The sequence below is a fragment of the Ochotona princeps genome, chromosome 14 (assembly GCF_030435755.1).
Source record: "Ochotona princeps isolate mOchPri1 chromosome 14, mOchPri1.hap1, whole genome shotgun sequence".
NCBI lineage: Eukaryota > Metazoa > Chordata > Mammalia > Lagomorpha > Ochotonidae > Ochotona > Ochotona princeps.
Genome location: NC_080845.1, coordinates 35,970,965 through 36,547,680, shown reverse-complemented (window position 1 = coordinate 36,547,680; position 576,716 = coordinate 35,970,965). Strand labels below are relative to the sequence as shown.

The 576,716-nt window shown below is 36.9% G+C and overlaps 1 non-coding gene and 2 pseudogenes across 1 annotated transcript; 1 reads left to right on the top strand and 2 right to left on the bottom strand.

The window, feature by feature from the left end:
* Positions 1–205,174: 205,174 nt before the first annotated feature.
* Positions 205,175–492,064, bottom strand: LOC101525019 (uncharacterized). The gene is made up of 4 exons (XR_009246636.1): positions 491,983–492,064; positions 352,131–352,215; positions 269,351–269,383; positions 205,175–205,543 (listed from the first exon to the last, which is right to left on the bottom strand). It is a non-coding gene; the product is annotated as an uncharacterized LOC101525019 (transcript).
* Positions 233,413–233,507, bottom strand: LOC131481985 (U2 spliceosomal RNA; annotated as a pseudogene).
* A 20,738-nt stretch (positions 492,065–512,802) lies between the features above and the next one.
* On the top strand, positions 512,803–514,558 carry LOC101528693 (WW domain-binding protein 11-like; annotated as a pseudogene).
* The last annotated feature ends 62,158 nt before the right edge of the window (positions 514,559–576,716 follow it).

The following is a 576,716-nucleotide window of genomic DNA, read 5'->3' as shown; positions in this document are numbered from 1 at the left end:
ACCATTTTTTCTTCGTTATTTTGTTTGTATCCTTGCACCTTCCACCACATTTTGTTTACTGTATGCTTATTTTCTTCATAACATGTCAATTCTTTCATTTGCCTATTCAACTCTGTGGCATAATTGTTGGCATAATGCTAGAATTGTCAAGAAGGCATTAATCAGCATTGAATGAATGAATGGATGAAGTAGAACTCAGGAACTCAAATAGTAACCACCCAATATGACTGTCTTCAGCTCTATCAATTATTCATAAAATATTGTGAAGCCAATCATTTTAAACTCCATCTTTAGTTCAGTTACTATGTTAGGTTCTAGCTAGGTTTGAATTCTTTACCAAAACTGACTCATTTTTAGTGTCACCACAATCCTGTGAGAGTGCTTAACATCTTCCTTTCAGATGATGAAACTAAGGTGTAAAGGGGTTAAATAACTTTTGCCAGGGTCCACTGTGGTAACCTAGTGGCTGAAGTCCTCACACACACCAGGATCCCATATGGACACTGGTTCGTGTCCAGCGGCCCCGCTTCCCATCCAGCTCACTGCTTGTGGCCTGGGAAAGCAGTGGAGGGCAGGCCAAAGCCTTGGGACCCACACCAGTGTGAGAGACCCAGGGGAGGCTCCTGGCTTCAGCTGGCTCAGTTCAGCTCCGGCCGTTGAGGCCACTTGGGGAGTAAATCAGCAACCAGAAGATCTTCCTCTCTGTCTTTCCTACTTTTTATGTCTGACTTTCCAAAATAAAATAAATCTTTAAAAACAAACTTGCTTAAAAAAGGAGGAACTTTTGCCAAATAACATATGCTAGAAGAGTAGCTGCTCTAGAATTTGAACCTTGGGGAATTTTACAGCCTTGATCTTAACCTACCAGCAAAACTACAATTCCATATCAGGATTTATGAACACAGTTTCTTAGCTAATCCTGAAAGATGAGCCTGTAAATCTATCATTCCAGGATGCTGAGAGGCATTTTGGCCTAAGCAACCTAATACTTCTAATGGATTTAATTTTAGACCATGCTTATATGGATATTTATCATGCTTCATTTAAATAACTGTTCATTAAATGGGGAAATGAAAATCACTAGAAGACCAGAAGCAGCCTCTAAAGAGAGAAAGAAGAGGTGGCAAACCAAGAATTTGGGATATTGGGAACATATATTAAAGAAAATCGTAGAGATGTGCTCATGTTCATATGTATAAGTTTAAAAGGTACAGCTTGGAAGATTTAACATAGACATATAGCCTAGCAGTTTTGATGTAGAAGAAAAACTCCCCTAACAAGTAAGTTTTGGAAAACATACTTTCTTTAATGTATTGTTCAAGCATCATGAAAGATGTTAACAAAACACAGCAATATTACAAAAACGCTCTATTTTCTGTATTGATGTTCCTTAGACACCACAATTTCTAGCACCTCAGAATTTTTTCCCCTAGCTCTCTTCTGAATAAACCATCTCTGAATTTCCTCTTCTGAGGGAACTATTCTTCTTGGCTATGTATTATGAAATTTTGGAGAAAGAGGTAGGCCTGGAGACACCAACCTCAAAAGGTGGGGCATGGGAAGAAGGGTTCTACAAGCTCAACATTCATGAAGTGTGGTTTTCTAGAAACATTTCTCAAAGAAATATGTTTTTCTCTTAATTTGCACAAATTAAGCTAACAAGGCAAAAATTTCAACATTTTTATGCAATTTATCTTTAAGTTCTACGTATAAAGTCCCAAGATAACCAGATTTTTACTTGGTCAAAATATAAGAAAACACAGTATCCCACATGTATACTAACTTATAAAAGGAGTATGTTTAGAAGTAGTAAAATTTGCAAAAAAAAAAAAAAAAAAAAAAAAGCTTACTGGAAGAAATGCTACCTAGGTTGTTTTTGAAGAATGATTGTTTAAAGGCATATTTGTGTGAGTATAAACGGCTAAAAAAGGTGTTATATCTTATGATGGCACTAAGTATATCAGGGTGAATTTTCTGTTTTCCACAGGGAAGGAAAAGATAAGAATCTTTGCAGCTTTTGTAGTTAGCTCTTGTAGTGAAGGCTAAACAGCTATCTGACGCAAAACAACTTTAGTCCTTAATTAGTTACTGAGTTAAATTATTTTCTTTCATAGGCATAAATGTCACTGCATCATGGGGTAGCACTGATGAGAAGGTCCAGCTATGCTTTCTCTCCCTTGCAGAATAACTTTCTCACACCCTGCTCCTGGTGTATTTTACTGGAATACATCTCCAGGCTTACAAATGTGTTGAACATTCTCTCCTTTTTGCACTTGCCACATTGTATAAATAAGAATCTTTGGGAGACATATGCCAAGTCCAAGCTCACACACTAATTGGCATGAGATAAGGTAAGCAGTTTTGTTGTGGTTCTGGAAGATTTTTCAAAACTCAGAATCACTTAATTCATTGCATTTAGAATATAAATCACATACTGAATAATAATCACTCCTTAACTTTCCAACTACCATTTGGTTTCTTTCCTACTATCTTTTCCTGTGGATGTTAACAACACAGGTTTATTAAAAGTACACTGTGATTTTTTCGGGCCCAGCGTGATAGCGAAGGGGTTAAGGTCCTCGCCTTGCATGTGCGGGGATCTCATATGGTCATATGATTCTAATCCCGGTAGCCTGCTTACCATCCAGCTCCCTGCTTGTGGCCTGGGAAAGCATTTGAGGACAGCCCAAAGCCTTGGGTTCCTGCACCCACTTGGGAGATCTGGAGGATGTTCCTGGCTTCAGATTGGCTCAGCTCTGGCCATTAGGGCTGCTTGGGGAATGAACCATCAGACGAAAGATCTTCTCTGTCTCTCCTCCTCTCTGTATGTCTGACTTTCCAATAAAATTAAATAAATCTTTAAAAAAAATATATATGCTGTGATTTCTTCAACTCTGTGCCTATTCCCCCAATGGATGTAATCACAGTGAAAGCAAATTAGTATGAATTTGTTCTCAACAATGCATCTTAGGTTTTTGGAAGCTTTCACTTCTGAAAACAAATCTAGATTTCATATTGGAAGTTTGTAGCCACAATTCAGTGTAACTTTCTCCCTACTCGTTAATGGTTTTCAATGATTACTTATAGGTTTCCTATTTTTGAGGGGCCAGGGATCTTGCTATCATTCTTTGCTTAAAAGTCATTCTAAATTTTTACTTGCCTATCTTTGCTTCTCTATCACTCTGCCTTACAAATAAATAAATATTTTCACATTTTGGTTTTTTTTTAAATGTTAAATAACAAATACCTTTCTTTCTTAATGCACTTATGGTAGTTTCTCCATTGTGGCTTGGTTCTTAATTAAGCTATTTACTATAATTATTCCAACATTTACTGCATACTGCCCTTTTCAAATACTGCTTATGTTTAAGCACAATGAATCCTTACTGTTCAGTAGACTGTTTCCAAACCATAAACAACATTCCAAGGGAGTTTTTATCATTTCAGCTCTTCTGATATGGAAGCTGCCATTCAAATAATTCAATTAACGTTTCCTGAAACTGACAGTCTAATTGGAAAGCCAGCCTTTTGAACCTAGGAGTTAGTGGATCCAAAATTCATGTTTTGTTTTTCTGCTATGAAAATTCTATTTTATTCATGTTCCACTCAGTGCATATGAGGCATTAAACTATATGTAGTAAGAAAGGAATCAGTTACAGCCCATTTCCTGTCCTTGCAGGCATCAGCTTGTCAGCATCGTCACACTGAGAGGGTCTAAAACAAGAAAGACTTCCTCAAGCTGAGTCTCATTCTTTCACCAGACACAATCCTCCCACAACACAGACACTGCCATTTCCTTCATAGTACTGAAAGCTTAAACAGAATAGAATACCAACAAGTTATCACAATTTTTGTCTGAAAAATGCATTTTCAGATGACATTAAGACCAACTATGACGGAACATAGCTAGCTAGCATCTAGTCTCTTCTGAATTTTCTTACTTGTGCTTTGTGAGCTGGGAGGTGGAGAAAGCCAGTAAAGACTCAGATCCAGAATTCTGCACTTGTTGAAAATTAGCACTTCTCAATGAGTTCACAGGGAGTGGTAGAACACATTTGGAATGTTCAAATGTGGTGAAACCACATTTTAAAGGTTTATTTATTTCACTTGAGAAATCAGAATTACAGAGAATGAGCAAATGAAGAAGAAAGAGAGTAAGAAGAGAGAGAAATCTTCCATCCACTGGTTCACTCCCTAAATGGCTATAATGCTTAGAGCTCAGCCAGTTAAAAGCTGGGAGCCAGCAGCTTGTTCTGGGTCTCCCATATGGGTGCAAGGAACCCAAGAAAGTGTGCCATCCTCCACTGCTTTCCCAGGCCATAAACAGGGATCTGGATGAGGAAATAAAGCAGCCAGGACAGAAACCGTTTCCCATATGGGATGTCTGAGCTTGCAGGTAGAGGATCAGATTGCTATATCACTGTGTCAGCATCAATGGAACAATTCATTACCTGTGTTATCTATACATGCATCTTCATCTGAACTGCCCTTCCTTTAATAAAAACAACTGTAGTTATGCATGCTGTAGTGCAGTCTGCATGTGTGTATGTGACACACACACACGGACAGAGAGGGAGAGGAGGGGGGACAAGAGAGAGCCTCGCTAGCATACAAAGCCATTCAAATTTTAGACTCTCAACCCATCTGAACATTAAAATTTGCAAAACTATGAGTGCTGACTGGTCAAGATGTATAATTCGTTGACTGCAGAAAGAAAATCACTGAAAAAAACAAAAGAGGTGATTCAGATTAATTCTACCCAGATCACTTTATTTTGGTCATAGTTGATTTAGGCCTAGAGAATTAAGTCATTTGGGGTCATAGAAACAGTTTGTGACAAAAGATGGTTTAGCTTTTGCTTTTCCATGGCTATAAACTAGGAAGAATAAACTTAACCTATAAATATGCTTCCAAGGATTTAATTATATGGAGTGTATAAAGCATCCAATTTAGTACTAGTACAAATGATAGTTCCAAAGAATAGATGACACAAATGATTCACAGTCTACATCCTTCATACTTGCTTTTCTTTCAAGTGTTTTCAGTTTAAAGCTCTAAAATATTTCCTGGTAATAGTTGTTCTTAAATGAACCAGGGTAGAAAATTTATCCCTGAAACTCACTAATCTCTACCACCATCAGCACCTACAACTTACCCCCTTTGGCTCTACTCTCAAAAAATAATCAATCTACTTGACTTCTGAATGTCAACATGTGTAAAACTGACAAAGTCTATTTTAAGTTTTGCCAGAAACTATAAAAAAGCTACTGGTACATGTGGGCTGTGAATACGTGCCTTTTTGGCTGGCTGTTGTGTACATATTTTAAATGACATGTTCATTAATTTTTGAAGAGAATCAATGGAAAAGGAAGTGGTATTTGAGGGCCACTATCTTTCATGTTGAATCCTGGCATTCTCTTATACAGGGTATGATAGAAAGCTATAAAATTAAAGGGCAAAATTTCCCCCACATGTTAAATTTTATCATGTGCCTTGTGAAAAGAAATTCACATCTTTAATCTATTTTTCAGTGTTTTGTCTCTGTTTCAGAATCCCACTAGAATCACGAGATGATAACAGAATTGCTTCAAGCAGATTTTGCAATGAATGTCCAATATTCCTTACTCTGCCTTCCTCCTTCTGGTACATGTTCTCTTTGTCCCCTTTCTTCCTTCTTCCCCTTAATAAATGTTAACAATTCTGTGAGTGACAATTTCAAATAATAATGAGAGAAAAAGAGTTATTAACAAAACATTGCACTTCCGTTCTCGGTGGAACTGGGTGTAGCAGATATATGGTTCAGTGGCATAAAGAGAACAGAAAGGAGAGGAAATAGTAAACAAGTACACATTAGGGTTCTAACACAATGTGACTTTATATATTTTATGGATCAAACAAATACTATGTCCAGATAGCATGCACACACAAATTGGGGCACCCTGCCTGGACCAAGCCTCCCGTGTTAATGAGACACTCTGCAGGGCAGCACCACTTTGCCAAGCAGAGGTGGAGATGTTAGTATGTGCAGCCTGGGCATTTGAAGCTGGCACTCATTTTCAAATTTTCTTTCTGCCTGCCAGGGGAAACACTTCCTCAGAGGCATGATAAAATTGCAGAAAGAAGTGGGATAACAAGGCTCTAGCAAGATCTATTTCAGAGAACCATGGCACACACCAGCTCACAGACTATGCACTTTCAACACATACACACATCACTCAAGGGAAATGACCACTCCTTTTCACTTCACAGTGAGGAAGAATTTTCACCTGACAAGGCTTGCCCAGAAAGAATTTCTCTAGCGCTGTGTATTGTGCACAAGCAATGAAGCAGTTGCCGTAGTGGCTGACAGTGAGGGGACCGGGGATGAGAGACTGGAACTGAAATCATGCAAATGCATTTGCTTAATTATAATAGGAAAGAAATACCACTTCCTTGCTCAGAACTCAGAAAAACTAGGAAATGTCATTCTAGCTATTATCCAATTAAAAAAAAGAAACCTTATCTTTACTGATAACTTCAAACATATACAAACAATGGGATAATGAAATACCAGCTTCAACAGTGATTATATCATAGTCAATTTTATTCCATCTACTCCATATCAGATTGAAATAATCCTGGCAGGACTTAACCCAATCTGCAATAAATCAATTCATATCTCCAAGGACTCTTTAAATGTCAATGATACTTACACAATAAACTAATTCTTTTTATTTTTTATTATTATTCTGCATTATTTGATTTTATAGGTATAGGGACTCTTCCCTTCTACCTGCCCTTCACCCCTCCCTGCTCCTCCCCGATTGTTATCCCCCATTTAGTACAATAGTATAGTCCTTCAGTCACAAGTATCATTCTGCTATTTAAGTGTAACATGGCATTGTATGTACAGACAATGTAGAAAGTCTAGTACTCTATTTACAAGGTATATTTAACAGTTTGATTAATAGTTGTCATCAAGTGTCCTTCAGTTAGTATCAGACTTTCCTGATTGACTCTTTTTCACATTGTGTTTGAATCAAGGTCCATTGAAGGTCATTACATTACTATTAGTTGTTCGTGTATTTTTGAATTTTCCTCCACAAGGCTGAAACATCCTTTTACTGTTAAGTTTCAGGCCCTTGTATCAGCAGTTGTAAAACTGCCTTTAAAACAACTAGAGACAACATAAATGTTCAAATACAGAGGAATGGTTACATTAATCATAGTGCATGCCTTTGGTCAAAAATTGCACATGACATAGCTGGATGAACATCCTTTCACAAAAACTACTGAAAATTGTTCATGAGCTTCAATATATAATTTATAAAATAGGACTGATGATATCAATTCAAATATTAAATAAGTACACATCTTTCACAGTCTATGAGGGGATCTTCAAAACGTTCATGGAAAATGCAAATTAATGAAAAACTATCCATGGATTTCAAGATTATTTTGCACCAAAATTATTTTAAAAATTGCTTTCTCAAATTCTTTGTGAAGCACCCTTGCATGCAGAAAGAGGTGCTTGATACTCAAGTATGTTCCTCAGATCATTTCAGTATGTATAAAATTCTAAAGAGGTACACAAATTATTTAAAAATTATTTAATAGGTGGAGAAAAAGATAAAACCTGTGAGATAAACTGCAAGACTGAAAGAAAGTATGTCTTCAACCACCGGTTCATTCACCTAATGCCAGGATAGTCTGAGGCTGACGGCCAGAACCAGGAACTCAATCCAGGTCTCCTGGTGGCAGCAGGGATCAACCTACTTCAGCCATCTTCACTTCATGGATGGGTCTGCATTAGCAGCCACCTAGAGTTAAGCGCCTGAATCAAGAACTGGACCAAGGCACTCCAATGTCAAATGCAGCTATCCTAACCAGTCTACCCGACCCTAAACAGACATTTTGAAATTTCTACCTTAGACTATGCTAGATTCTAGTTATGTGTGTTTCTCCCAAGAAATAATAAGTACTGATCCCAGACTTCATGAATGAATCTGAAAAAAAATAATAAAAAAAAAAATCTGAAACCTAGGTTTGTAGTATAACAGCAAGGGTTGCTACTTTCAAAATACCCCCTCTTTAATATCAGGAATTTGACCTTATGAGTGTGTTATAGTCTGGTTTTCCTCAGATGGGGTATACAGAATGGAATATGGAAGTTGTGAGCAGTTAAGTAAAGGAATGTGTGTGGGGCGGACTGGGCTAGGCCACAGCATATGCCGACACATGCAAAAATGGCTTGATGAGTGTTACTGGGGGTTATCCCAACTAGGCTACAGCACTTGCTTGTGTGTGTGATCAGGACTATGGAGGGGTGGGCTGGGCTAGGCCACAGCACCTGTCAGTTCATGTGAGAGATGGGGCTGGGGGGCAGAATTGACCATCTAGCTGCATGCACTGGTGTTTATGTCATCTGGCGCAGGCGACAGACTGAACCTGACTGCAGTGGCTGGCACACATAGGAGACAAGTCTGGGGTCATCCAGGCAAGGTTTCTTGGGGGACTCCCCAGGGAAAATCACAATACATATGTGGTCTGATCTTGAAGTGCATGTATTGGGACTGGGCCTCCTTAGTTGCTGATGCCTGTGCAGTGGACATGGTGATCAGATGTACACAGAGACCATCATAGCCAGCTCATCTAGGTCAGCAGAGGATGCGGGGTTACTCAGCAGGGGATAGAAAGCGAAATAGGTTGGACCACTCCCCGGGACAAGGTTTGCAAACATGTTGCTGGGTCTGTAATGTACCAAGGTGGACCTGGTCATCTACTAGACCTTGCAAAACTTTTTTCAGCTTTGGTGCAATAAGGTTTACATCTCTATCAAAACCACTCAAGTAACAGTCTCAGAACACTCTCCCCCACTTCGGAGTCTCTAAGGCGTCATCAAATGAATCTCCTATCCCTGGGTACTGATTTAGTTTGACAGTAAGGAGCAGCCTACTACCCTTCCCCAACTGTGGACATAGGAGAAAAAATTTAAATAATTTGTCCCACCCACCAGAATTTAAATAATTTGTCCACATATCTCAATGTTACACATATTTATTGGAGGCCCACATGAGTGCGCATCCCTCTCAACTACATAAACAATATTAAAAATAAAGAAAAAATAGAGAAAAGAATAATGTTATCCACACATGGTGCCTGGGAGAGTCTGAAGATGCAGAAAGCTGCGGACAGGGAGTTCAAACAAGAATAGAAAAATCATGGGTGTTAGGTGGGAAGGAACTGATCTCCGTTAGATGCGTGTTTTAAGGGAGCAGGGAACTTTCCTACAAGTTGAGGAGAAAACCAAAGCAATATAGTGAAATTAAACATGAAAACCAAGATACACGTCCCATCTTATAATCCCTGCAAGCCATTTACCTGCTTTTTCTCATCCCAGCACCCTTAAAAGGCAAAAGCAGGGATCCACTCAGATTCCATTTGGTAAAGAAGTGGGAAGGAGAGAGGATATCTAAAAGAGTGAGCTGAACTTTACCGAACATTTTACAGATACAGACTGATCAAATAACTTGAGATTGAGATACCATTAATTATGAGATTTAAGTTTTTTTTTCTTACCTTGTAATCTAAGGAGAGAAAAAAAAACCATAGTAATTTCAAAAGCTATGTTCTGTATGCCTATTTGAATATATCAGTTCATTTATCCTCCTTGGAGTAGCATTTACATACCATTTATCTAAGACAACTTTCTTTATTATTTAGGATTACCGCTTTTTAAATTTTGTCTTATGCCTAAAACACCCCAAAGGACATGAAACTCACCAAACTGTGAGGAAGCCATTTCACTAGCTTGGACATGCTAATTTTTAAATATTTTTATCAGACCCAAAATCAGTCTCCTTAAAACTTCTGTTTACTATACATTTAGTTCCTCCTGCTCAACACAACTTTTCAGATACCTTCTTTGAACCATATTCAAAGATCTTACCACCCAACCACTTATTCTACATAATTTTTCTTTAACTCTACCATGTACTTATACATGGAAAAATATGCATAAACAAAAATAGAAAGTTGTACTTATAAACGGAAAGTATGTCATTTAGAAAATTAATAGAAAAACACAAAAGAAAACAAAATATCATTTTTCCCTGCAGCAGGAAAAAAATGCCTGGCCCCACGCTCATGGAGTCCTAGGGGTGAGGATTGTGTGGAATCCGGGGGATGCTGCCGGGTGTAGGGGTGTGTTTGTGGAGAGACCTAGGGGCAGGCCAGGCTGGGCCAGTTCACAACACCCATTGATAGATCAGAGAACCAGGAGAGGTTTCAAGATAGGCTGAGTTGGGCTGCAATACGGGCTGGTTCACACTTGAGCGAGAACTGGGGGCTGATTGGGCTGAGCTGGATGGTAGCACCCATCGGCATGAGCTAGAACTCGGGGCAAACCAGGCCAGGCTAGGATATAACACCCACTGGCAAATTCTGAGCTGAGGACACCATGCTAGACCAGGCCATAGAACCCACCAGTGCATGTGAAACCTTGCCAGTGGGTGTGAGCTAGGTGGGGAGGCTGTGGGGGGCTCTCACGCTGGGTCGCTGCCCTGCCTGGTGAGCTTTAAAGCTGGGCCTGGGGTGCAGACCACTCTGGGCAGGGAAACAACACCTCTTGGCCTGCATGTGAACAGGGTAAGGAGGAGAGCCAGATCTGGCTAACCAACTGTACCTACTGGTGCATGTATGAGCCAGAGTTAAGTACAGGTTGGCTGGGCCTTGCTACAGCATCAGCTGCCAAGTGCTGGGAGTGGGGGAAAATTCTGTCGAGATAAACTTCAGAACAAATTGATGAGTGCAAGAGTCAGTGCTTAGAGTGGGCCCAGTAGGGAAACTGGGCATCTTGCTAATGGGCTGCAATTCCCATTGATGAGCATGAGAACCAGGGCCAGAGACTGGGTTAGCCAGACAGGAAACAGCATCCACTGGCATGAGTGTGGGTTGAATAGTGGGGATGGTTGGTTGAACTAGGATTCAATGCCCATTGATTTATACAGGAGCTGAATAGAATGTGGGATGCACACACAAGAGTCAGGTCTGGGAACACTTCAGATGAAGTTTCTTTGGGGATTCCCCCCAACTGAACTGCTGAACTCAGAACTCCAAACATGGGGAGAATTGTAGGATCTGTGATCTGACCATGGAGTGCAAATGTCAGAACTGGATCTCCTCAGTGGTAAGATGGAGTAGTGGATGGCATGTCCGGGTGCATAGGGAGGATATGGCAGGCCCCATCCCACCTTCCCACAAATACAGGAGGAACAGGGGAAAGATTTGTAAACAAAGATCTGACTCACCCTCCCCTAGACCAGGGCCCTTTCCACCCTGGTTAACTATGTAAAATCATAAAAAATAAAATAAATAAATAAATAATGAAAAGAGTATAATATTAAAACAACAGAAAATGGAAACATTCTTATTATATCAGATATTGAATTTATGAATAAATACTAGAACTTTAAGTCCTGTGTTAGTGGTACAAATACTAAAGACACATCGACAGAGTAGAAAAGTTAGAAATAATCCCAAATCATAAGTGAAAAAGTCACCTTTCCCAAATAAAAGAGTAAAGAAGACTTGTTAGTGGACAAAATAAAACAGTCTAGAAACCAAAAGCTATATATTTTGATACAAGAAACTCTAAGAAAAACCTTGCTACATCTCTATTAATACACACACATATGTATACACACAAAATGCATATATAGACCAAAAGCTACTATTAAGTGAAAATGTTGCAAATATATCTTCCCATGATAAATAATTGAAAAATATTGTACTATAAGTGTCAAATTCATATTTATAATATACAAAGAATTCATTCAGATTCAGAAAGAAATGTAAAAGTCCTAAAACATAAAACAAAATGAAAAGTCTACAGAGGACTTTTTTAAAAATACACACACAATCACGAACACACAGCAAAAACTATTCTATGTGGAACCTAGCGATATCTTTATTCTTGTATTACAGTTATTAATACATTTAAAAAAACTTTTTGCTGATGAAAATTCAAAGAATCCATTATTTTTACTTAATTATAGTTATTACATAAATCACTAAGACTGTTTTGGAAAGTAATACGTCAAGAATGACAGGTATATATTCTTAGTTCCAGTACTTTTACCTTGTAGCATTTCTGCTAATAAAATGATTCAACCAAAAAAATTAATAAAGCAACTATCTATGACTCCACAAGACTGAAAATAGCATAAATGGGCAAGATTAGAGAAATAGATTTAATTAAATTAACATACAGAAATATTGTGGTCATTAAAATGATAATTATAGAACATATCATCAATAAATATGGCAACATATCTATATAAAACTGAACTTCACTTATGCATGGAATGAAATCCATCCTGAACATAACAAAATAAATACATGTGCATATAAAATGCAAATAGACTAAAAGTATTACTAGTACTGTTACAGGGAGATTCTGATTAAATTTTAAATATTATTTGCTATGCTTTAAAAGTTTTGTATTCTATTTCTAATATAAGGATAATTTGCATTCTCTCACACAATATAGTCACCTCTTTTAACTTCGTGTCTGCAAATCTGATAAGTTTATACAACATTGTCATCCAAGTCAAGTAATGCACAACTGAACAGCATCAATCTCTGTGGTCCCTGACAATTCATGCACTTACTCAATAAATGTCTTTGGAATTGATACCCAGGCTCTGTTCTACATACAAACATGTGAGGGAAACAAACTGATGTCTCAGTCTTGGTGGTCTGGTGTAAAGCAGAACACAGGCATAAAGGCATATGTAGTGATCATTCAATAATACATTAAGTACAACATTAACTCTGCTGGAATATTTTGGAAGCAGACAGGTTGTATTTACTCCAAAATAAAAGGAAACAAAAAATAGTAGATGTAAATTCTACAAAATCAGGAGAGTTAACTATGCAAGAAAGGTAAGTGGCTGGAAGAAAGGCATTAAATATAGATCAGTGGCAGGAAAGTAAGAAATAATGGTGCTGAGAATGGAAAACCTTGGTAGGGTGACAAAGGCAAACACCTTTGGTCCTTGTTTAAGTCCTGGCTCTTCTATTTATTAGCACAGTAATTCAAGCTATTTCATCATCTGTAAGATACAATTCATTCTGCTTACAAGTACATGTAAGGATTTAATTGTGATATAGTTTGAATGGTGATATAGAGACAAGAGAAAATATGGATCAGCGTGAAATGTTAAACATAACTATTTTCATACCATGTGTTCTGAGTAGATGAAAGTAACTCTTAAATGATAAAGGAAAAGGGACAATAGCTTAAAGGAAAACAATTGAGTGGTTTTGTCATGACTCAGTCTGAGTTCAGAACTATGCTGAGTTCCTAGTTTACAGAGATTAATAAGATGTGGCATTTATGTATAAGGGATTTGTATGCAGGAAGGAAGACATGAAAGAAAACAAACAGAATACAGTTTGGTCACATAAATTTACCTAATTGAATTTTTAGCAAAATATCATGTAATAAATAACAAGTGATAAGCAAATAATCAAACACCAAATAAGGAATATTCTGTAAGACAATATGGGATCTCTCCAGAAATAATGATGTAATGGAATTAAAAAACACCAGGAGACGTTAAACATTCTGACACACTAAAGAAACATAAAAACGGAAAGCAATGTGTGATCACTGATGAGATACTAATGCCAGGTTTCACCACACACTCCAACCAGTCCAGGATAAGAGAAAGACATTACTATGATACTTGGAAAATTGGAGCATAAATAACAATATCACACCACTCATAAAATCTCAAATATTAATGCTACTGTGGTTATGTAGGAGAGGCTTAATTATTCAGTTGCTGAAACATACAAATACTTGGGATAAAAAGCCATGATTCCCTATAAATGATTTACAAATGTTGAGAGAGAGATAGGGAGAAGTGATGGCTGAAGGTGGAAAAATGCTCAATTCACTACTGCAATGTTTCTTAAAAAATCACTTCGTTTCTATTTTTTTTAAAGGCACAGGGAGAGAAAGAGACAAAAAGAGGCGTTTTTTTCCCTTGGCTCATTCCCCAAATGCCTGCAACAGTCAGGACTGGCTCAGGCTAGAGTCAGTAGTATAAAACTAAATTTAGGGCCCGGCGGCATGGCTTAGCAGCTAAAGTCCTCGCCTTGAACGCGCAGGGATCCCATATGGGTGCCGTTTCTAGTCCCAGTAGTTCCACTTCCCATTCAGCTCCCTGCTTGTGGCCTGGGAAAGCAGTGGAGGACGGCCCAAAGCCTTGGGACTCTGCACCCGTGTGGGAGACCTGGAAGAAGTTCCTGGCTCCTGGCTTCGGATCGGCATAGCATTGGCCGTTGCGCTCACTTGGGGAGTGGATCATCGGACAGAAGATCTTCCTCTCTGTCTCTCCTCCTCTCTGTTTATCTGACTTTCCAATAAAAAATAAATAAATCTTTAAAAAAAAAAAACTCTCAATTTAGATTTGTCAGGTGTAGAGACCCAAGAACCTTAGCCACCATCTGCTGCCTTCCAGGGTATACGTTAGCAGAAATTTGGAGTTGGAAGTGGAGTTGGGACTTGAATCTGGGATGCAACTACCCCAAGTGGTAGCAGTTTGTGATTTTAAATGAAGAATACTTTTGTTATTTTCATTATGATTTCATATTATTTACAGTTTTAATTTCTCAAAATAGAAAGCTGGAAAAAGCATACTGAATCCATCTCTATTATAACATCAAGCTCATTGTAGTTTTCCAGCATAAATCTATCCTGACAGTGTTTCTTTGCAGCCCTATACATTCTTAAGTCTTGTCTTCTGGAACTTTTCTCTTGTTTGATTCTAGCAACCTCTGCTTGTTAAATATGCCTAAGTAGCAAATGTTATGGCTAATTTTTTTCACATATGATATTTATCAAAACATTTTATAATTTCTTTTTCTTTCCACAATTTATAAGCATAGGGGATCATCCTTCTCCAACTCCTGCCTCCTATATTACCCTCCTATCATTTGTCTTCAAGTTACTGTAATAGGACAGTCATTTATTTCACTGTTTCAAACTTAACTTTCTAAAATATACATTCATTATAATAATGGCAAGTTTAGGAAAAGGCAGAAAATAAATAAGTGAAAATAAAAATATAAATATTAATTGAATATTAAAGACACATGCTGCTCATATACGTTATTTCCCAGTATGCTAATTTCCATTGTAGGGTGCTGATACATATAGATAGTGTTTGGTGTATTAGTTGTCACATAACAGGGAACATATGAACTTTTTCATTTTGGGACTGGCTTATTTCACTAAGCATCATGATTTCCAGTTGGGAGCATTTTGCTGCAAATGATAAGCTTTCATTCATTTTTTATTGCTGAGTAGTATTCCATGCAATAAATGTAGCATAAGTTCTTTATCCATTTATCTGTTGATAAACTTGCGGTTTGATTCCATTTCTCAGCTACCATGAATTATGCTGCTATAAACAATGAGTTGCAAATGAACTCTCTCCAATGCTGAATATACTCCAAACAGCAGGATGACTGAGTTACAAGGTAGATCTATTTTGAGTTGTCTGATAAATCTCCATATTGACAAGATGATCAATAGAATAGAAATCCCAGAAGTGAACCCACTAATCTATAACCAACTAATTTTTGACAAGTGAACCAAAATCAGCCCAGAGAGGAAGAATCATCTCCTTAACAAATGGTGCTGGGCAAATTGGATAAATGCTTGCCAAAGTAAGAAACAAAACTGCTTTCACCTTATACAAAAATTAGCTTCAAACTGATTAAGGATCTAAACGTATAACCTGGTACCATCAAACTTCTGGAGCAAAGCATCATGAGCATTCTGAAAGACATAGATATAGGCAAAAATTTCTTAGCAAAAACCCCCCAAACACAGGCAATTAAAGCACAAATAAGCAAAAGGGACTGCCGCAAGAGAAGAACTTTCCATACTGCAAGTGAAAATGATAAATACAGTTAAGACAAAACCAAAAGAATGGGAGAAAATGTTTGCAAACTATGCGGCAGATAGAGAGGACTAACCTTCATGATTAACAGAAAACTCCAGAAAATCAACAATAGCATAATAAAAACAGTTAAGAAATGAACAAAAGACATGAAAAGTTATTTTTCAAAAGATGAAATTCAAGGGGCTGATACAAATAAAAGCCACAGTGAGATTCCACCTAACTCGATTAAGAATGGTCTACACACAGATCAACAATGACTCCGCAAGAATATGGGAGGAAAGTTACCTAATTCACTGTGGTGGAAGTACAACCACTAGAGTAACACATTTTTAAGTACCGTTTGCAACCTGGAGACATAATATAGAACAGAACATACAAATCCTTGCCTTTTGTAGGTTACTATATTAAAGCAATCTCTTTAAAACTTTGTTTATGATCCCATTTAATCTTCACAATAGTCTTGAAAGCAGATTTGATGCAATTTCAAACCTTGTATAGTATTATTGTTGGATTCCAATCATATTCTTTCCAGCTCCAAATAATATTTTTTCTATCCCTTGTTTTCTTCCCAATGATTTGATGAACTTAGAAAGTTAAGAGATTTAGATGGGATTTGACCAAGAATACAAAAATTATCTCTTATAAAATAAAAAAAATCAGAATATACAATCTGCTTGAGAATAAGCATGACTCTGAAACATGGAGTTCACATAGTAAAATTTTGGAGCTTCCTGTACCTAACAAAAAAGTGAGCACAGAATATTCATGATCACAATTACCCTGGGCACTCTAGGCACCCGTTCCAATTCCATGTGTCCTATCTCACATTTTACAGTTGGGGTTGTCTCATGCACTGTGCAATCTCTGCTTTCATCACTTTGATATGCCAAGGAGCTTCGAATCAGCAGTGGGTGAATTGAACCCAGCTAGCATTCCAGATTTAAATTTTAAATCATTAAAGAAGCACACAGCTCTTTGTAGCAAATTCAATAAAAATTATGAATTGTGAAAAAGACCATGCAAATATATTCCTACAACAACTTGATCTTTGACAAAGTAGGAGAACATTGCAATTTTGAGAAATGCTTAATGAAAACAACAATAATCCTGGATAATGGAAATTTAAAGTGCTAATATCAGCAATTAGAAGTAATGAGTGGTTTATTAGGCTATCATTTGAACAACATTATTTCCACTTCAACACTAAGCTCATTGTTCACTCATCATTCAAAGGAGGCAGCATCCACTGTGGGGAGTATGGGGGCTTCCAAGAAACTGAAAAACACAGCTCCGGGACTTGTGGTTCAGCACATCAAGTCTCATGGATATGCTAACACTGGCATCAGTGCCATCAATGAACAAAACACAATTCAGCTAGGCTGGCCTTTACTTAGAGCTTGTTGAAGTACCATATTTGGCAGCATGAATTTCTCATATGAACTTACAGCATGGATCTTGATGAGATTGAGAAATCATGGCCATTAAGGCTACACAGAACCAGTCATTTCTGGCATGCTGGATCTCACAATTAAAAGTTAAATCCCAAGGAACTCTAAAGACTTCTTCAGAAAACTGAATCTATTAAGTGGGGGCGTAAGAATACCTAATATTCATTCAAATGCGTGAAATTTGGCATGATCGGGTTTCTTCACAGGAAAAGGACCAATAGTTCAAATGTTATATATGAAAGTTATTAGGACTTACAACATGTGGATAATGGCTACTTATGGGTACACATAAACAGCTATGCCAAATTCAACTCAAGAGACATCTGTTGAACATTTGTCATGTGCCTAATTTTTAGCCAGCTATCATAATAGCTAGTAGAGGTTTGTTTCATGTCCTCCTGACATTTATAAAACAGAGAGGAATACACAACAATAAACTGGCCAAAGAGCGTGATGAGCCCCAAGCGAGGGAAAGCATGTGGCACAAGAGGAGCCACACACAAAGGACCTTGTTTAACCTTGAGTTTGGAAATATTTCATGGAGTAAATGATACCTATTATACAACATGTGACATCTGTACTGCACGTCAGAGAACAGAATCACTGGGAGAGAAGCAGAGAGAGTAGTTCTGTTAGCAGGGATGACACACGCAAAAGACCAGAGCGAATATGGCAAACTGGGGAACTGCTGCTCCACTTAGTCTGACTAGATCTTAGGCTACAAGGCAGACAGTGATAAGAGACAATACTGAAATGCTAAGAAGCAATAGATACTGTGAACATGTGGTTTCTAGAGACTTTCAATTGCAAACTATTTAATAAATGGCACTTTTTATCCATGTTTAAAATAATGATAAAGAAGTTTAATCTACTATATTTTAAAGAGGTATTAATGCTCTATTTAAAGATTTTAAATTTAATTGATGATGCTAAAACCTGAGTCCTGTCCCAGAACATCACAGTTTACTGCAGATCAGGTAGTATTTACAATCAACCCACTGTGCCCAGTCTCAGGGGTTGGAATTTTTTTCTTTTTTTAATATATTTTTATTTTGAACTTTGAATTATGTGGTAAAATTTTGTATAGGCTGGGATTCCTCCCAAACTCTCACCCCCTGACAGATTTTCCCCATTTTACTACAATGGTGTATTCCTTCATAAGGAATCACAATTCTATCAGTCTCTTATTTAAGTGTACCCCGACATTGTTGGTACAGACAGTGTCAGACAGTCCAGCATCCCATTGTCTACACATGTCCAACAGTTTCAGTGGGAGTCCATCTTTCGTCTGGAAGCAGGGATGCATGTTCCATTATACCCCCACATCTGTATATGATAGACCCCAGTACTTCATCACTATACATTTCCATAATTGAGAAGCCATGAAACAAGGTCAACAACTGGTATAAGTGAGAACAGCCACAACAACAACAACAACAACTACTACTACTGCTACAACAATATCAACAACAAATTACAGCACCATGAGAAAACGCGCCAGTGAGTAACCAACACATGAGTAACACAAAGGAAACACAAAAGTCACTTGGGAAAAATGATGCCACAATGTAATCCATGAGCCAGTGATGAATTTGACAAAAGAAAAGAAATTATTTGGAATAAACGAAACTGAAATAAAAAATATCAAAACACATGGGATAGGAATTTGTTTTCTAATTATTTGTTTTTATTTGAATGACAGAGTTACAGAGAAAGAAGCAGGGAGGGATGAAGAGAGGAAGAAAATAAAAAAGGGATGGAGGGAGAGACCTTCCATACACTGATTCATTCACTGTCTAGCTAGCTGGAGTTAGGCTGGACTGAAACCCAGAGCTTCTTCCAGATCTCCCACATGGGTACTAGAATTGTAAAAAGGTAGAGATGTAAATGTTAAATGCTCGAAAGAATCCAATTATCAGACCTAATTACATTTTCTCAGCTACACTAGAAACTGCTGCTAGTTGAAATGCAACATTTTTTATCATTATTTTCAATAGCTACCCACAGAACAGATAATAAAACAATAAACATCTGATTAACAATAATCATGGGGAGAAGCAGAAGGTCAGGTATTATTCAACCTGTGTTTAATATCAGTTGCGGAGAGTCTATACATTTCTGTACTATCAGGATTTAGCACCAAATGTCAGGCAGTCAATATATGTTGAATGAATGAGTTATTCTCCATTCTAAACATAAGGAAAATAGAACTGAAAGTGTCCTATCAGGGGTTACATAAGACTAAGTGGAACACACCCCAAAGGATAATTGCAGTACACCATGCTGTGAGTGCTCATAACATCTGCCCAACTACACTCTATGGTCAGACATCCCACTGAAGATGTGCAAAATGCTTGACCACATAATGGTTTGATGAAAAAAGTTTCTTTCCAGTTTAGGGAAGCAAACTCTGGGCATAGATTTGTCAACACAGCAGAGCTGTGCCTAAGATCTAGACGTGGAAGTGTGACTCTGTCATGAGAAATGGGCACAAACTTGTGGAAGTCAAGATTCCCAGGCTTAAAGGGTCACTGGGTTACTTGTCAGGCAGTAAAAGAAAAAGTGTCAAAAATAAAGAAGACAAATGTATAGACATCAGGGGAGCTTCTCATGATTACTATTCCTGTGTCTCATTTAGTTTAATCAGGAATTGTGGTTGCATCTTAGTTTTTCCTTATGACTTTGTATTTTGATTGTTTCTGCTATCTTTAACGCTTCTACTTAGCGGCTACGAGGTTGTAGAAAGATGAGCAATAGATTAAGTGGGACAGAGCATTTTATAAAACCTACCTTGATCTCAACACACCCTTGCTGAACTGACTTAAATACATACAATCTTCTTATTTTTCTTCAACTACCACAATATAAATTATATGGATCTTATGAAATTAATATATGCTACATTTACTGCATGAAGTTTGGAGTTCTACAACCTTTTAGAGAAAAAAAAGGTTTTAAAATCACCCCTCCTTTACCCTACCTCAAAAACAAAGTAAGGAACAATAATTTAAGTCTCTTTTCTTTGGTGAATGAGTGAATCCCCTAATCCATAAGAGGCATTGAATACATTTATAAATTAAAATAAAACTTTGCATTGATGCTACCCATGGATGTCAAGACATATGCAGAAATTATCATATTCTAAATAATTACCAAGAAGTGATTATATTTTTATTGATTTCTGAGGATTTCATATTTTCAATATTTGGGAGGATTTTTATACTAAATTTAAGATTTAGGTTTCCTATTATTTTAGAGACATGTTGTTATTTTATATCCAAACAGTACTTTGATGAATTTTTGGTTTTTGCATGCCTGATGCCAAAGGAAAGCATGTGAATCAATGCTGTAGATGAAAATGTTCTCTCTTCTCCTGGAACATGTCAGTACCCTTCACATGGGTCATACCAAAATTTAATTTCCTTTCTGATTAAAACAAATCAGAACACAGAGACTACAAGAAGATATATAGTTTTCCAGAGGAAGCTAGATTTTAGTAAAAAAATTTCTGGAAACCAAGCGTGCTTTACTCACAAAAAAATTCCAAGACAAAATGTTAATTTCCCCTTTCATTTCCTAGTGATTTATTCTCATGTTTAAGTTGGCACAAATTCTTACATTCCTGCAGTCTTAATTCTATATGAATGAAGAGGACATCTGAATGAGCAGGAAGTCCTGAACTCATTTTCCCTGTAGTTGCTTAAGAAGTTCTGCTCTTATAAATGGCTCAGGAGTATCTTGCTGGCACTGACACACGCGTCTGGATAAGAGCTGGTCAGAGGCACTGCCAACGTGGTCAGGACCTTTTTAGCTTGCTTCTATCAGACTCAACATTGTATCTCCTTTAGGTATAATGATTTTTGTATTAGGTCTATTTACATGAAGCCATAAAATTATGAAAGGAAGAGAATAAAGTTCAACTCCAGGAAATTGTGATGTATTTTTTGGTAGGATGGCCTTGCAGCTTTGACACTGATTAGGGTTCTTTGCAGCAGTGAAGTTTAGGAGTTCAGTGTATTATCTCAAAAATTTTCATCCCTATCATGGACTTACATAATAAAGCTTGCTTTAGAGTTTCTGCTAGGTTTTCATGGGAGAAAAAAATGAAGGACATTCTGTGTTAACCATCTGCAGTTTATCTTCTTAGGAACTATGTACTCAAAATTCCATTTCTCAAAAAAAAAGATTTACATAGCTTTCCTTAATTCTCTCTGAGGCCTATTCATATAATTTACAAGAAGTATTCTTGCTTAATCTTTGAGGTCACTATTTGTCTAGGTTTCAGAGGAGTTATACTGCCAGTGTTATAACTCTGTGTTTCTATTCTATCTCAGTATTGTTTTCTATGGAGAATCACCCTTCTCATACTTTATAACTAAGTGTTAAGAGTTTATACAGTTCACACAATCTTTAAGAACCTCCTTTACATGAAGATGTTCTGGTGATTTGCAAACAACCCAGGTCTAGTAGAACACTCTATTTCTAGTCACAGCAACTGGTTCAAGTCCATCATCCCTTGGCAAAAAACCACCCAGCAAGATATGATTTGAGATTTACAGCCTTAAGAAAGACTTTGGAGTTGCCAGCAGACTTTCCTCAGTGGTATGGAGTGGGAGAACCTGTGACGTGCTTTGAGTTTATTGGAGTTAAATTTTTGTCACCTGAAACTCCAAGGAATGCTGTCCTGCATAAAATAGAAGCTGAGTTGCTGGCCTTTCTTTGACAATAGAGTGTCATGGCATCCTTGATATGCATAAAGTCATTTGATCCAGAATTTTTTAAAATGAGTGACAGAAACTTGTATGATGGAAGTGCAGGTATGATTCAGAATATGGGCAGGACTATTATACTGGATTCTAAGGAAGTAGTTTGATTTAAGCTAATCTTTTAAACATTCTCAACAGATAATAATACAAAAATGAATAGAGCCTACAAAAGAGAAAAAAAATCTACATGTCAACTAAGTCTTTAATTTTGAAGTGCCAGTTGCTATACATAGGATAACTGATGATAAAATTAATTACCTGCAAATCCAAACTAGCATAAACCAAGATATCCCAATCTGTCTTGCTCAGGTAGTGGATGTCCTAACTTTTTCCCAGGCATTTGCATTGATTTGAGCTGAAATATATCCCATGTTTAATTCATTTACGAAGGAGTAACTTGAGAAAAAATTGTCACCACACATCCAAGTTTGAAAATGTTTCTAAAAGATGTGTTACAGATAAAAAAAAAAAATAGATGGAAAAGGGAGAGCAAGAAGAGAGAAAGAGAACAAGAGGGAGAGTTCCCTCAGCTACCTAAGATTCTATTCTGGACATTTCTACATACAACAGAATTGCTTCATAATGAATGATATTGTGATTATGAGACTAAGTATCCCAGAAAAAATTCTGATGTCCTTGGCTTGCTGCCTCCCCAATTTATCATTGTCCTCATTCATGCCTCACTACACAGTGCTTTGTCTTGGTTATTAAATCCCAGTGGGCTTTTTATAAAATAATAGTAATAAAGATAACATGCAATCACTTTACACATAGACTACTGACCTAGAAATTCAGTGATGGGGGCAAAAAAGAAAGCAAAGAAAAACAGCTGATGATTGCAAGGCCAAACCCCATCAGCAGCAGCAGTGGCATAACTCCAGCAGAGAAATATCCAAGAACCTTACCAATCATTGTGGTCTCTGTCTGTGTCTAGCACAGAGTGTTGCAGGTGGACTGTCGCTTGCCTAGCTCTAAGTGCCCTTGGGTTGAACACACCGACATTTCTGTGAGGTGCTCACATTTAACCAGGGGCAGGGATCATCTTCTGTAAACAGGGCTGCCTATACGCGTAGGTTGTTTCCAGAGTCCACTGGCAGAAGTCCTCTCTGAATGGAAACAGGGCCAAGCCGGATGGGAATGCATCGATGGATCAGCCAGGACTATTTTGGTATAGTAACCAAATAAACTCCAACTGCAAAAGGCACCACTGCTGCTGAGAAACCCGATTGTTCATAGTAACGGGACTTTCTCCAATACGACTGTTGAGAAATTCAAATCGTCCAGCCGGCTGGTAATATCCGGGGCACTACCTCATCCATTTAATTAACCCCCAGAGAGCTAGCCAAGGAACTGCTCTGATTACAAAATAATGGGTCCATCAGGCACAATTAGTACCCAAGTGAAACATGGCAGTTTACATGAAAACGATTGAAGTAAACAATTCCAGGCCTTGAAAGGGGCTCTGGCTTCCTAATTAACCCTTAGAGGGCTAATCTGTTTGCCTGAACAAAACCTAAGCTGGTGCCTTTGCCAACTGGCATGCTGGGGAAATGTTCTGTGCATCACATCTTGCTAGCCATGGCAAGGGCAAGTGGAAATGACTAATCTCTGAAGATTTACACCATAAAACACGTAGGGATCAGGGAATGTAATCAATACTGACTTGGTAAGGGATTAATAGACGATGGTGACTGAGTCCTACAAGTTCTTGGAAAAATCCATATTTTTGGAAATACACTTTCTTTCATTTAACTGCACCACAGAACTGCACACAGACCAGATGTGCATGTGGCTTGCTTTAGAGTGAGATAGGAAGAGATAAACCTCTTGTTATTTCTGTTTTCCAAATATAAAAAGAGAGTAGCCACTAACACAAAGTCAATTTTAATAATCACATTTTGTTCTATAGTTGGATAAGACTTATATTTGCTTTGTTATTGCTGTATTAATAGACCTAAAACTGGTGCAAAGTAGGTTTTTCTCAAAATACATATTGATTAAATGCATGAATGACCTAAATTACTGTGAAAGAGGGTAGGGAACGGGTGGCAAATATTTAAGAGCTACATAGTTAAAGGGGGGGAGTTTGATAAACTGTCATTAGATATTTCATTATCTTTTTTTCACTTAAAGCATATTTTCGAGATAATCCAAACTATTTTCTATTATCCTTAAAAATATATCTCCTATAAGTCTCAGATAGATTCATGATAATAGTTACTAAACATTATCTATTAATCTATAAGAGATCTCCTAATTTATAGGAGAGCTCCAGGGAGCATGAATGGACATGTGTGGCAGGCATTATGTGTGAAGGAATAAGTCAGTCTCCTCATGTTTTTATATTTAAAAATTATTTGGTTGGAAGAGTTATACAGGGAAAGCGAAAGAGAGGGAGAGAAACTCTTCTATCAGCTGGTTTACTCCCCATATGACTGCAATTTCCAGGGCTAAACTAAGCTGAAGCCAAGGGTCTGGAGTTTCCTCCTGAGATCCTTTTACTTTTCCAGGCACGTTAGCAAAGAAGTCAGATGGAAAGTAGCTTTACATACTATGTCACAATGCTATCCCCGTCCTCATCTTTAAAGTGGGGCTAACAGTACCAGCTTTTAACTTCAAATAAAGGGGGCAGAAATTGTTACTGATAATGATAATGACAGAGAAAATTATGGCAGCAACTCACTAAGCAGGAAACAACACTCGTTTGTATGCATGAACACACATACACATATGTGCACATAATTCTTTCAATATGTATCTTGACAACATACTAAAAATAAAATCTAGTTAAAGAAGCTCATTGGCGTGCCTGTTATACCAAAAAGCATTATATCAAAACGCATGTCCTGTACAAGCATGCAATAATCTGGTTTGCTCAGGGAAGTATTCAGTGTAGTAGAGCCAGAATCTTTACCTCAGTTTTCCAGATCTTTAGAATAATAAGGCTTACAGTTAACACAGTTGCAGCCAGAGATTTCTCCATGACTTTAATCTTCATATCAACTGGCACAAATCGCACTCACAACACGTAGGATGCACAATCAGCAGGATAGCATAACATTAGGGAATTATCTGTGGTTGGTTTCACTTGAGCAAATAGCTGAATTCCTAGATTTTGCTTGTCCTCTTAGAATGATTCTATGTTTCTTCAGGGGTGGCACCAAGGCAATCATGGTTCAAGGTACTGGTTTCACGTTTTCCGGAAAGGCTTCTCAGCTTGGCTCTTGTGGACCTGAAATTGTATCATGGCCTTAGCCTCCTTGGGGTTTCCCAAGTGGAAACCTTAGCTTGGCGAACAGGAATGTCCCAGGGTACTCAACTAGGCTCAACACTCCTAGTATGATTAATCTTATTGAGCTACAATTAATGATAAGCCTTAGACAATTTTATACCATTCTAGGAAGAAATAACTTTTGGTTTTCCTCTAAGAATGAGTTAACAAGGTCTTTAAAAGATAGAGGTGATTTTTAAGAAATCCTTCTGGCCTCTGAATGTCAAATTCACTTTGAATCCCTGCCTGCTGGGCTAGGCTACTGGTATAATTTGAGCAATAATGTGTTATTCATATTTCTCTGAGGTCATCAATGTCTTGGCTGGCAATCCCTACTTTTCTTATTCTTAGAATCACGGTGCTTAGTGAAGCAATTTCTTCTTAACTTCTACTGGATGCCTAGCTACAGTCTATATTCAAAAGCTTATTTTAAAATTCTACACCTCATCACAATCTTTCCTCCAGAGATTTAAGTACAATCTAGACCACTGTGCTTGTCATGTTATTTACTTAACAGTAATATCTAAAAATGTGAAATATGAACCTAAGTGCTTTATTTTACAAAACTTATGTTTCAAAATAGGCAGGATCACATGCTTCTTTTCACATACTTACAAGCAGAAAACAATTTTCCAGCAGCAATGTCTTATAAAAAATTTTCATAAAACATCAACTTATAATATTGTATGCATGCTGACAATATTAATTAATGATGGACCACTGACAATTATGTGTCCATTGCTAAAGTGTGACTTGAAAATAGTTAGTGACAAGAATATATATTTAGGGGTCAGTGTGGCAGTGTAGTGGGTAAAATCTTTAGATATAGTTCAAGTATTGGCCACTCCACTTCCAATCCTGTTCCCTGCCAATGGCCTAGGAAAACAAGGGAGGATGGTCCAGGTTTTGGAATCCTGCAACCACTGTGGGAGATCTGAATGAAACTTTGACTTTTGGTTGCAGCCCAGTGCAGCCCTGGCTATGGTGGCCATATGGGGAGTGAGCCGCTGAAAGAAGATATCACTGTGTACCTCTCCCTTTTCTTCTCTCTCTCCTAACTCAGACTTTCAAACACATTTAAAAAAATAATATCATGTGAGTCAAGATGATGGACTACGGTAAGGACATGTTTTAACAGAGAACCATTAACCAAGGTGAAGCAAAGAAGACACATTCCAGGAAATAAGAGAGAACAGGGAGATGGCAGAGGGGCACTTGAAGACTGACAGACATTGTAAAGCAGTGGAGACAACAGTGTGTTGTTTCAGTAACCAGGTACCCCATTGGCAGGCAGATCTGAGCTCCACTGGTGGCCAGAGCTCCACCAGCAGCCAGGTAGACAGGGGAGTTCACCAAGAGCTAGGAGGTGAACCCAGGAAATGAACTGCCTGTCCTGTTGATTTGCTTGATTTGACTAGAAGCAAAGAGAGAGAGAGAGAGAGAGAGAGAGAGAGAGAGAGAGAGAGAGAGATCCCAAACAGGCTGTGTAAAAACAGGGTGGATTTCATAGCCCAGGCCCCCATCAGGGTTACATCAGGTGCTATTTTGTGTGAGGAGGCAAAGACTATGGTATGGGATTGAACATGCATTAAGCTGAGGATGAACTCACTTCTGGATCAGTGCATTGCATCAACATGGCATGCTACAGGTTCCACCACAAATACATCCAGGCAGCCCCAGACCTAATGGCCACCAGATCCAAAACTCCAGCACTGACACATCAGGTGCCATTTTGTACAGTGTGGTAAAGAGACTGCAGGGACAACAGTGAACTGTACAAGTACTAAGAAGGGAGAAAACTCACTTCCAGCTTAGTGTATTGCACTGATCCCACATCAAAAATAATATACTGACTGGCATCCTACAGGTCAAAATAGATCCCAGTGACCCTCAGACTTAATGATCAGCAGGTTCCAGCAAGATCAGCACTGCTAGCTACTTAGTTATTTAGGACACATGGTATCTTCCTAATTCTGGGAATTGCTTGAACCGTAAGTGGGAGACAGGCTTTGCAGGCAAGGGTGTAGCCTCAGCACAGTAAAACAGGAGGTGGAGACTGGTGAGTCAGGAGCTGAGGCTACGGAGACCAGGGTGGAAGCCTAACATAAGAACTCAGACCTGGAACTCACTGGAGGGAGTGACACAAGTGACTGCAAGCAAAGAACCAGTACCAAATGCAATCAGTGAACCTGAATTATAGACTTGTGGATAATACAACTTAGAAACCTGTCCTAAGGAGAAGAATCTGCTAATCAGAATTGCAATGACCAAGAGCAAAAGAAGAGACACAGGAACAAAAATCTTTGCCAACCTCAGGGTTAACTGAGGAATAAATCGAGGAAATGGGGGATAAAGAATTGAAAAAACTTGTTATAAAAAGCTTCTTATCAACAACGAGAAGCACATACAGGAGTTCAAAGAATTAAAAGCATATAGCACACAGAAAATAGCAACACTAAAATAAAATCAAACAGAATTAGAAATGAAGGACAGAGTGCAGCAAATCAAAAATTCAGTGGAATGTCTCAATAACTGAATGAAAGAGGCAGAAGAAAAAATTTCAGAATTGGAAGATGTTGCTTGCCACAACGCTGAAACAATCAAAAGGCTGGAAAAGGAACTGAGTAAAACTAAGAAAATTATTCACGATTTAAGGGAAACTATTAAAAGGCCAAATATAAGAGTTCAAGGAGGCACACAGAGAGAAGCTGGGTTTAAAAATATATTTCGTAAAATAATAAAGGAGAACTTCCTTAATCTGGAAAAAGAATTGGGAAAAAGAATACAGGAAGAGCACAGAACTCCCAACTGGGTTGACTAAAAGCGATCTTCACCTGGACACATGATAACCAAGCTCTCTTCAGTCTAACATAGCAAAAGCTCCTTAAATGTGCATGTAAAAAAATCAATTGACATATAGAGGAATGGCAATCAGACTCACAGTTGACCTCTCACAAGAAACTCTACAGGCAAGAAGAGAACGGTGGAACATATTCCAGATTCTAAAAGCAGAACATTCTCAGCCCAGAATATTGTACACAGCAAAGCTTTCCTCTGTCTTTGAAAATGAGATAAAATTCTTCCACAGTAAAAAAAAGCTCAAAGAATATGCCTCTTTCAAACCTGCCCTACAAATGATACTTAAAAATGTCCTCTTGACAGAGAAGAGGAATAGCACCCACCAAAACCAAAGGAAAATGTGAAGAACATCCCAGTAAAATAACAACAGAAGACTAACTCAAACAACAAGCAACTCATCGCTAAAATGACAGGATCAAAACACCAACTATTCATGTTAACACTGAATGAAAATGGCTTAAAGTCATCAATCAAATGTTGCAGATTAGTAGACGGGATCAAAAAACAAAACCCATCTATCTGTTTCTTACAGGAGACACATCTTACCAAAAGAATATATAGGTCATGGGTTTTGATGTTTTTGTTTTTATTCTAACTTCTTCAAAACAGTTTTTTTTCTCATATGAAATTCTTCATTGACTCAGGTCATCAGTAGTATCATTTTCTTCAAAAAGGTTCTTGATTTTCTTTTCATTTCTTCAGTGACACATTAGTTATTCTGTAGAATGTTATTTAACTTCATAGAGTTGTAAATTTATATTTTTATTGCTGCTGTTAATTTTGTGTTATGGCTTTTCATTTAAGGGGATGTACAATAACTGTGAAATGGAGACTATCATATCCAGATGTGAGGATGCAATGTAGTATGCATCTCTACTTCCAGATCAAACATGAACTCTCAATGAAAGTGTTAAATATATTTTGACAATAGCCTGTTGTACTTTGTGCCATTTTTCATTCCCACAATAATGGACTTATGACTTTATGAAGAACTATACTATTGTAATAACATAGGGGAAATCATTGAAGGTGGGGGAGGGGACTTAGCCATGGGGATAGGGAAATCCCAGGGTCTATGGAACTGTATCATAAAATGATAATAAATGAAAATCAAAAAATAAATGAATTTTAAAAGATGATCCTTAAAGAAATACCAAATATCACATATTTGCCAAAACTTACACTAGAGGTAGTAGATAATTTCATAAAATCTGTTATTACCTTTAATGGATTGAATGTGATGATAAAGGAAACTAGATCTCACTGAAAATAAAAACTGCTGCACTTGAAAATCAGAAAGCTCAAGTCTTTGTGCTTAATGAAGAAAATTTTATGTCAGGATTTATTGAACATGTTGGAATCTAGTTTACCAATCTACCATTGGTAAGCTGTGCCATCCTGGATAATTCCACCTGTGCAATCATATCTTCCCTGCAATTATGGTTTGCAGGATTACTGTAGAGATTACAAAAGGAATACTTTCAAATAAATTTCAGGATGCTAGAAATTTCTAGCTCAAAAAGCAAGTCTTGGGCAAGGAAGTTAATACATATCCTGAGTCTTCAATGGTATGCTAACACTGATTATATTTCACATTTGAAGCACTTAATAATTTAAAATTATTTAGCAACATATAAATTTATTTGGTCATCATAGCAATGTGGGAAGTGGGCAAATAGGTTGGGCATTAGAATCTCTGCATAATGGATAAGAAAATAGAAGCTCAAAGAGCGAAAGTGTCTTGTCATGGACACCCACTGAGACTTTAGTCTTCCCACACACATGTTGGTTCTTTCCAGTAAGTTCTGATGTTAGGAGGCAAGCCCTTCTCTGAAACTGCATTCAGCAAAGATGCAGCATAGGGCTTTTAAGCTCAGTTAGTTCTCTGAAAAGATGAAGTCTCTTCCACTTTAGAGTGCCTTTGTTTAGCTCTTGCTTGAACCCCTATATTGCTCTAAATTTATGAAGTCATCATTTTTCTATTCATGCATACACACATGCTTTCAACTCTGGTCACAAATCTTCACCAAGAGCAGCTTGCTACCATTTTGGAGACTGGGAAGATTAAAAACAGGGATTACATGGTAAAGAAGTTCCACTCTGAGGCTTCTTCTATGATGTGGGCTTTGGGTCTCTACTTGATAGAAAAATTAGCACCTATGTAATATTGTATGTCTAGTCTGAAATCAATCAATGAGTGAATGAATGATAAAAACAGTTCATATACATCCAGGTCCTTCTCAGTCTAAAGCTGGAATGATTTTTGTGTTAAAATCTGTTCATCCAAGCCTATAAATACAAATTGCATTATTAACCATTTGTGTAAATAAAATTAAGCTGAAAAACAGTTTAGTGATAACATAAATAAATGAGCCTGGAATATTCAGTTATCAATGTATTTTACACTACCCTGTACTAAATAACTCTTTAGAAAATGCACATATGAAAGACTGGTTAAAACACAAATTTTCTTGGATCAAGTTGTGCCATTTCTGGAGCTGGTACTTGGCCTAGTTTAAACAGTTAAGAGACCCATATCCGCTACTGGAGTGCTTTGGTCTGAATCCTAGCTCTGCTCCTGATTCCAGCTTTCTGCTAACACAACCCTTGGAAGCATCCAATGAGGGGCTAAGTGGCTGGGTGTCTGTCACGCACTTGGGAGACCTGGACTGAGTTCTCAGTTCCTGGCAGTGGCCTGGCACAACTGTGTTACCTGAGCACCGTCCCTACAGATGGGAGCTCTCATCTCTCTACCTCTCAAATGAACAAATAAAAAAAAATAAAATGTATCCACCAACCCTATCTTTGTCCTTCTACTGCATTTAAGCATTTTCCTTAAAACACTGTCTCATCTAGATTCAGCTATTTTTCTGTTTGTGTGTTTCCTGGGAGGAAGATTTGAACAACATTCATAGAACTAATATGTCATACTCAACGTGGACAAAGCCTGGACATTCTAATCCTCTATTCTGCAATCTGAAAACTGCCTTCCCTACAAGAACAGCTGCAGGTATACATCTCAACCTTCCTCTTCAGGGGGATCCCAAGAGCACACAGGAGCATACTACAGAGATGTTGCACTGGTTTCTCTCATAACATTCCCATTTTCTGAGTTTCAGAAGAAAACAGTGCCTTCAAAATCCTGAACACATAGCTTAGTTGCTTTGTACAGAAATAAATCTTGGCATATAACTTCACTTGGATCATATTTGTCAGGTCAAAGGCTCGGTGCAATTTCTTTGGAGCGAAGAATCACATATGCTTTCCCAGTAAGATTTCAAAATATTCCAGTCCCTCACTTGAGATTTTAAGCAATAAGTACTTGGTAAATTAAGCAGAAACTCTCTCTCCAGAATTTCTATGATTATTATTAGTGTTAGCAAGTGAGGTTTTTAAATAATTAGTGTTAGTGTTAACAAGTGAAGTATTATAAATGATTTTTAACGTATTTCATCTTTATTTTCATGAGTATAAAATAACCTAGAATCTTGTTCAATGATTAATGCGGAAGGGGTAGAGTTCCATTTGTTAGTACATTTATGACTGTGCCTCTTAGATAGGGCAGGGGCCAGCTCACTGGCTCAACTAATTCTCCACCAGCATTCCACCAGCATTCCACATGGATGCTGCTAAACTACTTATCCAGTTCCCTACTTGTGGTCTGGGAATACAGCAGAAGATCGCCCAAAGCCTTGGGATGTTGCATCTGTATGGGAATATCTGGAGGAAGCTTCTGGCTCCTGGCTTTGGATTAGCTCAGCTCTAGCTATTGCTGCCATTTGGAAGTGAACCAGCAGATGGAAGATCTCTTTGTCTTTCTTCTGTAAACCTGACTTCCCAAGAAAAATAAATAAATCTTAATAAAAAATTAAAAACTATAAAGGACAAAGGTGATGAACCTCCCATAACTCATGGTGCTCTCAGGCAAAGTGATAGAACAATATGATGTTTAGGGTTTCCTCTCTGGCCCAATTCCCAGTTACATCCAGGCCTGTCTTGTGCTTGTAGCAATTATGGACTGGTTTGCTATCTACATAACTTTCTTGGTCTTTGGCTTGACTTGTGAATCCCAGTTTGTAATATCTTTTCCAAACACCTCAGTTTGGTCTTAGCTGATCTTGGAACTAAGCAGTCATGAACTGGATTTTATCTCAGGCTGACATCATTTGCTGCACTCTTCTTGATCACCCCGGGATTTTTCCAGGGTTCAATAGCATTGTATATAGAGAGTTTCATCAAAGTTAATCTCTCCTCAACTGGAATCAAAGGCCACCCTTTGCTAGCTTGGTCCCTTTACAATAGTCACTTCTGCAAATCTATTTCTTCCTCTGTTAAATGAGGATGGGAAAATGCTGATCTAACTGTGTTTTGTTATAGGGAGTCCATTGTTTTCACACTATGAAAGACCTCCCTACAATGTGAAGTGCCCTCAGACAGTTCAAACAAAAACAAAACTCTCCAAAATTGTTTTCAATGGACACATGTTGTTGTGTTAGCGTGTACTTGCAACAAAATTCCTTTAGGTTACTTTTCTGCTGTCCTCTCCTGCCACTACCAACCCTGCCCGCCACCCTCACCACCCTTTCCCGTTTCTATAACTACCATCTAACCACAGGAATGTGGACACTAACTCTTCAAGTCTGGTCACTTCAGAAAGTGGTTTCTCGTATTTCCAACATATTCTTGTTCATGCCTATAGATAATAGGAGCCACACAATTTGGTTACAGCTCTCCTAAAATGCAGAATCAGTTTTATACTGAGATTTATCTCTGAGTTCTCAAAGCAATCTTGTTCTTTGAGCCAGTCAAAAACATGTTTCTCAAAAAGGGTACTCTACTATTATTGCCAGGATATTTTTCTGAAATAGCAGTATCTGTATTTACAAGTTTTGATGCTGGGTTATTTAGAAGTTTTTCAGACAGGACAAGCAGGAGTTACATTATTTCCTTAAGGTATTTGTTGACTGCACATCAAGGGAAGACAGTTGTCTAGCTGTTTCACCTAGGAATAATAATTTTGTTCAAAATTGGGCAAGAGCAACTACATCGTAATTGCTGCCTAACTCATAACAGTTAAAAAATGGGCCATTTCTTGCGAGACTCGCCTTGATTTCACAGAATATAAAAGGTGAAAAATGTGCATTCTAGAGTTGATGACTATTTCACCTTTTTGTTACTTTATTGTATAATATACCTGAAATGGTGTTATAAAACCAAGCCATTTGTCTTATAAAGACTTCCAGAATACAGTGAGATTTTTATCTTGTCTAGCATTCACTAGCATAAGATGCCAGAATTCCTTATTCCACAAATTTTTTTTTTAGACTTTCAACCAGATACCTCATTAGGCACTGGAAGTACTGCTATGAAGTATAGGACATCATGACTCACAACCCACACTTCTGGAAAGTGAAAGTGTATTCATATTAGATACCAAAGCAGTATAATGACACTCATTGTGGGGGAATCTTAGATGACTTTTAATCCAAGCATCTGAACTGCCTAGAGAAGAAACTACTTCAAGAAAGAACAGTGTCAGACCCAATACCAGACACAAATGCTAAAAAATAGCAGCTGTTGGTAAATTCTTAAAAGACTATTTTAGGAAATAATTGTAGTAAAAATGTTAATGTGCTGACTTTAATAAACTGCAACTAAAACAAGAGGTATAACGCATGTATTTTTTTATGTTGATAGTCTTACTTTAGAATAAGTAATCAGGGGTAAGAAGCAATTTATCTTTTTCCCCCTTAACTATTTAAATAATGTAATTTAATTTTTATCTTAAGGAAAACTTAGGAGGTTATATTTGTAATACAATACATATTTTAAAATGCTAAAAGAATCCTCATATTAGAATCCTCCCTTATCGTTGAAATATCTTCTAAGGCCACTGGTATTCAGAACTCTTACTTGTCTTTGACCCTTCTCCATAGTTATATATTAATGTATGGTTTGCAACAATGTTTATATTGCATTTAAAAAATTTTTATGTAAATCATAACAAAGATACACCATCATAAAATTCATTTTTCTTGATGTATTTGCAAGATTCACATTGGTATAAATTGCGTTTTGATTCATTTCATTGCTGTTTAATAATCACAAATTTCATATTTCTGTTGATGGATATTTGTGTTATTTATAACTTTTACAATTATAATCAACATGTATGTTCAGGACTTTTTCTAGGTTACACAGCAGGAAAAACAACTATTAGGTAATAAATATTCACATAGCTAACTCTACTGGATAATTTATGTACAAACCAGAAATGTATGACAGCCTCCTTTCTGAAAAGCCTAACAAAGATTGACTAATATCCTATTCTTAAAAAGTTCTAATGTGATAGGTGTAAACAATATTTAATTGCAGTATTAATTTGCATTTTGTGTATTAAAACATGAATTTCTAAAAATTTATAGGAATGTTGGCTATTTTATCTGTGAAATGCTTATTGCTTTGCTCTCCTCACCTTTCAGATAGTTTATCTCTTCTTAATGATTTGAAGAAATTTTTTATATTATCACAAATTATTTGATCTATGTGTTGCAATTGTCTTCTATTGTCTTTGAATGTCTTTCTTTTATGTTTCGATAAATGGTTTATATTTAATGTAGTCAAAGATGCCCCCTTTACTTCTTGATTTCTATTTTTTTGTGTCACATATGTGTTAGTCTGCACAAAATATCTATCTTTTATCCATATAAATGACCAACTTTCCCAGCAGCATAATTGAAGTGCCCCACATTTTTACCAGTGTGTTGTATATTCTGTCTGCTCAATGATTCTAAGACCTTTTATTTGTTTCAGGTTCAGGGAAGGGAGGGGAGAGTCATAACTTGCCATTGTTTTTCATCAGTTTTAGTAATTTAGTGCTAAAATTAACTTCACATTTTCTTCTTCATGAATTAGCATTTCCTGATTCTTCACTTTTCTTAGACATTCCAGAATTATATTTGGATTTTAACTGAAAATGCATTTGGCTGACTCTATTTTTTTCTTCATTCCCTTTTTAATCTCCTTATTTGGTATTTATAGCTACTGGCTCCATTCTGTTAATTGTCATCATTAAAGTATGAATGTGCCTACTTAATAAAACCCAGAGTTAATTAGTATCTTTAGCCTCCCAAATAGTAAAAAAGACTTTATAATACTTTAATTCTGACCTCTTGGATTGCACTGTATGACCTTCTGATATTTTACCTTAGCCTTTGTTTTCATTTCATCACATAAAGTGACATTTTTATATTTATTGTAAAAAAAAAAACTGGTTTAAAACCTCCACTGTAGTTGTCATTTTGATTATTCACTTTTCTTTTTTTCTGTGAAATATTGCCTCTAGCATCAGTTATCTTTTTCTAAAATACAAGCTTTAGACATGAAATTCTTGCTGATAAAACACTGTGCTGGTTCTAAAATTTTCTGGAATTATATTTATTTCACTATCATTCTTTAAAAGATAGTTTTGTTTAAAATTTAAGATTGATAGCTATCTTTGAAGTATGTGGAATATCTCTTCCAATGTCGTCTGGGTTCCATGCTGCTGAGAAGTCACCCTACAGATCCACTGCTGAGGCCCTCTGGGTAAGCCACCCTATCCCCTCTGGCTGTTTTTAAGGGATGCACAAGGGATACATCCTTGAAATTCTAAGGCCTTTTCTTCCATTGTTTGTTTTGGACTTTAACAAGGAACACTGGACACTGTTTGGTGAGACTGTAAATGGAAGTGTGTAATGACAGCAGCTCTGACATTTCCATAGGCCTTAACAAGGTTTAATTGCAGCTAACACATCTCTACCCCATATAAAAATATGTGAAGTGACTCTATAATAAAAATCACTTTGGCAAAGTAGACATTTCAACAGAAAAACAGTATGAAATCACAAAAACACTGACAGTCGACAGAGCATCCACAGAATCTTCCACTAAATGGTATATACTTACTGTATGCATATTGCAGTCAGAATTAAGCCTACAACTGAAAAACCACAATGGTATAGAGTAGCCAGGAACTGAGTAATATGAAAGAAAGACATGATTTGTATGATTAACTCATTTCCACAAAACATCACAGATGAAAACTTACTATCACTGACTCAAGTGAATCATGCTGTCACCATATTTTGCATGCTATCTTTCACTAACATTGCAGAGGAGACTGTCTTTTGGCATAGTGTTTAAGACATTGAGTGGAATACCTGAATCTTACATCAGAGTGCTTGGATGGAATCCTGGTTCTACTCATGATTTTAGCTTCCTGCTAATGGGCACCGTATGAGGCAGCCAGTGATGGATCAAGTACTTGAGTCACTGTTACCTACGTGGGAGTCACAGACCAAGTTTTGTGATTCTTGACCAGCCCTAGCTTTTACATCTGGGATGTGAACCCGAATGTAGATGTAGGAACAAGACAGTAGATGGAAGATGTCTGTTCTGTTGTCTCTTTCTCTCTGCCTTTCCAAAAACAACAGTTTAGAATATTTTTTTTTATGAAAGGGGCTGGAAAACCTATAGATCTTTACATAAAGGGTCTTCAAAGGACTCATGCTAACATTCCTCAGTTATTTTCATACTTAATACATTGTAGTCACCATATATATATATTCATTCATGATTCATTCATTTGAAAATTTGTGTTAAGATGCATGTTATGGGGAGCCTTGTTCCTACATAAAGGGACCAAGCTATTTTCTTTTTTTTTTTTAAAGATTTTTATTATTATTGGAAAGCCGGATATACAGAGAGGAGAGACAGAGAGGACGATCTTCCATCCGATGTTTCACTCCCCAAGTGAGCCGCAACGGGCCGGTGCGCGCCGATCCGATGCCAGGAACCAGGAACCTCTTCCAGGTCTCCCACGCGGGTGCAGGGTCCCAAAGCTTTGGGCTGTCCTCGACTGCTTTCCCAGGCCACAAGCAGGGAGCTGGATGGGAAGTGGAGCTGCCAGGATTAGAACCGGCGCCCATATGGGATCCCGGGGCTTTCAAGGCGAGGACTTTAGCCGCTAGGCCACGCCGCCGGGCCCCAAGCTATTTTCTTAACTATTCACAGAAATTGCCTATGTACAGCAATCACAGTGCAAATATCCTTTAATTACCAGTATACGTGATCTGCTATAAATGTTCTGGTTATAAGGTGGCTATAAAAACTTTTACAAAAAATAAATAGTACTCTTTGCTTAGAATATGAATTGACACAGAAAGATAGAAAATCACCAAAACTCCTAGTATGTCCACTATGAGCCATCATCCCTGCTAATGAGAAGTTTGATTAGGATGCCAAGAAGGGACCCTGGCCAGGGAGATGGTAGTGAAATTTAACAGTGACGAGTCACTTTCAGGAAGTAGATATCCCAATCCCAGGTAGATCTATAGGCCCTTAGGGCAGCTGACAGGAACTGTCAATTAAACAGCTTGCCAGGAATATGGGAGGCATAATAGGTGCTAAGGGACTGACTGGGACAGTATATTGATTAGAAAACCCTAAGAGAACTAAAAAATTTCGTCTAAATCTGATTTTAAAATGGACTATTAAAAATGTGTATATTTAGAAAAAGAATGGTTATTCTGAAAGTTACCATGTGTCCCTTGGCATGGTCTGAGAATGATTTGTCTAGCAAAATTTATGTTGAAGTTGGGTTTCCAATATAATAGTGTTAAATAATGGTAAGGTGTTTTAATTATTGATTTATTTATTCATTGGAAAGGAAGGGGGCCGGGTGGAAGGGAGGGAGGGAGGGAGGGAAAGAAAGAGAGAGAGAGAGAGAGAGAAGAAAGGGAGAGAGAAAGGAAAGGGAGAGAGAGAGAGAGAGACAGGGAGGTACAACAGCCAGGGCTTGTCCAAGCTGGTCTCTAACATGGGTGGCAGAGACCCAAGATTTTAAAATGATTTAGGGTTTTATGGTTTATATGAATAGAAAGCTGGATCGGAAGTAGGGTGGATGAGACTCAAATCCATACTTGGGTATGCGATGCAGACCATCCTATAATAGGTTTAACATGTTGTACCACCAAGCTGGCCTCTAATGTAGCCTCTCAGGGATGTTTGGGGTCATGGGACACTCACCTTCACGAATGATTATCGTACTTTCATTAATGAATTAGCTCTCTCTCTCGTGTAGACTGTTAGAAAGTTAATCTGCTCATTCGTCCCCTCTCTTCTGCACTTGCCTGCTTCCCTTCTACTCTACCACAAAGCCCTCAACAGAAGCTAAGCTGAGGCTGCCTCCTTCTAAGTTGCCAGATTGGTGATCTGAAATTGAACTCCTTTTTTCATAAATAGCCCAGTGTCATGTAGTCTGTTTTAGAAACAGGAAAAGACTAAGACATTCTTTAATTACAATTTATGTCATATTGCTCTTGCTTTGTTTTAAGGTTAATCTCCAGACTTACTAGTGCAACACTCTAAATAGAGTGAGAATATATTGCAGCTAAATGCTATGTAAAATGGAGGTAAAGATGAAGGTATAGGTTCAATGCTTTTGCAACATGGTAGAGGCATAACTGATGGTACCCCAAAGAGAGGCAAGATATCTAAAAGGAAGATATCTGGTGAAATGCTGAAGGTTTTAAGATCCAGATCTCACTGTGATCAGTATGTTTAACTAAGACTCAGGTAAAGATAAATTCATTAAATTTGTATGTGACAAGAAACTGCAAAGAATTCTATGATGTTTTATAATGGACTATCTCTGCTACCTAGAAAGGCAAAATTTAGTACAGATCATTGGAAAGACAAGGCCTTAGATATGAACATGACTTATTGAGTGATACCTAAAAGCTTAGTAGTTAAAATTAGTAGAGCATATTTAGAGCATATTCAAGCTAAGAAGCTGATGGCAAAAGCAATGATTCCACTCAGTGTCCCTACCCCCAAAGACCTCAGCAACAAGTTCATCAACGCCAAGTCCACCTCTCCAAAGGCATTGTGCACCATTCTTTGGTTTCAAGTTTTCCATCCTTTCTTATCAGTTACTTACAAATACTAATAAGGTTATCCTAAAGTTTTAACATTAGTTTACAATCATAAGACTTCCAACATTTTTCATTTGCTTTTTGGCATATCAAGTTAATATAATAATTTTCCAGATTTCCTCAGTTGCATATAATGCTTCTTATTTACTTGCTGAATTCCGTAACTCTTTAGATAAAAGCCAAATGTCAATTCCTGGACATCAACTAGCCCCAAGTGCTTTTGCTAGTACCTCTAAATTCTCCCGAAGTGCATGTCTCACAGTGACCTCATTAAGTTCTAAGATTTAGATGCCACTGCATGATGGTACCGTCAACATTCACATATTCATTTCAGATAATTTTCCAAAACTTTTGGAATCACTTATATGTTTGACAAATTCATTTGATTCTCACATGAAACATAATATAGTTTGAAGTAGACCACGTATTTCCTTCCAACCTGTTTAACCTTAACTCTCAACATGTGCCTCAGTAAATAGCATCTGAAGAGAAAAATTTAGGCATTGCTTTGGTATCTATATTCCCCTTATGCTTTGACCATCATTAAACTTGTCAACTCTATCTCCAAAATAACTGATTCTGTCCATCTCCCTCGCTATATCATAGCCTGAGTTTCCAACACCTAAATTATTTCTAAAGCCTTCTGACTCCTTGATTTACTCATGTCTCCCCTGAGATAGTCTCCAAGCAGCAGATAGCCAAGGTTACATTTTGAGACACAGTTTTCTCATATTTCTGCTTTGAAACCTCTATTAGCTTTTCATTACAATCAAAATAGTATCTAAATTTCTTACCAAGGCAAATGAACCCCTGCCTGATTGGGCCTGTTATTTCTATTTTTTTCTGAACTCTTCTACTACTCTTTGTTCATTAGATTCAAACCACATTGGCTTTCCTTTTATTCTTTCACCATTGTGAACTAATTCTTACCTTAGAGACTGGAGTTTTCTGGTCCCCATTCAGGGATTTTCTGCCTTCAGAGTTTTAAATGGTTGTTTATTTCTTTTTATTCATAACTTTGTTCACTTGCAATTGCCCTTATAATGCCTCCTAACTCCTCCTTGCTATTATCAGGTTTTTTTAAAACAAAGATTACTATATGGAAATCTTGTTTGTTTCCTTATTGATTAACCCACTTTCAAAAGACCATTCAGTATGTTGTCCAATCTAATTGCTGGTACCACATCTCTGAAGCCTGGCACCTAGTAGACACATAATCAATATCTGTTGAATGATGGGTTCTATAATTAATGAAATGAGGTTTAAGGTGTAGGTATTTTCAATTCAATGGAGAATGTAGTGTTAATCAAGAAACATGATTGAGAGCAGATGCTTTCAGCTTTGAATAGGAGGAGACCATGAAGAGGACAGCAAAGCGTTGAGTTTGCAATTGAAAAGGCACCAGTGGCTGAACAGTAGACAATGGGAAAGAGCGTGTGTGACTGGGGAGGGCAGCCTTCAACAGATGTAGCACTTGCATGAATTTGAGTCCAGAACTTCGCTACTATAGGATTCTCCAAATGAGAACAACAGCATAAAACAGGATTTCTCAATCTCAGCACTATCACCACTCAGGGATGGATCTTTGTTTGCTGTGGGGCTATTTTAGGAGAATTTGCAGTTTCTCTGGCTTCCACTGCCAAGATGTGGTAGTATAGTCCTACTGTCACAAAAATACCTCCACACAGAGAGGGAGAGAGGCAAAATCACCTGTGGTTCAGATTTATTACTACACATATTTTCCCATGTACATTTTGTTTACACCAAGCTAGTACCAAAAAAATATTATAACATCCCTCATGATGAACTATTGCAAAATCCTTAAAAAAATAAATTAAGAGAAAAAAGTGTTTCTGAGTTTTGAGTTGACTCTGGCTGTCATGGAGATGTATACGGAAATGGGAAATTCAATCTTACCCTAATCACAAAATTTAAGCATTAAAATGATATTTTTGCAAATTCTAATTTATGATTTTGGAAGTCCTGTAGAATTCTGAATGGAAAACAAACTGCAATGAGTTCAAATTTCAAGTTCTACAGTTAACGAGCTGAGTGACATTGGTGGTGACTTAGAGCGGAACATCAACTTCCTCTTATGTACAGTGGTAAATTCAATCACATAATTTATCGGTATTGTAAATATTAAGTGAAATAATATAGGCAAATGTTGAATGGTAACATAGAACCTACTCTCTCTGAACGATGGTAAATTTTTCCTAACATAAGCGAGACTTTTCATGTCATGAAGAAATCACCAGTGCAAATACATGCAATAATAGAGAACCAATATACAGTGAAAATCACCAGGGAACACCTTTATTATTCCCATGCAAATAGAATTTGACAGAAGGCAAGTACCAACAGGGTACTTCCAACAGGGTACTTGATCAGACGTCTTTCCATAAGGAGTTTGATCTTTACAAAATACCACAATCCTACCTCTCATTCTGTTGACTTAATTTTGTTGCAGAAGACCTTCCTGCCAGAATCAGGTAAGGGGTACATCAATGCTATTTCGATTTTTGAAGCACATCAAAAGCAAGTGAAATACAAAACCACCCTCTAAAATCCTAGTAATACAGATGGATCCTGAAGGCCAATCATCAATTTCAGAGAAGCTCATCTCAAGTTGACTCTGAAGTCAAAGCAGTGCAGGTAAAAGTCTGTGCCAAATTCAGTACGTGTGAGACCTTCAACATAATTTTAAAATGCTATACTTTCTGATTAGCAGTCAACCCTCTAAAGCTATCTTAATATGAAAATGAATTATATCATAACAGAACATCCTGTTCTTGTGTAGTTGTGATTTGGGCTTCTAGCCACATATTATGGGCATAATACTTTGGTAAGGACATGTAATGGGAAATTTTGGAAATGGCATAATAGAAAGCTTTAACTAGGTTAAATCTCAGTTATCTCATTCTCTAATTTGAGCTTTATTATCTGATTTTTTACAAATTTAGTTTTGTTCATCACTTCACATTAAGGAGGAATACGACAGCTAAGAGAGAGAGAGAGAGAGAGAAAGCCTTCTGCTCATCCGTTCTTTTTTCTCCTTCCCTCTGTGGATCTCCTTATCTCATTCTGGATTTTTATAACAGCTTTTGTGTTACTTGCACTGTTACCTGCCAGCCTATAACCCTTTGGTCAGCAAAATCAGAGCCAGAATTTGAGATGCAGGTGTTCAGAATTATAGGTCTGTGTCTGTGGGTCCCAGTTTTCTCCCTGACATCAGCATCTTGACTTACTCTACTCACTTGTTCCCACTCCAGGCATGCTTTGCTACTTGTACAGTGCTGGTGCTTGCTGTTGTCTCAGTGTGGCATTGTAACGTGCCTTCCTTGCCTACCTGCCCACTAAACTGAAAACATATCTCATCTTTCTATGGCTACTTTCAAGAGTAGGATTATACTCTGAGACTCATACATTTGAACAGGAACTCTAGAAATAAGATTCCCATAGAAAAACAGATTTGTGATAAGCACAGGACATCCCTCCAGGTGGACAGCCTGAGCCACTGACTCAGGAAGCACTCTGCAATCCGTAATTTCTGAAACTGGCTTCAGCCACCTCTTGACCATATAGATAATATTTAATCATTCCAAGGAGTGAACAAGTTTTCACATGTTTATTCCCCACATGATCACAATAGCTAGGGCTGGACTAGACTGAATCCAGGAACCAGAAACTCTATCAGCGTATCCTACATGGATCGAGGGGATGCAGACATTTGGACCATTCCTGCTACTTTTCTAAACCACCAGGAAGGGGCTGAATTAGAAGTACAGCAGCTAGACATGAACCAGCATCCATATGGGATGTTGGCATCACAAAAGGTGGTTTTATCCATCACACCACAGTGCAGGTCCCAGGATTATACCTTTTAGAATATACTCTCTTTACATCATTCAATTATATTTGGTCATTGGGAAATTAAATACAATATCATATGTGAAATGGAATGGATAAAAAAGCCATTTATTAAATAAGTAGATAATCAGTTTGAAGTATCATTTTTTCTCTCTCTTAACAACAGTTACTAATATCATGGGAATGGCATACATACTAAATCTAAATCATCTATAACCTTGAAAAGATCATCAGATAATCATCAGATAATATTCACTCATCAATAGTGGTCACTCTTTCTTATGACTATTATGAGTATTCCTAGGGAACTGCAAAACTTGGAATTAACCTAGCCAAAGGGAGGAAGGTAAAGAACAGTAAGGATGACATATATGTTGGAAAATTAATATAATTATTATTTGTGTGTCACAGCAAGATGAAAATGCACTTTTTAATTAACTACTAATGATTATGCCGTCATTTTATTGTGTTGTACATATCTTCCCAGACTCTCCTGGACCTTTGAGTACAATCTGATGAAATATTAATGGAACTGGTGCATTCAGAAACCAAAAACAGGGAAGAAAGGGGCCATACACATGACACCCACAACATATTTACTGTCTTAAGGAATTTGTTAATTATCTAGGCTTGGAGATTTATTTATTTTTGTTGGAAAAGCAGATATATAGATATACAGAGAGAAGGCGAGACAGAGATAATAATCTTCCATCCACTGGTTCACTCCCCAAGTGTCCGCAATGGCCAGTACTAAGCTGATCCAAAGCCAGGAAGCCCCCTCTATGTCTCCCATGCAGGTGCCAGGTGTCAAGGTTCTGGGCTGTCCTTGACTGCTTTCCTAGGTCACAGGCAGGGAGCTGGAAGGGAAGTGGAGCAGCCAAGACATAAACGGTGCCCATATGGGATCCTGGCAGATGTAAGGGGAGGATTTGGCCACTATGCTACTGTACCAGGCTCCTGCAACACTATTTTTAAGAAAGAAACCCTTTGTTATTCTAAGAATCATCCTAACTTAACTATTTGCTTTGTTTGATTTTCAAAAAGGACTGAAAATATCACAAGCTAGCATTTATTTCATGCATCCAGGAACTTAGAAGACCTCATCTGATGACACAAGGCTGGGAGAAAATATGTGTAATAAAACCGATGGAATAAATCTTATTGCAAGGAAGTAACTAAATGCCGGCAGTAGGAGTAAAGCATTCCAAGGTCTCTAACAAGCTGGCATGCCAGACTGTGTTTCACTGTTACATCTATCATCAGATTCTGTGTAACATACAGTGAGCATTTAAAATTTAATACCTAAATTTTTTTAAAGATTTATTTATTTTTATTGCCAAGCCAGATATGCAGAGAGGAGGAGAGATAGCAGTATCTTCCGTCTGTTGATTCACCTCCCAAACAGCTGCAACAGCTCAAGCTGAACTAATCTGAAGCCAGGAGCCTGGAGCCTCTTCTGAATCTCCCACGTGGGCGCAGGGTCTCAAGGCTTTGGACCATCCTCTACTGCTTTTGCAGGCCACAAGCAGGGAGCTGATTGGGAAGTGGGGCCACTGGGGTCAGAATTGGTCCCCATTTGGGATCCTGGTGCGTGTGACCTGCTAGGCTACTGCACTGGGCCCGTAACAGGTAATTTAATTTTCAAAACATCCTTATATTTTGAAGTATTAATCCCATCTTACATATGAGGACTTGGAGACTTAGAATGATCAATAAATGATTCATGGTAAGGAGAGGTCCAGATAATCCTAAAGTTTGTTCTAATGAATATTTTATCATGTTTCACAATTGAAAATGAGGCCATATTCTACAATATACAATGCTCACTAATCATGTATCACTAACCTGTGATATACAGATACAGACAAGTATAGCTAAGGGTCTGGCATGCATCCTGGGCTGCCTTCTGAGGGTCTCTATGGTACTCAAGCTGTTGCAGTCTGGCCTAAAACTGAGCAAGCCAGCAAAAGTAGCTAGTTGCTCAAAACTGATTACATGCATCTTGGATATATCAAACACACACAGACACACACATTTAAGAACAAAAAAATAACATTGGGCCACAAAGTAAGAAGAACATTGAAACAAGAATGCTGAAACAAGTCAAATTATCTTTGTCATTTTCAGGTCTTTGTGGACCTGAAGTCTCATTAGGAAATATGGGGATATCTGTGGGCCATGGAAATCATTCCAGTTAACTAAAAAATGAAGGGGGGCACAGAAAGAAAAAAGAATGGTGTATTACTCCATAAGAGTGATTTTGATGACAGAACCTATTTGAGATAAAGTCCCCATCATGGAGGTGGAAATGCCCAAAAATAACTTTTGGTCAATACACAAAGTAAGACAAAGAAAGGGATGTTGATGAGGCATTCTACCAGCCAAGAAGATATTTTAAAAATTGTTAATGAAATAGCTCTATGTACTGTGAAGAGGAAATCACTTTACTTACAGGAACAACATGTATATATACTATATTCATATTATATTGTTCATCTTCTTTTATGTAAAGATACCAGTGGCTGTGTGAAACATTTCCATTGCTTACATGCGCATGGGAAGAGTCTTGTCAGCCATTTGCCTCTGCACAGAAGCTGAGTAACAGCAGTGCAGAAAATCTTTCCTTTTGAAACCCATTCATGTCACACAATAAACATACCCGAAAATAAATTTTTAAACAAGACATCTGCATGTGTAGGTGCACACATTACTGAACCGACTAAATGAAAACTCTGGAGAAATTAATGTTGCACCATTTTCTCCAGGTGGAAAGATTATGGTGATGCACATTCCAAAATCAGGATAAAATTCAGAAAACAGAAATAATTTCATCATTCTCCACCAAAGGCCAGGCGTGCAGAAACATTCTTTACATGGTAGGGAACCAATACGACTAATTCCAACTGCAGTTTTCCCTTTTAAGTTACTCCCATTACCTGTCTTCATTTGAAGCAAAGAGTACATATCTGGATACTACTATGTGTAAATGCTGAACTATGAGATTTCATTGTCACTGCTCATGACGAATAAAGGGGAAGAGATGTTAAGCTTGCATCAGGCATTCTTTATTTCTAAGCTAAGTCTGAAATTCTTCGTGCCAGAAACTGTGTTCATGGAAACCTTCTTAAAAACAAAACAAAGCTGAATATCCTAAATGGTACAATGGATGATGTCTCAAACCCTGAATGGGTAGGAAAGCAAAAATGAATGTTTTAACTAGTCACATACATATAAAACCTTATAGAGACATTGTATTCAGCTTTCAAATAATTTATCTCAAGGCCACAATTTTACTGAAGTTACTTTAGTATAGGGGACATTTAAATGGCAAAGGAGCTAGATTTAAAAAAAAAAATCGCACAAACGTTTTCTTTCCTATATCCACAGGACTTGCATTATGCCATTGGACTAACTTCCATGAGTCTATTTTCCCAATCTGTGTATTAGGATTGGTTTTCTGCCTTGCTTTGGCAAGAACAATGTGGTAAAATGATAATGTACCAGGTCAAATCTAGAACTTGCACAGTTTTGAGTGTCATTATTCATTTGCTCTTGAACCTTTGAGCGATTTCAGGCTAGCTTCTGAGGAGTAAGATAATACGAAAGAAAGAGCCACGTCATGTACTTCGAGGCCTCTCAGGACAGTCAGTTCCTGGCCTATCTGCCAGCTGAACATAAATGCATGAAAATATCTTGAGATGAGCAGAGATTCACTGAATCAAGACCAGATTTTTGGAACTTTCCAGCAGAACTGACTAAGGAACGGTAATAGCTGTTTTTAATGTTGGAGCGGCAGGAACACAGACATTCAGACACTGCTTGGGAGACTGGTAGTGTAAAGCAGTGGGATAAACCCTGGCTACTTTGCTTTCTATCGAGCTGCTTGATAGGGTGCCTGGGAAAGCAACACAAGATTGTCCATGTACTTGAGACCCTGCCACCCACACGGAGATCCATGCTCCTGCCTTTGTTCTGGACCAGTCCTGACCATTGCTACACTTCAGGAAGAGAATCAGTAGATGAATGATCTGTCCCTTTCCCTCTCCTTTCGCCACCCCCTGCTTTCACTATGCCTTTCAAGTAAATGATAAAATATTTTACAAAGGGGCACTGCTCTGAGTGCCTAATTCAAATACTGCCTTTGTTCCAAATTCCAGTTTCCTGTTAATGTACACTATGGCACTTGAGTATCTGTCATCAATGTGGGAGATCTGAGTAATTACTCCGATTCTAGCTTTAACCTGCTGCATGTCTGGCTGTGGTTGTACATGTATGGAGGGTGAATGCTATGAACCTGACTGTGGGCGATTTCTCTCTCTCTGATTCTCTTTCTCTTGCCCTCTCTTCTCTATCCCTTCTTCCCTCCTTCCCTCTCAGGGAATTTTGAGGTGGCTATGTAACACTATTATAAGAGGTAAATAGTGGGGGGGAATAAAGGCAGTTTTAAAGCACTATACATTTTACTAATACTGGTTCTATCATCACTGTCCATAAATACTCTCCTATTAAAGAAAAAAAGCTGCATAATTAAGCAGGAATATAAGTAGAACATATGTAAGAAAAAATCAATTTTGAGTTTTCCAAGTTTGAGAGATTATTCTTTCTTATTCAATATTATTATTATCTTGGGGATTCTAATTATGTTAAGTATCCTTAGTTCAATGCTTGTATTATGTTGAGGATCTTTTCTCTGAATGTCCGTAGAATAGGTCCCTATGTACAGTAGGGTTCAATGCTCAAACTCAGGAATATGACAACAGTTTTGGTTGACTATGTATCTTACTCCATTCTCCTTCCCCAAACCCGAACCTAGCTGTCTCTTTATTTGTGTGGGAAATAATAAGAATGTCACATCCTTCAATAGTAGTGAACATTTAATTACACGGGGTCATAGCGTAATAGTGCTTATTGGGTCTTCATCACATATAAGACAGTACACTAAGTGCTTTCTATACTTCGTTTCTATTAATTATTATCACAACACTGTAAGTGAAGTGCTATCACCGTCTCCATTTTATGTCAGGGATAAGCAATGCTGAGAGATTAAGTAACTTATTCAGAGTTATAGATTCTGCAAACAATAAAGGTAAGATTTAGATGCGGAGAGTTAGATCTCCAAGTATACCCTTCTTACCTGTGTGTCAGTGTGCAATGAACTGCCTTTATACAGATTCTTACACTAGTTCTAAGGCTCTGCTATCTAGAGATAGGTGTGAATGAAGCAATTTATACAGTACATTTTCCTCTAGAATGAAAAGCCTCGTTCCCTCGTCACAGAGCTGCAGACACCTCGGTAGAAAAACATTCCTGGCCATTACCAGGGGCATTGGTGGCAATCTCTGACAAGAAGCAAGGTTTCTTTGTTCTGATGATGATAAGGATGGGTGCTGGGGTGAGGCAGGTTCTGACACTACAGCATACCTGCTTTTAGCATACCATCAGCTCAGGAGCACAGCGAAACTCAAATCATTCAACGAGTATATTTAGGGCAGCAAATAAAACATAGCACTCTCTAGGTGCTGGTTTCCTTCAACTGTTTCCTGTGCCAAAGCTATTAATATATTTAATAAAATACTAATGTCAGACATGTAATGATGCTATTTTAACATGAAAGATATCCTTTGGTTCTCGAAAACTGATATTTGAAAAGCTCCCACCTCTGGTCTGAAAATGCAGTGTGCTCCTAGTGTAAATAATCCCTTGCCACGAGGGTGTCATTTTTACACTCTCAAGCAGGAGCACTAGTGTAGGCAGACACAGCCACAATGAAACAGAGCTGCTAGCCATATACTGGGGAGATCTTGAACTGTGTCTTTCCCAGAAGCTGAAATGATCATCAATCATGCATGGGTTTGGCAATCTAGTTAGCACCACACCATGCACTTGCTGCACTTGTTGTAAATTCTGAATTTTCAGATCTGTCTTGGATCTGACACCCAGCAGATGACACTGCACATGGTAAGTACTCAGTAAGTGTCATATAAACAAAGAGGCTTTTGTAAAGTTTCATGGAAAAAATGGCATTTATAATTTGTATAAAACACAGAAGAATTTTCACAAATTTGGTGTTTTGAGGAAAAAGATTCGGGCAAGAAAATGATTGTGAGATGGACGCATGTATTCCAAAGGAGCAAGATCAACTTCATACAAAGAACCTCAGGGCAGGACACTGGGGAGGATGCTGATGTCAGGCTAGGGAACACATCTCTGCTGTTGCTCATGTTGTCACAAACTATACGAACTAACAGTTAGTTGTTTTTCTATACTTGCAGAAGGTACTTTACGCAGCACCAAATCTCCCCAAGTGAATTCTGTTTCGTCATAGATTATATCAGAAGATATATCATCTTAAAACAAATCCCCTAAATCTGGTTTAAAAAAATGTCAGGCTGTACTCTGCACGATGAATCAATAAGGGAGACAGGGAAGGAGAGGATGAGGGATACAGAGGGAAAATGTTGTCTTGTGTATGTTTTGGACTTTAAAAACCTGTTCTTTTGATAGTATTACAAGGACAGAACACATTCTATTACCTATGGAAAAGGTCTTATGTGTGCTAAAGATAGATATTATTGTTCCATTTGCCTACTAATACACCTAATAAATACAAAGCTGAATAAACGTTTTATTTCTATGTCTCTGATTACCAACATTTTCACTGAAAATATACTAAAATGTAGAACACTTCTGTACCATATCTCTCTTAATAAACCAGGTCCTCAAAGTAAATGAGAGGTTGTTAGAAGATAGCAATAGTAGTTCTCTCACTAAAGTTAAGGCTGGAAGTACAATATGCCCTTATTAGAAGCATAATATACCCTTGAAGAAATAAGAGGTAAGACCTAGGTGGACACTGAGTAAAGTTTCCTCAGAAGTAAGTGGAAATTAATCAGATACATTTATACCAATATTATATCAAAAAGCTTAATAAACATCTAATTAGACTTAAAAGATAAACAATTACATGTTATGTGAACTCTCAAATTTTCCACTCTGATCTTTAAAGGAAACTCAATATCTTATGTTATAAAACTTGGAGTAACCTTTTCAGTGTGATTAACAAAAACCATGGAAGAGAAATACATTTAATCAGCACAAGTTTGTGACACCGAGGAGGCACCCTGAAAAGCTCTGCTAGAGTAATTTAGCTGACGTTAAGAGCAGGGACAGTCTGCATCTTCTAACTACTCACTGAGCCACCTCAACTGAGGCTGCTTTCCCAAAGCAAGCAGACGGTAAATGTATGAAGTGCAGACATAAAAATGGAGGGTAGCAGGGGCAGACTTGTGAGCCACTGCTTGGATTACTGGCATCCCATACTGAAGTGCTGAAGTCCTTGATCCTTTGGATGGTTCAAGTATTTGGATCCTTGCTACAATTATTGAGGCCCAGATGGAGTGGTATTCTGACTTCCTTTCTTTGGCCTGGCCATAACTGGGGAGTGAATCAGTGGATGAGAGATCTACTCTGACTTTGACTTCTGTGTTTCCTTTTCCCTTGCCCTCTCACTTTCTCTGGATTTATTGTAGAAATGTACTTTAAAATCTATATCATTCCCTATTTTTCCATTACTATTTATTCTTTAAACCAATTCTATGGCTTGGGCTTGTTATAAATTAATTTTGATACCCATCTTGCCTTTGCATCACATTGTGTAGTTCTTAGCACTTAGGTGTTCCTGAAATAATGTACCTATATATCCTTAGAATATAGATTATTTTCATTTCCTCCTAATGCTCTACATTCTGATTTTGGTATCTTATGTGTGGAACAGCCACTGACCAAGAAACAAAAAAAAAATGGAAAGTCAAAAATTTCAAACTTCATATGACCACATTTTAGAGTACTGATCATTAAGAATTGTTCATGAGTTCACAAGATGAGAGACTATAGCATGAGATACAGCAAGTGCAACAATCAAAGCCTGCACCCATCCTGATGAGGACCTGCATTAACAGAAGGGGAGTAGGTATCCTGTTTACAGGTTGAGTGTGATCTTAGCACTGAAAGGACAAAAATAGACGCAATGCACTTGGCTTTCAGACAACTGATTGCTACTTAACAGGGAGCAAGCACAGAGGACAGGAGGCAAATCAGAATACAATACGAGGAATTAAAAGCTCACTCTTGAGGTCAGTATGGTGTTGTAACTGGCTAATTTTCCATCTACAGTGCTGGCATCCATATGGGCACTGGTTCATGTCCCAGATGCTCTGCTTCCTGATGCAGCTCCCTGCTAATGGCCTAGGAAAGTCATGCAGGATGATCCAAGGCCTTGGCTCCTTCACTCACCTGGGGGACCCAGAAAGAACTGATGGCTCCCAGCTTTGGGACCGACCCAACTCTGACCTTAGTAGCCATGTGGTGAGTGAATTAGCAGATGGAAGATCTCTCTTTCTGTCCACCCCCTTTCTGTAACTCTGATCTTCAGGTAAAATAAGTAAATATTTTAGAAAAGTTTACTCTTTTGTAAGAAAAAGTCACATTTGGGTTTTAAAAAAAGGATGAATAGCATGTTCAGAATTAGACAAGTCTAGTTGGCCACTGCTGCTGTCTAGGCTGGTTTGTGGCTATCAGTTTCTCCTTACACATAATACAACTTCAGCAATGCTCCCTCTCTACGTCTGGGCTACTCTATCCCTCCATGGTTGTGCCTTGACTGTGCCATTGATGGGATGCACATTCTAGATGAAGCTCTTAAGCACAAAGTGATAGCTTCTACCCTTTGGTTAATAAGGTGAAATGGCCTGTGCTAGCAGGGAATGCAACACCCGACCAGCACTCCTCCCACTGGTTTAGGTGAGGGACAAGAGTGTGATGGGCAGAGCCGGGGAGAGATGCAATACTCATTGGTTCCAATAGAGGTCGGGGCTCAGAAGAGAACCAACCTAGGGGTTAAAACCATCAGCTGATCGGAGTGATGGACGGTGGCGGGCACTGTGCTTACTAGTAGTACATGTAGGAGCCTGGAATGGGAATGCCTCAAAGTTTTTTTTAGGGGGATTCCCCTGAACAAAATGGAGGAATCAAAGCATTAATCAAAAAAAGATGGAAAATGGAGTAGATGAATCAACCACCTCAGCTTTATGCTTGCAGCGGAAAACTGGACAAGGGGAAACCCTAAGACGGACTATGTCAATCAGTGGACTCTGCACCAGCCTCATCATACCTGGACTGTTGCTGATGATATGTTGGTGCTTCTAATTGATCGAGGTGACGCTCTGCTGGCTCTGCCTACAAACCTGAGAGGGCCTCCCTAAGAGGCGGTTGAACTTGAACTGGACAAGTGGGATGCTGGACTCTGTATAGTGTAAACTTTTAATTAGGGAATCTCAACGGAACTTGAGCTGTGGTTATGCATCAAGGTGAAGGAATTCATGATGGGGGAAGGGTTTGGGGTGAAGGGGGGGGAATCCCAGTACCTATGAAATTGTGTCATGTAATGCAATGTAATTAATGAATAAATGAATATTTAAAAAAAAAAAAAAAAGTCCAAAATTTGCTACAAGCTGTGTATTTCTACTAAAACAACAAGTTAATGTTTGTTTACAAAATTTTAGTAAGGAAGCTCTTCAAATTAAACTATAAACATGATTTCAACTAGGTCACTTCAAGGCTCTTGCTAAGGGAGAAACAGTCTTCTAATTGCTTCCTGTTGTACAGCCTAACACCTCTCAGTGTGCAGAGTAAATTAGAACAACTTTTCATTGACGAAGATTAAACTTTTTCATCACTCCTAAATTCCTGGGGATTTCCCCCACTGCTCCTATGTGTTTTAAGCCTTACAATTAAATCTCCTGGGTGGTAGTTGCAAGAATTCCCACTGACAAGGGAACATTTTTCTCTAGGAGAGTTAAGCTATTTCAACAGCAGTTTGTCTTGGTTACTCCTGTTGAGGCTGAATCTCTCAGCAATGGCACCTTATGGGCACACACTGCTAACAGCCAAGTGCAACTTATATGACCTCGCCGTGGTAACTGATCTAATGATAAATTTAGTTTTGGAAGAGAAAGAATTTGTGAAAAGTCAGGAAGTCAAGAAGCATCAGCCTTGATAATTCACTTGTTTTTTTCTGGGATAATTCATTTTGACATTTAGGAGTGTGCACTAGGAATATAAACCTGGTGAACATGCCACTGCAGACTGGTGTGACAAATATAAGATTCTGCCTTCCAATTTTCCAACAGCTTTGCCTCCAACTCACCTTGATCCCGCCCACTGAGTGTTTTGAATGCTTTAGTGGGCTGCCACGGAGACCATGCTGGAATCACAACTGTTTTGATCTGTCCCTGGGCTGGAGTAGTCAATTAAAATCAGCTTAGAAGCAGCCCTGGGAAAGGCTGCATTTTTTTTTTCTATAAAATCTTTCTGGTGGGACTAAGGGAAAAGACAGCTTTCAATTTTAAACAGTATATATGCTTGAATGATACATCAAAACAGCCATGTGGGAAACTGGTAGCTGGAAGGTTGTGGAAGAAATAACAATAATATTTTAAATTCATGTATTAAATCTCATTGAAAAACTCCAGCCAGAAAAAGGAATCCCTAGCTGCCAGGAATGAGGTAAAAGATGAATTCTTTTAAAAGATCTTTATTTTCTAAAACTCAAACTTGCCTTTAGCAAGAGAACATTTGCAAGATATTACAGATGGGAGAAGAGGGCAAACAGATTAGGAATTTTATTTTAAATATGCTGTATGCGTTTAATTAGTTTCAAAACAAGGATTAGTGTGAGAGGCTGCAGCTGGGATGGTAAAGGTGTTTTTTTTTTTTTTTCAATTGAGCAGCTTAAAAATAAGCTCAATTCAGATTTGACAGACACTGAAAATATATCATCAGTGATAAATTAGGCATTCCAACCCATAAGGAGACACACAACTTTAATCCCTTATTATCCCTCATAAGCATTAAAAAAATCATGAGGCTGTTTCGACTGAAGCCTGAGTATTTTAAGAACAGAAACCTGGAAGTTCGCATTTACCCAAGATTTAAGCTTTGGAACCTGAAGAGTTGTGGTGCCAGCACATTTCAGAATGATATGCTGAAGATCTCTGTTCAGGGAGCCACGTTTTCAAGCGTGCTCTGGGGAATCTACAGAGCTTTCAAGATTTCCTTTGGCTTGCTTCATTACATTTTCAACTTGGTTCAGTTTAAAATACACTCAGGTACAGGCCATTAGCATTAGCACATCTGTTTTAGCCCTATATTCAGAAAGACTTATTGGCAAAAATTTAAAATGTAATGTGTTTGAAGGTGTATGTATGTGATCCAGATAGGTATAATATAGTATTCTTTGGGTTTTAATGGAGAATGAATAGAAAAATTATGTGACAAAGTGAATATGTGTCTGCATTTTTAGTTACATATACCAAGGCAGATTATAAAAATGGTCATGATTCTTTTCAGCTCCTCTTGTGCAGAGATGGAGTTCACTTTATTCATCCCTTGAATTGCTATTTGCATTGACCATGGCATAGGGCAGATATGAGCCTTTGCAAGTTTGCAGCCTGGATCCCAAGGCATTATGAATGTTTTTATTCACTCTTTTGAAACTGTGAAACACCATGTGAATTGGCACATATTAGCATGCTGGATAACGACACAAGATCTATTTGTTCTCATCATCCCTACAAGCAAATGTCAGCAATTTAAAGAAGCAAATCCCAAACTTAACATCAGCTGACTTGAAACACATGACTGAGTCCAGCCAAGCTTAGAAGAACCATTTAATTGAGCCTAACCAAGACTGTTGACCGAAAAATTCATGAATGAAACCAGTAATTGTTTTTTTCAAACCAGTAATTATATTGCAGTTAGAAACACCATGAAAAAAATAACTGATACACATGCAAACAAAGAGCATACATACAACAAATTACCATCATATTCACTGGAAATTGCCATTTTAACTCTTTTTTGGTACTTATAGAGTTGATTCACAATGAAAATAATCTTTCTATGGCAAAAGTGAAGAAGTAGATTTGACTATTCTGGAAGTGTATTAACTTGCATCACTCATTTTGGTTAACTTGAATTACTTTGTCTTTGATTCCAAGACCATATCAATGAATACTTTCAGTAGCTATTAACTATAACCCTCCTTTTTACTCTTTACTATTACAAAGAAGATTAAAAATTCTTATAAAATAATTACCAAGCATAAAAAAGCATCCTGTACATAATGTTTGAAGTAAAAGGAAAGGAATTTCTGACTCTCTGTTCCACACTCCTGTCTTTTTCCATTGGACTACAATAAGGATGAGAAGAGTAATTAAGGAAACATGCCATCTGAACTGCTTATGTAAACCTTTGCTTTATACCAACACTGCATGTCTACAGCTTTGCTTTATTCCAGGCCAAGATTTTTCCTAAATATGTAATAAAACTATACCCATACTATCACAATGTCTTTCTCCAGCAGAGACCACTACGAGGGTAGCACTTATACTGATTATGTTCGATGTTCTATCCTCAGCATCTGCCACCATGCTTACTACATAAAAGGTTCAGAGTGGTTTCAAATCTTTATTTTTGAAATCTGCACTATTTTCAATACATTATGCTGGTATATGTTTTTGCTGTATAATTTTAAAAAGTAACATGCTCATAAAGGAACATCAAGGGACATGAGAACAGAAAGGTAAAATCTCATAGTGGTAGCTTTAAGGAATCACTACTATTAACCTTGTTATGTATATTATTTGCCCTTTTATGTTCAAATGTATGTATTTTCTTTTTAGACATTTTCTTAAAATATATCATATCTACCAATAAATGGACTTAGCTTTGCAGATTACTAAGGTTTTTCTTTGTCAAATGATGACACTCAAAAGCAATAACAAAATGAGAAATAAAACACTGCTACTACCCTGAGTCCTCACTAGTCTCCCCCATTTACTCAATAAGTTAAACAAGAAGTATGTTGCCATTTACATAGTACAATTTAGTGAAGAAATATTTATACTTTTTTACCAAATGATCCAATAACCAGTTTTTATGTTTATACATTCACTATGACAATAAGAAACACGTGTTTTTGGGAGGAGGGCAGCTATTGTTTATTTTGCTTAACATAATTTTCTCCACTCCATTCATTTTACAGCAATGTCTGGATTTCATTCTTTGTATTTGCTGTGTAATACTCCACCAGCAGTTGATGGACATTGAGGTTGGTTCCTATCTCAGCTACTGTGAATTGAATTGATATAAAAATGTGAGTGCAGGTAGCTTTTTCTCATGCTGCTTTCATTTCCTTTGGATATATTTTCAAGAATTATATAACTGGGTTCTCATATGGCATATCTATTTTTAGCTCTCTCAGGAATCTCTAGTCTTTCACAATTTTTCTTGAGTATTATCATTTCAAACTGTATCATTCTGCTTTTGAAATTATTATCTTTCCATCTCAGTTTTTATGTCTGTAAATCAATGATTCTTTTGTCTTTTAAAAATCTATAATTTGGGGGCTCCAGCACAGTAGCCTAGTCCTCACCTTGAATGTGCCAAGATCCCATATGGATGGCGGTTCTAATCTCAGTGGGCCCACTTCCCAGCCAGCTCTATGCTTGTGGCCTGGGAAAGCAGTTGAGATGGCCCAAAGCCTTGAGACCCTGCACCCACGTGGGAGACCCAGAAGAAACTCCTGGCACCTAGTTTCTGATTGGCTCAGTTCTGGCTATTGCAGTCATCTGGGGAGTGAATCATCAGATGGAAGATCTTCCTTCCTGTCTCTCCTCCTCTTTTCTGACTTTCCAATACAAATAAATTAATCTTTAAAAAGAAAAGCCTATGCTCTGGATCTGCACTGTGCATCGTAGGTGAAGCCGTTATCTTCAGTGCTGGCATCCCACAGGGGGACCAGGTCCAGGATGCTCAATTTTCAACTCGCCTCATTGCTAGTGTAACCAGGAAAGCAGTTTAAGATGTCACAAGTTCTGGGATCCTGTCCCCACGTGAAAGACCAGGAAGAATCTCCCATCTATCATTGTCATTTGTGGAGTAAGTGGATAGAAAATCTCTTTTGCTGAGAATACCTCTCTCACTCTCTAACTCTGGCTTTAAATAAATAAATAAATAAATAAATAAATAAATAAATAAATAAATAAATAAATTTGATGACTCGACTTTTCATATCTCAGAGTCAACTCAGCTATTTCTTTTAACACTTCCTGCTGCTTTACTTCCAAGAGCCTGATCTTTATCTTCAATAGTTAGGTATTGGACAGTGTTTCTTCACAGTCATTAGTAAGAGAAAGCAGAGTAAGTTAAACTCTTTTCCAAACCAGACTGAGGTCTTAAGAGAATAGACTTGTGATACATTTCAGTAAGTTGATTATTTAACCGTATCCACACCTCATTTCTAAGGATAGTAAGTGCATTTTTTTAGCTATAAAATACCCCATATGCTTGGACACTTTTGCAAATAGATGAATCATCAAAGTCCCTTCTAAGAAAAAAAGCAGGCATTTCGGAGATGCACTTCAGGTTTCAGGACACAGAATTACTGGGGCTAAAGTACAGTCTGTAAGAATTGTCCTAAAGAGAACATAGATATGGGAATAATAGCGGTGCAAGTTCATTGATGTTCAGACACTAATGGGAGCAAAAAGCCAGTGTACTGAGAGAACCCTGTTCAAATGGGTTGTAGATCCGGGCCTGAGAGCTTTTCCTGAAAGAGCTTTCCCTTTGCACTCAATTTGGAAAGCTCTCTCAAAGCTGCACTACCCAGTGGCTCCAATACCAAATGCCATCTTTGAGAGAGAACACAGACTCTGAGGTCCTTTAAGGTTGTAATTAGGTTGTTTCCCTCATGAAAAGACTGGAGGAAAGAGATGTGAGCTAACCCTCGCTTCGCAGATAAAATTACCTTTGAAGAGTCTTCAGGCAGTCAAGTGAACTACAACTATTAAACATCACGTCACACCTGATGCAATGATTTAATGCTCTGGTACACTTCCATGTAAGGCGAATGCAGGGAGAGAAAGTCTTTTCTCCCTACACTGGCACTGATGTTTTATACTCTTTCCACATCATCTTTCTCTCACTCAGAAAGGTCTGACAGTGCCATCAAATCCAATAAGGAAACAGGGAAAATAGATAAGAATTAGACTCCTACTTGAAAGTGTAGCATTCTGAGCTACAGGTCTCTCAGCCCCATCTACTTTTGACATTACACTAGCAGGAGGTGAAAAAGCAATCCTATAGAACGCTTTAGTCCCTTGTAACAGAGATCCCAAAAACATGAAAACTAATAATCCTTAAAATATCTATGAATCATCAAGCAGCAATCTGGGCACTCAGGTTTTGGTTTCCATTTCGTCTGCTCACTCTTTCATATGCTGTGCCCAAGCTTTGTAGGGGAGGAATCTTGGTCTCAGAAAGGTGAAGCAAGATGCTTAAGTTCACATATGGCTATGAGTCTCAAAACCACCCCAGAACAATTTGAGATTTAGGTGTGTGCTTCATCTTCTACTCTATGCTATAAAAAAATAAAAGAAATAAGAGACTGACACCAGGCATTTTTCCTTATATAAGCTTACTTAGAATCACAGAAAAAAAACAAATGACTTTAGGATGCTTTACACTATGTATCATTAGTTTATCGTCACATTTTTGGAAGGAAATAATCAAGTGATGTTCTTCTAATTTTTAAATTAATTTCACTAATATTTTTTGCCCCCTTCCTTCAGGAGTTTAAAATCTACAAGGAAAGGCAGTTAGACAAAGGAAATTCCAGTGTAAAAGCTTCAATGTACAAAACAGGGTTCACTTCAATTAACTGTTCATGAATTACAGTTATAAATTTCCATTAAATTTAAGAAATGTTACTACAACAGAGATATACAGATACTCTTCAAATCACACAGGGGAAAAATCACATTATTTCTACAGATGTAATGGTATATCATTTAGGCCACATCCAAGACAAGCACTTGGTATACAGCAGCTAGGAAGTTCCTTGGAATGCCTACATCCCAGAGCGGAGTGCCCAGGTTCCATTTTTAGGCTCACTGCTGATTCTAGCTTCCTCTAATATACACTTTAGGAGCAGCAAATGAAGGCTCAGTTCATTCCTGTCACTCACATAGGACAATCAGATCAAGTTCTTGGCTCCTGGTTTCAACTTGACTCAATCTCACCTGTTGTGGATGCTTGGAGAGTGATTCAACTAATGAAAAGTCTCTGTCTGCCTTTCACATAAATAAAAATTAAAAGTCTCAATCTCATCTTTGTTAAGAGGATAGTGTTATTTACAAGAACAGGCCCAAGATTATAGCAAGAAATGTAAACTGTAAGAGAAGAAACAAAATATACGAAAGTTTAGAAATCACAGTAGTGTTGAATGGATATGACAAGCTGACAGGAAAATATTGCATGCTTTACTTCTATGAATAAAGAGTAAGTTTTAGATATATGGATTTAAACCTATGTGGATGTCATATAATACCATTATCTAGTAGTCTGGATTTTCACAAATCTTAACAGACCTTTTTTTTTCTTGAAAATGAAGGTGAAAATAAACTGTTGGTTTAATAGTCAAAACAATGTTTCCTCTGCAGGGAATAATATATATTAAAAATCATTCAATTTCTAGATGGCAAGTAAAATAAAGAGGGATATAAAGCAGAGAAAGCTAGAAAGAGGATACTAAAAAGGCTAGTAGAGTGTGCATTATGGAAGGCTTAGCAACTAATACTTGAACTTCACAAAAACATAGGGATAAGTATAAACTTGAATCCCTATCCATGCATTTTAATATTACTATGAAAATGAACAATATATTCAATATGTACTAGTTAATTATGTCAATTGCTTTGAAGATCTAATAAAATGTGACATTCATGAATCAAACTAACGTGACATATGAATATAGTAGAGGGTTAAATACAAACTTAGAACACACAGAAAATTATTCTTGCCATAAACATACAACAAAGAAGTCCAAGGAGCCCTCTTATGTTAAGAGTCCAAAGCAAAAAAGTGTGAAGGATAGGATAAGATATCTTATATGGAAGTTGGTTTCTTATATAGAAGTTGATTTCTGATCATAGACGGGACATGCAATGAGTAAATTCCAGTAAAATCTGTCTTGAAAATGAGTCATAGGTGGAAGGAAGATTTCTGTGCATAGAACAGAGATCACCAAATTGTGCAGGCTCCTGGACTAGAAGACTCCACATTGTGCAGAATGAGAGAAGCTTTTGGAGATAAATGAGTCAGAAGACTTAAGCTTATTGAAAAGTAACCCGAGATTCGAGGTTTCAACATTGGTTTCAGCATCAGCCCTGTGGATGTATATTCTGCCTGTCTCTTTGACATATATTACAGGGGACCTGGTAATGCAAAGCCCTATATTCATCAATGTGTGTCTATCATCTTAGAAAGAGGAATAAATACAAAGTGAAAATCAGACAAACCAACAACACACAAACACCCCTCAAGATTTTTAGTCAAATTTGGAACAATCTAATATCAGTTAGGCAACAATACAGGTTAGATCACTTGTTAAAAATACTGCACTTTCTTTATTTCATCTACATATTGCAGAGAACACAGAGACTAGAAAAAAACTAACATGAGAAGCATGTTAATTTCGAAAGCTTTAAGCTATTCTCAAATTTTGGCAGGTAATGGCTCCTTAAAAGGTAATATGGTGACTTAACGAGTAAATTTCCTCTAAAACAAACTGGAAAGAAATAGGATTGATGCTAATGGAATTGAGGAGGAAACTAAATAGACTCTAAAAGCCTACGCTGCTATCTGAAGCACAAAAAGATGTGGAAAACCAATCTAAGGTAATTCAGTTCATCAAAAAACACTGTCCAATTGGAGGTTCTGTGAGTAATACCTTTACACCTGTCACAATAGATGGGGATGGTTTTTCTCTCATTCTTTTATTCTGAAGCAATCTCTTTGTGGAACTTTATTTGTATAGCTAACAATCCCAATATGAAGATTCTTGTGAGGACTTGTGCAGTTGTTGTTGCCAGGGAAACTGGGTCTTAATTCCTAGTGGCTGAATGCCAAAGAAAACAGACTACAGAGTGAAGGGCCTTGGTAACTGAATTTGCTGGAAATACTCGGTGTCAAAGGGTCTTTTAGAGCCCATAATATAACTACAACTGTAGGCTCCACCTCCTTTCTTCACCCCACAGGATGCTAACACATTGTCAAACAGCAGTTTGAGTTTTAGTTGATACAGTAACATAGGTGGTTTCTATTAGACATTTTTATCTATAAAACAGAAAAATCAAAAGCAAATATATAGCCTTAGTTAATTCTAATGTAACACATAATTATCCTTCCAACAGATCAAATCAGTTTATGGGGAGAAATCTAGTGTTCACATTTAAAAAGGCTCTCTTTGCCCGAACCAGGGCACTCCACCCCACTTGTGTAGTTTTGCTTAACGGCTCACAGCAGTGATGTTTTAAGAGAAACAGAAGAAAATCTAAAATACAAATCTGCCTTGATTTAAAAACAACAAATGGCACCACCATACTCAAAATGATATGTTCAATATACATGTATTTAGCATCTATCTTTTAGTTGGGGGAGGGTATGACTTAAATTTTCCTCAAAATTATATTTAAGATACATAAAGAGATAATTTTTGAAAGACTCCCAAAATAAATTCTAGATGATAAATTTGTGCTGAAAAAATCTATTAAAAACTAGGAAGAAACAGAAATAAAGAGATTGGAATAAGATGCTGGGAGTTTAAGTACCTGCTACCTGATAGTACAGGAAGCTTGATAAGTTTACCTGTCTGTCTCTCAACTGAGTGATTCTTAAATATTGACAAGTAGATAAATGCCCTTGTTTTTTTTTTTAAGATTTATTCATTTTATTACAGCCAGATATACACAGAGGAGGAGAGACAGAGAGGAAGATCTTCCGTCCGATGATCCACTCCCCAAGTGAGCCGCAACGGGCCGGTGCGCGCCAATCCGATGTCGGGAACCAGGAACCTCTTCCAGGTCTCCCACACGGGTGCAGGGTCCCAATGCATTGGGCCGTCCTCAACTGCTTTCCCAGGCCACAAGCAGGGAGCTGGATGGGAAGTGGAGATGCCGGGATTAGAACCGGCGCCCATATGGGATCCCGGGGCTTTCAAGGCGAGGACTTTAGCCGCTAGGCCACGCCGCCGGGCCCGAATGCCCTTGGTTTTACTTCTCTCACATGGTGCAGGAATAAATCAAACATATTGTTTTAAGATTTATGTTTCCTCTGATCTTACAAAGAAATCTTACTTTGAAATTAAAAACCGTTGTGTTGGGTCATCCTTACTTCTTTCTGCATTCTGCTTTTCTGTTGGACTTGGTATCACTCCCATGAAACCTTCATGAAAACAAAAGAATGAGGTCCTTTCTGTATATGGATCTCTGCAGCCTGTAGATAGGCAATCTAAGTGAAATCAGCAGACGCTCCTGGCAAAGAGCCACAAAAGACAACAGGACAATGGAGCCTCAAATATGTCCCTTACAAAAATGTTCCTCAGAGAAATACCTGAAGATTTATGAAATACTTCTTTGGGAAAACTGTTTTATTTGAAAGGGAAAAAAGCTTTTGTAAAGATCAGTGAATAAAGGAAAACTGAACACTTAAAAATCCAATTTCTTGTCATTACTTCACTAGAATATGAATCAGTGAAAATAAGCATGAAAATTTAAGAACTGTTGAATTAGATATTCAACTTGTGAGCCATTATAGTTCACAAAAAATGCAGTATGTAATGCTCCTTTAGATTCCCAAGAAATGAAAAATTTACAGCATTGTGAAAGATGAGTAGCATCATCTTCATTTTATCTATTAGGGAATATGATACAAGATATATTGACTTATTGGGATTAGCCAGAAGTAGGAGACAACTTCCTCCTATTTTCCGTGAAACTACTAACTATACTTCCCTTTACATAATTTCCCAACTTTAACATCTTTAACCATAGTGAGACAATTAACAACATCTGTCTGCTATAGGTCCATCCTTCCCAAAGCTGTGTTTTTAGGAAGGGGGAATTCTTTTCACAAGGAGGAATGGTGTCAGGCAAGAGTACCTTGACCCATCTAGTCATCACAGCATGGAATATACTACATGGCACATATCTGACATTCCAAAGTGCAGTTTTAATTGACCTTCTGATTTGTAAGCCTATTTACAAAAGAATAGCTACTTTTGATTTTCAAAAAAATGATATGAAAGTATTACACAATAGTTTCATGCAATGTCCCGGGCCCTTTCTCAGTCTATTTTGGAAACAGGAATATAATTCCCACCATGTAAAAGATGGCATTCAGATCAGTATATTACTATAAATTCTCACAAGGCAGGGATTTATGAAAGGTGTCCTACATCTCAATGTATTTGTTGTGTATTATTTTTAAGAATGCCTTGGGGTAGATGACATGGCATAGCAGGCTAAGCTCCCATCTGTAGTTTCCGTGTCCCACATGAGTGATGTTTGGTATCCTGGCTGCTCCACTTTTGATCTAGCTCCTTCCTTATGTACTGGGAAAACCAGCGGAGGATGGCTGAAGTCATTGAGTCCCTGCATTCATGTCGGACACCTGGAAGATGCTACTGACTCCTGACTTTGAACAGGCTCAGCTCTGGCCACTGCAGACATTTGGGGAAAGAACCAGCAAAGAAAGATTTATTTTATTTTTATTTGAACGGTAGAGTTATATTGAACCTTTCAGAGGACATCTAGCACCATGGCAGAAAATAGATGAAAGAACAAAATAGATACCTGGGCAAGAAGAGTCTCTAAGGTCGACTGTGTAAGCTAATAGATCTTGGAAGCACTTCCTCAACCTTGGAGAAACAAAATGAACGTCATCTCAGAACTATGAAAACTACTTAAGCAATACCTTCAGGGCATGCTTCACACTGGAGCCCTTAGGATGATACTGAGTGGCCATTCCCCAACCCTGTGTACTGATGTGGTTGGGATGCTGGAAAAAATGCAGAGAATTAGCTTGTTAAGCCACCATATTGGCTCCAAAGTAAAATAAATCTTAAAAAGCAAAGAACGTATTATTACTAGGCAGCTGCTAAACCTGGTCCAAACTTACTTTTCTGACACCATCTGGATCCAAGAAACCCAATTCCACTTTTAAGGACAATTTTTAAACTTACTCTGTCAAAACTTTGCAATTTATTTTAGGAATAAGTTCTAAGATAAGACTTCAGAATAATGAATCTATTGTCATGTCATAAAAACTGAAGATTACAATTCACTTTCAATATTATTAATGTTATTATTAATGTCAGTATCAAACAGATGTAAATATAAATATCATAGGTATATTACATTCATAATATGAATCTTACATTATATGCACCTCTTTCCAAGAGCCAAAAAGAAAGATCTTCAGGGACAAAGGATATTTATCTTTTTCTTTTTTTTTTTTTAAGTTTCATACAGACAATCCAGACAAAATTTATTTACCTCTGGATTATCACAGGTCACATTTATCTTCTCTTGCAAGTCAAAATATTTTCTATCTGGGAAATGAAATTACTACCAAGTCAAGTCAACTGGTAGCGTTTGCTAGCAATATCCTGGAACACAGCCCAGCCACATTTAGAGGAGTGGATCAGATACAGGAAAAGAAAATAATTACAAAAGCCTTCTTCAAGGATGGTGGCCCTACACCTTTATTCAATTTGAGCAGTTTATGCTGAATAAATATAGACATTACCGACAAAATTAGAAGGAAAGGCTGCTTAAAATATAAAGACATGTGTCATACAGCAGAGACCTGCACACTGTCCACATGGAATGCATGAGGATAGAGATCCAAGTTAAAAGTTGGGAGCAGTGGAATAAAAAATGAGACAAAAGAAATTGTGCTTTTCTTTCTGATAGGATATTCAGAACTTCAGAGCTAGAGAATGCAAAGTCAAGCTGTGAGTATTTTCTATGAACATTTATTAAAATTGTTGGAGAGCTAGAAAAAATGTGTGCACATGTATGCATGTGCATAGGCTTTTTTTCTATTTATCTTTCTCGGTTCTGAACAAATTTATGCAATAAATGTCTTAAGACATTTCAAAAAACTCAGAAAGCATGAAAATCATTAGTTTAAAGAAATATAAAAACATGTGGCTTCTTAATAATTAAAGATCACCATTGGTCTGAGATATCTATTTACCTCAGCAGTGTGTATCCATAAATGTACTTGTTTCATAAGGTGTTATATACTGAACTGCTCATATGTGACATGTAAACAGTTATTTTTGCACATTAATGTGTGAAATAATTAGGTGGGACCCTAGAGACAATGTGGTAGAAGTATATGTGCAAACGCTGGAGCTGGATTGTTGCAGTTTCCTTCGAAATTCTCTGGTGACAAATTATACTAAACCTTAAGAATGGATGCTGTTGATTGCTCACATTTCTTAAAGACTCATTGCTGGGGCAGAAGACATTTCAGTTCAGCTCATTACAGGGTACTTGGATTTCTAAGACCAGATTTCTGGAGAAATAGAGAAAAAAGTGCATGGGAAAAGCAGCTGGATTCTCTCTGTGTGTGTGTGTCTGTGTGTGTGTGTAAATCAAAAAAACACGGCCAAATTTTTGAAACATTCTGTTCGTGAAAGGCTATAATAATGTCTCAAGCTGATCATTCTTTGAGAACAGAACAATTACTTCCAAATCCAATTCCAGAGATTCATGACTTACATTTCCCAAATGTCTTTAATTGCCAACATATTTATCCGATCATTTGCGATAAATACACTCTAGTGAAAACTGAGTACTAATCAAATTGCACCTGTACTTCACAATGATATAAAATTTAAATCATTCAAATAAATCTTAACATGACTGATTTAAATGAAGAGGCTTATATATTAAGCAGCTCTATAATGCCCAAAAGAAAAACTTTATGGAAGTCTGGACAATTTTGTTTCTCACCAATTTAATAATTTCTGTGCTTCACTTTTGCAGCCTAAGTATGTGACATGAACCGTATGGGATGCCATATGGGATGCCAATGCCACAGGCAAAGGCCTGTTATACCACCATGCTGGCCCCTACATGTATCTTTTCTGTTAGTACTCTAAAGCATAAAATCAGGCACCTTAGTGATGGAGATGCAGAAGTCCACAGCAGTCCCTTAGGTTATAAGTGGAATAAACTAAATTGAAATTCAGTTCTTTCTGATTCTGCCAAAGTTCTGGCCATTCCTTTCATCAAAAGTTGGAACTTTGGTTTCTGCCCTTGAATCTGAGAAGATTCTGATTAGTTTGGCAACATATTAGGGCATAGAGGATTTTCTTGGACTATGAAGCTCAAGTCTTTGAGGCTACTGTATTTATTTTTACTCCTGGAAGATGCCACTACATTCACAGCAATAAAACTGATGGAGAGAATTAAGTCTTGGAAGGTGAGAAACTACCAGTGACAATCAAGGGGATCTGGCCAGTACTACATACTTCCTTCCCAAGAAACCCCATTCAGATTGGCAAAATAGACCTCATTCAGATTAGCAAATTATGGGTAACACATTGCTATCCTAAGAGAGAGATTAACTCTATATCAATAGATAACAGAAAAAGACCCCTCCAATCTAGGCTATTTCTTCATATTAATGTGTACCTCAATAAAATTAATCTTCATTTAAAATGTTAACAATATTTATAATATATTGATATGTTAAGCATGATAAGCATGTTGACATGCTGTTGGCTTCTCTGGTTGATCAAACTGCACTAATATTAATTCATCAAGAAAAAAATTTAGTTGAGTCAACACTATGCTCATCATGTGGCCAGGGAAAAGAACAATTCTAAGAGTTTGTTTAAAATATATTTTTTAAAGATTTATTTATTTTTATTGCAAAGTCAGATACATACAGAGGAGGAGAGACAGAGAGGAAGATCTTCCATCCAATGATTCTCTCCCCAAGTGACTGCAATGGCCAATCCGAAGCCTGGAGCCAGGTGCTCTTCCAGGTCTCCCATGCAGGTGCAGGGTCCCAAGGGTTTGGGTCATCCTCCATTGCTTTCCCAGGCCACAAGCAGGGAGCTGGATGGGAAGCGGGGCTGCCGGGACACGAACCAGTGCCCATATGGGATCCCAGCGCGTTCAAGGCAAGAACTTTAGGCACTAGACCATTGCGCCAGGCCCTGTTTTAAATATTTTTAACAAAAGTTCATCTACTATTTAAAATTGTGAGGTAGTTTTACTTTTCAATCTCTTCTTTATAGTTGGAGAAAGTAGAGAATATGAATTTAGCAGACACAAAGTTCTAAATCTAGAATTCAAGCCACATGAGCAGGTCCCAGAGCAGAGTTCTTGATTCCTGTGTCATACTGGTTGGAATTTTTACGCACATTGGGATTTTGTCAGCTGACACAAAGTAGGTTTGACAATTAACTGTTGATTTTAACACTTAATTTGCAAAAACCAGATTACATTCTGTACCAGTTTCATTGAAGAGTAAATGTAGGCAAGCATGAAAGTCATAATTGGCATGCCATGAATATGGGATCGAGGAATAGAATATTCCCCTTGTAATATCAGAAACCATACATACATGATAGTAACTCACAAATGGCAATTGGTAAAGTGCCCTTTCCCTACAGTGGGCTCCTCTCATGTTCTTCTCCATATCAAGAAAAATTCTTTGGCAGGGAAAGGAACTAACATTCCTATACTTGCTGTCACCTCTGGTCAATTTTGTTTGAGTCTGCAGAATTTGATGCCAAAAGGATGTGGGTCTGAATGGTGGTTTACGACTTACAAACTCAATGACTCTAGACTTACATTACAACAAAAACAATACTGCCTCCCTCACAGCATTTTTACAAACATTAAATAAGATTACATATCAATGTGTGCACATGTGTGCTTGTGCTGCAACAGTCTATGTAAATATTTTATTGTATATTTTTCATGTTCCTCTTGCCATTAACCAGAATTATAGATAACAGAAGAAGGCTAATAAAAAGAATACTGTAAAATAAGAGTGGCAATAGGTGTAAAAAAAAAAAAAGCAGGTCTCTTCACAATTTGAGAGACAATTCAGTCTTGCAGACTTGTCATGAAGAGTCTCTGTTTAAAACATCATGTAAAGCTTCTATCACCCACAATCCCCAGGTGGATAACTTATTAAGTAGTATATAGGCAAATTCTCTGGTTAGACATCAGCTTTGCTTTAGAGAATCACAAAACAACAGATTTAAAAAATACCCAGAAAGATCAACTATCTCAACTTCATTATTTCACAGATTAAGAAAGGTGCAGAGAAGGAAAGTGACTCATACATAGACATCCACCTTGTAGATGATGGAACAAACACCTGTATCATGATTTACTGACCTCTAAAGCAGGGCTATTCATGCAAACATCTAAAGCTGTTCTTGGGTAAGAAAAACATAGAAACAACCATATTTGGTACAGATGACAATCATCATAACCAGATTAATAATTGAGACAACAGGGCCCGGCGCAATAGCGTAGTGGTTAAGGTCCTCGCCTTGCATGCACCGGGATCCCATATGGGTGCCGGTTCTAACCCCGGCTGCCCCGCTTCCTATCCAGCTCCCTGCTTGTGGCCTGGGAAAGCAGTCGAGGACGGCCCAAAGCTTTGGGATCCTGCATCTGTGAGGAAGCTCCTGGCTTCAGATTGGCTCAGCTGTTGCGGCCACTTGGGGAGTGAATCATCGGACAGAAGATCTTCCTCTCTGTCTCTCCTTTCTGTATATCTGCCTCTCCAATAAAAATTTAAAAAATAAATAAATCTTTTAAAAAATTGGTACAACAAATCCCAGTTATGAATAGATTACATGTATCAGCATTGCCTATGTACAGGAGAGAAATGCCAGTCCCATCTGATTTTCACTTCTTCTGCTTCCTATTCATAATAGTATATAGCTGTAGGTTTTGAGGGAAAAAAATTGCTAAGTCTCATCTAAGTTTTGATGAGGACAATTTAGTAACAATTTAGGCATCCTGGATGCAGTGATCTAAAGTTGACTACTGGACTAATGGGTCTGCTGTCCCTACTCTTCCTAATTGGGGCAGGGCAAGTACTGATGATGGATTATCTTACCATCTGCAGGAAAAATCAGACAACAGAACTCCCTCTGCACTCAGGTGTGGCCCCTCCCGTATTACAGTTTAGTACTCCAGTTGAGTACTTTGATAGTTTCCAAGTTGAGGTCCTTTGTCTTTTTTCCAATACAATATCTGTACATGCTACCCATGTGTAGACTAGAACTACATGGCTGTGTCGTTATAGGAACTGCCAATCAAATCAGAGATCTCCAACCAATTCTCAGAATAGGTCAATTTTGGCCTGGGTGGATTTATCCAGAATTACTTTTTTGACTCTTGAAGTTCACTTGACCTATCTTCTTGAAATAGACAGTTATGATTCTTCAATTGCCTTTGCCAGTGCAAAAAGCAGAAAAAAGAAAATCTAAAAAAAAAGATGCTTAGTTTTTATTGGTGGTCCAATCATAAATTGAGATGCCTTCATTGACCAAATGCACAGATATTTGGTATACAGATATTAATGGTGGTAGAAAATATAATCTAGGTGTAAGCTTTTTTATATATTTCTGGTGTGTAAAATTGAATATATTCTTAATAGAATAGCTAGAATATATAAAGAAAAGCACATAGGAAAGATGTTTTTCTTTTTATAGACTGAGAAATAACTAAAAATATTTGAGATTGGCCCCAGAACACATGGATTTTTGTGGAATAATTATACCTTTGTTCCACTTGGCTTCTATTTTACTTGGCTATTTATTTTTCCTAACAAGCAAAAAGACATAGAATAACCTCTTCAGAATACTTTACAAGTTTCGGGGCCTCTTGAATATATTCAATGATTTTGAGGTAAACTTTTAGGGATTTTTTGTCAATTCTGACACTGATTCCCAGGTGCAAAGGAGAACTTCCCTGGATTTAGAGTTGTGCCTCAATTTTAACCACTGGCTTGAACTTGAGACCTTCTAAAATAGATCTTAAGACTCCACATCAAATTTTTGAAACTGACTGCTTATTTTCCGATTCAACTGTATTTGTTCTGCTGTGACTGTATTGCTTTTGGCTTCAAGAAGGTCAGTCACCACTAAGCCTGATGTTCAACTATCCCTCTGCTATGAGACCTTGGAAAACATCTAAGTATTCACATGGAGAAGAGTATGTTGAGAGGCAATGTCACACTTGCTAAATTTTTATTTTTCTTTCTTATCTAAATCCAGTCAAACTTTTGTAAATTTCTTACTATGTGACTACCAATAATCACATAATCCTTGACAGAACGATTCATAAAAATAGGATATCATTCCTTCCCAAGAAGCGTTTCATGTTATTGGAGAAAAGAGGCTAAATATGCATGCAGATATAAGCACAGATATAATCAGTGACATAGAGGACCTCAAAGAAAAAGATTAAATATAGTAATGGTTGTTGTGATGGTAAAGGAATTAGAAAATTGGAGAGTTATTTTTAAGCTAAGATTACCAGAATTTGGGTTAATAGATTTGGGTATTGCTAACATTCACAGATAATTTGCACCATGTGTACAGAGAAGGAAAAAGTTTAGATTCTGAGCGGTAGTTCAGATGCAGAAAGAAGTTTCAGTATGTATATTTCCATGCAGGTATTTAAGATACCCAGAATAGTCTTAATTTTGTTTTAGTCTCCGCTTTCCATATATACTCTGTACTACAATTAAAATAAGTTACTTGACATTTATTTTATGTCTCCATGTTTTCCCATATTCGCATTTACATTCGTTCCTTAACTTCTTCCATGTTTCTCTCCTTGCCTAGATTTCTTACAATGAAGATTTTAAATATATAGATTGCTCTGTTGTTAACTCTGATGCATATTGATTATATCTCTTGGTGTTATATTTGGGAAATGATTCTTTTTTTGTTAATTTGAAAACTTTAAAGTGAAGGAAAAGAGACAGAGAATCTTCCATCTGCTGGTTTATTCCCCAAATGGTTGCAATGGAAAGAACTGTGCTGAGTGACTAGGGGCCAACAGCTTCTCCTAGATCTCACACATGCATAAGGGACCCACACCCTTGAGTCATTCTCCACTGCCTTCCAGATCATAAGCAGGGAGCTGAATGGGAAGTGGAGCAGCCAGGACACAATTTAGCACCCATATCGGATGCCAATGATACAAGCAGAAGCTTAGCTCACTACTTTATGGCACCAGACCCAGGAAAAAATTCTAATGCCATTTTTAATCAAATTTGTCATAAATTATTAGTAATTTAAATAAGGTACAATTTTGAAAATTGACATGCAGATGCCATTTTTTAAATATTTCTTAAAGATTTATTTTTTTTAAAAGGCACAACAACTGTGAGATTGAGAGAGATAGAGGGATAGAGATATATTGAGAGATCACTCATCTTTTGGTTCACTTCCAAAAAGCCCACAGCCACCACTGCTTTGTCAAGCAGAAGACAGTAGTGAGGAACTCCTTCTGGGTTTCCTATATGGTGGGCCATCATTTGCTGCCCCCCAGGCACATTAGCAGAAACTAAATCACAAGTGGAGGGGTCAGCACAAGAATCAGCACTGTTACAATAAGAGTAGGAAGCTCAAGAAGTTTCTTAATCCATTGTGACACAATGCCCACCCTAAACGCCATATATTTTGCCAACACCATTTAAGACCTAGAGAGAGTACCCAGCTGGATATTAAAGCTCCTTGAGTATTCTTATTCAAATATGTTTCCTTGAAATGCTAAATGCAGTTTCTACTTCTTTTATGTCCTTTCACTCCAATAAAAATGTACTTATACTGGCTTATTACTGAGAATATACACTTACATTTCTTAACAGAAAAGAATGCATCTCACTCTCTTTTAATCTCTCCAGTATGTGTAGGATAATAAATATATGCTTAATTAACATTTGATGAAGTGGTTACAATGTAGAGAAAAAGGCTTTAAGGCTGACAAAACTATATTGCAAATAGATCATATAATGATGGAGTTTATCTGCTGTTCATAGAATAGTACCTTGTTATATATTTTATTAATCATATGCTACAGGGCAGAGACCTTGCACACATTCACACTCACAGATGCTAACAACAGTGGTGTGCTGATCCATCAGCAAGCAGTTGAATCCTCCAGCAGGAAAAAACTAAAGTTGAGATTTGTCAATGCATCACTCCTCTGAGTGACTTGCATGGAAACTCATATTTTGGAAGAAAGAGAATTAACTAAGAAGAATGTCTATACTTACAGTGAAAACTTGAATTAAAAAGGGAGGTGGGCAAAAAATCTTGGTACATTGTAGTAGAACAAACACGGACTTAGGGAATCAAGGCTTAAAATTTAAGGTCAGATTTCATTTCTACCACTCAGCTCCCATACATACATAACCACTATGTCCTTGGACAAACTGTGTATCTTATCTGAATTTTAAATTCTTCTTTATAGCAGAAATTTAATTATAGACAATATTTAAAAGTTTAAACATGAGCCCAACCTTTAGTCACGTCAAAGACAAGTTTGTTAATGCACATGTACTCTTCCCTGAAGATTTCATTATTCATAATACGTAATACATGTTTCCACCATTTTAATCTTTCTAATCATTACATTGATGAGACAATTGAAATGCAACATATATATATGTATATATATATATAAATTTCTAGTTATATCTATTAGAAATACTGGGGAATAAAAATTAGACAATATCTTAAAAACTTATTTTCACATGATTTAATATGTGTAGTTTTCTCAACCTTACTATATTTTCCCATGAAAGCATATATTACAGACACATTTCAAGGCTATAAGAGAGATGTCGAGTGTTATCAATTCAAAATTTCTGAAATTTCATGTACTTCAGCTAGATATTTTTCATCTTTATGTCCAGTTCTGTTTATTTCCTGAGGTTACTTACTTCAACAGGTAAAAATTTTCAGGCAGAACTTGAAATAAATGATCAAGTAAGTTTTCACTCCTTTATGTCACAGCCCATTATTTTACTAAATCATGCACATATTTAATAAATTTACAGATATTTTGCTTTTCGTACTTCAAGTTGATTAAAGATCTGAGGTTTTAGAATTCTACTACATGAATAGGAATGTACTCGTGTCATTAAGGTCCCAGACAATTTTATGCTCTCCTTTAGATGGTTTATTTTCCTAGAGGAAAACAAAGCTGACCTTGCCCTGTTTGCTTTCAATGGGCACTTATGCAAACAGCAACAACAGTCATTGTGTCCCAAACTGAAACACCACTAGAAAAAGAACAAGCATTCTTGTCCATGAAAAGATAATTTCCACATTCATGAAGAAACTCGGTGAGCTGTGGGTAAGAGTTTCAGTCCATACATTTTTTTTTAAACATAAATGCCTTAAGAATAAGCACCTTAAATGTCACAAAAATACAGAAGGATGCAGAAATAGTCTTCTGCATCATTATATCAAATCAAAAAGCAGCTGACATTTCTTAGGAAGAGGATCACTTGAAAAAAATTGTTCAAGGAAGCTAAGATTGTCCATACACACGTAACGTATGAGGAGATTAAGAAGAGAGAAAAACAAAAATGGATACAAAAGATCAAAATTGTTATTTGTTATATGTATATATTAGTGGAGTATTAAATTACACATTTATGACTAATCACTTGCTTTTGCTTTGTGGGATTGCGTTCATCAAATTCAAGTTTGTATGGGCCCGGCGGCATGGCCTAGCGGCTAAAGTCCTCGCCTTGAAAGCCCCGGGATCCCATATGGGCGCCGGTTCTAATCCCGGCAGCTCCACTTCCCATCCAGCTCCCTGCTTGTGGCCTGGGAAAGCAGTCGAGGACGACCCAAGGCTTTGGGACCCTGCACCCGCGTGGGAGACCTGGAAGAGGTTCCAGGTTCCCAGCTTCGGATCGGTACAGCACCGGCCCGTTGCGGCTCACTTGGGGAGTGAATCATCGGACGGAAGATCTTCCTCTCTGTCTCTCCTCCTCTGTGTATATCTGGCTGTAATAAAATGAATAAATCTTTAAAAAAAATTCAAGTTTGTCACATGAGGAAATGACTGTGTGTCTATTAAATAGGCTTAGGAAGTACCCATGGGCAGGTTGTGGCTTGGGTCAAAGAATGCACAATTGTTTTAAGGGAAATGAAGCTCTTTGTCTCATTCAATCTCCTTTGCTTGCTCTTCCACTTGCTCTTGTTTTAAATATTGGTGCCCATTTGAAGTTTGGTTGAGGGATCTTCATTTTCATTAAATTAGCTGTAAGTATGATTTCATCAAATTCCATTGTTTACGTTAACACTCAAATTTTCATATGCAGTCCAGACACTAGATCTGAATTTCACATTTTTGCTACATGGTTACAAAACTAGCCAACATCAAATATGATATGCACAAACTCTTTAAATGACACCAATATCTACCATATTCCTGAAAATATAAAAAGATAGCATTCTTCCTAGGTCATATTTTCTCTCTAACACACTCCAAATTCATAAGCCCTTTCCACTGTCTTTGAAATGTATCTCAATTCCATTGACTTACCTGGTATACTATCATCACTGCCACAATAATTACAGGCTGGACTATTGAAATCATCCGAAAATCTCCTTATTTGCATATTGATCCCTCAAATTTGGCTTTCATCTAGCATCCAGTGTAAGTGAATGTGACAGAGGAGGGTGAGAAACAGAGAGTTAAAGAGAGAGGGGGAGAAAAAGAGAGAGCTATGACTGTGTATGTGGTTACAGTTATTTTTATTAACCCACTATTATTCTTAGAAACCATGAAACATAAGAGATCAAGCAATAATAGATAAAATGGCTAAAAATTGCTTAATTCCAACTTTCATAAATGCTAAGAAACAAAGAATCTACAACTCCAAATGAATCATTACTGATAGCAAGTAGTTAAGATCTGGCAGAGATGGGAAGTACCTGGAGAGTCTGAAACAGTGGATTCCAGAAAGCACAAAATAGATTCATTTCCAGTAGGAAGAATCTCAGGAAACATGAAAATTAGCTTTGATGCTGTACCTGTAGTAAAGCGGGCTGTGTTTTCGTTGTCAAGGCTCTCTGATACAACAGTATCAGAGATTCAACAGTAGCGGTGGAGCAAAGAAAAATCCACGCGTAATACATGCTATGGCTATTTAAAATATGTAAACATTAGAACTGTTTCTCCTCATAACAGTACTGGTGACTGAGTACAGAATGTGGCATGCAAGAAAGACAGAAAAGTTACTAGATAATTAAGATTTAAGGAACCAAAAGAAAGCAGATGAGCCAGATAAACAAAACAAAGCAGTCTAAGTTTTGAAGAATAGGAAACTGTTGAGCTGCAATGCCTGGAAGGTTACCTTCATCTCCCACCAGGAACTTGTTGCAAATGCCTATTCCTGTAAAATCCTACTCATTCAACTACAAACGGTACTGGGCACATGGGAAAACACTGTGTAGTAAACAAGGCACTGGTTGGAAAGCTTGCATCCCATATTGGAGTACCCGTGTTTGATTTCCAGCTCTGGATTCCAATTCCAGCTTTCTGTCAATGCAGACCCTGTGGAAAGGCAGGTAATGGTTCAAGTGACTGAATTCTCATCATCCACAGGTAAGATCTGATTTGAATTGCTGGCTCCCAGACTCAGTGTAACCTGATCTTGGACATTGCTGGCATTTGTGAGGCAAAACAAATTATGGGGGAATCTGTCTGTCGTCTCTCTTTCTTTTTATGTTTCTTGGTCCAAAAAGGCACTATATAAAGAAGCTGGAAAGGAACATCAAAACATCAAAAGACATAAACACTCTTAAAAGATAAAAACCCTGATAGGGCATTTAAAAATTGTAACCAAACATTTCAAATTAGTCTTGAAATATGAAGTGACTACACTCTAAAGAAGGGGCAAAAGAGCCCAAGGAAAAGATGTTTGGATGTGAAATAGTGAAACTGAGGCTGGTGTAACTCAAAAAAGAAGTAGGAAGAAAAATGATCAATTGAAGGGAATACACTGGAGGGAAAACAAGTCAGGAAATGTGGGAATGGACTCGCAATAGAGATGAGAAACATTAACCTTCTACTCTTTGATTTATGAATCTGTAGTTCTAGTATCCACTCAATAACAAAAGACAAAACACTAAAATATTTTTTCCCTTGCCACTTGTATTCTCAAACTCTTCAATGGTTTCTGACCAAATTTAGGAACAAAGAGTAATCATGTGTGATGGTCTGGCTCCTACTTGTCTACCAATTTCATCATACTGCACCAATCTTCTTTTATTTATACTTGCTGCTCCCTCAAATTCAAACACAAGTTCTAAAAACTCCCATAGCTAAGTCTCAATGTACTGTCATATAAAGGACTTTCCTCCATGACATATTTGATATCTAAGGTGTTTATCAATTTTTTTCAATTATCCTTTTATTTTCCTTGTAGCCCTAACTATAATCACAGTTACATCATTACTTGCAATGCGTACTTATGTGTTGTTTTTCTTTCTTTATTGGAATATCAACTAAGAACAGAGACTTGTATAGTCTAACATCTAGCACAGTCAGTATATGCTGAAGTCTGATGACTTGGGAAAGCCTAAATAAACTATTTGTAGAGTTTCCTCCAATTGTAATTTGTAGAGTCTAAAGACTCAACCAGAAATATTCTACTGGATTGAAATGGACATAGTTCATGAAATTCAGTGGTAACATGAACCATACCTTGATTTCTACATACTCAAAAAAACCTTTTACCATGAAAAACCCAACATGTATTCATAGAAATCTTTCATACTTTCAGAACGATTTGCTGTGATAATGAAGAAAATATAGAGATTTTATGATAGATGACATGATCATTTGATATTTTTGCCTTTTAAACAGAGGTAAAATAAATATAATAAAATATTTTCTTAAAATAAAATTGAGTTTTTCTCATTACCTTAAAAATAGTCTAGCGTATCCTGGGTTTCATGATGTAAGACAAAGAGTTTAATGAGAATTTCTGGAACCAAAATCATTCATGTGAGTAATTAGTCAAGTTTCATACATAAAACTAATTGAGAGAATAATTTTCCATTTGTTTTGTGAGATGCATACTTTCCAAAAAGAATTAAATTCATGTAAGATTTAAAGCCCATGTTAGAATTGACTGCCAAACTCTTTGCACTGAAAGATTTATTTTCATAATCAAGTTCATCCTTACAAATTCTTAGAAGGAAGATATTATGTCTCTTTTTAGATGAAGTAAAGCTACTTCATAACAATGTAAAAATCTCAAGATTATCTGGACAGTTCAAGTAACCAAAGGTCAAAGTCCAATCTTCGCCTTACTTTACTGCATTCTTTGAACTGTACTAACTCCCCCACATACCAAATGAAAACAATCTTGAAATCATCTAGAAAACTGCTAGAATCTCTACCTAAACTCTAATAAATTTTTTCTTTGGCTTTTACTTCAGTACCATTGGTAACAATCTAGACATTTCTACTTTTATTAAGAGATATAACAAGCAATCAGAGAATGTGTTTTGTTCTACATGTTTGCTAAGTGGGAGATGAGGAAAGACATCTTTCCAAGGGAATCAGTTAGGTGACAAAGTTGGGAATTAAAAGTTCTAATTCTGTCTCGTCAAATGCAGAATTGACGAGTCTTTCTTTTTATGAGACCATTTTTCAAATTTGAACCCAAGCTAAGTGATGAAGTGAGATAATATGATTTTCTTTCATTGACCTTTATCTTTGATTAAAGAATTATAACCGTTCTTTGAAAAGCAGACTTTTTTCAGTGACACACATTAAAATAATCATGAACTTTATTCCACTTCTTTTTGTAGTAGTATGCGAATGTTGGAGCTTTTATGATCATATAACATTTTGATGATACTAGTATTAACAAGCATATAAATGTTAAAATAATTCACCCCGAAGAATATATATAGACTAAAACATTCACAGTGATATAGTGATTTTCAGTGGATATCCCTTAACGAATCTGCACAAAACTGGAATTCCAAAAAGCAATAGTTTCCCCTACATTTCAAAACAAATGAAAAATCAAAGGAAGAAAATGAATGATTCCTGTTCCAGGATGTCAAAGATTGCTATTTGTCTAAGAAAAAGTTGAGCTCTTTCATTCTGATGGTCAATCTCACTGAAAGTCAGTCCTGTTGCTCTCAGTGAACCTGAAGAAAATCCAGCTTTTAGGAGAAGTGGTCAGTTCAACCATACAAGACCTATTTTTCAGGTTAGCTAAACATCAAAAAGTGCATCATTGCTGTCACTATGAGGACCACCATTGCACCCTTCAGGCAAAACAGGCTCTAGATTTTAGCAACAACTCTACAGGAATCTCCGTTATCGGTATAAAAATTATTAGCGACATAACTTTGGCCTTGGTATTATGCTTTTGGTAACAGAAACTTTACTTTCTAAAACATGTCTAGAACTGCTTAAAATCCAGTTTACATTCAACCTACATAGTGTGTACACATGGAAGACATAGATATATATTGAACAAAGTATCACTAAGTCAAATTATTAGAATGGAGGGGCTGGTACCATGGCTCAACAGGCTAATTTTCTATCTACAGGTACCAGCATCCATAAAGGCACTGGTTCAAGCTCCAGATGCTTCGCTTTCCATGCAGTACTCTGTTTCTGACCTGGGAAAGCAGTGGAGGATGGCCCAAAGCCTTGGGCCCTGCACTCATATGGGAGATCTTGATAAAGCTCCTGGTTCCTGGCTTTGGATCGGCTCAGCTCTAGGCATTGTGGTCATTTGGGATGTGAACTAGCTAACGAATATTTCTCTCTCTCCCCTTCTCTCTGTGAATCTGTCTTTCAAACACAATTTTTTTTAAGATCTCAACTAAATTATGTCAATGGAATATATTCCTTTTAATTCATTCTTTTTCTTACTTATCCTATTATGAAACTACCCTGATATTATAGCCATACTTCACGATATCCACTGGGGCACAAACATAGAAAGTAAAATTGATAAGAGAATTGCAGGTTTTAATTAAAAAGCAGGAAGTAAAGTGGGTATAAGTAACTACAGGAATGCTTAGATTCTTTGTTTTGCCCTTTGTGTTAAATTTATCTATTCCCATCATGAGATGTACTATAAAGTGCACAGAAATTCCATTGCAAGAAAGGTTTAAAGAAATTGCCTTAAAATACAATGAGTTATACATGTTGAAAATGAAGAAAGATATTAGAAAAATGAAGATAAATATAATGGATGCTGCAAGTACCGGAATACAAAAACCAGTGCTTTGGTTTGGAAGACAAAGGGGACAAAATTAATCATTCTGATTCAACCAGAAGGACTCTTGAGCTAATTTATTAATCCTCTTATATAACACTTAGTTCTATGATTACTAATTGAAAATATTTACATTCTATCATTCAATTTATCTTACAGATACTCTTTTTAGGTTTCCTAAAATATTCTTTAAGCAGAAACATATTTTATATGAGAATAGTATGCAGGCAGAGACAAATGATAAGTAACCTTAATCAGAACAAAACCTTACTGTCTCATCTAAGATAATCTTAAAGACTTAAATATTAAGAGACATCACAAGAATAAAGGAATTAAAACTTCTGGTTTACTGTGAAAAGTTACTTACATTCTCTCTATATAATCAGGTGCTCAGAACAATCTGAACTGGCACAAACAGCTTCTTTCTACATATTTCCACAAAATGAAAAGTCTAGTCTGTAACCCAAACTCAGAGGTATTCACTAAATGGGCCAGATGATTAATGCGTATGAAAGAAATATCTTAGTTTCCAAAGTAATTAATTAAAACACTTTTTAACACTATGTAAACATTCCCAAAAGACTTCCTGTTTCTCATAAGTGAGAAATATTTGTTATATTTTATTTTCCTGCGCGCACACATGCACACATCGCTTTGGTATAATTCCTACTAATTCCCTCTACCCCAGCTCATTGAATTATCATTTAATCTCTCTGTGTTCTTGCTCATAACATTGTCTCTCATTGAAAACCATTTATCACTGGCAAATTCCTAGTCAAACCTCAAAACCTAACTTATAAAATATCTTCTATGAAGTTTTTTTTCTTAAGCCTATAGAGTTATCACTACTTCATAAATTTTTCTTAGCAATCTAAGAACATAATATTCAGTTCTCCCTGCTAAGACCAGGCTCCACAGGACAGAGTCATATTCATATGTCTTTTCAATTACTGTTAGGGAGCTTGGAATATGGTAATAATCCAAACTATTTTCTTATGCAAAGAAAAAGTGTTCAATTTACTATTTCATAATTTACTTAATATGACATTAATATAAGGTTATTTCAAAATGTGAAAAATGGAATTAATACATAAATTCAGGGCCTGGCATGGTAGTCTAGTGGCTAAAGTCCTCTCCTTGCATGTGCTGGGCACTGGTTCTAATCCCAGCAGCCCTGCTTCCCATCTGCCTCCCTGCTTGTGGCCTAGGAAAGCAGTTGAGGATAACCTAAAGCCTTGGGATCCTGCACCCATGTGGGAGACCCAGAAGAGACTTCTGGCACTTGGCTTCAGATCGGCTCAGCTCTGGTCATTGCAACTACTTGGGCAGTGAATCAACAAATGGAAGATCTTCCTCTCTGTATCACCTCCTCTCTGTATATCCTGCTTTGCAATGGAAATATGATAAATCTTTAAAAAAAGATAAGTTTATTTTCACGTAAACATTTTTGAATTCGTGAATTTTTTCATGGTATGCATTCTTCATGAACTTCTGAAGTATTTTCATATAGTATATACAAGTTACATAATGACTAATCATCCACAAAATAAAATTAAAGTTCATATTAGAACCATTTAAAATTATTTTGAGTTCAAATGATGTTCAAAACCTAACTCAGTAAAATGCCTCAGGTATCTAGCATGTATACATGAAACAATTTTTTGCCAACTTACTAAAGCTAACTCATTTTTGCCATGATAATAGCCGAAGTTGAAGAAAATAATAGGTCTTTATTTAATAATCTTTCTTTTTCAGTCTAAATTACTTTTTCCAAATTTTTATAAAGTTTGTATGTATTTGAGAAAGAGAATATCTTGATTCTGTAACAGTCCCAGCTAGGACAGGATGAAGCCAGGAACCAGGGATTCCATCCAGGTATCTTACATGGCGACAGGGACTCAACTGTCTCAGCCATCATCTGCTACCTCCAGGGTGTACATTAGCACCAGGGTAGACTGGAAGCAGGTGGAGTCAAGTCACTCCATTATGAGATGCTGTGTCCCAAGGAGTGGCTTAACCAGCCATGCCACAATGTCTAGAGTTACAGATGTTTTATTTGATATACATATTTTTGTCTTTTCTATTCACTCATATTTCTTCAAATGTGGCACTATTCTTAGCATTAACATTTTTACAAAGGAACCCTTAACAAACTATTAATGCTTCTCGTCAATATTTTCAACGGAAGGTAGGAGATATCTTTGCAAATATGCTTGCAACATTGTTTCCTATAAGATTAGAGAACATTGGTGGCATTTAGAGAAGGAGCCAGGGACATTCAGTATCCTATAATATTTGAGAAATATGACGTAAAAAATATTGCTACCCCAATTAATTGTACCTCAATGTCTAATACCTCTAGAGATTCAACAATAACTTAGTGTTGATTTTTAAAACATTCATACATATATATATATATTTTTTTAAAGATTTTTATTTGTATTACAAAGTCAGATATACAGAGAGGAGGAGAGACAGAGAGGAAGATCTTCCGTCCGATGATTCACTCCCCAAGTGAGCGACAACGGGCCGGTGCGCGCCGATCCGATGCCGGGAACCAGGAACCTCTTCCAGGTCTCCCACGTGGGTGCAGTGTCCCAAAGCTTTGGGCTTACATCGACTGCTTTCCCAGGCCACAAGCAGGGAGCTGAATGGGAAGTGGAGCTGCCGGGATTAGAACTGGCGCTCATATGGGATCCTGGGGCGCGTTCAAGGCGAGGACTTTAGCCGCTAGGCCACGCCGCAGGGCCCATACAATATTTATGTATTTTTTAAAAGGCAGAATCACACACACGGTGTGCGTGCACGTGCGCATGTGCGAGAGAGAGAGAGAGAGAGAGAGAGAGAGAGAGAAAATGAATGAATGAAGATCTTGCACTTCCTGGCTCACTCCCCAAATGGGAGTCATGTCCAGGGCTCTGTCAGATTGGAACTGGAAGCTCAAAGCTTCTTCCAGATTTTCCACATGGGTTCAGAGGCCCCAAAACATGGCCCATCTTCCACTGCCTTTCAGATACATTAGCAGGATACCTGTTCAGAAGTATAGCTGGGTCTCCAATTGGTGTCCTTATGGGATACAAGTGAAGCAAGTGGTGAGTTAGCCTATTATTGTGCAACATCGGTCCCTATTGTGCTGGTATTTTATTACCAATTCCTCACAATGAAGGAATCATGACTGAATATGAACTGTAATACTGCAACAATGTAGAGGAATCCAACATGGGGGGAGGACATGGAGAGGGGTTGGGGAATCCCAGAGCCTATGAAACTGCATCATAAAATGAAATTAAAAAAAAAAAAGTATATTGCTGAACTTCCAAAAAAAACACCAATTCCTGCAAAGTTATAGTGTATATTATTTCATCACATTTCTAGGTTGCATGAAACCAGGAATTTCATGGATGACTTACTCATAAAAAATGAATTTGGTGCCCAACTTCTTTCTGATCTTATTATAAAATCACTCTGATTTTCTATAATCAAGACAATCAATGAATTTGGATGAATTCCAAAGCTTGTTGTCTACATTAGCTCCTTTAGTTTTGCCCCTTAATATAATTTTTAAGTAATCCAAATTTACTGCATGCATTAAATAATCCTAGAAAATCAAAGCAAAGGAACACTAGTAAGTCAAACGCAGACTTTAATCACTGGAAAATGAAGAGCCAGTCAAATCTGGAAAGAGGAAAACACTATTTTAGATTTTTACATCTTGAAAATAATCTGCTTTATGTGAGAATCTGATACGATTGCATCTCTTTAGTTTCAAGTAGCAGAGAACAGACGCAGTAAAATAAATTGGAAGGAACAGACAAATGAGCAAATAGGCTTAACTGAGTTAAAGAAATTGATGAACTACTGAATTAAACTGCTTAACATTTTCAGTATAGATTGAATAACGATTAGGAAGAAAAAGGTTTTTCAGTTGAATTTTATGTATGAAAGTCAAACACTAATGAAAAATGGGTTATTTACCATAAGTAACCACACCCAGATAGAAGACATAATGATGAAAGTGAAAAAATTAAACATTTGTGCCAATACCAAGCTATTATTATATTTACAAGAACTACCTATCACATTACCTAAATGGTTCACAAGAGAAGAAAACAAACAATTGAGATCTCAGTAAATATTTCAACCCAAAGAAAAAACAAAACACAGTGAAAAAAGAGGCTGATTCCCAAATCTCCGGGTTCATACTAAACTACATAAAAATTTTGCTTGTGGCTTCTTGTTAGAAGCAAATAACTGACTTGGTATCAGCTTCTTGTGTGAGAATGCCTTAAATCTATTTTTCAATAGTTAATACACAGACCAAAAAAGACATGGATAGACAGGCAAGCAGACAAGTACACAGAGAAGAATGCTTAAATTTAAAGATAGGTAAATACAATTATATACAGGCTTGTCTTGCACAGCAGACTGCAAGACAAAAAAAAAAAAAACCTGGGCTGTACATTACAATGTTGAGATGCTACAACCAAATACATACTATACATACTTCCAGAAACAACAGAAATACACTAACTCAAAATTTTCAGGAGAAAATCTGCGAACACACGCTTTCAAAGCACAACTGAGATTCATGATTCTGGTATTTACCTTAACAGTGTCTATAATGCAAGTAGTAGGAGTTACTTATACAACTTTTTTTTTCTCAGTGAAATCTAGACTTTTACAAAACTGGGCTGCTAAGTGATATATTTTATCTCCTGACATATGGTTTTATATGTTTGCTACAAGAATGATCTGAGCAAATTACTCCTTGAAAAAGCTTTTGCTAAGTGCTGGAGGGTGGCAGCACAGTAAAGAGGTTAGTGATGTTAGAAACCCAGGACAATGAGAAATACTTTCACCCACAGAGGGTTTACAATCTTGTGTGACAAACATGATCAATAAAGAGAAATACGAGGTTACACAAAATGGTATATGATCTAGCACTTGGGCATTGCAGAAGTACAGAGGAGGGTAAAAGGGTGAGACCAGTGTGGGCTTGAATTGCATCACAGTTGAAAAATGACGTGGATGTCTTTATCTCTTTCCGTCCAGGACTGGGGATTTTTTTGCAAAAGAAACCTTTGAAAGGTGCTATTTAATAATGTAGGTATTTATTGCTCTGAGAGAAATGAGCACAGTGAATGAAGCACATGGGGAAGGATGAGCATACGGCATTTTCAGGTCATTGAGGAGACTCCTTCCACACTTCATTGTCTTGGCACAGTGTTCTCCCAACCAGTATCATACAGAAAAACATGGTCTGCACTTACACGGCTTCAAATGTGGAACAAGTGAATGACCCAATGACTACTAAAAGCTGGTAATATTCGGAGTGTGGGGAAGGAAGGCAAGATTGGAGGAAGACAGCAGGCGCAGTGATAACTGCAGGGACTTTCTGATACATGGAAACTCTGCAGTCTACACTAGGAGGTACTGTGAATTTATTTGCATACTTTGGGTATTTTAAGAAACTCTCTAATGCTACAGAGTGTGATGTAGTGTATAAAAATGATATGTTTATATGGTATTTTCTAAGAGCATCAAATTGCTTTTTCAAGACCACCACATTATCATCTGTTTAAAAGATGAATGCTGATTTATAATTAGAACTGGGTGTCTGTAGTGTAATTCAGTTCTGAGATATGCTTATGACCTATTTTTGTGAACACAAGTAAAACATCTGCTGCATATTTGAGCAAACCATGTGCTGATTTTCTTATCCTCTCTCTGTCTCTTCATTCTTTCTCTGTCACTCTCACCTTACTGAATGTGAAATTTAAACTGAAAAATCATTACGTTCAACATCATATCTACTCATTAAAAAGTCTATGCAATTTATTTATTTTTTCTCTTCAGTTTCTTTTCACAAACAGCTTCAGCAAAAGTACAGAAACTAGGTTCTTAAATCCCAGACTCACCAGACCTGGATTTGTTGATCTGAGTTCCCCCAATACAATTCTTTCTCATTTCCAGGCTATCTGGCTCTGAGGTTTTTTTTTTTTTTGGCTGATTTGCTCTGTGTTAAGGTGAAACTTGATTTCCAGATATCCATATCTTTGTTAAGCAGTTAGAAAAGAGAACATGTTGGATGGCATATCAAAACAATTTAATAAAGCTCTGATTTTGGGCCTGGCACGGTGGCCTAGTGGCTAAAGTCCTTGCCTTAAACATGCTAGGATCCCATATGCGTACTGGTTCTAATCCTCGCAGCCCTGCTTCCCATCCAGCTCCCTGCTTGTGGCCTGGGAAGGCAGTGGAGGACAGCCCAAAGCCTTGGGACCCTGTACCAATGTGGAAGACCCAGAAGAGGCTCCGGTCTCCTGGCTTTGGATCAGCTCAGCTCTGGCCATTGCGGCTGCTTGGGGAGTAAACAATGGACAGAAGATCTTCCTCTCTGTCTCTCCTCTCTGTATATCTGGTTTTCCAATAAAAAAAATCTTATAAAAAGTTCTGAGTTGTTAAAATCATTATTGTGCAAAGTCTCAAGGACAACTCTTTCTATTCAGGTCTGTGTAGTTCCACTCGTAATAGAAGCATAGGGACCCCCTGGATTATGAATTTTCAGCTTTGCCACTGCCCCGTCTGCAGATTCAGGCAGAATGACGCAAAGGACCAGGGCGCTTTCCTTCCTTCATTTTTCCTTCCTTTCTTCCTTCCTTCCCTTCTTAGTTCCTCACTCCATCCCTCCTTTTTCTTTCTCTTTCTTTTTTTTTCAGAACTTCATTTTCTTCTTTTATTTTAAAACATTGTTATTAATACAAAGAGAACAAATTTCATGTATTTCGCTACTACAAATCTAAGATAATAACTACATTTCCTTCCGTCTTTCATATTATGCTTAATGTTGTTTTAAGCCTGTGATTATAGAGTGATTGATTTAGGTTTTTGCTAAAATTAAAGCAGTCAGTCTTAAATTTTACTCAATTGTTCAAGGGATTGCTGCTATCTCCACATTTCTGTTCCCAACTGTTCCTGCATCCACGGTGTGTTAGAATTGGCAAGAGTCAGCAACCATTTGAACATGGTCATTATTGCATTCATAGTGAGTTCAATGTTTTCTTTCCATTTTTTTTTCTTAAGATTTCTTTCTTTTTTGTTTTTATTGGAGAGTCAGATATACAGAGAGGAGGAGAGACAGAGAGGAAGATCTTCTGTCTGATGGTTCACACCCCAAGTGGTCTCAACAGCGGGGGCTGAGCCAATCTGAAGCCAGGAGACCAAATTCCAGGTCTCCCACAAGGGTGCCAGGTCCCAAGGCTTCGGCCCGTCCTCCACTGCTTTCCCAGGCCACAAGCAGAGAGCTGGATGGGAAGTAGGGGTACTGGGATTAGAACCACTTTGCATATGGTATCCCAGCACGTGCAAGCAGAGGACTTTAGCCACTAGGCTACTGTACCAGGTTCTCAATGTTTTCTGAATAGTGCCCACTATATGCCATGACATGCTAAGCACTGTTATAAATGTTGCACAAACCCTACTCAATTTATTTGATTTTCATGATAAGCTACTAATATCTAGACCTTTCAAATGAGGAAATTGAGGTATTAAGAAGTCAAATGAGTTTCATAAGGGCACACAGGTGATAAGAATTTCAAAAAAGAGAAATTAGTTCTTCCCTGACAAAATGAAATGGATATTTTATCTTCAGAAAAGCAATAAGAAAAAAAAATCAAGTTAATGGATTTCTGAGGAGTTTCTGGTTTGTTTCATTTGCCTGTATCTTATTTAGTCTTAAAAATGTCACAGTAGTGCCATAGCGAAGACGTTAGCCATCAAGAGAACAGCAGACTGGAGGAGTCGCATGCTGAACACAGGAAAAGTACACTGATGACATATTTTTGCTGAGTCTGTTGTTCCCATTAGAATTACGCATTCCTTTGGAAAGTTTTCCCTACTCTTGACCCCTTTAGTATGGATAGAATCTCAACTACAACAAAGCAAGAGTAATCCACAGGATTTAACCTGCTAGCCATCTACTGTTGTCTCACCCACAATCATTAAGAAATGGATAACTGTCTATGAAAGGCTGCATTGAATGAAAGAAAACCAAAGCAAAAATTAATCAATTATAAACACATAGGGTTTATACTTAAAAAGAACACATAAATATAACTCTAGATAGTCTAATTTAGCAAAACATAGAAAGTACAATATTGTACAATATTTTCAATGTGGACTTCACTGCAGATGTTCTGTTCATGATCTGTTAACCTATTTTGAGTTTTATCTAATGTATTTGAGATGGGGAGGGAATGGAGAAGTAGTGGAAAGAATGGAGTGAGAGGGAGAGATAGGAGGAGAGGGAAAGTGAATACTTGCATATGCTGATTCACTCTCCAAACGCCCAGAAGCTGGGAATTCGATTGAGGTCCCCATGTGGGCAGAGGGGCCTCAAATTCTTGATTCATCACCCGCTGCTGTATATGTGGTGCATTAGCAGGAAGTGAGAGTAGGAACAGTGCTCGGACTTCAAGCCAGACCCATCAGTATGCTAACTTCTGTCGATTTCTATAAGATTTAGCTTTAAATTGTTATAATAAACACATCGTTTTACATAATCAAAATATGAAAGCATGAAGAGAGCAATACTACTATATGCTTTATCTAAGGGCCCTGCTATGGATATTACCTAACTCAATAGCTTTCTTGTGAGTAATTAGGCAGTGGGATAGTATAGCACTTACAACATCATGTTACATCACGGGAAAGTAAAAAAGATGAGCACTATCAAGGAACTTTCATTAGGGACAGCAAATACAACTGAGGCTAGACTTACCTTAACTTCATGAATTGAGGTCTACTTTCACATCTGTTTAATTCTCTGATTATTATTATTATTCTCAGCACAGAGATGAGCTGAATTAAATGATTTAGAAGGAATAAAAGAACTATAATTATTAGCAGAGAATCAAGACATGAACTTACTTTAATTACTCCATTCATTTACTATGACAATAGTTTTTATGAGTGTGCAACGGACTGAGGAGTGGGTATCTTCTCAGGTGATGGGAAAGACGGAGGGGATTAAGTGAGGCTGGCTGGGGAAATGCCGATTTTGTTGTAACATCACTGCACAGTGTGCTCTTTATTATCATGCTATTGCTTTTACCTGTAATTGTTTTTTCTTTTACTCATAAAGAAAAGTTAAGATTGGATCCTCCAATTAAGGCAGTGCTTGTCTACTCAAAAGAATGTTCACTCCCTTCTCTGTAGGGCCGAATTTCAATTAAAATGGCTATAAATTTAAAAAATGAACATATACTGATTAAATTGCAATGGATTTCCAGGAAATAAATCTGAATGTTTCCATTTCAGTTCTGCTTGGTCACCTGGACACACACCTATGAGCCTGTTAGTGTGTGTAAAGGCACACGACCTACTGACTACTGCTGTGGGGAAGCTGAGCCTGCAGCCACAGAGAGTTCTATTTTCTGGCATCAAAATCACTGACAGTAAAAAATTCCTGTGCTTGTATGATGAAAGGAAAGTTTTGTGCTCCTATGAATGATGGTGGGCGGTTTTTAAGAGAGGATTACGAACTTCTACTTTACAGCATCCATTTTTCAAACAATATTTGTTTCTGAGTAACAAACTCACCCAAATAATGCCAAAATATTGGATTACAAGAAAAACCAAAAGTCAGGCTAAAAGGAAAGGCAGTTCTTCTTCTCCAATAAGAAAAGGAAAACCGAACTTATCCTTTTATTATTCTTAGGAGAAGTTGCAGAAGTAATTCACCTTGCTTTTCAATCAGCAGATCCCAGCTGTAAGAATGCGAAAGTGAAAAATACCAGTACATTGCAAGTACTGGATTTTAATTCTCTTCTGTGAATTCCACTCAGAAATTCCTGTTATTGGTACTTTATTTGTAGTGTATTTATTCATAGGCAAACCTCTTTGAAAGAATTAAGAGTCATTAAAGAAAACATGTAATAGCAATGGACATATAATGATTCCAGCTTTGGGGAAACAATTTTATCTTCATGGTATATTCAATTTAATGTAGGAATCCAATTCTTCCATGCTTAGATTTCCAGGAAATTCAACAACCCTGGAACAAAGCTAGGAATACCGAAGTGATGGGAAACAGGTGTCTCTGAGAAGCCACATGCTTCATTAAAGAATCAGTCATGAAACTAATGCCTGTAAGAGGGTTCCATATGTTCTCACTGACAGTCTCTTAGGTTTTTCATTTGCATAAAATCTTAACTTGTTTCTTCATATCTAAACTTGCTTTCCTCTGCGTTCTCTACATAACAATGAGGATGATCATTTTAAAGCACAAAAGTGACCATGATATTCCGAGACATGTGCACAATAAGATTTGCCTGCCTAGTATATGTTTGTGGAAATGATTATTCTTCTGTTAAATATATTTTCAATTAAAATGGATAAATCAAAGGATCACATACACATACATATATATGCAGGGGCACCTCTAAATATTTGTATATTTGTTTACAATTAGAAGACACAATTTGTCACGACTTTGGAGAAACAAATAGGATGAAACTAATGACATGGACTGAATGTTTCTGTCTTCCCAAATTTCATTTGTTAAAATGTCACTTCCAAAGACGATGTACTAGGACGTGAAAGCGGCCTGACTGATTAAGTCATGAAGGTGGAACCCTAATGAATGGGATTAGTGCTCTTATGAAACAGGCCCAAAGTACTTCACATAGTACCTCTTTTATCATGTAAGGACCCAGTGAGAAGGCACTATCCATGAGCCTGGACTTGGGCTCTCACCAGGAACTGTATCAGCTGTCTGAATTGAATGTAACAATCATTATGGTGCTAAAATTATTTCAGCTTATATTTTTACTATTCAAATATTGGGCTAAACAAATACACTTACATAATGTATGCATTCTGTTTACATTTTTTGTATGTGAAAACCGGAGCTCAAATAGCTAATAGAGTATCTTTGAGGAACACAAAATCTAAATCAAGGTTCTTGTGTTGTCTACCTGTGTTGTTTACCTCTAGAAGATAGTTTCAATATAGTTTCAATAACTGTCTAATTGCCCTATTTCCCTGTGTTTGCCAAACCTCTATGCTCCCTCAATTATCCTATCATATTTTGGGTTCCCAAAAACATGGGCAAGATAATTAATATACAAGTGCTTTAAAGGTGGCTAGTCACCTGGTACAAAACACATTGGTTAGCCCCAGCATGCTAACCCAGTGCCTAAATACTCATTCTGCACCCACTGGGATCCCAGTGAAAGCCAATTCATACCCCAGCTACTCCACTTCCCATCCAGCTCCCTGACCATAGCCTGGGAATGCTGGAGAGGATGGCCAAAAGCCTTGGAACTCTGTACCCACGTAGGAGATCTGGAAGAAGCTCCCAGCTCCTGGCTTCAGATCAGCCTCGCTCTGGCCATTGTAGCCACTTGGGGAGTGAATCAACACTCAATGTTTCTCTCTGTATCTCCTCTCTGTATATTTGCCCTTCCAATAAAAAATAAAAATAAAGTTTAAAATGAGAACAAACACATTGGCCTTTTTATGTTACTGAACTCCACAAAGATGTTTTGTCATTGCAACTGAGTCCTTTAGAGTCTGATTTTCTTGGGAATCAATGAAAGAAAGAAAGCTGCTGGGATTGTAAAGTTGAATATCAAAGATACAACATTCTGTTCATGCAAACACCAGCAACTGATGCAGTGGTATATTTTTGAAAACTGTAGCAGCTTATACAATGGCATAGGGTTCCTCACATTCTTTTTTTTATTTATCCAAAAATTCTTTTAATTTCTTTTTATAATCTTACATAGTTGATTAGGGTACAAAGGGTCAAGGGCTACAGGAAAGTGGGTAATACCATTGTTTCCACACTAATATCATCATTTCCCCTCTGTATCTGGGGTCAGGAGAGAAACAAAGGGAGAATCCCCACCCAGCCACCTATCCATTCCAGGTCCCCCATGTGAGGCATGCTCTGAGGGTCCTGTTCAAGCAGTTTTGATAGTTCAACAGTTCTGAGTTGCTGCCAATCTCACCGTTCCAAGCATGATGAATGAAATCTATTCAGAATCCACTGGCTGACATAGTCTCTTCATGGTTGGGGTTCTGAGATCCGCAGTTCAGTTGGAGGGATCCCTAAAGAAACTTCATCTGAGGTGATCCCAGTACAAGGTTTGGAACAGTCTATCACCCCAATCAGCTTATGCACATGCTGGTGGTTGCAACTGCTGGGTCAGTTCTGTTTCCAGCCCTGACTTAAACACGAACTGATGGGCGTTGTAGTCCAGCCCGATCCTGCCCACTTCATACTCGGCCCTCATGAAAACCAGTGGGAGCTGCAGCCTAGTTTGGGTTACTTCCCATAACCCCCACCAGGCCTGCTCCCTACCCTGCTTCCCATGCATGCCAGTATGTACCGCAGACTTGTTCAGTCTGTCCCACATCCCATTTAGCTCGCATACATGTCAATGGGCATTGAAGTCTAGTTCAATCCAACCAGCCCTACTATCCAGCCCACACACATACTGGTGGGTTCCTTTCTGTGTAGCCATCCCTGGCCCTGTCCTGCTTTTCACGTTCTCCAGTGGGAGTGGTAACCCGAGAGGCCACTAGGCCTTCCCTACTAGGCCACTCCCACTCCCTGTTTATGTACTCTCTAGGTGGTTCTGGAGTTTAACTTGACAGATTTAGCCCCCAGTGTCAGCCTCTGCCAGCTGATGCTGCAGCAAAGCCCAACCAACCCTCACCCACTCTAGTTTTTGCTTGCATCATTTGGAACCGTCAGCCCAACCTGGCTTTTCCCTGATCTAGCTCTCATGAGGCCCACAGGTGTTGCAGTCCTGCCTGATCTGGTCTGCCCCCATCCCAACTCATGCTCTCCAGTGGGAGTGGTTGTCCAGCAGGAGAGCCCATATTCCCCTTGCCAGCTTTGGGTTGCTCACATTCTAAAGATGCTAATGAAAAGGCTTCTAATGATGTACTGCATATTACTGCCAAGGTCATGAAAACAAAGTTCCTCAGAGAAGATCTACTCAGAAACAAACTACTGAAGTGCCAATAAGAAGCCCCTAGGTGATAGAAAAGGTATATATGGAAGGTCAGAGAAACGAGGAATCCTCTGGAATCCTGAAGACAGGAATATCATTCTCCACTTCTCCCCTGTTGGATCCTTCCTCAGCAACTTCATACATCTTCCCTTCAGCTTGGTCTTTCCTCTCTATGACAATTTTGTCAAGGCTCGATGGAGCAAGTATAATATTCAAGGCTGTGTGTGGGAAGGAGGCCCAGATTATGATATCCCTGGGGGTAATTGCCACCCTGGCAGGGAGAAAAGGAGGTTGCCCTTCCAATTGAGATTACTACTCAGAACTTCTCAGCATGAGTGCCATGCAGTTTCCAAGGATACATAAAGGATGCCTTCACAGGGCAGAATCTGTGTTTTTACAATACAGCCCAGGAACAATGCTTTACAAAGCATATTCAAGGAGAAGTTGGTTAGCTCAAATTTTTACTTCTCTGTAAATATTTATAATGGACTATCTTGAGAAACATGCTTTTATTTATTTTGGCTATTGTTTATTTTTCTCCACAGCAAAGAGAAAGAACAAGAATAGAACAATAAAACAAAGCAAAATGGAAGGGAACTGCAAACAGACATACACAAGGATAGATCTAATTGCTGAATTCCTAGATAATTCTTATTTTCATGCCTGACTTAATAGGATACTAAATGAGTTTCTAAAACAGTAACTGTAAACATTTCCCTCTTCTATTATGAACTGCTAGTTGGTGTATCTTTCAGTTTGGTTTTACGGAATAATTTGGAATGATCTCAGTATTTTACCATAATTATTATGATTGAGATGAATTAAAAGAAAAGAACTATAAATGCTGTAACAATGTTATCTGAAACTTAGTGAAATCCCATAGAAAATGTAAACCATGTAGCTAGGGGTCAGTGTTCTTTTGACACACAACACTAAGCCATCCCTGTTACTCCAACATCCCATACAAGTACAAGTTCCAGTGCCAGTTGCTCTGCCATCCATCTGGCCGGCTGCTGGCGTGCCGGGAAAGACTGTGGAGAACCAAGATGAAGTTCTGGGATCTTGGCTTTGGCCTGGCAAAGCCTTGGTCATTGAGGCCTCTAGAAACAAACTAGCAATGAATCGCAGTCATGTGGGGAGTGCAGCAGTGACGGAAGATCTTTGTCTTTCCTTCTCTCTGTCACTCTGATTTCAAATAAATAAATGTCAAAAAAAGTAACTATTTCCTTCTCACTAATAAGTTTCAATGAGCTTAAGTGCAGACTTCCTATTTCCTTATTAAAGAAACAGAAACTTCTTAAAGATTTATCTTTTAGTGAAAAAAATGTTTATACTTGTGTGGCATAATGTGACTTATTGATACGTACTGATATTACAAAATGGTTCATTTCAAGGTTATCTTCTTTCTTGGACAATTGCTTTATAAACTAGTGTTTTGTCATTAGCTTTTGTGGATTCTTATACTTGATCATTATGAAAAAAGTAGTAGTGCGAAAATCCACATGAACTTTTAAGTTACCTTATAGCCGTCATGGGATTATTTGAAACTCTAATAAACAATATTCAAAAGGCATGTTTATTGTTTTATTGGATTGCTAAAGACAATAAAAATAATTTTAATTTATTTTCAGGTAACTAGGAACATTTTGTATAACTGAATGAGCATCCCGTTTCCTCCTCTAAAGGTATATTACCTAAAGGTATAGAATAACTGAGCTTTCTTTTTTTTTTTTCTTTCATTAAAACCCAATAAGTAGCAGGTATTTATTTAACAGTGATATCTGACTTAGAACTTGTAACACAGATCCACCAAATACAAAACTCTGACTCCTGTGTTTCCTGAGATGGTATTTTAATTACCAGAATGGCAGTAAATACTATCCTATGGCAACGCATTATCTTATCAAATGTAATCTCCAACATCTATGAATGGAAAGCAGCGATTCTAGAACACAGAAGTTTATGTCGTCATTGTCCAGTGTTTGAAGAGGCAAGGGAAAGCTGAGCTGAGCATGTCAGTACATCTCTGGAACTGACTAGAATCTCCTGGACACTAATAAAAGTAACATTCATCCTACCTGGCATCTTGGGACTAACTTGTAGTGATTTTCTGTAAGGAGGCCCACTCACCCAAAGGAATAATGGCTTTTATATCTACACATTAAAAAATAAAAGGAAAGGGCCTAGCACGGTAACCTAGTGGCTAAAGTCCTCCCCTAGGACACGCCAGGATCCCATATAGGCTCTGGTTCTAATTCCTGTGTCCCGCTTCCCATCCAGCTCCCTGCTTGTGGCCTGGGAGAGCAGTTGAGGATGACCCAAAGCCCTGGGACCCTGCACCTGTGTGGGACACCCGTAAGAGGCTCTGGGCTCCTGGCTTTGGCTCAGCTCAGCTCCAGCTGTTGCGGCCACTTGAGGAATGAATCATCGGACGAAAGAGCTTCCTCTCTGCCTCTCCTTCTCTCTGTATATCTGACTTTACACTAAAAATAAAATAAATCATAAAAAAATAAAAGGAAGGAGAGAAACTGAAAAAAATTTTCTAGCTTAGAAATAATTTACTTCCTCCCTTTTGTCCAGTAATACAGATAAGGACACAATTTCATCTTAATTGTTTGCTACCGTCTAATCTTTTCACGAATTTCACTGCATTACTCACATATCTGGCCTTTCCCATAGAGGAAAAAAACTCAGAATGCCTGACTTTTGCACTCCCTTTTTGCCTTTCTTCTGTGCTTGGTCTTCATTTCTGTGATGTGATGTGATGTGATGTGAGGTGAGGTGAGGTGATGTGATGTGATGATGTGATGTTCTCCGAAAGTGTCTTCTTTATTCATCATCCTAAAGCCAGTCCTTTAGTCAGTGAATATCTAATGACAGCTTCCAAGGAGGAATGTTTTTTCTGATTTGTTCGTTATATCCTGCATGCCTCAAAGAGCACCTAGCAATATCAGATAGCAGATACTGAACAAATGAATAAACTCAGTGTCACATGACTTCACATTCCAACATTAAGTACTTGAGTTCATCAGGATTTCACAATTCTGATTCCTCTACTGGCATATGTAGAGCTGTTTGGTATTACCCAGTATTCCAATTTTGATCTCCCTAGTAGTTTCAGCTAAAGACTTCCCAAATCAGGAATTTCTGGCTCACAGAATTTCATCCTTTGCAAGAATAAATAGGACTATTCTCTGGCCAAGTATTGAACAGCATGGAAAGCAAGACTCGGGGAATGATTTGTACAATTAACTGCTATAAAGTAAAATTATTCCTAAAAGGATTTAAGCTGCATAAATTCATTTGGTTTTTAATTCACTGGAAGCAATAGTAACTATGCTTTTCAAAGAAACACAATTTTGCCCTAGGTACACTAGGAAAAATAAAAGTATGACCTGGGCGCAAAAAGGGAGGCTTCTTAAATATCTGATAATGACATTTGGATGCATAATTCTAAGAATACAATTAAGAAAGTGTGGAAGCAAAATTTTAGTAATGTTTACCAGGTACTTTTCCAAGTAAAGTACAAAATATAACTAATGATTTTTATCTCATTAGATGAGAGAAAGGAGCATGTATTTTTTTAAATCATTAAATATTAACATCAGTGTAAGCTAAAATATATTACAGGCTTAACTTTTGTAGATGAGGAAAAGTAAACAGTATGAGTGAGTCTTGCAAGGCTTGGCACACATTTATGAAAACTATCCAGTTATATTATATACAGGACAAAAAGGATTCATGTACAGTAGGAGCCAGGTAGCAAATGGGACATTAGATCATGCCATCAAATACTGAGCTCAGCCTCCTAGGGTCGAGTATCTTAAGCAGATGTCATACTTCTAAACATACCACTATTTCACTCCAATCTTCTCAATAACTCATATGTTTCTAATTTATTTAAACAGTAGCAGTTGATATTTATTTTTTCCAATTAATCACTAACCAACAAGAAGTCTTTTTAAAGTTAAGCATATTTAGATTTTATTTAAGACCTCTAGGATATATAAATAATACATGAAGAATAATGGTTGGAGATTTAGTGATTAAGCCTATATGAGAATACTGTCTCATGGTACTTGTGGAAATGCAGGATTTTGAGGTTTAAAAACCAAACCAGATTCTACAGTTGTAAGTATGTAAGGTAGCTTGGTGACTCTCAGGATATCCTCATTTTCTTGGCCAGAGGTCATGATACTGTTTTTATATAGTTTGAAAGTCTTGTGCAGTGCTCACCTGAATTTTTTTTGTTTTCTTTTGTATTCACACTTACTTATTTATTAAATTTTTATTTTCCATGATGCCGTTCTATAGTTTGGGTTTTCCCCTTTCACCCTATCCATTCCCTCTCATTCCCCCTTCTATTATTACAATAGTACAATCCTTCAATAGTCACAAGTCAGTCAATCCTTCTGCTATTTAAGTGTATCATAACTCCCAACAGTTATTTTTAAAATTTACATAAAATGAGTGAATTTCACATTTTTCATGATACAGATTTAGAGGACCAGGGGTTCTCTTTGCTCTCCCTCTACCTCCCCTTACATTTCCCACCTCCAAATTAAAACTTTTCAAAAGTGTCATAAATCTATGGCTCTTAAAACCTTTTACTATATTCAAATAGCAAGGTAGAAGTCATATTCTCAGAAATACAGAAAGTATTAAATGACTTTCAATGAATTCATAATTTCTTTAAAGTTTTATCATATGCCTTAAGAATTCAAGCACAGTTTTCATTCTATAATATATTCATACATTCTATAATATATTCATCAAATTCTATAATATATTCATACATTGCCTGTGTTAGCTACGTTACAAATGATAGAGACCATGACGTAAAATGGAAACCCTCTGAAAATCATGCAGTGACAATAGAGGAATAAACATTCCTACACGAAAGGGAGAAATTTTGGGAAGATCAAATAACAGCAATATTCTACTGCACTGTTTATCACTAAGTGTAATAATTTGTATGCTTGAATTTAAATGTGTTTAGGAATGATGCTCTATTTTTCTGACCCCACACGGGGCTGTAGAAGTTACTATATGATATTCAACTTACATAAAATTTTTCATGCATAGTTATCACAGCAAAAACATGGTACAGCATAGTGAAGATTGACATGGAGATTAAAAGTGCAAGAAATTACCAGAAAAGAGGAAATGTTTGAGGAAAGAAACTAATGTGGCAGATTACATTTTTGACAACTATTTTAACATGGTGAGAATGGATTTGGTGGTTAGTTGCAGGAAGTCAACTTCTCGAACAATGGAAGTAACAGTCTGAGAAGTTTAGATTTTACTTATTAGCAACAGAGATAAGCTAGAAATTTCAAGGCTGTATAGGATTATATTAATGTGTTTTAAAAAACAATGCTAAACTTTTAATTAGGGAATCTCAACGGAACTTGAGCTGTGGTTACGCATCAAGGTGAAGGAATTCATGATGGGGGAAGGGTTTGGGGTGAAGGGGGGGGAATCCCAGTACCTATGAAATTGTGTCATGTAATGCAATGTAATTAATGAATAACTGAATATTAAAGAAAAAAAAATAAAAAACAATGCTGACAAGAGTATGTAAGGTCAATTAGCAATGCAAAAAGCTACAGGTAGAAATATAATGTCTATTATAAATATTCCAGAGAAAAGGAAACTGAAAAGAAGACATCAAAAGATACTGGAGTTAAGTGGGAATAGAGTCAGAGGACTAGCCAAAGATAAAGGAAACTGATAGTGGGATCTGCTGGTATCAGTCAAAAGCAGTTAAGAGGTTGATGATCAGAAACTAGTTGTAACCTGAAAGCTAAAACAGTAGAAACACCTATCTCTAAGGGTTACATTCCCATAGCCCAGGGATGCCTGAGGTCACAGAAAACTCCACATGCTGCTGCTGATTCTGATTCTTCTTCTCTCTCTCTCTCTCTCTTTTTTTTTTTTTACAATTAGCATTAGGTGAATACATTCTTTCTCAAAACGCCTTACTGCAAATCTTAGCAACATCACACACGCACAATTGTTTCCCTTTGCTTGTTCAATCTAGAGCCTTCACCTTTTCATAATGGAATGTTTTAGAGCTTCTCTTCGGAACATCTGAATTTTCAGAATCGCCACTCCTGCATATAGAGCCGTTATTAAGGTCAGTGTTACGTGAGCGCAAGCAGAGCATTATTGTAACAGCGGCTCTGACAACTGAGAGGGTTAACACGAGACTAACATGTCAGTTAATCCAGTGTGGACTAATTTATGTCCTGTGCGGGATCAACCACGACAGTATGAGATCACATCACAATACTCACAGTGTCAACTTTAAAAATATATTAATTGCTTATCTTTCAAATTTTCAATTTCTATTTTCAGGCAACAGATGTGCATGAGTAATTAGACCACTAAAGGCAAATATATAGGAGAGGTGAGGGCTATACATGTGGTATACAAGTAGTTTTCCTCTTCTTACTAAGTGTATAAAGATATTTGAAAGAATTGCATGTTTTAAAAGTTTCCAAAGGATGGGGACCAGTGCTGTGGTGTGCTGGGCTGTCTTGCCTCGTGTGACCTGCATCCTAGATGAGCACTGGTTGAGATCCCAGCGGCTCCACTTCCAAAGGAGCTCCCTGCTAACATTCCTAGTAAGGCAGAGAAGCTTTTCCAAGTACTTGGGATCCCTCCCCTTTACCATATAGGAGACCCATCCAACCAGCTTCCTGGCTTTGGCTTGGCTCAGATCTAGCTGGATCTGTTGTACCATTTTAGGAGAGAGCCAGTTGATGGAAAATCTCCGTTTTTCACTCTTTTGATGTCAATCCGCCTTACAAATACATAAATCTTTAGAAAAAAAAGTTTCCAAAAGATGGAAAAACTTACAATACACTGACACATTATTTTAGAAACTCAAACCGTAACTACAGAGAATTGAGTAACATTCAATTTAAGAGAAATGCATAGTGGTACTTTTGTTGGTTGTTCCTAAACAAAGACAAAATGAATAAATAAAAGAATATGTATTTACAGATCTGCCAACAAAATTCAAGAGTACACATGATACTGCCAAATTATTTTCCATTTTGGAATATTCAGTCTGTCTAATTCAAAAATCATCCTCATATACACAGAAACACCAACATTTAATGTGCAAGTTTCTGCGTAATGAAATAAAACTTGCCTGTTTGCAATTCAGTGGACTTAGTTAAAACTAATAACAACTGTTCGACTGATTTGACTTCCTGATGTACCCGGGATCTCTACTGCAAAAACCTGGAACTAAGATGTTTTCGGGCCTGCCTTGTAACAGTGATCAGGAGGCAAGTAGGTCAGGTTACATTCGTTCAGGAAATGATTCTGTCTGTATTCTGCAGCAACAAAAATATCAAGCTAGGCAAGAAAGAAATCTCTTCTAAATGCTGGCCATTATTTCCTTAAATGTGATTTAAAAATAGCTTCATAGCCCATTAGACTGACGGTAAAGCAGAATCACCACGTTTGACAATTTTTGAGAAAACTGTGATTGTTATCTATAGTGTTCAATTTCGTCTTAAGTAGGGCTTACTATTGCAAATTTGCAAGTACTTTAGAGACTTCTGATGAATGTATTTTAATCACTAATTTGGATATTTATACAAAATAATGAGTCTGGAGACACTAAGGAAAGCTATAGAGAGAAAACATTGACCATATTAGTATTTATGACATACATATATGTTATAATTTTCCATAAACTACTCCAAAATTAATTTATTTACTCATTTACTTTATTAAAAATATTGGGCCTGGTGCAGTAGCCTACCAGCTAAAGTCCTCACCTTGCAAGAAAATGAGATTCCGTATGGGTACTGGTTCATATCACAGCTGCCTCACCTAACATCCAACTCCCTGCCCGTGGCCAGGGAAATCAGTCAAGGACTGTCCAAAGCCTTGGGATCCTGCACCCACATGGGTATTTGGAGGAGGCTCCTGGCTTTTGGCTTTGAATTGGCTCAGCTCTGGCTGTTGGGGCACTTGGGGAGTGAATCATTGGTTGGAAGATCTTCCTCCCTGCCTCTCTTCCTCTCTGTATATCTGACTTTGCAATAAAAACAAATAAATCTTTAAAAAATTGTGATGTCTGTAAACTTATCTCCATTTTAGAGACTAAAATAACAAATACACGGACAGATTCTGTAGTTTTCCCAAGAACAAACATCTAAAAACCAAAAAAACAGATTTGGATCCAGGAAGTTTGTCTCTATAGCCTACCTATGGCAAAGGATGAAATTCAATGGATTGTATCAAAGCAGTACGTAACAATGTCGTGATAGTACAATGAAGCAGAGATCACCTGGACATCAGATTATCCTGAAATACATTGTAGCTATTGCCGGGCATCACTCCTTTGCCACTGACTTGCGCTTTCACCTTGACGAGGGCTGCTTGCTTTTCCTTGATCCACCTGCCCTCTGGGGCAGTGAAGCACAAACTTCACCGCTGTGTACAATCTAGACTGGGCTGTTCCATCAGTTAATTTCCAAGTCAGAAAAAACAAATGTTAACACTATCAAACCATTAATTTTTCATTAGTAGGTCTTTTAGGTTTAACAAAGACACTTCATACTGCCAGATATCTAAAACAAGGACAACTGCACAGCCATAAAATTTACACTTCCTTCAAAGAACAATGTTTTTTTACGCATCATTTGTCTAAACCTAACAGTGAATCAATAGTGTTTTATTGGTCTCTTTCATGCTAAACCTTTGTTAATGGTACACTTTGTTCCTTTGCTTCATGTCACCTCAGAGGCTCTGTGGCATGCTGAGGACCAGTGGTGTCTCAAGTTCTGAGTTACCAGCCTAATTCTTGGGAAGAAGAGGTACAAGGGAGGCTGAGGTAATTCGCTACTGCCCTTCCATTAATCACTCCTAGATTTAACACCAGAGATGCTTCCTTGTCCTCTGTTCAAACCACAGAGCAGCTTAACTGAAAAAATTGCCCAAAGAACCCTGCAATCTCAAATTCATTATTACCATGCCATTTCCCATTCAATTTTAGCTTTAAAGGAAGAAAAAAGCGAGAAAATGAATTCTGAAATAAAAACCATTGATCCTGTAAACCTTACAGTTTTACCCGTAATTGTTTTCTTTTTTTTTTTTTTACCTTATTCCTTTGGAACCAATATTTTTCTTTCTAGAAAAGCAGAAGAAGGCTTCCTTTAATTAACTTCAGTTATTTTCACTTTTCAATTTGCCAGATCATACTTAATAAATAGGATATCAAAATGAGAATACAAAGCAAAGAGAATAAACTAAAAGAAAAATGTCAAAAGAAACTCAACAAAACTCTTATTTGCCAAAGCCAAAACCGTAAATATATCAATAATACACCTCCCATTCTGCAGACACCATTTGTGCCTTGCTATGACTCATAACAGAATATCTTTCAAAAATGACTTACAATTTTCAGGCATGAATGTATTTACTTCATTCAATAAATACCTACCAATGACCAACTGTAGGGATAATAATAATGTTAGGCATAGAACATACAAAGATGAAAAGACATTACCTTTGTCTTCAAAAAACCTCTAATCAAGAATAGTGGCTGGCATTATGGCATAATGATTTAAGTCGCTACACGCCAGACTGGAATCCCACACGGTTGGAGGGTTTGATCCTGGCTGTTTCACATTAGATCCAGCTGCTTGCGAATGTGTCTAGAAAAGCAAAGGAATACGATTCAAATATTTGTGCCCCTCCACCCTAACTGGAGACCCAGATGGAGGTCTAAGTTTCCACCTGGTCCAGCCACAGTCACCAGACACTGTGGACATTTGTGGAGTGCAGCAGAGGATATCAGAACTCCCTCTGTCTGTCTGTCATTCTCTCTCTCTCTCTCTCTCTCTCTCTCTCTCTCTCTCTCTCTCTCCCTCTCTCTGTCTTTGTAAATCTGTTTTGCAAAGAAGTAACTTTTTCTGATAACTATATTTATGAACTATTAAATAATTATGTTATTGTACTGATTGAAGGAAAATGGGAATGAAGAGGGGGAGCTGGAGGGGGAGCTGGAGGGAGAAAAGGAGGCAAGTGTGATCTAAGAATTAAACCTATCGCATATCCAAAATCTGTCAGGTTTATATTAACAAACCTTTTTAACATGTCATAAACAGTAATAGGTTCTAGCACTGAAGAATTTGATTTCTGGAGCTAGACTGTCTTCTAGGCCCTATTAAGTACCAGCTGTCTAAGGCCCAATTCTGTTCAGTGGCAAAAATGATGGTTAAATATAGTAATAAGCACAGGTACATCGCCTTACAGAGACCAAGAAATACAATCACTGTAAATTACTACCACTTTATGATACTGGAGCATCCTCATATATACTCATAAAGCTTTGAAAGTCATGAGACATTCAAATAATATGGTCAGCAAAAAGATGACGTCTTTTGCTTAGGTGTGGGAGGAGACTAAAGAAACATGATACTTACGAATGACAGTGAATACAAATATGACTAACTTGTTCAGATGAGACAGGAAAGTAAATACACATGCAGATTTGTAAAAACTTGAGGAATGAAAAACAATCTTTTTTTTTTAAGGATTGTAGAAGTTGGCACTATTTATATCTAGATATAGATATAGATATAGATATAGATATGCTTTCTCTGAATTAATTTTATCTCTCAAATTCCAAAGTTGAATTCTGTATCAAAAAATGATTTTTCTAATTTTATTCCAGTCTGAATTGAAAACAATTGCTTCCTGACCTGCACTGTGCTGACTGACAAACAAAGGTGTGATTTTGAATGCACAGGTGGTCACTGACTATACCGTATGCACTCAGAACCCAAGCCATCCCCACAGATGTGGTCAGTGACTATACCATGTGCACTCAGAACTCAGGCCATCCCCGCACAGGTGGTCACTGACTATACTATGTGCACTCAGAACCCAAGCCATCCCCACAGATGTGGTCAGTGACTATACCGTGTGCACTCAGAACCCAAGCCATAGCAGTACAGGCTGACTCTGGGGACTGGTACACATAGAGTCCTAGTTGTCATTTTTCCAGGCTATAGAATCTCAACCTGTGTGTATGTTGTTATTATTTAAGAAAGGACTTAAAGGAGTGCATATGCAGATTTCTGGAAACTTTTCTCATTGCAGCTTCTTCCCAGTTCTCCTTACTGAAAATTCCTGATAATGTAAACTCTGCCTCTGTCTGCTCTGCTCTGTTAAGGCCTGTACTCTGCCAAGAATTCCCATTTCTGCATTTTGATCTATAGTGCCTGCAACTACACATTTGTTATGATAGAGGGTTGACACTTGCTTCTTTGTCTTTTGGTTGAGATCAAATGTGATAGAGGATGTACTTGGCTTATTTCCCCATCTTGAAAGGAGCAGTGTTTCATTGACAGCTTTCTAATTTTTTGGAAACAGTTTTTTTTTATTCTCCAGTGTTCTATTTCAATTTGGTGGAAGAATAAGCCTGACCCCAGCGTACTTCATTATGCTGAAAACAGAAGTTGCTCAAATTGACATGTTTCAGATGAAAAGGCTCCTAAATGATTCTCAAAAAAGCATGCCTTGCAAACTATGAAACTTGCACCAATAGTCCTTTTCTTTCTAAGAGCATTCCTAAAGACGATTGATAAGGCATAGTTTATCAGCATCTTTTAGCTTCTTTTGGGAAACTTTGATTATATATTCCCATTGTGGTCCACAGGCCTGAACTTGTGGGTAAGCCCTCTTCTTATACTTCAAAGGGGAACCAAGAGTGTGAACTAGTATTGAGTGAGCGGTGTCCTGATGACACTTGTGCACTAATTCAAACTGAGTCCAAGCCATATTTACTCCTGGTAAATATTTTAGCCCATTAATCAATTAAGATTCATTATTTAATGAAACTACTATTTATATTTATTTTAGTTTTCTTAAATGATGCTTTGCTGGAGGCCATGAGTTTGAACTGGGTAGTTACACAGAGTTCAACACATGAACACATAATTTAATTATACTAACCAAGCTTTGGTTGGTTGCAGAGGCCAGGTAACTAGTTAGCTGATCAGGCTATAAACAATTAAGCTAACTGGTTAAGCTCTAATCAGCCAACTTGTTGACTAATGAGGCTGTAGACAAATAAATTGTTTTCTACACCTCACTCAGTTTTCATATAAATGCTATCAGATCATTTTGTAGGCTTGAGTTGTCAGGATCTGGTCTGCATCTGAGAGTCACCTGGTTTGATTCCTTTCTGTTGTGCTTTGCTCAAATTCTACTAACTTTAAACAGTCTAGCAAATTTTCCTTTGAATACTTGTAAAGGTTGGAGTAGGAATTATTCTTTGTCAAGAATCATGAAGTTCTGATATTTACATGAGGGTTAAAATCCTTCTGTATACATATATTGTTGTGGAAAACAGCAACATGAAAGCCTCTTTAGAAAAATAATCCAGAAACAAGGAAGCATTCCTCCATCGAGTCTTCAGAGCCAAATTCTCTAAATTATTTGCGTATTTTGTTAAGTAGCTTATAACATCTGTCACTGCTTCACATATTATTAATCTGAATTTTTACTAACCTGCTTTTCAAAGATATTTACTTGGTTTTGAATGGCTCAAAATTAGTCTCCAAAATATGCAAGTTCATATTAAATGCACATTATTCTGTAAGAATGCACAAATGATTGGAGGAAAAACTGATGTCATTGCCTAAAGATCTGTGAAATGTCAATTGCATTTAGAAAGTCATAACAACACATATCTGCTTGTAAAAATTCAAATATTCTAAACTTTTATTAGGAAAAAATCAGTTCTTTAATTAATGCATACATGAGACACTTGGTAACATTTTTAAGGGCTGTGAAGTACTTTATTCTTATCCTTATTTTTTCATTTGCATATATTTGATGAAGCAGTTCTCTCTTCTACATGTATGAGGCAGAGGCACACAAACCCAAAGGCAGCACCTGACCAAACTTGAGTTGTTCTCCATACACTATTTGTTAAAATACAATAGCCTTCATATGAGTAGAGTTATGTGACAAGGGAAAGGATAAAGATATTTCAACAGGAAAACACTTAGGTTTGCTGTATTTAAAATGTAGTAATAAAGAAGTTCCAGTCAGCATAAGAACAAAGATTGCTAGTGTCAATTTTTCATGCAAACCAGAGGAAATTTCAATGATAGCACATTCGTTAACAATAAGTGCACAACAATTCTACATCAGTTGTTCTTTCAACACAGACTATTCACTACTTTTTTCATTTGTCAAATATGTATCTATGGCTTATTATGTGTTTGAATTCTTCTCTATGTTTTGGTAATACAAAGAATAAAAAGTACACAGCCTCTATCCTTATGGAGTTTACAAGTTATTAGGAGAATAAAGGAACAACTGAACAAATGATAGAAGACATGATCAAGGATGTAGATTACATGGAGCATGGGAGCCAGATCTGAGAAATGGAAGGGTAGCTGAAGGAGAGTATCAGGCAAATAATGTGCTTTTTATTCATTTACCTGTTGAAAAATCATGAACTCTGCAGCTGGAATCCTGTCTGCATTGTCCCCAAATATTGTCAAGTGTCCTGTTTGAATGCCTTCCTTTTGTCCAGTAGACCTGTCTTGATTACCCCACCCCCTTTTGACTAATCTCTACCCAGTCACCAACACTCTCTCTTACTGCATATTTTTATTTTAAACAGTATTATTTTGCTTGCTCTCTGTCTCAGACTCACAATAATAGATTTTCAAGGGTGAAAATCAGTTTTTAGTTGTGTTCACTGCTAACTTCCTAGAATTTGGAACAGGAAAAAACACATACCTGCTACTTAACACATATTTCTGAACGAAAATGTGAATGAATGAGTAAGCAAATTAACTAGAAAAGGGGTTTGGTATATTTTAATGCACAGAATGGAGGCTGCTTAGGGTGAACATAATGCAAAAACATGGCAAGACACTGTTCCAACTAATTTTCTATACATATGTTTTTTAAATTAATGCAAAAATCTTCATGCAGTTGTTATTATTGCCTATAGCAAACAGAGACAGCCTCTACTGGCATGCAAGTGAATCTAGTGGCTATTCACTCCGGCTACTCAATGGCGGGAAAAAGACTGGAATGTGAAAAGCAAGGAGCCCTTAAACTTTGACAAGGTTGTTTTGATTTCTTGCGGTTTTGAGATTATAATGAGACAAACAGGCAGTAAAGTCCTCTGAAAAATATTCCTCTTCCAGAATGAATGATGTGTTGACTCCCTATGGCTGCTGCAATAAATGACCACAAATTCAGTACCTTAAAACAATACCAGTGCCTATAAAACTGTATCACATAATGCAATGTAATCATTAAAAACAAAACAAAACAAAACAAAAAAACCAATACAGGGGTGAATGTATTTAGTACGACAGTAGAGAGCCTGCTGGGGACATCCGTATCCATAGTGGAGCTCCTGGCCTCCGGTTGTAGCTCTGCTCTGATAGGGTTCTGGCCATTGAGCAAGAAGGGACAACAGCTAGCTGCTCGAATTCGTCGTCTCCTGCCGCCCATGTGCCGCCCATGTGGCGACCTGGATTGAGTTCCTGCGTTCAGTCTGATCCAGTGCAGCTATCGCAGGTATTGGGACAGTGAACCAGAAAATGGGAAATGCCTTTTTTTAATGTCTTTTGTGTTTCAAATGGAATAAATGAATTTAAAAAAAAATATCGACTTAGTGTCAAATAATCAAAAGTCTAAAATGGGCCTCAAGTCTGCACTCCTTGAAGGTTCTACCTTCAAGAGGCTTTCAGTATTTTATGAATCATGGCTCTACTTCATTGCAAACTGTGTTCCTAACCACTTCCCTGACTTGATTCTCCTGCCTCTCTCTCTCTCTCTCTCTCTCGTTTATTAGCATCCCGAGGAACACCAACCTAATGCAGAGGCATTTTTCAATCTCAATGTCCTTACCATGATTATGTCTAAACGTGGCTTTTGCCACATAAGGTAGCAAATGTTTAAGTGGATGTCTCTGTGAGGCCATTATTTGCCTTTCACTGATTAATAAGGTCACCATTACCACCATTTCACAACCACCTTCTAGATCACTTGCTGGACACTCAGTACTAGGTGGAAATTTTCTTTGTGTCCTAAAAATCCATCACTGGTTACTGAGGTACCAGTGATAGCAATGAGACAACACATTCAGAGTTTTTATAAACACATGGTTATACTCTCTAATGTCAAATTAAAAAAACAGGTGATCCTAAAACTGGAGGGAGATGTGAGGAAACAGAGTATACAGAAACTATCCAGTCTGCAGAGATGAGTATGGAAGACACTTGCAGAGGCAAACTGAAATTTAGCATGCCCTTCATTTATAATCCGTTCATTTAGTATTAAGTCTAGCTTTAAAAGCTCTTAATGCAACTAGGATGGTTTTAATTAGAGTTATACTTTATCAGAGTGAGGGCTGTACCTGAAAAAGCCTCTTCCGTCATGTTCTCTACCAATATTAAAACCATATCAGATTGTGGAGAGAAGTTACTTCAGCTGACACAGAGATCTGGAGGAGCAAGAGGAGGAGCAAGAACACTGGAAAGATAAAAACATCTTAAAAAAAAAAAAAACAGACGGGAAACTCCAAAATTCAGGGCCATCAGTTTTAGTGTGTATACTAATATGTGCTGGGCATTTGTTGTTCAATAATTCCCACATCTAGAGCTTGAATTGTAGCTAAAGAAATGGAGCCATGGCTGAAACACAATAGTAACAGCAGCCACCATCACTTCAGTTGCTACTCTACCTGTCACAGCTGAGGATTCACATGTTAGAGACGCATAGCACTTTCCATGCCTTATCTCACTAAATCCATCTAATAATCAGAGAAAAGCACTGTTCACTTTATCTTACACATGTCAAAACTTTAAGTATTGTATGGTTCTGTGATTAAAAACACAAGTGACCCTGAGTAGTAAATCCACAATCAAAACCTATCAGCTTACACTGAAAAAGCAGTTTTGACGGAGCACTTCCATTGAGGGATGGAGAAAAGCATGTCAGTGGTTCCTGGTGCTGAGGCTGTAGTCAGGCTGCAGCTGATCCTTCAGGCATGATTTCTCAATGATTTTACCCTGAAACGCTTATTTCTAGCTCCAACTTACACGCTTTATTCTTTTTATCTTTTAAAGAATTCAGGCTTATCCCTCTTCTACAAATGAATGTGAAGGAAAAGAATACTGGAATTTTGCCTGTGGTCGAATGCTTACCTGCATGCACAGTTCTTATCGTCCAGCATCCAGACTGAAGTGATGGGATGCCAACCTCCTGCAGTTGAGCCTACATAATTACAAGCTCACTGAAATGGTTCTCTTTGACTGTGACTCCCAGGTGCTCAATTGTTTTAAAACTGCAGTGTGAAGGCTTCAACTCAGCAGATTCAGGTTCCCCTTCAAAATACCTATCTTTGATTGTTATTTAAAAAAAAAACTTGAAAATTCCAGGATCTGTTTTTATTTTTTTTCAAGTGTGTGTTTATAATTGAGAGGCTTTAGGATCGTTAGAGCTTATCAGTGGACCAGAGTCAAGAAACAATTAGGTACCAATAATATTCTGCCTATAGCTCTACTTCATTTTCTCATACTCTTCATCTCTCAAGAAAGATCTGAGACTCACTCTCCTTAAAATATATTTATATCTGCTATTTCCCCCCTTATTTTTCAAGACTTGATACTGTGAGGCAGATAGCTGAACTCTAGGGGAGTGGAAAATTGGAAAGTGAGATATAAAAGGAGGAAAAAATCAACAAAAAAATCCTTTTTATTGAAGCTTAAAGGGATAGGAACAATTTTTGTGCTGTACATGGAGACTAGAAGACCATAAAATGGACATGTCATCTATTACCAGGTGAAGGAGAACGTGTATCTCCTGTGGTTGTGAAGGCAGGACTACTTTCATTGGAACTTGTGAGAGACAGACATAGCCATCAATCCGGATTCAGAAATGCCACACATTACAAATGCTTTTTCTCATGGGCTGCTTGATCACAGATGGTTATTGGAATGCTTGTTTCCTTATGCATGTAATTATTGAGGATATAGATATTCAGGAATTTACTTAGTAGGGATCAGTATGTATTGTGTTTATTATGTTTTAGTTTATTTAGCTACTGATCATTTTCTGAAAATCTTGAGGGCATACATTATTTAATGTCAGGAAACTATTAATACTAAAAGTAGATGGGCGAGCAACATGGTATAGTAGGTTCAGCCTCCATTTGTAGTGCTGGAATCCTATATGGGCACTAGTTTGAGTTCTAGCTAGTCCATTTCCAATCGATGTTCTTATTATCGTGCCTGGGAAAGCAGTTGAAAATGACCCAGGTCCTCAGGCTCCTGTACCTATGTATTTCATTTTCTTGGAATTCTCTCACTCCTAGGAATACCACATGGATCCTGAACTAAAAACTGCACCAACTGACTTAAGATTTGGCTCTGGCTCAGGCTGCTGGCTTCACACTGGCCCAACTCTAGCTATTGTGGTTATTTGTGCAGTGAATAAATGGGTAGATAATCTGTGGGGTGTGTGTGTGTGTGTGTCTGTAAATCTGCCTTAAAAAACACACCTTTAAAGGAAAAAAAAGCAGAAAAGCCTTGAAAATTCTGCTTACATATTTTACTAATTTTTTTCTGAAGGATTATTTATTCATTAATTTATTTGAAAGGTAAACTTATTGACAGGGAAACACAGAGAGAGAGAAAGAACATAGCATTGTTCTGTTGTTGTGATTCCCCACTCCTTTTTCAGTCTTCAAGAGGGGAATGCTTCTTTTATGACACCTTTCAATTTGTGCAGGAATAAAGGCATACATTTGAGTGGATTCTCATTTTCCTGGCTCTTTGCCAAACGGCCACAATGGGCTGATGTCAGGAGCCTGAAACTCCATCGTGTGTTACTGTATACCCCAAGTGCCTGGGCTGTTTTTCTTTCAGTTATATTAACAGACGGCGAGTTGAGCAACTAGGATTCAAATCAGCACTCCAAAAGGAGATGGTGGCATTGGAAGCGGTAGCTTAGCCTACCATGCCAAAATACTAACCTCTTTATTACTCTTTTAATGTACACTTAGGAAAAGTATATTCAAATTGAATTAATTCTTCCTTAAGTTGAAGCCTTTTCACTTAAAGGACTAGACAAAAAATCTCTTTCAAGGAATCGATTTGGCTGCACCTTCTTTTCTGTGTAGAGGCAACAGTGAAAGCATGCATGCACCCAGTTTGGTAAGCTATTCCAAAAACTGCTCAGAGGAGGCTTTTACTTAGTGTGGGTATCAACTTCTCGGTGCGAGCTACAACATTTCTAAAGGGAGAATCCACTCAGAAATGCATGCCTTTATTCCTGCACAAATTGGAAAGGTGTCATAAAAGAAGCATTTCCCTCTTGAAGACTGAAAAAGGAGTAGGGAATCAACACATAATGGATCACAACAGCAAAACAATACTATGTACAATTACTTGGCTGCAGCTTACAAAGTGTCACTTATTCACAAGTATTTTTTTACATGTTCATGCTTTTCCCTCTCTTCTCACTGTGCTCCTCCCAAATCTTTCTTTTTCTCTCTCCCTTTGTCCAAGAGACAGATTGGACACATAGTATTCACAAGCACATGGACTTCTTACACCTAATAATTCTTGCCTAGTCTTCACATTCACATATCACTTTAGATATGACTTCAAAAAAGCACAATTTATTCATCAATATACCTGATGAGATATATCTATATCTATCTATCTATCTATCTATCTATCTATCTATCTATCTATCTATATGTATATATATAGAGAGAGAGAGAAAGAGAGAGAGAGAGAAAGAGACAGAGAGAGACAGAGAGACAGAGAGACAGAGAGAAGCAGGGAGAGAGGGAGGGAGAGGTCTTCCATCCTTGGTTCATTCTGCAAATGGCTGCAAATGACAGGGCTGGACCAGGACAAACCCAGGAGTCAGGACCTCAATTTGGGTCTCCCATATGAGTTGCACGGGTCCAAATACTTGGACCATTTTCTGTCAGCTTCCCAATCATGTTAGCAAAGAAGTGCATCAGAAGTAGAGTATCAGCCTGGAATGGACCTGGAGCTGCTATTATACAATGCTGGCATCATTAGTGGCAGTTTAACCTGCTGTATCACAATGCCAGCCTTATAGAGATAATTCTTTACAGGCAGTCATCCTGATTTTTGTCCATTTAATATACTTAGTGTCTCTCTTTGTACTAATATTGCATCGTGATATACATCACTTTGTATGGCGAGTGCTTGAACATTTCTTTGTCTATCTCAGTGGAAAGTAAACTCTGTGAAGGTGGGAACTATATCTGCAATCTATCTGCGAAAGGGTGAAAAATTACAGAGTGAGTGCAGCCACTAACGGGGAGCCAGGTCCTGGGAACTGAGGCCCATAAAGGGGGGAACAAGGTCCTGGAAACTGAGCCTTGTGAAAAATGGAACCAATTTCCAAGATTTTGAACTGTAGCTATAGCTATGGGATTGCTTATCTTAATTCTAAGCTGCTTATTGTATCTTCTGTACCCTTATATGCTTGACAGCATAAAGGCCACCAGGATGTGGGTTGACTGCAATGACAGCTTTGCTCTGCTGACTAACACAGACTCCTCAAATCCTAAATTCTGTGTTGGCTTCTGTGGTCTTTTTTACGGTAATGCCCCATGACACAGCCAGCACAAAAAGAGAGAGCACGTGTTGACTAAGTTAACACTTCAATGAAAGAATGTGGTATTTGAAAAGCAGAGGAATAAAAGAACTTCAAAGAATGACTTATGGCCTATAATGAAGCTTAATCAGTGGATGAATATATGTAATGGAAAAGTATTAAGTGAGGTTAGGGGAGGTAGGTTGGCCAATGACAGAAACAAAAGCATCACAATGACAAAGGGTGACAGTATATTTTCACACTACCACTAGGAGAGAGTGACATCACCAAAACTTCTCTCTTAACAGTGAAATGGGTGTGGCAGCTCTCTGAGCCTAATGTCATTGGCCATTTGACTCATATAACTATATTCCTCTGCATTAGGGCACAGTTATTCAAAACAAGCTTCTAAATAGAAATCTGCTACAGATAATTCTAATAACAGTCTGCTCTACACATGAGAGAGAATATACCAAAACATCATAGGTATGAACCAACTTGATGTGCCTGCAAGGTCATTTTCATTCTTATTGGGAAATTCTAGAATATCTTCAGCCTCCTCTTCAGATGTTTGGTCTGTGAATCATCTGAGATAATTGCAGCAACTTTACACTACACGTGACTGAGTTCCTATTTTGGTCTTGGTCTGAAGGTGAGAGTCCAGGAGCCAGCATGAGGGCCACCTATATTGCAATGAGGTCTTCAGGGGATAACTACCTACAGACAGGGATGATTGGCTGCCTTCACTCTTCATCCCTCTAAAAACCAACATCTGCATTGTTCTCTTGCTGAAAATAATTCCACAGTTTGGAGAAAACACTAAATCATCAGTGTTGTGTTTAAAAATCTTCACATACAGCTTTCAATTCTACCTTTCAAATAAGATTCCTACTGGTTCTTCTAATGTACCTTCAGTTGTTCATTAGGGTTTTTTATTGATGGTCACACAAGCCTCTCCATCATGTGTATTTTTACCTAGAATATTTTCTCCCGAAAAGTTCTATTTCAGCTGCCAAGACAAGTTTATCACTTTCATCTGAAATTTCTTTGACAAAGTCCTTTTGCCCTGTATGGTGCCCCTTATTTCCGTACCACCAGGGCCATTTGTCTATACTTCTACAAAGTCATTATTTCCACATGGAGTTTTAATTGGTTAGAAAATGTAAGCATCTTTTATATTAGATAGTTATATCCTTCACAGCAAAATAACCTACATTTCACTATTGGGAGTTTTAAAACCAAGCAGATTATGCTCAATAAAAGTTTAAGGGTCTGAATTTGATAAATATCCAGCATTTATATAATACTTCATAAAAGACATTAACATATATTCTTTCATTTAATTCCACAACATGCCAATGAAGCAGATACTTTTATGACAAGTATGTCGACACTGCAGATGAGGGAATTAAAGCTCCAGAATATTCAGGATCTGCTCAGCACACCAGACTCTCATAAAGACTTCTTGATTGAAGGTTTAATGTAGACAATTGCCCTCAGATATGTGCATTTGCTGAAAACATAAACACATCCTGTCTTCATTACTGCACTTGGTTTTAGCAGCTTGTGCCTCATACTGCAATTCGATAATCTAAAACTCAAGATTTGCATTTTGAATGTTTCCTCAAAACTTCCTATAGAGACATGACTCAAGATATGGCTCTGACCTCATTTTGACTATGTTTCCCACACAATTAACATAATATTTATCTAAGCTTTCAAGTTTTCTGGAATCTGACTTGCTTGAGATAGCTTTTACCAAGTCTTAAAAATTCTCATAATTAAGGGGCAAATGCAAATGTTATTTTGGAAATAAGGAGATATATCCAAAGAACAAACATTTCTTATTTCAATATTAAGAATGTTAACTAACAGAAATCTTTCGATGTGTTATGTGAAGTGAGCAGGAGCACAGATTAAACCTCATGCCCTTGGGATTGTAAATAGAGAATCTTCCACCAGGGACCCTTATACTGCATTTCAAAAAGCCCATCTAACCTATCCCACACTCCATTCTGTGTTTCCTTCCATCTTTCTTACCCACAGGGGACAGGACCTACCAAGGCTGAAATGACCTCACTAATTCAGTTCTACACATTACTACATTTTCTTGGAATTCTTTCATTCCTAGGAATACGTCATAGACCCAAACTGTAAAAAGGTCCATCCACTGAAGGACAAGGCCTCTGCTGGGGGTCATTCCATCCTCTTTGAATGTACTAATCTCTGATTAATTCAACTTGGCTGTGAGTTTACTCCCTGTTTTCTCTGGTGCCTCTTTCTGTAGCACTGCCTATTTAGGTGAAATAAATAATGGACTCTACAAAGAATTTCTTTTAACTACATAAATTAATACAAAAACCCTACAAAATTTGGGGTATACCTACTTTATTGAAACGGTACTTACAGAAAAGGTTCTGAATGGGAAATGGCCAAAGGTCTAATTATTAGAGATACCAGAATTTATATTTCCATATTCCCCAAGGTCAGATAGTACTTCCACTTTAGACATCTCTGAATTCATAGATGCTTGTCATGTCTCCAAACATCAATACCTTCATGAACCTCTCGGTCTCATTATTTTACTCTGTTAAGAGATAGTAAAGGAAGTACCTACATAATCATGTGTCTTATAAGTGATGATGAATATAAAGATTGGCATAGGGTCAATACAATTTTGAAAGACTGATTCATTATATTGAAAAGGCAGATTTACAGAGGGAGTGGCAGAAAGAAAGCTCTTTCATCCATTACTTCACTCCCAAATGCCCACAACAGCTAGAGCTGAGCTGATCTGAAGCCAGGAGACCAGAGCCTCTTCTGGGTCTCCCACGTAGGTGCAGGGTCCCAAGGCTTTAGGCCATCATTCACTGCCTTCCCAGGCCACAAGCAGGAAGTTGGATGGAAAGTGGAGCATTCAGGATATGAACCAGTGCCCAAATGGGATCCCCGTGGATGCAAGGTGAGAATTGAACCATGAGGCTATTGTATAAGTCCCAAATACATTTTAGTTGTCAAATCAGTAAAAACAGGATTGCCATGATTGGAATAAAGAGCAAGAAAAAGAGAAAGGATTCACAACATTGAAACCAAGGTATTTTACTTATTTATTTATTTTAGTTAATTTGCTTGAAAGGAAGAATGACAGAGAGAGGGAAGGAGAGAGACAGGGAGAATGGAGCATGATCTTCCATCTGCTGATGGCTGAGCCAGGCTAACACCAAAGTCTGGAATGTCATTGAGAACACCCAAGTGGATGGCAAGGTCCCAATTCCTTGTACCATCCTCCCCAGCCTTCCTAGATTCATTCCCAGGGAACCAGATCATAAGCAGTACAGCTGCAACCCCAACCAGTTTTCTATGTGGGATGTGTATGACCCAAGTGATGACTTGCTATGCTTTACTGTGATGCCCATTCCTTCATCTGATTCTTAACAAAACCACCATGAAATACACTTCAGAAGAACTCTCACTTTATAGTGAAAGAAACTCTAACCCAAATAGGGAATGATTTGAGGGCTTCATTCATAACTAGTATTCTATCCTGGTTGACACTGCCAATAAGTTATTACTCTTTAGCTAACAGTTTATACAGTTTCATTCTTTCACTTTAATGGGAGTATGTCTGCTTTCAGACTCCCCATGTCCTCAAAACATTTGGAACATCACACAAGACACTATGCAAATAGAGCTATCTCTTTCATTTATTGTCCTCATGACAGAACCTGAAGTCCTAAATGCTCTGAAGACTACTTGTAAATCACTGCCAAATATCAGGTGTTTATCAACTTTATCTCCACCTTTCACCTGCATATTAATATGCTGAAACTGATTGGCACAGTGTTGTGTGTCTGTCTGACACTTTTGAGCATAAACCAGGGGGTAAAGTCAAGCAGCAGACACCAGCAGCTCCCATTGTGGTGGGATATAACACAAATTGTAACTCAGAGAAGACAGTGTATACATTATAATAAAATAACTGGGCTCCACAGGTATCCATAGTAAGAGAAGTCTTGAAACTGCAATCTCTAATGCCAGTGAACCTGGAGGATGAAATGCCTCATAAGAATGAAATGCACATTCAAAGGTAATGGATGCTTCTGTAAAAACTTTCTAAATATTACACATGGATCAAGAGTCTCAGTTAATTTAGACACCAAAGGTGTTTTGGTTTTAGAGCGCTACAAGCATTGATATTCATTACAGAAATAAAATTTGATAACTAGAGGAGAGACATGGACAAAGTGCTATTGATAAGAGGGAATTATCTTCTCAGCATTCAAGGAACATTTTGCTCTCCATCCTTACAAGGTAATGTTGACACTGAAAGTTATGTTCCTTTTAGTCTGTGCATTTTCCTCTATAAATGTGCTCTTTTCATACCTGGATGCTCATGTTTTCATTCTAGTGATTACAATATAATTGATTCTACTCAAATGCATATCATGGATATTATTATTGACAGCTGGAGGGTTTCCAATACAAGAAACTCTCCAATGGGAAAGATGAGTTAAGTGAATAGACTCGCACCACAAAATAATATCTATTAGCTTCTTTCTAAGTTGGAAGTGATACATAGTCTATTTTCAATTTTTCTGTATTCATGCTCCATTGAGTTATATCAGGTTTCACCTTTAACATCAGCCAAATAGATTCAAAGAGAGATAAATTGATATTCAAAGGATAATATAGTTTTTGAAGATAAAGAAAGCCCACTAAAATGAATTGAATTGGAGCTTGAAGCAAGTTTTTTTTTTTTTTTAATACATTGAATTGGGCAGCTAGAGCTACTTATTTAAAGCTCCTCCCATGTTTTATTGCAAACTGATGCAAAAAAACGACTTACAGCTTGGTCTATAGAATATCATAAAGTTATCCACTATGTATGGGAACATTGTTTTAAATCACTTTCTTTAATAGCATAACATGAATATACAACTATTTTCTCTTAAATAATCAGAGAAGCATGCAGAACTTTAAATTCGTAATGTCTTCCTCTTTCTGTTTTGTGTTACCTTTCCTTTACTAAAGGAAAAATGTGGTTTTTAACTGTGCCTATTAAACAGAATTTTAAGCAAAAGAAGATTAGGATTAAAGGAAGTTAAATAACTTTAAAAGAGAACTTCAATGTGAATGATCTATTCTGTTCTTTGAAAGAGTTACTATAAACCCAACGTAGAGAACAGCAGCCTTAAGAGTCCATGGTGACATTAACCTTCATATCTGTATTTTCTTTCCCTATCATTGATCTGCCACTCACAATGTGACCTTCGGCAAGGATCAGCCTATTGGTGCTTCAGGGTGGATTAGGAAATGAAAACCAAGATAGTTTTCTGTAAGCCACAGAAGGCACTTCAAGATAGATCAGGGAAAGCAAAGCAGAGTCTGTTTTATCAGCTGCCTCTGGGCTCCCTCCATGGCATGTGCTGATTCCCTCTGGTGAAGTTTCTTTCAGTGACTATGTGGCCAGGTGTATCATCAGAGATAAGGAAGGTGTTAAAGGGGAACTCAGTAGCAATTAGCTGGAGCATCTGTCCCGTTACTTAGTGTAAAGTTTTCTATTGTATCTGTTTTTAAAAGAAAATTCCAATATCTACTGTATGTGTGAAAGTTGCATGTGTATAGTATAATATTTAGAAATCTTACCTTCTATTTTCTATTAGATACTTTTTGCCATGGTTGTTGCCAAGGTATGGCGGAAGTCCCTTTCTACAGCTGTATTATGGAAATGGAGTTTTGGGCATTAACATGTGTGGACATCTACTGTTAGATTAGATTACTTGTTAGATTGAATGGGGACTCATTCCTTTGAGTTTCCACTATAGAAGCGTAAGTAAGTTATTACCACTGGTGAAGAGAGATAATGAAAACTGAGAAAGACAGCAAGCACAGGAAACCTGCTGCTCTGGGGACTTGTTCACAAAATCAACCTCATGTTGTTTTCACTTGACCTGTGAGAGACACTTAAATTACCAAGCAGAGTACACATTTTTTGACCAAATAAAAACATTAAAACTGAACCCCCATAATGTAAAAACAGTACATAGCCTCTTGTCTGTCTCCTTTAACCCAAGGTGTCTTTGCCCGTCATTAAAAGGAATTCACCAACTAACAAAAGTCATCCAGTTGGATTTGCAAGGTTCCAACCATAGCATTCAAGGAGTCTTTTGGTTCCCCAATAGATAAGAACTTCTCACTTACACAAAAATCAGCTATAAATGAATCAAGTATTTAAATTTGTACTGAGAATTCATCAAAATTCATCAGAATTCATCATGAGAGTGAGACATAGGAAGCACTGTACAAGACACAGATATTGATAAAGACAACTTAGAAAGTCATGACAAGCACAGGCAGTCAAAGACAAAAAAAAAAAAAAGAAAAACCCAAATGGGACTACAATGAACTAAGCTTCTGTACAGCAAGGAAAACCATCAACAAAGTGAAGAAGCCACAAACAGAATGAGAGAGAATCTTTGCAGTCTACACAACTGATAGGAGGCTAATATCCAGGATTTACGAAGTTTCAAAAACTCGACAATAACAAAACAAACAATCCTATGAAATAATGCGTGAAGGAAATCAGTGGGTATTTTTCAAAAGAATAAATTCAAATGGCTAACAGGCATATGGAAAATTGCTCAGACTCCCTGGCTTTCAAAGAAATACAAATAAAAACCACATTGAGGTTCCAAATAATTCCAAAGAGATTGGACTACATTCAGAACTCTACTAACAGTGCCTGTTGATGTGGATGTGGGGATAAAAGTAACTTCCTTCACTGCTGGTGGGAGTGCAGGCTGCTACAACCACTATGGAAGTCAGTATGGAGAGTGCTAAGACAACTGAAAATTCCCACTTCCGGAAATACATCCAAAGGAAGTAAAATCTGCATATAAGAAAGTGACCTGCAATCCTACAACACAATCTACAATAGCAAAGACATGGAATCAACCCAGATGCCTGTAGAAAGAGGAGTGGGTAAAGAAACTGTGGTGTATCTACTCTTTAGAATTCTACTCAGCCATTAAAAAGAATGAAATCCTACCATTTGCAACAAAATTGTCCCACCCAGAGACCATTTTGCTCATAGAAATAAGCCTATCCCAAAAGGGATAAATATATGTTCTTTCTGATAATGACAACCTTCACGCAAAATACAAGATATATATGTATATATATACATACACACATACATACATGTATATTCATATATTCACCTATAGGAACTGTATAATGGAGACTAGCATACTAGAAAGTAGAGATACATTGTAGTTTTCATTTCTCTGCCTGAATAAAAGGAGGATTCTCAATAAAACTCTTAAATATATCTTGACAATAGGATTCTGGACTTTTTACCATTGTTTATACCTATAATATCATAATACTCTTAAATAGCAGAATATTGATTTGTGACTGTTGATTGAAAGATTATACTATTGTGAGAATATGCAGTAAAATAGTGAGGGGTGAGAATGGGGAGTGGAAAGGGAAATCCTTGTGCCTATGGAACCGTATCATGAAAACACCAAGAACCTCTGGCCTAAGCAGTTCTGCGGAATCTCATGGGAGGTTTTAGTGGTGAGTTTGGCTGGGTCTAATATTTCTTTTCTAGGTACTTACATAGAAAGCATTTTTAATATAGGCACTAATAAGGCTTACAAAGTGATAAAGTTTATTTAGATGTTGGGGAAACCCCAGACACATGTGGGCCATGACAGAGGGAGTCAGCAAAAGAAAGAATGAGAAACAGAGAAGTTCGTACTTCCCTTAAAGAGACTGCCCCTTGCCAGGCTTCCAGGGAGCTGAGAGAGACTGAGGGGATGTCTGAAGGATTGGTGACAAAATAGAATTAGAATATAAACTTCATATTGTCAGAAAAAAAGAAATCCATGTATAGTTCTTCCTAACACACATTTTTCCTGAAGTTTTCTCATATTAATGAACAGAGGAAGAGTAGGAAAGAATTGAAAGAAAACAACGTACATTTTCATATCGTTTCATCCTGTTTCTATTTCCCCTAGTTAGTTACCATTTTTGTTTATTCTTCACATTAGGAAATTAGACCCCTCAGTAACTTGCAGGAACTAATATCAGCTGTAAATGATAAAATGAGACACATTTGGTCTGACATGAAAGTCCATATTTTCCTGTTACCTAGAACACTGTTTTGCATCAGAATGCATGATTCCTAAATTCAATTTTCCAAAGTGAAATCTTAAAGTTTAACCTAAAAGCCCACTCGACAGCCTGGATTATCAAAACGAAGAGGAAAGAGAAAGATAGGAAGAGAAATGGAAAGGGGGAGCTAGGAGGGTGAAGAAAGAACAAATGAGACAGACACATCAATTCCAGCAGTCAGATACAGATGAAGAAATGTGGAGGGATGAAGACAGGTTAGGGATATAATGCACAAAGTATATGAGCATTTCTTTATGGAGAGAAAATAACCAAAAAATTCTTGGATAAAACTTTCAGTAAGGAAGAAACATGGAAAGTCCCTAAATTAGGTGTACCCCTAAATATGATACCAGGAAACATCTGCTTCTCTGACCAAGTAGGCAAATATTCATGTACAAATTTATCATTTTCTGGAAAGCATATTAATCCTGTGGTGGCTGATGGAAGAAAGGGGAGGGGAACAAAACAAAGATCATTCTTTTCAAACCTTTGACCAGAGGGAGACGGATGGGTAGATAAGCGTGCAATTGCTTTAAGAACTGCCAAAAAGGTCCATCCTAGGCGCTGGCTTTCTCCACAGAGCACTGTGAGAAAATGATTCTTCCAGTGCAATCATTGCTCTCTCCTGCACTTCTTTTCCAAGTTAAATAAATGTGATAGTGATAACAAATTTAATCAGAATGCACCAGCGTGGAAACATCAAAGGGTGAGCAATAATGTCTTGCCACATAAATTTTAATTTTCTCATCATATGCACAATGTGAGATGTTTCAAGCGTCCTCATAAGATTCACAATTATAATAAATTTTGTCACAGAAATACCATAACATTGCCAATGTTAATAGGAAAAAAAAGGTCCTTGCAACGTTCAAAATGAAAAAAATTAATTTGGAAAAAAGTGTCTTATTTCATCCCTTCCTCAGGAAGCTTTATATTAATGGCATTGAACCAAATATTTTTAAAATGTGTTTGTCTAAGAGTTTCCACCCACACTCCCTAATACTGGCATGCTTTAGAAGACTAGGAAATGAAGTTTGAAATAGCACTTCAGTAACATAATTCTCCGCAGCACCTCTAACCCTCACTGCTGACTGTTCCTGACCACTCTATTAGTATATTGTCTATGCCTAAAACAAAATAGCTGAGATTGGATATTTTATATTAAAATAAAAAGGTTTGTTGAGCTCATGGGTTTGGGAGCTGAAAGTCCAAGATTGGGTGGTCCCAGCTAGTGAAGGCTCTCTTGACTTGGTAACAGCATGGATGAGAGGCAAGAAAGACCAGGAATGCAGGGTGACCTTCCTAGTATCAGCTCAATCTTGTGAAAATTAACTTGCTCCTGGAAACTGGCATGAATCTTATTCATGACTGATACCCCCAATTACTTAATCACCTTTTGCTTGGCCATACCTGTTAGTTATTGCACTACTGTCACCTTTGGGGAGCAAAGCTGTAACCCATGTGCCATAGAGCACTAAGCCATATCCTAAGCATAATAGTCATATTTAGAGCTTTAATGACTGAAGACACTCCCAGGACTTTATACTCCATAAGAATTAGTGTTTAAGTCAGCGCTGGAAACAGAAGTGACCCAGCAATTGCAACCACCAGCATGTGCATAAGCTGATTGGGGCGACAGACTGTGCCAAACCTTGTACTGGTAAGCACACACAAGAATCAGGTCTGGGATCACCTCAGATGAAGTTTCTTTAGGGATCCCTCCAACTGAACTGCGGATCTCAGAACCCCAACCATGAAGAGACTATGTCAGCCAGTGGATTCTGAATAGATTTCATTCATCATGCTTGGAACGGTGAGATTGGCAGCAACTCAGAACTGTTGAATTATCAAAACTGCTTGAACAGGACCCTCAGAGCATGCCTCACATGGGGGACCTGGAATGGATGGGTGGCTGGGTGGGGATTCTCCCCTTGTTTCTCCCCTGATCCCAAACACAGGGGGAAAAAGTGATGATATTAGTGTGGAAACAATGGTATTACCCACTTTCCTGTAGCCCTTGACCCTTTGTACCCTAATCAACTAAATAAGATTGTTAAAGAAAAAGAAAGAAATATGTGAGCAGACAGCAAGGTGATGCATAGTTGATAGTCACCGATGGTGCTTCAATTTAGAAAGAAGAGAAGAGATACAGTTTAAAGTCCACATTTGTTAATTAAATTTGAGTGGAAGAACGAAATCTAGAAATGTAAGTTGGAAGAACATGGTGGTATTTTTGACAGAGTTACTCATCATATAGTTCTTTCTTAAAGGTTTTTTTTTTTTTTGGCATACTAGTGAGATACGCTGCAACTTCCATCTCTACTTCTGAATAAAAGGAGGATTCCCAGTGAAACAGTTAAATATACCTTGACAACATGATTTTAAATTTTCTACCTTTTGGCCCAGCGCAGTGGCCTAGCGGCTTTGTCTATACCTGCAATGCCATGGTACATTCATTTTTTAAATTTATTTTTACTTATTTATTTATTTATTTTTATTGTAAAGCCAGATATACAGAGAGGAGGAGAGACAGAGAGGAAAATCTTCTGTCTGATGGTTCACTCCCCAAGCAGCCGCAATGGTTGGAGCTGAGCCAATCCAAAGCCAGGATCCAGGAGCTTCTTCCGGGTCTCTCATGCTGGTGCAGGGTCCCAAGGCTTTGGGCCATCCTCCACTACTGTCCCAGGCCACAAGCAGGGAGCTGGATGGGAAGTGGGTCTACCAGGATTAGAACTGACGCCCATATGGGATCCTGGGCATACAAGGCAAGGACTTTAGCCGCTAGGCCACTGTGCCAGGCCCCCATGATACATTTAAATAGCAGAATGCTAATCTTGCAGCTGCTATTAAAAAACTATACTGTAATAATATGGGAGGAAATGGTGGGAGGAGAAAATGGAGGAAGACAGAACATCTTCCTCTCTGTATATCTATCTTTCTGTGAATAAATAAATAAATAAATCTTAAAGCATTAAAATCCCTAAGTACTAGGTAATTGCCTTTTAATTCCAAAGTATGATTTGCTTCTTTATCTTTTTCTCTTGTAATAATCACTCCAGACACTTTTCATAGCTTCTGGTCTCAACTATCCAAGCTTGTAATTAATTGCTCTTTACAATAGATCCATTAATCCTTTGTGATATTTTTCTGCTATTTGCTTTAGAATCCGAATGTTTCTACTTGGTTAGTCCTTAAGTCAAATAATTTCTTCTGCATCAAACTCAGAAATCCCAGGTGGACTAAATGGCAGATAGGCTTGTCCAAGCAGTCCCCCCTCCCCTCATAGGTAATGCTTGCTTCTTAGGGCTGTTTCTCTGTAATTCACATTACTTTGCACTAGTTATTTGTTTAATAGTCTCTGCAATTCTTTCTCTTCTTACAAGAAAAATAAACAGCTTGTTTTCTGAAAATTGAAATTGTTTTTTTTTCTGTCAGATGCAGCAGTTTCTGACCTGTCAACATTAAAAGTAAATAGCTCTGGGCCCGGTGGCGTGGCCTAGCAGCTAAAGTCCTCGCCTTGAACGCCCGGGATCCCATATGGGCGCCGGTTCTAATCCCGGCAGCTCCACTTCCCATTCAGCTCCCTGCTTGTGGCCTGGGAAAGCAGAAGAGGATGGTCCAATGCATTGGGACACTGCACCTGCGTGGGAGACCCAGAAGAGTTTCCTGGTTCCCGGCATCGGATTGGCGCGCACTGGCCCGTTGCAGCTCACTTGGGGAGTGAATCATCGAATGGAAGATCTTCCTCTCTGTCTCTCCTCCTCTCTGTATATCCGGCTTTCCAATAATAATAAAATCTTTAAAAAAAAAAAGTAAATAGCTCTGGCTTGTTATTGGACACCTCTTTTTCTGCCACCTACTGAAGCACAGGTCTAGCAATGGCAAGGGTGATTAGGCCTGAAAATCTAAAAGACCTGGCATTACCATTTTTCCCTTAATTTTTCCTGGGAAATGTTCTGCTTCAGGAAAGCAAAATATGTTGTTATTGTCTTTATGACCCAAATTTGGGACAAGAATATTTTTTCTACCTTTTTAGATACAAGAGAGATTAAGAAAGATGCCAGAAGTTCCCCTTTAATGATTTCCAAAGTCAATGTTTGGAACATCAGCACAAGAAAAATACAGAGATGGTCACTTAAGCCACAGGACCTGCTTTGGGTTGCCAGAATAAAGAAATGAAGCTGATACAACTGTGATGGATCAGAGAACCCATTTAGGTTGGAGTGGTAGCAAATAACTTACACATGATACAGTAACCAGATATGTTTCAAGTTTAAAACATAAGGCTTTCTGTACTTAGAAAACCAATCTATCTTTAACTGGTGAAAAGAACATTTTTCAAACAACTACTTGAGACTGGGGAGGGAGGAGACAAGGAAGAAGAATAAAACAGAAGACAGGTGTAAAAGTTTGCATTAATAAAAAAAAGGATATGGGAGAATAGTACAGACTTTGGGCTGAAAGCTTTATATTTTGAGGCCATCTTTTATATTAGATACAGTTTGTTTGAAAGTTCAGAACAAAATTTCTGAGGCTGCACTCAAAGAAATTTCAAAAGCATTCAGAAGTAAAATTAAATATGGCCAAAGCGCTGATCATTTCTCCCAGACTAACTGGTAAATAAGCAAAGAAGATTCCAGAGATGATTATAATAATAGAGTCATTTAACAACAGTTACAGGTCTAACATAAAATAATTTTTAAAAATTGCGTAAACCAGAAAAATATGATTCAGTTTTCAGCGTTTCAGCAGTACCTGGTACTTCCTGGAGAAACTACCGTGAACAAGCGAACAAGGCAGCTACTCTGGTCATCCTGGCTGTTTATGCAGGTGCACGTGAGTGGTGACAACAGAGGACGTAAGAATGGCAGACTGAGGGGAGGGGAAGCTGCAATCAATAAGGAAAAGAAATTCACTGGGACAGCGTTTTATGTTTGTATAGAGCATGCAATGATCTTGGGTGTTTTTTGAGTCAAGAGTCCATGGACCCATGCTGGGTTATTCAGACTGCCATGTTAGAAGTTTATCAAACTTTAACATGGGAATTCTAAAGCAGTATGGCCAAGGCAGAAATGTGGTCAAAAGCCTCTTTCTTCTAATATACTTTCCATCTCTCCCTTATTTTCTAGTCCTTTTTCTTTTTTTCTTCCTTCCTTTCCAAAAGTATTTCATGAGCTCCTATCAATATTTGTGCTTACCAGGAACATGGTAAGAGCTCAGGAAAATTAAATGAAATGACTAAATATCATCAAAGTCTCAATGATAAATCCAAGGTGAACAGATGGTCTTTGACCTCTCAGCAGAACCTAAAGTGTTCATTTCAGTGTCTCTTTCCGATTTTCATAGAATTATAATCACTTGGTTCTCTTTGGACACACTGGCTATTTTCCTGACACTGAAACAGTGTCACATAATGCAATGCAATTAATTAAAAAAAAAAAAGAAAAATGTAAAAAAATGGACACAGTGGCTATTTTCCAATCTACTTTGTTCAAGCTTCTTCTCCTAGCTGACCACTAAATGTTGCGTAGTGCATGCTTTTTTCTGGTTAGTTATCAGCTCTGATCCTAGGAATTTCAATTCTAGCGATGTACGAACAATTCATGAATTTTTATGTCCTTTTTGAGTTTGCCTTGAGGACCAGATTTGTATATACAACTGCCTATTCCATATTTAAAGATCTTTAAAATGAATTTCAGAATGTATATGATGAAATCTATACACTTTTTTGTCTCTACTTTTCTCTGTATCTGTAAATAATAATACAATTTTATCAGTTATGTATATAATAGTTGAATCATATCTTAAATGTGTATGTATGTTCATGTGTATATTATTATATACCTATGCACACATATTTAATATACATAAATACAGAACTAACATTCTCTTCTCAGGGTTTTTGTATCTGTGATGTAGACAGGACAGGAAGCCAACAGGTGTTCCATGAATTAAGCAATTTAGTGAATTTATTAATGGCTATGTAACTAGCATTAGCAGCTTTATTCAGGACACTTCCCAAATTAATGATACCTCGATATTTGCCATGTGACACCTGGTTTACGTGATCATCGGTCCTTGATGACTCTCCTGTTACCTCTGGACTTTCTTTTTTGTGTTTCTGATTATCATATACCACAATTCTCTGGTCTGGTTCTAATGGTGATATGACCAATTCATGTAGACAAAGTAATATAAACACAACATGTTTGTACATACTTTTAAGTAGTATGTAAGAATCTGGATTCAATGTCAAAAGAACTTAACGTTTGGATGCCTTAGGAAAAGCTCTATTTTTATTTTTTTGATTAATCTGTTTATTGGAGTGTCCAATCTGGGATGTCTTTTGAAACTATGTGTACCCAGAGACACACTATTTAAAGATGCCTTTGCACTGTTGAACAGTCCACACTTGATGCTTACTGAAGTAGTGCACATTTAATTTATTCCTAGAGGAATTAATATGAAAAGATAGATTACCCTGATATTTTCAAAAATGTATGCTGGGAGATCAAATAGTTTGTGAAATATTTTTCATGCTACAGCTAATGTTATAACTGTAAGTTCAACTTCAATGCTATTCCTGAGAGTGCTCTCAATTCATTCTTAGATCTAAGTACTATATTCAGATTACCACGGCTTCAGTCAAGTTACAATGTTATTTTATTGTAAAATAGGATTAATTAGAAATTTTTTATTAACACTTATTTATACCTTGCCATTCAGTTTCCTTAACTGAAAAATGAAATAATGCACTAAATGATGTCTTAATTATCAAATATATATATATACATATTAAATATGTATATATAGAGAGATACAAGATAATTTCACTGGAATTATAGATAGTCAAAATGCATTTTATTTGTTTGTTTTGGGGGGTGTAATTAATAAAAAATGCATTTTAAATAGACATGACTGCATCATTAATACTGGCCACTGTCAGCAGAAATGTTCTACCAAAAGCCTCTTCTGAGATCATTACATTTCAATTGATTTAATCAGCAACGCACTATATTGGTTATATATAACCACGAGCCTTGTTAAACAACCACATTGTAACAGGTAAAAGTAGCTTCAAACCCTTGTAACTTAAGTAAAATTAAGAAATGTTAAAGGAAATATAAAGTTAGTAAAAGCAAGAATTTTGAAATGTCTAACAGAAATAAATTTTATAAATACTATAATTGAATAGCAAAAAATGAAGAAAATAGATATTTAGAATTATGGGAACTTGAAGACTCATAAAGGGCATATAAATGCTTTCTCAGGAAACAGTATTTGGCATACTATATGAAATTATTAACACAAATGTAACCATTTAATCAGTAATACAAACACTTAGTTCTGGTTACTTAATGCTGTATAACAAGTCACCAAAAATCCAATGGGTTATAATAGCTAAAACCATTTTATTATCTCTCATCTGCTCTCGGAATCAAATATTCAGAAAGAATTTTTAGCATTTCAGGCTCAAAGTTCCTTGTGCTAGTCTAGTAAAGTAGTGGTTGAAGCTGAAATAATCATAGGCTAGAGCTCCTAGGAGCTGCCCCGGCTTCTCTATGCAGTCTTAGAGTCCTTCTACACAGTCTCTATAGGCTAGTTTGGTGTTTTTACAGCAAGGCAGGCTTGGGGTAGTCGGCTTATGCAGAGACTGGCTTGTTGCAGAGTGAGCAGCCTAAAGGAGGAAGTGTGTGGCAGTTTTATGAGCTGCCTAGGAAAGATACAGCATCTCTTCTACCTTGATATATTGATCAATGCCATTACAAAGGTCAGTACCACTTCAATAGGAGAAAAGATAGACTCTACATTTCCAAAAAGGCACTGCCAAAGTAAAATTGTAAGAAAATCTCGACCCTCCATGCTTAGTGGTCCTCATGTAGCATAATCAAAACAAAAATAAATTTATTTTAAAACCATTTAAAAAAACTAAATTACAAGAAAAGCAAAGGGGATGAAGACTATTACGACTATGCCTGGAAAATGCAAGCCACCAAACCCGTCATTTGTCAAAGGAAATGCACAACAAAAGAAACTGAAAATAGACCACATAACGAAAGGCAAATTGAAATTTAAAAACATAAAATTAATTAGATATGATTAATTAACAAACACTATGTACTCATACCTTTTCCAAGTCCTTTATACAAATACATACCTAATTATCAGAACAACAATAGCACTGCCATTTCAGAGATGGAGCAGTTTTTCTACGGCTTCCAGTTATTCAACAGTGCCATCAGGACTTGAAAAGAAGAATCTAGCCTCACGTTCTCTGAATCATCACACTGCATTTCTCTCATACAGATAGAACTGAGACTTAACATATAACTATTATATGCCCTAATAGTTGAAAACAGCAGTTAAACCATTAAAGTTGTACAAGTCAGCTAAAACAGATTTGATACAAATATGTCAAATTTGACAGTGAACAATTAGGTGCATCTTAAACAATTATGAGTAAGGTAGTCTCTATTCTTATGCAAAAATTTTTATCTGAATATATAAAAAACAAGCAAATAAATTTAAGAAATGAGTCTCTGGACAACGATATTATGAACAACAAACAAGGGGCTGGTGCTGTGACACAGGAATTAAAGTTACATTTTACAACACCAGCATCTCAAACGGGCACCAGCATGTGCTTCACCGGCTCTGCGCTGATCCACCTCTCTGCTAATGGTCTGTCAAAGAAGCAGAAGATGGTACAAGCGTTTAGGGCTTGCCCTGCCACCTACATGGGAGAGCTGGATGAAGCTCTTGCCTCCTGGCTTCACTTTGGTTATTACAGCCATTCAGGAAGTGAAGCAGCAGATGGAAGATTTCTTTCTGGGTAACTGGCTTTAAAAAAATGCATTTTTTTAAAGAAGGAAATCAGTAGACGTTTTTCAAATGAACAACTCAAATGGCTAACAGACATATGGAAAAAGGCTCAGGCTCCCTAGCTATCAGTGAAATATAAATAAAAACCACATTGAGGTTCCAAATAATTCCAAAGAGATTGGACTACATTCAGAACTCTACTAACAGTGTCTGTTGGTGTGGATGTGGGGATAAAAGTAACTTCCTTCACTGCTGGTGGGAGTGCAGGCTGCTACAACCACTATGGAAGTCAGTATGGAGAGTGCTAAGACAACTGAAAATTGAGCTCCTGTGCCACCCATCTATCCCACTTCCGGAAATTCATCCAAAGGAAGTAAAATCTGCATATAAGAAAGTGACTTGCAATCCTGTATTTATAGCAGCACAATCTATGATAGCAAAGACATGGAATCAACCCAGATGCCTGTAGAAAGAGGACTGGATAAAGAAACTTTGGTGTATCTACTCTATGGAATACTACTCAGCCATTATAAATCCTACCACTTGCAATAAAATTGTCCCACCTAGAGATCATTTTGCTCATAGAAATAAGCCAATCCTAAAAGGACAAATATTATACATCCTGTCTGATAAAAGATAAACATCAAGCAAAATACAAGATCAATAGCTATATACATAAATATGCGTGTACAATCATCTGGAGGCACTGTGTAATGGAAAATATCATATGAGATGTGAAGATACAATGCAGTATGTGTCTCTACTTTCAAATCAAAGATGGACCTCCCAGTGAAACTATTAAATATATCTTGACAATAGCATGCTGGACTCTGCCACTCTCCATACCTACAGTTAAATAGCTTAATGCTGGACTTAAAACTGGTTTTGAAGGACAATCCTATTATAATTAGGTAAGGAAAATCAGCATGCCCTTGCTAGGGTTCGCCTTTCAGTTTCCCCTTTCAGTTTCCCCAACTGTAAGCAGTGGATTAGGTTGAATTTTACCTAGGCAAATGTTGTACTGCTGGAAGAAAAGCAGCCAATAGCTGGTGGGCATTTTAGACCTGGTTAATGCCAAATTTATGGTAAATATGCCAGTGTGTCAGCACAGGTGCCTACTATATTTTGTACTTTTTAAAAGATACGTCAGGGAAGAGTGGCTCCAGTGCATATTGATGTATATGAGAACTGAATGGCATGTGAGACAGACTGTGCCAGTCTGCTGTACATACTGGTATATACAGAAACCAGGACTAGGGGTTATTGGAGATTGCTCCAACAAGGCTGCAGTGTGTGGTGGGCAGGGTTAGGCTGGTCCACAGCATCTATTTGTTTGCATATGAGATGGGGCTGCGGACAGAACTTAATTGGTAACTGCTACCACCAGTGTATCAGTGTAGGCTGATGTGGGTGATAGACTGAGGCAGTTCCCACACTGGCTGGCACACACAGGATTGAGGATGGGGTCACTGCTGGTGAAGTTTCTTCGGGGACTCCTCTCCTCCAACTGGATCACTGGGCTCAGAACCTCAATCACAGTGAAAATCATAGGATATTTGGTCTGATCGTGGAGGGCATGTGCTGTGATGTCATGTTCAGGTGCTCATGGGGGACATGACAACCAGTTCATTGAGGCCTGCAAAGAATATGTAGTACCAGGGAAGGTGGAAGTAATTTGACAGCTTTCCTGGACAAGTATCTGAGTGAACCGAGACTCTAATGTAGACTATGGCAGCCAACGTACCTTGAAAGGATTTCTTCAACCTTGAAGCAATGAGAATAAATCATCTCAGAACTATTAAAATCACTTAAGCAGTATTCTCGAAACATGGTACATATTGGGGACATTGGGATGACATCAGGTGGCCTTCCCTCATTCCTGGGTACTGATGCGGTGGGTTGCTAGGAGCGACCCTCTCCTCTTCTCTCTCCACTTTACCCAGGTACCAGAAGAAACAAGGAGATTGGAGGCAATTGTCTCATCCACTTTCACCCATGCCTCGCCTCCCTAATTGATGGTCCCCATGGGCATGCATTCCTCTCAACTATGAAACATCATCAAAATAAGATGAATTTAATATTTAAAAAAATAAAAAATAAACAAAAAATAGGAGAAATCAGGGCTGAGTAGGGAAAGAGGACCTGGGGAGGCAGACAGGAGAAATTTTAGAGCCTTTAGAACTGCTTCATGAAATTAATCAATTGATTAATTTAAAGAAAGGAAGATATTGACTAGTCAGAGAAGAAGCAGAAATACATAAAACTCTGAAAGTAAGAAGTGATAAAAACCACTATGGAAACATAGAACATTAAGAGAAACTTAAAATTGTTTTCACAATTCTGTACAAGCAAATTTGAGAGCTCGGATAAAATAGATGACTTCCTAGTAAAATAATATTATCAAAGTATATGAATTATAGACAGAAATTATCTCATACTTTTAGTTAACATTTCCTCATAAATAAAAGCTATTTATTTAAAAATAAATAAAAAGTGGTACAGTCAAATGGTTTTATATGAATAACTATACTATTTTCAGGAATAGGAAAACTCCAGTTCTATATGCATTTCTTCACAGCACAGAAAAGAAAGACTCATCCTTATATTTTGGCAAATTTAGGATGAATTTGTCCCCATCCACCAAACTACCCACCATTAAACTTGAGGGTCAATACAAACTTCTTAATTGAACTATTAGTAAACCTAATCCATCATTGCGATGAAAGTGTCCATTTATAACAATAATCTCAGTAAAATGGAACTTCATATATATATATATATATATATATATATATATATATATATATGTATCTCAAGATTCTGAAATGCACATATATGAACAACTATAGCATTATAACTAAAAATGAAATACATAAAATAAGATTAAAGTAAGGATCTCTTTTATTGTCGCAACTATTTAATATTGCTCTACATTAGCACTAGCAAAAGCAACTGGACAACTGAAAAAAATGAAGAGCTACAATATTTTAAAAGAAGTAGCACAGTCATGAAATCTAGACCTTTACTTACAAACCTGCCCAGAAAATCCACTATTATCTGATGAATGGGTAAGTAATTCATGAAAGATGGTTGCTCAAACAGAGAATACTGGAGAAAAAGACTAACAATATCCATTAACAAGGTAAACTGCATAAAACTTTCTTATAAATTAACAAAACAGTTATTTATACAAACATAAAATCACTCTAGTTAAATGACTTCAATGCTACTAGGGTATCACTTTGCTTAAATTAACATAAAAATTGCATGTAATCTTAATTAAAGTATCCATATAGTATCATGTAACCTTAATATTTTAATTTTAACTTTAAAATATTAAAAGATTTAACATGAGTTGTAGATGGAATTCTAAGAACTCAGTGATATTTTCCTTTTCATACCTTCTCCCCTCACTCTAATACTCCCCTTTCTTCTCCCTTTTTTTAACATTTGATATAGCATATCATATACTACAGTAAATGAACCAGATGCAGGAAGAAAAACATGCATGAATTTATAAAAATCTGGACAAGTTTATTGAAAATTTACATAGGATAATATAACTGAGAATTTCTGAAAAATCCAGAGGAATAATAAAGAGAAGCTGATCTCCAGAATATTAAAATATTAAAGCCAGAATTAATAAACTAGTATAGTACAATTAAAATAACTGAATAGAATGAGACAAAATTTGCATATAATAAAGTCAATATAATAAAGCACGGATTGTTTAAGAAAGTATTAACAGTAGATAGTGATCTGGAAAACTAACTTATATTCTTTCGTGCAAATTTTATCTACACAAATTACAGATGAATCAAAGGCTTCAACATGAACAAAGCAGTAAAAGCTGGAAGGCAACCTGTTTGCAGTTTTTTTAAAAGAATTTAATTTATAATCATTCAAGGAGGGCCCAGCGTGGTAACCTAGCAGCTGAAGTCCTAGCCTGGCACTCACTAAGATCCCATATGGATACCCATTCTAAACCCTGAGGCCCTGCTTCCCACCCAGCTCTCTGCTTGTGGCCTGGGAAAGCAGTCAAAGATGGCCCAACGCCTTGGGACCCTGCACTTGTGTGGGAGACTGGGAGGAGGCTCCATGCTCATGGCTTTGGCTCCACACAGCTTTGGGCATTGAGGCCATTTGGGGAGTTAATCATTAGATGAAATATCTTGCTCTCTGTCTCTCTCCTCCTCTCTGTATATCTGACTTTCTAATAAAAATAAAATAAATCTTTAAAAAAATTCAAGCAAATAGGCATGGCATGAAAATGATCAAGTCAAAAAGTAAATGACAAATTAGGCAAGAAATAGCTGCAATTCACAGTACAATTAATTAATTGCCTTAAAGAGCTATCAGAAATCAATAAAAATAGCTAATTTGCACAAAAGCTAACACATGAGGCTATTAATCACCCCACTCATTATTCAAGAATTATTAAGTACAAACACCATATCATTTAGATTAGCAAATTGAGAAAAATTAATTATGTACCATGCAGATAAATGTAGTTAGGTATGAGGGGCACTTGGTTAAAAGTCTTTGGATGAAAACTTGGCATAACTATCCACATGCATATCTACCATGACTTGAACATACTTCATGTAGGAATTTATCCTATAGATTATTTCTGAAGAACACACAGAAATACTGGGAAAATGTCCATGCTCTTCACTAGGCAATTTCAAAATAAATCACATTTTTTACCAATGTGCCAGTTTCACATATTTAAACCTTCAAAGAACTCTGAAAACATTTGACAAATTTATATATGTAGTATTTTATCACTGTATTATTTGTGAATCTGCATGTACCCACATACGCCATAAGCTTGACTTTGCACAGATTATCTCTGGATAGATATTGCATGAAACTGGGTTTGCTTCAAGGGAAGAATAATAATGGACACAGAAGTTTGTTTTTTATTTCTGCGAACCATACTCCAGAATTTCAAAATTTTCCTGTGTACAGGAATATTTATACAAAAATTTAGGGAACAGTTTCAGTTTCAACTCATTTTGCTCTCTTCCTTTTCTTTTATAATACGTTGAGTGTGTTTGAAAAATGAAAACATCTTGAGGAACTTTCCATTGCTGGAGTGTCTCCACCAGCACTGACAAGAAGCATTAACACACTTTTTTTTTTTTTTAAGAAAGCTATTAAAAAGACACTTCACACTCTAGCTAGAGAGCACTTTAAAGAATGATGGCTGTCTTGTAGGCTATCGCCAGAATCCAGGTTTGGAATGTCCATGGCAACTTTGTCAGTGAGTCATGGAGACCTAGGGTCTCTGTCCCTTCATTGATGTTCAGTGCTTTCCTGCCAAGTGTTTTGGTTTGCTTTCTCTTGGAAACTGAATGTTGGGTATTATCTTCATGATCACTGATGTAAAAATGTTACCAATAGGCTTGCCCAGAAAGGTTTTGTAGGTAACTCAACCTGACATGTATAGCTTAAAAAAAGTTACCATTTGTAATCTCATTTTATTGTGAAGGCCAATTTTGGGAAAGCATTACCTTTGGGTATATCTAACTCATATTTTTTACTACACAGCAGTGCAAATACATGCTCATTTATCTGACTCACCCTGGACTGTCACTTATTTTATCCCCAGGGCTTACTTGGCATATTGTCTGCCATGCAGTATGCAATTAATAAATGCTTGTGATGAATGGATGTATTTTCAAGGTACAGTATGCTCAGTAATTTGGAGGATTATGGGTTACCTTATTCATCTTGAAATAATGGCCTGATTCTCACATTTTAACCAAAATTCCTGTATCAGTGTCCATTTCTGCACCTATGGGTTAATGTTTCTTAAAACATTAATTACCAATTTTGAAATTGATGATGGATCCATAAGAAAGACGAGTAGGATATGCAAACTTACCGAATAGAATCTAACACTTTGATCAACACATGAAAATTTCAGTTTCCCAAATAATCTTTCAAAGTATTATTACAGGTTGCCAGAAGTACAGTTCATGAAGGCAAAAATCAGTCACCTTTTATGCACTAAAATTCAATTTTAAATAACAGTTAAACCTCATTTGGGGAAGAAAAAGAAAGTTGCCTTCATGTAGCTTGAAAGCTAATTTAAAACAACAACAACAACAACAACAACAAAATACTTTCACTCACTCCACAGCAGGGCATTTTGAAAGAATAGGAGCTCTTGTTTGCAAGTAACTCAGAGCTATTACGGGATTTAAGATTCAATAAGCATTTAAGATAATGTAGTTCCTGCCAGTAAAGATTTTAAACTGCAAACTAGTGAGTGAGGTAGGTCACCTTCCCTCTAGAGTTATTTTAAGCAAAGATCTTGGTGTTTAGTTTTGAGTTAGACTTAATGACTTTTCAAATTTTCCCAATCTATTCATTTTAGAGAGAAAAAAGGAACCTGCAAATCTGGAAGAAGAAATAACCTCACAGTTTAAGACAAATTACATAGGAATTATCTGGGTTCACATCCTCATTATATAAAAAGAGAGCTAGGTCAGGCAAGTTAGAACAATGGTTTCCCAAAGCAGTTAGTAAAGGAGAAAAACCCCACAATCATTTATGTATGCCTTTAAAAAATGCTTCAAAACTACCACTAAAAATTCAATTTTATTCATTGACTGCAAAGGTGTGATTCATATTATACAAGAACTTCTTCATAAAAATCTACATGTTAGTATAATTGTTTTGTGAAGCTGAATATTTAAAATATAATAGGAATATCTAATATATAAAGTGTAGAAGTGATCTATGAAAAATTGCCTTCAGGCATTTATCTACTTTTCACTACAAATATGTATTACGAATTTTTAAGTTTGATGGTAAAGTGTCAGAAAACAAAGCTAAACCGACTCCTTCAAAATGACTTTAGTTAAAAAGAATGAATCAATGTTCAAACTTAAAAACAACTAAGGTCATCCTGCAAAGAAATGATTATTCTAATGAAATAAATCAGAGTGCATGAACCATCATCTGGTTATTAGGTTTCACTACTAGGCTGGAACAATAAACCTACTGTGCTTGCTATATTGTCTCTTGGATTTGGAAGTGTACTTTTGTGTTTGAGACTTGACCCACCTTTTCGTGTCCCTTGAGCTTTGTTTCCTTCTGATGTGGAGCTCCTGCTCCCCCCACATGCTTCCTCTCCTCCAGTTGCTCTCCCCTCCTCCCTCTCCTCTACCTTCTTCCCTATTCTCTCATTTTTTTTCCTTATAGAAACTCTCACTGTTTGACAGCAGTGAGCATTGTCCTCGCCGTCCTCTCTGCCTCAGCGCATGATTCTAGTTCATTCTTACTCAAGTGTTAGTGTTCATCAGAACAACCTGGTGTTTTTTGCATCAGTTTTCCAGGGCTATGATAACAAAATATTATAAAGTGAGTGACGTAGACAAAAGAAATGTATGGTTTCACGATTCTAGAGGTAGGGTTAGCATTAAGGTGCTAGCAGAGTTGGTTCCTCCAGAGGGCAGGTTTGCCAACAATTGGTCTTCTTTGGTTTGTAGATATCTGCTTTCATTTTCTCACATTTTGGGGGTCTGCATATGGTTCTCCACTTTTATAAGCTCATCATTTATATTTGTAATAGAGATTTATTCCAATATGACTTTGTCTTAATTAAACTAATTACATTCAGAATGACTTTTGTATGAAAGGTTATATTTCTGAGTTATCATAGTTAGAACTTTAGTATACATATTTTAGTCATGACAAAATTCAACCCATGCTACCTTCACTGAAAGCTAGACTGTAAATTTGAGGTGGTGAGCTGTATAATATAATTTTGATGTAAAAGTATACCTATTAGTTTTTAGAGTGACATTTTTTTTTTCCTGGAGGTGGTTGTAATGCATCCCCTGACATTTTCAAACAGAGACTTTTGCACTAACAGCATAAGCCCACGGTGTTTGACAGAACACTGTTTCAAGGGGATTTTATAGTTGTAAAAACAAACAAAAAAAGCTAACAAGCACAAAGATCCCTTGGTCATTGCTAAGGAGAAACAATGGGCTAAAAGCATGCAAAACACACATGAAGAATTTCTCGTGATTATTCAGGGCATTTACTACACCAGTATGCGTATCCGAATATCCAAAAAGGGTGGCAGAGTATATATACAGCCTTTTCAAAATGTATTCACACTGAAAATTTTTACTCATGGGATATCATGCAGGGCTAGTATTGCATGGAATACCATTCAGTGTCAACTTCCAGGATACTCAATGCCAGGTTACGGTGTCAATGCAGCAACTATTTTTTCACTTAGCTGGATTTTTTCCAGTCATCCTTCGTATCCATATCTACATCTTTATATCAAACTCTTTGTGTACAGTCAGCCTCTGCAATGGCAGGCTATATAAGCTCAATCAACCATAGATTTAAAATATTAAAAATAAGGTGTACTGAACATCTAGGCTTTAAAAAATAAAAATGAGTTATGCAATTTATTCGAAAGGTAGAGTGACAAAGAGACAGATACCCCACTCAATACTCAGTCTTAAGCTAACTATGATTTGAGTGTGTTTGTCTTAATAAAGAGAACATGTTCTTTTTTCAAGGTTTCAAGTATATCTATACATACAGAATGGGCCCATTTTTCTTGTCCTTTTAAAAACATTGTGAGAGTATTGTTGAATTACAAGGAATGGTCATAATATGTAAATGTGCCTGTCAACTCCACAGTATGTGTTGAGTTCCATGTTCAAAATTTATGCTAGACCTTATTCTAGGGACTAAAGGCTATGGAAATGGCTATGATCTTGTGTGCACATTATAGGGATTTATACCACATTTAAGTAACTTAGTAATTGGCACTTGAAAATATTTATTTGCAAATAGCACATGACCCAAACTGATTATTTGGGGATTTAAGAATGTGCATTTCTTATCACAATGTTTTTTGATACATATCTGTGTTTTGCTGTTTCTTTTCCTTGGAATTGCTATTCCCAGGGATTCACATCTGAATCTTTGCCCCAGATTTTAAGATCAAGTATGGCACCTACAGAGATGCCTTCACAATCCTATCACCATCCTAACCTATCCCAGTCCACTACTCTTGGTCATATCATTATCACCATATTCCTTCATAGCACTCATTATTACAAGGTAACCTATTGCCTCTTTCGTTTCCTGTATCACCAAATAGAATGTTAACTATTCAAAGACAAACCTTCTCTACCTTAGACATCACATGCCCGGCAGCATTTGATAACTGAGATTGAAGTACAAAGTGTTTAACTAAAGGTGGTACGGAGACAAAATGGCACTAGTACCCAGCTTTCATCAGGCAGAGAATCAATAGGTTGGTAACAGAAATATTCCAATCACTGGAAAACTGGCATCTAATATTTAAAAATGCTTCATTAATTCTCACTATTACCTGGGTGAAATAAGCCTTATATCTGTTTCCCTGTGTTCTAAGCCCAATCTTAGTAAACAAGTCTAAAGTATTAACCTCCCAGATACTCTGATTTACAACAAACTTTCTATAATACACAGGGTTTGGGAAGCTATATTTTCATTTATAAATAAATCTACCAGAATTCAATTGAGCTATCTATTTCTTACAAAACTGAGTATGCCCAAAAAATTATGGAAAACACTTGACTATAAAGCAATTGGTTGTTTGATTTAAAACCTGTGAAAAAAAGAAGATACCCTAAAAAGTCATATCTGTGGATCAGCAAATTTCCTCTTTATATCGATGTGACCGTACATTCAGGACTCATCATGGAAGATGACTTCTAAGGCAATTTGTGGTAGATGAGAAAATTGAGAAAAGTATGCAGTATGGCCTGGTCTTTGGGTAACTAGTCTGATTCCAGAAGCTCAGGGTTACCCGATTCTGGAAAGCTGAAAATGTGGGGTGACCTGGGGGATTTGCTCACCTTGGCAGACAGGGGCTAGGGTTGTGACCAGGCCAGCCAGAATGCTAATATTGTCTCTGCTACTGACTGACCAAGAAATCTACCATGCCCAACTGGGGTATCACTCTGAACTCTGGCTCTACATCAAGTCTGTCCATAGCTCTCTGAACCCACCGAGCACACATCTCTGGGTCTCTGAGGAAGGTTCTTCCTGAAATTCAGGCAAAATGCAGTACATTTTCTAATTTCACCCTGTTAATACAGTGGATTGAATTAATTTCAGCCTGTTAAGAAGATTAAGACTGTTTAATATGATTTAGAACATCTATAATACCAATTTCACAATTTTTAGTTATTTTACAAAAGTTATAAAAATTTATAAGGCTTTTAGAGAGGTTAATTAATTTCTTTGGGAATCTTTTGTCAGATATTATTTCTTGTTTAAGAAGCCATCTGCTCTCTTATCAGGAGTATTAGTCATGAAAACAATCTATAACTGACCAAAAAATTCCTCATTATAAGCACAGTTCTCACTTCCAATATCTAATAATAAAATTGTTCCCTGCATTCTAAATAACCTTTCTTGTTCTCCAGCACCATGCTGATTCATCACAAGGTAGAAGAATTGACCACATCTGAAATTTACACAGAGCCTCAGCTCTGAAGAACGAACCACAGGAGCCCAAGAGAAAAGTCCAAAACCCAATTTTGGGAACTGCTGAATCTGGAAGCACATGTTTTTGGTGACTTGCCTAAAAATAATTAGTTGTGTTTAATTCCAAAAATAGGCTTTCAGTGTTTGCCAATATTTCAGAACTCAAAGGGAAATGTAAGATTTTTTTAAGGAAATTTGGCTGTTTCTTGCATCCCCACAGGGCCCAGGTAATATGATATTTCAAAAATATAACTGTAAAATGCAACTAAAAGATACATTTATTTGGGGATTATTTTTTAACCCATGCATAATCTTTTCATAGGATACAATTACACAATTTTTGAATAGTTCTTACGTTTCCATGTGTATTAGATTATTAGATGAGATTAGATTAGAAATTCATAATCTTTTTGTCTCACTTGGTTGTTACCAATTAAACCAAACTTCTGAGCCCAAGTCAGAACATGACTCCTTAAATACAAGTGTTGGACTAGTGTTCACAGTTTTCATTAAAATTACCATCAGAATGTTAATAGTTGTTCCTAAAAAATATCTGGATTTAACAAGCATAAATGTGCCAGTTTAAATGCCAAAATGAATTAGAAAGGATTTTTTTTTAAAGATCTATTTAATTATTTTTTCTTTGGAAATCAGATATACAGAGAGGAGGAGAGACAGAGAGGAAGATCTTCCATCCACTGGCTCACTTCCCAAATGGCCACATGGTAGGAGCTGAGTCAATCCGAAGCCAGGAGCCAGGAGCCTCCTCCAGGTCTGCCACACGGGTGCAGGGTCCCAAGGCTTTAGGCCGTCCTCAACTGCTTTCCCAGGCCACAAGCAGGGAGCTGGATGGGAAGTGGGGCTGCCAGGAATAGAACTGGCACCCAAACAGGATCCCAATGCCTTCAAAGTGAGGACTTCAGCTGCTAGGCCACCGTGCAGGGTCTGAAAGGGTTTTTATGTTTAGAGTTTTTGCTTCCAATTTTATTGGTCACCTCAAGTCCTAAGATTATTTCCCTGCACCATCCAAGTGCTTCACACATGGAATGTCATGTGCTACTATTATTTGAATTTAAGTTTTAATATGCTGTTGAATTGGAGGGTATTTTATGATACAGCTTGTGGTGGGTCTTCTTTATCTCTTGTGACCTATTTTATCAAAGAATAATTCTCCAACTTGCTAAGGAAATTTTAACCATAGAATTTTGGTAAGAATCTGATGGGAGCTAAGGAGGAGGAACTAAAGAAATAAGGGTGGATTCAAATTTACTCTCGCTCTTTGTTTCCCTTCCTGTATCTGTTCTGCTGGCATTCAGAGCCTTCCTCATGTAACATCTGAAGAAAGTAAACACTCTATCATTATTTTGGTTGGGTAAAGAAATCCATAACCCCTAAAGGCTTTTTATGGGACGAACAAGCAGTGTTCGGTCTCATCATTTACATTTCTTCGTAATGTCTCTAATTTCTGAGCACCCGGGAGATCTACAGCTGTAGTCAGCTCATGTCACACTCTTCAGGCCTTCCATAGGCATTAAAGCTCTCTCTTTCACTGTTCCCATAAGTCCTTATCATTTGGCTGTTTGCTTTCCATTTCTCCGCATTTTACTGACATTGCTTCTCTACTCTCATAATGTGTCTCCTTCCTTTGTCCTTTCTGCATTTGTTCCTGTGCGACAAAATTAATGAAGTTTCAAGAGGAAGTAGCGATAAATGTGTTCCATACGACACATTTCTTCCTATTCTATTCATCCAGAGAGCAGAAATTCCTTGTAATAAGCTTATGTAATCTTGAAAGCAGTTATGAAATTGCCCTGCCAGTCTCACATGCTATATTCTGATTTTTAAAAGGCATCCATTCATAATCTTCTTTATCCACTTCCTAAATAGATTTTAATAACATTGACTTCAGTTTAAACACATTAGAGATTTTTGGACTCCTCACATATGAATATCCGATATAGGCAATGCCTGCATTAGGTGAGAGAAACATGCTGGTAAACTTGTGTGTATCTTTCTGTGTATTTGTCATTGTTGCACAAACCTCTTTTAAAACTCTTCCCCACTAATTAGCTCCTACTCTTAGTTTCCCTTGGGAATTTCTGTTCACACTGCAAATGGTCTCAAGTTACGTGCATTTTTATATATACTCACTATATTTTATGAAACAATAATCAGGATCTATTATCAAATCATCTTAAAAATAATTATTTCCTGACCTATGAATTTATCTTACCGAAAGTTCACAAATAAAACCACCTTCAGCAATAGTTCAGTTTAAAGGAACTTCAAGTGTATCATTAATAAAAATATTTTCCTTTGTTGAAAGAATACTTCAAAGTGCATCAGAAAGAAGAAATCAAAAGTAGTATAGAAGATCCCAGTGGTATGGTGGAATGAGGTTATGATACAGCACAGCTAAGTAGTTCCTGGAAATAGCTTAGTAAATGAGCACTTTCGCAGTATATTTCATATTTTATTTCCATAGAAAAAAGAAACAGATATACCCTCTCAGGTTTACAATGACAGAGACAGGCTCTGAATGCACTCACTTAAAAAACAAAGTCTACCAACTATCTCCTTTGTTGTAGGATGACAAGCACAAATAATTCAAAAAACTTTCATTTACATAGTCTAAAGTCATTTTAATGCAAATAAAAAGAAATCCTAAATGAATCTCCTTCATTCTTTAAGTTTAATATATATTCTCTTTTTTTGCCATGAGTAATTCACCTTGTCTTGATTTTCTTGAACTCAAGCTTCAGCTATTTCAATCTTTCTGCAGTTTCTACTGTATTTGGACTCTTAGTAGAAGCTATTGCTCTAGAGACATATCTTAATCACTTAAGACATTGATTTAGTAGGTTTTCAATAAACATATAATGCTTAAGGCAAAAATACTGGACAAAAATTTTGAACAATTTCTGCATACCATAGTAGTCTCTGGACTGCAGCTTTGTAAAATAAAACCTAATAGAGTAATTAAAAATTACAATATTGTATCTTAAGAACTCATTCATTTATTTTTATTTGAAAGGCACAGTTGAAGAGACTTAGAGGAAGAGAAAAGTGTAAGAGAAGTCCTGTATCTGCTGATTGAATCCACAAATGGCCATAGCAGCCAGAGCTGGGCAGCACTGAAGTCAGGAGTGTGGAACTCCATCTAACTTTCTTGAGTGGCAGGGGCCCAGGTACTTAGTCATCATCTGCTTCTTTCTCTCAGGTGTACCAGCAGCGGAGCAAAGGAGACCCCAGCTGGAGTATGTAACGACTGACTGGTGCAGATGACAGCTTGATTTGCTGCTCCACAATACTGGCTCTGCCCCACAAGATGTACTATTGTTTATTCTTGAACTTCAGAAGTTTAGTGTGATAATGTAAATATGTAGACACTTTAGCTCTAAGGAAAAACAATTATTTGATCTTCTGTCATCAGAGATGTAATTCATATCAACAAATACACTGGGGAAAGCCTGGTAATAAATACTATTTTGGGGAAAATACTATTTTGTGTTATTATAATTAGTAGCAAGCTAGTCAAATCTTAAAGTGACCGTATTATTTTAAATGCAGAATTTGCATATGTGTACTTAATTTTACTGAATTATAAACTTCTGCATCTATGTAGAGAACTACAAAGCTATTCAACTGGTAGGGTTCTATCAATGGGACTTACATGTATGATCTTGACACTAATTATTTTCATGAGTATTTTACAGAATCTTGTGAGATATGTTTCTATTAATCTCTTTCTAAGACTTTTGCCAGTTAGGGAACCCAGATCTAATACGAAACATCACCTAACTGAGGAAAGAGCATGATTCCCAAAATATGTATCATAAAATCCATAATAAACCCCAGCCCTGGGAACCAGGCTAGAAGGAGTCTGCAATTTACATTTAAACTCTGAATAATGAAGTTTCCTCCATAATTAGTTTGCTTGTTGATTAAGAAAATGTGTAATTTCTTAACCACCATGAATTCCCTATTTTAAATCAATTTGTCTTCTTAATCCAAGCACATCTGTAAGCACTCTAAAATTTTTAGAAACGTACAATCTTAAATAATATTTATATATTCAGTCTACCAATCATTGATTTTTAAAATAAATATCCATTACAGACAGTAGTCCTTGCAATTAATTGCTATTGCAGCCAGTTATTTGCCAATAGTAATCATAGCCTAGACTCTTGGATTTATCAAAAGGAATGTAAATTCCATCTGAGTCTTAAAGGTGTTTTTACTTTTTCTTGAGTTATAAACATACATTACTCTTGTTTTGAGAAAATATCTCTCAGTTTTGCCATGGAGGAAGTGAAATAACCACAATGAGGACCTGGTGCTATGACCCAGTGGCTAAATCCTTAACTTGCATGTGCAGGAATCCCATATAATTATGGCCTGGGAAATCTGTACAGGATGGTCCAAAGCCTTGGGATCCTGCACCCACGTGGGAGACCTGGCCGTGGAGGACACATGGGGAGTGAAACAGTGGATAGACGATCTTTCTCTCTGTCTCTTCTCTCTGTAAATCTTCCTTTCTATTAAAAATAAATGAATCTTTAAAAATTTAGCACAATGAACTATTGAAGCTGTATTTTCAAGGTCTAAGCATGTAAAATCTCAGGCCAGGCCATTCACATAAGGGGAGCTTAAAAAGTTTATGGAAAACTAAAACTAAAATATCAGCTTATTGGGTGAAATCATTTTTCTTTAAGATTTATTGATTTTTATTGTAAAGGTGTATATACAGAGAGGAGGATGAGAGACAGAGGGGAAGATCTTCCATCCGATGGTTCACTTCCTAAGCGGCTGCAATGGCTAGAACTGAGCCAATCTGGAGCTAGGAGCCAGGAGCTTCTTCCGGGTTTCCCACAAGGGTGCAGGGTCCCAAGGCTTTGGGCCATCCTCGACTGCTTTCCCAGGCCACAAGCAGGGACCTGGATGGGAAGTGGGGCTATTGGGATTAGAACCGGTGCCCATATGGGATCCCAGCACGTGCAAGGCAAGGACTTTAACCACTATGCTATCGTGCCGGGCCCGGGTGAAATTATTTTTGAAACACATGCATACAACTATTCAGAATGTGAATTTTACACCATGTTTTTGAGGTCTTCTTACATTCATTGGAATATTTTTCTTTTTATAAGCACACCTTTCTTCTTTTAGATGCCAACAAAGGTGTATTCTTCAAATATACATTCAGGAAATGTTTTTCCAATTTTTTTACATTCTTATTAATTTTTAAAATAAGTTTTATTTTTTTAACAATGATTACATGGTTGATCAGGGTGTGAAGGATCGAGGTTTAGGGAAAGCTGGGTGAATTCATTGCTTCTAAATTTGCTATTTTTTCATGTTCTTCCTGGGGTAAGGGAAGAAACAAATTCCTCCATCTATCCTTTCCATCTTGTTTCCCTTGTTTTCTTTAAATGTGATCTGTTGCTTGAATATGACCTGTGTTACAGACTGCTAGTTTTGATTTGGTAGTTTGTTACTAACGGAGGCAATGTAACGTAGTTGGAACAGGTATGTAGAATGAGACTAGTAACTCAAATTTCATATGACTTCTATGTAACAGTGGTGGGAGGCATGATGGCAAAACAGCCTAATCTTCCTCAAAGTGCCATATTCCATATGGACGCCTGTTCCACTCTTGGCTGCTCTACTTTCAATCCATCTCCCTGCTTGTGGTCGTGAACCCACATGGGAAACCCACAAGAGACTCCTGGCTCCTGGCTTCGGATCACCTCAGCGTTAGCCATTGTGGCCATCTGGGGAGTGATCCAGCAGATGGAAAACCTCTTTCCCATTTTCCTTCTCTCTAAAATCTGTCGTTCAAATAAAAATAAAGAAATGTTTAAAAATAGCAATATATTAATATTTCCTGTTGCAACATGAAACCTCATTTAAATTAATTAAAACTCAGAGAGATGAGAGAGGAAGAGAGAAATACAGAGCATTCCTGCCTGTCAGTTCACTCCTTAAATATCCAAAACAGCCCCCAGCTGCGGACAAAGTAGGCAGCTGGGAAGGTAACCCACTGGGTCTCATAAATCCAAACACTTGAGCTGTCATTACACCTCTGCACTAGCTGTACTCAAAAGATCCCAAATCCAGGTGCTCTGACACAAACACTGATGTCTGAACCACCAGGCCAAATGCCTGACGCAGTGATCTTAATACAGCTACACAAGTATTAGATGAGTATCAGGATAGTATCATCATGATCAGAACCTTGATGTATATCATTAATTCTCTGTGCAGATTGATAAGTACATGGTTTTCATAATTTTATCATTACCAGCTTTATTTATAACTTAGAAAGTTGGATTTATAAAAATCAGTATTTTTTTCTGAAGCAGCATGGAAAATTAAAGCAAAACCAGGATTTGAACTCAAGTCTGTAGTATTCTAATGCTTATACTTTGAATTAACATCTAATATGGGTTTCTGTATGTTCCCTTATTGATATAATTGATTTGGCTCTTTCTGTTCACATACACGTATATATGAATTGGTTTTCAGGGAAATGCATCCGCTTTAAGCCCTGGTCTCATTATAGTTGAGATATATACTAAACATATACACAAGTGCACACTGAATATTAGTCATGTCCAGGTATAATTCTATAACAAATTTGATCTGTGCAGGGGGTCACAATGCCAATAATCATTTACATTTAGGTTAATAAAATGAAATATAATCAAAAATTCAAACCTTAATCAGTCGTATTTTAAGTACCCAAATGCCACATGTGTCTAGTGGCTTGTGTATCCAATTGTACACATATGAATAACACTTTAATTACAGATGTTCTATTGAACAACACTGACCTAGATTAATTCCAGTGAGACTGAGAAGAAGCTTGTTTCTCAAAGAATTTGTCCGTGACAAGGTTTTGAAAAAGTCAACAGTTTTGAAAACTCTCATACCGTACAGACACATATCTACACACTTGCTCAAAATTATTTCAATTAATTATGCAGAAAACTAGAATGTATTCTTTAGTATTTTTCCTTTAGAGACACCTGCATTTGAATCTGTATTCAAAACTTTGTTCTGTGAAACATCGTTCTTAAGCAAAGGGTAGCATACTTTATTATGTTATTATTTTCCCACTTTCACAGTCGTGGGCACTCCAAAATACATTCAGGTCTTTGAAGCTACAGGAACATAAATCTTTCTCATTATGTGAAAGTTTCTAGGGAGTTCAATGTGTTGGAAAAACTTCAGTAAAGATAGGAGTACAGTTACTTAGAGACCCTGTGTTTTTCTGGAGGAAATTTAGCAGGGTAGGAGAGATGGCATTCTGAAATACTGAGCCAATCTTCAGAAATAGTTCTTGCAGCCATGAAGATATAGAGAATGAAATGCCGAGACAATCAGTTTCAGGAAAATAAATAAGCACAAACAATGAAATGAATAAAGCTGCCTTTCTTCATAGTTTTCTGAGCATCTACCTGGCAACAAGTAAGAGTGTGGCTGCCTAGAAAACTAACATTCTTTCCACCAGGGCCCTAATTTTCTCTCTCCAAGCCTCGGGAAGCAGAGGCCACTATCTTTCATTTCTTTTCTATTAGTCAAAATGATAAAACTATAACCCAACTCAATTTATAAGATGTATTAATTTCATTAAGTATTTTATAATACTTAATGGTATTTTAAATAATCTGCAAGATATATTTATATATTACATAAGCATACAAATATATTCATATGCTTGTAAATTAATATGACATATAGTCTATTATTTATATTGTAAATATATACTTATATAAATACATATCATACTTACATGTAAGATATATATAAGACAATGTATAAGATATATTAAATTCATTAGGCATTGTGAAAAAACTTAATGAAATTAATATATCTTGCTATCATCAGAAGTTATAAATATTCCCTGTAGTTACCATTTATTATAAACACTTAATTGTAGCACTGAATTCTCTCACTTCTTGAAAACAGCTTGTAAAAACTCATTTTGAGGGCCCTGCGGCGTGGCCTAGCAGCTAAAGTCCTCCCTCGCCTTGAAAGCCCCGGGATCCCATATGGGCGCTGGTTCTAGTCCCGGCAGCTCCACTTCCCATCCAGCTCCCTGCTTGTGGCCTGGGAAAGCAGTCGAGGATGGCCCAAAGCCTTGGGACCCTGCACCCGCGTGGGAGATCCGGAAGAGGTTCCTGGTTCCCGGCATCGGATTGGCGTGTACCGGCCCGTTGCGGCTCACTTGGGGAGTGAAACATCGGATGGAAGATCTTCCTCTCTGTCTCTCCTCCTCTCTGTATATCTGGCTTTCCAATAACAATAAAATCTTTAAAAACAAAACTCATTTTGAATAGAGTAGAATGAAGTTTTTTAATGGAAAAACGCAGCCCACCCATTTAGCTTGCATTATTTGCAATGAGCATATATATTCTTAGTATATAATACTTCCTTAAAAAGACATCCATTTCCTAATAAAGCCATTCTAAATATTTCTAAATAAATGAAATATTTGTAGATAAAAAAATAAAATTTTACTTTCAGGTATTATTTTACATGTGCTTATGAGGCACACAAATATTATATTGACATCATATCTAATAAGATAAGAAGAAATTAAAGGGAAAATATTATTCTAACTTTAATAGAAATGTTGAGAAGCAAGTTGACTTAATTTTAACGATTTACATTTATTTTTATTGTAAAGTCAGATATACAGAGAGGAGGAGAGACAAAGAGAAAGATCTTCTGTCCGATGGTTCACTTCCCAAGTAGCTGCAATGGCTGGAGCTGTGCCGATCCAAAGCCAGGAGCTATGAGCCTCTTCTGGGTCTCCCACATGGTTGCAGGGTTCCAAGGCTTTCGGTCATTCTTGACTGCTTTCCCGGGCCACAAGCAGGGAAAGTGAGGCTGCTGGGATTAGAACTGACACATGCCAGGCGAGGACGCTAGCTGCTAGGCTACCATGCTAGGTCCGACTGACTGAATTTTAAATGTTAGATTACCAGCAGTACAAGCTAAAGCAGGATTCCTTTGAAGTATGTTGCCTTCCACAGTAATAAACAGAGGTCTCCTACAGGTTGGACCCTGGCATTCCCTTTGTCTAGACTCTATTCTCATGGCAGCTGACAATTGTTGAAGCTTTGAAAATAATCAAGCCAATTCTCTTTGTCCTCATCCATTCTCATAACAGTTGACAATTTTTAAAGCCTTGAAATTAATAATTTTTAATCAATATATATTTATCCATATCCAAAGCTGCTGAAAGAACCTGTAGGAAGTCTTAACATATGAAAACATTCTAAGTATGTCTCTTGCCTCCCAAATGAAATGTTTCATCCCAACTACTGGATTTAGAGTATGTGTCAGGGGGCTTTATCAACTCTGAGTCACATGGGGACCCCAAAGTGGAATAGGAGGACAGGAGGAGGCTTGTATCCTAACCCCGGAGACTCCTGGTACCTCACCAAGGACTATCAGTATGGACGCCAAGGACTATACCCCAACTGCCAAGGAGATCACAGGGAACTGGAGTGCCCTCGTAGGCCGAGAACTCTTAGGTCATCCATTCCCTATCGGATCTCCCGTACAGGATGGAAGAAGCCCAGATCCTTCCTCAGAGGATCTAATGTCATTGGAACAACAGCCAGGAGCCCTAAGCAGTCCTCAGAAACAGAAGAACAGTAAACTTCCTTTGAGACTCAGGAGAGGAACTTTCTGTGGTCCTTACTTAATTCCAACTTTGGCTCTCCACCCTCTCTTGCAATGACCATCAGGGTCACTCCGGAGCACCCAAATTTAGATCAGACAGACAGACAGAGAGCAATAAGGAAAGCTTGGAACAGACAGGAAAAATTCAGTTTGGACTACCATATACCTTACTAGGTAGGACACAAAGATCAGATACTCCTCACTAAGGTACTGAAGATTTCTCTGCACACCCCTCCTAAAATTGTTCTGCTCCTCAATCGTTAACATATGTCAGCTTGCTAGAGTTATAAGCCTGTTTGGACTATCCTAAAATTCACGAAGTTCAATAAAAATCATGCTTGAATACTAAGCTACTAAATACAAAAATCAAAATAGACATGAAACAGCTGAAAAGTAACCTATAAACATTTTAAGGTTTATAGAAGCCGGTTTTGTATATACTAAAATTGAAATGTCAATGAAGTAGTTACAGGATATGGTTAACAACTTGCATTTTCTAACATACTGACCACTCTATATCATGTCAATTAATTTCATGATGTTGCAAATTTACATGTTTCTTCCTGTTGTTGAAGTTGTGTAGTGGCTTTTCATTGGAGGGGATGATATTCTTGCCAGCTCTACTTCCAGAGCAGGGATGGTCTCCCAATGAAACTCTTGAATTTATCTGGACAATAAGATGCTGGACTCCCTGCATGGTCCATGCCCGCAATGAAGGAACCATGACTGGATATGAACTGTACTACTGCAACAATATGGCGGAATTCAATATGGGGGGGAGGGTTTGGGCAGGGGTTGGGGGAATCCCAGAGCCTATGAAACTGTGTCATAAAAACAAAAGTGCTGTAGGACTTGCTGGCTCATTTCTTTCATTTCTAACAACTCAAAAAAGTGTAGTTCTAAAACAGGATCAAAACATCAACAAAATTATGAGAGGTTTTAATGCACCTTTCCAGATGTAAGCAGAAAAACTGCAGATCCTAATCCTCCAAATTTAATTGCAAACTCATTCTCTGAGAGCAGGACTAATGTTGCACTCATGGTCCACTTCATTTTAGCAATCTGGTGCTATGGCAGAAAACACACTATTCTGAAAATGAAGAGAAGTCAGCTTGTTTCAATCATTTTGCATATGTAAGTTAATAATAAACACACAGCAAGGGTGTATTCCAATGTAAAAACCTGACTGTAATGTAAGTACCAGTGGGAAAGGATGGTATGTTCTGCACATCCTTACTGTGTGGTTAATGATGTGAGGAATTACACAAGCAAAGAAATCCTCTTGCTTTTATAGGAAAAGCCCAGATTCTTTTCATGGTTCCTTGACAGCAAGCAAAATAGAGTTACCCTAAAAGGCTGCTCACTCATGACCAGGGCCCGAATGCTAGCAGAGAAGATAACCCCAAAAGTGGGAGGGCAATTTGAGTTGGATTATATAGATCTGGTATCTAAAATTTAAGTTCTTCTTTACAGCCTATATTTCTTAAAAAAAAATATAGAGGTAATATCCCCTTATCATATTTATGCAAAACTTCAAAATTCATGCTTGAAGGATCAAAGCATGATATAAAGCAAAAGTTCATCTCATAATGGAAAAAAAACTATGGAAAGCTGAGGAAGCTGCAAAAAGTTTCAAGACTCAGGGCTACTAGGAGTCAAAAAGTAAAAACATTGTATGAAACAAATAAGCACAAATGTATGTTTGAAAACCTTGGTAAGAGCTTTCATAGAGAAAGCAAAATCATTCAAGTGCTGCTTGGATCATGTTTTTGAACATGGAAAAACAAGTGAATGCCTTAAAAAAATAAGTCCATGGTTACATTTAATTAAAGAACTGGTAGGTCAAGGGCTAGAAAATAAATACAATACAGAAGAAACATTAGTGGAGTGTTATGCATATATTTGTGTGTGCATCTGAATCAGCTGAACTTACAGAAGTGTGTAAACCATGGCAACAACACGGTTATAGCAGGAAAACACACAGGGTCAGATGTGATCATAGACACATTCTTTATAGTCATGATATTAATTTCAATATGATCTTTTTCTTGCTAATGTGTGCCTGTCCCTTGGTAGAGAAAGTACAATTAAGTCAAACTGAAAGTCCTACCTACAGCAAAAGGATTTGATACAGCCCAAGGAGGAAAGAAGCAAACTGTCAGCTCTGAGAACCATTCAGAGAAATGTGTTCAATGGTATGGAGTTTAAAATTGCCCATAAAAATGAATACATTATCCATCTTTTTTTTCTCTTTTGGCACTTCTGCCATTGACATTACCACTGTCTGCTGTGTTAAGATTGGGAGAACTAAGCTGGCAAATGTGATAGCAAAATCCTTAACTCAAGCAGCAGTATATGGGAAGGCTGTTAAATTGCCATGTTAGTGGAATACATAAATGTCAACATTATTTTAGAATGATTTATTACATCCATAACAGTCAAAATAAATAAGTGTGGCCCCATACTCCACAGCCCATGGATAGCTTTTCTAATTCAGGATTCTGCAAATGACATTTTCTATTAGAATGACATTTCAGGCCTTTAAAAACAACATTTAGATTTTTGCTGTGCATTAAATTCTCAGCATACTAGCTCAATGATTCCAGAAGGGGATATAGTTATTAAAAAGTGCTATTGAGTGCTTAAATGAAAGAAGAGTTGAAAAAATATCTGAGACAAAGCTTACCTAGATCTCTATAATTACAAAGAGAATAATCACAAAGATTATTACATTGCAAAATATCCTTCCTCAATTTGTTGCATTAACAGCATAAACATCACTATTGATAAAATACCAATCAGAAATTTTAGCTCACATTTTTGCTGATGGCATCCGCAGCTGGATGCCTTAGTGCCCCATCCTCTTTGAAGTTCTCCAAACTCCACTGGAATGATTAAAATAATCATGGATGTCTTTATGAACCAGAATCCTTATAGCATGTGGAGTGGAACTAGAAAGAATGTTCCTTGCTTTCAGGAACCTTGATACATAGGGGTCCCTGTTGTTCTTCTATACTTGATGTTTCTTTAGCTTGTATAAGAACAAAGTATTTAACTCCAGGCTCCTTGTTCCCATATACTACTTAATAATTTGTAATGAGAGATGTGCTTGGCTTAGTCCCTATTTTAGAGGTTCTTTTCTAGGGTTTCAAAAAATGGAAAGAATAATGTCAAGTAAAATTTCATATTATTGTTGTCAAATTGTAAATATATCTATTTCTTTTGTTGTAGGCAATATGAATACAGATTCCTTAAATTATAATTTTCCTCAAGAATGCCTGTCATACAGAGCTTTTATCAAGATTATATTAAGTTTCTGTTTTTGCAGATCAGTTTAACTTTATTCTTACAGCCACTGGGAAATACACTTTAGATATGTGGGCTTTCCTGTCATGAATTCTTGTATTTATATCCTTCATGTCACTTAAGCATTTTGTAGACCAACATTCTAAAACATGTCCTCCAGAACACAAGATTTTCATAAACTAATTATATTGTACGATGCTAAATACTATATGTCCTTCCTGGGGATTCACAATGAGGAGTAAAATACTGAAATTTCTTGAGAAAAGAATTGAACTTTGTTTAATACATTTCATAAATATATGTAATCACAGATCCTTTTAAATGCATAACATGAATTTTCCTAACAGACTCACAGTTTGAAACTGTTTATTGTCAGTCATCATATCCAAGTTAATTTGATGAGAAAAGGAACTTCAATAATAGAAGTGCATGGTAGGGGCCCGGTGGCATGGCCTAGCGGCTAAGGTCCTCGCCTTGAACGTGCCCCGGGATCCCATATGGGTGCCGGTTCTAATCTCGGCAGCTCCACTTCCCATCCAGCTCCCTGCTTGTGGCCTGGGAAAACAGTTGAGGACAGCCCAGGGCTTTGGGACCCTGCACCCGCCTGGGAGACCTGGAAGAGGTTCCTGGTCCTGGCATCGGATTGGCGCGCACCGGCCCGTTGCGGCTCACTTGGGGAGTGAAACATCAGATGGAAGATCTTCCTCTCTGTCTCTCCTCCTCTCTGTATATCTGACTTTGTAATAAAATAAAAAAATCTTTAACAAAAGAAAACGAAGTGCATGGTAAACAATTGTATAATTTCCACGTGCATGGATAGCATGCTGTAAGGGATATTTTAAAAATATTTTTAAAAACCATTATTATTTGAAATTTATTCAGAAATATCTTTGTATTTAAAACATTTATTTATTTGGAAGACAGAACAGATGGAAAAGGAGAGAGAGAGGGAACATGGGTGATATCTTTTATCCACTGGTTCAGTCTCCAAATAGCCACCACAGATAGTTGTAGGCTGGCCTGAGGTTACAGCCAGAAATTGCAATCAACATCCTACACATGAGTGGAGTGGCCATGCAAGCATTTGGGTCATTTCCCACCACATTGCCAGGCTCATCAGCAGAAGCTGCAAGAGGACCAGCTGAGACTCCAACCAGCACTTCAGTGTGGAATAATGGCATTGCAAGGGCCATAAAGAAGGCCTGCAGAAATACTTTTGATTAGAGACTCTGAATATAGCTGCAAAACTGTTGAACATGTCACATTTTGTCAGATCATCAATATGAAGGACGTCCTTAATGTTCATTCATTCCTATAGTTTGCTGCTAAGATAATTTGTGTCTTGTATGTGTTGGTGTACACTGTTTCATTTTATCATGTTCTTTTTTTTTTTTTTTAAAGATTTTATTATTATTGGAAAGCCGGATATACAGAGAGGAGGAGAGACAGAGAGGAAGATCTTCCATCCGATGTTTCACTCCCCAAGTGAGCCGCAACGGGCCAGTGCGCGCCAATCCGATGCCGGGACCAGGAACCTCTTCCGGGTCTCCCACGCGGGTGCAGGGTCCCAAAGCTTTGGGCTGTCCTCTCCTGCTTTCCCAGGCCACAAGCAGGGAGCTGGATGGGAAGTGGAGCTGCCGGGATTAGAACCGGCGCCCATATGGGATCCCAGGGCTTTCAAGGCGAGGACTTTAGCCACTAGGCCATGCCGCTGGGCCCATTTTATCATGTTCTTAAAACCCACTGCTCTGACACAGTAGATCCTTGGCCACATAAATGCCAGCAGTTTGTCTCCAAGGAAACTGTCACTGATCTCAGGCCAGACCTGTAGCTCTACCAGCAATAAGCAAGCAAGACCAAGATGCAATATCTGTGCCCCACGTGCTGAGGGAGATATAAGTAAAATAAGCAAAACAAAATAATATTTCTAAGCCAAAATTCACTTGCTATTCTTAACTGGGAGTGAAAGGGAGGGTGGGGGAAGGGTGGAGAGCATCCCAACTTCTCTCGAGAAAGAGAAACTGTCACTCTGTGGTGTAAACTCAAGTGAGAAATAATCATTCTGTTTTGAAAGTTGCCAATAATAAAACGAGACATTAAACATCCTCAATATTAACATGAATTTTAAAATAGCATCAATATGAATTGCAGCTATTTTTGTTCAAAGGATGAAACTGAGCTATTCAATGTTTCAATGGATTACTAAGTATCACACCTATAAACACAAAAAATGAGAAAATGTTACAAGTAAATTCCTATAGCTGTGGATTCCTCATCATTAACGGATTACCTCTGTTTTGTTTCATATTCATCAATATATCCAATTATCCGCTATTTAAGACACATGTTTTCTTCTTCTCTATGAAATATACTGATGTCTTATTTTGCTTTGTTTCAAAGTGAAAAATTTCTCAGCTAAAGTACTTCTATTTCTGACAATTCAATCTAAATCCATTTTGGAAAAAAGATCCCTCACAAAATTCATCAAAAAATTGTATCTCTATTACCTTTGAAAAATTGCTGCGGCTTTAGTTTTTGAGATGCTATGAATATCACTAAAAATCGAGAATCTAGGGTCATGAACATACTTCTATTAGAATAGAAATGAAATTCACAGGAAAAGGAAACCCTCAAAAATGAATATTTGATTTAATATTCAATAATAACATTTTTTGTGCTAGAAATGTTTTCCAGTTAGTATTCTAAATTCAATTCTAGTGTGATAAAAAATATGGCAAATGTGAGGAAGCGCTGAATATTACTTTTCAAATATTGCCGTAACGTGGTATAAGTGTAATTGAAGTAGTGCATGAAAATAAATGACATTTTCATGTATTATGTGACATTGTTCCTATAAAATTCTGGTCTAAGTCATAAATCACAGCTTTGGAATCAAATGTCTAGGTATGCTGATGCATTTCCAACAAATAAGTCATTTTAACTATAAGAAACCATTGGCATGCAGGATTTTATAATCAGAGGTTCTCAGCTGCTCACCTTAAATTAAAAATTGAGTTAGGTAAGGGAAAAATGAAGAAACCAGCATTACCTTGAGTTTATTTTAACAAAGTTACATTCTGAATCCAATAAAAATTATGCATTTATTCTTAGTCTAACAGGCAATTCCTATGATAATTGAGTCTATTTAATTTGGTTTAAAAAATATTTAGATGACTAAATGTGAGAAATCATTGAATAGAATGAGATGAGTAAGATCAACTTCTGTAGTGAAAAAGCTAAAACATTAAAGAAATAGAAATTATTAAAATGTACAAACACCTTTACATACCAGTCATAGTGTGATAAGTCTTGCAAAGAGGGGAGACAACACAACAGCCTGAAATAAGGTCATGACCCTGGGTCGATGTGATGGCAAAATAAGCTAATCTGCCTGCAGTGCTGGCATCCCGTATGGCCACCAGTTCAAGTATCAACTACTCCACTTTAAAAAATTTTTTTAACTTTTTGTTTTATGACAGTTTAATAGGCTTTGTGGTTTCCTGTCCCACTTCCCAAGTTCCTTCCCCTCCCCATTGATTTCCCCTCTAGTTTTACAATGGGTGTCCTTCATAAACAGTCTTAAGTCCATCATGCTGTTATTAAAGTGTTTCTTGACAATGCAGGCATTGTCAATGTCGAAGAGTCCAGTATCCAACTGTCAGGATATCTTTGACTGTTCCACTGGGAATCTATCTTTGGTCTATATGCATAGAGACATATTGCACTCTGTCTCCACATCTGAACATATCAATCTCTACTACACTTCCATTATACATCCCCTTAAATATAGAACTGCTCTACTTCTATAATCAGCTCTCTGGTAATGGCCTGGGAAAACAGCAGAGGATGGCTCAAGTCCTTGGGCCCCTGCACTCATGTGGGAGACCCAGAAGAAGCTCTAGGCTTATAGTCAGCTATGACTAATGTGCTAAACAAGTGGATGGAAGAGCCTCTCTGTCTTTTCCACTATCTCTCTGTAATGTTTCAAGTTAAAAATAAATTAAACCTTTTTTAAAAATGAAGTTTGAGTTCTACCATCATAAATGAGCAGGTGTAGTAGGACCAAGTTGGATATCAGTATGAGATTATTGGCTATTTCTAAACAAGAGGAATATTTCTATTGCAGGAGCATATAATGATTTATAAGATAGAATCATCTGAAATGGATAATGGAAAGGAGACTGGAGTGAGTCTTCCTTGCAAATTGAGGAGCTTTCATGCAGTGATGTCAACAATAGAGGATAGACAGAATATATTCATCTTTTATGCTGCTGTATCAAAAATATCTGAAACTGAGTGATTTATAAATGCCACAACCCACACACCTGGTCAAGCTCTCAAGGGCAGGATATACAACAGGGTATCCAATCGATGTCTCCAAGTCGCTGTCTGGCTATTGCACCTCTGCAGTAGAGGAAGGCTGTGGCCTCATATGACAGAGGGCAGAGGAAAGAGAGCTGAACGGTGCCTGGGGTATCTTTTATAAGTGCCTTCATCCTATTCACATGAATTATCATCTTCTAAAGAATCACTTTCTGGTACCATCACATCAGATAGTGTTTCAACATTTGAATTTAGAGATAATCCTTTCAACCCATAGGATCAAATCAGTGTTTTATTACAGAAATTGAACAGTCTTCTATCTGGTTAATCAAGGTGAATGAAAAGAAGAAGGAAACAAGATCAGTTTAAGGGCAGCTAATTTAGACACAAGATGAAAGGAACATGAGCATGATAGCAGTTATGGAAATGGAAGTAAAGTGATGAATGCTAGAAAATTCGTAACATTGCACTTAAAATTTAAGACCTGGTTGGAGTTTTTACACAGAATGAGCAGAGCGAAAAAAAAGCCACAAAATTTTGGGTTCATATCATAATATAATTTTCAAAAAGAGTAACCCTAAAGTATGAGCTGTTCATAGAAAGAAGATGATGAGTACAACCCTAAATATTCTGAATTTTAAGCATCAGTATTGGATAATACAGAAGACCTCAGCAATTACACAAGCTAGACCAATATGAAAACCTGCACGTCATCTCTATTTGGTTGATACGTATAATACCAGGGCTTTGTGGTAACACAATCAAACTGTATTAAAAGATAACCAATGATAGAAATGTTTGAGAGGCTGTACTTTATAGAGATTGAAAACCAGCAAAGAGTGGGCCAGTGAATGAGGATGGAAAAATGAAAAACCTATATATTAAACAATCTTACTATTGACTGATACAAGATATTATCATAGAATTTTAATGAACAGCTTAATTACCATGACATATTTTGATTAAGGCTAAATACTTACACATGTCAAATTTTGTTAATCTATATGATAAAATATAGTGTCAATCAAATACCAATAGAATTTCCTTTCCATAAATTGATGAACACAATGTAAATGTTCCTCATACATACAACACACATACAAATAAAAAAGGAAAATGTGCTTTCGGTGAAATATGAGCAGAATGCATGAAAAAAAGGTTAGAACCTCACATTAAATTATAAAGCTGATCATAAGCAAAAAACCCATGTAATTTCACAGTTAGTGCAAAAGCAAAAATAGAAATGTGAAGTCTTTTAATAAAACTGATGACAGAAAAATTAAAAATGAAAATGGTTCTAGAATACAGAAGTACATAGCGATCTGAGTTTCAAAAACTTAAAGTTTGGACAGTGGACAATCACCAAAATGTCATGTCCCCAGTGTGGCCATCTCTTTGTTATCGTGCAGAGCAACAACTGATAATAATCCATGCTGTACCTACATCAAGTTGTGAATTCCTCCAAAATCCAAAAACATAGTCATAATAAATTTATTGTTTTGAGGGATTTATTCTCACACAGACAAAAATCTTGTCTACTGGAATACATTCTGAATAAACCTAACTGTAAATTCAAAGAAATTAACCCAGAAGAATTTCATCAACCAGCAGGGTGAAATTCAGAAGGGAAGTTCTATGAGGATACCTGCTGTACACTCTACTTTCTGAATGGGAAGGCTCAGCTCCATCTCTTGCCTACCTAAAGGATAATTGGATGATATTTCTCTCTCCCCACTTCTGGCACACTGAAACATCTTCACGGTCTTTTAGTTTTTCCTTCCAGTGCGCTCTGTGATACACAATACAACCTGTGCTATAATAAGTAAAATTTGGAAGTTTGTTTCTTCTGCTAGGTACAGAAAGGAAATGAAATTGAAGCCATCGTGGTGGAAATATGGGACACATAGACAACTAAGTGTATGTGTCTGAGAGAGAGAGGGAGAAAGAGAGAGAGAAAGAGAAAGAAAAAAAAGAGAAAGAAATGAAAATTATATATTATGATCCAATCTATTACATATCGCTTAGAATTTTCTTCAAGTTTCTAATTGGTCTGTATATTTTGGACCATTCACTTTGAAACTGTGCTTCATCAGTCTAGGTATCTTTATTAATCAAATTATGTTGAAGATTATTACTGAGTATCTCCTGGATTTCACACAGCTTTTAACTGTGAAATGATAAAATTCAGGTTTTGCAATCTCTTGTTTGGCTGAATAAAACTCTTCAGAAAACTGACCAAAACGTGGATGAAAAAAAAATGTCTGCTTTTCAAAGTCAGGAATCATTACAGTTGTTTTCTCAAGATGCCTTTGAAAAGAATAGTGAAATAGTAAAACAAAAACTTAGGAAAGAGAATGAAGCTGCCCCAGGTGATTTGAACAGTGGGGAAAAGGCACTTATAGAGATGAAACTGTAGTGTAATTCAACACATAGTGACTGCTTCTATAAATTCAGAAACTCCACTAAACGAGGCTAAACGCAGAAGTACAATCATGATTTACATATTTCCCTCTCCCTCATGAAAAGCCTATTATAGTGGGGGAGGTAAGTAAGCAACCAGGCAATAGATGTTATGATGGAAGAAACCACAGGAGTTAAGAAATACGAAAGCACATTAGAGGACAATAAGCTTATCATGGGGACATCAGAAAAGATTTTCAAGAGAGGCAGTATTTAATCCTGCTACGTGAACAAGCCACCTATAGAAAAGTGGTGAAGGTTACCCCAAAAGCCCTTCCAGCATTGAAAATATATGTCACAGGAAGAGTGTGGCTGGCTTGTCAATAGTTTCCATCAGCGATGCACAGGATAAATTGCAACTGATTAGATCTAAGTCATTTATCACAATATTCTAGAGTTTTTAAGATTTATTTAGGTTTTAGGTTTATGGGTTTTTGAGGATAGGCGGATGATCTAATCTTGGTGTTACATATGGAAAGTATTTAATGCATTGAGTTGTTATGAAGGCCAAATGAAGAAATAATATAGTTTAACTCAGTGCTTGGCATTCAACAAAAGCACTCCATATAACAATAGTCATATTTATCATATTGTATACTTCTAACTTATAATGAGAAATCTGAAGCTCTGAAAAATACATGAATCCATCAGGCGTGAATAGAACATAAAACAAAATACAGATATCTCTGGAAGTTCTCAAGCTATCTGAGAACATTAGAATGGTTTGGATTTGCTTTTATTGATACTATGGGCAACGACACCCAGCTTTTGGGGGAGAGGAACAGGTGTTCAAGTAAACAAAAAGGAAGGTTCACTTTTTTTTTTGAGATATCTTCTTTGTTCTTCTTATTCCATGTGGCTCAGCTATAATTTATGTCACATTTAAAAGCAATAACAGTGCATTGCATGTTTAGTTTCAGTTCTTTAAAATGGAAATGCAGATCTATATTGTTGTTCTACTCTTGTGTTTGCTTAGCATGCATTTTCAAACAACAAGGTTTTTTTTTTCTATGTTAAACGTTACATATTTAAACTGAACATCCAAGTAACATTTGAGTGATCATTTCAACTGAGATCATAGACTATGCAATGGAGTTACAGACAGACTTTCCACCAGTGGGAACAATACGCAGGCTCAGTTTATCAGCTCTCTAGTGTTTAACGTGCGGGGGGGAAGGGGGTTACAGGCAATATGGCAGCAAAGGAGTCATAATATCTACAAAACACTTGGAATATAATCTTTCGCTTTTTAAAATTTTGCAAAAGCCTATAACTCCCTGGTAGACAGGAGGCTATTTTTTAATTATTCAAAGTACCCATGACTTTCTTATTATGTCTCATGAATAAAAAAAAATACCAGATCAAAGAGTGAAATTTTTTTTTAAGATTTATTTTATTTTTATTGGAAAGGCGGACATACAGAGAGAAGGAGACACAGAGAGGAAGATCTTCCGTCCGATGACAGAACCGGCGCCCATATGGGATCCTGGTGCATGCAAGGCGGGGACTTTAACCACTTTAACCACTATGCTATTGTGCTGGGACCAAGAGTGAAAATCCTAGATAGGGATCCGATATTGGGGGTTTATCCTTGATTCCACAGAAGGAAACACACCTTCTCTTTGATCGATTTTATGATAAAAACAGAAGGACATCCCCATTATTTCTGAAAAAAGCCAATAAAGATATGTAGAACTATCCCTGAAGTAGAATGTCCAGGAGAACTACAAGCTGTGAAAATCCAGCTGTATGCTAAACGTGTTAAACACATAGAAGACATTTCAGTATATAGAAGCCACTTACTGACAAGGCATTTTCAAGTAAATCTGAATCAACAACTGGTGTTGGAAAATTTGTTCTTTTTTTTTTTTTTTTGGTATTTAAAACTAAATACTGAAGGATTCTTACATGTCACAAAAACTCTTCAGTTTTTTTTTAATAAAAGGAAGTGTAGAAATCTAGAATTTAGTAGTTGCATGAACTTCTAATGTTTAAAGGTTAAAGAGAAAGGAAATGTAGTGTCTCCAACCATCCTCTACATGTGAAAAACAGTATGAGATATACTGAGTTCCAAGACATCTAACATTCTCTTCCGCTAATGGCTTCAGAGGACATACTTCCATATAATCATAGTAAAACTCTGGACTTCTATAATGTTTTTTGAGAGGTTCCTTGAGAACTTTCCTGAGCCCTCATAAAATCTCACTTAGGTAAGTGTGGTAAAGGGTCAATTATCTCCATGTTACAGAAAAGACAGTCAGGATACTCAGTTTCAAAGATGAGTGAAGGCACTAAGCATGTTCCTAATGGAAGGACCAAAACTATTCTGACTGATGGACATGCTACCAAAATTACAGCTCCCCAGCTTTATTTATATACCTGGTTCTATCCTTTACACGTACTTGCTTTTACTAATATTCAACGCTTACATTTAAAGAAAAGTAAAAAGCAGCTAAATATACACATTAGACTCACTATCTCAAACTCAAAACCCCAGGCTAACACGATTCTAACAAATTATCTTCCACATTAAAACATTTCCATGATGCTCCCTATTTTAAAAACTGAATGGCAACTTTGCATTTATTCCAGAGATTAAATAAATCCACCTCTAAGAATAAAAAAATGATCAAGATTTATGGCATATATTACGATACTTTTATAGGTGCAGAAATTATGAAATGATTAAATAAAACAAATTAACATATATATCCACATATTTTTATGGTAAGAATATTGAATAGTCACTTTAATGTATTATATTTTAAAATATATATTAATTTAAATGATATTCAATAATTTTTCTGAACTTAATTCACCGTATTTAACTGAAATTTGGTTCTTTTGACCAACGTTTTCCTATTTTCTCCTTCCTCTACTTCCATAATTTCAACTCTTTTAGACGTAAATAAATTTGTACATTTAGAGAGAAGTTTGCGTCAACTTTACTGCTGTGAATGTTAATAGCTAGTTACCCATTCCTATGAAAAACAGTCTAGGGTAATCTAATTTTAAAATGATGTCTAGTCTTCTAGGATTGCAATATCAATAAAAAAAATTCAAGGTTCATACTTCCTGTAGGAGTCACAGAACAACATTTAAAAGAGTGTGTATGTGTGTGTTTGTAAAAGAGATCTCTATTAATAGGATTTTGAAATCATAATTGTGTGCCCAAACTCCCCAATGATATTTAACTAATTAAAAAAACAATGACTTATGTAAAGTAAACAGATATTTCCTATTTGAAAAATTTTAAACATTAGAAAAGGCACTACAGTCTTAAATCAAAGTGTCAGATTCTTAGGTGTATCTAGTCTACTGACATTTCCATTAGGGACCAGAGCAATGACACATTGAAACATTTAATAAAGATATCACTCACCTGTATGTATAAGAAAGACATAGTCAAGGTAAAAAAAAATCACAGGATATTTATTTTATGATGGAGGCCATGCAGTAGGTGTGTATAACACGAAGGTGTGAAGAGAACAGCTCCCTGACTGGCAGGGCCCGGGGAGCTACCAGCTGCTTAGCAGGGCTAAGTGGATTCATCTCTGACCACCTTGACGCAGTTTTCACTCCCCTTCGCATGGGCACTCAACCACCCCACTAAGAATTTTGTAATCTATTGAGGCATTGTCTGCCCCTGTGAGATGGCTTTTACAACCAACGTGAGCTTAAGAGTTAATGTTACTGAGGATGTCCTGGTGAGTGGGCCTTTAACTACACACAGGAGTATAATTAAGTCTGTGCTGTTTACCCATTGCCATAAAATCTGGCCCAGATATTTAGCATGCTTTCTGGGGAATGGCTTGATAAGAGGAACCCTAGAAGTTATCCTGTTACTGTGACCCTAAAGGTCATTCTGCTATAACAAAGAATATAGCTACTGTAACCATGAAGCCTATCCTGCTAAGGCAAAAAATATAGTTACTGTGGTCTTAAAGGTTAGCCTGTCCTTGCAATTCTTTAGAATATAGAAAATGTAGCTGTTTTAGTTGTTTTAATAAATTTTTAGCTAGAGGAAATACAGGGTGATTTCACTAACATCATAAAGAGATATTTTTGATTATTGTTTGATCACTTATGAAGTTGTAGAGCCTGTAGTTGTAGAGGAATGTAATGTTTATAACTTTTTGTCTTAGATCTTCATGTTTTTTTCTCTCTTGATGTATTTCTCCCATTTAGTGATAGATAAGTTGTAGAACAAGAATTGTATTAGGAGTGTATTACTGTATAAGATGTGTTGTCTACTGAAAAACTCTTGGTTGCAACGTTGGAATGGATAATGCCTTGCCTAATACTGAAACAATTTGTAGAATTGTCTTTGGAAACACTCACTCATCCATTGTAGAGTTGAAACTTAAATAGAGTAACTTAGCTCATTGCTAACTGCAATTCTTTCCGCTGTTATTTCCCTTGCTTTAACAAACTGTGAGCTTACAGACCTATGGCCAACTAATGTCAATAATCCTGATCCCCACAGAACAAGGCCCCAGTCCTTTTAACTCATACAAGATAGGGGTCTGGTTGATACAGATGGCGCCTAGGTTATAGCCCAGACCTGAGAGCAGATGAAGACTGGCAAGCCAAGATAAGCAAGGAATGTGGAATCCTTCCTCAATCCTTCCTCAGGAAGTTGTAAATTGTGCCCCCCTGAAGCTGTGTCAATATGCCCCTAAGAAAAAACTTTGTACTGCTTCTGTATAAATAAAGCGGACAGCTTTCTCGTTTTGTCCACTACGATCAAGGAATCTGGTGGTCCGTCTCCTTCTTTCTCTCTTCACGCCTCATCCACGCACCCTTCCCGAGTTCCGAACCTCGGCTGGAGCTGGACTCCGGCAATTTTAGAGTAGTGGAATACGTTTATGAAGTTCCAGTTAATATTTATAAAAAGGTTCCTGTTCTGATTAAACAATTAGTCTCCTGAGATAAGCTTCTCACTTAACCAAGCTAGTGATGACAAACAGTAAAATCTAGAAACAAACTAGAATTATAATAACCCCTCAATCAGTTTTTGAAATTTTTACCTTGGAAAGAGTTACTTTCAATTCAAGTTTACTATGAAAGGAATACTCAGCTTTCTACAATAGAATAGAATATACATAAAATAAGTTCAGAACAACACCATGCATTTTCCCACATACATGTGCACAGAGCAAAATGTGGTTCATCTTATATTTATTGACAAAACTTATGCATAAGAAGAATCCAAGTATTACTTTACTTTGGCAATTTTTTTCAATATACAGTATTAATAATTATATTCTTAGTTTTAATTCATGTGGCTATTTTAATGAGAAAACTCTTAAGAATCTGATGTATTGGGCCCTGCGGCGTGGCCTAGCGGCTAAAGTCCTCGCCTTGAACTCCCGGGATCCCATATTGGCGCCGGTTCTAATCCCGGCAGCTCCACTTCCCATCCAGCTCCCTGCTTGTGGCCTGGGAAAACAGTTGAGGACGGCCCAATGCATTGGGACCCTGCACCCGTCTGGGAGACCTGGAAGAGGTTCCTGTTCCTGGCTTCGGATCGGCGCAGCACCGGCCCGTTGCGGCTCACTTGGGGAGTGAAACAACGGACGGAAGATCTTCCTCTCTGTCTCTCCTCCTCTCTGTATATCTGACTTTGTAATAAAATGAATAAATTTTTTTTAAAAATCATTTGTACTTAAATCAGAGTGAGATGGGCTTCTATCTTGGGCTTCTCACAGATAGGGTATATTGTGTTGTGGTAGTTTTTTTTTTTTTTTTTTTTTTATTCATTTTATTACAAAGCCAGATATACAGAGAGGAGGAGAGACAGCGAGGATGATCTTGCGTCCGATGATTCACTCCCCAAGTGAGCCGCAATGGGCCGATGGGCGCCGATTCGAAGCCGGGAACCTGGAACCTCTTCCAGGTCTCCCACGCGGGTGCAGGGTCCCAATGCATTGGGCCGTCCTCAACTGTTTTCCCAGGCCACAAGCAGGGAGCTGGATGGGAAGTGGAGCTGCCGGGATTAGAACCGGCGCCAATATGGGATCCCGGGAGTTCAAGGCGAGGACTTTAGCCGCTAGGCCACGCCGCCGGGCCCAAAATGAATAAATCTTAAAAAAAAAAAAAAGAATCTAATGTATTTAAGCCAGAAATGTTCATTTCTTCTGATAAAAGCATATGTTTTGCTCTGAAAGGTCAGTTTCGTATATTTGCTCTGCTCAGATCAGTGAAGTTTATATCAGTTTCTAGAATAACAGTTACCAGAAATGTGTTTAATGCGCAACTGAATTCCAACAAGCAATGTTTAAAACAAAGAAAGAAAATAAAAGAAAGCAGTAAGGACAGTCTTTAATTTTATTTTCCTTTTACAATCATGCACTTATAAAAAGTTTCCTTACATTAATGGGCCATAACATTTTTTTTCCTAGTCTGAAGTAGGCTGATTGAATAATCAAATTCCACAGCCTAATGGAAATAATAAACCTTCTAAAGCCCAATCTTTCAAAAAAACCCCACAATATCCACTTGAGTTTTATTGGAGAAAATTTTATATCAATGCTAAATGAGATGGCAAGCATGCATGAATAATTAATGAATAATTATTTTTACTTACTGTTCTCATTAAAGCAAAAAAGAAGTTATAGTCTGAAGTAAAATTTTTCTCCTATCATTACCATTAATTTGAATTATTTTATCATGTAGGAAACTGAAACTGAACCCCCTTAAGGGAAAGCAGTACCCGGGCTCCTCTCCGTCTCCAACTGCACAGTGTCCTTGTCTACCACCTATCTAAAGGAATTCATTGAAATGAGAGAGGAACACAACTGAATCTATAACGTTTTAATCTCTGCAGATAAGAATCTTGATGGCCACTACTGTCTGGAGGACTTTATCTGGGGCAATTGCTGGAAAAAAATGTAACCACCACAACCATGTGACACTCAGACCAGCTGAGCCCACCTGACCATCATAAATTTGCACAGCATCCCTAACCACTAAAGGAAGGTCCTCAACTCTACTGACCAACTATGAACTTAACACAAGTTAATCATGCACCTTTCAGCCCTAATTTCAATCGTTAAGAACCTTCACCCCTAACTTCCTGGAGATCCAGGAGAATTGGAGTGGGTATATTATCCCTATTGTCCCTACTCCAATGTAAAACTCTCCACATAGTTACCAAATAAACTTAAGGCCAAAAAAGGGAATGGGAAATCAGGTTAGTTGGTAAAATATTCAATACAATAGGATTGTACAATTGGATTGTATTGATTGTATTGTATTGTATTGGATTTGCTTTTGACATCACACATTTCAGATCAGCTCTAAAGAAGCTAGAGACCCAAGAACACCAACAGACACAGACAAATGGCGATCGCAGCAAAAATCTGCTCTATGGCACTGAAGCAGCCAAGGGACATCTTGACAAAAACTTTTTTGATAACAAGCTCTGCACTCCACTTAAATCCCATGGAAAAATCTATGGCTCCACACTGGCTCTGTTCTCAAGAAGCTTTCACAGGCACAATAGCACTTTCACAATTTGGGTTAAAAGGAAGACCAAATAGAGGTTTTCTACCTTGAGAAAGCCAGTCCTAGAATGTAAATGCAGGCCACAAGGGGAACCTCACCTATTCCCCTTCCCTGGCAGTAATGAGGTACTGCTCCCATTCTGCATTCAAGGGCTCAAAGGACTTAAGCATCAGAAAATCTGCTGGGAAATTGAAAATCTTTCCCTGATAGGTAACAGGAACTCCCACAATGTGGGCAATGACAGCCAAGTGGAAACTTGGACTTTACTTCCAATTGTAGTAATAAGGTGTCCCTCTCCTATTTCAATAGGTAAATTCAAATTCAAATGGAAAAAATGGAATTTCCCCTAATGTATAAATGATATAGGCTTTTCCTGCCTGTGCCCTAGAGAATCTACATTAGATAAAACCATAATTTGTGAACACTTTCTCTGTCCTTTGAGGTTTAGGCAAGCTTCTTTTGAAATCTAAATATGCATCTTTCCAGAATTCAGAAAATCTGTTTCTCAAGGACCTGGGACTCATTCTTTTGAAATGTAATGATCACAAAAAATAACAGCCAAATCTTCTTTTTTAGTGAAAAGGTGGCTGCCTAACTTACTGCAGGAGCTGAGAATGATTTTTAGGTTTAACTCTTTCTTTGTATGAAGACATAATTAGTAAATGCAGATGGTCACACAATTTAGGATCTTGGGCCCTTGTGAAATTTTTCTTATAAAGTCTTATCTTACCCCTTTGGGAAGGCACTTTCTTCCTGTCTCCTGGTTTTTCCTCAAGAATAGCAACTGGGCAGTTAGATGAAACCCTGCTGGAATGTGAGTTCTATCTTTCTGAGTTTATTATTATTATTATTATTCAGAATGTTCCACTAAAGGAATGCAAAGAGCTTCCTCCAAGGCTACCTTTCTTTGACCTTATCAAAGTGTCAATCCCATCTCTCAAATTTTATCCTGAGGAAGCAAGGTGATAATGTCTGAGATTTCTGATTACAGTGAAAATAGGAGGAGGTGGAGGGGGCCTATCACAGCCTTCTGAAGGCTTTTTGTTTTGAGCAAGCTAGACTAGACAGATTAAAATTCAGGCCTGTGAATGTTAACTGCTGTTCAGTTTTTATTTTTCTCCCTGAAAATTCTGTGTAAAAGCACTTCATGATTTTTTTGGGTTTTTCTCTCTTTAAAATGATATTGTGACAACATAACACAATATTCAAGTAGTCAAATATGAGCAATTGTGAAATACATAGTAAATTTTCTATAAATATTTGTAAGTTTATACATAACAGTATTAGAAAATATTAGCCTTGTGCATAGAAATTAAGAAATTATTTCATCTGATTCCTACTTTATAGCAGTGATGAAACTAGGACAGAAGTTTTGAACTGTACAGATAGTTGTATAAGCACAATGTGAGGAATCCAGGTATCCTGACATTTAATTGCACTTATATGGAGGCTATTGTAGATTGACAGTTTACAGGATAACTTAAATGGACAACCACAATTTCTACATATTCAAAATATGGAAATAAAGGAAGCTAGAATTCTAGACATTACAGTAAATGTTCTGTAAGTTGCCTAGTTGCTAAATGTGACCAACAAGTAAGTATTTTCAGAAAAATATAAAACCTAAACTTCTACATGTTTTAACTTGCTAAATAAAAATAGAGCTGTTATTTTCCTCAATAAACAGGCAGAAAAATTAGTGCATGTTTTCAAGGCATTATGATTCATATATTGATTTTTCTGTGGCATTACAACATTTCTTTTACAGGAATAGAGTTTCATTAAATCTTAAAAGGACGCTGTAGGATATTGACAGGTACTCATCGGGACAGTCCATCAACAAGCATTTATTGACCACTTAACTCCACAGGGCGGTGTGCTAAACACAATGAGATGTCATAAAAGAAATGGAAGGCATGACCTTTAACCTTATGGAAATTAAAAGCAAAGGCTGTCCACAACAACAATTTTTAGCATTTTGATAAACTGTCATTTCAGGTGAGTGAGGAAGCATTTACTCAGTCAAGAAGCACATGTGCTCCTGGGTAGTCTCAGCAGTAAGCTAAATGAGTCCTCTGTTTTACGCTTTTACAGGAATGTTCTAATTGCCTATTAGAAATTAAACGTATGCTAAATGAAGAAAGTTCTAAATTCAAATGACAATGTTGATTAAGATAAAGAGTTAAAACTTCAGGGTCTGGAAGCATTGTCAGATGAGCCAAATTCCTACCATTTCAACCATATGACCTGGGACCTGACAACTCCTGATGGTCTCTGGTTTCAACCGATGTTCTAAGTGGAATCATAATCTAAGCTCATAATATAATTTTGGGAATTATATTATGATACATGTACTTCTTAGTTCACACTATTTCTAAGTAACTTTCATTAGTTGTTAGCATGTTAGCATTGCTGTCAATAATGTTATTACATTTTTAAAAAAATTATTGGAATACGGACTGGCATTTGGCTCAACTACTAATCTACCTCCAAGTGGCAGCATCCCAAATGGGTCCTGGTTCATGTTTTTGCTGCTCCAGTTCCCATCCAGTTCCCTGTTATGCACTGGGAAAGCAGCAGAGGATATCCCAAAGCCTCGGATGATGCCTGGGAAGAAGTTTCTCAGTGGGCTTTGGGTTGACTCAGCTCTGGCTACTGGGGCCATTTGGGAAGTGAACTAGCAAAGTAAGATCTTTCTCTTTGCTTCTCTCTGTAAATCTACCTTTCCAATAAAAATAAATAAACCTTTTAAAAATGTATTGGAATACATGAAAGGGCATTTACATGTAGGTGCTAATTTCTACTGTGCTGTTGGAATATGACAATACAGTGGTATGAAAATAGCAAATACAATGTGCACAAAGGTTGTCCTTAGCCAAAATTTTCCAACCATTTGTTAATATGCTATATTCATTTTTTCCAAGAAAGAACCTATTTTAATCAATTTGATTTACCCACCTCAATAACAGATAGAAATACATATATTCACGAGTAGTGCAAAGAATAAATCATCACGATATGAATAAAGAAAAATCTTATGGGTCATAGCAATTTACAGCATTTAGAAACACTTTGAATGTGATGAAAGTTTCACTTTCATCCCCATTTTCATTTATGTATAAATGTGCTAGATATTGCTTTTGGTTAGAAGATAAGGTTTGCTGAGAGTTGTCACTTTGAAAGGCCATTTTCTGAACCAATATGGATACCAAATCTAAACATGCATGTTTATAAAGAGTAAAGAAGTCATAGTTCCTCAATGACTACTTTGTTGCTTTTTACTTAGGATACTTCTGATCAACTATATTTCAAAACAGGAAAATGTATATCCCAAGAAACTGGGTTAACTCTCTTATTGTTTTGGTCTTGAATTGTTTTTAACACTTAGCTATCCCATCTGGAATATCATGGTTAGGGGTGGCAGAGGAGTGGTACTTCCAGAGCACCTGGCAGATATGAAAATCCGAAAATGCTCCTATAAAATGGCATTCTATTTGTATATAACTCATCTTTATATATATACATATATATATATATATATATATATCTTAAATCACCTATGTAATAATTCTAATACCTAGGACTAGATTATGTGTAAGCAAAAGTAGCTATATTGCATTGTTTGGAGAATAATGTCAAGAGGAAAAAAGGCTGTGCATCTTCAGTACGGATGCAATTATTTTTTCAAAAGCAACTAATTTCAACCTGTGATTGATTCATATCAACAGATATGAAATGTGGTAGGTATGAAGAATAAACTAGATTTCCTTTTCTCTCATCATAGAATGACATGTGATTAGAAATTTACAAGGGCTTCCCACAGGGAATGATTTTCTACCTCTAACCTCTTCACTAATGATTTGAACCTTACTCCAGGAGAACAAAATTGTGCAATGACAAAGCAAGATTGAAGTTGACTTTCTTGAGTTGAAACCCTGCTCCACCTCTTATTAACTAAATACCTTAGTGCACATTACTAACCCTTTATCTGATTTGAAGAAGGATGTTAATCAATTCCAGCAGCTGAATACGACTTCTTGATGGGATTTATTCTTTTAAAGATTTATTTATTTTACTTGAAAGAGTTACAGAGACAAAGGGAAGGAAGAGGGAAAAGAAAAGGGACCAAGAGAAAGAGAATGAATGAATGAATGAATGAATGAATATCTCCCATTGCTGGTTCATTCCCCCAAATGGTTTGAATGGCCAGAGCTGGGCTAATTTAGAGCTGGGAGCCAGGAACTTCTTCCAGGACTCCCATTCGAAGCCTTGGATCATCCTCCATTGCTTCTCAGTCCCTAAGCAGAAAACTGCATCGCGAGTGGAACAGCAGCGACATGAACCAGCAGCATCCATCCTGGATGCCACCTGCCGCAGGCAGAGGACTAGCCTTAATGCCACTGTGCTGGACCCAATAATGGGATCACATTCACTAACTCTCCTTCCAGCTCACTCACTTCGTTTTTCTATTTTTAGTTCATGTTTTTATTCCCCTTCAAACAAAAAATATGTTTTACCTTACCAATGCCAAAATATAGTAACTTTATCTTTAATTGTAGCCCTTTCCTTCCTTCTCTATGTGTTTGACAGTTAAAAATAGACATAATGACAAAAACTGGGTTAATTTTTAACAGAACCTCTTATCTAACAAATCTCATTCTGGCTCCTCCTGAATGCTAGAGAAAAATTCTACATTCTTCAGACTTAGTAGTAAACAATATGGGTAAGTTTTCTACTAACCTCCTATATTCACTTTGGAGTGTAACAAAACAGCAAAAAAGCAAGATTGGTATATAGGAATGATGAGGACACATTTAATTGGATATTTTTGGAAAATTTCACTGAGAAAAACAAGTTTGAATCAAAACAGAAACTTATCTAAAACAGTCAGCCTTGAGAATAAGAAAAGAACATTTCAGGCAGAGGGAAGAAGCACCAGAGAACAAATGTAATACACTTGAGGAACTGAAGCAATTAATTCAAATAACAAAAAGGTAAACCATCGTAATACTTACTAAGTGCTAAGATTAAAATTAAACCTAAAGCAAGATTATACTGTAATTGTAGAAAATTTGAAACAACAGAGACAAAAATGATACAAATTTCACATGAAGCTTCTTTGAGGAATTTCAATATTTCTGTGTTTCCTCTATGAATGCTGATATCTACATATGCAATGGAAAAGTGTAAATGATACTGTTACATACAATATTTGTTTTATTTTTTTAACTTATTCATCTCTTATAAGGAGCGTCCTCCCGTGTCATTAAAATTATTCATAGCTGAGGTTGCTAATGGCTGTATTTTGTTCCACCATATAATAGTTGTATCTGTTTCTCAATCAGTTCACTCATTGGATTTCAAGAATATTCAAAAAATCCCTTCTGCTGTGAAATAAATGCTACAATAAACAACTATTTGTAAATATCTTTTATTAACTTTGACTATTTCCTGGAAGTGAATATCTAGAAACAGGATTTATTTTTATCTTAAATTTCAAGATCAACTTCCTAAAAAGTCAAGACTTCTTGACTGTGTGGCCCCTTGCGCATTTAAAATGAGACGGGAGACTACGTCATTCTACTTTCTTCATGTGCTCACACATTGATGTGTCCAAGGCCAAACTGATTCTTCAACATAGAAGACCAGATTATTATGTAAGAGAGTGGTCATTAAGGAAAAAGAAAAAAAAAAAACCCTTTTTGTGTTTAAGAGATGTCTTTGGTGAATTTGGCCTCCAAGAGAGTGACTAGAATTAGTGAAGCCTAAAAGTTACTGATTCAGATTGGGGGGGGGGGGGGATTTGGTTTGTTTACATTTGAGTCACAGAAAATAATTCTGAAAGTAGGAAAATATTTTTTGGCAATGATACCTCTCTTGACACTTGTTCCTATGGCTTTACTTTGAGCCTCCATATTCTCTATGTGTGTTTGAGCAACGTAGTCTAATCTACGTGCTTATTTATTATCTTTCTGTTTCAGCTTGGAGCTATTTCTACCCAGTGGGGAGCAACATCAAACAACAGTAAGATTTTCTTAGGTTTATCCAACAAATGTTGCTTTCTTCTGTTGAGTTTAAGCATTGGGTCTGTTATCATTGTTGTTCATATACATTATTTAATGATCTTTCACTCTGTGTTCTAAAGCCCATGCAACATTAATTCTTTAATATACTTGCATTTGGGAATTAACTATTGATGTGTAATTGTTATTCCTAATAATCAAGAAATTGTTAATGCATAAAACATGTCACACAGACAAGCAACCCAAGCAAGGCACTAGACAGTACAGAATGGCAAGTTTTATTATATTGTCTTTGACTAAGTTGGAAGATCAACACGAACAACCAAGTTATCTACTTTGTTAATGGATATGCCTTATGATGCTACATTTAAGTTGTCTCTCAAATGGGAACGATGTGCTATAGCAATTTGTTCTTAGGTGCTAGAATAAGTACCTACTCAAGCTCATTTTGAAGCACTTCACAAATACAAACCTACCATAACATGAAATAAGACATCTGTATTTCCCAAATTAACAGGGCTTCCTTTGCCAAAACTGTTTCTAACTAAAGGTCATGAGAAGGGAGAAAAATCTTGCTTGCATCCCTTAAGTGAGGAGATATCCCTATGATCCTTACTTTATTCTTCCAAGAATAAGGACTGGGAACTAAATGTGGAGCTACTGATACAAAATATATACAATATATTTAATAGCACAATTGTGTGTGATTTTCCTTTTTCGAAATAAACATTAAATGGCAGGGGTGCCTAAGACTGACGACTGTATCAGCTTCCTGTTTAGTCTCCTTCCAATGTGCCTCGGAGGAAAAAGGATGATAGGTCAAGTACTTGGGTTCCTGTACTCATGCGGAAACCCCAGATGAGATTTCCGGCTCTTGGCTTCAGCCTTGTCCAGTAACAGCTGTTATGGGCACTTAAATAAACAAGTAAAAATTTAGAAAAGGCACTAAAATCCCATTCAAGGACCAGATGTTTGGCTTAGTGCCACACCCTATCTCATACTGGGGTCCTGGGTTCAAGTCTTAACTCTGCTTCTAATTCCAGTTGGCTGCTACCATGCACACCAGGAGACAACAGGTGATGTCTCAAGTAGTTGACTCTCTGCTTCCCATGTGCAAGACCTGGATGAGATGCAGGATCCTCTCTTCGGTTCCCTGGCCCAATTTTTGCCATTACAGATACCTAGGAACTATGTTGGCAGATGCAAGCTTTGCTTGTCTATCACTCTGACTTTCATATTAAGAAGAAACAATTGCAGAAGACTTCATTGGTCTATAAAATTATTGAAGACACATACACACTCCAAGCTCATTAGTTACGCTCCTTTTGTTTAACATCCTGTCCACATTAGGCTTCTTATGTATGTCTCATTAAAAATATCTTGTAGGAATTCTTCCCAAGTCTGTTGAGATTAACAGCTTTCTCAATAGAGGATCTTTTAGAGAGGTTTTAGAAATAAATAATCCATAACTCAATGAAAACTGTGAACTACAACATGGAACAGCTTTTCTAGACGTTGGGGTATTAGTTTTCCTCTCCTTATCTGTATGTTCACTGACTTGCCAACCATAGTGCTGTTAATACAATGCGTATAAGTCATATCCAAGAGGAATTATCTTTTTCTCTGAAGCTTAGAAGCCTAAGCATGCATGGTTCTGACTTTTTAAATAAGGTGGTGAATGTTTCATAAGTTAAGAAATCTAACTTACAATGCAAGAAAAATCACAGGAGGATTATTCCCATATTACTTTTATTTGTCTTCTGGGTTGATGGGCATGAGTTTGTTTTCAGTTTATAATTTAAAATTTTGCCCTCTGCAGAATTAGTCAGTTCATACTGTGCAATTCAGAACACTCTCTGACATGAAAAGATTCTGATGAAGTATTATTTTGTAAGGGTGTTCTTCTCGTGACCAGCCCCCATCCCAAGTCCTGGCACCAGAATCCAGGTGAGTCTGTCAGTTAGGACAGTGACAATTCTCACAGAGGTTCATAAACTAGATCATCAAGATAAAAAAGAGTCACATGGCATTAACTAAGTAAAATATATGATTATAATAGGATAGATAAGATCCAGGAAGTTGTCATTTAAAATAAATTATATTATTATCATTTTCTGTGAATTATTTGGAAGAAGGTCACGGAAATAGTTTCTTCATCCCCTGAACAGGTTTGGAGACCAATTTCTTTTGATCCTACTATACAAGGAATGCTAATTTTACTTGCTAATACTCTGAGATCTAGATTGGTAAGCCATAAAAGGTATATAAGGGAAACAGAGGCTACTCGGGGAGGAGGTAGGGATAGAGGAAAAAAGAAAAAAAAAAAGGAGGAAGAGAAGGTAGTAGAACAGAAGAGGGAAAGAGTGAAAAAGAGAGTGAAAGAAGCAAGAGGATGAGTTTTCACTCAGATTTCAGATTTAAAGGTGATCACCACCGGCATAAGGGCAGGAGAGGACACTGATCCTGGCAATCCAAAGGGAATTGTTTACGAAAAGAAAGATCAGCAGAAATACTCAGCAAAGCATCCTGAAAGAAATTACCCGAAAGTCTGGAAACCAAGGGCTTTGGCAGTCATTAAGTACCAATTACCATCTTCCAATAGACACAGGCGCTCCCTTCCCTACTTTCAAACAAAAGCTTCACCAGTTGAAGTTCCCTGCTGCACCTGTGTTAACATCTCATCTATTGATCACCAAGCAAAAGTGATGACTGTCTTTCCTGCAGGATGTCAGCAACAGTGTTCCCTGTGCTAAATTCCAATTTTCAAGAGCTCTGGACACATGTAAAGGAATGACTGAACGACTGGTTTCTATACCTCTCTCAGAGATGGGACGAACCTGAACTTAAAACTTCACATGCCATAAACTCAGAGAATATACAACAATAATGTAAACAAATAATGCAACTGTGAATTGTTGTAAAGGCTGTACATGCAATATGTACACAAAGGCTCATATATGTGCACTATTCAGAGTGGAAAAAAAGGGTTGTTTTTCAATATTTTTTCTTCACTTGGAAACTTTTACACTGAACTGCCCAGTAAATTTGAGGCTCTATTTTTAAAAACTTTCCTGTACCATTTGCTAAAGCTTTTCTATGTCCCATATTATTCCAAATTCCATTCTTACCTGTGTGAGAGTGGTGACTTTGATTTTCATTTCATTTGACTTTCATTTCTAATCTCTAAGATTTCTTAACTCTAGCCTCTCCAGCTTAGATCAAATTTAAGAGGTATATTAGTCATAATGAATATGAACTTTAGTCTTCTGAGACTGACTCTTTGAATTGTGTTAGGCTATCAGTTTGTTTCCTCCTATGAGAATGAGGGGCTGCAGAAGGATAAGCCAGTTTACAGTTAGAGCACATTTATACTACAGCCCATCTATGCAGCCAGCTCTACAAGTATGAAGCTCTGGCGCTCTTAAAGGTACTCTTCTCTTGACCACTCCCATCCCAAGTCCCGTTTGTTTCTTAAGTTTCTCACCTCTAATCAATCTTCTGAAAATCACTAATTCCTTACCTAAGGGTAACTTCTCCCTTAGCCTCTAAGTCTCACTTTTCATTTTCATAACAGTGTTTTTGATAGGATTTTCTAAGATGACTGCAGTGGCATAAGCATTACTTCCCACAGAATTCTGAGAAGCGGTTAGTGATACCATCAGAAATCTTGTTACGGATGCTTAAGGATTTAATGAAAGAAACCTTAGAACAGATGATTCTCTATCACTGTACACTTTTTAATGCCTCATTAATTGAACAATTCTAAAATTATATCAAGTCTTTGATAAGCATATCAAGTTCATAAAACCAGATTCTTACATACTACAGTGATTTAAAAATGGAAATTGTACTTAATCACAAAGGCAATCGTCAGACTTCTTTAACAAAGTAAAAATAAAGATTTGCACAATTCCAAAAATCTGAGTTCTTCAACTGATTTTAAAAGTTTTAGGTATAGATAATTTTCTTTTGTTTTTTCCTACTCATGCTTAAGCCCTTGCAGAAATAGCAACAGCACATGTTTCTAGGAAAGTTCATGGCATTTCCTTGTGCTCACAGCAGTAACTGAACCAGTTACCATTCATTCCTGGATTGCGAACCAATTCTGCTTTTCCTTTGCTGTATTAGAGAATTATTTACACAAAAGCTCATTATAATCAAACTCTAAAAACAAAACAAAAATGGATACACAGTATTTCCCATATTCCAATAAGATGCTTTAGATTTTGAGTATCTAAAACTTCCATTCCTCACTAGGTGACAAACACACCTAGAGTTACGTGTACAATTCTACAATCTGAACAGAAAAAAATCTGCCTCATTGTCCCATGATGACAATTTTAGAGTGTAATAGAGAATATTAATATTTGCTAGAATATGGAGAATCTCATATCTAATGCTGTCATAAGACACTGTGGCATAATGGGCAATCCTTGGACTTGGTGTTAAGAGGTCATAAATTAATTTTCTCATTGGCAGCCATCTTCCTGGTAACTAAGGACAAAACAATTACTTCACTCTCATCTGCTAAAATATGAACACTCTCAGGTTTCCAAAGTAAAATTCAGTTATGTAACAAGCAAAGCAATTCGTGTTAATATAAAAAGAAATAGCTGGAACACAGAAATAGCACTTACACATAATCTAGATGGACTCTTCCTTTAGGGTTAAGTAATCTTCCCATGCCTACATTTTTTTTCTTTTTTTCTAAAACGAGGTGCAATAAAGAATAACTGAGAAAATGTACATGGCAAAAGTACTTGACACATAAAAGGGGTTGGTGAATATTAATTGTACGGTTATTATGTATTATTTAAAATCTCTGATGAGTGAATCATTTCTAAAATGTTACGGATAATTTTCAAGATATGCCATAGACTTTGATTACAATAATGCTGTGAGAAAAAAGAAAACTAAAAGATTTGAGCCATCCAATCATCCTTGGAATAAAATATAAGGATAGAAATAGCTCATTTGAGTATATAAAGTTTATACATTCATAAAAATCATGGGTAATTGATTTTTGAGAATAATATTTTATTGATATTAATCTTAAAATGTGTTACAAAAGAGAGGGGATTATTGATCCAGGTGGGCTACTAACAGGGACGGAGTGGGGCTGGTTGGGGTGGGGTGAAGAGAGTGAGATAAATGTTACTGCCTTCCCTCTTGCACCTGCTGGGGCATGGTGGAGAGAATATGCCACTCCTTGCTGTTAGACTAGAGAGTCATTGTGCCAGGGAACAGGAGCTACATCTAGGGCTCTGGTTCAGGGGAAGAATGTCCTGGTGGTATTACTTGAGTGGTACATAGGTGAGACTTACATAGAGGGGGTGGTGCAACTTGGTCCCTGGCTCTCGAACACACTGATGTGTATATTCAACTAGCCCGGTTTGCCCAAAGCTCCAGCTCTTGCTCATGACCTAGGTATAGCATCCTGGAATGGGAAGATCCTGCAGGATCTCCTACCTGGTACACCCCAGACGTGCCACTCATGTGTGCCATCAGGGGCAGCAACCTGCCCTGGGCTGCCCCCGATCCAGTTGTTGCACTCACTGGCAGACATTTATGAATGATTTGAACAGTATGACTTTTCTATAACAATAACCTATATATTTTATAAGCTGTCTTAATAAGAGATTTGCCAAATAACAATAATTATTTGGAGTGGGACAAATGATTTGCATTTTGTTTAAGCAGTTATCTAATTTAACATTACTACAAGAATTATTGTGAAGGACTTTTACACATGTGGCTAATGTCTACAATCAGTTGACTTCAAGATTGCCCTGGATAATGCAAATACACATCATTCAGTAGCTGCAGGGTCTAAATAGCACAAAGCGAGATTTCCTGAAGAGGAAATTCTGCTTCAAGTCTGCATCACGCACTCGTGCTGAGTCCCTAGTAAGTGGTCTTCTCCACAGATTTAGGGCTCAAGGTTACAGTATCCATTTCTGGCAAAGATTTCAACCTGCCAGTCTAGCACTACAGATTTTCTGTTGCCAGTCTCTATAATCATATAAGCTAATTTCTGAAAGCAAATCTCTTCACATACTTTGAGAAATTAATGAAATATGAATCACAAGATTTTTGAAAACTATGCTCATGGAGGATCCTCAGAGAAGGTCATAGAAATGCACATTTAGATAAACCTACACAGGATTCTAACTATATACCAAAATAAACTTATCTTTGATTCTATTTTTCCACAATATTTTGCATTACTATCTTAGATGATATGTATAATACATCCCATTGGTTTTGTCTCTTTGGAGAATTCTGATGACTACTCAATCTGTTTAAGATATCTTTTCTGAGGATATATTCAATAAATGACTGTTTGATGTTCTGTTTCCATATACTATGTGAAACTCGTTTCCTTCCAGCCTCTCCTGTTAGCCAAGGATCTGATAGAGTAAATGCATGAACCTTTTCTATACCTGGTACCTGTACATCAAATAAGATGGGGTAACAACAAACCAAGGCATTGCACTCAAACCAAGGCATCTCATCAAATGCAGGCATTTCAAGTGGTAGCTTAACCTGGTACGTCGCAGAGTGCCCTGTTCACCTTTTTATGTGAGCTTTGAGGTTTGATAGAATTAATTACAACTACTCTCCTAAGAATCGTAGTTCTGCCATTTCACACTGACTCCCGGCTCTACTTCTGACATGTGTTGTTCTTCGACAAACACCTTGCTGTTTTCCACCTCAATGCCTTTGTTGCAGGCAGTCTACCATGTCATTGTAATCTCCTCTTGCAAAAGCACATCCAGGCCTTGAGGGCAAGCTTTAGTTCATTATCTCTTTTCTCATTTCATGGTTACCTCAGATACACTTCTCCTTTCTGAATACCTAGAGTAGTTCCCACAATGTCCCATAACCCATCGACCCACAGTGGGATCCTGGAGATTATAGTTTCCTACCAAGGAAACTATACTGTCTAAAAATAACGACTCTAGAGCCAGATCATGGAAGTTCAACTCTCAGACCTGCCACTGCCTGTCTTGTGACTCAGTTATTTATTGATCACTGAACCTCTATACTTTACCTTTATGGGGACAAGTAAGAAGGTATTCATTTCATGCACAGGGATTAAGTGAATTGCTATTATATAAAACACTTAGATCAATGCCTGTAACATATTATGCATAATGTTTGTCTATATTAGTGCCATTTTTGCAGATACACAAACACACATGAGTAGACTTCTGATTACAAGTACTTTAAAATGAAAGGTTAAATAAGTGTCAGATAAACTCAGGAAGCTTTTAAAGGTGAAAAACAGTTAATCATTCCTTTAACTAAAGAGAAATGCAGCACTAAATTGGACCCTAAAAAGCTTACTATCCTTGATGTTATCTGGGGTAAGAAAGTGAAAATATTAGGACACATACTTAACTTCACTTAAGAGATCCTGATAACATACAACCTTAGAATGGTATAATGACTCTGAAAAGTAGATAAGAAATCACCTAACATGTTTACAATTTATTGCTTTTATGGAGTTGAATAGTCTCATTAAAAAGGCTATGAGTGGGACACCAGTTCTTATAATCAAGATTTATTTCTTCTAGAATTTGTTTTCTGATTTGTAAAATGATGTATACAAAATCAGTACAAGGGATATAAAATTAAGACATAGTGTAATGTTTTCATCAAATGCCTTTACCAAGTGAGCCAAAACTGATGTAGTCGTGACTGTGTAACTACTGAGCACACATTTTTACATCTTTTAAAGCAGTGCTGTAAAACACCTTAGACAATACAATTGCTTGGTAGACATTTGAGATATTTGGAAAGCAATTAACACAGAATACTTCATTCTTTGGTTATGCATAATTTATATCAAAGGGTACATTTTGAATCAATTATTTGGTCGAGGAGTCATGGGTAATTTTTCCTTGCTGCCTTAAGGATCTTATCTGACACCATTGGGAGTCACACCCTGGTCTCACATTTGCCAAAATGCGTATGCTCCTTCTCCCCTCTCTCTCTACACACCAGTACAACCTCTTTTTCCTTCCTGATGTGGAAAACTCTTACACATCCTTCACATTCCAGTTTAGAAGCCACTATTCCTGCTTTGCAGATAATTCAGGGCTATTTTCAGCCTGACCAGTTCTTGCATTTCCATAGCTCATTGATTATACATTTCACTTCTATTACAATTACTTATTTACATATTTGCTTCTTGGTTTAATTGTAAGCCCTAGAGGTCCAAGATGTGGTTCAATTCATTTTTAGGTCCATTCTATCCGTGTAAAGCAGATTTTTAGCAAACAAAATTTGAACAAAAACTTGGATGCATTTTCATTATTTTCCTCCATGTAACACTAGGATTTGTAAGCATATTAACTTCCTACAAATTCAGTACCTCATACCTTCATGCAAGCTAAATCTGCTTTAATATTCATTTAAATGCCATGTAATCATAGATGCCGACTTCATTTGGAATCACTTTCTTCTTTCATTGTAAACCTTGCTCAAAATTATTGGGAGATTTTACTGACAAAAAGCAGCAACTATCAAATTTAAATTTATAACCAGCTATTTGACAGAGAGGTAAGTTTCTGAAGCTTAATAACTAAAATTTGAATCAAGAATTCTTCCCACTAAATGCTTATCTGCTGAGCAAAAAGTATTCCCACATCTTCTATTATAATCCACTGTGCTATTTCATTTTCTTTCCCCCAGTTTCACCAAAGCAGCTATTTACTCACTCACCAATCCATGCATTCACATAGCTAACAGTTACTATTTAAACACTTATCTACCAGGCACCAGTCTCGGAAGATCTAGTAAGGCAGAAGATGACTTGTTTTTACAAAGCACTTGATCTGCAAATGACAGGCAGGCCTTTGACGGCAGCCACAATCAAAGATAATATAACGACTTCAGAGCTGCTAGACAAATGTGCAACGTCAATGGATGAAATCGAAGCAGGAAAAGAGGGACTGCCTCACAGTGTGTAGAGAAAGATTTCAAAACCCTTCAAATGCCATACCTCTGACGAACTGAAGACACCCTCCCCCCACCCCAGGATATCCTTTCCATACACACAGCAAAGGGACAGGAATAATGGCCTACCCCCTTCAGAGGATCACTCAGTTATGCTCAGTGATGGTCTGGAAGCACTTTATTTGAAAACCCAAAAGCCCTTTACCCTTCACTCAGCCTGTGGGTGATGAAAACATGGGAGCTGAGCCTATCAGTGCTTCTATCAAGCAGGAAAAAAAAGTTGCAGCCCATGAATCATGATCTTCTGAGCTTCCAGATCTGTGGGAGGAGAAGCGCTTGGCTGGCAGCATGGCCATCTAGTACCTTTGATGATCACTTGGGGAAAGAAGACAGCCAAGCTGCCAGCAGGGCCGCATACACCTCCCACCTCTCTGAAATGTGCATATCCCAGGCCATGCTTCACAGTACTATGAGAACCAAACCCCACGTTTTTTAGGAGGAAACAAAAATTACAAATAAATTAAGCTCCTGCCACCCACCAGCCTTATGTGCAGTTGGAGAAAATCAAATGAAATAAACAAGCAAACCAGCAGCTGGTACATGAGTTTCAGATCACAAGTATGTTTTCAAAACTTTGCCAGCAAGTTCTTCCTGAATTGAAATTGTTCTTACTGGGAAAACAATAATTAGTAGTCATACCACTAATATTTAAGTCTAATGTTTATTGAAAGCTAACTGTGTAGCAGATATCATGCTTACAATGGACACATCCTATTTAACTGTTACAGAGCTCACAAGGTGCTTTTATAATCCAAATTCTATGGATGAGTTTGGGATTCAGAAAATCAAAATAATTTTCCAGAGTGTCATAAATAGCTGGGTAGATCCCATGTTTATTAGTTCTTAAGTCTAATATTCTTAAATGATGTAATTTCAGAAAATAAAATTATGACTTTCAGATCAATTATTTATTTAACATTCTAGCAAACACTAACTTATAACAGGGCTAATTTTGTCTGTTGCAAATTATCAAGCTGTGATATTCTTCTTAGCATTCAAGAACATGGTCCTGGGCCCAGCACGGTAGCTTAGTGGCTAAAGTCCTTGATTTGTATGCACCAGGATCCCATACAGGCACCGGTTCTAGTCCCGGAGGCCCTGCTTCCCATCCAGCTCCCTGCGGTCTGGGAAAGCAGTGGAGGACGGCACAAGGCCTTAGGACCCTGCACCAGCGTGTGAGACCCAGAAAAGGCTCTGGTCTCCTGGCTTCGGATCGGCACAACTCTAGCCATTGTGGCCGTTTGGGGAGTGAATCATCGGACAGAGGATCTTCTTCCCTGTCTGCTCCACTCTCTGTACATTTGCCTTTCCAATATAAAAAAATCTTAAAACAAAATAAAAGAACATGGTCCTTTTGATCTATTTGCTTATTTCTTTGTGTAGAAAACATGATTAAAAATATGTAGGCTTTCTAAGCTAATAAAGTACAGAAGAAAACAAAATACTTTTTCCTATGGCTCCTATTATGCTTAAGCAATGTTTCAGATCAGTGCCTGTATCTATCTATCTATGTATCTGCATTTTTCTAACTGAAAATCTTGTTTTAAGATATTTAACATTGGGCCCAGCGGTGTGGCCTAGCGGCTAAAGTCCTCGCCTTAAACACCCCGGGATCCCATATGGGCACCAGTTCTAATTCCGGCAGCTCCACTTCCCATCCAGCTCCCTGCTTGTGGCCTGGGAAAGCAGAAGAGGACAGCCCAATGCATTGGGATACTGCACCCGTGTGGGAGACCCGGAAGAGGTTCCAGGTTCCCGGCATCGGATCGGCGCGCACTGGCCTGTTGCGGCTCACTTGGGGAGTGAATCATGGGACGGAACATCTTCCTCTCTGTCTCTCCTCCTCTGTGTATATCTGACTTTGTAATAAAAATGAATCTTATAAAAAGATATTTAACATAACTTGGTAAGACTTTCTTATATTTGTGGAGGGATATATTAGGCCAGCTCAGTAGGTGCTTAATAAAGTAAAAACAGCTCTGTATCTAAGTAAGAAGTAGGAAATCAGACATCTCATTGAACAATATTATCTCTTCTTAAGAAACAGCATACAATCTACAAAATTCACAGAGCCAAAAATCCTCAAAGATATTAAATAAGACACCTGGAATAAAAGTTATTTCAGTGAGTCCTACCATTTTAAAAACACAGATTCAGCAATTTAGTAAAAACTTGACTTCTAAGAAAATTATACTCTTGTGGTCTAATTAAGTTACCAAGGAATAGTATTGCTACAATATTCAAAACACAAAAGCAAAGTATAGCTAATAACCTAGTTGTCTGAGGGAATTGGTAAAGAAAAATTACTTTTCAGAAGATCCCCAAACCTTCCTACTGACAGGCAGCATCACCAGTATTAAAAGGAGTTTGAGAAAGTAGAGGGACCTTATCTCAAGTCACCTGACTTAGAACCTGAATTGTAAAAATAATGCCCAAATGATTTCTAAGCTCAATGATATTTGAGAACCACCATTCCACAAACCCTGGTCAGAATTTGCTAAAGACACCTGCTAAACTCAGAAGGGGCTGACGCCAACTCAAAAACAGTTACAGTCTAGTATGGACTTGCCTGCATCCATATTTCTTCTTCTCTCCTATGTCACTTTCTCATTATCACACTGCTTCAATTCTAGTAGAGACTGTGACGTCTTCTACCTGGACCATTTCAATCACCTAACCCTTCTCTATGTCTCCCTGGCTGACCTCAAGGTATCCATATGTCACACAGCAAGCAGAGGAATCCTGCCAATGGATAGAACACAGCACAGCCCTCCTGTGCCAAAACACATCAGGGGAATTCATTTGCTTTTAGAGTATAATCCAATACTAAGCCATGACGTATGGCCTCTCCAGCTGCACCTCTGTCTCATGTATCTTATTTTTCTTGTTCATCCACTCCCTCTCCACGCTGAACTTATACCCACAGTTGCTAAATCTCCCACTGCTTTTGCCTTTACAAGTTAGGTTTTTTTTTTTTTTAACTTAAATGCTATCTCCTTAGAAAAGCCTGATGTCTCCGGTCCAGCTCAATGGCCTAGTGGTTAAGGTCCTCGCCTTGCACGTGCTGGGATCCCATGTATGTGGCAGTTCATATCCTGACTGCTTCACTTCCCATCTAGCTCCCTGCCTGTGACCTGAGAAAAGTAGTAGAGGATGGCACAAAATCCCTGGGTCCCTGCATCTGCATGGGAGGCCTAGAAGAAGCTCCTGGCTTCGGATTAGCTCAGCTCTGGCCATCGCGGCCATTTGGGGAGTGAACTGGATTTTTCTGTCTCTTCTCTCTGTAAGTCTGACTTTCTAATTAAAAAATAAAGAAATCTTACAAAAAATCTAATGTCTCTTCTCCTTATTTTCTTGAATTTACTTTTTTTTATTAAATGTGGAAGTCACAAAAGTTATCTCTGTAGTTTCTGTAAAAGAACTAAAATTTCCTTTGATGAACTCCTTTGATTGCCTGCCTATTTTTCTCCAAATGCTCTGAGACCTCACTGACCAACATAGTGTGTGTGTGTGTATAAATAGCTATACATAACTGTAACTATATATAAAGCCATATATAACTATATATGTGTGTGTATATATAAATATATACATTTATATAAACTATAACAGCTGTCAAATGCTTTATCCTGGCATCTATTCAAGTAGTACTGCACCAACGATCCTGAGCAGGAAGCCCAACCAAAGGAAGCCCAGCTACTTCAAAGTCCAGTTTTCTAACATCTAGTAATGGGAACCACTACCTGGACCAGACCAAAGAACAGGGAGTCCTCTCTTCTTCCCAACCTGTATAATCCTATCCTTCAGCTTGGAGAGTTATCCCATCTTAAGGCACTCCCAATGCGCATTAGCTGAATACAATTTCAATCTCATATTTAATACTCACTAAATATTTATGAACTGATAAAAATACAGAAGCCTGCTTTTCCCATTCAGTAAAATCGTTTCCTTCCCATCTCAGAGGTGATCACTTATTCACTTTTTCCCTTGCTCCTCAGCTTTGCTCTTTGGAAAACACTTGAGGCTCCTAACTATTCTTTTCACCTTGGTTTTATAATCTTAAAAACCACTTAGTCCTTTTGATGGAAAAAAGCAGCATAGTTCTTTTGTATAGCAAATAGAATAGGGTAAAGTTTTTTTTTTTAAGATTCTATTATTATTAATGGGAAGCCAGATATAGAGAGAGGAGGAGAGACAGAGAGGAAGATCTTCCATCTGATGTTTCACTCCCCAAGTGAGCTGCAACGGGCCAGTGCGCGCCAATCTGATGCCGGGACCAGGAACCTCTTACGGGTCTCCCACACGGGTGCAGGGTCCCAAAGCTTTGGGCCGTCCTCTACTGCTTTCCCAGGCCACAAGCAGGGAGCTGGATGGGAAGTGGAGCTGCCGGGGTTAGAACCTGCACCCATATGGGATCCCGGGGCATTCAAGGCAAGGACTTTAGCCGCTAAGCCACGTCACCGGGCCCAGAATAGGGTAAAGTTTAACGACATTTGAAATACACACTCAAATGCAATTCAGATCTCACAGACGTGTTAGGAACGCAATTACATGAACAATCTCCACTACCTCAATGACTCCCACTACCTGCCTTGTGGAAAGCTGCAGTCAAGAACTAGAACTGGGGATTGAATCCCAGGCATTCAGGCATGGGATGCAGGAGGCTGGTGTTGCATAGCAGGCAAAAGTGCCATTTGAGATGTCACCATTATAAATGGCCATCAGTTGGGGTCCTGACTGCTCACACTTCCAATCCAGATTCCTGCTAATAGCTGCGGAAAAGCAGTGGAAGTGTTTGGGCCCCCACCACTCATACGAGATCCCTGATGAAGCTCCTGGCCCCTATTGGTCTAGCCTAGTCCTGGCTGCTGCAGCTGCCTATACAGTAAGCAAACAGACAGAAGATCTCCGTTCTTTCACTGCTCTCTCTCTCTGTGACTCTTTCACCTAAATAAGGGATTAGATCTTCTGTTTTTTAAAAAAAGATAATGGGATATAGACATCTTAATTGCTAGACTAAATGTGTTTTGATATTTTTAAATCTTTGTTCCTATATTTTTTCAATAAACAAATTACACGGACTTAGATACAATCATAGATAATGAAATACAATTTCTTGGGAAAAAATTTACATTCTCCTCTGTTTCAAAAATACATATTTTTTACAGTTTATAACCAGTCATAAGTCCTTCATTGTAGGCATGGACCATGCAGAGAGTCCAGCATCTTATTCTCCAGATATATTCAACAATTTCATTGGGAGACCATCCTTGGTCTGAAAGTACAGCTGGCAGAATAACATCCCCTCCAACGAAAAGCTACTACACAACTTCAACAATAGGAAGAAACACAGCTGAATTGTACCCTAGAATCACTTTAAGGTTTATTGCAGCCATATGTGTATAAACTAAAATTGAGAAGTCAATGAAGTAGTTACAGGATGTGGTTAAGAACTTGCACTTTCTAACATATTGGTCACTCAATACCATGTCAATTAACTTCATGATGTTGTAAAAATAAACATCTTTTTAAGATTTATTTATTTTTATTGGAAAGGCAGTTCAAATTTGCAGAGAGAAGGGGAGAAAGAGCTTCTATCTGCTGGCTCACTCCCCAAATGGCCACAATGGCTGAAGTTGAGCTAATCGGAAACCAGGAGCTCCTTTTGAGTTTTCCATGCAGGTACAGAACCCAATGGTTTTGGGCTATCCTCTAGTGCTTTCCTAGGCCATGGGCAGGGAGCTGGATAGGAAGTGGAGCTGCCAGGATATGAACCAGTGCCTATAAGGATCCTGAAGTTTGCAAGTTGAGGATTTAGCCATTGAGCTATTGAGCCATTGAGCCATTGAGTCTTTGCGCTATTGCGCAGGGGCCCTTACAATTATATCTTATACATGTTTCTCTTGTATTACTTTAAGGCACATTCCTAAGAATTTTAAAAATAATTAAGCTCCACTTTGAGTCTGTTTTTTTTCTGCAAATTTGCAAATGCAAGACTAACATCTGGGTTAAATTTCCATTAGGATATATTTGACAGCACACTCTTTTATCCTAAATAACTTGGCAATTTCCCTAATTTCAAATTAGGAGAAACCTTTTTCATGCATAATGTAATCTGAACTTTGAAAATTGACGAGCCTTGTTTTATCTCTTGAAATTAAACCTATTTACCAAGTATTTCAATATACTAAGGTAAATTCATTCACATTTTCAGTAGAATGAAGTTTCTTTGATAGCTGTTCCTACTATGACTGATTGGAATATATATGATTACATTAGGCCTGTGTAAGGCCGCAGGAACCAGCAGGCAGAGGTTTGCTTTCAGAGATTCCTCCCTGTATCAACTCCCATTAGGGTTTTCTTCTAGATAACTTCAGGATCTAGGATTCCAGTTACTAGTGGTGACTTTTCAGTAGATTCATCATGAAAGTAGCTTACACACTTGTCAATTCTCAAGTGCATTAAAAGCAACTTTAACACAGTCCCTAACACTGAATGTGTGAGGTGCTCACAAGTATTTAGAGTAGATAGAAGATTCTTATTCATTAAGCACTAGAGTCAGCCTTTATTGATTTTCTGTCAGTGGGAATATCTTCATATATAGGTTCTAAATCAAGTCTCTTTCCAGTCCTAAATGCTGGCCTCATCTACACGGAGATTAGCAAAGTCAAACCTAATCACTTGCATTTATGACAGCCTACTTTAAACACAGCCTCATTTGTCTGCAGGTTTCAAATGTTACTCTGATCGGCCTCATCCTATTTATAAAGTGTATTTCCTTACTCCTTTTTTTATTTTTAAGTGTTCTAATACTTGCCATGTAGGTTCCTGAATTCACAATAACAAATTACAACATGTACCATAAAGCAATGGCATAAAAGAAGTTGGAAATTCAAAACCAATGTCTTTAAGAAATATCTTGGGAAGAGTATATTAATAAAGAAACTAACTTAGAGATGATAGATCTGCTATTTACTTTTTAACATGTTTATGGATCATGAAAGCACCCTTATTTTACCCACGGTACTAACTCAGGATGAGGAAAATTCAAGCCTGATGTCATCTTACTGAGAATAAACAGCTGAGTAGAGCAAACTAAGGAAAGGGAGGCACCTTGCTGTAAGGATCTGTGAATCCGTACAAACCTATTCTGGAATCCCAGTTCAGCTCTTAGAGTGCCACTTCGTTTAGGCATGCTACTTAAGCTCTGAGCTTCAATTTCATTTATATCGATTAACATACTGATATTTAACTCCTAGAGCAGCTAACAATAAGAAAATAAAGTGTGTGAGGTATCTAATCCATGACGGTAGCTCAAGGTCACTATACTACATAAGGAGAGTTGGATTTTTTAAAAATTCTCTTTGAGGTGTTAAAGCATAGTGTATGCTTCTCTACTTTCTGACCCAGTTGCTCACCATCCTACCAAATAATGAGAGAGCCTGGCTCAGTCACAATGCAATAGTCTTGATCTCCCATTCACCCCATGAATATTTTTTATTTTTCTTTTCTTAGCTTTATATCTATGTACAAACTCTTGCCACTATCTGACATAGTGCCCTTGAGGGGATGTTAAGTAGGGTGATAAACAAGATTTCAGTTATTTGCAGATGTATCAGAAAGCAAAAAGGGGCATTTGAAGATAACATAAAAGTATTTTGCAAAACACTTCGATTGATTAATTAAGCTGACAATATATTTAGGGGATGGTATGGTGGCTCAGCTGGAGAATCATTTGCCTGCAAGCACCAGCAATCCAAATAGCATTTATTGGGTTATAGCATACATTTAGGTTGCTGGTACCTGTCCTGACTTCTCCACTGCTTATGGATTGGAAAAAGAAGTAAAATGGCCAAAGCCTTGGGACCCTGTTCCCATGTGGGAAATCCAGAAGCTTTTGACTCCTGGCTTCCGGCTCCAGATTAGCTCAGCTCTAGCTGTTAACAGCCATTCGGGGAGTGAACCTGCAGATGAAAGATTCTTCCCTCTCCTTTTCTCGCCTGTAAATCTGCCTTCCCAATAAAAATAAATAAATCTTTAGAAAAAAATTTATCAGGCATGAGACTACAGTGTAAATAAGACACACCAATGCTTGCAAGGATTTCAAGCAAAATGGTAAAATATCTTCAAAGGTATCACTCCCCAAGTGGCTGCAAAGACTGGAGCCAAGAGTCAGGGCTTCTTCTGAGTCTCCTACGCCAGTGCAGGGTCCCAAGCACTTGCAAGTTGAGGATTTAGTAACTGAGTCATTATGGTGGACCTAAGGTGTCATTTACATCTTTCTGGATTATGACAGAAATAAACTTAGGATAAGAGGGGGGTACACCTACATGCAAAGAGTTCCAAGAATGTTAATAAGTTGCAAACTTAAATGCCTACAAACACAGGGAACTAATTTGAGATCATTGGGTCACTCGCAGGTCATCTTTGTAATTTCTTTTATGTATGGCAGTTTTCAAACATGTTCCATGGGCCTGGTAGTGTGGCCTAGCGGCTAAAGTCCTCGCCTTGAATACCCCGGGATCCCATATGGGCGCCGGTTCTAATCCCAGCAGCTCCACTTCCCAGCCAGCTCCCTGCTTGTGCCTGGGAAAGCAGTCGAGGACGGCCCAGAGCACTGGGACCCTGCACCAGCGTGGGAAACCTGGAAGAGGTTCCTGGTTCCTGGCTTCGGATCGGCACAGCACCGGCCATTGCGGCTCACTTGGGGAGTGAATCATCGGACGGAAAATCTTCCTCTCTGTCTCTCCTCCTCTCTGTATATCTGCCTTTCAAATAAAATAAATAAATCTTTAAAAAAAAGTGTTCCAATTACACTGATGCCCCTCTGCTGTTATACAGCATAAGGCATTCAGTGTGGAGATGAAAATATCTGCAGGGTGACCTGAACAGTCGTTGATCTCTTTGGGACATGTCTTTTGTATCCAGTAGCGAACATACATGGCACTCCTACACATCTAATTGTGTGGTGGTGCTGGGGATTTGTACATATGACTTGGTATTCTGCATAAGACAAGCTGAGTAAATACAAAGTGTCATGCCAGTGCCCAGGTTTCCACAGTGAATTTTTTTTTGTTAAGATTCATTTATTTTTCTTGGAAAGGCAGATTTACAGAGAGTAGGAAATACAGAGAGAAAGATCTTCTGTCTGTTGGTTAACTCCCTAAGTGGTCACAACAGCCAGAGTTCAGGTGATCTGAAGCCAGGAGCCAGGAGCTTCTTCTGGGTCTTCCATGAGGGTGCAGGGTCCCAAGGCTTTGGGCTGTCCTCCATTGCTTTCCCAGGACATAATCACATAATTTAGTGAGCTGGATGGGAAATGGAACAGCCGAGATATGAACTGGTATCCATATGGTATCCTGGCATTTACAAGGTGAGGATATAGCCACTGAGACAAGTGTTGGGCCATGACTTTCTTTTTTTTAATCAGAATACTGATACTGCAAATTACACATTCTTCTAAAAACCTATTCAAGGGCCAGGTGCAATACCCTAGTGGATAAATCTTTCCCTGTATTCATTGGGATCTCATATGGGTGTCAGTTCATGTCCCAGCTGCTCTAATTTCCATCCAGCTCCCTGTTTGTGGCTGGGGAAAGCACCAGAGGATGGCCCAAAGCCTTGGGACCCTGCAACTATGTGTGAGACCCAGGAAAAGCTCCGGCTTTGGATCAGCTCAGCTATAACCACTGTGACCATTTGGGGAGTGAACCAGTGGACAGATCTTTCTCTCTGTTTTTCCTCTCTTTAGTTCTGCCTTTCCAATAACGAAAAAAATAAGGTTAAAAAAACAAAAAGGCCCAATCAACTCATGACTGGTTCTTTTTGTGTGATAAAAGCTTGAACTGATTCAAATTAGAATAGTAAAATCTAGTGATTATTTTTGCTATATGACAATGCAGGCATATATTTTTTTCATTTTTCCTTATCAATAGTAACAGAAATAATATTTATTATATAATTATTTACAACAGTTTTTGTTAAAGAATTTAATCCAAATACAAATATCTGATCTGAGCTGGAAAACCTGAAAAACAATCTGTTTTAAATTTCCAATTAAAGATAAGAGAATTAGGGCCCGGCGGCATGGCCTAGCGGCTAAAGTCCTCGCCTTGAAAGCCCCGGGATCCCATATGGGCACCGGTTCTAATCCCGGCAGCTCCACTTCCCATCCAGCTCCCTGCTTGTGGCCTGGGAAAGCAGTTGAGGACGGCCCAATGCATTGGGACACTGCACCTGCGTGGGAGACCCGGAAGAGGTTCCAGGTTCCCGGCTTCGGATCGGCGCGCATTGGCCCGTTGCGGCTCACTTGGGGAGTGAATCATCGGACGGAAGATCTTCCTCTCTGTCTCTCCTCCTCTGTGTATATCTGGCTGTAATAAAATGAATAAATCTTTAAAAAAAAAAAAAGATAAGAGAATTAGCAAGACAGCTACTGCTAATGTTGAAAGGGTTGTTGTTATGGCATAGAAGATTAGAAAGGAAAAGATGGCTGGCAACTGATTAGCCATCAACACAGTTCCCATTTCCTTATTTTTATGAGTGATAAGTACACAAGATTTTGTATTTCCAAATGAAGCTCAGTAAGAACAATGCAGAATTACAGTCTGTATTGTGAGAACTTTTCTAAAAAGATTTAATTATTTTTATTACAAAGTCAGATGTACAGAGAGGAGGAGAGATAGAGTGAAATATCTTCTGCCCAATAATTCACTCTCCAAGTGACTGCAACGGCCAGTGCTGCGCCGATCCGCAGTCAGGAGCCAGGAACCTCCTCCAGGTCTCCCACATGGATGCAGGTCCCAAAGCATTGGGCCATCCTCGACAGCTTTCCCAGACCACAAGCAGGGAGCTGGATGGGAAGTGGAGCTGCTGGGACTAGAACTGGCGCCCATATGGGATCCCGGCACGTTCAAGGCGAGGACTTAATCCACTAGGCCACACCACCAGGCCCCTGTGAGAACTTTCAAAAAGATTTTATCAGGGCCAATATTGTAGTATAGCAAAAAAAAAAGCAGCTGCCTGCCAAACCAACACCCTTTGTGGAGACCAATTTAAGACACAGTTATTCCACTTCTCAACCAGTTCTCTGCTAATGATCTTCGGAAAACAGCAGAAGATAGTGCAAATACTTCGGCTCAAGCATCCCTCTGGCTCCTGGCTCTGGTCTGGGATGTTCCCAGCACCACAGTCATCTGGGAAGTAAACCAGCAGATGGAAGATTCTTCTTCCACTTTCTAACTTTGCCTTTCAAATATATTTTTAAAAAATCTAAAAACTGTTTTTAATCAAATTTTAATTTACAGTATAATTACAAAAGAGCCTATATACATATACGTATACTTTTTAAGCATTAACCATTGAATTAACTATTCATCCAACACTTCCACCATAATATAAGTCATGAATATACATTATTCTATCAGTGTGGATTCACTTATTAATAAATCTATATTAAGGGACTCTTATGTACACAGTTTTTAAAATTCACTTAATTACCAATATCTATCATTTGTCAGGAATGATATTAGGAATAAGGAATGCCCCAGTTTGAGCCCAATGTGATATGGCTTGATGGATAAATACTCGGCACGCATGCACCAAGACTCCACGTGGATGCCAGTATGTGTCTCGGGTGCTCCACTTTCCATCCAGCTTCTGGCTTGCGGCCTGGAAATGCAGCAGAGGATGGCCCAAAGCCTTGGGATCCTGCACCCGCATGGGAGGTCTAGAAGAAGCTCCTGGCTTCAGGTTGGCTCAGCTCCAGCTATGGCAGCCACTAGGGGGAGTGAACCAGTGACAGAAGAACTTTCTGAGTCTCTTACTCTCTGTGGGTCTGCCTTTCCAGCAGGGATAAAAATAAACCTTATAATTTTATTAATTTTATTTTTTAAAGTAAAGAATGCTATAGTAGGGAGAAAAATTAAAATACAAACTTCAAGAAAAACAATATGCAGTCATGGGGTCACACTTAAATCACATCCTTGATTAAATCTCACCCACACAGAGATTCACCTGGGTGGAATTTCATTAGATTTCATAATCAGAAAGACATTTGATAGAATTACCTTTTGATTGATTAGAGACCACAGCTTGAAACAGGTATGATTTTTTCTAACATGCAAACCTTTCATCATCACATGCATCATACAGACCAAGATGAAATTGTGCAGCACATCTCAGATGTGCTACTGTAACTCCTGGGTAAAGGGTATATAAAATTTAAGACAAGTGAGATCAAACTGTAATTTTTTATCTCTTTGAGGCAGTTTTATTGGAAGGTTTCCAAATCATGTATTTCAAAAGGTTCTGGCTTGATTAAGAATTCTATCTGATAGAATATCAGGTGGAGAAAACATTACCCTTTCTGCTAGTGAAGCATGTTTCATTCTACTGCAAGCTTACATCAGGGGAAAAAAACACAATTTTTCAATAAAAGGTATTATACATTAGTGTCAACACTGTAAGATATTACCTGTGCTTCCCTGAATTACATTAGTCTAGATTTACTAATCAAATTTACATGAACTATGGTCTTGAACAACTACAGAAATATGGAAGGAGACTTCCCATTAGGTATGAATTTGAGAAGCAGACAGTCAGTGATTCAGAATTACTCATGATTTTACACTTTTATGACCATGTGAAAGTTATGTTCATTCAGTAGAAACTGTATTTTTAATTTTTATTTTTGATGCTTTCCTGGGCCAGTGATATGCAGGATGACATGCTTTCATAATGCTGGGCTGTCTCAGTAAGTCACAGCTCCAATTCAGACATGAAGTCATGGGAGTAAACCAAAAATACGCCACAGTCTACTGTGTTGCTATGCTGTGATGATAGACAAGTTAGGTGTATTAAATGTATTTTTGCTTTCTGAGATTTTCAACTTAGGAGAGCTATATTGAGCCATAACCTTATTATAAATCAAGTAGCATCTGTAACAGAAGTTTGGATTCTTGGCTAGCAAATATTTGGATACCTCATGTAATGCTTTAGACATACTAGTAATGAACTTCAAAATATGTGTAATGCTTTTACTTTAATTCTTGTACAAACATTAAATATATATATACACACACACACACATATACGCATACATTCATATAAATATATACTCCATGACAAAATATACTCACTTGCACCTTAGTTATCATATGCAAAGTTGTTAGTAATATTTTTCATCCTATACATTCACTGTCCTACTTGAACTTCAGAATAGGAAAACCACATGGCAGGGAAGAATGATACCATCTAAGACACTACATAGACTTGACTTTGCATGATAGCTATGGCTAATTCTGGAAGAAGGAGGTTTTACTTTTGTTTTGGACTGTCATATTAGAAGTCTAGATAGAAAAGGGAGTATATGTAATAGGGATTGTATTAATCCAGTTATATACCAGAATAAAATTAATAACTCCTACAGCCTGGTAAAGTTCCAGCAACACAGAATCATGAGAAGGCATTAAATCTCTTAATACTTTTTTATTAGAATTAGTTTTAAATGTACATTAAATTGCTCATATAAATACTACCATCTTTGTGAAATCACATTTGAATATCATTTGCAGGATTTTCAGAGCAAAAAGATGGAAGTTTTGTTTTCAACCCTGACAATTTTTACATCATACTTTACAGCACACCGCAATTTTTTTTACTAAACTTCCTGAACTGTTCTTTCTTCCTCCCATAACATAATGGCATTTTTAGTTAAGTAAAAACAAGAGGAGTGTAGCATTTAATTACCAATCATCAAAACTGACAAAAATTGTCTGAATCTTGATATAATTGAGGAAGAAGAGCAAATGTTCTTTTCTACCTGACAACTCTGTGGCATAAAGTGTACTGGGAAAACAAAGATTAAAACAAAATGCCCTTTTCTAAAAGGACTCACTTTCTAGTGACAGAAAGAGATATGATGTGAATATGTTCAAGAGAAAGGCATTGTACAAAAGAAATGAATCAAAAGATAAGGCGCACACAAAGATAGGAGTCTTGACAGACTAGAAATTTGGTCAAGAATTTCCTGTAACATATAAGAACTGTATTCTGTTCCCCTAAGAGCATGAGTGACATACTGAGCTTTGCTTTGTGTTTATGTGTGCTGTGCCCCTGTGTGAATGACATTATTTGTAAACAGCAGAATCACATTCAGCATAGTAGCATGTTTTCATACCATAAGAACTCAGTGCATATATTCATAATTGTATCAAATTATTAGAATAGAATTCTTCTAATTGGCCTTTTAGGTTTTTTATGTTTTTGCATATAATTATTTTATTACAGATATATGGAAGTATACACATTTATAGAGCACCATATGATAATTTGATACATGCTTACATTGTATAATGTTGAAGTTGCACTAAACTATTCTCTTTAAACATGTGTTACTCCTTTGTGATTAAAAAAATCAGTATCTTTTCTTTGAGCTTTTTGAAAAGAGAAATATATGGTATATTGTCATTATCCACGGTCATCACACTATGAAAAGCACAAGGTGACTTCCTTCTTTTATGTGCGCTACAATTACCTATGAAGTACTCCTTCTGCATTACCCTGAGATTTGTTTTTAATAAGATGGAGTTGGTAGAAGAAACAACTGAAATTAGGAAGATATGAAAATATATTGTGGGGAAGAGTTTTTATAAAGAGACTATTTCAGGAATGTAGGTGAGAATACTGGGGACCAAACTGCAGATATGTATTGGAGCTGGAGAGGAGCATATGGATTGAAAAATATGCATATAAAGTAGGAAGCAGGTGGTGATGGTGAAGAATGGCAAGTCAGATAAGAGGCAGAGCATTGTAGCAGGTGGAGGAATTCTGGATGGTCTTAAGTTAATGTTGGTGAGGGGAGATGCTATTTCACTTTCAAACAGATCAAGTTCGAGCTATTTATAAAACATCACTGCAACTAGCAACACTGAACCTATTCTCAGTTCCAAATGAATTGTGCCATAAGCAAATGCTATTCTTTTTATTCATTTCACATAACTCTCAAGTAGTAGCAGGGAAAATAATGGGTATGATAGGCTTATTTGAGGGCTTATTTTTATGAAATCTGTCTGAAGATACAATGTCCATGGTAAGAAACGTAATCTAGTCAACCTTCACAAGTTGCTGTGGTATCCCACAGTGTGAACACAGAGGAACCTTTTCCTGGGTGTATCAGGTAACTCAGGCAGAATCCAAAGGCCTGTACGTGTAGGAAAGTCCGTGTTTCATGTCATAAACAATCACCCCTATTGACAAACATAACTTAAAATCCATAGCTTCTCAAATAATTTTTGTGGTGCTTTCATCAGCTTAGCAAATGGAAATTCCTGTCCGGGTGTTTCTTCTTTCCATACAAATTTCATCACCTTCATTTAGATTATCATCTCAAGGCTGCTCATTCTGCTTCAGTGATGTAGATGTACACATGCTTTTACTACATACATGATACATAATATACAAAAGCTAAATTCCAGGCTTAGGTTTCCTCAAATGCACTGACCTATATTTTCTCCACTGTAAATAACTTCTCAGTCTTTCTCCTCTGAACATAAAGAATTTAGATTCAGATGCATAAAGAGCTCCTAAAATGTTATTTCCCCAAATGCGTTTTACTGTGTTTGTTGTTGCATATTATTCATACAGTGAAAGAAATCCATTTATTCTCTCCCAAACAAATCATATATATTTTTTCTGGAATCTCAGCTCTATTTAATATGGTTTGGGCAAAAAAATTCACCATACTTTTTCTAATTTTCTGGTTTCTTAATCTTTATTTGAGGCTCACCTGTGGATCTCCATCCTTTATGAAGTTTCTAGTCTTCCAGTCTACAATGACGACTTCTTTATCTGATTCTCTGTAGTTCCTGCCATCTGCTCAAACACCCAAATGACACAACCGCTGCTGCCTTTTTTTCACTTTTATAATGTTACATATGTATTTTGCTTGTTCTTGGCATCATAAACTCCTTCAAGGTATAATTGATATTTTTGTTTAGAAGCTATCTGTAACCAATGTGAAAGTGGGTACAGACAGAAGCTAAAACTCATTCTGTAGCCCAGTACAAACGCAAAAAGACTCTTAATAAAACAAAAACAAAAACAAAAACCTGATAATGGTGCAAAATTAGAAAGATGCTTTTCTTTAGAAGAAGTATCAGTTGTAAAATCTGGCTTAAAAAAACACCAACTCCCTGTCCTGAGGAAGGGGGCATAGTGTCCAGAATTTGCTTGAATGAAAAAAAAATAATAATCGTAACATTGGTGACTGTTTTCACATACCTAAGGAAGAGATACACTTCGAAAGACCTATCTGGCTTAAAAGAGCTTCATTGCTTAAAAGAAGTGTATTTGCATTCATATTCAAAGTGTTCATCACAGTTGTATTATCATTGCTTTGTTAGATTTGTGGGGATGTGATATATATTCATTATTCCTCCTTTTGCTCTTCTGCTGGAAGGATTTTATAAAGATGGCTAACTGCAGTGGTGTCTTAATTTCATAACAAACTTTATCTTCTCAGTCCTTCCTCATGAAATTTTCCATTTGCTCACACATAGAGTTCCATCCGCTCTAAGGCTTTCTACACACATGTTTTAAATACATACTGACTCTGTGAAATCATTGCCTATCACTTCACTGCGACACAGAGCATAGAGTAAATGCTAATACTCTCCTTTTTGCCTCACAAAGGGGGAAGCAATCAGCTGGTGAAAGAAAATCATATACTTTTTAGTCCTGACTCCTTGTAGAAGTTCGTTCTCCAAGCCTGGAATCCTCTCATTCAGCTCTAGGCAAATCACATTCCACCTCCCCCTGCATCTTTCTAGTTCACATTCTGTTTGCTCACATCCTAGTGGAAAATCTAGACTCTGCTTTCAGTGAGAGACTAAAGTGCCATTTATAAACTCTTGGCATCTCACTCTTCTCAAATGATATTAGATGGCATTTTGTAAGATCAATTCTAATGAGACTATTGTAAAACAGTAAAAAAAAAAAAAAAGAAAAAAGGAAACAGAAAACTGAAAGGAGGATGGAAGGAAAGATTGGGCAGGAAATATCACTACGCTCCTAAGTTTATGTTATGAAACACATGAAATTTATTCACATTGCATAAATTAAAAAGAAAAAACTAAATCATGTCAGTAACTTATCTCTATATGATTTGCTCATATGAATTGTAATTTTATTCTCACTTTTCAATTTAAGATTAATAACTTTCTTTTAAAATAGGCTACAATATTGTTAAAGGCATAATTATAGTCTTTTTTAAATTAATGTCAGAGACTTCCAAAGACGGTCTCTGTGCATACATTGGAGCAGTACTCCCCAGTTGCAGAATGATGCCAGTATATCTGGGTGGTTTATTTGCTACTGTAAATTTTATGTTAATATTTTATCAAGTGGATTTAAACGCATTTTATTGACTGTAAAACTATAATTTTGGAAGAAAAAACATTCTGGCAACTCTGGTTATAAAATAAATACTTTTACCTCAATATCAAGGCACTCAACAATGAATATAATTTGAACAAACATAATTGAATAGAGCATTATCTTAAATTCATAACACCATTTTGACTTACAGAACTGCTCCAAAGTAGAAAGTTGATGACAGAACTTGGGCAGAAATAGATTAGAACAAGATTTCCTTCAAGTTCCTGAAGAAGTGTTTGTAAACCTGAGTAATAATAACTACTAGCTACTACCACAAATACATTTATTGACAACTTATGAGATGCCAGGCATCTTGTTAAACATTTTCTTGGATTGGCTCATATACTTCTATTGACTGAAGTTAAAATTTTCTGACATTGGGCTTAAACAACAGAATTCCAGATAGATCTTCTAGACTTAAAATAGTAATAGTAACTTACATATAATGTATCAAAAATGCCAACGAATAAATAATACTGATGATCTCATTTAATGCTAACAAGTGCACCATGGGTCACTCCCTATTACCTGATCAGGGATTGAATTTTCTAGTGTGTGAGAGGATCCCTCAAAATGATATAATGAGTAAATATTAGCTCTAGTATGCAAACCTATACCTTATTTAAAGCTAATATCTAGAAACACAACATTTAGAGGTCAATCGCCACTTACTACAGAAGACCTGCTCAAGATAGAAAGGGTAACCTTCTGGGACTGAAAAAAAAACATTATATTAAATTTGGCCCTGAGCAGAACATACCCAATAGTGTAGAAAAGGCCAAAGAATGAAAGTCTGACTTGCTCCTCCTAAGAATGTGAGATCTACAGAAAAAAAAATTGAAGTAGATATTTATAAAGGTAACAAGATATTTAATAAGCATTTTTCTTTTTCCTCACATTCCTTTATTTTAGATTAAATCTCCACGATTCTTCATTTCTATTACATATTATTATATAATTTCAAAAATATCTGTTACAAAGCAATGATGATCCCAAGAGGATAAAACATGGAATAGAATGATCAATTTCTGACTGGTTCCATGAAAAAGGAAGAAATATATTTCTTAATGTCAAAAAATCCATAAGTTGTAATATTTTCCCTTTAAGCACAAGTTCGGAGAATCATTTAGTCCGTCACAGAGGAGTTAATGAGTATCTGCGGGGCTCTGGCACGAGGGCCAACAAGGAGTGACAAAAATCTTAGTCTCAAGAATATTATATTTTAGGGAAAAATATCCTCACATTCCTAAGTACGCATATGTAGAAGGAAGTATTCAGAATCTTCACCGACTGAACAAATTCTTCACTGTACATAGACGACTCAACCATACAAAATGTATCAACTGTGAAATGCTGCTAGGATACCTCATGGTGATTTTTAATAAAATAATTAGTGATAAGTGATTAACTGAAATAGGGATTTACTCCACTAGAAGTATTAAGAGTGACCTGGCTTCTAGCGGAGTGCATTTAAAGATTGGACTGTTAAAAAAAAAAGATTGGACTGTAGCTTTCATTTTGTGTTTAGGCTCCCTTCCCAAGGTGTGTGTGTGTATGTGTGTGTGTGTGGTCTTAAAGGATTTCCTACTATTGTGACCAAATTAATGTTGTCATAGAAAGGATATGATACTTTCAGCAAAATTATTTAATTAGTTTTGAGTAAGCAATGAATGCCAAGTAGGATGCGTTTGCTTTCTAGCCATAAAAATGTGCATACAATGCATGCCATGATCCCAAGAGCTGAAACATTGTGATTGATGAGATGATATAACGACAAAGGGAGGGAATAAGACGCAGAGATGAAAGAGCCCAAAGGGAAATAAAGTGAGGTAGCAGTTTTGCCCATCTTAATTGAAACATCAATTTCAAGAACATGATCTGAGTTTGCATTTCAAGCGCACAGAGGGTTTTTTTTTTTTTTTGTGGTATGTGTATATATGTGTGTATGAGAAACAGAGGCAGAAAGAGAGTTGTTAAATTATTCCTATCCCAATTTTGAAATGGTTCAAAAACCATTCATAAAAAAACTCAAAATTTTATACAGGTGAAAGTGTAGTGGAAAGCAGTAAAAGATACTCTGCTTGTCAGCATTTAACAGGGAAGAACAGACTCAGCGATGCTGAAGGCACTGACAATAGCAGAGTGCAAATCAGAACTTCTCTGTTCTCAGGGAAATAAATGTTGCTACTTTCAACTTCTTCCTCTAGAACGCCTTCATTGACTCTGCCACACCCTTTCCAGAGTCAGTTCTAGAAACTGAAGTCAGATTATGTCACTTTCATGTTTATGTGAAACAAACATGCAACAAAGCTGTGCATGCAAAACATTACAGCCCCGCTATGGCTCTACATCCTGGCAATTCTGGCATCTCTCCTTTTACCCAGGTTTCAATCTTTCCATCCTTCACACATGACATCCGTTTCAGCACTATGTTGATATTTACAGATTGTACTCTGTGCCTGAAATATCTTCATACTTATTCCTAATCAATTAAGATTCTCTCCACCTTTTAGTTTACAGTTGAAATGTTGCTTGAGCCTTTAAAAATTGGTCAGTGCTGATACATTTTAATAGTATTTCATTTTAATTTTCTGGAGAACTTCGCTTGAAACATTTCCCTGAAAATTCTAGTTCTGGGTTGGTGTTATGGTGCAATGGGTAAAAAGGCTGCCTGTGACACTGGCATCCCAGCTGGTTGACAGTTTGTGTCCTAGCTTCTCCACTTCTGAAAAACAGTGCAAGGGTACCAAGTATTTTGGCCTTTGATAACCATGTGACAGACTCAAAAGCAGCTCCTGGCTCCTGGATTGGGGCCTTCACAGCTCTATTCATGGGAGTCATCCAAGGAAAGTCAATCAGTGGATCAAAAGTGTGTGTGTCCCTCTATATAGCTTACTTTCAATTAAACAGATAAATTTAAACATAAGGTTTTACTTCGGTGTTCTTAGAAATAGCTTAGTTTTTCTGTGGGTATAAACTACTTAAGGACAGAGCAGAGGAGGGCTGGTAGTTTGTTTCTAGCCCTATACTGTTATACATGTGGTAGTATTCAAAAACACATTTGTAGGGTTACAATAAAACAAATACACAGCCAGAAAGCATTCATGATTCACAGTTGTCTATTTATGATAAATCAGCTATCCTATTAAATTCTCAAGATTTCACTTCAGAAGATCTGAGAACAGAAAGAGAAGCACAAGCGAGAGTTCATCGCTCTCTGCAAAGAGCACGGGAACGACTTCACAGAAAGGTGCTACTTAGATGTTTTCTACGAGCTACCTCAAAGACCACAGAGCCCATCCCGTGTAAGATCATGTAATCGTGGGGCCCAGTGGCGTGGCCTAGCAGCTAAAGTCCGGTTCTAATCCCGGCAGCTCCACTTCCCATCCAGCTCTCTGCTTGTGGCCTGGGAAAGCAGATGAGGACGGCCCAAGGCTTTGGGACACTGCACCCGCATCGGAGACCTAGAGGAGGTTCCAGGTTGCCGGCTTCGGATCAGCGTAGCACCGGCCGTTGCGGCTCACTTGGGGAGTGAATCATCGGACGGAAGATCTTCCTCTCTGTCTCTTCCCCTCTCTGTATATTTGGCTTTGTAATAAAAATAAATAAGTCTTTAAAAACAAAAGATCATGTAATCGTATGGAAATGAGTGAGGCAAAGTCTTTCCTTAGGAATATGTTTAGAATGACAAAATCTTGATTTTCTTTTTTAAAAGATTTGCTTTATTTACTTGAAAAATCAGTGTTACACAGAGACAAAAAAAAATCTTACAATCTGCCATTTCACTCCCCAGACGGCTGCGATGACTGTGGCTGGGCCAGGGTGCAGGCAGAAGCCAGCAGGCTCTTCTGCGTCTCCCATCTGGGTGCAGGGTCACAAGCACTTGGGCCATATTTGGCTGCTTTCTCAAGCTGGGAGCTGGATTGGGACTGGGGCATCTGGGAATAAAGCTGTACCCATATGGGACACCAATGTCATAGGCGGCTATTTTTACCTGTTACAATACAATGCCAATCCCAAGATAAAATACCTTTTAGACATAGGAAATGTTTGGCTCTGATGTAAGGTTTTTGAGAATCAGAATGGGGAGCCTTCACAATGTTTTTATAGAGATGCTAACACACGTCATAAAATCTGCAATTGCCATCATACAATATAGAGCAACAATGAATTTAAAACTAATACAAACTATTAAACTTGAATGTATAAATTTGGTGGTTATTTGAAATTAGGTAGTCTTAGGCTTTGAAAACATGTAAGTCATCAGATCTATAGAAACCACATATTTCTGTATCTAACTGGAATATATCACCCATATCTATTAACTAACAAGAATCATCTGGAAGAACTATGTAAACATAAATTTTTTATAATCCTTGTATCAAAATTACATATTGCATACTTTCCCATATTGATGGCTTACATTTTCAGAAAGATTAAGTATCCAAAGAATGAAAACACTTGTTTCACAAGAGGACAGATTTTTCTTTGTGACAAGAAAAATCATCACTAATTGTATTATCACTTATTTCTCATCATCCTTCTTTATAACTCTAACACATGCAACTGAAATGTTGAAAATACCAAAATTAAGATCAATGAATAAACTTTATTTGGACTCAGAGGTTGACACATGGGTGTAAGCCTATGTCTGCTATGAAACATTTTTGATGTAATTTTCTGTTAGATCTTAGTGCTATGAAACACAGAGCTAGAATGAGCATTCCACCAAATACATCCTGCCTTCTGATGTCTCTTTTATTTGCAAGCTGAAAGAATTCTTCTAAATGGGGGTAACTCACAGTTCCACTAAACAGGACAAGAAATTATTGAGCAGCTTAGTCTTTCAAGTAAAGATTTGTATCATCGGTTTGATGATCTATGCTATTTCTAACAAGTTTGAAATGTATGGCTTTCCTGGCTTTACACTGCATGCCATCACCTGACAGTCAAGTAGCTCACCAGGGAATTGGTAACGGAAGTTTGAGGGACTCTATCTGTTTTGGAACTCCTCATTTATATTAAAAAATCATGTTAGACTATCATTTAGTGATTATTTCATATACTTCATTTTCATGAAAAAGGAAAAAGGTCTAAAGAGCTCGAACCATAGTGAGGTAGAATAATCTTCTCCTGTTTTCTTTATTAATAGATTTTACTTCTATTTTATGTGTTCCATATTGAACTTAAAAATCTTACTTTGAGATGCATTAAATTTAGAGATGCTTTAAACATTTGATCATATTAAATTTGGAAGGTACAAATAACTGTAGTTTTCTCAAGTAATTCTTGATAAAGAATTTAAATAGTATTGTAGGGTAGAATAGAGTTAAAGCAAAAAACTCATGAATTTTTATAATTATATAATGATAAAATTATAATTAATAGTTGAGAGGTATTTCTAGAATGAAATTTAAAAAGCAGATAAAGATTATTTGAATAAAAGTATAATATTTTAAATTGCTGGAGCCACAAGGTTACAAGGTATGTTATTTTACCAATATATAGAAACATACAAAGCTTAAAATAAATACTGACAAATACATAAAAGTCAAAATAATTGCATAATCTTCCAAATTGGAGCAACATTAAAGTGTATGCTTCATATTATATTTCATTAACTATTATTCATATAAATATAAATGCTATGAGACTACCCCTTTCCCATTGCAGCTTCATAGCTACCACTGTTTATTTCATTAGCGTTCACAGTAGTTACTGAAGCAGGAAACCATCAACAGCTTTCACATTTTAGGCTATGACCCTGAAGTAGTATCTACAGTGTTCTTATGCCTGCTTAATGTGTCTCTTATGGTAGCCTCTCTTTCCTCTTGAGAAAAAGGATTAACTGTTACTGTACACACGATCTTGGTTCCTGGAGAACCCAATTCTTCAACAATCTGTTCAATGGATTTAGGAAATAAACAGATATGCTATATGTTGTCCAATACATGTTGACTGTACATTAAAACTCATAGAGTAAGTGATACATGATCAGATATATCTCCCAAATCTTACCTGGTTTACTCTTCTTAAAAATCCAACCCTTGCTGTCTGCTCTGCAACGATCTTGGCCACTGGGTGAAATCTAAACTGGACAGCTGATCATGATCCTTCCAACATATCATAGCTGGCAGCATCTCTCAGAGTTCCACAAGCCAATTGCTTGAAAGAAACCTGCAAAAAATGATATATTTCTACATTATAATTAAAACATACTGAGCCAAGTCTTAGGTGCAGGAGGTATTACTACTGAGTCAATAGAGGTTCATAAAGTTATGTTTCAGGACCAATAAATACCTCTAACAATGCTGGTAACATTAACCTGGAAGACTTCCCTACAGAAGATGCTTTGGCAGAATGAATTCTTTTCATCAAGTTATTATTGATTTACTTAAACTCATTAAAATAAACACTATTGATATTAAATGACATTTATTATAGCATATCCCTCTTCTCATGCATGTAGGTGACCTCTCACAGTACTCAAAGCCTTGTTTTAAAATTGGAGTTAGGTGGGAAGTGGGGATGCAATCGATAAAACTAATCAGTTGCTACCTCAGGTTTATCATGTTAGAGTGAACAAAGGACAACTTTCTTTCTGGACAGGCTGGTCAACACCATCATTTCTATATCAAAACTGAGTTATCTTTAGAAGATTTTGTATGATAAATACCTTTGGGAACCATATAAGAAAGACTGTAAAATCAGCAGCCACAATTACATCAAAATACAGATTTTAAGGTGGTAACAAGCATGAAACGTAAAGGCCAGAGCATGTACACAAATAAGTAGTAGTTAAATAATTAAGTAACTAATTTGGGAGCAATCTACCACATGTTTAATAGTTCACCTGTTTACTTACATCTGTACGAGTCAATATAATGTTTCGATTTCATTAGCATGTTTGACTTTCAGTTACAGTGAAAACTATGCAAAGGCAACAACTGTCACTGCACTGGTTCCAGTCACACAAACAACTCTGTTGAATAGAAATTTGGCTAGAAAGATAGTGATAAACAGAATTTCTTAGTAGTATTACCAGTGTAGTTTCTAATAAGCACTAGATTATTTTTCCTGCAATAACCATAATATTATTTTCTACGTAATACAGTGTAAGAAAGGGCTAAGAAATTATTGCCAGCCTTTAGGGAGACACATGAATGAATATGTTTTGCAGATTTATGGGCATAGATACAAAAAATTATTTTAACAAGTCACAAAATGGCAAACACACATGCAACTGGGATTAGAGACTGACATATCCCCAGAGGTTTTGGAGACTCCATTAAAAGGCACCATGATATCATTGCACCATTTCAGTAAGCAGGACAGTTAGCCAGAATCAAATGGTCAAGCACATTTTTTTTGTACTAGCATGCAACATTTCATAATAAATCCTAAAGAGAGATTCATGTCTCTATCCTAAATACATCCTAAATATGATGTTGATGCTGTTAGTGACACAAATATGCACCAGACTTGCACCAATAAGTACCAGGCTTACAGAAATTCTCACACACTTCCACAGCTTTTTTTTCTGTTACTTTTAAAATTTATAAGAGAGAGAAAGAATGAAAATCTACTGGTTCATTCTCCAAATGTTGAAAACAGCCATGAGTTAAGAAGATAATCAGAATCTCCTACAGGGATGGCAAGAACTCAACTGAGTCATCATTGCTGTTTTGTGGCAAGCTAGAGTCGTGAGTCAGCGACAAAACTGAACCATCTACTCTTCCACAAGAGTCATCTATCTTAATCGATAGGCCAGACAACTGCCCCCTACGCAAGGCTGACATCTTCAAATGTGTTGATCTAAGCTCTGTTTTTAATGACTCAATACTTCAGGTAACTTCTATATGCAAATTATTTTATTCATGCCAAAAATGTTTCTACTTCTTATTTTTTTTGAGTTTATTCTAAAAAATCATCAAATCAATTGTTTTGTAAAGCAAAACTGTTTCCATGAGTTTTAATGCTTTTCTATTTCCTTGAGGACAATGCTGTGTATTGGAAGAAGCCATATGTAGGGGGAATGGTTGACAGAGAAATGTTTATGAACATAACTCCAAAGCTACAAAATTGGCTTTGAATGGAGGAACTTTTGAAAGCTGATGGCTTTGGAAGTGCCCAACAGTGACCTAATGCCAATTCACACATGTTGTTTCTGTAATCTTCACAAAAAAGGGAAATAAGCCATAATACCTGTTTGCTTTATAAAATGACTTTCTTTCACAAGGAAATTGTGCAATTGGGCTCTTCTCAGAAGGGGGTTAATCTTTTTGTATTTATTTTTTCAGTAGTGATTTTCTATTGACTATTGATTATTGATTTATTTTTAACACACTTATTCATTCTACAAGTTGTATATGGTCACACATCTTGTTCTAGTATGGGCTTCAGTGCTACAGGTACAAAATAAAAAAAAATACTTTCCCCATGAAAAGATTATCATGCATTCTATTCAGGAACATTGGATCAAACCACAAAAATTATCCTTGTTTTATAACAGATAAAGCTATGTGATCAGACCAGGCAATTGTACAGAATTTGTCAAGTGAGTACAATACTTTAAACCAAGGGAAATCTATAATACTGGTTTCAATTTACATAGATGAAACATGTGAGGTTTCTACTGGGTTCATGGTTTTGAATGACCTTGTATGCCTTATATGAACTAATTAATCTGAGTTAAAATGGCCCTGGAAATCCAGTCAATTAAGTTTTAATGTTTTATTAACATTTCTAGCATTTAATATAACTGCTGTTCATAGAATAAACTAGATCCTTGTGAGGTGTATATCACAACCAAATTAGCTGTTCTTGTGTGTAGGAAGGACCAGGCAAATACAAACTGCATTACAATTTTCCTTTTGTGTTATTGTTACATTTGTTTCCTCAAAAATTATACACAAGAGTGCAGATCGATAGCCTAGTGACTAAAGTACTCACCTTGCATGCACCAGGATCCCACATGGACACCGGTTTGTGTCCTGCTTCTCCACTTCCCATCCAGCTCCCTGCTTGTGGCCTGGGAAAGCAGTCAAGTACGGCCAAAAGCCTTGGGCCCTGCACCTGACTGGAAGACCCAGAAGCAGCTCCTGGCTCTTGACTTTGAATCAGCTCAATTCTGGCCACTGTGGCCACTTGGGGAATGAACCAATAGATGGAACATCTTTCTCTCTGTCTCACCTTCTCTCTGTAAATCTGACTTTCCAGTAAAAATAAATAAATCTTTAGAAAATACTAAAAAAAAAGATGCAAACACATATGCACAGGTATACATATAAATAATTAAATGGATGTATTGTCATAAAAAGAAGTCCATGAAGTGTTTGTTTAATTCCACGAGGAAGATGTGAAAGGATATCCCAACAGATTTCATCATGAGAAAATGTGCTTAAAATGATTTTCCACTAGTCTCTCTCCAGATAATTACTGAGAAAATAATTTAAAAAGACAAAAGTTAAGGACGATTATTACAGTTCTCTTGGGAAGTGATTTTTTCTAAAATCTCCAGAAGATTTACTATTTCTCTGGTTTTTATCATATATATATATATATATATATATATATATATATATATATATATATGGCCTCTGCTTATTACTAGAATAAGCAGTCTGAAAATAAGCCTTTTTAAAATGTGAATCTTGGGCCCAGCATGATGGCTCAGTGCCTAAATCCTTGCCTTGCACACATGGGGATCCCATCATGTGGGCGCTGATTCCTATCCCAACCACTCCAGTTCTAGTCCAGTTCCCTGCTTGTGGCCTGGGAAGACAGCAGAGGATCACCCAAGGCCCAAGAAAGCATCAGAGGATTGCTCAAGTCCCTATACCCATGTGAGAAACTTGGAAAGAAGCTCCTTGCTTTATGTCGGTTCAGTTTCAATCTGTGTGGTTCTTTGGGGAGTATACCATCAGTTAGAAGATCTCTTTCTGTCTCTCCTTCTCTCTGTAACTCTACCTTTCAAATAAATATAAATAAAACCTTACACAGACATATTTTCTGGTAATTAAAGTAATACCAAAGTAAAATTTGAAAAACAGAGAATACATTTGAACATATGGGTGGTCTTCAAAAGCTCATGGGAAATGTGCATATGAAATACAGCTGAAGGATCTGAATTTTCCCTGGTGCCATAATGCACTTATTTAATTCAAATTTCTGTGAACTTTTTAAGTGCTTGCGCATACCCAGACACCCAGCCCTTTCTTTTGTTTCTGGTCTCACCTTAAGTGGTTTGAGATTGAGCTGTGTAGTCCATTCCTTTCCTTAGGCACACCACTACTACCCTTTCAGTCTAACTAATTTATTTGAAGAAAACTTTCCAAAGGATCCCCTCCCTCAGCACTTGGGGATTCATTTTATAGGGTATTGATTTCTACTTGTTGACTCTTTGTTCTTTCAATGCTATCTCCATGATGCGTTTCATCCTCACTGTGCAGGCAAGCATGGTGCACAGATGTGAATAGCCAATGGACCTAAAAATATGCTCACGATTCTGTGAGGTCAGTACATTTCCTAAATTTTACACTGTGTCCTTCATTTTCCAATCACCAAAATATAATCCTAAAGTGCAAAAATAGGTCGATTTACAATGGTCAAATTTATGAGACTTCCTTTTTTAGGAATTTTGGGTCTGTTCATTTCTAATCAGCAATTTTTGGAAAATAAAATGCTTTAACTGTTTTTAGTCATAAATTTTTTTTCCTCCAAATTATTTTCCTTTTTCTTTATTCACTCTGTAAAGGTTACTGATCCTTTGCCAGCAGGCAGACATCCTCAACAATCACAGACACTTTTAAGTGCAAGTCATTATCTATTTGATACAAAGTTTTTCACTGAATTTTATGAAAAATTTTGTGAAGCAAATGCTGTAACAATGTCACTTTATAATGATGAAAATAAGGATCAGAAGGTTAAGTTACATGTCCGTGGACAAGGAGATTTTTTAAATGGAGCTAGGATTCCAATGGACTTAGCAGCACTGTAATATCAAGTATTTCTAGAATATAATAGAGTAGATCTCAGAGGTTTGGTCAGTCTACAGATGAAGACCTCAGTGTCAGAGAGATAAGCTGATATGTTATAGGTCATGCTGACCACATTAGGATTTGAATGAGTACCAAAGCTCATGACACCCCTGTCTGTCAAATACAACAATTTTTATACAGCTTATTCAGCCAGGCATCCAAACAAATTTATAGATTTCCAATTCACTTGATTAGGAAAAAAAAAAACAGTATGCTTTGAGTAGGTTCTTGTTTCAGAAAGATGTTAGCTAAATCAACAACAGAATTTTTCAGTACATGATATTTTTAAAGATTTATTTATTTTTTTATTGCAAAGTCAGATACACAGAGAGGAGGAGAGACAGAGAGGAAGATTTTCCCTTTGATGATTCACTCCCCAAATAACTACAACGGCCAGTGCTGCGCCGATCTGAAGCAAGGATCCAGGAACCCCCCAGGTCTCCCACATGGATGCAGGATCCGTCCTCCACTGCTTTCCCAGGCCACAAGCAGGGAGCTGGATGGGAAGTGGAGCTGCCGGGACCAGAACTGGTGCCCATATGGGATCATGGCAGGTTCAAGGTGAGGACTTTATCCGCTAGGCCACCACGCTGGGCCCTCAGTACATGACCTTAAATAAGCTTAATTTTTGAAAACTAACAGATAATTTCTTTCCTTCCTCTTTCCTTCTTTCTGAGTCTCCTTTTTCTATCTTCATTTATTCCCTCCAAAATGTATAGCTAAGGAAACAAATACGTTGATATATTGTGACAAAGACTGTGATTATATTAAATCATGAGTAGCGCTATTGAGAACTCATCGTTTGCTGCTGTTTAGATATAGGTTTAAATTCCCTGCTTTTAGGCGAAATCCACAGCAGTTGAAAACTGCCCTCTAAGAATCCTTTTTAATGAGAAAAACCAACAATTTCTGGTTTAGCTCATCAAAATTAACACAGTGTGGTTAATAATGAGTTGTTGGGCAGTGTCCCAGAATTAATCAGCATTTTTGAAACAAGCTTTAAGATTATGAGAAAGATAGCTCCCCAGACTGCACTTTAGCTCACCAATGTTTAGAAAACACTTTTATTGGGGCCAGTGTTGGGACAGCTGGCTAATCCTCTGCCCTGTGATGCTGACATCCCATATGGGCACTGGTTCATGGTCCAGCTGCCCCACTTCTGATTTAGCTCTCTGCATATGTCCTGGGAAAGCAAGAAAGGACAGCCTAAGTCCTTGAGTTTTGCACCCACATGGGAGACCTGAAGGAAGCTTCTGGATCCTAGCTTTACATCAGCATAGCTTCAGTCATTGTGGCCATTTGGGAAGTGAACCAGTAGATGGAAGACCTTCTCTACTCTTTCTGTAAAATCTGACTTCTAAAAAAACAAACGAAAAACCAAAAATCACACACACACACAAATGTGTGTGTGTGTATAGATATATGTGTCTGTGTATATATATATTTCAAAACACTTAAATAAGGCTTGATTTTTCAAATTTCTCAGTATTTTTCTGTAATTGTTTGTAGCATTTATTTTCCTTTAATTTCAAGTGAGTTGACATATTTTGGAAAATGGTTCTATTAGTGCATCAATTCTTTTAAAAAAAAAACAAATAAAAAAACCCTTTCGAATATCTGAAGTTATCATAATTTTTCCATGTACTATTTAAGAACTTAATTTAACATTCAAGGTACACAAAATCTTCCTGAGAGGCTTTGTGACTTGTGCCCTCATGGAGTGGCCTGCTCATGGCTTGTATTTCATTAAAAGGTAACCAGTGTAGTACAACCACATGATTTTGACAGCACTATAACTTTCCAATTGGATACAGTTAGTATATTTGGGACTTCCATCTCCTTCAGCAGGAGGGTAGCAGTAGGTTTCAGGGGGTCATACAGTATTGTAAAAGGAGAAAGATGACAAAATTACAATTATTTGAAAGTGACCCCTGATAATGAATCTGGCATGCTAGATGTGTCACACTTCTGTCATCCTTCAATCTCAACCACAAGCCTGGAAGACATGTATTGCTTCCACTCCATGACTGTGTAGACTTAGGGTCCAAAAGAATAAGTAGATTGTAAGGTCGAAACACAAAAACGGGAGAATTGTGCTTTAAATTTGTCATAGCTTGATTGCCTAGAACACATACTTCCTGGAATAATAAATGCTCTCAAATTTAATTTCTTTTATTTGAAAGGCAGATTTTACAGAAAGAGAGAAGAAAAGACACAAAGAAAGACCTTCTATCTACTGGATCATCTTCCAATGACCACAATGGTCAGAGATGAGCCGATCTGCAGCCAGGAGCCTTGAGGTTCTTCTAGGTCTCCCTCATGAGTGCAGGGTCCCAAGGACTTCAGCCATGTTCTACTCTTTCTCCAGATCATAAGCAGGATTTGAAGTAGTGCAGCTGGGCCTTTGTGGGATGATGACACTTAGTCTACTACACAAGAGTGCCATTCCATAAACTGTGCTCTACATGTTTTCTGTTCTATCGATTAGCACTTTTTTACTTCAAGAATAATCCCAGGTCAACCATTCTTATCTATTTCTATTGTTTCCTCTCCACTGACCACCACATTTCACTTTATTATTACACTGAGAAACAACTTACATACTTACGTCCTAAAACCTTTTTATCACTCTTTCAAGCTTTCATTTTTAGGAGAAATTGGTGGTGTTTAGGACACATCCAGGAGCTTTCATTCCCAGACAGCAGCAGAGGAGACCTTCCCTCCTGCACAAGCTTATTCTCTACAGCAACTTTCATCCTGTTTTTCTAATAAACATCAGGGAACCAATAGGAAGAGGAATGTGTTGGCTTCTGGATAGCCAAAACAAAAGACAAACTTCACAAAGCAACCCGTTGCATCATCCCTATTATACAGAAGATACGTAAAGCCATCACTTAGGAAATGGACAAAGCACTATAATAGACAGCACTTCTCAAAAAAAGAAATATAAGTGGCCAACAAATGCATTGAAAAATGCATACCATCACTCGTCATCAGAAAATGCAAATCCAGACAATAACATTCCAAAAATAAAAAAAAGGGAGAGAGTATGGAAGCAAAAGTAGGAGGTGGATGTAAGGGTGGAAAGCATCATCATGTTCTAAAAAGTGTTTATATGAATATATAAACCTGAACCCATACATGACTAAATCAATAAGTATAAATAAAAAAATAAGCTATCACCTACGAGTGGCTATTATCTAGCAGACAGAGGTAACTAGTCCTGCAAGGAGGTGAAGAAAAGGGAACACTCACATGCTGTGGATGGGAATATACACTATGCAGCCACTGTGGGAGAGCTTGCAGGTTAAAAAAAAAAAAAAAGTAAATGTGCCTGCGCCCAGGTCAGTAGCCTATGGATGTCGATTCTAATCCTGACATCCACACAGTCCACCCAGTTCCCTACTTGTAGCCTGGGATAGCAGTCGAGGACGGCCCAAAGCCTTGGGACCCTGCACTGCATGGGAGACCCAGAAGAGGCTCTTGGTTCCCGGCTTTGGATCAGCACAGCTCTGGCCATTTCAGTCACCTGGGGAGTGAATCATTGGACAGAAAATCTTCCTCTCTGTCTCTCCTCCTTTCTGCATATCTGACTTTCCAATAAAAATAAATAAATCTTTAAAAAAGTGAAAGTAAATATGCCTTATGACTCTACAGTCCTCACAGGTATGTATGACAATAGTCAAAACATCTTATCACTCAAAGTGTCCATTATAAAATGAACGATGAAAATGTGGTTTATAGACATGCATACACGTGGAATATTATTCAGCCATAAAAAATAAAAATATATCATTTGCATAAAAATGTTTGCATCTGGAGGACAATATATTGAAGCAAAGAAGCCAGTCAGATGTTTTCCCTTATATGTGAGAACCTAAAACTAGCGGAAAAAGAATTGGGACGCAAAGTCAAAATGAAAATGTCTGTGAAACAATATGGCCATTAATACTGCTTACTCAAACTATGTTTTATATCTTTGTCAAGCAAAGGTCTTCTTAACTATATTTATTGAAAACTCTAGAGAAAAAAAATTCAAATTAATTCTTTTGGCAAAATGAATTCACTCTTTGCCTAAGATTGGGGAGAGTATGAAAAAGTTTCAAAAGCATCCAACACCACTTGATGTGTTAATAAATATATTCATTACCTTGACTTGGATGGTTCCACATGTACATGATACATTAACATATGAAAAATTGCACACTCTAAGTATCTGCAGTTTAGAATGTGTCAATCATAGTTAAATGGAGTTGATTTTAAAAGCAGATGGAATGTAGGTATAAAATTTTATTGACCATATCTTTGAAGATAGTGTTCAATTTGCAGTAATCTACAAGGAAAATGTGTACCAAATGTAATCAAGAAAAGAATTTTTTTGAGATATACATCCTTTGTCTCAAAAGAAACTGACAATACTAGTAAGATGTTCAAGCAATTTCAAATGAACTCTACTCACAGGTCCCTCCCGAAAACAACTATTACTAATTAGTGATAGTCCGGAATCTATGTTCCTTAGCTGGATATTGTTTTGTCCTCTATTCAGGTAATAATAATCATCTAACCAATCTTTTTTTTCTTTGAAAATATCCTGATAATAACAGAATAGAATAGCTTAGCTGTCTGAAATAGAATTTTGACATAAACTCAAGACCATTTGCATACATTTTTTTTTTAGGTTGTGAATTATTTCCCTACGGTTTAAAGGAAAAGTGAATGTTAGAGTGCAGTTTAAGAAAAGGAGGAAACGTTTTATGAAAATTAAATGACAAATTCTAAAGAGAAAAATTAAAGTGCATGATTGTGAATTAAATTTTGAAATGAACAGTAATTTTGCAGAGGAGGTTAATAAGAGAATGTTAGTACTATGCAGTGTGATAGTTTTTTAGGCTGACTTGTGAGTTGTAATGTTTATAATATCATTAGGTTATCTCAAATAAGTTCCTCTCTCTGTTTCACTAGAAATGCATTTCTGCCTCTACAAAGGACACAATACAATTACCATAATTTTGAGAATGTTTAATAGTTTTATTAGTGCATGTTAATATGAAATAAACTCATGAGTGGCCTATGAAAGTTACTGTTTCCATTTGAAATAATTGCTTACATTATTCTGCTCCCATAGGAATATCCACAATAGAAGAAATCACTCCCTGTCTGTTCATTTAATAAGAGATCTGCTGTATCTCAAAAAAAGAGCTAAGATTTTTTGCTTTTAACGATTGAAAGGAAGCTACATTTTATACGTAATGCCTCAAAACCCAACAAAACATATAGGATCTAACACAGATACATCATCTCAGTTTTTCACATAAATTAACTCACACTCCATGTAGCAAGCAAAATACCAACAGAGAATAATCGTGACACCTGCTCCAACGACTGATGAAGAAGCTATGCTGAATGAGTTCATCACTGATTTCCTACTGCACGGTTTCCTAATGAGACCATGTAATTACAACTGAGAGGATCCATTTCCTTGGCTAATACATCATTACATCTGGAAGCCTTACTAAACTAGGAAATTGAATCATTTCAAGAGGATGAATTTAACACAAAAAACACTCAGAGAAGTATTTCATAATGGAGAGTCTGGACTTCTGTTTATACAATCAGGATCTTAGACACAATTTGTGATAGAGCCAGAAAAATTATTTTGGTTCCTAGTGGAAAAATAAATCTGTCAAAAGGGCAATGTATATGTATATGTGTACGTGTGAAAGTTTTTGCTAAGCCGTGGTTCTACAGTCTACGGTTAAGTCAAAGACTAAACTTTGGAAACCTTCAATGATGATCATAATTTCCTCTAGAATGAAACTGAAGTCTGGCCATCATTGTAACTATTCCCTTAAAGACAGCCTAAGAACAAGGTCTGGATACTTTCAGAATCACCTTGAAACATATTCCGTCTCAATTTATGTTTTGAAGAAAGTCACTTCTCAGGTTCAAGTTTTCCATGAAATTTGTGTCAAGTAACAAACTACTTCCCTGATGCAAACTGAAAGTAGGAAAACGTAAGCAGTGTCAATAAATATTAACGATAAAATCTATCCACTTTATCAATCACCTTGATGGGACTTTGTGTGTGCAATTAAACACCTGGCATTTAAAATCTTTACCATATGAATAGCGAGATTAGGTAAGAAGATTTCAAACACTGTGAACATAAAGAATTGCTTTTATTCTTTATAAATCCTGTAATATGGATGTAGCATGAAATGCGGTACTTGAAGGTAACTGGATCCAGGGCTCAAGGAAGCAGAAAAAGTTGATCACTGAATCCTCCAATTTCCTGACTTGGAATTAGGCAAAGTTATAGATGTCAGGGTCATTGAACTTTAGAGTAGAAAAGGAATTGAGTCACACAGTCTCACTCTTCCGTTCCCTCCTTCCATTACTTGCTCAAGAAATGATTCAGTGCTTTCTGTGCTCAAAAGACTTCTATTTTTACAGCTAAACAGACACCCTAAAAGATGAAGTGGTTTCTTCAAAGCACTTTGTCTAGCTGGGCTGTTCCTCATGATCATCATACATCCATGTTCTTCAGTCCTTTGATCTTTGGCTGTCCCATGTAACAGAATATTTAAAATCTAACTTATGGTGACAAAGATTAAGACATATAAAGACAGCAAAAGAACAGATTAATTTATGCAGTTCTAATAAGCTAAAAAACAATCACTGATGATAGAAACAGGAATCCACAGAGAGGTATGCTGTTAACCTGATGTAATGTGCCTCTTCATAGGACACATTTTCACATCTGAGTTTGTACTCTCTGCCTAACCTTTTTGCTGAATGTGACCAGATGTATTTTCTTTTGGAAGGGAAATGAACTTTTTAAAATATAATTTTAAAAGGATATTAGTCATGTTGCTTAAATATAAGAAAAATAATTCATAAGATGGGTTGAGCAAGTATTGCTGGGATTACTTGATGACCCTGATCATCTCAAACGTTTTCCCAGTGGAGTATTCAGAGTGCTCAGAGTACCCCTAGAGTTAACTAATAAAACACCATGACCTCATCTATGCATGATCTGATCATTTAAAAAAGTTTTGTATTCCTTACCACTTACCTATGTGATTGTTGGCCAAGTTTCTAAACCTTTCTTTGTCTCAACTTCTTCATCTGTAAATACAGATGATAATATATAGTAATATTTCTCATTTTATGAGATTATCATGTATATACATATTAAGATTGATCATTTATGGAATATTTAGCATATAAAAGCATCCAATAAATGTCAGAGACAAAAGTAATTTTTAAATTATTATATAAAATGTACATAGAGATTTTGAAAATAGTAGAAACATAAAAATTTTTATACATACACAGTGTAACACATATGGAGAGCCAGAATAAATAAGAAATCATTTTAATGTTTATGTTAAAATTTATAATCTATTGTTTCTAAGTTGTCAAAAGTCAAGAGAATTAAAAACTAATAAGATATTGATTCTATCTTTTGAAGACAAAAGATGAATACAAGAGTTAGGACAAACAGGTAGAAAGCAGCCTATAAAGAATTATATATCTAACTTGAGAAATTGTAACTTTCTATTATTCTGATGTGATTTTACAGTGAGCTATGCAAAAAAAATTCACAATATAAAATTGAGTATGTTAGAATGTCAAGCAAGTTATCAAAAAGTGGTATCTCAACGTGGAAAAAATTCACGTAAAAAACCATAATACAGAAGTCTACCAAATACCCCACATTTTTTGTGTGCTTATAGTGACCCCAACAAAATAGAACACACACTCACACACACAAAGACACACACATACAAGCACACACACACTCACTCACTCACTTAAAGACACTATATGAAAGGGTATGGAGAAGGATATATAATCTACATTGAAAAATCAAGGAAGGTTTTCCAGATAAATATTTAATCAGTCACCTAAAAGATAAGAAGGAAGTAACAGGAGGATTCTTACATACTCCCCACCCCGTTTTTTTCTTCCATTTCTTCAGGGTCCAGAAGGATCTCTGCTGATTTTCTTTCACTGATTTTAACATTTCTTCACTGTGTTAGCTATGCCATGACAGCATGTATACCTAAGGATAATCTGCTGAAGATGCTGTTTCCCCAAAATTGTAAAACTCCAAGAGCACATGCTTTACTATCTTTTTGCATTTTCATTATTTTAAAATGTTGTGTAGGTTTTGAACTCTGCAGATTCAACTCAGCTATTCTTTGCTTTAAAAACATATTTATTTGACTGACAAACAGGAAGAAACACAGTCCAGCTGTCCCTCAGGAAACCAGTTACATGAGTTATCACTGCTGTCTGCCAAGGTCTACACTGGTGGAAGGATGGATTCAGAAGCTGGAGTGGGAGTTGAACCCAGGCACTCCTCAGTGGAATAAAGGTCTCGTTTCCATTCGGTCAAACACCTGTTCCAGCTCAAGAATTCTTGAGGCATGTATTTTAAATGTTAATCAGACCATGCATCTTGTCACACATATATTTATCAAAAGAGAGAGGTATGCTTATCTGAGAATATCAAAATTCCAGATTGACTTTAGCTTATTTATCTTGGTTTGGAGAAGTACAGATGTTTTTGTTGACAAGGACCTTCCTCCCTAATCTGGATGTAGCAGCCATAACAATAAGAGATAACAATCTTGTAAAGTGAGAGGAAAATATTTTACTTTACATTAAGCATTATTTGTAGCTTAATTTTGTTAGTAAAGCCATCCAGATCATCATTTAGAAGCAAAATATGCAAAAGTAGAGCTAATCTGGATGAAATAACTTTGATTTAGGGTATGAGCATTCTACGGTAAAGTGAATTGAACATTGTGGTGCTGAAAGTTAATTGATTCAACTCTCATATCATTATTCCAAGCCAGAATGTAATTTAAAAAAAAAAGATGTTTGCAACATGCACTAATTTTATTTGCCTCCTCCCCATTATGCTGTTCTCATTCACATAAAAGTAGGTCGATGGCAGAAATAGGATACTGTATAATGCACTTGCAGTCCCAGAATAGCTAACTATGCCAGTGATAGTAATGTTCAAAGGCTCCCTGCTAATTTAAGTCACACTTAATGTTCGCCAATGTTTGGAGCCTCAATAATGCAGTCCAGTAAAATCTAGTTCCAGCCTTTGAACTATGAATATCAAAACAAGAAGAGAGGAAGAGGTAGCATGAGACATTTGGACAGCCAGTCATATCAAAAGGCCACTTGCAAGAAACACAATAATGAATTCAGTTCCACACAGGCATCTGGGTATCACATAGGTATTATCCCACTAGACTCTTCACATCCTTGCAAGATTCGTTGAGTTATTATGAGGCTACAATCCAACTAATTTGTATCACAAATGGAACCACAATAACTTTTAGAATAACAATAGCTTCAGGAACTTCTAACCTTACAAAATGTAACAGATGCAAAGAAAAAATTCCTTTAATTTCATTATTTCTCTTGGGCACTTAGAAGTTGAATAAGAATGCTTGTATTTTAAGTAAGCACTTAAAAAAGCACGGTGCAGATCATGAACATCAAAATCATACACATTTCTGTTTACATTATTGATTTACTCATGAGCATATGCTGCTTTTCTATCTCAAAATTTCTGTTTTGTGGAAGGAAATTAATGTCTGTAGAATGTATATTATACCTTAATCTTTGGGTCAGCTAATCACAATGATTTTTGAAGTTGGATATTCTTATTAACAAGTTCAGAGTGGTCGAATCATGTGGAAAATCATACTACTTGTAACTGTTAGCAATAGAATATGACACTTGCCTTCCTTGTATATCTCTCTTTCTTTTTTTTTTTTCTTTTTTCTTTTTTTTTTTTTTTTACTAAAGATGGGAAAGATTCTCTTTTTGGGAGGACTTGAACAATTACACCAGACCCACTCAGATAATTCAGGATAATTATATCTGCAAAATTACTCTTACCATCTCAAATAAAATACGCAAGTCCATAAACTACCGCTGTAGCCTAGTGTTGAGGGTCCTCACATGGTACAAGCCAGGATCCCATTTGGGTGCCGGTTCATGTCCTGGCTGTTCCACTTCCCTTTCACTTCCTGATTATGGCCTAGGAGGACAGTCAAGGACAGCCCGAAGCCCTGTACCTGCAAGGGAGACCTGGAAGAAGCTCCTGGCTCCTGGTCATTGTGGCCATCTGGAGAGTGAACCAATAGACCCAAGATTTTTCTTTATATCTCTCCTTCGTTCTGTAGATCTGATTTTTAAAAATAAATAAGTGAATAAATAAATAAAAATATTTAAATATATAAGTGCAGGAGTTATGGTGTTGATATCTGTGGGACAGGCAATTATTATTCTGATACCACAATCTCAACTCAGCAATATGAGGAAGTAAGTTTTGACAGTAGAAATTGGGGTGAATCTCAAATATACTATATCAAATGAAAAGGAAAATGTGACATACTGTAAGATCCTTGTTATAGCACACTTGGAAAAGGCCACACTACATAAACAGAGAACAGAACAGCAGTCTCTAGGAAATAAAAATGAGAAAAGAAAACTGATGATGTCAGAACTTGAAGCAAATTTTGGAGTGACAAAAATTCTATAGTGTTCCTGCAGTGGCAGGAATAATTCCACACACGTCAGTCATCATTGTTTTGCATTGGAAAATAATTATCATTTTTGAGGATCATGTGGCATAGCTCCATCATTTTAAAGAAGGCAGTGAGATTAAGCAATTGACTGGAAGTCACATATCTTATTATCGTGTGAGCCAGAAGTTAACATTCAGATCCCCAAGCTCCAGTCCAATCCTCAATTACTGAAATGCATGTTCCTGCAAATTTAAGGGAAATGATAATTGTTTCTGTCAATCCCAATATTTAAATCTTAATGAGACACCTGTGTAACTGCACAAACTATGAATGGTGCTGCAGTTAGCACACATAATTGGTGACAATTTTAGCAGATAATTATTTTTCCAGATGTGTATGCTGCACCTATGCCCTAGAGGAGTAAAATTATTCAACATATGACTTACTTATGAGTTGGTCAAACAACCAAATCCCTTTTGGTGTTGAGTTTATCAATGTCCTCTAGGGATGGACTGGGGAAGGCAACTCTTGGCACAGGGCACATAAACAAAAAAGGCAGAGGTAGTTTTGTATAGCATAGCTTAATGAGGAGATCCCAACAACTCTGTCCATGAATGGCAGCTTCATTAACTTCAAAATGTCTCCTCTCAAAAACGCAATTCAATAGAGGACTCTGAATTCAGACTAAGACGGGTGTTTTGTTTACCCGCCAACTCTCCCACACATCTGTTCGCCTTCTGTTCACTTCTTGAAGTTGAAAAGCCCTGTTTCATCATGGCAGGACACTGAAACTCAGGAGTAATTTTTAGCTGGTTTCAAGCAACAAAGGGAGTTTTACAGTACAGAATTATAGTATGGGCTATATGACAGTATCATAACTGTACACATTTTGATTTGCAGTTGCCAATTCATGGCATACGTGATAGCTCATTTAATCACATTTCTTAAGATAATGAGAATTGTCTGCTTTAAGTTCTGTTACTTAAAACTATTTCAAGAATTAACCAACACCTGCATTTGCATGCACTCACATCCTCTGCCACTCACACTAAAACATTCACTTTGATGAAAGAAATGTTGAACAGTTGAGCACAGTTTCTTTCATGTGTTTATAACTATCCTGAGATAATACTGGAATGATATGCTGAAATTTAAGCATCAAGAAGTCAGAGTCCTGCTTCATAAGCCAAACATTATAGGCAAAGATGTTGCCATAATAAGCTCCTCAGTTAATTCCATTCAAAAAGTTAAACATACAGGGTAAATGCTTATAGCCAGGCAAAAACCACTTAAAAACACACAAAAATGAATGTGATAAAGACTGAAAGAAAGTCTGAGTTCTGGTACCCCTCTACTGCTAATCAGAATTTGTATTACTGTATTCTAAGTGATTTGTGCACTGTACTCTTGAAGTATCTTCAGTTGTGAGAAGTTGAAGAATATGTAGTGAAAACACATCAGAAACATTGAAGGGAAGTATGCTGAGGACTATGCAGAGGGCTAAGAAGTAGAAACTTTAGGACCCGGGCATTCAAGATAATTTGTCAACAAACATTTCCAATTTGAAACAAACATTTTCAAATTTCATTTGAATTTCAGAATTGAAATCACACCCTCAATTATTTTCGATTTAGTCTTGGACTGAGGAAACTTAAGGACCCTTCCAATGACATACAATAGTAAAGGTGTAGCATTCCTAAAGGAATGGATGTTAGAACAAGGAACGGAATGCCACATTGTAGGGAAAAACACTAATGATTTATATCTGATGCGTGGCTTTTGACATGACCAACAATGAAATTAATTTTTAAATGCAATCAATTAACATCATGTAATCCTATCAAGACCTTATCTTGGCACTTGATATAAACCCAATATTTTATTCAGTTGACCTAAGCCTCTTCTTCAATTTCATCTCACATTGTCCTACATTTCAAACATTGAGTTTGAGACACACCGGGCATTTCTCTCTTTTTTAGACATACCAGGCGGTCTTGGGCCTCTATACAAACTCTTGATTGCCTGGAGTATTTATCCTCCTTTACTTGTCAGGAATGAATCTTTGTTATAATGCACACATTAGCTCAAATGTATCTTCTTCAGAGAGGTCGTTCCTAACTACAGAAGATAAATTTAATCTTTACCTTTCCCTAGTATATTCATTTGAGGTTTTGAAAGAATGCATTGTACAGCAACCCCACTGAAACATGAGATGCCAGGAGAGTTGCAAAGTTGTTTGCATACTCAGTAGTTGCCGAACATGTACCAAAATACAAACCTTTCACTTTTCCATGAACTTTCTTCAAGAAACTTTGTATGGATTATATAAATAACTTCAAAATAAACTTATATGGGGGCTGGTGTTGTAGCAAAGCAAGTTAAACCGCTGCTTGCAATGCTAGCATCTTATAATAGAGTGCTAATTCAAGTCTCAGTTCTTCCTTTTCTGATCCAAGCTTTGATAATGCACCCGTGAAGTCAGTGGGAGATATCCCAAATCCCTGGGCCCTTGCAATGAATACGGGAGACCTGGAAGATGTGACTGGCTCCTGGCTCTGACCTGGTACACTCCTGGCTGTTGTGGCCATTTGGAGACTGAAGTTACAGATGATAGTTTTATCTTTCTCTTCATCTCTCTCTCTCTCTCTCCCCATTTTAAATGAATAAATACATCTTTGATTAGAAAAAATATTTATTTATTTTTTGATTGAAAATATAGATTTACAGACAGAGAAGAGAAAGAAAAATCTTATTTCTGCTGGTTCATTCCTCTTAAGTGAGCTGATCTGAAGCCAGGAGCCCAGAGCCTCCTCCAGGTCTCCACACGGGTACAGTCCCAAGGCTTTGGGCTTACCTCGACTGCTTTCCCAGGTCTTAAGCAGGGAGCTGGATGGGAAGTGGAGCATCTGGGACAAAAACTGGCACCCATGTGGGTTCCTGGAGGTTGCAAGGCGAGGATTTACCAACTAGGTTGCCATGCCAGAAAATGCATCTATTTAAAACTATATAATAAGTGTCGTATTTATTGATAGATGAGGACACTCAATTTAATAAAGATTAATGAATCTGCATACTGGAGATTCTTCTCTGTCATAATTCAAAGTCACATCTATCTGAATCTAACTTTGATGCTCAACCACAGTTGTGTGAGGCACAGGTGACTCCCTGGAAATCATGATGATTTTCCAATATTTCAGCAACAGAATATTTTTCTCTCTCAAAGTAAATAATATATAGAATATAACTAATTGCTTGTTTCATATGCCCAATGTTTCCTTATTATGAAATCAATCAGTGGAAGAAATCAGATTATCATGAGACACACATTTTTGAGTAATTCTGTTTTTTATTGGCAACACATGAGGAAAAATGCCTATATACATATACATTGTGGCAAATGATGAGCTTTTAAAAACAGATATTGGGGGTCTGGCGGTGCCGTGGTCCAGCGGCTAAATTCCTCACCTTGAACACGCCAAGATCCCATATGGACGCCGGTTCTAGTCCTGGCAACTCCACTTCCCATCCAGCTCCCTGCTTGTGGCCTGGGAAAGCAGTCGATGTAAGCCCAAAGCTTTGGGACCCTGCACCAGTATGGGAGACCTGGAAGAGGTTCCTGGTTCCTGGCTTCGGATTGGCACAGCACCGGCCGTTGTGGCCACTTGGGGAGTGAATCATTGGATGGAAGATCTTCCTCTCTGTCTCTCCTCCTCTCTGTATATCTGACTTTGTAATAAAATAAATAAAATCTTTAAAAAAAAAACAGATATTGTGGTCTTTATATGCTCATCAATGGAATATGTGGCAGAGAAAGCTCATTCGAATAGTACCCAGAAAGGTATTAATTCAGAAACATGTACTTACATACTGACGGAATGTAATTTATTAAAATTTGATATACATATTATCATGCCTTACATTGTTTTGCATGCAATACAGGTAAGGAAAGATTATTTTCTCATATTCCTAAAATATCTTCAAGAAACTTCTCTGTGGGCCCATTGCTACCCAGCATTACCAGTATTTCTCATACCTATCAGCAGGCTCCTTGCCTTTTGATGTAACTATATTTACTCTGATAAAAGAACACAAAAAGTGAGTCTGCAAAGAGCCAAAGAAGTCTTGAAATACGCTGTAAATAGCTCATGAGTATAGCATCAAAGCAAATGTGCTTTCAGAGAATACTGGCATGACAATGGTTATGGGACAGAAACCAGTCACAATTAAGCACCATTTCTCCTTTATAAAGCAGAAAGCCTACAGTATCATATATCAGAACAGAGGGTGAAAAGGAATTACCAGATGGAGAATTTGCAGAGAGGCTGATAGAACTAATGCATGGTGTGATTAAAAAATTGAAAAGCTGCCCCCAAAATACAAAAAGTTGATAAAAGTAGGCAGGAAGGTTAAAGAAGCAAACCAAAGGAATGAACACAGACCTTCCTTTGTTTTGAAAATTCTTATGGAGAACTACCAGCATTTATAAACAAAAGCATCAATGTAGTATATGAGGAAAAGGTACCAGCCTAAAAGCAACATGTTCTATCGGTGTGGCCAGTAAAGAAACAGATTAACCTTGAAGCAAAGAAGGCTAACATTTTTTTTTTTTTTTTTTAATTATTTATTATTTAACTTCATTAATTACATTGTATTATGTGACACAGTTACATAGATACTTGGGTTCTCCCCACCCCTCCCCAAACCCTCCCACCATGGTGGATTCCTCCACCTTATTGCATAACCACAGCTCAAGTTCAGTTGAGATTTCCCCGTTGCAAGCGTATACCAAACATAGAGTCCAGCATCTTATTGTCCCGTCAAGTTCAACGGTTTCTTAGGTATACCCTCTCTGGTCTGATGACAGAGCCAGCAGAGTATCATCCCAGTCAATTGAAAGCTCCAACATACCATCAGCAAAAATTTACATCATTATGGAATTAATTGACATAGTAATGAGTAACCAATATGTTAAAAGTAAATGCGGGTTCCCAGCCACCTTCTGTGACCACCTCACCTATACTTCAATTTTAGTTTATACACAACATATAACATTCAAAACATAACATGTTATACATAACATCATATCATCTTAAATTAAAACATTTAAAGCCCATTGCTTCCATGAGTCTTTGTCTATTACTAGTTTTGTAACTCCCTAATCCCCTAATTGTGCATTAACAAGTATTCATTTCTCTTCTTAATACATAGCCACACCTTTCCCTGAATTTTACAACCTTCATTGCACAAAACCTGCTTTCCCCTTAGGTTTCAGTACTGACTTTTAAATAGTGCCAGAGTCAGCATAGCCAAGCATGGCTATACAGTGGCAAACGGAATTTCACAAGTCTCTCTCCTCTGCCAAAAGTCCTTCTTTATCTCTCACACTTACTCTCCTTTAATCCTCTCTTTCACACACTCTCTGTCGTTTTTTCCAATTACTTTCTGTCACTGACTAACACAGCCTTAGTTTTCATCTCCGTTTGATAAAACTATGACAGATTTCTTCCTGACTGTAGGCAACTGACTTTTCTTTCTCAGAGCATCTGTGTTAGGGAATTCGCTTCTGCAACTTTCCTCTGCCCCTTTGAGATGTAAATCTTCCCCCAGTCTCTTGTCAGTCATACAGCTGGGCAAAGATTTCAGGATCTGGAATCTTTCTCTTTGAAAAATAACAATAGCAAACAGGGCTCCAATGTCCTAGTCTCTGTGTAAGTGCTGGAACCTCACTTCAATAAACTACCAGTTGGTAAATACAAATGGTCCAAAGTACATCGAAATCTCAGCTGATATCTTCCAGAATTTCCCCGTTTCATTTTAATAAAGTTAAGTTCAACATCTTTACCCTATAAAACCGGAATAAAGTCAACCTTGCCATTTTACATCTTTCCAGGGAAGTTTCCTTTTATAATACACATGGAATCTATTTTAGTAATGCTGCAAAAAAAAAAAAATAAGAGCATTCAGTTCTGGTGCAAACTTTCTTAGTTTTTTAACCTGGTTCTTCTAAGTATCCGTAATTTTCACTTAAATCTCACTTTCTTTCACATTCTTATCTATAAAAACTTGCTATTCTATCTCATTGCATCACGTCTGTCCTTTTTTTAAAAAAATTTATTGAAAAGGCAGATATACATAAAGGAGGAGAGACAGAGAGGAGGATCTTTTGTCCAATGATTCACTCTCCAAGCAGCTGCAAAGGCAAGAGCTGAGCTGATTCAAAGCCAGGAGCCTGGAGCCAGGAGCTTCTTCTGGGTTTCCCATACAGGTGCAGAGTCCCAAGGGTTTGGGCCATCCTAGACTGCTTTCCCAGGCCACAAGCAAGGAGCTGGATGGGAATGGGGCAGCTGAGATCAGAACCGGTGCCCATATGGGATCAATGGTGCATTCAAAGTGAGGACTTTAGCTTCTATGCTATCGCACAGAAGCTAACCCACGTTTGTTCTTATACAGCTTTGTAAACCATCATTAATAATTACCTTGTTGTTCATATGATTATTTCCCGGTTCCTCCGTAAGAGTGCTCACTCAATGAGCTCAGGGAGCACATTTGAACACATAGTAAATACTCAAGAATGATTTTTTGTAGTTGATAAGTTGCAAGTGAAAGCAGTGAGAAAGCAATCTTGTATTCTTGTTCACTTCTCAGAAGAAGCAATGATTAGGGATGAGCCAAAGAATTAAATATTACTTTACCTGGCAGAAAACCATCTCCTGAGCCCCTGACATTGCCCCCTAGGGTCCGTCTTAGCAGTGAGCTAGAGGAAACAAAGACAGGTATTGAACCCAGAAACTCTGATGTGAGCTGCAAGGACCTTAACTGGCAACCTGGCCTCCAGGCTAAAAAGCCTAGTCCCAAAGCGATTTCTTGTAATTGATGCACTAAAACACAAACAGTTTATTTTTATGATCTTAACTCACATCCTCTGCACTATAGAAATAGAGGAAGGCTCAGTATTCATGACAATCATAGTCACAAGAAAATGGAACAATACATACATGTTTGGTAACACTGGCGGGTTGATGGCATGGTTTTGAATAGGGCACACAGATGATACTAGAAAAAGGGCTAGTGCAAAGCTAGGGCCTGCAGTCAACTCTACATCTAGCAGCCTCACCATAGTCTGTCTGTGTCTTTCCAAGAAGTTTATCTGGAAACTTGATTTCCAAAGTGATTATACTAAAAAGCAATGCCTCTGTGGGATATCAACCTGAGGGCTACAAACTCTTGAGTTAGATTAGGTCTTGTACACAAGACATTCAAAAAAAAAAGCTTGTTCACTCTTTTTGTCATGTGAGGATGCAGTCTATAATGAACTGATGGTTAATATGCTTGCACCTTATGCTTGGACTTAGCAGCTTCTAGAACTGTGAATATCACATTTCCATTATCTATAAGTCACCCAAACTACGGTACTTTGCTACAGCAGCCCAAAGGAACTATAAGCCTGGTATGCTTCCCACCTGTGGCAAGGAAATCCTCAAAAACCAAGAAAAGCAGCATTTCAGGATCCACAGGTAACACAGTTCACCCAGGTTGAGGGAGGCAGGACTGTTTTTTCAAGCTCACTGTGTGAAAAAATAGGGAAAATCTCATCCATGTTTACCTATTTCAAGTTCAGTTCAGCAGTTCTTCCTCAGGGAAACTGGAGGATTCTTTGCTCCAGAGTTTAATGACTACAGGCCACAATTTCCTGTGCATTCAAACTACCAGTTTTCCCTCTAAATTTTATTTGTTTCCTCTCAAAAAAAGAAATGACCACATTTGCTTCTGTCATTATTGTCATTTGTTGATGCGCATTTCGATACAGACTTCGTATAGTAATAATACCATTGGTTTATTTTAACTTTTTCTGATACTATGTTCTGACAGCTATTTTTACTTAGCTGTGATGTTAATGCACAAATTATGCATCAACAGAAAGAATTATGTCATGGCCAACAGTCAATAAATGGAAACTGTTGTTAATGGGCCATGCACCACAACTCATGGAAGATCAGATAGGGAAAGGAGAAGAGTGAGTGAGTTCCGTGAATACACAGCGTGTTCTTTCAGAAACAGGGTCCCACACACATCTCTCAAGCCTTCTGAACCCTTACACATGTGCATTTGAAAGCTCTTACAAGGAGAGCAACAAATGTGAAGGATCACAGTAAAGTGCAGTCTTAAAAAAAAAGTACATTTCAATTGTCTTCAACACAAAAAAAAGAAAATGTTTTAAGGCAATGCATATATTAGCTCAATTTACTCATTCTACCATATATGTATATTTCAAAATATCATCTAGACCCAATCAAAGTTTATGAAAATCCATAAATGATCACAATTTGCAAAATAAAATATGATAGTAAATATTATAGACTACTATGTATTGTTATTTTGGGAAAGATCTAGAAGATATTCCGTTACACATTTTTAAACATTGAAGACTCTGTGAGGACATTTTCCATTCAGTTCTAAAACATGATTAAAACAGAACCCTGCACAAAATAAGCACCTCTTAGAGAATTACTATTGATTGATTGGCTCCCTCTGTAATATAATCCAAGCAATAATATGACAGTTGAGAGATGTTTTTTGGGGGGGTTGGGGAACATATAAAATAATCCCCAAACACAGCTGTATTAATAATGTAGACATTCACTACTGAGGAGATATTTCTTAAAAATGCTAGTGCATATCAAAAGTGATGGCTTTATAGAATCATATAAATATGATTTAAATATTGAAATTCTAGAATCATATAAATGATTTAAATATTGAAATTCTAGCAGACTTGCATGAAGGGTAATAAAATAAATCTTAAACATAATATAAGTGACAACATGTCCTAGTGCTTATTTGATATGGAGATAATACAAGCTTCAGAGCCACAATATGGACAAGTCACCTTTTCTTTCCTTAGATTTTTGACAGATAAGTCAGTGCTGAGAAGATCCAAAGCCAGGAGCCAGAAGCGAGGGATCAGGAGCTTCTTCCTGGTCTCCCACATGGGTGTAGGGTCCCAAGAATTTAGACCACCCTCTACTGCTTTTCCAGGCCATAAGCAGAAAGTTGGATGGGAAGTGGAACAACTGGGATAGGATGAGGATTAGTCACTGGGCCCTAATCTGAGGAATCTTAAGTAGCAGACCTAGCTTCAAGACACTCCTCCAAAGGCTATTTTGGAAGTAAACAAATATTCATACCAATTCACCAATAGATTCCAAGGACTGTTTTTGCTTTTGTTTTTTGATGGAGATTTCTTACAAAGGCTCTTTTCAAGTTATCAGGCCATGGGGTCTTTTCAACTCTAGAAGTCGACCCAACTGAAATGCAATAAAAAATTTAAATGCTGAAAGGAAAGAAGTGGGAAAAAGTTTTGGCAATATTTGACCTCGAGTTAAAGATGAGTAATACTAAAATTCTGATTTCTTTTTTTTTTAATAGTCAAAGGGACTAAAACAAAAGAAAGTGAATGGAGTATGACTAAAACAAGAAAAAATTGACTCATGCCTGAAGAAATATTTCAGTCGTTAAGTGAATTCTTAAGGGAAACTTGTAAGAATTTAGCCCAAGAAAATTCATGAGTGTAAGATGTTAAAGCATTGCTGGCCAGAGGCTGGGGTAACAAGTCAATGATTTTTATAGCTGTTTTCTCATTCTGAGATGTGAACAGAAAGAATACTCAGAAAGGGAAAATGGGCATCAGGTCCAAGTCCTAACCCCTGAAAGTTTCAAGTTAGCTGATTCAACAGGGACATGTATGTGTGATGATTCACAGACACTTAACTTTAATTTGAGCAGCTTTACTGATCAGAATCCAGCTGGTCTCTTCAAAAAACCAGTCAGTGGAAAATGGAGGCACATCCACAGGAAACATGACAATAAAGCTTTCTAACAAGTCGTGAGTCATATAGAAAGAAGAGCAATCAACTTAGGCAGACATCATGTCCATGTCTTTGTGATTTAACAATTGAAGGCAAATACTTATATTTTGAAACACAGGTGATTAAGCAGGAAGAACCTTTGATGCAATAGAAAATAACAGCAGCTGCTACAGAGACTTTTTTTTCAAAGAAAGAGACCTTTCAGAATAAGGATAATCTAGGCCAATCAGCAATTCCTTAAGGATACAGGAGAGACTATTAAGGAACAGATCTGTAGAATGCCAATCTAGGGGGAGCATAAAGTACATTCAGATGTAAAAGAAAAAGATGTTTAAAACAACTACATTGCATGCGTGGCACCGTGGCCTAGCAGCTAAAGTCCTCGCCTTGAACGTGCCAGGATCCCATATGGGCGCCGGTTCTAGTCCCAGCAGCCCAGCTTCCCATCCAGCTCCCTGCTTGTGGCCTGGGAAAGCAGTCGAGGACGGCCCAAAGCCTTGGGACCCTGCACTCATGTGGGAGACCTGGAAGAGGTTCCTGGATCCTTGCTTCGGATCGGCACAGCACCGGCCTTTGCGGCTCACTTGGGGAGTGAATCATTGGATGGAAGATCTTCCTCTGTCTCTCCTCCTCTCTGTATATCTGATTTTGTAACAAAAATAAATAAATCTTAAAAAAACAAAAACAAAAAACAAAAACAACTACATGGCCAAGTCTACTGCAAAGGCAACTTGAGGGAGCTGATAAGAGTCCTTTTTGCTTTGCTTCTTATAGATTCCAGTGTCTACCTACTCTCAAGTTCCAAAATACATCAAATGAGAAATATATATCACTATGCAAGAAATTATACTAAATTGAATACTAGCCAATTCTCAAGTGTGCACATTAAAACTGTGATGTACTCGAAGGATACTGTTAACGAACTTTCAAGATGTAATCATGTCAGGGCCTTGCCACATCTTTTGATCTATGCATAATTTTTTAAAATTCACACAGCTACATTAAAGACATTCTGAAGGATATCATCTTTGCTCCAAAAAAGTGTATAGGAGCAGACATCCTCTCCGTCGGTTAAGCCTAAGATTGTACATATGTGAAAAAAGTAATAGAAATGAAAACATTCCTTAGATATGATCTCATATATTTACCATCCTAGTAGTTCATCAAGGGAAGAGGACATAATACCGGAGCACGGTAACATTGGGAAAATTATCAAGCATGAATGCTGAATTATTTCAGATCTGAAGATTTGAAGATGTGGTTGTAGGCTTCCCGTTGGGCTGCAGGGTTCTGTTCCTGTTTTTCTGTGAAGTACGGTCTGGATGCAGAATAGCTGCTGAAACTGTTGCACTGTCTTACATGTACACTATCAACTGCTTCATCATGGTTCCTTTTATTCAGCGTATGCTTTAAAGGCCTATTCAAGTTTTACCATATCAATAGTTTGCTCCTTTTTTTGTAATTTCTTTTTTTAATTAAATTTATTCATTAATTACATTGTGTTGTAATTACATAGAATCTGGGATTCTCCCCCCACCCTCCCCCCATGGTGGGTTCCTCCACCTTAGTTTGCTCCTTTTTATTGCCTGAGTAATACTGTCATAGAAAGACAGCCCTTTATTTAGCTATTCATTCACTGGAGTTCATTTGGTTCTTTCCATGTTTGGGCTATTATACATATCATTGCTATGATTATTCATGGAAAACTAGAACTGGACAATTCAGCTTTTTTTTCATAATTTTATAGTTTTATTCTAGTACACATTTTCTATGAACTTTTTCAAGAAGCCACCCTATAAATCCCCAAGAATATAAATGTTGTATGTGATACGGAATGTTCAGCTTTGGAAAGAAACTGTTCCAATGAAGACTCCCTATACCTCCCATGAGTATAAATGCTGTATGTGAACTGAATGCTTACTTTCTTTAAATTAATAGCCAGAATGGTTTTCAGCGTTAACTGTACCAGCAGCATCTTAGAGAAGGAACTCTGATATTATCTTCGTCTTGCCTTTTCTGCTAGGTGTTTTGCGGTATCAGCATAAGGCTTTAATTACCATTGCCATAATTGTTGAACATCGTCTCATCTGCATATTTGCTACCTGTGAAATACTTAAGTATTTCCACTATTCTTTTTTTAAGGTTTATTTTTATTACAAAGTCAGATATACAGAGAGGAGGAGAGACACAGAGGAAGATCTTCCATCCAATAATTCACTCCCCCAAGTGACCAGAACAGCTGGAGCTGTGCTGATCCAAAGCCAGGAGCTTCTTCTGGGTCTGCTACATGGGTGCAGGGTCCCAAGGCTTTGGGCCATCCTTGACTGCTTTCCCAGGCCACAGGCAGGGAGCTGGATGGAAAGCAGGGCCTCTGGAATTATAACTGGTGCCAACATGGGACCCTGGCATGGTCAAGGTGAGGACGTTAGCTACTAGGCTACCATGCTAGGCCCATTTTTCAGTATTTTATAATGGGACCATTTACTATATTACTATTCAGTTTAGAAAGTTATTTATATATTATGGTATACAAGTTCTTTGATAGACACTGGATTTGGAAATATTTCCTTCAGGAGATTAATGTGTTCATTAACAAATTATTTTTTCATTTTCATGGAGTATAATCTAAGAACAGATACTATACATAATCCTAGCCAAAAGGCCTAGAAGTTATCTAATTTATCCACTTTGTACCTCAGTTTTTTAATGTGCTTATGAAATGACCACATAAATCTAAATGATAAAGATTTTCTCTACTTTCTTCCCAAACACATTTAAATTTATATTTGATATTTAGATCTACAATAAAGCATAATTTCATTATTACATAATGAATTAGGTTAAGGTCTATTTTGCAGGCTTATGGTGTCCAATGATTCCAGTTAAAGTCTCCTCTTTCACTGAACAATTTTACATATTAAAAAAACATATTTAGTGCATATGGGCTGAAAAGCATGATTGTGATAACTTCAATCATTACTAGAGTAGACTGGATGTACAAAAATCTTATTTTTCAAAGCTACAGCAGATTTAAGATATTTTGCTGATTAAAGAATGCTTTTCTATAATAAAATTCGATATTTATCACTTATTAGCACAGAATGATATCTATCAGCATTTTTTTAAATAACCGAAGGATCTGATATACTAACATTTGATTACAATTATTTATGATGTTTATAAATATCTAAATATTTTAATTAGTTTAGTATTACATAAATATGCAATTTCATATTATAAAAATAGAATATAAGCTCAAATTTTATATATAGCATATCTATATAAGAGAAATTTCTAAAAGTAGAAATATTATACTTTTTAGATCAAACATAAAATCTTAAAAATATTCTTTTTCCCTGTGCTTGTCTATGTTTTAGAAATTTTCTTTTTTTTTTTTTTTTTTTTTTTAAAGATTTTATTATTACTGAAAAGCCGGATATACAGAGAGGAGGAGAGACAGAGAGGAAGATCTTCCATCCGATGTTTCACTCCCCAAGTGAGCCGCAACGGGCCGGTACGCGCCAAACCGATGCCGGGACCAGGAACCTCTTCCAGGTCTCCCACGCGGGTGCAGGGTCCCAAAGCATTGGGCTGTCCTCTCCTGCTTTCCCAGGCCACAAGCAGGGAGCTGGATGGGAAGTGGAGCTGCCGGGATTAGAACCGGCGCCCATATGGGATCCCGGGGCTTTCAAGGCGAGGACTTTAGCCGCTAGACCACGCCGCCGGGCCCTATGTTTTAGAAATTTTCCATGATGTTTATTTATTACTTTTGTAAAATGGAAACTAATATTTATAAGCAACTAAAAAGAGATAGTAGGAAAAAATTACCTTTAAAGTAAAAAAATCTAAAAGTTGGGATTTAAAATAAAATACAGAAACTAAATTACTGTAGAACTTTACTGAATTAGTGTGGTGAGGGATTGATTCAATTGCCATTCATATAAAGGTGCATTGAACACTGGCATTAATGAAAGCATTTCCCTGAGTGCTAGAGGACAAATGATGGAAAAACCTGCTAATTTTCAGAGGTTGCAAACTGAAGTTTCCTTTACTTTTAATTCAGATGATTTTTTAATTTCAAACTTTATACATAATGATAGAAGACAAGTATTTAATTTACATTGGGAGGATAGGCTTGAAAGAACAAACAAAGGCTATAACTTTGTATGTAATTATTAGTGTCTGAATGTAGTAATTAAAACAACTTTTTAAAAATACTTAAGTTCAACCATATTATTTTCTGTTCAGTCTGTGTTCATGATTACTCTTACGTGTCTGAATGTCTCTATTAGTCAGAGTGCCTAAAATACCTGCCTTTCATGCAAGAGTCAAAACATACTAATTGAATTAATACTGATTCGTAATAAGTTTTAATTGCTAACCTAATACAGAAATGTTTTTCCATGAACTATACTTCAGTTATGTATCATTAGTTCCTGTGGCTCTAATTATGATAAATCATCCCTACCCTGAACATGCAAATGAAAGAAACAAGAGAATTGATCAAAATGATGCCTTGCAGAGAAAACAGGCAACTCCCAATTTGTGGAGCACAGCCTGAAGAACAATTTACAAGCATGAAATTCCTTTGCATTCTTTTGTTTTATGTTAAAATCTAATGAGATTCCATTTACTCTTTAGATACAACAAGATGATGCCTAATAGACTTATGCTGTCTTTTCCCCATTTTGGAAAAGGTAAGTTATATATTATTGATATTGGATTGTACTGTTTTATTTTTATTACCCATGTTGATCTTCTCAAGGAAATTAGGATAGATTATCTTCAGATATTGGAAATTGACTTAGTTTCTATATATCTAAAAAGTGGGGTAAAAACAAAATTATCTACTTAGGTTGCTGTGAGGTCAAATGAGACTGTGCATTTAAAGTGGTCACTGAAATGAATGGTAAAACAAGCAGGTGTTCAGAATTGCAGAAGTCTGTTAGCGCCGTATCTGAAGGGCTTTGAGTATGAGGACATAAGACATCAACACGTTTTCTTTTCCTTTCCTTTTTTTAAAGATATATTTATTTTTATTGGAAAGGCAGATTTACAGAGTTCTACAGGCGCTTCTTCAGGGTCTCAAGGCTTTGGGCTAACCTCTGCTGCCTTCCCAGGCCATCAGCAGGGAGCTGAATTGGAAATGGGGCAGCCAGAATGAGAACTGGAGCCCACATGGGATGCTGATGATTTACAAGGGGAGAATTACCCATGTGAGCCATTTTGCTGGGCCCTTAACACATTTTCTAAACATAATTTGGTAGGCTGAGTCGGCAGTAATATTAAATGTGATAAACTGAGAAAATATTTATTGTAATAACAGAATGCCCAAACATCTAAAAGATGATAATAGGTGTTACTTAATGTCTAGACAACATTCGGTTCTATTATAAGAATCACATTTAAGAATGCATTGCAAGTGGGTAGCTCACCTACGGCCATGAAAGACACTGTGCAATACTGCTGATTGCAGCCACTATACCTAAATAAATAAATAAATAATTCTGAAATATTTATTTATTTATTTATTATTGGAAAGTAAGATATACAGAAGGAGGAGAGACAGAGAGCAAGATCTTCCATCTGATGATTCACTCCTCAAGTGGCTGCAATGGCCAGAGCTGAACTGATCCAAAACCAGGAGCTTCTTCTGGGTCTCCCACATGGGTGCAGCATCCCAAGGCTTTGGGCCGTCCTCAACTGCTTTCCCAGGCCACAAGCAGGGAGCTGGATGGAGAGCTGGGCCACTGGGACACAAACCAGCATCCATATGGGATCCGAGCATGGGCAAAGATTGGACATAAGCCACTAGGCAACTATGTTGGGCTCAGTATAGGTAAACTTATCCTTCCAAATCTCTGCAGCTTGTTCAGCCACATGGGCATAGAGGTTCTACTTTCTGAAAAGGTTTTCTAAAGGCTTCCCCATTGTCTCTTTGTTAACAACCCTGCCAGTTTTTTTATGCTTAAAATATTTATTAGAAAATATTCTTGTGTGCAATTCTGCAGCTCAGTAAAATAGTGAAATACTATAATGTGTGAATAAGCAGAATCAGATAGCAGTAAAGATCATAAATTCCATCAAGTAGATGAAATTATGAATTCTTTTAAAAATATTTACCTAGTCATTTGAAAGTGTTACAGAGAGCAGTACATACACAGAAATATCATCCATCAGCTAGTTTACTCCCAATATGACCACAACAATTGGGGCTGAGCCATGCCAAAGCAATCAGGCAGAACCTTCTTCTCAGCTCCCCCACATGGGTGTAGGGGATCAACTACTTGGCCCATTCGCTTCTGCTTTCCCAGACACATTAGCACTGAATTGGAAGTGGCACAGCTAGATGCAATGTTTTGAAGGTTGCAGCTTTACCCATTAAACCACAACACCAGTGCCTTGAATTCCTCTATTTCATTTTTTAAAAATTGTACGTACCATTTGAAAGGCAAAGTAGCAAAGGGAGAAAGAGATTGATAGAGTCTTATAATCTTCCTCCCACTGGTGCATTCCCCTAATGGCCTCTATGGCCAGGAACATGGAGATCCATTGGGGTCTCTCACATAGGTGGAAGTATTCACACATTTGGGCAATCTTCTACTATATTCATGAACACATTAACAAGGAGCTGGAATGGATGTGGAGAAGCCTGAATTCAAATTGCTCTCAGATGTAGGATGGCAACTTACCGAGTGGTAGCCTAACACATAGTATCCCTAGGCCTATCCTCTAAGTTTGAATTCTGTATTCATAGGGGAATTCTGATTTATCAGGATCCCTGTTTAACTGTGTATCTAAGGTGAAAAACTCCTAGCTCATAGAGCTAGTCAGAGGATTAGAAAGGCACATGTAAATCTCTCAAGCACAATGTTGGGCAAACTATAATCCCTCAACAGTGACAGTTGGTGTTATGGTCGTTAAATAGAAAATAGATCAGTGAGCTGTGTTCTTCACCAATGTATAAATATTGAGGACACATTATATATACTCTTGGTAGGGTGCAAAATAATAAAGTTTGAGTTGAAGTCATAATTGTCATATTTCAACATACTAAAATATTTCAACTAACATTATAATATAATAAAAATATTTCATACTAACATATTTCAAACTAAAATAAATAGAACAATGGTCTGCTGAAAGGAAGGGAGACTATCAGCAATAGACATCATTTTATCTATTTTTGAAAAACTTTCTGGAGAAGAATAACTAGATATAATTCTCCTTGGTTTATTCAAAACTCTAACAATGGATGTACCCAAGTAGACTCAGGTATATTTCTAAACAAAACAATTCAAGGAAAAAGAGATACTCCTTGAACAGCAACTCATCTTCAGCACATGAAGATATGTCAAGCATTTCTAATATATATTACAGAGAGCAAAAACAGAACAATAAGCATTTTATTAGAAAAAACAAAAAACTAAAGGAGCAAGGGCTAAATTTCTTTCTGCTTGATATTATCTAGGTTGTGTAATGATTGAGTAAGGTTCACGTAAGTAGAACAAACAAGCTTCCAGCCTAGATAAATCCTTAACCAATAAAGTAGATATGACTGAGCCGTTTTTATTTTATTCCTTATTTGTCAGAGATAACAGAGACCTGGCAACTCCTGGATTACACTCAAACGGCTGCAATGGCCAGGATCAAGCCATGAACAAACCATGACCTGAGAATTCCATCCAAGTCTCCCACAATGGTAAGAGAGAGCTAAATGATTGGTTTACCCACTACGTGGCTCCCAGGTGCATTAGCAGGGGACTGGATTGGAACCAGAGCAGCCAGGACTTAAACCAGTGCTTGTATGTAAGGCTCAGGTCATTGGCTGTAGTTTGATTGTTTAAGCCACAACTCTAGTCCTATGGCTAGGGCAACTGAAAGTATTTTATTACACACGCCAGGAAAACTAAAATTTGTAATTATTTATTGTTAAAATTCATTGACAACACAGAAACTAGAAAGAGTGTTTGGCAATGTAGTAAAAGACAACAGTTAGAGATTAATTTCTATGTAACACATTAGCAAACATTTCAACATAATCTCACAATGTATTTTATCATTACAATTCATGTAAATCGTCTACACTGCTGTAATAATGTTGTTTTGTGAAATACAACTATGTGATAGTGATTTCTAAAGTACACTGCAGGCAGAACATTAGCCAAGAAAAATCACACTTCAAATTAAGAATTCAACTCCCTAAGGAAGTAGATAAAAGGGAATTAGAGAAAAATAATTAGAGAAAAAAGAGAAAAAAATTAAAGGCATTAAATATTAAAAAAAGATGTGTGCAGTATAACAGTGGCCGTTTACTCAAAGGAATTTTAAACAAGTAAAGGATACTAATTAGGATGTATATTAAACTTGATACTTGATAAAACTCTTTTCTAAATTTAACTATTAGGAGAGCTGTCTAGTATGAGTCACTTTCCCTAATATTCAGAGTAGACAAGTACCTGACACTGGCTTCCTAATTCAAAGTCTGAATTTATCTGCACTCTATCATAAAGTTCAGAAAAACAACTTCACTTTAAAGCTCACTTATCAGAAAAAAGACACTACCTGCAATGGAAATTTCAGATTTTGTGAACCTCATTATCTGTTTGACTTGCACATTTACATTCTTTGCTGTCCCAACACAGCAGAGTTAGGATGACTACTCAGAAATTACCTTGATGACCCAAGACTTTTCTACAAAATCACACTACATACTCAGTGAATAAAGGATTACTATAAAACTTACAGTCTGGGCCTGCTATAGTGGATCATTTGCTAAATACCTGCATTGCACACAGGATTGCTGGTTGTTGTCCCAGCAGTTCCACTTTCCATCCAGCTCCATGCCTGTGGCCTGTGAAGGCAGTAGAGGATGGCACAAATCCTTGGACCTTGTATCCACATGGAAGACCCAAAGGAAGTCTTTGGTGCTTGGCTTCAGATGGGCTCAGCCATTGAGGCCACTTGGGGAGTGAACAAGTGGACAGAAGATCTTTCTCTCCTCAGCTTCTTGTAAGTTAAATCCCTTTGCTCTGATTCGAAAAGATTTGTTTACTCTCTTGCAGTCACAAGCAAGTACAAAGCAAAACATGCAACAAAACCGCATTTTTCCACATGACTGATATGTCTTGGCTATCACTTGCCGTTGGAAGATCTTCCAATCTCTATCATTACTTATCCTTTGGATGTTTATTGTCACAATGTTATACAGATAAATTACCTCCAATCATGCATATCAAGAGACAGTATTTAGTCCAAAAAACATATAGACCTCATCCCAATGTGCCATCCCCACCTCCACAGAGAGGTAACCATTCCGCATTAGTAACTTAGGGTCATGGAGTCTAAAATCTATGCTTAGTCTCTTTTTTTTACAGTTATTTGCTTTCGGACTTTGATGAAATCTGTCCTCTCAGTTTCCTGTGAACATAACATATTAGCATTGCACTCTATGATGCATGATTCTTCCATCAGGACATAACTTCAGGTATGTACTGTCTTTTGGTAGGAATAGTGGGGAGAAGAGCGGACCATGCTTAGAGGAGAATGTGCAGCTGTAGGACTTACAAATATAGTCTAAATATAATTATGCTTGTGAATTATTCTGCATAGTTAAAATTGTTTACCCATTCATGAGAAAATGGAAAACGAGAGAAGACCTTCAACTAGTGAGCATTTTCTCACCATTTAAATAAAACAAGACAATGCAAAAAGAAACAGTAAGAACTGCTTTGATCACATCGCTCATGGCGATCAGATGTTCCACTTGTTTCAGGTGATTGGCTTTATTGAGACATTCAATAGCAGAACAATTATCTGTGCATAGATTGTCATTTCTGAGGGAATGTAGAGCGAATTTAAAGATCTGTTCTATCTGTTCCATATGGTCATTTTATAAACCACATGACAATCAAAGTCCATCAGTGGCTCTCATGAAACCAACACAGGAAATGGGAAAGTGACTGTTATCTATCTGGAAATCTAGAAAACCATTCAGGGTAGTCAGGGCCAAGAATCAAGCAATAAGTAATAATAAAACAATTAACAAATTTATTTCCAGTCTATGATATTAATTGCCTGGAGGAGCAAATCCTGCTGATAGGCCACACGTGTGAGCACACTTACACACAGTCACTCTAAAAAAACAAACATCATGCAAATGTCTTTTTTTTTAATTCCAGAGTGTTCATTCTTAAACATTATGGGATGAAATTCATATAAGAAGTTAGACTGAAAAGAGTTCAAACTTTTGTGTGTTTTTGGCAAATGAATCAAGCAGGAAAAACAACAGACTGCCCCCATGTGTCTTGAGGGTGCTGTCTACTTATGCAGAGGTGTAAGAGTTTTCCTGTGACTAATATGAGCACCATGGTACCGCAACCTTGACTCATTTTTTATCTCAATTGGCATAAAAAATTGTGCTTAAAACAAAATATTATCCCTGAGACTTTATTTTTGAGATATTGGTCAAGGAAAAAGTTTAGATGAACACATGAAGGGAGATTGTGGTCACTACAGTTTGATGTTACCACAGAACACGTAAGTACTTCCTGCCAATTGTTATTATCTGCAGGGATGGGAATCATGCATATGCTCACAGCTCACTCCGATTCAGGCTGGAAGAAACAGTGAATGAACTACATTGCAAAAGGGCACAAAGAGGAGCAAGCATTTCTGGCTACAAAGTCTTAAGGCAACACGTTCATTTCAAAAGAGGAATTGTTTCTGAAGAGAAATGAGTCTCCTGTATGAGCAATGTGTCTTTCCTTGCCTGTGGCCCTAACTCTAACTCTGCAACCAGAGCCATATCAAGCTGTCAAAGAAAGCTTGCAGTAAATCTAAGCATTAACTGAACATTAAGTACACAAATTGTAATATTATTTATAGCAACAACAACAAAAAAGCTACAGAACCGTCATCTTAAATGAAGAGTCTGCCCATGTTGTTGATTTGCTTTCTGAGGTTCAGTTACCTATGGTCAACTCTGGTTCAGAAATATTTCTTGAAAATTTTATGAATAAACAGTTTGTGAGTTTTCAGGTACGGTGATAAATCTTGTGCTATCCTGGTTCATCTCACCTAGGATGGGAACCATTCCTTTGTACAGAGCATCCATGTTATATTAAATGTTACCCACCTGTCTGTCACTTTGCAGCTAACTCAGTTATAAGCTTAACTTTCCCAGAGACACACTGCTGGTTTGCAAGTAATCCTTATTTTAGCCGATAAAGATCCAAAGTACAAGAGAGCAATGCTGACAGTTTAGATATGCCATAAAGAAGCTGTATAGTGCCTCCTTTAAGCAAAGAGAAGTATGTACAGGAAAGAACATATAGAGTTTGCAACTATTTATTGATTTCAGGCATCTATCAGATGTGTTAGAATATATGCCATAAGGAAAATGGCACTCCGCTCTAATTGTTGACAGGTTACATTTCAAAGCTGAAAACAACTGAGGAATCTTTCTAATAGAATGAATAAACACGGAAATCATTGAAGAAAATTAAAAGTATCAGTGGTTCCAAAGAAAATAATCACATAAACACCAAGAAGAAATGTTCTGCACTGAAGCATAAACAAAGAAGGAGAAGGCTTTGTTTACAATAAAATAGTGAATCTAAAACAAGAGAAATAAACAGAGTCAACAGTAGCCCATAACTAACTAGGAGAAGCCAGAGAGCATACTATATACACTTGAAAGGAACCACAGCAGAGACATTTATCAGCGGATTTGCTTTTTGCTAAAGTATGAATTAGAGAACTAGATCGTGAAATCAATAGGAAGAAGAGTACAATAACTAGTTTAGAACAGAAAATTGAAATTAAGAGGAAATATAATCTTACATACAGACACTATACGAGTGGCCCCATACACGTACTTAACACATACAAAATAGAAAATTACAAAACGGGCAAATTGTCTATGGCTTGGGAAGGAAATAAAGAGCAACACCAAAAACCTGACAGAATCAATGCAAAGAAAAACAATACTTATGCCAAATACTTAAATCAGAAAATGGAAATCATAACAATGACTTTTTTTTTTTTTTTTTTTTTAAAGATTTATTTTATTTGTATTACAAAGTTAGATATACTGAGAGGAGGAGAGATAGAGAGGAAGTGGAGCTGCCGGGATTAGAACCAGCGGCCATATGGGATCAAGGCGAGGACCTTAGCCACTAGGCCATGCTGCCGAGCCCGAAATCATAACAATGACTTTTACATTGTACTCTTAAAACCTCAAAGTCAGGTCATAGATCTCTACTATGAACCTTTGCCATCCCCCGCATCTAACTTGCAAAGAGCCCAGAGCCGTATGCCTGGGGTCGCCATTTCCCTCACGCAGACACCCTGCCATGTGGAAGTGTTCCTGGGCAGTCTCCCACCAGGCAAAGTCCATTAGACTCCCTCTGCTGACTAATGAAACTCCTTGCCTGAACTAAAAGCCTCTCTCTCAAGTCCCTCTGAACCTAACAATGTGGGGATGACAACATAGGCAATTTCCACAAAAATTTTTAAGAGCGCACTTAAATGCACATCATTAAAATGTACAAGCAAAATACTATAGGAATGTTAAAGGCTACAATAGGAAACACTGATATGTTAATATTGCAATATCAAGAATTGGACTGCCTAATTAAAACATTCCTAAAATAAATAAGCATCAAGAAAAAGATTTAACTCTAAAAAATTGTTGCTTGTACAAGAAACTAAAGTACACAATTAATATTTCATGAATTTTGTAAAACTTTCAAATGTTAGGAAAGTTCTAGGCAATTTTAAATATCTTAGAGAAAGTGTAGGCAAACTGCATGCAAGCTGATTGAGAAAACATGTAAGTAAATAGCAATGGCTGTGTTTCTATATTGATCAAGCAAGAACACCACCTCATTCACATGCCTCCTGATAAAGAGACAGTCCCAACGAGTTTGCTCCCACATCCCTAAAGACCAGCCCCGTGTGTGCCATGTACTGTTTCCCAGTCCATCCTCTGCACTGCTTCCAAAGAACAGGGCCTACCAAGTTTGAAACACTCAGGAAAAGTTACCTTAGGTCTAGCCATTTTCTCTTCTCTCCAAACCTCACACACAATTCCTCTGGACACCCAAGACCCTCAAATCATAAAATTCCAGCGCACAGCTGGCCACTGTGAATTTATTAACCTTTAATACATTTGATTTGGCTGTGAATTTGTTGCTGGTTTTCTCTGCGATATGTGCCTCTCATAATCTAGCATAAAGAAATACAGATATGTCCCAGCATAAAGAGATACAGACTTTCCAATTAATTTCATGAAGGCAACATAATGCCAGGGACCATGATAAACCACCCCTTCCTCACAAAAGACTATTGCTATTTGGGATTATATATTTAAAATCTTAATTGAAAATTAACAAGTAGTATCTTGTTAACAACAGATTTGCTAAGAACAATAATCCTGATGAGATCTAACACATTGTAACTTCATAGGAAGAGGCTTAGAAAGTAAATATACTGCTTATTGAACAGCTCCATATCCTTTCATAAAATATTAGAGTAAAATTTTAATGACACAGAGCAAAATATGACTGATTAATTTTTTGTGAAAAATGTTTGTCTTTGTAATGATAAACACCAGATGCATTCCAGAATAAAATATGGAATGCTTGTATTTTATTAATTTGCTTGTATTAGAATAGGATGTATGAATACAATGCCTTAGTTCACTTAAGTTGACTGATATTAACAATTTTTAAATAGGCTTTCCCATACTTTAATAATACCCAAATATATATTTTAGTTCTGAATCCCCACAGATCTCAATTGTGCATAAATGCATCTCAGGGTGTCCAAATCAACTCTCAAAGATAATATGAATTATTCTAAATTTCCAATGGAAAAAAGCCAGTTAAATATTGGATGCTGAAAAACTTATTAGCCAGTGGTAGTTCGTAGTCTTAAAATTAGATCTTACTGTATTCTGGTTGAAGTTATTTTTGTGCAGTTGGAATTTTAGTGGCTAATGTGATGGAAAGTAGGTAAAATGTGAGAATCAATTTGGAACAGGAAATGGGGGTGGCAGCATCGAATCTGATTCTAAGGTTTGAGAAGCTACACGATGCCTCAAAGTAACATCTTGTCACTAAATAATTATGGTTATCTAAGAATGACATTAAACATTATTTTAATTTTCTGTACTTTCATAAATCATTATTAGAATGTGAATTACAAAGTAATTTGGACCTATCTGTTGTTTTGGTGTTTATTATTTATTTAAATTCAATTAGTTTGAACAGATCAGTGTGGTTTGTAAATGCAATTCTAAGAACATAATGATTTCCTTCTTCCATTCCTCCTGTCCTCCTTTCTTTTGGGCCTACTTGATATATAAAATTACTAAATCTCTCTTTTGCATGAAAACATAAATGAGAAACTAATGACATTATGAACTGAATAGTTTCGATTTAACCTCCAGTCAACCTCATTAACAAGTAAAGCATCGTGCCAAGAACTTATTTAAATACAGGGTAACCCACAACAGCCTTGTTACCAAAGAACAGACTTGGCTTAATTTGTAATTGAACCTAATTGTGAATAATTATACAGTGTTGAGTTATGCCACTTCAATTCGTCTAGAATTGTATCACAAAAATGAGCATTTTGAAGGATGACTTTCAATAGAAAACAATAGTTGCATGAAACCCTAAGCTCCAATCAATTCCCATTTGAGGTCCTCTTGAGTCTCACTATTGTGGCCTACACACACCAATCTTTGGCCCAAGCTCAGTTTTCCTACAAATAAAGTGTTCTGTTTTTTTTAATCATTGTGGAACACAGTATTAAAAATTATATTGAGGGCAGTATGATGGCTCAGCAAGCTAATCCTCTGCCTGCAGCACCGCATTCTCTGTGGATGTTAGTTTGAATCCCAGCTGCTCTACTTCTGACCTAGTTCCCTGCTTATGGTCTGAGCAAAGACTGGAGAATGGCTTGAGTCTGTTGGCCCCTGCACTCACATGGGAGACCCAGAAGAAGCTCCTAGCACCAGTCTCTTGGCTTTAGAGCAGCTCAATTCTGGTATTACAGATATCTGGGGAGTGAACAAGTAGATGGAAGAGCTTTCTCTCCTTTCTCTATAAAATCTGCCTTTCAAAAAAATTTTTGATAGGTTATTAACAAATATTACTACAGTTTTAAGGAGCTGTCATTACTATAACAATTATAATTTATAAATGTAGTGCATATCATTTCATTTGATTATTACTTATAGTCTTTGTCTATATACCTAGTGCACAGTGGCCTGTTTTTATTTGTTGACCTCCTTATTTAAGGGCATGTAAGCCTATCGCCATAGTGTAACTTCAAAATATGTTAACTCAAAAAATTAAAAAATTTACAATAGTTTGAAAGCTAATTTTTGTCACTTTAAAGTCTTAATTCACAAAAAACTAAAACAGAAGAAATTATTTAGTGAAATAACAAACAAGTTATAAGTCTCAAAAAATGCTTAAATTTAAAATATTTATTTACTTAGTTTGTATTTATTAGAGAGGAAGGAGAGAAGGAAAGGAGAGGGAGGAAGGGAAGAAGAGAGGAAGGGAAGAGGGGGAGAGAGAGAGAGAGACAGACAGACAGAGAGAGCATATGAGCTCCTGTTGGTTGATAATTCACTTCCCTAACTCACTAAACAGTCTGGGTGGCTAAGCTAGGCTAGGCTGAGGCCAAGGCCAGGAGACAGGAACTCAATCTAAACCTCCCTGTGGGTGGCGGGAACCCAATTACTTCAGCAGTCACTGTTGCGCTGTTGCCTCTCAAGGTCTTAGTAAGAATCTGATGTCAGGATCCAGAGCCAAAAATCAGATCCAAGCACTTCCCTGGCATTTTAAACCACTAGATCAAATGCCTTTCCCAGCAGTTTAAAATAAAATGCCCTCCCATGTGTAAATTTAAGTTGAAACATTTTTCAGCATAAATGTCACACTTGTCCTCCACTTCACAAAAAATTCAGTATAAGGTACAGTGTTGTCAGCAGCTAAAAGCAGCCAAACAGAAAAGCTAATGATAGAACACACACCAAAAATATGAAATATCAACTAAGAATTAAGATGTTTCCTGATACAGTGTTGAATCTGTACTGCAAACCAAAGCTATTGGAATATAGCAACTCTTACCATGATTTAACTTAATCCTGAAACAAACGTGCTTACTTATCAATAGTGTCTACATCCTACGCAAGAAATTCTGAAGCTGCTTCTCATAGAGGAATTTATTCTACCTTCAATATACAGGGTGCTCAACTTTTAAGGACATGAGTCTAACAGATAATTACAAATACACTTATCTGCCTTAAACATCTTTTTGCCTGAAGATTCTTTTATTTTTATTTGAAAGGAAGAGTTACAGGGAGCAAAGAGGGAGGGAGATCTTCCATTTCCAAGTGGTTGTAACAGTCATTGTTGGGCTGATCTGAAGCCAGGAGTTTCTTCCAGATCTCCTATATGAGTGCAGGGACCTAAGGACTTCAGTCATCCTTTGCTGCTTTCCCAGGCCATAAGCAGGGAACTGAGTTGAAAGTGGAGCAGCTGGGACTAGAACCACTGGAGGCAGAAGCTTAGCCTACTCTGTCATGCTGCTGTCCTTTAACATCTTTTTTCTTATTAAGATTCATTAGAGCTTTCATGTCTCACACCTTAAACATTCCTCTCCTCCCTCTCTCTTGACCCCCTTCCACAATCCTTCCCACTTCTCCCTTCACCCTTCCTTCTGCCGCGTTGAGTGTATGTGCCAAAAATAAAACAAACGAACTGCTGAACATTTTTTGTATTTTCTGTCCAAATATATTAGACACCAATTGAAACACACATTTTAATCTCATTTCTGGAATAAAAGCAAAAGATTTTTTAAAAGATCAAGTGAAGATAGCTCTGTAACATATATGGTGCCTTTTCTCTTTGTGGATAGATTGCGGTCCCTAGAGATCTCTGTACTTCTTGGAAACTTGGTCTTGCCTGCTGATCGGTAGGCTCCAAGACACTTCAGAGTGAAGGATTGAAAGCGTGGGTAACAGCAGTGCTTTTTTGTAGTTTTTGCACGTAATACTCTTTGTGAAATGTGGCTTTGTGAAAGTATGTGTATAAGTGCTTGAGGAAGAAACATCTATCACTAGAGATTCAATTTATTGTCAGAAGCATCAGTACTATCATGCTGTACACTAGACAAAAAAAACCACAAAGCCAGTCAAGTGAATTTCGACCTGGTGGAGACTGAAAGATATGAACTGAGATTTCCAAATTGTCAATTTGTTACAATATTTACAGCACTATACTGCTTGATTGCCTGCAGCATCTTTAACGAGTTCTTGATTTAGTGACAGATTATGAAATTACCCTCAGAATAAACCATTTAATGCAATTAATCTGTCATCTGTGCAGTTGTTAAAGTGTTACAATTGTTATGTGTCTGTTACAAAGATACTCTGGAAAACCTATGAGTGCATCAAATTTATCCCATGACACTAACAATTATTGGTTTAAGAAAAGTCATTGATGGCCTGGCATATGGTCTAGTGGCTAAATCCTAGCCTTGCTACTGCCAGGATCCCAGGTGGATGCCAGTTCATGTTCTGGCTGCTCCACTTCCTTCCAGCTCCCTGCTTGTGGCCTGGGACGGCAGTGGATGATGGCTTGGAGCCTTAGGACCCTGTGCTCACATGGGAAACCTGGAAAGGGCTTCTGGCTACTGGTTTTGGATTGGCTCAGTTCCAGCAGTTGCAGCTACTTGGAGAGTGACCCAGCAGACAGAAGTTCTTTCTCTCTGTCTTTCCTTCCTTCCAGAAATCAGTCTTTTCAATAACAATAAATAAATCTTTAAAAAAGGTCATTGATTGTCATAGGTATCTTTCTGAAATCTGGATCAGAGTTCACTGTCAATCATTTCTTGTACTCATTGAAAAACATGACCTCCTTTGTCACCAGACACAGACCCAACTTACTTTAAGCACATCTTTACATAACAGATGTTAACATCTATTATGAAAAGGAAAAAGCTAGCCTGCTCCACTGTTGGTGATGCAGCCACTATGAAAGTCAGAATGGACACAGCTCAGACAACTCAAAATTGATCTATCATGTGACCCAGGTAGCCCATTCCTGGGAATATATTCAAATGAAGTGAAGTATGCATACTTGAAAGCGATCTGCAAGCCTATATTTATAGCAGCACAATTCACAATAGCCAAGACTTAGAAACCACCCAGATAACCATTGAAAGAGAAACTGATAAACCGTGATATATACTCCAAGGAATATTATAAGTCATTAAGAAAAATGAAATTCTATAGGTAACAAATGGATGGATTTTGTTTTTTAAATCCAGTCTACTAATCTAGGATGGTTGATTGATGACTTTAAGGCATTTACAGTCAAAGTTAATATCAATGGGTGGTAATTTGGTCCTGTCATTTTAGCAATGGGTTGTTCATTGATTTAGTCTTCTGTTGTCATTTTACTGGGATGTTCTTCACATTTGCCTTTGGTTTTGGTGGGTGTTATTTCTCATCTCTGTGGAGAACATCTTTAAGTATCATTTGTAGGGCAGGTTTGGAAGAGGCAAATTCTTTTAACTTTTTTTAACTGTGCAAGAATTTTATTTCATCTTCAAAGACAAAGGAAAACTTTGCTGTGTACATTACCCTGAGCCAACAATTATTTTCTTTTAGAATCTGGAATATGTCACTCCATTCTCTTCTGGACTGTAGAGTCTCCTATGAAAGGTCTCCTGTAAATTTAATTGACATTCCTTTATGTCAATTAATTTTTATTCACGTGAACATTTAAGGATCTTTTTCCTTATGTTTTTTTAAAGATTTATTTATTTTTATTGGAAAGCAGATATACAGAAAGGAGGAGAGACAGAGAGAAAGATCTTCCCTCCGATGGTTCACTCCCCAAGTGACCACAACAGCTGGAGCTGAGCCAATCTGAAGCCAGGGAACCAGGAGCTCTTCTGGGCCTCTCAAGCGGTTGCAGGGTGCCAAAGCTTTGGGCTTTCCTCGACTGCTTTCCCAGGCCACAAGCAGGGAGCTGGATGGGAAGTGGAGCTTCCGGGATTAGAGCTGGTGCCCATATTGGCTCCCGGGGCACATGCAAGGCAAGGACCTTAACCACTATGTTATCGTGCCGGGCCCGAAAAGAGCTTGATTAACATATGCCATGGTGAAGATCGCTTTTGGTCAACTCAGTTGGGAGTTCTGTGCTCCTTCTGGATGTTGTTTCCCAATTTTTTCTCCAGATTAGGGAAATTTTCCTTATTATTTCACTGAATACACCTTTAATCCCAGCTTCTTTTTCTGCATCTTCTGAGACTCCCATAACTCTTACATTTGTCCTTTTAATAGTATCTTTCAGTTCTTAAATACTTTTTTAGCTTGACCCAGCTCTGCTTCCAGCTTTTTGTTTGTTTCCCCCTGATGACAGGAAATATCTTTTAATTCTAAGATTCTTTCTTCTGCCTCCTTCATTCTATTTTGGAGACTCCCCAACATATTTTTCATTTGTCCCACTGTATTCTTAATTTCTGATATATAAGCTTTCATTTGATTCATTTCCTATCACATGTTACTCAAATTTCTTGAACTCCTGTATTACGTGCTTCTCATTGTTGATAAGAAACTTAATGATAGACATATTACTGTTTATGAAAAACTACACAATACTAATGACATAGGGGAATTCAGTGGGGGTGAAGAAGGAACTTGGAGAGGGGATAAGTGAATTCCCAGGTCCTATGGAACCATATCATAAAATGAAAACAATAATAAAAAAAGTAAAAAAAAAAAAAAAACGAAGAATGAAATTCTGGCATTTGCAACAACTGGAGACCATTACGCTCAATGAAACAAACAAGTCCAAAAATGGCTAATATGATATGTTCTTTCTGATATAAGTCCAACTTCATGCAACTTACAAAACAAATAGATATACAGGTGAATAAGTCCATTCATATATTCCCATAGATGAACTGTATAATGAAAAACAGCATACTGGAAAGTGAATATATATTGCAGGACACATCTCTACTCCGAAATAAAAGCAGGACTCACAATAAAACTGTTAACTTTGCCTTGCCAGAATGATAATGGATCTTCTCCCTTTGCATCTACCTAAAATGCCATGATGTACTTAAATAGCAGAATGTTAAACTTGTAACTTTCACTGAAGAATTAATAAATAATATGGGCAAAAACTCTGGGAGGGGAAAGTGTAGAGGAGAGATAAAAGGAAAGGGGAATCCATATACCTACAAAATTGTATCATGGAAAATAATAACAATTAAAAAAATAAATTATGCAATGAAATCTCCTATCATTAGAGCTACTTTGTCTATCAAATTCCTAAGTAATAATTACCCAGTGTCTCTCTGAATAATACTCCTAACAAGTGGTTACCCTTCGGCTAAATGCAGCCTTATTCCTCAGAAAGCTCATCCTGCTATTGAACAAGAAAACCTTCCTCCCAGGAACTTAAACTAACTTCTGGAGAAATACTAGGGACGTTTAATTCCTCTTTTATGGAGTGATGGCATTATTTATTTTAAATTCTAAGTGAGGGTAAGTAATTGCTTCAAAAACTATTAAAGTGCCATACACTAAGTTCCAAATAAAAACATGTAGTTATTAAATGTACATAACAAGGTGGTTAGGCAATCTGCTTCCTACAGTAACATGTCACAAATGTGTTTCAGAACAGAATATATCATTTGTTGTTAACTATCCCAGAGCTACACTCTTGGCAAGAATTTGGGATGGTTAGCAATTAAAACGGTCAAAAGTGCAGCAAGATGTCTGATTCGTGATTGTGTCATCCTTGCAGTCAAGCAAGCATTCTTATGCTGTAGATTTAACTCAACCATGTGTTAAGTAGGAACAACGGGAAAATACAGCCTTTTGTCGTTGTTATTGTTAGATCTCCGTAAGTGTTTCAGTAAAAAAGTAAAGCGTAAGGAAATGAATGATTGAATGAATAATGTTTTATATGATAGGCAGGCACTCCAGCCTTTTCTGGAATATACTTTCTTAAGTGTGTACACATTGTAAATAATTTAGAATAGAGCAAATATTCAGCCAACACCAATTCACTGTGTATACCACTCATTATAGTCCTGCTGTTTTCTATATAATCACAACCTGAAAAGTGAATTTTAAATTTGTTTTCTTTCTTCTTCTTTAAAAGAATTGAAAGGCAAAGAGACAGAGAGAGGCAGACAGAAATGGGGAGACATCCTTCATGTGCTGTTTCCCTTTCCAAATGTCTGCAACAGCCAGGGCTGGGGCAGGCCAAAGCCAAGAGCCTGAAACTCAGTGCATAGCTTCTACATGGGTAGCAGGGATGCATTTCCTTGGAACTCCATCTGCTTCCTCGCAAGGTGCACAACAGAAGTAAGTGGGACTGGAGGTGCAGACTCAAACTAGATCTCCCCATGAGGAATGTTTACATCTAATCAGACTCTCTCCACTGCTACACTCAATAACCATATAGTATAATCAACAATGTGATACAAATAATTAAATGGCAACATTTGCACTGTCACAATAGTATGTTTTTGCTTAGAATAAATGAATTGTAGAAATGTAATAAATGACATTTTAGCCCTTAACACAGCATCATCTTTCTTGTATTCTATTGCATCACTGTTAGAATCGTTTGGTGCTCATTTAAATTTTTTTAGTGTTTTTTAAAAATACAGACTGGTAAACCATTTTTCATAGATTTGACAAATACTGTGAATGGGTTTTTCATTCATTGTTCCTACTATCTGGTATGGAATCAACCAATATATGCTATGTTTATTTAAAAAAATCAAGAAATTTAAACCTGTGTGTATATTCCTCAAATAAAAGATTGATTAAATCTTGAATGAATTGTGGTAATATTTTTGAGTTTTAAATAAATTTCATAAACACAATATATTAAAGCTAACTCATTTTTCTTTTCTTTTAGATAATTATAATTAAAAACCAGTTGATAAGCTGGTTAGTAATAACAATGAAGTTTATATTTATTTTCAATCATGTTGGGCACTACTTTCACTGGTTTACATTAACTCATTTAATTTATTTTCATTTAATTTCTATAGTAATTCTATGATGAAAGCATTAGTCTCCATCTTCAGCTAAGAACAAAGCACATGCAGTTCAGTTAGTTTCTCAGGGTCATAAAGACTACATGCATTCCAATCTAGCAAACCTGATTCCTGGTTTTACCATTAGCCATTTGGCAATACCCTTGTTTTACAAGCCTGTGTCTATCCTACACACTACAAATCACTATTTTTGAATTGATCTGTTACAGATGGAAAGAACAGTTCAATAGACACAGTGTTCAAGACATGATGGACTGCAACCAAGTCTTTTCCATGGCTTTCAGGGTGAAAGCATTTTAGCAATGCAGTTCTGGACTCAAAGACTGACACTGTATATTCTATACTGATGGAGGGAGGAGCTATTTGGTCTTTGACCTCTGGAATTAGGCACAGGGGCACAGGCAGAAATTGTTACCTATCTGTGCTTCAGTTTCCTCACTTACTATGATAGGAAGGTGTGATGTTAGGGTGGTGGCAGTAGTTCACAACAATAGGGCTGCGACATGCCTGGCATAGAGCAGTACACCACCAGAGGTTTTAATGTCATTATTATTGCCTTGTTACCTGACTCCCTTGTTACTGCTAAAATACTTGAGGTTAGGAAGTATTTTTTCATTTAATCAAAGATGTTATTCAGACTTGTTAGACTGTGTTGTAAGGGTTGAATCCAGTTGCTGCTAAAGTGGAATCTGAATCTGTTCATACTGATTAGCTGCTGTCAAGGCTTACTAACTCCAGATTGTTTTGAGACACTAGGGAGCATAAGAAGCAAATACTCATGTGTTAGACATCATTGAGAATCAAGAACTTTGTAGCCTATTATCTCTATCTACTATAACCTGTTTTGGAAAGAATCAAGTGTGTGGAGGCCACTGCATGCACTGCTTAGTATTGGACAGTCAGAAAAAACTTCTTCCTGACTTTGCATGCAGGAGAGACCTGGGACAACCATCCCCCAGGTACCTGTCATTTTGAGAGCTAGTTACAGTAGCCAGATTCTTTGAATCGTCACAGGATGAACAGAGCAAACGTTCTGGGAATACCTATCTAGAGGATTCTGTTCCCGTCTCCAAAGGACACCTCTTTCTGTATAGCCTAATTTCTGGGTCATATTCAGTTTAACCTACTTAATTATCAAACACAAAACAAATAAAAGGAAATCACTGGTTTCAGATTAACTTCTCCCCTAAACATACTCACCCCACATACCTACCATAACATCAGCTATGAAATTATGAAGTCTACAAAAATGATTCATTTTCTACCTATTCCATGTGCAGTCAACAACACATCTTTCATATCCATCACTACCATTTCTGTGACAGAATGCAACTAGATTCATAGAGCATGCCAGATGATTAACATTTACATAGAACACAAAGAAGCAGTCACTTTTTTTTACCAAGTCCAGTTGGAATACATGGAGATACAAGGCACAATGCACATACGAGGTACATAGTCATACAAAATGAGGATGTCGAGGTATTGAGCACCTGCAGAAGTATGATGACGACTACCAAATGTTGAACATCAGCACAGGTTCATCCTGGGAGCTGAGCAACAAGTGAAGGACCAGAGGGACCTGGATATGATTACTACTTCTATTCCTTAATATTCATGTGAATTGAGGCTAATTAATTGAGAGATAATCTCTTTGAGCTTCAGTGAGAATATCTACAAAAAATTCCACAAGTGCTTTTTGCCTGGGATTCTAGCATACAAGTAATAATGATTGTAAACTTCTTCAGCTTAGTGCTTGACACATAAGATCTCACAAAATGATAACCACAAATATATCATTTAGAAGTTCAATTACTAATTTAACTATATGCAGCTACTAAGCAGGGTACTGTTTTTGTTAAAATGGGAAAAGCATGTCAAAAATTACTTTCAGATGTCAGAACACTAATTCTTTAATCTGGCAAACAGATTAAGGATAAAGTAAAAGATACAGTACTGTTAAATTATATGTATGTTCTTAAACTTTAATTCTAGTAGAGGTAGTTGGGGAATAGAAAAGCAGTTGCTAAATCAAAGAAAGGATAACTGTTGATATTTGCAAATTACATCCTTAGTAGTCTGGCTTATATCTTACAGGGTTGGTGCCTACAAACTGACTTCCCCAATTCCCTCATTTGGTTTTGTAGGATGAGTTTTGTTCTATTCCAAATGAACCTTCTCTGGAAATCTATACAATCTGAGGACTACAGGGACCTCCACTAGATTTTTAAGGACATATTCTCCTGGACTTTTCCAATTCCCCACTTTGTTCATCCAGGCTCACCTGTGTAAGCTGTGCTTGCTGCCCTGCTTTGCCTTCCAACACTAACAAGCACCATTCTTATACCACTACTAAACACAATCTACAAGCACAACTCTAACCAGTAATAAGCTGGAAGAACATACTAGATATCACACATATTGCTATAAACTTCTTCCTATGGGCAATGTGCTCAAATTTTCCTATCCTATCCCATTCCAATCCCATTACATTTTTTAAATTGTTGGCACTGCTGCCAAACTAATTTCACAGTCCCTTAATGAGTCCTAATAAGATTTAATAGCCCTATTCTATCTGAAACAGTTTGAAGTCACAGGTATAGGACCTTGATTTTTAGACCAAAATAGTTATTTGCCTCTAAGAATTCACACAGTTCTTTTCCCTATGAACTAAATGTACTTTAGATTGTTTAATGTTTTCTCTGCTTGTTACACATTGTGCTACTTTTTATTTTTTCAGCAACTTCATAAGAAAGGCAAGAAAGATGCTTACCAATCTATCTTTAAAGATGAAGAAAATGAATCTTATGGAGGTTCAGTGAATCTTAAGGTCATATAGAAAGCAATTGGTTCTGCTTCAGAAGCCAGACTCATTTCCATCTCTTTCCTCCTGTACCACATGGTCCATTGCTTCTCCAAGGGTGGTACAGGCTGGTATGAATCTGAGTTTTCCAGGTGAAGGGAACTTGGTAAGTTAGAGTCTCCATGTTTGTTATGGGGACATGCAATTTTAAAAATATTATCAGGGTTACACACAAAATAAGCTGGATGTATCATTTTCCTAGATTCTGGGGCCAGAGAGGAGTAAGAAAAAGACTAGGTAGAAAAAGAGGAGCAAGGGGATGGAGGCAAAGAGAGCAGAGGAGATACTGGCCTTCTGGAGGCTTAAATAAGGATTTCAGTGTTTGGTTCAAAAGGAGTTAAGGGAAGCTCAAAGTAAAACACAAATAAGTTTGAGTAACAATATTCAAAAGAACAGAACTTATCTCAGCAAAGTCTCTTGAATTCAGACCACACCCCAAGTTTTCCAGCAGTAATGGCATTAATAAAAGTGCTTTGGATGAAAAGTGTTTTATTTTGACAAGACTTGTTTTTCTGCCAGCATCTGATAAAACGAAGGATGTCTATTGTATCTTCAACATGTAAGAATCTAAGGGAGTTGCTTACACACATGGTCAAAGTGCAGAGGTTGGAAATCCACTACCATATCTTTTTCCCCATGTCAGCATCATCCTACAATCATGGTACTAACACAAATTGAGTATCTACAGGACATATATGGTAGATAGAGTTTCCTATTTAATATTCATGAACCCTTAGGACACAATCCTCCATTTCATAGGTAAGGAAACGCAAGTTCAGTGTGTAAAGCAACTCAAACAACATATACATTAACGGAAAAGGTGAAATTCAAAGCCCAGATAGTTCATGACCAGAGCACAGATCTACTGATTCTCAAATCAACAATAAATTAAAAAAATTGCATATAGGCAACAGTTTCTCTCAGGAAGGAGGATAAAAGGTGTAAGAAAAGGATAGGAAGAATAACACACAAGGCAACCAGAAATGAAGTTTAATCAGCATTCATTTACCTACTTGAGCAGTGTACTTCCCTTATTCTAGTGTGTAATTTGATTTGAGTAAATCCAGTACACCCCCCAACCTATTTTTGACTGTAAGCCTTCAGATAATAGCTATACTCATAAACAATTAGACTTCCTTGGATCTATTAAGAAATGCAGGCAATTCCATCCGTAACAAAGGGTAGAACACTAGAATATTACTGTTATTTGTCCTTTGACAAGTTTACAAATTAACCTATCTTTTCACTCAGTGGAGTCACTAATATTAACTTGTTTAACAAGTTTATCTGCACATCTTACTTGGAAAAGAATTCTGTATTGTAAACAAACTGTCTATTAAAAAAATTCCTGCTTTTGTCAGCAGGATCAACTTCTGGGATTCTATACCCACTAGATTTCTTTGTAATTGTCAATTACTTTTGCATGTAGACAGACACATTTAAGTATTTATTATATGATAATTAATCTGCCTGGAACAAGTTATATTTTATACTAACATATATTCATGTTGAGGGTACTTCTATACACAATTCTAAGTGCAATTTTCTATTGTATAAAGAACTTGAGTCTTGGATCTACTTCCCAAGCACAAGACTTGAAGTAAGTTTAACATGAGATGATGGAATTTCAGTTTCTTTACTATTAGTTGATAAACTTTACAATAGATATTAATGCCTTAAACGGTTTCTCTTACACATAAGATCATTTTTTAGTTAAAATTATTTTAATATTGTCTATAGTGGTCCTATGTTAATTTATATTAATTACATTAGAAAAATGTATACATTGTTATATTTTGGCAAGGCACTAAATACAATGCTCAGTGCTTAAGAAACACTACTTATTTCTTCCTTTGTAATTCCAAATCCTTATCTACCATGTAAAATTATTTTCTAGTCCACCCATATGCACACATTTGTCTCCAAATAGCAGATAGTTTGCTATTGTCTCTTTGGTAGTACAGGCTCAAATTAAAAAATATTTGTTGTAATTATGTGCATTAAGTGCAAAAAATGTGATGTAGTGTTTGTATTCACCCTTTGGGTAAGGATGGCTGTGATTCTTGATCGTCGCATGAGTTATCAGCACAAAGCTCCCCCTACTTCACTTTTTTGTATCTTACAATAGCTGTACTTCAAAGCTCCATGAGAGACTGAGACAAAATGAGTTTCAGTATGTGAACTTCTTCAGCAGATGACCTGTTGAGATGCTTGATATGATTAGACATAACAGTCTGTGTGAGGGCAAATGATTGACAAGAAATCATTCTTCATTCTTTATAGAGACTGATTTTGTTTCAGATGCTGTCTCTGTTGAAGAACTAAGTGTTGTTTACTTTGTTTTTTCCACCTCTATGTTGTTTCTTAAGTGGGATACAAGGTAGACAAATACCACAGGAAAAGTGGCACCATGCTGCTGAAGCTGACATCAAGCACTTCTGGTGGTCTTCGGAAACCAGCATCTCTTTGTTCTGTGCTTAATGTTTAAGATGTGGGATCTGCATAAGCACCTGCCATTTTATATAGCTCTCTAATCTTTCTCGTTATTTGCTGCCTGGAAACATCATCACATTGACTGCTTGGTTTAAATCTTTTTTCACTCTTCAAATAGAAAAAGACAAGAGAATGTCCCCAAAGAGATAAATTTAGTCTCTTGTACTGTAGACAGTTATTTTTTCAATATAATTTTCCTTGGAACAAAATTCTTTTATATTTCAACAAGAAGGAAACCATCTTTTGTCTTGTAAGTAAATATTTTGCATTACAATTGTCCAGATGTGCAAGATCCATACTGAAGCTATCTTTGTTTAACAAGCAATCATTCAAATCAGCTGTCTTCAAGGCATACTCTATGCTAAATAGTCTCATTCATTCACTTACTTATTTTATCACTGAGATGGCATTTATTGGGTTTTTGCTTTAAATCACACACTGTGCTGGGTTATGTGGATACCAAAAAATAATGGAAGCTTTTATTTGCTTTTATTTGATACGTTAAGCATGGAAAATAAACTCACAAAGATATCAGCTGTTACGCATATTAAGTGCTTTGATAGAAGTGTTAGCAGTACAAAGTGTTAACAACACAAAGCTTCAACAGGGGAGTGTAGAATAAGTTCAAGAAAGAGAAGGAAATACTGCTGTTGGCTTAATTAGTGTGCACAAGAGAAGAGGAAGAGTTTAGAGTGGATTGGTAAAATCAGATTGGAGCAGAAGGTTGGAAATGTCATCTGGGTTGGATTCTGAAAACAGTGTGTGTCCCATTAGTCTGAGATGAACTCTGTAGCTAATGAGCACTAAATGTGCCTAAAAGCCAGGAGCTGAACCTAGACTGTAAAGATTGTCCCTATCTTCCAACAGGTTGTAGAGGAAATACAAGTAGGCAAAACTGGATCAATTTCTCTCATGAGCTCTTAAAGCCACATTTCCTATTATGAAGGGGGCTCCAGCAGATCCAAATAGGGCTGCTTGCAGAAGTAGTAAGTGAAGAGAAAGTGGACATTTGAAGAACCTTGGACAAAGCAAAGTTTCGATAAGAGGCTGAAGATTTTGTCATAGGGAATGAAGAGGGCTGTTAGATAGGATTTTATCTTTTCTTTTTAGAGTTGTCAAATGAAGAAAAGTGCTAGAAGGTACACAGGTAATTTGCACTTCGGGGTCCTCTTTCTTCTTCTTTTTTTCCATATAGAAAATGGTTCTGATTTAGAGATAGGTTTGGAGGCCTTAGAAACAAAAGCAACTGAGAAAGGAAGTGTGTTCCAGGACTGAAGTACCTAGTCAGGGGCTGCCTTCATGTTCCCAGTATAGCAAGTCCTGAGTCAATCCTTGCCCAGGAGAGACGCACAGTTTCAAATGAGAAGTTACAACTTCACCCTTACTACATCACACCTCGCATCTATTGTATGAATAGCTTTATTATGTTAAACCTATAACAGACTGGCTCACACTATCCTAATTCTGCTTTTTTATATTTTTGTTTTAGTGTGTACAGTAGTTGCAGCTCATAATTTCTATGGCTACCATTTTAATACTTACGGCATGATTCCATGGTCACCTTGAATTACTGGAGTAGAAACAGGGCACAGTATCACCATTCTACACAGGAGGATAGGACTGGAACACTGCTTACGTGAGCTATCCAGTGCTTACATCCATTCTGTATTTTATCCATTATGATTTTCTCACTAGGTTTAAAATGCTCTATTAGAGCACACTCAGAGGTTACCTGGGAAAGTCATGTTTTTCAATAATAGTCTCAGTGTATTGCACTAGATATGTTTGCTTGAGCCTTTTGACTTCATATTTTTATCACATGAAACTGTAGTCCAAATCATCTCTCCTTTCATAATACTCCTTCAAATATTTGAACAAACCTAACACATGCCCTAGTTCCTTCAGGAGGGAAATAGAAATGGATATTAGAGAACTCACTATTTCATGTGAAATATTAAGGGTAAACTAATTTATTTGTATTAACTCCTTTATAAGGGACAGCAAAATGAAACTCAACAAAAACAAGGTAGGTGTAAAACCTCAATTTAATGCTATATCACAAAAGATGCATTACATAAATATGTCTTTATTTTATTTAATTAAAAGGCAGAGAGAAGATGATAAGAGAGAAAGAAAGATGAGAGAGAGAGAGAGTGAGTGAGTGAGAGAGAGAGAAAGGTGGAGTGTGGGGTGGAAAGAGATGTATCATCTACTGATTCACTTTCAAAATACACCAGCTTGGCTGTCAGAAACATGGAATTCAATCTGGCTTCCCACGTGGGTGGCAATGACCCATGGACTGGAGCTGGCATCTGCTGCCTTGCAGAGTAGACATTAGCAAAACAGTTGGAATCATGAGTAGAGTCAGGACTCCACTCAAACTCTAGGAAATGGAATTTGAAGGTCCCATGCAGCAGTTTAACAACTGACTCCAATGTCTGCCCCTTGCTTTCACTTTTATCCAGGTAACAGATTTGTGTAAAAGAGCAAATAATAGTTTGGATACTCTCCTTACATAGAGTTTCTGAAAGTTTTATTCTAGAATTATCACATATTTTGTTTCCAAGAGCTTTTCATTTCTTCTCTGAATGTGAGGAAGCCTGAGATTAGAAGCAGGTCAGACTAATTCCATTCTGCAGTTCCTTGCTGGCATACACAAAGCACAGCTCCTTCCCAGCGCATACACACAAAACAGGATGAAAGCCACTGTAAAAAATACTTGCCAACAGACCAGAGTTAGATCTTTAAAAAAAAAAAAATTGAAAAGGCCCGTTAAGACTGCCTCTGCTTTCATAATAGCTATTTTTTTTTCAGATTTATTTATTTTTATTAGAAAGTCAGATATACAGAGAGGAGGGGAGACAGAGAGAAAGATCTTTCCTCCGAAGATTCACTCCCCAAGTGAGTGGTGTGATCGGCTGGTGCTGTGCCGATCCAGAGCTAGGAGCCAGGAGCCAGGAACGTCCTCCGGTCTCCCACATGGGTGCAGGGTCCCAAGGATTTGGCCATCCTCAACTGCTTTTCCAGGCCATAAGCAGGGAGCTGGATGAGAAGTGGAGCTGTCAGGAGTATAAACAGCACCTATATGGGATCCTGGTGTGTGCAAGGCAAGGACTTCAGCTGCCAGGCCACCACGTCGGGCCCCATGATAGCTAATGTTTAACTACTGAATATAATTTTTGGAAATGACAGGCATGTAACATCCTTAGATTGGGAGAACTGAATGACTTATTCTTTTTCACCAGCCCCTCCCCCTTTTAGAATGCTTCTCAGTTTCTCACCCAAATAAAACTTCCATCTTCTACTACTCTCAGCATTTTTTCCAGCTTATAATGGTCACTGGAACCAGGATGCCTGCCTGGACTCATCAGTTTCTTTGTAACTGTTCTTTTTCAATAGCACCCTGTTCTATTGTATTATGTTAACAACATTAGTTTTTGTTAAGGCTTCTTTCATTTCCTGCCTTGTCTGTCCTTTTCTGCTTGCACTGGTTTTCCTGTTTAGTGTCTACGTTTGTAGCTAAGAAAGGCTGATGTATTAATGGAACCTGTCAAAGGTGAGCCTAAGCATGGTCTACAATCAGCCCCTGGGAGAAACGTAAGTGACCACATTGGGTTATTCCAAACCTGCAGTGGGAACATCATTGTCTTCCGGAGTAGGAATTTAAGTTTCATTTATGGAATTCCAATGGCCAGATAGGAGACATATGTTATGAATATCATTTTCTGACAAGTATGTTTTTGTGTTTTATTTTTAGATGGCTTTAAAAGAATCTTTTCAATAAAGTGTGTTGACTATAGTTTCAGCTGGGCATGCTATTTTGAGTACTTCTCTGGGTGAATTATTCAGGAACAAAGCTCTCAAATTTTTGACAAATAAGGCATGGGGAATTACCTGGCTTCATGGCTTGGGACAGAGGATTCAAGGTCTAATGACCCTAATTATAGACTTTCAATTCCTACCTTCTTTTTTGAGCTATTTCTTTAATTCACACCTTCAATAGTTTTATTAGGCCTTTTAGGGGTTCTGCAATCAAACACTTCTTATTCTTTTTTTTTTTTTTGGCATACTTTAGTTTCAACCATGGGCTCTGCTATGATGATGACCCTTTGCCCACACATTTTTCCATCTTTCAAACTGTGTTTCCCATATTAAATCTAGTGTTGGCTGCCTTCCTGATTACCCTGTCCTTGCGGAGCTATGGTTTCTTTATCCTTTATGCTCACTGTACTTAAAACTCAGAAGAGAATGGGGACAAAAGCTCACACTAACTTAGAATGAGTCCATAGCTCAGTCTACTATGGGTGCTGCTTGTGTCTCACTCTTCCATCAACAATGTCATTTTTAGTCTTTATTTCTAGTTATGAGATACACAAGATTGGCACTTGATGTGTTGGCATTTGAATGTACTTATTATTTCCACAATCTGCCTTATCTGTCCTACATTTGCCTTGCACACAAACACATGCAATATGCCTCCATAAAATTAGAGAGGTCACTGGATAAGTGGCAAGGTTTTTGGCAGAGAGACTTGATTAACTACGTATTAAATTCTGGTTAAAGGAAGAGAGAGATATGCACAGCAAGAATAGCAAGAACGAGGGCTTAAGGGGAGCTTAATATTTTGAAAGAGATTCCAAACTTTGCATAGCTGGAAGATTTGATACTTAGGGCAGTGTATTTTTGAGAGTACTACTATGAGTTACAGGTGAACACCTCTATTGATCTTTGAAAAAGTCAAGTAGATTCCATTTCTATTTTATTAATAGAATTAATTTTCCTATTATCAGTAAAATGTAGGTTATTATAGCCTTCTAAATCTGTTCTGATCAAATCTGAAGGAAGGCTGTCAATGAGAGAGTGTTAAAGAGCTCGGACATGGAAATAAAAGCGACATCCTCCTTTCAAATCCACAGGAAGAAAAAGAGGAAATTAGATATAGAATCTTTTTTATAGAGGAAATTAGTTTTATTATTCCTAACCTTTATTCTGCATTTAAATGATTGAGTCCATTATTCTAATATTTAGCCTCTGGACCCTCCCTGCTAATCTGCCCACACATACATCCTTACTTTCAATAGATTTTCTCTGTTTTCATCACTCCTCCTAATGGTTTAGCCTGAAATATACTAAACCTGAGTAATCCCTGCTAAATAAAAATTTTTAGATGATTCCTTTGATCACCTACTCCTTATGTACATCTTAAAAACTATGTATCAGCAAAAACAAAACAAACAAAACCCAATTGCCTTTGTTCACTTTCTGGTTATTTTCAGTGATTTCCCCCATTAATCTTCATAAGTAAATATCTGTATTCGCTGAGCTGGAAGAGAAGCAGTGATCCATTGTTCTTGACAAGATTTAGAGTCAAAACAATCTGTCCATTTACTGAGCATCTAAAATACAATAAATATATAAAGAAATGCCAACCATAACGTCTATCTTCAGAAAACTCATGAAATAGGAAGGTATGATTTGATCAACGCTTAAAAATAAAAGAATAACAATTTCAAGCATCAGGATGGCATGGAATTTGATATTTCAAAAATTTTCCATGTCAAACAAAAGATCTTCCTATTTTTATTCTCCTGAAATGGCACATACTCAAGAAAAAAAATTAAATAATGTGATAGCAGTTCCTGCTCGGTCTCTAATCTACTCTGTGATTTAGGATAGTCAAGGTTTTTATCAGGTCTAAAACTCTATAACTGTACTTCTCTTTCATGCAGAAGACATGAGTCTACTTATAATAGTTCAGAACTATTAAGAATACTCTTACTCAACTTTTAATCCTCCATGAAGACACTATGCTTTCACAGGGGGAATAAGCTTTATCAGTTCTCTAGGGTTAAGTATTGCGAACATCTCTTCCATTTCTATTCACTGATATATTAGACTTTATAAATCAGGACTTACACTCTGTTCAGGCTGACATGATAAAATATAAACAACCTGGTGGTTTTTAAACTACAGAAACTGATTTCTCATTGCTCTGGAGGCTAGGAGTCCAAGCTGAAGGCACAGAAGACAGACACAATGACCCTTTGCCCACCCACTTGTGTACACTGAGGTCCTGCTTCCTCATCTACTTTGCCATCTGTAGCCTCATGTGGTGGGAGATAACTCTCTAAAAGCTCTTTTCAGTGGTACTAATTTCGTTCAGCAGAGCTCTGCCCTGGTGACATGGTCATCCGAATGAAGGTGGCCCCTGATCTTTAATACCCTCACCGTAGTGGCTAGGATTTCAAAATACAAATTTGGGGGGTATACTAAATACAGATAACACCTTGTCCTTGCAGAACTACAGTGTACATTTATCCAGGTGTGTATTCCCATGAATTAACCTATGAATGTGATATCTTAAGCAGATTAAGAATATTTATTGCTATTCTATTTTACTTTATTTATACACCGCTAGTACTCTGTATTTCATAAAATTAGAAGTTATTTTCTTTACTGAATTAAAGAGAATTATCTCTCCATAAAAAGTCTAATCACATAATATACATAATCACCACAGTAAATGTCAGAATGTATACAGAGCCTGATGAAATTGGTGGGCCTCCCTGACACCATTAAGCTAATGATCTCTGGAATGTCCACTGCCTCACTCAGGTAAGCTGAGCAAAGTGGGATCTCTCCAGAGAGGCTCCTTGCCTCTGAGTTCAACATTAGCTCTATTTCCAAGTATTGCTGTTGTGTGGTCTTTGAATATTGTGAGCCTACTCTGAGGTCACCAGCTGGTCTCAACTGTAAGAATACTGCCTTTCACTGCCTACTTCAGCACAAATGTAGAAATGTAACAGTCTACAGATCTCAGAGGAAGGCATCACTGATAAATAAACTATAATAAATGCTCATGTATTTCACTCTGCTCTTAAGATTTTCAGATTTCCTACTCTCTCACTTTTATTGTTATGGAAGAAGGACTACCAGGCTCTCGGAAGGTCTCTTATCTCTGACCCACCTGTGACCTTGTATCTGTCTCGAATCCTTAGGAATGAAGACAGTTCCTACTGGCAGTGGCACAGACAATGCTGAATTCCATATGAATCAGATCTGAATGTTGCCACCAATTTTTTCTTTGTTTTCCCCATCACAGCTACATTTTCCTTTTCCTGCCTTTAGCCTCTTCTCCTCTTGGTACTGATGCAAATTACTTATTTCCCTCATCCTGGAAGTAGATGTCAAAGCTTTAAGTTAAGAAAATAAAGCAGAGGGCGTTAAAGATGGTGATGGAGGAAAATGTAGTGTTATCCTCCTCTTCCAACAACAATGTACTTCCAAGCAGTGGCATTTTGAGACTAGTGCTGCAGACAGAGTACCAGGGGAAGTAGGAGAGAAAGAGTCATACTATGATATGTCTGTCCCTAACAGGCACAGTGACTTGAATAGTGGAGAAAAAGAAAAAAGGACAATCTTGGTGTGGTCCTTGAGGTGCTGGTCTGAAGATACTGTGCTGGGGAGAGGGTGAGTAGGAGAGTGTAGGCAGAGCCCACTTGCACAGACATAGCTCTTAGGTGGTCTTCCCTATTAAGATGCCACAGACAGGCAACTCTGAGAAATTCAGGTCTCCTAGACTTTAGAAGGGGAACCTACATATTACCATCACCTCCCCTGAGAGCAGCAATCATAGCGTGGAGGTGCATTTTGAGAGGGGGCCATCCACAGCAGACTCTTGCCTGTCATTTTTCCAGAGGTCTCCAAGACATTCTTGAATTTTAGCAAAGAAGACCGAGCTGTGTGCATCAAGTTGAGCTTAGCAGGACAGCTATATCCCTAGAGCCCAGCACAAGCACCCTATTCTGCTTGGCATACAGTGCAAGCAGGGATCTGGGTAGGCTGCAGCCTCCCTCCCCAAAGTATGTGAAAAGCAAAGTCACAGTTTGCAGACTTCCCCAGACTGACTGTGGAAACTCAGCTCCCTGCACACTGAGTACCACTCACAATGGAGTCAGAGAGTACACTGCATAGTGAATGCTTCAGATAGGGCACACATTTGTGATGGCACCAGAAGCTTACTTTGAGTGGACCTCAAGGAAAAGGTAGGAGTCCAAACACAGGAATGGGCTTCAACTTCCCCTTTACTGACTAAAGCCAGAGATGCTCCACCACAGGCATCTCTAGTGTCACTCTTGATTCATGCCCCATTCACAAAGAGTATAGTTCTAGTACACAGTCCTGAAGCACAGTCCATAAGCACTCTACTTGGCCCAGCAAAACTTCATCATCCAGAATACAAAACAGATCTCTTTTTGCTGAGTCTAATACAATATGAGTTGCCTAGAATATGCCTGGAACTCTAACTAGAAATACAGAACATTCTCCAGCAAACCAATACCTGGGGGTACGGCTCCAGGAATAAACAAACAACAACAACGAAAAAAAAAAAAAACAGAACAGACATAAAGAAGGCAACCCTCAGATACACAAAAATCAATGTAAAACCATAGGAATCATGAATAGGAAAAGCAATATGACTCCTCAAAAGGAATATTGTAATATGCTGGTATTGCACTGTGAAGCACATGTGGGATTTATTCCTCGTGTGCAAGATAGTTCAACATATGTCAATTAAAAAGGTGATATGTCACATTAAAATAATAGAATGAAAAACATGTATCTCTAATGCAGAGAGTGCATTTGATAAGTACAACATTTTTTATGATAAAAAAAAAAACCTTAAGCAACTCTGGTATAGAAACACATTCAAGACAATCAAGGCAATACATGAAAAACCAGAACCAGCATCATATTGAATGGGGAAAAGTTAAAAGCATTTACACTGAGATACACAACCAGATCATTGCTTGTTTTTTTTGGGCAAGGTCAAGTGTAAGATACGGAATCAGACAAGGATGCCCACGCTTGCCGCTGCTATACAAAACAGTCCTTCAAACAAATAAATAAGCAAACATCTAAAACACACACACAGCAATACACCATGAAACGCATCGCTTCCCTACTCTTAGAATGGCTATCATCCAAAGATTAAAAAAAAAAATGACAAATGCTAGCAAGGTTGTAGAGAAGGTGGCACCCTGATAACTCGTGGTGGAATGCAAATTGGTGTACCATTATGTAAATCAGTAAGGGGATTTCTCCAAAAACCAGGCCTATCACGTGACTTAGCTATCACACATTGGTGAATATGTCCAGTGGAGATGAAATAAGCACAATTAAAGTTACCTGTAACTTACAATAACAAAAATATGGAATGAAACTCCATGTCTATCAACTGATGATTAGATTAAAAACATGTGGTGTATATATATACATGATGGACTGTTACTCAGCCATAACAAAGAACAAAATCTTGACATTTACAACAAAATGGGTAGGAGTGGAGATCATGCTAAGTGAATTATACCAGTATCTGAAAGACAAATCTCATGTTTTCTCTTACTCATCAAAGGTAATATAGAGTATAATAACTGTAGATGCCATATCATTTGGTATATGGTTATGAATATCGCTTAATTAAGCCAAACCATGTAAACCATATACCCTTCCCTCCCCATGATACAATCATTGTCATGAATTCCTCAAGTTGTGACACAATATCTCTGTTATCAAGAAAAATTAAACAATGCAAATGAAGAAGATAAATCCAAGTTATGATAACTTTGTTTCTAGGAACATTTTTCTATTGAGGACTTCAAGATCTTAGATTTCAAAAAAATGGGTTAGGGTATCCAAGACTGCAATAAAATAGTAAGATCCTTTATATTAATGTTATTGAAAATAAAATACAGCTGTTCCTAAAGTCAAAACAATTCAATATTTTTCATTTTAAATTAGTTTAATACATATTCTGTTGTTAAGCTTAATTTACTAATCTTGCCATGGTTTAGCTCAAGCCCCACTGTCATTCTAACAAAGATTCATTCAACATATATCTGATCTAAGACATTACTGGCTGATGTGCTTTTTGTTTTAAATTTTATCATATGCACATGGGGGCATGACAGATCACTGAGGCCTGCAAAGGACCTCAAGTACCTTGGATGGAAGAACAAATTGGACAACTCTCCCAGCCAAGCTTTGACAGCAAATAGGTAGGTGAGTGGAGATGCTAGGGTGGACTATGTCAGCTAATGGGTGTTGAAAATAGTTCCTCAGCCTTGGAGCAATGAAATCAATAACATTTCAGAACTACTGAAACCACTTAAGCCGTACTCTCAGATCATGCTCCACATCAGGGACTCTGGGATATCATCCCCAGTTACTGATGCATTTAGGCTGTGGGATACATCATTATCAACAATGTAATCATTATAAAAAATAAAATAAATTTATAGTTAAAAAATTTATAGTAAGAACACACCTCTTCTTATTCTAAAAGCCTTACGTGAGGGAAATAAAATCTATACTCCAAGGTGTCAAAAAGGCTAACTGGTTACACAGATTACTAATCCTTACAATTTTATATCAGCATACACTCTCATATTCCACACAGTTGTGACAAACATCAGTCCATTTTTAGGCGAGAAGCGGAGTAATTTCCTTATTATCACACTGTAATGCACAAGGTGGCTCAAGTCACTACATCACAGTACTGGCCCTTACTGTTCATTTATAAGATGCAGTGTTATATTTGAGACATTCAGCAACAGGTGAAACTTACTGTCAGGGATAGTAGGAAGCATTGACAAAAGGGAGGAATATTCATCACACAATTAGAGTAAAACTAGGTAACAGGGTCAGATACACAATATGTGTGAAATGAGCACTCATTTAAAAACATATTTGTATCTATAAATGGCAGATGGATAGAATGATGGATTGGTGAATGGATAAAGTAGAAAAATATTACATATTTCCAACTTTACAATTTTTAAGGATAGAATCTGCTATTCTAATCTGATTATGATACTTCATTCTTTTACAATCTATGCTGCACATTTTCACCCACATTTTAGCATAATAAACACATAAAGACCTATAATCACTTTCTGTGAAAAGCGAGGGGTACTTTTGCTCTTTTTCTTTCATCTGTTCCACATTACATCATATTTCAAAACATCACAGAAAATACTTACCTGGAAAGTTGCATCCTGTTTTTTTCTCTTCACCTAAAAAAATAAAAAAGACACACAAAAAAGCCAATTTAAGTCAATTAAAACAACACAATGATAAAAGGGGTATTTTCTTTATCTTAAACGTTTACCCATTTTCCTTTGAACAAAAGCAAAACATTTCACCGTGGAGACAAAAATGCATGATGAAACCTTCCAATAACCACTCTGCTTTAAAATGCTTTGTAATTTCTGTATTTTGTGATAATATGCCTTTTCTAATCTTTTATAGGCACAGAAATTATGACAATGAATAGAGATATAGAATGTATGTTTAAAAAGAAGATAAAACTAAATTATGTAAAAGGAAAAAATTACATAGGCAACACTTAATCTTCACACAGGCATATGTCAACCTATAAGACTTTTTATGAATTAAGGCAAAAATATTTTTAAGGGGCTATTACAAGTTATTCAGAAGTTCTATGTTTCTATACCTGAATGCTGATCCAAACTCAGGTTTTGCTTCTTTTCTTTCCTCTTCCCTAATAATCTTTTCTCCCTTATGAACCAAGTGATTATTGTGTTGTTTATAATAATTGTTCTACATCCCTTATGGAAATTGTAATTACGATGCTGAATATTCAAACAGCAAGCCACTTTTCTCAGGGAAATTGTAATTATGATAATGCACTATTTACCCAACCAATGTTTTCTAGTCATTGTTCTCTTTGAAAAATGAGAAGGTGAGAGAAAAAAACACTGAAATAAAACATCCTGTTGGGATCTCAGATATGCATTTAAGCAATAAGTAATAAATAATAGAAGCTAATACTTGCCATATGTCAGACATAGTACAGGGTGGCATTATGAATACATGTTTAGCACACACACTTACATGGTAATTACACAGATTTATCATTTAACTTACACAACAAACTTACCAGGCCAGTAACATTGTTATTCTAATTTTATAGACTGAAAACCTGAGTGTGGGGAGCAGCCGACCCCACACGGATGAGGGGCTTCAAGATGGCGGCTGGCCGAGTGCCAGGAGGCGGGACTTGTTCCAGCCAGGCGGCAGGCAGGAAGTCACAAGGATAGGCTAATTCTCCCTCGCAGCCATTCTGGCCTATCAGATAGCGCCCCGTGGACCACGTGCAGAAGTGATTGGTGGAAGAACTATATTTAAGCAGCTTGCTTTCGGCAATAAAGGTCTTTTTGGTTTGTGACATTCTGGTGGCTCTTACGTGGGGAATGGGGGGAATACAGAAACGGGAAGAATTGGGAAGAAGGGTGGCGAAGAAGCGGGTAGGAAAGCTTAGACAAACGGGGACAGGAGCAGCGGAGAAAAGGTTTTAAACGCAGCCGCTTTTGCCAGTTTTTCCCGGACCCCCAAGAGTATGACTAGGCATTTTTAGTGTCGTTGCTGCTGAGCGGCAGTAACACCTGAGGTTTTTGTTTAGTACCATAAACTAAAGGCCCAGGTTGCACAATACATCAGCACATATGAAATTTATCCACTTTTGTTAATATTTTATATACATTCAATATCATAGTGTACAAAAAACTATGAGTAGATATCTAGCACTTAAATTACTGTTGAGCAATACATTGAGAAAGGAACTTCCCCAATCACGCATAGTGTTTGAAGTGTTTATAGTGTGTGTGCTTGTTTAAGAAATCAAATATTTAAAAGTGCAAAAATCAAAAACTCAAAAAACGGAGGCAAAGGTTGTACTATTTTACAAAGTAACAAAACCAAATAAAACTCAGGACCAATTATTAAATATCTCATTAGGGTAAGTCCTCGGCAGCCAAGGGTGCAAATCTACACTAACTCGTTTCACCTGCCTGCTCTCCTCTGCTGGACTTCTACACGCACTGTCCCTAATACAGGACCTGTCACCTGGCCTCCAAAGTGATTTATTTATGTTTTCTTGAATATTAATAAATAGTAGTTGAGCAATATCATATAGAAGCTCTTATATACAAGTTTTAAATCTCATTGCAACTGTAACACAGGATATTTTCTCCAATTATTGAATGGCTCACGTGAAACAAATACGCTACTGAAGGGAGAGAGATTGTTCTAAGGCTTACAAAAAGTATGTGTGAGGGTGGTAGGTTGAAGGAACTTCCTGGGCTGAGAGAAGGACTAAAACTAGATCTTGGAAGTTCCACAGCTGCCTAAAGTGATAAACCCATGGCTAAAACATAGCTTTCTAAACATTCACTAATTTACATATTTTGTTCTTTCCATTTTTATTTCGTGTTTCATTTGCCTTTAGCTGAGTTTCTTTTCCATCCTTTGTAGCTTAGCACACTTGGGGAGATAACTTCAGAACGATGCATTTTCCTCCATGAGCTAGTTCACTGCCCAAATGGTTAAAGCACCTTGTGCTGAGTGATCCGAAGTCAGGAGCCAGGAGCTTTTTTTCATATATCCCACATGAGTACAGGGGCCCAAGGACCTGAGACATCCTCCACTGTTTTCACAGGTCATAAGCAGGGAGGTGGTAGGGGAGGCTGGATTGGAAGTGGAGTAGCCCGGATATAAATTCAAGTCCATATGGGATACCAATGCTATTCAGGGAGAATTAGTGTGCTACACCACCCTGCTGGCCCCTTATTAATTTTTAAGATATGTTATCACATTACTCAGGGTTTCTAAGTACTTTCCTATCTATTTTAGAAAGCAAATGGGGAGAAAAATAAAACTGCCTAGGAAGGGAATATTGAAGACCTCAGACCCATTAGTAAGAATTGATTTCACACTGCAAGATAGGCCACAACACTCAGGTGAGGTCCCAGTGGGGCATAAGATATGTCCAAAACTGGTAGAACACGAGTGAACAGCGTAAGAGAACAGTCACCATTAGGACTGACCTTGAGATGAGCTGCAGAGGCCGGAGCTGTTTCCCATGAACCCTCTCACACGGGATACACTTACTGTCTGAGGCAAGTAGATTCTGCAGAAAAACACCCAGGTTCCCCCCTCTTAAAGGCACTGACTTCCTCACGCCCCCAGAGTGCTGGATGCTGGGAGCTTACTCCCTCACTGCCAAGCCCTGCTTCTCCAGCAATCTGCCTTCTTCCACCTGAGGGAACATCTTGAAACAAGGTTATTTATGCTTGCTGAAGTAGCTGATAATCATGAATGCTTACTACAAGGACACAAGGACCAGACCCCTTTATTTAGACACAAATACACTTCCCCATATACTTTCTGCATGAAAACCTTTGTCTCAGAGCCTGCTTTCAAGATAATTTACCTACAGGAAGATTGCAAAGTTCAGAAGACTTGGAGCTGAAAACTGAATACAGCTGTTCAACTCTGAAGCCCGTGGCCTTTCGAATAGATCTGCCTGCCTCTCATTAAGAATAGCTAAACCAATTTTGCCCATGTGATAAGTATTGTTATTGATGGGTTGGTTAAGACAAATCAGAAAGCATTTTTCAGTGTGTGCAATTACACTGCCTCTAGTACATTAAACTTAGTGTAGCTCTTGAAATGCAAATATTCACTTAGATACATTAGTAGGTACACATAAACATGCATACTTGATACTATTTTGCAATATTATATTAAAATACAGCATTTCCAGACTATATTATATTACTATATACCAAAACTAACTTCAAAGCTACTTGATTAAGATCCCTAATTACCCCAGCCAATTTTTAAAGAACAATAAGACATTTTTATTCACATTGTTTTCTAGGAGGAAACATTCAAAACTTCTTTTTCAGAAAATTTAAAAGATTAGTTATGAAACAGGGACTTGCTTGCATTTTCTACCATAAATGTAAAGCTTTTATCATGGATGAAATGCAGTCAGAACAATTTACAGTCCAGTAAAATATAACTTTAGACAGCCTTTACAATCAGAACACAGAAGTAATCAAATTCAATGCACTTTTGAGAAAACGTAATTAGGAGTTTACAACCAGCAAACGGCACTTCACAATACTCCTCAAGAAATTCTGCATCATAAAATCTTTTATTTCCATCACCTATCCTTAATTTTAGATTGAATTATTATACTTTTTTGCTAAATGATTGTGGTGTTATGCGGTTATTTATTTTATTCCACCTCTATGCTACATCAAGGTCTTTAACATGACAAACACAAGGTATTTGATAAAATTGTTCTGGTAGAAAAAGACAAGAAAATGTATCCAAATCTTGTCATAGTAGGGCATTTAATAGTGGTTATACATCAAGGAAGCTACTAAGCTTTAGTTTGTGCTTAGTTGGTAGACAAAATATTGACATCTTTTATTGTGAGAGGTGGTTGATTTGAATGATTTTTAATTTTGAGACTGGCAGAAAGAACTCCCCATGGAAGCTGCATTATTTGTCCCAAGTGGCTATCTGCACAGCAAACATTCAGTGGAGCAGGAAGCTCATGGGGAACTTTGCATCCAGAAGCAGTAGGTTTATACAACAGATTCTGCTCAGTGAACTTGGACCCAAGAACTCTCTCACTCAACTAGATCACAGCTCACCTAATTGTTGGTAAGATGGTACTGGAGGACTGTACAGTATCTGTTTCTCTAATTTTGTTTTGGAGTCATTTACTAATCTTAAACTTGTATATTCTTAATACACAAGCCAGAAACAGATCTATGTTAATTCTTTATCATTATAATTATGTTTGTGCTATGCATAAAAGTGTATGTGACCTATTTATAAGGGACTTCAGCAAGATGGTATCTCCAGCATTTAGGGAAGAAAGTCACTTTTTTCTCAGGACACTGAAAATCCCTCTAGCTAAGAGGGATTATCAAAACAGGAAGTAACATGTTACACTACATTTAACATCTCAGAAGTCCATAACAAAAAATCAACCATAAAACAAAGACTTTGGTATAAAGTCAGGTGTTAGCTTTATGCCACAAGGATCTCTTTAGGATGGAATTCCACTCAGAATGGAAAATGATGTCATGCTAACTTATTTTTGACGTTGTTTTTAAAAGAGCATTTAAAAGTTTTTTTTATTGAATAACTGACAGTCATCTTGGCAATGTCATTAAATCTTTTATAGGATAAATTTTGAATGAATCTGTGGCTGTATGAAGTTAGATAAGTGCTTTTAGGATGAGAAGATGTTTCAGAAGGATTGCCAAAGTAGCAGCTATAAGAAAGTGGGGCATGTTGGTTTGGTAGCATCCTGCAGACAGATAATTAATAATTTGAAATCATATTTTCTAGCACTCAGAAGAAACAGTGGGATGCGGGCACAAGAATACTGGGTGAGGAGTCAGGAGACCAGGATTTAATCTATATCTCCCCTGCAGTTGGTCAACTCTTAAGGACAATATTTTTCCTTCACTTGAGCTAAAAGTGTCTGAATAGCATCTCCCTTCCCTCAACAACACTACTCAATAAACAATTATTTCAACAAAAGTATAAAGTATAATTTATACTCAATATGAAATGTGATGTGCATGCCACAAATATCAACGCTTGCTTAAGATTTAGTTTTGGGCATGGTGTGATAGTATAATGGTTAAGGTCCTTGCCTTGAATGCGCCGGGATTCCATATAGGCACCGGTTCTCATTCCGGCAGCTCCACTTTCCATCCAGCTCCCTGCTTGTGGCCTGGGAAAGCAGTCGAGGACGGCCCAATGCATTGGGACCCTGCACCCGCGTGGGAGACCTGGAAGAGGTTCCTGGCTCCTGGCTTCGAATCAGCACAGCACTGGCCATTGTGGCCATTTGGGGAGTGAATCATCAGAGGGAAGATCTTCCTCTCTGTCTCTCCTTCTCTCTGTACATCTGCCTTTCCAATTAAATAAATGAATCTTTAAAAAATCAGGAAGCTGCAAATAAAAAAAAAGATTCTCACACCTATAACATATAGAGGAAGGTATAAAATGGAAAAAATTCACAAAGCATAGAGTAGAGTAAATCATGAAATAAATTATTGGACTAGATGATTTTAAAGGTAGCTTTTTGAGGGTTTGTTTATTATTGGAAAAATAGATTTACACAGATGGAGAGACAGAGAGAGAGAGAGAGAGAGAGAGAGAGAGAGAGATAGATCTTCCATCCACTGGTTCACTCCCTAAATGGTCACAATGGCCAGAGCCGAGCTGATCCCAAGCCAGGAGCCAGAAGCCAAAGCGGGTACAGGGTCCAAGGCTTTGGTATGCCCTCTGCTGCTTTCCCAGGCCACAAGCAGAGAGCTGGAAGGCAAGTGGAACAGCTGAGACCTGAGCCAGAGCCTATATGGGATCCCAGCATATGCAAGGTGAGCACCTTAGCCACTAGGCTACCATGCCAGGCCCCCAAAGGCAGCTTTCAAATGCATTACGCTCTGAAGTAAAAAGCTTCATGGAGAAAAAAAGAGGGAGGGGTTAAATAGAAACAGTTGGAGAAGTTGGAGATGGGCTTTCTCTAGACATGGGAGAGTCTTGGTGAGTGTTGAGAGAATGAAGACAGTTATGTGGGATAATCATGTAAGCTAGGAGTGAGGAAGGAAAGAAAGTTAGGTGCAAAAAGACAGGAGGCCCTGGCTCATGCGGATGTTCTGAGTTAGACTGAATGCTTTTCTGTTACTTTGCAACCAAGATGAAGGTAGAAAATCTTTTTCAAAAGATGTAGTTTAAAATAAGTGCAAGTTTCAGAAAGTCAGTTGGATAACAATGTGTAGGGTGTATTGGAGATGGAATGTTTAAAATAACAACATATAATACCAAGGACTGGATTACAGAGGAACATACGTGACTTTTCTTTCTTGTGAATAAAGTATGGTGGACTCTCAGTAACCCAGGTTTCTGAGGAGGAGTGAGGAGTTGAGGCTTCCTGAGGGCCAGCTGCTGATTGCTTCTCTCTCAGGGCCAGGAGTTTGCTCTGTAGAGCAGTCAGGGACCGTATAAAATCCATCATGATGTAAGTCCACATTCAAGGATGTCTGACTGAGGGTTAACAAACAGTGTTACTCTTAATAGACACCATGATGATAATTATGTATTTTCAGCATGTAATTTTGACCTTCAGAGAAAGGCTAAAATTTTTCCAGAGCCCTAACCAAAGAATAAGTCTTTACAGGACTGTCAGAGCAAAATGAATAATCAGTAATTCATTTGAAGAGGTTTCTTTTGTTTGGTTGGTTGGTTGGTTTTTTTGTTTGTTTGTTTGAGACAGAACAACACCACAGAGACAGAGTAGTAGACAGCCAGGCAGAGATCTTTCCCCTCTCTAAATGTGCCAAAGAGCCAGGTGTGGTTCAGGTCAAAGTTCCCCAAGTTGGCAGCAGGGATCCAAGGACATCAGCCATCATCTGCTGCCTGTCAGAGTGTTCAACCACAGGACGCGGACATGATGAAAGAAGGCAGGATTTGATTCTAGGCACACTGGTATTGTCGTATTTCCAAGTGGAATGTTAAACACTGAGCCAAATGTTTGCCCCAACTGGAGTTTTTACTAACATGGAAGAAAAATAGGACAGTTGGTAACCTAGGAGTAATTGGACGCAAATGGCAGCAACAGTAATCCCCGCCCCATTTGCTGGTAGGTTTAAGGTCTTCATTTTGAGTATTCTTACGTAATTTCAGACAGGGTATGCCTGTGCACAAAGGTATCAATTCTCAGGGAAGAATTATCCCTGCTTTCGTGGGCAAGTCAACTGCATCCTTTGAAATTTGGACAGAAATGCAAATGTATATATATATCAAATATATACAACTTACTCGTCTTAATGGGTCCCATAATTGTGACTGAATGGGTATCATCAAAAAAGAATAAGAATACAACCATGCTTTCAAAAGTTTAGTTGTTTGTGAAGTCCTTCCATTATTGCTAGACTGCTCTGTGATTTAAAAAGGAATCTTTAGGGCCTGGCACAGTAGCCTGGCGGCTAAAGTCCTTGCCTTGCACACGCTGGGATCCCAGCTGGAACCCTTGCACGCGCTGGATGCTGGTTCTAATCCTGGCAGCCCTGCTTTCCCATCTCTCTGCTTGTGGCCTGGGAAAGCAGTCGAGGACAGCCCAAGGCCCTGAAACCCTGCACCCACATGGGAGACCCGAAAAAGGCCCCAAGCTGCTGGCTTCAGATCGACGCAGCTCTGGCCACTGCGGCTTCTTGGAGAGTGAAATCATTCGATAGATCTTCCTCTCTGTCTCTCTGCCTCTCTCCAAAGCTGACTTTGTAATAAAAATAAATACATATTTTAAAAAAGGAATCTTTATTTTTTCAGCACAGTCTATCCAGTAATGTCTAACTAAACAAATTGCTTTGCTTGGACAAAGTTGGTCATTTATTAACTATATTAACATAGAAGAAATTTCCCAATTGGCTATTAATGTTATACTTCTAACCTTAGCTACCTTGCTATATAGAAAAGAAGCCACAGCTGAAAATTTGGGGAAGTGTTTCAGCCAAGACTTTAGAATGGTACCTTGAAAGCTAATCGGTTCAGAGCTATCACTCATATTTTGTAGCTTTGATGTTCCCTTTTTCTGCTTATACATCTAAGGATGTCTGATCCTGTTTAATGCATAATACTACAATGGGAAAAATATAGTGTATGGAGCCAAGTATTGGCGTTCAGAGGGATCTGGGTCGGGTCCCAGCATTACGAATTCTTAACAAGAGAACTTTGTTCTCTGAGTCTCTAACAAACTTAGGGGTAATTTTATCTACTTCCAGGTTTGTTTTGAGAATGATTGAGATAATACATAAATAGTACCTGACACTTGTAAGACTCAAAGGAAATGTCAGTTCCCTTTATTCTTTAATACTGTTTCTGATTATTAAGCTATCTTCATTGATTGCATTTATCATCTGTGGCATTTGAAATATGAAAGCAGTTAAAATATTTCAAGTGTCTAGAATTCAGATAGAGACGTTGTCACATGGAATAATTCACATGGAAAGATTCACATGAAAAACTCATTAGATATGTCTTGGCAAACTAATCATGTTGATTGATTATGCATTTAATGAGTTTAGTTAACCACCTACAACATATTATGGACCACTAATAGATGCTCATTTATATTAAGGACAGAAATAATATCCATAGACAGAGTTATCTGAATATCAATTAAACACATTTTTAAGAATTTCCTATGTTATATTTATTAGCGATGAATCAAGCAAAGCCTTGAACTTCATGAGGGTTTATTCATACAGACTTGGCAACTGTTTACCACATGAAATCCTCATTTACTATTATTTTCATTCAGGTCTATAGGACACATAATTGAAAACTAATTTACAGTGGTTAATAAGATTTGCTTTAATTTTGTACACAGGTTAACATAGGTTCCCCATTTGTATATATTTTGAAATAAGAACTGTATGGTAAAGGGTAGTAGCTGTGGAGCTGATGCCTTTTACTTTGCCATAGGGATAATACTCCAGTTCAGACACTAGAACTAAGCTTCCTTGCTCCAAGTGTGCATATTAAAATGTTTCAGTTATGTCCTGTAGAGAAGCTTTATTCATCCTTTAGCAGTAAAGGTCCTTCCTGCCAGGCTTCTGCTCACTTTCCTGGCAGTCTTCACACTTCGATTGCTCAAGTTGAAATTCTAGAGGTCTCCAATCCCTGTTTAGGCATAAAATCCAGATATCTGCTCTTCCTCTGGTCTTTCCCTACATGGGATGTTTTTGCATCTCTTTCTTAACCTTCTATGAATGAGCACACAGTATGAGAAAGGCCAAGGAAACAGTCTGTAGAATCATTCAAGAAGCAGGCTTCCAAACAAGATTGATATATTTAAGGTAACAGGGAATACTGGTGAGGCCAGTGGATTCCAGACTGTGGGAATAAATTGAAGGGATCATCATCTGGGAAAGGAGTATTCCTAACAGAGAAAGCCCTGGTACAAGGAAATCAGTAGAAGTCAGGATTTGGGGGTGAATGAAAAAAAAACAAAGATCTGTCACCTGCCAGCCTTAACCACTAAACTAATTTTGAACTTTGATTTATATGCCAACTGATTAGACAAGGACTTTAATATAAGGAAATGCCATATACATTTGTTATATATGCATTTTTTCCACCTCATCAGCAATGTTTAGGTTTTCCTGTTAAGGTAATTTAGAGTTGAAAAACGTATGCTCTTATATAAGTACAAAAAACGAAGTTATAAGTCTTCAGGGTAGATTACAATTATGAAAACTCATGCACATATTTCATATTGGTTAAAATAAAACACTGTATAGCTAACATATATCAACTTAATAAATACTGAATTATTAATAAAAAGTACCATAGTACTGATTTCAATAATAATATTAGCTACCTAAATTACTTTAGTTTGAAAACTGTTCAGATTAATAATATAATAAACAAATCTACCACTGAAAAAAAAAAGAAGAAAACTGAAGTTGTGTTCTGCTTCAAGCGCAAATACAAGATCCTCATCAATCCGTCTCTTCAGGCAACCAGTATCTGAATTCCACATATGTTATTTCTTTCCTTTCCACTTTACAAACACTCATTGCATCTTGAAGTAGTCATATAAAAGGTACATCTGTCTATGGCTATAAACAACATCCATGTACCTGTTTGTTATTCTTAGTGTAAAAAAATGTTGTATGTAACGCTTTAAATTTGCCATCTTCCCAGTTAACATGTCGTTGTAGCTTTGAACTGCTTCTACATTTTAGTTTAATTTGGTCTTCTCTCCCCTCTGCATTATTTATAGAATAAACACTTCAGTACATATATAACACTGTTAGACAATCTTCATTCATATATGCATTATAATTTCATATTTCTAATTCATTAATAGTTTAGATACGCTCTTTCTTTTATTTTTACTCTTAGCAGTTTAGAAAACATCAGGTTTTCACAAATAAAATTACTTGTAAAACACGTATTTCTTGCAGCATTCTCCCTAAGGTGTACTCATTTCTTATATGAATAGTATATGCAAACTGTCCCCAGCATTAATCTAAGCAAAAGCTTCAGACTTTGTATGATAAACAGAAACACTGTATATAAACATTTATATGTACACATGACATACAAATACACACATATGTATATATATACAACAATTAGCTGGATTTTACGTTCTAAATTCTCTCCAAATATAGTACTCCATTATTTTCTTCCATTCAATATTAGGCTGAAATATCTGATAGCAATCTGATTCTTATTTCTTTAATATGATCTATATTCTTCTATTTCCTCTTTTTCTTTATTCCATTAATATTTACTGAATGTCTACTATGTGTGAGGCCCTAAGTTAGGCACTTCCTAGTCAGTTTTATATGTTTAACAGATATAAGAATATATGTTCCATACCAATTTTTAAGAAAGCATTATATACTCCTTTCATTATTGTGTTAAATATTCAGTGCTTACAATATGTGCTGGTTCCATTTACTTCACCTGATTTCCCACTTACAACTCCAATTCCCTTTGTAATATTTTTAATCTCATCTGAAGTGGTAAAAAAGTCTCTTGCCTTACCTAGGCCAAATTCAATTTTTTCACAACTGCTGAAAACTCATGTATAGTTTAATTTAAGAACTCATAATCAGAGCTTAGTAAAAGGGATGTGCTATATCCAGCTTCATGACTATACTGTGAATTTGGAAACTTACAGAGCATACAAATAGCTTCATACTTTATAGTGTTGTTTTTCTGGGCAACTAAATATACTCTCTGGCCAGAAAGAAACTTATGCAGCTTTGGGAAAATTATTAAGCAGAAGGAAATGTAGTGAACAAAAGATAAATGTTCAAATATAATCCTGTCCTGGAAGTCTCAAATGTTACTAAATCCTCTAGGAACTGTGTTTCTTCCCTTAAAATAAACAGGATATACTCATAGACAAATATATATGCATGTACTATATTAGCATACCTTTCCAGATAACTGCAAGAATGGTTGGCTACCACATTCTGTGTAGGCAAAAGAAAATGGAGCCAGAGTAGGGAGAGATGGTAGTGTGTATTTATTAGGAAAACTTGCATATTCTTGGCAACTCTTTTTTTTTAATGAAATGTAACAATTCAATATATATCTTCTTACACAACACCATTAATAAAATACTACAGTTCTTGGCCTTTTGGGAGCTCACATCATGGCAACAGATAATTGCTTTTGTGAGAAATATCAACAGCATGAGATATCTTTTTTTCCAACTAGGTTAGATTTTAATATTTAAAATCTTGCACATAACACGACATCATGGACTTATATCCCTAAAGGAAAACATTTCAGAAACAAAGGACTAGTTTTATGCTATATACTGTTATCTGGATTGCTCAATGCACAAAGTCCACATCCACAGAACAAGCAAGTTTTTAGCTTATATAAATCTTTAAAGAACATACAGAGATGGCTGGACCATTTAAAATCCATCCTTCATTATAGCCAATAAATAAATAAAATTCATAACTTCTATTTTTAAAACATGCTGAGAGCAGGGAAAAAAGAAAATGCTTTCTAAAGCGCCATGAATCTTTCCTCTTATTAATGAGGTTGATGTCTTATTTCTTGGCTCAGATACGGCTGCGAAAGATATTAGCTTGTGTGTAAGTGTATTTTTGTTCATAGAAAATGGAATTTTTAGTTTTGCAAAATGTGCCTTTTCCATGAACTTGTTTTGCAACAAAATAAACTGATCTGTGAATTAGATGACCCATAAACTTTTTGAAATCCTTGTATATTTTTTTTTATTTTGTCCACACTCCATGAAGCTTTATCTTCCAGAATTATACTACAAGAATTCTTTGATTCCTAATCAAATATGAATTCAAAAAGATAGCATTTTTATTTTCTCCTCCATAAGTTCAAAAACTTTAAAGTTGAAACAACTTTACACTAAATATCTGGCTTGAGGGTTTGTTGGGATTCCCCTAAGATGAATTTATGATCAGGACTGTCAATGAATGCTTGCTTAAGATTAGTAAAATTCGGCCCCTGTACATGGCCTAGCAGCTAAAGTCCTCGCCTTGAAAGCACCAGGATCCCATATGAGCGCCGGTTCTAATCCAGGCGGCCCTGCTTCCGGCCCCCTGCTCCCTGCTTGTGGCCTGGGAAAGCAGTCGAGGACGGCCCAAAGCCTTGGGACCCTGCACGCGTGTGGGAGACCTGGAAAGAAGTTCCTGGTTTCCGGCTTCGGATTGGCGCAGCACCGGCCATTGCAGCCATTACGGAGGGAAGATCTTCCTCTCTGTTTCTCCTCCTCTCTGTACATCTGACTTTGCAATAAAGATAAATAAATCTTTAAAAAATGATTAGTGAAATTCTTCCCATTTATTTTTTTCTCTATCCAATGTGAAGATTGAAGGAAGTGACTTGTTTTTACTTTTCCTATGGACAGTATATTTTTACTACAACTGATTATATAAGCAGATTTTTTATATCCTTAACATCTGAAGAGATTTTTATCTAAATTGTTTGCTAATCTAACATTAAAAAATTAAGCTGGAAATTATATTGAGTATGCTCTATGTTTATGTTAATGAAATTGTAATATTTGCCAATTAACAATTACAAGAGGATTATATTGTAAAGGTGTTACAATTTTTACTCTCTGGTCTCCAAGTAGTTTTGCTTGACAGACAAAGTTATTTACAAGCAACCTATCAGATCTTTCAATTTTCCCAGCAGATACTCTTTCCTTTGTGGGGTTGGCTTTCCCTTTTTCCCTTACATACAGGGCTGACAGCCTTGCAGAGTGGCATCGTTTCCACTTACCCATGACTTTAGGCATGAACATGCCCGAATTTTTGCCCTATCAAAGAAGATTCCATCTTCTGTCTCCATGCTGCACCACTCAGGAGAGATGCTATTTAGCAGAAAACCAACAAACATAACATCCCCATATTAAAAAGAGAGAGACACAGAGATAGACGGAGAACCTCACATTTCGTAAATCCAGAACTATAAAATCAGAAAGTCCAAAAAGGATTTTAGTATTCTGCTGAGCACTTGACTTTTTAACATTTACATAGTAAGGTACCATAGCTTACTGATCTGACATGAAGGCTAAATACAGCCTGGGCGCCATGTTTCATATTCCTTGTTCTGCCTCCACCCCAACCCCGTACCCTGTCCAGGTTCTCATGTAGTTCAGGATTTGGACCACCACTAATTTTCCTGAGCTAATCTAAGAAATCAAAGTGGAACTATCACTGTGGTCTGAAAAGTACATATGTGTCTTGGTAGCTGAACATTAATTTTTTTCTACATTTATTATTATCAAACTCAGTTTTTATAGCATGAAGAGACATTGTAACAATAAGTTACATTTTGTTTTTGAGTGTCTTCTATCTGTCAGACATCTGAGTGTGACATTTGTACTTTCTCTAATCTTTACATCTCTTCACCAGGGCTCATGAACGCTTGGCCAGAAAATGTGAGAAATCTATTCTATCTCAGGTCACTGCTTCCACAATTTCTGCCTTAAGCTGTATAATGTGGCCACACATTGTGAGCAAATAGCCTCCCTATTGTTCAACTCCAGCAGGTGATTGCAAAATTAAACTATTTCTTTCAGCCCAAGTAGGTTTAGAATTGTTTTTGGCAAATAATAAAGGAAGAACCTTTTATAGGGAAATCTTAATTCACATCTATGCATAAAGGATGTTTATCCTGAAGTCTTGCATTATTTAATAATTATCTAGTTAAATCACTCTATGTATCAATTTACTGAGTGTGGAATAAAGAAATGGTATAACCAATATATTCAGTTTTGGTGTGTACAAACAATGCTCATTGTTCTCCTGCTCTTAAAGTGTTGACATATGCATACAGATTGAAATGCTTTTACTTGGAATGCCACATAAATGAGAAAAAAAAATGTACTTCCACAGTTTACGATTACAGCTCAGGGAGGCCTTGGTAAGCTTGCCATTTCCCAGTCTGCCTGTGCCCTAGATGCTGCCCTGCGCAATGGGGATAATACATATTTGACTTCTCGCAGGGAGACAACGTTTAATGAAGATGCAAAAGCAAAGCCTTTTGATTTCTCCAGAGCTAAAAATCTTCTAAACAAAAGGCATTAGAGGAATGTTCTTGTTTGTAGTCAGCTGTGCTTGAATGCATCCAAGACACAAAGCATTCAGCCCAGCACACCACTGAAAAGGCTTTTATCTTCTTCATTCTTCTACAATACCAGCATTACTTTTGAAAAATGTCTGACATACTTGATGAGAGAGCGAGGACATCGTTACAGAAGTAGAAGGGGTCCATATGCCAGTACTGACACAGTGGAGCATGAGTTCTAGACACCACGGGGGCAGGTACTTGTCAGAAGCTAATTCACTTTTGGTTTGCCTGCTTCCTTATTGACTCATCAATTTAAACCTGGCCTATTTTTAAGTCAGTTATACATCAGTATGATTTGTGTATAATGAAATCACAGAGTTTAACTGTAAACTTCAGTGAGCGATACAAATTTTTAAACCTAACTTGAAAACTGACCAAGGTATAGGAAATTTTCATTTTCTTGAAAGTTTTCTTCATGCTCCTTTGCACAGATCTGGCGTTAACACATTAAAACTTGGATCTTATATTTAAGTGGGTGGTATTGTATTTGAAAAAGGATTCCAGTGCCTAGAGTGAAGAAACACAATCCCCCAGACAGAGAGGGTAGGTACTGAGACAGTTAAGAATCTGTTATTTTTTTAAATATTTATTTTTGTTAGAAAGACAGATTTACAGAGAAGGAGAGACAGAAAGATATTCTGTCTGCATGGTCTCACTCCCCAAGTGGCCGCAACAGCTGGAGCTAAGCCAATCTGAAGCTAGGAGCTCTTCTAAAGTCTCCCATGAGGGTACAGGGTCCCAAGGATTTGGGTTTTCCTCAACTGCTTTCCCAGGGTACAAACATGAAGCGGGAAAGGAAGTGGAGCAGTTTGGATATGAACCAGTGCACACAAGGGATCCTGGTGTATGTAAGGCAAGAACTTCAACCACTAGACTACAGTGGCGGGATCGAATCTGTTATCCTTTATGTGTGAGTTACTACTTCCTTGGGAAGCTCTGTTCTGTTCAAAAGACTTACTTTTTTTCTTGTTGCACCTGTTATATGGCTTTATCCTTATCACAATTTGTATTTATGCATGTACTAGTTACCATAGGCCAAACAGCAGCTCCATAACGTAGGTCACTAGTAATGTTAAGTGAATTAATCAAGTATTTACTCATACCTTCAAAAAACCCATTATTAAGTATTTTTGTGTCCCATGATAGAACTAAACACTAATTAAGAGCATTCTGGAAGGTCTCAAGTCACAGCCTGACTTCCAGCTTTTAACAAGCCAGCTCACTGCTTTCCAGCGTCGCACAGCATGGCAAAGCAGAGCACAGCAGGCCATAGGTGATAGAGAAATAACATCCATTCCTCTCAACCGTGCAATCGCCAGATTAAAAAACCAATGGGGATTAGCATATACGTATTTTTTTTTTACTTTTGAGGGGGATAACTTTTGATGACAGGATTGCTATACTGACCGCCAGATTTCCTAATTAGAATATTGATTCAATTATTGAGAGTAGCAGGCAGGTTATCATCAATCTTTCAAGGTCTCTTTCCCCCTTGTCTCACGCCCTATACACCTTCTAGTGTTTCTTGGGAGGCTCACCCAAATACATTTCCTAAAGTAGAACCCTTATTTTAGCATCTGTCTGGGAGAACCAAGACTAGGACACCAATTGATTTACCCAAGTTAGAGTAGTCAGTCATCAGCACTGGAATTTTAGGGTTAGTGAAACCATGCTCAGTGAGATGAGCCAATCCCAGAAGAACAAATATCATATGTTCACCCTAATATAAGACAACCACCATTCAAAATATAAAACAAAAAATAAAGGTGAACAAACATACACTTGTCATCTCACAAATGAAGGATGTAATGGAGAGCAGAGTACCAAGAATCAAAGAAAATAGACAGCATGCATCTCTACTACCGAATCAAAGAGGGCCTTCAATGAAACTTCTAAACATACCTAGGCAGCAAAACATTACATTTTCTTCCATTGCCTATACCAACAGTGTCATGACCCACATAAAGAGCAGAAAGCTGGAGTCAAGATTACACCTGATGGATGACTTTACTACAAAACTACAAAAAAAGCGGAGGACAATAATGGGGGAGATAGGAGAGAAAAGGGAATGGTTGGGAAGAGGGAAGAAGACCTGTGTCTACAAAATTGTAAAATGGAAAAAAAGAATTTAAAAAAAATGAAAGGTTTAGTCAAACCATAGTTGGGTGTATCCAGAAAACAAACGAACAAAACAAGACAAAACAAGCCAAAAAGCTCTCCTCAAGGAGTTTCTGCTGGGCATTAGGGCTGTGGATCCCAGCGTTAACCCTGTGCTGGCCTCACTCGGCACTGCCTGCTTCTGAGTGGTCTCATGCTGCACATTGCAGGCTGTTTCCCTTTCACTGAGGAACAAACGTGGCTGTGAAGAACGCCTCCTCCCACCTCTCTGCCTTGACTACCAACGTTCTTCCTTTCTGGCTCCTCCTCTTTTCACCCTTCCTGCCTCTGTTTAATTCTTCCCTCGTTTTCTTTACTTCCACAAGGATAATTTTTTCACCCAAACCACACGCTTTTTGAAAGAAGATAGCTTGAAGCTAAAAAAACAAGCAGGTAACATAGCTGACTTCTCTTTTCTCCTAAGATGACTTTTGTTGTCTGAATCTCTCACAAAATTCATGAGGCCATGCAGAGATGGCCATAAGAAACACAATTATTAGTATTGGACTGTACCTAGAGCTCCTTTTTATTACCCAGTGTGATACTCATAGAATCTTATTAAGAAAGAAAACCCTCAGTGTAGGAAATAATCCATCTCATTTGCCAAATAAGAACAGTACAGCTAACACAAAAAAAAAACAGAATTAACAATAGAATCCCAGTACCAAACCCTCGCCATTTACTCCTTAGTGAAATGAACACAGATTGAAAGTGCATTAATTTCATTACACGGTGGAAGAACTAAACTTACCCTATCTTTTTTGTATTAAGTCCATTTCGCATGCAGTCACTGCTACCACTTTCGTTAGATTAGCAAAGCTCTCAGATCTTGGGACTGCGGAAAATAATCTACATGTTCTTATTTTATTAAAATACTTAAGAGTCATTGGCTTTGGAGACAATATTAACATGTATGTTCCAAAGATTCTGTTGGCAAGTCCACCCCAAGCTGACATCAAAGCTGTTAACTTCCCACATTATATATGGATACATGAAATCACTTTCATTTTACTACTTTAAATAAATTCATGAACATCGAAAGTAAAATAGGTCAGCTCTTTGCTTTTAAGAAACAAAGAAGGTGACAGGAATATGCAATACACACACACACATAAGCATTCGTCAGTTAAATTCAGTGTGATGTAGGCTGAAATATATAACATTATTAACTGTAATATCACTCAGTCAAACATTTGCATACCCTTTTTCAATGTCAGCATATAGAAATTTAGATGAAACATGTGTTAATTGCCAAGGAGATGAAAATTCTGGCATAAAAGGTACTTCAAAGCATTTCAACCATGATACTGAAATAAAGACATAAAGGCAACATAAAATTCAGGTGACTTCCATGCAACAAAGGAAGGATTAGACCTCCTACTTGTACGGCAGTGTGTCAGGAGATTCGGCAAGGTAAAGCGTGCAGCTAGCACATTCTCTAATTCAGTGTTGTTAAAGTATTATCTACTTGCTTAAACAAACGTACGTGCAGTGCATCCAGGTAAGTTTTATTTTACCATTAGGCCCTATTGCTGCTGTTCAGACGTGTGCAGCACAAGTCCACCTTTCCTCTGGTTTTCAGGGTTTTGTTTTATTTCACTTTGTTTTGCTTTGGAATAGTACTTACTGGGCTTAGATATTAGAGATGGTAGAGATTTCAGCAACTTTTCCTGTGTGCATACAAACAGGAAACATTAAACTTTAAATGTGACCCTCTGTCAATATTTAGCTTTATTTGGTAAATTAAAAATGTGCCTTGAAGTATATTTATTTCCATTTGTTTCATACGAAATGTTAAAAATTTTGGTGCCTATTAGGAAGCAAGAGACTAGGGAACAGATACATGAACTACCATAATTCATGTGAGCCCTTCGCTGAGGATTCCATCTTACTAGTTACGTGGCACTTTGCTTCTGGGACTAGGTTGTCCCTCTGCAAAATGTATATAACCCATTTATTAACACACTATTCATGAGATTATGTCACATTTAGTGGAAAACCCCACACTGCACATCACATGCAGGCACAAACTGAGGACCCGCTTCCTTCTCCTCTTCCCAGCCTAAGCAGTATAAAAGCCCAGTGCTGCATAAACTAAGTGGCCATCTCCCTTACACAGTCACACTGCCATGTGCAAGTGGCTCCGGGCCATCTCCAACCTGGCAACAGGCTGTCAGACTCTCTCCTGAACAATAAAACTCTTTGCCAGAACTAAAAGTGTCTTTCTCACTCTTAGTCGCCTCTGAACCTAACAAATAGGCATAATCCAAGAAAACAGGTGCAAAGAATAGCCATCATTTTATCTAGAGAGTTAAAAAACATCAAGCAAACCCCTGGAAGTCTGCAAAGGCTTTGACTCAAGTCAAATTCTAGAAAAAAAATCTTATTTCCAGAATAAGGCTTTTGTTGTAACAATAAATATGAAGGGCCTGATGTGGTTCAAAGGATTAAGATGGCACCTGAAATACAGGGATCCCACATGGTCGCCAGCTGAGTCCTGGCTACTCCACTTGTGATGCTAACTTCCTGCAAACCTGCTGGGGGGGTCGGAGGCGGAGGGGGGGGGGACCAGCAGAAGATTGCTCAAGTGCTTGGTCCCCTACCACCCCCATGTGGCAGATGCAGAAAATAGTTTTAGCTCTATGGCCTGGCCCAGCCAAGTTTGTCCAGCCATCTGGAAAGTACATCAATGAATATTTATCAATAAATAAATATTAAAAACATTAAATATGAGGGCATATTTATGAAATGTCAAACATGCAAATATTGACAATGGTAGACTGGTCAAATAATTCATGAAGGATTTATATTTTGTGATTTTATACAATTAATAAAAGGAAAAAATCACTGTTAGCAAGAGCCACAAATTTTAACAGGGGGAAATAAGATAGGAAAAATTCACTGAAGAAGAAGAAACACATAATTTAAAAACAGAACAAAATGCTCAGCCTCAAAGCAGGAAAAGAAATGAAATTTTAAATAATGGCATGTTCTATCCAAAAGAGTGTATGAAATATGATTAAAACTTCCTGTGACACATAGAAAAGGTTTCTATTTGGAGCTGGCAGTTATCAGAAAGAGGTCCCACAAGTGCAACAGTGATGGTAGACATGGGTGTTAGTTGAGCTAAATTATGGAAGTTGACTTAAGTGTGCTAAAGATGGGTTCAATTTACAATTTTAAGATTATGTATGAGATACGTGCAATAAAAACAATTAAAATACTATCCTAACATAAAGATGGTATCAGTTAAAGAATCAATATGACATGATTGAATAAAGACATTCTTGAATTAAAACTTAGTTTATAAAAATAAAATAAATGATCCCTGGCCCAACAAAAGCAGTCAGTTTAATTCTACAGCATTATCTGGAAGCAAGTAAAAATGAAAGGTCCATTCATGTAGGCAAAATATGGCTGGACTACAAATGTGACGGATGACTATAATAGACAGTGTGGCTCTGTTATGACCACTTGGCATAGAAAGACCAGCTCAAAGTATAATCATATCTTTAAATTGCAGCTTATTTTGTAAAGATAATTCTTTTTGTTCAGAACACCTGGATCCAAGAATCAGATGTGCTTTTTGTCATTTGTGGGAGTTTACACAGCTCATGAATTCTCCTGAATCTCGCTTCCAGTGGTGTACAGGAACTGGCTCTTACCACCTCATGAGAGCCAAGGATCTCTTCCCAGGTTTGCTTCAGTGATGTGACATAAGTAGCTTAAAATTTAGCATGGTGGATTATTTATGTCATAGCAACCAGAAAACGCTAGAAACTCAGGTGCCCTTCACTAAAAGGAGACAGCTGTAAAATGTCAACTTGTACATCATTTATTATAGCAACTGGTTGTTGAAGAACTAAGAATAACACTACGAAGGAGTTAAAAGTGCTCTATAAAACATAGCATGTCTTCTAAAGTATTAATAACAGAGTCCTTGAAAAAAAAACAACTCTCAGGTAAACCAAATAAACAAATAATTCAAACCTTGAGCAAATGACTATGAAGTACACTCTAAATGTCTAGTGAAGGAAAAGTTAAGAAAACAGATAATGTCTAGTGAAGTTACAAAAAAAAAAAACTAAATATTTTTCAAACTTAAAGCTTTATGCATGTACAGGAAAACATTACCAAAGGGTGGGTGTTAAAAACAGAACCCAAATAAAGTAAAGAAAACATGCAAGGAATTTACAAAAATAAATTAGGCCCAAATATGAGAGCATTTGGATGGGAACAGAACTATAATTAATCCAAACAGTATCTCCAAATTTCCCACCCATGTTAGTTTTTTTTTGAGAACTTTTGAAATATTTTTTTGCTCGTTCTTATTTGTTTCAGTCAAACTGAATCAAAGTGACTATTCTTACACACCAATAAAATGAACAAAGAAAAAATTTTATATTATGAATAATCATATATACAAGTGACATATGAAAAACAAAATGAACATTAGTATATTTCAGAAATCATTGTGTAAATAAAGGGCATGTTGTGACCAACAAGGATGCAATTAAGATTTCAAGTGTACTTTTAGCTAAGAAAAACCATGGTGAGGCTTTAGGGCAAAGACTAGCTTTTTTTGCGCTTAAAGTGATTAAAGTCTTATTAGAGAAACATAAGCAATTCTACATCTTCACCCAAAGTGGATGAAATGGATGTAGCCTGGTATCCAAACCTTATCTATTTTTTTCATTTTATTAGCACTTATATCCATGTAACTAAAGGAAAAAAGAAAACCTGAAACCAGCATTTAAAACAAAAGGCAAAAGGCCTACACTGTGGCGTAAGTGATAAAACAAAAAGTAAGGGTCCAGCCTTGTTAGCACTGCAAGTTAAGCTGTTGCTGAGCTCTCTCATCCCAACTGGAGCACCAGCTTGAGTCCTAGGTACTCTGCTTTGGATCTAGGTTCCTGCTAATGTATTTGAGAAGGCACAGTGCGAAAGGCAGATGGCATCTAGCCTCCTGCCTTCTGCTGGCACTGTGCTGGCGATTGCTGCTGCTTACCTTTCATTAATAACACACACTCACACACACGTATAGAAAGACCCTAAAAATCACATTCCATTTTCTTTCATTTTTAATGCCTTTATCTATTTTCTCTGTCACCCTGTTTATCAAAAAAAATGTGACAGTATCTGAAGAGGTATACTCACATTTAAAACTTGATAGTATGTATAAATGAAATGCAAAGCAGAATATAAAGCATTTACAGTAAAATTAGAGTATAAAATTATCAGTGTGCCAAAAAATGAGTTCTTATTAAAACATAAATCCTCAATGACTTTACACATTGTTTCCATGAACAAGCCTATCAGCAGATCCTTCAGCCTCTTCGCTTCTATCCCCTGTCCTCTCCCTCCTGCTCGTTCTTTCATCCTCTCTCTTTTCCAAGTCTTTGCTTTCTTCCACTCACCTCTTTAACACATCACCTATTTATTTCAAGAATATTTTCATATATGTCTTTTAAAAAGCACATGATCCAGACACAACAAATACAATGTATTGCACTCCAATAAGTATAGTCCAAGCTATCTTTTCCAACGCATTTTTTCCTTCTTTCTCAATGAAATCCAGTTCATATCCACAATGAAACTTTCAAAGGTGTTACACTCCCAGCTTTCATGTCTTCCCTGTAAAGGGAGTACATATATAGTAGAAAAATAAGGGTTTTGGCAAATTTTGCATCTGATCTACCTCTTAGTTGTAATATAAATTAGTTGCAATATAAATTAGTTGCAATATAAATATAAATATAAACATAAATATAAATATAAATTAGTTGACTTTTCAGTGCCCTAGAATCTTAATGTATAAAATAGATTTGATACATTACATACAGTTATGGTGAGAAATAAATGAGACAATTCTAGGCAAACTGCCTACTAACATGCCTTTGACAATCTGTTAACTCTAGTAACGTTGAGCATTATGAGTTTGTTGGCCTGTCCCTGCTTTGCCGCTCTGGATAGATCGTTGTCTTTCCCATTGGCATTGTGTTCCGGGAGATTGAGCTTCACTGCCTTAACAAATGGGCTCCTTCCCCTCTAGTTCCTTTACTTTCCTTTCTTTCCTTTTTTTACAGACTGATTTATTTTTATTGGAAAGTCAGATATACAGAGAGGAGTCACAGAGAGGAAGATCTTTCATCCACTGATTCACTTTCCAAGTGGCCACAGCAGCCAGAACTGAGCCGATCCGAAGCCAGGAACCTAGATCGTCTTTCGGGTCTCCCACGGGGTACAGGGTCCCAAGGCTTTTGGACTGTCCTCTACTGCTTTCCCAGGCCACAAGCAGGGAGCTGGATGGAAAGCAGGACTACCAGGATTAGAACGTGCTCATATGAGATTCCGGCACATGCAAGGTGAGGACTTTCGCTGTTAGGCTACCATGCTGGGCCCCTCTCTAGTTTCATGTTGGAGCTGTCAAAGAGAACTTCCTTGGCCTGGGGCAGAGGCTCAAATGGCTAATCCTGCACCTCCAACTGCAAATGAATACTAGTTCATACCCCTGCCATTCCACTTCCCATCCACCTCCCTACTTGTTGCCTGGGAGGGCAGTGGAGGGTGGCCTGAAACCTGGGAACCTGCATCTATGTGGGAGGCTCAGAGGAGGCCCCTGACTTGCGACTTTGTAATAGCTCAGTCCTGGCCATTGTAGCCATTTGGGAGGTAGACTAGCAGATAGAAATTCTTTCCCTCTGTCCTTCCTTCTCTCTGTGGATTTGTCTTACCTATAAAAATAAAATAAGCATGTTTTAAAGGAGTTTCCTGAAAATGATAAAGTACAGGCAGGAGAGAAATCTCAGTGTATTTGTTCCTACATCTTCCTCTCTGGTAACACACAGGATGGCTGGGGCTTCATTACTCAAGCAAGAGATACAGTTTTTGTTGTTGTTGCTTTTATTATTTATTGATCTATCTATCTATCTAACCATTTTATGATTCAATTCCATAAGCTCTGGAATTTCCCTCTCCTCCTCCCCAATTTCCTCCCCTCTGATTCCCCCATATTATTACAGTAGTATAATCCTTCATAAACAGTCCTATTCCATCATTCAGCTCTCTAGATGGATCCTAACATTGTAGGTATGGATAGTGTTAGAGAGTCCAGCATCCTATTGTCAAGACATTTGACAGTTTTATTGGGAGTCCATCACCTTGTATGATAACTTTTTGCTTGAATAGATATGACAAAGTTGAATCACTTCATACATATGTGAGCTGCAGTGAGCTTCAGAGTAGAAAGTAGTATCTGATAAAATGTGTAGAACATGACTATTCAAACTAGAAGCTGAGATTTTTTTTTCTATGCAGATTACAAGAGGACTACACCTTTCAGCTGGAATATAAGTGTTTGAACTGAGATTTTTATTTTGAGTAAGTTTGAGAAAAGCTAATTCTGAACTAGATTTAAAGAGATCTAACTCAATGAGGAGGAATGCATCTTTCTCTTTACAAAGCACAAAAAACAAAAATAAATTCCTGGCCAGAATATTTTGTGCAAAAACTCTTGATTATGGTCACTGGTGCCTTAATATTCTGTAAGCTTATAACTTCTTAAGCATATTGATGTGTATTATTAAAGTCACTTGCATATTTGATTTAAGCTGTTTTGTTTTCCATTTTCCCTTGGGGTTTTGAAGCACGGTGTTACTCAACGTTCTTATAGTAATATGAGTCCTGTTATTGGAAACAGAATTGGATTCTTCAAGAAAAAGCAAGTGACCCTTCTGAAATGTGTATGGTAGTTAAAGTTAAGCTGTGTTTTGTCACTGCTTCCTAGGGTAGTTCAGGACAAGCCCTCTGACCTGAAGGTCTCCCTGCAACCTCTAATTTAACTCATGATTTTAGGCACCACTTTCCAAACCTTCGTTCAGTTAACTTTTCTTCTTCTGCAGAATGTATTGATTTTTCTATCACTCTTAGCTTTGCAGCATTCACAATTTAGTAGAAACACACATGCACATGCTCATTTAAGCAAGGTATTTTGTTTTACCTTTAATTACCCATTGAACATATTTTAGAGATGATTATTTAAGATATTTCTTTTTACCAGTTTTCCAGCCACTGTTTTATAGTATCATAAACTGTTCTTTGCCCACATTTTCCGTATGTTAACAACACTTAAGCTTACTCCATTTTGCTAAATGATCATCCTTCCATTTTTTTAAAATTACCAATCATATATAGATTAAAAAGTGAGCCCATCCCTTTATTCATTTGATTAAAAAAAAGTATTGAAGTACTGCTGTTGGCAATGGTGATTGTAATTAAATCCTTACTTCATCAATAGTCTTCAACTGTGTAGCCCTAGTTCCTTCCTGAACTAGCTTGTATTCATGTTCTTACCTTTGTTATTCCCTGATACTAAAAAGACATTTGATGCACCACTGCCCATGGGATCAAACTTGAGGTTTTGATTTACATTTAAGGCTTCCAGTATGTGAGTTTCTGTTATCTATCAGGTTTATCTTTCATGATCATCAACTACAGTTTGTCTATGATATTCTTAACTTGCTATTTCCTTAATACATCCTGTATTTTCTGACTTCTGAACAATAAAGTCATATTTTCAAATCAATTTTGGAAGCAAATGAAAACAGCCCTTCTGATTCTGTCTCTGTCCGGATTTTGGCTGTATACACTTCATAAGATTTGCTCTGGCACTTCATCACAAAATGTAAGGAAACCTGCAGTATTCTTCAGAAGAACTCTGCTTGTTATTTTCCATTTGCTCTTTAAGATCCAAGTTAAGTATACAACTGGAAAAAAACAGATCCCAGGAAAAAAGGGATTGCGAAGAGCTATTTTAATCCCTTATTCCAAATAACATCAGTCTATCAGTCTATGAAAGTTATCAGGTTGGCCAGAATAGTTAAATGATGGATTTCATGTTGCAATGTTCTATGGAAACTTGTTTCTTGGAGTTCATGAGCTAATGATGGTTCTACAGTCCAGACAATCATGATAATTTCCAGTGGCTACCTCAGTTATCTCTATCAAATCATTCATCTCTGTGTATGGTGTAATTAACTCAGTGAGTTTCCAGGTGCAGGGGCTGAGCAGTAAAATACAAAAAGCTTTGGTATTATGAGCTGTGTACATTATATATACATATATATGTACATGCACACATACATACATATACATGTATATTTAAATGCAGTTATGGTGATTTGTGATATATATGTATATATACGTACATAAAAACCAACACAAATCAAAATAGTAAAACATGAAAGAAGACAGAAATACTGAAGAAAGACAATACTGAAAAGCAGGGGAGAAAAAAGGAAGGAGGTATTGATGAAAGAAATTTGAGTTAAAGAACAAAAAATTTGTAGTAAAGCAAGATGGAGCCAGAGTCAGAATGAGGATGTTGATCAAATCACCTTTACTAGGGAAAATGATCTTCTTTCTCACTCAACAAGATGGTGCTGAAAGGTTAAAAGCCAGTGCATAAAGGTGCTTTTCACAGGTTATTATTGTTGCCTAATGAGTGAAGTTGCTCAGAGGCAAATGATCACACTAAATTCAAGGCAAGGATTCATGCTTTCCAGCTCACCCAATTCCCTGTGCCAACATTCTGTTTATTACAGAAAAAGGTTTCTAAGGCCACAGCATAAAATGAGAAACAATGTGTGAAAGGAAACTTAGATCTGATGCCAACACTTGCAAATTTTCCTAAGGGTCCCTGCTAATTTGCAGCAGATAACACAAGTGTGAAATGACACGGGTAAATGGGAAGGGAGGAAGAGGTAAGAGGGGGAGCAGACAAGAATTCTACTTTTAAAAATGCACAATTTCATATTAATCAATTGTTGGACTTTCTCTTAAATCAGTATTTAGTAAAAACAACTGCAATTTTCCAAACACATTTGTATCTCACTCATAACGCCCCGTGGAAGCAAGCACATCAGATTCACTGCAATGAATCCATTTTTATTTGGCCAAGTCATTAGAACAGAATAAACACCTGTAAGAAAATGTGCATTTCAGATAGAGTTCAGGTAACCCCATCCTTCATTGGGTAAAACCAATCATGTAGTGGTGGGAATCAAGAAGAAAGTTGGAGAAGATGGAATAAAAGGAGTCTGATTTACTACCTTGCTTAAGATTGCCTCAAAAGTCCTGGGATCTAGAAAAGGAAGCAACTAGAAAAGTAGCAGCAGATGAACCAAATGCTTGGTCCCCTGTACTCATGTTAGAGACCTGGATGAAAATGCTGGCTCTTGGGTTTGGTCTGGCCCAATCCCAGCTTTTGTGACATTTGGGACAATGAATCAGTGAATGGAAGATTTATTCTCTATCGCTCTTTCTCTCACTCTACTTTTCAAATAAAGTATAAATTAGAAGATAAGCCTCATAGGTGGCACTTGATTTCCTAGGATTTTTCTCTAAAAGATCCTAAGGGGGAAAAAAATCTTCTGTTTTAATGATATATTCACTTTATTGATAAGGGATAAAGCAGGTAGCTTGATGAGGGACATGAAATGCAAGCCACCCTTTCTTGATCCTTATAATCCTATCTGTGTACTTATCAGTCCAATGACACCTTTCCCAGGATGTCCTTTCCTTCACCTGGGACCTGGAGGGAAAGGGATCATGCAATGCCAAGTAAACACTCCCCTTTCAACCTTCTAAGCCAGGTCAGCAATGGAAGTCTCTCTGTTTTCCCATTTCCCCCAACAAGACAGTGTTTCGATGCTGCATCTTTCCACTGTCCTCTCCCATCCTTTTCTCTCCTTGCTTATATTTTGTGCACCATATATTTGCCTGCCCTTAGGATGCTTATGGAGGTAGAAGGGAAGAATCTGAAACAGGGATCTAGTTCCCACGTCTCCTATAACAATAACACTAGAAAAACAAGACAGGTTTCCTGTCATCACTTCATCCCTCATGTCACTTTAAATTCCACTGGTCATCTGCCAAAATTTTAATTATTTAAAGTTTTAAAATGAGATGCATTTATTATTTTGAAAGGTAGAGGTACAGAAAAAGAAGAGAGAGAGAGGGATAGAGAGAGAGAGATCTTCTGTCTGCTGGTTTACTCTTATATTACCACAATACCTGGGACTCAGCCAGGCCAAAGCTGGGAGCCAGGAGCTTCATCTCAGTCTCCCACATCAGCAGAGAGTCCCTGGTACTTTGGTCACCTTCCACTGTTCTCAGGGACATTAGCAGGGAGCTGGATTAGAAGCACAGCAGTTGGGATGTCAGCTTTGAAGGCAGTGGTTTAACGTGCTATGCCACTACACCACCCACCCCCAAATTATTTTCATATAGACATGTTTACAGGTAGGCACGAATTTTAAAGATGTCAACGGTTCAAAATTTAAAAGATTTCTTCCAATAGGCAAGTGCTATCTTGAATCCAGTTGATGATGGTGATTATGTTTTAAGCTTCTGCTTAGGAGATCATTTATTTGTCTAAGTAACTTCTCACTCAAATGATACTTGTACATACAGTTTACCCATTCCACCTTTCAGAAAAATAAATCCACACATTTATAAAAACCACATTCACATTCTTGATGAAAAAAATCAGACCCTGTTCACTTCTTATGCTAGCATGCATATGTATGTAATTTTAAACACACATAATGAACCTTTACTGTTAGTGGAGACACGAGTTGCTTTTATTACAGCTTATGTTAATTTTCTGATAGAGTTAGATGTTTCAATACATGTGTTTGTTGAGTTTATGACATTCAGATTTCAGGTTACAAAAAGACTTTGGATTCCTTATAAATTGTCAGTTCTTATGTGCATATATGTATGTATATGGTTTCTGAAAGGCCTTATAAAGGGAAACAGGGCATCTAGACCAAACAAGAGCAGTGCCTGGGATACTGATGAACAACAGAGCACGCAGGTACAGTCGTTACCTTCTCTTGAACAGAATGCTAGAACCACAATTATTTGATGAGCAGAAGAGATCACAAGTACCATGTGGTCCAGTACCCTGTTTATATTAATGAAAAAATTGATGGCTGGGGGATGAAAGTCTTACAATTTGTTAGTAAGACAGGAACAGAGAGACTGGACAAAAAGATGGGAATTAGAAATGGGGCGGGGAGGAAGACGGAAGAAGGAAGGAAAGAAGAGGTATCAAAGGGACAGAAGGGTGGAAGGAAAAGAAATGTAATTAAGATTGGATTTAGTTTTCTTATTCTCCAGTGGCAAGGCATTTTGTCCACTAATGAAGATGCTACTTGGGATGCCTGCATCCCATTTCTGAGTTCACAGGTTTGAGTTCTAGCTCTGCTTTCAATTCTATCTCCCTGTCTATGCGTACCCTGGGACACAGCGATGATGGCTCAAGTATTTGTGTATGTCTAACCCAAACGGGGATTCCAGATGCAGTTCTGGGCTCCTGGCTTTGCCCTCACTGGTTCCTTCCTTCTGAGGCATTTGGGGACTATACCGGTGGGTAGAGGAGCCTGCTCTCTTTCCACTTACCTATTTCTTTGTGCCTTTCAAATAAATTTTAAAGAGTAAACATTTAATAGTAATGCATAGTGTTTAATATTATATATAAACAGAAACAGTAAGCTGGCAAGCCGGCAGTTGCATGAACCACTCGGACTTACACAGTTGTTTTAAGGAAGTTTTCTGCTGAAGAGTAACAAGAAATCTGCATATTAAAAAAACAGTGAGAATCATTCGCAGAACTGCACAGGCATAGAGATAACAATGCTCCTCTGCTTCCCTGAGCCAGCCGAAAGGCTATTTAGAGTTTTTGCTCACCTACAAAAAACATGCGGAACACAAAACAAAAATGAGTGCCAGAGCCAAGAGTCTCATGAGATTCCCTACAACATAAGCCTTGACATTAATGAGAGCATGAGGCAGCAGCTTTGTGACTGCCAGTGGCTTGTTATCTGCAAAATGAAGACCAGCAAAGTGCAGTAAGCCGAAGTTTGTTCTGTATTAGTGTCTGTATTTGAAAAATTTAGAACAACAAACACATTAAGTGAGAAATACATGGTGTATGTTTTACTAGCTTTCTATTGCAACATAAGCTTTGAAAATTTATTCTTGACATTTTGGAATTCTGGCCATTTTAGTTCTTGTGTTTCCATAAAAACATAGCAAGTCAATTGCTGGGCATCAATCTAAACTTTTTTTTCACTGAATTCTTTTGCAAATGAGATACAAATGCACATCGTCACAGTAGTGAGTTGATTACAGAAAAGTCTGGTTCTCTTGCAAATTGCTCTATCCTCCGTGTCAAGAAGTACAAGGATCAAACTGACTGAGATTTAGGAAGTTGTAAAGAGTTCACAGCTGGCCCCTGCAAGGCTGTTAGCTGCAAAAACAAATTCCCAAGGCAAGCTGCTCATCCCTGGGATTTCCTTTTTTTCCCTTTAAGCATGACAGCATATCATCTAAAAATCAAAAATTAGAAGAAAGTATTCTAAACAAAAGAATAGATTCTATAACAGTTTTATGGGAATATCCTAGGATTAGCTACTCAAAGACCTGAGGACTCCTTAGTAAAATTGCATTTAATAAAGCATATATCCCGTCTTTTTTAGGATTTATTCTAAAGTCTATTAAATATTTAGAATGGCTAAAGAAGTTTTCCAATGCAGTCCCAATCAAACTCTCAACAACGTTCATCTCAGAAATAGAAAAGATGATAAAAAGTTCATCTGGAATCAAAAAAGACCACGAATAGCGAAAGCTATCCTGAAAAACAGAAATCAAGCTGGAGGAATCACAATTCCAGACCTCAAGACATACTACAGAGCAGTGGTTATCAAAACAGTCTGGTACTGGTACAGAAAGAGAGAAGATCAGTGGAGCACAATAAAAACACCCGAAGGGAGCCCATACATGTATACTCAACTAATCCTTGACAAGAAAACTGAAAACAACCCGGGCAAAAATCCTGGTCTATTCAACAAATGCTGTTGGGACAACTGGATAGCAGCGTGCAGAATTAAGAAGCAAGACCCACACCAGTCATATTATATGAAAATTAGCTCTAAATGGATCAAGGACCTAAATCTACATTCAGAAACCATCAAACTATTAAAGGAAAACATAGGAAGCACACTCCAAGATATAGGAACAGGGAAAGACTTCTTAGGAAAGATGCAAAAAGCAAAAGCAATCAAATCCAAAATGAACAATTGGGAGTACATCAAACTAAAAAGCTTCTGTACAGCAAAGGAAACAATTAACAAGGTAAAGAAGCAACCAAGAGAATGGGAGAAAATTTTTGCACACTACACGAGTGATAGGGGACTAATATCGAGGATTTACAAAGAACTTCAGAAACCCAGGGACAGAAAAAAAAAAAAACCTGTAACAAAATGGGCAACAGAAATGAACATTCTTCAAAAGAACTGATTCAAATGGCTAATAGACATATGTAAAGATGCTCAGGCTCCCTAGCCATCACAGGGATTAAATGAAAACCACATTGAGGTATCACCTAACTCCAGTGAGACTGGCCTACAATCATAACTCCACTAACAGCACCTGCTGGTGTGGATGTGAGGAGAAAGGCACCCTCCTTCACTGCTGGTGGAAGTGTAGGCTAGTACAACCACTGTGAAAATCAGTATGGAGAGTGCTTGGAAAATTGCAAATAAACCTGTCATATGACCCAGCTATCTTGCTTCTAGGAATATATCCAATAGACGTGAAATCTGCATATGAGAAGGGAATCTGTAATCCTATATTTGCAGCAGCACAATCTACAATAGCAAAGACATGGAAACAATCCAGATGTGCATCTAAAGAAGAGTGGTTAAAGAAACTGTGGTACATCTACTCCATGGAATATTATTCAGCTATTAAGAAGAATGAAATTATTCTATTTACAACCAGGTGGTCCCAACTAGAGACCATTATGCACAATGAACTGAGTCAATCACAAAAATAACAAATACCATATGTTCTCTTATATAAGGAAATCAACAGGGAAAGTGTAGCTTCAATAATCCAATCCATACTGTTTTTTGTTTGTTCGTTTGCTTTTTTGGCTGTATCCCATGTGTTTTGATAATGTTTTTATTTCAGTTTGGTTTATTCCAAATAATTTCTTTTCTCTTGTCAAATTCATCACAGACTCATGGATTAAACAATGGCTACATTTTTCCCAAGAGACTTTTGTGTTTCCTTTTTGTCACCCATGCGCTGGTTACTCAGCAGCACATTTTTTTCGTGGTGCTGTAATTTGTTGTTGATGTTGTTGTTGTTGTTGCGGCTGTTTTAACTCGTACCAGTTGTTGACCTTGTTTTATGGCTTCCCACTTATGGAAATCTATAGTGATGGAGTAATGGGGTCTATCATGTACAGATATGGAGGTATAATGGAACATGCATCTCTGCTTCCAGACGAAAGATGGATCCCAATGAAACTATTGGACATGTGTAGACAATGGGATGCTGGACTGTCTGCCATTGTCTGTACCAACAATGTCAGGATACACTTAAATAAGAGACTGATAGAATTATGATTACTTATGAAGGACTACACTATTGCAACAAAATGGGAATAATCTGATGGGGGGTGGGAGTTTGGGGGGAATCCCAGCTTTACAAAACTGTACCACACAATTCAAAATTCAAAATAAAAATATATTAAAACTGAAAAAAAAATTGGAATGGAAAACAATGATTTATTCTAAAATCTATTAAATATTTAGAATGGCTAAAGAAGCTTTCCTTAGCTTTTTGTTTTCAATATTTTTTAAAGATTTATTTATTTTATTGGAAAGGCAGATGTACAGAGAGGAGGAGAGACAGAGAGGAAGATCTTCCATCTGATGATTCACTCCCCAAGTGGCCACAACGGCCGTTGCTATGCCTATCCGAAGCAAGGAGCCAGGAACTCCTTTCCTGGTCTCCCAGGCAGGTGCAGGGTCCCAAGACTTTGGGCCGTCCTCGACTGCTTTCCCAGGCCACATGCAGGGAGCTGGGTGGGAAGTGGAGCTGCCGGGATTAGAACAGGCACCCATATGGGATCCCTGCACGTTCAAGGCGAGGACCCTAACCATTATGCTATCGTGCCAGGCCCTGTCTTCAATATTTTAATTGTGGTAAAACACACTTAGCAACTAAGACATTTAATATTATTATTATTTTAAAGATTTTTTAAAATTTTTATTGAAGTCAGATTTACAGAGAAGAGGAGAGACAGAAAGGAAGATCTCCATCTGGTCGTTCATTCCCCAAGTGGCTGGAGATCAGCTGATTCAAAGCCAGGAGCCAGGAGCTTCCTCCCGGTGACCCATGCAGGGGTAGGGTCCCAAGGCTTTGGGCCATTCTCTACTGCTTTCCCAGGCAACAAGCAGGGAGCTGGATGGGAAGTGTGGTCACTGGGACAAGAACTGGCATTCATATGGGATCCCAGTACAAGCAAGTCAAGGATTTTAGCTGCTAGGCTACCATGCCAAGCCCTATATTTGTTATTTTAAGTACACAGTTCAGTGGCAAAAAAAAAAAAATCATGTTTGAGTAGTCATCACCAACATCCATCTCCACAAGCCTTTAAATCTTGCAAAACTAAAATACCTAACTCATTAAAATAAAATTCCCCCTTTGTAACAGCCCATAGTGGCCACCATTATATTTTATGGGTACCTGATTTTAGTACTCTAGTTACCTCATATAAGTGAATCAGATTATGATTTCATTTTAGTGACTTGTTTATGTCATTTAGCATAACATTTTCAATGTTCATCACCATTATACAATATGTTGGAATTTTCTTCCTCATTTTGGTTGAATAATATCCCATCATCAATTTATAGCACATTTTGTGTATCCATCTATCCGTCAATGGATACTTGAGTTGCCTCAGTGTTTTCACCATCTTGAGTATTGCTGCTATGAACATGGATACAGAAATCTCTTTTGAGACCCTCATTTCTTTTGGATCTATATATAGAAATGGCATTGATATTAAAACTTGTTTTTAAAATTTTTTGGAGAAATTGTTGATTTCCATGGTGGTTTTGCCATTCATAGCCTACCAATACAGCACTAGGAGTCTAATTTATCCACATCATGTCAACACTTAATATCCCTTTTCCTAGATAGTATTGTAATGAGTGTGCAGTAGTATCATATTATGGTTTTAATTTTGCATTTCCCCTGTGATTAATTTTAATGTTCTTATTGGCCATTTGCATACCTTTGGAAAAATGTACATTCAAGTCCTTTGATCAGTTGTCAGTATGATTGTATACTTGGAAGTTTTGGTCAGAACCACAGGTAAGAAAAATAAAAACTACACAGACAAAAAGGAAGAAGTAAAATTACTTCTCTTGCAGATTGTATGATTTTATTTTTAGAAAATCTTCATGTTTTCAAAGACACACAAACTGTGTTCACTAAGAAGTCAAGAAAATAACTGCATACAAAGTCAGTACACAAAATCAATTGCATTTCTATGTACTGTCAGTGGTCACTGAGAAAACAAAATGAAGAAAAAACTTCCTTAGCTTTTTGCATTTTTATAAAAATATTTTGTGGACAAAAATAAGGAAATAGCAAGGACATATTAAACAGCATACTACATTTAGAATTTTCATTAAAAAATTAACTTTGATATATTAAACCATTCATTCATTTTACTATTTTTCTTAAAATCACAAATGAGCAGAATAACTTAATTTTTATATGCAAAGATGTTTCTATAATTGAAGCATTGGTTTTACGATTGGGAAAGTGACTTATTGTGTGTTTCCTTTCCATGAAATACTTGCACATGTCTACATACAAATGTGACTAAAAATGGTAAAAAGAGATCTCTGTGTAATGCATAAATTACTTTTCCCTTAAGCTCCCTCTCTCTCAGTATTTCTGTGGCAATGGAAACATCAATTTTTACTTGATTATATTTCTGTTATCTGGGGGAAAAATGGAGATGACTCAATGGTTTCATCTGTCCTGTGCTAACTGCCATTGCAGTTTTCTGTTGTATCCACTATGCTGAAGGGTTTGACAGATTACTTCAAAAACCAAGAGCTGCGGGCTGGGGCAAGCAAGTGGGATGTTGGGTTGTCAACTGCTTTGCAGCTGGAGCTTGGACTGTTTCTTCTTAGTAATATACGCACTTGAAGCAGAGGTTGAACTTCTGCATGTGCTATAAATAGTAATAGATTAGAAGATTCACTTGAAGTTGGTATTCTGTCACTAATGTGGATTATTATGATTGAAAAGGACTGTAACTTTGAACAGAGACTTTAAATGTAAGAGGCCTTAAATCTAAAACAACCAATGTTAATTTAGTAATTATTAATTTCCATGTTAAATGTATTTCCGATCAAGTAAATCATTGAACTGCATCCCCCAAACACACATTTCCATTGAATCAGAGCTGCACAAAAGTCTGGCCTTCTGCATAATCTTGATGATGAGAGCTGCCCTGAGCTTTCACCTGTGTTTCTTAAACCAAACTTTTAGTTATTAAAATTAAAAATTAAGATTTCAGAAATACTGAAGACTTTAGCTCTTGCTGGTGTGTTTCCATCGCTCTGGCACTCTAACGGCTTTCCCAGAAGAAAGTTCGTGGCTAACTTTGAGCAGCATCCTAGGATGACCATAACCACATTCTTACGATGATGTATCTTTGTACACACTCACTAACTGTGACAGGCACAGGAGAGCAGCAGACACAATGGTGTGGTGTTGCAGTGACTGATACCACAGTGGCTTTCAATGAGGTACAATCTAAACTCCACCAGCAGCTGGAACTCCACCCCAGCAATAAGGTGGGACAGGCCATTTACTGGGAGCTCAGGAGCTAAACTCAAAGAGCTGTCCATCCAGCTGGTTTGTTTGATTTGATCAGGAGCAGAGACAGAGCAGCAGGTCCCAGAAGGGCAGTGCGGGAACAGGGTGAATTTCACAACCAAGTCCACCCCTTAGAGCTGAATCAATCTGGTGCCATTTTGTATGGTGTGGAAAAACTTTAAGACTGCAGGGACAACAGTGAGCTGCACATTTGCTGAGCTCGGTGAGAACTTACTGAACTCAGTGCATTGCACTGGTCCCACAGGAACATAATACTGATGTTGGCATTGTACAGATCAAAATAGGTCCGTGTGGCCCTCAGAACTAACGACCAACAGGTTCTGGCAAGATCAGTACCACCATCAACCTAGTTATCTAGTTATCTAGGATACCTAATCCTAGGACCTGCCCCAAACAAAAGTGGGAGAAAGGTTGTACAGACAGCAATGCAGCCTCAGCATGGTATCACAGGAGGTGGAAAGTGCTGAGCCAGGAGTTGGGGCTGCGGAGATCATGGTGGAAATTTAACAAAAAAACCTAGACATAGAACTTGCTGGAGGGAGTAGCACAAGTGACTGCAAACAAAGAGCATGTACCAACTGCAATAAGTAAAATTGAACTGTAGACCTGTGGGTGACAGAGCTTAGAAACCTACCTCAAGGAGAAGAATCTGATAACCAGAAATACAATGACCAAGAGTAAAAGAGACAGTGGCACAATGAATATTACTGCAGATTCCCCTGCAAAGGAGCAAAACCCTTTTCCAATGTCAGAGTTAACTCAGGAAGAAATCGAGAAAATGGGCGATACAGAATTTAAAATCCTTGTTATAAACCTTCTCATCAACAACAAGAAGCATGCAAAGCAGGCATTCAAGGAATTCAAGGAGTCTGCTACACAGCAAATAACAGCAGTGTATCAAAGGAAAGCTGATATATCAGAAATGAAGAATACAGTGGGGCAAACTGAAAGTACAGTGAAGAGTCTCCAAAATAGAATGAAGGAGGCAGAAGAAAGAATCTCAGAATTAGAAGATACTTCCTGTCACCAGGGGGGAAACAAACAAAAAGCTGGAAGCAGAGCTGGATCAGGCCAAAAAAATATTCAAGAATTGAAAGACGCTATTTAAAACCAAATATAAGAGTTATGGGAATCCCAGAAGGTGAACAGAAATTGGGATTAAAGGTGTATTCAATGAAATAGTAAGGAAAAATTCCCCTAATCTAGAGAAAGAATTAGGAAACAACATCCAGGAGGGGTACAGAACTGCCAACAGGGTTGACCAATAGCGATCTTCGCCACAACACATGATAATCAAGCTCTCTTCACTTGAACATAAGGAAAATATCCATAAATGTTCACGTGAATAAAATCAACTGACATATAAAGGAATGCTGATTAAACTCACAGGAGACCTCTCACAGGAAACTCTACAGGCCAGAAGAGAATGCAGCAACATATTCCAGATTCTAAAAGAAAAAAATTGTTGGCTCAGGATAATGTACCCAGCAAAACTTTCCTTTGTCTTTGAAAACGAAATAAAATTCTTCCATAGTAAAGAAAAGTTAAAAGAATATGCCTCTCTCAAACCTGTCCTACAAATGATACTTAAAGATGTTCTCCACAGAGAAAAGGAAAATGTGAAGAACATCCCAGTAAAATAACAACAGAAAACTAAATCAATGAACAACCCATTCCTAAAATGACAGGAGCAAATTACTACACATACATATTAACCCTGAATGTAAAAAAATCTTAAAGTCATCAATCAAATGTCATAGATTAGCGAACTGGAGTAAAAAAAAAAACACTAAAACCCAACTATTTGTTGCCTACAGGAGACATATCTCACCAACAAAGATCAGCAGAAACTGTATTTCATGAATTTTGATTTTTTTAAGTTTCATCTCTTTAAATAGGTCATACATTAGCATCACTTTCTTCAAGAAGGTTCTTGATTTTCTTTTTTAATTTCTTCAGTGACACATTAGTCATTCAGTAGCATGTTATTTAACTTCATAGTGTTGTTAATTCCTTTTTTTTTTTTCCTGTTGTTGATTTTGTTTTGTGGCTTTTCATTTAAGGAGATGTGTAGTAACTGTGTAATGGAGACTATTACATGTAGCAGCATGTTATTTAACTTCATGACATTGTAAATTTCTTTTTTTCTTCCTGTTGCTGATTTTGTATTGTGTTTCTAGCCATTTACAAAAAAAAAAAGTCTATACTGTTTCAGGAAGATTTGCAATTAAGTCTATTTTATAACTACTCATTTTACAATGACTGGGATATAGTGATGCTAAAAATGATTACTACAAAAATGAATGGATAAAAATCTTATCCTTTTGTTATATTCCTTTGAAATGTTGTTGTGACCTCCCTTAGAAAGACCAATGGCAGTTTCAAACAGAATTCAAGTTTAATCTTAGCAAGGTACAATGCAACTTATTAAGCCAAAAGCTTAAGCAAAATTAGCTACAGCTGTATGTTCAGCTTTTAAGCAATGTGATAGTAAAGATGGAGAATTTCTAAGTTATTCAATGGGTTCATCAAAATCTTGGGCAGGACACTCATCATATCACTCCCAAATGTGCAAGGAACAGTTCTAGCAGACATATAAATAATTGGGATTCTCTGTCCACAGAAATAAAGTCAGAAAATTATTGTCTTTGTGTAAAGTTAAACATTTTCTGCTAAATATACTTAATACTTACTTTAACTAAATGAGATTAATCAGCTTCAGTAAGTGTTACCATTATTATCAATGGTATTCCTGAAAAAAGAATAGAATTGCTCTGGTGTTCTCTCTTTGTGGTTCTCGAATTTACAATACTCTCATACATGCATACGCACAACTGGTTTCTCAGAAACCACTCACTAAAACGTGTCATGACCTCACTATCAGTAAAATTAAATTAAATTTGCTTCAAGAGATACTACCTTTTGTGAAACATTAATTATTTTATAGAAAGAGGGAAGCTTGAGATTACAAAGTATCCCAGATGAATTACAATGAGTGGATGCTTTCCATTGTGGCATCTCAGCTTCAAATCCCCTCTGAGAGACCCTAAAAATGTCTATCAAGAAAAAAAATTGACGTGTTATCTCTTTACTGTGTCTTACAAAAGGTCAGAACCTGCCTGGAAAGGAAAGAGGAGTGGAGTCGTTTCATCCAGAGAGCATCACACTGTAAGAAGCTGCTTTTATTGGACTATATTGAAGCCATGAAAGCTAAAATAGAGCTTAGAGCAAAGCACTAATTACTTGTATTTTTAAACAAATAACCTTTGTGTTACTGTATTTACAGATAGGAGGAATTGCATGTTTATACTCAACACTCTGTACTAATAAAGGAAATGAATGGTCTGTACAATGTATACAATTTACAATGAGTATAAAGTACAGAGGGGATAAGATTTTTAACTATAGCCCTGTTCATGAAGAAGAAATCACGGGTGAAAGGAACTGTTTATTGCAATACAGTATAAAGCATTCAAACCAAAAGTTCTGTTGTAATTAACTGTGAATGTAAAATTGATAAAAGAAGTCATTTGGGAAAATGGTTATTTTATGATGGAATAAAGCAAGACCAACTCACGGATTACAAGGGCATAAGATGGTAGGAGAGAAAATTCTCCAGCAATGGGGTAGAAGACACTATGTTTTAACAGAGATAGCTACAGTTTACTTGTATACAATTGTATTCCATTTGTATAAGAGAAAATATTATTAAAGTTACAGTCCTTGGATTTGATTATTTATTAATGAGTATGAGTTCAATTCCTCGGCCCAGCACAATGTTTGAGTGGCTAAATCCTCACGTTGCATGGACTGAGATTCCATATGGGCACCGGTCTGTGTCTCAACTGCTCCACTTCCAAACCAGCTACCTGGCTGGTTTGACTCCTAGCTTCGGATTGACTCAGCTTCCGCCATTGTGGCTGCTTGGGGAGTGAATCATCACACAGAAGATTTTCCTCTAGGTCTCTCCTCCTCTCTGTAGATCTGACTTTTCAATTAAATAAATAAATAAATAAATCCTTTTAAAAAGCAGGTACAAACTTCCCCAAAATAAAAAAAAAAAAAAGAGCTGATGAAAGATCTCTGTGTCCTTCTTTCTGTAAATCTGCCTTTCAAAAAAAATTAATCTTTTTTTTAAGAATTCAATTCATGTCTGAAGGAGTTTTCAGTCTCACACAGAGAAATGTTAAGATTGGAAAGATAATTACAGGGCCATGGACCACCTAATGAGAAACAAGTGTTACAATATGGACTTGATTAGTAAACATGCACTATAGCTCTGGGCATAAATTAAGAACCAAGAATTAAGTTATAAATAACAGGATAAGAGTCAATATTTTCCATTAAATTGCTCTTAATAAAATTATTTATGCAATATTATTCATTGAGAGGACAGTAAGGAAGTATCCATAGAATCACATAGTCTATTTACTATTTATTACATAGTCTATTTCACTATTTATTCCATTGAAGGATGAAGCTGAGAGAGAAAGGACTAACTTGTTCTTCACATGTAAGATTGTTGCAGTTTAGGCAGCTATTTCAGTGGAATTTGGAAGCCACACCTCCCCCACCCATCTAATCCTTTCTATCAACCTGTGAGTCCAGTGACACTCATCTATCATACCTGGACGCTGGGGATGGGCATTGTGCCGTTGGGTAACCGCTCCCGACTCATAACAACCCTTGATGGAGAGGAGTTCTTCTTGGTCACCTGCTTCTGTTGTTCTCACTCTTTGACTCTTGGCCTCCCAGGTATCCACTTGGTCTCTGGTTTCCCAAGCACAGACTCTAAAGACAGAGCTAGTCCCTGAACAAGGCCCTTGTGTCTGTATTCCTCACCCTCTGTTCACTGCTTTGGCAAGTCAGGGAAGATACATACGCTAAGATGTTTTGTATCTCTAATTTGTGTACTTTCAAAAGAGTTCCATGAGAGGCAATGCCTAGCAATACCTGAATGTGGACAGAGAAGCCAGGAACTGGTGAATGTTTCCAGTTTTGTAAATGTGTCCAGGTTGAACCCCGCATCTCTTAGGATAATTTATATTGCTGGGGAAGCTGGAATGTCTTCAGTTTAACAGATGTATTTCACAGTAATGATAGTTTCTTCCTCTCAGGTTTCTGATTCAGACTGGATTACCACTGTGACTTCATTTGTTTATTTCTGTTTCATTACATGACTGGTTGTCTTCTATCTTCAGCTACTAATTAGGAAGGTGGAATTCCAAACATACTGGTGGCTCCTACAGTAATAGGTGCTTCCAGTTGCAAAACGTGGTTAGTAAAGACTTTTCAGTTTATAATTCTTTTAGATTCCTTTACTTATTTATTGCCCAGGTAAAACATCAGAGAGGAGATATAAGGAGGGGTGAAAGCAGAGGGAAGGAAAGGAAAGAACAGGAGTGGGAAGGGGAGGGGAGAGGAGGGAGGGGTGAGGAGGAAGGGAGAGGGGGGAAGGGTGAGGAGGCAGAAAGTGGCTGTGGTTTAGTGATAAAAAAGGACAAGTATGGGGGAATTCTGCTAATCACATAAGTCAGAACAGTGAGGTAAGGAGTTGGAGGATTTAGAGTTTGCTAGAAGAACTCAACAATGAGGGCTGGATTGACAGAGGGCAAGAACGGAGGAAAAACAAGGCATGAACACAGAAAATCTCTAACCATTTGTGGTAACAGAAGCTTTCTAAATCATGGAGAATTTGGAAGAAAAATGTTCCATTTTCTGGTCGAACTAAGTCATTGTCTAATTTGCATCGAGTCCAAGCCACGTTGCAGAAGAAAATTAAGCGGTGCGGCCAAGGGGAGACCATAGGGTGCTGGAATCTCCGGCTCACTGGGACACAGAGCTCTCTGGCTGCTTTCTCCTGCCCCTCAGCAGCAGCCACAACTGCTCCTTCCGTCTTCTCCCTTCCATCTTCTGTAAATGCACTTTCTGTGTAAAAGTTAGGTTAGTCACATAATGCAATGTAATTAATGAATAAATAAATAAATAAAAAATTAGGCTAGGTGGCAGCCTCCTTGGCAAGGACCAAGATACCCCAGCAACACATAGGCTGAAAAGGATAACTGGTAAGTTTTCTACCTACAGATGTCTCTCACAGTATCTTCACTGACCCTATGCCTAAAGGGTTAAACTGTCCACCTACCCCCATTCCTTCACTCCAGAGCCTGCAGCTTTCCAAAGAGCCACTGTAAGCTTTTTTTTTCTTCCTTAAGAGTGTGGTATGTCAAATCATCCGCTCTGTTAGGCATTTTCATCATTTACCCAAGATGCCAGACACCAGAGAGCCACACAGGAGATTTCTATTTGTCATGGCAGGTTGTGATGGCAGAGATGGGGTACACAGAACAGAAAGAGGGAACTCTTGCCACAGTGGCAGGAAGGGAGCTCCAAGGAACACAAGCGGGGGAGAGGGAGGCTGCTAGCACGCCTGAGGGGAAGAGAGAGATAAAAAATGAAAGAGAAAATGAAACAGAACATAGGGGCAGGTATTGGGAGTACAGGGCAAGGAGAATGTAGAGGTGGTGATAGGCGGGGCCAGGGATATGGAGTCACAAGAGATTGGTGGATAGGGCTGTCAGGCACAAAACTGGGCCCCTAACTAAATAGCCAGAGGGTTTACAGAAAAGGAAACTTAGGGGAACTGAAACCAAAGGGAAAATGAATTCTAAGGGAAGGGAAACAACTATTAAAACCTGCAGTAGGTCTAAAACAATGGGGGTCTCATTTATCTTTGGGGCTGATGTTCCAGTCACTCCTTATACACCCTCCTACCTCTTAGCCACAAGGGGTGAGGAGGAGGTAGCCCAATTAAAAAATAATTACGTTGTCTCTTGACAAACTTGTTTTGTAATTTAATTTAACAGAGCCCATCAAAAACAATGGCTGTAAAGCTGCTGTCCTTCAGCCTTGTCTCTTGCAGGATCGTTCTTCCTGGTACAGGATAACTGCCCACTAACATTCCAGCCTAGGCCTCCCCACCAAGCTTCCAGTCAGCTCAAAGCAGCCAGAGCCAAACTAAGTCCACCAGCACCATAAGGTAAAGGGCTGGAATGACAGGCTGGGCAGAGTAGGATGCTGACCTGAGGCAGAGTGATAGTGATGGATAACTCCTGTTGGATCATCTGGCCATTATCTCCTCAGGAATGTCTGGAATGCCCCACAAGAAATATGCAGACCCTATCTAAGCCCACCAAGATGAGTGCCCTGTGCTACTGGCCACTCTGCACATGCACAAACCAAGAAGCTGCTGTCTTCTCCCATCCCCCACACCACAGATGTGTAAAAGCCCAGTGCTGTATTCCCTGGGTAAAAGCCCAGTGCTGTACACCCTGGGTAAAAGCCCAGTGCTGTACACGCTGGGTGGCCATTTCCCTCCTGCAGTCATCCTGCCATGTGGAAGTGGTCCCAGGCCATCTACCACTGGGGAACAGTCTGTCAGGCTCTTCTCTGCTAACTAATAAAGCCCTCTGCTGAACTAAAAGCCTCTCTTTTTCTCTCACTCACTCTCGTCTTTCAAATTCCTCTGAACCTAACAGAACCATTTTTGGAAGGAAGTCTAACAGAATTGTCAGTTTTCCTTTAGGGGTGATTACTAATTTAAATTAGAAAATATCAATTCCTGCATTCAACTTTTTAGCCCTTCAAAAGTTTAGGTTCCATGAGCATAGGCTGCTTGTTCTTGTTTGATAGAAGAGCACTGAGTTTTGAGAGTGGGTCCTAAAATTAGAATGTTGCATACATTCTTCTATTTATTAACGATGTATTGTAAAGCCATTGACTTTTCCTTTGCTTAAGCCCACTTGGCTAATTTTCTCTGAGGAGGGGACTGATACCTACTCTCATAAAGTAACTGACAGCATTAAAAGAGACGACTTAAATTCTATGCTTAGCCCATAGGAAGTCTTTAATAAACGCAAACACATAGACTACAGCTTCCTGATTATCAAGGAAGTGTCTTGATCACAAAGTACTCTTTGATTGCAAAATGATTTTTATGTATTATTCCCTTAATATAGTCTCTAATATAGGCAGAGGGCCTATTTATTATGTTACAGAACTGTCTTTTAAAAAATGAGATGAAGATTCTTGATGTCAATAAATGTATTTTATTGCAGAAAAAAATAATCACATGTAATTTTTCCCCTTTATAATCGTGAAGACACATGCAAGTCATTTTATTTTGTTAATATATTCTAATATTTTGAAAGTAAAGTCCTTATGGTTAAACATTATTTTTTTTTTACTTAGTGGAATTACTATGTTACTTTTTCTCTGCTATTTTTTTAGGGGTAGGGGTGTTTTTATAGCTCAGATTGTTTGGGTATCAGGTGTAGGCTAATCAAAAGTCATGAATCAGGACCCAGCGTAGTGGCCTAGCAGCTAAAATCCTCACCTTGAACACACCAGGATCCCATAACGAGGCCAGTTCTTATCTTGGCCACCCCACTTCCCATCTAACTCCCTGCTTGTGGCCTGGAAAAGAGGACAAGGATGGCTTGAGGCCTTGAGATCCTGGGAGACCTGGAAGGGGTTCCTGGATCCTGGCTTCGGATTGACTTAGCTCCTGCTGTTGCAGTCATTTGGGGAGTGAATCATTGGATGGAAGATTTTCCTCCCTGTCTCTCTTCCTCTCTGCATATCTGACTTTGCAATAAACATAAATAAATATTGGAAGAAAAAGTCATAAATCAGAGTCTTTTCAGAGGTTCTAGCAGGGGAGCACAGTCAGTCCGCTTAACTGAAGACTGGCCCTCCCCTAGAGAGTGGGGAAGGTTGTTCTCTGATGGAGCTTGCAGTTACAGCAGCGATGCACACCAAACCATGAGTAAGGGGCACCCCCCTAGCCAGTCACATCAGCTGAATCAAGCCCATGGTCATTGCAGTGATGGCAGATCATCACATCCACAGAAAGAATGAAATTTTGTCTTGTGCAACAAAATGGATTCAACCACAGATGATGAAGCTTAGGGAAATAACTCAGTCCAAGAAAGGACAAATACCACATGCTTTGTTTGATATATAGTACTTTATATATATGCTCCTTTTACAAAAGATAAAAGACCCCTGACACTGTCCCGGCAGTGCTGAAATACGCATTGATAATAGTGATACCTAATATGACAGCAGTTTGGGGGCATTCGGTCAGTTATTTCTGTAGTGCTAATCCAATCAAGAGAAAAGATGAGGGGACAAACATTTCCAACTGCTGATTCACTTCGCAAATGGTAGCAATAGTAGTGTTGAAAACCAACATTCTCAAACTCCATCTTGGACTTCCTCGTGGACAGCAGGGGAGAAAGAACTTGGTTCTTGGATTTTCCATTGTACTTCCAGGTACATTGGCAAGAAGATGGACTGGAACATCTGTGGCTGTAACCAGTGTTCCAATATGGGATGTTGGCCAGCAGCTCAATATGCTGGGCCTTAACATCTGCCTTGTGATGATATTCTTATATATTTTTAAATGATTCATTTATTTTTATTAGAAAGTCAGAATAACAGACAAGGAGAGACAGAAAGGTCTTCTGTTCGCTGGTTCACTCCCCAGGTGGCAGCAATGGCTGGAGCTGAGCTTATCTGAAGCCAAGAGCCTGGAGCTATTCTGGGTCTCTCTTGCAGGTGCAGGGTCCCAAGGTGTGGGCTGTCGTGAACTGCTCTCCAGGTCACAAGCATGAAGCTGTATGGAAAGTGGAGCAGACCAAACATGAACCAGCACCCCAAATGGGAATCCAGGCGCATGCAAGGCGAGGATTTCAGCCACTAGGCTACCGCACCTGGCCTTATTTTTATAACTCTGTCACATTTATAAAAAACTAAATTGCATCAAAAATTGTATGAGGGGGGAAAAAAGACATAAGAGGCTGTTCCTGAGAGGCAGAGGGCTTAAATGAAGTGTAGGATCCATCCAACAGGATGAGGCTCAACAGATGTCTGAAGATGTTTAAATGAAGGGAAATGGCATCCTGCATCTTTTGCCACTTTGACATTAGGAGTGTTTCTATTCAATTTTGAATCAGAGAACAAGGGCTATCACCTCTCTGCCAAGCTGCTACTTAACATCCAGCTCAGGTGGTATTTCTTCCCTTCTCTTCTCCGTGACTGAATATCTCAGTTTAGGTTTTGATTGGAACTTTTTCTATATTTGACTACAATTTTCTATTCAAAGGTCATTCTTCCCTGCAGCAGTCACATCCTTTCAGAGGGCAAATACACGGAAATTTTCACCCATTCATTCATTCTTTTATTCAGTAAATATTTTCTGACTACCTACTGCTATGAGACCACACAGAGAGAGTCCTTAATATAGAACTGGAGGTTCAGTAAATGCTTCTTAGAAAAAAGGAACATTTAATACAGGGTTTGTGGATTGATTGGTGGTAGGGAAAAGAAGCATAGGTAAGCTTGTAGTGTAGTGATATGGAACATAATCAGATACTGTAATAGAAAGGAACTCAGAACGGCAGAAGCATAGAGTGAATGCCTATTGATTTAACATAAAGTGCGTATTATAGGAAGACATCCATAAAGGCAGAATAAAACCCAAATCTCTGATAAGATCTACAAAACAATCTCAGTTTATTTGATTCCAGGATTTGGGAACAAAAGGCATTAGCACAGGAAGTTAGAGTTTACTTATTGCCATGATTCAGCCCAGCAACATCAACAGTGACCAAGACTTCCAGTCAAATTTCAGCACATTTCCTATATCCTGGGTGGTGTGTTGACTGTGGGACACAATCAGGAGTTGCCAGATCTGTCAGCAATATGGCTTAGATAGCACAGATAGCAAATGAAGACTGGCATGCAATACTTAAGACCAGTTTCAGAAATCATTTTCACTGGTTTCTTATCTATCAACTACTTTGACTGTCAAATAATTTTTTTCTTTTCTATTTGTTTTTCCTTTCCTTAAAAATCATGTATGGGTACCCTTCTGATATCAGACATGATACTGGATGCTCTAAGGGATACAGATACATCGCAACACAAGAAGGTATCATCTGCAGGAGAAGAAAGAGACATTAAGAGCTCCTTGTTTACTGCTATTGATGGGTTCAATGACATATGAGTAGCTTCTTTTAGGTGATTCAGCTACTGCCATTACAATGTTTGTACTTAGGAAATGCATAAGCCACCATGTAGGAATAAAATCCTTTCATCACCCAATCAAGTGGCTCTTGTTTACTGAGCATTCACATGTTCCTAACACTTGAAGCAGACACATCTTCAGCATAACCCTATGGTTATGGAGTAACCATATGGGATGGTAATTTTAATTTTACAAAGAAGGAAACAGAATGTGTTCATAAGAGTGGAGTTTGTTCCTTAAGAGAGTTGCAATTTGCACAGATTTTATTTGAAAAATTAGACTTTAACTTATATGCTAAAATTACCTATTTGCCAATCATATATGATTTTATTTCACAGGATTTTAAATGAATACCAATGATCAAAGAATGGGTATTATAATAGTACATTCCAGACCAATTCTACATTCCCCAAACAACATCACATCTGCGTTTCCCTTACAGATAATGTGTAATAGAGTCAGATGCATCCAGAACGGGAGAAGCATGACACATCTCCAATCATTTCTCCAGAATTTTTAACATAGTAAAAATATTCCTTAATCATAAAGAAGTAATGGGTTGAAGCGAGTCATAGCCATGCATCACTTCCTAATTTAAAATGATACTTCCTTAATAATGTAATTTCACAGAACAGTAAACAAAACAGCCAGCTATTTGGTTTTGATATTCATCTCAGGATCAAGAACTAAGGGTTTTATATTTGACAGGATTCTTTGAGAAATTTTTGAGAAAAGAGTTTAAGAAAATAAAAATGTGAATAAGAAAATGAGGAACGGTGATCATACCTACCTTCACCCTCTGGCTGATAGGGCAGTATACTTAGCTCCTTTCATCAGAGGATGGAAATGGTTGGGCTATTTTAGATCATTTCTATTTTTATAATAATAATTATTATTATTATTATTATTTCTAACGAACTCAATGGTTCAATAGAATGGTTGATTACTGAAACTGCCATCTGATCAAAACAACCAGATTTTATTAACACTTGATAATGCACTGGAGTGTTCAAATTCATCTTTAATTCCCTCAAATATGGGTGATTTATTCAGATTTTATTTTTAATTATTTTTATTCAAAAGGCAGACTTAAAGAGAGAAGATTCAAAGAGAAAGATCTTCCATCTGCTGGTTCAAGCCCTACAAACAGCTGGAGCTGAGCTGATACAAAGCCAGGAGCCAGGAGATCCCTTGGGTCTCCACATGTGTGCAGGGTCACAAGGCTTTGGGCCATCCTCTACTGCTTTCCTTAGCCATAAGCAGGGAGCAGGATGGGAAGTCAAGTAGTCAGGACATGAACTGGCACCCAGATGAGACGCTGCCACTTGCAGGTGAGGATTAAACTGTTGAGCTACTCAACAGCCCCTAATTCAGCTTAAAAAAATCTTTATATACTTTATGTGAAAGTCAGTTATGGGATGCGGGTAAGAGAAATAGAGAGAGAGATCTCTGTACTGTTTCACTCCCTCAAATGGCCATAATGGCCAGAGCTGAGCTGCTACAAAGCCAAGAGCCAGTAGCTTTCTCCAGGTCTCCCATGCTGGGGCAGGGGCCCAATCACTTGGGCCATCTTCCACTGCTTTCTCAGGCACATCATCAGGGAGCTGGATCGAAGTAGAGCAGCCAGGACATGAACTAGTGCCCATACAGGATGTGACACTACAGGTGGAGGATTAGCATGCAACGCCACTATGCTGCCCCAACTTATTCAGCTTTAATCAGAGCACTGACACTATTGAGCTTAAGAATTAGCTTTGCTTAAGATAAGTTACTCCGGGCCTGGCAGCGTGGCCTAGCGGCTAAAGTCCTTGCCTTGAACGCGCCAGGATCCCATATGGGCACCGGTTCTAATCCCGGCAGCTCCACTTCCCATCCAACTCCCTGCTTCTGGCCTGGGAAAGCAGTTGAGGACAGCCCAAAGCCTTGGGACTCTGCATCCATGTGGGAGACCTGGAAGAGGTTCCTGGTTCCCGGCTTCGGATCGGCATAGCAGCAGCCGTTGTGCTCACTTGGGGAGTGAATCATCGGACAGAAGATCTTCCTCTCTGTCTCTCCTTCTCTCTGTATATATGACTTTGTAATAAAAATAAATAAATCTTAAAAAAAGTTGCTCCTCACCAAGGTATGGAAGATTTCTCTGCACACTCCTCCTAAAACTGTTCTGCACCTCAACTGTTGACATATGCCTTGTTAGAGTTATAAGCCAGTTTAGATTAGCCTAAAATCTGCCAAGTTCAGCAAAATTATGCTTCAACACTATAAACTGCTAAATACTAAAATGAAAATAGACACGAGACAGCTGAATAGTACCCTATAGCCATTTCAAGGAGTATAGGCTCTTATTCAAAAACATTGGATTAATTGGTATCTTTTGCTCTTTGAAACATGGTTCTCCCCTCCTTATTTGCTCCATACATCACGGAAAATAAGTGAAAGAAAAATACATATGAATGTAGTCTGGTTCCTGTATCATAGATGTGCATGTCTAGATTGGCATGTTCCATAACATGAATGTGTCATAGAAAGTATTGGCTGTACCTTAATGCCCAATTTAAAAATGGTGGCAGGTAGAGCTTAATGGGAGGCATCCAGGGCCTGAGGGCATTCATCTTCATGAAGGCAGTGATGTGTATTATACATAGGCTTGAACTTGTGAGCTTGACTTCCTTCCTCCCTTTTCCTCTTCCCAACTCATTGCTCCCCTTCTGCTCCACTCACCTCCCCCTTTCACCTCCATCCTGGGATAAAACAGCAAGAGGATCCTCCCCAAATGCAGGCTCTCCATTTTGAACTTGTAAGCCTCCAGAAACATGGGCCAATCAGTTCATTTCTGCTCAATATTAATCCTCCAGCCTACAGTATTTTGTTTTAATACAACAAATGGACCAAGGCATCAGGGAGTCAGAATGACATAGCGTTAATATTAATGCTCCTTACCACATTATACACAAAGGATGGTAAAAACAAAGGAAAATTTGATTAATTTTTTTGGAGGTCATATCACACAGATATGTAATTTAAGCCTTTGATTCTGAGAAACAAGATACATGAGAACAATGTTTTTAGTATATTTTTAAAAATATGTATTTATTTTTATTGAAAAGGCGGATTTATAAAGAGAAGGGGAGAGAGAGAGAGCGAAATCTCCCATGCATTTGTTCACTCCCCAGATGGCCACAATGGCCGGAGTTCAGTTGATCTGAAGATAGGAGCCAGGAGCCAAGAGCCAGGAGCTTTCTTCCTGGTCACCCTTGCTGGTACAGAATCCTAAGGCTTTGGTCCATCCTTGGCTCTTTCCCATGCCACAGCAGGGAGCTGCATGGGAAGCACAGGAGCTGGAACGGGAACAAATGGCCCATATGGAATTCCAGCACTTGCAAAGTAGAGGATTAGCCAATCGAGCAAATGCACTGCGCCCAATGCTTTCATTATCTATAAAAAATTATTTCATAATGGGGCAACCTTCTTTAAACTTATTCAGTTTTAATAAAAATTTACTTTGATATTAAAATACATTATTTGAATTGAAAATTCCTTTGTTTTAATCAACATAATTTAAAAAGTAGATTATTTGCTATTTCATGTAAAATAGGAAGATATCAACTGTAGTTTTTTCAGGAAAAAAAAAAGGAATAGATGGCAGAAGAACTCAAAAAACTGTTTCTGTGACTATTCAGAGGTAACTGTAATGGATTTAAGTTCAGATTAACTGATTGTTCTGTGGCAATTGAAATATACAAACAATAAAATTATTCCCATGTGCTAATTTAGTTATTTCAGAACTAATAAAGCAGTATTTGAATGCCTTCAGATTGAATTCTTTTTCTATCTTTGTTACGTTTACGGTCACATTAGTCATTACATTAAAAGAGAAAAACACTGCAAGATACACTTTGTATTGACTGTAATTTTAAAGATAGAGCATCTTAATGTATGCATTTAATTCTGATTAATTTGCATAATAGAACTCTGTAGATAAAAGAGATGTTAACTTCAGCTTGACTATGTTTTCAATTTACTACCAAATATGCTGAGGAGTGATCACCACTGCACCAGTTGAAAATGACTGTTGTTAAGCGGTGCTTTGATTTCTAGAGCTGGATGAAACAGGTAGAAAGTGACACTGCAAAGCCATTAGCATATGCATTTGTAATCTCACTTCGATTTTCTTGATAAAGTATGGTTTCAGAAGAGGAGACATAACAATTTAATTGCCACTTTTTCTCACTCAAAATGCCTGTCATTTCCTTGGGGAAAAAAGGATTATTTAAAACATGCGAAAGAGGCATTTTTCTGGTGGGGCATTATTGGGTAAAATTCAGAGTTGGAGAAATATAAAAGATTTGATTTTCTAAATCACAAAAATGGAATCCACCTATCCCACTTACCCCTTCCCACCTGTCGGCTACACACTCTACCAAAATAAGGGAAAGATTGTGATCACTGGATATGGATTATTTTGTTATATTCCGTGATTGACAGTTTATGTTGCAAATATAACAACTATAGTCCACATACAGCATCCTGCTAAACCAAAAAGGTGGATGAATAAGAAATGTTTCCTCTTCTTAGGAGCTTATGACACAGCAAGAGAGAAACTGCATTAAGCCTGCCATAATGAATAGAGACATATTTTAAATGTGAATCATATGTCTTTATCAGACACTAGGATCCATAAATTCAAAATTTTCACAATGTGGCTTCCATCAAGCTTCTCTTTCAATATTATCCATAAATGCCTGGTTTGTTCTTCTTACCAGGAACAAAGTTATGTCTTCCTTCGAAGAAGGAAGTTAAACCAATCTTGTATGAACATTTTTTTTCTTTGTATCTTTATTTAAATCCATATTTATTTCATTCCATAATTTCATTCTTAGCCTAGGTAGTCAATCTCATTGTGAAACATATTTATCTTTTCATTTGAAAGTGAGAGTTAATGGGAGAGGGGGAGAAATGCAGAGATCTCTTCCACCTGCTGGTTCATTTCCCAGATGATTGCAATAACCAGGGCTGAGTCAGGCCAAAGCCAGGAGCCAGGAACTTGTTACAGGTATCCCATATGAGTAACAGAAGCCAAGCACTTGGGCCATCTTTTGCTGCTTTTCCCAGACCATTAGGAGAGATATGGATTGGAAGAAGATAAGCTGGAACTTGAAGTGGTGCCTTTGTGAAATGCCACAGTTGCACACAGCAGCTGTATCTCCTATGCCACAATGCTTGTCCCAAGGTATCCATGCTTCTTTATTGATTTTAAAGATGTGTTGGTTAGGTCCCGGCACGGAACCCTAGCAGCTAAAGTCCTAGTCTTGCATGTGCTGGGATCCCATATGGGCACCAGTTCTAATCCCTGCTGCTCAGCTTCCCATCCAGCTCCCTGCTTGATACCTGGGAAGGCAGTAGAGGATGGCCCAAGGCCTTGGGACCCTGCATCCATGTGAGACCTGGAAGAGGCTCCCGGCTCCTGGTTTCAGATTGGTGCGGTTCCAGCCACTGTGGCTATTGGGCAGTGAGTCAACAGATGGAAGATCTTCCTCTTTGTCTCTCCTCCTGTCTGCACATCTGACTTTCCAACGAAAAAGAAAATAAAGATTTTTAAAAAAATAATGTATTGGCTTTAGTTTTCTGTAAATATTCATAGAAAACTCATGCAATAAAGGTGAAAGGTCTGTTGATCTAAGGTTCACATCATCTATTTGGCCATTCCAGAGTTATCTTGGATCAGTGCTCTTTACCCATAAAGTCCCTACATTCATCTTTATTATAGTGTCATTCATTAAAAAATTATCACCATTTATAAATGCCTGCTTTTTGGGAGGAAGAATAAATTTTTCTGAGGAAAGAGTATATCACTGGCAGTTTTAAGTAAAGCATATAGGCTGAGTTTCAAAACACAAATACTAAAACAAAATATTACAGAAAGATGGCAGAAAGACCAAGTTACATAGGCCATAAATGTAAAGATGATGAATTTAAGAAACTGTCCACATTGCTATAAAGTAGTTCAATGGTTGCTTATTATAAGTCATTTTAATCATATTTTTAATGTAATGATGTGGTAATTTCAGACATCGGTAAGCTAAGAATCATATTAGTTTGTTTAGGACTAGCACAGCTTAAAAGAAGGGTTATTGGGTTTAGGTGCCAAGAAAAACAAATGAATAGAAACTGTCATGACATAGCTTTCATGCTAAAGAAGTACTAAATGAAATAATGATGGGCTCTGATGTCCAACACTTATCCCCATCTGATGTCAAGATTTCTGCAAAGAATAAATAAAACAATGTAGCATTGAAAATGGATGAAAACCAGTGTAAATCTGAAGTTCATGTTTATCCATTTGTCTCATGATCCTCACTCCTGGTTTATAAGATTATAATGGGAATATCCTGTCTTTCCACTGCAAATGGAATAGCTCTCTCCTTGGAGAATGCAGCATCAGATTCAAAGGAAAGTGATATAACAAATGACCAAATAAGATTGCAGTTATTACGTGCAATGGAGTCAACAGAGAGCAATAAAAATCAATATAAAAGAAATAGAATGAACAAAATTTGGAAAAATCATGGATAAATCAATACAAAGAGTGGACTGGGACTATGTAAGGGTTTAGAACAGTATATACTTAGTGATTGATTGACAGGTTAGTTAAACAATCTTGGCACTTATTTCATTCTTAGGATTTCTAGTGATGTCTGCTAGCAGCAATCCATAGTAGAGAGTAGTAACTAAGAATCACAATTTTGGGTTTTATTTATTATATAATCCCCATTTCTGTTCTTAACATAAAAATGCTACTTGGAAATTTCTAAAAGGATTTTGTAGAAATTAAATAGAGGAAGAACAATGAGGGTGAAATGTATGAAGTGCTAAATATGTACACATAGTGGCTATTTTATATTTCATAACTTGAAGATATGCAAAATCAGAATGTGTTAATCATGCATTAATATAAATTAATGTTTTCTTTTTAATGGAGAACACAAAGACATTAATAAAACATGTGCCTATGGGAAAATGTCACGTTTGATTTCCACCCAGAAGAATTTTAAATATTCCACATATAGAAAAGCAAAGTCACCAACTGTGGAGCCACAAAGTTCCCATTGATATTCCATAGTATCAACAGATTTGGGAAGGTTTAAGCCTTCTAGGACATTTTAAGTTCATTTCTTATAGGCACATCATAGTGTATATTTGTGATACAGGGGCAGGGAGTGGAGGAGGAGATCCCAAAGTGAAAATAAAAGCAATTTACCTTTGAGTACAACAAATAAAGCGGTGCAAATATCTCAGAAAGTCCTTTATTTTTCAGCCATGACTGCTTCATGGAGTGTGGTGTGTGTGTGCTGTGGGTGTGTGTGGGGGGGAGTATTTCAATAAAACAAATCAGCTGAAGCATACTACATATGCCTCAATGATTAACAAGAATATTTTACTTCTATCAGTTATGCAAATGAGAACAAGGCATTTGAAGGTTTTCCCAGCTCACATATTAATTCAGTATATAAAACAATTTGAATGAAAATGACCTGGAGGTATATCTCAAAAATCTGTATTAAAGTAGAATATTATAAATTAATTGGCCTTTTTGTGGTGTGGTAATCCATCCTTTCCATCAGGAAGTTACATATTTAACTAACATTCAGTTAGATTAAGAAATCTTTTTGTAAAAACAGTAATCTGAAGTACACCATTTGGCAAACTTTCATGTCGGTCAGTAGTTCACAATAGATGTTTTCAAACTTCAGTTTTCAGTTCCCAAACAAACTACATTGGTCACTAAGTAGAAAAGCAGGTTCTTGGGGCATGGTGCTCTGCATGGAGCTTCTCAGGCTACTTCTGATGTCGGTGGTGTTACAGTTACCCACAGGGAAACATTGCCCAAGACAGGGTTCTTAACATCGTACAAGGATGTGGGCATTGATTTTCTTCTTTTTGTCATGCAATCACAGTTATCCTACTTTCACAAACATGTATTTCTCTTAACAGCAGAGGAGAAAAGAATATATTATCTTATTGATTTGTTTTTCTTGTCAAAGAGTACAATTCTTCCATTTATTATTCAAGTCACTCATTATTTGAGATTTGTCCTAAGCAGAGAACCCTGTGGAAGCTCAAACTTCTATGGTCATAAAGGGAATGACCCTTGTGATAGGAAACCTATTTTAATTCTAAATATTCAAATTGTTACTTTGGTGAAGTGTTATTCATCCTGTAAATTTCCAAAATACTCCGTATTAAAAAACATTAGCTAGGACAAATTTGGGCCTTTTTGTTTGTTTTGTTTTTTATAAATAGGGTTTCTGAAGGAAAGGCTCTCAACACATACAGACTGATAAGATTTAAAATAAGGTATCAGTTATTACATACACCTTACATGTGAACAAGTGGCAACAGAAAGTCCTGCTTGGCAAACTGAAAATACAAATGGGTGTGTGAACGAAATTATACTAATGAGACACAGACCAAAAGAAGAAATGCTTTAAGACCAGTTGCCTTACTTCTTGTATCAGGTGCCTATTGCTGTGCTTATTAAAGGGTTTGGCTGGAGAAGTGCATTAAGGTAACAAGTGTAGCGATAAAAGCTAACATCCCGTCAGGATGTGCCATGTACCACCAACTGCACTGAACGCTGTATGGGTCATGTCCTTTAGGTACCACCACAACTCTAATTACCTCATTTCTGTGAATTGACTTACCCAAGATCACAGAACTAATGAATGACAATGGTATCAATAATAACATGAAATCCTGAACATGCTTCTTGAACAGCTGTTTCTTTGAGAATTTATGGTTAAATACAGATTCACAGAATTCTGGGTTCATTCCTAAGGGATGGCAAAGCTTTTAATCCGTAAAGAAGATTTTTTTATTTCTTCATGGTTAGCATGCCCTAACCTTGTCCCCAAGCTGGAGAGACCTGGTTTCTGGATCTCAGCCTGACAACGGTGAGGCCTGTGGTCAGAGCCACTGAAGGGGGGCATCCTCCACAGGCCCAGCATATCTGTCAAGCTCTTGGTTTGACTGTTGGAGAACTAACAAACTGCATACTCAGTGGCAGGCTTATAACACAGGCAAGAACTATGTCACTCTCTGCAGTGAGCTAGAAGCTTCTGAAATAATTACACATATTTTATTACTCCTTCTGTTAGTTTTCAGTAATGTCTGCAGTTTCTATGTACAATTACATCTAAAAAATATATTGCATTGAAAACAGTATGCAGAGCTGTGAATAAAAAAGCTTAAAATTACACATTTTGGACATAAATCTTAAGCCAAACTTTAAGAATATGAGAGAGGGAAATTCATGTTCCCACCTAGTAACAATATTGCGGCATTTTTTTTTTTAATTGGATGGCAACACTTTTAAAAGATTAAGTTGGGCCCGGCAGCGTGGCCTGGCGGCTGGAGTCCTCGCCTTGGGGGCCCGGGATCCCATATGAGTGCCGGTTCTGGTCCCGGCGGCTCCACTTCCCGTCCAGCTCCCTACTTGTGGCCTGGGAGGGCAGTCGAGGACGGCCCAACGATTTGGGACACTGCACCCGCGTGGGAGACCCTGGGGAGGTTCCGGGTTCCGGGCGTTGGATCGGAGCGCACCGGCCGTTGCGGCTCACTTGGGGGGTGGATCATCGGACGGAAGATCTTCCTATCTGTCTCTCCTCCTCTCTGTGTATCTGACTTTGTAACAAAAAAAATAAATCTTTAAAAAAAAAGATGAAGTCATTTGCCTATAATTCCACCTTGATTTATCTTTTATCCTAAAAAGGGAAAGATCATGGTTATGGGTTATAATTTACAATCTCATACTACTAAATGTTTCAAAAATTAAAAAATGATAGAGGCTACTTGATCTCAGATATAACTAATAGTCCTAATCTTCCTAAATGATTACATAATTTGAGACAATAATCACAATTTAAATGCTATTAAAAAGTCAGATAAAACAGTTGGGTCTGTCATATTTTGGAGAATGGATTTTTTTCTTTCATCTATGAATTCTAAGGAATATTTGTTTTTATTTTACATTGAATACATAATTATGATTGTTATCATCACTTAATTGTATTGTTACAATCAATGTGTAGTGTGAAATACAAATTAAAGAGTCCTATAGTTTTCAGCTTGTCTGATAAATCATCGCATAAAAATTCTCATGACAACAGGGAGACTGAATCTGCTCCATGACCCACTTTGCACTGTATTTGCAAATGCCTCTTCTCTAGGTTGTCACACATTCCCAAGTTCCTATTACAGTATTTCAAATACTAGAATGTTGACCTTTTTAAGCTGGGTCTTAGAGGACCATAATGTTAAGAGTGCACATAAAAAAAAGACTGCACGTTTTAAATAAGGTCCACATTCCTAACACTGATTAGCTAGCTGTCCTTGGGCACCTAGTTAATTAACATGCACCCTGTTATCCAAGTCATGGCTATTTCATTTTTCCCTTCTACTCAGTCAAATGATAACAAATTCATACCAAATCCAGTTCTTAAAACTTCTCTTCGATTCCATTTACTTGTCTTGACCCCTTTTCTCTTTACCCCCTTTAAGGTATCCTTTTGTCCTTCTGCCTTACAAAAGCTGGCAAACTGCTATTCCTTCATACACTCTCTCTGTTTTCTAATTCATTCCCTAAAGAGCAGCCAGAACAATCCTTTTACAATCAAAATCTGATTTTATTTCAGCCCTAATTAAAACAAAAAAGCAAAGCACAAGTAAATTAGCTTCTGTTTTCTCATTCTTTTTTGGTTAAATTATAAACTTACTAGATGACCTTGACATTGTAGATGGCATGCAAGATTCTGATTTCATTCTACTCTGCAGTCACACAAGCTACCTTTCACTACCTCCAGAATTGTAATAAGCAATTCAGTCATTTCAAAAGTTTCCTATGTGGTGGGACTGTTAGCCTCACATATTAATTTGACCTTCCCTTTCCTCTTGCCACCAATCTCTTGACTGCTTCATTCTTAACAGGAAGCAGACTAACAGTCAGTTCCTCATAACAATTTTCATTAAGTCTGTTCTCTCCACCCTCAAGACTGGATCCACTTTCTCTCATTTCACTACAGATTATTCTGAGATACTTCCTAGTGTATGAATGTACTGAAGCATAAGCTCTGACGCAGGCGGCGAGGCCTAAGGGAGGTGATGAGTCATGAGGGCTGTGCACCACATAGCAACGTGATGCAAGAGGCATATCTTCGCCCCTCCAGTATTGCAGCTATGGAGGTGAGCCTTAACCTGATACTGACACAGAATCTCCCCTTGATCCTGGCCTTCTCAGACTTTCTAGAACTTGCCATCTATTTTTTATGTTTTTATAAGCCATCCAGTAAGGTGTATTTTGTTAAAATGGTGAAGTGAACTGCATGGGCCATCAGCAGATCTGAGCTGTAATGGGTTACTTAGAATTTCTGTAGTGAATTGATGGAAATTCTGCCTTCCATAAATGCAGTGGGATTAAGGAACTAACAGATACAGAGCTAACACTGTCAAAGGAACCAACAGGTAGTTGAGTAAGGCGTTGTTGAATAAACAAGATAAAATCTGAACCTCATGTAAATTTTTATAAAAAGAAATAAATATTATATTTATTTCATGAGACAATCATGAGGAATGAAGGAGCACGTGCCTGACACAGAGCATGCTTTATACATCGTAGGCATTCAACGATGGTAATTCATTGTTTTTGATGCAATTTTAAACCTCAGTCAATTTCCTTATTGGTGTAACTTACGTTAACATGACCATTTATTCTTTTATTCTCCTTTAGGTAATAACACTTAATAGAACAGACAAAATAGACCAAAATAATTACTTTAAGCACTCAGAAATAGGTTGCTTATTTAGCACAAACTTAGCACAGATCAAAACTGTTCCCTTCAACATTTCTGAAAGGATTAATAGAGTGTTCTTTGTTGCTATTGATTAAATCTAAATGCACAGCTAACAATGGAAAACCATATAAATTGCCCAAAATGTGAACTAGTTTATCACACAGCATTTTTCAGTCACTTGACTGATGGAAGAACTCAACTCTTCATTGTGATGTACTGGTAATATCAGGGAAAAACGAAAGAGCATACAAGATTCAGAAAAGCAATTAAGATATCTCGTCACATCCTTCTGAAGAAGACAGAGAATTACAGTCATATTAGGAGATTTACAATGTGTGCTGACTTCAACTGAGGCAATCAGAAGGGAGTTCACTATTTTTGTATCTCTCCCAGTCATTTTTGGCAATTTTATTTTAAAGAAAAAGAATTGAATCTTCTCCAAATAGTACATTACTTAAAGTTAGGAATGAATGGTGTCTAAGCAGGCAAACAGCTCTTCTATTTGCTAGGAAAAAAAGAATAAAATCTAAAAAATACTACAAAGATAAAAAAGGGTAGATAAAATGAAAACTAAAATAGTGCATGGATTAAAAAGCTGCACAAATGCAACATACGGAAGACTTTCCTAGGTTAAGATTGGTATAAAGAGGCATGTAGTGGGCCAAGTGCAATGGCTTAATTGGCCAACCGCCCACTTGCAAACGCTGGGATCCCACATGGGTGCCAGTTTGTGTCCTGGCTGCTCAGCTTCCTATCCAGCTCCGTGCTTAATGACCTGGGAAAGCAGTGGATTATGTCCCAAACCCTTGGGACCCTATACCCACATGGGAGACTCAGAAGAAGCTCCTGGTTTCTGGCTATGAATGGGCTCAACTCTGGCTGTGGCAGCCACTTGGGGAGTAGACTGGCAGACGAAAGATATTTGTCTCTCTTTCTCTTTGTAACTCTGACTTTCCAATGGGGAAAAAAAAATTAAGAATGGTGTAGTCTAGTTAGTCATATGGCTAATTGTAAATGCTAAACAACAGAAGTCATAGAAAAATCACCAGAAAATTACTATACCACAACTTAAGATTTTATTAGTGAAGTTATAGAGTAGAAAGAATTTTGGTCATGAAATTTAAATGAAGAAAACAATAATTTAAATGAGAAAATGGACAAAAATCAGAGAAGAAGGCAAATGTAAAAGCAGTAAGGAAATTTAAAAAATCCTTTGGTTCATAAAGAAGAGATGACATGCAGGTGGAGCTGCCACTAACTGGCTTAGCAGTGAGTAGATATGAACAGTGTTCATCAAGCAGTTAATCCTTGAATTACATTGTAAGTGCAAATCTTCAACAATATAGACAATGTAGAATGGAAAGATCATCAACTGCAAATTAGGCAACATTTTGTCATTTTGCTGCTGTGTACTACAAACAGATATTGCTTAGAAAGAAAATTCAGATATGTCCATTTATCTAGTCAATATTGCAAATATAGACTTAAATACAGGCGAAATGATTGAGCTCCCTTTTACAAAGCACCAGTTGAAGTTCTCAAAACTACAAGCAAAATGAATTGATTACAAATATTAAATTCTATGGATATTTATTAGACACAAAATTTTAGTGTATATTGCCCTCAGGTTCTTTTTAAATGATAAAATATACTGCAACAGAGAAATTTAACAAATTTTAATCTCTAAATTTTAAAAAGCTAGAGTAGAAAAGAAAATAAATTTTCATTTGTTTTGCATACTTTACAGACAACCAATATTCATAAGTACAACTTCAAACACAAGTGTAACAAATAAGATGAAAAGAAAATCATTTTTTAAATCTTTATATGGAAATATGATTCAGAATGCTTTTCTGTGTAAACTAAGTCAATATTCAAACAAACACATTTTTACTAAACAAAGAATAATAAATGACACATAGTACACAAACCTTAATCTCAACAAGATCACAGTTTTTAAAGAGATAATCATAATAAGTAAAATTAAAGAACATACTTTAACAAAATGAATTTAGAAGAATGCTTTTGTCATAAGCAATGTTAACTGTTTTATGAAAAATGGTTCAACAGAGAAATGTAAATGGAAACACTGTGTAACAGATACTCTACTCAAAGATTCACAATGAAAATGAGAACTAAAAAAGCTCTATTACTAGAATAAAAGCACCTCTATAATGTTAATTTATCACAAAATTCCCTCAAGTTTTGAGTCTCTAGTATATTCGCTACTACATATTCCCCTTATAATTTACTTGTAGGCATCTTAAACAATCATTTTCCTTGGAATACAGATCGGGAAATATCTAAATAGGATCAGAAAGTGGACACACACAAGGTTAAGTGGCTACATCCAAAGTTCAATGAAGCATACATAGAGAAATGTCTGAAATGGGGCTCGAAAAAGGAATAAGAATTTGCTATATTCAAGAGAGACAGAATGTCCAGAAATAAAATATAAGGGCATGCATTAGAGCTTAAAATTGAGAAAAATAGAACATGGGGTAGTAGAGGAGAGTAGTAAGAACTCAAATTAAGAGAGAAAACAGATAATCACAGGACATGCACGACCTGCTTAGGATGGAATTTTAACTTTTGAATTTTACTGAGAAAAACTTGGAAACCCACAATCATGCTAGGTACATAAAAATAACGAACAGTTTTGAATAAGCATTTCACATCAATGACTTTTAGGAATACAAATAATAGATTCGAGGAGGATGATTTTGAAATAACACTCAAATGGCCACATACGATATAACATAAGCTTTTGCAAATGAGTGCTCATACATTTTTATTTATACAATATTTTCTCAGCATGTTCTCTATTTCCCAGCTAATATGCTTATGAGAAAGGATGTTGTAAAGAGATTCAACTCATTTGGAGAGACAATCATATAAAGCCAAAAAACATGGTGAGACAACACAATTTCAACATCTGTTACTCTCACCTAAATCACAAGTGTTGGATTAATATTTTTGTATATGTAAAATACATTAATATTGGAGATAGCATGGGTGTTATTAAAAAGAGAAATATGATGCACATCTACACAGCTAGGTATACATTTTCATTCAGATATAACTGTAAGATAAGACTCAAAGATAAATTTTATGGTTGTCTTTCCTTGTCCTTAGAGACATTTAAGTTCAAAATTTTAAAATCTTGGCATAGATTAAAGAAAAATTTCACAAAAAGAGTACAATTTTCCTACCTACACTTTTGAAAAATAATACCAGACTTCTTATAAACACCAGAAAATGCCCCTTCAAATGTGTGTTAAGTACTTTATTTCATCAACGCTCCTATTGCCCAAAATAGTTTTGAAACTCCTCTTTGACAACAAGTCTCAGAGTTCATGACAACTGATGTAAATAGTTTTCTAATTCTGTTCTGAGCACCTGTGCCATTGGAGGATTTTTTTTTTTCTCTCTAGTGCAATATTTCAATCGTTCAGATGGCTCTTTCGAACCACAGATAGTGAACACTGATTCATGTTCTTACTTTCTTCCACATTTGTTGCTTAGTTTATCTGGACTTTTTTACTTGGAACATTGAAATTAACATAGTAAAATGGGCCAAGAGTTTGGTAGACTCTTAAAAAGATATGCCAGAATCAGGCTTCAGCAAGTAATTGCTAAGAGGAAGCAAGAAAATTCCCATACAAAGCATTACACTGTGTTGTAAAAACTCCTGCTAAATAGTTTTAATATTTTACCTTATCTACTCTTAAATTCTCAGACTCAAAAATAATAATTCGTGGTCTATAAAACACAACTTATTTTTTTCTTTGTATGTGCCAATTTCCTTTTATGATAATTAGCCTAACGGCTTTCCATTCTTATCCTCAATTCTAAACTCTGTCTCTGAAAAAGTATCTCTTCTCTTCCCCAGAAAGAGCACACACACCCACACACACACACACACATACACATATATACACAGCATCTCCACACACTGAGCACAAAAGAATTCAAGAGTTGATATTTTCCTGCAGAATACATTTACAGCACTAATGTGCAGACCAAAAATGACATTAGAGCATACAGCTGAGGAATTTAATAATAAAAGTAGGTATTCAAGTGCATTTTAATGTATTTTTGCCATGAAGGATACATATACATACGCTAATGCATGCACATATTATTACATGTTCACAAACAAGCAATTTTAAACTGTGAAAACACAATGCCAGCATCACATTAGTTGGAGAAAGACTGGAAAATTTTCCATTAAGATCTGGAACTAGACGAACATGCCCACTTGCATCACTGTTCTCATATAGTATTGGAATCATTGCTAGAGCTATTAGGCAAGACAAAGAAATTAAACAAATTAAAATTGGAAACAAGGAAGTCAAATTTTCCCTGTTTGTAAATAACAGTATTCTATACACAGAAGGACCAAAAGACTCACAAGAGACTATGGGAACTCTTAAGAGAATTTTGCAAGGTACAATGGAGCAAAAATCAATGAACATTAATCGATGGTCTTCTATAAACAACTCCTTGGCTGAGAAAGATCTTGTTAGTACAGCCCCTTTGAAAGAGCAGAGAATAACTGTAAGTACTTTGCAGAAACATAACCAAAGACTTCTATGATGAAAATTACAAAGTATTAAAAAATGAAATAGAAGACATTAAAAGGTGAGGAAATTTAACGTGTTCCTGGATTGGTAGAATCAGGATCAAGAATATGTCCATATTATGCAAGTAGTATACAGATTCAATTTGATCTCAATTAAAAGCTGAACAATATTTTTGTGTGAGTTTAAAAAGATATTATAAAAATTGATCTGGAAACACAGGAGATCACCAATAGTCAAAGCTATCTTGAAGAACACAAAATAAATCTGAAGGGATCACAATTCCAGATCTCAAGATATACTACAGGACAGTGGTAAGGGAAACAGGCGATGGTACCGAAACAGAGAAGATCGATCGAAAGAATAGAAACAGAGAAGGGAGCCGACACACATGCAACAAACTTCAACAAGAGGAATAAAAATAACCCAGGGAAAAAAGGTTGGTCTATTCAACAAAGGCTGTTAGGATAATTGGATATATGCTTGCAGAAGAATAAAGACCCCCTACCTGTCACCATGTACAAAAGTCAGCTCTAAATGGAAAAAGGACCTAAATCTGCACCCAGAAACCATCAAAGTAGTAGAGGAAAACATGGGAAGCAGTTCCAGGATATAGGAATTAGGAAAGACTTCTTTGTAAGTCACCAAAGGCACAGGCAGTGAAAGCCAAAATTAACAAATGGGACTACATCAAATTGAGAAGTTTCTTACAGCAAAGGAGATGATCAACAAAGTGAAGAAAAAAACTAATGGAATGGGAGAAATCTTTACACACTACACAACTGGTGGGGACTAATATTCAGAAATTACAAATTGCTTCAGAAATTCAACACCAGCAAAACAAATGGCCCTGTAAAAAAGAAAAAAAAAAAATGGGTGGAGGAAATGAGCAGGCATTTTCAAAAGAACAAATTGAAACACCTAAAAGACATAGGAAAAAATGCTTAGGCTCCTTAGATATCAGGGAAATACAAATAAATGAAAACCAGGTTGAGGTTCTACCTAAAGCCAATGGATTCAGAAATATGTTAACAGCACCTGCTGATGAAGATATGAGGAGAAAGGAACCCTGCTTCACTGTTGGTGGGAATGTAGGGTTGTATAGCCACTATGAAAGTCAGTATGGAGAGTGCTAAGACATCTGAAAATTGATCTGTATGGCCCTGCTATCCCACCTTTGAGAATATAGCAAAAGGAAGTGAAATCTGCATATGAGATAGTGATTTGCAGACCTATATCTTTAGCAGCACAATCCATAACAGTAAAGACACGGAAACCACTCAGATGCCCATTGAAAGAGGAACGGATAAAGAAACTGTGGTACTCTACTCCATGAAATACAATAAGCCATTATAAAGAATGAAACCCTACCATTTGCAAAAAAGTGGTCCTAATCAGAGACTAGTATGCTCAGTCACATAAGTCAATTCCAAACAGACAAATGCCATACAATCTTTCTGATATCAGATAACCTCATGTAAATTACAAAACAAAGAGATATATAGGTAAATACATATATATATATATTTTTCTTAGATGAACTGTATAATGGGGGTGGTGGTGCTAGCATACTGGTAAAGGAAAAAGTAAAGATACATTGGAATATGAATCTTTGCTCCTGAATAGAAGAAAAATCCCAATGACACTGCTAAATATACTTTCACAATTTGATACTAGATTTTCCACCTTTGCCTATACCTATAATGCCATGATACACTGAAAGGGCAGAATCTCCAATTTGCCACTGTTACTGAAGTACTACATTACTGCAATAATACATGAGGAAATGGTGGGAGGAGAGAACAGGGAAGGAGAAAGGGGAGGTGGATGGAAATCCTTCTACCTACAAAACTGTATCATGGATGATAATAACAACAACAAAAATTAAATTTAAAAACCTAGAAGATAGAGACATCTCATCTGGATGAAATAAGATGAAGAGCAGGAAGTAATATTGTTAAAGGAATACAATTTGAAGTGCTGAATTATCAGTTAATTCCTCTAAATAGGTTTCTGCACTTGACATAAATCACACACACAAAAAAGCATTTTTTCCCCAAAATAAAGGATCACAGTGTTGAAACTTATTTTTTCCCTTGGGAAAATCTTAATACAGTTAAAATTTTTTAGGTGAACAAGTTCGCAAAGGATCCTACTTAACCATCTGCTGGATAATAATATGAAATATTCTCAATAACTCTCATCTTCTTTAGCTAAAATCAGAAAGCAGCCATTAGTACCAAGTGCAAGTAGAAAAGTTCCTAAAGCCACTTTGTTGTTTTCCTTGCCTGATGTCTTCAGTGTTCTTTTAGACTCTTCACTTTTTTATTGCTTTTCCATTTCCAGAGGTTTTAAGGTAATGTCTGTTCTGTTTGGCTTGCTGGACTGTGATTATACTTTTCACATCGAGAGACATATTGGGAGACATTGGTTTATGAAAAAAAAAGACATTAGTAGTTCAAATGGTTCTAAATCCATAATTTTTCCTCAGATTCAAGAATGGTTATCTATAGTTGTATATTAGATCGTTCAAAATAATTCTACCTTTGCCCTATTTGGTAAATATGATAATTCACTAAGAAATCACATCTTATAAATCCAATATATTTCATAAGAAGAATTTATTTATGAAACAATCTGAGTATGATATCCTATCTAAATTCTTGTGTGACAATGACAGTAAGTCTAATCTTCCTCTAAACTTCTATGGAAGCTGAAATCAAAGAGTAAGACACCAAACCAAGTGTGGTATTAAATTATGAACACCATGGCAAGTGATTAAAACCAATGCATGCATGTAGAATGTATTTAGGAAACATCAGTGTGTTCCTAAATCTGTGTTATGAAACACATAGATTTTTTTTTTTTTTTTTACTAAAAATCAGAAGCCAAGAGCAGGAAAAGCTGGATAGGAAAAGGTGGATATACATATAAAAGACAACTTTAACAAAAGGATAGAATGAAATGAAAAAAAAAAAAACTTAAGAGTCTACACTAAGAGGAATGAATTCATTATTTAAATCTTTTTTTCTTATGACAGTTCAGAACTTTCTTACAATGCATCAACAGCATTCTATTACAAAAAGGCACAAGTACAAATGCATTACACACAATATAATAGCCCACATGTGAGCCTTTACCTAACTCTGAAATCACCTCTTCCAGATCTCCTCACTTGGAATAGCACTTTCTTGTGATATGAACCATTTAATAATATCTTATCTACACCACAGTATTTTCTTTCACCCGTGCTACACATCTTTTCATGGAAGATGACATACCTGTGCATCTGCCAGGTGGACACATTATTCTTGGCTCAGTATCTAAGCACTTCTACATCACATATTTTCTATGTGTTTTCTCATCTTATCATCAGAAGTTTCATTTTAAATAGCAACTAACATATCATATTATGTAGTAAGTTTACCTTGCTTTTTTAAAAAAGATTTATTTATTTTTATTGCAACGTCAGATATACAGAGAGGAGGAGAGACAGAGAGGAAGATCTTCCATCCGATGATTCACTCCCCAAGTGATCGCAATGGCCTGTCTGCGCCGATCCAAAGCCAGGAGCCAGGAACCTCCCCCAGGTCTCCCATGCAGATGCAGAGTCCCAAGGCCTTGGGCCGTCCTCAACTGCCCTCCCAGGCCAGAAGCAGGGAGCTGGATGGGAACCGGAGCTGCTGGGATTAGAACCGGCATCCATATGGGATCCTGGCACATTCAAGGTGAGGACTTTAGCCGCTAGACCACCATGCTGGGTCCTATCTTGCTTTTTATATTTAGAAAACATCAGTGTACTCCTAAATCTGTGTTGCATCTGTACTGGGTTGCCTCATTTGCAACAGCTTCAGACTCCCAGCTAGTTTCCATAAGCTTTATAGTTTCCACCTGGAGGAACAGAAGCGCATTTCTTGTATGTGCCTAAAGACAGTCAATATGGGAAAAAGAAACAAACAAACCAGAACAAAACACACAGGCAGGGTATCAAAGTAGAAATTTGAGTTGTCAGAATTTTGTTACTGACTGCCTTCTTCCCAGAATATAGCCAGAAATTTGGCTGTTTCAAGATTTCTGTGGTAACTGCTTAACATATAGCCACTGGAATAAGTGCTATTTTTATTTTGATTCCAAATGGTGACCTTGGAAGTCTCATGCAGATAACTTTCCCGACAATGCATGAATTGGATGTAAAAACACAAGGAATATTTGTTAAACTGAAGCTTTTAATTAAAAAAAATCTGTATACATAAAACATAATCTGTAACATAGATTCTTTTTGAAGATGATTCTTTCAGTCTGAAAGATTACTAGTCTTGTCCAAAACCCACATTATAAATCAACAAATATCCATCCCTCCTGAGTATTTATTAAATATAAAATTGGTATGTTTATACTTCTAATGGTGTGCTTTCTTCATTTCTTCATCAGTGGGGTAACTGGCAGACTAATGGAAGCAAGGTCCACTTTTTACAACTAATGAGAATGTTTCCAGAAATTGCAGAAATGTTGTCCATGGTCACTGAAATCATAAGCGGACATAATCTATCACAGAGCAATTTCAGAAGCAAAATATTCAAGAGATGCATCATGGAAACATAAAACAATGAAGTGGGAAAAATTCAGACCTGTCCCAATTGTTTTAAAAACGCCTAGAGACTCTGTGTATGACAGTCCCCTTACACAGCACAGAAATCTTTCATTTTATACTGGTCTATTTAAACTTCTCATCATACAATAATATAAAAAAGGCTTTAAAAGCAACCTAAAATTCTTACAAAGCACATGGTGAAGATTCAAGGTACATTAATGAGATTAAACTATGTGCGATGATCTTTAATCTTCAATATCATCATTTAATTGTGTGTCTAAATGTGTGCACTGTTCCAGGGACATAAATCTTCCTCCTCACCAGGTTCCAGGGGGAGAGCCAGCCTTGGATACGGATTTTACATGAATGATTTCCTTTTCTCTTGCGTTATCACAGGCTTGTTTCTCCTTCATAGGAAACATTACCGGGAGGCATAAATTTTGATTACTAACACAACTCAGCCAAAGCACTCTCACCGAGAAAAAATTAGCAATCCAGGCAGGGTACCACAAACTGAATCTCATGAGCAACTTTTAAGCAAATTACAAAGGAAACTATAATTATCAATTTCTTTCAGTGCTGCTCTGGTTTCTAGGATGTAAGAAGCAAACTTGGGAAAACTGACTTGATGTGAATTTATGCAATGGATGATCTATTTTTAAGAGATGAACTACAGATTGATCTTTGAGCCTTACATCACAACATGTATTACTTGTCATACATCTCAGGAGTACATAATTTGTTACTAATAATCTTCTGAAGATTTTTTAATGTTTTATTTCTGTATAGCAAAAAAGAATATTCCCGCAACAGGATAATACATTGCTTGAAAACTCCATCTTTGGCACTTTAATGGGATTAATTCAGTGATACTTGTTTAGAGCTCAGGAACTGCTTGCTGGATAAATCATCCTGGTTTCTATTTCCCCTGTGTATTGTCCTATCATAACTTTTACCTCTGTTCACCTAAATAAATTCTTGTCTTACTCAACATGACAAAGATTCACATATCAGTTATATTAACTATTCACTGATAGTATTCCTGGAAATGATTTTCAAAATTTTTAAAAATGTATTTGATAGGCAGCCTCACACATAGATAGAGGGAGGGACACACACAGTGAGATAGAGATGGAGAGAGACAGACAGAAACAGAGAGCAAGTTAGCTTCCATCCTCTGCTTCACTCACCAAAAGGCTACATTGGCCAGGTCTATATTAGGTCAAAGCAAGGAGCCCAAACTCCCTCTAGGTTACCCATGTGTAGGAAGGTTCACATGCACTTGGGCAATCCTCCCCTGCTTTCTCAACAGCATCAGTAGGGCACTCAATAGGAAGTGTATCAGCTGGTCTTGAATCGGACCCATATGGGATGCTGGCACTTCCAAGTGGAGGTTTGATCTGGTACACTGCCATCAGTAGGGTGTATACATATTCACACACATACTCAAGAGGCTTTGGAAATTAAAGTCATTTTTCCTTTCACTTCTCCGGTTAGAACCTGAAGTTACCTCACTAAAACCAAATTAAGTGTGCTCCTTGTTATTTGCTTGTAATCTTTCGGGGGCTTCCCTGATGGCCACTGCCAGGATAACCAACTTCTCACAGATGGACTTACACATTTTCCTCTATCCTATTAATGAAACTTCCTGGATCAACTGTTTTTGTAGAATATCTGTCATATGTACACATATTCATTGCTTACACTGAACTCTGTCCTAAAATAGACACTCTAAAAAAATTACAGATAAGCAAAACACCTAAGAGCTATAGATCAGAAGGTAGCACCTGGCTAGACTGGGGTATCTGAGATTCAAGAGATAGTTATTAGAAAGTTATACATCCTAAGAAGTGAACTATGTTTCTGTATTCTAATTCAAATTTAACAATATATTTATTTAATTATCACCCATAAAATAGAATCTTGGGACCATTCTATATTCAAAATATCATACATTAAAATAATATTATGCAAATTTAAACAAAAAGAAATTATGCTCCCATTAGGAAAGTAACGGCAAGAACTGGCGTTGTGGCACAATGGGTTAAACAGCTTAGCTGACAATTTACATGGCTGCTACATTTTGTTTTATCTGCTTTGCTTCTGATATTTATGTTCCCTGCTAATGGGTCTGGGACAGCAGTGAAAGATGGCCCAACTGCTTGGGCCCCTGCAGCCATGTGGGAATCTAGATGAAACTCATGAATCCTAGCTTTTGGCTTCAAAAGCCTGGTCCTACCCTAACATTGCTGCAATATGTAGAATAGACCAGAGAATGGAAAACTCTGACTCTCCCTCCGTCTGCAACTTTGCAACTCAAATAAATAATTTTTTAAAAAAGGGAGGGTAACATACATAAACTCCCAAAGGTAAAGACAATATATGCCTCAATGACATGGTGATCCTTTGCCTGGATGTCTAGAAACAACTATTGGAAAGCACAGGAAGAACAAGACTCAATTACAGCTATGCATTTCACACATAACCGTTTCTTGAATCTTTATAATACATGCAAAAGTTAGGTATTATATATCCAGCTTTTTTAAAGGTTTATTTATTTTTATTGCAAAGTCAGATATACAAGGAAGAGGAGAGACAGAGAGGAAGATCTTCTGTCTGATGATTCACTCCCCAAGTGACCGCAATGGCTGGAGCTGCGCCAATTCAAAGCTAGAAGCCCAGAGCCTATTCTGGGTCTCCGAATTGGCTGCAGGGTCCCAAAGCTTTGGGCCATTCTCGACTGCTTTCCCAGACCACAAGCAGGGAGCTGGATGGGAAGTGGGCCACATGGATTAGAATTGGCACCCATACGGGATCCTGGCACGCTCAAGGTGAGGACTTTAACCAACAGGCCATGGTGCCAGGCCCTATACATCTACTTTGAACTTAATGATTCTGAACCTAAACGTTGAGTGTCATTTTGAAGGACTAATGCTAAGCTTAACTTTATCAAGTGGCTGTGAATGATTGAGAGGGTCAAGTGAATCAGCATCATCAAATATGGACTGAACATGTGCCACATACCAGAAAGCTTCATCTATGTAGTCTCATTTAGTATTCTTAAGTAGATGAAGTCACATTCATCCTTAATATTATTGTGGACTCTAGAATCCATTCAGTCATTTTTCCTACAAGCTAAAAGTAGTTTGTTTTTAAAATTACTTATCTACTTGAAAAGCAGAATTATAGAGAGGGATGAGGACAAAGATAGATTATCCATCTCCTGGCTCACTCTCCAAATGACTTCAATGACTTGGGTTGGACCAGGCTAAAGCCAGGAGCCAGGAGCTCTGTTCAGGTCTCCCACAGGAGTGCAGAAAGTGTTTCTTATTTGCAGATGGATTCTTGGCACCAGAAAATGTTTCTGGTACATCGTATACCAAGCAATACTGCTTTACCACATGATAAATGACAATCTGATCTTCTTACAAGACGGTTGGCAAAGAAATAGCTAGCAGCCTTTATAGTATCTAGATTGTTACAAGAATGTTACTTTACTTGCTTTGCAATTTGAACTAAAGACAATATGTGTATGTATGATTGCTAATGAAATTAATGTTCTGAAATCATGTAGAAAATTTTTACACAAAACAATACACCCACAGAAAAACAGCTGACGAGTGAAAACTCAATTTAAAAAGGTATTTCATATATTCACATCTTTTAGGAATAGAATAAACCCTGCATATGTATTGTTTTCTATGTATGAGACCTTTACTTCTATATCAAAATAATCATAGTTACATTTTAGAGTTGAGGTTATAAAATAAATGATCTATGGATAAATGAAAGGTTGCAAAGCTTGCAAAATTATTTAAGAACTATTCGTAAAACATATCTAACTAAACAAAGTTCCAACAATGAAAAGTCAGTGATACAGTTTAAATCAACTTGGAAGTCCAGACTTGATTGCTCACTAGTGGCTGGTAGGATCACAGAAGAGTGATTCACAAAGTTCAAAATCAGTCACTTTTCTTTAAATAATACATATTTTCACAAACATTTTTGAAACCTCTCATATTTAAGAATATAATGCAATAAATGAAACAAAAACAAAAGAAAATGGTTAATATCAAAAGGAAATCAGAAAATTGGAAATCTTGCAACACATTGTTCAGGAAATATACTTTCTTTGAAATGACATTGTATGAAATTTAACATGTGCATAATATAATTTTTCTGTTTTTATTTTCTGTGGAAGAAGTTTATAAAATCGATGATATTCCATAGTAAGATATTCCATAGCTTGAAGAAAAATTGGTATGGAAGAGGGTCAAGAGAAGATGACTGGGCAAAGACTTGATTCATAAAACAGGTAGATCAAGAATGTGTAGGGGTTGGCGCTGCAACTTCGTGAGTGAAGCCACTGCCTGCAGCAACAGCAACCTATTTGAGTGCTGGTTTGGATGTTGGCTGCTCTACTTCTGATCCAATTCCCTGCCATACACCTGGAAAACAACGGAACATGACTCAAGGGTTTTGGCCACTGCATCTACATGGGAACCTGGAAGAATCCCCAGCTCCTGGCTTCTGACCTGCCGAGTTGCAACCACTGTGACCATTTGGGGAGAAAGCCAGCAGAAAAAATGATTCACTCTCTTTCTGCCTTTAAAATAAATAAAATGAATCATTTTTTAAGGAATATTTAGAACACTATCTCTTTCCCTCTGTTGTTTAATTTTATTAAAGAAATGCCATCTGCAGAAGATAAAAGTACCTACAGACCACTGCAAATCTCAACTCAACCTACACAAGGGAATGGATCCTCTCCTGTCTCTCCATAAGCATCACCTCTTTTTTTTTCTTTGTCTAAGAACAAGTACAATTTATAGTCTGTCATAAATTTTTGATTTACTTTGATACCAGGATAAACTGATAGGAGACATTACTGGAAACTGAAGTCAATTCTAAAGGAACACAAATCAAAATAATTATCTGGAAGGACATTTTGAAACACATTACATAATATCGAAATAATAAGACAATTTCTTTTCTGCCTCACTAAGAGTTTAAAGTGCTATACAAACAGTCCTTTCATGGGCTCAGTGTTATCTTCTTACCATTCATTGCTTATTGTCATTTATTTGGGGGTTTACTGGAAAATGATGTGTTGTTCCCTCCTTGCTTGGTATGTTAACTATTTACTTCCTCTACCAGCAATATCAACATATTTTTGCATCAAATGAAGTGCTCATGACTTACATTAGAATATATCCCTTTCTTTTCATGATAAACAAACGAAAATTCTGGGTTCTTAAAAGATCTAAATCAGCTTCTCTAATGAGGACCACGTGGTGGGCATTAGTATTCCAGAAACACAGGTCAAGTTTACCCCAACCATGCATCTGACTTCAACACATCCTGTAAGTCACTGGTACTAAGGTTTGAGTTCGAGTTGTACAGCTTAGGAGGGTTTACTATACATAAACATTACCAAAACATCAAGGGTTAAAGACAAGTGGATGAAGTGCTAGTTCTTGACTATCTCTGTTCAAAGTTTCCAGGGAAGGAAAAATGACTGATATGACTTCTGTGATATTACAGTGACCGTGACAGCACTACTCACTTATCTTAATGCTGTGAGCTACTCTGTGAGTTGTATGTTAGCAGTGCAATTTACAGATAAAGGAAGCAGATTAAAAGAGAATGAGCAACGTTGTCTAACCTTACAAACCAGTATCAGCGGAGACAGTCTTTGAAACGTGATCTGCTTGTTAAGTTTCTATTCATTCTCTTCCAAAGTTGTACCCGATTTTAATATCAATATTTCTTATTAACTCAGAAAAACAGAATGGACTTCCACGATACAATCCTAGCCTGTACAGAGAATAATCATATAGTTGCCAATATTATTGTGAACAACCATTTTGTAATCTCCAGGTAATATTATTTTTTCAGTACAAATAATACAGAATCATGACAGATAACCTGGTTTAAATAATGTTTTTAAAAAAACAAAATAACAATTAGTGCCTTTATTTTCATTTCATAGTCAATAAGAGAAATTACTATCTTTATCAACATTCACCCTGGCTCTAACTAAAAATAATTGTACCTGGGTCTTTTATTGGTATTTGACAGAGATCAGGCACACTTGATACATAAATTAAAATCATAAAGTAAGGGCAGATTTGGAGTTGCAAGTTTTTGTCACTTTTATCTTCCATCACTGGAGAGCTCTAAAAATCTCTATCAATTATATGCAAATGACTTTTCTTAGTTTGTGTCATTATTTATTGGAAGTATGAAAGTTTATTATGGCATCTGTTAAGATTCATGGGATATTTGTGCTAGAAATATGTTTGGGTATTTTATAAACTCATTACCCACCTCTACCACTATTTTATAGATATGAAAGCAGTTACTCAAAAGAGCAATGTGAATTCATACAGTAACTTACTCTGTGAAGAGAGGAAATGAAAAGTAGTTAAGATCAGTGTATTCTTTCTCCCTAAAGAATTGTATATTCTGGACTAAAAGTAAGAAAATTGCTTATGTTAGTATTTCTAAGCCATTTCCAAAAATCTTTAAGTGTTGACCATAAGTTTGCAAAACAGTATATGTATGCAGGCAGTGGCAACATGCAAGACTGAATGCCCAGACAAGAATTCTGAGTCTAAAAAATGGCACGTAGGTTGGTGTCCTTGTTTTGATTTATCAAGGACAATCCTAACTTACAATAATATCTGTATGCATTAATTCTAAGGGTCATTTCTTATATTAAGTGTTTATTGGTTTGGAAAACAGATCTTATAATCACAAAAATTTTAGGGTAAAAATATACTATCTTTCAGCTTTGTCACTAGTGCCTATAGTTCCTTGAATATATATGTAATATTTATTATTGAAGAAAAATGACATTATATAGGGGGGATGAGCCATTATTTTCAATTTAATATAAAGTAAGTTACCAAATTATTTTTCACTGATATACCTCAAAATGTCTGATGTATCAAAGCAATGGGAATGCATTAAAACAAGACACTGAATCAAAAGGCAAATGCATGACTTAAAAAGATAAAACAGTGAAAATGAAGAGAATGTTTGTCAATTTTCCAATTTTGGCGCTGGGTATAAGCATATCAATTCTTTGCAATTCCATCGAAATGCGAGTTGTTAAGTTAATCAAAAAGAATCTTGGCTTTGGGTTTAGGAGAAAAATTAGCTGTAGACAGGTCAGCCAATTCCATGAAGGAAAACTCACCAACATTTACACACTTTTATTTATTTATTGTTTACATTTGGGGACAGAACCAGCAGTTGAAACATGTTTCTCTCCACCTTTCTCCCTCTGTAACTCTGCCTTTCAAATAAAGAATCTTTTAAGAGAACAAATAACAAAAATCTGCAGTGATTTGATAAAAAAAAAAAAAATAGGAAAAGCCTATGTAGCTATTTCAATGAAATGTTTTTAACATGCAAAAGTATCTTCAACAAAACCAACACATGTAAGTAGCTTGTATTAAATCCTTCCTGTCTTTATAGAAGATGTATTTTTTTCCTCAAAATTAGAGGAAATAATTCTATTTTCCAGCTCATGTACTTCACATCATGTCTTCATAAGGAAGTAATCTTGCAGGGATAAAGAATCAAGACAGTGCAAGGGTATTCTGCAGATTCACCAAGACAAAATGTTTCCCTAACACGTGGGATTGGGAAGAAGGTGTCATTCGGTTTAGGGAAATTTGCTTTTACCTTAGAGTGTCAACAGTGTATGCTATGAACCCGGATTTTAGAACATAACATTTGGAAACCTTTTATATATGCACACATACACATAATAACAGATTATATAGATAATCTATTATAGATTAACTAGGCAATCTATATAATATAGATTACAATATAGATTAATACATAGCCACTTTTTACCTTTATTTTCTTCTACCAGGAAAGTACTCATGAAATATCTGGAAGGGCTTTCCTTATTCATTTTTGTTGAATAATAAACATGAATCAATATAAAATAAACCTAAGTTTATAGTGTAATTGTTTGCATGAATGAGCATGTAACTCTTCTCCTTTTAATTATTCCTGTTAACAATTTTTCATTTGTCCATCATGTTCAGTGCTTTTGTAACTAAAGAATATATTATGCATGCAGTTTCTTTTGAGTGACACTAGCTATAAACATTCTTGCTTTTCAAAACACATTTGTTGAAAAAAATCCGTAAATGACCATTGAGGTATAATCTTGAGAAAAAGTAAACCTGCCTGATGAAGTAAATTATAATCCAGCAACTCCTTTCTCCATGTTATTAAATAAACTTAAAAACATTTGGTGAAGGCCATTATTAGTTCTTTATTATTGGGTTGGGGAGCTGACTATACTACTAATTAACAAACTACTACTTTGACATTTTCAATATAATAATCACTTCAGTAAAATTATTGCTTCAATTTCAAGGTGTTTATTCTTTTATTAAATCTGAAAAGAAGCTTAATTAAAATTGTTCAACTAATTCTGTACTGCAGAGAAGTTGTTTAAGTGTGAAAATAGTACTATAAATTGATTTAAAACTTAAATTATTTCATATACAAAAATTAATTCCAAATTAATTCTGTAATAAAATACAGAGTCAATAGGTGGATGTTAGGCTTTGTGGTTGAAACATCCTTTGGGGCACTTACAGCTCTTATTGGGGTGTCTGCATTTAAATCCTGGCTTCATTTTTTCAGTTTCAGTTTCCTGATATTGAAGAGTCCAGGAACAAGAAAGAAGTGTTTCAAATAGTCGGGTGGTAGCCATCTACATGGGAGGCCTGGATTGAACTTCTGGGTCCTCTTGCTCTCATCATGTCCAGCCTCGATGTTTGCTGACATTTGAAAAATGACTAAGTACATGGGGGTCTTTCTTTATCTTTCACTTTCCCTCTCATTCCCTTTTCCTCTCAAATAGATGAAATACATAAATAAAAAATAATAATAAGATAGAATAAAAAATAGAATTTTATGTAACTGACCAGTAAGTAAATAACTTTGGCTTAAGTGACTCTCAACCTCAGCTTCTTAGCCCTCCACATAACATAGAAGAGTAGTACGCAATGCAGTAGAAAGGCTGTTGACATCAGCAACCTCCTGACTCTGAGAGCCCTGGAAATTAGTCCATGTCAATGCTGAAACCATGTGTCCAAAGCATACATAAAATATGTAATGCTTTATTACATTCAAAATACATTTGAATCAGAATTTTAAAAATCATCAGAGAGGTGTTACCCAGGAAGCTTAAACTCTTCCCCTCCCCAATCCAAGGAAAATAAATTATAAAATGAAAACAAGATCAAACAATAATAATAAATTTACAGACCACTTAAAAGAAGAATATCTTTGGTGGTCAAAGAGCCACAAAAAGCATGTGGTTGTGTAATAAAGGGAAAAAAAATCATACTCAAAATAGCAGAAAATTTGTGGTGTATGCTCCCTATCATGTACAGTTCTTCACAGTTGGTAAGAAGACATGACCCAATTTGCAATTCCTTTTCTGGGGCCAGAAAAGTGAAACAGAACTCTTGTAATGTTCTGATCTGCCTACGTGCTTCCAAGGAAATGATTCGCTCTTACCTGATTTGGAATTTAGAAGAGGAAGCAGAGGTATAACTAAGAGTGATACAGAATAATGAACAACAAAACCGTTTAGAAGTGATGTAGAAAAGAAAGGACTCAGTGGCAGAGCTTGAACTTTAGGTTAGAAGCCAGGTAAGGAATGGCAGGCATGTGGAAACTGGGCAGATGCAGGGAGGGGACAGTTACAGAGGCATAAAAGCCAGAGGGTATGAGGCTATTGGAAGAGGAATGTAAGGTACCAACAACAAAAACCAGGAATGGTCTATTTATAAAATTAGTAAATTTAAAAGCAGCTATGGATGACATTAGAAAATTGGTGGATAATGAAGTACCAGGCTCTTAGCCTCTCACTGAAATGGTAAATAGGCAAGAGCAGTGGCATCTAAAGATCTAAAATGTATGCAGGGAAGACAAAAAAAATCATAGGCCATGCTGAGACAGAAAGATTCTGAGAAGACATAGAGTCACCCAGCCAAGTTGATTAGCTGCATTTTTCAACACAGAGCCAGTTTGCAAAGAGATGGTTCCTTTTTCAAATGGCCAATCCTCAAGAAATGATCATAACATAGTCACACTGATCCTGAAGAAACACATATATCATATTTCCTAGAAAAGACTTTACAATTGTCTTAAATATTGCCAAAGCAGAGAGATTATGAATAAAGAATTTGAAGTAATCAGTAAAATGAAATACAAAAAAATGGAAATATCAACAGAGATTATAAAACGTGCCTGGCCTCCTTGCAATTTTTCAGTAGCACCCTTGACCACACAGAAAGCAATCAGTGATCTTGAAAACAATTCACTTGAAATTACAGAGTCTAAGAAGCAAAGTGAAAAAAAGATAAATAAAACGGAACATAACACAGGCTGTTAGATTTATAGGATGTAATTAGCCATATAAATGTATGAATTACAGAAATACAAAAAGGGAGATGTGAGAAAGAGAAAGGGGAAGAGATTACATGAAGAAGCAATGAATTTATATTGCCCCAGTTAGAGCAAAGTTATGGATTTATAAATGTAAAAAGCTGAATAAAGCCCAAAATAAACCCATCAGTGCATTTCTCAGAAGAAATCTTGCAAGCCATAAGGCAACAGGATTGTATGGTTAAAGAGTTGAAAAGAAAAGAAAAGAAAAAAGCTGTCAATCCAGAATTTCATGTTTTATATTAAAATATCCTCAAGGTGGAAGTAATTTATTACCATTAGACTTATGAAAAATACTAAAGGGAAGTCCCACAAACTAAAATGAAAAGATGTTTTAACTCAAAGTTAAAATATTAATTTCTCCAGTAAAAATAGATACAAGGACAGATACTAACAAAAATATTAATAGAATTTTGATTTGTAACATTACTTTTCATTTTTCACAGATTTCAGAAGACAAATACATAAGAAACTATGAATTTCTGTAATTTGATACATCTTATAAAAACACATAGCTTGTGTCATCAATTACATAAAATGTAGAGTGCCTGTAGGTGAATAGAGTTGTATAAGTAACCGAGGTTCTATTGACATTTGCTCATGACTGTCATACAACAATGACGATATGTTTAAGCACAAAGAACTACAGATTAAAAGAACTTTATGTAGTAAATTTTATATTCTATATATATATAATACTGCACAATTTGATTTATATGTATACATATATTACAATAAAATAAGTGACTGGGGCTTAGCTAATTTCTGGTAATATGGTTTCATAAAAACAAATAACATGTCAGCATAGTACCAAATTATGCACATTTAAATCCTCTTAACATATCAGTTAATGTTCCATACTCTTTGGAAACTAATAGCACTGGAAGCAAATGAACCACATAACACAGCCCACCAGAGGAAATGCCCGGAAAATGATATAGCTGTCATACTCCCTGCATGGGTGAGAGCCTTACGCCCTTGGTCACCACCAGTGCTCCTCCTGGATCATGATCATGCCTGCTGCCCATGTGCCATCTCTCGTTTCAACTGGCAGCACCAATAATTAAATCTCTCAACACAGGAATAGAATGTATGATCACTTCTCCGCAGCAAATTCTAATCATTACCAGTTAGCTGTGAATCTGCTGTCCTAAGATTGAATAGTATTCAATGGAATAAGATAAAAATTGATAGAATGTAATGTAGAAATTAGTTAGCAGGAATGTAGAAGTTGAGCAAAACAATTAAGTTGGATTTAACTTGGATGAGATTTCCATGCTTGAGTATGTTTAATGACATACTCAATTTTTAATGACAAAAAGACAGGTTATTCTTAGTGTCTTATCCAAACTTCCATTTTTTTTTTAATTGGACATGGGTAGGTAGTTGCTGCTTTGGAAAAAAGTACCATTCTTATCAGTCATTGTAGAAATAGTAATTAAAATAAAAAAGATTTATCACAATTCATGCATCAGAACAGTCAAAATAGAACTTCCTGATAATTACCAGATGTAAGCTGCAGAAGGACTAGATTATAAAGTTAATTATGCACCACTAGAAAGTTCCACATGTTTCAACAGAGTTGTTTAAAGATATAAGATCCACAGACTGGTTACAAAATAATTCACTGAAAGATAAGCCACTGCTGCATTTAGGAATCTTATACATGTGAACATGAGAATAAGAGGTCACACATAAAATACTAATTCCACTGTTCCACTTATTAAGAACAAATAATAAATAATGTTAGAATTTAGGAAAGGGGTTCTTTAAAGAAACCTTCAGATTTGTGACTAGCAAAGAACAAGAACAACTTCAATGATGTTCATTATTTTCTAATCTGAGTGGCACAACAGGTGTGAAGACATGGTGATAATTTACTGAGATACTCTTTCAGGATTTATGTATTTTTTGTGTATTTCAATAAATACATTCGCTTAACGTATGACATGATATTTTATCCACCAGAAAGAAGCCAACAACTGATCTCCAGTGTTTTGAATGAAGATAAAGGCATTCAAAAAACATCATTTGGAGAAAAATGTCAATTATCCTCTAATATTTAGTCAACCAAAAATGCTTCCAGAACATCTATGCAATATTACTTTCACAATATTGTAAAATAGTAATAAAATAGCACATATATATACTTAGATCCATTTCAGTAAAACTGAAAAAAAAATAGCATAAAACCATCACAAAGATTCATTACTGACTCAATATTATGTACTTTTACCTTGCATCCAAGGGGATGTGATTTTCTTTACCGGTTTTTTAAATGAAGAAGAAAAATTTGCTTTGAAATTCCTTCAATGCAGTAGGGATATGAGGTTTTTTTTCTATTTCATAATTGACCAAGGTCTGTTTCTATCATTTAGCATACATAGGTCTGGATCAGACTTCTAAATACAATTTAACTTCTCTGTTCAAAGAATAAACAAAGTGAAAATATGAGAAATAATTTTTAAAAATTTTTGTAAATGTCCCTTAGCTCATAAAACAGGCTTGTTTCTGTAGGATGAGGTAATCTGGAGTCGTATGAAAAGACCAGAAAAAAACTGAGTATAGAAAGTCAAGAACACGTGTCAGGTTTTTCCTGTTTCTGTATTAGCTCTGCCAGTGCAACAGAGTGTCCTACCTAGTCACAATCGGCCTGCAGGAAGTCACTGGTCTGCATGGTCAGCAGCATGCAGACAGAAAATGCATTAGTAACTTTTATAGAGAAATGTGTTAAGATAAACTTGTTTGTAGAATTAGAGAAAAAGTTGTAAAAAAATACAAACTACTTTTTTGGCACTTAACCTCTCTAGTCACAAATTTTAAATAATTGTACCAAAATATTTGGTTTGCATTGGATTAAAAAAGAGTTGATTCTTAACCCGAGAGGGCCTAACAAGGACTGAGGTCTAAAACACCCAGATACCAAGATAACCATTCAGGACCTAATTTTTTCATTCATAAAATCATGAGAGCGATCCACAATCTGTCTGCTTTACAAAGAATACATGAGTTTGAAGTAAAAGTACGTAGTCATAAACTACTCACAAACTGAAAGGCCTCACATAAATAGACAGTTTTCATATTCTAAGTAATAAACATTGGAAATCAGAACATCTCAGCTAAAAGAAACAGTACAATTTACTTACCTGTAAGATTCAGTTTGTCATTGCTAAAATACATGAGCAGTGTGTACTAGCAGGGAGTTATCTTCAGTTTTTAGATTAGAATTTCACAGGTCAAGACCAGGAACACATTCTGGTTTAAGCATCTGGTGAAGGCAGGTGGATGGCAAAGGAAAATCCCACGGTAGTCAGGAAACACACAAGAGAATGTTCTTTTTTTATTCCTCACGTGGTCTTCCCTTACAATGTCATGATGATTTGCTCATGGTGTTCTAGCAACCCAAATCAATCCAGTCACTCCCCAACGGCTCCAAATTCAGAGGGCACCACTGGATCAAGTCTTTGCTCATCAAGCACTAATGCATTAACCATTCACATTAGACACTCGGGTTTAACCAGGTGTAAGAGTTTAGGGAGTGAAATATTGTTGAAACTATGGCAATAGTGAATAAATCTTGCCGAGTTTATCAATAAATACAGGAATGGAGACTCTGCCATGAGACAACTGCTTTCAAATAGCTGCTTGGGGAGCACTGTGTGATTTACAATCAGTTTTTATCATCTGCTAGTGGTAAAGTTTCTTCATCTGTGTAATGATGGTAATTATGGCTACTAATTTTTAAGGTACTGAGGACTAAATATCACAATATAATAAAATGTTTAGTAATGAGTACCTAGCATGTGCAAAGAATCCATTGATTGTAATACTTACATGTATAAGGCCATTCTCTTCACTAAGCCAACCTCTGGATTTCTTACATGCAACTTTTTAGCTAACTACAAAAATCAAACAAGAGAACTACTCCCATGTTAAAATAAGGAAAATAGGACTCAAGAAACACATGCAATGCTCACAAGGTTGCCTAGTCTTCTAAAAATCATGCGTGCATAGAAAAATTGGTGGCTTTTCCCACAAAAATACCTTATCCCTCAGGTTTTCCAATTCATGTTAATAAAGGCCAAAGGCTACATTTTCTAAATACTCTCATTTTAATTTTTAAACTGTGATTTTTTTACATAAGAAATAGGATCCACACCATATATATATGTATGAAGAAACAGTATTCTACGACATAGAACACAGAGCTGGGAATCGCAGGTGTCCACTCACCAGGCTGGAGTGTTGGGCTGCACATGCTGGTGGTATCCACGTTTGAGGTTCTTCTCTGAGCCTCTTTTCATGATGCTGGTGCAGGCTGCCAAAGCAGGAGGCGGGGGGAGAGAAAAGAAAAATGACACTTGCTTTAAGACGGACACCCATGTTACCACAATCATAGCAACAATAATTGATATTTACAAAGGTCTATTTTTAAGAGAAATGGATTTCCACTGATCCATTTTCTAAATGCCCACCCACACAAAATCTAGAGTTGGTCTAGACTAAAACTGCAGTGTCTCCTATGTGGGTAGCAAGAACAGGAGTACTTGACCTATAACCTACTGCCTCCCAGGGTGTGTATTAGCAGGATGCCGGAATGGGAAGCAGAATCTGGACTTAAATCTAGTCACAGTTATATGTGACGCAGGAGCTCCAACTGGCATCTTCACTCCTGTGACAACTACCTTATAAGGCTTCTACAGGACATAGAGAAATTAAGTTATCTCATATACTTAGAACATTTTACATTTTCAAAGTAAAAATCATTGTATTTATCTTGGTATTCTCAGAACATGACAAACTAGCACTCAGCTATCCATTACATTATTTTCCTTGTTACAAAATACACTAAACTTGCATTCAAATACAGTTGTGTTTTTGAAGGTTCATGTACTTTGATTTCAAGAGGCAAAATAAGATTTTGTTAATATGTAAACTGTTTGCAGAAAAGGAGAAAAACAGAACTAAAAAATGACTCACACTAAGACATTAACCTACTATTTTAAAAGTTAAGAATCTGACATTAAAGTTACATGCAAATTACAAGTTATTCCTTGGTAATTCAATATTTCATAATTATTGAACACATCTGAAAACACATTTTCAAAAATAGTTATGCTCAATTTACAGAATAAATTTAACTGCAATCAATCAAAAGTGGAAAATGTGTTTGCAATAATAGTAGAGCTGAACAAAGGAATGTTATCTTTAGAGTTACGAAATTATTATTTTACACTCCTTATCAATCTTTTTTAACTCTGTTTCCTAGCTTCATCCTGATAAACTGAGATCCACAAAAAGAAAAAAAAATGTTAAAAATGAGAGTATTGATAAAGAAAAATGGGAGTTATTCTAAGAGTTTTAATTCACTCAAAAGTACTGTACTCAAGGGAAATGCTTTCTTAAACTCTAAAAATAATGCCCGATACTTTTCTTCTATTTTGGTATTTACATTATCAGATTGCCACTTATATGGCCAACAATAAAAGGAAGACTTATTGTGTATTGGTTACAGTATCCCAGAAATTCTTAATATTTTACAGGTATCATATTATATAACATCTACACAACTATACCAGGCAGATATTATTATCTCTGATTTTTTTAAAGATTTATTTATCTTTATTTGAAAGGCAGATTTACAGAGAAAAGTAGAGACACAGAGAAAGAGACTGAGATCTTCCATTTGCTGGTTTACTCCCCAAATGACTGTGGTGACTAGAGCTGAGCCAATCAGAAGCCAGGAGCCTGGAGCTTCTTTCTGGGTCTCCCACATGAGTGCAGGGGTTAAAGGACTTGAGCCAACCTTCTCTGCTTTCCCAGGTCATAAGCAGGAGGCTGTACAGGGAATGAAGCAGCAATAATAGTAGCTAGGACCGCATGTGGGATGCTGCTACTGCAGGCTGAGGATTAATTTGTTACAACATTGTGTCAGACCCATCAAGTGGGCACCAAAGTCCCTTTCTTGCCCACTATTTAAAGATTTGGGCTTTTTATAAGCATAAAGTGCGATCTTAATGCCCTGCTTAAAATTCTTAATTGTTTATTTATTCCCTTTATACCATTATCTCAGGCTGGTTTATAGGTTCCAACAGAAGCCAGTGATAAAGCTTGTCTCTCAAACATTAATTTAATAGAGTTCTCCTTAGTTTTCCCACAAGCTTTTCACCTATTAACCATAATCTTACGTGATTTGTAATCCTGTTTTTCTGGAAATCAAGCCTAAAATTCTGTGGAACAGGATCCTTTTCCCTTGCAACTCTCATTTCAGAAGTCACTTTCTCAAAAAAGTTTCCTTGACCTTTCCAAGTGTCCTTCCCACTAATAAGACCTAAATCACCTCTTAAATTTGATAGTGTATTTCTTATCTACTGGAATGAAAATTCATGTGCACTAGAAATTAGTAACGAAGAGTTATATGACATGGGAAATTTATATATAGTTATATCAGGTAGACAACCACAGAAAAATAATGCTTTCAAATTAAAAAAAAATCTTCCCCTACTCTTTTAATATAGTAAAACCATTATTATCAGGAAAATATTTAATTAATTAGCCAATATAAACAAGAAAATAAAGACCAGCAATGATTTATTAATGTACATGGTTTTGTAAGCTTATGTTTTATTTATTTACTTTTATCTGAAAGGAAGATTTACAGAGAGAAGGAGAGACAACCAAAGATCTTCCATCTGCTGGCTCACTCTCCAAACAATTGCAAAGGCCGGAACTCAGCTGATTCAAAGCTAGGAACCAGGAACCAGTAGCTGGGCCAGAAATCAGCTCCCACATGGAAAACTGGCTATGATGTTGCACGGTGGGGGATTAGCTTATTGACCCACCAAGCTGGCCCTGGTTTGGTGAGTTTTTAAACTGTAATATTCTTAATATGACATTTGTGAAATAATATATACAGATAGTGTTCTTAAACCTTTGTTTATCTATTCAGAAGGTTGTATGAAAAAGTCAGAAAGAGAGATACAGAGGGAGGACACTTCACTGATTCAGTTCATAAAATGCCCACAATAGCTGGAACTAGACAAGCTGAAACCAAAAGCCAAGAACTCTATTCAGGATTCCTACTGGGTGGCAAGGAGTCAGGCAAGGTTGTCATCAGTTGTCTACCAAGGCACATTTACAGGAAGATCTATCAGAAGTGCATAGCAGCTAGAACTGAAACCAGCACCCACTTACGAGATGTGACAATCCCAGGCACTGACATTACCCACCGCATCACTATATCCATTCCAATGCACTTAATTGTGAATTTCAGGGTGAACTCATATGATCAAATATTTAGAGGGTCAAATATTTAAAGACTTAAATTGTTGTGTCCTTTCTATAGGATTCAGCAATAATAGTCCAAAAGGGAAAGGAGTAACTGCCACACAAAGAAAGCTTGAACAACGAGGTCCTGGTGTTACTATTGTGGAGTATAAAGCTTGGTTTCACTCACCCAATGCAACAAACCATTGCTTTGGCAAAATGCCATTATTCCCTTTTGAATTATTCTTCTAAAATATCTGAAATCCTGCTAAAGGTGTTTGTATAATATTGCTTAAAACACTATTTCTCAGGATTAAAGCATACATGATTTAGATGATGACTTACACAGACATATATCAAAATGCACAGATTTCTGGGTAGGTGGGTCTAGGAGAAGCCTGAAGAGTCTTTGTTGCATGGAATCGTAGGGGAGGGCCTGGTGCAGTAGCCTAGGTGCTAAAGTCCTTACCTTGCATGCACCAGGATCCCCCATGGGCGCCAGTTCTAATCCATCTCCCAGGTTGTGGCCTGGGAAAGCAGTCAAGAATGGCTGAAAGCCTTGGGACCCTGCACTTGTGTGGGAGACCCTGGGGAGGCTCCTGGCTTTTGATCGGCGCAGCTCCGGCCATTAAGGCCACTTGGGGAGTGAATCATTGGATGGAAGATCTCTCTTTTTGTCTCACTTCTCTGTATATCTGAATTTGGAATAAAAATAAATAAATCTTAAACAAAAGAAGTAGGGAATTCTGATAGTGCTGACCTACTGACCACAGCTTTGGTAACAAGACAGCAGTTCTAGATAATTTCATAGGATACTTCATGAATTCATAATGGGTGTCTATGTGTATGCTTACCACGTGCGAAAATATTATAATTACAATTTATGATGGCTTAACTCATATTTTTCTTTTTTGAAAAAGCCATTATTTTGTGATCAAAAACACACCAAGTAGTTACATATGAAATGAAATGTATTGATTTATTTTTTATTTATGTTATTTATAAATAATTCTGAATAAATAAAGATTTTCATGCTTTGAAAGTAACTGTACCTTGGTGGCACAAAATGGCATTAAATTTAGCAATACATAACAGAATAAATGAAATATTGACTTTTTGTCTCTGGCTAACAAGATTTTAGATAACTTTTGCTGTCTTCTGCACTGGTTTTCTCTATACGTGATACATCTACATTTTAACAAACACTTATTAGGTTCTAAAATGCATCAAACTAAATATGTGTTGCATATGAATATGCATGTAGAGTTAATATAAATGTTATGTTCTCATAGCTGATGAATGTAATGTTTGTTATAATTACAATTTTAGGCATTTAACAATAGTCAGGAACTGCATTAGTGCTTTTCATACAGTAATATATTTAATCATAATAGTCATAATTTTTGGTCTTTTATTATAATAGTCAGGGGGTATAGGATGTGGAAAAGTTTAAACTGATGGAGAAGCATTAGCCAGGATGAGGCAGAGAGGGCAGAGTCCAGGAAACAGGAGAGGACAGGCCGATGGCAGAGGGGCACTGACAGACTCAGGGAAGCAACAGAGAAAATACAGTGGTGTTACAGTGACCAGATATCCCAATGGTGGTCATCAAGCAACAATCAAGCTGTGCCAGTGGCCAGAGCTCCACTGGCTGGCAGGTAGGAAGAGGAGTTCCCTGGGAGCTCAGGAGGTAAAACCAGGAAAACAAGTGCCCATCCTGATGATTTGTTTCATCTGACCATGAGCAGACACAGAGCAACAGATCCTAAGTGGGCAGTGCAAAACAGAGTGGATTTCAAGCCCAGGCCAACAGCAGTGGCACATCATGTGCCATTTTGTGCAGTGAGGCAAAGGCTGTGGGACTGGAAGGACAATAGGAAGCTGTGCATGTGATAGGACAGAAGCAGAATCATTTATGGCCCAGCACATTGCACTGATCACACAGGGAAAACAGTAGTGACTTGACATCCTACAGGTCTAGGCAAAATAGGTCTGGGTAGCCCCCAGACCTAATGGGCAATAGAACTCCACCAGTGCCATGTCAGGCACCATTTTTTTAGTGTGGCAAAGGCTGTGGGACTGGAGGGAGAATAGTGACCTATGCATGCGCTAAGCTTGAAACAGCTTACTTCAGCCTAGTGCATTGCACTCACACCACAGGGAAAACAGTAATGACATGGCATCCTACAGGTTCCAACCAAAATAGGTCTAAGTGACCTTGAGACATAATGGCCAGCAGACCCAGAACTCCACCAATGTCATGTCAGGCACCATTTTGTGTAGTGAGGCAAAGGTTGTGGGACTGGAGGGACAATAGGGAGCTACACATGGGCTAAGCTGGGGAAAAACTCACTTCTAACTCATACATTGCATTTGTCTCAAAGGGAAAACAGTCCAGGTGGCCCTCAGATCTAATGGCAAGCAGGTTCCATCAATATTAACACTGCCAACAACCCAGTCAATTAGGACAGCTGGCATCTCCAATTCTGGGAACTGCTCAAACTGGAAGTAGGAGAAAGGCTGCACAGTGCAGCTTGAGAGGGTGCAGTAGCAGCATGGGATCAAAGGAGGTGAAGAGTGGTGAGCCAGGAGTTGGGGCTATGGAGACCATGATGGAAGCCTAGCATGAGAGCCTGGGCCTGAAACTAGCTGGAGGGAGTGGCACAAGTAACTAAAATGAAGTAGGTACAAAATGCAACCAGTAAAACTGAACTGTAGACCTGTTGGTAACACAGCTTTGAATCGTGCCCTAAGGAGAAGAATCTGCTAACCAGAACTGCAATAACCAATAGTAAAACAAGAGACAGAGGCACAATGAATATTACTTATACCTCCCCTGCAAAGAAGCAAAAGCCTTTGCAACTTCACAGTTAACGGAGGAATACATCTAGGAAATGGGGGATAAAGAACTTAAAAAACAAACAACAACACTAGGAGTTCAAGGAATTTATGGAACATGTCACACAGGTGTTTCTTGCCAGGGTAGGGAAACAATCAAAACGCTGGAAGTGGAGCTGGGTCAAGCTTAAAAAAAGGTATTTAAAAATCAACAGACACAATTAAAAGACTAAATATAGGAGTTATGGGAGTTTAAGAAGGAACAGAAAGAGAATTTGGGATTAAAGATATATTCAATGAAAAAATAAATAAAAACTTCCCTAATAAGGAGAAAGAATTGGGAAACAACATACAGGAGAGGAACAAGATTCCCAAGAGATGACCCAAAATGATCTTTACCCCAAGAGCTAATAATCAAGCTCTTTTCAGTCAAATGTAAGAAAAATATTCTTACTGTATAGTTTTTTAATGGAACATATTTTTCTCCAAATAAACTTTAAAAGTACACAGAATAATTATTCCAGTCTTTCAAATTTTCCCAAATTCCATTCCAGAGTTCACCGTTGCTCTTATGTACAATCACCATTGCTGCCATTAGTGAAGTCTGCTAGAACAATTGCAACCATGTCATTCCTACACTTAGTCACACACACACACACTTCCAAGTTTCAAACAATTTGTGGAAAAATGGAATGAAAAGATGAATACTTTGGAAAAAAAAAAAAAGGAGAAGTCTGTACATACTTAGTACACTATATCCAGAAGTTAATGATCAATAGAAACTGTGAATACTGAGCCCAGAGGCTGGTTGTATCATGTATATGGATGTTATGTTTCTTTGTATGTGTATATATATGTATATATGCACAAACACAAGCTGTTTTGTTAAAAAAATATTTGAAATCCATGCATAGGTTTTTTCTAATACACATTTTATACAAACTTTTGGAAGATTTCTCAGCTTTTTTTTTTTTACCAAAGTATTCATCTTTTCATTCCATTTTTCCACAAATTGTTTGAATTCACAGTTTATATCGATCATCAACCTTTGGACATATTGTACTAAATATGTACAGACTTTTCCTTTTCCATTATTCACTAAACAAAACCATGTAAAATGTAGCACTTATACCACATTCGTTACTAAAAATAGTCTAGAATTGAACCAAACTCCATAAGGGGATTTATGTATGTTATATGCTAATTTTAGTTAAGGATTCTGGAATCCTCCAGTGGAGGTGAGATCCTATAACCAATCCTTCAAAGATCATCTATCTATCTACACATGTTATTAGATTTTGGGTAATAAATAGGGTCACTTCCAAACCAAAATTTCAACCACCATAATAAATGGTTGTCTTCTTTGAAAAATAATGTAATGCTATGATTCTATGTGATGTTAATATATAGTTCTAAAGAGCAACTTTTACAACTATAGTAGATTTAAAATGGTTTTATTAAGATTCAATACTACATCAAGAACTTCCAACAGCAGAAGAAAGAAATAATAACTGCCCAATAACTAAGCATGGCTTCATTATGACAGAAAATTAGTAAGAACTGGACAGTTTTTCTTTTTCTTCATTAATCATGCGTCACCGTATCATTGTGTTTTAGAGGAAACACTTAAGCAGTTTCATAAGACAAAGCATCATAACTCTGATCATATCTGTGAAGCCAATATTAAGAAAAGTTTGTTTTTTAAGAACAAAGGGGAAACTTTCCAGAGGATTTCTAGCACATACTTATAAATACAGGAATAAAATGACGATAGTTTGACGAAAAATCCAGATAGGAGCAAAGAGAAAAATAAATTGTGTCTGGCTATATATGTGTGTGCTTGTCAGTTGGGGAGACGTTCCAAAATTAAAAATCAATCCAGAAAAACTATTGCTAAGAAGTTAATTTAGCAAAATTATTGCTAAAAAGAGAACTCAATGAATTCTAACAACACTGGGTTAATTTCTTGATGAAATAAGTTGGATTTCCTAACTTTTTTCATATATATTAGCCTCTTTCTAATTCAATCTACTGCTGTAATTTTTCCGAGTTTCCTAATCAACATTTTTCATTTTATTTTCAATTTTTAATACTCTAGCTCATGTTTAAGCTTTCGTCCCTGTTCAAAAGTGAGTTGAAGGATGTAGAAAATGTTCTCTATTTCTCCTTCCCACCCTCTATGCACTAGTTACTGCAATGTTTCTTCTGCAATTTTTCCTCAATAAGATACCTGCCTTCCTTTCTTTTCCAAGTTCCCCAGATTGAATTATCACATTCAAATACGTATTCTTGTCAACCTTCCATCAACTTTCCCTGAAGTCTCCTCTTTATGGAAGTCAGCAAGGCAGTCCTGGCGACCTCCTGTTAGCTCCACAGTCTGAGCCCTAATGGTCAATGACCTTTGATTTACATGCTTAGATTCATTTCCTGTGAGAAATAGCGAATGCAAAAGTGGACTGCAAAAGCCTAAGGACCCGTACAACTGAGCAAATTCATACTCAGAAAAAATCTGAGAGACAATATTACATGAGACAACTGAAACACACATATGTTAACATCTACCATACTAGAAAAGTATTTGCCCTCCAAATGTGACATGATGAACCAATCCTGGAATGTTTTATTCTCCTTTGTCAGTGTCCACAATTCTTTTCAGAAGAATATCTTCTTAACTTTCTTATTTCCAAACATTTATCATCTTTCAAAGTCCACATTAAATGCTTACTGTTACCTTCAGCTGGAAATACGTTCTCTAAGTCTTTAACAGCATTTTTTTTTACCCTCTATCATGTTTTATGTTACTGTTTGTCATGTAGTGGTTTTGTTTCTTCTATATATAAGCTTTGGTTGGCTGACAGTGCTGACCCATCAGAGGTTACGAAGCCCACTTAGACACGTTTTAATAAGATTTTCTACCTACTTCATGCTGTTCTTTCTAAGATAACTCATCACCTGGTGGTAGCTACCTAAATTATAGACCCTTCAGATGAGATCATTGAATGAGCCTCAAATATAAGTTTTGCATTTTCAAACCTATAAAACATTTGGTTAGTATTAAGATTGTTTCTCCTTAAACCTGTTATCATCATTTGTCTTGGTCTCAGTAAAGCTTGTTGATATTTTCATCTCCAAAGAAAAGAACTGTCTGCTGATAAAGTGCTTTTTTTGTGTGTACTGCAGGCATTTTGGAAATAGCTCTTGGATCAAACTAAATGAGTTCCAGTATAAATAAAGAAGCTGAGACCCTGCAGACGGCACTCAGCAAGATATTGGTGTGACAGCTAGAAAGATGTGATGTGATCCACTGCAATTGATGTTTTGTATTGAGTGCAGGGTCTAATAAAATGAGTTTTATCATGGAACTTGTGTGTTCAATGAATCTGTATTAAACCTAAATACAAGCTTCGACTGCTGCTTTAGTAAAGAAAAAACAAATAGATTTTGTTTAAATTAACACTAGAATGCAAGTTTGAGTTACAAGCAGGTCTACCGACAACTGTTAGATACATATTTTCTATTCTAATCAAAGTGAGAAGTGAAAGAATATTTATATGTTTTCTGACTGTGACATTATTTCAAATACACTGAAACATGATTGTATTCTAAAATCTCTGGCACTTATTATAGTTTGATTCATTGTGTAACACTTTCAAAGCTGTAGTTCATTAAATTGCATTTGTTTCACATAAACCACCCTGAATATGCTCTGTAACCTGAAGAGCTTGTGGGGGGGTGCAAGGAATTATTTTGAATACATTCTATTTTCTTCAAAATGTTCAGTGTAAATAGCCTTCTAGAGACCTGTATTTTTTTCATTGCTGTAGGAAAAGATTCAAGTTTTAATAAGAAAGAGAAATAAGAAAAAATACCTCAAGTAAAGATGCTGTTCTTGACAGCCTGGGCACTGAACCAGTGGTTCTAGAATCAGAATGGCTTCTATCAGTTTGCTATTTCCTTAAATACACCTTACTGGAGTGAAGGGAGTAGAGATTGTTGATTAAGGTTTGATTGTCATCATCTGGGTAGAGCTTAGGAACACAGCAACAATTTACAAGTCAACAGTCACTCAGTTGCCTAGTGTATTTCCCACTCATTGACTTTTGGGAATCACTTGTATTCTTCTTGGAACCAAGAAGTGAGCTGAAACAAGAGCTCTAACTGTTAGGCAAGCATTTATAGACAGTGAAATGTAGCCATCTGTTACCTCTTACACATTGGTCCAAATGCATCCCCAAGAACTATTTACAATATATATAATTCTATTTTCACGTGTAAGCTCACCAATAATTGAAAAACAAGGTTATTGTTGCCCCACAGAGATAGAGAGCATCATTCAGTCTCAAAACAGTGACAGCCACTTTCCTCACATGGCATATTCATAGACACTTCACTATTCTGGTCACCTTCCTTCAGATGTGCTTCCATTTGTCAATGTCTCTTTTTTAAAATACACTGAACACCATGACAGTTTTTAAACTTCTAGTGAGAAATAGTATACTCTGAAAATAACAGTTAGTTTCTCCAGTTTATGAAGAATGACAAGCCTAAACTTACTTAAATTTTCCATTTCCTATACAGCTATTAGAATATTAATGAATTGAAAATTCTACTGCAAGCCTAGTGGTGTCATAGTGTAGCAGATGGTGAGGAAGGAAGGAAGACAGAGTGTGTGAGACAGATTGAGAAAGAGAGATTGTCCATAGTGTATCACATGTTCACTTATGTCAATTGTTTTTAGTGTGCATAGGAGAAGGGAAACCAGGGTCATGCCTCTTCCTTCCAACCAGCTATGGAATCTTGAATAAATCAGTAATATCTGTTCTCAGTTTCTCTATTATCAAATGAAAACATTGGCCAGATAATCTCTAGATTTCTAGGCGGACTCTAATTCTTCCTGATAAAGGATGTCAACATTTCACTACTGCTTGTAAAGAATCATCTTGAAGTCGTGTGAATGACTATGATCTAACTAAAATTTAAATATTTTGATCCTACACAAAATATGAGAAAAGTGCATCCCTAATTCCCATAGTCTTTCTATCTGCCAACTCCTTGGCTGGTTCATGCTATGGCTTAATTCTTAATATACTATGAGTACAGCACAGAGTGTGGCAACATGGGTGACACAAATGAACACCATCACCTTTCTCTCTGGAATTTACAATATAGTTAGAGACTATCTGAAACCAGTAAAAATTAATTTCAAATAAGCAGTGATAACAACAAAATTTAGAGGAGGGAAAGATCATGACAACTTTAAAAATGGAAAATATTTTACAAAGGAAATAGAACGAGAGGGGAACACCTAATAAAGGTAAGATTTTCCAAGCTGAGAATAGGAATTATTTGTGCACTGGCCAAATAATCAAGCCTTATGGTAAAGAACACTTATCACTCCAGAAACTTGACTATCTCAAAGCATAATGATTGGTTTAAACTCTAAGCAGGTATCAGGGAATTTAACTCTTTGTTAATAAAAGTAGCCACTGTACTGAAATAAACTGATTTAACAATAACCTGTAAGTTTTGATAACCCCTAGGGCCTAGCAACCTTGGAATTATCAGGTGTCTTGAGAGCAGGTAATTATTTTTTAAGAAATTGTTTTAAATTCAATTACAGAGAAAGGGAGAGAAAGGGAAAAGAGGAGGAAGGGCGTGAGGGAAGAAGAGAGGGAGAGAAGGAGAGAGAGAATCTTTCATCTAGTGATTCAGGTCTGATTCCATCTAGCGGTCAGTTCTGAGTCAGGACACAGTCATGATCCAGTTTTTTCCCAGGATTTCATGTGGGTAGAATGGGGCCCAAGCTCTTGCAAAATCTCTCACTGCTTTCCAGGTCATTAGCAGTAAGCTGAATAACTAGACAGATGGGTTAAAAACAAATACCCATATGGGATGCTGTCATTGCAAGCAGATGCTTTATCAACTATACCACAGCACCAGCTCTAATACCTACTTTGGAAGTCTGCAATTTGCTCAGGATGGGTTGGCATTCTGGTGTAGCAGATCATATCTTTACTAAGTAGGAAGGTGTTCCAAATAGGTACCAGTCCATATTGTGATTGCTCCATTTCTAATCTAGCTGTGGAAAAAACAGTATTTGAGCCCTTTTCATCCAGGTAGAAGACCCAGATAAAGCACCTGGCTTCTGGAGTGGACTTGGTCTAACATTAGCATTGTCATCAGGGGAATGAACCAAAGAAAGGAAGATCTCTTTCTGTCTCTTCTATCTCTGTACCTGATTTTCAAAATAAGTAAGTAAATAGTTAAGCAATGTGTTTAAGAGACATGGAAAAAAACAACAAAACAAAATGAAGCAAAGGTTGTCAAGTAGCTTTCAAAGGGATGATTCTACGAACACTGTCCCTGCCAAATCACTGTTTTTAGCACCGCTACCAATTAATATGGTATATGGTAAGAGTAAAGGCAGAAGTCCTCAGAATTAAATTCAGCTTTATCTAGTAAGACGTTAATGTAATGTAGATGAAGAGATTCAAGGATATCCTTGTGATGCCTGATCAGGAACCCAGCAGATTTGAACAGATGAGTTTTGCTGCTAACCTCTTGTGACAGTAAGCTTAAGGATAACACTAGTTGCTGTTTGATCTAATTAACTTGCTTAAGTGACAATTCAAAAATGTGTGCCTTTTTTTATACTCAGGTGGAGTCAATGTGGGCCTCTATATTGGGAATTGGTGTGTCATAATGTTAAACTTCCAATCCATTTCCCTGGTAGTGTGTCTGGGAAAGCAGTAAATGATGGCCCAAGTGCTTGGGGCCCTGTATTCACGTGAGAGATCTAGAAGAAGCTCCAGGCTCCTGGTTTCACTGTACCCAGTCCTGGTCATGCCATCCATTTGGGCAGTGAACCAATGGGTGAAAACAAAGAAAGAAATGGCAGGCACACAAACATACAAGATGAATATGTTGCATGTCTCTGTTTCCAAGCTGTTCAGTTGGTTTTCCCAATACATACAATCCAACATCCACTTCCCATACCAGATGCTGCCCCAAGGCGGCCACCCAATCTTGTGCTGTGAAGCTCTCAATCAGCAAGCCCAACTAAACCTGCTTCCTGCTTAAGTCTCTCCTCAGGTTAGAGAAACTAAATAATCCACTATGTACATGATGCAAGAGAGGAATTCCTTTCCCTATTTCTCATTGCTTCGCCATTAGCTATAAATGGCCTTTATGTTAAAATTTACTGTTTATTAGCAAACGCAGAAGGACAGAAAGAAAGTGAGATCTTCCATTGGCTGCTTCCTCCTTTGCCCCCAACATCCTGGTATAACTCTGAAGCCACAAGTCGAGAATTCCATCCAGGTAGCCCACATCATAGCAGAGACCCAGGAACATGGGTCATCTGCTGCTTTTCTGGAGAGTACATTAACAAGAAGCTGGAAACAAAGCAGGAAAGGATGAACCAATATCCTGATATGTGATCTAGGAATCCCAAGTGGTGACTTAACCCTCTGTGTCACAATACTTGACCTATTGCTTTTGTTACTGATGAATAGGTTGACAAGTGAATATATAATTATAGGCACCAAAAGTATCAGTGATTTAAAAATATCTCACATGCACATGATTCTCCAAAATATTAAGCTTGGAATAGTAAGAGTTTTCTTTGTTTTTCCATATATAAATTTAATCAAGTTTTATAGCCTCTGTGCAATCTTTGCAATGAGAATAGTAGACAACTAATTGTTTTTGAAAACATATGGCAGACTATTTGTGGGGGCAGAAATATTATATGTAGTATAAGCAAGATTTCTATTTGATAGAACAGTGTGTTTTGGTCTTCAGTAATTGTGTTTTAAATAGCAAACTGCCAATTTGACAGTGTCTGTGAGTACATCAGAATTGTCGGTTAATCTATCAAGTTTGTCTTGTGAATGTGTCAAAAATGAAAAACTGAAATAGGCTTTTTCTATTCAACAGTATTTTCTTTGTGGGCAGTTCTCTCAAGAATTTTGCGGAAAAGGAGGGTAGCTAATACATTGTGTTTAATCATTCTTATGTCAATTAAATTCTAGCCCATATGAAATATTCATAAATAAGTGTAGCTAACATTTAAAAAATAAAATTAAAGTCCAAAAAGTGCTGAATTTGGTGTTGGCATCAAGGAAGTCATCAAAGTTCCAGACTGTAACAGTGTATTGTATTCCCTGCTTGCAAGACAGGAAGAAATCACAGGTATAGCCAAAGACACTATGTCCAATAGAATAAGTAACTATTGAGTCTCTTTACAATCTTGTGGAGCAGACAAGCTTGTACTGAAGGAACTCAACAAAAGAGAAAGTACCCTGGCCGAGAAATATTGATTTAGTGATACCTGTGCAAGAATCAGCTCAAATACTTGCTAAAAAGAACATTTTATAGTTCCTACTCCAAACCATTTTGATGAACGATCATGGGCCAAACAGGGATGTGCATTTTAAAAACTTCCTGTGTAAGTCTGGTAGGGAATTAAGTTTCTGAGCAACTGGGTGAGTTGATTTCCCTAGAGTCATAAATTCAGTGAGTGATAATGCCAGAACCAGAACACTCCTTGCCAATGTTTCTTCATAACATATTGCCCAGAGATAAACATGAATTAATTCAGTTCTGGTTATGCACATACAAAAAAAGAGACACAAATAATCTTAGAGTAAGTGACAAGCCCTATCCAGTGCTTAATAAAAAACTTGTGTCTTGAAGATCAGTATTTTAATGATGTTGTCAAGTGTGGGGAGATATGGCCATCTCAGACAAGACTACTAGCATGTAAGTTAACTCAAAATTTTTGAAGGAAAATTTTTAGGATCTTTTCAAACTACTAGAGTATTTCCTATAACTTAATTTAATTTCAGGTAAAATATCCAGTAGTATACCACTCATGTATAAACAAAGACATATATATATATATGTATAATGTGTATATATATGCATATACACAAAATATGTAAAATTGTCTATAAGTACAAAAACATTGAAAACATAAATGTATCAATAGAAAATAAGAAAATATGTACATAGTATGGCTTAATTTTATGATATTAATATGATGTGCATTTGGATAATTTTTGAGGGATATATGAATAACTCCTAACAGTGATCAACTTTGTAGAGGTGTGGTACTAACACTATATTTTTACTTTCTGATGCCACTATAATACATCATCACAACAAAAGTCAACAAACAACTCTTGCTTAAAAGAACACAGAATCGTTCTCTTGCAGTTTTACATGGAAGAAGCCTGAAATGAGGCTTTTGGAGCTAAAATACAGAGGACAAGAGAACAGGCTGCTCCTTTTTGAAGCCTCTGAGGCTAAATCCATTCCGAGTCTCAGAGCCTCTAACAGCTTCTGTGGCCTTTTTAGCTTAGGGCCATGCTGTCGGGATTACTCTTTCTATGATTACATTGCCTTTTTATCTAGTTAACCTTCCTCTCTCCTTGAGAGGACTCTTTATATCAGCCCACCCATAGAAGACAAGAGAATCTTCCTATCATGATAGATTTAACTTAATCACATCTATCAAGTCCTTTCTAGCAAATGAGGTATCACCCCCAGGTTCCAGGGAGTGGGTCAAGAACATACAGCCACGATCATGCTACTGCCTAGTGCAGCGGAGTGAGAGCACCTTAATGCAACTGTATACATTACTGACCTATTTAAACAATATGTATGAATTAACTTTTTAATAAGGTCAAAGGTAAACATTTAAACTCACGTAACAATCTACTCCTTTCTTAGACAATTGTGATCTACCTAATCCAGGCAGAACAATAATACATTTTGGTTGTATAAGTTACATTTGCCTCATTTGTTTGTGAAGGAGTTTTAGGCAATTTGTGAAACAGGTACCTAAATCAATAGGGATAAGACCTATAATAGCATAAAAATAAAATTACTATTAGACTTTCAATATATTTGCTTTGAGTAAATGCAAATCTTGAATTTGGCATTCCTGACTGCAAATCAAAAAGGTGAAAAAGAATATGGTTGCATTATTTGCCAAATAAAAAAATGGCATGTGGTTGCATTATTCACACTGATAGATGGATAAACAGATCACATTTTCACCAGAAAGAGATGCATATCTAGTGCTAAACTTTACAAAAATTTACCTTTGTGACTCATTGTGTGGCAATCACTTAACACTGCTCTAAATGATGTCACTAGCAGCAGTCTGCACTCCATTTTAAACACCAGCTTCTGTTTATGCCACTGCCATTCGTAACTGGAACATCTGAATAGGAATTTTCTACACACAGGTGAGTTCCACCCAGCACTGTGAGACAGAGTGGGAGAAGGAGCAGTGTTGGATCAATGTGTCTGAACTACACTGTGTCCCAGTTCCGGTGTCTGGGGGAAATTCAGTATGCCAACCAAATACAGCACGAACAATAAACGACATCGCTGCATACGGTGAAAACTTGAAAGCTGTGTGTTAGCCAGAAGCACATTTTTTAAATAAAGAATCCCAAACTACTGCAAAGTATAGGTATAACATAAATGCTGCCATCATCATAATGAAGAATATGTTATTGACAACCTAGAGCTGTGCAACTTAGCTTCACATAATCCATCGTGCTTAATTTGGCTATTTTCCTTAAAAGAAAGTCTTATAAAACCATTTTGAATATTGCTCATGTTTCTACTAACTCCTACAACACGGGCTTATTAATTATTCCTTCCACTGGAAAAGATGCATGGAAGACCTTGGCTAGAGATCTCTAGAGATGAATAGTTATCTGAACAGCAATCAGCATCTGAGAGGACTGTTAAACGACTCCACTACACGGAATGCTGGGAAAAGTCCTCCAAGTGTCCTAAAAGGAAGATATAAATGAACGTGAAATTGCAAAGCACTCTTAGAAAGGAAAAAAACGTGGTAGACAATTTCATCACTGACCTATTACCATAAATACAATTGTATGTTGTCAGATTCCATAAATTAATAAGAATTAATACATTGTATATGTCTAATTATAAGCAGTCAAAAACTTAAACAATTCTAACACAAATAAAGATTTACTTTTCTTGGGCCCGGCACGATAGCGTAGTGGTTAAAGTCCTCACCTTGCACATGCCAGGATCCCATATGGGCGTCAGTTCTAATCCTGGCGGCCCCGCTTCCCATAAAGCTCCCTGCGTGTGGCCTGGGAAAGCAGTCGATAACGGCCCAAAGCCTTGGGACCTTGCACCTGTGTGGGAGACATGAAAGAGCTCCTGGCTCCAGGCTTTGGATTGGCACAGCCCCAGCTGTTGTGGCCGCTAGGGGAGTGAATCATCGGATGGAAGATCTTCCTCCCTGTCTCTCCTCCTCTCGGCATATCTGCCTTTCCAATAAAAATAAATAAATCTGATTTAAAAAAAGATTTAATTTTCTTAAGATTCTGTGCTGGTAGCCTGACGGTACAGATCATAGAACGCGGCAACAGTAAGCATAGGTCTTCTGAAACACTGGGCAATGCCCATAAGCTGACCTTTGGCATAACCTTGGATTCTTAATGACAGTTTCTGGGAAAGCTTGTCAGTCCACGATCTTTATGTCATAGCATTTGCTTAATTTCAAGTCTTGGTATCAATTATTTATGTTTCTTTTAACATACATGGATCAAAATCAGTATTTGTCACTTATCAACTAAATTACTTAGTATAAATTGCTTAACATGGCTAATTTCAGTTTTTGAAATATGCAATCTATGAGGATATAGTACTGAAAATTGAGTAGTATAATAGATAAAGGCAATAACAACTGATATCCCTTACTCTCCCTTGCACTGATGACTACCATTTTATGGATTAAATATTTCTACAGACACTTGTAGAACATCTCTCTCCCATAAATTCGTCATTTTAAGAAGTCTTTGTAGGTCAGCAAGAGAATATCAGAGACTCTTCCACTGGAGGACATAGGCTCATGGTCATATAGGTGTGATAGAATATGTCAACTCATCAAAACTTCTTTTTATTGGCAGTTAATCAAGAAGATCCCAGAAAATATACTTGAAGATCAAATTCTAATAGAATTCAGGAATGATTTATTTCAATCAAGTGTAAGTCAGTGTGACAGAGAAAGCATGCGGAGTTTCTTGTTTTGTTTCAATGTGGATATAAATAATGAATAAACATAAATAACTTCAGATTTTGGTAGAAAACAAAATTTCTCAAAATTTTAATACAGTCTTATGACTTGCCACCATTACAGCGTAAACAGAACGAAAAAATTGTGAAGCAACACAAATAAGTAAATACAGCAAAGACTATCCCAATAATACAACTAAGTAGAGGGTGGACAACTTAAATAAATCAGATCTGACTAATAAAAAAAGGTCTAAGCTAAAGTGTCAAAGATTGTTCTTAAAATATACATAATCACTGTATCATGGATGTGAAGTCATTCCCCTTTGGAATATACGTTTACATACACAAACACATATAAAGGTACTACCTATACCAGCTGGTACTTGATAAATTAAAATGAGAAATTAGGGATATTATTCTACTTTCCCAAATATATTTACATTTTTGTCAATTTTCATATTGGACTTGGCACACAATCAATTTGGGATGTAAGTAAAGAAGAAAACTGACAATGAGTATTCAAAAAAAAACCTTTGGAAGCAATTATCAAAACTGTGGTACATCTACATGATGGAATACTACTCACCCATTAAAAAGAATTGGGAAAAAAAGGCCACAAGAAGAATGATATTTGCAACAAAACGGTCACAGCTAGAGATCATTATGTTCAGTGAAATATATCAATCCCAAAATGGCAATATCATATGCTGTCTGATATAAGGTGATTTTCATGCAAAATACAAGATCACAAAATACACAGGTAAACATATATTCATCTAGAGGAACTTTATAATAGAGAATAGCATAAAGACAAGTGGAGATACATTGCAGTATGCATATCTATTGCTGAATAAAAGATGGACTACCAATGAAACTGTTAAATATATCTTGACAATATGATGCTAGGCTTCCTATAATTGTCTATACCTACAATGTCAGGATATATAGAATGATAGTCTTATGGCTGTTTTTGAAGGACTATAATATTGTGATAATACAGGGGATATCAGCGGTGAAGGGGAAATCCAAGAGCCTTTGGAACTGTATCACAAAAAATGAAAAATAGTTAAGAGAAAACAAGATTAATCTGAGGGGAAAAAAAATTGACCAGTTGGCAAAAATGAATATAGGATGTAAGGATGAGATGGAGCGAGCAAAGAAAGAGAAAGGAAAAAATAAAGAAAGGAAGAAATCATAAAAGAGAAGAGAAGTAAGACCTGAAGGAGAGAGGAAGAGGGAAAGAATAATGACATAAATTCCCAGTTTGAGTTGTCAAGTTCCAAGATGAGAGGCGCATCAACATTACCTACTGATTTAAAATTAAAATCATTCCTCTGTCATGGTATACTCCTTTTCTATATTTTTCTCCTAAAATTCTAGACATACTCTCTTTCAGTCTGTATTCTTTCCCCTACCAATCTGTTCTTAAAGGTTTTTATTTATTTACTACCTCTGAAATACAAGGGTTTGTAGTACCTGCTCATCACTTGCCTTGCAACACCATCTCCCAAAATGATTTCATTCACTCCTCTCGCTTCAACACTGACAGTTGATACATTATTATTTCTAGCTTAGATCTTTCTAATGAAATTTCAGTTTTATGCACACAGGTTCATTTTTAAATATTTGAAAGAGAAACTAACCTCAGTGTGCTTCAAAATATAAATGTTACATCTCTTTCTCAGTTGCATATCTCACAACAAACTCCTCAAAAACAATTAACTGTAAAACACATATTTCTGGAGAGTGCCTCCAAATTTTTCACCTCCTGATTATGTGAATATGATAGCAACATTTGTTTTTCAGCATATTTGTACTAACAAAATAAACTTTAAATCAGAAATTAATTAAAAGAACTAATAATGCCAACTAGCTATAGAATAGTTTGCAATTCTATACAGAACAACAAGCTAATAAATGTAGCAGTAAAAACAATGCTTGATACACAAGTATTGCTTTTTGGTGCCATAAAAATGTACTTTTGGGAGAGTAGCACATTATAGTTTAAGTGAAGCTCTTCATTAGATAGTATGAGAAAATGAGGCATGAAAGGAAGATGGAAAAGCCTCCTTAATAGTTCCCGTGCAGATAATGTGGGCCAAAGACAATCAATAGCCATGGCTCATTGACTTTATGTCTGTGAGTCCTTGGAGGCAAAATGTTAGTGTTTGCTACCCTGCTGTCTTTCTTTGCTCCGTATCAGTAATGAAAAACTGGATTAACATACATAGGTATAATTTTTACAAACCTGACCCAGAACAACAGGCTGTTATTGCTTACCAGCATGGAAAGATACGCCTTCTTTGTTATCTGTGTCCATTAATGTCTCTTCTAATCAGTTCTGCTAACGAATTTAGTAAGTCTTCAAAATGAGCAAAACAATGAGTACCAAGTCCATCCAGGCAAGCACATTATAAAAATTCACTTAATGGGAATGAATTATTAAGAGTTCCTCAGAATTCCTATTTAAAATTATTTTATTCTTGCTGATTATGGCAATCCTAAAATGAACATTTTGAGAGCATATGGTTTTTGAAGAGGTGTGGTATTTTTATCTGGAATACACATTTAGGTGTCTGATGTGATGGTCCACCTATCATAATTGTTATGGTTCTGGCATATTGCGATATAATACGTGTTTACAAAAAATCAAAACACATCTTACATTGTAACTTCTATTTTAGAACAGCTGTAGGGAGAGCTTTTTCAGTAAGAAAATGTGTGATTAAAAAACAGGTTTCTGTAAAGAGGAACAGCATAATTGGAACACAAAGCTAGATTAAAATTTATTTTTATATAAACTAGTTAAATGTTAGGCAGTATGCTTTGATATTAGTGATTGTTTGACAGTGGCTAGAATATATTCAGAAACTACCAGATGAGTAGGAAGGATCAAAATGGGCAAATAAGAGTTGCTGGGTGTGAATAATCGTGTCTACAGAAAGAAGCCAAAACAGTAAATAAACACATCAGTTTATTTTGAGATGAGTACCTGGAAAAGACCACTAGAACTCAGCAAGGGACTGACAGGAAGGCAGAAGGATATAAAAACCAGAGAGGAACAAATCCAGGAGGCTAGTGATTCCCTGGCTCCACAGCAGGTGACAAGAGGTTTGAGGTTGTGTGGGTGGTGAGGTGGCTGGATGCAGATACCTTCTTGCAGCGGAAAGGGTGGCCAGGATAGCCCTAGCAGATCCTACCTGCACAGATGCCCCATGCAGGTAATCCTAGCAATGGGAGGAATCTGGATATCACAGCCTGTGAGGCAGGTAGAAAGAGCTACCTAGAGAACTCCCACTTAGCATCGCAGAAGAAACTCATATTACTTTTTCACCATCTGCAGCACCCAGTGCACTGGCTGGAACCAGACAAGTATGTTCATTGCCACTGCTCTAATTAATACAGCACTATGCATTCCAGCCAGAGCAACTGAATGAGAGAAAGAAGCAAGAAACACACCAAGAAAAGGAAGGCCTCAAATGATCACCATACCAGATGGCATGATTCAATATGTAAAGTATCAAAAAGACTGCACCACAGACTTCTAGATCTGTTAAATTAATTAATCAAAGGTGCAGGAGCAAAACAAAAAAAAAATCAACACTTTTAAATCTACCATTTTTACACATCAATAAAAAACGAGGACATGCATTTTTAAGACTAATCTCATTCATCAAAGCTAAAAGTAGCTTGAAATAAGACCCCTACAATGAAAACTACAAAATGCTGATAAAAACATCATTAAAAAATGGAAAACAGACACACAAATGCCTAGACACTCCAGGTTCAAAGGCTGGAAGAATTAATACTACAAAGATGTTCATACTGCTCAAATAGAATAATTTATATTTTCAATACAATCCTCATTAAAAGAGCAATACAATATTTTGAAGAATTCTTTAAAAAATCATAAATTTTATGTCATAACACAAAAGATCCCAATAGCCAAAGCAACGTTGATCAAAGAGAACAAAGCTGGAGGCATCACAGTATCAGAAATCAAGATTTGCTATCAAGGTGGTAGAACCAAAACAGATTTGCATTGGCATTAAAAAATAGAAACACAGACTAGCAGAATAGCATAGAGATTCAGAAATTAATCTGTTTTTCACTAAGATGCCAAAAACTAAATCCTGAAGAAAGGACAGTCTCTCCAAAAAATGATGCCAGGAAAACTGGATAACCATATACAAAAGATTAAGATCTGAACCCCAACTCACTGTATACAAAAATCAGCCCCAAAATACATTAAACATGAGACATGAATTCATAAATCTACCAGAAAAAAACACAGATAAATACTTCAAGTCATTGGCATAGACAATGATGTAAAAAAGTAAATAAATAAAATAAAGCTAGATAAATTGTATTATACCAAAGATGCTGCTGAATGGAAAAGGGAAGAACAGAGTGAAGAGACAACTTACAGAAAACACTTGCAAAGTGATTACTGACAAAAGATGAAGGTTCAAGATACATAAAGTACATAAAGTAGTAATAAAAATACAAGAAATGGGCAAATTATTTAAACAGCCCAATCCCAAAAGAAGAAACACAGTCAGCAAATATATTATAAGAAAAAAATCTCCAGTATCACCAACTGACAGTGAAATGTAAGTCAAAATCACAGTAAATTATCCTCTCCCCGCAGGTATAATGGCTAATGTTAAAAAAAAATGCTGGCAAGGATATGTAGGAAGGGATCCTAATGCTCTGTTAGTGAGAATTCACATTAACGAAGTCAACCTGGGGAAGAGCATTATGGTTTCTTAAAATAAAAGAAAGTAAAAATGAAATTAGTCTATGAAAGATACCCTCACTCTCATGTTCACGTCAATGCTATCCACAACAGCCAATACATACGGACTCATCCTAGGTGTTCATCAAGTGAATGAGCATGCAAAATACGGTTATATATAATGATGCAATCTGATTCAGTTTTGGAAACAAATGAAATCTTGACATTTGCAGCAATATGGTTGACATTGTATATCATTGTATTAAGTGAAATAATAGGGATACACAAAGACAAAATTTCTCAGAAGTTAAATATCTTTCTAAGTGTCTATCTATGACCTAAATTTCAACCGATCAATAGCAGAAACTAGCAACAGTGTGGGAGGGTCCAAACAATGGTATTTGGATAACATAGCAACAATTTTGCTCTGCAAGACAGAATAGCTATAATTCATGATAAAAGAAATGGAATAGCTAAGTGACTGCCTGACTCATTTATCCACTGTGAACATGTTAAAACATCATACTATGCTGCACAAAGGTACATAAGTTTTACATAATAAATTCCATTAAAATGTACATGTGCTTTGCTTTCTAAGTGTGTTGGGTAAAATGATAGTAAGAAGGAAAAAAGTGGGAATACTGCAATAGTAGCAGGAATGAAAAAGCCAGTACGAAAGAAAAATTGATAGATGGCTCAGTAAACATTAGCACAGGCAGAACAAGTGTAAATTAAGATGTGGGCAGATGGCACTGCTACTAATTTTCTGCTTGAGACATGCGTTTTTCCGTATCATAGTGCCTGCTTTGAGTCCCAATACTCCTTTTCTGAACCTCCCACTAATGAGTGAACATCCTGGAGGCAGCAAGGTATAGCTCATAAATTTGGGTCATGCCAGCAGATGAGTTTTGGTTCCCTGGCTTTGGTCTTGCCCAGCCCTAGCTGTTTTGAATATTTTGAGGGCAGTGAACCAGTGGATGGAAGATCTCCTTATACATCTTTGTTTTAGTGCTTTCCCTTTCTCTACTTTTCTGTGACTTTCAAATGAAATAAAAGTAACATTTTCATTTTTAAAAATGAAAAAGTTGGTAAAAGCTACAGTTGAAACATAAACCTTCACTAAGAAGAAAATATAAGTGATTGAGTGTAGATAAGTCTGGGGGAGATAATTTTTCCAGAAGTTAGTAGAGATCTTTCTTAATGCCTCTTTATTTTCCCAACGTCTAAAGTATTGAACGAAATATAGTTTCAAGTTACAGAAAATCTATATGAGATGGCGCCAGAATCCCACATAGACAAGGTTTGCATACAGGATGGTCCACTTGCCATCCACCTCTCTGCCTAAGGCCTGGGAGAGAAGTAGGGGAAGGCCAAGTTTTGGGGACAATGCACCACTTGGGAGACTCAGAAGAAGCTCTTGGCCACCAACTTCAGGTCCGCTCAGCCCTGTCCACTCCCATCGTTTGGCGAATGAACCAGTGATCAAAGACCTTCTCCATCACCCCTTCGCTCTGCCTTTCAAATAAAACTAAATAAGTCTTTCAAAATTATGTTTAAAGTGAGTAGATCAATAGTAGCCCAGTAATCTATAATGGTTATGTTTTAAAATATAGTTAAGGACAAAGTTTATGTTCTTAATACTCAGCTTCAGATTCATATGAAAATATTATGAACAAAAGAATAGAAACAAGCCCCACTCTGACAAATTTTTTACACTTTGTTAAATATATATATCTTGACACTAGAATGCTAGACTTTCAGTCACTGTCTATACCTACAATGGCAGGACACACTTACATAGCAGGTTGATGGACTTGTGACTGTTTTTGAATGGCTATACTATTGTATTAATATAGGGGCTAATGAGTGGGGAACAAGAATTGGGGGGAAGGGAAATCCCAGAGCCTATGGAACTGTATCATAAGATAAATAAATAGGGGCCCGGCACGATAGCGTAGTGGTTAAAGTCCTCACCTTACACATGCCAGGATCCCATATGGGCGTCAGTTCTAATCCTGGCGGCCCCGCTTCCCATAAAGCTCCCTGCTTGTGGCCTGGAAAAGCAGTTTAAGTATGGTCCAAAGCCTTGGGACCTTGCACCTGCGTGGGAGACATGGAAGAACTCCTGGCTCCAGGCTTCGGATCGGCTCAGCTCCAGCCGCTGCAGCTGCTAGGTGAGTGAATCATCGGATGGGAGATCTTCCTCCCTGTCTCTCCTCCTCTCTGCATATCTGCCTTTCCAATAAAAATTAAATAAATCTCTAAAAACAAATAGTTTAAAAAGACTAAACATTCTGAAATAGAATGCAACTTGTCCACACTCGAACTATTTTATTGGTTTTCCTGCCTTTTTGCGCTTGTATTTTGTCTGATTATTGTCTATTATTGCCTTGATTTTGTTTTAAACTCCAGAATACATCTAATATTTTAGTTGATGAGAAAAAAAGTTAGATTATTTGAGTCATTTGTGTGGAGGCTGGGAGAGACTGTGCCATTCTGCATGTATTCAATAGAAAAAAAACTACAGAGCAGAACTTAACAGACTGCTTCCTGATTTACCACTTAAGTTCCCTTTCTTACCTTATGTGATGAAATCAACAGAATCAGGCAAGTAAAACCATTTGAAGTTGTATAGAATACATGAAATAGTATGTCAAGAAATGTCAAGAATTTGGTAAAAGCTTGTGATGTAGTATTATCCTCAATCCACAGCACTTTTTTTTAAATATAGAAATCAACCTCACTCTGGCCCCAGTTTTGGTTCTGTCTTTTCTTGACTTGCTTTTAATGTCCTACACTGTTGTTTACTTTGCTGCAAATGAAATTCCACTTCATTCATGAATCCTGCAAACTAGGCCCGGCTAAGTTTCCCACTGGAAGCCCCTCGAGTGAGCTGCAACCTCTGGAACTGAGGTTTTACAATGACCTTTGAATATGAAACATCTCAAAGAACGAAATTCAGCCATTCTGTTATTTTTATGCCTTTAAACTCCTAATTACTACAAGCCATCTGGAGTGGGTGGGGAGAGAAAGCAGTACACTCCTAGTTTACCCTCCACTCCTCAATAGGTTACTGGAGGGCAAAACTAGAATAATCCAGGAACCTAGCTGCGGTTTCCCATTCAGATGGCAGGTAGTCAATTATTTGCTGTCTCTAAGATCAGACCTGATACTCCAACTCAATTATTTCATTGCTATGGAATTCAGGCACCTCAACCGATAGGTTAAACAGCTGTGCCAAATTACCATCAATATTGATTGTTGCTGTGGTACTGGCCTATGTTAGTATTGTTTTTACTTTTTGGAAAAAAAATTATATGCCAAAAGTAATATCCCAGCTTTAAATATTCCCTGTGTTAGGTTTGGAACTCAGGTCATATGCCACATTCATATACTGTACATCCTGGAGATATGTGTGCGCATTAAAAAGAGTTCTGTCCCTACATCATGTCATGCTTTCCTCTTCCTCAAAAATAAGTACCAATGTTTATTGGGAGCAATTTCAAAGTAATATAAGAATGGTGGCGGTACACACTGCCCGCTTGGCACTCTGGCAATATGCACAGTTTCATTACAAAGGTATTGAAACAACTTGGCAAATGATATGGAAGGTCTTCATGCCTGGTAGGCAGAATAACCACCTCCATTTTTCTAGGTGATTAAACTGATTAAGTAAGAACACTGTGATTCTTCATTCATTCATCTTCACTTAACTGGATGGAAAGGTCTTTTCTACACTGGAATGAATTTCAGTAGTCTGATTTAAACTCTCTATTCTTTCTCTTTTCCTTCTATCCCTACCACACGAATCTAAATACTCTCATTTCAGAGTTGTTAGTTTTCTCCTCTTTTTAATTGAAAATATTCAACAGGCATTCTAGGAAGTTAATGCCAGAGTGCTAACCTCCAAGTGCCATTTAATCACTCTTTCAATCAATTCACATGTTTATTTATGAGAATTGCTGTACCTGTTAAGTGATGAATTAAAAGGATTGCAGGGGAGGAAGACACGATTAGGAAAACCTCAGAACATAGTGCTACCTAAAATGTTTATGCACATCTTTTGCAAATAATCTTAAAACCTAGTAAATTGCATTTTAATTATTCTGTAAATGTACTGGAATTAAAGAGCATTTGGAAAGCAGTCATCTACAGTTGAGGAGGTACAAATTAGTCACGTGGTTACACTGAATATTCAAAAATTCAGGGATCCTTAATGAAGCAATAATAATTTTCAAGCAACATTAGAACATCTTGGCACATGCTCACGGCTGCCTGGAGCACATTTTTACACAGTGGAAATGTTTACTCTACCCTGTAGCTTATATCCCCCAATAGAAACACAATGAAAATTCAAACACAATAAATCATTCCCATGGTACAGAGATTCAAATGCCACAACTGCTTTGATTCACTCTGCTTCAGGGGCAGATTTTATAAATTGAAGAACTTTTAAATTTGTTAGAACACAGCACTGTGGAAATGCGAAAAGCAAAGCCAGTTGGGTTCCAGGACCGTGTTTGTGTGTCACTCTGCATTACCTGTGGCTGTGAGTCACAGGCATAACCAATAGGGTCCAGTGGGATGTATGGAACACAGCCATTTCACCTCCTCAGCCTGAGAGAGCTTCATCTTGGGAAAGGACCTCACAAGTTCCTGTGGACTATACAACTCCAACTTTAACAACAAGAAATGAACCTGAGAGGTGAATGGAATTAATTCTGGCTTTCCAGACATTACAAGAAATCAAAATTAAAACTCAGCCCAGGTGTCTTTCAGCTCTAATATTTTGCAAAAAAACATGAAGAGTGATTTGCATATGCACACTTATTAGACTCCTTTAATGAATGAATCGCTTTCGAATGGCAGCACGAGATGAGACCCCATAAGGCCATAAGAATTACTTGGAGATGAAAACATTTGAGAAATAGCAGAAGCAAACAGGGTATTCTAATCTTTCTTTTTTCTTTCAGAAACCAGGAAGAACTCACATATGAGAAGTGCTCCCATACAAGGAGAGAACAAACATTCTTTGATGGGTAAAATACAACTTTAGAACATAATTCTTTAGAAGCATTACCAGATTAACTTTGCTGCTTATTTCTTTTGCAGTTTTCCCCCCTTTTTTCCAGTTATTTCTGGCTAATAAAATAGGTTAGTGACTCTTAGAGTCAGAGCTCTGGTGTCATGTACAGCTTGCATTAAATTTGTATGCATTTCTATTGTTAATTTACGCTGTCTGATTCTCAGAGACAAGATCCAAGAGAGAAATGATGAAGTGTTGATTTCCCTACACTTACATTCATTTACTTAACACTACTTATGCTTTCTGATTTTCTTGTACTATTTAATTCTATAAATATGTCTTTTGAAAGACTTTTTATCAAATCTGTTTTTATATTAATAATTTGCTCAGGTAAATAGAGTGTCATTGATGCATAATTATTGTCAGAATTCTGCTTTTTAGGTATGTTGAGCAACATGTGACTTTCAAAGTGTTCAAGCATTTATACAACATGTTGTCCTATATTTAACAAATTAAATGCTTTCTCATGTACAGTGGTTACTATTATCAAATATATTTTGAGTCATATTTTTATGTGAAATAAGGATGCTACAAAAAGTTACAGCCTTCTGAGTGAAGCTACAGAATCATTCAACTATCAGAAAAGAAATGTTACACCTTGCATCATTTAACATGTTTAAAGAGCTTCAAGAACACAAAGTGTTTTAAGTCTATTTATGTTTTCAGTTGTACCACATGGAAACTTGCAGAGTAGTTTTTACTAAGATTGATGAGGTAAACTCACTAGTTTTCCATTTCTTTAAGTGATATTGACATTAAGTTTAAGAAATGTTTGTATAACCCTAAATTCCAAAGATTTTTTTCTTTTCAATGCTGCCTAATCATTTTGCGTAATGTCCATTATCCACTTCCAATTTATTTTTACAGAGTATCAGAACTATGTCCAGGATTGTTTCCCACTCTAAAGTCACACATAATAACACAGTTGATAGATATTAGTTGATTTGTCTTTATTTTCTTACATGGTAAAGGGAGACAGCACTCCCATCCACTCCAATGCATGCAATGGTTAGGGATGGAGCAAGCTCAAAGCTGGGAGCGTGGGACTAAATCTAGGTCTCCCAGGTGGACAGCAGAAACCCAATGCCTGAGCTACCACTTCAGCCCTCCAGGGTCTGCTTCAGCAAGAACCTCGAGTCAGGAGTCACAGCTGGCCAACAAACCCAGTTTCTCTAACATGGGAAGTATGTGTTCTAAACTTTCACCAAAATGTAGCTCACCCCACCCCATATGGATTTCTATATTTTTACTTTTGTGCCACAACATTTTTTATTCTGTATATATTTTTTATTTTATTTTTTAGGATTTCTGCTATCATATATCCTTTTTAAAAACATTTTATTATTAGTATTATCATTTTATAATACAGTTCCATAGGCTCCTGGCATTTCCCTTATCCCCTCCCCAATTCCCTCCCCCACCTAGTTCCTCTATATCATTACTAAAATACAGTTCTTCATACACAGTCATATGTCCATCATTGCGGGCATGGACAATGGCAGAGAGTCCAGCATCCTATTGTCAAGATATAGTGAATAGTTTTATTATAAGTCCATCTTTGTCTGGAACTAGAAATGCATACTACATTGTATCCTCACATCTGGATGTTAATCTCCATTTCACAGCTACTGTACATCCCCTTAAATGAAAAGTCATAATGCAAAATCAACAACAGAAAGAAAAATAGAAATTTACAATGCCATGAAGTTAAATGACATGTTACTAGATATGACAGTCTCCATTACACAGCTACTATACATCTATAGTATACTATAGAGTATATACATCTATAGTGTAGTACAGAGTAGAGTATAGTATACTATACTCTGAATATAAATGGCTTAAGCTCAATCAAACGTCATAGATTAGTAGACTGGATTAAAAAACAAAACCCGTCTATTTATTGTCTAGAAGAGACACACTTCACCAACAAAAATCAGCGGAAACTATATCGCATGGGTTTTGTTGTTTTCTGTTAGTTGCATCTCTTCAAAACACTTTCTTCTGATTAAATCATTCAATGACTCGTAGATCACAGAGTAACATCATTTTCTTCAAGAAGGTTCTTGATTTTCATTTCTTCAGCTACATGTTAGTCATTTAGTAGCATGTTATTTAACTTCATGGTGTTCCCTGATGTTAATTTTGTTTTGTGGCTTTTCATTTAAGGGGATGATTCTGTATTTAAACACTTAATTCATTTATTTGCAAGACTTAGTTAAAGAGGGAGAGAGAAAGGGAGAGGAGAGAGATTTTCCATCTACTGAGTCACACCTCAGAGGGCCACAACAACCAGGACTGGGCCAGACCTAGGTGGGAGCCAGGAGCTTCATCTGGGTTTCACATGGAGCCTAAGAGGCCCAAACACTTCGGCCATGTGTGCTGCTTTTCTCAGGCCACTGGAAGGGAGTGGGAACAGAAGTAGAACAGCTGGACACACATAAACACCCACCAGGATGCTGGTGTTGCAAGTCACAATAAATTCACTGCAGTTATTCTGATTGTTAACTATCTTTTCTTTCTGGTAGTTATTAAGAATATTTCTAACATGTCTGATGTGTCTCTTTACATTTGTAACAGGTTGCTTAATGTTTTCTTGTAAAATTTCAGATGAAAGAGTCATGGTCGCTTTGAGTACACTAGTTATCCCTATTGTGCAACTTTTATTACAGTTTTGCAAACAGATAAGTTCATTTGAAGGCAATCCATATTGTAAACAACTTTCTTGGAAGACTGGCTCATTTCTCATGAGCCTTTGACTTCAAATATATACTGGGGAGGAGACAATCTTAATTTTTTTCTTTCTCTTTGTTTCTCTCTTTTTAATTGTTCATATGTAAGGTTTTTTTTTCTCCTTTTTCTTGACCCAGTTCCCCAGATGCCTAGTCCAAAAGTAGTTAGTTGACCTAATGACACTGTAATCTTAAACTCCATAACTTCACACTTTCCTAAAAAGCATTACACTTATGTTTATCCTCTTTTCTTCCAGGGGAGGTGAGTCACTGTCTGCCATTGCCATCCTCTGGCCAGCTGTCTAAGCCTACATCCTCAATCACTGCTTTTTATTTTCTATCCACTCCACAGAGGCATGTAATAGTTTATATTCCAGCCACATCATAATTTTCTCTTTTTAGATTTTATCCAAAGATGCTGTGTGTTAGAGACAAGATAGGGTACCAAAATATATTTTGTCAACTAGCCCTGAACATTCTTATGCTTTCTTTATCCCACTTGAGTCAAGGTTTTGTTCTTCTAGGGATCTGGACTGGAAATGGTTACCTCGGGACCCTGCACCCAAATAGGAGACCTGGAAGAGGCTCCTGGCTACTGGCTTTGAATCAGCTCAGCTCCAGGCATTGCAGCCATTTGGGGAGTGAATCATTGGATGGAAGATCTTCCTCTCTTTCTCTCCTCCTCTCAGTATATCTGACTTTACAATAAAAGGAAATACATCTTAGAAAAGTGTCTAGTACCCAAGAAGCATACAATAAATATCTGTGTAATTAAGAAATTGTTCAATTTTACCAATGATCACAGCTAATAGATTATTTATCTTAAATTGTTTAGTTTTACCAATGACTGGACAGCTAATAGAGTTACTATATTAAGGAAGGGATATGTAATATACGCTTACATTTACTTGTCAGAAGCACACAAGGAGAATGTTTTCTAACAATTTCCACTAACTTTTCATAAAAAATATTAGCATCATTATTTGATCGGTTGTTACAACTGTGCATTTTGGATTTGGTGTAAAATAACTTCTCTGTTTTCAATGGTGAAGGCATAAAATAAGATATCTGAAATCCTACTATTAAATTTCTCTCCAGCAAGTGATCTTGTCTTCTCCTATGAATTATGCTTTATAGAGACTAAAACTTGAGGAATACTAGCCGTCTGAATTTATTATAACAGCAAAATCTCTAAATGTTAGGATATTCTGACATGTCCCGATATAATGTAAAGTTCTAGATCTTAGCAAGGGACAAATACTGCAATACTTGTCAATTAAAAGGGCATTAGGAACCTTATTTTTGAAGTTTAGGAGATGATCTGTGAAAGCCAACTTTCCTTCAACATGGTTAGATCAAAGTGTGGTTATGTAGGATTCTCTTTTACTTGAATACTGTGCTCTTAGGCACAATACTATGGTATACAGAAGGAATATGGTTAAAATGGCAAACCTATTGACAGATGATTCTCACCAGCACTGACACTCACCAGCATTTTGTTAAAATTTGAGAAAATAATATGATTGACTTGTAACAGCCATGTAGTAATGCATTTCTGGGTATTTTTCCCCTGATTAACAGTAGCACAAGTAAGAAACTGAAAGAGAAGACTATTTCCCAAAATTACAAAGATTTAAGTGGTAGGAAGAGACCAGAATCTGTTAATCTAATGGAGGCAGAAATAAAAGCAACATGTTCCTGAAAAATTAATGTTCACCCAGAACCTTCTAATGTTATTACTAGAAAACAGGATGCTGGCAACTGCAATCAAGTGAAGATGAGGTCATACAGAATGAACATAGAAGTAGGCCATTTGGCCACAGATACCCACAAAGGAAGGGAGACTAAAGATGACTGAATGCATTTGATATGTCTTTAGCCTCTGAAAACAGAGACGCTGGGATTCCAAAATGGTGAAATGCAATCCAAAGATGATATGGTTTGGCTTCAGTACTAATGTTTTCTGTGCTTTTGTTTGTTATGTACCTACTCCAGATCACTGCTACAAGAGATTTAATGAAAAAAAAGTTGCAAATAATTTTCCCTCCAAGCTACAGAGTAGAGCTGCACAGCTACAATCCATGGAATGTCGAAACTTGTCAAGAGTTCCTATAAATATATAAATATATATATATATATAAATATATAAATATATAAATATTTACATATATAATATATAAATATTCCTATAAATATATAAAAGGGTTAAATTCGTTTGTGTATATCTCTTGAGGAAACATGGTTGAACAAGCATCTTGAATTTGGCTTCCCAGCCTCCAGAATTGTAACAGAATAAATCGCTTTTTTAAGCCTCCAATTCGATAGCAGTCCCAGAAAACTCATGCAGCAATATAATATAAGTGAAACTTGTATGACAGTAAGATTGAAAAAAGGAGGCGTGTGTGAAGTCTAGCAGGAGTACATCTCAGAAATAGCAACATCTACTCAGTGTCAGAAGAGATGATCTTCCATAAGTGGAAACCCCTAGAGAAGCACAGAGATCAAACAGAAAGCTATTATTGTGAAGAATCAAAGAAAGAAATATGAAGAAATGGTCAACGGGAAGCAAAGAAGAGAGGTCTCGAGAATTTTGTTAATATAAAGTTCTGTTCTTTGATAGCCAGTACAATGAATCCACCAGGAGAGTACAGAGCTACTAGCACAAACCCTCTTGAACTGGCTGCTTCTGAGAGGCAAATAAAATATGACTGCACAGTGGGGCAATGTTTTTTAAAAATAACCCATTAAAGTAGCACTAAGGAAGCCAATAGCTAAGAACACAGAAAATGTCATCTCCTCTGAAGCACTTTCTTTTAATACCTAGTAGGGAAAAATACAAGCTACATAAATATATACAATCAAAAGTAACACAAGGGATATAGAACACAACATAAATTAATGAATATCTTCATTTATGAGTATATATTTAAAAATTATTACAAAGCTAAGGAAATTAAGAAAGTGTGGTACTAGAATAAGAAGTACCTTAGGAATAAATAGAACAAAATTCAGACTCAATTTTTAACTCTTAATAATTATGGTCAGTTGGTTTATCAAGAAGGAACTCAGGATAATCCAGAGTGCAAAGAGCAGCCTTCTGATTAAATAGTACTTAATCATTCAAAAAGTACACATACAAATGAGTTACATCCACCTTGTACAACATACAAAACCATGAATTTAATGTGATTAATATGAGAGCAAAAACTATGAAAATATTCTAAGACAGTATGCATATGTGTTTGTAATAATTGTTTAAGCAAAGCTCTCTTAAATAGAACACCAAAAACACATTGGATAAGACAGGATGTAGATTTTAAAAAAACAAAAATTGATACTGCTTGGAAAGACATCTTTAAAAAATTAGAAAACAAAGCAAATAGTATGGAATCTGCAAGTCATTTATCTAATGAGGGCACTGTATCCATAATATATGAAGAACTTGTGCAATTTAAAACCAAAGAGACAAAAGCCCAATTAAAAATAAGCAAATGGATTTTCAAAAATAGGCAATAAATATGAACAGACATTTCCTCCAAAAAGATATATGCATCCTTAATTAAAATATGGAAAGATATTCAGAACTATTAGTCACAGAAGAAATGCAAGTCAAAACCACAATGACATAACACCTAACGATCTCTCAGATAGCTATAATAAAAATACAATATCAGAACCGTCATTGCGGAGGCAATATATAATGGTGTCTGAGAGCTCCAATGTTAAACACAGAGCTACACTATAAGAGCAAGAAAATGAAAACATATGCCCATGAAAAAGCTGAACACGAATATTTGCAATGGTCAAACAGAGGAAATGTTCAAATCCTCTTCTATCGATTAATGTAATACAACAAACAAAATATTAAAAAATCAATTTTATGAAACAATAAAATGCAATTTTGTGATAACTCATGCCATAAAGATCATATATTGGGTAAATAAGTAAGTCACTATGTACTTAACATGCATTACACATCTTATTTACTCATAAGAATTGTCCAGAATCACAAATCAATAGAGACAGGAAGTAAAGCTGTGGTTTCCATCCCAGATGAGCACTGTGTAAAGGAGGAAATATGGTTTGGCTGCCATGGGTAGACGGTTTCTTCCCCAGATAATGACATTTTCTAAAGCAAGATTTTTCTTAATCACAGAACTCTGAAATACATACTTCCACACACTTTTGGACTGTCTACTTGCACTGATGAACTTTAAAGTATATCAATTTTATCTCAATAAAGTCATTAAAACAACGAAATCCTTAACACAATTTGGGATTCAAAAGTTAGATACTAAAAAACATACCATACTGGAGAAACATTACTGAGAACATTCATACCATTGTTTTTTAAAGATTTATTTCATTTATTTGAGAGAAAGGGCGAGAGGGAGCGAGAGAGTGGCAAGAGAGGAAGCCAGAGCTGATTCACTCTTCCGATGGCAGCTGTGGCTGGCACTGGAGACGGCGAAGGGAATTTTATCTGACTCTCCCATGTGAATGACATGGTCTCATTTATTTGGGTCAACTTCTGCTTTCCCAGGTACACTGGCCAGCAGTTGGATCACAAGCAGAGCTGCCAGGATTTTAACTAACATTCTGATAATGGAATACCAGCAGCCTAAGTAGCAGTTATACAGTTGCACCACAGCACTTTCTATTTTATTTAATTAACAATTTAAAAAAATAACTCTTAGTAAAAGTTACTAGACTTAAAGAAGGAATTCTGAGTCTCCAGTCAGAAAATTCAACTGAGGTGTTTGAATAAGGTAGACTCAGAGAGACAATCATTTGTATCTTTCTGTTACCAAACCTCACAAGTTTGTGCATCTTCAGTTGTTGGGTGAATTGGTTGCTGGGTGAATCCTGATGTGTTTGCATGGTCTTCCTGAAATACCAAGATGAAACAGGCCAAGAATGCTTACATTTCTAAGTGTAGACCCTTTGGCCAAAACACGATACTACAGTGCACAGTCATTCCTAGAGGCATAGGTAGGTTCACTGACTGAACTGTCACATGCAGGATTCAGCATAACTTGCTCAACTGTTCCTGCTAGATATGTTTCATTTTACATAAAAAAAATAAATATTCTTTGCTTATTTCTGTATTTTTAAAATGAGTTATGTCTTACTCTAAAACACTATAGCAGGTTTCCTAAAAACTAAAATAAGTATGTGTCTCCTGGGAGCATTCAAAATAGGTATACTCTATAATATAGTTTGAAGGACAAATAATCCTTTTAAAATACAAAATTAATTTTAAAATAATGATATAGGTAGTCATATATTGTTAAATAAATTGACCTTAATTCATTTTGTCAAATCACTTAGAAATGCTTTTAGAAATATAAAATCTCATTATTTTTCTGTAGAATCATTTATCTATTCCAGATACAGATTTTCTTTCTTTTTTGAAAGTTTATTAATTTATGTGAAAGGCAGCAAAGTAGAAGGTAAGGAAGAGACAAAGAAAGAGAGATCTTCATCCTGTGTTTCACTCCTCAAAATGCCTACAACATTCACGTCTTGCTCAGTATGAAGCCAGGAGGCAGAAATACTACCCGGGTTCACCAGGTGGGTGGAAGGACTCAAATATTAGAGCAATCATGTGCACATTAGCTGGACGTTGGACTGTAAGTGGAACAGCCAAGATTCAAACCTGCACTCTACCATGGGATGCCAGTGTTGCAAACCAGGTACCTGGTTTCATCTGTAACACATCTCGCCAATGCATTATAACCTTCCCATGGAATTCCCATGGAAGACGAGGGAATTTCTCTCCCTGAGTCATCAGTAATTATGAAATAACTGTAGACCCGGGAGCAGATTCTAGGTCTTCCATAGCTTATTCAATGCTTCTTGACTGCCAATAATTTCTTCTTTTCGTCTCTATGCTATACTTCCTCATCAACATATCATTATTTCAATCATTCCGCAAATATTCATCATTGACTAAGTGCCTTTTGTTTTTCTGAGATGCAGAGGTAATGTAGACAGACAAGGTTTATATCATGAGGGAGTGACTCTTGGGTTATGTGTGTCTTTCACATAGTTTCATTAACATATTTCCTCTGTTTTTTTTTTTTTTTAATCATTCCCCTCTTAAGTTCAATCTTCTCCCAGTACCCAGGGCGTTCCTGGTCTCTGTCTCAGTCACTAAAACCTGTGGTAGATCTTCACATTCGGCTTTTGAGCAGCCCTCATGAACTTAATCTGGTGAAACTGGTATGCTCACTTCACAATATTTGCTCATATCAATCAGAGCCCCATTTCCTGGAAAGGTGCTTACACCTACTTAATGGGAATTCTTATGTCTTAAATTATGGACTACTTGTAAGCAAGTCCAGGTGCCAAGTCTGTTCTGGTTTCTTTAGAATCATCATAGTACCTGGGACAGAGTAAGTGTTCACTAAGCGTATGCTGACAAAATTTGACAATGTATTTGTGAATGAGGAATCATATATGAGACTTTTACACCACACTGAAAGTTTGAACAAATTGTTATTGGTTCCAATCTAATCAGTATTCAATAATGTGAAAAACCACACCCACCCTTTTTTTTTCTGGGACTACCTTACTCTTCTCACTCATGTCGTATGTTCACCATGAGATTTCCCAGCAAGGAATATCTCACATCCATGGAAATCCAAACCCTTTTCCTCTGTTCAACCCAGGATAAGAATCCGATGCTAGCATTTTAACAATTCATGGATAAGTTCTGCTGAACTTCAGAGAAAAATTACTTCAGTTTCCTGTTAAATGCCAATTTGATTTTAAAATTGTTGCAGGATGACTCACACAGCGTAAGACAACTTTGAACTTCAGTGTTAGAGGTTATCTTTCAGAATTATCAGGTTATCTTTCAGAATTATCTTTCAGGTTGTTATTTGTAATCAAATGAAGAAATAATAAAAAAAGGCATCAGAATCAATATAAAAATTCACACACTTAATTGTTACACAGGCTACTTTATAATCACTTTATAATTGTTCTCAGCTGTAATCTGAAATGTCAAAGTGTCAAATGAGGAATTTTTATTCTTTACTGAGTCATGCCCTCAAGATGGACATGGTACACAGTTTGTAATGGGAATATAAGAAAACTCCAGTATATTTTTGCATTAAAGGCAGTTACAAGGGTAATCATTATCTTTCAATTATATTATAAGCACATCCATAGAAGACACAAAAGCCTGACCTTCCTAATGACCTAATGATAAGAAAAAATCGTATCAACACCTCATTTACTATATTTGAAGAAAAACACATACACACAAATATTTCGTGTGACATTAGTTTTTCACTTAAAACTCATTCCTCTTTTCCTAGAGAAAAACTAACTACATTACAGCATGCTATTTCATCATTTATCACAACCAATACAGATTAGATATTATTCAAATTATTAGCAGGGAGAACTGATTGGTATTGCTTCTTGTTTTTACTTGAATGCAATTCAGAGTAGTTCTTTATCACAGGAATTGTTTCCTTTTCATCTTTTATCTTTCCGTTAAGAAATCCAGTCTCTCTGTATGCATATGGAAACTTTAGAGACCTTAAACATGGCAAACAAATAGTATAAATGGAATTATGAGAATGAGGGACAAATATGTTTAATGCAATCCTGCTTTGATGATTTATGGGTATGTATTCACTTATTTATTTATTTAGGATGCAATTTATAGCCACAGAAACTAACAATGAATTCATATTCTTCCACCTATTAGTTGCATCACTTAATCCATTTAAGTTTCAATTCACAAAACCCTAAATGAATTTACCATTTTAGATGTGAAAACAGGCCAACAATCTAAGATAGTATTTTTTTCTACTTTACTAACTTAACAGGATTATGTCACTAAGTACTAATTTTTTTCCAGATTTCCTATGCCCATATATTAACTCCAAATGATTAAATTGCATGAGTAATTATAATAGCATAACGAATGCAAAAGTTAGTTGTTGACAGAAAAAAAGTTTTTTAAAGCTTGTACTTCTTTCTCTAATTGGTTTTTCAGTCTTTATTTCATTCACCAATCTCTCTGCCATCACTTACAATTTTTTCTTAGTCTTCAAATTAAAGGGGTTTGACTTCCCACTGGATTTTTCTGGCTTGAGTATGCTCTGCCTGAGGTTGTGGGAATCAATAGGAGGTTATCTTTAAAAGTAGTGGGAGCAGTGAAAAACTGAGTGGATAGAGAAGGTGGTCCTTGAAATGTCTTTTTGACTCAGGCTCTTTTGAGCAGGTGAACATGGTATCTTGTAGGATAAATCACTCGGAGCAATAGCTCTTGATCACATACTTCCAGACAAGTTTAATAACATGATGAAGGTGATGATGATGATGATGATGATGAAGACAATGCAAAATAATTTGGATTACAGCAATAGATCATGAAGTACCATCTGCTATTCCACTTTGAGCAAATCATCCCCTCAGGCAATAGTTGCACTTGCCAGATTTTGCACAATGAGCAATACGCTTTTGCGCAAATAAAAACATCTAAAATTGGGATGCTTTGCCCTTACAACAACAACAGAAAGAGTGTGATATCCTTATTAATATGCTAATTTGCTCATTTCCTATCAGAATAAACATAAAGGCTCAATGCACAGGTTGACCCAAATAACAGTTTCCAATTCTTACAAACTCTAAGAAATATATTCTCCAAAATTACTGTGAGAAAAGAATGAAACCTGTAGATGCTTCAGATTTTACAGGCAAAAGGGGGTAAATAACTAGACGTCTGAAAGGGCTTAACGTTAATTTCAATCACTAAAAGACAACATGAGTTATATGTTACAAATTTGAAATCAGTAATACTGAAATTTTGACTCTTTCTTTCTGTTATCTTCTACCCACAACAAATGTCTCAGGCTTTCCTTTATTTAAATGTATTTGATCACATAGATAGAGTGTATTAGGTATTAAGTGCATATTGAACATGGTTTGGTTTTTATTTGTTCCTTTTCCTAATATCTCCTATCATTCTGCAAAATGTACACATGGTTTGTGTCACAGTGTTCTCAGCAAAGCACAGTAGCTAGGATTGCCAGTGTTAGAAAGTAAAGAATACAAGAACATAGACATTTCAGACAATTATTAAGATAATAAAAATCCTAATATAGATATGCCATGTAATACTTAGGGGATATTACAAATTAATGTGTGTGACATATTTTATCTGGCAACCCTAGAATGACTAAAGTTGTTAACAAGGAAATGAAATACTTTCTGTTCAAACATTTCTAAAGCTTTTTTCACAAAATCAAAAATGATCTATGGTCAACTCCCCTGTCAGTGGTGCCCTCTCAAAGTCCATGTTGAGAGCTCCTTTTACAAGGAGCTCAGGACCCTCAGATTTAGCCTTTCTGTCCCATGTTGTCCTACAAGCTCACAGCAACGATGAGCTTTCCTGCATCATTCTTTCATCCCCCACATTTTAAACTTCTAAATTCTTTCATGTTTTGCTTGTATTTTAGCTTTCTTCAATGATGTTCTCTTTTTCTTACAATTGACACTAATTTCATGTTCTTGAAGCATTGATAGCTAATAATTTTATTTATTCTATTAGAGTTTAAATAAAGCAAATGTAGATTTTAGAAGTCTTATCTCCTTCAGGTAGTTTTCTTCAATTCAGTCAAACACCAAGATAAATAGTAAGACTGAAAGTAGTTATTTAAAATATACTATTAACAAATTACCAATATGATAAATATAGTTAATTTCCTATTTTTTTTTATTTTAGGAACATTTCAGAATAATGTATAATAATAATATAGCTCTGATGTTATACACTCAAATGCAGCTTTGCAAAAATACAATCATCATTCCCACCTGAACCCTCATAGCATGTCCTTCACTCTCCACCTTCATATTAGCATTTCAGTCTTCTGCCTTTTACAATTTATTCATTCATTTCTTAATTATACGAAAATCAAGCGAGCAGAATGAATGGTAGAGCAAGAGGGAGAGAGAGGAGAAGGAAAAAGGCAGTGATTTATGTCCTATATGGTCACAGTGGCCAGGCCAATGCCAGAAGGCTCGGACTTCCCCTTGTAGATGGCAGGGAACTGAGTATTTGGGAAGTCCTGTTCTGCTTTTTCAGGCATAGTATCAGAAAGTCGGATCAAAAGTGGAGCAATTGGAACTCCAATCAGCACTCCTACATAGAAGACAGTGTTGCAATCAGCTGCCTAACACACTGTGCCAAGGCCACCCCAAGGACCAACTTCTGTAATCTGCAGGATGAATATAAGGCAAAATTATGTTCAGAGTCTTCAGGATGAACAAAAGCACCTTTTGCATGTAAAAAATACCAGGTTACTTCCAATACAAAACTTTTAAGAGCACCGAATTATTCATTTTTATTTGGAAAATATGGGCTAAGAGCTCTTACAAATAAAATTGCATGTTAAAATTGTGGTTCTTATACTTTAAGGCAAAAAATCACTTTTAGGTTGCTATAAAATCATTTTGCCTTATTTTGCAAAGTTAATATTCAGACAAGAATCATTGAAATCTATAAAAATTAGGCCTGTGTATCTGGCAACAAACTAATCCTGGTTGAGACTATTTTTCTAACTTATTATATGTGAAATAATAATAATTCTAGCAAATATTTTATGCCTCTACTTTTCTCCTGGAAAGTAGGAATAATATCTTGAACTGATATTTTGAACCTTGAACTGAATACAAGATTGTGGGATATTTTTTCTCTCTTTTTGAGGATGTTGAAAATATGAAAGGACTGCAAAGGAAAGTACTTCTTCCTCTACACTTCCAGATAGCTGGTTTCTGAATTCAGCTAAGAAAAGAGAAAACTAAATAGATCAGAGGACATTATAATGCTATTTAGGATGTCTAGGATTGCAGGTTATGAGAGACCAGACATAAAAAATATTTTTTCCAACCCCACATAGCTCTACCACTGAGAATTCTTATAAACTGAATTATCTTCTTCAGCCTAAATTTCAAATGATATTTACTACCTTTATGGACAGGTATCCAGCCTGCCCTGTGCTGCTGGCAAGGCCGTATCTGTCCATGCTACTCTTGGCTACTTGACTCTGCTTAGTTTATTTACAAGGAAGGGGTCACAACATAAATGTGGCATTGAAATCCTGATTGAATTAGAATTCTCCAGGGCATGATAATAGCAACAGATGATGTCTATAGCATGTGTCAGTACTGAAGCTCGGAACTCCCTGCAGGCACTGTGTCCTTTTACCACTAGATTACACCTCGGAGGAGGCTGCGAAGGGAAGAAGTGCCATGGTTTATAAGAAGATTGGAAGATGATGGAAACTTCATAAATTGTATATAATATTTATTTATATCTTTGCAGTATCAGAACAGTATCTTAATCAGAAAATACTCATGCAATATTTAATAAATGGAATGGGTTAATTTAAATATCTTGGTAATTTTTCTATTTGGAAAAGATTTCTTTTAAGCTTGAAATGCCACTTCAGGGTGTCATATCAAAGATCATCAAATTATACTAGTAAACATAAAGTTCCTTATGCTCTGTAAAGTGCTATACAAATATAATACAGCAAATCTGAACCAAGTTGGTGGCAAGAGGCTCCAGCAATCACCTTCCCATGAGACACCAACATGAATGGTTACAAAAAACTCTAAGTCACCTTCAAAAAATACATAAGCCAGAGGAAATGCAAAAATGCCTTGTTCTATTGTGATTACAAGAAAAACCCCTTTGAAGAAAGCCAGCAGGGGCTGGCACTGTGGCACAGTGGGTAAAGCTGCCAACTGACACTAGAATTCCCTATAAGCACTGGCCTAAGTCACAACTCCACTTCCATTCCAGCTTCTGGCTAATCGGTTGGGAAAAGCAGTGCAATATAGACCTTGCTTCCCACCTGGCACTCCTGGAAGGAGCTCCTCTCTCCTGGCTTCTGCCGAGCCAGTCTCAACAGAGACAGTCATCTGAGGATTGAGTCAGTAGACAGAGGAACTCTCATTCTCATTCTCACTCTCTTAGTCTCTCTTTCTCTCTCTCTGAAACTCTTCATTAAAAAAAAAAATCTAATTGAAAAAACAAAGAAAGATAAATGAACAAATTGCTGTGTCATCCATTCCCATGTTCAGGGGGTGTGAGAAGGCAGCTGGGAAGCCCCAAGGCCTTCACCAGGTGGGTGGAGGGCTCCGGATGCGCTCTAGCACGACAGCACAAGTGGAGGCAGGATAAGCAATCTAGACCTATCACAGGCTCAGGGAGAGAACTGGAGACCTGGACCAGCTTTTCAGCTTCTCAATTCATATTGAACAATGCATCAACTGCAGATTTGGGGCAAATTTGAAATTGAGGAGTATTGCAAAACCAAATCAGTTAAAACATAGCACAGCAAATGCATATTCAAATGTGACTTAGGGTACTATCCACTGCTGAAATTGCAAAAGTATCCATAAGCTCAGAGAAAATAGGTTAGAATTTCTAGAAGGGCAGTGACAAATGAAGCCAGATTTTGTATAACTAATCACTATTTCTTCAATATACAGATGATATTGCACACCAATAATCACTAAAAAGTCATAGATAAAATTTTTTAAACTATTGTAACAAATGAAAGAGGAAACCCCATGTACCAAAGTTTATTGACATAGCAAAAGCAGTATGAAGAGGAAAATTTATAGTAATTTAACCCCACATCAAACAAAGAGCCAGAACATCTCAAATAATGAACTTACTACTGCATGTCGAGACACTAGTAAAATAAGAGGCAATCAGATCAAAAATTGGTACAAGGAAAGGATCAATAGCACTGAGCACAGATATAGAGACAAAAAAACAATGAAACACAGAAGAGATTCACTTTAAAAAACAGATTTAAAAAGTCACATTAAATGCTTAGCTATATTAAGTTTTTAAAAAGAGGGTCAATTTAATACATCAAAAAGAAAAATTGGAAACATTGTTCCTGATGCCATAGAAATGGAAAAAATTGTTAGACAGTACTTTGAGCAATTCTATGAAAACAAACTCAATAACCCAGACGAAATATAAAAATTATTGGACAAATATTCCTAAGGCTGAATCAGTAATGAGTAGTGAAGCTGCATCAATAATAAAACATAAATCATCAAAGAAAAGCCCAGGATTAAATGGTTTCACTGCTGAATTCTAGCTAGCCTTCAGAGAAGAGTTAACATCCAGCCACAAGTTATTTCAAACAATAAAACAGGAAGATACTTGAAAGTATAGCTAGACAAAGCTACAAGAACAACAAAAAAGAAAGCTATGCACTAACATCTTTGATGAATGCCAATGATAAGAATCCCTTCCCTTCACATCTTAGCTAAGCTGATTTAACAGCACATAAAAAAAACATTATTTGTCATGATACAGTGGAATTCATCCAAGGAATAAAAGATAATTAAACATGCAAATCAATACATGTGATGTACCATATCAAGAGAGTAAAGAATAGAAATTACATGATAACTTCATTGTATGCTGAAAAGGCATTTTATAAAGCTATCAACACCGTTCACTGTAAAATTCTGGCCAAATCAGTTATAGGAAGAGCACATCTCAACATGACACAGGACTTACAAAACAAGCTACAGATTAACATCATACTGAATGGGGGAAGTTAAAGGATTTCTCTCCAAGATTTGGAACAAAACAACATGCCTACTTTCACTGCTTTTATTCAAAGTTGGATTGGAATTCCTAGCTAGAGGAAACAGGCATGAGAAGGAAAGAAGGGTCACTCAAACTGCAAAGGAAGAAATCAAATTCTTAATTGCAGATGACATTTGATGAAAATGTTAGTACTCAACAAAGTTTTAGGATCAAAAGAAAATCAATGGACAAAAATGCATTATTACACACGAGTACTCAGTCATCTAAGAAATAAATTGAAATGAAAGGAAAAAAAAACATTTTGAGTAGCTACAAAAGATTAAATTGTTGAGGGTAAATTTGACAAAAGAGTTGAAGAAACTCTATAGTGAAAATTATAAATCATCAATGAAGAAAATTAAAAAGGGCACAAAGAAACAAAAGACATTCCATGTTCATCGATGAGAAGAATATAATGGAAATGTGCATATTATCCAAATAAGTTTACAGACTCAAGGAAATACCAATACAAACACTAATAACATTTATCACAGAGTTTAAACGAATATTAAAACATGTGTGGAACCATAAAAGACCCCAACAGCCAAAGTGATCTGGATGAAAAAAATCAAAGCAGGAACAATTCATTACCTGATTTTTAGATGTGTCAGAAAGTTACAATAATCTAAAATACATGCAACTGCCATAAAAATGATCTATACACAACAGAATGAAGACCTTAGAAGTAAACCCACTCAACTACGGGTATGTGATCTTTGAGAAAGGTGTCATGCAACATTCAAAAAGATACTGAGGTGATACAGCAAAACACAAGAAACTCCTTGTACTGCTAAAAACCCACTACATTTTAGGAAAGATGCTTGTAATCTACCTTCCATCTAAAATTTCAGAAGAAATCAACCTAGCAACACTTTGCTGCAAGACATGTGCTCCAAGACATGTGCTCAAATCCTTGGTCCTCTGCCACCCATGTACGACGCCCCAGAGAAGTTTCTGGCTCTTTGTTTTAGCCTGACTCAGCCCTGTCCATTGTGGCCATTTGAGCAGTGAACTATAAAATGGAAGATCAGTCTCTCTTCTCCCTTCTCCCCTCGCTCTTTCTCTCATGTTCTCTCCCTCTTTTTCTGCTCATTTCTCTCTCTCTCCACTCTAATTTTCAGCTAAATAAATATGTATTTTAAAATGTAGTTATGAAAGACATAGAGGTGACTGTATTTAAAACACTCTATGTCTCTGTATTCAGGCATACAAAAATACTCATTCATAAGAGGCAGTGAGTGAAAGAACAATATTAATCCACTAAGTTAAAGACTATCACCAAAAATACACACAGAATGCATAATTTTAATGCAATAGAGAAAATAAAGGAGTTAAAACAAAACATGATGGATATTTTAGTTCATTTGTACTACCATAACAATTTTAAATATTACACATTGTGTACTTTGTGAAGAGCAGAAATTACATTTCTCACTATTCTGGACGCTAAGAAATCCAAGAACAAGGAGCCAAGCGCAGTGAGGGCCTTCCTGCTGCTGCACCACATAGCAGAATGTGGAAAGGGCCAGAGCGGGAATGAACCAAGCCCTGAAATCTGTTTTATCCCAGCATTACTTTCTCCATAGGCACAGTCCTCACAACCTTAACAGTGCCTAAGAGATCCCACCTTCCCACACAGTTGCATTGAGGATTAAGAGTCTGACACATGCAGTTGGGAGGACACATACAGACTCAGGAATGATAGTGCAGAACCTGGATGGACGGCTGTTGTGAAGCAGTGGGTTAAGCAGCTACCAACCAGCATTCTGTTTGAGTGCTCAGTGTCACTTCCGATCCAGCTTATTGCTAATGCACTTGGGAATGCAGCCGATAATGACTTAAGTCTGTGCATGCTTGGCACTTATGTGGGAGACATGGTTGGAGTTCCAGTTTCCCAACTTTGGCCAGGCCCACTCTTGTCATTTTAGGTATTGAGGGAGTGAAGCAGCAAATGTATTCTCCTCTGTCTCTGTTGCTATGATTACAAAATAAATCTTTAAAATAAAACAGAATGGGAAAGATAATTTAAAAAAAGCACAGAGGGCCCAGCCCAGTAGTTTAGTGGTTAAAGTCCTTGCTTTGCATACACTGGATCCCCATATGAGCACTGGTTCATATACCAGTTGCTCCACTTCCCTACCATTTCCATGCATGTGGCTTAGGAAAGCGGCAGAGGATGGACCAAAACCTTGAGACCTTGCACACGCATGGGAGACCTGGAGGAGACTCCTGGCTCCAAGCTTTGGGTTGGCTCAGCTCCAGGCATTGCAACTACTTGGGGAGTGAACCACTGGATTGAAGGTCTTTCTCTCTGTCTCTCCTTCTCTTTGTAAATCTGACTTTCCAATTAAAAAATAAATAAACCTTTTAAAAAGAAGCAAAAAGAAAATATTCTATATATAATGTTCTCCAAAAATGGAAGTAGAGCAAAATCTCCTAAAGTCAGTAAATTTCCAGTTATATTTTTTAAAAAGATCTTATGTCTATAAGAAACATGCCTAAACACAAAATTTACCTCAGTAAAGTTAAAATTAAATATATGAAACGGTAATATTTAATAATGCCAATGTAATAAAAATTATGAAGCAACATCAAAATAAGACAACACAGATTTTAAGACATGTTAATTTTTTAAGTGAGCCATGTATATAGAAAGTGAGCCATGCAAGTATAAATGATCGATATTATGCTGTATAGTTTAGTACATGAGGTCATAGTGAGTGCTCAGAGATATTTGCTGAGTGACTGAGTAAATACTAACAGAAACCAAATGAGAAGTGAGGAAATACAATTTTCAGTGTATATATAATTCTCAATTTGCCATATAAAATAGAGTACCTCTACCTTAAATGAATATAAGGTGTGTGCCTGCAAACACACATATATTTTAAGAAAAAAATCAAAACAACCCAAAAAAAACTAGGCAAGCAACCAGTCAGAAACTGTGACTCTTGCAATGAGATTCTCTGCCATCTGCCCGGACTTTGCCACCTGTTTGAGCTAGAAAATGTGACTGCTAAATTACAGTTACTGTGACTCATACCAATAGCAGTGTTGTGTAATCTTTGCTTGTGTTCTTGTGTTTGCTTATTTAATGATGGCATGAGGTGCACAGATAAATCAGTCATCTTATTTAGCTGAGTCCCTGATGCTAAAAGGACAAGGTGATCTTCAAAATCTGGTTTCAGTGTGATTATGCTGCTGTCTCCTCCACATTCTTCAATGGCATCTGGTGAGCATGCGATATGAATTGCTAATTCAACTTGAGATGTAAAATTAATACAGGTTCAGCAGAGAAAATAGGAACAGGTGGTAAAGAACAGCAGCTCTCACAGGCTCCACCAACTGAGTATACCTTAACAGGATGCCTAACTCATTATTTTCCTTCAGCATTTTCTCTTCTCTGGTGATACTTCAAAATCTGGCAAGAGTTGGTGTTAAGGGCAGGAATGGATCATACCTAAAATTCTAAAACTGAGGAAAAACAATCATAGTTACGACTGAAAACACAGAACCAACCATATTATTTTTGGCCATAACAATCACATAAGGTTAAACTAACATTCTTTTCAAACACGTTTCAAAAAATTTTCAATATGTTGCAAAACATTACCACGTAAAGAAATAGTTTTACATCATCTTTTTTTAAATGAAGGAATAATATAGCCTACTAGGACTTAGGTAATAAAAATCTATACTTCCCATCTTCCTACTACATGCATAAAGACTGGGTTAAACCCATGATCTGCAAGATTAGATGTTAATTTGCTATTGCAAAATGTTCATATTAATTTGGATTGTGCCATTGCAAATGTCAGTAGAAGGAATCCTTGGCCAGGGTGAACACACATTTAACCTATTGCACTAAGATTTGAAAATGCTCCTTAACCTTTTTTTTCTTTCATTGGTCAGTTAAAAATAAAGGCTTTTGTTTATTTAATGGGTTCATTTTCCTACCTTAGGGCCAAGTCTGCCGTAGTCTATTTGTTATTATCAATTATTTGAAGACATTTTGATAGTATTCAAAAGGTTATGTAGAAAGGACTTACAGATAATGCCAAAGTGAGACAAATGAATAATAAAAAGATGGTTACCAATATTGATGTAATGTGGTAGGAAGATACAAAAGAAAAAAAAAAAAGAAAACCACTTAAAACTACGCAGTTATTTCTCAATAGAAAGCAAATTCATTCCATTAGTTAAGATAATGTTTAGAGTGTCTTTAAAAGCATGGAGTGGTTAATTTACATTGTAGAATTGAACCAAACTTTGTGATATTTCAAGACAGAGGATATTGATGGTTTTAGCAGTAAGTGTAAAACAAAGCACTTTTTCCCCCCAAGGGATATGCTATCTGTCACACAGTTAGAGCTTTTGTGGAAATAACAGTCTCTTAGAAAAATGATTTAGTTTAACACAATCCAGTTCAGAGAATTATCTATAGGTAGATGAATAGATTCAAGAGAACATCAAGGACAGAAAAGGACAGAAAAATTGATCCAACTTTCATAGAAAGATGAAAACTTAATCATTGTGGCTCTGGGGTTAAGGTGCTGGTTGCAATGTGGGCACCCAATATCTGAGTACCAATTGTAGTCCCAGCTGTACTGTTTTTAATCTAGCTTCCTGGGAATGCAGGACTAGGACACCGCAACTCCCGGGGTAGACCAAGGTGGAGTTCTTGGCTACTGGCCTTGGCCTGCCAGATCTGGCCACTGTGGTCATTTGCGGAGTGTAAAGTAAATGGAATATCCATCTCTCTCTCTCTGTCTCTTCTCTTTCTTCCTGTAGCTTTCCTTTGAAACAACTAAGTAAACATGTTTTTTTTTTTTAAAGATAACATCTCAGGGTACTGATGTCCAGTTTTAAAAAGTATTAGAAAGTCAAGAAATCCATGCCTAAAATTAAGTAATAGTAAAGAAAGAAAAATATATAACTCAATTCTTTGAAATAATGCTAAATATGTTCATTAGGATGAAGATTAATTTGATATCCTTAGGTACAACGGAATCATTGTGGGCAGTAGGTTGCCACTGTGGTATTGGAAAAGTGGCATCCACCGACTAGATTCTTGAATGTGAAAGTCAGTACCAGCATAAATCATGACCACAGCTAAAATGGGAAATCTATTTGAAAATAAACTGATGACCTGAGAGAGCCTGATTGTCTCAGGCTAATTTCAGAGAACAGAGATAACATTACAATATCACTGTGGACTGAGGCTGTTATAGGATGAGGCTCCAGAAGCAGAAGCTGGTATAAAATCTAAGGTGCTAAATGCATTTAGGAATCAGCACTTGTAAAACAAACGATGAGGGGAAGGATTCTGAAGGGGAAAATGTCAAGTTGTTATGTCAATGAACAATGCATCAGACAGGGAGCCCTGCAATAAACACTGTCCACTGTTTTTTCAATGGGGAAATTGACAAAGCATTTTCACTTTCTCACTAGCTCTGAACTAGAAGAGGTACTGCAAAGCTGTCTTCTACAGATAAGGTAGTTTCAGCCACTGCAAGCTGTTTTCTGATAGCCATGTTCACAGCTAGAGAGCAAGCCCTTCTTTTCTTGAGGCAGAATATGGGTAGTTAACCTCCAAGTCTAATAGAGAGGTATACAAAGGAAAGTGGCCCCCTGAGATAATTTTATGACAGTCAGGAGAACTTAAATTAAAGAGTAATGTTTACTGTGATACATGTGGGTTTCCTATCTTTCCTAAAGACTTTTTACTAGATTTACAAACTGAACTCAGACTAGTAGCCTAGCATGCTACACATCGCTAACCAGAAAACATCAGTGCAATGATGCCTAAGAATCAACTTTTCCTTATCACCACTGAAATATTACCTCCATTACTGTCATTAAGAATTCTTATATTGCCTGTTTATCATATAGATTATTAGCTACAATCATTCCAGATTCTGATTTGTGAAAGCATCAATGAGCTGAGGAATTCACATTTCTGTATTTGAGCAGTATGAGTGACGTGTGTTGGGACCACACATGGAGCTATACTTGGATAAACATGCAAACAAAGATTCAGTAAATAAAGGAAAACATTTGCTTAGCTGTTGAGTCATCATCGGAGACACTCACAGCTCCTTATCACTGTGCATAGTTGGAATTCTGGCTCCTTCACTGCTGGTCAAACTTCCTGCTAATACACTTCGCAGGAAGCAGCAGTTGATGGCCCAACTACTTGGGTCCCTAGAAACCACACAGGAAAATCACATATTTATGTGCTCCTGACTTGGACCCAATCTAGCTGTGGACTTTACGGCTATTTGATAAGGGAACCACAAAAGGAAAGATGGTTCTCTTTTTCTCTGTGGCTCTCAAATAAAATTGGAATATATATAAAAAAAGAAATAATTAAACTGTTGCATGGAAAAGCCTTCTGATTATGGCTAGGAGAAGAGGATATTGTCTAAGAATGGGCAGAAAGGATCAGAGCAAGAACACCATACACAGGGCATAGAAACCAACAATACAGGAAAAGTATTCATGAAGAAGCAGTTAGCAGAGACGAGGAAAAGCAAAGCAGTTATCAGCACCAAATGTACTGACGTAGAAGATCTTTGAAACAAGAGAAGCAGATGCTTCTAAAATACAAATATTAGTCCCGGTGACATATTTAGTAAATCAGATAGTGACAACTGTAGAACAAGACATATTTAGCATATCAGGTAGTGGCAACTGTAAAAAAGACAAGGGGATACAAAGTTGAAACTTACCTAAGCCTATAGGGAGCAAACTTTGCGAGTGTATGAATTTCCCACTTAATATTTAAACAGTCTAATAAGTATCTACTAACACTTAAGCTTTTTCAGTTTGTAATCAAAATCTTACAAACCTTTTATATCTAAATGTAGAATGCTGAAACACTAGAAACAAGAAAGTTTTAAGGACTACTTGTTACCTCCTCTTCAACATATTTAAACATTTCATTCATTATCAGAAAGACAGTTCTGGATTATCAAACACTAGATATCTTCATCTATGCGCTGTGAATAAATCTGACACATTTATGTAGAGCACTGAATAATTCAGTGAATCAAGACCACCTGGGATTCAGCAACACTCATATTTGGCACGCTTCAGAATTTTTATGGAATTTTAGCTTAAAGCCAGAAACAGTGACAAAATTACATTAAGAAAAAAAGTAGGTTTGCGAATATATAAAATCTTCCTTTTTCTATATTTAGTATGAAGCTACATTCTTTTCATATAGTAGTCTGCACACCAAACACTTAAAAAGGGCTGAGAGGCATATACATAGAATGTGCATTTGAAATCAAGTATAGTTATTTTATCAATTATTTAAAATATAAGTTATTAGTGTATTAAAATATGAGACAAGGGGGATAGGAGGCACTGACGATTTGCTTAAGTAGGATATTGATCCTTTTGCTAATTTATAAAAATACAACTATGACTAAAGAAAAGATTTTACAAGTTGGTTATAATCATGCAATTGCAAATACTTCGTTTTCATAGACTATAGTTGTCTGCTTTGTTATTCATGGATATCATAAATGAAAATTCAATTCAATCTGGGTACCCTGGGTCTCTTACAGTGTAGTGCTCTGACTAAATTTCACTTAGTTGGATTTTGGTTATCAATCTCTCTCCTGGTCTCTGTAAGCTGAATTGATTGATATTCCAGGTACACAAATCCCCTAAGTATTATAGTCATGAACTTCTGTTGATCAATGAAGTCATTAGATCAACATTATTGGATTGCAATGGAGCTAGCGAGGAGCCTATAGTGGGCATTCTCGACTATCAAAGTATCTTTCACTTTATTTTCTTCCCTGTAAGAGAGCAAGAAGCTGGTAGAGCAAGAAAAGTAAGTCTCCTATGTGGCATAGTGTTCAAAGATTTATTCCCATTCTATCGGTTGTTTCTTGCTTTTCTTTGCTGTACAGAAGTTTCTTAGTTTGATGCAGTCCCATTTTTTTTTTTTTTTTTTGGTGACTTTTCTAAAAAGTCTTTACCAATGCCTACATCTCTTTTGAAACTGTAATAAAAACTGATTGGATGAGTTGGTGTAGTGAAGTGAATCCATTAAATAATTTCAGACAAAGCCTAGCTAGAAAAATAATGTGATCCTAACACTAAATGTTCGTTTTAACTATTTTATCCAAATTCCACTTCTTTTTGCTAGGATATGAATTTAAGCGATTTATAAGTCAGTTCATGTTTGAAACATATCACAATATGAATATGGTACAAAGTAGCTATTTATCTTTTCTATATACTTTATTTCATAAGTTTCAGTATACAAGGTTAAAAATATTTATATAAGGAAGTTTTCATTTAATGGAATCATTACATTTTAAAGAATCTACGTGTGATTTATATTGCTGCCACTGTGAGAAATTTTAAAAAATTTCATCGATAACACTGAAAAAGCTTACTAGCAAGATAAAGAAACTTTACTCTCAATGGAAACACTAAATTAGTGGTTTCAAAACTTAAACCACAAGAAACAACTTTAGCTCCTTAAGAAAGAATGGAGAATAACTTTTTTAAAAATGATTATATTATATATTCATTTAACTGAAATGACACATGGAATTTATGTTGAGACTAAGATAAACAATTATAAGAAATGAAATATAAAATCATACTACTAAGAATATAGGAATCCAATAGCAACACTAGAAAATGGAATATTTCTCATATTAAAAAGGAAAAGGTTAGGAAACTGGGCCTTTAATGCCACGTCCTTAAGTGTGGGGTAAAGAGGGAGTGGGGGTGTTAAAGAACTCAAAAAAAGAAACTTTGGGGAAAATATAGGGTGAACGACAAATAAATGAAACTGAAATCAAGGTGTTCATCTACACCATCCTTGAAAAAGCCTGGATGAAGAGATTGGCGTGCTTCTAGTAGCTATGCAAACCTCAATAAGATACTCTACATTAGATTCTTTTTTTTTTTTTTTGCATTACTGGAAGCAAAATCAGATTATGATTATTTCAGTCCAAAAAGGCAATTAGTTAATACCAGCTAGGTAATTGTACATGTTACCCAGACAACACATAGGGAAAGCAGTAATATGGGAGAACTTAAAGTTTCTTACTAGACTATAAATAAAAATTTCCGGGCCCGGCACGATGACATAATGGTTAAGGTCCTCGCCTTGAACGCACTGGGATCCCATATGGGTGACGGTTCTAATCCCGGCAGCTACACTTCCCATCCAGCTCCCTGCTTGTGGCCTGGGAAAGCAGTTGAGGACTGCCCAAAGCCTTGGGACCCTGCATCTGTGTGGGAGACCTGAAAGAGCTCATAGCTCCTAGCTTCAGATTGGCTCAGCTCCAGCCATTGCTGCCACTTGGGGAGTGAACCATCGGACGGAAGATCTTCCTCTCTTGTCTCTCCTCCTCTCGGTACATCTGCCTTTCCAATAAAAAAAAACTTAAAAAAAAAAGAATATAAATAAAAATTTCCTATGCTGATTTCATTTCCTTTCTGTGTATTCTCAGAAGTGGGATGGCTGGGTCATAAAGCACATTAAATTTTTTTCTTTCTTTTTTTTTTAAAAAAAACATTTATTTATTTTTATTGGAAAGTCAGATATACAGGGAGGAGGAGAGGCAGAGAGGGAGATCTTCCTTTCCCTTGTTCACTCCACAAGTAGCCACAGCAACCAGAGCTGAGCTGGTCAGAATCTAGGAACCAGGAGCTTCATCCATGTCTCCCGCATCGGTGCAGGGTCCCAAGGCTTCGGGCATACTTGGCTACTTTCCCAGGCCACAAACAGGAAGCTGGATGGGAATCAGGGCCACCGGGATTAGATCCTGCTCCCATATGTGAGCCTGGAGTGTTCAAGGCGAGGACTTCAGCTACTAGGCTACCACCATTCCAGGCCCTATTATTTTCAATTACTGAGAAATATCCATGGTGTCTTCTACAGTGGCTTACCAGTTTACTTTCCGACCAACAGTGTGTTAGGGTAGTCTTTTCTCCACACTGTCTCTAGTGTTTACTGCTCTAAAGAATCATTTTCTGATGATAGTGATGCTAACTATGGTCAGGTGAAACTTCATCTGGTTTTTATTTGCATTTTCCTGATGGCTAGTGATCCTAATCATTTTCTCACGTGACTGTTGGTCTTTTGCATTATTTCCTTGAAAAATGCCTGTTCATATCCACAATCCATGTCTTAATTAGAAGGTCTGTTTTGTTGTCAAAATTTTTAAACTCCTTGGATATTCTGCATATGAAGTCTTTATCAGATATATAGTTTACAATATTTTCCCATTCTGTAAATATCCTGTTTAGCTTATTGAATGTTTCCTTTGCTGTGCAGACGTTTCTTAGCTATTCATAATCCCATTTATCTGTATTTATTTATTTATTTATTTAATTTATTTTTATTGCTTGTGTTTCTGGGATCTTATCCAAGAAGACTGTCTATGCTAAAGCTGACATTTTGCAGTATGAAACAGTTGCTTGTACCCCACACATAAGTTAAAAATAGTTCAATTCATAATAGCTAAGATATTAACCAACCCAGATGCCCATTGACTGGAGACTAGACAAGAAAAATGCACAATGGAATACTACTCAGTCATACGATTAATGAGATTTTTTTTTCTTCTCTAACAAAATAGATGCAACTGGATACCATAATGCTTAATGAAATAAGCCAGACTCATTAAGACAAATACCACATTTTATCTGATTTATGGTAATTAATATTAATGCGCAAAATTTTAATGCAAATGAATGAAATTAACACATCGTGGTTTGATTTCTGGTTTGCAGCTTTTGTCTACACTACTTTGTAACAGTGTTTTTTCTACTTATTACCTCTTGAACCCTCTATTTAGTGGTGGAATAAACCTGTAATTATAATGTATCACAAAAATCGAAAGAGAGAGAGAAAAGGAAGAAAAGGAGGGAGGATGGCGACGTGCTATTACGTAATTGGAACTGCATCAATGAAACACACGAAATATATTCTTTTTATATTAATGATATATTCCAAAATAGAAACTCTCCTTCAGAGAAACCTGCTAAAAAACTTAACTGCATTTCAAAAAAGTGCAAATCTATTTGATCCACAAGCCTAGTCAAAATTTTACATTAGAGATAGGTATATATCCTCTGATCAACCATTTGGATCAGGGGACTAACATGTAAGCATTTGGTTATATTGTCAGAAAGAACTGAAGTTTCCTACAGTGAATGTATCTACTATAAAAACAAATAAAAATAAAATATTAATATCTGCAAGATGCATCAAATTTCTTATTCAACAATTACATGAATGCAGTATTGGTATATAGGGACAATAATGCATATATATACATATAGTCATAAATTAATGAGTGTAACAATGGAGACATAGCAATTATTGCTTCAATAAATACCTAAATCCAAGTGATTTCAGAAGCTTCATTGTTTGATATATTTATTTAGTTCACATATTTAAGTTGTAAAATTAGGTGTTATTCTTTGGGACAGTGTTGTGGTATAGCAGGTATAGCCTGCAGTGCCAGCATCCCACATGGACATAGATTAACGTCATAGCCTCTACAATTCCAATCCAGATTCCTGTTAATGTGACTGGGAACGTAGCAGAGGATGTCTCACACCATGAGGGAGATCCCAAGTAAATCCCTGGCTCCTAGCTTTGGACTATCATAAATCTAGCCTTTGTGACCATTTGGAAATCAACTAGCAAATGGAAGATCTCTCCTTTCTCTCTTTTTGTAACTCTGCCTTTAAAAAAAATACACAAATCCATAAAAAGTAGGTAATATTCCAAATAGGGGGATGAGTTCAGAAGAAATAAACAACTGTTTTCACATACTATCAACACATATTTTGCCATAAAATATCAGCCTTTTGCCACAATTATATTTACAGAAACAAAAATGCTTCAATATAAGGAAACCATCTTTTCCTCTACAGAGGTAATCATATTTTTAAACTGAAGCTTATTATGTCCATCCATTATTGTAAACTTTTTTCAAATTCCTGGGTTTGCACATATCTTACACAATATGCAAAAGTACTGTTAAACAAGTGTGTGTTTAAGATTTGCATTACACTGTATTACACTTGGAGTATAATATTCATTGCCTCAATCAACTGAATTTTATTATTTGATTATATATTGTTGAGACTGAATAATACAACATGTGTAGTTGTTGTTTACTCCTTTTAAATTCTATATAGATTTCCATTGAATTGTTGGATGTCAGTAGTACACTAATGCATACTACGGCTGTTTACTTTTCTACTCCCTGCCTGCCTGCCTCCCTATCTAACATGATGCAACAAATCTTTTGGTAAAGCGTATTCAAACATATGCTCAGGAGTTTACGCAGGAGACAAAATTAAAAATGGAATTCTCAATAAGCAGAATTTCTTCATGATAGATATACCTGATACTGGTTTTCAGAATTATGGTAGACACTTTTAGTCCTGACAGTAGTATTTGAATGTCATCATGGCACTATGACTTTAAGTAAGAATGGGTATTATAATTTTCAATATTTCAGCTTTTTTTTTAATTTTTAGGAAAGTGGTTTTCATGGTATTCATTAGTTATTAATATTTTACTTATTAAGCATCTCTATTAGCGTTACAGTTTTTATACATAATGAATGAATTTATTTTAGGTACAATTATTTCAACTATCCACTTGTATATATGGTCTGTTTTCTATTATATTGTTATTTTTCTTCCCCTGTCATACTCTTAATAAACCTCTGACTTTCAGGGTTGTTCTCTAAGGCAGGTCCATTTTTATCCTCGGTACTTGGGATGTGATAGGTCTAGTTACTACAGTAACAGGCATTTCCCATTCTTGGAAGCCTTCATGATTTCTTTAACGATTTCTTCTTCCCCTGTTTCCTGTCTCCTACTTTGGGAATACCACTATTTCAGAATGTTGAAACTTCTCAATTGGTCCCCCAATTTTATATATCTTTCTGTTTTCATCCTCCTAATTTCCATTTTTGTCATTTTGTTTTCCTTTTCCAGTATTTTTTCAATATTATATGCAAAACTCTTCTTTTTTTTTATTAATCTGATAGTACTTAACTTCCAACATCAAAAAATCCCATTCTTGTTTTAGGCGTGCAAACTCTTTACTTATATTTGCAAATACATTAATCACAATTGTTTTTGAAGTCTTCTTTTGTGTGGTCTTTTCTTTTTTTGTTTAAATTATCCATTCTATTTCCTCTCCCTTATTTCAGTTTTGTGTTACAATCCTGGCATTGTATCATCTTCAGGCAATAAATCTCTTCTCTTCTGCTGGACCTTAAAGAGCCTGGGAACCTTGCAGAAACAATGCAGGATCAAAACAGTTCAAAGCAGACTTCTACCCCAAGTCAGGTTTCAGCCACAGCTCTCTCTTTATTGCTATTGGCAGAAGTACCTGCTAGTAAAAAATCCAGTTTTTATAAGAGATTATTGTGATGAAAATTGGGAGGCTTGTCGACTTTCTGCACTAGACTTTTAGTTGAACAAACAAGCAAAAAACAAAAACAAACAAACAAAAAAACAGGACTTTTAATTACCTAATTTCTGGTTTCAAGAATGTTGCACTTACGTTCTTCTATTTTTCCTTGAGGAATTGTGCGGGGTTTTTAAAATTACTCTTACTACCTCATTACATCATGACAACTGATATTCCACATGAGGAAACCACATAAAGCAAATAAAATACATCTAATGATTTAAATTTAAAAATGCCCTAAAATCAAAGGGTAGAGAGACATATATAAGTGCTATGTCTCTATCTTTAAGAACACTATACACTGAATTATTTTTTAAATAAAAATTCAGGTCCTCTGCATTAAATCTGAATTAGCAAAGCTGAGTTTTTACTTCCTTAAGAAGTATACACAATCATTTCACAATGAAACTAATTCCAGTAATTGTTATGAAATATACCTTCAGATCTTGTCAGCATCTTGAAGGCAAACTTGCTTGCATCTGGCTGTGCAGTTTATTAGTATTCTCTAGGATGGGTTTTTGGTTTTTTTTTTTTTCTGTTTTAATTCAAAATTCCCACCTGTCTTTGCCTTTGTTTGATGAATGTTCAGAGTTACTCTGAAACGTCTTCCAAGAGTAGCCTGTGGGTACAGATTGTGCACCTTAGCAAGTATGTGCTCTCAGTCAGGAAACATGCATTTGTTTGTCTGATCTCCAATGACTCCACATATCCAGTTTAGAAAACAATAGTTCATTGCTTATGCTTTTTGTTAGCCATGAGTCTTAAAATCTGTACTATCTTCTTTTAACCTCTACCTTTCAGGATACTATAGGACATGGCAACTGATGATTCTAATGCCTTTTTGCATGTAACAATGTGATACTGGGAATCTATTTTGTTGATCAAACATTGCATGGTAACTTTTACCTGTACTATTCAGTTAATGTAGACTATGTAAGACATAAAATCAAAATTCTTTGCTTCATTAGCTACAGAAATTTTGTCAGTCTGACGTCACTTCCACATTTTTTAAAATTATTTTTTGCCCTGTTTAAGTTGGTTGGTTTCACATCGGCAAGTAAGCAAATATTAATATTTAAAGAATGCTATCCATTTCTTGATGATGAGGTGGGTATCTGACCCAGTAGTTAGATACTGCTGGGGAGCCTGCACACCGTGTCTGTCTCTCCCTGCTCTGGGGGCTGGCTGTGCTCCCTGTTTCAGCTCCTGTCTAACGTACACCCTGGGAAGCAGCCATAATGGCTCAGCTGCTGGTGTCCCTGCTCCTTATGGGGGAGACTCAGCTTGAGTTTTTGGCTTCTGGCATTAGCCTGGTGGAGCTCTTTCTGGCTCTTGAGGGAATAAATTGGCAGAAGGAAGATTTCACACTATATCTCTGACTATGTATCTATCTCTAACTAATTAACTAATTACATTTATAAAGAAGAAATACATGCATGTTTAGGGTATCTTGGTTGATCTTAGATGAATCCATCTAGAGAGATACCAAAAACAATCCAAAGACATATTTTACCAGTTTTAAAATGTTAACAAAAAAGTTGCCCTCCGTATTCCCCAACACTTAACTCAGAGCATATGCACTTATCTACCTGTTAGTGATGAAGACAACAATGGAGCCAGAAACTGAAGGATTTGGGCTTTACACTCCTGCAGACAGATCTTCACAACAACTGCAGACAGATTTGCAGCATGCTAACACAAGCTAATATGCACTTAATGAGACTTCCAGCTGTCTACTTTTCAATTTTCACTTGCTGAATTTACGTTTTTGTTTTGTTGTTGTTTGTTTTTTACTGAATGCTAATTAAGATACTCTCATCTTTTTCCTTGAAGTATCTGCAGTAGCTACTTTGAACTTCTCTGGCACAATAGCATAGGACATCATAAAGTGGGCCATCTGTACAGATTGTAGGGGACGTACAAGAAGGATACACATGAAATGGTGCGTAAAACACTCACCTAAAATACTCTAAGAATGAACCATGCCAAAATGATTGGTCTTCTTATTGGTATAGTTTCTTTAGTTTTTCAAATGATAGAAAGTATTTTCAGAACAGGATTAAGTAATGATCTGGGAATCCTCTGCAAACCCATGTTGAAATTCCACTGTCATTGTGACAGTTTTGGTGAGGTAGTTAGACGTTGAGATCTCATCCTGAGTGAACAAGTGTGTTCATCATAGGAATGGGTTTGTTTTCCTGGGGGCTCAGTCTCCTGTCTCTGGCTCAATGCTTGCATGCTCTCTGTCTTTTCAAATTTATTTATTTTTATTGGAAACGTAGATATAAAGAGAGAAGAAGATATAGAGAGAAAGATCTTCCATCAGCCGGTTCACTCCCTAAGTAGCCACAATGGCCAAAGCTGATCTGATCTGAAGTCAGGAGTCAAAAGCTTCTTCTGGGTCTCCTAGGCAGTTACAGGGTCCCAGGGCTCTGGGCCACCTTCCATTGCTTTCCTTGGCCACAAAGAGGGAGCCGGATGGGAAAGAGAGCAGCAGGAACACAAACTGGTGCCCATTTGGGGTCCTGGTACATGCAAGGCAAGGATTTATCCACTAGGCTATGACACCAGGCCCTCAATGCTTGCTCTCTTGCAGCATGAAAGCCATTGCTAGTTACAGACTCTCAATTGTGGACTCTCCAGAATGAAGAACTGTGAACCAAACGTGTATTCCTTACTAAGTTACCTAGGCTATGGGATTCCATAATAGCAGGAAAACAAACAACAAAAACCCTAAAACAAAACAAAGACAGTGATTATCAGAAATAAAAGAACATTATTATTTTTTAATCTTTTGGTACAATATTCTGATATAAAGCTGTTTTCCCATCCAAAGTTTCATATACCTTCCCACTCTCCCTCCTCTAAACTCCAAGACCTAAAGCAAAAATGGATGCTCTCCAAAAATTCAATATTCTTCAAAAGGAAATAAGCAATATACATTTACTTTCAAAAAAGATGAAAATTGGTTTCCTTTAATCAAGTTTCACCAGGAAAATGCATCTTTCTTTCACAGAGAATTGGAAAGATAAATTCCACAGAGCTTTTGTGTGCCATGCTAAAAAGGTTATTGATGAGGTTATATAGTTTACAGTGATACAGTTGCAGTGGAATGTGTCTATATAATCAGGCAAACAGCTCTCTGATGTTGTAAAGGTGTTTTTCATTGTTCACTCTGCTATCTTGCGATTTGCCATTGTAAGAGTGCCATGTGGATTCTTAAGCCAAAACAATAAAAACTAGCTTTTCCTCTAATTTACATTTAGGTATGTTTGACTATTACTATAGATCCTTGCATTAAACTTCTTGTCTTAATTGTATAGTTGAGAGAACTAAACTTTATAGAGTAGAGGGTTTAATGGAGATGACCTAATAAGGGATGCACTCAGGATTAAGTCCAGATTATCATATTTTACTTTCTTATAATATTCCCTCCTTGAGACTATCAAAAATTTAAAATAGGGTGTTTAATGCCTTCTCAAGTGGAAGAACAAATCCTGAATAAGAAGGTTTCCATGCTTAGTGACAAGAAATTATAAACATTTCTATTTATGCCTTAAACCAAAAGCTATCCTGGACAATAAAGAATAATCCTCTCTAAAGTTAAAAAAAAATTGGCAAGAAAAAAGGCATTCCAACTTACTTGCATTACAAAAATAGAAACACATGTAATCTCAAATTAACTGCCTTTGTTTTCTGCAGCTCTATGCAAATGCAAATATGTAAAAGAGCAAATCCTTGAAAAAGAAAAAATGCACATGTTGGTAATTGATTATCTTTGTGTTTCTTTTAATTGAGGAATACTTTCTCTGTTGGAACTCTTAAGTCTGCTAAGATTCCCTGGCATTAGTCCTCATAAAATATTATCTAAATATCTTTGTAGAGATAATGGTGCTTACTCAGTTATTTTGGCTAATGTGCTAGGCTTCTGATCTGACATTCAGCGCCCAGCACTGCTGTTACTGAGCCAAGTAAACCACCTCCTGAGTTGTTTCCTGTACAATTTGTGGTGTATCGGCCAACAATTTTTTGGATGGTAGACCCATCCTACTTTACTATAATCACAAATCAATCATCTTATTAAAATCCCAGTTTGTATAAAGGCAATAATACAGACTACAGATATCAATGCCTTCCATGGACAGAGCCAATGACTGAAAATGACTGCTGAAATTATTACAGGGACAAATGCTTCATGAGAGACAAGCTGTTTAGAACTTCATTTTGGCACCTTACACATGATATTATCACAGAAAATACTAATATAAAAATTATCCTTTACTGGTTTAATTTCATATAAAGCAGTGGTCTTGTACAAATACAGAAAATATAATTACATTATTGAAGCTTCTTCAACTTTCAAAAAGTCATCATTAGAGGCAATTTCCAAAGATAATAGTCACACAACAAAAACTACTGATGGCAAGGCAATCTAGATATGCAAAATAGATAAAACCAGATAGGCGGTAATTCTAAATAAACTTATTCAGCTCAATTAAAGCAAATGATTCATTTTACATGTGAGACTTTTCCAGGCTTCCTAGGACCAGGCCTTTAACCCATTTCGCAGATTCCAGAAGAGTCCTTCAAATAGGTTATGAAACTGCTTATTATGGAATTCAAAATATTTTGTACCAAAATAACTTTATATTTAAACTCCTTATTCATGAAGTTTTGAAGTATCCTCATGGTCACAATCCTAACCAGGTTTCCAAACTTGTCATCTTCTTCCAAATTTCCATTCATACCACAACCACAGCAATCTATTAAAATCAGTGTTGCTCTTGCATCATTATTCTGCCTTATAACATTTATGCTGTTCAAGCTTCCTTCACTGCTATTAAATTAACTGTATGTCTAATTTCTTTAACTTAAACATTAGGGTCTAAAGTGGTTTTTCAGAATCTTCTCCTTATCCTTCTTAATATAAGTCACCAGTTCCTACCAATATATCTAAAGTGTCTAATATGATCGCCACTAGCTATGTGTGCTTATTTAAATTTAAATTAGATACAATTTGAAATTCAGAACTTCACCTGTACTAGCCACATTTCATGTCTTCAGCAGTCACTACTGGCTACTTAGTGGACAGTGCTGACTCATCATCATGTCAGAATATTCCACTTTATAACACTACAGTATATCTGCCCTAAAACTACACTACATAAATCTGTCAGTAAATTTTGGTACATACTATAGTTTCCAAGTAGAAAAGTTCCAGATCCTGTCTGTTCTTTAGAGATTTACATTTTGAAAATCCAAACAACCCTCAAGGTGTATACTATATTTTATATTTTCTATTTTCCACTCTTACATACCCTAGTCAGAAATGATTTCCACCTCTCCTGAACCTTCTGAGTTCCATTTATTACATTCCCATGCTAACTTTTACACTGCTGCTTTAAGTGACACTGATCTAGATATCAGGATTATTATCTTACTAAATTGCATAAGGGAACCTGAGGGACAGGACTGCTGTCTTGCCAACTTGTAGACAAGAGGGGAAGTCTGAACAGCTTCGATATTTCCTTAAGCCTTATACTCAATATACTTTACATAATAAACTATAACTCTAATTTTAAAATCTGGTCTTCTTTTTGGCAATCATAAGAAAGCAACATATAGTCAACCTCTTCGCTTACAAATAGAAACTGAGGAACTGACAGGTGGCATACAGAGGTGCTAACCTGCTTAACACGCATCATGGCAAGAGGACATTGCAGTCAACCCTGATGTCATCACCAAAACCAGCTCCTAACAGTACTCTGATTATTATTTCCTGAATATTGAAGAGGTCTAAAGATTTCTAGAAAGAAGTAGGACAGTCAGAAAGTGTTATAAGGGGTTTTTAAAGGCTTGTGTTTATGATTATTTTCTTGACAGATGGTACTATCTGAATATTTTGTAAGTGTGGCACACTTGAACTTATGAAACTTATCTCCTAAGTTGTTGAAATAAGTTAATACATGTGCTAGAAATAAAATTTAAAATAATGTCTTTTAGTACATGAGATAGCCACCTGTGGGGGACACTGAAGCCAAAGTTTCTGATCTGATACGATGTCATGAGTACCAATATACAGAAGACAACATTTCACAAAACCACTTTCAGATGTGGTGTTTGGAGTAATTGATGCCTTAAGCCTAAAAATCTTAATAAGCTGACACTTCTTTTTGTAAATGCCTGCAAGGGGTAATTCTAAAAAACGTACATTTCAACTTGGCTGATTGGCTAATAAAATGAAGGAAGTTTATAAGAAATAAACAAGTGATGAAAATAACATGTCTTGCACAGATTTTTAACACTAATGGGTAAAATAACCTCATTTCTTTCAGTAAACATATCTCAAAACTAAAATTAAATGCTGCGTGTTTACATAAAAGTGGAAGGCTCTCCTCTAAAACATTTTTGAAGCTCATTGTTAGCAACACTTGAGATAAAAAGTTACTTTTTCTTTTAGAGTGGCCAAACACAGAAAAGCAACATGAATTGTTTATATATTATGTTTTTGGCTCAGATTTTCCAGTTTTACAGAATGTCCAGTCTGTAAGCAAGTGCAATGTTATTTCTTTATTTTTCCTATGATTCCACATTGAAAAAAATACTTATCTGTGTGTTTACATCCTGGTGTTCATTTAATATTCAACCCCTCTTTCCATCTAGAAAGAACACTATTAAGTAGTTCCAAATTAAAAACAAGCAAGATGTCTGGGCTGTTTTCTCCACTTCCATTATTGAGCAGTTGCTAATTTGAATCTACTTACTTCCATAGTAAAGTAATTTTAACATAAAGTTGGTTTTCATTTCACAAAATAAATGCCTCAGAAAAATCTCAAGGAAGTGAATAACTCCTAAAGAACAACCAGTGAAAAAGTTAATGAGAGGGCTTGGCATGATAGTCTAGTGGCTCACAGGGGCACCAGTTCCTGTCCCGTCTGCTCCACTTCCCATCCAGCTCCCTGCTTGTGGCCTGGGAAAGCAGTCAAGGATGGCCCAAAGGCTTGGGACCCTGCACCCGTGTATGAGGCACAACAAACAGGGAGCTGGCTGGGAAATCGAACAACTGAGGCATGAACTGGCACCATATGGGATCTCGGCGTAAACAAGGTGAGGATTAAGGCACTAGGTTACTACACCAGGCTTTTCTAATACCATTCTTTGACTCTAATAAATACACACGGATGAGAATAGCTTTGTGGAAATTCAGGTGTCAAATAAAGAAGTTCTAGAACAAAAATGCTAGAAGTAGAAGCACCAAATGGAATAAGAGGAAACATGTAGGTTGACCTGTAGCATCCCTTCCCCAAAACAGCACGACTCAGTATCAAGGAAGATTCCCTCAAACTACAACTTGTCACAAGAGGACCAAGTGTGAATGCTGAGTGGAAGTGCCTGATTTTTTCAGCTGTGCAAAATACTGTTGAACAGGCCACCTCTTTCTGACCTTACAAGATTATTGATGAAACTACCACAGCTCCAACACTTATAGTGTCTGTGCTCAGGGAATAGAGGCAGGATTCCGAGCCACCAGTGATTAAAACTAAATAAAGGGTATGTGTTCTGTTAATTGACATATCACTATATTCGGAGGCTAACAGAAAAATCCCTGGTGTAAGTGCACAGCTGAACTTTCCACTCAGGATCACAACCCCTGGTTTGTGCTTTTAACATTTCACTTGCCCCACTGACCAGCTCCCAGGGTAAACCCCACAGAGAACACACATGATCCTTTGCAGAGATCTCATGAAGATACACAGAAAATGACTAGATTCTGCAGGATTGTGAAAGCTGACAGAATCCTGAGTAGTTCAAGTACCACTAAAGGTAAAACAAATGAAAATCCCTCTCAGCACCTTGCTTAATTTTACAAGATGAAGAGAAGACAATACCCTTATAACCTAACTCCACAACTCCAAATAACCAGAGAGGCAGTTGGATACAGTGGAAAAGGTCTGTAAGAGTAAGATAACGCTAATCCCAGGTAACTAGTGAAAGCTTTTCTCAACTCCAGTCAGGAAGAAGTAGTGGAGTTCACTGGTTCTCCAAAAGCAACAAGACTCTGAGGAACAGAAAGAAAAAAGTCCAGAAAATGTGATATTACCGAAGAAAAGCATTAACATTTCAATAATTGATTCTGAAGAAATGGAGTCTCATGGAATGTGTGATAAATTGTTGAAATGAAAAATTTTAAGGAAGTTCAGTGAGCTAAAAGAGAACATAGAAAACTCAATAAGTTTTGGAAGGCCAAACATGTACAACAATATATTTTCAACATGAGAAAAAATGATAATTTAAAAAACAAATGTAAATTATGGAACAGAAGCATAAATGAACAAAGTGAAAAGAATGTAATAAATGGTTTCAATAGGATATGTAATCATTTTATTTTCCTCAGGAAGAGTCTTGATTTGCTTTTTGTTTCATCAGTGACATGTTAATGAGGATACAATGCAGTACGCATCTCTACTTCCAGATCAAAGATGGACTCCCAACCTATCTTGACAATATGATGCTGGACTCTCTGCCATTGTCCACGCCCGCAATGTCAAGATACACTTAAATAACAGAATGACAGACTTGTTTATGAAGAACTACACTGTTGTAATAACACAGGGGAAATCAGTGTGGGAAATGGGTGGATTTGGGGAAGGGATAAGGGAAAATCCCAGACCTTATGGGACTATGTCACAAAGTAATACAAAAAATGAAAAAAAAAATAGGAAAACCTACAGAATTCATGTGACACAACCAATAGAAGTAATACATGAAATACAGGAATCTTAGGAAGCGTTGGCCCAAAGTGATGGCTCAGTGGCTAATACCTCACCTTTCAAGCGCTGAGATCTGTATGATCGCCAGTTTGTGACCCGGCTCCTGCACTTCCATCCCGTTACCTGCCTGTGGCCTGCGTAGGCAGTTTAGGATGTCGCAAGGCGTTGGCACGTTGCTTCCACCAGGGCAGACTCGGAAGAAGCACCTCGATCCTGGCTCTACATTGGCTCAGCTCTGAATCTATTTGTTCCTCTTTCTCTTCATATTTCTGACCTGCCTTTTCCGTAAAAATAAATAAATCTTTCAAAAAAAAAAAAGAATCTTAAGAAAAGAAAACAAAAGGAATAGGAAATATATTGTGGTATTTGAAAAAATAAATGCTGAAAAATCCCAAAATATGGACAGAGTGAAGGACATCCATCCACATCCATGTATCTCATGAGATTCCAAACAATTTTCAACATGCAGAGGGCTTTCCTGAACATATGTTAAGCAAATTATCAGAAATCAAAGACACAAACAGATTTTAAAGCAGTAAAAGTGACTTCCACATAATAGGGTCATGCCTTCACCATGTGTGAATTATCAGTAATTTTACAAACAAACAAACAAACCTTAAAAGCTAGGAGAGACCTGATAAAATCAGAATGCTGAGGGAAAAATATAATCCAAAAGAAAGATAGTTTAACAGTTCAAGCTTTCTGAAATGAAATGTGAAAGGCAAGTAAAGTGCATAGGAAGTTAAGGCAGAGCCTGAAACTCCCACATCCCAACTGGAAGAGATGGTTAAAATCCTGCTAGTCTTCCACTCCCAAAACAGTGGATGACAGCCTAAGCATGGTAGGCCTCACCCCCAACATGGGAGAGTGGAGTGGAGCTTTGATTCCTGACTTTGACCCGGAGTGAATTTTGGCTGTTTCAGCTACTTGTCAAGTAAATCAGCAGATATAACGTCTTCCTCCCTGGCTCTCCCTCTCTCACTATCATTCTGCTTTCAAATAAATAAATCAAACCTTTTGTAATTGATGCTTGAATATGAATTTTATATAATGGAAAACGAACCCAAGAGGACTGATAATCAGATTTGTTGTGAATTTTCTGTATATTGAATGAATGAAGATAGAAATTGAAGATTAATATGTACATTTACATGATTTCATTTTTGTAAAAGGCAAAAGTGCATTTATGTGTGTTTATATATACTTGTATATACAAAGGAAAATGTTTCAAAGGATATACTTTAACTTGTTCACAGTGATAACCTCTGGGGAATGGGATTAGAGGGAAGGGGATTTATGTGGCTGTCTGTATACTGGGTGGGATATTGTGCTTTTATTTCTGTATTTGAATTTTTAATAAATATGTATTATTTTAAAAAAAGAAACCTTTAAATGACAAATGAAAGTACATGAAAGCATTCATTGACAAACGAAATATGGCTTAGTTCATCAACATTATACTTGCTCTACAGACAATATTACAGGGAATTTTTCTATTTCTGATACAAACAGTGGCAACTACCAGCATGAAATTAGTCAATTCATAAAATTCATCCGTGAAGGTAAATACATAATAAAGTTTGAAATACTCTAATACTCTAAAAGTGATACAAAAATCGTTTAATCTATACAATAAAGTTAAAGACAAAGATTTTAAATAACTAGTAAAATAATATTAATATGTAATTCAAAAGATATTTTTATAGCAAAACAAACTATTAACATGATAAAATTTAGAGGTTTTTTATATTATTGAAGATATTATCCTCTCAAAATGGAATACTGTGACCATGGAAGGAAACACAATAACCAGAAAGTAACAACTGATAGGAGACACACAAAAGATATACAGAAATCACTGCATAAAGAGAAAACTCAAAACACATAGAAAAAGAAAGAAAACTGAACATCAGTGGGATCCAATGAATAAAAATGGCAATAGAGGTCCTTACCAATAAATAATTGCTTTAATTAAACTCTAATCAAAACAGCAAGCAGAAAATGAATGAATATAAAAAATATAAGACCTGAATATATGACGACAACTCCCCTGAACAGTCAGGGTTTAGGAGAGAAGGAAGTTGGCAGCCAGCAACTCAATCAAGATGTCTTAAATGGATGGCATCGAACCAGAGACTTCAGACGTCAGCTGCTACTTCCCTGGGTGTGCATTACCAAGATGTTGAAATAAAAAAGCAAGCCAAGACTCAAACCCAGGAATTCAACCAGGGCCTTAATCACTGTGCAAAATGCCTGCCTCTTATTGCCTCTTAACAACATGTCAAATAGTTCATATACTAAGATGAGATTGAATTTATCTCTAGAATATCTGACACATTCAAATCAATGCAAGAATGGTTCAATATGTGCAAATCAATATTTTGTGATGCACCACAAAGTGAAGGATAAAAATCATATGATTGTTTCAATAAATCTAGAAAAGCCTTTCAGAAAATTCACACAATTTTAAAATGAAAATCTTTCAAAGTATAGAAATAAATATAATTCAACACAATACAGGTCATGCAGAGCAAGTCCTTTGAAATCACTATATTCAACTTTGAAAAGTTTAGAAAATTTCCTTCATGATCAGGAACAAGACAAAAATGTCAGTCTTGTCATTTCTTTAAAACATATAGGAATTCAGAGGGAACACTTAGATTAAAAAATGAAATAACATCGGTGGTGCTTCAGACTAATCCTTCGCCTATGTCCCCTGCATCCCATATGGGCACCAGTTCATTTCATGGCTGCTCCATTTCTGTCCAGATTCCTGCTTATGATCTGGAAAAGCAGCTGGGAATGGCTCAGTTGCTTGGGACCCTTCACCCACACGGGAGAACTGGAGGAAGCTCCTGGTTCCTAGCTTCTGATTGGCTCAGTTCCAGCCATTGTGACCATTTGGGGAGGTAGCAGCTAACTGAAGATCTCTTTCTCTCTGTCCTTTTATATGTAAATCTGTCTTTTCAATAAAAATAAATTTATAAATTTATTTGCAGCATAGAAAGTCACAGGACAGCTGACTCCATTATTCCACTAAACCTAGCCACCATAACACAGGGGGATGAATTGTCTACATGCAGAAAGAAGTTTAGTGTGTATTAGGACATTTCATATATCTGTGACTTGCAATGTCCCAATGTGCAATATGCAATTTTGCAATGTGCCCCCTGCTCAGAGACACCATAAAAGAAAGGGACACAACTGAATGGAATCAGAAAGGCAATGCATGGCTTGAATAAGATGTTCTACAAAGAGTTTGATATCTAGCAAAAGAACCAAGCAACAATCTTGAAAATGAACTCTATCAGTGAAATTTATTTTAGATAAACATTTAAAAGACTCAAAAATAAAACTAGAACAGGCAGAGGAAAGATTATATGAAGTGCAAGGCAGATCTTTTGAAAAATCCCAATCAAGGAAAAAACAAAAGAATAGAGTCAGTCTTACACATTTGGGACACCACTAAATGAAAATAAATATTGTAATTGTAGGGATTCCTGCATATAAACAAAAAAATTGAGAGTTAGCAAATCAATGTCATAAAAGCTGAAAACTTCCTGAATCTGAAGAAAGTTATAGATATGCAAATATAGGAGCCCCATGAAACTCCAATGGGCATGACCAGAAAAGATAATCATCACAAACATTGTAATCAAACTTTCAAAACTACAATAAAAATTAAGAAAATTCCAAAATTTAGAAATTTAAAGAACACTAAATTACTTTTTCTTTATTTTTTACATTTTATTATTATCACTATTATTTTATAATACAGTTCCATAGGCTCCTGGCATTTCCCTTATCCCCTCCCCATTTCCTACCCCTCACCTATTCCTCTGTATCATTACTAAAATACAGTTCTTCATACACAGTCATATGTCCATCATTGCGGGCATGGACAATGGCAGAGAGTCCAGCATCCTATTGCCAAGATATAGTGGATAGTTTTATTATAAGTCCATCTTTGTCTGGAACTAGAAATGCATACTACATTGTATCCTCACATCTGGGTGTTAGTCTCCATTTCACAGCTACTGTACATCCCCTTAAATGAAAAGTCATGATACAAAATCAACAATAGAAAGAAAAATAGAAATCTACAATGCCATGAAGTTAAATGACATGTTGCTAGATATGTCTCCATTACACAGCTACTATACATCCCCTTAAATGAAAAGCCACAAAACAAAATCAACATCAGGGAGAAAAAAGAAATCAACAACACTATGAAGTTAAATAACATGCTACTAAATGATTAACGTGTAGCTGAAGAAATGAAAATCATGAACCTTCTTGAAGAAAATGATGCTACTGTATGATCTACGAGTCACTGAATGATTTAATCAGAAAACAGAAAAAACACTAAATTACTTTTAAGAAGAGTATTTCTCAACAGAAATTATGTAGGTCAGGATGAATCGAAATGATATATTTGCAGTTATGGGGAAGAAAACAAAACAAACAATAGCCAACCAGCAATAGCTTACCCAGAGAAATTATCTTTAATTAAAGAAAGAATTAAAGACTTTTGAAGACAAGAGGCCAACCTTAGGAAGGATGCTTAAGGGAGTTCTACATGCAGAAGCATAAGAAGTACAATAAGTACCGTTACAATGCAACAGAGGAGAAAATTTGTTAAGAAACAGAGTAAAGGGCATTAAAATACAGAGAAAACACTTAAGTGATAGGTCTTACCGGTGACATCACTTATCGGTGACATCCTGAATTTAAATTGATAAAGTTCCTACATTTAAAAGATACGGATTGGTAGAATGATTGAAAGTAAAAATGTAGTGAGATCCTGTATAGAAGAAACACAATTCACCACTAAAAAACACACTCAGGATGGGAAGCATAAATACAAGCAAAAAGTGAGCAAGAATATCCATATCCACATATCTATCAAGCAAACAGACCTTAAGATAAAAACTACATAAGTTATTAAATAAGGTAACTACATATTGACCAATGTATTAAGTAAAAAATATAGGACAATTGTAAATGTTTGTGTACTTAGTACAAGTACGCTCAATTTCATGAAAGAAATATTAGTAAATCCAAAGGTGACCAAAGCCCCAATATAATGATAGTGCAGAATTTCAAATCCCCCTTAATTAAATGAACAGATCATTCAGACAAAAGATCAATAAGAACGACAATAAATAAATATTAAACTACACTATAGAGCAAATGGGCCTAATAGACATTTATGTAAAATTTTATCCAAAAATATAGAATATGCATTATTTTCATAAGCCAGAACATTACATAAGATAGACCACATGTCATGTAACAATAATCTTCAAAGCAACTCTCAACAAGCTTTGAAACATTCAAGATAATGTGTATCTTCTATTCATCTGGAAATCAAAACTAAAAGAAACTTAAGAAATAGCACAAATACATAAATATTCAGCACCATGTGTTTGAATGAGCAGATCATTGTAGAAATAAACAGCAAAGTTAAAAATCCATTAATGCTAACACAAATGAAGAGACAAATACCAAAAAATTATGAAATACTTTAAAGACATAATCGTAAATGAAGTTTGCAGCACCGAGTACAGAAACAGTAAAAATCCAAGTATATTAAAATGAAATAGGAAATGAAAATATATGTAGACACTATGGAAAACTACTCAGTCATAGAGATTTTCTCTTCTGTAGCAACACGGGAACAACTGGAAACCATTACGCTCAATGAAATAAGCCAGTGTCAAAGAGGCATTGTAATGTTTTCTCTGACATGTGGCAGTTACATAATACACCCCCAAAAAGGGCAGAAATGAAATGGTCACTTTGGGATTAAATTGTCATTTTTAGCTCATGCTTCTACTCCAGTGGAAATGTGAGCTTTTAAAATTTTTTATTTATTTGCTGAATATTATGACCAGCAGCAAAATAAACTTGTGAATAGAGTAGATGAAAACTATGACTATACAAAAGGTTTTGAAGAAAGGGAAGGGAATGGGGTAAGAGGCAGGAAAGCAAGGGATTTGTGGGTGTTTTCTTGCAGCGTGCCTTTGTAATGTAAGGAATCTGTTATCTTTAGAGTGGGGAAGAAGAGAGAGAGAATAAACTAACAAAAATAAAAGGAAAAATTTTTTTTGTTTGTATGTTTCTTAAAGATAATGATGATTGGGACTGGTCTGATGCCTAGCAGGTTAATCTTGTGCCTACAACAATGGCATCCCATATGTATTTTGTATTTTGGCTGTTCTAATTCTCATTCAGCTCCTTGCTTAAAACCTGTGAAAGTGAAAGTATATGGCTCAAAGTTTTGGAGTCCCTGCACGCACAGGAGAGATAGGCAAGAAGCTCCTGGATCGTGTCTTCAGATTGGCTCAGTTCCAGCTGTTGTGGCCATTTGGAGAGCAAACCGATGAATAAATGATTCTCTCCTCTTTGTAAATCTACCTTTTAAATAAAAACAAATAGACCTGGGTTTTTTAAGGATAAAGGTAAAGAAGATTGATAAGCCTTTAGCTAGACTAGGAAAAAGAAAAGATTCTAACATAATAAAATTGGTAATGACAGAGGAAAAATTAGTGCTATCACATATACCCATGCAATTGTTAGAGATTATTATGAAAAATTCTGTTCCAACAAATCAAAAAAATTAAGAAATGGTTAAATGGTTTCATTCACATGATTTACCAAGCATGAATTAAAATGATACACAAAAATGAATAGATCAATAGTGACTGAAGAGACCAAATCAGGAATCAAAAGTTTCATAATAAAAAAGATTAGATGGTTTCGATACTGATTTCTACAAACCTTTTTTAAAGGTAAGAATTTATTTATTTTTATTTGAAAGACAGATTTTCCCTCACAACATGGCCATAGCAGTCAGAGCTGATCTAATCTGAAGCTGAAAGACAGAAGCCCCATCGCCTCTCTCACATTGGTGCAGGGTTCCAAGGACTTGGGTCACCCTCCACTTATTTCCCAGACCACTGCACCAGCACCTTCACAAAAGTTTTAAATATAAACTAAAACCAATTCCTGAGTGAATCTAAAAGATAAAATACAGAGACTACTTCAAACTCAAGATTACATTAACTTGATTCTGAAACCTCACAAGAACACAATAATAAAGAAAACTATAGACCGATGTCACTAATGAACATACTCAGAAATCCTTAGTAAAACACTAGTAAACCTAATCAAAAAGCACATGAGAAAGTCCATGTATCCTGTTCATATCAAATTTACTTCAGGACAATAGGGATAATTTAAAATATAAGAATCAATATACCTAACATTATATCAACATAATCACAGCTAAAAATAAAATTATTATCTGAATATAGGCAGAAAAAGCACTTGATAAAATATAACTGGATATATATGCTCAATTCCATCACTCTTATTCAATACGGTACTGTAAGTTTTAGCCAGAGCAATTAAGCAAGACAAAGAAATAAAACATAGCAATGGAGACATTCCTGCACATTGGCTCTACTGGCTAATCCTCTCCTGAAAAGCACTGGCATCCATATGGGCATGGTTTGTGTCTTGGTTGTTCCACTTCACTTCCAGCTCCCCTCCTCTGGCCTGGAAAACAGCAGAGGATGGCCCAAAACTTTGGGACCATGCATCCATGTGGGGGGCCCTGGGAAATTTCCTGGCTCCTGGCTTCAGATCAGCTTGGCTCAGGCTGTTCTGGTCATTTGTGGAATGAATCAGTGGATGGATGATCTTTCTCTCTGTAAATATGCCTTTCCAATAAAAATGAATAAATCTTACAAAAATAGCAAAGGTAGAAGACAAATTATCTCTGTTTGCAGACCCTATGATCTATATGCAGATGGATTAAAAGATTCCACAAACTATCAGAACTGACAAACTTGAGAAAGACACATAACACAAAGTAAGTACTTGAGATTTGGTAGCATTGGTGTAAACCAATAACAAATGCACTGGCCAAGACAATGTAAGGGCCACACCATTCAAATTCTACAAAAAAAAAAAAAAAAACTATGTCAGAATGAATTTGACTAAAAAAGACTATGAAATACCTGTACAATTAAAGATATAAATAATTGATTAAGAAAATTGGAAAAAATAAAATAGAGCATTTTCAGGTTCCTGAAATGTTAAAACCAATATTGTAACATGTGTATACTACCCATAGGAATTTATGGATTCAATTCCACCCTTATGGAAATACCTTCACAAAACCAGAGGGAAGAAAATCATGACATTCATTAAGAACCACAGAATCTCGGACTAGACAAAGCAAAATTGTAAAAGAGCAAAACAAATTTCAAGTCATACTATCGAGTTATTGTAACCTAAACAAACTGATGTTGGTAAGGTAATGGATATTTATACCAACGGAATAGCATATAGATTCCAACAACTGAATCACAGACTTCTACAGTCTATCTTTGATAAAGGTGCCAAACACATACCATTGAACAGAAATGACAGTCTCATCAATAAATGATGGTGGAAAAACTAGATCCCATATGCATATAAATGAGGAGAGGAGGGGACAGGAGACTAGAGGGCAGTGAAGGGGAGAAGGGAGGGAAGAGGGACAAGGAAGGGTTGTAAAGAAGGCAAGGTAGGGGAGGAGAGGAGAGATCTGTAGATGAAAACTTAAACTTTGATGGAAGAAATTCAGGATGACACAAATAAGTTGAAAGACAGCTTACACTCATGCACTGGGGAAATTAATACTTTAAAAATAGCCAAACAATACCCAATTAACTACAGGGTTAATGCAATCACTACAAAAAATTCAATGACATTGTCCACAAAGGGGAAAACGTACTAAATTTTGCTTAGAAGTAGCGAGCGAGAGAGAGAGAGAGAGAGAGAGAGAGAGAGAGAGAGATCGAATGGTTAAAGCAATCTTAATCGTATCTCCTCATCTCTCAACACACTATATACCTTTAGCACTCAAAGCAGCACAAATACCAAACATTCTTACCAATGGAACAGAAAAGAAAACTTACAGATAAACCTGTAATCTACAGTGAGATGGTCTTTCACAAATGTGCCAAGAATAGAGTTGACAAGGACAGACTCTTCAATAAATGGCGCCAAGAAAACTGCAGATTCATCCACATGCAGAAGAATGACTGACTCTTTATCTAACAGCAAGTGCAAAAATACAATGAAAACAGATCACAGGCTTAAAACCTCACACACACACACACGCACACACAATAAAATCCCTAGAAGAAAACATAATGAGAAAATTTATTAACATTGGTCTCAAATATGATATTTGGATATAATATCAAAATCACAGCCAATGAAAGCAAAATAAAAGGTAGAACTATATCAAATTAAATGATTTCTGCATTGCAAAGGAAGCAACACAATAAATAAATGCGAATTTGTGGCTGGTATTGTGGAATCAAGAGTAAAACCGCTGCCTGTGACAATGGTGTCCCACACGGACCAGGTTCAGGTCCTGGCTGTTCACTTATGATTTTCCCTGCTGATGGCATGGAGAGCAAGCACAGGATGGCTCAAGTGCTTTTGCTTATGATACCCAGGTGGGAGACTCAGAGAGTCTCCCTCTCTCTAACTCTCCCTCTCTATGTAAGCCTTTCAAATAAATAAATAAACTATTTTTTAAGATTTTATTTGGAAAGTCAGGTATACAGAGAGAAGGATAGACAGAGTGGAAGATTTTCCATCTGCTGATTCACTCCCTAAGTGACCCCAACTGCCAGAGGTGAGCTTAACCGAAACCAGGAGTCAGGAGCCTCTTTGGGGTCTCCCAAGTGGGGGCAGGGTCCCAAGGCTTTAGGCTGTCCTGGACTGCTTTCCCAGGCTACAGGCAGGAAGCTGGTTGTGAAGTGGGGCACTGGCACAGGAACCAGTGCCCATATGGGATCATGGTGTGTGGAAGGAGAGGACTTTAGCCTCTAGGCTACCATACCCGGCCTTCCAATAAATAAATAAATTCTTCGAAAAAAAATCTGACACTGCAACTGAACATTAGTATTAAGGAGAGCAATGATATGTCATCCTTAATGGATATGTATAAAAATTAGATAAAAAGGAAAAGTCCTGTTTTAGCAGGTGGAGAAACAATCTATTTTGGTTTCATCAATTTTCCTTTGGGACATTTATGTTATCAGTTTTCAAGGTTTAGCAAAGGCATGTGAAAATACGTGACCAGAATCGGGTTCGTGGGATTCGTTTCCACAAAATTTACTCTGAGATGCATGATTAACCTCACTCTTGAGCATTAACAATGTGAATATTGTGGTGGGAATTTTCTCTACCTTAACACAACTACCACAAAACTGCAAGTATTTGTTTTTAATGGTTTACTTTTATAAGTCCATGTTTTTAGCATTAGGTTTGGATAAATATTAAAGTAAACTTTAAAAATAATTATAAATTTATTTACTGTAGTGAAACCAAGATTTCTTCTATCGTGCTATTTCTTAGGTTGAACAGACTACTTTTGGATGGCAAGTATGACAGTCAATAACAAGCCTGCTGGAATTTGCTTAATAGCATTCTGTATTTTTAATGATAGCATAAAATAGCTAGAGCGAATCATAATGATATTTAATTAAAAACAAATAAAAATGGAGATGGGAAAAACATAAATTGATACTTCTGATAATCAAGATATGACTGGAATCAAAATGAATAAATAAAATGCTATGTGTAAAACAGTTTGTGTAACTAGAAGAACAGAGTTATAGAAATTCAAGTTATTCTGAAGAAATGTTGGCAGTACTGTCTATTCTTTGGGATATTTTCTTCCAAAACCACAGGAGACAATTACATTTAAAATATTTTTAAGTTTACATGAATATTTAGTTTCCTAACAACTATTTGCAGATAATAAAGGTATTCCTTCAGAGATTCACATTTCTGGAATGAAAAGGTCATAAATTGAGAAACATATATATAGATGCAATTATTGTATTCCAGGAAGAGCTAACTGTTGTGACCACAACACTCTGTGTATACTGATTTGTTAGTAAGAAAGAACTTTATAAATTCATACAAAGTAACAGCAGTAATCAAAACAATGTCCCTAATAGTATAGACCAGAAAATTGGACACTCCTCACAAAGGAATAGATTAGTACACTGACCATGGTCAACTAATTGGAGGCTAATCTCCATTTTAGCATACTTTGCTTTGTGCAGCATGCTAAAAGAGAGCATGCAGGAATACTAGTCACAGTAGATCTCACACCTGATTTAAAAATTGCATAAAGAGGGCCCAACACCATGGCTTAGCAACTAAAGTCCTCGCCTTGAACACTCCAGGATCCCATATAGGCGTTGGTTCTAAGCCTGGTGACCTCGCTTCCCTTCCAGCTCCCTGCTTGTGGCCTGGGAAAGCAGTCCAGGACAGCCCAAAGCCTTGGGACCCTGCACCAGCGTGGGAGACTCAGAAGAGGCTCCTGGCTCTGGATTGGCTCAGCTCCAGCTGTTGTGGCCGCTTGGGGAGTTAATCATTGGACAGAAGATTTTCTTCTCTGTCTATCCTCTCTGTTGTATATCTGACTTTGCAATAAAAATAAATAAACCTTTAAAAAAACTGCATAAAGAATAGATAAAACAGGCTGAATACATCATGCTATTATCTGGATCATTCTTTTCTCAAATGTAGCTTCCTCTTCAGCTCTCAAATTCCTCTAGAATATTTTGCATCTTTTGGATTTATGACTATTTGAATTTATGATCTTTTCTGTTCCCATATTCATAGTTCTGAATTTCTATCAGGAAAATATCTAACTGTGTTAATTTAATATATATATATATTTTTTTTTTTTTGATTGTCAAAATTTACATAAAGAGGAGAAACAGAGAACTAGGTCTTTCATTTAATGGTTCACTCCCTAAATGGACACAATGGACAGAGCGAAGCTGATATAAAGTTGGAACTCAGAGGCTTCTTCCTGGTTTACCAGGATTCCAAGGTCTTAGGCTATCTGCTGCTACTTTCTCACTCAGGCCATAAGCAGAGAACTGGATCAGAAGCGGAGCAGCTGGGGCACCACCCAGAGCCCATATGGGATGCTGGTGCTGCAGGGCAGTGCCTTCGCTTTGTTGTAGCACCACACTAGTCCCACGCCATGTTTTAACAAATAACCTACCACAAGCCTTGGATCACACCTGTCAGGATAGCAACACTTATTAAAATCAATAGATTATATAACATCTGAGAACACTTGATATTTGAAATTATTTTTGAAATCCAGTACCAGGGCATCTGCTAAGCAAAATAAAGGGCTTCTCTTTACAGTCTATGTCTTCTCGTAGGAAAAGACCTACAGTTGTAATCGCCTCAACAAATTACATCACCTACCTGCAGTCAGAGAGTTAAAACAAAGGATTTAAGTGTGAATGGGGACTTATTTCTGCCAGTGTTCTTGAATAGCAAAATACTTTCCGTTTCATCCTTGTTTGTGTGGGGTTCTCTAGTGGTGACTTTAATCCAACAGTTCCTTAAGAACTGCTCTGTATTATTTAGAAACATACCTGAATGCTTAATGCAATAACTGAATTCCAGTAACCCTCACAAGTTAAATACATTATCATTATTCACAGAATAGAATAAGCTTACAATAATTCTGCCCTTTAGAGTTCATGATTCAGGAAGTCCTTGAAAGTAAGATTATTTGATAAAGATGTAATTTTACTGTATAAGTAACAAGATTTCTTTGGCTGTGATACAGAACAGTCAATGAATTTCATCTACTGTGCATCCTCAAAAAGTATTCTTCAAAATGTATTCCACAGCAGATCTTCCACATTCTTAAGAGCAAAGTGGAAAGGTTCTGGTTTAACAACAGTGAAATCGCAAAACCTGATAAAATTTTTGTTAAGTTCAAATTTGAAATGTATCTGAATTTTCAGTATTTCACATGATACATATATAGTGTGTTTTGTATACTGTCCCATATCAACAAGAACATATATTTGCCCTTTTCAGACTAGTTTAGCTCACTAAGCATAATGACTTCCAGTTGGAATCATTTTGTTCAAATGGTAAGACATCTGTGTCTTTACAGCTGACTGGTATTCCTTGGTGTAAATTTACATGTTTGCTTTATCCATTCATCAGATGATGGGCATCTGGGTTGGTTCCTTGTCTTAGCTATTGGGAACTGAGCTCTATAAAAGTGGGGTTGCAAGCTATTCTCTCAAATGAAGCTTTCATTTTTTAAATTTTATGTTATGATTCCATAGGCTGTTGAAACTTCCCTTCTAAATTCCCAAATTCTTTTACCTCATTAATTTCCTGTATATTATTACAACAGAATTGTTGTTCATAATCAATCATAAGTCCATCATTCTGCTATTGAAGTGTATCCAGACATTGAAGGTATGGAGAGTGGCAGAAAGTGCAGTATCTTTTTGTTAAGATACAATTAACAATTTCATTGGTAGTCTATTTTTAATTTGGAAGTAGAGATGCATATTGCATTGTATCATCACATCTGTACATGACAGTCTTTATTATAGTTAGTATACATCTCCTTAAATGAAAAGCCATAAAACAAAATCAACAACGGGAAGAAAAATAGAAATTTACAATGACATGAATTTAAATAACATGCTACTTTATGCCATTGTGTTGCTGAAGAAATGAAAAATAGTTCAGTTTAAAATTTAAGAATGGAGCTGGTTAGTTGGAAAAAGACCTCAATGCCCATGGACATGTATGAGAGCTGAATGGGATGTGGGCAGAATGGACTAGTGTGCTGCACATACTGGCAAGCACAGGAACCCGGGTAGGGATGTGGGCCTGGTGGGGGTTATTGTGGGTCGCTCCAACTAGGTTGCAGCTCCCACTGGTTTATATAAGGGCCGAGTGTGTGCTGGGCAGAATCAGGCTGGACTGTAACACCCATTGGTTCTAGTGGAAGACAGGGCTGGAAACAGAACCAACCCAGCAATTGCAACCACCAGCTGATTGAGGCGATGGACTGTGCTGGGCCCTTTACTTGCAAGTACACACAAGAATCTAGCCTGGGAACACCTCAGACAAAGTTTCTTTGGGCATCTCCCCAATCGAACTGCCAGACTCAGAACCCCAACCATGAAAAGACAGAGGACAGAACAAGTTAGTTAACTACCTCAGCCACATGTTGGCAGTGAAAAATTGGGCAAACAGAGATGCTAAGATGGACTATGTCAATCAGTGGATTCTTCAGCGACCTCATTGTGCTTGGAATGGTGAGACTGGCAGCAATTCATAACTGCTGAACTATCAGAACCACTTGAGCAATACCCTCGGAGCATACCCCACATCAGGGACCTGGGATGAGTGGGAGAATGGGTGGGGCTTCTCCCTTTCTCTCCCCCTCTACCCCAGATACATGAAAAAAACGCAGAATAATAGTCTTACCCACTTTCTTGTAGCCCTTGAACCTTTTTACCCTAATTAACAGTGTAAAGATTGTCAAAAATAAAAAAAAATGAAAAAAATAAAATTTAAGAGTTTTATCTGAAACTCTTGTAACCACATGATATCCAAGCTTTCCTGTAGGAAAGCTTCACTTATCTCTGGACAGGAGTCAAAAACATGAGAACTCAAGTTCCAGCTCTATTTCAGTAAGGCAGCTCAGCTGAAAGAATAACAGCCGTTTGAAAAAGAAGATTAGTTTTTTAAGGATTTCTAAAATACGTTTTTCAAATTACAAATCCTTACAAATATATATGGGTCTTATTTGGGAAAGAAGTGATAAAGAATTACATCTTTATGGTTCATCTGTACTATTTGTGTAGAACACTCTTGGTCTACATGCATACCTCTAGCAAACATTACATTGGATGAAGTTACTGGTATAGATTTAAAAATTAATGATTGAAATATATTTATAGACTATTAAATCATCTCATTAACCTTTAAAGGGGGTTACATCTACATCTACATATATGTATACATATACATAATTATGTCCCTTAAGCACATACATAATTGTTGAATTAGAAATATAAAACAGGGTCCGGCATGGTAGCCTAGAGGCTAAAGTCCTTGCCTTACATGCACCAGGATCCCATATGGGTGCTGGCTTCTACTCCTGGCAGCCCCACTTTGCCTCCAGCTCCCGGTTTGTGACCTGGGAAACCAGTTGAGGATGACCCAAATCCTTGCGACCCTGCCCCCGTGTACAAGACCAGGAAGAGGGTCCTGGCTCCTGGCTTCAGATCACCTCAGCACTGGCCGTTGAGGCCACTTGAGAAGTAAATGAACAGATAGAAGACCTTTCTGTCTGTCTCGCCTCCTCTCTGAATATATATTTGACTTTCCAATAAAAATGAATAAATCCTTTTTTAATAAGAAATACCTTTTCCCTTCCTGGTGAGTATAGTGAGAGGGGGAAAAAAAGGGAAAAAAAGAAATACAACACAATCATATAGAGCATAATTATATTTTGGTCAATAGTGGACCAATCATGCAATATAGGCACATAAGATTATGTTGCCTAGTGATGTGGTAGCCTTCTTCGTTTAAGCAAACTCTGAGATGTTCATATAATTACAAAGTTGCCAACTGAGGGATTTTCATGAATGTATCCTCACTGTTAAATAACACTTGATGTAACATAATTTTTAATATGGACCATGCAAAAAATTCATGGGAGATTTTCTATTGTGCAGAAATCTCAAAACATCCAAATATAGATGATAATTAAACACCAGAATCGAAGCTAAAGCCTAGTTTGAGAATAATGATTAATACTAATGTCATATATTTGAATAGATTTTGTGGTGTTTCTAAAGCATTTTCACATACAAGATTGTTTGAGGCATGACAACACCACTGCAAGCTACATATTAATATTATAGGTTAAAAAACAGAAGCCTTTTTCTTTCACTCTTTAATGCTCTTTTATTGTTAGTATTTTCCTTGATATGTTTTTGTAGGTAGCAATTTCCCCCTTCCGTGACCCAGTTCATCAGGCTCAAGAAAACAGGTTGAGCCCTATGTCTTTTTTCCAATATTTATCAACTTCTGTAAAATAAGTTAATTATGAAATGATCTTGCAAATATAAAGCATAACATTTCAAAACAAGATAAACTAGGAATACTATACTTTCATTCATTCATACCATATGGGCACGGTTCATGTCCTGGCTGCTCTGTTTCCCATCCAGCTCCTTGCTTGTGCCTTGGAAAAGTATGGGTGATGGCCCAAATGTCTGGACTCTGCACCAATGTGGGAGATTCTGAGGAAGCCCCTGACTCTTGGCTTTGGATTGGGTCATATCCAGCTGTTGCAGCCAGTTGCAACAGTTAACCAACAGCTGGAATATCTTTGTCTCACCTTCTCTCTGTAAATCTGCCTTTTCAATGAAAATTAATTAATCTAAAAAAATGGGCCCGGCGGCGTGGCCTAGCGGCTAAAAGTCCTTGCCTTGAAAGCCCCGGGATCCCATATGGGCGCCGGTTCTAATCCCGGCAGCTCCACTTCCCATCCAGCTCCCTGCTTGTGGCCTGGGAAAGCAGTTGAGGACGGCCTAATGCATTGGGACACTGCACCCGCGTGGGAGACCCGGAAGAGGTTCCAGGTTCCTGGCTTCGGATCGGCGCACATCAGCCCGTTGCGGCTCACTTGGGGAGTGAATCATAGGACGGAAGATCTTCCTTTCTGTCTCTCCTCCTCTGTGTATATCTGGCTGTAATAAAATGAATAAATCTTTAAAAAAAAATGGATTTCATCTGTTAAAGAACAGAAAGTAATTTCTGTAAGCAGAAATCCCTGGCAAAGTCCAGGAAACTACCACAGAGTTGCTTGAAATTAGTTTTGGTTAACATTTTGCTGTGGTTGAAATTAGTCAATTGTAATGATGTGTGGTAGGACTTAGATAATTGACACTAATAAATGGAAAATACTTTTTCCTGTACTCAGGATTTTGAACCACTCGTCAAAGAGTTTCAAAGGCATATCAACTCATTCTGTAAGGACTTGGAGTTGTGCATGGTGTTGAGATGAAAGCTAGGGGAAGGGTGACAGCAAATGTGGATACTTTTTCCTTAAGTAATTTAGAAGTTGTGTCATCATTTGCTATCCATGTTGATGAGTCAGAATTAATTTGTCCAGCTAATCTTCATAGGCAGGTTTTTAATGTCAGAGAGTGAGTACTATTATTACAGCATGGCTTTATGGGTATAAAGTATATAAATTACTTAATGGTTTTATGGAAACTTCTGTTATACTTCCTATTCCTATTTATTTGGTATATGTATAATTTCTGACCCACAATGAGCCTTTACTTAATAGGGTCCAATTTATACACAAGTATTTATGCCTAGGAACAAACAATTTCCTTGCCTCTAAGCAAGTGCATGTTTTTCATGTAAAAAAAATCTAAATTAAAATATTTTCCTATGTTATTGGACATTATCATTATAAATTCTGTTAAAAATCAATTGCACGAGTACCAAGATCAATCTTTGTCTACCCTAGGCTTATTGCTGAATAGTAATTAACATTCTTCACTACAACCTCAACTGTGACTTACTGGGCTTCACTGAAGGTTAAAATGCTATTTTAAGAAAAAATATATATAAATCCATGATTGATTTAAATGCACACACAGTCATTTTTGAGAAGTGAGTATAATAGTTTCAGCTAAGAATGCTATTATGGATTGGAGATTCAGGAATTGTTTGTTTCCTCAGACAAGATATTGCATCTAAATACCTGAGGATGTAATCATATAAATGCATAGTAGAAAGAATGGATTTCAGACAAGATAATATGTAGAGGAATTTATTTCACTCTGATGTATTTATAAGCTAATGTATAAAACACAAAAACTCCCATTGTTTCCACAGTGTATCAATAGCTACAAAGCAATTACATGTGACTATGTGATCTTCACTCTCTAGAGTGTCCCACCTCACACATTTATCAGAAGGTTTGAACAAGGTAAGAATCCTGAAAATTGCATAATCTATTGTAAAATTTCTTTTAATCTATTCCTGGCTTCCATCTAATTCTTTGATTATCAGATTTATCTCTGAGGAAAAAAAAATGTATACACATTACAGGAATGACTTAAAGGATGCATTTCTGAGAACAAGTTATGACATAAAATGATATTAATATTATGTAAAAAAAGGAAAATCCAAGCGTAAACTCAATCACATTTTTGGTTAAATTTTAATTTTGAATTTTTAAATTTAATTTTATATTGCTCATTTATCTTTGACAATAAATATTTTGATACCGATTGTCTTCCATACTAACTGTAAACTTGTCAATAATAATTTTTTAAAAAAATAACTAATATACAGGGGCTGGCATGATGGCTCAACTGGCTAATAACATGCTTGCAATCATTGACATCCCATATGTGGGCCAGTTTGTGCCCTGGCAGCTCCACTTACAATCCAACTCCCTACTTATGGCCTGGGAAAGCAGTGGAGGATAGTCCAAGTTTTTCGCCTCTGTACCCACATGAAGGACTAGGAAGAAGTACCTGGCTCCTAACATTTGCAGCCATTTGGGCAGTGAACCAGCAGATGGAAAATCTTTCTCTCTGTCTCTCCTTTTCTCTGTAAAATCTGCCTGACCAATAAAAAAATAAATCTTAAAAAGGAACTAACATATGAAAGTCATACTTGAGTAGTAAGAGAACCAAGACGGGAAGAACAGTTGGGAATGACTTCAGATATTTAATTTAATAAACATATTATTTGGTTTAAAATAAACATGATATTTCCCAACACACTGGATTACTACATTTTAATGAATCACAAAACCACAAAGGTTATCAATATGAGAAACTATATAAATTAAGAACAGCAATGGTCCTAAATTTTCACTGTTGATTTTGTTCTAGAACAATTTCAACTTTCAAGTGCTTTCAAGTGTAGCTGAATTGTATTGCTGCCTTAAATATATCTATCACAGAAATGACAGCTATTTGGGCAGAGAAAGATTTGTGTGGCCATAGAAGAGCAAAGAAACAGCAGGAATTCTTTTGTCCAGAACCTCTTGGATTTCCAAGCCAGAGATGGAAATGCTAGAATACGTAACTTCACCCAAAGTTCCTTTATATGAAATTGGGCAGGCTATCAACACTACCTAGATTCAGTTTGGATTAGTGAATTTGGCACAACATCTACAGGAAAGCTGCAGAAGTAAAAAATCCATAGCAAGAAAGTACAGGTCATGTGCATATTTTTAAAAAGCTTTATAATATTTTGAGCCATAAAAAAATAAAATAATTCACTAGTCCACTTTTCTTTGTTTATATGCCTATAGTTTCTGGGGAAAGAATTTTCAGTCTAAGTACCATATCATTACCAGTACATAATTTAATTCTTCAAATACGTTAGGAAAATTAAGCTTAATTCCACAATTTCTGAAGGTGCAGTGCTGTCATTAAAAAAAAGCATTATATAATTATCGTCCCAGCATCAAACAAAAATTCATAAAACCAAGGCATAACATATTATTAGGAAAGTTTGAAAGTTACCAACTTCAGAAATGTCTGCGCTTTCTTAAGTTTATGCAGTTTCCTGATACTGATCACCACTGCCCACCTTCTTCCCTTCTATTGTATTAAAAATCAGACAAATCAGAAATCTCTACAAAAGGACCACACTGTTTATTTTAGATCTTGACCACTTGCTGTTTGGGGCATAAACATTGCTACTACCGGGGGAAATAAAAAAAGTGACACATTTACTGAAGAAATAAAATGTTGTTTGGTTATACGGTCTGCTGAATCCACTGCTACTCCACTGAGACACACAGCATGTTTAAGGTCAAGAATGCCCAGCTCTTTGGCATTCAGACAGTTCTTTATCAGAGGATACAGGAAAAGATATCTGTATTATAGTTTGATGAACAACATTCAGCCAGCTCCAGGCAGAAAGAAAGGAAAACAATTTGAGATTTCAAGAGGCAAACTGAGCTGTGACTCACTGTGACACTCCAAATACTGGCATTTTTCACTCTGCAGCAGTGGGGAAGGGTTGTCCTGGGGTGACACTTCAAACTTTTATAAAGTAAACATTCCTTTCCTCTTAAACAAAATAGACCCCGGCTGTCCCTAAGACACTTTAAATAGATGACTATATCAATTCAGTGCCAGGATGCAGGGAGAGTAAAGGCAGCAACACAGCCTTTCTGCTTTTGAACCTGGAAGAGAGAGGCATTGAAAGTGGTGACATGTAACCAGTAGGAGGGAAAGAAGAGGAGGATTATAAGCAGCTGACTTTTACTGATAAGTTTTTGTAGTGAAATTTTGTTCTGCCAGTTGGAATTCATCTACCTTAACAGAGCGATTCTTAGAATTTCATTACAGTAAGAGAACATTGTGTGTATTTGTGTATTTCTCCAGTTGTTTTCAACAACTGCATTCCTCACTTCTGAACTTCATTCTGGGATCAAATCCACATGCTATTGGCAAACAGTTTTTAGTTGAAACCTGAATATCTGTAGCTATTCAGTGATCGCTAAGTTGAAGATTCTTGTACCCATGTACAGGGACTTTTCAAGAGCAAACCAGACACTATATAAAACAAGGAAAATGCAAGCCTAAACTCAAGAGTCACGTAAGTCACATAGTAAATTAATTTAAATGGTATTGAAAGAAACCTAAGGGAAGTAATCACCTAAGGGAAGTTGTCTATGACGAGTCTAAAATATGCCAATCATTAATTATACCAGTTCTCATGAAAATATATTATACCTTTATAAAGGACCACATGTGAATAGATTTTAATTATAACACAATCATATATAAACACACACAATTCTGGATGCATATTCTTTCTCAATTGAGATACACTAATAACTTAAAGCAAATGATAGTTTAAGTATTGATCAACATTATTTATAAAATAATCCATTTATTTAAATCTGTTTGTTATTAAATGCATGTATGCTATTGTTTATTTTATTGCAGTTTTTATTATAGGTTTTGTTCATATTCTTTCAGTTACATAACAATAATGCATGAACACCATCTTCATCTTTGTACAAGCATGGAATTGCCACATATATTTATAGGATATTTTCTGTATTTGATAATATTATACTGTGCCTTATATTGAACTTGTCAGAATCTCCTAAATGTTTTAAATTCATCATAATCAATAAAGCATTATTAGGTTGTATATTTCAAATACTCAGCAATATACACACAAAAAATTTGAAAATTCATTCTATTTTCATCAGTGAAAAATCTCGAAAATTCCTTATGGGCTCTCCCATAGTCTTGGGAAATAAAATAAGGATGAACTGTAAATTCAAACTACTTATTTTTCTTAAATGCATAGCAAGAAGGAAAATTATTACTGTTTATTGACTGTTTCAAGTCACAGATGACTTCTGATCATTTAAAATTCGGTGAAACAGCCACTCAGGACAGCTCCACTCATGTGTTCGTGCTTTGCAAAAGCTTCCCTCCAGTAATTATACCTCTGAAAGTTAGCAAGTCAGTGAAAGGTCTAAGCTTCCATAAGTCAAACTGTCAATGAAAACCACATGCTGCCATGTTAGGTAGTCACCCATGTCCTCAGTCTTCTAGCAATGCTTCTGAGAATAGCAGTCAGTAGGATCTAAACTCCAGTGACAATACTGACACGATTCAAATCCATCAATCCCTGAACATTCCTGCCTCTGAACATCAGTAATCTGTGAACATCAGGCTTTCAAAATTAATACAAGATCTTTTCTAGCTTCCTTAGTGGAAATCTTGCTTTAAAAACACAGCTCTCTGCCTAGCACAGTAGCCTAGTGGCTACAGTTCTCACCTTGCATGAGCTGGGATCCTATATGGGTGCTGGTTCGTGTTCTAGCTGCTCCACTTTCCATCTAGCTCCCTGTTTGTGACCTATAAAGGCAGTCTATGATGGCTCAAAGCCTTGGGACTTTGTACCCACATGGGAGATTGGAAGTAGCTACTGGCTTCCAGCTTCAGATCGGCTCAGCTCCTGAAATTGTGGCCAAGTGGGGGAGTGAACCAGTGGACAGAAGATCTTTCTATCTTTCCTTCTCTATAAATCTGAATTTCCAATAAAAATAGATAAAAATCTATTAAAAAAAAACAGAACCCAGCTCTCCATTGCAGTTAATGAAACATATACATAAGCTATGAAGTTCAAATGGTCACCACTCAACAGTTCAACTCTATTTATGGTTAGATTCAATTGAACGTGTGAGCAACACATATTGACAAATTCTTGAGAAAACAGTCTCAATTTTTACAGTGGTTGAAGCTATCTATTTTTAATAAGATTTTGATTATTTTCTATGATAAAGTTTTGTACATATAGGTATCTCCCCCTTGCATTCCCCTTTCTGCCTTCTCATTTTTCCCCCACCACTTTATCCCATAGTAGTATTATTGTGTAGCCTTCTAGTAACAGTTATAAGTTCAACATTCTGTCAAGTGTATCATGATAATGTACATAGCAATGCAAATTTGGCCAGAATTGAAGAACAAATTTGGTAATAATTTTTTCAATAGTGGAAAACTTTTAAATGAGAAATATTGTTTCTGAATTTGTTTATGACAGATACAACTATTCAATCAATGTAAAAACTGGAGGTAGTCATATTTAAAATACCATATTCTATAACTAAACATAACAGATATGTAATTTCTTAAAATAGTATCAAAGTAACATAAATGAGATTCAGAAGATAGAATAATTATTCTAGACAGAATGGCTGTCCACTATAGATATTGTTAGCTTTCAAGTTAAGTGTTCAATTTGAAAAGAAAGACAGAAGATACATATTCTCTAAATTGCAAGATACCTAGGGTCAAAATAAAATGAGCACAAAGTTTAAAAATAGAGGGCCTGGCGGCGTGGCCTAGCGGCTAAAAGTCCTCGCCTTGAAAGCCCCGGGATCCCATATGGGTGCCGGTTCTAATCCTGGCAGCTCCACTTCCCATCCAGCTCTCTGCTTGTGGCCTGGGAAAGCAGTTGAGGACGGCCCAATGCATTGGGACCCTGCACCCGCGTGGGAGACCTGGAAGAGGTTCCAGGTTCCCGGCTTCGGATCAGCGCGCATCGGCCCTTTGCGGCTCACTTGGGGAGTGAATCATCGGATGGAAGATCTTCCTCTCTGTCTCTCCTCCTCTCTGTATATCTGGCTGTAATAAAATGAATAAATCTTTGAAAAAAAAAGTTTAAAAACAGAACAGCTCCTTGACCATTACCAGAGGCTATAAAATACCTGAATGCCACACTTTTGTATGGTAAAACCACAGAAGCAAGTCAACATAATGCAGAAGAAAGGTTTCCTTTGCCTCTGTAATACCTTTCTCATAGGAAAAAGAAACAACACAATTACACACAAGATTTCAGAAACATTAGAAATTTTTTCCTGAAATTCATTTGCCAATCGAAGTCAATTAAAGAAATAAAAGAAAGAAAAAGAAAAGTATGGGGCTCGGGGTGGTAGCAGCTAATGTGCTTGTCTTGCATGTGCCAGGATCCCATATTTGCGCCAATTCTAATCCTTGCGGCCCTGCTCCACATCCAGCTCCCTGCTTCTGGCCCAGAAAGCAGTTGAGGATGATGCAACGGCTTGGGACCCTGCACCCAGGCGAGAGACCCTGAAGAAGCTCCTGTCTCCTGGTTTTGGATTGGCGCAACTCTGGCCATTGTGGCTGCTTGGAGAGTGAATCAACAGACACAAGATCTTCCTCTCTGTCTCTCCTTCTCTCTGTATATCTGACTTTCCAGTAAAAATTTATTTTAAAAGCATGTATTCCTTTTGATGAATATAATGAAAATAAAAATTGGTTGATGTTTATGCAAAAGTACAAACAATGTTAAATCTAGGTGATGCAAAGTGTGAACGGCACTGTAATAATTATGATGAAATTGTCTTGTTTCAATATCTATTTGTATACTTTTTCAGTTTTTAACATTAAAAACCTGCTGTCTTTAACAAATGAACTTGAGATCATTTCAACTTGATGCACAGAAATCATACTTGAATTCTAAACAAACATAGTCCTAAATTTGTGGTAAGATTTGTGTGCAGCCTCCATTCATATACCCAAGGAATAGTAGGTTTTCTTGATTCTTTGCTGTTTTTTCTTCTGTTCTCTGTTTTTATTATGATTTTCTACTTTTTGTTCATTGTTACCTACACCTAATGGACTGTTAAACATGTGGGGAAAAACCAGTTATACTATAGATCAGAGAATGTGAGTCAGCATGGATATGCAGTTTAAATCTCACTTGGTAATGCTGCTACTAATAATAAACCTTTATTCTTAAAAAGTCGCTAATAAAATCAACATGTTAGATATTCCAATTTAGGAAGCACAGAAGTACAAACATTACAGGATTGCAATGATTTTATGTACAGTTAGAAATGAAACACTATTTGCAGATACATGTAAAAAGAAAAATCAATTTCAGATTCTCAAGTACAGATTGTTTAAAAGAAACACATATTGAAAAGAAACAAAGTGCTCTCTAGATAAAAAAGCATAGTTTTTTTGTTCTCATTGCTTACTAATGAGCTATTTATAATAAGCCAACTTGAATGTAACATAACTCATTAAAATACATAGCTTGGATTTTGTTTTTGCCAAAATTATCAATAGTCATGGTTCATTGCCTTCAAATCTTCACTTTTGGTTCAGAGCTCCTTTCTTGCCTTAATCCTCTACAAACTGCTTATAAACATGTTTTACAGCAAATCTGTGCTAAGAGAATATCTACTAGTTTGCTCCATTAGTGCTTACGCTTCACTTCTTTTGGAATTGACATTTTAAAGTAATGTCTGCATAGTTTTATTTCCTAAACTGAGGCCTTATTTACAACTACAGGGTAACAGTTTGAAACAGGTCTTTTAGTTCACAACTGCGTAATTACATAAACGGAGCCTTAGGTTATGGAGTTCATAAACCAGCTTTGGAAGAGAGATCAGAATACAGAAAGCATATTCTGGATGGAATAAAGATTATCAATTCATCAGAGCTCCATCTCAATCCATTCCACAAAGATCATTTTCTATCTTATCTTTAAACACTGTCCAAAAGTAGATTTCAAGGTAAATCTCTATGAAACAATAATCTCCCAAATGATTCCATTACTGATTTTTCATGTGTGAAATAGTACTAGTGATGTGTTTTATAAATTTGAAATGATGTTGGAACCAATTTTTTCTTTAAAATATATGACTTCATTTGAAGTGGCTCTATTAAATAATTCTGCAGATAAATTCATCAAATCATTTCCCAAACACCCACTTAACCCTATCATGATGATAATGGATATTTGTTAGTACCTAAGGTTAACAATGCTCTAGGAAATCAATTCCTCTAGTATCACCTTCCAAAAGTCATCTTGGTATTAGGATTCAGATATAACACTCAAAACTGATAAGGAAACGATTTTCAGTGATACAGAAAAAATACAAATAACAATTGGAAGTTAAGTGGAATTATCCAATACTAAACAGATGTAAGAATTCTGTGAGAGAAATAAAGACTTTCTTTACTGCTTTTTGGTAATATACTTAGAGTTCAACCTTTCAAATCCAGTGCCCATTTTTCATTCATCTCATGTCTACAACGTACACACACATATATAGAAATAGATCTTGCACTCTCTGACTTATGCCCCAATGGTCTCAATGGTCTCAATGTCTCAATGGCCTGGGCCAGGCCAAGCCAAAGCCAGGAGCTAGGAGCTAGGAATTTCTTCCAAGTCACCCACATGGGTGACAGAGGATTAAACAGTTAGACCATCTTCTGCTTTTCCAAGTTATTAACAGGAGCTGAATCACAAGTGGATCAGCCAGGACTTGATCTAGCACCCATAAGGGATGCCAGCGCCAGTGGGGGTTTAACACACTATGCCATAGCCACTATAAACATTTCCTGTCCCATCACTGAATTTTTTTTCTGATACAAAGAAGCATTTTCAAGACTGGGAATTCTATTCTTTTTTTTTAAAGATTCATATATTTACTTGAAAGGCAGGTTATGGGAAAAGGGGGAAAGTTTAACAGAGAGCAGGAGATCTTTCATCTGCTGGTTCACTCCACCAGTGACCACAAAAGCCAGGGGTAGATCTGAGTGAATTCAGAAGGATGAATTAAAGGGTCCCCCCATGAGTAACAAAGTCCAAACACTTGGGCCATGTTCCAGGGCTTTCCCAGGTGCATTAGCAGAAAGCTGGATAAGGCCTGGAGCATTTGGGACTTTCAAGTGCTCATATGGGATTCCAACATCACAGGCAGCAGCTTAAGCTGCCACAGCATCCCCTTCCATGAATTTTCTAAACATTCTTAACTGGTCAGAGTTTAGAAATGAATCACAGTATGTGACGATTTTAAAAAGATTTATCTTGTCAGGCATATATTCATGAGTTTGTACAAATCCTGGCAATCAGCTAACACTTGATGGTAAGTCATAGCATTTTTCAGGTACTGGGACTGCCTACTGATTTTAGCTAAAGTGAGATATTTTTGCATAACAGGGCAGCAGACTTCTTTAAAAAAATAACAGAGGGGGAAGACTGTTTGGCTTAGCAGTTGATAAGTCACTTGGGACACACACATTCCATACTGAGGTGCTTGGATATGAGTCGTAGCTCTACTCTTTTTTTTCTTTTTCTATTCATTTATTCATTAATTACATTGTATTACATGACACAATTTCATAGGTACTGGGATTCTCCCCCCCTTCACCCCCAACCCTCCCCCCATGGTGAATTCCTTCACCTTGATGCATAACCACAGCTCAAGTTCCGTTGGGATTCCCTAATTACAAGCTCACACCATACAGAGTTCAGCATCCCATTTGTCCAGTCAAGTTCAACAGCCTCTTAGGGAGGCCCTCTCAGGTTTGAAGGCAGAGCCAGCAGAGCATCAGCTCGATCAATTAGAAGCTCCGACATATCATCAGCAACAGTCCAGGTACGATGAGACTGGTGCAGAGTCCACTGATTGACATAGTCCATCTTAGGGTTTCCCCTTGTCCAGTTTTTCGCTGCAAACATATAGCTGAGGTGGTTGATTGATCTACTCCATCATCTATCTTTTCTTGGTTAATGTTTTGATTCCTCCATTTTGTTCAGGGGAATCTCCAAAGAAACTTTGAGGTGTTCCCAGTCCAGGCTCCTATATGCACTACTAGTAAGCACAATACCCGCCACAGTCCGTCACTCCGATCATAGCTCTATTCTTGATTCCAATTTCCTACTAATGGGCACCCCATGAGATCACAGGTGATAACCTAATTGCTTAGGAGAGCTGGACTAATTTCCCAACTCCCAGTTTCAGTGTGATCCCTTTTGTACTAAGCACTTAGGGAGGGAGGGAGCCAGCATAAGGGAGGTCTCTTTCTGTCTATCCACCTCTTTCTTCTCTCTCTGTGTGTCTGAAACTGTGCCTTTCAAATTATATATGCATATATTTATATATGTATAATATATGTTAAAAGAGGAAATTTTGTTTGTCTTTTGATTGCATGTCATATAAATACACAGCTTAAAAATAAAATCATGAAGATTATCAAAATTTTCACAATGATATTAGATAGCATAATTGAGAGGGAAAGATGCCTTTTTGATTACTCAGCTTTCCCATGTTTCCATTTTTATTACTTAATCTATGAGACAGAATTATGTGTCAAAATATTGTGATGAAGTATTTGTATAGACGGTATATAAGTATTTGCCTTGATTGTGTGGTTCTCATCATTACAATGGCACAGCACAGACTGTTAGACAAAGTTGACTCTACATATATTTGATTTATAATTGTAATCCAGTAAAGTTTTAGTTTTTGCCCAATATTAAATCAGTCTTATTGTTGAATACTCTACATCATATGTAATAAATGTCACTTTATTAATGCATTGAATAGCATTTATTAACACACATATATGATATTCAATACATTTAATACGAGTGTAGCCTCAAAATGTAGATACAAATGTCCCTTAATTATGCTTCAAATAAAACAACTTGCATTGCTTCTAGGACAGAGAAGCTTGCGATGCAGTAGACAGAGAAAGTCCGACCCACTGAAGCAAAGCTAATTAGTCAGCTGTAGTGTTCATCACCTGTGTCCTGTGGGCAGAAATCTCTTACACACAGCCATCAGTATCCTCTATCATGTCACGATGCAAAACTATCTGTAAATTTTAATTAGTAACTGATGGCAACACGTTGATATTAAAATATGAGACAAACCAAAGATATTCTGCTGACAAAACGGGGTTGAAATTACAGTACGGAAGCTTCTATAAGTCAGGCCACTTTGGCGGGTTTGAGTGTGAATAACACTCCTGGGGATGTTCAAGGCTACGTTTGATGAAATTTTTGTTTTCAAGCAAGGGGCAGAATATCTGTTGTTTTGGTGCGGACAGCTTAATAGGGAAAAAAGTAATGCTGAAGAGTAGCCACCTGTGAGCCTCCTGAGGCGGTCATACTTCCTAGACTGTAGTTTGTGAACTGCAGTTGAAAAGGCACATAGAATGCAGTTTCGTGACCACCATGAAATATCTCAATCAGAACATACCAGGTTTCTGCAGCAGCACCACCAAGATTTGTCAGTCACAAACTTCTTGTAACTTAAAGCTATGCCTCGTAGGTCGTCTAGTGACAGCATTTCAGAAGCACAAAACTCTTTTGATAACACACCCTCACCTACAGGAGGCACAGCTATGCATCCAAAAGCTTTACATTCAAAACCCAAAGCAGGAGGACGTTTCCCAAATGTATAGGAAATTACAATCATAAAAGCTTAGGTTCCAAAAATTAGTTTGTTGGTAACTATACAACTATTTTAATCAATTTTATGATAACTTGTCAGTTATGAGATGATGATGACCATTAGCTTCAGACTATCTACATGGAACTACAAACATAACTCTCCCAAACTAATCTGTATTATGTAACAAATAGACATAAAAATAAACTGCAAGCCCCAAACTGCAAACTCTGAAAAGAAAGCTATTAAATATACCTTCACCATTTGTACCTTTTTTATATGAATTATAATATCCTGGCTCTGAATATACTTAAGTGCCTCAACAAGATAGTTGTTCACTGGAGAAGAGAGAATAAATTCATTGTGTCAAAAATAATAAAGTCATAATCTGGCTTATTTTAGAAGATGCTTTTTTAGACTCCATGATAAATAGAAGGTGGCCGAAAGAGTACTACAAGAGTCTGCCAGAAACAGCAGGGCAGTAGGAAGACAGCTCAGGTCAGCTTGCCAGTTCATTGATGGCAATTAGCCCAGCAGCCAGCTGTGGAATATGGAAACAAGCCACCCCAGTTCTCATCCTTTTCCAAATGGTGAAGTCGTTGGCTACCCCATTAAGGCCCTTATGAGTGCCTAAATTCCTAGGTATCCTAGACTTTGGTCAGGAAATTTTCTGCTTTTCCAAAACAAACAAACAAACAAACAAACAAACAAGAAGAAAGAAACATGCTTTAGGGAATTCTGTTTTATTTCACAATTTTTATTTCACAACAGTATATATCATGTAGCTATAACAAATCAGCAGTCTTGTAGGCCTCATTGTAAAAGTCAGAAGAGGAAACTTGGTCCCCAGTAGCTTGTTTTATGAGTAAGATCCTTTCATTAAAGCTTGGGTATAGCATGTCAGTTAAATATTTTGCAATAAACTGCTGTCAGACATGTTTGAATATGAATAGATGTTGCTACTTCTGTTAGACAGTAATTGCACAGCAAGCTTATTTAAAGCTGCCACACATTTATATTCTTCCTTGGAAGTGATGATGACAGAGCTTTTTGCCCAAGCTTAAGCTTAACTTTGTTTTGTAGACTGGCTGGGTCTTAATCCATGAGACTCCTCACCCTTGGCCTCTGCTGACAGTTTTTCCATTTACCCATGACTTTGAGGCAATGAGACTGCTCATTCATCAGTGAAGCTCAATAGCTCGCCTAAGCGATCCCATACTATTTTCAATATAGAACCTATCTTTCTAATGTAAAGGATAATCTGTTTCTAATAACGAATATCATTATTGTCAACTGCTCAAGAAGTATATCATTAATAAATGTATGATCACATAATTAGGTAAATGGTATTTTTAAATGCTTTGTATTGTGCAAAAATCTTGCTATATGCTATTTAAAATTTCTTTTAAACATATTGAAAAACTGGTTGGCATTTTGAGTGAATAGGGAACATGTTTTTATTAATTTAAAAGATAAATTAAGCAACAACATACATTCAGGAACAAAGAGTAAGCCTATTTAACTATTTTATGTCCTGTAAAGGGACTTTAATGATATTTGCACTTTTAAATATATGTCATGATTATATTTTTAAATTTTTGTTACATTATTGGACCCAAATGTATTTTTTAATTAATTATAAAAGTTAGTTAACTGAACATTTAAGTAAAACTAGGTGATCCATAGATATATTTTTCTTACATTGAATGAAGATACTTTTAACAATTAAGTGCATAGTTAATTCTGAGGTTTATCTTATTCAAAGTGACAAGGAAAATACGCTGCACATGATTTGACAGTTAAATCAATTGAAGACAACCAGTATATGGCTGGAGCAATCCCTTTTCCTTATGCTGCACATGATTATAGTAAGTTCAATGCAAAATGCTTTTAAACAGGTGAAATACATTTAGCACAATAATAAAGTAACAATATATATTGTTCCAAAGACTATCATGTTTCTATCATGTTTCTATTCTTCCATTTCCATTAAAAAGATAATCTTGAATTAGAAGAATAATAATGTCCAGTTTTCCAAAGGAAATTAACTATGACTGGAGGAACTACGAAGGACTATACTATTGCAATGATATAGAGGAAATTGGGGGGAGTGAATTTGGGTAGGTTGGAAGGGAAATCCCTGAGCCTATGGAACTATATCATAAAATAATAAAATAAATAAATTTAATATAAAAAGTGATGTATTTCAATAGAGTTCTTCAAAATACACTGTAACTGAAATACTGGTAGAAACAGTATGAAATGAGCGTATTTTTATTCTGCCATTTTAACATGACAATACTGCATTTCAAATAAGTTACAATATGCATGTTTTGATTATACATGTATATGAATCTATCCACAATATTTACTAGAGATCTAACACTGTTCTACAAAAGAAAAAAAAGAAATATATTTCTGATATCAAAACCATTCTAACCACCACTGCAGTAAGCATCAGCAGGTATCTTCAGGCACCTGGACAGCACTGAAGTGTGAAAAAAAATCATCCAGGAGGAAGGCTAGTCTAAATCATGCATGTAAAACTTCATTTCTGAAGAAATAAAATTGATTCCACTTAAGAATGTAGGGTGGTCAATGTGAGCTACATAGCAAGGCACTGGCTATTGTATTTCACCAAGGAAATGGGTTTAATGACCTAAATAATAATAAGCTGTAATTAGCATACCAGCTATTTGTGGATAAGTGCATGCTTTTTATAATGTTCAAGGGCACTAGGGCAGCCTATTCACCTCACTAGTTTCAAGATTTCCCTCCCCAAATCTTGGCTGCACCACTTATTTATACTCTCTCTGTAAAACTGGAGAATTTTTACATCAAGATTCCATGACACTTGACCATACATTTCACACAGTAATTACAAAATTTATGCAGTGTGATAATGGAAGTAGCAGGAAAGTGTTTAAAGGGCCAGTAATAAAATGATTCTTTCTCTCTTTTTTTTTTTTTTGGTTTGCTTCAAAGTAGAGCATGTTTTCTGATGACAGATACCTTGGGGCCTGTTGGGTTTTGTGTAAAAAGAAATGGCATACATTGTTTTCCATGACTCACCTGGCAGGACATTTTCAGGTATATTTTATTTGCATGAGCACAGATACCCCAGTCTCATATTTCCTCCTACTTCATGCAGTCACATTCTTTTAGTAGACTTCAGAGGGCTTATCATTTGGACAGCCAAGGTTTGCCACAGAATTATGCTTTATGACAAAAGCAAGTATACACCAAATAATCAAATGCATTACATCCAAGTTTATTCCCAGAAGACACGTGTTCTCATTCCAGTAGGCAGTTCCCTACAAATTCTGAGAACCCCAAACTATGACTAACTTGATTTACTTCTGTACTCTCGTCTTGCCAACTGCATTGTTTCTCGTGAATGGCTTGATGCTTGGGGTACTGGAAGAGGAAGGGTGTCAGGGTGAATAGGGCTTGATGTGTTTGCTCTCTAATCAGTGTCAATCAAAGTGTGTGGTACAATTAGCATCTTATTATAGTGTTTGCTTTCTTCTCCTTTTGTACTGCATAATTTGGTGCTTTATTATACCATTTCAGGCTCTTTAGCTGCTTCATGTAGCAATTATTTATTTGGAAGAAAATTCTTTAAAAGAAAATTTCAACGGTGAAAGAGGATACATCTAAAAAGCAAAAACAAAATCCAAATCCAAGTCCTCACTCGGCTACACATTCTAACCTTATACATAACTCTGCCAAGTTTGCTTTGTCTCTGTGTAACAGGCTAGCACCAGAAGAAAAGAATCTAGAATGTGATATACAAGATGAGTGGAAAAAGAAAGATGGCAAGTAAAATAAACATAAAATAACACGTGACAGTTTGTGGTAAGAGAAAAATAGTTCTAAAACTCAGGTAGATGAACTTCAAAGGCAGAACAGTTTTCCCGCATCATGTTTTCAGGATACAGATTCTCAAGTAAGCATTCAAGTGCAAGTCATTGACTAAGGAAGAGCTTCCTAAGGAAAGGTCAAGAAAACAGTAAGCAAGCAGACAAGGTGTGATTTCAGGCAAAGTTCTAGCCTCAGCTGTCACCTCCTACTTGAAGGGACACAGAATACACTGCACCCCAGAGTTTGTCACATCTCAAGACTAGGAACCTTAGCTGCTTCTTACTCCCTAATCAGTCATTCAGGGGCTTCAAGCCATGAGGAAGTTGGAACAAGTGTGTATACTCTTTGTTTCAGAACTCTGACAAAAAAAAAAAAACAGTAAACAATATTAGTTAAAAACAAAAATACAAAATAGTCCAGCCACTTCCATATTTAGTTTTTAACAACAAAGACCCTGAAGGGGAAAAGGATCATTTATTAAAAACAAATTTTGATATTTTGACACAATATGATATATTTCCTATCAATTTCTGATGTTATAGACAAGAAAATAAAGATGCAACTTTGCTGTGTGGCTTTTAAAATTAAGTTAATTACATGTTCATTGAACTGAATATTTTTTCAATTGCCTATATAATTAATGTGTGTTGATACTTAGCTCATTTACTATTATTATTATTATTATTTTAGAGAACATAAAACCAGTAAACATTTTAGTGAGTTTTTTTTAAATTCTAAAGAGATGTGTGTGTTTGTGTGTTGGGGGATGAATATTTTCTGTCTCTAACATGTTTGCTAGTATTTTCAGAATGATCTATATTTAGATTTTTTGCAGCCAACACCATTTCTATATACAGACGGCTGGAATAACAATTTTTAAACAAGCCCAAATCCCTAGTGACTGTACTTCTGTGTCACAAAACAACAGCATAATCTGGCATGCTTAAAAGGTTTGCTGATCAGAGCTCTACAGCTGGGAGCCAAATACAAAAATGTATGATCTAGTTTTCTGCCTCATAAATGCAAATTAATACTGGCATAGACTATAGAAAGTAGCTATTCTTACATAATTTGGGTCCAGCACAATTTTGGATAAAGAAAACATCCAGTAGCAAAAAAATACAAAAACCTTTTGTAAAGAAAGCTGTACGCTGGAGTTTACTGGCTTACAGCATTAAGCCAACGTTTTCGATCTTACAACGTATGTTCAAAATGAAAATACAGAATGGTATGTTTTGGATAATTTACAAAAAGATTTTAAACACTGTAATGCTCCAGAACAAGTTCACAATGAAAGCCTGTATGAAATCAAGAAAAAGAAAAACTGGCTTTTTAAACGCCCATTCAGGGACAAAGGTTTAGCCGAGCTTTTTAGGCGCTGGTCAATTCAGAATACTTGGGTGCAGTTCCTGGTTTTGCATCCTGACTTGAGTCTTTGCTAATGTAGACTCCAGCAAGCAGTAGTAATTAGGTCATCCAGGAATTACAGAAAGACAATTGCACACTTGGTGATACTCTCCAGAAAGAAGTACTGTTTTTGTCTGAGTACTGAGTTTAAAGGAGTGGGTAGGTACACAGTTCTTTCAGTTGAATGGATGAATGGAAGAAATGCATATAAAACAAGTTTCAAAATAATTATAGGTACCAGTGATTTCAACATTGTGTTGGAAAATTCATAGTAATGTTGATAATTCAATGGAAGAAAGATACTTTGGTATGTCAATTATTTTGAAAACAGAATTCATGTTTTCATGTGAGATGTGCATTATAACACACCTTGGGCTGTTTTCCATAATACCTTCCTTAAGAAAGAGGAAAGCTCAAAACATAGTAAAGATGTACTTTCAGTGTCATAAGATGGGCTTCACAGCACTTGTGTTACTTGTGGTAGATAATGCCAGTCTTTTTGATCAGACTCAGAAAATTCAAAACTAGGTGTATATGGGGCCCCGCGGTGTGGCCTAGCAGCTAGAGTCGTCACCTTGAACGCCCCAGGATCCCATATGGACACCGGTTCTAATCCTGGCAGCTCCACTTCCCATCCAGCTCCCTGCTTGTGGCCTGGGAAAGCAGTAGACGACAGCCCAAAGCACTGGGACCCTGCACCCGCGTGGGAGACCCGGAAGAGGTTCCAGGTTCCCGGCTTCAGATAGGCGCAGCACCTACCATTGCGGTCACTTGGGGAGTGAATCATCGGATGGAGGATTTTCCTCACTGGCTCTCCTCCTCTCTGTATATCTGACTTTGTAATAAAATGAATAAATCTTTAAAAAAAAAACTAGGTGTATATGGACATTATAGTACACCATCACAAGTTTTGATGTATCCTAGTAATGGCCCCCAAAGTAAAACTGCAAAGCTGTATTTTTTAATGAAGTATTGAATGTAATAAATGTTAAGCCATATCTTTGGAAGCTTTGAGCTTCCATAACCATTTTCGTAATTTTGTTCCCTCTACTTTATTCTTTTACTCTTATAAATCTTTATTTTTAATGAATAACATTTTCAATTTTTCATCATGTATATTTCCATCCCTGAATATTAAACTTCTAAAATTTTATATAGGGTATCTTATTATATGAATTTCTATACATACCTAACTAGATTATAATGCATAGGACACATTTAAAAAATGAAACCCAAACTCACTGATTAATGCCAAAATTCACAATTATAGTTCAACAATGCATGCCCCAACACTACACCCTTACGTAATATTAAGTAAAATCCCACATGAGACATATGAAGATAGAAAGTATTACCATAGTCTTCAAATTCAAAATCACCTTATAAATTACGGCTCAACTACTGTACTCCTTACAGTTTGGGGAAGCATAATGTGTTCTTAACAAGTGCTCAGTTCAAAGTGTATTATCTTTCAAAGTCATGAGTCTACTGAAGAAGGTCAAAACAGCTTTATTTTAGATTCAGATAAAAAACAATGGCATTCCCAATGCCTATTAAAATGTCATAAAATAAAGAATTTAATATATGTAAAAAATTCCTTTCTAGGTACATAATGGGGTATGCCTAAAAACCACTTGATTATCTGTAATTATATGAATGCCATACAATTTAATGGTAATAAATACAAACCTAATGGTAATAAAAAATGACATTCTATATTCCTAAGTATCTTTTCAGTAAAAAATTATAAAGGGTGTCACAGTTTATAATTTAGATAATTCTGAAAGATGGAAAACAGTAGGAAACATTTTTATTTAACAATGTTAAAACTTAGGTCCAAATTTATCTGGAATCTACTTTCATAAACTATTGAACTCTTTGTTACAAAGTTGATCTACAATAATAACCCATAGAATTATACCTCTGAAATAAGCATTACTCAAATAGTTGAATATATGTAAGTTTTCCAAAGTATATTTTGTTACATTAAAATCTTCCTCAAAATCATAATAAGCCAATTTTGTAGCTTTGTGGAAACCTAAGGACTCAAGGAAAATGAACTTAAAGCATATGGTTATTTTTCTCAGTGTGAGAACTTTTGAAATCCATGTTTATTTTCTTCATAAGACACCTTTTTGGTTACTTTTCTGAATACCTCTCATATATTTGGATTTCAAAATTTGTTTCTCCAAATTGTCACCTCTTAGTTCTATTTTATACAAATCTTTTCAAGTACATACATACACACATATAGAAACACACACACAGGGAGACATCGAATGATTGTATGCAAGACTGAGGAAATGTGTTAATTTTTATGGCAACTTGACCATTTTTTAAATATACCATAAATTGCGCTAAGTATTTTTAATATATTGAATAAGCATCTCTCTTTTTTTTCCAAAATTTTATAACAGAGAACTGGGATGTGGATATGTTAAATAAGTAGAGGTATTAAGTATTTAGGCCAAGAGAGGTCTAAAACCACAGTTATATTCTAAGCCACTGAAAGCTCTTCAACATAGGATTGCAGAGGTTTCAATGAGAGATAGAAATGTTTTAGCTCAAACTCAGAGGAATATTGAACACAACATGCACACTAACTTTCATTAGTATAGGAAAAAGAAACAAGAACTTTTGCATTGTAACCTCTTCAAATGCCTATACTATAATCACTTAAATAAAATTATTAAAATGAATTGTATTTTTCTCAGTATAGCTAGTAGAAATTTTAGATTACATATCAACTGCTCATCTGTTACAAATAAGAATTTAAAATTCCCAGTGTGGTAGCTATGGAATGCTTTTCAGAAAAATCATGATATATAAAATATACAAATCAAAACACTGCACATTATGTATTCAAAGATATGATCCAAGTTGGGCATACATCAAACTAAGAATTTTGGAAAAGAGATTTCCATATGCCATGTGCATTGACTGGGGATATCCCAAGACAAGTAATTTCTCATGAAACTATTTTTAAAGACATATTGTATTAGAATAACATATTTTAAATGTTTCTTAATTATGAATCTTTTATTTAAAATAGTTTTCCTTTCTCAAATATTTTCTTAAAAAAGAGAGAATTGTTGAAAAAAATAGCTGAAACCAAATTTGAATGCATTTTAGAAAATCCCTAATTTTCCTGTCAATTCTTAGTAATTCTCTTCTTGAAGTAAGCATTGTAGCATAGCACATTAAGAACTGTTTGTGGACTTGGCACCCAGTATTAAAGTGCCTATTTGAGTTTCATTTGTTCAGTTGTTTAGTACAGATCTTTGATAATGAATTATCATTTTGATATTGAATGACAAAATAGCTATCAGAGGATTAACCTTATGTACCACAACACTGGTCTCAATTCCTCTCTTTCTAAATCTCATTTTCCAATGTTTTATGATTTTCTGGTAGGATTTCATGCAGCCATCTATAAAAGTTATTATTCAACCAAATGAAAAAGTCACTATCTGCTCTGTAAAATATATAAATTCAGAACCACATTTGTTGAAGTTTATGGCTTTGATGGATCCACATAAACATATGATTCCTTAATGAGCTGCTACTTTGAGCCAAATATCTACTATAATTGTGTGCAAGTCTCTCTCAAAATAAAACAGCTATGGAGTTTTTAAACATTCTCTATGCTAAACCAAATTATAATCATAACTTCTTTCAAATCATGGCTATGATTAAGATTTCATTTAAATAATTAGTTGCTTTAATAAATGCAAGAAAATATGAAAACTTAGGTTTGCATTCAATATATTCATTATATAAAATGTGCCATGCCATTCATACATCCAAAAACTATTTTGGTTTAAAAAGAGGGAGTTGATATATAATTTTTAGTCAGAATTTTCATTCCTTCAATTGATTCTGGCAAAACATCCATGGGAGAAAACTGTAGATGCAATAGCTTTGAGGTTCATTCAAAACCCAATGAAATGATACTTGTATTCAAAACTGTATATTCTTTTTACATTTGTGAATTATAATTAGCCATCCAAAGACATTTGAAAAAATAGTGAATAACTGAACAGTTATTCTTACAAAACTGTAAAAATATTAGAGGAAAATGAAAGGAAATATATATTTCACAAGGTTTTGGGAGTACATCACTTCTAAGAATATAAAAAATAAGATTTTGGAAGATTGTCGTACTAGACAATAATATGTGAGGGTAAAAATACCTAAAGCAATATTCTAACAGATAATAGCTGAAGAAAAGTTTTAGCTTATAAGAGTAAAATAATATATAAATTCAAATAAATTAATAGCAAATCATAGTCATACCTAAGATTGAACAGTTGACAAGTACATAATTAGTGACACAAATGATCAACAATCATTAAAAAACATATTGGATTTTTTGAATGAAGAAAAAACTCACAAAATCAATACAATAACACTTTTGCATATAATTGAAACAATACAGATGGTACAGAGTGCTCGTGAGGTTATAAGATAATGAACACTGTCACTCTTGATAAAGAGAATATAAGTTAGAATAGTTTGGAAGGAAATGCTGTCAAAATGTCAGATGTGCTTGACTTCAATCAGGGGTTTTTGCAGATGTTTAGCTTAAAATGTATTTGTATCGATGTATGTTTCTTATGACAGAGTTTAAATTAGTAAACCAAAAAGACTGGGGAAATTCTATAAGCCCTTCAGTATTTGAATAATTTGTTAATGAAGGTATAGCATTTCTAAACTGCATTCAATATAGCATTTTTACAGAACTGTAATGTCGATTTTATATGGAAAAATACATTATCATGTACTGACACATTAAAGTGGAAAAATTTAGAACAGTAAGATATGAAGTATGTTTCTTAGTTAGGCATATCCTATGCTATCCATAACAGCTATGCACAAAGAAAGGAGAATCTAGGATGGAGAGGAAACTTTCATTTATATTTCATAATTTTTCAATAGTCCAAGTTTTAAATAATAATCTTATTTTTGACATTGAATAAAATATTTCCAAAATTTATAAAATATAAATTCATTGCTTATCATATTCATATGATTATCAGAAAATTTTTAAATTCATATTTAAAAATATGAATGAATAAGATTTATAAAAGCCACAAATAAATACTGCTTTATCAGATCAGCATTCTTAATTCAAGAAATTGTTTTTTCTGTTTGAAAGATGAAAGTTTATTTCCCTTTCCCTAATTATAGTCATATATTGGATATGAGTGTATTACAGTCATGTATGTCTGAATAGTCCTTGCAAATATGACTTGAAATCTAACCCCCAGTGTTACTGCAATAACAAGCACCACCTTAAGGAAGTAATTAAACATGAGGTAACAGCCCTAACAAATGGGATTATTACCTTTGTAACAGAGCTGGAGATACCTGGCTGGGCTCTTTTTCTTCCTTGCTTTCTTTCATGTCATCACACAGCATTCAAAATATCACATCAAACGCAGTGTCAATGCCTTGAGTTTCTATGCTTATTTTATTAATAAACTGCCAATCTCAGATATATTTATAGTGACACAAATGAACTAAGCTGCTTACAAAATAGCAGGAATAAAGATAAGGTTTTTCAACTGTAAATTGATTAGGTTTTTCTCAAATCATGAGGAATTCTTAACTTGTTTTTCATAGATATTCAGACTTTAAAATATCAGTTAGGCTCTAATATTATACAATAAGAAAATACATCATGTCCCTAACTACATATTAGTGGGGAGAAACAGTAAGAATATGAGAAAATTTATAAGCCAGCAGCTCCATAACATATGTTCTTGCCATATATTATATTCACTTCTTTTATTCTGATTCTAAAAGGGCAAAGCTATTTTTTTATCATTTTTAAAATGTCCATTACAGTGGTATTACATAAAGCTCTAATTATAGCAAGAAATGCATCTTATTAGTATATTTGTATTTCATGGTATGTTTAATAAAATTAATGTTCTATTTCCATTTTTCCCCCATTAGACTCTTCAAATTGTTTCTGGATTTAGTTTTTCACAATCAAAGAGAAGGCATATAGTATAAGGACACATATTCATGAAGCCTTTTCTCATGATGAAACGAAACATCCCTGAAGATGAAACTTTTCCCAAACAGAAAAGTTGATTATTAAATAAATTTCACAATATGCAAAGATTCAATTAGCAGCTAATGTCAGCGTTTTGACTATGAGACAAAGTGAAATAAAGTCTTAAGCAACAATTTCGGTAATCTGGAAAATTCAGGGGTTTCCAAATTGGCAAACTAAAACAGAACTCTTACCATTCCCCATCAAGTGACTTCAAGTTTCCCCTCATGTCAGTATAGGGAGCACTTTGCTATCAGTAATCAAACCAAAACATAGGCGTTATTTTTTTTTTACTGTTTTTCTTTTGCCTCATCAGACATTCAATGATTAGAATCCCTAACTATGGTTTCCTTGTATTTTTGTTTCCCTTTCTATTGTTAACATCCACATTAAAACCACAATGATACAGTGCTTTGCTCACTAGAGGAACCTTCTTTCTCTGACATTATTTAGTTAATACACATTATGCAGAGTGTTAATCTCTCAAAATTTAAGTAATGTACTCTTCTGTGTTAAGGCATTAATGATGTCAAATCAAAAATATTTAATTTGCTTTACTGATCTACTAAACTCCATATAATTCCAGCAATACCTATGGCTTCAATTTCTTCCTATAACAATCTCCTCCTTATGCAGTACAATCAGTTCTGTTTAGTTCTATCTCCATGTTGTTCCTCAAATAGTCCTTCAGATTCCAGGTTAAATATCATATTTTTTTTTCACTCACACTGAAGAGGATACAAAATTATTCAAAATCATATCACTCGGGCCCAGCGCGATTGCGTAGTGGTTAAGGTCCTCACTTTGCACATGCCGGGATCCCATATAGTCACCGGTTCTAATCCTGGAGGCCCCACTTCCCATCCAGCTCCCTGCTTGTGGCCTGGGAAAGCAGTACACGACGGCCCAAAGCTTTGGGACCCTGCACCCGTGTGGGAGACATGGAAAAGCTCCTGACTCCTGGCTTCGGATTAGCTCAGCTCCAGCATTGCAGTCACCTGGGGAGGGAACCATTGGATGAGAGATCTTCCTCTCCGTCTCTCCTCCTCTCTGTATATCCGCGTTTGCAATGAAAATAAATAAATCTTTTCAAAAAGTCATATCAGTCTTTCTGATGCATACCTGTTCCATTCACTTGCATACATCCAGTACTTATCACATAACATATGGTCCTAAAATATTTGTTGACTTGAGGAAAACAGCTTTGACACTACAAAATACAGAAAATTCTTGTCTCTCAAGGTTGAGTGACAAGGTACAGAAAAACACATGGAGTGCTTAGTATAGTACCTGGGGAAAAGTAAGACTTTATGAATGATTATTAGTAATATCTTATTTTGGTTTATATATATAATTTGTTAAAATATATTTGCTAAACTATAAACTTACTTTGTTATAATAAGTATTGTAAAAAGGCTTCCAATTGGACAATATTTTTGTAGGCTTTATTGTTCCATATTTGACTTTCATATGTTTCCAGTGGAACTTGCAGTAATCAACATATGATGATTTTACAAAATTAAGGCTTGGGGTGGAAGACAAACAATTTAGATTCACACTTGATTTTTGCCACTTGTTAACAAAACCAAGACAGTTAATTACACAAACTGAAACTTAATTTCCTCTTGCAATTATTTTCATTGGCGAACTGTAAAGGGTGAGCAAGATGCTGATATAAATCATCTGGAACAACGTTTTAACATGTGACTGACATGCAATTAAATCATGCTTATACCCTAGCTGTGTCACTGAGAAACAGTCCTGGGAACAGCATAAGAACTATCCTTTGTTACAAACTTCTTCATTTATTTGAAATGCAAATGGGATGGAGGAGAAGGAAGAAGAGGAGGAGGATGGAGAAAGAGAGAAGAGAGAGAGAGAGAGAGAGAGAGAGAGAGAGAGAGAGAGAGAGAGAGAGACAACTGCTCTCCGCACGGTCATGTTTTGGTTTAGTGCCCAATGGTAGCAATGAGCAGTGGTCAGGGATGAGCCAGCTTGAAGCCAGGAACTTAGAACTCATTCCATTTTGGTCCCCCAGGTGAGTGTCACGAACCCAAATACCACTTGACCCATCTGCTGCTGCCTTTCCAGAAACATTAGCAAGGCAATGATTGGAAGCAGAGCAGCCAAGGCTCCAATTGGCACATGGAATGCCCACATAGCGGGTGCAGACTTAGATCATTGCACTACAACACAAATCTCTTTTACTTCTTTATGTCGTGCCAATTATGGGTGCTAAAGTGGTCATGCTATCCTTATACTCACTTGTCTTGATGCCATTTACTATACAGTGTGTAATTAGCATTCTTAATTTGAAACACGATGCTAAAATGAATAAAATGGATGATATCTTATAGGAGGAAACTAATCACTAAGAGGGAAGAAAAAAGTCCTGATGGAAGTTTGTTTCCTAAGTAAAATAAAATAAAACAAAACAAAACAAAAACACTTTTTCCTACAAACATGTAACAAGAACTGGAAATCAGAATACTGCCAAGAATTCTAAAGTGTTTGAACTTGAATTATGGCTATGGTCCATTTAACTCACTGTAAAAACCCTAATGTTTCTGCTTCATAGAGTTGTCTGTGTTCTTACAGCCATTCTATTACAATGCCTGGATAGCAAACTGTCTGACTCAGCTGCAGCAACAGTCTTTGCAGAGTGAAAGTCTGCAGTTTTTACCAACTCTAAGGGCAGCACTCTCCTAAGTGAGGAAAGTGAACTCTTTGCATTGTTTTCCTCCTACATAACTCAAGAAGCCAGGTAGAGCCATGGAATCCAAAAGCTACAAAATAGGTGAAAATAAGCGGTGTGATATTTCTATAGTTTAGCCAAAATGTGTTCATCAGAATCAGATTTCAAATAAACGCCCACAAATAACTTGAAAAAGCACCAACCACTGGACAGATTTCCACAACCGTGGAGACCCAGTTCTGACATAGCACTTCCTGGTCAGACCATAGATCCTGGGATTTTCCTTGTGGTTGTAGTTCTGAGTCCTGTAGTCCAGCTGCGGGATCCCCAAGGAAACCTGGCCAGAAGTGACCCCAGACCTGACTCCTTGTGTGTCATCCAGTGCAGACTCTGACTCAGTCCATTACCCACAGCAGCCTACACACACACTGGAGGCTGCAGTTGCCTGGTCAGTTGTCACCAGCCCCATCTCATGTACAAACCAGTAGATGCTGCGGTTCAGCCCATCCCTGCCCACCACACGGCCCTCACTCACACCAGCAGATACTTCACACACATATTTGTCCTTGTGCCATTAGGCATGACATATTTTGAAAATGGAAGATACATTTTGAAAATATAGATAGAAGAAAAGAATGAATAATTTTTACTGATACTTGCCAAAATTTTAAAGGAATTACTATTATTGCTTCTGTGTTCTATTCCTGCTACAATAATGCCATTCTTCATGGCTGTTGTACTGGGTTTTATTTGTACAGCTATGAAAAATTCAGGCTTGGCACCCAAGCAAAAAAAAAAATGCTGTCTTCGAAGCAAAATCCCAAGTGTACAGAACTGTCTCAAAACAATGCAGCAGGCTTCAGTACAATTCACAGTTACTGACATTGTACAGACCAGAAAGATTCAAACCTAACTAGCATAAGAAAAGTAATACATTTCCTTCCTTTTGCAGAGAGCAGCATATAATATATCTCAGAAGACAGAGTTGAGATTATCACCATGTTCTATGGATAAATATGGGAGTTCAGTTTCTGAGGCTATGGCAAAATTTAAAGGCAATAAATTCACAAAAGAGTAAAAAAAAAAAATCCTACGTGTAGAAGAAAAAACCCAATATGTATTTCTATTCTGTGCACCACAGTGTTCTGATTTACAGAAATGATTTCTCTAAACCTTACACATTGCAAACCCATATTTACTATCTTGTAGAGTAGCTGACCCTCCATGAGATTTAATTTTGGGTATTAGAGGCATGGTAGGATTGCAAAGCATGCATTCTTTAAAGTTTAAGAACTATTAAGTGATGGAAGGAATACTAATGGATGCACCAGTGCATCCCACGGGTACTAGTCTCCCGATTTCTGCCCTCATAAACTTGGCTCAATATTTTATTTCTGCACAGTGAAGTTTTTCTCAATAAAATTAGTTCCTGCAATTAGTTTTCTCAGCAACGATAAAGTAGCAGTACTATGATGAATTTGTACTAATGGCTGAAAGTGTGGTATCAGCTACAGCCTCTTTTCAAAGGTGCTACCGTGTAGATCCTTTACTAGCTCCTCAGTTTAGGGAATAAATCTTTGCAGATTCCCAAAGCCTGAATAGTTTATCTTTCATACAAATATAGGCTCACTGCCCTATTTTACACATTCAGTAACATTTATGCATTCACTGAATGTGCACTGCATGACAGGGATCACAATGTTTTATATTCACACTGTGATACTGTCACAAGAACCTTTCAAACACTGACAAAGGCAAAGCATCGGGAGCAGCTGTTTGTGTTCACTCAGGATGTGAAAGTGAGTTCTAGTGCTGAAAAAGAACCAGTAACTTGGCTGACATAGGAGCTGCTAAATACTGCACAGATCCTGCTCAAATCCCAGTGAATTCTAAAACCATCTTGAAAATTGATGGATGATGCTATACTATATTCTCTTATTACTCTAGTAAAAGAATAAACAAGCATAACATTCTTTATTACTCTTCTTTACTTTTTTTCTTCAAAAAAAACTGTTGCATACTTAAATATGCAAAGGAAAGTAGATGCAAAAAGAAACACACAGAGATTGTATCGATCTCAAGGACTATTTCACACTATTTCCATTCATAGTCAAATGTCTGACCAAAAATTAAGGCCCTAAGCACAGACCTTTGGTGCAGCAGTTAAGTCACCTCTCGGGACACACAGATGCCGTTTCAGAATGCGTGTTCCCAGTCTGTGTGCCTCTGGCTCCTCTGCTTCTCATCTCCCTTCCAGCTCCTGCACACTCTGGAAGGTGGCAGATGATTGCTCAAGGAACTGGTGTGTGCTACCTACTTGGCAGACCTAGAAGGAGTTCTGGTCTTAGGCTTCAACCAAAAACAGATCTGGATGTTGCTGACATTTTTCCAGCATAGCAGCAAATAGATCTCTCTCTGTCTCTCTCTCTGTCTCTCTTTCTCTCTCTCTCTCTGTCTCCACGCCCAGTATCACTGCCTTCCACCTCCCATGTTTTTTCTCACCTTCTCTTTAGCTTTTTCAGTCTCTCTCTCTAACTCCCTTCCTCCATCTCTCTTTCTCCTCTTCCTCTTTCACAGCCTCTTCCTTCCTCAATCTCTCTCATTCTCCTCCCTCCCTCTGCGTCTACTTTTGCTTTCTCTTTCCCTGTCTACTTTCCATCTAAAATTAAAATAAACTTTTCATAAGTGAAGAATCGACTTCAATGTCATTGGGCAAGCACATAGCTCAAACCTTAGTACAGCTTGTTAGACTGCAAAATAATAAACATAATGCAGACCTTGTCCTCAGATGCTTCTATTTTGTCAGACTGCAATAATATAAATAGACTAAAAATGAGGGAAATTTTGTATGATTGGGGAAATAAAAGAGGGGAATAAATATAAAGCACCCCTGTTTTGAATCTGTAAGCTCTTCAGAATTGCATTTTTCAAATGAACCTTACAGTGAGTTCAGTAATTAACCTAGCAAAGGAGTATATCAGATAGAGAGAATGGCATACTCAAACATATGGAGAAAAAAAAAACGGATGATGCATTCAGTTAACTTAAGAAGTTTCCAATAATAGTTCATTACTTCAATGAATACATCACCATAGTAACTTTTCAATATTGTCTTGTATATATTAACTTTATTATGATTAACTCATCTTATTTTCAAATAGTATGCATTTGATTAGACCTTAATTAGTGTAAACTGACATCTACATTCAACAAATAATCAGGGAGCTAGTGCCATGGTGTAGGGAGTAATACCATTGTGCTAGCAACTCATGAGGGTGTTAGTTCAGTTACCAGCTGCTCCCCTCCTGATTCAGCTCCTTGCTAATGTGCCTAGAAAAAGGAAGAGAAGATGGCACAAGTGCCTGGGCCTCTGCACCCATGTGGCAGGCCTGGATGCCGCTCCCGGCTCTTGGCTTCAGCGTGGCCCTCCCTGCCGAAGCATTGCTGCCATCTGATGAGTGAGCAAGTAGATGGAATATATCTTTCTGCCTCTCCCATTTTCTCCCTAACTCTATATTTCAATAGCTAAAATAAAACTTTAAAATAACTAATCTGACAAAACATGTGTCACTATCAAGTTTCTCTTCTTTGGATTCTGCAGACTGGGCCTACACTGGGGGAGGGAACTTGGGGAGGGAGTAAGGAAAATCCCAGGAGCTATGGAAATGTATCATAAAATTATACTAATAATAAAAGCAAAAAAAAAGACTCAAAATTTAAGAAGAACTGAAACGACATACATGATACAACTAAAGCTTCCGGACAAGGAAAATCCCAAGAAATGTTACTAGTATTTATCAAAGTGTCAAGCAAGATTTTTTTCCTACTTTATTTTCATGTGTGGTGAGACTTTTAATAACACAAAAACATCCTGAACCATGAATAATGAGGTCATTTAAGATATTTGAAAGGCATTAACTAAATAATTGATTACACACATGTTTATTGCAACAAATCTCTAAGGTCTACAAATCATGTTTCAGTCTATACTACATGTAGGTAGACCATTTTTAGTGACCTTCAGAATCAAAGTGTCTCTGTTCTAAGACTTGGAGCATGTAAGGAAAAAACAGCCATCTGTTGAAGAGAATGTACTTATCCTCCTTATACATTACCTTTTTGATAACAAATGACAATTTGGTAAGATGCTACCAAATTGTAAAGAATGTAAGTAAATATAAGTATAGAATATAAGTAAAGAATATAAGGGACTATTGTATCATTTTTGCCATATTCTGTAAATTATAATTATTTCACAATAAAATGAGTTTTTTTTAAGATGTGCTGACAATCTTCCAAGGGTACATATTAAATTCAACAGATAAAAAAAAACTGTGCTTAAAGGAAGAAAGCAAAACCTATAATAGTGTTTTCCTCACACTTTTTCTAACAAATTGTTAAGTTCTGAAAGCAGCTTTCAGTTGCAGTTGGGTACAGAATACTGATTTGTTTCAATCCCTGTGGTTGTGTACACTATTTGAACTTCTTACTGCATATCCCAGGGGAGAGCCATTTCTTGCCAGCTTCATTCCTTGGGCAGCCTCTTTAGAACACTGCATACTTTTCTTCATGAGAGCACTCCAGTTATTTTGTGACAAGCTTATCCTCAATAGCTAGGGCAAAGTGATTGGCAAAGGCTAGACTTAGAACCAGACTGCAGAGCGAGGACAGAGGAACAGAGCAACTTTCCAAAAATGGGCAAACTCCTTCTGTGACCTCAGAACTCTTGACTTCTTTCTTCAAAATCCCAGAGATAAAGATGTCCAATGAAATTGTCCATGTGAGATCTGAGAGTACTGACTCTCACCTTAGTCATAGCTGATAAGCATAATTAAGCAAGTATTGCCTAATAGTCCTGCCTGCTTCATCCTCATCTGTAAGCTGAGATTCTGAGGACGCTGCAATCGAAGGAATCCCCAGTGGACTTGGCAGGTGTGTCATATTCTTTCTAAATGATCTCCATGCCACTTTTTCTTTGCTATTTTTCAATAATTACAATAAGCTTGAAATGGTTAGGAGCTAATTATTGAAGCCTAAAACCATTCTGAGATTTTAAGTTTTAAAAAAAGATTTATTTTATTTTTACTGGAAAGTTAGATATACATAGAGGAGGAGACACAGAGAAGAAGATTTTCCATCCATTGACTCACTCCCCAAGTGGCCACAATGGCTGGGGCTGAACTGATCTGAAGCCAGGAGCCAGGAGTTTTTTCTGGGTCTCCCACAAGGGTGCAGGGTCCCAAGGCTTTAGACCATTCTCTACTGCTTTCCCAGGCCACAAGCCTCCGGGAACTGGATGGGAAGTAGGGCCACTGGGGTTAGAACCGGCGCCCATATGGGATCCCAGCACATGCAAGGTGAGGACTTTAGCTGTTAGGTTACTGTGTCAGGCCCCTAAGATTTTAACTATTTTGTTCAGGGCTTAGATCACTCAGGAAAACATCACATCCATCAAAGTGTGGCCTCACAGCACAGGAGTTGTTCATACCTTTCCCCACACACTTCTTCACAACGAAAATACAGTTGCTGCCTAAGTGCCTAAGACACTACCTCAAGTGGGGGACAGTTTAAGGGACCAAAACTGGATTCTTTTTTTCTTCTGCTTTCTAATTTTTTTCTTGATGTCTGTTCTAATTAGATTGGCCTTCTACTGCAATTTATAAGTAGATACATGGATGACTGAATAACACATGCTTGCATGATGAACTACATTAATATCCAGCATTCCATAATTACTGTATGTTTTGAGAATAACAAAAGGAGCATGATTCAGACATGGCATCTGGAGGACTCAGATAAGGGAGTGGAAAGCAAGAGGCACAATAAACTAGAAGTGAACTCCAGATTGAATATGGTATTCCAAATGTTTCACAAACTCTGAATGACAACATTTATAAGTATTGTAGACCATTAAAACAATGATTTATACTGCTACAATTAAGAAATAGATTGCGTTTGCTAAAGACCAAAACGCAGATGCCGGCATTCCTCCAAATAATTGTTTACCTCTACATTTCTATGTTTCAGTCATGCAGGTATATGTGTGTGTGCATGTACGCGCATGTGTGTGTATTAATGATCACACAACCATTCTTTTGCTTGACTTTTTGGTCATCACCTTCAGATATCCCCTAAGAGTAGCCATATTTCTCAGTTACTGTCTTAGTAGTGTTTCTCAGTCTCTAACAAGTTTTATTTAATTTTAGTTGATTATATAGAAACTTAACAAATATATTTACATAGTATGTATATACACTACTTGCATATTCCCATACATTTTTAAAATCCTTAACTATATGTTTATAAAAGTATACATTTTTCGCTGGCTGGTAAGTACATTAGTAATAAAATAAGTCGAAATGGGGATTCAAACTACGTAGCAGAGGCTAATGTTATTCAAGACTAATCCATTCAAGGACCAGAAAGTGCAAGAATTTTTTTGAAATGTTTTAATGTGAAGAACCTCAAATGGATGCAGTTTTCTTAATCAATTTCTACACAAGCCAAATACAAAAACAAAATTCTAAGAGTTTTGGCATAGAAGAGACAGAAACAGTCTGAGATATGAGTTGATTTTGAGGAAGAACTGTCAAATTGCTCTGAAGAATGTCTGTGTTTCTGTAATCTGTGTAGACCAGCATTCCCTTATCCATAAGGACATGCTCCATGATCTGCACATGAATGATCATATGGGTAGCATTAGACCTACATACACTTCTTGTTTTCTTATACACATGTATGTGGCCTATGATAAGGCTTTTAAAATTAGGTGCAGTAATATGTTAGCAACAATAGCTACTAACAAATAGAACAATGATAACAAAATATTATCCACTCTAAATTTAAAACTTATGAATTATTTCTTTTGGAATTTTTTTATTTAATATTTTTATACTACAGTTCCTAGCAAGGAACTAAATCTATGGAGAAGTATGTCTCAAGAAAACCAAAGCAGGAACTAAATACACTTCTTGATGCTGTTTTTTTCAAGATTCATTTAATTACCATATCTTTATTTGCATGGCATATGTACAGAGAGAAGGAGAGAGGGAGAAAGAAAGAGAGGGATATCTTCTATTTGCTGTTTCACTCCTCAAGGGGCTGAAGTGGCCAGAACCAACTACATCCAAACCTGGAAGCCAGGAGCTTCTTAAGGGTCTCCCACTTGAGTGCAGGGGCCCAAGGACTTGAGCCATTCTCTGCTGCTTTTCCAGGCCATAAGTGGTGAGAGGCATCAAAAGTGAAACACCTGGGAGTTAAATCAGCCCACATCTGGGATACCAGTATTGCAGCTTAGCCTATTGTGCCTCAGTACCAGCACCTCAAGGTTACTTTTAAGAAGCTATTTTCATTCATCCTTGCAATGTTTAACTTTGTATCAAGTTATTAATTTGTCTATTGGCTTTCTGTATCTGCTGCATTGTCTGTGGATTTTACTGAGAAGAGTCCTTCTAGAGTTAACAACACAAAGCAAAATGTAGGGATTGAAATTAAGAGGATAAGATGGCAAATAAGTCAAAGAAAGTGGAATTTTGCTCTTGTGTCAGAATTCTCATAGAAAAACATGGCTTGCAACAGACAGGATCATGATACGGCTGAGAAAGATCAACTAACTTATGCAGTATATTGAAATCAAAGAACCTAGGAAGGAAACATACAGAATATTCTAAAATATACCATTTTAGAAGATGTATTGTGAAAAGAAAAGCAAGACATGGAAAGCAAACTTATGGATACTGACGCAAGAATTCCTGAGATCTGAAACTTGCATCGTAAAAAACAAAAATCTTGCATCATACTTAAAATTAGTTTCCCATGAAATTCTCCCTCCTATTTTTAACCATATTTGCTTTTTGAGTAGCAGTTCTCGCTCACTAGCTAAAGAATAGGTTTTTCTGTTAAATTTAAATAATGTTTAATATTTGATACATTTATTAAACATCTGAATGTATAGTAAATACCTTTAATGTTCCATACAGTTCATTCCAAAGTGAGAAAAAGAAAAGCTATTTAAAAAAAACAGGGAAATGTGTCCTTTGGAAACCTCACTATACAATAAAAAACATTGTGATAAATTTTTTGAATTGTGGAGAAAAAAATCAAATGCTTAGAATAGTGCTGAACATTTTTCCTCCCAAATTTTAGTCCTGCTCCTAATTCCCCTTATTCCTGTTGAAATGCAATTCAGCTGGATTTGAAAACATTTTACTAGAACTGAGGCTAACATTACCATAAGATAATATCTACAAGCACAAATAAACAAATTTTAGAACAAACATGGCAATAAGTTTCAAGATCTTTTCAGCAAGATTTAATCGCAACTACAGCAAAAAAAAATACTTATAGTTTCTGCATAATCTGTGACTAGTTTTAAGTGAGTTCTATAGTTTTACAAACAAATGAAACTCTACCATTATAAATCTTTAATCACAAAATAATTGTAGAAAAATCTTGGAATTTAATTTTAATGCAGTGGTATAAAGACATATCCTGCTCAATTCTTGAGCTATTATTTTTCAACTATATGTAAACGACTCTTATAACCATTAGATATAAACTCATTTAAAAGTATCCCTGAACTTATGGCAGATTTTGTGTCTTGAATTCTTTCATGAACAAACTTGCTCAAAGTGATACCAGTATACTTCAAATTTTACAGGAAATGATATTTGGAAATTGGATTATTTTGTTGAAACACAAGTGTGAGATTCATGCACTGATTTTTGGTAATATGAATTCTGATGTATTTTTGAAGACTTGTCATATTTGGGGATTTCATAGTTTTTACACCAAATTATCTTTAAAAACTAGATTTTACAGAGAGAAGGAGACAGAGAGAGAATGTCTTCCATCTGCTGGTTCACTTCCCAGATGATGACAATGGCCAGAGCTTAACTGATCCAAAGCTGGATACCAGGAGCTTCTTCCAGTTCTCTCACACTGAGTGCAGGGACCCACGGACTTGAGCCATTTTCCACTGCTTTCCCAGGCCATAAGCAGAGAGCTGGAACAGAAGTGCAGCAGCTGGGCATGGGCCGCCCATGTGGAATATTGGTGCCACCGGGTAGATAACTAGTATGCACTTCCAATGTGCCAGCACCCCTCCTTTCTCTTTTATTTGAAAGGTAGGTTTTACAAAGAGAAGGCGAGACAGAGAGAGAAGTTTCCTACAAAATTTTGTGTGTGTGTGTGTAAGATTAATGAAAGATAAGTTGGCCTAAAAGAAAATATTTAGCACTTCAAAGGAGTTCCAATTCTTCAGAAGGAAGAACATTCACTATATGACATTAAATAACTGGATTTGTTATTAAGTGTATTGGTTACTTTCAATTACCCAAAATAGCAGAAGGGAAAGGGAAGGGAAAAAGATACAAAGAGAAGAAGAGACAGAGAGCAAGTGCGAGAGAAAGACGTGGGGAGTGATAGGGAGAGAGAGCTAGTGAATTAGCACTAGGGGATCAATTGTGAGCAGGACGTTCATATAAAAATAGTTGACAATTCAGCACTTAAATTAGAATAAGGAAATGATTGTGAAATGCCTAAACCCCTAGCCAAGCCCATAGCATAGTAAATAATAAAGCCTTAAAGCAAACACATTATGGAAATATTTTCATCAGTCCAATATCTAAACTCATTAGCAGTAGCAATTTTATAATTGTGTAATTATCAAATTGTTTAAGGTCAATCAATGTAAACAGAAAGCAGCCCATCTTCAGAGAAGAAAGGCTTCTGTCTGGACAGAACCTGTGAGATTGTCAAGACAAAACCCGATCATTCACTGATGAGCAGGAATAGGAATTAAAATGTCATTGAGTTTTGTAATAAGACCAAAGTAATTACATCAAGGGAAAATAAAGTCCAATAGCAAAATTTCATGTAAGAGTGGAGCATGACTCTGGTTGACTTTGAAAGCACAGATTGAAGTCATGCTACATTCTTCATTTGTACCTTGGAGGCAGTACACAGACTAGTTGGAACATCAAGTTATAGGGCTAAACAGACCAAAATTGACTTCTATGTCTCTCATTGAATCTAGCAATCTTAACTATTTATTTCAATTTCTCTGAATTTGATTATTAATTTTAAAATATGCTGAGTAACACCTGTCACATTCAATTGTTGTGAAGCTTAAACTAGAAATTGCACTTAAATTCCTTAGTGACACAGAAGAGCTCAAAGAAAGTCCTTTTTACATTATGGCTATTAAAAGGTTCACTTGTTTTCAGGAAAATTTGCATGGACACTAGGGAAGCACTCCAGCACCCATTGTTTATATATTTTCTTCAAATGCAGCACTCCATGCAAGGTGATTTGGAACAATTGAGAATTTGAGAATTTAGAAACCTGAGGTTATTAAGAAACTGGAATAGTGAACATTGGATCAATAAAAGCAGTTTTTCAATCACTTTGATATTAATTGTGGATCAATTAGTAAAGGACAGACATACTGGAAAGAGTGATCCAGGAGATTCAGAAAAGCTCTCTTGTTGTCATATATCCAACGTTAAAGCCTTCATCTTTCCAGTTCTCATTTGAGAAGAATATTTTGTGATGAAATATATTTAAGCCACTCCTAATATTTTTACATAATCAATGTACTTTTACACTGGATAGTTTAGTTTGCTTACAAAACCTGTAACTGGATGAGAGTAGTTAGCTCTTGAAGGGTATAAAAATTGTAATCGCTATAGAGAATTCTCCCACATAAATCAGGATTTCTGGTTTACGTACCAGTGCATTCTGAGTTTAATAAAGGGTACGTTAAATATTGAATGCACTTGAAACACAGATTTCTAGTTTTAAAGAAAATGATCATAATTCTAGAACACAGTGACAACTGAATGGAGCCACGTTCAGCTTATCTTTAGCATATCTTTAGGATCTCCAATGAACAGAGACTACCTATGCCAATCCTTCTGCTCCTGCTATTACTGGGTACTTAGGATATGCAAATATCACACATAACTTTTAATCCCACTCAAAAATGATGTATTGTTTTCATTTGGTATCTGTACATGACGGGCTTCAGAGCAACCCACAGATAACAAAATAAATTAGTTCTCTAGTTCCTTACTTAAAATGGTGTAGTGTTTGCCTATAACCCAGTATATCCTTCTGCATACTTTAAATCATACCTAGGCATATTATAATATCCAATACCAATGAAAATATTATGAAGATAGCTGTTGCACTGTGTTGTTTACTGAACAATACAATAGTCTGTATATGTTCAATACTGATTTTATTTTTCCACAGTGATTTTTCTTTTCCACAATTGGCTAAATTCTTAGATACTCAATTCAGGGATACAGAGGGACAGCTATCAAAGTCTGTTACAGGATGGATTTCAAGCAGCCCTCACTTCTTACAATTATCAAAGTCTGTTACAGGATGGATTTCAAGATGCCCTCACTTCTTACAATAATTTACTGTGGCTACTACAACTGTCAGGATTTAAGTTTTCTTATGTTTACTAGCCACTGAATAAAATATCACTTTTTATCTGTAACTACCTTATTTGAACTTTAACTGATTTATAGACATTTCTGATATTCAATGAGATTATGTGAATCACTTTTATAATCATCGTCAATGATTCAGATTTTTTTATGTAAAGACTTGTTTTTACAAATAATGCTTCATAATGTTGTTTATTTCCAATAGCTTTCTACAGCAGAAAATTACACGTTTTGCCCTGGTCCTATACTTTATAAATAATTTTGTTAAAAATGTGTACTGTTATACCATCATTACAAAGAAAATTATATAAATATATTAAAATTTCCTTGTAATCTCAGTAGGTTACATTGATGTAAAGGTTACCTTGCTCTTTAGGTATCCAAAAATAACTAGCACTTTGAGGCTATGATTGCTTGCTTCCTGTAACATTATGATAAAGGGAACTTTGCATAGACTTTTGGATTGCACAATGCATTAATTTGATCCATTTCCCATCTAACATCTATTATTACTTTGGCCTGTGTCACCTCCTACTGATAATAAATCTGTATGATGTTATTTTTTGTCTGTCTTTATTGGTTATATACATAGTAGTGATTCATCCATAGAAGAATGTTTAAATAAAAGCAAAAGCTATAGACACATGTACCCTAAACAGAGGGCTATACAATGTGGAAATGCAGATAGTGAATTACCATACCTGACTACAGTTAAGGCAGCATTAATGGTATTCTGAAATATTCATCAATTACACAATGATCAAAATAAAATTCCACTGCAGATTAAAGTAACTCACTATTCTTATACATAAAGATGAGTTGACTTCTATGAGAAGCAATGAACCTTCACTTCACTGTTCACATGATGCTTCCAAAAATATACAATATGTAATCCATGCAAGTTAGACTTTTGTCTCCACAATTGCTCCAGATTCTTTCTGAGACAACCCAGACTATTTTCAGAATAATTATTTTGAAACTATAGGTACATTAAAAAATTAAATTCATATCCTACTCATTTCCCATTTAGCATACTTCTCTTAGAGATGGTGAGAGTTTCTTCACAAGATAGACCTTCATTTTAATGAGCATTTATCAAGTTTCTTCTATATTTCAGTGCATCCGGTAAGTACTGAAATCATGGATCATACTATTACTTATGTATTAACCTTAATAATAATTTTTTCATCATTACATGGACCAGAGAACTATCTTTCCTTTAAGAAGTAGTTTATAATTATTCTCAACAATGTTATCTTGTTTGCTTGTAATCTGCAAGTACAATCAGGTTTTAACAAGTAAAAGGCAGCTAATGCCATCTTTCTCAAAGTATAGTCAAAGCTCAGATCCTAATCTTAGCGAAATATATTTTCTCTTTAAAGGATTCATCAGCTGGAAAAAAAACTACTATTAAAGTAAATGTGTGCACAGATTTGTATGTATATATACATATATGTATACACATACTATATACACCTATATGTATATATCTAGGTTCATATATGTGTATGAACCAATAATTGGCAAAACACATGTTCTATTGGCACTTTCATGTTTCCCAACATTGATACATTGGAATATACAGGAATCTGTTGAACAAAGAGATAGGCTGTGGCCAAATACGACCTGCTTTGAAACCAGGGCCCACACAAGCTCTCCCCAATACTCCCAGGTGAAACTGCCCACATCCTGTCAGAATTGTGTTCTACTTTACAGAAAACTACCATAAAAACCTTCAGTGGACATAATAAAAGTTATGGTTATAGTCTTTTTCAACTTGGATATTTATTTTTTTAGTCAAAGAAAATCATACATAATTTTGGTAGCATTTTCAAGGACCAGTAGATAGATATTTATGCCCCAAAAGATTTTACACTCAAAAAGGTTTCATGCTCCCACCCCCAAAATAAGACTCATTTATGAAGGATCAGCAATACAACTTCCAAACCTTAGAATGCAACAGCAAACCATAGGAGTAAAGTAATAATCACAGTGCTAATTATCATGTCTCATCAATATCATTTTGCTTCATTAACTACTTTAAACAGTTCTAAGACATAGATAGTAGTTCATAGGAAAACACAAAATAAAAACAAACAAACAAAAAAACCTGAGACTGTAAAGTCTGTAAACTAATCACCGAGTTGGACTTTGGAGAGAAGAGACAATTAAGGGTGAGGAACAAAAAAATCAAGATGGAGATGTATTCCAAAACAGGAAACATACAGAAAAGAGAAACATAAGCCAGAAGACCCAAACTGAGTGCTGGAGGATTGAGGAGCCCAGGCCTCAGCTCTCAGAAGCCCAGATCACTTTCTAGTTATCTGAGTTTGGTCAGTGGGTAGAGGTTAGCCACATAACTGTGCCGCATCTTTACAAATGTAATGGTTGTGATAGGGAGACTTGAGTGTAAAATTTACTAGACTGTCTGACACAGGAAGGTTACTAAAAGAGGAAAAAAAAAAAGAAAATTGTTATCTTCGAGTTGCCTCAAAATACTAGGGCTGATTTATAAACAAAATCATTTATGGGCTACTTTATCCTAATTTGAGCAAGAGGTTGAGTTACATATTAGCCTCTCATTTAGAAATGCTCAACTGCAGACAGATTCTGAGATTGCTGCTGGGATCCCCACTTTTTCAAATGAAGTGCTTGACTCACCATTTTTTATCCTGTACTGACTGTGATCACTTAGCAAACCTGGTGGAATCTCTATCTCATATGAAGTCATCCTGGTTAAGTGGGATTTAAACAAACAAACAAGACTGTATTACATTAGTTAAAGCCCTGTGGTGATGTAAATGTTTTCTTGGATATTTCACAAATCTTTCGGCTTCTGTTATCCCTCAGCGGTCCTGTTTTTCTACCAAGGTTTCTAATTAATTGAGATTTTTTCCCTCCCCTCATTCTTTTCACTCAATCCCAATCAATAAATCCCTCATGCGTGCCTTAGGAAACCAACACAAGCATCAATTGGCATATACATATATTTTATAAACAGGAGCTGCAGTTGTCTTAAGCAGGATGATCACTGTATTAATCTCTGACTACTTATCATTTGGGGGAAGGCACGCCCATCCCACACCCTATTGTCATGCTAGTCCATTATAAGGAAACCAGTCATATGGCATACATCTGCAGACATTGAGTTAACAAAAAAACCATTTTTATGTAGATATTCTTAAATAAAATCACAGAGGTTAATGTTTTATTATAATTTTAACTTTTAAATATATTATTGCTTATTAAATTTAATTCTAGTTCATTTTAATGTGTCCAGTGTGATTTTAGATTCACTTCTAAGACCATAATATTATTCCCTTCCTCCCTCTGTTACATCCTCCTTTCTTCTTTCTTTCTATTTTTGAGATAAGATATCTTAAAATTACATTATCCATAGACTAAGTTTAATAAACCAAGAGCAAAAACACTTTCGTTTAGTGGGAACATAAAGGACAACTAAGCTCCTATGATAGAATCCAACAGAAAAGGATAAAAATCCAACCTGAGTCTGTAATGCTAAAGTTGCAGTCACCAATGCAGCTGAGCTTTGACCTGATCTCCAGGATTGGTGACCAAACAACTAAATATTCCAAACAGGCCAATTCCAATCGTCAGGATAATGAAGTTCTTTTGCTGTAATCCTTACACCAAGAATATAACCTGATGGACTTTGCTACTAAGCAATGAGTTATCTTTCTGTTCCCATGAAACCAGATAAGTAACTTTCAGATGACTAATCTCCTCTAATGTTTCTTACTGGTTTCTGTTTTATTCCAACATTTCGCTCCATAAATCCTCTTCAGGTTGATTTATTGGGATACTATTTTTTTTCTATTTGATGAAATGGATTATTTTTCTGACTTCAATATTAAAAGTAAAAACATTTAGCATCTTTAAACAAAACTGCTCTGATTTTAGACAGGCTGTAATTGCTTTATCACACGTTTTCATGAGTTACCTGTAGAGCTAATTTGCAAATATATTATATATTATTATAGTATTTGAAGAGCAGAACATGCCAGGAATTTATTGGCCTAGTAACTATTCAGCCAGGGTGACATATTAGCAAACAATAGGATGGGAGTAGCCATTGGTTTGTGTGCCTCTGCATCTCTATGAAATTCTCCTTAACAATCTCTACTCAGTCTACCCTGCTCCATCATACCCACTTATCATTATTGAAATCAGAAAAAGGAAAATACTAAAGTATTCTGTAGACGCTACCTATCTCCAGAGCTCTCTGAGTCCTTGATCTAACTCATTGGATAGTTTGAAGCCAGTTGCAGTCTTTGTTGCCATATTAGTGAATTATGTTTTAGTAAAACTTAATATTATCAGAAAATCCAAAGATCTTTTATATTGTTGTGTTTTCTTCCCTAAAAGGGCCTCTTAATTCAAAGCAAAATCATATTATACATGCCTATGATGGACTTTCAATTTTTATTTTTGGCTGCATCCATTTCTATGCAGATACCAAATCAATTCTCTAGCCTCTCCACTCTAAAAATAATCTATACAGCTGTATCGCATCTGTTTTTTTTCCTATAGATGTTCTATGATCAGAGTGCATTCTTTTTTTTTTTTTTTAAGATTTATTCATTTTATTACAGCCAGATATACAGAGAGGAGGAGAGACAGAGAGGAAGATCTTCCGTCCTATGATTCACTCCCCAAGTGAGCCACAACGGGCCGGTGCGCGCCGATCCGAATCCAGGAACCTGGAACCTCTTCCGGGTCTCCCACACGGGTGCAGTGTCCCAATGCATTGGGCCATCCTCCACTGCTTTCCCAGGCCACAGGCAGGGAGCTGGATGGGAAGTGGAGCTGCCGGGATTAGAACCGGCGCCCATATGGGATCCTGGGGCTTTCAAGGCGAGGACTTTTAGCCACTAGGCCACGCCGCCGGGCCCAGATCAGAGTGCATTCTTTCATTTCTTTGTGTTAAAATTCAATATTCCTAGGCTACCTAACACATGCACACTTAACTTAGCCATAACCTGCCACTTTTTAATCTTAAGATTCTTTGTACTTTGTTATTAAAAAACTCTGTCCCCAAGATATCATATCCTACCACACATAGTAATTTCTGTCTATACCCTTTTTCTATGTTAATTTATAAGGAGAGGAACATGTTTTTCTTCATGTATTACATTTTTGTTTCATCACAACTCATCCCGACTCCGCTAATCTCTCTCCTCCTGCCTGCTAGAAGAGTCTCACATTTATAATATGGGTTTGCTTTTAAAACAAAGCACAACACAACAAAACAAAAATAAATTACTGGAATTTTAACTCAGTGCATTCTTAGACTACTATTCATTTTTTTGTTTGTTTATAAAACATCAAATGGTAGACTGCAATTTTCTACACATTTAGAAATCTTAGGAAAATGAAGCTTGATACTGCTCGAGTCTAATTTATCTCAGTTTTATTATTGATATTGGTTTTGTTTCCTTGTTTCTTTTTAATAATTTCTGTAAGTCTATCCGAAGATCCTCATTGTTCCTGAGACTCACAAAAGAACAGACTGGTCTGCTGGAAACTAATTCTTACACATACTATCTGCATTGGTAAATGCTATCCACTTGACAATGGACTATTATTCTTAAATGATGAGAGAAGAATTCCTCTAAAGCCATGCCTTCTTACTTCTTACAGATTGAACAGAATTACAGAACATATTTTTTTCTAGCTGTTTAAGCAGTGAGTTTGGTATTATTTTCCTTTTGTATAGTAACACATTTCTGAAATTCCAGGGGCAGAATAAATGAATGCAATGGCTTCTCAGATGGATAGAAGGTATCAGATCATGAGGGAAGAAAGAATGAAAGGAAAGCAGAAAATATGAAGGGCTAATTCATTTTTAATTTACTTACAAAATCTCTGTGAAATAATCATATCACACTTGACTGTAGCATCCATTAGGATACTTCGATGAATTTAGACAAAAAAAGATATGGTAACTGAACTGAAATATGGATATAACTGCAGCTTACTATCTGCTTTAGCTGTAGTTTATAATCAACCTCAAAAATATCTAGATTAATTAATTAAAGGAGTTTAATAGTTGAGTTTTTAATTTAAAAAATTAATGGAATTTAATAGTTTAGTTTAAAAATACCATACAGGTATAAATACATTAATCATCATACTACTTTTTATAAAATTTATTTATTATTTTTATTTATTTTGAAAGAGTTACAAAAAGAATGGAAGAGGCAGAGAGAGGGAGAAAGATCTTTTATTCACTGGTTCAACCTCCAAATGATTCCGGAGGCTGGAGTTTGGCAGGTCCAAAGCCATGAGTCAGTAGTTCCCACACGGCTGCAACAGCCCATGCATTTGGACCATCCTCCATTGCTTTCTGAGGCCATTGGTATGAAGCTTGATTGAAAGTGGAGCAATCAGGACTTCAATTGGTTCTCATATGGGATGCTGGTACTAAAGGTGGGGGCAAAGCCTACTCTATGACATAACCTGCAGTAAACATATTCTTAAGAAACAAATTTCAAATTTCAGTTTCCTAAGAGAACAGGTTATTGTTTGCTAATGTTATATATTTCATATAGAAATCACATGTAGGATTACTTCTTACCTAACTGGTTTCCAAAAAGATGAAGGCTCCATAAGCTTAGGATGGTATCACTTGGAGTAAGGGATCTCTTCTACTTCACTCAGCAACTGATTCATTTACCAGAATCTGATCTGGGAAGATGAAAGTATATTCCTGCAATCTGCAAGGATGGAGTGGAAAACCGAACACTTGATAGGTAGCTACATCTCAAGATAGAAAAGTTCTATCATCACCATCCAGGCTCTATGCTCTGTCTTACGATGTATTTCCTTTCCAAATATGACTCCACTGCTAGGAAAATATGAGATGCACAGGAGATGGGTCTAGAGAGAGCACATGAGAGAGTCAAATGTCGTGGTATCATTACTGCCACACTTCTGCAATAACATCGAATCTAAAATGTGGTCAGGCTAGCACTGCTTTTGACTGATCAGTATTCTGATTGATCAGTTCTCTTTTGGAGTTCATCAAGCATGTGTCAAATCCATTTATTAAAGAGATGTTTTTCTAAGGATCACAGGAAGCCAGTAAGTAGCACGGTGCTTTAAGTCTATTTTCAACAATTTATACATTATAAACAATATTATAACATTAAAAGTAGTAATGAGTTCATAGCAATAAGAAGGGTTATATCAAATATACATTGTAAACTACACATGATAAATTTTCCCTTTTTTCATGCCAATATTAAACATTACCAATAAATCAAGTGTTTTGCTAAATAATGGGTAGACTGTGGTTTAAATTTTTACTTGCATACAGAAGTTATTCTTCAACATATGTTCACAAATTGTACTTACAAGAATTACTTTGAAAGAAATGAGCAGACAAATTATACAGAATGTATTTGCTTGGGAGAAGCGAAAAATGTTTGAACTCACCAAATTAGCTGTGCAAAAATGCATGGGTCATCCAAACCATTCCCCTTAAGTCTCTTTATGTTCAAAAAGGCAAGCAAAAGCAATTCATGTCTAATTAATGTATCGCATATATAGCACATTCATTCAGAATCCGGACTTGGAAATTGAAGGCATTGAGTTATATTGTTCCTGATGGAATACTTGAGGGTAGAGTATTTATTTTCATTTTATCAGACATTTACAGGATGTTATGATGTGGAGTGAAGTGGATTGACTGGTTCTCAGGAGACTTAAAATTTTGCTTCAACTTTCTGAGTTGTAAACAGAATGAGTTTCTTCAAGTCTCAGCTTCTTCATCTTGGAAAGTAAGTGAGTGATTTTCATGTTCCTCCTAAATCCCACTTTCTATACCTTGGAGAATATGCATTAATACAGAGGTTTGCAATTGCTTCATAATATTTCAGGAGGCAAACTTGTTCATGGCAGCAATGTGCTACAGCTAAGAATACAACCTCTGGGAACAGACTGCCTGGATTTAACTCACAGTTTTATTCTAAATATCTCTGTAGTCAATAAAACTGGGATAATAACATCCGATTCATAAGACATTGCAAGATTAAAAGAGTTAATAGTTGAAAATAATCTATTATATAATAACAATAATTCAATTATCATTAGCCAAGATAGTCATAGGTCTCTTGTCTGTTTTTGTTTCTTTGTTTTGTTTTGTTTTTGCTTTGTGAAAATTCTCTTAATTGTTATCCATCTCGCTGAGTTACAAGTAGGAGAAAGTTTGAAATATATCTATATGGAGTTTAATAAAATTTAGGAATCCTAGATATCTGAATAATACAGAAAATGATCTTTTCTGCATTTAATTATTTATTTTTAAAACAAAGGGAGAGAAATGTCTTCCACCCATTGATTCATTCTGCAAACACCCAAAATGGCCAGGTTTAGTCCAGGCCAAAGAAAGAAGCCAGAAACTCTAGCAGGGTCTCCCACAGGAGGCAGGAATACAAATAACTGGGCACCATCCATGGTATGCTAGGAGTACGAGCAGGAAGTTGAATTAGAAGCAAGGAGTAACCAGGCTTTGGTGGAGCATGTGTGGCCCAAGCTGAGGAAGTGCTGCACCACAGTATCTCCCCTAATAATGTCAGTTTTTATAAGTAAGGAAAAACCCCATGCCAAGTGACAGAGTTACCAAAAGCAGGGGAGGAAGTTAATTCTGGCCATAAAAATTGGCATCAATGTAGAAAAACATTGCTCTTCTCTCTGAAAACTGATGGAGCAGAGTCTTACTCTTATGCTAAGAACTGCTTGAAATTTAGAAAAGTCTTAAAATAAGAATTATAACACGTTTTACAAATGCAGGAATCATTGGAAAACAATTTCCAAAATATTTATTCTAAAGCCAGTATGTTAGGTTTCGACAAGTAATATGATATTCAAACAATACGAAAGTATCTTAGCAAGGACCATACAGACTAGGCCTCTGCTTAAAATACCAACATTCCACATTAGAGTGCTGGAGGCTTTGCATACAGTTCAATTCCTTGTTAATCTCCCTGGGAAGAAAATGGAGGATGGCCCAAGAATGTGGGCCACTGTCACTGGTAGGAGAATCCCTGATGCTCTTCTTACCTCCTGGTTTCAAGTGAACTACCCTCACTGTTGTGGCCTTATGGGGGTGAACCTTTGTATGGACGATCATTGCCTTCTGCTTCTTTCTCCAGTTGTGTGCTTTTGCCTTTCCAAGGAATAAGCAAATAGAAAATATTCTAAAAATTATCTGACTAAGGGAAAAGTCAGAGATTTCAAGGCATAACATTCACCAACAAAGAGAAACATAACAAATTAAAGACACGGAGATCAGAAACTATCAAACTACCCATGGTTTAAAATTAAACCACAAGTAATTAGAAAAGTAGACTGCACAGGATTTATTGTACAATGCAAGGAAAAGATTATATTTGAAACGGTCCAAGAAAAAGGCCACAGATTATTTAATTATGAGACCTCAGAGACATCCTGAGAGAGACGATCTATATTCCTCAGAAATATTGATGCCATTATCACAAAGGAAAATTAGCTTATAGGACACTAAAGGAATAATGTGACCCTAAAATTTCTCTACTTTTACCTTTCTTTGGGGGGGGGGGGAAGAGATGAAAAATTAATACACAGAACGCAGTGCAATAGCGTAGTGGCTAAAATCCTTGCCTTGCATCTGTTTCTGTCTCTCCTTCTCTCTGTAAATCTGCTTTTCCAATAAAAATAAAATAAATATTTTTAAAAGAATATTTTGAAGACTCCATATATTTCCATTCTAACATCAAATAATTTTCAAAGTTTTTTTTCATTTATTTCAATAGCCAATATAAACTATACATGAGCAGCAGATGGCATCACACAAAATAATTTGGATGAATTTCTTGTATCACATTTCAGATGCTGTTATAGTATCAGGTTGAGAACAGTTGTGATTGGTGAACTAGTTTGGATTGATATCTGTGTAAAAACTAAGTTCAGTTCAGGTCTGGATGACAGTTAAATTCAGCCAAGTAAAAAGACCCAATTCTTTATTCCTCTTTGTCAATATCTAACTCCTGCAGTAGTACTCTATGGTTACCACTATGATGAAGTAGAGTCTATATATTAATCCAGTTGTTGTGGGTTGGACTTGTGACCTCCTTTGTCTGAACAAATTAAGCAAAAGCAATGTGGGGTCAGTTCTAACATTGGTCTCAAACAATTCCAAGCCTTTCTCCTCTTTTTTCATGTAATACGGCTATCCATTGTGTGAACATGCCCATCGTAACTCACTGGATCATCGCAAACTCTAGGCCCTAACACCCCTGACAGTCTATCAGAAAATTACAAGTTAGTAAAGTTATACTAGACTTGTCAGCCCTAGTCTACCTGTAGCTAACCACACATATTTATGAGCAAGTTTTGCTAAAACCATTCTAGACACAGTCTGCTCAAACCACATGCCCATGTGAGAGGTAATCAAGTGAGAGTTGTATTAAACAACTGAGTTGCAAGGTTCTAGCAAAAAAATCCAACCATGCAATTGTTAAGATAGACATTAATCAGGCGGAAACTGTGATTCTACAAGCATTATTTCTTTCTAACCTATGCTTTATTTTCCTTAAAGTATTTTTAAAAGCATGTTACCTGATTGTAATTTTGTAACCCCATGAAATATTCAATAGCCATGAATATTTCTATTGTTCATATAATGCCCCAATTTTGGAATATTTCAAACAAGGAAATCTTCAAAAGGGATCAAATCTGAGAACATGGATTTAAACCAATCTTCTAAAAAGCCAAATGAGATTAAATGCTTTAAGTATAAAACAAAAACTTTAGTGAAGATGCAGTGGTACGCTACAATGCCATGATACATTTAAATATCAGAATGTTAAACTTGTAAGTCTTAATAATGAACTATAATACTATAATAATACAGAAGGGGTGGGCATGATGGGAGAGGAAACCCGGGAGGAAGGAAGGGGAGTGGGAGGGCGGAAATTCCTCTACCTATTATTTCTTAGCATGGAAAATAATAATAATAAAGATGCAATAGAATGGATACTGTTTTTCCTTCTTTTAATATTCAGCATCTTGATAATCATGCTATAGCGCGAAGCTAAAGTATTCACGAGAACAGGGAGCAGGGGTGGCAGGAGGTATTTTTAACAAAGTCATCAAGGCACTCATGAGGATGGCATATTTTCCATGAACAAGCAGCATAACTTAGTACTGTGCTGTAACACCACACACAGCATAATGGAAATGACAGTTTCAGAATACTGATTTTCCCACAGGGATCTTAACAGTGAAGCAGGAAAGGACCACAGACTCTGACAGGTGATTGGTGAATTAATCAGCTCTTGAACTTTGTTAATGCTATTGCAAATTACATGTAGAGCACACACTCAGAATCATAAAAAATTTGTAAGGATGTTAGGTGTCTCATAACAGTAGGGCAGAATGTAATCAGATTTTAGAGGGAAACCCAATCCAAGTATGTTCACCATAGACATGGCATTAATCTTCCCCATATCTCATTGTTAAGAAAAAATTAGCCTGGTTGGCAAAATTATTTAGTCTCCAAGTGACAGAATTTACTTTTTAAATCATTTTTCCTCAGTTTTCTTCATAGACTTAAATGTTCTCATTTGGAGTGTGTGTTAGCACATCAAGTTAATCCGCTGCCCTGTGGTGCAGCACATCCTCGCTGCTCCATTTCAAATCCAGTTCTCTGCTTATGGCCTTGGAAAGTGGCAAACAATGGCCCAATGCCTTGGAACCCTACACCCACATAGGAGACTTAAAGGAACTCTTGGTTCCCAGCTTCTGATCCACTCAGCTCTGGCCTCCAGCTCTCTGAGGAGTGAAACAGTGAATGGAAGACCTTCTTCTGTCTCTCCTTCTCTGTAAAATCTGCCTTTCAAAAAAATAAAATCTTTTTAAAAAATTTTTTTAAATTATCATCAGCAATTAATTATTAATTATTAAAGCTATTCCTCATTATGGCAACCTGTCAAGTAATGAACATTTTTGAGAGAGTTCAGGAATGAGCAATTTTTATTTTGCTATGACCACATCAACTGTCATTGATGCCTGTGTGTGCTTAAAAAATATTCTTTAGTTTCTGGCCCTCATTGTCAAATACATCTTTCTATGTAACATACTACACTTATTAGCAGTACAATCTCCAACAGGTCACTTGATTTCCTGAGTCCTATGTCTTCATCAGAAGAATGGTTATAATGATTGTGTTAATTTTGCTGGAGTATCGTGGGGATTAACTACCTAAACATGCAAAATGCTTAAAAGTGTCTGACATATGGCAAAAGTTACAACTGTTAAGTGAATGCTGACACAAAGTGATTTCCCCTATTACCACAAAGATCTATCACTACTGAAACTTCTGATTGAGTGACAAAGACCATTATGATTCCCAACAATCTGAATGCTCAAAAATAAGCTTTTCTTGGTGGTTGTTTGGTGTACTAGTTAAGACACTGATTGGTATATGCTGATTTCTATTTCCTAATAATATAAATCCTTGGACGTTTACAAGGTTAGCAAGCAGCAGTTCAAGTAGTGAAGCCCCTGTCCCTCATTTGGGAGATCTGAAATACGTCCCAGCCTCATGACTTTGACCAAACTTGGGTTACTGCCATCATTTGGGAATTGAACCAGCAGATGGGAGAACTCTCTCCAAATCAACTTTGTGTCTGTGTTTTCCATTCTGCCATTTATATAAATTAATCTTTAAATATTCTCTTTGTTGAAAAAAAAACGAACAAATCTGAAATATTAACTAAAGTTGCAAGTTAAGAGTAGCACTGTGAAAATTTATAGAAAATCTACTTTTTTGCTATCATCCTCCATAGCAAGTATGATAAGAAACTAAATATAGGTCAGGAAATATCTGTCAGATCAAAAGGTAGCCATCTGCATTTATTTCAAACTTATTTTGAGCTAGCAGACACATGCTTGCATTCGGGCAAGTTATTCCTTATGTTTGGTAGGAATTGCAACCAGCAAATATAAACCCAATGCAGTGTAATTTAATTCTTGAAATGTGCAGAACAAATTAATTTTAAAAAATAAATATTTCTGAAACAATGAACTTGAGTTTATACCTGAATTGGAAACCATAAGGAAGATTGAGAATTTAATTCTTTACTGAGACTAATAAGACCATAATATTCACAAGGATCAAGATTGCTAAAATTAGTAGGTAATATAAGTTACTGGATAACAAGAAAGGAAATATTTGTATTAATAGAGCATATTGTGTTCCATTCCTAAAAGTGTTTGTAATAGCTTACTAAGTTGTCTTGGTGCAGGATAAATTTGTGAGGAAAATAATTAAAACAATATAATAATGCCACGTTAGTACCTATTAGAATTCAGGGAGACTTATAATAGGAAAATCGAAAAAATCTGGAAATCTTGTTCAAATCACCATTCTCCTGTTTGTGCTACTACTAGGGAGTTGTTTGTAAGCAGCAACGACATCAAACAGCAAAGTTCCAGTCTATTCCTAAGCAAACTTGGGGGCCTAAAGGCTAACATGAAGAACTGAGTCTAACTGGCCTCCAAGAAGAGTCTAGATTAGAAGCTTTTAGCGGCTCTATTACCCATTCTAAATTTGAGTCTAAGCTGCAGATTTTAAATTAATGAAGTTGTATTCCTTCAAGGAAACTATACATCAGAAAGAGTGACCTAGAGAGAAAACCCTCAGTCATTTGGATTTAAGATGGAAAGGAGAAAGTGTGGATGAAAGATGTTTGGCGTCCTCCAGACAGGAGGATCCTCACCTTACAGACTGAAAGGAGCAGAACAGTCATGCCTACACGCACAGGCTTCACTGGGCTGCCATTCTATAGCATCCTGAAATCTCTAGTGACATGTCCTTTCTTAGTGGGGATGAGACTTTCATTATGTCCTACAAATACTTCTCTCTCCCTGTAACTACTACACAGGTATTGAAGATATTAACCTTATCTTCCAGTACTAAGCTTAAAGTGTCACATCTATAGTTAGGCTGTTCCTGATAACCTTCAATGTAGCTTCTCAGGCCTCCAAGTTTTACTATCAGGAAGATCATCCAGATCTTGCTTATGAATGCAGGTGCCACAAAAGTAGGGCCATTTTGTGCTGTTTTGCATATTTTCAGGTAAATATGCAGGAAGCTCAATAGGAACTGAAGCATCCCAGACTCTATCCCGCACCCAAATATCTGAGGAAGAAAGGAAAGCCCACCTAAGTGTTAGGACTGCCTTGTCAATACACAGAGCTGATGGACTTTTGGGGCTCTTCACTGTGGCCAGACACAGTTCCACCTCTTACACCCATTTGGGGAGTGAACCAGAAGATCTAAGATCTTTCTGTCTCTCTTTTGTCTCTAGCACACCGATTTTCAAATACATACACAGGTAGATTCCCAAGTAGCTGACTAGGAGAAAGATGCACAGATTATGGTCATGGGAAATTAACCAAAAAAAAAAAAAAGGGAGAATTTGCATTCCTGGAAGATGGCTGAAGAGAAGTTTTCAGCAAAAAGTCTAGAGTAAAGACTCCATAGAGTGCCAATGATACACAAGTAGGCAACAGCTTATAGAACACCAAAAGTGATTCAAGTATGTGGGGAGATTATCTCCCAAGAATGAGGTGAGAGGCGTCTACAGAATCCAAAGTTACACAGGCAATCTTGTCTGGGAGAAAGCCTAGAAGTCCCTACTGATGTTGAGCACAGGCAGATGAGTCAATGGGGTCAGGTGGGTACACGTATCCCTGTGATGAGGGGGCATGTTGCTTGCAGCAAGGAAAACTGCATCTTCCTAGAACCAATGTGTGTGTAGACAGTAGCTAAGTCATTGGGAAATTACTGAGTCTGACTTCAGAAGCTCAGGAATTCCTGAGTGTTTGGAATAGACATGGACATATGCGACTTAAAAATATTGAGTCATGAAGGACAAAAAAAAAAATAAAAACCTATGTAGACCAATAACCAAATGCAGAATGAATTAGTAATGAGATCCTCCCAAGAAAGAAAAATCCTACAGGGATGGTTTCACTGCTGAGTTCCACTAAATATTAAAAGAATAATCAATCTGAATTACTCTTAAGTCATTTGAAACAATTGAAAGGGAGGGATCCTTCCAAGGTACTTATATGAAAACACTATCATCTTTATTCTAAAACCAGAAACAGATACAACAAAGAAACAGTGCTAGAAACAAGCATTCCTGATATAAACATCATGCACATTTTAAAATTTTTTTAAAAATTTATTTATTTTTATTGGAAAGGTGGATATACAGAGAGGACAAGAGACAGAGAGGAAGATAATACGTCTGATGGTTCACTCCCCAAGTGAGAGCAACGGCTGGAGCTGAGCCAATCTGAAGCCAGAAGCCACGAGCTCTCTCAGGTCTCCCACACGGATGCAGGGTCCCAAGGCTTTGGGCCATCCTCGAATGCTTTCCCAGGCCACAAGCAGGGAGCTGGTTGGGAAACAGGGCTGCCAGGATTAGAACCAGCACCCATATGGGATCTTGGTGCGTGCAAGGCAAGGACTTTAACCACTATGCTCTCATGCCAGGCCCACATCAGCAAAATTTTTAACAGAACACTAATTAATCAAATCCAACTACATAACAAAGAGATCATCCACCTGTACTAAATAGAATATATCTGAGAGATTCAGGAAAGATTCAATATGAAAGTCAGTAACAATCATATGTCACATTAACAAAAGTCATGAATAAAAACCATATGATTATCTTAGCAGATGCAGAGAAAGCATATTAAAAATACAATACCCTTCCATTGTAAACACTGTAAGCAAATTATGGGCAGAAGGAAGTTATTTCAACAAAATCAAGCAAGCATGTGGCACACCCACAATCTGCATCATACTGAATGCAAAAAAACTGGAAGCATTTTCATTAAGACTGGAACCAAAGATGCCCACTTTCATTTTAATCAAAACAGCCTGGTTCTAGCACAAAAACAGGCATGAATATCAACAGAACAGAATAGAAACCCCATTGGTGAACCCACACACCTACAGTCAACTAATTTTTGAAAACTGAATTGGAATAAATCCAAAGAGAAAGGACGCTCTCTTCATCAAACGGTCTGGGGAAACTGGATCCATACACCCAGAAATATGAAACAACACCTTTACCTTACACCTAATACAAAAATAAATTCTAAATAGATCAAAGATCTATGACCTGAAAATACCAGAAGAAAACATCAGAGGGACTACGCAGGCCATAGGTATAGGCTGACTTCTTAGAAAAGACCACAGAAGCACAGAATGCTAAAGCAAAGATAAATAAATGAGATTATACCAACATAAGAAACTTCAGCACTGCAAGGAACACTGTCAACAAAGTGAAAAGGCAATGGATAAAATGCAAAAGAAGATTTGAAAATTATGCAATAAGTAAAAGATTAAAATCTTAACAGTTATGAAATGAACATCCAGGAAAGAAATAGGCAAAGGACATGAACAGGCATTTTTCAAAGGATAAAATACAAATGGCCAACAGAAACATGAAAAAAGGTTCAGAATTTCTTATATCAGGAAAACGCAAATGAAACCCAAGAAAGGTCTTACCCTACCCCAGTTAGAATGGCATTTCACTTTCCAGTCTCACCATATTGTATCATGTTACATCCAAATGTCCTCAGGCATTCCTCAAAGACACAGTGACAAAGTATCCTCTCACTTCTATTAGACATCAATTAAAACAGTCACAGAGAATCACCATCTCTAACAGTTGTGATTCTTGTCTTTCTCAAATAGGGCAGACCTAGCTTTTCAAACCTTCAAATTCCTTCATTTTATGTCGGTTATGGTCAGTTAACCTATATATATTTTATTTTTCCTGTTAAATTTATGGGGTAAATTTATAGTTTTAAGAATAATCCATTAATTCACACAGCAAATCTATTTTATCACTTCACTGTTTATATCTATTCTACTTGCACAGCATTCAACAGACAGAACTAATTTTCTAAAGTTGAATCATAAAACAGTTTATATATTCACAAAGTTTCTAGCTATGAATTAATAGTAGGGGATTTTTAAAAGCATTTAAGGGACAATCAAAACAGCTTAGGAGGTAAAGTTTTGGCCTATGGTGCCGGAACCCAATATGGGTGCTGCTCCAATTCCTGGGTGCTCCATTTCTGATCAGCTCCCCATTAAAGTGCCTGGGAAAGTAGCTTAAAATGCCTCAAGTCCTTGTGCCCTGAAACCACTTAGGAGAGCTGGAAGACATTCCAGATTTCTGGCTTCAGACTAGACCAACTATGGTTTTTGTGGTCACTGGGGAGTGAACTAGCAGGTGGAAGATCTTCTCCTTTTGTAAATATGCCTTTCAAATAAAAATAAATCTTTAGATAAATTATTTCAAATGGCTTTAACATGGACAGACTCATTTAAAACGCGATTTAACATTTTGAGAAATAAAGATCATTTCTCCCCCCTCGTCCGAAAAACTGAATGATCAAAAAGTAGATAAATAATTAAGTTCATATTGTGGGAGTGTACCTAGTTCAAATCACACTTGTTATTTTAGATGAAAATTAACTATGTATACAAAGAAAATAGAGCCAGGAATACAAGGAAACTGGTCAGTAAACAAATAAAAATGAGTTGGTTTAACAGAGCAACAATAAACAGGTTATAGGATTTATCATTTCATTCTACTTATCTTACACTTTAAAATTATGTTAAAATTAACATTCTCGGAAATATTCACACATAAATTGATTTTTAAATAACAATGAAATGGAGTATTAATTATCAAAAGAAACTATAACTTTCATATTAATTGTGTAACAATCCATACTGACAATAAAAGTCCTCCCACCCAGGTTGCAATCAAAACACAACCAAAAATAATATTCTTTGGCTGACAATCAGAAATAAATTGTAGAACTTCACATAAATTAAGCAGGAAAAATAGCTTAATTTATCAGGATTACTTAAACTGACTAAAGAAATTATAAAGAAGTATTCTAATAAAAAATCTGCAAAGAAATAATTTCTTTTCACATTGCTTTCAAATAATCTCATTTTTGTTTTTGTTTTGCTTTGGATTGAAGGAGCCCTGTAAGTGGTTGATGGTTTTATGTTGTACAAAATAGCATTTTCATCTCATTCTCCTCACATGATAGTCAAATTTTTTCTCAATTTTCCTATTTCAGTGAACACAACAGAGACCCTTGTCAAATATGAATGAAAAGCCACACGTTGTAGATGACAATTTAAATTAACCCAAGGATTTTTTTCCCTCTTTTTAATTCTTTGTTTTTTCTTTGTTTGGCTAGGTAATGCTGGGTACGGAGTCTCACCTTCCTCTCGATGCAGCCTCCGTATGAGACTGAAGTGTCTAGAATCATCATTTGCCCCTGGAGGAAAAATACCCAGAAAACCATCCCTTCTTAACTACTAGGAGTCCCCTGGCTTGCCTCATGCATATGTCCTATCAAAAAACCTATTCTTTTCAGAAGAAAATTTCATTTGTGTGTTCTATCACTTGGTTTTCACGAGGACACAAGTGAGGCACACTGCACTTCTCCTTTTGTCTGAGTTCAGTAAGATATTTTTGAGTGGTTCCCAGTAAGCTATATCATCCAGAATGCTTCTGGATTTATTATTCCTTTCTTTACAATTTTCGGTTGTGAACCAAAAGAATGTCTTGATACATTTTCTAACATTTGAAAAAAATATAAACCTGGTTGAAATGCTTGGTAAAAGTGCACAAAGAGTAGACATATATACAAGTAAGGCTTCCTTAGGAAAATAAATTTGCACATATCACACAGAGTCAAGCTACCAAAAACCTAGAGGTAACTCAGCTTCCACTTTCAATTTACACTTATACACTTTTCATATCACTATCTATGTCATGGGTAACGAGAAAGAAGTATTTAGCCATTATATAATATGTATAGCCTTCTACAAGTTAAAATTCTGTTCTTAAGAACACAATGATTTTAAGCAAACACAAAGAACATAAGACTAGCTGAAGCATATCAGAAACATGTTATGCTATTGCATTTATAAGTTCAACAACTCATTTTCAATAAGTGACTGGGGAATTTTCAATACACCAGGAACTTCCCCAGTCACTTAGGTGTCAAAAACCATGAGAATGACTTAACCAAATATTTGATATTTATGATTATACAAGAGAAATCAGCTGTAGTTATGGTATGTGAGAAATAGACTTTTTAAGACACAAAGCAACATTTGTTTTCATTCCTAAAATGTAATTAAAAAATAAATTTAGCATTTACCTTCTCTGTTTAAAAATCCACTGGACATTTCAGCACTGCACACAGCTCATGATTCAGCTTTCTCATCGCACTCTTCAAGTCCTACAAATAAAAATGGAAGAATATTCAGAGCAATATAAGTATTTATATAGTGATTATCCATGAAATTTTCATTACCACTTCACAATCCCAATTAAAAAGTATTACCAGTATATTGAAGTTATCATGACTTTAACAAATGCACAATATAGCATTGGAAATTATTCCGGGACTTCTAAGACACCAAAAATTGACTCCAGATTATGAAGCACTACAAAAAATCACACCTCTCAAATGCATATTATGATAATGGAAAAGACTGCTGCAACAAGAAAACAAAGGCATTTGCATTTGAAATGTTTTCTTAAATATGCATGACCACAAAAAATGTTATCTAGTTCTTAAACTAAGTTTTAAGACAACAGTGTTTTGGCTTACTATTAAATTTGTTTCATTGGCTACTTTAGATTTTAGTAAATGTTATTACTTTGCACCATTTCCATTTAATAGATTTTAAAATCTTCTCTAGAAAATTATGGAACACAAATAAAAATCATTGGCAAAATAAAATAATGTACAAGACACACAAAAAATCACATAAAATCTGATAATATCCTTCAGTTATCTGTGACTTTTTTAAAATTAAAATTAATTCTATCCTGATTTCCAAAAGAGAAAAAAAAATTTAAGCAAGATATATGACTACTTGGCTTCTGCTTCTAGTCACTTCTGTATGTTCACTACACAAACATACCATTTAGGAAGAACAAAAAAAAAATTGAATTCCTCTCTTACATGCCCAGCTTCTGAGGCCTGATACAAGTATTGCAAAATTCAAGAACAAACGTGAAACAATCAGCACCATGGACAGCGTCTTAACTTCCAGTCCTGCTTGCACTGGCTTTCTGCATGTTTCTAACTCTTAGTCTTTGAAAGAAAGTATAATCCACTTATTAATTTACTTGTTTGTTTATTAATTTTTAAAATGTAGCAAATATTCTGAAAGTCAGAACAACAGAGCATTAAACAAAGAAACAGTGACACTGTGAGAATGGTTGCATAACATATCACGAAGTTCTGGAATTAAAGTATTGCCTGGCTTCCATAAGAATGCATCAAATACTTATTTTACATTTCTCTTTCCAGTCTTCATTGTATACGTCATTAATCTGCAGCAATGGATCTTAATCCTTTATTGCTAGCTCACTATGACAAAAACAGTGATAACTTTTAAGGTTTGTCTCAAACAAAATGCTAGGTACTAAATCATATTTTGTTGACATTTGCCATTATCTTGAATACCCATGTGATCCATTAGATTCTTCTCATCACAATGACTTAGAGAAAGAGCAGACATACATTAATATAATGGATACTTGGGGGCTGGCATGATGGATCAACTGGTTAATCCTCCTCCTGGCTAACCCTCCTCATTTCTCATATGATGCTGGTTTGTGTCCTGGCTGCTCCACTTCCCATCTAACTCTTTGTTTATGCCGTGGGAAAGCAGTGCAGAATGGCCCAAAGCCTTAGGACCCTGACCTGGTATGGGAGACCCGGAAGAAGCTCCTGGTCCCTGGCTTAAGATTGGCTCAGTTACATCCATAAAGACCACTGGGGAATGTACCAAGAGGTGGAAATTCTTTGCGTCTCCTTCTCGGGGGTAAGGGGACATGCCTCTCCAATAAAAATAGAAGTAAGTTTTAAAAAATACATATTTTTCAGAGGTAAGAAGAGAAATTTAAGAAAAATAACTTTCACAAGAAGCAATAGATATGTTTTATTGGTGCTAGCACAAGATTCACAGCAGAGTATGAGGAACTATTCTATCAACATTTGGTTGATGCGCAAACATTAAAGTATAATGTTTAGAATAATTAACAAGTTACTCAATAAAAGTGTATTTATGAGCATCCAACACAAAAAAGATACTGCATGTCAGGTATAAACATCTTTCTATATGCTTAGAATAGACAGTAAAAACCACACCTAAAGCAGAGACTATATCCCACAAAATAATGAAAGTCGAAGTTAAAGTCGTGATCCTCATGCAGTAATCCAGAGAGTAATTAATCAGCAGGAGAGTTGATAAATATGCTATAACAGTGACTTTAGGGAGATTGCTATTATTTTATTAATTTAACTTTTTTCTAATTTTAAAGAGAAAGAGACAGAAACATATCTTTAACAGCATATTTCTCTATATCCCGTTTCATTTCTACATAGCCCATTTCATTTCTCTAATTGCAGCAACAGAGAGGGCCCTTCCAAACTGAAGTCAGGATCTGAGGATTCCATCTAGTGATTGGAAAGATGCAAGTGTTTGAGGCATCATTGACTGCCTCCCAGGTTCATGTTAACAGGAAGCAGGAGTGAAGAGTGAAGGCAAGCTTTGTGAGACCGAATGCGTGCAGCCAACATGTTGGCTTCACAGCTATGTCAAATGCCTTCTCCAGGATAAATTTTCAACCACAGTCAGGGTTGTCTTAGCCCCTATTCAAACAAAAACGGCCCAACTTCAAAGTACAGATGTGCAAGTGCAATTTAGAAAATAGTTTTAATTGTTGTCTTATTTCATTTTGTAGATGCTTTTAATATCTGTTAGAATAAGCAACATTTCAAATATGCCTGGTGGAACTTATGGATATTTGAAAAAAAAGGAAAAGTTAGTTATCCTAGAACTTCAGGGTCATTTGAAATTTCAAAGACAAAGGTGTCCACAGATAGGATGAATTTATGTCTCAGTATCGGGAAGTTAATCAGAGGAAATTTTAAGAGTGATAGTTTTAAACAAAAGGCCAGACAGTTTGACATTCTTGTCTTTTTCCACAACCTTTAGAAGTGATTTGCCTGCTTTAGTTCAAGACAGAAGGAAGGGGAGAAGAAATATCAGAAAAAGATTATCACATATGGGATCTTCCTGTAAAAGAAAAAGAATCCCCACATTTATTTAAATGATTCACCATTACTAATTCTTGTATACTATAGTTTATGCCATTAGCATAGATTCTACCAAGGTGCAAGTGTTGAGCAGTAAATTTCTGGATGATTCTGGAAGGCTGACAAGCTAAGGAACACAAACCTAAATTGTCTGCTGCCTCTGACCTGGAGTGCAGGCACTTTTCAAAGGGTTGGGTTTTAGCCTAGAGAAATGGTTGACCTGAACACTGGGAAGAGAGAACCTATCACATGCTGAAATTATCAAATGTCCAACTGCAACTTGAAGTCTGAGTCTTCTTTTATTTCATTTAAATACATATATTTGATATTTTAAATCAATATATATTTCTTTTAGTCACAGAAGGATACAAGAAAAAAGCAGTTCTACTAAGAGGCTTAGTAATTTAAAATCACTGTTTTATTCCATCATCTCAATAAAGCACATGAAATAGGAAACACCACCTGCTTCACAAATACAATGCTAGTGAGAATAAAAGTTAAATTGATTAACTAGGGCTGGATGGTTTCACAGTTTTATCATCAATATTTCATAACTCTTAAAGTGAAGCTCTGAATTTAAAAAAAGGTTTCTGATTATTTTCTTTGGCATTTTTTGAAAAGGTTGTCAACATGCAAAATATTGTTTTCTAAATTGATATTAAAGTCTACACCTACATTCTGATTTATGAAAAAGTAAGACAATATTTTAAGCAAGGTGTTTAGGCTAAAAACACTAGCCAATTCAATGAATCTTGTATTTCTACCAAACTGATACACGAAAGAAACATTCACGGAAACATGTTTACGAGCATCATTTTCCCTTGAAGACAGGAAAAAGTAATATAGAATTCACTACACTTTAACATCATACAAAAAAAGCTAGGCTAAACCGCAGAATTACATTACATCATTTGTACTTTTAATATGACAAATTAGACAAATAATTTACTAGAACAACAGAGAGAAGACAGGAACATAAGAAATCATATTCACTGGATAATTTTAGCTATGGAAATATCTGTAACTTTTAATATTAGACATAATCTCTCAAGTTTTAAAAACGACAACAAAAAGAGACGGTACTGTACGATGAAATCTCTCAACAGATTTTACTTACAACACGTCATAGGAAACCATGCCAACAGAGAACGTAAACTGTGTTATATCCAATTTTAGCATGAAAAGAAATTGCCTTATTCTTCAACAGAGTAAAGCAAGAACAAAAGAAAGAATTTTTTCCTGCTTTATCATAAGTAGACTGGCTTTAAGCTGCTTTGTGTGGTGGGCTCCCAACAGTGAAGAAGACTGCAATGGAATTCTGGGGTGGCATATATTTTCTTTTGTTCTTGACTTTCTCAGAGACGTACATCGTAGGGATATCACCATTTTTATTTGCCTTCATCTTTCAACACCCAAGAGTGAAAGCAATACTCTCATCTTTTATTAGGTTAGTCAAGTTAAAACTTTTCATTTATTTAAACTTTTAAAAATTGGGATTCCACTATAGAAATTGTAGTTTTTGAAGTGTACTTCATACTCTGCTTCATCTTAAAACATATCATCAAAAAATAGGCCTCTTGGGCCCAGCGCAATACTGCAGCGGTTAAGGTCCTCGCCTTGAACATGCCGGGATCCCATATGGGCACCGGTTCTAATCCCAGGGGCCCTGCTTCCCATCCAGCTCCCTGCCTGTAGCCTGGGAATGCATTTGAGGATGACCCAAGACTTTGGGACCCTGCACCCTGGTGGGAGACCTGGAGGAAGTTCCTGGCTTCAGATTGGCTCAGCTACAGCCTTTGGGGCCGTTTGGGGAGTGAACCATCGGACAGAAGATCTTTTCTGTCTCTCCTCTCTGTATATCCACTTTTCCAATAAAAAATAAATAAAATCTTTTAAAAAATAAACATCTTAAAATGATATGCACATGCAAACACTTGATTAATTTTTCCTTGCACATATTAAAATGATAATATTGACTGAATGCTTTCCACATTCATTAATTCCCATGTTTCGAACACAGTATTTTTATATTAGTGGAAAGCATGAAGGGGCACAAGACATTAAGATAAATGCATGTGCTGAGATATTAATTAAGAAAATTAAAGAGCCGAGATTTGAAACTGAACTACTAACAACTATTATGGTAGATGTGAATTAAAAGTACTAATAATGACATTTTAACAAGAAAACAAAATATTCCTTAAGCATATTAAAAATAATACATGGGGCTGTCATGATAGATCAACAGGTTAATCCTCCACCTGCCAGCATGGGTATACCATATGGGTGCCAGTTCTAAGTCCTGGTTGTTTCACTTCTCATCCTGCTCCCTGCTTGTGGGAAAATAGCAGAGGATGGCCCAAGGCCTCGGTACCCTGCACCTGTGTGGGAGACCCGGAATAAGATCCTGACTCCTGGCTTTGGATTGGCTTAGCTACAGCCATTCCAACCATTTGGGGAGCAAATCAGAAAATGCAAAATTTACTTTCTTCCTCCTTCTTTCTGTAAATCTACCTTTCAAATAAAATAAAAACCTCATTTAAAAGTATAATGAAATATTAAAGTGAAAATATTACAGGATGATAGAGTTTAGGGAACAAAGCTGAAGCTTGCAAGAAATAGGCTGGTTTTGCCCATTTTATTACATATTCATAATGGCTGGTGTAGTACTAAACATACAGCAAAACAGAAAATGACATATACTCACGTTCGTGAGTCAGTACAACAAGGGCACATGGCATGCTAATTCTCAAACTGAAAACACTGAAATCCCATGTAAGTGCTCATTTGTGTCCAGGCTGACCCACGACAGATCCAGCTCCTGTTTACAGCCTGAAAAAGCAGCAGATAAGGCTCAAATCCTTTGACCCCTACATCAATACAAGAGAGTAGGAATCTCCGGGCTTCTGGCCTCGGATCAGCTCAGCTTTGACCATTTCAGCCATTTAGGATGTGAATCACAGATGGAAGATATCTCTCTCTCTCTCTCTCTCTCTTTCTAAAATTCTGCCATTCAGGCTCAGCATGGTAGCCTAGTGGCTAGGTCCTCACCTTGAATGCACTGGGATCCCTTATGGGCACCAATTCTAATCTCGGCAGCCCCACTTCCTATCCAGAAAGGGAAAGCAATGAAGGATGGCCTAAGGCCTTGGGACCCTGCACTGGTGTGGGAGACCCAGAAGAGGCTCCTGGCTCCTGACTTCGGATCGGCTCAGCTCTGGCCATTGCAGACATCTGGCGAGTGATTCACTGGATGGAAAATCTTTCTGTGTTTCCTCATCTCTGTATGTCTGACTTTGCAATAAAAATAAATAAATCTTTATCAAAAAAAACTTCCCTTCAGATCCAAGTAAATAAATCTTTAAAAAGAAAAAGAAAGGTTGAGGAGTGGAACCTTTAACTCAAACATTCACATTTGTTGTAAACTTTAATAAAAAAGAAAATCTTGTCATTTCTGAAAACTTTAAAAAGACGGACAAGGTTCAAACACAACCAAGTGATCTCTTCTAGATTACATGTGTGTTTTTGCTGTCTTCATGCCTCCCATTCCTTAGCTTAAACTGCCATCATCCAAGGCTTTCACAGAGCCCCTGGGCCCAGTCACCTGTGTTCCACCAGAGCTACTATCACATTCATTTAAAATACACTGTAATCTAGTTCAATTTTTTTAAATAATTAGCAATGTTAATTTCCACCCTATCCTCCCTCTTAGTCCTATTTTTCTGTTATTTTTGTTTCTGATGACACGTTTTAAATATCAGGTCAGAGTTTGAAGAAAAACAAATTAATTCAGGATAGAAATTTAATGATGGAAATGTCAGACAATGAAATCATAAACCAAAAATCCAAGCCCTGAAGTCAATTCTATGGGTTATCCTGAGGTCCTGAGCTCCCGTCTGCAGATGAATCTCAATGCATTCACATGTTAGTCTCTTCATTTCTTAATTAACATTCTTGGGTTTTTTTAATAAAGGATTTATTTATTTATTTAGAAAGACAGATTTTACAGAGAGTGAAGGAGAAATAGAGAGAGGGGTCCTTCTGTCTTCCGGTTCACTCCAGTATGATGACATCTAAAGCCTAAGCCACAGGTTTTTTCCTGGCCTCTCATGTGGGTGCAGAGTCCCAAGGACCTGGGACATTTTTTTTTCTTTTCCAGGCCATAAGCACGGAGCTGGATCTGAAGTGCAGCAGATGGACACAAATTAGCTCCCATATGGGATGAAGAAGCCACCGAGTAGATGATTAGTGTGCTATGCCACCATGCCGGCCCCTTGGTTTACATTCTTATAATCCTATCATGAACTTAAACTTTCAGAAAAGAAAAAAAATGTGGAATTGGGGGACATGTGGAAGTACAGTAGAAAAGAAACGGTAATATGGATATAGATCGAATGCATTTTAAAAAAAGGGACATTGTGGTTGCTGGTCATGATGAGTTTACATTGAGACAATCAGATCTGCATTAGCTGAATCAATTGCTGGGCCAGAATTTGACTGTTTCATAATCACCATGTTATATATTCAGTGTAGCTTAACAAAGTGCTTTCATTTTCTTTGATTTTTTTTTTTTTTAAGGCTAGGGGCCTGTACAGTGAGCTAATCTTCCACCTAAAGCACTGGCGTTCCATATGGACTCCAGTTTGAGTTCCAGCTGCTCCTCTTCCAATCCTATTCCCTGTTTATAGTCCAGAAAAGTTGTGGTGAATAGTTTAAGCTCTTGGGTCCCTGGACACCCAAAAGAAGTTCCTGGCTCCTGACTTCAGATTGGTTTATCCCTAGCTATTACTGGCCTTTGGGTAGTGAACACGTGAGTAGAAGACCTGTCTCTGTGTCTCTCCCATATCTCTAAAAATTGACTTTCAAATAATAAGAAATAAATCTTTTTTTTCTTTTTCTTTTTTTTTTATTAAATTTATTCATTAATTACATTGTGTTGTAATTACATAGAATCTGGGATTCTCCCCCCACCGTCCCCCCATGGTGGGTTCCTCCACCTTGTTGCATAACCATAGTTCAAGTTCAGTTGAAATTCCCTCTTTGCAAGTATATGCCAAGCAAGAAAATAAATCTTTAAAAAATTTTTTAATGGGCCCAGCGGCGTGGCCTAGCAGCTAAAGTCCTCGCCTTGAAAGCCCAGGGATCCCATATGGGCGTCGGTTCTAATCCTGGCAGCTCCACTTCCCATCCAGCTCCCTGCTTGTGGCCTGGAAAAGCAGTTGAGGACGGCCCAATGCATTGGGACACTGCACCCGCGTGGGAGACCAGGAAGAGGTTCCTGGTTCCCAGCTTTGGATCGGGGCGCACCGGCCCGTTGTGGCTCACTTGGGGAGTGAATCATGGGACGGAAGATCTTCCTCTCTGTCTCTCCTCCTCTCTGTATATCTGACTTTGTAATAAAAATAAATCTTAAAAAAAATTTTTTTAAAATATCTAGGTAATTTATGAAGAGTTTAAAAAGTGAAATCTTGAATGTAGAAAACACAGCACAGATTAGAGAGACATAGGATATTTTCATTGAAAATCGGTGATGAAATAGCACACAAAATAACATCAATCTGGAAAGACCCAAATGATGCTCTGTTCTCAAAATACAGATGTAGTGGGAGTAAATGACTTACTGGTAGCATATTGAGCTAGTAACGAAGTTGACACTAAATGTTCTCCAATTTGCTTCTCCTTCGGATGACTATTGCCAATGCTTGAGAATAATGGTTAGGTTCAGTCTTTTCTGGACACTGTTGTAAGGACAGCATGGGCAACAATGTACCAATCTCTCTCAATGATAGTGTTGAGTCATTTGAATGTTGTGGTTTGCTTGCAGCTCTGACAATGACTTAAAGTTAGGTGGAAATTTGCTCACAGGACTCAAGCCCAATGCCGTTCCTGAACTTGTACCACATTCACTGGGCTGTGTCTGACTTATGAATCCATGGCCTTGTCAAATCTTTCCCTTCTTGAAAAATAGTCTATTAAAGAGAGATCCCTAACAACAGTAAGGGTTCATTTATAAAACTCAATTTTAGGTCATCTTTAGGCATTTTATTAGTTCTTATTAATATAGGATGTTACTTAAGGATCATGAGGAGGTTTCAATTTAGTTTTCTGAACACTTTCTCTACATAATTATTAGTGTTGCCAGATAAAAGACAATTTCAGTTTTAAAAAATAATTCTCTCGCTTTAAGCCCACAGTTTGTTTTCAGCGTATTATCTGACATTAACAAATCATTTAAAACATTTTGATTATTCTAAATGTATTTGCATGTGCTTAAAACATTTTTGTGGCTTATTGTAGTTTTTACTAATGATCTTATGGTTTTATTAATGATAGAAGAGCATATATTCTGTGATGGCATAAATCACTTTGATGCAGTGATAAAAGTGGAGAATAGTTTAATGAATTTGAGCTTTCCCCTCTGAAATGATAACAGAAATAACACTTATTCATAACAGTAATCTATTTCTGGATCTTTTGCATTGATTTGTGTATTTCCTAACATTCCTAAATCTTTGCCACATTTTTAAATCAATGTGCTACCAGCACATTTTATTTCTAGGACTAAATTTAAGAGTTTATAAACCCAGTACAATGGGTCAACTGGCTAATTTTCTACCTTGCAAGTACCAGCATGACATACGGGCGGCGGTTCATGTCCACTTTGCTCCACTTTCCATCCTGTTCACTGCTTATAGCCTGAGAAAGCAGCGGAGGATGGTACGAGTTCTTAGAACCCCAAACACACATGGGAGACCCAGACAAAATTCCTGGCTCCTGGCTTTTGATCAGTTCAGTTCAGCCTATTGCAGACATTTGGGAAGTGAACTTGAGGCCAAATCTGGGAACTATCTATATTTTTTTCTGCTAAAAATACATTTATTATATTCCTTACTAAAAAGACCACAATTTTTTTTTATAATTTGGTACAGCTATCATTCTTAAGTCTATTTTCTATGCTTTACTATCTCAAGCAATAAGAATATTTCTCATTCCCTAGAAACTTGATGCATGCCTTTATTATTACACTTATTTTACCACATGTTTTACCATATGGCACCTTTTTGTTTGAACAATATTGATCACAAACTATGATTTACTGTGATTTGTTTCTAATGGCCTACCATACAGACAGCGTTGAATAACTGTTTTCTGAATGGCATAGTCTTACTCAAAATGTTTATACCAGTATAATGGAAAAAAAATGTGCTATGGACTGCAATTTGATCTTATCATGAAATCTTATCAGCATCTGTTGTGTGACAGGTAATTCTAAATTTCCTATACTCTTAGAAGAAATAGTACAGTGGAGTCTGAGGGCCCTGCATGGTAGTCTAGTGGCTAAAGTCTTCTCCTTGCCTGCACAGGGATTTATATGGGTGCCAGTTCATGTCCCTGATGCCCCACTTCCCATCCAGCTCCCTGCTTGTGGCCTGGGTAGGCAGCAGAGGATGGCTCAAAACTTGGGGGCCCTGTATCTGTATGGGAGACTCAGAGGAGTTTCCTGGTACCTGGCTCCAGATCAGCTCAGCTGTGGCCATCATGGCCAATGGGGAAAAGAACTCCCTGTCTCTCAGTAGATCTGCCTTTCCAATAATATAAATAAATAAATAAATAAATAAATAAATAAATAAATAAATAAATAAATAAATAAAATACTATTCAAGAATAGTATAGGGAAATCTGAATCCCAAGCACAAAGTGGATGTTTGTCAAATATTAACTTATCTTACTTTCTTCTTCTTTCTTTTTATAGTTATAACTCAGATGAAGTCAAGTAAAACATCTTTTGTTACACAATGCTACTGTTAAATTATGTATAAGAATTATTAGGATTTCAATTTACTTATTTTTAAAACAATTTTTGGCATTTATATTTGAAACATATTTCTGTATTTATTAAGTTGATTTATCCCTCTTTTATATATAAACTTAAAAACATTTTCATTTTCTATTGGGTTTATAAAGTTTATCTTTTCATTCTTGTTTATTTTTCATTTCATTCCTTCTTTCCAATATCATTTCTTTTTCTCTGTGGTTTCAAGTTTTCTTGAGACAAGGTTGCCATTCAGCCAACCACAGAAATATGCTAGTGGGATGTATGACTCCTCTTAAATGTATTTTTTTTAAACAGAGGGGTATCTAGCAATAACCAGAAGATCTAAATGCCTATTACTAAATATCAGATTCTATGATACCTTCTAAAAGAGAGGTAACAGGTATAATTTTCAAAACAGTGACTGTTAGAATCAGATTAACCTGAGTTAGAGTCTCAATACTGTATACTTAAGTTGTATAATTTTGGGAAGATGCTTACTCTCTGAATTATAAAGTAACCAATTTCAAATAATAAATAATATTATAAAACATGTATTAATTTACACAACAAAGCATATGCATGGTAAATAATAATTTACCAGCTGATGTATTTATATATCAATTACCATAATGATAATATAGAAATAATTGTCCTTACCAGGAGAGTCTTTAGTCATCATTGAACAATTTATAAATTCATTTATGAATTTACAAATGTGAAAATCTTATACATCTGTTAACTCTATTTGGGGATTTTATTTGAATTCTATTAAATTATGAAGTATATGTCATGTAGTAAAAAATTATATACAATCAGGAACTGAAAATAAATACATGCAATCAGCTTGATGAAATCGTGTCACATTTCTCTTGTAACTCGTTTTCACAGGATTTGTTCATTAATTCTATTTTAGCCATCCTGTACAATGAATCACTGGCCTTTGTAGAGCTTTCTAAAGTTCTTTAAAGTGATATTTCTATTTTTTACTTGGTTGATAGTCTATGTTAGAGATTTCTTGATACGGCCTCCAGAGTTAGTAACAATTCATCCAGCTACTTTGTCTGTGTGTGTGGTATGTATATGTAAATGTGCAGAAACATATTTCCTTATCTTTCACCCAATTCTATCTCTGCCATCTGTGTTTCTACTGTGACCTGTAGCATTAGCACTCAATTGAAAATGTGCATTCTAGAATACGTAAGACTTGTGTATAAGAACTGTGCAGCTGCATGCTCAAGTTGTGTGTGTGTGTGTGAGAGAGAGAATTAATAACTAAAAGTCCTAGCAGTACAGACTGAAGTACAGTTTTAAAACAGATTAAATGTCTTTCTGTGATGTTCTTACACTCTGTGGGTTAGACACTGGTGAGATTAATCAGGCAGTAAGATCTGATAATTAGATACCACATATAAAGACTCCCAAGCTTTATATATTGGTATAATTGATGAAGACATTCTAAGCACAATATAAGTCACTGTATTAACTGTAATACAGATGCTTGACCAGATGATTTTGTGAGAGCCTCATCCGTTTTTCAAAATTAAACAACTGACATTTTATATGCCCAAAGGCTCTGGTAATGTACATATTATTGATTAAACTGACATTTTAAAATCACTATAGTGAAAAGAAGTCATTACAATAGAAAGCTAATTCTTGGAAACTTTTAATAGCTCAAAATTAGCCAGAATACTAACAGTGCAAACATTTGACTAAAACGCCAGGTAAAATTGTATAAATATTCAAAAGTCCAACAGTAATATTTACTGTTATGGAGCATAATCTTGAGGTGTCTTTTTTTCAAACTGCATAGATATGTAAGTAGCAAGTAAAATGCCTGTAATTCAATCTTGGATTATATTTTTATTTTAATGAACAATCAATATCCAAATCTAATCTTATATTTTCACTCCTCTTCTGAACTGTAACAAATTCTCTAAATGCAGTTTCTCACTCACTGAAATTTTATTGACAAATTGAGTTAGCTGAAACATCAATATAAGTTCTTTTGTTTCCTTTACTTACGTTACACAAAAACAGATTTACATAATCATTTCTGGTGATAAGATTTTTCAAATATCCATAGTTCTCTGACAGTCCAATTATAAAATGGAGTAATCTGTGTACAACATGTGAATATATGTATTTAAAAGAATCATGATTTCATATCATATATAATGATTGCCACAAATATTGAAAATAAAATGGTTCAGTGTTTACACTGCTCATCAAAACATTTATGCTATTGGTAACATTCAGGGTATGAAAACAAGAGATGCTAAAAATATACCTGAAAAACAGTTACAATTAAATTTGACTAAAATGATACTCTATAATCCACAAATCATCTGCACAAGATGAATAAATCAAACAAGATAGGAAACTGATGAATGGGTACCTAGACATGATATCAGATTGTATTTGCAGTTCAGCACAGCTCATAAACAGAGAAATGTGAATGCCTCTGTGGCACAGAAGGGCGTTTTCAGCCAATTTTTGAATATTACACTTTCTTTAATAGCTTCCCTCTAAGCAAATACCTTAAAGTGAAGGGTTGGGTTTCATTTGAAGTATAATTAAGACTAACCTCATGTTAATTTTCAACTCAATATAATTAAATAGCCATGTCAGGTCAGCTCCTTGGTAATTTTTAAAAAGCCACAAGCTCAGGCTATAAGGAACAGAAGCTCATCATGATTGTTATGCCAGAGGATTTCCTGCAATATTTCTTTCAGAGTGAAAAGAGACGGGGGAGGCAGACATGGTCATCAGAGTGAGCTCTGATCACTACTCTGCTGAATGAACATAATATACAGGTCATTTATCTTCTCTCTCAGATCTGTCTCCTCCACAATGCACCTGTTTCTCAATCTATCAAACTATTTTCACATGCTTTTCAACAGGGCTACACAGTAATTAAATGAGTTCAGCCTTAAAGTTAACTACAGTGTACACCATGGGGGAATAATAACCATGGGGGAATTTTTGTTTATTTTGGCTTCCTTTAGTGGAAATATGTAAGGACTCAATATTATGACACCAATTCACTTTCTTATTTCCTGAAACAGCTACATGATAACATGACTTTATTGTAATAAGATGTTATGATTGTGCCCCGAATAACAGACTGAATACTCATCAAAAGAAACAGAAAATATCAGCTACATAAAGAATGAGAGAAAAATAAGTAGTTTTGGAGTTGGCACAAAAGTATAGCAAGTGAAGCTTCTCCCTGGGGTGCCGATATCTCATACAGACATTGGTTCAAGTTTGGGTTTCTCAATTGCTGATTCACCTTCCTGCTAATGGCCTGGGAAAGCAGCAGAAGATTGGCCAAGTTGTTGGTCCTAAGCACCCATGTGAGAAATCTGAAAGGATCTTGTGACCACTGGCTTTGAATAGACACAGTTTCAGCTATTGGGGCCATTTGGGGTTAACCAGCAAATGGAAAACTCTCTCTTTTTCTTCCCTTCTCTCTCATAACAGCCTTTTCAAACAAAAATAAATAAATAAATGCTTCTAAACAACCAAATGGTTTCAGATCTTGCATGAAGTTCTGTTAACTTTGAACAAGCTCCTGAAATTTTGAAGCAAGCACTTAAAACAGTTGTGGGCTCACTCCTATAGCTACACATATGATACAAACTGCAGTTTCAAATTTATAGTAGCACAGGCTCCAGTAATCACAGTAAGGCAGAAACACATTATCTCTAGCAGGGAATACCAAAATGACCCTATTATACTCTTCAAGGACTCACTTTATTATCTCAGTTCATTAGTCCTTTAAACAGTATTTGCTGTGACAAAGGGAGCTCTCAGAAGGAAAGATTTCTCAAATGCTCAGAGTCAAGAACAAGCCCAGAAGTTATCAAAACAAAGCTTCACAAGTTTTTAATAAATTAGCTTTCTTGGGCATAAACTTAGTAATATACCTGTGTTTTTACAATGCCTAAACATAATATATTTGCCCCAGGCTTTTTCTAGACCTAAAATCTAGTGCTGTCAAAATTTTTTTCCCAACCACAGTCCTTGAAATGGAGAAGTGTCACTGCTTCAAGTGGTGACATGATTTCACTGAGGGAAATGGCCTGAGGAAGTATGCAGGTGCATCTGCCATTCAAGCTAATAGCTAAAAGATATGTTTCTCACTTAAAAAAACAAACTCCTTGAAACAATGAGAACTAGTTATCACACTAATAAATTGTAAAAACTGCTAAGTACAGGCTGGCAGATAGCACAGCATATGTGTAAACCACTAAGGATGTTGAAAAAATACAGAGCTCCACTATATCAAATATTCTATTTTGTAGTTTCATATTTTTTGGTGTAATCATTTATGCCATACAATTCTACAAGTCATCATCATATGCTGCTCTTTTCTCCTTAACCCTGTTTGATGCCTCTCTGTGTGTAGTATACAGAGTTCAGGCTACCTTTCCCTGCTGATTCTCTTCTGCTGTTCTGGCCCTTGCAAGATCTGCTTCCCTTGATTCTGGGTTCGCTCTAACAGATACCATAAGATGAAGGTGACATATATCACTTTCATAATTTTACAAATTAGTCCTGTGTTTCGCTTGCTCAATTCTTTGTCCTTGCTGCCTTCATGAAGTAAGTGGACATATTAGGAAAGCACATATGGAAAATAATTTTGGTAATGCATAAAAACTATATACAGCTTTTAAGAGCAGATGACTGTCAATGGATGCTCAGAATAGGTACCAGCTACAGGTAGCAGGGAGCCAGGATACTGAGTTCCATAAGTGTGAGGAAATTAATCTGTGAACCAAAGAAGTGAGCATGGGAGTGGATCTTGTGCATTTGAGCTTTCAGGTAAGAGCACAACCCAGAGCAAATAAAAGCAGATGCTAACAGTATATGAGTTTGTAGAGGGAGACAGGCAATAGAAAATCAAGTGCAAACCTAGTCTCACCTCTACTACCCGCCTCAGCTCATCACACAGTATCAGCCCAGCAGCATCAATGAGAAACCATATTATTCGAGGCCAGGAAATTTGAAAGCCACTGCTTTTAATGACAGGAACATTTTCATAGGGTTGTAATGACAGATTGCTAGACATTCTTGATGGAATAAGGTAATTTTACCAAAATTTAATTTACAAGACATGAATTTACCCTCACATTTTTAATATTCTTGAATCACATATAAATCCACTGTAGTAATTTGGCCAGCATTGATTATTTTTCTTAAAAGCTTCCCTTTGGGTAGAGCTGATTGGTGAAAATAGGAGTATTTATAGAATTCAAACATTTTCATCCTCTCCTACACCACAGTCAATGCACTTGAGGCCATCCCTGACCTTTCTTGCTCTGAATCAATCGGTCTTTTCTCTCCCAGTAGCCTATACACTCCATGCACAAATGAAATTTTATATTTTAATTACTGATAGATTTTTTAAACCTCTTTTCTGTTATCTTAAGGAACTGAAAAATATTTCTTAAGAAAAACTATATGTATATATTAAGAAATTTGTTAAAATACCATCAATGTATCTTAGCCACTTTGGTTATCTTGGATAATTTATTTCTAATATTCATATGAAATACCTGCTTACTATTTCATTAAAGTCATTCCTAGTTTCACATGAATGTAAATGATATAAACATTTAAAACAATAAGAATTTGCTATAACAGATTATTGTTAAGCAACAATGATGATACTGGCAGCATCAACAGCCAAGGTATAACCATTTGTTTAATTTCTACTATAACCAAAACCATAAAGATTCAGTGTGTGTGTGTTTGAGAGAGAGACAGAGAAAGAGAGGGAGAGAGAGGGAGAGAGAGGGAGAGAGAGGGAGAGAGAGGGAGAGAGAGAGAGAGAGAGAGAGAGAGAGAGACAGTAAAAGAAATTAGGTGAAAGGATGGAGGGGTACAGAGAGAGAGAAAAAGAGAAATTTCTCAAAAAAAAAACATGTAAAGAAGTTGCTATTAACTCATCTAAGTAATCAGAAAATGGGTTTGAAAGACTGAGAAACCTTGAAACTTAAATTTCTGCCTATGGAGCATATTTCACCACTTATTATCTCCAAATCCTGTCTTTTAAAATACTCTGTGTCACTGACTTAAATCTGATATGGAAGACAACAGTGTTGCCTCCGCATGGGATCACAGGATTGGAGACTGGAGAGTCAGAGGCTGGTGTTAGGCAGATCATGGTGGAAGTCTAATATAAGAACCCATACCTGGAACTCACCGGAGGGAGTGGCATAATTGACTGCAAACAAAGAGCCATGTACCAACTGCAATAAGTAAAATTGAACTGTAGACCTGTGGGCGACACAGCTTAAAAGCCTTCCCCAAGGAGAAGAATCTGATAAACAGAAGTATAATGACCAAAAGCAAAGGAAGAGACAGAGGTACAACAAATATTACTGCAAACTCCCCTGCAAAGCAACAAAACCCTTTGCCAACCTCACAGTTCACTGAGGAAGACATCAAGAAAATGGGGGATACAGAATTCAAAACACTTGTTATAAAACTTCTTATCAACAACAAGAAGCACATAATACAGGAATTCAAAGGATTTAAAGATTAAGTCACACAGGAAATGAATGAAAGCAGATATATCAAAAACGAAGAATACAGTAGAGAAAATTAGAAGTAGAGTGGAGAGTCTGCAAAATAGAATAAAGGAAGCAGAGGAAAGAATTTCAGAATTGGAGAATATTTCCTGTCACCAGGGAAAAACAAATAAAAAGCTGGAAGCAGAGCTGGGCCAAGCTAAAGAAAAGTATTCAATAACTGAAAGACGCTATTAAAAGGACAAATACAGGAGTTAAGGGAGTCCCAGAAGGTGCAGAAAGAGAATCTGGGTTTAAAGGTGTATTCAATGAAGTATTAAAGGAAAATTTCCCTAATCTAGAGAAAGAATTGGGAAACAACATCCAGGAGGGGCATGAAACTCCCAACAGGGTTGACTAAAAGCGATCTTCACCATGACACATGATTCAAGTTCTCTTCAGTGGAACATAAAGAAAAGATACGTAAATGTGCACATGAAAAAAAATATCAATTGGCACATGAATAAATGCCAATTAAACTCACAGGAGACCTCTCACAGGAAACATATTCCAGATTCCAAAAGGAAAAAAATTGTCGGCCCGGATAAGGTGCCCAGCAAAGCTTTTTCTTTGTCTCTGAAATAAAATCCTGCAAAGGATACTTAAAGATGCTCTCTTGACAAAGAGGATTAACACTCACCAAATTAAAGGCCAATGTGAAGAACATCCCAGTAAAATAACAACAGAAGACTAAACCAGTTAACAACCCATTATTAAAATCACAGGACAAAATTACCACCCATTTATATTAACCATAAATGTAAATGGCTTAAACTCATCAGTCCAATGTCATAGATTAGTAGACTGGATTAAAAAGCAAAACCCATCTGGTTTGATGCCTACAGGAGATATATCTCACCAACAAAGATCAGCAAAAACTATATCTCATAGATTTTTTTTAGTTCCATCTCTTCAAAATATTGTTTTTCTGATTAAATTCTTCACTGACTCATAAATCATACAGCAGCATCATTTTCTTCAAGAAGATTCTTGATTTTCTTTTTCATTCCTTCAGAGACACATTAGTTGTTCAATAACATATTATTTAACTTCATGTCGTTTTTATTTCCTTTTTTACCTTCTGTTGTTGGTTTTGTTTTGTGGATTTTCATTTAAGGGACTGTATAGTAACTGTGAAATGGAAATTATCATATCCAGACGTGAGGATACAATGCAGTGTGCATGTCTACTTCCAAATCAAAGATACACTCCCAATGACACTTAACTATATCTTAATAATAGGATGCTGGACTCTCTGCCATTGTCCATGCCCAAAATGATAGACATATGACTGTTTACAAAGAACTAGACTATATTAATAATATAGGGGAACCCAGTTGAGGGGAGGGGGCTAAGGAAGGGGGTAAGTGAAATACCAGGGACTAGGAAACTCTATCAATAATAATAATAATAATAATAATAATAAAGTAAAAATAAATCTGATATGGAAAGAAGTAAAGCATAAAACATATAGATTAGAGTTTATAGTAATTGATATTTCCACAATCATATCCTCATATTAATTCCTAGGTATGATCACCAAAAGTCTTAATGCTACAAATGATAATCAGTAAGTATTTAATAAGTTACTTGTGACTCTCAGGCTTCTAAAATAATCCCAGACATTGTTCACTGCCAGTTATTCTCAGTTTTGCACAATTAGTCTTAGGATGTCCTGCAGGACATTGTACATTTATCCAAATCTATATCCTGTCAAATACAGGTTGCCCCATTTTTCTGTCTCCTATTTTCATGCGTTTCAGAAATGATCATGTGAAATATCACCCCTTCAAATATATACCCAGTTGATTTTCAAGCCTGGTTAGATATTCCATTCAATGAAACTTTCTCACCTTACAGCAAAAGTGCTTGGTGGTAGAGACAACGGCAGTGATGGTAATGAAGGCAGTGGAGTTTCCATCTGAGTCACATATGATTTATCTCCCCCTGAATCCACTAAATGACCTCATGTCTCTGTCATCTAAATTGCCTTCTATTTTTTTAAATCAAAGTATGAACATGTGTTTCCTTCTACATTAGGAAAATTTGTTTCAGACAGGGTTAAACATAGTTTCTGATGTAAAAAAACTTGCAATACTTATTTTTGCAAAGAAGTCTTAGAAAATCTATTGTAATGAGATATTCATCTATGATTTCAAATGAACAGTTAACCATAATTACATAATTTGAGCTTTACAATTCAGAAATTAAAATTTTATTATTTTTTTTCTATATGAAATTCTTGGTAGCCTGCCCAGAATTAGGTGCTTTGGTAATGGCCACACAACCAAACTTTCTTAAGGTTATATTTTATAGGACATCCTTATTACTGAATTTTTATTTTCACATGCTTTCATACATTTAATTGACAAAATTACACACATCAATACAAAGCATTATTTAAGAGTGTCTACTGGCGCAGCACAGTGGCCTAGTGGCTAAAGTCCTCGCCTTGAATGCGCCGGGATCCCTTACGGGTGCTGGTTCTGATCCCAGCAGCTCCACTTCCCATCCAGCTAGCTGCTTGTGGCCTGGGAAAGCAGTTAAAGACAGCCCAAAGCCTTGGGACCCTGCACCCACATGGGAGACCCAGAAGAGCTCCTGGCTCCTGGCTTCAGATTGGCGCAGCACTGGCCACTGCAGTCACTTGGGGAGTGAATCATGGGAGGGAAGATCTTGCTTTCTGTCTTTCCTCCTGTCTGTATATCTGCCTTTGCAATAAAAAAATTAAATAAATGTTTAAAAAAAAAATGTCTAAAATTTGGTACTATTTCTCACTTATTTTGACATCTAGAAGATTGTAAATACAAATGCTGGAAAGGACAAAGGTAAATTGCATATCTAGGCTGTCCTGATATACATGCCACACTAAAAGCAATTTTCTCAGTGAATTAATCACAATGGGACTTCACTGATGACAGGTGGAAGTGAAGGGGAGCAAAGACTCTCTACATGGGTCCCGTGTGAGCTAGATTCTTCTCTCTCAGAAACTAGTGAGTTAATTCCAAAGCCAATCTTAAAACTTCAACTTTTCAATAAACAAAGATACACATCAACCTATGTATATGTTTTTTGTGGATTATCCTGCTTTTTATTTTTCACACAGCATATAAAATTTACTGTAGGAGACCTGAATCCATCTAACTGTCAACACATTTTATGTGCTTCACACCCCAATGCAGAAAATCAAGCATTCTTATAAAAGGACAGAACAAGGGAAAGACATTCCATGTTTGTCACAATTGCTTTGATAGTGAATAGAACTACTTATAACTGGCAGGCTTAGCTGAGGGCAAATCATACTGTAAAAGACCCCACTGAATTCTCAAAGAACTATTATATTTATTCCAATTTTGCTTCATTATGTAAAAATAAAAGAAAAATGCTCAACCTCAAGTAATATCAAGTAAATAGAACTTTTACTTAACACATACTGACAAAACATTTTGGAAGATAATGTCCAGTATGTACAAAGAGGTGGTAAGAAAACTGCGTGAGACCTTTGAATGTATGCTCTGACTTTACAAAAAAGGAGAATCCATATGTTTACAAAGATTGTAAAAAACTAGAAATAGAATATGAACAAAAGAGAACTCAAATTAGCCTGTATTTTGATGCTGCTAAGAATGGTCAGCTCCTTTTTGTCTCTCCCCTCTCTATCTCACTTTCCAATAAAAGTAAAATAAAACAAGCCTTAAAAGTAAAAGAACGCACAGCATGTGGAATGGAGCGTATTCCTTTGCCAGATACGTCACGTGCTCATTCTAACATCTTGTTCTAGTATATTTCACTTTCCTGTGCCAGCCGCCCTCCATCCTTAAGAAAACTTCAACCTCTGAACCTCCAATCAGAAAAGTTTCTATATTTCCTCTTCTTGCCATGGTGTTCCACCTTTTCCCCCTGGCAGAAAACCTCTTGGCCCTTCCCTTGGTCTACCACCTCCTCCTTCTTAAAGATGTATTATCGCAAAGTAAGCTTTGCCCTGGATCTTCCCTCCTCCCCCCCGGAGGAGAGACAAAGGCATGCAATACAGCCCTGAACTTGCTCCGTGGAGTCATAATGTGATGTTTCCAGCAGCAGTGAAGACAGTGGCTTTCCTGAGGACATGGATCAAGATAAACTCGATGGCAACACTGATGGCTGTGACCCTGACAGATCAGATGGCGTGAGTCAAGGAGATGAATTTGTGCATTGTGATGACAATGAACAAGACAACAATGAAGGAAAAAAAATCAGGTCTGAGTGTATGATTTGTTGATACATGTGGAAAATCAAACAAGAACATAAAGGAACTGATGCCTCTTCAAGTGATGATGCTCCAAATGCCAGATCAGGAAATCTCTGAGGAGGGAAGAGAAGTGGGGGAATTTTCAGAGGATGACAATGAAGATGATTCTGATGATTCAACAGCAGGAAAGCAATCACAAAAACAGCATCAAGAAGATTTCAACTCTGACGGCACACCTGCATCTTTGCAGGAGCAGGCTCTCCCTCCCACGCCTCACTAGTCTGTTCCTTCCCCTCAGATGCAAGCACCTCCCAGGTCAGGATGTCAGGATCCCCTCTTCTTGGACCATTGTCTGCTCCACCTTTATGACCTCCTGGCCCGCCTAAAGGCCTTCAGCTCAGTCCACCTCCAGGGGCTCTTCCATTAACCAGGAATACCAGAACTCCAAGGGCCTTTACCCCAAATTTCACCTCAAGACCACCACCAGGCAGACCCCCTGGCCTCTCCCAGGTCCACCTCCACATTTTCCTCTGGATCCTCCTCCCTGGGGACCCACACCAAGGCTAACTTCCCCTGCACCTCCAGGCAGCCCTCCACCTTGGCCTGGCATGCTCTATTCACCTTTGGTGCCTCCACTCAGTTCTGCCCCACCCAGGCTTTTCTCACCAACTCCCTTGCCTAAACCAGGGGTTTTGAGTGCTCCACCCAGTTTGATCCAGTAACCCAAGGCCAATGATACAAGTGCAGCCATCACTGAGACGAAAGTTGTAGCAACCATCAGTGCAAAGCCACACTTTGTTCAATTTATGCACTCCAAACTAAAAGTGTGTTCGGAAAAATAAACAGGTTTTCCCTGCACCTCAAAGTCAGAGGCTGATTCTGCTGTGCCTTTTGCCAAAGCAGCCCCGCAAGGCTGGCGCTGCTGCTCCGATGTCCATATAGGTTAAGGATGTTTCTGAGGTTTTCATGAAATAAATATAAGGTCTACTGTGATAGCTCTCGATGCAATGCCAGAGCAGGCTTCAATTCATGACAGTGGCTCTTGGAAAAAGAGACTCTTATTAGAAGAAAGAGCTACTTCCAATGTCAGAGTATCTTCTAATTTCAGTTCAAAGAACATCCCAAAGTTTAACCTTGTTCAGAATTCATCACATATCAGAGAGGGTATTGCACTCAGAATACGTGAGCTGTTGAAGCTGGGCTGCTAACATCCATTCCCTGTCAGACCATCACTTTATTCTGACTCTCCCCTTCTCCAACTCTTTGGAAATTTATGATCAGGTGAATCTTAGTTTGTTCTGACTCTGCTTGTGTGTAGTGGGCACTGTAATTGACATTCCCAGAAAACCAGTTTATCTCATCTTGGCTTTTGTGTTTGAGTTATTCTTAATAGTTTCCTATAAATATTTTGTAATATTTTACTTGCAGTGAAATGAATCACAGTGTCATTTCCTATTATGAAGCAAGATATGTGGAAAGAAAATGTAAAATTCTTTGATTAAAATTATTTCCCACTGACCTAAACTTGAATGTGTCCTGGAAAATAAATCAGAAACAATATTATAAGTGGTATGATATAAATCAGAAACAAGAGTAAAAGTGGTATGATAAAAAATTTATTCTTTGGCATTACTAACTTTATTTTTATACATTCTATGGAGATAGGGTCCTTAGACTGGCAGGACATTATTCATTTACTTTATCCTCAAGAAAATCACATTATCATCCTACTTACTCCTCTGGGTTGCTAAAGTGGCATGTCATGTTACTGCAAAATTGTATGAATGCTGTGTTATTTATGCTTAAAGGAGCATTTTCATTCTTGGACTGACTAGAAATCCATGTGAACTCACATGACAACTAGAGTGGAAATTCAATTTAAAACTAGGATCCTTGCTATAGAACAAGTATCCCTAACTTTGACATCATTTCCTTTTCTTCTTAATGTTCTGCCTAGACCTGCCTCCCATTTACTCACTTTACAACAAAAACCAGTCACTGCTGTTCCAGGTATCTAATTCAGCACAACTTCTGAAAATATCATTTCAATTTACTTGATATGAGCTTACTTAAAAATCATTTCACTTAGAAATTGGTGTACTTTTTCAAATTGTGTTATGAAAAATCTTAGACTTTTTAAAAGTTATTCCAAAAATTCTGCCCCTTTCCAAAGCATACTTTATTTCATATTCAAAAGTACAAGTCTTTGCTAACAAACACAGAAAGCTTCTATGTTGGAAGAAACCTAGGTAAAACACATTTTCCTGTAATAACTAAAGAAGGGAAACCAGAAGAAACTATCTAACACAATGTTTGTTAAGTAGTCACATTTCCTTTCTGGCACTCCTGACGTGTGTGTGTATAAAGAGAGAGAGAGACAGAGAGAGAATATGCATTATCAAACAAAACTACAAAAAGTTAATCAGTTTTTAAAACCTGAGGGCATTTCTTACCGCTACAGTATTTTACAAGATTTCTAATACTTTGGATAAAATACATTATGTTTCAAAATGAAAAACCTTTTTCTACACCATTTCATAACCGAGCATAATCAGCTTAAATAAAAAATAGAGATGAAATTTATATGTAAAATTATGTCAAAATCAGTTTAGACTATCTTGATTCAATCACAACTAAAAATGCTGATTGGTGGAGCCTGTCACAGTAGGATAATCCTCTGCCTGCATGGCCAACATCCCAAAGGGACATATGGCCTGTGCCCTTGCTGCTCCATTTCTGATCTAACGCGAAAGCCTCAGGGGGTAATCAAGTTCTTGTCCCTGCATCCATGTGGGAGACCTAGAAGAAATCCCTCGCTTCTGGCATCAGACAGGTCCAGCTTGGCCATTGTGACCATTTGGGGTGTGAGTCAGCAAATAGAAAATCTTCATCTTTCTTTCTGTATATCTTTGCCTTTCAAATGAAAATAGAACAAACATTTAACATTTGTGAATTGGTAAAATCTCCATGTAGCAGTGTATCTACATATGAGCTACCTAATTCAAAAAGGCGAATAAGCTGATACTTAAAGTCAGAGGACACAACATATGCAACCAATACGACACACACAGAAGCATACCAAACTTGAACCTCAGGACATCTGAGATGTTGGTGACTTTCATCAGCCTCTCAGCACAGGTGCAATCAGATATCAACTAACAAAGTGGCAAGCGTTAGTTCTCTGCCAATATCAACTTTGAATATGAAAGGACTTAAAAAAGCAAAATCTCAAATATGTAAAATGGGAGATGATAGACATTACAATTGACATCACAAAATATAAAACATCATAAGAAACAACTACAAACAACCGTATGCTAACAAATGACAATAACTTCGAAGAAAGGGGCAGATTTCTGGATACAAACAACCCACCAAGATTAAATCAAGAACTCACAGGAAAGCTAAACAGACTCATGACAAGCAATGAGACTGAAGGAATGATTAAATTCCCCCTTTAAGGAAAAGTCTATGACCTGACAACTTTACCACTGAATTCTACAAAATATATAAAGAGAAGCTAAATCCAGTATTTTTCACTCTGATACCAAAACCGAAGACTCCACACACATCTATTGATTCACTCCCCAAGTGGCCAAAATGGCTGGAGTTGTACCAATCCTGCAGCATGCACTTGGCTACAGTGCTGGGCTTGTTTCTAGGATTTTTTTTTTAAGGTTTTTTGGTTGTTGTTTTTTCTCTCTCAGATTTTCTACACTGGTAATCATCATTTGGAAAATAATACAGCCTTATTTCTTCATTCCTAATCAGATTTGTTTTATTCCCTTTTCTTCTCTCACTGTATTAACAATGACTAAGCCCTACAATGTAGAGAAATAATATTAGAGGGAATATCCTTGCTTTATTACTCATTATAACTGTGTAGTTTCTAGTTTCCTACCTTTAATGATGACATGTGGTATATATATTTTTGTTTGTTTTTTTTTCCTTTAAAGATTTATTTATTTTCATTTAAAATGTAGCTTTTACACAGAGAAGGAAAGATAAGGAGATCCTGCATCTGGTGGTTCAGTCCCCAAACAGCCACCATGGCCAGAGCAGAACTGATCCAAAGCCAGGAGCCAGGAGCTTCTCCTGGGTCTCCGCATGGGTTCAAGGGTGCATGAACTTCAGCTTTTCTTCCACACCTTTCCCAGACCACAAGCAGCAGAGCAGCAGGGACACGAACTGGCAACCATATGAGAACCTGATCCCACTATGCCATGGTTCCAGCCTCCTGTAGATCTTGATTTTAAATTTAGGATTTTCTCCCATAGTGCAACTTTTCTGAGAAAATTTGCCATGAATACATGTTGCATCTTGTCATATATTTTTTATATCCATTAATACAGATACGATTTCTAGTTATTGTTACAATAATTATATTGATGGGCTTTAGAATGTTGTGTGTGTGTGTGTGAGTGTTTTAATTTGCTGCTAGTTTTGAGGATTTTTGCATTTATATTAATGAGAAATACGTGTATGTAGTTTTCTTTCATTGTGCTGTCTTTGTCCAGATTTGGTATTGGTCAATGGTTCCCTTAAAGACTAAGTTAGGAAGTATTTTCTCCACTTCAATTTTCTGGAAGAGATTGTAGAGATAGAGTTTTGGGAAAATTCTTTCATAAATGTTTGGCAGAATTCTCCAGGGAACACAGCTTTGCCTGATGTTTTCTATTTGGGAAGGTTATTAAGCACTGTTACACTTTTCAAACAGATACAGGACTAGAAGATTACCTCTTAGTTCCCATGTGAGTTTTGGAAGAATGGTCCACGTTGTCTGGGTTTTCAAGGAACAGGACTATTTCATTCATTTTCCAATTTCAGAGCACAGGACCGCTCACGGTGTTCTTTTATTGCCCTTTTGCTGTCTATAACATTGGTAATTGTATCCCCTCACTCATTTCTGAATGCCAGTAACTTTTGCATTTTTTATCTTTTTCTCTCAGAATGGTTAAAGGCTTATGTTTATGGCTTCACTGATTTTTATTCTATCAATTACTAGTTTTCCATTTGATTGATTTTTGTTCAGATTTTTATGCTCTCTTCTGCTTATTTTGTATTCAATTTGCTTTTCTTCATCTAGTTTAATAAGGCAGAAATTCATTTTATTGTTTTCTGATCTCATTCTTATAATGTATGTTTCAGTGCTCTAAAATTCCCCTCAGAGCACAGATTTTTTCCAAGTCATAATTATTTAAAAATATTTTTTATTAAAGGGAGAGAAATATACACATATGAGGGTGGCAGAATAAAGAAACACAATTTTTAAATGGCCTCAACAGCCAGAGCTAATCCAGGCCAAAGCTAAGAGCTGGGAATTCAATGAAGTCAGAAAAAGGGATTTTCTCTGACTTCATTGTGAGTAAACTGCTGAGATCGTATGGGTGACCAGGAAATATCAGGGTCCCCTAAGGATGGGAACCAATCCACTGGAGAGTTTGATTCTCGAGACTTTTTGTCTACACCAGTGTTCTAGCAATTTGTCAATTACATTTAAATTTTTCCTATCCTGGATTTCTTTCAGGTAAGATGTCTGGTCTGATAAGGAATACTTCTCTATTTTCAGACTGTCTATCTATCCACTTTAGGGGCATTGGTTGATTCTATGGCCTCTCCTCCCTGACAGATAATAACAGCTGTTTGTTTTTTTTTTCCCAGATTGCTTGGGTTTTTTACTTTCATTAGGATGGAGTTAAATGTCCAAGTTCCTCAAGTGCTGAACCAGAAACTCACATCTTGTTAAGGAATACAAATCTCTTATAAAGGTAGGTCACAAGATTTTCATGAATTGTATTTGAATTTTTAATAAATATGTATTAAAAAAAGATTTTCATGAATCACTAATGTCTGAACTTGTAAACTCATGTCAGAAAGTGTCCATATATGTGTGGCATTGAGTATGTAATGGTTCTTCCTAACAGATCCCAGGGTCAACCTATTTTATTTTTCTGTTGTCTTTTTGTCTGCGATTCTCAACGTTGTTTTCAAACAATGCTTATGAAAGCATGAAGTGGCTTATGATTTAAAAATCAGAAAAGGCATTACGAGTCATATAAACAATAGAAGCTTTGGAATTACAATAATTCATAAAAATAAGTTCCAGCTTTTTAACTCCTGTGAGAGGGGAGCCCCAATAAGGCCCCAGGCTGAGGTACTTTTTGCTTCAGCATGAGTGCTAGCAGCCAGGTGGCATAACTCCCAGGGGAGGGGAGCCCTCAGGTCACCCAGTGAAGTGCTCTGGGGACTTGGGGAGTGGGCTTGCATGGGGTCTTCTGGATGGCACAGGTTGGGACAAGTGGGGATCACAGAGTTGATGTCAAGGTGAGGCATGACTTTTGAGGGACTTCTATAGGCAAGGCCATGATATTTGCAAGTAAGCAAGGGGTCTTAGATCGAGCAGTTTGAAGGGAAAACAGGGACCTTCAAGGGTCAAACTGAAGCATCAGTACACGTGGGACACCTGGGCTGGAGTAGTTATCATCAACCACCACAGAACACTACTCAGTGGCACACACTGAAGCTAGGGCTGGGGGCTTGCCTAGTCAGGTCAGATCACAGTACCCACCAGTGAGATTCGGAACAGGGATGAGGTATTATTAGGCTGGCCCATGAAACTAACCAGCACTTGAAAGAATCAGATCTGCGGGCAGAATCTGTGGGGCTGTATGTAGGATCACTCCTGTTGAACTGCAATCTCTGCTGGCACATGCAAGATCCATGGTTGGGAATAGGCATAGCTAAGGAGCTAAGGGGACATGCAGGCTGGGTTTGGGTCCATACTGGTGAGCACAAGAGCCAGACAGTGTTCTGGGCTGTACATGACTACTGTCTCCCTTGGCACGGGTGTGGACCAGGTTTGGGGAGCACCAGTCTGGGCTGGATTTCAACACTCACTAAGACACATTGAGAACCAGCATGGGTATAGAATGGGCTGGACTAGGTTTTGGTTCCCATTGAATCATGGGAGAACTGTGTTTGGGCATGGACCAGGTATGGCTGGGCTGTAACCCCCAAGAGTAACAACTGGAATGGATATGGTCTGGTTAGGCAAGGCCACTGTTTCTGCCTGGACAAGATGTGGACAAAGTCAACCTAGGCCAAGGACCCACCGGTGTACACAAGATACGCCACTTGGAGACCAGTCAGAGGAGCATGGGGAACTCCTCTGTCAAGATGCAGTCCCTGCAGGTGAGTGCATTAACCAAAGCAAAGAGCAGCCCAGACCAGGCCAGGATACTATACCTGTCAGCATACATGTGAGTCAGGTCTGGGGCTGGGCCAGGATAGGCCAGTTCATAACATCCACTGGCAGATCTGAGAACCAGGATGGGGTACAGTCAACATTAGGGCTGGGACCGGGGGCTGCCTGGGGTGGGCTAGGCTGCATCACCTACCAGCAGGAGCTGGAAGTGAGAGTGGGCTGGACTGAGCCAGGCCGTAGCACCTGCTGCGAGATGCTGAGGTGAGGCGAGCCATGCCAATCTGGGTGCATTGGGTGCTGGGTCTGTGAGCTTCCGGGGGTGGGAATTCCAAAGGTCTTGCATCACCTGGTCCAGGTCTGTGACCCAGCCTGTGTGATGGGTGTCAGATTCATGAACCCCAGGGTGGGGGTTTCTGGCAGGGCACGGGTTGTCTGGCCTGGGGTCCTTGGAACTGCCTGTGGGAACTGGTCTTCCTCAGTGGAAAAGCAGTAGATGGTAGGCCATTATGAACATGGAGGATATGGCAGTCCAATGGGGACTATGGGGACATCTGTTACCACAACAGAGACACAGAACAAGTTGGACAAGCACCCCAGCCCAATAATGGCAGCAAATATCTGGACAAATGAGCACTATAAGGTTGACTGTGCCAGCCAATGGATATTAGGAAGGTTTTCTTCATTGTTGGATCAGTGAGACCAACAGCATTTCAGAATTATAGAAACCCTTGGGCAGAACCCTCGGATCATGGAACCACCCTGGGTTGATATCGGGAAGCCATTCACCATCCCTGGGTATTGGGGCAGTTAGGTTTGATATGGCTTCTGCCATTATCTCCTCCATTTCCCCAGAAACAGGAAGAAGAAATTGGAAATTTGGAAACAATGATCACACCCACTTTCCCTGACCCTAAATCCTTCCTATCCTGATCAACCATGTTAACATCATATAAAAAAGAGAGAGAGAGAGTTCATTCCCAGGAACATTATCAAACACAAAAATAGTATTAAACAGTCATCTTTTTCTATTAAAACTTTTCACATTGAAGAATAAATGCACAAAATGTAATAATAAAATGGTTCATGTATTCACCTTCTTAAATAACAAATTCCCTGGCAAAACTAGAAAACCAGAGTAGGCATTTGGTGGGGCTAAGAGGCCGCTTGGAACCAAGCTATATCTCTATCACAATGCTTGAATTTCAGTTTGGCTCAGATTTGAACTTCAGCCTCTTACTGATGCACACAGCGGGAAACAGGACTAAATGGCTCAAGTAACTGGGTCCTGCTATCAAATGGAAGATGTGCCTGAGCTCCTGGCTTCTGGCTTTGGCCCTACCAGTCTTTAGCCATTACAAATATTTGAAGCCTGATAAGAACGGATGAGAAAACTCTGCTTGTCTTTCTTTCAAATATTTTTTTAAAATAATATTGCAAGATATATGGTACTAGGTCAAAGTTACTCAACACTTGAGTTTCAATATAGAATTAACTTTGGGCCTAGCACAGTAGCCTAGCAGCTAAAGTTGCCTTGCAGCACCGGGATCCTATATGCGTGCCGGTTCAAGTCATGGTGGCTCCACTCCCATCCAGTTCCCTGCTTGTCGCCTGGGAAAGCAGTCGAGAACGGCACAAAGCATTGGGACCCTGCACCCAAGTGAGATACATGGAAGAAGCTCCTGGCTCCTGGTTTCAGAAAGGCTCAGCACCAGCCATGTGGCCACTTACGGAGTGAATCAACAAATGGAAGATCTTACTCTGTGTCTCTCCTCTTCTATGTAAATCTGACTTTCTAATAAAAATAAGTAAATCTTTTTAAAAATTAAACAAAGTAGAATTAACTTTTATTAACTGATACCCATGCCATAACAGTTTTCTCCTTAAATATGTTCCTTCAGAATAAATTTGGCTAAGTTGAAGAACAACTTTCTTGAAAGTTCCTGATTGCATCTTGAAAGTTCCTGATTGCACTGAGCTATTAAGCTAGCCATCTCTACAACTTTATATTTTTATATCACTGATTGACCACCTTTTGGTTTAAATAGAAGTAGCTATAACCATCTTTATCTTCCTTAATATTTAGGTTCTCCATCTTTCACCCCGATGAAAGACTTCACAGGCCTCTTAATTGAAAATATATCCTAGGACTCTTACACAAAACTCTTTCCTAATTCCCTATCCCCAAATAAGTCTATCTAGTCCCCAAATAAGTCTATCTAGTTATCTCTATCACCCTTCAGATATTAAGAAGGAAAACACATTTAATTTCTCTTCCCTATTTTATTCTACAAGCTGTGTTCTCTGATAAATATGCCCCTTCACTCATCATCGTTATTTTGGTTTGCACACAGCAGGATGATTTGCGATGAAAATTCACAACTATGCGGACTGATTTTGCATTCCACTGTATTCCTATATCTTTAGCACTTAGCAAGGAGTGAGTGTTAAATCAATATTTGTTGAATGAATAAAATAAATATTAACATGTTTCATAAGATCATTTCATCTGCCTGACAGTTTCCTAGTACAGACCTAGTAGACTGGCACACGTTTGGGGGGTAGAGAGAAGCATAGCATGTGAGATGAAAACAAAGTCAGACTTCACACTATTCCCCAGGGAGAGTCTTTCCTCATTGTTCATTAGAAAAAAGCGCACACTTCTCTAACCGTCCATAGCCTCTTCCACATTGTCCATCAACTCCCATGAAATGTGCATAGTCCTGAGAGTCTTTCCAAGTTGATTTACATATTCTTATTCCATGTTGTTCTCTACACGAGTGAATTAAATAAAAACACTGAAATAACCCTTCCTGAGCACAAGGCATGAAATATAGCTACAGTGAAAACTGGTCTATTTCCATTCTTGATGTGTCTGTTACTGGGTTTGCTTGAATGTCTTACAATAAGAATGTCCTCCTACTGTCACTCCTCCCGGTCAGGAGAGGCTGTGCAGTTTGTTCGGAGGTCTGAAAAATGAATCAATCGCTCAGGAGTTTGTGTTAGTATTTATTGTCATGGTGGTGAAGGGTGGGAGCAAGAAATAGAATAATAAAAACCATCTGTTGCTGAGAATTATAAAGGCAGAAAGAGAGTAGCAGGGAGTTCTGTATCTATCCCCACATGGAGGCCCAATTAAAGCATACATTTGAAAAATGGGATCTTGTTAGAATATGCCTCAGTTGAGAAAGCGCTGCAAATGAAATTACACTGAACTTGGTCACTATTTAGCAGGAGAGAATAATTGAGAATAAAGACATAATGAGATGTTCTCAGCTTTCTTTTTTTTAAGCTTCCCTTATTACTGCTGGGGTCTGTGCGGTGGATGCGGGGAACATGAAGGCGTAAAGAGTATTGTTCCTTTGCAGGCAGGGTCCGGCGGATGTCTCTACAGCCACCTGAATGCAGCTCCACCTTCCTTTGCATGGACACCGGACTGCCCTGCAGCAGAATTCTATAATCCATTCAGGCATTGTTTGCTGCTGTGGAGTTGGCTTTTTACTATCAATGTGAGCTTGGAGGTTAATGTCAATAATAACTTAATAACTGCAAAAGGGCCTTTTATTATTCATGCTGTCTCGGTTGTCCCCATCAACCTTATGCTAATCAAGGGATTTGTGTTTAGGGTTTCATTCTTTCCTTGATCTTAAGGTTCTCCTTTCCTTTGTGATACATTTTTTCCCTTAACTGATTCAAGATTGAGTTGTAGAAAAAGAACTGTATAGGAACTTCTATTGAGTTTTTAGGTGAAACAAATGGCAGAATTATTCCTGGGTACACCCACTTGACCATGATGTCAAAAGTCTGTGCCAGAGCTTGTGAGGGTTTCTGTATAAATAAAGAGGACAGCTTTCTTGCATTTGTCCATTATGATGCTGAAACTGTAGTGGTCCATTTCTTTATTCTTTACGCCTAATCCATGTGCCCTTCCCAAGTTCTGAACTCAGCTGGAGTTGGACTCGAGCAAGTACAAATAAGCAAAATTCACATTGCCAAAGCAAGTAAATGAAACTTCGAGCAAAATAAAAATTGACAGAACTGATGTTATGAGACAATAGCTATAGCCAAACCCCACAGAAAGAATCACAATGAAAAATATACAGAAAGATGTATTTTAAAATACATGGAAAGACAGAATATAGCTAAAATGATTATTCAGAAAGAAAACATTAGGCATGTCTTTTTTTTATTTTTAATTATAAAGTCAGATATACAGAGAAGAGGAGAGACACAGGAAGATCTTCCTCCAATGATTCACTCCCCAAGCAGCCACAATGGTTGGAACTGAGCTGATCCAAAGCAAAGGACCCAGAGCTTCTTCCAGGTCTCCCATGTGGGTGCAGGATCCCAAGGCTTTGGGCTGTCCTCAACTGCCTTCTCAGGCCACAAGCAGGGAGCTGGATGGGAAGCAGGGCCACAGGGACTAGAACCCGCACCCATAAGGGATCTCGGCGTGTTCAAGGCAAGGACTTTAGCCACCAGGCTACTGTGCCGGGCCAGGCACATCTTTTTCATGCACGTCATGTTTAACTCTAAGGATCTAGAAGGAAACCCACTTTGTTCATCATCTGATGAGTTTTGCATCATAAGGTTGGTTTTCTTGGACCGTTTTCACACATCTACTTTAGGAATGCTGTTTCTCTGTGCATCTATGCGGAATTTCATTTTAAACCATGGAAAACAGGGTCTAATCTTGGGAAAGATAAGTTGGCTAGTCTACTTGAACAGGACAGAGTCATTCAGAGAAATGGCTGAAATCAGTCAGTGCAGAATGATGGAGAGAGTTGTCGAACGAGCCAACATTTGTAACTACTGTTGTGGCTAATGTTAATATAATGCAATAATTTATCTAAAAGAATCCAGTAGTTAACAATTACTTACAGAAGGCCCCTAGATTAACAGAAATATATAATTTTGGGCCAGAATTCGAATGATAACCAACTGCTAAGCATTCAAGAACTAAATAATCTAGAGGAAGTTACCAATTCTCTTTGAGATTGTTTCCCCATTTGTAAAATGGGGGTGATATTACCAAGAATTGTGAAAATATATATGGCATATTCTAAATAGAGTGCCTATGCCAGAGCTTACTACGTCATTTGTACTTAAATGTTCCTCTTGTGTTGCTTAGTGAATCATGGGTGGAAGATCTCTGTGTCGTCCTCTTGTTCTGATTCTCCTTCTGCCTTTCAAATAAGTAAGATCAAAATAGATAAACTTGCAAAAAGAGTGGAATGAGGTTACTTCTGGAATCACAATTTCTGAGTTAAATCTAGACTCCTTCATTAAACTGATTGCATTACTTAACCACTAAGCCTTAATTTTCTCCTTTGGAGATAAAAATAGAACCAATACATACAGCTCCTAGGAGGATTAAATGAGCCAATTAATCAAGAGATGTTGAACAAAGGATGCAAAATTTCAGTTTTATAAGAGGAACAAGTTCCAGGTAGTTATGGCTCAACATGGTAACTACAGTTCTATTGTATTCTCAAAAACTGCTTAGAGAGTAAATATATAGTGTTTTCATCACAGATACCTATGGTGTTATCAGTGATCCCGTACTGGTAACGCCAGGAATGCCTATGCTAACTAGCTTTACTTAGGCATTTTACGATGTAATAAACAATATGTGATTTATACATACAGTAAATATACAGTTTTTAATCTATTAACTTAAAAAAATAAATGGGTAAAAGCATTTAGTATACTTCCTCTCTAGGAATAAGAACCCACTAAAGCTAATTCAATGTAAGCAAGAGAAAATGAGTCTATTAAAAGTCACACTGTATCTAACAATGGCTCTGGCCTTGGGACATTGTTCTCTTCACTACCAGGAAATAAAGATCCTGAGAACAATGAAGACGGCTTTTCACTGAATTATAAAAGCACAATGTACAGCATTCTAACAATTATGATGAAAAACAGTGAGGAAATAACTCAACTTCACATTCCACAGAAATTACAGTATAAATATCTAGGAGCTAATGAAGTAAAGAAAAAAGTTGCTTGAAGGTTGAAGATAACAATGATGAAGGGTTTTGAAATATAATAATTAAGAAGCTAATCTGGAACATTATTAATGGTAACTTTATATTCCTACAGAGTATTGATTTCAAGTGGGAAATAAATTTTACTTTTAAGGATTTTATGTGAAATTCAATATTGTGATTCATTTGGATGACCACAGTGACCTTGAAAATATGTGTATACACATATAAAATGCCAGGAGCTGGTGGGGTCATGGTGCAGTGAGATAGTGAAGCACCAGTTTTATCCCCAGCTTCTGTTCTGATTCAGCTCCCTTTTAATTTGTTAGGAAATGCAGAGGAGGCTTTCTTTCCATCTGGGCTGCTGGCCCGGCCCCACTGTGGCCTTTCAATCATTGGGGGAGTGATCCAGCAAGTGGAAACCTGGTATGTCTCTGTCTCTTTTTTTCTGCCACTCTCCTCTTTAAATAAATAAATAAAAGTATATACACAACTGTGGTGAAGTTTTATTAATCCTATACAGAGAGAAACTGTATAAGTAAAACACGGTGTTACACAACATTTTTGGGAGCCAACCTCAGTTCTCTTGGAATTGTAGCTTTCCACGCTATTTAGGAACTCAGGCACTGATTCTAGAACATCTGTGAATGAATCTTCAACTCTACCATTTTACTAGACAAATTACTTTAATTATCCTAGCTTCATTTACTCCATCTGTGAAATGTATACCAAAAACACCACATAGTTTGGATGACTATGAAAAAAACAAAATTACCAGGGCCAGTGCTGTGGTTTAATAGGCTAATCCTCTCCCACATGGTGCCAGCACTCCATTTGTACACCGATTCTAATTCTGGCAGCTCCACTTCTGATTCAGCTCTCTGCTTGTGGATCAAGAAAGCAGTGGAGAATGACATCAGTCCTTGAGACCCTGAACCCATGTGAAAGATCTGAAAGAAGCTCCTGGCTCCTGGCTTCAGACTGGCTCAGTTCTAGCCATTTGGGGAGTGAACATGCAGATGGAAGACTTTATCTCAACTTGTCTCTATGTGTCTGCTTTTCCAATTAAAAAAAGTAAGTCTTTTAAAAAAAGACTAAATTGCCTACACACATAAAGTATTTTAACTAGTGATTGGAGCATGGTAGGGGTGAATTAAAACATAAATTTTATATTTAAATATAACTAAAGACAATTAACCCAATGGAAACTTAAATATTGTAAATGGACTGCAGAAACCTTTATGCATTCATTTTCTTTAAACATTACAAAAACACATTACAGGATTAGGAAAGCCATTGTATTATAAACCTTATTAATTGAACACGTATTGTTCAGATTTCAAGATATTTTAATTTATTTGCCTATAAAAATCTCAAATATATAATCTCTCTATAAATTCACATTTTTTCATGCCAATATCATAAATGAAAGCTGTAAGTATTATTTCCTCCCCATTGACTGACTTTCTCTTGATAGCTTACATGGCACAGACTACCAGCTAATCACCAAACTCTTTTACATGGTTGTGTCATGGGCCTCTAACTCCTAGCCTCTAATGTCCTTAGTTGTGGTCATATGACTATTCAAGCTGATATGTGAACAAAAGGGTTATGCATTACTTGAAAACTCAGATTCTAAAACTACATGTTCCTTTCTCCTGGGTGACTACTTGGGAATTATGAGTTTAATTTCTCTTATTGATAACAGGATTATTTGCTTTATTCTGTGCTATATATGATGTATTCCATTAAACGCTGTAAGTTTTAGATAAAGGAGTATTATTGAGTATAAGTGGCTTTGTTTTCTTAATGAGGGATGAGGTGGGGCATGTGAATCAACAGAAGACAGGATCTCTTGTAAGTACTGAGAAGTAAGATTCAAGATAGCAACGAGAAACTAAGCAAATCACCATCAGGCATTTATTGGGGTCAGTAAGTCACAAACCTTTCAGTCAATTCCTTTGTCTTACTGTGGCAACTAACAGATATCCACAATAAAAATACATGTCCATTGATAGCCACTCTCATTTCAGTATTCCAATATCATGCTAACAATGGAAACTGTCTCAGCAGGATCCTAATCACCGCTGGAGTTCATGCTATTTGCCATTGGTTTCTCAGGTTCAAATCCAATATAACACTGGTAACAAGGGACTTTTTTTTACCAGCACATAGCACACAGGAGTATTGACAGCCTCTCATACGTGGCTTTTTGAGTCACAATACTGTTAGGAGCTCCAGAGGGGATATACCATTGTCACAAGTTGACAAAGACAGATCCTTTTAGTTCTGCTAAGGGGGACATAATCCCTTCCGTCATCCATCAAGAACAGCTATTTTTTTTTCTTTTTAGATGAGCAAGACAAATAAACTTCTGTGTTAAGCCACAAACTTCAGGGTCTTTTCTACTATACAAACTAGCATTATCTAACACTCTGGATTTTTTCATGATGTTTAATTTTTAATCACTGGACCAAAAATATTTAAAACTTCAAAACAAACAAGCAGCCTGTTTATTATAGTTACTCAAATGTCTTGTAACTGCTACATATACATATACTTTCTAGAACAAATGTGAATGTCTGTGAAGAATGTACTCTAATTTCACTTACCAATAGCTGTTTTTCAGTGAAGTCCTACAGCAAAAAATGTGATTGTACAGAATATTAACAATTATAATTTCAAGTCCAGCTTAACTAAAGTGTGCATCTATCTAAATGTTTTATGCTTTTATAACTTAAACTTATTAGAACAGGTATCTCAAACAAAAATTCCAGCAAACTCCAATGTGAAATAAGAGGATTAAGGAGGATCATAGAACTCCAACTCAATATCACAAGTGATATATTTTTCCAATTACCACTTTCAGTGTTCACTGTCTGTGAACACACTGAAGCTGTTTAGGATATATTATTCTCCTAAATGAACAGACTGGTCACACACATTAAACTCCGGTTCTGGTATAGATTGTTAAATACAATACCTTTATCTATTTCATGCTAGAAGACATAAATGAAAATGAGAAATCATATTATTAGAAAAGTACTGAGGGTCCGGCGTGATAGCATAATGGTTAAAGTCCTCGCCTTGAATGCACCGGGATCCCATATGGGCGCTGGTTCCTGTCCTGGCTGCTCCAGTTCCCATTCAGCTCCCTGCTTGTGGCCTGGGAAAGCATTCGAGGATGGTCCAAAGCCTTAGGACCCTTCACCCATGTGGGAGACCCAGAAGAGCTCCTGACTCCTGACTTCAGATTGGCTCAGCTCCAGCCATTGCGGTCACTTGGGGAGTGAATCATCAGATGGAAGATCTTCCTCTGTGTCTCGTCTCCTCTCTGTATATCTGCCTTTGCAATAAAAATAAATAAATCTTTAAAAAAAGAGAGAATTACTGAAACATATGCACTGTTTTTCTGGGTTATGTACAAAAGATTAATTTATTGTACAATGAACACCTGTACTATATCTACTCCTTTAGCAGTGAGCTAGTAGAATTACAGAAGGCAAAATGTTAGAGAAACAGTTAAATTGTGAAGAAAATGTTTGCCTGTAAGCAGAGATATCAGGGCAAAGTTGTTTGAGAGAACACAGCTGCGTAGGAAACAAATCGGATTTGTGAAACCAAAGAGCTACTTTTCCAGTTTTCTCATTTAGCATGTGTTGCCTCCATGAAAAAAAGCTGTGTCACTTTTATGTTCAAAAATACATTATATACATTATACTTGATTATGTTTCCATAAGTATATGCTGCTTCTCTCAAAAGGAATCTCAGATTCATGTAGCAGCAGTAAAAGAATGAATTAGAAGACAGAAAGAACTATTGGTAGTGATGGTCTACTTGGCAGAAATGATGTTCAACTTTATCAGATTTTTGTCTATGGAAAAAGAGGGAATGCAAAGGATCCTTCCAATAAAAGATTAAATGTTCAGGGATAAGTTGAGTGCAAGAAGGCCTTTACGAATCTGGACGTTAGTTCACAGAAATAATATCAACGATTTAAAAAAATGTGTTATCATATCTTCTTACAGGCAATGTGCAAGATGAATTGCTTTCATTTGTCTTGTCCACACTATAAATCTTGAATATAGCAATTCCTTGTGCCCATCTCAGTGGAAATACTATTCTCAGAATGTTGTATACCTAAATGGCCATCAATGTTTTTGCAGTAATAAAAATGAGACAACCAAAGGGTTGGTACTGTGGCACATCATGTTACTCCTCCACTTTGTGACTCTGACATCCCATATAGGCACCAACTCATGCCTCTACTGCACCACTTTCAAAACAGCCCTCTGCTAATGACCTAGAAAATCAGCAGATCATAGCCCAAGCCTTGGGCCCCTGTACCCACATGGTAGAACAGGGTGGAAGCTCCCAGATCTCTGTTTTGCATTAGCTTAGCTCTCTGGCAGTTGCAGCAATTTGGAGAGTGAACCACTAGATGGAAGACATTTTCTTTCTAACTCTTCTTTCTCTGAAAAATCTGTCTTTCAAATAATAATAGGAGAATCAAGACAGCGGAAAAGGGTAAGGACATGTTTAATCAGATGGAGAAATGTTAGCCAGTGTGAAGCAGAGAGGGCACATTCCAGGAAACAGGACAGGACAGAACAACAGCAGAGGGGTACATAGAGACTGACAGACATAGCAAAGCAGCGGACACAAAGGTCTGGTGTTGCAGTGACTGACAGTCCAGTGGCATTCAGCGAGTTTTGCTCTGAACTCCACCTGCAGCCGGAACTTCATCAGCAACAAGGTGGGAAGGGATGTTTACTGGGAGCTCCAGAAGTGAACCCAGTCAAAGAATTTCCCATCCTGCTGGTCTGTTTGATTTGACCAGAGCAGAGACAGAGCAGGAGGTCCCAAATGGGCAGTGCAGGAATGGGGTGAATTTCATAGCCCAGTTGGCTTCCTAGAGCCATTTTGGGCTCCATTTTGTTACAGGAGGCAAGGGCTATGGGGATAGGACTAACCAATGCACAGAGTTTGGAGTACACTCAGTTATGCCTCAGTGAACTGCAACAGCGTAGCATTTTACAGGCTCAACCCAAGATAGGTCTGGGTAGCCCTCAGATCTGACAGCCAGCAGATCAAGAACTCTAGTAGTGGCATATCAGGTGCCACTTCTTACAGTGTGGCAAAGAATTTAAGACTTCAGGGGAAACAGTGAGTTACGCATGCGCTGAGCTCAGTGAAAACTCACTGATCTCAGAGCACTGCACTGGTCCCACGGGAAAATAATACCAACTATGGCATCGTATGGGTCAAAATAGGTCCGTGTGACCCACAGACATAAAGCCAACAGGTTCCAGGAAGATCAGCACCACCAACAACCTAGCTATATAGGACATCTGGCATCTCCCTAACCCTGGGAACTGCTCTAGCCAGAAACCAGAGAACAATTGCACAGACAATGGTACAGCTTCAGCACGGTATCACAGGATTGGAGACTGGTGAGTCAGGAGTAGGGGCTAAGGAGATCATGGTGGAAATCTAATATAAGAACTCAGACCTGGAACTCACCGGAGGGAGTGGCACAATTGACTGCAAACAAAGAGCCATGTACCAACTGCAATAAGTAAAATTGAACTGTAGACCTGTGGGCGACACAGCTTAAAAGCCTTCCCCAAGGAGAAGAATCTGATAAACAGAAGTATAATGACCAAAAGCAAAGGAAGAGACAGAGGTACAACAAATATTACTGCCAACTCCCCAAAACCCTTTGCCAACCTCACAGTTCACTGAGGAAGACATCAAGAAAATGGGGGATACAGAATTCAAAATACTTGTTATAAAACTTCTTATCAACAACAAGAAGCATATAATACAGGAGTTCAAGGAATTTAAAGATTATGTCACACAGGAAATGAATTGAATGAAAGCAGATATATCAAAAACAAAGCATACAGTGGAGCAAATTATAACTACAGTGGAGAGTCTCAAAAAGAGAATGAAGCAAGCAGAAGAAAGAATCTCAAAATTAGAAGTTATTTCCTGTCACCAGGGAAAAACAAAAAACAACAAGCTGGAAACAGAGCTAGATCATGCTAATAAAATGTATTTAGAACTGAAAGACACTATTAAAAGCACAAATATAAGTTATGGGAGTCCCAGAAGGTGCAGAAAGAGAATCTGGGTTTAAAGGCGTATTCAGTGAAATAATAAGGAAAATTTCCCTAATCTAGAGAAAGAATTGGGAAACAACATCCAGCAGGGGTACTGAACTCCCAAGAGGGTTGACCAAAAGCAGTTTTCACAAACACACATGATAATCAAGCTCTCTTCAATCAAACATAAGGAAAAAGGTCCTTAAATATGCACATGAAAAAAATCAACTGACATACAAAGGAATGCCAATTAAATTCATAGGAGACCTATCACAGGAAACTCTACAGGCCAAAAGAGAATGGAGCGACATATTCTAGATTCTAAAAGCAAAAAAAAATATTGGCCCAGGATAATGTATACAGCAAAGCTTCATTTTGTCTTTGAAAATGAAATTCTTCCATAGTAAAGAAAATTTAAAGGAATATGCCTCTTTCAGACCTGCCCTACAAATGATACTTAAAGTTATTCTCTTGACTGAAAAAAGGAATAGCGCCCACCAAAACCAAACGCAAATGCAAAGAACATCCCACTAAAATGACAACAGAAACTAAACCAATGAACAAATCATTGCTAAAATGACAGGACCAAATTACCACCCATTCATAAATGGCTTAAACTCACCAATCAAACATCATAAATCAGTAGACTGGATTAAAAAACAAAACCCAACTATTTGTTGCCTACAGGAGATATATTTCCCACCAAAGATCAGCAGAAACTGTATCTCATGGATTTTGATTTTTTTTGTTAATTTTACCTCTTCAAAACACCTTCTTCTCATTAAATTCTTCAATGACTCATAGATCATACAGTAACATCATTTTCTTCAAGAAAGTTCTTGATTTTTATTTCCTCAGTGACACATTAGTCATTTACTAGCATGTTATTTAACTTCATGGTGTTGATAATTTTTTTTCATCCTATTGTTGATCTTATTCTGCAGCTTTTCATTTAAGGGGATGTGTAGTAACTGTGTAATACAGACTACCATATCAATCAGCATGTTATTTAACTTCATGTCATTGTAAATTTCTATTTTTCTTCCTGTTACTAATTTTGTATTGTGGCTTTTCATTTAAGGGGATATATAGTAACTGTGTAATGGAGACTGTCATATCCAGATGTGAGGACACAATGCAGTATGCATATCTACTTCCCGATTAAAGATGCACTCCCAATGAAACGGTTTACTATATCTTGACAAAAGGATGCTGGACTTTCTGCCATTGTCCACGCCCACAGGATCCCTTGGACATATGACTGTGTAGGAAGAACTATACTGCAGCATGATATAGAGGAACTCAGTGAGGTTGAGGGTCTTGGGTTGGGGGTAAGTGAAATTCCAGAACCTATTGAACTGTGTCATAAAATGATAATAATAAAAAGAATAAAAAGTTAAATAAATAAATAAATCTTTCACAGTAGGGTTATTTTTAGTATTCATTCACAATTTATATAATGAATATTTACTGTGTAATTACATATAATTGTTACATAATATTTATTCTATAATTCTTATATAGTTTTTATTATAAGGAGTGAAAAACACATGGAAGAGGGAAATTTAAGGGAGAAGAAAAGAGGGAGGAAGAAGGAAACAGGCTAAATATGAACTGGGGAAAAACGGGAGTAAGTGATGTAGCGAGGTATAAATGTGTATGGGTAACTACACGTACATAATAAGCGTTACTAGTCACAGAGCTTAGAGGAACTGAACCTCATCGTGGTTAATAAAACACTAGAATAGCTTTTGTTAAAAGACGTATTGATTTGTTTTAAATCCACGGCTTTCTATAGAGACACAGGAGATTCAGAGAAACCTTTCATCCACTGGTTAATCCCCAAAATGTCCACCACAGCCAAGGATAGGCCAGGCCAGTCAGGAGCTATGAAATTTATCTCAGTTTCCAATGTGGGTGGCAGAAATCCAAGGCCTTGGACCATGTTACATTGCTTTCCAAGGACCATCACCAGAGAGTTTGACCAGCAGTGGAGTAGCCAAAAAAAAAAGAGTCTAAGTGAGACACCAGCATCACAGGTGGCCATTTAACATGTTACAGTATAATACTGGCTCTGACACTAAAACATCTTAACACAATGTTTTGCCTCTTTCAAACTTGAACGAAAAATACGTTTTTTAGCACTCACTCAAACTGAATATGCTTTAAATTTCACCCATGTTAAGATTAAATCACCAAGGCCAGCATGTTTGTTCTACAGGTTGATTCTTCATTTGCCAGCACAGAAAACCTTATGGGCACCAGTTGATGTCCCATCAGCTCCACTTCCAATCTAGCTCCTTGTGCACGGTCTGGGAAAACAGCGGAGGATGGCCCAAATGCTTGGATCCCTGTTTTCACATGGGAGATCTGGAGGCAGCTCCTGGGTCTTGGTTTTGGATCGGCTCAGCTCTGCTCTCACAGTCATCCGGGATGTAAACCAGCAGGTGGAAAAACTCCCTGTCTTTTCCTCTCTCTGTAAATCTGCCTTTCAAATAAAAATAAATAAATCTTTGAAAAAAATCAAATGTACAATTCTCCTTTAGCACATTTCACCAAAAAAAATGTACTGATGTTTGAGACTGATTTAAAAAAAACAAACAAACAGCGTTATTGTAACAATGGTCAGTATTAAGGTTTGGTTGTTTATTGCTGTGACCCTACCCTAATTATTCCCTATTGGGAATGTCTTCCCAAACACATCTTCCTCCTACCCACCCCACAATTCCCTGAAAAATACTGATTGTCTTCACCTGGAAGGATTGTAACTATGTATTTGCTTGCTAAAGCCTCATTTTATCATTAAATACTTCTTTTTCTTCAAGAACGTTTTTGATTTTCATTTCTTCAGCAACACATTGGTCATTCAGTAACATTTTATTTAACTTCGTTTTGTTGTTAATTTTCTATTTTTTTTTTCCCATGGTTGATTTTATTTTATGGCTTTTCATTTAAGGGGATGTGTAGTAACTGTATAATGGAGACTATCCCATCCAGATATGAGATAAAATGCAATATGCATATATACTTTCAAATCAAAGGTAGACTCCCAATGAAACAGCTAACTACATCTTGACAATAGGATGCTGGATGACTGCCTGACATTGTCCATACCTACAGAGTCAGAATACACTTAAAGAGTAGAATGATGGACTTAGGACTGATTATAAGCACTATACTATTGTAATGATACAACAGCAATCAGTGGGGGGGATGGAGGTTTGGGGAAAGGAGAAGAGAAATCTCAGAACCCATGGAACTATATCGTAATATAATAAGTTAAAAATACTTTATTTTTGGTATGTGTTTTTTTGGAATAAGTTTCTTATATTTTTTAATAATCTTTATTTTCCCCATGATATAGCTTTATAATTATAGGGATTCCCATCTTTCCTTCTCATCTCTTCCTCTCCCATAATTCCTCTCACATTATTACAGCAGTATATTTTTGTAGCAAGAGTTACAAGTTTAACATTCTGCTACTCACATGCACCATGGCATTGTAGATAAAAACAAAGGCAGAACATCTAGCATTATATTAAAGAAGTATATTTAGTAGTTTTATTGCAAATCTTTCCTTTATTCAAGAGTGCATATTGCAAGGTATTTTCACTTCCAAATGCTAGCCTCCGTTGTATAGCGCATCTACGAGAATATATGTTTATACTTGCTCATCTATATATCTGTTTTGTATTTTACACAAAGGCTGCCTTGTATCTGAGAACTGGCTTATTTCATAACATGCTGGCCTCCAGTGTGGACCAATTTTATTGCAGTTGGTAGATTTTTTTTTAATGGCTGAGTAGTATTCCACAGAATACATGCACCACAGTTTCTTTATTCATTCTTCTTCTTTCAATGGGCATCTTGGCTATTTCCAGGTCTTCACTACTTTGGACTGTGCTGTTACAAACAGAGCTTGCAGGTCACCTTCTATTTTGCATATTTTACTTCCTTTGGATTTATTCCCAGGAATGTGATAAATGGATCAGAGCAATCTGCATAATAACTTCCACAGTGGCTGCACTAGCCTACACACCCATGAACAGTGGAGTAGGGTACACACATCCCCACATCCACATTCATTTGTGTGGAAAGCAAACCTGTATGGGATCAGATGTCCATCATAGACATAATCTTCATTGAAACCATATTCAATTGAAAAGGAAAAACAGAAATTACAATGCTTTGCTAGTTGTGATTTGTCTCTAGACATTATGTACTACATATTATATTGTCAAGTAGGTGGGTAGATAGATAAAATTCTGAGACAAGTAGGTGTGTTGGTAGAAAGATAGCAGATAATGCATTCCATCATTATTCCATGATCATCTATAAAACTATAATTTTTAAATCTGAGTATTTTCTAACAAGCCATGTCAAGACAATATGACAGATTTGTGCTATTAAGTCTACTATTTAATTTTAGGCTAGATATCATAAATTAATGGCATTAATTCATTCAGTCATAGCTTACATCTCTAAGTTTCTGCTGATTTTAAAATAATATTTATATTAATGAGGTATCATAATGATGTATGCCTTATAAAATAACAGAGGATAATACTGAAACTTTCAGCTGCAAAATATGACCAATAAGTTACTATGAGATGGGAGACTTTTTTTTCTCATTTGTTAATATATGTCCTCCAAGCAGACAAAGTTTCTGTAAGGTTCACTAAAGTTTCCAAGGAATTAAATTTTAGGCTGAGTCTATCAGAGGATTGTCAATTGATGGCTGGATTAACCCCGCTGTCCAGTGTCAAAGGAGCCATTCGTTTTTGAGGAGTGCACTCATCAGCCACTTAAAGACACCCGTGGCACATAACAGCTCAAACTAGGGGAGACTCACAAGATTTATTTCCCATGAACACAACCAGATTCAAATGGCCCTCATCTAAAATGTGTATGGAGGAGGTGGTTAGAGATGGGGAGCTGCTTCTAAATAGGTTTTATTAAGGTCCAGGGACAGCCATAAGAACAATGGCTTACATTAAGTTGGGTTAAGGTGACTGAAGAGAAAAATGGAAAACTGCAGTACACATTTATGAAATTTTGGAAAGAAAACTGTAGGAAAGAACAACAACAAAAACCTCAGGGAGATTTCTTTCTATCTTTGTCACACATAAACTTAGATGCAAATGTACACAGCCATATTTTACTTTCCAATTCCTATTAGTTCACAGACACATGTTGAAAAGGATTACAGGATCCTCCCCGCTCATTATTATAATGGAGATTGAGTACTTAGGAGCCCATTATCACTGTTTCTTTTCCCCTAACTCATTTTCTTTTAGTCAATGTTCTACTATGATTCCTGGCTTTTCAGAATCTAGAGGAAGGTTTCTGAGGTTCTGAAACATTCATTCCCAACTCCTGTCATGCAATAGTCCTCAGGCTATAGCATGCAGTCCAATAGTCCTCAGGCTATAGCATATAATAATGAATACACTTTATGAGATATTCTGAATGAGGGGATAAGACCCTTTAAATCCATAAAGCACTTACTGAGTAACAAGTTTTCACAAAACATTATTTCAGGGCTTGGGGAATCAAAGATGAGGAAGTGTCCTTAATAAATCTATATATTCATTAAAATAAAAATAATATTGGAAGAGCACAGTCAATGTTACAACAAATACAAAAAACAAAGCATGTAAAATTAGAATGTATCAAATAAATATAAAAGAAAACATCAAACAATAGCATTAATTAAAGCTCCACAGAAGAAATGAAATTTAAGAGATGTTTATCAAGCTTAAATGTAAAGCAAAATGAATAAAGGATTTTATTTTGTTCATACTAAGTAAGTTCAGAAATAGATTAATATGATAGATAGTGTTTTTTTCAGCTTGTATGAAAACAGTAGTTTTCACTAAGATACTGAACGGTCAACTTTTTCAGATTTGTTTATTTTTTTTTATTTATTTTGATTGGAAAGACAGATCTACAAAGAGAAGGAGAGACAGAAATATCTGTCCATTGCTTCACTCTTCAAGTGGCAGCAATGGCTGAAGCTGAGCTGATCTGAGTCCATGAACCGGGAGCTTCTTCTGGATTTCTCATGTGAGTGCAGGGTCCCAAAGCTCTGGCCTGTCCTCAACTGCTTTCCCAGGCCACAAACAGGGAACTGGGTGGGAAGTGGAGCAGCTGGGACCCAAACTTGCTCAGGTACGGATCCTGGTGCATGTAAGGTAAGGACCCCAGTCACTAGGCTATCCCATCAGTCCTAAATGATCTGCTTCTGAAGGCTTTATACCTCACAGTCATAGGCACTGACAGAAATAGCCTGAGTTTCTTAATAACCTAATGTTAATAAACGCATGTGATATATCTATACTTAACACAGGTGTTTAAGTCACCATCTCTCTTGTCACTCTTTCTGATCAGTGTCTGCCCTGCTGCCTCCAGCAGACATCCTTTCTAGCCTACTTCACAGAAAACAAGTTGAGACTACTATGTGGGACGTCTGCCAAAAATCTACCTTCCAGGGCCTGGTGCCGTGTCCTAGAGGCTAAAGTCCTTGCCTTGAACATGCCGGGATCCTATATGGGCGCTGGTTCTAATCCCGGCAGCTCCACTTCCTCTCTGTCTCTCCTCCTCTCAGTATATCTGACTTGTAATAAAAATAAAATAAATCTTATAAAAAATTTATATAAAAAAAGAAAAATACAAAACAGTAAATACAACAACCATCAAAAAATAAATTCAACCTTAAAATGCTGATACTGATTCCTTATGACAGCAGAGCCATGATTAATTCAAGATAAAAATGCAGATAAGTTTCAAAGTGGAATGTAGGTTTGTTTTTTATTTTATTTTATTTTTATTGCAAAGTCAGATATACAGAAAGGAGGTGAGACCGAGAGGAAGATCTCCCATTGACTCGCCAAGTAACCACAATGTTCGGTGCTGGGCCAATCTGAAACCAGGGAGCTGGATGGGAAGTGGAGCTGCCTGGATTAGAACCGGTGCCCATATGGGATCAAGGCGAGGACCTTAGCCACTAGGCCACGCTGTCAAGCCCCTGTTTTGTATTTTTCTAATAATTATTTTTGGTTGAAAGTCAGAGTTACAGAGAAAAAACAGAGAGCTAGAGATCTTCGGTCCACTGATTCACCCCCCAAATGGCTGCAATGACAAGAGCTGGGCCAGGCCAAAGCCAACAGACAGGAGATGTTTCCAGTCTCTCACAGGTACACAGGGACACAAAGACTTGGTCCATCGTTTACTGCTTTTTAAAGTACATTAGCAGGGAGTTGCATTGAAAGTGGATCAGCCAGGAGTTAAACTCACACCCATATGGAATGCCAATGCCTAAAACGTGGTAGGAGGGCGGGTGGAAAGGAGGGGCGCTTAACCTACCATGCTACATTTCCAACCCCTGAAGGTTAATTTCTTTCCTTACTTGAAAGCATATTCTTTGAATCTCACCCAATTTGATCTCCAAGCTCCATTCTTCAACAACCTATCTGATCAACATATCCTAAACTTTTTCTAGAGAAACCTTCTTTAAAGGAACCAAGTGTTCTGTCTTTCCAGTACCTTCTGCTTGGAATACTTGCTATTAGGAGAAAGTATATTCTTCCCAACACTTCTCACTCTATCCAACTGATGCTCCCCCCTTGTGGTACTTTCTCATTGCTCTTATAAGACGCATCCGTGCTCAACGTCTGTAAAGCCTCTTCCATCTCCATCCTGGCCTCCTGCAGGCATTACTGACCTACTCTTTGTTCAGACTGTCACCTCTCCTCTGCATCATTCCTTCTCATCTTGCCCTATCTTGGTAACAACTGGTTTTCTTCTAAGTTTCCACCTTAATATACATTCATCTGATCGTGAGGAAATCCCTGCTTTCAAAATTCCATGTAGCATTTGATTTCTATGTCTAATTAAAAGCAATCCTCCGAGATGCGGATTTGTAACTTGTACTGCCTATGATCAGGAATCCACATAAAATAGATATGGTCTGAACTGCATTGTCATCTCTGTACAAGTATCATTTTCTCCATCCCAATAATACTGCCTATTTTATGCACCTTTCGGGTTAAAAATTTCATATTTCTCTATTCAGCATTTAACATTCCGGTATCCCCTATTATTAGAACATACAGTCTTTTGTTTGAACTACCGAGTAGTAGTATACATTGTTTATTAAAAATACTTTAAAAATTTTTTAAACTATTTTAGAGGTAGGGACAGAGTTCCCATCCACTGGTACATTTTCCATCATAATTGTCATAGTTAGTACTGATCTGGGACAAGCCTACCGGTAAAGAACTACTATGTGCATGGCAGGCACCCACAAACTTGAGCCAGCACTGCCTATTAAAGCTGCATTAGTTAAAAAGCTGGAGTTTGGAGGCAGAGGTTGGTGCTAAACCCAGGTACCCAGATGTAAGATGTAGATACCTTAACCAAGAGGTTAAATGTCCACTCCCTAAATGTGTTGACTTTTTCCCCATTCCAAAGCTTCTTCCCTATTGTAGCTAAAGTTACGTTTCTTTCAAAGTACAAATTATACCCTACCACTATTGATATCAAACCTGTGACCACGCAATGAAATCCAAGTTTAATTGACATATATAATGTCAGTTTCATCAGGAATTTCACTTGTTCTACATTTGTTATTCTTTGTTACAGACTCATTCAATGTTTCAGTTAAAAACAAACAGGGGACCCGGCGGCGTGGCCTAGTGGCTAAAGTCCTCGCCTTGAACGCACTGGGATCCCATATGGGCACCAGTTCTAATCCCAGCAGCTCCACTTCCCGTCCAGCTCCCTGCTTGTGGCCTGGGAAAGCAGTTGAGGATGGCCCAAAGCTATGGGACACTGCACCCGTGTGGGAGACCTGGAAGAGGGTCCTGGTTCCCGGCATTGGATCAGCGCACATCGGCCCGTTGCGGCTCACTTGGGGAGTGAATCATCGGACGGAAGATCTTCCTCTCTGTCTCTCCTCTCTGTATATCCGGCTTTCCAATAAAAAATGAATAAATCTTTAAAAAAACAAACAAAAAACAGGACCAGTACAATGACTCAACAGGATTATTTTGCAACACCACAATGCAATAGGGGCAATGGTTCTAATCCTGGCTGCTAAATTTTCAATTCAGTTGCCTGTTTATGGCCTGGGAAGTCAGAGGAGGATGGTTCAAGTCTTTGGACCCCTAAATTCACATGGGAGATGCAGAAGAAGTTCCCATTCTTGGCTTTCTATCAGCTCAGCTCCAGCTGTTGCAGCTATTCGGGGAGTGAACCAGCAGATGGAAGCTTTTGTCTCTGTCTCTCTTTTTCTCTGTGAATCGTTCCTTCAAATAAAAAATGAGTAAGTTTAAAAAAAAACCCTAATGTTCTGCCATATACAAACAATTCAAAGCTGCTTCTGAATTTGCACATATTGTCCTTTTTCTCTTTCCTCAAGATTAATCATAAAGGTTTTGTGTTGTCTTTTATGGAAGCCTCCCTAAAGGCATCTGCACCACACTATGTAACAAAGATGCGCTGAGGTACACATTTGCATAACGGTTGTGAGGTTATGATCCTGCTTGGACACCTGTGTGCCAATCAGAATGCTGGAGCTTGAGTCCTAGCTGTGCTTCAGGTTCCAGTTTTTTGCTAAGTACATCCTGGGAGGCAGCAAAACTGGCTCAAGCACTTGGATTTTTGTAATCCGTGTTGGTGACATGGATTTGATCACAACTAGCTTCAGTCGAGCCCAGACCTGTTTGTCATGATCTCTGGGGAGAATGAACCAGGATGGCAGATCAATCTCTATTCCCCTTCCCTCTGATTTCCAAATAAATTAAAAAATGTATAAGAATGACATGCACTGGACTATGCCACGCCTGTTGGAATCCCTTTATTTTAGCTGATATATAATATCTCACTACCAAACATCCACATTGTAATTCTCTCTTATGGAATTCCTTAGAACATTAAAATGTAAAAACTTTATATTTTGAATACAAAATGTATTCAGTTACATAATTAACACTCAAGGAATAAAAAAAGAACAGTATTTGACCTGATTGAAATCTGAATATATTCCACAGCAACCCAAATCTTAAAAATATTTATATGTATATCTACCTGTTTATCATTTAAAAAAATTGCTTCAACATGACAAGTCAAATGACAAGAGGAAATCTGTATAGGACCTTAAATATGTGATGTACCTATTTCATATGCCGTTTCATGCAAAATGAATTAAATGTGCTATTTTTTGTTTGTTTTAACCACAGAATTCAACTTCATTTTATGGGACGTACACCTCAGAGTTCTTTGGAGGGATCTAGTAATGTAGCACTTTTTAACACAAAGCATATCTATTGCTACATATAACTCACACTTGAGTACTTAGGGGGCATACTATTTCTTGTTTTGTTAAAGGTATAGATACATTTTTTTTTTACCAATGCATAACTTTGAGAATTTGTTTTAAAATGCTAGCTTTCCAATTATGCATACAGCATTTTTAATATACACAACTATCACTAAAGAAAAAAGGATCCCTGTGCTTTTTATGTCTGCAAGAAATAAAAGGAAATTCCCATGAGGGGAAATCATAACAGCCAAGCAGACTAAACAAATTAAATTTTAGATTCTTTTGTACTGGGGAAAATAAACTTCTGTTCATGAGGGTTATCAATAAATGAGATAGATTTCCTACCTTAATTATCTTTGACAGATTTAGAAAAACAAAAGACAAAAACTTTAAAAGTGAAGTAGCAATGTAACTTAAAATAGTTTAGAAGACCTAAAAAATAATAATGTAATTCAGCCTTCTGTCAATAGTTTCATAGAAATATATAAGGAATGAATGCTCCAGGAATTCACAAAGGGCAAGGAACCTTCATTCAGGAAACTGAAGGATATGTGTATGATCATGCATTTTTTTGTTCAAACTTAAGAAGGGTCATAGCTAAATCTTTCTAGGACTAAGTCTGTATTACTATGGAAGACCGCAGTTTATATTGTTTCCTTACAAATTTCAATGGTGTATTGCGCTTTTGGTGAATACTCCTTCTATAAATCTGGAGCAACACACTTTGCAAATGCTCAGTCAGTGACATTTCTTTTCTCTGGGACTTAACATAATGTTAGCGAGAGAAGGTAGGCCTATCTGACAGTCATTATTGAAAGAATAAATGACATTACCAGGCATGTCAAAGCTAAACACAGAATTATAAAGGATTCTGAAATAAAGGTACTAAAAATGGTACAACCTTTATTTCTCTTCTCTTTGAAGGGCACAAGATATCGACCCTCAGGAGAGTGCTGAGGGTATCAGACAACCTTTGCGGCTGTCTGCTATCTTCACCATCCAAAAATAACCCTAGCACTGCAGGGCTCAACAGGATTGTGCTACTTGCCTGCCTTGTGATAAGCAGTCACCCAGTGGGCTGCTGGGGCAAAGCCATGTGGATAGGCCTTTGGGCTGATACAATCACAGCCATTGAGCTCTGAGTTCACCCAGAAGAACTTTTACTGCTGCCAAAGTGTCAAACAAAAACAGAATTGGTGATGGGAAGCTCAGGAATCACTCCTTTTAAGAGTTCTGCATTGTCACATGAAAAACAGGTTTACTAAACACATATCAATACTAGTACTTCTCAAACTATTTTTGAAATTTTATTTCTAATTAACAATTCTATATCAAGATATGTAATATTTCCATATAAGTATATGTCACAATGATTAAATCAGATGAACCTATTCATTACTTCAAATATTTACTTTAAAAAATGAGAACACTTAAAAACCATTACAACAACCTGGAGATCTCGTTACAGTTAAGATACCTGAGAAAGGATTTGGGAAAATTTATTCCCAATAAGGTGTAGGTTATAGAGACATTTCTGGCTAAGATTGACATATGCAAAAAGAATTTTGCCACAGCCATTACAAAACTGCTTGGGACACAAAATTCCATAAAGGAGTTTCTGGGTTCAAGTTACAGATCCACTTCCAATTTCATTTTCTCACTAATATGAGCTCCTGAAGGCAGTCGCACATGATGGCTTAAGTACTGCAATTCTTGCTAGTCTTGTGAAGACCCAGACTGAGTTCCTAGCACCTGCCTTAAGTCTAGCCAGGCTTTATGGTTACAAGCACCTGCAAGCCAGTGAACTAAATGTCTCTGCTCTTCAAATAACAATGGAAATTTTTAAAGATTCATACACGGAGCAGAAAATGTTCATATGATATTTTAATAATTATTAAAAATCCTTAATCGTAGTCTCCATCTTGAAAATATTCTGATTGCTTCTATGTATAAATGTCCCCTAAAATCTGGAACTAAAGTTTCATAGCTAATATTGCTTCCACATACATGGAAATAAATCCAAACCAACTACACTCACTGAGGTAAACACTTACTTCGAAGAAATTAGGTCTAGGTCTAGCTCACAGACCCTGGGTCTGAGCTGTCCACTTTTAAAACAAAACAACTGGACCATGTAACAATATCAGCAACTGCTTCTGGACTTGGTATGTGCAGTGGGTCATGTCCTTAACCAATCACTCGTTCTCTTTAAAGCTCTATGAGATATATGATGTCAATTCTTCTTTTGTAGATGAGCAAAAAGAAGGCAAAGAGAAGTGATGATTTTTTCTCCAAAGGCAGAAACATCAATTAGACTTTGCTTTTGCTACAGAAATGCTTACTGCTTTTCTCTCATTCAGCAATACTTACAAAATCTATTTGCAGATAACCTGAGATAAGGATTGCAAGACAATCCCATGGCTTCCAGATTAGGTGTGCTTAACACAGACCTCGCCTTTCCTAGGGTTTAACTGGGACTGATCTTCTAGGTAGAGCTTCCTGAATCCACAAAATCAGCAAAGGGAATGGGAAATAGATGGGAACCAATGAGTTCAGATAATTCCATCCACCTCAGATCAATTCAGCAAGACAGATGTTGGTTTTGAGAGGCTTAAGGATAATAAATATGTAAGAGGAAAAAGCTCACCAACAGGAAGAATTCATGATTTTCGGCCTTCCTCTAACACAAAATTATACAGAGTTCCATGTATATTTAGACATCATTAAGATCCAGAAAGCTAATCTGTGACACAAAACAGGACACATTCCCAGGCCAGGACTCAAAAACTATAAAAAAGAGACAAATTAGATCCAAGGTCAGCATTCAAAAAGATTGTAGAAAGATAAAAAGAAATTGTGAAGATGACATAGCTTACAATATAGGAATCCATCATCATTCCAAGAAATATTAACAATAGCAAGAAGAATATAAACACAAAAAATAAGCCTGTACCAAAAGAAAAGAGAGAGCAGAACCTTTTTTAAAAGATTTATTTATTTTTATTCGGAAGGCAGATATACCGAGAGAAGGAGATAAAGAAAGACCTTCCATTTGCTGGTTCACTCCCCAAGTGGCTGCCGTGGTCAAGTCTGAGTCTATCTAGAGCCAGGAGCCAGAAGATTCCTCTAGGTGTCCCTTGTTGCTTTAGGGCATCCTCAAGTGCTTTCCCAGGTCACAAGGAGGAAGCTAGACGGGAAGTGGAGCAGCTAGGATATGAACCAAGCCTATATAGGATCCTGGCACATGCAAGGCTAGGACTTTAGCTACTAGGCTATTAATGACATCAGGCCCAAAAGAGAACATTTTTTAAAGATCTACGCCATAAAACAGAGAACACTGTACACAGCAATGTTTCAAAAAAGAGCAAAGAAAAATAAACAAATTGATGCTTATCACCCTAACACACACACACACACACACACACAAGATAAGTTAATGCTTAAAGAATAAAGAATATATCTTAAAAAAACAAAATGCAGTTCTTTGTGGCCAAATGGGCCAAACTGGAAACCATAATGCTAAGGGAAATGAGCCAATCCCAAAAGGTTAGATACCACATGTTTGCCTTAATTTAAGATGATATGATGTTATGTATAACATGTTATGTTATGTATGTTATGTTATATGTTGTGTATAAACTAAAATTGAAATGTCAATGAGGTGGTCACAGAATGTGGTTAAGAACTCGCATTTATTTTTAACATATTGGTTACTCAATATTATGTCAATTAATTCCATAATGATGTAAATTTTTGCTGATGGTATGTTGGAGCTTTTAATTGATCGGGATGATACTCTGCTGGCTCTGCCTTCAAACCAGAGAGGGTCTCCCTAAGAAGCCGTTGAACTTGAGTGGACAATCAGATGCTGGACTGTATGTTTGGTATACGTTTGCAATGAGGGAATGCATCATAAATCTTACTTATAACTAAATGAGAACTATCTGATATAATAACTGAAAAATTCACAAAGCTAATGTTATCACAAACCAAAATAAAACCCAAACCACAGAGTACAAGAATGATTTAATGTGAACTAGATAAAAACAACAAGATAGGGAAGTAACAAAATTTGGTTTACACACACAAAAAAGATATAAACAAAAATGAAAAGCTAAGGAAGACCAAACACATTTTTAGAACAATAGCATTAAAAGCCATAAGCGTAGCCTATGGCATATAAGCTAATCCTCTGTCTCCTGTGGTGCCAGCTTCCCATTTGGGCACAGGTTCAGGTCTCTTGGGGAGTGAACCAGCGGATGGATGACCTTTCTGTCTCTCCTTTTCTGTAAATCTGACTTTCCAATATAAATAATATTTCTTAATAAAAAAAGTGAAACAAAAGAAAATCCCACAAAAAAGTTGTACACATTGACGGTGCCACTAAATGCACTATGGACAGCACATATCCCTTCTGTAATTCTGTGCTAGAACTAAATGCTAGTGTGTTTGACCATCTGTTCTATTGCTCTATCAGTTAATAATAATAGTTTTATATATATCGGATATATAACAGATATATATCATATGTATGTATAACATGGGTATTGAAATTCATGTGACTCAGAACCCCAACCATGAAGAGCCTATGTCAGCCAGTGGATTCTGAATAGGTTTCATCGCGATTGGAACAGCGAGATTGGCAGCAATTCAGAACTGTTGAACTATCAAAACTGCTTGAGCAGGACCCTCGGAGTGTGCCTCACATTGGGGACCTGGGAGGGATGGGAGGCTGGGCGGGGCTTTTCCCTTTTTTTCTTCCCTGACCCCAGATACAGGGAAAAAATGATGATATTAGTGTGGAAACAATGTAGCCCTTGACCCTTTGTACACTAATCAACTAAGTAAGATTATTAAAAAAAAAGAAAGAAAGAATTTCATGTGACACTTTCCCTTTTACTGTGCATTCTCAATTTTCAAGGTCCCTCCTAAATACTGTCATTTCAGTCTTTCGGAGGCAAGGATTAATCACAGAATATTAAGTATTTCACTCCCACAAGTCACACACACAGCTGGTAAGTGTCAGAACCCAGTCTAAAATGTACATGCAAAGACTGCATACTAAATTTTAAAAATCTAAACATTTTTTTCTCTGTTTTCACATATAATGTATAAACATTGATGTGAGTAAAATCCTCAATGGATCTTCCCTGCATTTTGACAAGCACTTACACAAAGGCAGCTAACTCATTGCCAAGCTTTATTAACTTAATCTCATTCCAGGAGCATTCCTTTTTGCCGTTTCCCAGTGAATTCTGCTCCCTGTAGCTATCAGCAAACAGTGAGTAGTATATTTTGATATTTTCACACACTAGATTCACTTTACCTAATTCAGAATTTCATGTAGGATAAATTTCATGTTATATACTGTTTTGCATAGGGATTATTTTTTAAAGAAGCCTAGTTTTTAGAACAGCTTTAGCATTGGTTCATGTTTCTGAGTCATATTCCATTTTACAAATAAATCAATTTATCTGTTCTTCATTCTCCTACTGATGAATATTGGGCTTGATTTAGGTTTTTTGTCCTCTTGCTTGCTTTTTAACAACGCTCCTACATATCTTTGCTTTATTTGCTAGCGTAAGTTCCTTCCTAACTCACTTTGTGAACTATCCTTTAACACAATTTAAATGAGGCATAAGGTCTGAGGGAGACAAGAGAAGGGAGTAGAGGCAGACATGTACATCACTCCTCTCTGTGTGGACTGTCACTCCTCACTGCTCTGAAGTGCAAAGTCTTACACACGGCAATCACTTAAATCACTTACATATTTTGAAATAATGTTTACATTTAAGAAAATAATTATTTACTATGTATTTATACTTTTTATTAGCATACATCTCGTAACTTACATTTGATGACACTACGTCAATTAAAAATGTTCTTTTCTCTCCTAGATTTAATAAACATTTAAAATTATGAAAATGTCCACAGAGTGGTATCACACGAATTTCTGCAGTATTTCAAATAGTTACAATTACTTTAAATAATTTTTAAATTATATGGCCATTCAAAAAAACTTCTTTATTTTCTTTCTGGAAGAACATTTCTTTAACAATAAATATTCTTATATTCAAATATTTTTATTTTTGAATTTTTAATTTTCTTTTTAATATTGTTAATACAATTGAAAGGGATGCATGCTCGCATGGGTCTCTGATTAGGGTGGAAGGTTCAGGTACGGAGGAATGTGGGCGGCACACATGCTTAGGTTTTTTTTCTTTTGTATCCACAGGGAAGCAGAGGGAAAGGATTGCTGCTTGCTGTCAAACTACATCAGCACCTGGGGATGAGGGGACAGTTATCTGATGATGCGATGCCTTAGAGACTCTGATGTAGTGAAGAGTGCTCCAAGAATATTACCTGAGTGGTTTCGATAGGTCTGAGAAATTATTTGCTTCATTGCTCCAGGGTTGAGAAAATCATTTCAAGGTGTATTGGTTAGCGAAATCTACCTCAGTTCATTCACAGACTTAGGAACATGCTGCAAAGCTTGGCCAGGAAAATTGTCCAACCTGTTCTGCTTTCCATCCTCTGAAAAGGCAGTTGATGTCCTTTGCTGGCTTGAGGAGCTGGACATCATGTCCCCTGTGTGCATCTGGGCATGCTGTCCACTGCACAGATGTCAACAACTGATGAGGCTCAGCTCCAATATAAGCACCCCAAGGTTGGAACACATATCCTGTGATTTTCCCTGTGGCCAGAATCTGAGTTCAGTGATCCTGTTGGGGAGTCCTCCAAGATACCTCATCCGGAGCAAACTCAGACTTCTCTGTGTAGCATCCAGTGCAGGATCAAGTTTGTTCTGTCACTTGAATCAACAACACACATACATACTGTTGGGTGTAATCTGCCCATTCAGTTCTGCCCCAAGCCCATATCTCACAGGAACTGATGGAGGCCCAGCACAGTCAGCCAATTACAGACCTGGTCTTCACACACAGCAGTGATTGCTGTGGCCTAATCAGGCGATCACCAACAATTATCACCAGATCTACATTAGCCCCAGTTTTTGCATGTCATGTGCCAGCCTCTGCTAGAGTCTAGCCTGACCCATTGTATCTGGCTCTTCTGCACACTTATGGTCCTGTGGCATAGTTCAGTATGATTAGCCCCCAGACCTGGACCTCACGTATGCTGACAGGTGCCACCACCTTGTCCATCCTGGCTCGCCACAAGGAGTAGGTACAGCTTAGATGGTATGTGACCATAATTCCACTGCCAGTTATGCTTTCAGCCCTGGATCTTAAGCCTGCTACAGGGTACTGTGGTCCAGCCTGGCATGATTTGCCCTTCACTGGCATTAAGCCCTTGTCTGACTGGTCCACACCCATCCTTCCTCTTTGTCATGTCAATGAGTGTAGCTACCTAGTCCAGCCTGGCCTTACACCCAGTTCCATCTCTCAAGCTCATCAGTGGAAGCACTGGCTCAGCAGGGCAGTCTTAGAGGTTCTCCTACCAGGTCTGTCCCACCCATGGATCTTGCGAATACCAGCTGGTGCTTCGGCAGAGTCTGAGATGGCCAGCTTCCAGTCTCTGTATTGAGCAACAGGCTCTGCAGCCTGAATCAGCCCAGCAAATCCCTGGTCCAGCTCTTGCTAGTGAATGCAGCAACTGAGCCCAGCCTGCCTGGCTCACTCCCAGTCTCAACTCCATGTGAACTGGCAGGTGTTGCAATCCAACCTGGCCTTGCCTGCACTCTGTCCTGGTACCCACTCACACCTGTGTGTGTTATGGACCCTGTCTGGCCCACTCCCAGCCCCAGCTCTTGTGCTCACCAGTGGGAGCTATATCCTAGCAGGGGAGTTCCCAAAGTTGTTTTCCCAGGCTTGATCACAGCCCCAGATCTTGCATGTGCTGGCAGGTGCTGCTGCCCAGAATGACATGACTGGCCCCGAGTCCTAGCATTAAATGGTGGGTACTGTGGCCTGGTACGACTGGCCTGTACCCATTCTGATTCTCACCAATGGGTGCCACAGTCTAGCCCAGTCTCTCCCACACCTATTTTGGTTTTCACAAGCACCAGTGGGTGTTGCAGCCTAGTTCAGCTAGGTAAAGCCCATACCCCGTCCTGGCTCTCACGTATGCCAGTGAGTGCTGAGGCCCTGCCAGCCTGGCCTGTCCTGACACTCAGCCCGCACAAATACTGACAAGTGCTGTAGACTTACCTGGCTGGTCCAGCCCAACCCCAGCTCCTGTGTTTCTCACACAGCTCCTCCACAGCAGGAGCTGTGGCCTAGGAGGAGAGTTCCACAAGTTCCCTTACCAGGCCTTCTCCCAGTCCTGGATCTCACGCATGACAGTGGGGACAATAATCTCCTTAGCACTGTCAGGGTCCTTATATGTGCTGGTGGGTGCTACTGTCTGGCCCCAGTAGGCCTCTTCCCAGCCCTTGTGTCAGGTGGGTTTCTGTTAGGTGAGTTCTGTGGTTCAGCCCAGCTCAGCCTATCATTGCCACCAGATCTTTACCTAAACTAGCTGGTGCTAGAGTCCCACAGAGTTGAGCTCACAAGTGTTCTATAGAATTTTCCCCCACATCCGGTTGTCTCATGTTCTGGTGGGTGCTACAGCCCAGCCTCACATGGCACAACACCTGCTCTGATACTCATGGGCTAGTATTGTAGTCTAGACCAGCCAGGCAATTCCAGTTCCAAGTTTTGCACATAACAATGGGTGGCAGAAGATGCTATTTTGCCTAGACCAGGTCTCTCAAGAGGGTGGGTGCCATGGCCTGACCCATTCATACCCTCCTGTTCCCGCCCCCGCCCTTCAAAACCACTCTGTTTCAGCCTCCTTGCCTACCTGAGAGTGCACTGACCTGGTTTTTGGAAGACCCCAGAAATTATTCCTCCCATGTTAAACATGCCCTCAGCCATTCCTACTCTCATATGTCCCCAGCCATTTTCCCCAAGTAAATCTATAGCCCCAACCTTCCAGACCACCCCCGCCCCCATTAGGGCCAGTAGGCTTATCCAAGCCCAGTGTTCCTCACCTTTCCCATGTAGCTTCAAAACAAACAAACAAACAAGCAACTGTGCTGGCACACTGGTATTGCTAACACAAATTTGGCATTAACCAGGCCCAGAATGCCTGACACCTATCGGATGCTTTTCTCCTAGCAGTATTACACTTGCCTAGGTACAAGGCAATTTAGGCGGTTGTCTACAGCTGGGGCAAATATCTCCACTAAAGAAAAAAAAAAATGTTTATATATTATACCAAACTCTACGATCTGCAGCAGCATCCTTTTAATTATCACATCTGATTTCTTACCACAGGTAAAAAAAAAATCTCAATACTTTGGGGAAAAAAAACTTTCAGCAAGCTTCTAGAGATCATTAAGGAATCGCATACTCGAAGGTGAATATAATCAAGTAACTATCACAATGACAGAGAGTTCTGGATGATAATTAAAGAGTGTAAGAATTCCTGTCTACAGCCAGGCAAAACGCGTTATTTCTCCTAACCTTAGTAAGCTGCATAGACAAGGATGTCATGTGAAAAATTAAGTTGTCATTAAAAGACAATGAAGAAAAACAGATCAATAGTTCATGATTATAAAGTATTACAAATGCTGAAGTAAAACTTCTCCAGGCTTCTCTGAGGATAACTAGATTACTCAAGCTAGAGGAATTATATATTACTCAACAAATTCTTGGTTCTGTGAGAGTCTGCCCAGTCATCTTAGACCCAGACTAAAGTTATCACTATAGCTCAAAGCTCAAGAAAGGAGACCCACAGACTGCCCTTGCCTCACATTTACCTAAATTTTCCCAATCTATTGCCCAGCTGAGTGTGCAAACAATGAAGACAGAATTCACACTAACAGCAATAGCAAATGCTTCAGAGTTGGAACAGTGTAAGATCATAACAGTTTTCTGAAGTATGAATCTATCACCTTTGCGCAATTCATATAGTTAAACAATATAATGTAATTAATCCTCTTAATGGATGTTCAACGAATGTTACGATACCATGATCTCTGTACGTATGGTGCATCAGCTCCTATTCTAGTTTATTCTGATAAATTGCTACAAAATGATCTCCAAGGGTTTGTGTCTCCCCAAACGCAGATCTCCTCAGTCCCCTCACACTTTGAATCAAGATTGGTCTTAAAATCTGCTCACACTGTCTTCATTTGAAGACAGTATACATGATAGAGAAAAAAATCCTGGCTTAGATATTAACAGGCTTGCAGCTTTTGCTTTTGCTCCATTCATTTTCCATAGTATCATGCAACAAAACTTAGGTTCCTCTCCTTGAGGCAGAAAGGTTATATCAGACATACAGAGAGAGCGACATATTGCAAGATGAATGAGCAAGGAAGAAGCAGGTCCCTCAAGTTCATAACCCATCCAGTATTCCTGTCTGTGGTGATCCTCCAGCTGTAATGAACCTGTCAGCTGACTGAAAACATTCCCAGTCAACACACATGGAAACAAAAGTAAGGTATATCCCAGTCCAGACTGCAGAAAAATGAACACATAAGTAATTGTTCTTTTAAGATGCTAAATTTTTGGATGACTTACTACAAAATATCTGTTAACTAGCATAATTTTGACACATCTTTCTGATTTCCACTTTACAAATGAACAAACTGAGGTACAGTTGGTCGCCTTAAAGGCATTTTCTGAATTCATACAGCCAACACGTGGCAAATCACAGATTCTCCCGAGGCAGCCTGGCTTCACAGTCCACCCAAACAAGCACGTAAGCAAATGGCCTTTCTGCTCCTCGTCAGGTAGCGTTCTTCTCTCTTGAAGCAACAGGACTATATCTTAAGCTTTGTGTTAAAGTCTTTTCAGGACTATGTATGCAATCTAACATGAATTCTACCTTCACAGAGTTTTTGCTGGTCACCTTGCTAAGAAAATAATCTAAGTGACACAAAATGCCATATTGAAGGCTTATGCATACTTCAAATATAAATCTTGGACATGTGAAGGATATGCCCATTTACAATACGCCCTAATCAAAAAGAGAACATTTACATGAATACATTTGGAGGGGTATTTCTTGGATTTGGGCTATCTAGCATCCATAAGACTTTCTTTTTGCAATAAAACATTCTTTTTCTTTCTTTCTTTCTTTTTTTTTTTTTTTGTTTTTTTTTTTTTTGTTTGTTTTTTTTTGTTTGCTCTGTTGCTGTTTGAGTTCCCTCCCAGTAACTGGGAAACACAGTCGAGGAAGCAATAACTAATTCTCTTATCTTCTCTGCCCAAGGGAAAGACAGTAACTCATGTTGCAGCAGCATTATTTTCTAAGAACCTGAGTTTGTTTGTGAAATAAGGACAAGAATACAAGCATTAAAAAATTCTCTTGTATTATCTGACAGAAACTCAAACGAATTCTGCCAATAAGAACCTAGATTTTACATTCATTTCTTTAGCTCTTCGACAATCTTGAGATCATCCCTGCCGCCTTGACCTTGAAGTCTCCCTCTCTCTCCCCTCTTGTCCCTCTTCCCACTCTGGTCTCTGCATCCTTAATTTCCTCTCTCTCCTCCTCTTTTTCTCTCTCAAAGATATCCAACAAAGAAACAATAATAACATACATATTCATTTGAACAGACTTTTAAATAGTTGAGAATATATCAATAACTCATAATTGAACTTGAATGGAATAAATTAACAATTTAGTAAACATAAACTTTCTACAGTGTATGTTCATAGGCTTTAGTGTATTTCCAAGCTTTCAGTACCTTTTGCCTAAAAATAAGACCAAATCACGAATCACAAGGCTAATTCTGATTTCTTATGTCTTAGGCTGAGTAAACAACTATCTGAAATCAAAATCCAACATAGTATTTAAAGGAACTATTTCTCAAAGTATTTTTTGGAAATTTGATAAATATTTCTTATCAAAAATTTCTCATACCATAAATTTGGAAATAGTGGCTTTAAAAGGGATGGCAAATATATATACTTATATCCACTACATATGTTCATTTTAATATCCTAAAGCTATCAAATTAACCACTTTTGATATTAACTGTTTTATAAACAATCATGCATTCTTTCATCAATGAAAGACATTAAAACAACAATACTAAACAAATGTAATAAACCAGTATTTCTTTCAAAGGCAGAACAGAAAAGAATGTCCCTCTATACTCTTGTTGTTAACATGCTATCGTTATCTAATACTTCAAGATTATTTTCATCAGATTTCATTTGGAATTAAATAACACTGCATGAGCAGTATATTACTGCATTTTTGTGACATGAATGTTTAATGGAAATGAAAGAACACCAACAAGAAATCTATATGCAATTAACTGGGAGTTGTAATACAAAAGGTTATAATTGGGAAAGCTGAGTGCTATAACAATATGTACAATCCCTAGAACACCAAAAAATGTGAATATGGAAAGAAACTGGCAAATACAATTATATATGGAAGAATAAAGAGAAGAAATTTTGAAGTTTTTTGTTATTAGGATACTAATACAGAAACTTAAAAATAGGCTAATTCTATACTAAATAATATAATGTGCTATCATTAAAATAAAAAACTAAAAGTCAGAATAGGATATCCATACATTTCAAGTTAATTATTTGATAAAATCGCAGTTCACAGAAAGAATGGATGACAGTCAATAAATTGGGTTGCTACGATATAAGCAAAAGCTTTGTATTACATCCACACATGGATACATTCCAAACAAACGCAAGAACAAAAAGGTAGAGCAAATAAAATAACTAGAGAAGTATCTTGATAAATATTTATTCTTGGATTTGAAATTGTATTTCTCAGCAAAAGTACACATTTAAAATAAACAGCCATTCCTCTAGCATAAAATCTGTAAAAGAAAAACAACTGTAAGGCAAAAGCAGTTTGGGGGGAAAGAATACCAACTTCATTATAGAAGTTTCATTAAAAATATTCTACCCATCATTGTGTATGTGTCCACTTTTATATGAAAAATCCTAAACTGTCACTTGATTTGGCAACTCTACTTCCAGAAATTTATGCTCGTGGTACAATTAGAAAATGACATGGTAAGAATATTTTATGAAACAAAAACTTAATAACACATGATCCACATATCATATGCAATACAAGATAAAATAATAGGGCCTGGCGGCATGGCCTAGCGGCTAAAGTCCTCGCCTTGAACGCACCGGGATCCCATATGGGCGCCGGTTCTAATCCCGGCAGCTCCACTTGCCATCCAGCTCCTTGCTTGTGGCCTGGGAAAGCAGTCGAGGACGGCCCAATGCATTGGGACCCTGCACCAGCGTGGGAGACCTGGAAGAGGTTCCTGGTTCCTGGCTTCGGAACGGCGCGCACTGGCCGTTGCGACTCACTTGGGGAGTGAATCGTGAATCATCAGACGGAAGACCTTCTGATCTGTCTCTCCTCCTCTCTGTATATCTGACTTTGTAATAAAATTAAATAAATCTTTAAAAAATAGGAAAAAAAAAGATAAAATAATATGTTTTTTTTGGTAATACATGTTCAATGCTAATCCATATTGGAGAATCTTTCTTATCAATATGAACCATTATTTCATAGCATTTATGTTATTTCATAGCATTTATGTTATTTCATAGCCTAGATGTACTTATATCATTCATCCTGAAAGATTAAAGGCAATTTTGGTTGTTTTCATCTTTTGGTCAATTTCAATTATTGAATTGTAATATTTTTGTGTACATTTTGTATGTATACATGTCTTTACTTCTCTTGTGTATACACAAAGGAGTTGGTTTCATGAGGCATGCAGTAATTCACTGTTTAACTTTTTCAAAATGACTATACCATTTTACATTCCCACCAACAACACATGATGATTCAAATTTTTCAATATTAGCTATTCCCTTTTAAAATTATAGACATCCTAGCACTTGGAAATATATCACATTGGGGTATTATTTTTTTACTTTGTGTCTTCCCTAATGGCTAATTATACTGGGCACCATTTATTTACTTAATGGTCATTGCATATTTTCTTTAGATAAATGTCCATTGAAATTCTTTTTCCTATTTTTTATTGAGTGACTATTATGCCTAGAAATCTCATAAATTCTGGCAACAAATATCTTATAATAGAATTTGCAAGTTCTTTCTCATATCATATCCTGCATTTTGCTCTCTTTCACTTTCTTAAAAGTATTATTTATAAAACACAAATATATTAAACTTAGACATTATCCAACTTACATCTCTTTTTAATTTGCTGATTGTGCCTCTGCTGTCGTATTTAACATCCCTCACTCAAGGTCACTATAATTCATGCTTATATTTTCTCCTACGAGTTTTATAGTTTTAGCTCTCATGTTTATGCCCGTAACTAACTTTGAGCTATTTGTGTACATGCAAGGTGAGTGAATGACCCAATTTCATACTTCTGCATGTGGATATCTAGGTCTCCTGATATTATTGGTTGAAAATGCTATTTGTCAAACAGCAATTTAAATTGTCTCAGAACACTGAACATCTATTCATTACAGATGGAAAGGCTTATTTGTGGACATTGTTTCATTCCATTTACCTGTATATGTTGCTTTGTGACAGTGACACAATTTATAGATCACTACAGCTTTGTACTATATTTAGAAATGGGAAAATCAATCAACAACAGTGATCTTTTAAGAGCTAGCTTTGCTTGTTCTGTTGGGGATTATGCTGAATGTCTAATTCAAGTTGGGGAGTAATGCCACTGAGCTAAACCCAACATTACAATGTCCTGATACATCATGCATGTTTGAGTCAAAGCTATCAAAAACTTCGAATAACAATGAAAACATGTCATTAAAATATTAACAAATAAAAACCTGGAGGAACTATACCAATATAAGATATAACAGAATTTAATTAACCTTTATCTAAATGGTAAGCATCAATTTACCTGGAAGATATAAAAATTAAAATGTTTATTATATTTAGTAGAAGTTTGTTTAGATGCAAAGCTTTTGACTTTTTAACTGTGCCTGTGATTTTGTCTTACAAGGCTTTTATGTCCAGCCACATTCCTTGTGTACCGCAGTATTTGAATATTTAACATTGATGCATGTTGATTTATTGTAACTGTAGAGAGGATCATGCTTTCTGTGCTTAATTTTGTTAACTTGATTTATCACATTTATAGATTTGCAAATATTGAGCCATCTTTGCAAACCTGGATTTAATTTACTTCATCATAGTGAAGTATCCTTTTAATGTACTGTCAAATCTAACTTTCTAGTATTTTACTGAAATGCTTGCATTATATTCATCAAAAATAATAGCTTGTTTTTCTTTGTTTACGCAGCATTCTTCTTTGGTTTCTCTATCAGAGTAATACTGGTCTCAATAGACAAAAACCAGTTTAGGAGTTTTCTATATTTCAGAAATGATACACAAGAATTGATATGCTTTCAATGTGTGGTAGATTTCAACAGTGACATAAGCACAGCATAGTCTATTAATACCAGAAAGCTTTTTATCACTGGTTTACAGAATGATTACTCATCTGTCTGCTCTTACTTTTGCTGTTCTTAACTGGACTGGCTATTCTGGACTGGCTACCTGTATCCAGAAACATACTCATTTTCCTTAAGTTATAAAGTTTTTGACATACATTTTTTTTTTCAGTATAACTTACTGTATTTTTGGGTTCAGTTATATATTTGTTGATTTTTATGTTGTTTTTCTAATCTATTTCCTTTATTTCTGTTGTGATCTTTACAATGTTCTGCTGAATTTGGGATTAACATGCTCTTTTTTGTAGTTTATTAATTGTAGCATCAGGCTGGCTATTTGAGATTTTTCTTCTTTTCTGCTTTAGGTATTTAGTATAGACTTACCTTTAAAAACTGCTTTTGCTACATCCTGCAATTCTAATATTTTTTGTTCCAGTTTTGTTTATTTCAAGACATTTTAAGATTTCTCTTCAAATTTCATCACTGACTTACTGATTGGTCAGCAGTATGTTTTTCTAACTCTCATGTAAAATTTCCAAAATTATTCTTGTTTATTTGTACTCAGTACAATTCTGGTGAAAAAAGATGTTTCATTTAATATCAATCGTCTCAAAACTTCTTGATTGTTTTCTGTATCCTACCACAACATATATGCTGATGAGTGTTTATGATGGTATCATCCATCATAGGAAGTATTACACTAAAACATCTGAAAAGTTCTTTTTAGAATAAGGGTTAAATAATTTTTTGTGAGAAATCTGCTGTTAAACACAAGATGAAAAATGTACAAATTATAAAATAAGCTAAGCAAGAAAAATATTTTAGGGTACATTACTGGTTATCAATAATGGAATATCTCTAAACTTCTTAAAATACATGTGTCCATTTTAGTATATATGCTGCAGAAGCGAGCTTTAGGTCTCTCACACAGGTGCAGAGGCCCAAGCACTTAGGAAATACTTTGTTGGTTTCCCAGGCCACTAGTCTGGAGTTGGATCACAAGTTGGGCAGCTAAGACCATGAACCAGCACCTATATGGGGTACCCACATTGGAGCAGTGCCTTTATCCTGTCTTACAAATGCAAGCTACAGAAACATTGAGTTTCTCCTAGGAGTAAATTATCATCATGGTACGAGCTTAAGCTAATAACTTTTAAAGAACATGATAATTAAACTCACCTCTAAAAACTAAACATACATGTTTCCTACTATTTAAGCACCACAGGGCTTGAATGATGGAGTAGGTTAGGCCATTGCCTATGATACCAACACTCAGGTTCACGTCCTAGCTGTTCCATTTCCAATCCAGTTCCCTGTTAACAGTCTTAGAAAAACAATGGAAGATGGCCCAAGTGAGGACTTAAAACAACAAATGTGAGATCTCACTTTTTTTCTCTCCCTCTCTTCATGCAATTCTTACTTTCATAAGAGTAAATAAATATTTTTTTAAAAAAGCATGCTAAACACTAATTTTCAGGGAAGACAACTTTACTCTTTAGATGAGGTCTGCAAATTTCATGTTGAGTTGGTAAGATATATTTTAAAATTGTACTTCAAAAGATTATAAAAACAATATGCATGTTAGAATGATAAAAGTCATTATTAAGGATCTGATTTTGGAGCAGAAAACTTTGCTTAAATCTAAGCTTTTTCAAGTGTTGTGTGTCCATACTTCAAAGTGGATACCAAAACTTTATGACTTTCCTCTTCTATTTATGAAATAAGAAGACTACTTATTACCTGCCTTATATCTGTGATCAATGGAACAAAATGCATTAAATATGTATTAAACACAGGAAAAAATGGCAGCAATTGTGTGATCTTTATGATAATGAGCTATGAAGTCCATCAGCCTATGATGGATTTGTGAGGTAACCATTCACCAAGTTGACTTAACTTTATTAACTTATTGTGCATTGGTTTTTCCCTTTGCAAATGAAGAAAGTCATAACTACAATCCAGGGACATGATGAAAACTGAATTAAGTTTGGTTTCCACAGGCCAGGTGAACAGGAATGTATTTAACATAGTAGTCCTTAAGAATGCTAGCTGTTAGTACAGTTCTTGTTTTATATTGTAACTACCAAAAGTGTTCATCACGAGACATTAGGGCATAGTGGGTAAAACCAGCATCTGCAACACCAGCATTCCCTATGGATGCAGGCTCATGCCGCAGCTGTTTCACTAGTGTCTGGGCAAGGCAGTGAAAGATGATCCACGTTTTTGGAACCCTGTTCCCAGGGGAGAGACTCTGATGAAGCTCCCTGCTTTAACCTGGCTCAACTTTGGCTAATACACTCTGAGAAGTGAAGCAGCACAGGTAAGATTATCTCTCTGTCTCTCAATCTTCATCTCCCTCCCCGCCCCACCCTTTTTCTTAATCTTCCTTTCTAGCTTTGACTTTCAAATAAACAAATAAACTTTTTAGAAATTCATCAGAAAATAGCAATCTGAGGCAGTGTTTAACCAGAGGTCAAAAAGTTGAAGGTAAAATCCATGGCAATAATGCAGTGGCTCTGATTTGAGGAGGTAGAGGTGATAAGTATCCCTACTTCACACAGAATAGTCCCTAGCAGGTGCCTACACATCATAAGGAAAACAACAGTCCTCCTCTGTAATTTTAACAGAGTAATTAAAGCACTCAGGTGCTCTTAATAGTAGTTAAAAAAAAATAAAAAGGTCCCTGCGAAGGATTATAGTGGTATCTTTCCACTGGAGCTCTCTCCAGTTTGACACCTAAGTCTAAATATCATGATATGAGGAAAATCTGTCGGGAGATGGGATTTTAGGGGGAAATCATTGTCTATACGAAATTGTAACACATAATTCAAAAATTCAAATTAAAAAATATATCTAGAATAAATGAATAAATATGATAATATTGCAACACTAATCTGAGAAAAAAACAGAAATGTGGTATTTGGAAAAATAATAAATTATAGACTCTATCATTGAAGCCTTATTTCCTGAGGATGGAAAGCGTGTGTTTACATAGCCTACTTTTGGTTGGTAATATGCTTTTCATGGAAAATTAATCAATTCATGTGATAAAAAAAACTTCAGAGATTCATTCTACTGTCATAATTTTTGCAAATTAGAATTTGCAACCAGAAACTAAGAAAAAAAGATCCGGTGTGCTTAATGTAATACAATACAAGAACAATGAAAAAAAAAATAGACACTTCAGAATGACTGCTTAGAGTTGCAGCAAGATTCATTCCTAAATTTTTGTATATGAGCTGCCGAAGAGAGCATGTGATTCATTACTGAAGTATGGTTTTTGTTAAGTAGTAAGCACGTCTGAGTGCTTTTCCATTGATTCCCGAGCTTGCTATCCAGAGTGCATTTTTCTTAATAACTTGGGATTTTCACGGACTTATCAGATTCACTTTTCCATGAATAGTATTAAATCTGCTTGATATATTCCTAAAGAGTTTATTGTTGTTGTGTTGCTTCTTGTACTTCAACTGAATGCTGAAGAAAATTAGGTAATTTTGTGATCTCATTAGTTAAACATGTCTCATCATGTTCTTTAAAAAATATCTTCCTCCTACCTTTTAGCAAAAGTATAGACTAAATTGACAAAAATAAAGATGTAAAATACTATAAGATGAACCATAAGTCAAAACAAAAGACTGATAAGGAAATGGTGCCAGTAACTGTGCATTTTTATATGAAATCAGTATTTTTATATGGAATTAGCCTCAATGTAGTCACTTCATCTTCCCCCCCCTTAGATACTTAAAATCACATCAAATTATGTAAACGCTGTCACTAATTTTGCATCTTCAGATTACAAATTCCACATGCCTTTCAAAGCCTTACATCACATGTCCCCTTTTATACTCCACTTTAAGAACTTCTATTTCACTGTCTCCAATATGACTATGATCCTCTTATTTTCTGCCAGGTTTCTAATCACAGCATTTCATAAATACACATCAGGCTCTTCACTGTGTCCAGCTGTATTTTATAGCAATCCTTCCCGTTTGGAAAAAAGCTCTGTTTATGCTTTACACTGACATTCTTTTCTGTTGGGCCTATCAAACCAACACCAGCATTCTGTCCCCACAAGCTTACTTTAGAGTACATCTTAGGAATATGTTGACATGTAAATCCACATTGGAATAATACAGAAATAAATGCGTCTTAGATTTTATTTTACAAGCCTCAACTAACATACCACAGAAATATTGAACTTTTTCATTTATAGGCCAAATTACCCGAATAAATCACACTCATTTGATTTAGCTATGACTTATTGGGCTTACTTCACTAAATTATAATCAATTAATCAAAGAGATGTTTTATTTGTATTTTGTATTTATTTGGATGGCAGGAAAACATAGAGTAACACATAGACAGAGAAAGAGAACTATCTTCCATCTGTTGAATTTTCCCAAAATGCCTAGAACAGCCAAGTCCTAGCCAGGCCAAAGTTAGGATTGCATATAGGTCACAAGTACAGAAGGACGTGAATTATCATCTACTGTTTCCTATGGTTTTACTTTATTAGAATGTTGGATGGAAAGTTAAGTGGGAAGTGAAACCCAAGCACTCTTTTAAACATGCAGGCATCCTTAGTGGAGTAATAATGAGTGTGTGAAATGCCCACCACAATCAAAGAGTTTAATCAAGTAGAGTAAGACAGATTTTATCCATTTGTTAATCTAATAAGTAAACATTCCTATATGGTAACAAAGATTGTTTTAGCTTTTGAGTTTGTCTTTAAAATGAAATTCTATGTCTTAATTAAAGGAAGTGGAAATAAAATATAGCAGAGAAATAAAGACAAAATAGAAAACCTAAAGACTATGACACTACAGTACACATTTTCAGTATACTATGCCATAGATAGAAAGATTTGAAAGCAAGCAATGTTTTTCAAAGGATATTAGTAATTTTTGCAAGACAATAGGATATTCTTTCATTGACTTAAGGCAAAGCACCTGCAATTATTTTTAAATTTCAGAGCAGATGCCAAAAAATGAAAAACCAACTCTAAAGAACAAATATGTGAAGGGCTTAGTATTTTAATAAAATAAAACTTACAACCAAATTAACTCAACGCACATTTAATGATATGCATAATCATTATTGGGTTGCAAGGTGATTAGTCATAATTGCCAAAGGGTTCACATAAATTACTATAATTATTATTGTTCTTACACAGACAGACTGCTTCCAGGATTTGTTCAAGAGAAAAATAAAAGAGAAAGAACAACAAGAAATATGAAATTGTTCAATGCCCCATTGAAGCCAAAAGCTAAGAGGTACACAGAAATCATTAGTTTTACTTCTGTCTTCGTATAAATACATACACTGAAGGTAAAATAATAAAATTTGTATTTTGTGCTGCCTGACTATGGCGTAAAGCTCTTTTTCATTTTTCTGGCATTGATTTCTTGGTGCTGTAGTGTACAGAACTCAAAATTGCCTGCCTTGTTAAGGGAGGAACTGGCAGTCACAGGTGCTGACAGTAGTAAACCTCATTTTTCATCTGGGAAGAACGCCTTCCTTCCAGTTTGAGCTGCAGATAGACGGGATCACGTGGAATAAGCTGAGATTCTACTTGCTTCTCTGGAAGCCCTAAATCAAAACTCCATGTGAAGAGAAAAATTCAAACTACACAAGAGAGAGGAAAAGAAAAAAAATGTGTGTATGTGTGCGCACGTGTGTGTGTGTGTGCGCGCGTGCTCACGTGCGGTCGTGGTTCCCAATGCACAATGCTTTGACTTATGCTGAGCAAGACCCTGGCTCCTCAGAAACTAAGTGGAACAGTCTAAAAACCCTAGAAACTACTTTTTATCTTTCTCCAGTAGAAAAGGCCATGTCTAAAAATGGGAAAACAAATAGACTTGCAGTTGGACATATCTGACTACATATTTGGGGGCACCCATTTTCACTGAGCTTAGCTTCTATTATCTGGGGGAATAATTTTCACCTCATATATTTTTGTTTACATTAAGTGGAATAATAAATGCCAAGTTTAATTATGTTGTATGGCATGTGCCTTTTGGGAGACAGAGTACTACAGTATTTTGCAACATTTATAGACCTTACCAGATGTCCCCAAATCATAGGATCTTTATCATTCTTTCACCAGAAGATTAAACAATGCAGTGCAACAATGTATCATGCAGTCTCCCTAAAACAAGAAAAGGCTAGCTCTCTCCTAGACACATGGTGTTCCTACTGCCTGCTCTACTGAATTCACCATGGAACACCTCAACAGTTACTCATTTGATTCATGAACATGGTGTGTCATGATTTCAGGTTTTACAAATGTCCCTCTAAATAGTTTCTGTTAACAAACCCTGCGTATTAACTGCTTACTTGTCCCTAATATTTATTTTTTTGGTAAATGGAAATTTTTTTCAAACAACTTACAAAAATTACTAATTTTTTTAAAGTTGTGGATCCTCCAGCTCTTTCAGGAAAGTCTGCATTGTATATAGATGCCCCATGACCACTGGATGGACTTGTGGATCACTTGCAGCTTGTGGAACCAGCACATCTGTGACAATACCATTACTAGTCTTTGCTGGGAATGATCATGTTCTCTCTCTGGTTCAGAAATTCATTTCTCTTGTCAACATTCAGGGAACTTCTCAGCTCTCTTCTACAGCATTAAACTTCATTAAACTGTAAAACTCTATCATAACTTATATTCAAGGGAGGCATAATCCTTAAGCAGTATTGCTTTTTTTTTCACTTTGGGCAAGTAAAGTTCATATGGAATATAATCCCAAAATAAGTCATATGGCAGATACTGTTAAATTCATTTATAAAAACATACTGTAATTCAAGTTTGCATAACCTGAATTTACTATGTAAAGTTAGATTGCTGGTGGTTATCAGGGTGTGGGGTAGTCACAGAAATAACAAATACGAAGAAATTCTAAAATTTCTGAAAAATGAAATTTAAAAGTGATTATTTTGATGCAAAAACTGAAATTATACATACTCTTTCGTTTATGCATTTTCCAGGAACTTTTTGAACACCTTTTGTACAGAGCTGCAGCTGGGTGGTAGCCCCTCTTCCAGATAGATGCCAGGCACACGTGATTTTCCAACAGGAAGGAGAGATACAGGGAGATATTTTGTAGTAATTCATTTGCAAGCCTAGAGTTAGATTATGTGCTGAGATATCAACTAAGCTCATTCATGCCACAGCTTACACAGATATTGTCACACTCGCTATATTGCATTCTACATGTTCATAAACACGAAGTACACATTTTGCACAGAAGAAGTTTAAGAGGAAAATTCATTTGTGAAATTAAAAATGCCTGCCTAGAATATTCAAATTGTTTTTAAAGCCTCTAGGTTATGTTCAGAAGCAACCAATTCAACAATCTCTTCTCTATATTTTATCAAATTGAGCATAACGAAACCATGAGGCTGAGAGACAGGAACCATTGCAGTGTGGCCCCCCAGTCTGAGATTAATTTTATGCCTTGCTCATGTTAACCATAAGGTACAGAGGCTGTTTTTCCACTGTAATGAAGTGAGTGATATATTTGGTGTGTAACAATCTATTTGTTGCTTCCTGTTCTCCCATTTTCCTTCCCCATGGTCAAGACAAGTTACTTAACCTCTCTGAATTTTAGTTTATAATATATAAAATGAAGATGATACCCCCTGAAAGAGAACTTGCTGGCACACTCAGTTCCCAGTGAGTGGGAAATACCACGTAAGCTTGCAGATGACAAAGCTCTTCTGTGCAAGAGACAGACTTTGATCAGGAAACTCTTGATTACTCACAGCACAATCAGCCAGGAAGCTTCTTTATCCACTGGCTCACAGGAAGATTACTCAGGCAAACCCCCAGGAGAGCACTTCAGGAGAAGTGTGAGAAATTGCTCCCAGTCTAAACACCAGCTATCCAAGAATGACCCCAGGAAAAATCAGCAGAGGGATCAGGTGCCCTTGATCTAGTGTGGCAGGATTGCTCACCACATAAGGTGCTCTAAAACCTTTCCTTCACTTACAATGTCTCGTTTATAATTTATGTTTAAGTATCCAGAGAACACATTTTTCTTTCATTTCGCTCTTACCTCCATGGGGGGGGGACTGTGGTACTAGAAGATTGCAAAATGCAAAGGCATAATCAAGGAGGTAAACTAGTCACTCTCTTCAGAGACATCTTTCAAAGAAAGATTATGTCTTAAGTCAGAGTAGTTAATATCTTTCATGGCAATTATGCCTATGCCACTAACAGCTCTAAGAATAAACTACAATATACCTGAATTTTTAGGGCCATGAGGGAAGCTTTCAATTTCTGGTTCTTTCTACTTAATTAACCCTACATAAGAAACTGCTTTAGGGGTCAGAAATGGGAAAGGAGAAAGCATTTGGAAAAGCAACTAAGAGGCTCTAGAGAGAGAGCATCTTACAGGTCAGAGAGATTTGCTTCTGAATCCGAGAGTGCTATCTTACTGACTGTGTCCCTAGAAGTAAATGTGGCAAGTAACTTAGCCTCTTTATGCCTGCCCTGGCATCTACACAGAAAAGGGAATTAATGAACCATCATAAGGCTGCATCTGGGTTACAAGGATAAAGTGTGGAAAGCTCCCAGGACTTATTCTTTACTAAAGGGAATTTAGTATTTTTTGAGAGTAAAATTCAAGTATAAATTTCTTTACAATTCAATAATTTCTAAGATTTCCATAGGTTATTTTTTCCTGCTTTGCTTTTACTAAATGAGAATATGCAATCACAACACATTACATCTTAATATAACATGCTCTACTAAAGTTGAATATATGGTATATACGGTATATATGTATATAATATATAGGATATATCTATATTATATTAGTAGAAATATTAGACATATATCCCTTCAGAGTGTTTCCCAGTTGCTGTAACTGACTACTGGAAGGATGAGGAGCAATCATGCAGCCTCTAGCATGTATCACTTTACTGACCTCCCACCAGGTGCTGGATTCAACTCTCACTTTCTCCCATGAGGACACTCATTCACATTTTACAGATGGAGGCATCACTATTCATTTGGATGGACATCTTGACAAAAACCACTCAAAAGCTAAATGTTGGAGCTTGTTCTATTACATATCTGTGGGCTGATGCTGAAAGGCAAACTTTTTGTGGACATCATTCTGAAGTCGATGTAGAACAATCTTATTCCTCAAACTTTCCTGAGAGAATAATCCTTGAAGGTATTTGCTAGGAAAACATATTTTGGAGCCTCATTCCGACCCAAATCTCCACGTGGGGGACTAAGAGTGCTAGGTGCTGAAAAGCTCTCCCACCAACTACTATTACATGCAAAGTTCAGGCAACAATCACTGAAAAACAGAGAGAACTGCTTACTTTTAATAAATAATTCTATCAGAAATTAAAGAAGAATTTGATAGAAACAGATTCTATCAGATTAAGTTTGCAATAATGGCAGACTACAATTAATTCTGTTCTTTCAAGACAAGCAGAGTTATGCCACTGGAACTGTCAACAGAAGCTCAAGAACTATAAAATATGCAAGGTTGGGCCTGGCATAATAGCCTAGTGGCTAAATCCTTGTTATATCTGCCCTCCCAATAAAAACAAATAAATAAACCTAAAATAAAATAAAATGTGTAAGGCTAAAAATGGTTATGTCAAGTTGACTTTTAATCAGCAGAATATATCATCTAGTCTTAAACATATAGATGCTTCCATACATGGGATTGTTTAATACAAAAACAACATAAATCACTAATTAGGACTCAGAATGTAATCACGTAGACATGATTCAGAAGCCATACATTTGGCTCAATCTTTTCCATTTACTAGCTCTGGGACCTTGAAGGATTCACTTAAAAATATTGGTGTCTTAGTGGCTCCACCTGAATTTTATAATTTTATATATAAATATCATATATGCCATATATATATATGATAACATATCCTTCCATGGGTAGTATCTAGATTAAAAGAAACAAAATATGGCAAATGGTTTACAGATAACCTCTTACAGATTTATAAAAATGAGTGGTTCTTACAATTGTGATGTTCACTGAAGTTGGCTGTTTCTTCTCTGTCAGCAAAGCCAAAATTTGTTGGAAGCTTGTTGCGTCTCTGTCAATTCTAGGAGAGGAGCATTTTGGAGGAATTCATAGATGGTACTGTTCCAGTGGAGATATTGCCATGGTTTCTATCCTAGGTGAGATGATAAACTGGAATTTCTTTATTCATGTTGCCAGTTACATAGTAGGAATTTAAGTTATATAGCCCCTTCAACGGAGGGAAGTTGAGAATGATGCCATCCTACTATTCCTAAACATCTCTTCTATATGTCTTTATAAAAGGTCTATTGCTCACAGCAATTTCTGATCATTTATACTGCTAGAAATAATAGCCACGTCATAGACCTTAGCAATCATCCTCTAAGTCATTTCTGTTCCAGTGGCTTTTGAATGTCTTTGTTATAAAGGGTATCAAAGGCAAATATAATTCTGATTCATTTTTAAGGATGGGAGTGAGAATCATAATGGTAATAATTGTAATATTTGGCATCAAAGGTATAACTTCTCAAGCATATAACGCATGAGGAGTCCTGGTGCTAACCCTGAAATCACCTGACCCATTCTATACCAGCACTGTAGAAACAACTTACACATCTTCCACAAAGTGCAAAACACAGTTGCCAGAGGTGTTTAGGAGTTTCTAAAACAAGTTAGCATGTGGAGTCAGAGGTCTCAACTCAAAATCTACCCCTCAGAGCATTAGGTATATCTTTCTGACGCTCTAAACCTTGATTTTTCCCATTTTGAAAAAAAAGACTAAAGTGTAATGATTCCATAAAATGAGATAAAGTACATTCAAATCATAAAGTGATCTTCAAATTGTATGGTTACTAAGAGAGTTTAAGTTTAATGATGGTGCTAATGATTTTAATATTCCTTGGCTGTCCTTATGAGATAATGTAATTTCTAGCCATTATAGACACATATGCTGAAGTAATAGTTGTTTTCTTTTTTCTAACTGAAAGCAAACTTAACACAGTACTTACGATTCAGATATCAACTTCCTAAAACAAACAAACAAACAAACAAAAAACTGGCTATTTTTCAGACCTCCACATCTTTTAAATTCCTTTTTACAACCTCCTCTTGATTCTTCTCAGAGCTTCACCTCTGAAGTTCTCCAGTTTCCCAGGACTGGAAAGAAATTTTTCTATCATAAAGCATACTGATTTTGGAATCAGGATTATCTAATGTTGAACACACTGGTTTTACATTTATTGTGCTTATACGAATTATCCAGCTAAGATAGCCGCTTTCTCATCTATAAATGTAAAGCTTTGTAAACACAATATGAAAGAATATAAACCTAAATTTGAATTTATGGTTCATCTTCTTTATGTGTCCATTTTATTAACTGTAAGCCTCTGTTGGGATGAAGCTGCTTTGCAGTGAGCCTGTTTTAGTGTACTGAGATAAGCAGTGCTGTTCGTTCCCAATTGTGTGGATAAGAAAATAGAGAGCACTTTAACTTTAAGTGGAGGGGGTGAGCAGCAAGTGAACATATTGAAGGTCCCCACACAAAGAAGCTAGAACCTCCCCAAAGCACCAAAATCTATAGGCAGATGGAATTCCCAGAGAAATCCTACATAATCTGTCATCTAAACAAACCTTCTAGCGCTTGAGTGATCGTTCTGCCCTGGACCGTGGATGACAATTCATCTGCTTTTCCCTTAAAACAGAAGGGCCACAAACAGCAGGTGCTTTCCACAGAATTTAACCCACTTTTACCACTTCATCTACATCTGCATAGTTCTCCACAGCAGGATGAGATGATAGCAGCCCACATGCCTCTTTCTGGTTGGCCTCTGACTTACAAACTTCTCTCCTAAGTTAGCCAGTGCAGGGTGGTCCCATGGATTTTACTTTTTCACATCTGAACGTAATATTCTCATTACCCCGGGGCAGTATTGAGGAAAAAGTTTCAAGCAATGCACATTCTCTTGTTAACATCTTAGCTTCCTGCATTTCTTTCCCACCTTGGCATCTGGCTTGTTTTAGGAATTTATCTAGTTAAAGTACATCTTAAAATGGTAAGCAACGTTTTGTTTATGGCTTTCATTTTCTAATAATTTGATGCTCTAATTATTTCTCACACCCAAAAATATGACAACCAGAGACAAACGGTATCGTTAACTTTTATCTATATCAGACTGAAGTTTTATTTTTTTCCGGATCTACTTAATAGCTGTTGACAGAGAGAGATTCCAATGAAATCTTAAATGATTTATAGATGTCACTGATGATTCAAAATGAAATTTTCTCCAAGATCTAAGTAGTAATATCTTTTCTGTACTTCAGATCTGTGCCTTTACATGCCATTATGTGATTCCCATTAGTTTCACTACACAACCTTGACTTTATTTCAAACAGGTATGGCTTGAGACACTTTTAGGGTGCCATTTTAGAACAGTGCTTTTTTCCTAGCCAGTTACTGTTAGTGATCCAGTAATTGTTTTCATGGCTCTCCAGTCAAGTGTGAAGTGCTCTGATAGCATGTCAACAAAATGTCAAATAATGTCAAATATTGGGGGCAGACTGTATGAGTGTTATTATGATAGATTGCTTATTCGACTCTTTTTGCTCTCAGCTGCTCCTTAGATCTTGTATCAAGGAAGCTGGAAAGGAGACACTGGAAATTCAGTAAAAGCTTTACTGTGTAACTTTATGGAAAGTGGAGAGGAACAAGAGGTGAGGGACAAACAGGGTTTCTGGCCTGATCACTGAGAGGATATTGCCTATAAAACATCCGTGATCTACAACCACCATGCCACAATAACAATGAATTCAGAACCGAATTGTTTCCTGGTGGCTCCGAGAGGCAAAGTAGAGAACAAAACTGCATCTTCTAATTATCTAAATTATCCAAAGCCACGGAGAAAAACTAGAAAAAGATACATTTTCAGAACTGTCATCCAGTCTAACATCACCATCAACCACTTGCATTGATACATTAAAAACATTTACTTAAAGTTTGTCACACTTTAGTTTACATAAAGCATTACATGGAGCAATGGTGTTCCTGCCTTCAAGAAGCATACTTAATAATTACTTAACAATGTTAAAATATTCTTAGTCAATAATAATTTAGTAATAGAAACCAATTCTTTTGATTGAAAAGATTTCCCTTCCTCCACTTTACTTTTAGTATTTGCTTTACAAAAACTGCAATTAGAAACTTTTTTTTGGAAATGCATATTATGCTTTTGAAAATTACATAGGCCCTTTTTTAGCTTCTCAGAAAATCTTTTTTAAAGTCCCCCAGAGTTATCTCTTTGAAATGTAAACATCAAGGGACCTAGCAATCCAGTTTCCCAGTACCTGCAGAGGAGTGGGAGTAAAACTTTGGCTTTCAGTTCTCAACTGTGAAACTATTTCCTCCAAAAAAAAAAGACGGAAGAAAGTTGCTCCCTCCACTATGCTCCTCTGTAAACTCATAGGTTAATGCCAAACACTGATCATCCCAATTATTAGGATAACCATTAGGATAAACTATGTGTGATGTATAGTGATATTAAGCCCTGTTATTTGAGGATTAGTTATTGCCTGTCTTACAAGTATGTACATATGGGTTGCTATAAGTTTGGCTATATAAAATGATGAGGTTTCTTTGTATATTTGATATCTCAGCATAGCGCTGGCAGTACACATTTTATTTTAATGCTTATTCAATAACAAAATTTATTCTCTACTCTTCCATGTTGGACAAGAAATCTGGGTTGGAGGAAGGGTTTGTTTTTGTTTTTGATTTTACAGAGAGAAGGAAAGACAGAGAAAGGTCTTCCATCCAGTTTCACTCTCCAAGTCGCCTCAACGGTGAGAGCTGAGCTGACTGGAAGGTGAGAGCCATAACCTTCTTCCTGGTCTCTCACAAAAGTTTAGGAGCATAAGGAGCTTGGCCATCCTCTGGTGTCCTGGGCCATAAGCAGAGAGGTGGATAGAACAGAGGACCGGCACAGTACCCTACTGGCTGAAGTCCTCACCTTGCATGTGCCAGGATCCCATATGGGTGCCAGTTCATGTCCCAGCTGCTCCATTTCCCATCCACCTCCCTATTTGTGGCCAGGGAAAACAGTAGAGGACAGCCCAAAGCCTTGAGACCTGGAAGAATCTCCTGGCTCCTGGCTCTTGGCTTCTGGGTTTGGATTGGCTCAGCTCCAGCCATTGCATGCACTTGAATAAATCAGCAGACAAAAGATCTTCCTCTGTGTCTCCTCTTCTCTGTATATCTACCTTTCCAATAAGAATAAATAAATCTCAAGAGAAAAGACAAGGGAAGAGAAGAGAGGAAAGAAGGGAAGGAAAGGGAAGGGAAGGGAAGGGAAGCGGAGGGGAGGAGAAGAGAAGAGAAGAGAAGAGAAGAGAAGAGAAGAGAAGAGAAGAGAAGAGAAGAGAAGAGAAGAGAAGAGAAGAGAAGAGAAGAGAAGAGAAGAGAAGAGAAGAGAGCAACAGGAACAGAAACTGGCACCCCTACAGGATGCCACTTTCATTTCCCTAACATACATCAATTGATGAAATCCCTGCTTTCTAAAGTGTCAAGTCACATAACGTTAGCTCTCCCCAAATGGGGTTAGACTCAAACATTAATATCTTTATGAAAAAAAATGATCTTGGATACATTTTTGTTTTCATTGTGCCATCTACAATACCCTCCTATTTACAGAGCTATTGCAATTCTAATGCCTTGGGAAAAAACTGGTCAAAAAAGTCAAAGTAAAAACAACAGGGAAGAGAGAAGAAAGAGAAGGGGACTGGGGGAATCAGGAGAAAGGGAGAAGGAGGTGGGACAGGCCAGGGAGAAAGCTCCAGCCACAAATCTTTTCTGACTTCATAGAGCTCCCCCTTCTGTAGTTTTTGGGTATTGTCAAGCACATTGCTAAATTCCTGTTTTTCTTCTCCTTCTCCATTTCTCCTAAGACAATTTTCCCCACTCTGGGCACACCTTTTCCTTCCAGTTCACTCTTAGTTCCACTACCAACAGTTTTTGTGCAGAGTTAGGAACTGCTGGATAAGGGTGATCCAACAGATCCATTTGGAAAGTCGGCCAGCTATGGATCCATTGAATGAGTCCATGAGTTAAGTTGCCTCCCAGTCACTAAAATGTCAAGAAGGAGATACCTGGGATAACAAATACAGAACCACTAAAGTTCATTTGTAAATTATTAAATTGGCCACTCATTTACACATCTGTGCTAGCAAGACTGACTGCTGTGAGTAAATGATCTTTAAGTAATTTATAAAAACCAGTTTCTCACTTTGGAAAAGCCATAAGATCATCAGGTAATCTGTTCAAAATAAATGAGGCACTGCCTGCACAGTTTTCTAGCTTTCATCACCCTTTTTCTATTAGAAAAATTTGTTTTGAAAATCTGCATTCCCAGTTAACCCTACAACTGTCTAGTGAATACTGTTGCATGTATGTAACATCAGCATCACTTTTTGCTACCTCTGGGCGCACATGAATAAGCTGTAAAATGAGACCCCGAGCTTAGCAATTCTACAGTAAATGAATGGGAACCCATGCTTCAGGCAGTTATTGATATTATTAAATGGGCCTTGAAAATTGTCCACTGGAGCTGAAAAGCACACCCTTTTTCTTACAGCCCTTGCATTTTCTTGAACTCTTTTTTTCTGCTCTTCAGTACTGTATGCTCTCTTCCCTAAGAGTGATGGATTTTGTAAGCAAGACAACAATATTCTGCATATAGGATTGCAAATGACACTCTCAGAAAAAAAGTTAACCTCAGAATTGCAGCCCACAGAGATACAAATAGTCAAGAGTTGGTTGTAAAGCTCGGATAGTTAAACAATATGTGTGAGATAGTAGCACTATCAGTAGGTAGCATAAATTCAAACCATCTTTATTTAACCTGTCACAAATACATGACACTAAAATAGAGCTAGATGCAAGTTTCTTGATTGTAAATTCCTTCCATAATATCATGTTGCCTTGAGAAAGGAGAAAATACTTTGTTAACAAAAAAAAAGAAAGAAAACCTAAGTGAAATGCTTGGTTATGTTGATGTTTAACAGAAAGCCACAAAATTGACCTATCTACAAAGATGTAGTATATGTAACATACAATTTTCATAAGGTAAATAGACATTGTGCATTACTTATATACAAAGAACCGTTAATGGGATGCAAATGACAATGATGATGATGATAATAATTTTACTACTACACTGAAACTTCAACATTTATGGGTGGCTGCATGGTAATTCCTTACAAAGCTCACTGTTGGAAGCCTGCATCTCCAAGCTTTTAGGGTTATATTTACTCATGCTGCTGGCTTCCATAATACTACTGCTTATTCACAATTCAGCCAAAAGTAAGACGTTACTTCAGTTTCAATGAAAACTCATTGTAAATGCTCCAAACACCAAAATTAGATGTTGGAGAGGAAAATACAAACTGCAGGGTCCTGGTGCAATAGACTTGCAGCAAAAGTCCTAGCCTTGCACACGGTGGGATCCCATATGAGCGCCGGTTCTAATCCTGGCAGCCCCACTTCCCATCCAGCTCCCTGCTTGTGGCCTGGGAAAGCAGTTGAGGACGGCCCAAAGCCTTGGGCCCCTGCAGCCACATGGGAGACCCAGAATAAGTCCAGACTCCTGGCTTTGGATCCGCTCAGCCACAACCATTGTGGTCATTTTGGGGAGTGAATCAGTGCATGGAAGAGCTTCTACTCTGTCTCTCCTCCTCTCTGTATGTCTGACTTTGCAATAAAAATAAACAAATCTTAAAAAAAAGAAAATGCAAACTGTAATTCAATTAGAAAGAGGATCAAAGATGAATAATTATTATTATTTTTTTAAAGATTTATTTATTTATTTATTTATTTATTTATTTATTTATTACAAAGTCAGATATACAGAGAGGAGGAGAGACAGAGAGGAAGATCTTCCGTCCAATGATTTACTCCCCAAGTGAGCTGCAACGGGCGGTGCGCGCCGATCCGATACCCGCAACCTGGAACCTCTTCCGGGTCTCCCTCGAGGGTGCAGGGTCCCAAAGCTTTGGGCTATCCTCAACTGCTTTCCCAGGCCACAAGCAGGGAGCTGGATGGGAAGTGGAGCTGCCGGGATTAGAACCGGCGCCCATATGGGATCCCGGGGCGTTCAAGGTGAGGACTTTAGCTGCTAGGCCACACCGCCGGGCCCAAAGATGAATGATTATATCAAAATGCTACCTAGTAAATATGGATGCTTTCTATGAATCAAGAAACCTTTGGAACTCATATTACATCTACCTATAAGAATCTGAAAACTTATTCTATATGAAATTTCCTTTACCTTGAAAATAATGAAGCACCACAATAATTGAGTAGTTGAAACTTTCGTAAATATGACTAAGGTTAAACTGTTTTTAATATAAAAAAATGTGCGTGGACCAAATATCATATTTAGCTTTCCTCCCCCCTCTCATACACAAACCCATTTTAAGCTCTTACTTTCTGTAAAGCCAAAACTTAATACATCTGAAGCAACTGGGAGCTTAATCTTTTTTATTTCACTTTGACAACAGGAAATGAGCTATACAGTAAAACAAATTAGTGTTTTCAAAAATTGTCTATACAATGTTAACTATAGTGCTACAATTTTGTATGATACATCTAAAACAGTTCACTTAATAGAATTTTAAATACTGGATTCTTTGGGCGCCCGGTGTGATAGTCTGGTGGCTGGGGTCCTTTCCTTGCATGTGCCAGGATCCCATTTGGGTGCCAGTTCAGGTACTGGCTGCTCCACTTCCCTTCTAGCTCCCTGCTTGTGAACTGAGAAGACAGTCAGAGACAGCCCAAAGCCTTGGGACCCTACACCCAGGTGGGAGACCAGGAGCAGGCTCCTGGCTCCTGGCTTTGGATAAGCTCAGCTCCGGTCATTGTGGCTGCTTGGTGGGTGGGCAGCAGACAGAGGATCTTTGTTTTTGTCTCTCCTTCTCTTTGTGAATCTGACTTTCCAATGAAAAGAAATGAATCTTTAAAAAATGGGTTCTACCTGAAATTGAAGATGGTTTTTGTATTTTCTATTAAGTGACTTTAGTTGGCTGATGTCAAAATTATGCCATGAATGTAATGCTTGGTTGTAGAGC